This window comes from Micropterus salmoides, unplaced genomic scaffold (genome assembly GCF_014851395.1).
Source record: "Micropterus salmoides isolate LMB-PRFRI ecotype aquatic unplaced genomic scaffold, ASM1485139v1 Ms_hic_scaffold_13, whole genome shotgun sequence".
Classification (NCBI taxonomy): Eukaryota; Metazoa; Chordata; class Actinopteri; order Centrarchiformes; family Centrarchidae; genus Micropterus; species Micropterus salmoides.
Window position 1 is genome coordinate 11,016,845 of NW_024040374.1, and position 575,845 is coordinate 11,592,689.

The 575,845-nt window shown below is 39.6% G+C and overlaps 30 protein-coding genes and 1 long non-coding RNA gene across 56 annotated transcripts in view; 9 read left to right on the forward strand and 22 right to left on the reverse strand.

Moving 5' to 3' along the window:
- Positions 1-4,295, reverse strand: part of LOC119900504 (gamma-interferon-inducible lysosomal thiol reductase) — a 4,448-nt gene extending 153 nt beyond the window's left edge. The window contains exons 1-7 of the mRNA XM_038715515.1: positions 4,110-4,295; positions 2,480-2,668; positions 2,286-2,357; positions 2,116-2,205; positions 1,335-1,487; positions 363-431; positions 1-100 (exon numbers count right to left, since the gene is read on the reverse strand). The exon at positions 1-100 is cut by the window's left edge and continues 153 nt beyond it. Coding sequence (XP_038571443.1) covers positions 41-100; positions 363-431; positions 1,335-1,487; positions 2,116-2,205; positions 2,286-2,357; positions 2,480-2,668; positions 4,110-4,250 — 774 coding nt within the window. The 5' untranslated portion in view covers positions 4,251-4,295 and the 3' untranslated portion in view covers positions 1-40. The remainder of the gene's footprint in view (positions 101-362; positions 432-1,334; positions 1,488-2,115; positions 2,206-2,285; positions 2,358-2,479; positions 2,669-4,109) is intronic.
- Positions 4,296-7,774: 3,479 nt separating this feature from the next.
- LOC119900503 (phosphatidylinositol 3-kinase regulatory subunit beta-like) lies at positions 7,775-20,209 on the reverse strand. The gene is made up of 6 exons (XM_038715514.1): positions 20,088-20,209; positions 19,777-19,919; positions 19,438-19,614; positions 17,488-17,559; positions 16,197-16,358; positions 7,775-15,986 (listed from the first exon to the last, which is right to left on the reverse strand). Exons 1-6 carry the CDS (start codon positions 20,199-20,201, stop codon positions 15,797-15,799), a joined length of 858 nt encoding a protein of 285 aa, XP_038571442.1. The 5' UTR covers positions 20,202-20,209; the 3' UTR covers positions 7,775-15,796.
- Positions 20,210-20,609: 400 nt separating this feature from the next.
- LOC119901345 (phosphatidylinositol 3-kinase regulatory subunit beta-like) lies at positions 20,610-31,108 on the reverse strand. Its single transcript, XM_038716976.1, has 6 exons — positions 30,765-31,108; positions 27,255-28,004; positions 23,821-23,961; positions 23,207-23,306; positions 22,974-23,072; positions 20,610-20,802 (listed from the first exon to the last, which is right to left on the reverse strand). The coding sequence occupies exons 2-6, from the start codon at positions 27,526-27,528 to the stop codon at positions 20,610-20,612; spliced, it is 807 nt and encodes a 268-aa protein (XP_038572904.1). The 5' UTR covers positions 27,529-28,004; positions 30,765-31,108.
- Positions 31,109-47,770: 16,662 nt separating this feature from the next.
- kank3 (KN motif and ankyrin repeat domains 3) lies at positions 47,771-81,312 on the reverse strand. Of its 2 annotated transcripts, none has more exons than XM_038715509.1 (12): positions 81,221-81,312; positions 62,515-62,577; positions 61,195-61,283; positions 58,570-60,360; positions 56,348-56,450; positions 55,917-56,144; positions 55,550-55,640; positions 54,822-55,041; positions 54,153-54,295; positions 51,792-51,992; positions 49,650-49,748; positions 47,771-48,560 (listed from the first exon to the last, which is right to left on the reverse strand). In XM_038715509.1, the coding sequence occupies exons 3-12, from the start codon at positions 61,229-61,231 to the stop codon at positions 48,498-48,500; spliced, it is 2,976 nt and encodes a 991-aa protein (XP_038571437.1). In that variant the 5' UTR covers positions 61,232-61,283; positions 62,515-62,577; positions 81,221-81,312; the 3' UTR covers positions 47,771-48,497. The 2 variants fall into 2 exon arrangements, with proteins under 2 accessions (XP_038571437.1, XP_038571438.1); XM_038715510.1 differs by lacking the exon at positions 81,221-81,312 and adding an exon at positions 78,829-78,906.
- Positions 81,313-106,438: 25,126 nt separating this feature from the next.
- Positions 106,439-109,648, forward strand: LOC119900507 (angiopoietin-related protein 4-like). The gene is made up of 7 exons (XM_038715519.1): positions 106,439-106,989; positions 107,116-107,226; positions 107,384-107,471; positions 108,090-108,203; positions 108,525-108,620; positions 108,713-108,994; positions 109,130-109,648. The coding sequence occupies exons 1-7, from the start codon at positions 106,507-106,509 to the stop codon at positions 109,300-109,302; spliced, it is 1,347 nt and encodes a 448-aa protein (XP_038571447.1). The 5' UTR covers positions 106,439-106,506; the 3' UTR covers positions 109,303-109,648.
- A 1,287-nt stretch (positions 109,649-110,935) lies between these two features.
- On the reverse strand, positions 110,936-130,155 carry LOC119900505 (dipeptidyl peptidase 9-like). 3 transcript variants are annotated; one of them, XM_038715518.1, is made up of 21 exons: positions 129,979-130,155; positions 127,566-127,656; positions 126,610-126,854; positions 124,809-124,921; positions 124,170-124,343; positions 123,031-123,199; positions 122,821-122,931; positions 122,513-122,641; positions 121,938-121,999; positions 121,739-121,839; positions 121,393-121,570; positions 121,006-121,165; positions 120,304-120,383; positions 119,228-119,398; positions 115,275-115,410; positions 114,913-115,061; positions 113,851-113,997; positions 113,456-113,608; positions 113,010-113,152; positions 112,644-112,755; positions 110,936-112,214 (listed from the first exon to the last, which is right to left on the reverse strand). In XM_038715518.1, exons 2-21 carry the CDS (start codon positions 127,619-127,621, stop codon positions 112,122-112,124), a joined length of 2,682 nt encoding a protein of 893 aa, XP_038571446.1. In that variant the 5' UTR covers positions 127,622-127,656; positions 129,979-130,155; the 3' UTR covers positions 110,936-112,121. The 3 variants fall into 3 exon arrangements, with proteins under 3 accessions (XP_038571446.1, XP_038571444.1, XP_038571445.1); XM_038715516.1 differs by having other exon boundaries at positions 129,974-130,155; XM_038715517.1 differs by having other exon boundaries at positions 127,566-127,735; positions 129,974-130,155.
- Positions 130,156-130,218: 63 nt separating this feature from the next.
- On the forward strand, positions 130,219-132,145 carry LOC119900509. The gene is made up of 2 exons (XR_005444067.1): positions 130,219-130,352; positions 131,356-132,145. It is a non-coding gene; the product is annotated as an uncharacterized LOC119900509 (long non-coding RNA).
- On the reverse strand, positions 130,662-151,323 carry dazap1 (DAZ associated protein 1). Of its 7 annotated transcripts, none has more exons than XM_038715525.1 (13): positions 151,179-151,323; positions 149,946-149,986; positions 148,118-148,284; positions 147,527-147,592; positions 146,156-146,263; positions 145,875-145,923; positions 141,309-141,391; positions 137,981-138,128; positions 137,727-137,759; positions 136,994-137,164; positions 135,976-136,140; positions 133,374-133,466; positions 130,662-131,550 (listed from the first exon to the last, which is right to left on the reverse strand). In XM_038715525.1, exons 1-13 carry the CDS (start codon positions 151,208-151,210, stop codon positions 131,378-131,380), a joined length of 1,329 nt encoding a protein of 442 aa, XP_038571453.1. In that variant the 5' UTR covers positions 151,211-151,323; the 3' UTR covers positions 130,662-131,377. The 7 variants fall into 7 exon arrangements, with proteins under 7 accessions (XP_038571453.1, XP_038571454.1, XP_038571448.1 ...); XM_038715526.1 differs by having other exon boundaries at positions 136,994-137,143; positions 151,179-151,322; XM_038715520.1 differs by having other exon boundaries at positions 146,156-146,260; positions 151,179-151,313.
- Positions 151,324-165,954: 14,631 nt separating this feature from the next.
- Positions 165,955-170,503, forward strand: gamt (guanidinoacetate N-methyltransferase). The gene is made up of 6 exons (XM_038715528.1): positions 165,955-166,304; positions 167,989-168,134; positions 168,267-168,330; positions 168,782-168,849; positions 169,112-169,222; positions 170,232-170,503. The coding sequence occupies exons 1-6, from the start codon at positions 166,127-166,129 to the stop codon at positions 170,370-170,372; spliced, it is 708 nt and encodes a 235-aa protein (XP_038571456.1). The 5' UTR covers positions 165,955-166,126; the 3' UTR covers positions 170,373-170,503.
- Positions 170,504-173,022: 2,519 nt separating this feature from the next.
- ndufs7 (NADH:ubiquinone oxidoreductase core subunit S7) lies at positions 173,023-179,240 on the reverse strand. The gene is made up of 8 exons (XM_038715529.1): positions 179,225-179,240; positions 178,262-178,298; positions 177,567-177,638; positions 177,343-177,463; positions 176,203-176,382; positions 175,175-175,221; positions 174,827-174,915; positions 173,023-173,533 (listed from the first exon to the last, which is right to left on the reverse strand). The coding sequence occupies exons 1-8, from the start codon at positions 179,238-179,240 to the stop codon at positions 173,436-173,438; spliced, it is 660 nt and encodes a 219-aa protein (XP_038571457.1). The 3' UTR covers positions 173,023-173,435.
- A 6,351-nt stretch (positions 179,241-185,591) lies between these two features.
- LOC119900512 (transmembrane protein 79-like) lies at positions 185,592-194,264 on the reverse strand. Its single transcript, XM_038715531.1, has 5 exons — positions 194,056-194,264; positions 190,780-191,064; positions 188,794-189,351; positions 187,992-188,205; positions 185,592-186,302 (listed from the first exon to the last, which is right to left on the reverse strand). Exons 2-5 carry the CDS (start codon positions 191,051-191,053, stop codon positions 186,047-186,049), a joined length of 1,302 nt encoding a protein of 433 aa, XP_038571459.1. The 5' UTR covers positions 191,054-191,064; positions 194,056-194,264; the 3' UTR covers positions 185,592-186,046.
- Positions 194,265-195,647: 1,383 nt separating this feature from the next.
- ctdspl3 (CTD (carboxy-terminal domain, RNA polymerase II, polypeptide A) small phosphatase like 3) lies at positions 195,648-209,590 on the reverse strand. The gene is made up of 11 exons (XM_038715532.1): positions 209,322-209,590; positions 206,427-206,550; positions 206,158-206,298; positions 204,812-204,926; positions 204,038-204,149; positions 201,134-201,220; positions 199,551-199,613; positions 199,168-199,247; positions 197,594-197,720; positions 197,107-197,202; positions 195,648-196,145 (listed from the first exon to the last, which is right to left on the reverse strand). Exons 1-11 carry the CDS (start codon positions 209,457-209,459, stop codon positions 196,080-196,082), a joined length of 1,149 nt encoding a protein of 382 aa, XP_038571460.1. The 5' UTR covers positions 209,460-209,590; the 3' UTR covers positions 195,648-196,079.
- Positions 209,591-211,062: 1,472 nt separating this feature from the next.
- arid3a (AT rich interactive domain 3A (BRIGHT-like)) lies at positions 211,063-260,585 on the reverse strand. Of its 2 annotated transcripts, none has more exons than XM_038715533.1 (9): positions 260,276-260,585; positions 246,420-247,183; positions 246,021-246,300; positions 228,100-228,172; positions 226,581-226,764; positions 224,844-225,091; positions 223,920-224,210; positions 221,328-221,417; positions 211,063-219,250 (listed from the first exon to the last, which is right to left on the reverse strand). In XM_038715533.1, exons 2-9 carry the CDS (start codon positions 246,758-246,760, stop codon positions 219,102-219,104), a joined length of 1,656 nt encoding a protein of 551 aa, XP_038571461.1. In that variant the 5' UTR covers positions 246,761-247,183; positions 260,276-260,585; the 3' UTR covers positions 211,063-219,101. The 2 variants fall into 2 exon arrangements, with proteins under 2 accessions (XP_038571461.1, XP_038571462.1); XM_038715534.1 differs by having other exon boundaries at positions 223,920-224,207; positions 260,276-260,584.
- Positions 260,586-266,502: 5,917 nt separating this feature from the next.
- r3hdm4 (R3H domain containing 4) lies at positions 266,503-275,259 on the reverse strand. Its single transcript, XM_038715539.1, has 8 exons — positions 275,017-275,259; positions 273,158-273,315; positions 272,714-272,835; positions 272,414-272,516; positions 272,245-272,330; positions 271,593-271,678; positions 269,555-269,610; positions 266,503-268,855 (listed from the first exon to the last, which is right to left on the reverse strand). The coding sequence occupies exons 1-8, from the start codon at positions 275,055-275,057 to the stop codon at positions 268,752-268,754; spliced, it is 756 nt and encodes a 251-aa protein (XP_038571467.1). The 5' UTR covers positions 275,058-275,259; the 3' UTR covers positions 266,503-268,751.
- A 606-nt stretch (positions 275,260-275,865) lies between these two features.
- On the forward strand, positions 275,866-278,546 carry LOC119900516. The gene is made up of 3 exons (XM_038715537.1): positions 275,866-276,631; positions 277,479-277,705; positions 278,393-278,546. Exons 1-3 carry the CDS (start codon positions 276,041-276,043, stop codon positions 278,508-278,510), a joined length of 936 nt encoding a protein of 311 aa, XP_038571465.1. The 5' UTR covers positions 275,866-276,040; the 3' UTR covers positions 278,511-278,546.
- Positions 278,547-278,570: 24 nt separating this feature from the next.
- Positions 278,571-311,322, reverse strand: abca7 (ATP-binding cassette, sub-family A (ABC1), member 7). 3 transcript variants are annotated; one of them, XR_005444069.1, is made up of 50 exons: positions 311,204-311,322; positions 310,053-310,151; positions 309,847-309,940; positions 308,962-309,103; positions 307,817-307,929; positions 306,240-306,358; positions 305,854-306,051; positions 305,604-305,696; positions 304,927-305,164; positions 304,392-304,531; positions 303,656-303,772; positions 303,353-303,550; positions 302,135-302,340; positions 301,696-301,872; positions 300,807-301,029; positions 300,338-300,559; positions 299,850-300,054; positions 299,259-299,372; positions 298,493-298,664; positions 297,916-298,047; positions 297,499-297,638; positions 297,196-297,333; positions 296,578-296,819; positions 296,382-296,439; positions 296,036-296,238; positions 293,930-294,047; positions 293,211-293,356; positions 292,846-292,970; positions 292,523-292,630; positions 291,834-292,026; positions 291,458-291,552; positions 290,976-291,008; positions 290,786-290,891; positions 290,618-290,692; positions 290,220-290,389; positions 289,621-289,798; positions 288,999-289,114; positions 288,400-288,544; positions 287,305-287,428; positions 286,864-286,993; positions 286,209-286,335; positions 285,812-285,874; positions 285,140-285,246; positions 284,565-284,706; positions 284,301-284,435; positions 283,884-283,987; positions 283,572-283,664; positions 281,724-281,973; positions 279,996-280,546; positions 278,571-279,254 (listed from the first exon to the last, which is right to left on the reverse strand). XR_005444069.1 is itself a non-coding variant. In XM_038715535.1 (49 exons), the coding sequence occupies exons 2-49, from the start codon at positions 310,116-310,118 to the stop codon at positions 280,064-280,066; spliced, it is 7,116 nt and encodes a 2,371-aa protein (XP_038571463.1). In that variant the 5' UTR covers positions 310,119-310,151; positions 311,204-311,322; the 3' UTR covers positions 279,011-280,063. The 3 variants fall into 3 exon arrangements, 2 of the variants coding, with proteins under 2 accessions (XP_038571463.1, XP_038571464.1); XM_038715535.1 differs by having other exon boundaries at positions 279,011-280,546; XM_038715536.1 differs by lacking the exons at positions 309,847-309,940; positions 310,053-310,151; positions 311,204-311,322 and having other exon boundaries at positions 279,011-280,546; positions 308,947-309,082.
- A 541-nt stretch (positions 311,323-311,863) lies between these two features.
- Positions 311,864-321,411, reverse strand: si:ch73-40i7.5 (amyloid-beta A4 precursor protein-binding family A member 3). The gene is made up of 11 exons (XM_038715540.1): positions 321,082-321,411; positions 318,630-319,629; positions 318,172-318,199; positions 317,897-318,042; positions 317,628-317,714; positions 316,331-316,519; positions 315,417-315,596; positions 314,209-314,421; positions 313,073-313,192; positions 312,769-312,909; positions 311,864-312,622 (listed from the first exon to the last, which is right to left on the reverse strand). Exons 2-11 carry the CDS (start codon positions 319,605-319,607, stop codon positions 312,551-312,553), a joined length of 2,154 nt encoding a protein of 717 aa, XP_038571468.1. The 5' UTR covers positions 319,608-319,629; positions 321,082-321,411; the 3' UTR covers positions 311,864-312,550.
- A 236-nt stretch (positions 321,412-321,647) lies between these two features.
- On the reverse strand, positions 321,648-325,568 carry pex11g (peroxisomal biogenesis factor 11 gamma). Its single transcript, XM_038715541.1, has 5 exons — positions 325,356-325,568; positions 324,437-324,634; positions 324,137-324,315; positions 323,129-323,197; positions 321,648-322,999 (listed from the first exon to the last, which is right to left on the reverse strand). Exons 1-5 carry the CDS (start codon positions 325,416-325,418, stop codon positions 322,786-322,788), a joined length of 723 nt encoding a protein of 240 aa, XP_038571469.1. The 5' UTR covers positions 325,419-325,568; the 3' UTR covers positions 321,648-322,785.
- Positions 325,569-326,447: 879 nt separating this feature from the next.
- si:ch73-40i7.2 (FYN-binding protein 1) lies at positions 326,448-340,027 on the reverse strand. Of its 2 annotated transcripts, none has more exons than XM_038715544.1 (16): positions 339,886-340,027; positions 335,985-336,612; positions 335,043-335,154; positions 334,234-334,286; positions 333,981-334,018; positions 333,571-333,602; positions 332,108-332,240; positions 331,457-331,619; positions 330,157-330,307; positions 329,965-329,981; positions 329,361-329,421; positions 329,107-329,149; positions 328,618-328,780; positions 327,541-327,574; positions 327,079-327,116; positions 326,448-326,921 (listed from the first exon to the last, which is right to left on the reverse strand). In XM_038715544.1, exons 1-16 carry the CDS (start codon positions 339,886-339,888, stop codon positions 326,884-326,886), a joined length of 1,707 nt encoding a protein of 568 aa, XP_038571472.1. In that variant the 5' UTR covers positions 339,889-340,027; the 3' UTR covers positions 326,448-326,883. The 2 variants fall into 2 exon arrangements, with proteins under 2 accessions (XP_038571472.1, XP_038571471.1); XM_038715543.1 differs by having other exon boundaries at positions 335,043-335,157.
- Positions 340,028-340,223: 196 nt separating this feature from the next.
- Positions 340,224-392,712, reverse strand: LOC119900524 (disabled homolog 1-like). 5 transcript variants are annotated; one of them, XM_038715548.1, is made up of 10 exons: positions 375,463-375,687; positions 374,707-375,378; positions 355,419-355,579; positions 349,663-349,802; positions 347,138-347,236; positions 346,109-346,240; positions 345,634-345,708; positions 345,499-345,546; positions 344,744-344,831; positions 340,224-341,274 (listed from the first exon to the last, which is right to left on the reverse strand). In XM_038715548.1, exons 3-10 carry the CDS (start codon positions 355,498-355,500, stop codon positions 340,877-340,879), a joined length of 1,062 nt encoding a protein of 353 aa, XP_038571476.1. In that variant the 5' UTR covers positions 355,501-355,579; positions 374,707-375,378; positions 375,463-375,687; the 3' UTR covers positions 340,224-340,876. The 5 variants fall into 5 exon arrangements, with proteins under 5 accessions (XP_038571476.1, XP_038571479.1, XP_038571480.1 ...); XM_038715551.1 differs by lacking the exons at positions 374,707-375,378; positions 375,463-375,687 and adding an exon at positions 392,633-392,712; XM_038715552.1 differs by lacking the exon at positions 347,138-347,236.
- LOC119900522 (prostaglandin E2 receptor EP4 subtype-like) lies at positions 391,116-395,196 on the forward strand. Its single transcript, XM_038715545.1, has 2 exons — positions 391,116-393,037; positions 393,942-395,196. The coding sequence occupies exons 1-2, from the start codon at positions 392,117-392,119 to the stop codon at positions 394,269-394,271; spliced, it is 1,251 nt and encodes a 416-aa protein (XP_038571473.1). The 5' UTR covers positions 391,116-392,116; the 3' UTR covers positions 394,272-395,196.
- A 1,324-nt stretch (positions 395,197-396,520) lies between these two features.
- On the reverse strand, positions 396,521-408,995 carry slc35e1 (solute carrier family 35 member E1). Its single transcript, XM_038715547.1, has 6 exons — positions 408,599-408,995; positions 406,400-406,470; positions 402,810-402,947; positions 401,861-401,986; positions 401,478-401,723; positions 396,521-400,912 (listed from the first exon to the last, which is right to left on the reverse strand). Exons 1-6 carry the CDS (start codon positions 408,924-408,926, stop codon positions 400,685-400,687), a joined length of 1,137 nt encoding a protein of 378 aa, XP_038571475.1. The 5' UTR covers positions 408,927-408,995; the 3' UTR covers positions 396,521-400,684.
- Positions 408,996-410,036: 1,041 nt separating this feature from the next.
- On the reverse strand, positions 410,037-415,656 carry LOC119900520 (mediator of RNA polymerase II transcription subunit 26-like). The gene is made up of 3 exons (XM_038715542.1): positions 415,307-415,656; positions 413,567-413,641; positions 410,037-413,467 (listed from the first exon to the last, which is right to left on the reverse strand). Exons 1-3 carry the CDS (start codon positions 415,376-415,378, stop codon positions 411,881-411,883), a joined length of 1,734 nt encoding a protein of 577 aa, XP_038571470.1. The 5' UTR covers positions 415,379-415,656; the 3' UTR covers positions 410,037-411,880.
- A 1,340-nt stretch (positions 415,657-416,996) lies between these two features.
- smim7 (small integral membrane protein 7) lies at positions 416,997-419,750 on the reverse strand. Its single transcript, XM_038715553.1, has 5 exons — positions 419,599-419,750; positions 419,329-419,370; positions 419,174-419,226; positions 418,975-419,065; positions 416,997-417,671 (listed from the first exon to the last, which is right to left on the reverse strand). Exons 1-5 carry the CDS (start codon positions 419,622-419,624, stop codon positions 417,656-417,658), a joined length of 228 nt encoding a protein of 75 aa, XP_038571481.1. The 5' UTR covers positions 419,625-419,750; the 3' UTR covers positions 416,997-417,655.
- Positions 419,751-420,990: 1,240 nt separating this feature from the next.
- On the forward strand, positions 420,991-430,670 carry tmem38a (transmembrane protein 38A). Its single transcript, XM_038715554.1, has 6 exons — positions 420,991-421,488; positions 425,740-425,896; positions 426,809-426,993; positions 428,113-428,200; positions 428,844-428,961; positions 429,961-430,670. The coding sequence occupies exons 1-6, from the start codon at positions 421,365-421,367 to the stop codon at positions 430,165-430,167; spliced, it is 879 nt and encodes a 292-aa protein (XP_038571482.1). The 5' UTR covers positions 420,991-421,364; the 3' UTR covers positions 430,168-430,670.
- Positions 430,671-435,534: 4,864 nt separating this feature from the next.
- LOC119900527 (cartilage oligomeric matrix protein) lies at positions 435,535-450,085 on the forward strand. Its single transcript, XM_038715556.1, has 19 exons — positions 435,535-435,714; positions 438,957-439,030; positions 439,464-439,515; positions 439,829-439,977; positions 440,760-440,897; positions 441,632-441,709; positions 442,750-442,902; positions 443,432-443,536; positions 443,954-444,061; positions 444,184-444,343; positions 444,637-444,755; positions 445,698-445,750; positions 445,866-446,059; positions 446,174-446,352; positions 446,462-446,510; positions 447,657-447,853; positions 448,670-448,842; positions 449,130-449,269; positions 449,691-450,085. Exons 1-19 carry the CDS (start codon positions 435,648-435,650, stop codon positions 449,747-449,749), a joined length of 2,247 nt encoding a protein of 748 aa, XP_038571484.1. The 5' UTR covers positions 435,535-435,647; the 3' UTR covers positions 449,750-450,085.
- A 578-nt stretch (positions 450,086-450,663) lies between these two features.
- On the reverse strand, positions 450,664-471,343 carry crtc1b (CREB regulated transcription coactivator 1b). 4 transcript variants are annotated; one of them, XM_038715558.1, is made up of 14 exons: positions 471,175-471,342; positions 469,119-469,235; positions 468,469-468,594; positions 467,508-467,569; positions 467,211-467,305; positions 466,610-466,680; positions 466,473-466,516; positions 465,753-465,976; positions 465,415-465,566; positions 464,909-465,136; positions 464,267-464,353; positions 459,286-459,372; positions 458,361-458,535; positions 450,664-456,341 (listed from the first exon to the last, which is right to left on the reverse strand). In XM_038715558.1, exons 1-14 carry the CDS (start codon positions 471,298-471,300, stop codon positions 456,130-456,132), a joined length of 1,806 nt encoding a protein of 601 aa, XP_038571486.1. In that variant the 5' UTR covers positions 471,301-471,342; the 3' UTR covers positions 450,664-456,129. The 4 variants fall into 4 exon arrangements, with proteins under 4 accessions (XP_038571486.1, XP_038571485.1, XP_038571487.1 ...); XM_038715557.1 differs by having other exon boundaries at positions 466,610-466,695; XM_038715560.1 differs by having other exon boundaries at positions 456,253-456,382; positions 466,610-466,695; positions 471,175-471,343.
- Positions 471,344-472,968: 1,625 nt separating this feature from the next.
- Positions 472,969-487,370, reverse strand: klhl26 (kelch-like family member 26). Of its 5 annotated transcripts, none has more exons than XM_038715561.1 (3): positions 487,117-487,370; positions 478,224-478,406; positions 472,969-476,156 (listed from the first exon to the last, which is right to left on the reverse strand). In XM_038715561.1, the coding sequence occupies exons 1-3, from the start codon at positions 487,164-487,166 to the stop codon at positions 474,575-474,577; spliced, it is 1,815 nt and encodes a 604-aa protein (XP_038571489.1). In that variant the 5' UTR covers positions 487,167-487,370; the 3' UTR covers positions 472,969-474,574. The 5 variants fall into 5 exon arrangements, with proteins under 5 accessions (XP_038571489.1, XP_038571490.1, XP_038571491.1 ...); XM_038715562.1 differs by lacking the exon at positions 487,117-487,370 and adding an exon at positions 486,914-487,110; XM_038715563.1 differs by lacking the exon at positions 478,224-478,406.
- Positions 487,371-492,014: 4,644 nt separating this feature from the next.
- Positions 492,015-510,463, forward strand: il12rb1 (interleukin 12 receptor subunit beta 1). Its single transcript, XM_038715567.1, has 15 exons — positions 492,015-492,200; positions 493,097-493,220; positions 495,860-496,011; positions 497,291-497,433; positions 497,526-497,565; positions 497,980-498,105; positions 500,635-500,717; positions 500,869-501,103; positions 501,209-501,355; positions 501,714-501,812; positions 503,066-503,221; positions 503,406-503,561; positions 503,700-503,769; positions 505,742-505,817; positions 508,702-510,463. Exons 1-15 carry the CDS (start codon positions 492,095-492,097, stop codon positions 509,029-509,031), a joined length of 2,043 nt encoding a protein of 680 aa, XP_038571495.1. The 5' UTR covers positions 492,015-492,094; the 3' UTR covers positions 509,032-510,463.
- Positions 510,464-521,241: 10,778 nt separating this feature from the next.
- On the reverse strand, positions 521,242-527,202 carry LOC119900531. The gene is made up of 5 exons (XM_038715568.1): positions 526,928-527,202; positions 524,881-525,192; positions 523,344-523,490; positions 521,947-521,993; positions 521,242-521,861 (listed from the first exon to the last, which is right to left on the reverse strand). Exons 1-5 carry the CDS (start codon positions 526,995-526,997, stop codon positions 521,715-521,717), a joined length of 723 nt encoding a protein of 240 aa, XP_038571496.1. The 5' UTR covers positions 526,998-527,202; the 3' UTR covers positions 521,242-521,714.
- A 7,677-nt stretch (positions 527,203-534,879) lies between these two features.
- On the forward strand, positions 534,880-575,533 carry mast3b (microtubule associated serine/threonine kinase 3b). Of its 2 annotated transcripts, XM_038715569.1 has the most exons (27): positions 534,880-535,242; positions 537,679-537,768; positions 546,247-546,335; positions 550,102-550,174; positions 552,744-552,822; positions 554,652-554,809; positions 556,859-556,934; positions 557,284-557,493; positions 559,858-559,959; positions 560,473-560,605; positions 561,079-561,146; positions 561,726-561,817; positions 563,743-563,951; positions 564,110-564,248; positions 565,360-565,492; positions 565,593-565,758; positions 566,130-566,231; positions 566,584-566,706; positions 567,016-567,128; positions 568,234-568,400; positions 568,710-568,831; positions 568,930-569,139; positions 569,505-569,731; positions 569,923-570,045; positions 570,153-570,289; positions 570,696-570,880; positions 571,271-575,533. In XM_038715569.1, exons 1-27 carry the CDS (start codon positions 535,196-535,198, stop codon positions 572,329-572,331), a joined length of 4,434 nt encoding a protein of 1,477 aa, XP_038571497.1. In that variant the 5' UTR covers positions 534,880-535,195; the 3' UTR covers positions 572,332-575,533. The 2 variants fall into 2 exon arrangements, with proteins under 2 accessions (XP_038571497.1, XP_038571498.1); XM_038715570.1 differs by lacking the exons at positions 534,880-535,242; positions 537,679-537,768 and adding an exon at positions 541,880-542,318.
- Positions 575,534-575,845: the final 312 nt, after the last annotated feature.

The window sequence follows — 575,845 nt, forward strand, 5'->3', positions numbered from 1 at the left end:
TTTGCCGTTTTCCTGCAGGTAGCACACAGTTTAAAGTTGCTCAGCAGACGCTTCTACTCAGTTTGACCGGGGCTCCAGTGCAGGCTGGTGGCTTCACCCCCTGAAGAAAAAGTCAGTCACAGAAATGTCATTCATAGTAGGAGCAGAATCACTTCACAGATATAGATATTGCTGATTGAAACAAGACACGTCTGCATTTTAGTACTTACTACACAGTAAGGAACAAATGCAAACCTCTAAAAACCTTTTAAGTATTATGTTGAGTGCCTGTCATAATTTCCTCTCTGGTTTCTATTGAACTATTACCTGCCCAGGTTCCAAACATGTATTTCTACCTGTACTGATACCTCAATAGTCCTCACCTTGTAGAGTTGGCAGACCAAATGGAAAAGGGACGACATCGCTTTGTCCTCATTCTCTTCTGTGTATTCCTAAATACAGTTTTAGTCAGTTTTTAAACAGAACATGTTTGTTGTACAGAGTTATTTCAAACAAACTTCAATCTGCTGTTTAAATGTACAAACAATTCCACTGTAAAGAGATAAGTAATTCCACTGACGGTTTCTAAACATTTTGTTAAAAATCTTTACAAAGTTTCCTCTTACAATTAGTTCTACTCTTATGGAGTCAATGCAATTGGACAATGGTGGGATGTAACCAAGTACATTTATTCAAGTATTGTACATACCACTTTTCAAGTTCACTACATGTCAGAGCGAAATATTGTACTTTACTAAAAAAAAAACAAAAAAAACTAGACAATTTGAAACAAAAATCGGCAACTATTTTAAAATAGTAGTAGATAATGGTCTTTCAATTTTTTTATTTTTTAAAGCAAAAAACATGTCTAGTTCGGGCCTCTGAAATGTGAGGATTTACTGGGGGTTTTTTTAAGTTAGGTTTGGGCAGTTTCTGAATTGGTACATGCCAATCAATTACGAATTATACAGCAGATTAATCCATAAATGAAAGAAATTACAAAAAAAGTAAAGTAGTCGACCTACCTCAACCAACTACAACTACTAGTAAAATCATTTTACATAATCCAGGAATAATAAAATCATGTAACAATCAGTCACAGGGGACACTTTTTGCATTAAGTACTTTTACTATTTTATGTACATTTTGCTGATTATACTACTTTTACTAATGCAGGACTTTCATTTGTAACAGTATATTTACAGTGTGGCATTAGTACTTGACTTAAGATGCGTCTTAAGTAGGACATTAAAAATTGTCATACTTGTAATTCTGCCTTTTTAGGCAAGCAGAAAACGTTTTATTACTTTATATCCATCCATCATAGCTCGTCTAGCGTGCAATCAGTGTTTTACCCCGTTGAAGGTGACCCAGGGGACGTGTGTGTGGACGGGGCTCAGAGCTCTGGTCATGACAGCGTTGGTGTGCATCAGCTGGTATCCCAGATCTCCTTTCACACAGGAGTCAACACTCATCCAGGAGACAGACGGAGCGTACAGCTGGAGACACTGAGAAAGGACAGAGCATCAGCAACACGACACACCTTGTATGTCACAGCAAGTCTTTGGGGATTTTAGCTGTTTTTAAAGCTGGAAACACTGCAGGCTTTGTTCATTTTTTTTAACGCTTTTGTATACCTCAGATGTTTGTGTTGATGCTTTAAGTTTTACACTGTCGTTGCAAAGAAACATTTCTGTATGAATTTTGACAAAGTTTTTCTGTAGGTATTCTTTGTGGTATTTTAGGGTTTGTCATTTCTTGTATAAAAACCAATGCTGGTAGGGAGCAGCGCCGGAATGGGCACCGGAGCTGGGCAAGCGAGGGAGTGTAACGCACATTCAGCGCTACCGTTTACTGTAACCACCAATTAATAGCCACAATAAGCCCCTCCCTACCTTTGTGCGTTTTTACAGGAAACAAGAAAATAGCACTCTGCTTTCCATTTAATGGAAACTTCAACACTACAAAATTGTAGATGTATCGCCAATTTAAAATTTATTTTTTAAACACTTTTCTTTACCCATCTGACCACCAGTGCTGCTCCCTTTATTGGACTGCATCTCAAAATCTCAATTAAGCTTGTGAGTAAAATGTCTTAAAAACCGGAAGTTAAATTCAGGTACAGCAGATACTCACAGGCTGGGCTGCGCTGAGAACATCTGCAGCAGACTCCATGCAGTAGACGATCTGAAATGCTGAGTGTCCCGTTAAATGGATGATACAGGCCTGAGGAACAGAAATCAAAAGTCATGTTTTTGTATTAAACATACATGACAGCAGCAGTACAGGTGATGAAACGTGCAAACCTCAATCATGTTTCCTCGGCATTCAGGTTCTCCATGCTGACAGATGAAGGAAGAGTTTGCTGATGGAAGCTCCTACAAGAGAAGGATATTTATATTTTTGTAATACTACAAAATTCCCATAACACACACTTGAAATCTTCTCTCCACTTTCAGAGACTCTCTGCATTAAAAGAGGAGGAGGATGATCAGTCTACCTTAGCATTCCCGTAGGGTACCAGAGTGACTGTCATGATGTCCTGCAGCATGGTCCAGGTGGGGAAGAACTGCTGGGTGATGAAGACTCTGCAGTCTGGACACAGACTCTCATAGTACAGAATGACAGATACTGGAGGAACAGCCCAGTTTGGTCTGGTAGCATTCACCTCCATACACTGCTTCTGAACCTACATGAGAAACGAATACAGAGCAAACTACTTAAATTTGTTTGGGGAGGGCTTGAATGTAATGGACATTCATTTGTATGCAACAGTTCCACACTCCAGCTTTAAATGAGTACAAAAGTATTAGCAGCAAGACATTCTTAAAAGTACAAAAGGAAAAGTATTAATTATGCAGAATGGCTCATTTCAAGAGATTGTATGTTATCTTTTTGGATTATAATCACTGATACATTTATGTATACTATAGGGACAAAGTACTGGAACACCACATGCCTAAAACGTTTGGTAGGTGGTAATTACTTCAAACTTGTACAGTACTTGAGTAAATGTACATGCCACCACTGGTATTTACCCTGACAGTTTATTTGTTAATAATTTGTGAAATCATTATGTTAAACAACAACTAATCTTGACAATGAACAGGAGGGCATGATTTTTATCCAAATGCTGATGTAAGAAAAAGTGGAGCAAATCCCTTATTGTTTTTTTAAAATGCAAGAATATAATAACAGCTTTGTTTTAAAAGACTGTTTTTATTCACTGAAAACAGCTTCTCTGCTTGCTTTTCTTGCTTTCATTTCATTGTAAATTGAGCTTTGTGGGTGTTAAACAGGCACCTCTGAAGACGTCACTGTAGGTTCTGGTGTACACATTTTAGTGAAAATGTAAATCATGAGTTGCAGCATTACACCTAATCAAACAATGACAGCTTGGCTATGTAGTCTGTAGCTCAATGTTCAAAGTTAAACCCACTGTACCATTTATTTTTCTGGCCTTCTCTCTTTATGCTGATTTAGTGTTTGTGTGATTTGACCCAAAGCTGCTCCCCTGGTCACATGAGGGACCACTGGTGTTCAATTTCTGAAGCATGACTTTCATTTAGAGCCAGATGGGGGAAACTTTAAACTCCACTGAACTCCATTTAGTTTGGGTGGGACAACAATGATCAAAGTATTTATTTTAAATTATCAGTGTTTCCTTCATACAGGTTATAAATTCTCACTAGAATAAAACCTAAAAAGGCCTATGATATGGCCAAAAATAAAAGCAGGCCAATAAGGAGAAAAATAGAAAAATGTATCTCTTAGCGTGTGGCTGCCATTTCCTCTTTTGCGGCATAATAATCCTACAGCATGAAACACGTCTACCATATTGACCTAATTTTAAGCAATAAAAGGGTGAAAAACATCCCACTAAGAAGTCATTTAACAAAAGATAAGCTTTCCATAGCTTGTATTGAATTTATTTTGCTTCTACATAAACACATATCTACTAAGGAAACTAATACTTTAACTGTATTGTGGGCTTAATCAGCTTTGTTTCAGGCCACTATCGACTTGAATAATGAAGAATTTTCTACTGTGATCCCATATGTTAAATGACTAACATGGAAATAGCACTGCACTGACCCGTAAATAGATACCAGTGTGTTTATTTTACTCACCTTGCACTCTATTGCTATCTCCAGGGACCGACACCACTGAGATGGAGGGTAACGGCAGGACGGTTTGGGGTGAGACTTCGCGGAGCTTCTCCGATCAGCACAGAGGAGTACAAACACAACCAACAGTCCTGACAGCTTCATGTTTCAATATCAGGAGAAAAACCCACAGTCACTGAGATGAGAAGACTGAAGCTGCTCCTCCTAAAAGCCGCGTCATCAGCTGATTAACGCCAGGTGTGATTGACTGCGGCTGCATTCAGGGATCCTCGGAGACTCCTGCTTCTAGCTCCGTGAACAGGAGGAAACAATAATGAAATATCTGTCTGGATTAATTTGAGCAGTTTAATCGTAGAGGGAGTGGAATTTTAGTATTAGTGATAAATATACGTGCGAAAAGAAAAAAAAAACAAAACAAGATTAACAAATGTTATAGTGAGAAAGCCTGGGGTACCGGGTATTATGGCGATTGGCCTTTCTCTAGTGGTACCACTGGAGCAGTCCAGCATCACCCCTCATTTCTAATAAAAACCAAAGCATTATGGGAACTGTTATTGAATGAGAACAAGAAAAAAAAGTTTTTTTCTTTGTTAAAATGATGTGCTCATTTTTTGAAAAGTAGAACAAAAGATACCCATTTATCTAAGAATATGGACAAAACCCAAGGAATATATTTCAGTTTATCATATAAAAAAATTATGAAAGCAACCATTTGTGAGAAAACCTTTGAGCAGCCAATTAAGCTTTGGCTGTGACCAGTGAATATATGATGCGCCATCTGGGATTTTGTATTCAGAAAGGTACTTTAGATCAGAAAATCGGGATTTTGTTACTTTTGAAACTGTTTATGAGAGGCTCACCTGCCTGCGACTTATTGTCATTTTCAGTGTTTCCCTAACGTTTTAAACACGAAGATGTGTAATGATGCCTCGCTAGGAAATCCACCTGGAACTGCAACCTAACGTTAATTTAACGTTCCTCTGCCAGAACTAGACTTGAAAATGTCTGTAAATAACTTGTTTTTCGGTGAAAACACTGGGACAGGAATGACATCTGAAGCCCGTTCGTCAGCGGCTGTATACTGTAGGGGATAACATTTGCTCGGTTGCAGATATATTAACTTTACCGCTAACAATGGCCGCTACCACGGGCCGATTAAAGGGTTTCCTCTGCGATGTTGGTGGACTCATCAGGGCCGTGACAAGAAGCAGGAGCTTGCTAACCAAAATGGCGGGATTGAAGCTACAGTTAAAAGGCGAATGACACTGCATTTTCAACTGGCTATCTGCACAACTTCATGTCCAGGGAGCACTTTTATATCCAGAAATAGCTGTTCTCAAGGTAAGACTCATCCTGACAACATGCTACTTATAATTTATCTTACTTTCATCTCTTCCACACTGTTTATACCCACATGGTTACACCTTTTGTATTCTGGTGCTCAGTGGTTAGTAGTCTGTAATTGCTTTTAGACAGTTTTTAGGGTTTATAAGATGCTGTGAGTGGAGCAGCAGCTGATGCAGCCTTGAGGGGGGCTACTGGCTTTAACTGTACAATGTTGTGGCTGTTTTTCTACGACTGCTCCTCTCTTTTCCACCTTTGTTTGCAAACCAATAACGTTAAATCACAATCAGCAGCCACACAAGTCTCGCCAATGTCCACTTGAGATTGTTTGTTGACATTCAGTATATTGGAAATAGCAGCCAGAGTGCAGCGGTGTGTTTATGCTAAATACTGGATCCTAAGTTGTCTAAGTTTTGATCAGTCAGGAGGTTTATACACAGAGCTGAAGTCGGTCTCCTCCTCTCCAAAACACCTGAGATCTATATCGCCATTAAATTTATAGCTGGGAAATACCCAGCTGCAGCGGTGTGTTTACAGTGAACAGCTGATGGAGTTATGCTAAATACTGGGTCCGAAGTTGTTGTTGTTTTAAGTTTTCATCTGCCAGGAAGTTTCTACATGGAGCCGAAATCGGTCTCCTCCCAAAACGAGCAGAACAGCTGATTACAGCAGGTAATTAAAGCTCGTTAAACATCCTGTTTTTCCAACTCAGGCAGACACAGACGTGAGTGCTGCAGCTGATCTACAGCTTTTGTTGGCTGCAAATGTTTTAATAACCTTCCAAACTGTTGCGATTTTATTTTTGTGTTGCTTTCTCTGTGCTGCAGTTATTTTAAGAACGTTATGGCGTTATCCAGTTTGTTTAGCTACTATTAAATGTATAACGAACTTTATCATGTGTCTCTTTATTATAGCTCCCACACAAAAAAGCTGCTTTAATGGTCAAGCAAAGCCTATAGTTTTTCATTATATTCCAGTCAAATCTGATGTTCATTTATAAATGTTGCTCATGGATAGTGGTTACAAATAATGATGCCTGTGCATCGCTTTGTATGGCTACAGCCTACTTCAGTGGGTTAATTTGCCTAATCTTTGCAGGTCTTTAGACCAGGGGGGAAACGCACTCAACAGTGGGCTGAAGGAACCTATTTAGTTCCTTGAAAAGAGATCTGGGGACTTAAAAGTCCCGGGATGGTGAAAAGCGGCTTTAGTTGCAGTCCTACTGTGGAGTAAACTACAGGATTTTTATTTCTACCGAACACTATAAATCTATGGCGTAAATACACTTTCGACCCATTACATTATGCAGTTGATGTTTACGCCTAGGGTGTAAACCACGTTGTTTAATGGTACAAACAGTAAACACATGGTGTGGGTATGCAAGATCATCAAGCACGTCTTTGACTTATGACTGCAAAGAGAAATGCATTTAAGGTGGCCCATTTAACAGGCTACTGTATTTTTCCCTATAAAACACAAGCGCCACCTCATCTCCACTCAAAAAGTTCACTATCAAAGGAATCTCTGTTACCTCTCCAGTCATATCACATTTTATGGTAATATAGACCTACTTTAATTTGGTCTACCATAGCTGGAATCATATATTTGGCTATTGGATACTGTGTGCCTAATAATGTGCCTGCAAAATTCAAGTCATTATAATCATTTCACAACTGTTCGGTCAAACATAGATTGTTAAAGTAACACTAGTTTTTTATACGCTTTATACATTTTGAGCCTCCCTCTCTTTCTAGTCTACAGCTGAACACTTAAGGTTATGGCTGAAATTTAACAATTAATTAAGTCTTTGATTTTCTAATTATTTTGTAGTATTTCATCTTCACCTACATTTTAAATATATGGTATATAGACCTATGTCATCTAGCCTGTGCAGCTTCTCATACCAAGGGTGATGTGAGTTCAATGTGGTACCTGCCAGGGGAATAAGGTCTATTTGACACACGCTTTTACAAAATAATACAATTTTTGTTTAACCATGTAAGTCTCATTGAAGTTGAAAACTTCTTTTGCAATGGTGACTTAGAGTATAACTTCTAATATACTAAATCTGTGTGCTGTTAGATGCTTGTAAAGCCACAGTATGTGGTATCAGTACATGGTGTTTTCAGTCTTTGTGGTGTAGAATCTAGCAGTTTTGCTAGGCATATTATGTAAATAGTAAAAGGTGTTTGTGATGTATACTTGTTTATACTATCCCCTATATAATCCTGGTTAATCCAGGTCGGTATAGTTTGATCACCACCTCTAGTTAAGTAAAGTAGTTGAAATCCTCAGGTTATCAAATGAACTACTATAACAATTCATTAAACCGTAATCTCAAATTTATTTGGGGATCTGAAAGTGCATACCGGTACATTAACAATGATGTTCTGAAGTGGGTAAAGTCAGGTTTTACACCAACAAAAAACATTTGAAACCATCAATTTTCCTCAGATTTGACTCCTAAAAGAAACACAAGCTATTTCAAAAAAGCTGAATGGTATTGCATAATCAATACACTTACAATAAACACATTTACAATAACAGTATTTTCTCACAGCGTTAGGCTATTAACAAAGGGCAGCTAGATGTTTTAGATTACGAACAGCCACAATGGAGAGAAAAAAAAGTCACAGTTACAGAAACATAATTTTAACAAACCTGACTACATTGAATGCGATGCAGAGACAAGTATAGAGGTATTTGATCATATGCACAGCTCAAAGTGAAACAAAACCTTTTCTAAATATCAAGTCACTGGATTTTAAACATTTTAAAATGTTCTTGCCATGATCTTCCCATCTAACTCTGAGTGAGATGGAAAACAGACCGGCCTCCGAAAGTGTTGTGTTTTGTTTAACAAATGTTACGACTACATCCCATCGTGTTTATGGCATGGTAGACCGTAGACGGAGCTGGACAGCCGAGCACTGTGTGAATGCATAATTTATTAACCAACCTTCCTCCTCTTAACCTTACCCAAACCTTTAATAAAGATAACCAATCCTATACTTACTTAACTTGATCTGTCTCCAACTTAATACCAAACCCACCTAGCCTATAGGCCTCACTCTACTGTACCTACATAACCAGTTCCTTCACTTAACCATATCTTATCTTGTACCTAAACATTTCTTTATAATAACCCATTCACAAAACTGAACAAATCTTGACCCAATTCTGTAAAAGACTCAAAATCGTATTCACTGCAAACTGTTTTAATTTAACAAATTATTCCTACAATATCCGTGCTGGGCAATTACAATATGATTACGGTTAGACAAGTAAAACGTTACATTTGGGGAAAGATTGTCATCATGGTTAAATATACAAAAAATCAACGATGGGTCAAGACAGTTAGCAATCCCTGGTCCCCAATATCAAAACCATCCTGTCATATGCCAGTCCACAATCCTAGCTTTGACATCCATAACCTCTGATTCTCCACCTTAGTACCTTAATACCACTAACAGCATCTCCATTTCATTATACCACAGAACTTGACAATGTTATCTTCTTCTCTAAAACACATGTACCGTTGCTGTCATTCCTGCATTTCACAATATCAAGCTCTTTAATTAAAGGTGGGGTATGCGATTCTAAACCATTTTTGTCAGATTCACCGAATAGCTCCTCATGGTCCACTAGCTGTCCTATCTGTGTGTGTGCGCTGTTAAAAAAAAATCGTGGCGTTTGTACTCAGTGCTGGCTCTGTAAATGGGAAACAAACAAAATGTCTTGGACTGAGCCACACAACACTATTTCAGCCATGATTTGTGTGTGAGGTACCATTAAATTACTTGCCCATTTGACAGCTAACTTTCTAGTTCACCAATATAAGCTGTTGTTGTTATTATTATTAGCTCTAGCAGCAAGAAAGTTGTGAGTATCGCTGTCTGGAGCTAGTGTGCTGGTTCTGGGAAACCGTCTCGTCCTCTCTGCATGTTAGCTTCAAAGCAGCAACTGTAGCGAGAGTTTGCTAATGCACAACCTAACATCAGTACATCTAATGGTACAGTTCACTAGGGCTGCAACGATTAGTCGACGTAATCGACAACATCGACAAGAAAAATTTATCAACGTGAAATTTCATTGTCGATGCATTTATACAGAGAAGCTGTTTAAGGGAGAGATGGAAATCTTCTTATTAAGAACATTTCTCGTTTATTTCTAACTGCAATGCACTAAAAGAAGTGCTGGGGGCAGTACCGCTTCCACTGTCATGACTGCTAGACTGTAAGACAACTCACGAAGATGAGGCATTCATGCAAGAAGCGGAAAGTAACGGAGAAATAAAACGGCTTTTGTTTTTATAAGTTTTGTACGCTATTTAATCACTAAATACACTTTTGAGCGGTTTTGAGGCAAGAAATCAACTGTGTAGAATTTGAATATTGGCAGTTTTTACCAAGTTGATGGCAAATCTGAAATGTGCTCAAAACGTTTTCGGGGTTGAGAAGCTCCACAAGAGCCCGCGAGATTAGCAGGGCCGGCCTGCTGGCCGGCCAGTCACACCCACAGAACCTGGTCACAGTTACTCAGACCACTGCGTCAGCAACAACAGAGCTGCATAGACAGAGGTAAGGCAGTGTTTCCTATACGTTCATTTTTTTGATATTACAATATCAAGGCTGACCGCCACATACTGATGTTCTTTTTTTTTTTTTTTTTTTTTTTTTTTTTTCTATGCCTAATTAAAAATCTTATTTGATTGCAGATCAGCGCATTTGCGCAGCACATCTCGCTCGTCTCAAACACCGCAGCACAAATCTGTCCAACACTACGCTGGCAATGTCGGAGACCCCTCCTTAAAAACGTTATTAGTAATGGTTTAAAGTAAATCAAGGAACATCTGGCTCGTGATGTAGCCTACAGAACATTCTCCACTAAGTTACTGCCTAAAACTTTGAAAAATAAACTACAGAAGGATTATGAAAGGGGGCTGTTGCTTTATTGTTCTAAATAGACATTACGTTGTTATTGTACAGTTGTGATTATAGTACTTGCTTTTAATTTGCTTTTATTTTATAAAGTTCCAAAGCAAAAATCTTTGTTAAACAGTTAAGTTTTAAAGTTTGTAAAAATCAGTGAATTATAGAATTAGCCTATGCTGTCTTGTCGTCTTCCCTGGTTTTCCCTTGGCGTTTATACTGGTGTTCATTCTGAATATTAAACCTTGTTCACTTAATGGTAACGTTAGCTAGTTAGGATGTGTGTTGGAGATCAGTAATTCACTAGAAATATATTTAATTAGTTGAATGGTTTAATTAGGGTTAGGGGGTGACAGAAATAATCGTGACTCGTCGACTAATCGAATAAATAATTAACAGATTAGTTGACTACGAAAATAATCATTAGTTGCAGCCCTATAGCTCACAAACCGCGCCTTTAATCCATCTCAACAAGCCAAGTACTATTAAATACCTTTCAGACAAATGTTTATACCTGTTGTTACTGCACCATACACCAGTCATGCTGATTTTAATCTTCCATGCCATAAACCTTTGTATCTAGGACAAAATTTTAACAAACATTGAGAGTTGAAGAACAAATATCATTGATTTTAAACCTCCTTGGTGGGAGGTTTTATGGAGCATGTGCACTGGTTAACTGGTAAATTCAAATAAAGAAATAAAAATCTAAATGGCAATCACTTTATTATTTTAATTTCCTTTCATTTAGTCGTAAGCATAGTATTTACGATGACAGGTCGGCTGGCTTAATAGCTTACCAAGATAGCTAGTATCTGGGTACCTATTTAGATGAACATTTATAGAAGTAATACTCCGTAATCTGCATCAAAGAGTTTTTTGTGTCAACATAACAGTATTTTCCATTAGCCATTACCATGATTAAATGTCTCATGATAATAGCTGTTAAAGAATTAGGTAGCAAGTCATGAAAAATTAGAGAGAACTACTAAATATGATTGCCGCTAAAAGTACGTCACTGTTTCATTTTTGTTTGCACAATGATGAAATTGTAAAGTTACAAAAAGAGACTGTGACAACAGAAAAATATCAACTTGTGCACATACACTTACAAATGTCTGACTTTACAGCACTAAATGCTACTAAGTGGTCAGCTCCTGAAAGATAAAGATGCTTTTTGAAAACTCAAATTAGTGCCGCAGCATATCAATCTCAACAGCAACTTGTCCATATTTAGCACCACCACATGTCCACCTGCTTCAGTAACAGGGTGGATGTACATGAAGACAGTCATAGTATCTCCACCTCACATGAGATACTTGTGTGCAAACGCTATGCTTTAAATCTAAACCCCACAGAGCAGTGGTGTAGTCTATTTTTGTGCACATTTAAGCTGGGTACATTTTCTGTACTCCTGCTACAAAACAATATGTGCAGTTTCTTTTTAAGAATTCACAATATTAAATGCATTTTAATCTGTTCAGTGTGCAAAAAGTAAAGGAAACAAGGGATAGATGCCTATGATTTGGTTTCACATGCCTGACATGCACTCTTTATGCCTTATGTAGCCTAATAATAATCATTTAGGTGCATCCATCCATGTTTACTGGAAAGCAAGTCACTGAGATCAAATAAATTGCGTTTCAGCAAAGATGACAACAGTAGTCCCTCTATTTGCTTTTAGAATACACCGCTGTCACTGAGTCCTGATTTCTACACACAGGAGTGTAGTACTGCTTGTCCATAAGCTATTACAAAACAGCATGAACTAGCTGACCAAAATTTTAAATTTAGCTTCTTTGCTTTAAAGAGTAATCACACACAAGTCCTGCTTGCACCGCACTCTAATGGTTGTGGCTTGCTCCATCCACAACCTGTGCAATGCAGCACTTGATATGCAACAATATATTGCAGTTTCAAGTGGTCACAAGCACAACAGATCACACCAAAAAAGTTTTTTCATTTACTTTGATAAAGAAGACATCACAGTAATCACTAATGTGATCTCTTAGATGTGCATTTAAGGACACCTACAGCAATGAGTGCTGAGCAACAATAATGGAGACAAAGCAAAACAACAAAAAACCTGCAGAGAATAGGGCTAACCCATCAAAGAAAGGTAAGAAAACATATCTTTTTATAACTGGTGGTGAACTTGTAGTACTAGAACAGATATCAAAACAGTACCCAGCCGTAATGTCCGTGTTATAATTAGTAATACATATAATACCTAGGTCATCCCTTACACAACACAGGCATGCAAAATGTTCACCTTTTCACTGCCACAAGTAGGAAGGAGAACAGAATTTTCCCAACTCCCTTCATGGTAATAAACTGATAACTTCAAGTGTACGTACACAATGAGCAATATGCATGTGTTGGACTTACGACCGCTAAGTGCATTTAAGGTGACCCATTAAACAGATGAAAAAATAAAGACAAAAAATGAAAATACTGTAATCAATCCGATGACAAAATGTTAAAGCAACTGCTCTTATATGCTTGACATTAATGAGCAACTCAAACTGACGATGCTATATTTAATGGCTACTATATTTTCCCCTATAAAAATATTTTGATGATTCACTGTAACCCACAAGCACCACTTCATCTCTACTCACAAAGTGCACTATCAAAGGGGTCCCTGTTACCTCTCCAGTGCTGGAGGGACCTGAATAGGCCTGAAATGTAAACAATTTTCATTTCAAAATGAGATATTGATCATTATAGACATCATTTGCTATCACCATTTTGAACATACTACACACTTGAGAAAAACAATCTCAGGTATGTTCTACTACTGTTTACAGACATCTATGAAATACCTGATCGTATGGTAATCTACTTATTTGGTCCGCCATAGCTGGAATCATACCTTGTTAGCTAGCAGCTAATTAGTCAGCAAAGCTAACTTGTCTGCAAAATTAATGTCCATCATTCACAACTGTTTGGTTAATCATAAATCTATATGTTGAAATAACACTAGCTTTTTGTGGCTCCCTTTTTAAAAACTACTTTTTAGCATCTTTCCAGTTTCCAGCTCAACACTTAAGTAAATGTTTGTTTTTCTAATTATTTTGTATTTTGTCTTCACCTACATTTTAAACATCTGGTATATAGGCCTATGTCATGTATACAGCTTCTCATACCAAGTGTGATGTATGTTCAATGTGGCAACTACCAGGGGATAAGGTCTATTTGACACTCACTTTCACAAAAAGATTATATATAATTTAAATATGATGCTTAAAAGCGGTCAGTTACAGTAAAAGCAACTACCTTTAATAATAATACCCTCTTTGAGAGTACTCCAATGTGCTATTGTAGCCTTGTATTCAGTTAGACACCGCCTCAGTGTTTGGTTCATCACAACATTGTTGTTTATGCCGAACATCATACTCATGCTAGATGCCTGTCCTGAGAGTAACACAAAGTAAAATGATGATGGCTAGAATATAAACACTTAAGGGCACTTTTCAACCAGATCCAGAAATCTAAAAGAGCAGTATATTATCACTCCACATCAGGCTCCAGAGACTTATCAAAGCTCCTGGATCCCTGAATCCAACCAAGATCCTCAGAAAGAAATAGATAAATTAATAATAAAAAAACGCTGTCTGCATTTTAACCAGATTGATATCTCACATAGTAAGTGTGCTTTTGGGGCATTAGTATTCCAAAATGTGCATGTACACAACAGATATGCTTTCAGTTTTTGCTTCTGCTTCATGTCTGCTGCTTCACAGTGAATACCTGCTCATAAATTGCTATTAACACTTTAAAGCGTTAATAAGGGACCGTAAAGCAGCACACAGATTACACAGACTTTACTGTGATTGTCCCATATTTTTCAATGAACAAAAATCATCATCTGCTATCAGAATAATTTGACAGATGTTATAATGGCAATGCTTTAAAGCATAAACACAACGCAGAGGTAGAATCCACAAATTCCTATTTTGTCTCATTTGTAATGTCCTGAAGATATTGCTGAAATGTGCAGAATGACCACAGAAAACCCCAGTGTGAAAAGTGAACTATTCACAGTACGAAAATAACTTTTATATTCTTAATCACTGAAATAAAAACGTTCAACTGCAACATCAATATGTGACGTCAGTGTTGCGGTGCGTTCTCACAGATCTCCAGCTCTCTCTTCTCGGTGCCTGTGTGTATTCTGGTTGTCTTGTTTTGTATAAAGTGCTTGTGTGTCTCCTCAGTTTCTACAATACCCATAATGCAGATGTGGCGGGTAGTGCGGAGTCCCACCCTGAGCTCAGTTTCTTAAACACTGCAACTTCACTGGCTTTATGGATTTAAGATATGCAACAAATGAATTTGGCTTAGGCACAGCACAATACAGTGTGGCCAAATATAGATACCATGACTTCGAAACTGTATGAATCTTTGCATGAAGTATTTGCTTCTTAAATATTTATGATTTATTGTGCTTGCTTTTTTGGGAAAAAACTTCAAACTGAAATGTCAAGTGTCTGGATTAACCAACCTTTTTATACTTAAACAACCAAATTATATTGATCTGCAAACATTTTAATTATTACGATTCTGAAAGCTTGATACTTGTATCCTGTTATCATGATGTTGCTGTTAGGGCTGGGCGATATGGCCAAAAGTTTTATTTTATGATAAATCATTTCATATCATTTGATATTGATAATTAGCACTATAATAATGTCAAATCATTGTTTATTATTATTAGTGTTATTATTATAAAGTCTAAAGGCAGATTTTTGCTATAATATAAATAATGTTCTTTCTAATCTTATAAATGTTAAGATTTTTGCAACTTTTAATAGCAGCACAGGTTCGAAAAACTGATGACCGTACTAGTGTTGTCATGATGAGGCAATATATCTGCGCTACCTCAGTACTGCTGCAAAAGATTTAATACAATGTTGAATTCTGTAAATGCTAAGTACTTAATCTGAATTGTATTTTGCAAGCTGTATGTGCAGATGGCCAGTAAATGGGATTTTTAATATGACGAATAATAGCTTTAAAAAACAAATTAGATTAGAACAGAGCTGCAGTCTGACTGATGCCAGGAGATAAATATGTAACTATTGTTTTTAACTAACAAAGCTGACAATGAACCAAACAATCTTAAAACTACTTTGGGAGAGCTGTTCAAAATCTGTTCCAAGTAACTCAGCAAGCATTTCAGTTACTGTTGTTTGGCAATGTTTTCTGTTTGCTGTGACATCTTGCAGCAGTGTAGCATTTTTAAATATCTAAATCTGAGCACTGGAACAGTTTCTGAAAACTCTCGTATGGTGACAACACTAACCGGTACTCTGTTAGAGCCTGGTAACAGTGTCCATATTGGTGCGTCCTCAGTACTAACACAGTGAAGCTTTGTGAGAAGGCGCCCTCAGGGTGGCGTGCTGGTGTGTCTCAGCTGGGCTGCTGGCTGAGAGCAGGCCAGGCCAGAGTTACATTCAGCTGCTGGTTGTGCTGGATCAGGGACGTGTGTCGATAGTGGAGGACCAGCTCTCTCAGCGATGAGTACAGGTTGTAGGGCTCAGCGAAGCCATACCCCGTGGACGTCCTGTAGATCACACAGTGCTTCACATCCCCATCCACACTGCAGGAGAGGAAACATGTCACTTTCTATGCACAGTTTTTAACAAAGCATATAACTATATGGATGTTTAGGGTGGTTTGGACCCATAAGTCCAACACAGACAAGGTAAGGAGTTTAATTTGCGCTGCACTCATTTTGGTTAAACTGTTAATTGAGTTAGGATTAGAGCGGGGGCAAAATATTGTAGGATGTAAATCTGATAGTACTCACACAACAGAGCAGGCAAAAGAGCCTCTCTGAGTCTGACTGTCTCTGATTAGGAAGGTCCCGTCCCTCCTCCCCCTCAGCAGCTCCTCTGCCTCCTTTCGTCTCATACCACCAACGTACCAGGTCCTCTCCTCCTGGTGTGTATCGTCTGCCAGGGTGTACGGGCTACGGGATGAATTTGTTAGTAAATATATTTTTAAACATATGATTTTAAAGGTTTCAAGGTTAGCTAGTAAAAAAACATAACATAGCTTTGTGTTTTTTGAAATTATATAACTGTTATATAACTGTATACTGTGTGCATCCTTTGCTGTCATACTTTACTCTAGCTGTACATTGCACAGATGATTGCTTATGTGTCTGTGCATGTTTCAAGACCTACACACATAGTAGAAGCAGATTAAATTAATTAACTCAAAACAAATAGAAATTGTAAAAGATATTCCTGTATATTTTGCATGTTTCTGTTTTTAAATTAGGGCTGAATTATTTGGGGGAAATATGTAATTGCGATTTTTCTGCCAGATATTACGATTCGATTTGCAATTTCCTTCTAAAAGTTTAGCTTAAGTTCAGTATTCACTGACAGTCTATTTTTGACGGAAGCTGCGTTAAGCAGCACAGAGCAGATGAACGGGACAAGAAGTCAGACACAGAACGGCATAGAGAATCCAGGCGTTTTTCAAAATAAAACACTATGTGCAGACTCCCGATTGTTAAAACAGTTAACATAGTTAAAACAGTATATTACTTAACCATGGTAGAAGTACAAAAATCAAGGACAAAATCTGAACAAGTCAGCAAAATACTTGCTCCATGTGGGAAATGTAGCCTGCAGAGAGTGGAACGGAACGAACTCACAGAGAGCTATCCGTATCCGTAGTTGAAGCACAAGAAAGGACAAATTAACAACACGTCAACAACATAGGGCAGGCTAACGCTCTGCTGCTGAAACACTTGACTGCGACTCAATTATCCCACGTTTTCCTCTAGTTTCTGTGCCCGCTCTGATTGGTAAGTAGGACCATAACAGGAGAAGCATGGTGCTTGTGATTGGCGAGCAGGTCTGTCAGACAATGATGACGACGGAATGAATTTGTAACTGCATGACTGTTTAAAACGGGTCAAATGCGCTGCATGATTAACCTATATTTTAATCGCCGTCTTTACGATTAGCTAATCGCGTTCTTTCAAATCGCAATTTCGATTTAAAAACGATTAATCATTCAGCCCTAGTTTAAATGAATAAAATAAACTACAAGCTCAGTTGACCTGGGTAAATGAGAATACTCACTCTTCTTCTTCATTCTTGATACCCAGCCAGTCATTAATCTGGCTCTGTCTCGTGCCTTGCTGGGTGAGCCAGCTGAAAAACACAGTCAAAATGCTGCCTTATGTAGATTTTTAGAAAAAAACATACAGTAAGATTTATTTATAGAGTTTAAGTTTACAGAGACAGTGTACATTGATAAACATTTCTGTAAATGTGCCAGTTTAGCCAGTTTGACTAATGTTCGACTGTAGTCCTTGGGCAGGTGTTATCGCAACTACATAAAATACACTAAAACAGGAACAACAGTACTTATACATATAACAAGATACCTTTCGCAAGGACATGTAAAATACTTTAAAACAAGGACAACAATTTAAAAAACATAAAACATAAAACAAAGCACTCTTCCGGTGTTTCTGAATAATTAATTCACAGACTATGGTCACACACTTGATTGTCTTTTAACCATGATTGTAAATGCTATTTAAATGAATAATATGTTTCACAATCTCTAATAACAGTTGGCAGACTATTCCATGTGTGAGCTGCTCTCACTGAAAAAGCTGACTGTCCAAAGGCAGTCTTCCTCATAGGTATTATACAGTCTCCTCTTGCTACAGTGTGTGTCTATTATCAGTTGTTTTCTGCTTTATAAAAGCAGTAATAGGGGGAGGAGCCAAGCCATGCAGTGCAGATGCACTTTATCAGTTCTTCTGTTTCATTATATTAGATGACAACATGTCAGAAGGTGATCCAGGAGGCTTTTCTAAGAAAATAGAAGAGCTTCACCAATGATTTTCAGTGTCCATTATAGCATTTTGATCATGCAGCAGTCACATTGCCACATAACACTTGTGTGAATTAAGAGCACCTTCTAAAGAAAATGTATTTTTTTCCCCTCCTTTTAAGAGTTGTTAATACATAATAATGTCAGCAGATCAGACCTTGAGTTTTGCTGTGTAAACGTCTCATTCACAACCTGTCATAATCTGCATATTAGGCCACATCTGCTTATTTGAATTTACTGAAGACCGAAAAGAGCGAGAGTCAACTAGAAAGACAGACAGTCTTTCCATCATTGTCATGATAAAGCCCCCATACTGAGCATACTAGAGATCCACAGCTGTGGCAACAGCTGATTGCTTTTTCTATGTTTACATCTCAGCTGTGTCACTGTTATTTGATGCACTAAACATTTTGTCAGTCATAGCATGGATGTTTTTACCTCATTAGCTTGTTAACTTATTAAGCAGTTACTGTATGTTAACACACTTGATTTGCAGGTGGGTAGATAGATAGATAGATATAATGAGGGAGAGAGAGAGAGATCTAATTATGCAGGGATTTATTTCCTTTTGTCTGCCACTCAGAATTTTCATCGGCTACTTTAGAAATTTCTACTTCATGGTATAACATTTAGACATCAATTAATGTAAATAATGCTGTCATTTAATATTTAAACACAAAACATTTACATGCATGTTTGCATGCACAAATCATCCATGTCTTTCAGTACGTGACCCCTTAACATTAATCACTAACAAACTTCACAGTTTGTTATACAGTCAGTGCTCAATACAAAACCCAGAGTTCAATCACCAGTACTTATCTCAGTTTAACTCTCAATAAAAGGCCATATCTTAACAAAAAACTCCTCTTTGGGATCCTATCAAGCAAATAATAAATGCTCAGTTTGAGTTTCGATACAAAAGTTGGCCAACAAAATTAAAACCAAATGACGCCTCTTGTGTCTAATAGTCACCTCCCTTAGGTGCTCTGCCTCTTACTGGCTAGTACTCTTTGCCATTGTTGGTTGTCAATTTGACCCCATTTGGGTGGGTGTTAATTTCAGATCTTGTAGACATGCCTCCACTCTTTTGAGAACAGACTATTTTGGGACCAAGTAAAGCGCAAGAAGCCTTTCTGCACCAGTAAAATCTAAAACATGAGGTGTTGAAGGGATGAACTTACAGCAGGTATTGATCTCTGATCTTCCTGAGCTGCACAAGGTCAGGCTTCAGGCTATTCATTTTCCTGTCCACCTCCATGTGAGCCAGCGCCTTCCTCTTCAGCTCCTCCTCCAACTTCTTCTTGCTGCTGTGGATCTCCTCCACCCCTGACTGCAGCTCATCTGAATTGCTTTGAATCCTGGAAGTTGGGAGGAGAAGGAGGAAAAGATCATTCAGAGCATGCTGAATGATGATGGTTAGCAGTGAGTATTTTTAAGTTTAAAATGCAGGAAATAAGCAAAATGGATACACGAAATGTGAGAACATTGGGTGGAAAAAGGTTTGGTATTTGGAAGCATACTTGTCAGTCTCTGTACTGCTGTCTAATGTGAGGAACATGTCGATGTATTCCTTGCTGTAGCGTTCTTGAGTTTCACACTCCTCTTCAAAGATCCGAATGATTTCACTGAAAGCCTCTATGGCTGTCCGCTTGCTTTGCAATTCCTAGGGAGGACAGGAAACAAATCTTTACTTTGACATTGAAGGCCTTACAGTCAACACTCTGATGTAGTAAAGCAGAAGTAAAATATGCTTAAAATATATTGCTTTTAACCAAAAAAACACAGATTTATTTAGTAAAATGAAGTCTCTGTGATTAGGATGCTGTTGTACCTGGGAGGTTTGGTTAAACTTCTCATACAGGCGGTCATACTCTTTGCTCTTCTCTTTGTATTGATCCTGAAATATCCTCAGCTGTTCTCCAACTGCATCAATGTCAACTTCCATGACAACCTGCTGCTTTACAGATGAGAATGTGAAAAATTTAGGACCAGGTCCATTTTTAAAGCTCCTGTGATTCATTTAGTCTGATCTAAACTAACATTACTGAAGGTTTTGGGACATTTATCATGTTATGTCCAGTATTGCTAAAATGTTAGATAATTAAAACCATCCTTGAATGAACTGCTTCCTTGTTCATTACTCCTGTTACTAGTTCTGATGTAACCACATGTAGGCCAACAGAATATCAGGTAAAACTACACCAATAACAATAACCCTCAACAATAAATAACACGTGTGTGTGTGTGTGTGTGTGTGTGTGTGTGTGTGTGTGTGTGTGTTTATATTTAGAAATTCTACGTATAAAAAGTGTTAGGGTTAGAGTCTTGTTTTGATATAAGACAGCTCAAGGCCTCATAAACCCACCTGCTGGTACCTGGATATGGGGTAGAGTAGCCGTGTGTCCAGTTTAGCGTTGTACTGGGCCAGAGACTTGTTCTGGTAATACTGGATCAAGTCCACCATAGAGGGAAAGGCCAGTGGCTCAGAAAAGCCGTACTTTCCCCCATGATGAAAGATCTTTATCAGTCTGTTGGAGCCATCTTTTCTGCAAAAGCCAAAGCACAACTGTTGTGCAAAGCTGCCAATAGCATGCAGAACAAAATGCATATCCACCTTTTTTAGGCTGATTATAGGCAAAGGGAAGTCTTTATTTTCAGAAGAGGGGCACCAGTTGCTATTTTCATGGCCGATTCCAATTATCATATTTTGTTTTTGACCTGCCGATTCCGATTTTTTGTCTTTCTAAGAACTATAAATGACAGCACATAAATCAGTTTTGTAACTTTTCTTTAATGCAAAATTATTTATTTATTATTATTATTAGGATCCCCATTAGCAACAACATAAGCATTGGCTGTTCTTCCTTTGGTCCATTCAATTGTATGTTCATGAGGAAACACTGACTATTAAATAACTTTTACATTTTCTCAAACTGCACCAGGGTACAGGACCTTCTCTGCTCCCAGTTCGGTTACTGGACAGTTTTTTTTTTTTTTTTTTTTTTTTTTTTTTTTAATACTAGTAAATAAAATCCAACTAAAAATAAACTGCAGTATAACACTGCTCAGAGTTTCCCACAGAATGAAAGTGTTACTGTGGTTGGGTTGTATTTGCATATTTTATTTTTTAATGTTTGAAAGAATACATTACCATATTTCTAGTAGGTTACTACGCTATTTTTGTGTTTACTCACAAACTACCCTAACCTGCTCACCTTGCTTCCCTTCAAACACATGCATAAAGTTGCTTAAAAAACCCAACTCGCGTTTTCACAGCGGCAGGTGAGCTGCCTGTAGAAATAACGATTTGATACTTATCGTAATAATTATCGATATCGAAAGATATGAAACTTTTTACCATGATAACATTTTTTGTCATATTGTCTAGCCCTATGTCCAACCAGACATCATCACCATCAAATCAAACATCTGATGGTGCAGCAAGTAGCAGTTACAAATCAAACAAGAATTAGCTTAGCAAATATTCTTGTTTCTGTCAATTTCAACACTTTGGCAAATATAAATATCACATGCCTGGTGTGTGAGTCAAAAATTTCACGGGCCCGGCACAACTCCAGCACAAGTGTTACTGGTTCAAGATATAATTACTCTAATGCAGAAAGCAGCAGCCGGTCAGCATCATACTTGTGTGGTCAGTGTGGGAGGAATTTCAGATATGGAAATATGAGAGGCGTTTCATACTGGGCTTAACCACTGATGTAAATGCATTGTCTTCAACCGCAGTCCTGCACAGACCTCTACTTGGATGCCAACACAGTGTTAACTCAATGTAATTCAGATAATTAACACCTATTCGACAACATCTGCGGAGTGAAAGCTGCTTTACTCCTCCATTACGGTCTACAGCGCATCTGTTCAGCCACAGTGTGTTGTACTTTCAGAAAGCGTATAGACATATGCCTGCAAATTGTAAAAATATGGAGTTCAAGCCTAAAAAGAGCTTTGGGTCACAGTTGTGCAGTCTTTTAAGTCCTTTCTTAAAACATACTTTTATAGGAGAGCCTTTCCCGATGTTATTTGACTTTATTTTATATTTAAAACATTATTTTATATTTATCTTAAACATGTATTTTGGTCTTTTCAATATTTATTAAATTTATATTTATATTATTGTAGTCTTTTGGGTATTGTATTGTTGTCTTTGCACTTGTTGAAGCACTTTTGTAACTTGTTTTTGAAAAGTGCTTTACAAATAAAGATTATTATTATTATAGTGTAAGGAAGACAGTGTAGACAGTATGATTAAAGTTGGAGCTTGTCTGTTCCTTCAGACAGAAGTAAGATAGATGTTTGGAAAGGCACGACTGAGACCCATCATCTGTAGACAGGGTGTTATGTTGCTGACCGCTGGAGTCTGCGCCAAACTCTAATCAACAAAGCTTTATATCTGAAACCCAGTCCGTCCTGATTCAACTAAAATTAGACAGAAACCAGGAAATGTACAAAGTTCCACAGTAAAATTAAATTTAGATGTTGAAACCTGGAAATATTAACTGACCTCTGACTACATGTATTCGATTTGGGGTGCTCATAGCCTTCCCAAGAGATACAGAGTACTGATAATTATAATTTAAGCAGTTTGTAGGCTAAAACACTGTACACACACAAGGAGCCTTATGCTACCCTTAACAGTTTATACTTTATAAAATGTAACTATTGGCTTTTCATGTGATGAAGACTTAAAAGGTAGAATTACCTTAGTGTGAGAGTGTATTCCCCCTTAACCTTACTAGAAGCATTTCGGACCAGGAATGTGCCATCAGGGGTGTTTCTCATCATCTCGTTTACTTCCTCTCTGGACAACCAAAAAGGATATTAAGGTTTAAAATAGAGAAACAGAATAGTGGAAGAGAAACAGAATAATGTACTGTATTACATTAGCATGCGATTCACCAAATCATCAACACGCCATATGAAAATATTCAATACCTCGAGATATTTCCCCAGTACCACTCTGCATCAGACAGGTGGTTGCCATCAGTGCTGGAGTCACATGCTGCCATCGCTTTGGTTATGTTGTTCTTGGGTCCTGACCACAAAGGTAATAAAACTTTTGGTTACAAAGACAAAAATATGAAGGTTCAAGTGTGTAAAAGTGTTTTTAATCAAAAAGCAAAGTTTCTTGTATTACTAAAATTCTTTGCATGTTCTGCAGTCTTGATTGTTGGAGGAATCAGGGCTCATTTTTGTTTCAAAGATGCATTTTGCTTCCATTCATTCTTAAGTATAAAAAATAAAAACTACTTCCATAAAAGAAAATCCATCATAGTCTCCTTGTCATCCTTTTTTCACTCATTATATAATTATCTTGTTCTTAGCAATCAACAGCAGGGGTTAAAGTTTTGATTTTAAAAATGACAAGAGAGGCGGTAAAGGAGCTAAACATGTGACGGAGGCTTGCATTTGGAAAAAAACAGCAGTTTGTTATAACACTCGTTATGTAAGAGTGTATCTTTTCCTTTTTTGGAACAAAAGTGATTAAATATGCTACAAAACAAATGTTACACTTCTAATAAGCAGAACAAAGAGATGCTGGAGAGTACCTCCTTCCTTGGCAGTGTTGGTTCTTAAGGCAGGAAACGCATCATCATGATCAACAGGGGAGGAAAGCTCCTGCATAAATGCCATCAGGGTGTGTGACTGCGCCTCGCTGTCGTTTTGGCCCATCTCAGGCTCCAAAAATTCTGCAACATAAACCGTACAACGACCCAGTGTTACTCCTGATATCAGTTGAGGCCAGTCTGTATGTGGCTATCTGCACTTTGTGGCTGTTCAGCCCACACTGCTGGCCCACTGACAGGGACTCCAGAGGGTGATATCGTTGTGTTGCTTAGTCTTGCACCATGTGGGAAGACTGTGTCCAGACTAGTCTGCTGACAGGTGATACTGTCTGACTGCCTAAAATACCAGAACGGGCACTCCTCATTGCTCAGGCACACTCAGCCAGACTCAGCGCTGCTTAGTGCTCGACCTCGCCTCGCCTCGCCTCGCCTAACAAACAACAGCTGTCTGCAGCGAGATGCCATGTCAGCCTTGAAGGACTGGAGCTGATGTGCCACTGTTTCTGTTTATGTTTGGTGTGTGTGGCATTAAGTGGGGAGGGAAAGGTGAGAACCTGTCTGTCAGGTATTTTCTATAACCTATATTTGCTGGTATGTGGATATGCACACATGTGCTGATACATGTGTGTTGTCAGAGGCGTGCTGTTAGCAGTTGATGTAAATCTTCCCTTCAGCACTTGTGATGGCATGCCTGGAGATGCATTCAATTGCTGCTGCAGACAGAGCTGTAGGTTGGAGGAATCATACGTATGCTGTTGTAAAATTAGAAAGGGGCGTAAAGTCATTAATCCAGCTCTGTCAAAACTTGCCTGGTATAAAGGCTGCATCTAGTAAATCTTGAATCTAGTGGAATCATTCAACACACTAAGTCCTTGAACCCATGTGATCCCATCTGCTACCATTTATCTTGGAGTCTGTGAAATTCTTATTCTCTAGAACTAAAACATTCAATCACTAAAAATTGGCAGCAGAATTGACAGCTATTTCGATAAATGATTGATTGTTTAAGCAATTGTTCAGGCAAAAAATGGCAACAATTCCCTAGTTCTGGCTCCTCAGTTCAGGAGGATTTATTTGGTGAACTGAATATCTTTGAGTTTGGGACTGTTGACCATACAACACAGTACATTTTAAGATGCCACCTTGGGCTTTGAGAAATTGTGATGGGCATTTTTTTTTATTATTGTCTGATATTTTATACACTAGATGATTAAGTGGTGACTCAAGATAACCAATTGATTCACTGATATTAATTTCATTTTGAAAATATTTGTTAGTACCAGCTTGGGAGTCCCCCAGATGATTTAACAGTATAGTATATTGAAAAATATATTATAAATGAGGTCAGCCACCTTTGGCCGGTTGCTGAAATAGACATCTGACTACAAACAGATCCTTTACTAAGTACCAAGACCACACTAAGAATACTAAAGTAAAACTGTTACTAAAATAAAACTTTGTAAGAATAATCAGGAAAATGTACTTAAAATATTAAAAGTAAAAGTAGTTGATGCAGAAAAAAGTGCTCATTTTGAAGTATTTTGTATCGGACTGAAACTAATGATTATTTTTTATTATGGCTTACCCTGCTGATTATTTTCTCCATTAATTGATTCATTATTTGATTTGTAAAAATTCTGACAATAATGAGAAATGCTGTTATAATTAGCCAGAGCCCAAAGTGACACTTTTACAATTCTTGTTTTGTTGAACCAAAAGTCCAAACCTCAACGTTACTACGAATAAGTGAAAATATAAAGAAAAGCAGAAAATCTTTAGAATGGAACCATGAAATGTTCTGAAAATGACTGAAATTGGTCAAAATAGTTAATCTCATTGCTCTCTCTCCCCCTCTGAGGAGCTATGAGCGAGGATACACCAGTGCATCCTTCAGGGAAGTCTTTTACTGACCAACACGCCCCCTTACTGGGTGGCCGTTTCATTGGTTGGACGCTGCAGCTGATCGTAATGATCTGATACATCATGAGGTGTGTGTGTGTGTGTGTGTGTGTGTGTGTGTGTGTGTGTACAATGATCGAACAGTGACGAGTGATGTGACTTGCAAATAAAATGTATGCAGTAGTGTTAAAGGATATCAGAAGAGGAAATACACAAAAAGCCTAAAACTGAGCTAACATATACTTTGATATGAGTTATATCATTTCAATTTCCCTTAAACATTTAGCCTAATAAATCCAAAGACACCATGATATGTATTCTGGGTTATTCAATAATGAATTCACAATCAGAATCAAGAAATATAAATGCAGATAATCTAAACATTGTGCCAGTAGAAATGATCCTGTGCCCCTGAGCAGGACATACAATAACCTATAAATATTTATGTGCAGGTGTTTGGTAACACCTGCACATAAACAGGTAACAGCTACAGAGAGTATCATGCAGCTGTGCAGTGATGACTGTGAGACTGTATCAGTACGAACACAGTGCACATGTGTGCAGACACAAACTCCAAGTCTCTACAGCTGTTCGAGCTGACTGACAGCTGATCCAGCTGTGTTCAACTGCCGCCGTCATCAGAAACGGACGTCATTTCATGTGACTATTTTAATGACATCAGTGCCAGCAAGAGGTACGAGTCAGACCTTTGGCAAAACGATAAATCTGTATCTTTACAGTCAAATGTCCTCAAATTAATGAATTTATTCAAAACTAAACCAAAAGTCATTCAGACTGCTGAATGTATCATCTGGATCATACAGAGTTTTTTAATTTGGCATCAATTGGGTGTCTTACTGAACTGCTTCTTGGCTGTTGTAGACGACTTTCTCCTTTTAGTTTTTATCTACACAGTCCTTGTGCCTTGACTACTTTTTTTTATTATCAAAGAACCATATTACTGCGATGGACTGCCGACCTGTCCAGGGTGTACTCGCCCGATGTCAGCTGGGATTGGCTCCAGCCCCCGCGACCCTGTACGCAGGATAAGCGGTTGACGATGGATGGATGGATGGAAGAACCATATTATTTTTATATCCACTCATTTAATATATTTCATTCTCGTCGAGGCATGGGAACGATTCCCACGGCCCGTCAATTACACTCTACGTTAAAAGTGATTGTGGCTTCTACTTCCTGAACCCTGGATGACTGAGAAAACTTCACTTTGCTACTATATAGCAATATAATTACTTTAAATGTGGAGTAACAGTTTTGCATATTAACACAGATGACACAAAGAAAATATGACCAGATAGTGGTTCACAAAGCTTCTGCTTTGTTGCACAGAAAAGGAAGAGAAAGCCAACACCTTTTGTTATGAGATTGTTTCTACATGATTTTCTCATCTGTTTAATATAATTTAATACATCACAATTACTATTATTCTCAAATAATTGTAGTAGTAGTAGTTGAGTATTGATGCTTAAAAATAAGTGTAGTACCTTTAATCTTACCTTGAACTACTGGTGAAGGCTCAGGCCTAGTTGCAGGGGAAATGTCTGTCTGCTGTTGTGATTGGTTAAGCAGTGATGACATCATCTCAGGAAATAAAGAATGGGGCTCAGGATTATTCACCATATGGTCGGTGCTCTCGTTGACGAACACAGCCTCCTCCCTGAGATGGAGAGAGGCTAGTGATGACGTTGGGAAATCAGCTGGCAGGTGCTCGTCGTCCCCTGTGCGGTTTTTGCTGTCGAAAGCTCTGAGCTGGAAACCCTCTTCTGCCATTTTCACAACACAGACTGAATAGTCCAGCTAGGTTTTTATTGAGGTGGTGAAGCAGTAGGATGGTATGTACCACAGTGCTGTTGATCACATACTATCAGCTTACAGTTGCACTCATGGCTGTGGATAAAGAGGGTGACGGTACAGAGTTCAATCAAGGCTGCCCTGTATTTTGGAGGTAGAGCATGTTCCTCATCCTAAAACCCCTTTTTAACCTCATCACAGAGCAGAGCAATGACATTGCCAGGAGAGCCTGTGTTTTAACTTTTATATATTCTGTGGGTGTTTTCTATAGTCGAGCACTGTTCTGCTTCACAGTCATTTGATTAAAGGGATTCATACCTAGGAGCTACCCAGAATAACAGTGCCTTCTTCATAGACACCTTGACACTTGTTGTTGATCTGTTAACCCACTGCAGAGTGACAGACTGAAGCTCGACTGTCTGGTTTCTTCCTCAAGGACTCGCATATCAGAAAACCTAAAACAAAAAAGGCACAATTGAAGTTTGTACCAAAGAATGGGAAAACACACCTATTGTTTTGCATGCAAACATCTGGCCAAATAATGGTGAATAATCTGTTTAACAACGTAATCCACTGCACTGATATATTTCTGGTATTTTGCTATTCGGTGTTTGTGTTGTGTTGCTATTATTTCGAAAATTTAACCTCTGGCATTTCAATCTAAGTACTTGTAAAACAGGTTTAGATGATTCTCAATCACTGCTGTTACTGACATGTAAAATGTTGAACACTATAGTTCTCTGATAGGTGTTACACAGCATAAGAAAAAGAGAATACTGTCAACTTAATTAGGATGAACAGTACGGCTGGGCCATCTTATATTGTGCAACAATAACAATGTGTCAACCATCAGATTTTCCATTTTCTCCATGTTCACAATGGACAACGGCTTTGTGATAATATTGGGTTTTTAGATCATTTTTGCATGATGAAGTAGCTTTAACTTTCAGGTATTTGATTCACTTGATAAGTAACAGACATCCCTGTCTGGTTATCTTTTCCGTAAGCGGCTTATTAATTGATTTGCCAGGAAATTTTACTATATCACAAAATACATGCATCTAAAATTACACACACTGTGCCATGTCTTAAGACTTATTACAATATTTATTTCAATATTATATTAAATATTTGTCAGTTCTAAGTGTGTGTATCATGAAGGCAATACATCTTACATTTCCCTGTGTTGTAAAATGCCAAATACATGCACTTTGATACCTGAACATCAACCACTATTAATGTTCACTCTGATCAAGAGGAGCTGGCAGACTAAGATGTTTCCAGAGGCTGGTTGTGTTGAGCACAATCCAGACTCTGAAACTTTTTTTTTTTTTAATGTCTTTGTGTACAGATTTACAGTTTTTGTTACAACTACAAAGGAATTCCCAATGCTAATAAAAAACGAACAAGCAGTCATCTATCAGGAAAAAAAAGCTGTGTTTTAACAAATCTCACAAAGGAGGTTAATTTGGTAATTAAATGTCGTGCAACAGACAAGTTCTGCTCTAACAGAACAACTAGAAACACATTTAAGTATATTATATGTTACAATTAAAATTAGCACTGGACCTTATTTGTCCCAGGATCAACATTTAACATCTGGAGAATGTAATGACGAACAGCACTTTAAAAAAATGAATTATTTCACAAGAGATTTTATCTTTACAAAAAAAGACAAATATACAAGTATATGTTTCTTTCAACATTGAATTTACTCATTGAAAGTAAAAAGACGTATTGTCCAAGAGAGTTTAGGATATTGTCTCTTGCTGATTACCTGGATTTTGCTTTTTGGGAATTCTGAATCAACTAATTCTTATATAATGACTGTACAGCGTTACATCATGAAAGCCATTACATGCTAAATAATTCAAGGGGACTGTGTATAAATCCTCGTCCTCTCCCAAGCATCTGGGATTAGTCAGTGGTTTATTATCCTCCTATACCCTTTACAAAGTGATATCCTATTGAAGGGATGCGAGTGTATCATCGAGCTGCTCCACAAGAGGAAAGTCACCATAACTTTATTTTAATCAAAATGTATTTAAATGAAAGATTCTTTTTTTTTTTTTTTTTTTTTTTTGTAAAATTGATTTATCCAATCACAATGGATATTGCTTTAACAGAAAAAACAGAGTTCACAGTTGCCGTAACTCAACTGAAAAACAACATTAACCATTTAACTTATAATTGCCTACTTCTAAATCTGGACATAATGCTTTTCAGCATCAATTTTAGGTATCAGAGATTTCAAAAAGCAGTAAAAATACTTATTATATGACAACTCAAATTGACTTGATCTGTGTTGATAGACAGATCAAGTCTGTTTCTATAAAAGAGGCATTTGATGGAAACAAAATTTACTGAGTAATGCAACATTGCAGATCAAAAGTCGAAGCGTTGGAAATGGCGTCGGCATCAAAATATTTCGATTGGTACGCAGCCATGAAGTCTTTACGGCTCGTTGTTCACGGTACATTGTGTCCAATTCCCATTGAGACAATGCAAGATAATAAACTTGATTTTGAACATGAGCCCATTTTCTCATGTTTTAATACTTTTGCCCAAAAAAGCTCCAGAAACGCATCCATCTGGGACAACACACAGCTGGGTTATTTCTCAACACAAGTCATTAACAACCATTTTTGGTATCAATATATGTTGCTAGTTCTGTTTTGAAAGTCAGAAAAATGGGCTGTCCCAAACTCGGCTGTAATCTAATGATGACTTAATCAAAACGAAGTAAATGCTGTTCGCTCAGCTCGTGGACTACAGTTGGATTGGTGGATCAATAAGGAAAAGCATTGGTGAGAAGCAAAGTTGGTCATAAAAAATCTCATTACGTATGTTGCATTTTACAGCAGCGCTCTGCTACTTTCACAGTGTCGGGCAATTGAAATCGTCAATCCAACAGATAATGCCGAAAGTATTTATTTTGCTGATGATGACTGTCCTCTGAATATCTTAAATATTTGGTCATTGTATGTTATCGATCAGTGTTGCATCCCAAAAATGGGATGGCTCATGGACGTCATATTTCTCCCAATGCCTTTAAGCTTCCCATCGTCCTGTACCTAAGCTTGGAACGACGCACAGATATGAAGGCTGAACATGCACGAAATTTGCGAAATGGAAACTTCTGGTGTAGATAACAACAGCCTTAAAAAATTAAGCATCATCAGGAAACTCAGCAGGACGGGACAGTAAGCACCTACCTGGGCCAAGACAGAAGGCGGCAGGAGAAGCCAACGTTTCATTGACATCCATGAAGCGGTGAAGAGACGTGGCTGGACGCACACGTGGCTCAGATCAAACCAACCACAGGCCTCGGTCCTCACGCCATCCCATGTCCCTCCACCCCCCCACTCCTCCTTCCTTTCCAGTACTGCCTTTCCTCCCATGTCCACCATCTTTTAAAGATCCTCTCCACTTGGTTGTTGTCCGTCCAATTTGAGTGCAACACTTTCCCACGATGACATTCCTCTAGGTATTTCCTCTTCTCTTCTTTGATATCCCTCATGTCTTCATGAAAATCAAGCTTTTTCCAAGATGTTTTCCACTTTGGTCTTACTTTTACATGCCTGGTCGTTAAAAAAAAAAAATATATATATATATATATGTGGGGTGCAGTTTAAAAAAAAAAAAACTATAAAAATATATAGAAGTATGAAAAAATCTATACAAATGATGTAGGTTTCAGAGCTTATGCAGGAGAAGGAAAGGCAAAAGTAAAAGAGCAGCACTACTCTTCGCACCGTAACTCTTTTTCACAGTTTGAGAGCAGTGTGGCTGCACAGTGGGGGGACAGAAGCATGAGAATGAGTCGGTGGGGGAAAAAAAACTATATAAATAAATAAGGGAAGGATGCCACTGTTGCTATACAGAGCGAGGGGCTTAGTGGTCTCCTGAAATCCTATTGGCCGGCCTGTTGCCATGTGCTCGGGAGTCAGCAGAGATGCTGCTAACAAATCAAGGAAATGTTCTAATATTAGACTGTATGTATCTAGGCAGCGGGAGCCCCTGACCTCTCAACTCCGCCAGCGTTACGTTCCACTTCACAGATCAGCATAATGAAAGAAGTGGTGTGGAAGTAAGTGGTTAAAAAAAATGTTACTGTAGACAAAACAGCAGACACAGCACCCCACCACCCCAATTCCCTCCATTATATCCCAGCCAGTACAAACAGACAGAAGAGGAGAAAGCAGATTTATCTTCTGTTTGGATTTCTGATGTTTATGAAATACAGATGGATTTCACTGTATTTTGGTTCTCTGGACAATTTATCAAAGATACAGTTTGTGAAATGTTGAAACAGCCTACTTCGAGTGATCCTATACTTGCATGTTCTGCTGTAATAAACAAGGTCGATGCATTAAAAATTAAACAGTTGTGATGCTGATGTACAGTGGATGGAAAAAGTCTACACATCCCTGTTAAAATGCCAGGTTCTTATGATGTAAAATAATGAGACAAAGATAAATCATGTCAGAACTTTTTCCACCTTTTAATGTGACCTATAATGTGAACAATTATATAGAAAAACAAACAAGTCAGGAGACGGGTACAAAAGAATTTCCAAAGCATTAGATATACCATGGAACACAGTGAAGACAGTTATCATCAAGTGGAGAAAATATGGTACAACTGTGACTTTACCAAGAACTGGACGTCCCTCCAAAATTGATGAAAAGACGAAAAGAAAATTGGTCAGGGAGGCTTCCAAGAGGCCTACAGCAACATTAAAGGAACTGCAGAAATTTCTGGCAAGTACTGGCTGTGTGGTACATGTGACAACTATGTCCCGTATTCTTCATATGAATGTGGTAAGGTGGTAAGACGGAAGCCTTTTCTTACAAAGAAAAACATCTATGCATGGCTGAAGGTTGCAAAAACAAACATCAAGTCCCCCAAAAGCATGTGGGAAAATGTGTTATGGTCTGATGAAACCAAGGTAGAACTTTTTGGCCATAATTCCAAAAGGTATGTTTGGCGCAAAAACAACACTACACATCACCCAAGGAACAGCATACCCACAGTGAAGCATGGTGGTGGCAGCATCATGCTTTGGGGCTGTTTTTCTTCAGCTGGAACCGGGGCCTTAGTCAGGGTGGAAGGAATTATGAACAGTTACAAATACCAGGCAGTTTTTCAATTGAATTGTTCACATTATAGGTCACATTAAAGGTGGAAAAAGGTCTGACATGATTTATCTTTCTCATTATTTTACATCATAAGAACCTGGCATTTTAACAGGGGTGTGTAGACTTTTTCTATCCACTGTATGCTAGTTTACCCTATACCCTGCATTTGTTATATATTTTATGACTAGCATTCTGTCATACATTATCATATTCATTATTATCCGTATCACACTATCTGTATTGCTAATTAAACACTTTTGATCTCAAACAGTGATTTTTATGGAGAATAGTAGATGTGAAGCTTCACCTTAAAAGAATAAATAATGCTATTATTGTAACTGCCAACCACTATAGGTTTGTCTTCCTAGATTTCTTCGAAGCATGATAATTCCTTCATAAATTGTGTGGCAATCCTTAATATTTACTCATAATTCTTGTATAGGTCTGTTAGGCAATGCAGGTTAGATGGGATCATGCTGTAGTTAAGATGGATTAGGATTCTACTAATCTCTATTCTTGGTTAACTTGTATAGGCTGTTGAATTAGATATGTGTCTTACTTACTTACTACTGATTTTGAATGTGATTATTCAGACACATTGATCAGCATATCCCATATACACCTTCCAGCATCTCACAGAAGAATTACTTATTGTCTTAATTACAGAGGTTTTATCATAAGCAGTGCCACAAAAATGTAAATAAATAAACAAAACTAAGTCCACACCAAATCTGCACATTGTAAAACTCAAATTAAATATACCAAAATAATCCACAATTCATAAAAGTTTTGTTTAGAAAAACATTCTGAAATCACAAAGGATACTGTAAGAAGATGTTTAAATCTCAATTGACATTTATAGTCGAATCTGAATCTTTCCCATTTTTAAACGGTATTTGCTGTAAAACACATTGAGGAAAGCAGAGAATTAAATGAATTTCACTTTCCAGCTTATTATCCTCACAATATCCACAATCCTTATGTTTTCAATATTTAATGGCAATAGATACCCCATCATATCTGTGCACAGAGTCATTTCTTACTTTAAAACAGATTAAACTTAACATTTTGTTTTACACTTACAACAGATTGCGTCTTTGGTAATCTCATAATTACTGATTTTGTTTATGGATGATGTGGTTACATTATCTCTCTGCAGAGCTGGTCTTTAACAGCTGTTGAGTAAATGGTCCTAATACGGTGATGACTTGGGCATCACATTTAATGACATGATAATTAGATGGAAAGAGGTTAGAAATATTGTGTTTCCCCAAATCTACTTAGCAAGCATGTAAATACATTTCATGTGTTCAGCTGATGTGAAGGTTTGGCTGTTCACTTTACTGACTGTAGGACTACATGTTTAGCTATGTTTGTTTAGAATTTCAGTTGCTTTAAATGACCACATGATGTGACCTTGTGTGTACCACAATTTTTTTTAGTGCTAGTCATACTGTATATTTGTATAAGGCACCAAATGTATAAATGTGCAGATTTAATAGGTTAGAGAATTATACAAGTGGTGCACTGGTGAATCTTAATAAAACCTGCATGTTATACCTCTGATGTGAGGCTATTCATGAGTGCATGAGTTTTTTACATTTTTACATCTACATGGGTGTTGCTGTTTTAACTGTAGATACCCTTTTCATGTGCTTTGTGTTATTAAGTGTGATTCTTGTGACAAATTGTAAATTGTGGTAAATTGAATAGAGTCTTTTATTTAAATAGAGCCCAATATCACAAATTTGCCTCATGGGGCTTTACCATCTGTACAGCAAACAACACCCTCTGTCTTTAGACCCTCGATTCTAATAAGGAAAGACTCCAAATGCCAGGATGATATTTCTCTCTACAGATGCTGTCATTGTATGGCTGCATGAACGCATGAAGGGCATACAATACCATCTAGAATAACAAAGCCAATGTGCTTTTAAAACATAAGAAATAAGGATACACATAGACAAAAATCCAAATAGCTTTGTTTCTTTTTAATGTAAATTTGCATTGGAAAATGTAGTTGAAGCACCATGTAGCTATTACATTAATTTCCACCAGTTGTTAATTTACCACTATGTGATTACACATTTCTCATATGTGACATTTAGGAAATATACAAAATTATCAGCTCAAGAAGTTTTACCTACAACACTATGAAAGTAATTATTCACTTTATTTAATTATTCACAGAGTAAAACTGGCAGAAATGCACAAATCCACAGAGGCAAGTATGATCTGATCTGATCACTTCCTCATTGCAAGAGCCAGGAACTCCTTCCTGGTCCTGGGATCATCAAGAAATGCTCCCAGCATTGCTCCCACCGTTGTAACATTACTGGCGTCCATCTTCTGCACACCTCATCACCATGCACATGTGGCTGAAATGCACAAGGGGATGTTGTTTAAATTACCATAAAACGGTAAAACACATTCATGATCTATTTATTTACCAAAACTTTGTACAAAACTTTGTTGACATGGTCGCTAAATCTAGGTGATCTCCAAACTTTTTTCTACACCAGTTTGTGCGCTACTGAAGGTTTTGTGGCTGCATTTTCATATTCATCTCAAGCTTTTTAAGTGGTAATACAAGAGACATGGCACAGCAAAGGCTTAGTACTCACACAGCCTCAATCACCACTGCTACTCCTGCAGTCTCCAACGCCTCAGAGATGGCGGAAGCTATCTGTTTGGTTAGATGCTCCTGAACTATGGAGAAAGTTACACATGTCACACAAGAATATAAAGAAATGAAAAGATGGAAAAACTAAAAATGAGAGTATGACAATTTTGTTTTTTACCTTGAAGCCTCCTGCTGTAGATCTCAACAATTCTGAAATTACCATATACAAAAATGAAGAGAATGAAACTGTTTTCTTTCAGTGTGTGTTTGTCTGTAGTATTGTTTTTTTTATTCATTTACCTTGTGAGCTTGCTGAGACCAACCACTTTCTTGTTTGGGAAGTATGGTATGTGAGCCTGGAATAAATTATATATATATGTGTGTGTGTGTGTGTGTGTGTATGTATGTATGTATGTATGTATGTATGTATGTATATATATGTATATGAAGGTTGTTTATCAAAAATGTGAACGTATAAAACGTTCGACTACACAAAAGGCAGTGTTGTGCATGATTTTGGTGAGCAGTAAACTGAGCCTATCAGTTTTTGAACATGAACTCATTTTCTGTTGAGTTTATAAATATAAAATTATTTTTAAAAATAGCAGATTTAAGTACACATTATGAAGAAAGGTAGCACAAGGAAACCATGCCGACTTTCTGTGCCGAGTTGTTACATTGGTGCACTGCTGAAGAGTGTCTGCATGTAATTGTGATAAATGAAAGTTGTACATATTCAACAGTTACATTTGTACCTGAGTGAGAGGTTTATCTGCTCTGCTGGACAGACTAGACATCACGTTAAAGTGTTAGCAGTTAGCATTATTCACAGTTATAAATTTTACAGTAAAACCTTTGTGAAGCAATTATAAATCTCTTTGACACAGTGAAGCAAATGGGACAAAGTTCTTGTGCTTGTCAACATAATTACTGTAACCATCATCCACGTGATTGCAACATGAGCTCAGTCAGCTCTTTGTTGTATCTTGTCTTTGTGTTGTGACCGAAAAACAAACAATTTTGCATACTTGTTTTCCACAGATTTACACGATTTGAGTCATGTTCTTTTCAAAGAAATGTTACTTCCAAGAAGTAACAACTGCTTGCTAGATTGAGATTCTAAAGAAATATATATCTGTAAAGCTCTGTTGTGATAATTACAGATACAGATAATAGTCCCACAGACTTGAACACACAATACTTAAACCTACTAATTATTTTCTTATGCAGCTTGTTCCAATAATGGAATTTCAGCCGGTTATTTCATCCGATAATGCTAAGCCTTGGCTGCAGACAAGGGACTGCACTCAACCCTTGTTTGGATGGTGATGTTTGCCTCTCTGCCTTTCACTCCTCAGCCCCTGCTGTCTAATGTGCTTATTATCAATAAGTGCAAGAAAATCCAATGTTTTTGATGAGACACCTAAAGACAGAGATACAAATGATGTTTAAGCAGAAAAAAACATGAAAATGCCATTTCCCACACATAAACTGCTATTTATAAAAGAAGAATGTGATTTTCTAATCGCAAAGGCTACGATTACACTCTGATCACATGACACCCAAGAGTAAAGCAGTCTGCAGACGAAGCATCAACTTCACACGTTAAACTGTACCTTGACTTGTTGTACAATGGCCTTAAGCTTGGAGGGGGGGGGGGGGACTCCGGTGTTGTCGGAGAATTCCTAAGATTGTCTATTAAACACGAGCGTGACGGGCGTCACTTGGATTTATTTTCATTGGACAACTTTTGAATTGAACCTCAAACTGAGTATTTTTTGTTTGTTCACTGGGATATAGAAAGATGGACTCCTAAGAGATTTGAACTGAGATAAGGACTGGTTGAACTGGTGGGTTTTGTGTTGAGCACTTAACTGTATAGCACACTTTGGTGAACTTAGTTTTTCTTGTCCTCTGTAGGTAGGCCGACCTGATGATATGATAATTTCTTGCATCATCTTGTCACAAGATCTCTGATGTAATTGCTGACGTAATCTGCACTCTGCGCATGCTTTGGCGTCTGTAGCCACCTGTCGGAAGCTCCGTCTTGAACCGGACTCTTATCCAGTTTTAATCTACTTTTTTCGTTACATTTTTTATATCCTTTTATTTAACTTAACTTTATTTAAGTTTTACGTGGGTTAAGGATTTTAGTCATCCGACATGGATTTTAAGATAGATGACCGTAAAAACGCGAACAACGCTACTGATCGCAACAAAGCTCCGGTGACTATGCTGGCCGAGATAACGCTGCCCCATGAGGACTGCACACTCCTTAAGAAAGCGAACAAGAAGATTGCTGACCTTATGGAAGACATCCGACGACTTTCAGAGGAACTCAAAGAGAAAGATTCCCTGCTGTCTGGCTTTATGGATGTGGCTTCAGTACAAGCCAAACAGATTGTTTCTCTTAGCGCAACCGCTAACATCCAGGACACCGTGTTTTGGGACCCCTCTAGTCTTCCCAGGCTTTCATCCTGCTCGACTCCGAAGCATCAGTCAACCTGGGCTGAAGTGGTGGTCCGTGGCTGCAAGAGAGGCTCGGATGGGGCTGCCTCTCCTCCGGACATCGGCCTCTCCAACCGCTATGCAGCCTTGTCTAACGACACTCCGGTCCATCCAGCGGATGCACCTGCGGCTTCGAGTCTCCCTGATACGGATCTCTTTCGGCGCACAGTGCCTGCCGACACTGTTGCATCTCCGCCACCGGCTACATCTCCTGCACTGGGCCGCCGGTCTGCCGCCGGACCTGATCGGCGGACGTCATCCCGGTCAAAAACCTCCGCTTCCCGACGTAGGATCCTGAAGGAGGCTGTGCTCAGACGCTCCGGAGGCCGTCTCTACCCTGCACCGTCGGGTAGCCCTTCTCTCAGGTCTGTTACTGCTGCTCCAACACAACACTCGGCAGCTCACACACTCCATCCTCAGTCCGCACGCAGTGTTGAAGCAGATTCTGCTCAGTCCTGCTCTGGAACCACACAACCGGCATCTCCTCGTCCTCTTTTCTCCCCAACCACACTAATAATTGGTGACTCCATAACCAGAAACCTCCATTTCTTTAACGCTACCACTCGCTGCTTCCCCGGTGCCACCACGGCTGTCATTTTAAAAAAACTCCAGGACCTGATGCCGTCGCTCCCGTCCTCCATCACAAGAGTGATAGTCCATGTCGGAACAAATGACACAGCTCTTCGGCAGTCTGAGCTGACAAAATTAGATTTTAACCGTCTTCTTAACTTTTTAAAGCAGTGTGGAAAGTCCGTTTTTATCTCTGGTCCCATTCCCACAGTCGGTCGCGGTGCTGGCCGCTTCAGTAGACTCCTTGGCCTCCACGACTGGCTCCAGTCCGCCTGCAGGGCTCACCGTGTGTGTTTTATGTGGATAATTTTAATATTTTCTGGCAAAGAATGTCTCTTTTTAAGACAGACGGACTTCACCCAAACAAACGGGGCTCAGAAATGTTAGCTGCGCACATACAGCATGTGGTGCAGTCCACACATGACTTACGTGAATGACTCATCATTCATGCAGCACACCTGGACACACCACCGCTCACTGAACAGATCTCTGCCTCACTGCCACAAACAACTGTCTCCACCTGCTGGCATGTAAAGCCGTCTGCTCCCAGCACTGTTCCACAGACTTCTATTCCTGTCATCATCACGCATAGACCAGTAAACCGAAATGTGCACATCCCACACAGAAATAATAGTAATCTCTCAAGGATTAGGAAAACTGCACCAACTCCAGCACCCAGAACAAACTCATTTAAAATGGCTCTCTTCAATGTGAGATCACTGTCAAGTAAGACTTTTATCTTAAATGATTTTATCTTGTCTGCAAATCTAGATTTTATGTTTTTAACTGAATCCTGGTTGCAAATGAATGACTATAGCCAGCTAGCTGAACTGTGTCCGCCTCAATATGATTGCTTTAGTCAACCGAGGGTCAGTGGTCGTGGTGGTGGGCTAGTGAGCGTGTATAGGAAAATTTTAAATGTCATCAAGTACGCTGTGATGAATTTAGCTCCTTTGAAGTTCTCACTCTTAAAGTTGGAGGGCTGCAACCTATCATATTTGTTATAATTTATCGCCCCCCAAAACCGCCTGGAGGATTTTTATCAGAACTTCCTGAATTTTTATCTACTCTGGTTTTAAATTATGACAGAATTGTTCTTTGTGGCGATTTTAATATTCATGTTGATGACCCCAACAATGTTAATGCAACTGACTTTTTAAATATGGCCACTTCTTTTAACTTCAAACAACATGTCAAAGGGCAAACACATAACCGTGGTCATACACTGGACTTGGTTTTTACCCTGGGTGTCAGCATTTCCTCTGTGGAATTAGTGGACATGACCATATCTGACCACAGATGTATTGTTTTTAGCTGCGATTCGCCTGTTACTCATGCCGCCTCACCAAGCTCCGTGTGTTGTCGCATCTTTAATGAACAAAGTGTTTCAAAGTTTTGCGCAGTCTTTCAGAGCCAAAGCCAACACCTGTCTGATTCCAACACCAACAATCTGGTTGATCACTTCAATCATATCTGCTTGTCGTCACTAAATATTACTGCTCCTCTAAAGGTTAGGCCTACGTCTAAAGCTAGTAAACAACCCTGGATAAATGACAGCATTCGCAGCCTAAAAAGGGAATGCAGGAAAGCAGAGCGCAGATGGAAAAAATCCAATCTCCAAGTCCATTACCTCAGTCTGAAGGATTTATTAATTAACTACAATAAAATGGTTAAGGATGCGAGAACACACTATTTTTCTGAACTCATTAATACACATAAACACAATCCCAGGTTTCTGTTTAAGACTGTGGATCAGCTGGTAAACCCAACCCCTCCTTGTGCCTCAGCTGGAAGTAATGATGACTGTGAATTGTTTTTATCTTATTTTACCAATAAGGTGGTGTCAATCAGAGCCTCTATTACCCCCGTGGCCTCTTACTCAGAGGTTCCTCACCAGCAACAACAGAGTTTTAACCAGTTTTATCCCATCGACTTGTCTGAGCTTTTAAAAACAGTATCACAAATGAGAGTGTCCTCCAGCCCACTTGATATAATACCTACAAAATTTTTACTAAAGTAATGGATTCTGTTGGGCCCCATTTGATCTCTGTTTTCAACAGCTCCCTATCTACTGGTTGTGTCCCTGATTATTTTAAAACGGCTTGCGTGAACCCACTTTTAAAGAAACCTGGTTTAGATCCCTCCTCCCACAAATTTTAGACCAATTTCAAAACTGCCTTTTATTGCAAAGATTCTAGAAAGAATTGTGTCCAAACAGCAGCTCACTGTACTGGAAAATAACAAAATATTTGAAAAGTTTCAGTCTGGTTTTAGGAAGTACCACAGCACTGAGACTGCCCTGCTTAAAGTCACCAATGACCTTTTAATGTCTGCTGATGAAGGTATGTGCTCAGTCCTTGTACTCCTGGACCTTAGCGCTGCTTTTGACACCATTGATCACAACATCATGTTAGACAGACTGAGGCACTGGGTGGGGATCTCTGGTACTGCTCTAGAATGGTTTTCATCCTACCTGTCAAATAGGAAGTTTTGCGTGTCTGTAAACAACTATGTCTCTTCATTCTGTCCAGTTAAATATGGTGTGCCTCAGGGGTCGGTCTTAGGACCCATTTTGTTTTCCTTGTATCTGCTTCCCCTTGGACATATTATCCATAAACATGGCATTTCTTTTCATATTTATGCTGATGACACACAAATATACTTGCCCGTCAGATCCACAGACCCTGGAATGCTGAGTTCACTTAACAACTGCCTTTGTGAAGTTAAAAAATGGATGTCAAATAATTTCCTCCAGCTGAACTCAGACAAAACAGAAATCCTGGTCATCGGGTCCCAGCAGATGGTAAATCAAATACTGCCATCTGCTGGTTCCCTAGTAAATCACATTAAGCCTGTGGCAAAGAACCTTGGTGTTTGGTTTGATAGTAATTTAAATTTCGAGCAGCACACCACAAAGCTTGTTCAATCATGTTTTTATCAACTTAGAAATATAGCTAAAATTCGATCTATGTTAACTTTTAAGGACACCGAGACCATTTTACACGCCTTCATCTCATCACGCCTGGATTATTGCAACAGCCTTTTCACCTGTTTAACCCAAAAATCTATTGATCGACTCCAGACTGTCCAGAACTCAGCTGCCAGGCTTTTAACCAGAACAAAGAAATATGACCACATTACTCCTATTTTAGCTTCATTACACTGGCTCCCAGTATGTTTTAGAATTGACTTTAAAATTCTATTGATCACTTTTAAAGCTCTTCATGGCCTCTCGCCTTGTTATATTTCTGACCTTTTAGTCCCATACGCACCAGCACGTACCTTGAGATCCTCGGGCAGAGGTCTGTTGTCTGTTCCAGAGTCTCGACTGAAAACTAAAGGGGACAGAGCGTTTGCTGTCAGGGCCCCGAGGCTCTGGAACAGCCTGCCCGAGGAAATCAGGTCGGCTGAGTCAGTGAACTCTTTTAAGTCCCTTCTTAAAACATACTTTTATAGGAGAGCTTTTCCCGATCTTATTTGACTTTATTTTATCCCTTTTATTTTATTGTATTTTACTAATTTTATATTAAATTTTCATGCTCTTATCTTTTTTTTGTATTATTCTTTACACTTGTTAAAGCACTTTGTAACTTGTTTTTGAAAAGTGCTCTACAAATAAGGATTATTATTATTATTATTATTATATCATATTATTTAATGCCATGACTTGACTCTCAAATTATATTTCTCATATTATTAAAATTTGATACTTCTCCACCATTGCTCATAATAATAATAATAATAATAATAATAATAATTTGATGCAATTCATGCATCACCTAATTTCATCATAACACAGGCCTGACCCACAAGAAAGAACAGTGTATGTTTAATCTATTTTATATTGTGTTGGTCATACTATACACTGATTTACTGCTTGTGGGTTAGAGTTCACTTGACAGCGGTTTGAGGCAGGGTAGAGAGCGGTTGTTTGGTCCGAACCAGAGTTTGAGTCCAGCTGCAACCCAAACAAACCGCACCAAGGAGGTACACTCTCCAGGATTCAATTCAACCTTACTAAACAAGGCTGGTGTGAACCCGCCCCCACACACCATGAGAGGGTTTCCCACAACTAACCTGTGAGTCAGTGTCATATACACAGATTACCCACAAGGCCACCTTTCTTACAGGCAGAGGCTAAGCTACAGGAGTTGGCCGAGTGAAATGGAAAGCATTTGAGGACATCTATAGGCTGACGTGTGTAAAGTTTTCTTCCTTTCCAAGTATCAACAGGGATGTTCCCTTTGCATTCAGCTGCCAATTCCACATCTGCGCAGTGTGTACCACAGTCGCTCTCACGCATCATTGGTACATAATGTGTTGAGCAGTAATACTGCAATATTACTTTTCCCAGTAAAGAGTAATGTAACGGATTACTATTTCGGAAACAGTTATATTATTACAGTTACTAATAAAAGTAACGCTGCGCTACTGACCACGCTGCAGGTCTTGATTATTCAGGTTTTGATTATTGCTTGTTATAGGCTATCTAATGTTTACTTTGACTTTGTTGTCGATTGATCACTCATGTAGCCTATATAGCCTACACTTTGCTGTATGAATGGTTCCTTTTTAAGTCGTCCTTATGTTAAAGGTTTTGGCTAGTTATAAAAAAAAATTCTTGTGAATGGTTGTGATGGGGTTTATAGAAGGACTTTTCAGACGGCTTTGATCCGCGGGGTCGCTCTGCGCTCCTCATCAACAGACAGGCAAACAAGCGCTCCACGAGGTAACCATGGCAACGGCTTCTGTGTAACTGGCGTGATCCCGTGAAACTGTCGCGGTCGTTCTGTCTCACGCACACGCCCGCTGCCAGAGTTGAAATGTCAAATTTTTTCTAAAGTTTATCAATAGACACAGACTGATCTGGCTGTTTGATCTGAGTTTCCTGAATAATATAACTGTTTCTTTAACAGTTAGGCCACTAGGTCTTAAACTGCAGCGACCTTGCTGCTGTCTCTTATTCATTAAAAATAACCTATTAACTTCTACTGAACTAATTTGAAAGTTAGTAGTTATATTATTTAGTTACAGACTCAATTATTTCATGTTGCATGTTGCATATTTAGCTGTTGAAGTTTGGTAAAAAATGAACACTAATAATTATTATAGAGAGGTGGCGATGACGCAGTGCATTAGACACTTTGATTCCCACTGCAACACATCCACCAAATAAGTTATTGTCATGGGTCCTGCTTTACCATCCATGTTATAATTGAGCCACCGCAAGTTTAATCGGGGTGTCGGGGGTCTCAGTATATTTTCCTGCTTTTTTGTCCTTTGCCAATCACATGCCTGAACTATTGATTATATTTTTATAATGGGTCAATCTACTGATTATTTTCTCCATTGATTAAGTCTGAAAATAGGGAGAAATACCGTCACAATTACCCAGAGCCCAAAGTGACACCTTCACAAAATGAAATGTTTTACATGAAAAATTACTATTATCAAAATAGCTGATACCCCGGTAATATCCACCCAAGCAAACCTGTCTTTACAAAGGAAACACTGAATCACTGCACATTATATCCTGCGCCGTTTTATGGCTGGAAGAAAAACATTTTGTCTGTTAAATATTTTACCAGGCATTGGCCAGTAGACTAAAAGTACATTTTGGACCTTGCCAGTAACAGTATATAAAGTTATTCTAATGGGTTTTTGTAGTCATGTACAGTTCATGCTTGTCAAAAAGGCGATGAGGTCTGGTATTAATTTGGCCTAGTCTACATATTACAAACAAGTTTACAATAAATTCTTTATTCTAAGGATCGTAAACATTCTTTAAATAATTGTCAAATTAAAAATAAAAATTGGTTGCCCTGTTGACAATTTTGCATTTGTATGCATAATTAATTTGATTGGTTATTGCATCATGATTGTAGTAATATGCATTAATAGGATAAGCACACAGATAGAGACGGAGAGGAGGAGAGGGGAGCTCAGTGCCTCATGGCCTACAGCAGCATAACAAAGGGATGGATTCAGGACTCACCTGAGCCAGCCCGAACTATAAGCCCTATCAAAGAGGAAAGTTTTGAGCCTACTCTCAAATATGGAAATGGGGTCTGCCTCCTGAACCCAAACTGGGACCTGGTTCCACAGGAGAGGAGCTTGATAGCTGAGAGCTCTGGCTGCCATTCTACTATTATCTTAATATATTGTTGTGTCTTTATTGATCCTAAACATAAAATTACTTCTACATACTAGTGACCGATGGCACGCGCGTGCATGCGTGCATTCATGCCAATAAAGAAAAATTGAATTGAACTGTAACCCTGTATTCTGGGAGAGTTAGTGCTCTGGTGTGATAGTAAGGTACTATGAGCTCTTTAAGATAAGATGGCATCTGACCATTAAGAGCCTTGTGAGCAGAAAGATTTTTAATTGTATTATGGATTTTACAGTGAGCCAGTGCAGAGAAGCTAAAACGGGAGTGATATGATCTGTTTTCCTGGTTCCTGTCAGAACACGTGCCACAGCATTTTGGATCAGCTGTGTGGGTGCTGCTGGTGTATTGTGAATCTGTCCCTGGTTCAGAAACTACACAAGCACCAATCAGTGGACAATCAGTAAAGTTTTTTGTGATGAGTGATCAGTGTTTTAAAAGCTGTTTTCAATGTCAAATTTTCAAAACATGTTTCAATATTTTAAAACTCTTTGACAATATTTTAAGGCTAATACTGAGTGTCCAGGAGCACACACGTAGTATAAACATTCCCTCACTGGTGAACCAGTAGTCATGTGTTTGCCAACCAGCAATGATTGGTTTGCCAAAGCTGAAAGGGGGAGCAACATAGCAACAGCAGCAGTTTAAGCCTGGATATACTTGCTTTTTAACAATGTGTAGGCGTAGACGATGTTCACATACTTGCCTGCGTAATTTACCTGTACCTGAAGGATTAAACATGAATCCACTAGGGGGCAGACCAGGACCGGATCATCCCTCGCCAACACTTCCTTGACAACCTCCAAATTTGCACATTGTAAACAAACCAAACATAGCGACACTCGAGCAAGTTGTTATTTTAATGAGACATCATAACGATCTTGGTAATTGCGGACCAGCTCCAGGTGTTTTACTGTAAACATCTCACCATAAATCTCCTTTTTTAAGGTCTGTTGCTGACCTTCTTCTTCTTTTGCGTTTAATGACGGTTGGCAAACCAACTGCATACCGCTACCACCTGGGCTGGTGTGTGGACCAGTAGATTGCTGCTGACCTGCCGGTCAGATCGACACTTTATTGAGTTATCTCCGTTTTGTGCATGTAATAGGTTTGCAAAGTGAAAAGCCCAAAGTCCAGCCCAAAGGGAGTTCCCATCTCCCACAGAAAGCACTGCTCTGAACTGCTTGAAAACAGCTCGTTTGTAGTCCAGTTTCCCTTCCTTCACTGTGACATCACAATGAAAACGCGTCATAAATCTTGCCAAGCAGTTAGCGGGGGTCAGGCACACCCTCAAACCAAGCTAGTCTGAGCGGAGGCCCTTTGATTTTAGTTAAGCCCCTTTTCCACTGCACAGTACCAGCTCGACTCGCCTTTGTTTGGTTTTCCATTGTAGAAATGTTGTACCTGCTTCCAGGTAATTTCTTTTCATATCACCTCACCTCCGTCGAGGTTCCAAGCGAGCTGAGTGATACTAAAATGTAACTGAAAATATGACAGACTGCTGATTTGTCAGATAGAATATTCACTATTCAGCATCATCATTGCGTGTGCCAGACAGCAACACAAAGTTTTATATTTTACAGTTTTCGTATGGAACTTCATCTCTAAATCCACTTATGAGAAGTTTTGAGATGAGAAATCAGCTGTGTAGATTTCGAATATTGACAGTTTTACGAGAAGTGATAGCGGAACAAAAATGTGCTTGAATATTTTCAAGTGGCTGCAGGGGATGCCTGTGCCAACCCGCGGTAGGAGCTGGCGAGGCTGGCCAGCCGCCAGCTGACAGAGCCCTCTGCTCCCGCCGTTATATTTAAAATAAACACGGCAATGTAACTTCAGACTGTTCGTGCAGAGTTGTTGATTGATGTGAAAGCTACTGAGCAAATGTTCAAATAGTTTCGCCAATTTTATGTAAAATTGAGTTGAAATATGGTGATTTTTGTAGTGGTTTTTGGTAAGATGTGGAACAATGATGTTGTGTGGTTGTGGACTTGTGAGTAACTTACACCATCTGCTAGGTTACGGTCACAGTCTGAAGCGGCTTTGATTTGGATCACACTACCTCGTTTCGTACGACCCGCCCTTCTCTGCTTCCGATTGGCTAGTAGTCCTTACCTGGGAACTGCGCATGTGCAACTCCCAACAAAGATTTTGTACAAGTAAGATGCATCACTCTGTAGCTCAAGAGCGGAGCGTACAACACATAAGGTGAAAAGAGGAGCTGCAGCAATGTGCAGTATGAGAATAATATGGTGTTTTATGAAAATTAAACCATGTAAACCTGTTCTGGTACAACCCCTAAATAAGATTTTGAACCTAAAAATGGGCATAATACCACCTCTTTAAGAACAATTTTGAATGCAGACATTTTTACGTGTAACAGAGTATTTATACACTGAGGTATTAATAAGTTCTGAGTACTTCTTCCACCACTGGTAACAGCACAAACCCACTTCAGAAAAAAACATGCTCCATCTATACTGTTCCTATTAAGATTCACAATCTATATATGTCTTTTGATTGCCACAGTTTGGTCAAATATAACATTTTCAACAATTTGTCTTTTGTATTAATTAACTTCTAATTGTCTGTTTTCAGATGTAGAGTAGCTTCTGAAGTGAATAGTTGGATGTATCTGCTCATGAGCAACCAACATGTCCCTCTGTTCAGCCCAGGTAGGAATGTAACGTTTGATTCATTCAAAGTAAGTTTGCTAACCTTAATGTTAGCTTGCTAAACAATGCGTTGGATTGCTAATACTTTAGTCTGGCTAGCTAGGTAGTATAAACATGCAGAAAACCCACAGGTGTGTGCAGATATTACTCATGTTGGGGGGATATAAATCTGTTTAGCAGTCACAGTGTGGGGACTCCTCTTCCTATGTTCTTACATTATGGGGACTTGCATTTTGTCCCCATAATGTAAATTATTATATTTTAGGGTGAAGACTTGGTTTAAGGTTATGATAAATATCCAGGAAATGATTGTAAGCCAATGTAACGACCTCTGAAGTGATGGGGACATGACTCTGTGTGTGACTTCATCTACCTTCAGGGACACGTTTCAGACTAAACAGCTGATTGGGGGGGGGGGGGCTTGTTCAATTGGGAAAACCCTTGGGCCAGTGCGTATGGGTAGGGTAAGTCTTCAGGAAATGAATGGAAGTCTATTTAATGGCTCCAAAAAGGAGGGGGGGGGGGCTTGCGTGCATCTTGTTTTAAAGAGATTGTCTTTATTAACTCCAACTTCACTCAGTGTGACAGTTGTTGAAAAACAGTTGTTTTTCATTTAAAAATGTGTGTAAAGCTTGAAGAAACAATTTATCACTTTACAGTAAATGTTTTTCAGACATGAATATACAGTGTATATATACGTGTATATATTTATATGAACATAAAATGCACAGAGAGTTAGTGTAGACTATGAAGGTTAGAGGTTTACAGATCAGTTGACCAAGGCAGGACAGAAAGGGAAGACTAGAGGGCAACACACACAGGCAGTGTCATTTGATGTTCATAGTACACACCGGACATGCAGACAAAAGTAGTCAAGGTAGAATGATACATTTTCTGCAGCTTCAACACTGGGATTTGTGACAACAGTGAAGTATCATGATGCACATTGTTGTGCGTCTTGCCCTTGTCAGAAAAATTTTAGTGGAGTGCAAATAAGAAATGTAAGATCTCCTGACACAGAAAAAACTGTGCTGGAGACCTCATTTAGACATGCTGGGAGTGCATATAAGTAAAGTATATAATAAAACCTTTCACGATTTTTATGGAAAAATAATATTCTCATATTAACAATACTATAAATGCAGGACATATGGCAATATATAAATACATATATATTTAAGTAAATTCCAGTGGAGCTTTTCACAGCTCAGATCCAGTTAAGTTTGCTGGTCTGTCCGCCTACATGAGCGGCCACAATCCTGTCAGTCTGAAGGCCAAGGCTTGTGAGGGCTGGTGGGGCTCCTCAGCTGGGCCTTCGGACTCCCCTGGAAGACACAATGTGAAGAACAGGTTTGGCTTTTATTCATTATCCTGCAAGTGATTATATTTTTTAATAGACTAAAGGGTTTAGAGCTATTTAGTTGGTATGTTGATTTAAAAGTGTACTTTTCAATCAATTAGATTAATTTAATGAGAATGTAATTGTTATAAAGTAATTAAATTATTCAGTTTCTACCCTCTAATAGAAAACACAATCCACATGCAGTGGTGGGATGTAACTACCGGTAAGTACATTTAACTGAAGTATTGTACTTACACTAAGTAAAGTACCTCAATCATATTTTCATTTTATGCTTTGTACTCCACTACATTTATTTGACAGCTTTAGTTACTTTTCAGATCAAGATATTCTATTTCTGTATATGAAATGATTGTGTTATAGATCGAAGTATAGTTAAGTATATTATGCATTTAAAATTAGCTCCACCTCAACCAGCCGTAACATTAAAGCACTGTTTATATGTTAATGCATCAATTATAATGGTCCTGTTGTATATGATGGAACACTGAAACACTCACAGGGCCCATTCTGACAAATACTTTAATACTTTTTCAATGCAGGACTTCTACTTTCATTAAGTATAATTGAGTATTTCTATACTTTTACTTAAATGATTTCAATACTCCACCATCCACTGATACTTTATAACACCCATAGGGGGCAGCAGTGCACTTTCAGTCAGTGCTGCCCACACCCAAACTAAAGCTATGAGCACTGCCATGGAACTGAGCCTACCCACTTTAAATACAAGAGACATTGCTCACTGTACAGTTATGTTGTGAGTGTGACCTGTGCCGCTTTCAGCCTGCTTGCATTGCCATTTCCCAGCAAATTTTAAAGGTGGTGGCTTACAAACCTTTAAGCTTGTGACCCCAAAAAGAACCACTGCTTATTAAAAAGTCATGTCCTGACTCCAAATATTGCTATGTATTCTTTCTTTTCAGGCTCTTAAATGTCATAAAATGGAGCCAAGGCTCTGAATCAAGGCTACAGGTGACTTTCCTATAAGGTAGGCTATATTTTGGGACCTCATCTCCACAAAGGAGGAGGTGGTGTGGCAGGGTGGACTCACCACAGCAGTCTGGGTCTTATAGTTCATGTGGGCGTAGAGCAGCACAGCTGTGTCGTTGTGCGACGCCTCCAGTGCGATGGACAGAGCATTGCTGCCATCCTACAGACAGACGAGAGAGGAAGGAGCACATAAAATAGGAAGAGGGCAGAGAGTAAAAGTGAGTTCAATGACCATTACAACACATTCTAACTGTCAGAGCTTTACAATTTGATCTGCATTACACACAGTTGATCCCTTTTCCTGTGTGGATATGTAAAATCGCTACTGGGATGGATGTTGGGATCCTTGATTGGGCAGTAAACAACCAGGACTTTCATCCGTCCTGCATCCTCAGCATTTCTTTGTTTTTTTTTTTAAATTGTACTTTCCCTTCTATTACAATATCAAAAATATCAAGCAGTAAGAAAGATTCTGTACATTTAAATCCTATATTAAGGAGTAATAGGGGTTTCATGAAAACCAGGCGTTAAGTCTTCTACAGCCCATTCTTCTGCAGTCAGTGTAAGTTGCTCTGGTTGATAGTAAAAAGTACAAAATCTGCTAAAAAAAAAGAGAAAAAGCCCTCAGTACATATCTTGGTCAAGTTTTTTAAGTTGAGGGATCTTTATAACAGTGCTTGTTAACATTATATCAACCAATATCACATAATGTTATCAGATTTTTAAAAAACAACTCAATATTAATATCAGTAGCAAGTGTGACTGCTGGGAGAATAATTCTTGTATGACTTGCTTGTACTCATTTACAAAGCACGAAGAACAGACTGAATTGCACACGTGAAGGAACATAGCAGGACTGTTGGGAAGCTGTTAGGAATGGTTTAGCCTATTTTATTGTCTGTTTTTGGAGAGCAATGAATTTACTCAACAAGTTGGCACGTGGCTTTCGTCTGTTCTACTCTTTGCGAGTGTAGCTATAACTTACTAGGAAACTAATGCTTCCAAACAAAATACCTAAATGACAGTCACTCATTTGCATTGGCCATATGAGCTATACATGTAGTGGCTAACCCAACTAGCATGGTCTAGCTAACGGGCAACAACTGTTCCACTGCCAAAGCTGTTCAGGTATAGCACTCTCACATTGGCATTTATTTTCCGCACGTGGTGACGTCAAACTAATTAGACAGTATTATGCTAATTCAACAGAAATTATTTCATTGAGCGAACCAAAAGAAAGTTGTCCTTTCTGTAAAATCTAACTAAATAAGGCTAAGCAATAGCACTGTACATATTACTCCACTGTGTTTTACAGTCATGCTGTTCTGTGTTTTCGGAGGACAGGGGAGGTGGGGGCTTTTCCAAATGTTTTCCATCCCCCCAGTCCAGCTGTGCTGCATTGAAGCACAACCCAGGGGCTGTCTGCACTGAATGGCCAACTCATTTTTGGCACAGATGTGAGCACTCAAATATCTGTCTGCCTGGCCTCTCCAAGCATCCAGACCAATCCTCTGTAAAATCACTTTAAAACACACGGCTGTGCAGATTATCAGAAAATCAAGCGTCAAGTATCACAATCAAATGAGTTTTGTCCCTGGGTAAGACCTGAGGAATTTGAGAAGAGTAAATGTTCCCACTGAAAGCTGGTAGGTAATCTAAGTTGGTTGGTTGACAAAATAATAACAGTAATCACTGATTAGGACAGGATGGGTTTTGGGAAATTAACAGTTGCTGCTGACTTGTGTGTGGGTCATGTGGTGAAGCATGCAGAGGACTCGTGCAAGAGCCTGCAGGGCATTGTCTGGCATCTGCAAGTCCGCGGTTGTGAACAGAGGAGTTGTGGCGTTTTAAGTCATCCCCCGGGGGCTTGTGAGTAGCCCAGTGATTGTGTTTCCTGTAAACAGTGCTGATTTCAGTAGAAAGCAGATGAAACAAATCTGATCACAGCTCTTAATCTCTCAGCCTATCTTGCTAATGAAGAAAAACACGAAATAAGAGAAGAAAAAGACAAGGTGACAAGGAGAGGAAACTACATGGACCAATTTCCCATGAGGAGCCATTTCCTGAGAACAGATTAAGCTAAATCCCAGACGAGAAAGCGCTGAGATGTTTCCAGCAGTTGGCTTGCAAGCTCAGGGTATGTTACTGAAAGTTTCCCCTCAATGAGTGCATCAGCTAAATAGCTACATTTTAAATGCCTTACATTATCAATAATGGATATGTCACAACCAGGCTGTTCCAGGAGCAGTTTCACAATCTCAGCACGGCCATGTTCGCTAGCACACATCAGTGCCGTGGATCCCTCGTCATCCTGCACGTTAACGTCAGCACCACTTTCCAGCAGCGCCCGCACCATCTCCTGTCGGCCGTGGCTAACAGCTAGCATCAACGCTGTCTGGCCCGCCTGCACAGGTAAAGAATTATAAATGTAATTTATTAAGAGAATACAGTTTTTGAGAGCTTGTCATTATGGTCAGCATATTTATTAAGTGATGAGAAAATTTACACCATTTATAACTTGAGAAGAAGCCCAAAAAATCCTGATGCCAACCCTATTATTCCATGATATGAAACAATGTGAATGAGGAAATCGTTGACTTGAAATAAAGATTAACAGAAAAGCTTTTTTTTTTTTTTTTTTAAATACAGAAAGTTTCCCAAGCACATGCCTGTTCTGTTTTTCAGCACAATCCTACTTCTTAAAGCCAAGATAATTGTAGCACACTGAAACCAGTCTTCATTTGCACAGCTCCTCTGAAACTACAATGTTTGTTAATATTTCAGTTTTATTATGCAGCAATAATTTATTTACTCATCCCAGATTTTTTCCAGTTCAAATGAGTGACCTTCCCATAAACCTGCTGCTGTAGGCTGCTATTCATTGTGAATGGGAACGGCCGTTGCAGCGTGCTGAGCTGCAGAGTTGTTTAGTACTCCGCTCCACATGAGGAGAGGGGATCGCTTCCAACACAGATACAGTACGCCAATAATCAGTCTTTGCTGTTCGGGTGTCATTGTTGTATTAAAGCAGTTTCAGCAACACATGCCACAAGGTACAAAAAGAAAAACGACTGCTACAAAGCCATTGTGTATTCGAGAAACAAACTGCACAACAGAAAATAAACTATTTCCTGTGTGTAGTACGATGCCTATATCAGAAAACATCTGTCCAGTCAGCGTACATAAATTACGTGCTCAGCACAACACACCCACAGATCTACAGTATGGAGGTGGTCTGGCTGAACACAATCTAGTCCGATTTACATTTCCATCACAATGCATTTACACCTTACATTAACATACATTCTTCCTGATATCCAGATACAGACGTCAGTGCCAGGTTTAATTTTGTGGTAAGAAATACAAATAAAAAAACAGTTCCGAGTACAGCGTAGGCACAGAGGATGATGCATTGTTCCAAAAAACAAAGCCATAAAAGAATAATTCTCTAGAGGTATAATCATAAATGATCCCTTTTACTAGTTTCAAGGTACCAGATTTGTTTTAAATGTCTAAATGTCACTAATTCAAAGTAAAAAACAAAACAATAAAAACTTTAAGCGCATAACTCCCCAGTCCAACTTAAAACAAAACATAGCAGGAAATAGTATGACTTAAATTCCTGATTCTAAAATTGCATTGCGTGCCTCGTGTTACCCACAGCAACAATAACAAGCCAGTAACTGGATTTATAGCCGGCGACGCTGTATATTCAGAGTCCTATGACTTGGCAGAGTGAGAGCCTGTCAGGCGCCGTGTCCAAATGCATACACTACACAACCAGATTAGATCCAGCAAAGAGATAAAACCACTCAAAAGCCAATAGATTCCCACAAATGACTTGTGTAAGGCTACACATTTCCCTAACCCAATCTAACCTGTAACCAATGATAACACTTCCCCTGTTGAAATAAACAGGGAATAAAGAAAGACATTATCCCCTGAATATTCTTTCCCCCCTTTACAGTCACTCAGACTAGCAGATCACTTCTCATTTGGCTGTAATGTGTAGAACTGATCCTATGTTTTATTATACTTTGGATTTATGTTGCATTTTTTAATAGTTTAATGTGTCCAAATTAGATTATCATTAAACAATGTCAGCTGAGCCAGACTGACTCTTTTAAGTGATAAAATGCTTCTGGATGACAAAGCAAACTACACACTCACAGAAGCTCTGTGTTCTTTTTTGGCACGCGTGCTGGGCTATTCCCATTTCTCAGGCGATACCTTTTTATAAATAGATAACTGCATTTTTTGCATATCAAATTAAGTTATCACTTGTGACACATTCACATTTTACAGCATAAGAAGTTTTATTTCCCCTACAAATTGTCCTAATCTAATGTGATTTTAGAATGAAATATGTTTACAGATCATACGTGTACCTACTGTTTTTGACAGGAGGGACATACATACATACCAAAAAAATTACATACATCTGACAGAAACAACTGCAGTAAAATGATTGTGGGAACATGGAAGGAGTAACAAAGTGTCTTGAAGCAGAACGTCCAGAGTAAACAACATACATGAGCCCTGTGATGAACGGATGATGACTTGCCTGACTGGCCTTGGCGTTGACATTCCCCTGACCAAAGAGCTTCTTGACCACAGCCATGTCCTCCTCCTCCTTCACAGTAGAGAGCGCAGCCAGCATGATGGCCGTGTAGCCCGCTTTGTTCTGCCTATCCACACTGCACACACCTATAGCAAACACACATTTTTATTAAATGTACACACACACACACACACACACACACACACACACACACACCTTTATGATGATTTTGGAGGCACATCATAAAAACAGTATAATGTATTACAATCTGTTTCACATGGTTTTATAGTGCTAATATAAATGTTAGCTTCTCCAACAGGCCAACATCACCTACACTTTATGTAAAATCGACCAGGTTGTAGTTTTTGGGGGTTGATTAAGCATTTCATTTAGACTTACCACAGTACAAGAAAGAAACTTGGTTTTTTTTTTACCTGACATTACATTAACATTACTTGAAGTGTTGCGCACAGAAAATTTTTTTATCCAACCACTAACGGAAGTGTTCCTGTATGGGGATCCTACTCTCTTCGCAGACCTGGTGTCCCCAGACATAAGATCCGTAGTTGGACCTTTCTCCAATAATTGACTGGATTATTAACTGCATTATTGTTGTAGCCTGTACGTAACACTCTGTAGTGTATTGTAAATTATTCTGAGACGGTCACTGACCTGTGTCCAGCAGCAGCCCCACCACACGGAAGTTGGAGTGGGAGACGCTGTAGTGGAGAGCTGTGTTGCCGTTGCCGTCGGTCATGTTGACTACGTGCTCCAGCAGTACTGACGACACCTCAGAGAACGCCATCAGGTAGTCTGAGACCCTTGAAGGCTGAGCCATCTTGGCGCTAGAGATCCGAAACCACTCGAGCTGGACAGTGTGGGTGCTGGAGAGCTGTAGGTGAGGGAACGAAGTCATATCATCAAATATATATGATGAGTGAGTAAAACATCTATCTCAGATAATAGAAGTGCTTCTTAATCCTAAAGCTGTACTTCAGTAGTGCTAGTTTCTAACCCACATTTTCTCAGCACTTGGTGAAGTTAAGAAAAATTGCATATACAGTATATTTTGGCAAAGTATAACAGCATTTGTCTCAAGTTTAGAGCAGCTTGACATTCCACTGAATGTCAAGGGAAGTCCTTCTGTTGTAAAACCCAACAATGGTCCAGTTCCTGAGTCTTTTCTCAGTCTTTACTCCTCTGTTCTTGTCACATCAAGCACATTGTGTTTGTAATTAATGTTTGCTAGAGCTGAAAATATCCCCAAACAATAAAATACAGTGCCACAGCTTTCACCAACTTTAAGTAATTGTGATTTTGCATTATTCCAACAATGAAGCGATGAAGTTAAATGTGTAACTCTGTGATAATATGGTTTGAAGAAGCATGCAGGGACGCACCACTTCCTTACTCTTCAGTGTTTTGATGTCATCGTTCAAGTGGTTCTTCAGGATGAGGCAGGCTTCACGCATTTTTGAGCTCAGCTCAAACCTTTAACAAACAATGTGCGAAGTTGAAACACAATACAGTTTTTACTGCCTTCTGTGCAGAGTTCCTTTGTCTCTGCATTACAATTGTATGTGGATTTTGCAATATGTGTTTATGCAATGTATATATCCATGATACGACTTTCTCTTTGTCATGTAACTTGATTTGGTAGCATTTACATTCACAGCACTTAACTTCAATCAGGAAACTAAGTTAACTGGACTTTCTTTAGACTCTCTAACTTGAAACTACATTAATCACTTCACACTAACAACATACTTCTCTTTCACAGCATCAGATGAATAATTTGTGGCTCTCAGGGTTTCCTCATCAGTGTCGCTCTCATCCAGGTTGATGTTTCTCTCCTCCTCAGATGTTTCTTCCTCCAGAGCCGCCTCATCATCCTCCTCTGTGCTGTCCAAGCACTCGCCTTCACCACTTTCTCCAGAAGAACTCCCATCTTCCTCCTCCTCCTCCTCTTCATCTTCACTGGATGTAGATTCATACCTGGGGAGACACAGATATTTGCTGGAATACAGAGCAACTTTTTTAATTTCCAGGGAATTTGGTTGGTAAGGAAAAAGGGTTTTGTTTCTTACTTGTCAAATCTGTGACCTGATCAAAGTGTTATTTCCAACCTCTAGACCATCTGCAGGCCTTATTTTATTTTTACTGTGGTAAAAAATAAAAGTAGGTTTCATGTTACCCACCCTCCATTTAGAATGCCAACAAACTGTAGGCTTTTCTTGCCAGCGTTGCGATTCTCGCTTGAGTTACTCCCATCCTTTCTCTTCATGATTGATTTTAGCATACCTGTTACCATAATGGAAGAAGATAGGTAAAAAAAAATAGTTGATTAGTACACCATTCAAACATATACCTCACATGATACATGATGTAAACAAAATTGTGTTATTAGTCTCTATGTCTGGCAGAGATGCTCACAAGTCTTTGAGCTAGAGTCCAAGTCAAGTCTCTCGTGGTTATTACGAATGTTGCATCACCTGCTGCGTTCAATCCAGGTTGCTAATAAAACTTCATAGCTATAAGTAAATGCTCCGTACTTGTATAGCGCCTTTCTAGTCTTTTCGACCACTCAAAGCGCTTTTACACTACATCTGCATTCACCAGTCATACACATTCATACACTGAGCCTAAGTGCTCAAACGGAAACTAACATTCACACTCATTCATACAAAAAAAAAAAAATCGGGGTTCAGTATCTTGCCCAAGGACACTTCGACACGCAACCAGGGGGAGCCAGGGATTGAACCGCCGACCTTCCGATTAACGGCCAACCCGCTCTACCTCCTGAGCCACAGCCGCCGCCATAAGGAATACTGTTAACCTGTTTTACAGAGCACAGCCATGTAATGTGCAATGCAATTAATGACAGCTTATTAAATACTGTAAGTCAATAAAACTGTGACGTTGCATAATCAACAATAAATCTGTCTGTTTTTAATTTACAGAGCACAACCATGTAGCCTAATGTACAATGCCTCTACAATTAAAATAAACTAAGTCAACAAACCCTGTTGAGTTTCAAACCCAGTGTAAAGTTAACTAAATAATACTGTAAAGTTACATGGTCAACAATAAAGCTGTAACATGTTTTTAACTTACAGAGCACAACCATGTAATGTGCAATGCAGTTAATGACAGCTTATAAACTACTGTAAGTAAACACATCCCCCAGACTCTCAAAACAAACTGTAACCTGTTTTTCACAGAGCACAACTATAATGTGCAATACAATCAAAGACAGCTTAAACTACTGTAAGTCAACACACCCTGCAGACTCTCAAACCCAGTGTAATATTAAGCTATAACTAAATAAAACTGTAAGGTTAGGCTACATGAACAACAATAAACCTGTAACCTCTTTCCAGCCAACGGCAATAATTAACATAATGGCAGCCAGCGGGACGTAAATGATTACGTTAATCGACCACCACAAGTTTGGCAAGTAAAGAAACGCTCGTTCATCTTTTTATAACGAACGACAGTCAGAATTAACCTCCCGTAGCTCGAAGCTGAAGCAAGAAGCAAGCTAACGTTAGATGGCTAATGCTGAGCTAATCATGTTCACTCACCACATATTTGCGTTCAGCGCTTCTTTGTTTGGGTCTTGTTGTATTAAGTTTTAAAGCCAAAGTTTATGATAAATGGCACAGCAGTTGCCGCGCGCAGCAGGTGTTACATAGGCAGGTTACAGGTAAGGGAGGGAGGGGAATAACGGCAAGCTCATCAGACGTGTCCTAAAAAATAAACATTGTTCACGAGTCCCGCGCCTCGAGTCTCAAGTCGAGTCTGAAGTCACTGTGTGTGCGACTTAAGTCGCACTCGAGTCTGAGTCTCTAACTCAAGTCCCCATCTCTGATGTCTGGAGGATTCAATCTCATTAGATTTACGAGTTTTGTCTTTGAAAAGGTAGCACATATCTGAGTGGGTAACGCTGTATTTTCTGTAATTTATGAATAAAGAAAATATGTTTAATGCAAAGTACAGTGTCATTTGTAACTACGTACAGTGGGGAAAAATAGACAACATTCAACAAACTAATCAATTACAGGCGTACAATTTACTAAGAAATTAATAACTGAATTTTACTTGGTTTTAAATGAGACTAAAAATAAGAAGAGTCCTATTTCCCATTTAAATTAGTACAAGATTATGTAGTCTTTAGTTATACTCACTTAAGATGAATTGACTATTGGTAATGTGTATAGTATCTCCTTCATGCTCCACAATATTATAAAATGTTCACTCTCTATAACATTTGTGCAAAAACATAACACATCATTAGTTTAGCATTCTGGGTAGAGACAAAGAATTCTACATCTGATTCGTGAAGAAAAACATAAAGGAACCACATACGATGTCCCGACTCCAAGCACATTTAACCATACATATACCTCTTCTTTCTCACCTGTCTTGATGTTGCTGGCTGCAGTCTTCTCTCCTTGGTCTTCCTCTTTCTTCTCGGCCGTACTGACCATCTCTTCTTCTGGTGAGACCTTGTATTCAGCGATGGTCAACTGTCTCTTCTTTGCCACTGTAGCTTTCTGCTCCTCCATCTTTTCCTCAAACAAGATCTCCCATTGGCACCCAGTGCTGATCACTGCAACAGGAGCTGGTTCTGCAGTCTCCACTAAAGCATCAGTCTGGCTGCCTTGTTCGATTAGATCTGCTGTTAAACTTTCACCTATGCATACATCTCTCACCTCGGGACGGCACAAAACCTCAGCGTGCTTTAACACAGAAGTCAGTGTCTCTACCTGCGCATTTGTCATGTCTGGTTTTGCAAGAACGCCTTTCTCAAATGTGGCTTTGGAGGTTTTCTCCTCCACCTGGGCTTTAAGGATCCCCAGGTCTTTGTCGGCCACACTCAGCCGGTCTTCTAGAGCCACAATGGACTCCTGCTGGAATTTAATGGTGTCCTGCAAGGTGTCAATCTCCCGCTGTGCCTCACTGGTCAACCCAAGTAGTGACTCCATAACCCAAACCGCAGCCTCTTCTGTCTCCACTGCGGCCTGCACTCCCTCCTCATGAACCGGAGGGACCTCTGTTCCTGTGCCGTTCTCACACACATTCACTGTGGTGCCCTCAGAAGCATCTTTCACACCCTGGCTGTGGTAGAAAACAACAGAGTCCATTGGCATGTCGTCCCCAACAGCCACTGATTTTTTCTCAACCACAACAGACATTTTTTCTGGCGTTTTCACTAAAACTTTTGATGAAGGTTCTGTAGCTTTCTCCTCCTTCCCCTCAAATTTCTCAGTGAGCCTTTTCAGCTCACCAGATTTTCCGAGGCCTTTATGTCCGGGTGAGGTTGGTGTAGTCAATCGACTGTGGACATTGTGGTCAGTTTTTAGGGTCTCTGTGGTTTGGGTAGAAGACTCTGTAGATGGTTGCTTCTGTTGGGCCACTTCCTTCTCCTGCAGGGCTAACAGGAGCATGTCTTTCTCAGCACGAAGTTTAGCCACCTCTTTCTCAAGCGCAGGAACACCCTTTACCCTCTCTTCCATCTCCTTCAGCTGTTTCAAAGCTGTAGCCATCTGCTCTCTAACCGTCTGCAGCTGGTTGGGTGGGATTGGAGTCATTGTGGCGCCAGCAGCTGGAGTGCTGAGCCCAGAGGTCTGAGGACTGGGTTTAGTCCAGCTACTCTGCAGAGGCTGAGTGGACGGAGAGGGTAAGAGCATTTTGGGAGGATCTGCAAGCTGGAAGCGTCCACCGTTCTGGTGCTGGTGGGTTTGTTCCTGTTGTAGCCGCCGGCTGGTTTCCAGAAGAGTCCGCTCAACTCGGGGGTTGCGCTGCGGTGGAGGGGGTGGCACTTTAGCTCCGGCAGACAGGGGAGGAACACTATGGAGGGTCACAGGGGAAAGAGAGCGCACTTCACAGGGTGCTGAGCCAAGACGGTTGCGTGGTGGTGGCGGCGGAGGAGCTCTGCCATCCTCACTGGCAGGCGACGCCAGAGACTCTGTGGATGTCCAGCCACTGGTACGTCCCCCCACACTTGGACTCCTCTGGGAGAGTTTGACCCCTCGGCCAGAGCGACGGGAGCCAACAGGTGCCCGACGGAGATTGTGCCCACTTTCTATCTCTTCTACATATTTGAGGAAGTCCAGATCCAGCTGGAAACCATATGGAGTCTGAACAGAGTAGGAGCCTGTCTGATCAGTCTCTTCCTGATTGGAGTAGATGAATGGAGAGCCCAGATCTGCAGGAAAGAGGACATGTGACTGAATAATATATTCTGTGTATACTTAAGGCCATACAAATGTGTTAAATGTATTTCTAATCTCATAAAAAACTTACAGTAACCATTTTTGAATATTTTATATCCTGTGTTGTTTACATCCATGTTTACTAGCTTGCAGTCTTCATCTGCCCTGCCTTTTTGTAACACTGTACATGCACTTTACTGTCACCAAATGTCAATGAGTGCAATAGCGCAGATGCATCCTCACAAACAAAACCGTCACCCACTTGTAAAAGCACTCCTCCATAACACAACTAATGGTCAACTCCACAGGGTACCTTTTAATTCTGCAGAAAGAGAAAAATCTGATAGTACTGATGTTTTAATGTAAACCAGTATAAAGATTTGGGAAGTATGTACTTTAGTGTTGACACAATATAGCTATTACAGTCAATACACTAAAAATGTATCATACTGGAGCTGATTTATGTTTTATTTAACCATTAACCATAAAACCATTAACCATATTTAACCATAACCATTGTTTTGATCTGTGGAGTTTATGGTACAAGCGACTTCAAGACACAAACGATTTCAAATATATTTTGTTTCCTGCCGTTAACAGCATTGTGATACCATCTGAACCATCTCAGTGAGGTAAACTCTACCAACCTACTACTGGCAGACTAATTATTTCATCTATTACAACAATAAATTGAAAAACTACTCCACAACATTTTAACATCCAAACCTCACCTCAAAGAGAAGCCTAAATATATTCATTGTCACAGTCACAAGATAAATTTGGGGTGCCACATACAAAAACAATGGCATCTTCATGTAGTTTCTTACCAGGCAGCTTTGGGTTGACTTGCACTGACTGAGCCATTTTTTCGGACAGGGATCTTTCAGCACACACACAGCTTCAAAACAACACCTGGCTAAAGAAAACACACGGTGAAAAGAATATTTGTCATGAATGTACTTTCGGACTAAGACGAAGGAAAAGGATGTAATTTGTAACACTGCACGGTAGTTTGGCGTAAGTTCATCATTTGTTACCTACTGACTTTATATTACCAGTTTTTCTGTGAGCATCAAAATCACATGCTCCAGATGTTTTGTTAATAGGAGACAGCTTTACACGGCGGACATAGATGCATCTTTATAGGAGTTGTAAAAGTCCTACAAAGTGCAGAAACGCCTGCAGAGGTTTACATTTTCTTATGGCTGGTTAGCACGTGTGACAGCCTGTGACTGAATTCAAAAGAAGGTGAATTCCCTTCTTTCAGAGATAAAGAGGTTTTGTTAAACAGATCTCTTGTTTGCTTTTCAGAGGTGTTGAAGGACGTTGAGCCTAACATCATCCATACCTCGTGTGTGTGTGTGTGTGTGTGTGTGTGTGTGTGTGTGTGTGTGTGTGTGTGTGTGTGTGCGCTACTTTTAAGCTCTTGACCTCTTTACCCGTGGTTGCTTGAGCTTTCAGATGATCTATACGGTAGACTTTGTTTACAGTAAGAGTCATAAGTCATGAAGAGTGCAAGATACAGAGCTGAACAGTGTCCAAAAACCACAAGACAGCTGGTTTATTAACAACAGTGTCACACCACCACCACCCAGCTCTACTGAAAAACCACAGGATTCTTCTCACCGATAAAACCTGCCACACAAACTGCTTGGTGGGCAAATCATTATTTCCTTTGGGTATAATATGCATTTATTCAGAGAACGAAACACTAAGGGGACCGACTACATTGTTATGAGACTTTTTTTTAAGTTTAAAAGATCAACATGGAAAATATTGAACATTAAAAAGAAACTGACTTTAAATGTTTTAGTTCAAAGTAGTAAACGATTCATAAACATCTGAAACATGATCTGTTCAAAATGTCTCAAAAGAAGTAGAATAGAAGTAGCTATCGCTCTCATACTAACAAGCTGGTTCTTCTGTTTGTTCCAAACAAGACAGGAAATATAAAAGAGCGTCCTGTGCTGCAGGAAAAGAGCTGCCAGTAAGCCAGAGTTCCTGACAGCAAGTGGATAACTGTGCAACTTCTGGAAAATAATCTACCAATTACAGAGAAATTAAGGAATTATGAACTTAAATATGACAGACTGCAACTTCAAAACTGTACAATTAATGATGTTACGTTGTGTTAAAATTAAGTTTACCTCTTTCAGCCGCTCAGTGAGCGATTCATGCAGCTGGTTCCCTTCTCCCTGCTCCACACAGCCCTGAGAGAGAGAGAGAGAGAGAGGCGTAAACCATCAGAACAATCATGTACAGCATGTTAGTCAGAACACAGACACAGTGACACGCCTATTGGAAATCTGGGCCTGGCATGCAAAGCTCTGTATAACCATCATCTAAACACCAAATCAATGGATATTTTGTGTAAAATTTCTGTTTAATCCTTCCAGTAGAGTTTCAAGGAGCATTGAAGCTATTTTGGAGGGTCATGATAGGATATCTTTATTATTCCAGAGGGGCAAGTTGTTGTAAAGTCAGCAAAATAACCAACAATTAAATAAATAGATTGGCCAACACCCTCTGACGACCCTCTGAATGTGTCACAATTTGTCACCCATGTGTAGACACCATACTAGAGCTGCAACAGTTATTTGAATAATCGATTAGTTGTCAACTATTTAATTAATCGTCATATTTTGATAGTCGATTCTTTGGGTTTTTTTTTAAGAAAACAAAAATGGCCAAATTCTCTGATTCTAGCTTAAATGTGAATATTTTCTGGTTTCTTACCTCTTCTATGACAGTAAACTGAATATCTTTGGGTAGTGTACAAAACAAGACATTTGAGGATGTCATCTTGGGCTTTGGGAAACACTCACATTTTTCACCATTTTCTGGACCAGACAACTTAACAATTAATTGAGAAAATTATCAACAGATTTATCGACAATATAAATAATCATTAGTTGCAGCCCTACACCATACCGAGTGAATCTGGAGTGCTGCCTTTGATGGTGAGCGTTGATTTGTTTCCCAACAATTCAATCTTCCCAGCTGTTGCTCACCAGACTTCTTTTTTAATGTTATTTTTCTGTGTTTTGTAGAAATATTTTTCCATCTCAACATAAGATAAAAGAGAAACACTGGGAACACCACAGAAGATGTGACTAAGAGATGAAGTTAAGTTAGAGAAGCCAGGATGCCAAGTATAAAAAAGGATGAACAAAAAAGGAAGCTGGCGTAAACTTTGACAAGGTGTGCATCCACCTGCACCACCACAAATCTCACGATCACAGGTGTGAGTGTTTACACAGAAAATTACAGAGGTTGTCGTCTAAAGCCAATCTGTTTCGGACGTAGAACTATTTTTAGTGCAAATCTCAGTTTCTTGTCTAAAACAAAAGAGAAAGCTTCATGCAACACAAAAACACAGATACACACTGAAATCTGAAAATACAGTAACTACTCCCCACACAAAAAACCTCAGGTACCTGTAGTCATTTAATTCGTTTCAAACATACACACTCTTGTAACAACACATACACGTGTTTTCCAGCAGCCTCAGGCACATTCCTAACACATGCTGTTGCAACACGCTGGTCGTCCTTCTAGCTGACTGACTACTGATAAAACACACACACACACACACACACACACACACACACACACACACACTTCACCTGTCAGCTCAGACTGCAGCAGACAGCCAGTTCATTGTCAGTCAAGTAAGACAACATTCAGAAAGACAGAAAACTAATTATCCTAATTTATATTCTAGGTTATTATTACTATTACTACTACAATGAATTAATTAAAATACAAACTTGACTTGTCTGATAACTGCTCTGCTCAGCATCTTCTTATCAGCTGCTGCTCTGTTTCTGTTCAGTGTCTCCGTCAGTTTCTCCTCTCAGGTCAAACCACAGTATACATAATGCTGCAGCGTCCGAGCCAATCAGACCCAAGTTATTCAAATGTTAAAAAGGTTTTCAAAAAGCATGTGACTTCGACTCAGTTTACTTTGGTCCAAAACTAGAAAGCGATAGTTTACTGTACTTTCAGTTTTTGTTTTGGGTTTGTTAAAAGGATCAAATAACAAGCTAACTGGAGCTTATAAACAAGTCACATGACTCAAAGGTAGCTTGTTTACTGGGCAGTCATAGCCAACATGTAATCCTGCGCCTGGTTGGAATTAGAAGAGATTGTGAAGTTGAAACAAATCTGGATTCAGTTTGTGTAATTTTAGCTCCTTGGCTGCACTCTTCTTCTCTTTTCTACCCACAATAAGATGTGTTTGTGTCATTTGCAACAGTCTGTTGGTTTCTACAGCTGTTTTTGTAAAAGCCCAGTTACAATTTGCGTCAAAGTTGTTTGCTCCTCCTCCTTTTTTCTTTTTACTAAAAAAGGTTGGATGATACCATATCCTAATTAACTTGTATAAAAAAGGTCTCACTATAGTTCCAATAAAGCTGAGATATGGTTTGTATCAATGACAACAGTGTGTTTCTTTAAACACAAAGCGCAAAGCCCACATGCGTGTCTGGGGCAGTTTTGATGTAACATCATCATAACTGGCACACAGAAGCATACAAGGCGCCATGTTCTCCCCACATCAACAATTATGACTGTGTGCAGGCACTATGTCATATTTTGATAGCGACACCAAATTTAACAATATAAACCATGCCAAGTACATGACGATGACGACGACGACAACTTTACCCAGAGCGCTGCAGATTGTCAGAGCTGTAAGTATAAAATCAGTTCAGAAATTGTGGCAGTTTGGGAACAGTCACACTCACAGACTACTGGACTCAAGTGGCTTTTTTTCCTGCCAGAGTTCAGGTGACATCCTAAATAAACTTGTTCTAATTACATAAGCATCAGGACACCTTGAACATACGGTTTACATTTCACGCCTTTTTCACTACAGGAAATTAACAACCCATAACTTAATGTGCAGCTGCCACCACAGTGTCTCTGTTGTTGTCTATTGCTTCTGTAACTACATTTCAGCACTGCTTGTGAGGTGGTCCTAACTCCACACACTGCAATTTGCCTATTAAAGCAGGATGTGACACAGCAACACTGTTGAAACACAGGGCACAACCTGGAATGAAAGTCTTACAGGTTCCTATAATCCAATACAAGTATTGAATGATGAGCTGAAGAATTTTTTGTTTAAAAAAGTTAGACTGCTGGCATCTATGCCATTATTTTAATGGAATACTATAATAAACGTTTCTTACACTGTCTAAAGACTCTGTTTCGCTGTCTGTCATCCACAGCAGTAAAGAAAAACCCAGAAAATAAATTTTAAAAATGCAACCAGAGAGAGCTGCTGCAAAATCCACCAGGCTGTAGATTGCAGTGTTTACCACCAGTAACTTATCAAATGCTGAGCAATATCCATTTTTGTAGAGCAATATTCATGAAAGTGAATTGCATAAGGTGTTGCAAAGTTAGTCTATTCTCTCTCTGCTCTACTTGTCCTCGTCTCCCCACATCTGCTTTTTTCCCCTTTTATTATATCCTTCAGTCCTATTCCTTCATCAATTTCCCTCCTAATTTACGCTCCATATTTCTCACCTCCTACTTTCCACTCTTCATCCCTACCCTCCTCTCTTCACATGACTTTTCATTTACACACACACTTCCTCCAGCTCCCCTCAAGTCTTGCTGTTTCTCTCTCTGATTTGATGACAGACAGCAAATTACAGAGAAGCTGCATTCCTTTCCTTAACACCCCCGAGTCCTGACCAGCTGAGAGCCACGCTGTCGAGTATCTCTCTCACACGAAAACACACACCCCCCCACTGAGTGCCAGTGCTCATAATGACAGCTGCACAGGCCAAAAACAAAATTACTAAAAATGCCCATAAACACATATACAAGACTGCACACACACAGCAACAGAAACCCTTGTGAAACCTGCAACATAAACATGTGAATGCATATATTCACACAAACATCTGAAAATTTAATTTAATTATATGTACGAGTCCATAGACACACAGAGAGAGTCACATGATCCCACAGTCAGACAAAGACATGGTTAACAGTTACATGTCGTGGTCATACCACCTTAATTTAATAAAGGCCTAACTGGGTTCTGTTGTGAACAGATAAATGTCATTGTTCTTCAGACATCTGTTTTGCCGTGGCTACAAACTAAATGACGATCCTGATTCAGTTTTCAACTGCAGCAGCTCACCAAAACTAGAGTTGCATTTCTTCATATTACAGGCACTCTGCAGCGAGTGCAGCCGTACAGTAATGTTCTGCCAGCGCAAACTGAAGGGGTAAAATAAAGTACCTAAGATAGAAATATCAGAGAAGCCACCATGCTGTAGTTTGTCTAAATCTACTGTTTAAAGGATAAGTCCGGCGTTATTTTATGCTTCCAAAAAGAAGTTTCCTGGGAAGAACAACATAATTTGGTATCAATTACTGTGCTACACAATAATGTCGCAACAATTCATTCTAATTCATTTCTAGAGTAACCTCAACATAATTTTACTTGCAAAAGCTATACACACAGAAATATAAGATGTGTGTACAGGCAAACAATTCAACAAAGAACAAATAATATGTGGCTCAGCTTTTGAGGACATTTGTTTTCTTTTTAATTAGCAGTAAATAAAATTATTAGTAGATAACAAAGCCATAAAGGGACATGTTACCTTTGTTGCCATTATTGTTATTTTTTTATCATTTCTGAGATTAACACTTTACTTAAAATAACAATGTCCAATGGGGAAAGAAACAGTCAGATAATTAACCAGGTTGTAAACAAGCCAACACTTCTAAACTTCTTTATTCTGAATTTTAACACAGGGTGAGAACACCTGAAATGTCGGTCATAGGACACAGCTAAACTTTGCAAGCCCGGTCAATTTCGAAATTTGAATCTGTAAACTGCAATGTTCACAACACAGGCAGTTTGGGTAATAATTACACCCATCTGTGACTTACCTGTGGCTTTGTTTAAAACCTGATTGATTGCATGATTGCTTATGTTTCTTCGACAAAACCAAGATAAATAAAGACCCAAGATGCTTGGGCATAACATCCGATAGGAACTTTTTGAAATATCCCCAACTGAATACCACAAAATGTGATGTTCAGTAGAGTTATGAGTTACACATGCAGAGAGTCAGACAGCTTTTTCTGATGTATATTTACCACTTTTCTAGCAGAAAGAATAAAACTGACCATGGTAGCCATCTTAAATCAAAATGTATTGCTTTTTAAGTAGCTGAGAATATGATAAAAGCATGTAGAAATGCAGAAAAGTGGTATTCAAATGGTAATTCAAATCCTCACTTTTCAAACGCCCTTGCCAAAATGTAATAACTGGAATTAAGGGACTCGTGTTTAGTAGTGAATGGATCAGGCTTTAAGCAGTCAGAGCCACAAACCAAATGAAAAGCTCACATTACAATGAAAACAGCTTGTTGTCTTTGTAATCTAAGATGTAATGAACTTGACCTAGAACAGTTGGGAGCAACACACATTTATTTCTATAAAAACAACTTGGATTAATTAGTTTACTAAAAACAAATATACAGAACACTTTGTTATTGACAGTTTTTCCGTTCATGTTCAGCAGGAACATGTGACAAGTGGAGAAGCACTGTGTCGTCCCAGAGCAACTCATGGACATGTTACTAAACAAAGAGGAGAACATTGGGTTGTCCTTCCTTCAGTCCGATTCATGGAAGAGGAAATTTTGCGCTGGTTCGAGGCACGGGGCCATGTTTTGAAACTGTGACCTCATCCCCACCACCACCCTTTTCCCGAGAAGAGAAGCCAGAGAGAGAGAGAGACAGACAGTCTGACTGACGAGGAGGAGAGGGAGTGAAAGCCAACATCCTCTCTCACTGACAGCTACTTTTACTCTCCGGCTGCTTTACATGAGAAAAACCCATTCAGAAATCTGCACACACACAAACACACACACATATCTTGAAAAAAAGGACATACAAACCACAAATACAGGCCTCCCTATATGAATGCTATACTTATGAGGGCTTTTGCTGATTTCATTTTCAGAACATAAAAACCCAAATCTATCCTGAAACTAACCACTGTTCATTTTCCAAATGTAATCTAATAGTTTTTAAGCTGAAACAATAAAATAAAGGAAATTTTATTGGCACCATTTTGATAATGAATATAATTGTTCTATGTGTTTTAAGAAAGCAAAAATGCTTTAGAACATTTCCTTGTTCCAACTTTTCAAATTTGAGGATTTGCTACTTTTCACTGTTTTAAATCACAGTAAATTAAATTATGTTGGGTTTTCGGGTTTTGAACTCAACAATGGAAATAATCATAAGTTACAACCAGAAACAATTACTGATGATAAGAATTATCAATCATCTTTCATTAAACAGTTTTTTGTTCTTCACAAATTAAATCTCACCTCAAGAACCATTTGTGGTGGTGATGGCACAATGGATAAGATACATGCCTTTGGTGTCAGAGACCTGGGTTCAATTCCCCACTGTGACCTATCTACCATTGTGTCCCTGAGCAAGACACTTAACCTCTCGTTGCTCCAGAGGCATGTGACCTCTGACATGTATAGCAATTGTAAGTCGCTTTGGATAAAAGATAAATATAAATTTAGTAGATGTTCTGGTAATTTTGACCATGTTGCATGACCTTCATCAGCTACTAAATGGACCTTGACTTTTATTTTCTCAACCTCCATTTCCAAGGTCAAGAACGAACTTTGAACCTCAGCTTTGAACCCCGACATGAACAAGAAGTGTTCCGTAAAATATGGACATGACAACTGGGCAAAATGATCCTCAACGATAATCATGTGATCAAAAGCTCCAGAACAGCTATAAAATTTACCATGAGGTGTTCTGCAGCAGCTGTTTCTGAACTTTGAACATTCAAACTTATTTGTTGGAAACAGTATCGCCATGTAAATATCCTTTAACTCTCATCCCAGTTAATCTTAAACCTAAAACCAACTGCTAATCCTGAATTTAATCTGTTGCGGAGGCGAGGAGAAGATTATTTTACGTCTTTATCCTTGTGAGGACATTTAGGCCTAAAAGACATGCAAATACAAGCGCACACATACACACGAGGGCCTCTATGCTGTTGGGATAAAGCTGCAGTTTCCTGAAGGGAAGCCCACTACTACGTCAATAAATCCCCCTCATCTCTGCACACACACACACTCTCTCCAGGCCCCTGTGGGAGACCTCACATTGTCTCCCAGTAGGAACAGGAGGGGGGAGTGGGGTCCTGCCAGGAAACCCATCGGTCCATCAGCTCAAAGCTGCTTCCTGAAGGCAGCAGGAAAACACTGGAGAGAAGACAAGCAGAAACTAAGAGCTGAACAAATAGAGCCAGTGTGACACTCACACACATGCACACACACACACACACACACACACACACACACACACTGAGGCATCCTGCTGCCAACAACAGCACCGACGCCGATATCACATGATGCATCACACTGGAGGTTAGATAACGTGTTATCAGTTTTGGTGCTGTTATCAGTGTTTTTAAGTGTTTGTGTGTGTTAAACCTCACACAGTAACAATCTGACCACCACTACAAACAGGATTCTGCCACAAGACGCCATTTCCCGTCTCTTCAATGTGAAATTACAAACGGACATCACATCACTAACATCTTGTGTGTCCCGCCGTATCCAGAAAGAAACTAAATTTTTCAAAATCAGGTTGACTTCAAACACCACAGGCATCCTGCCTCCCCTCCCTCTTCCTTCCAGATTCTCCAGCAAACACAATCAGCCACATTCAGTCTCCACAATGAGGCATTATGCCTCTTTGGTGGCTACGCTGTTTTTGAAAAAGTTTTGTGAGGCCTCGTTGTTTTCTTCACAACATTCCTCCCCACCCTCCGCCCCCCACATACCCTGCCTTTTCCCAAATTTGACCAGGTTCAAAATGTCACAAAGTGAATTCAATAAAGTCGCTGGGGAAGTCCGACACTTGGAGAGTTTTAATTTGGAGACAGAGTCTGGCAGCAGAGGCTCTGAAGATGCTGATTTACAGTCTGACATGAAGCTTAAAGGAGGGGTAAAAGGTGGCCGATGTGAATGGATGCTGACATCCAGTCATAACTTTAAGGGGAAATCGCATTTTGTACCTCCTCCTCCTCCTCACTCTGAGATTCAGCTAAATCAGTGGTTCTCAAACTGGGGCGGAGGCATTATGCCGCTGCAGGGGGGGTGCATGGATGCTTTGACAGAAAGGGTTTGAGAACTCGTGTGAAATATAATTTGAGATGTTTTGTGATGAAATACTTTAATGCCTGTTCCACATTTTTCTAATTTCTTTTTTTTCCTATCTTCTTAGCTCGATATTCAGACAGAATAACGTTTAATTTCACTTTAATTCACTCAGTCTGACATTGTGTGTGTTAGTTAATTTCCTCTTAGGAGGGGGTTATTTTGTTTTGCCATAAACGGTAAGTGGTGACATCAGTCTTCCCTTGTCATTTTAAGTCCACCATTATTGAGTGACAATCAACAGACTTTAGAAAAGAAATTTAAGAGTTGTTTCTTCTGTGATTGTTGCTGAAACAGATCCCATGAACATAAAAGCAGACCTGTGTGAATTGCGGAACAAGTCAGGGACGTGGGCAGTGATTCAGAGGTCTGGACCCAGGCTTTGATGTGGGAATTTCACACTAACTTTGGAAATATCCTTTACAGATAATCACTTAACACTCTTACAGTTGTAAAAGTTTTTATAGATTCTCGCCTCAAGAATGGAGGGTGACAATAACAACTTTCTGCTTCTTTTGGGAAACTTTTTATCCAGTCCAGATTCAAACATGGACAATCCCAGTAACAAAGACTTGACCGGACATGAATGAATTCTTGGAATAGCAACATTACATGTTCCTATCTGGAAACAAGGGTGTTTGCGGCCCATAAAGTGGTACACAGTTTGTGTCTGTGCAGCAGCATCCAGTCAGCTGAGACTGGGGCAGCCCTGCCTGACGGCTGGCTGCCCCTCCCTGAAACAAAGCAGCACTCACAAATCGAGTTTCCTCTCAATTAGCCAGTTTCCAGCTCTGATGTCACGTTGCAGTTTGGACCAAACACACCTTGTTTTCACTCTGTGCTGAAATACAAACTCTCCAGGCCTGTTTCCCCAAACAAACTGAACCTTTGTAATGGCGGCAGAGTTTATTTATTTATTATTTTTTTTTTTTTAAATATGTATTTGGCTCAAATATCACCAGACTTTCACAAATGTGTCTCTCTTTTTTGTCATTTCCCTTTTCTCTAAATCACATCAGCTCGTGTGTTTTCTAGCCAAGCAAATAACTCAAATAAACCAGTATAAGGCATCTCTAAATGTCTCTCTTAAGTTGAGATGAGACTGTGACCTATTTGTCTTTCACAACAGTAGCAGTCTCCAGATGTTTGATTCTTCTAACTAGTGAACAAGACCAGATGCTAGCTGCTGCCGCTTTCAGCCCAGAAACAACTGAAATGAGTGTCTATTATCATTATAATTTCTGCACCAGTGGAAATTATACCAGTACAGCATCTCTTTAATGGACAGGGTTGGGGTAATGACAAGGCGCTGGATGTGCATAGGTCTTTGAAGCGCTTTAAAATGTCTCCCAGAGAGAATGCACCTTCATCACCACGGAGCTGCTCCTGTGGAAAGTACAGGTTTGTGGGCTCTAATTCAGTTTTCCATCATGCTCCGATTCAGTTAGCTTCTCAGATTCGGGCCGGTCGTTAATCATGTAATCACACCGAGAGGCAGTTTGATGTCTGCCAGGCATTATGAAACTTGATTGAACATATTGATGGCTTGCAGTAAACTCTGAGACAGTCTGCAAAGGAGACTCCTTTCATAAAGTTTGGCTTTTACTCTTCACTTGCCTTTGACTCTTACATTATTAAATTTATTCTGTCCTGATGGTTTACTATGCAACTGTTTTACCCCTTTTCAGTTGAATTGATCTTTATTCAGTACTTTGGTGCCACTTTCTAATAACCCTTTGTAACATGTTTTTAAGTTGTACCTAGGGTCTGATATTAGCACCCAGCAAAATGCTGGTAAACACTGGTTGGCAGTGGCGGGTGTAATCATCACACCATCCACTTTGGTGGACAGGGAAAATACACAAGAGAATGATACATGTAGTAAGGTTAGTGTATTGTGGCGATCGGCACCGGCGTCACACACAGCTACACAGCTCAGGGAATATCTGTGGCAGCATTTTAAACCAAACTCACTAGCTGAAGAGGCCCGGTCCGTCCTGAGTGACAGCCAGTTAGATTGCTAGTAGCACCGGCCGGACTACGGTAGGCTAACTCCACTGTTGTCGGAGATTTACTAAGCAAAAGGAGCCACTTGGTTTTATTTTCTTTGGCCAACTTTTGTATTGAAACAGTATTTTTTATTTGCTTGCTTGCATCCAGAATAGGAGTTTTTTTGTTGAGATATGGCCTCGTGGAGATTTGAACTGAGATAAGGACTTATTCATTGGTGGTTGAACTGTGGGTTTTGTATTAAGCACTGACTGTATAATACACTGTGAACTTTGTGTTTCTTGTCATCTGTAGGTGCCTTTGAAATACCTGGTTGTTAAATAAGGTGAAGTGATAGTCTTGTACTGAAAGACATGGTTACTTTTTATATTCAAACATGCATTTAGGCCTGATCTTTTAGTGTAAATATATTGAACACTGAATGACAATATTATTTTCATTAACTGATGCCTAAATGAGCTGAATGTTTTTCCCCTTCATTTAAGGCATGGGCTACATTTCAAAAGTGGACGATATAATTTCTGAGTGGCAGACAAAAAAAATTAGGCTAATTGCCTGCCACAGTGGCACGCATTAAAAAAATTAATTTCAGACCCTGGTTGTAACTAATGGCTTTATTAATGTTAAATTATTTACTAATGCTTCACTGGTCAGGTTTCCATCCAAGTGTAGCACCAATTTTAACCAAATTTTCAGACCATACACACACTTGTAGAAAGCCTTTACTAATAAATAACTAGCTTTTGGTTGAATCAAAAAGACAAACCAGTTATGATTTATTAATAATTGTAAATGCACACTTGATGGCTTATTAGAAAGTGAGTAACCCTAAACAAAAAGTTATTGTTACTAATGGCTTATAACTGATAGGATTAAATTATTTATTAACCATTGATAAACCCCTTTGTAAAGAGCTCTCTATTAGAAAGCGGATCCAGTATTTTTTTTATTTTGCAATCAGTTTCCTAAAAATAAAAAAGCTTAAGAGTTTTGAGATTTAAGAATAACAGAACATGAAGATTTGATAGAAACAACTAATAAAAGACTGGCGGGAATGTAAAAAGGAATAAAATATAATAGAAAACATGGTTTCATGTTGTGTGGCTGCAGTGGGACCTGAAACATGGAAGCTTTATATGACTTCATAGGGCAGGGGTGCTTTTCCACTGCCATCTCAGCGCTAAACACAACATTTGTTGTTCCACTATGACCCAGTGAACAGAGGTGATCTCTGTGCTGCGATGGGTTTGGGAAACCAGTTTGAAACTGGAGTTCAAGGTCTCGCTCTCACTTTGCCCTCAGAGACGTTTCTCAGGCATCAGATCCAAAAGTGGAAACGGTGAGGACAAAATCTCGAGCCAGCATCAAAGACAGTTTGAGTACAACCGCAAACTCACTTCTGTCTCTTCTGGGTTGCACAAAACTTTAATTGTTCAAGCCAAAAATTGAAAGTTGGGTTCAAAAGGTTTGTAAGCGTTTCCAAAAGCAGTCGTGGTTTGGTTCTTCCAGAGAGGATCGGTCAGTTCAGGCAGAGCGAGAATCTGACCTTTTTGGTGCTAGAGCAACAAGAGACTGGTCATTTCACCAGCCAAAAAGACTTTTAGGGTTTATTATAACAGCCTGTACGTCATGGTCAGTTCTTGGTACAATGAACAAATTCACCAGATGCTGCCAAAATGCTGCAATGTTTGGTTAGTTTGGTGCCTTTCCCACCCTGATGTCAGCCCGCAGAGTTTGATTAGTGTCTCTTCACAAAGCTCTGCCAGTGCTTGAGAGTTGATGTGAGTATTTTTAGCCCTGTGTTTTTCATTCAGACAGAGGGAGGAGCGTCTGGATTGGACCACAGTGGCAGACCTCACTAACAATCCTGTAAACTCATATTGTAGTCCTGTTTTGTTTCCCTGTTTGTTTCACATTCATGTGTAAGTATTAACTCTTCACAACCAACAGACCACAGATAAAGAGCCAAGAGACGATCATTGGTGTAACAACATACAGAGTCATTTGTAACATTTTAAAGGATAAATCTCACTTGTCAATAAATCCTGTGAAAAGCCTGAAAACTAAAATTGATCCTACTGACTATTGCCCGATATCTTATTCCTCTGTGCCATAGAGCTCAACTGTTGTCTAAAAACACATCAATGAGCCATGTTCCTTCATTACGATAAACACTGAACTTTATTTTGAGCCCCACATAAACCGTCCTGTTTCTGTAGATACTCTATGTAGCACCAAATGTGTATTAAGTATTTAATTATCTGGAGACCTACATCAGTTTTGTTACTCTATGATTTGTTTTGTTTACTGCAAACCAAATCTACCTTGGGTTACAAATAAAACAACCTGAACTTTTCTCATTATCTCGAGATGTTCATGTGAATTTTGTTTTAAAAAGTTCATTTTCGCAAGTTATCTCAAACGATCAAACGCTATTTTCTCATGATCACAACCGAAATCTGATAATTGTTTCACGATAATTTAGTTGGGTCTCCTTTTACTCAAGAGTCCATCCAAGTCTAATAAGAGAGATCACAGTTGATTGAATTTATTTAAAAAGGCCAAGAGGAAGGACTTCTGATGACCGTAATTAGACACAGACAGACAGCCAAATTCAACATCATTAAATTACTCATATTATCAGTTAAGTTGGATTTCTGCAAAACTATAAATCCGTCATCTTCAGATTATTTGAAACCTGTCTGATGCCTCGAGACAATTCAATCCCAATCGGCAAACACCTTTAAAAACGCCTATGAAAAACATGTCTTGCAGAGTAGTTTTATGCCCGATGGGTCAAGTAAAACTGCAACTCGCTCAGAACGAAGCAGTTCGTCAAACCACACGAAGGTCTACGGTAAACAACATACATGTCAATCTCCTGGTGGAATGTTGAGGAGAGGCGTCACTCCTTGCCGTTTGTTAGAAACATTAATGTATTGAAAAGTTGTAATTGTTTGTATGGTCAACTCACATTCAGATCCGACATACACACATACCCCACTAGAAATGCACAACACATGGTATTGTATTCGAGCCATGAACTCACTTCCAGCTCAGATTGCTAAATCACACAATAAATCATGGTTTAAAAAACAAGTGAAGCGACACCTAATAGCCCTTCGCCTGTAACCACATTCAGTAAATTATCAATATGTATACAATGTTGTAATTGAATGTGATTTCACCTTGTATATATTTTCAGTGCTTATGAGTGTAGTGCATATTGATATATATACAGTAAGTGTATACGATATGTTTAGCAATATGTTTTGAGAAAGAATATTGTTAGTTACAGTTTTTCTTATCTTTTATCCATCTATTTTAGTATCTTGTGGTTGATTTGTCTGATCTGTTGTCAAGCTTTTATGTTTTGTGTGGACCCGAAGGAAGAGTAGCTGATGTTCTGCATGTTTTATTGTTAGGAATAAAATCCTCAATCTTGAAACTAAAGGGACAGATCCAATCATACGCAACAGAGTCGCTCTTGACTCCTTTAAATATCAAAGTGTCTACCAACTTCACCTAAAAAAATACAGAAAGTTTTACCTAAAACATCCTCACCCACAACTGCCTTTGTTTAACTATGAAATATTTGTGTAAATCCTGTTTATTGTATTCTGCTGTGTGCTATTGTCTTGTATTGTAAATCCTCTGTACTTCCTGTCAACTCTGAAGCTATTGTTTAAATGACCAAATAAAGTGTACATGGTCTCTGCTATAAAAAAAAATAACCCAATACTGTAAGAAAAGTCAAATAAAGAAAATAAAGTTTTTTTAATACCTAAGTAACTAGAAACTGGATGTAGAAAACACACAGCTGCCTCTTTCAAACACATCAAGCTGAACTTTCATGGGCAATTTGTAAAGCCACTCCAATCAGAGAATTTGGCATGAAGCTGAAAGTGGCAATTTCCATTTTCAAAGCCTGGATGCCTGCTAATTATGACTAAAGCCTTCTGCTATCAGGTTCCACACAGCCCTGACACTTAAAAACTAATTGTTACCTCAAAAAAAAAAAAAAAAAAAAAGCTTGAACTTTAAAAAGTTAAACAAACCACAGCAACTTTGAACAGAGAATGTATACGTTTACCCATTTGGGAAAAAACTTTCCTGGAATTATTGTTGTGATTGCAATCCGTGGATTTTAGCTTAATGCTTTAATAACAAACAAAAGGGTCATGATTCTGCCTTTAACTAATAAACAAATAACTCCTGACCTTTAACCGGAAGTGTTCAGCTGCATTCAGACAAACTTTCACTCTATGAAAAAAAATAAAAAACACAAAAACACAGTCCTCTCATTCAAGTACTCAGAACCACAATTATAAAAATACTCCATTACAAGTAAAAGTCCTGTATTCAATGTACAGAAGTAGTATAAGCTATTAAAAGTAAAAAGGGACTTGTAATGCAGAAAAGTTGCTAATGTGAGTGTTATATTATTGAAATATTAGCATTTTACTATTGTGTTTGTCAAGATGGACTTCCTATACTTTCCATACTTTTGTGTTGTTAAATCAATTAAAATGCGTTATAAATTAATCATGTGTTTTCTATATCAAATCTTAATGTGAAAAGCTGATAAACAAATCAAATGGGGTAGAAATACAATATTACCCATTAAAATGTAGTGGAGTAGAAGTATAAAGTTGTATAGAATGGATAAACTCAAGTACCTCCAAATTGCACTTAAGGACAGTAAATGAGTGTATTGAGTAAATGTATTTAATTATGTTCCAACACCAAGGGCAAAATAACACAGGGGCTGTCCAGCAAAATCTGCATTGGCCAATCAAATACATGCAAACAAATAGTTGCCCCCCTTATAACTCTCCAGAGTTGTAAAATCCTATGTCAGAGTTTCACAACCCTTTGTATAGTGTTCTTTAAACACATTTATCTGTTACTCCAACTGGACTTCCTGGATCATGCAAGAAGTTCATGTGGGAAGAAACTGCTTTAAAAATAAAGGCTGGATATAACTTCGGGCTGCACAATTCAAAATAACGAAATCGCAATATGGCCAAGTAATATTTAAATCGCAGAAGCGGAAATTTTGTGACAAAACAGCTTTATAATTAAGTACTGTAGTGCTGCAGAGACGACCCAGCCTACAAATCTTTTTCTCCAGATGTAAGGAAACCAACATATCCTCATATCTAAATGACAAATTAGGTTGACTGTCAAGTGTCCCAAAACAACATATGACCATTTACCAAAAAGCAAGTACCAGTCCAGCAACAGGATTACCGGAACTTCAGTACGTTACGCAAGTCACGTAACGTTTAACACAAGGAAAACGCAAAAGAGGTTGTAGTTTGGTTAGGCAACAGAACTACTTGGTTAGGTTTAGGAAAAGTTTGTGATTTGGGTTAAATAAGTGCATTACATAAGTCATGTGTCATAATTTATCTACAAAACATATCATCTTGGAAGTCCTGAGTTTACTTCACTCCATACACTTCCATACACCGCACCAGCCTCCTTATACTGACTTTGTCGCTCGTCACCTGACTTTTCCTGCCACCGGAGGTCATGGCCTAAACAGAAACCTATATATGGGTCGTAAGCTATATAATAATCCACCTATATGGCTGAACATTTACACTAATCATGTGAAACTCATGAATCATAAAGCAATCGTAGTATCCATCAAAATATTTTTTTTAAATTACAGAATTCCAGCAGCCCTAGTTCAAATGCAACCAGACATTTGTCTTTCCTCACAAAGAGGTGGCGTGACGCAGGATATAATCCAGATGGGATCCAAAACAAAGACAACACATGCTGTTACTGAACTAAAAATGTAAAAGAGGGAGTGCTCGTGAGCACAGCAGCAATTAATTTGTTCTTTTAGATTTCAAGACCACCATACTACCTGGGAGAACACGCCGATTTTGTTTCTGTTCACCGTCAGCTAAACGCTGGTGAGCCAAACTTTGTCTTTGCTCACGACATCATGTCACCTCACAGTCAGGAGGCGCTAAAATTAAAACCCACTCGTAATAGAGCTAAAAATACGACGGCATGTATTTTATCAAGCAGCAGCTCTCATGAGTGACCCAAATATAATTTACTTTAATAAAACTGTACTTTGGTTCCAACGTTGTAAACAAGGCGAGAATGCATGGATTACAATTAAAGTGTGTGGGAAAGAAAAATAACATGACAGGTATCAGAGTATACACACTGACCCTTTAACTAAACTTACAGCGTATCTATTTTTGAGGCGACAGCAGTAAGTCAAACCCCAGGGTCCTGTTGCAGATAGACAGCTTCCCTGGAGACAGCTGAGAGAAAGTTTCGGTTTATTTTTTTCAAACACATCTCATCCTCATACAGTAGATTGTTCAGTGGTTTCATGTGGGAAATATTTGGCATTTTTTCTTTCAAAAACAACATGAAGAAACAACCTACACTGTTTATAAAAATGACAAATTACAGTTAAGAAGACATCAGAAAATTTTAATAAACTGCACGTTGAAAAATGTGACAGCTTTAATTTTACTAGTTTCATTTTACAAGGAGGACATTAAAGTGGAAGTTCAACAAAAAGGCCTCCTGACATTCCTCATAAAAATTCATTGTTTCTCTTCCCATGATTATTCTCAAACCAGTCAATACAACCACCACCCCCCCACCACCTTCTCTGTGAAACCATGTAACCTGCCTCATAGTCTACTCAACATCAATCTGCCTCACACAGCTAAAACCTGCTACAGTACATCATCTTCAAAATGCAGAGTTGAAATCCAGACATCATAAAATTGGACACTTTCAAACTTGTAGAAAAAGTGTAGTTAAAATCAAATGCACAGCTTAATTTTTACAAAACCTTCCATTCCACCTGTGCTGTGCAGATGCACCCCATCACCAACAATGATATTGGACGATTCTGCAAAATCCCTGTAATGCTGTTTTTTTAATTATTATTTTGTATCTAACAACTACGGTATGGTTACAGTTTAGAAAAGATGGTGGTTATGGAAAATAAACAAAGGTTAAACCTGCAATAACTGATTATTTTTAGCCAAATTGGTGGCAGCGACTCAACACTGACATATCATCACCTTTTAAGTATGTGTTGGATCTTGCTTATTTACAATTTCAGCATTTAAGGTGCAACAGCAACTTTTATTTGGAATTGTGTTTCTGTTTTTAATTGCAAATCCAGAATTTCTTCTCTTTTTGGTCTTCACCATCTTCTGAGGGAAATATCTGTCTTTTTAGCGGCTGAATGCTCCACTATGTTCACCAGCCAAGGGAAGCTACAGATTCAAGTGATAATTCTCTTCAGATTCATTACTACAACCACTTTCACATTGTTATTATAAAAAAAGCCTAGCCACTTTAAGATGAGTCAGCTCAACACTTGTTTATGGTCCTATATCCTGCAAAAGCCCTGGACGTGAATCAGGAGCTGCAGATTCGTCCTGCAGAATACCTGATATTTCAAAATCAGCAGCTTCTAATTAAGGTTGTGATTTCCTACATTTCCCAGAATCCCATTCCACAACCCTTCAGGAAGGGGATTGTCCAAATCTTCTGCCTCTTCAGTGGTGGACATCCCCCTTTATTTTTGCTTTTTGATACTTAAGAACTGTTTGTTTTGAATGGCTGAATCATTTCCTGCTATCAGACTTTACTGCAGCTTCTAGAAATACATGGATGTGACCTTTTTCTGCAGGTCATGGTCCATCTGTGGAAACAAGACCAGCAGCAGAGTCTGGTCTGCTGAGGTCGGCCTTGCTGTGACCGACTCAACATCTGAACATCTAACACTACAGATGAAAAACTCTGAGATGATGCATACTGTAATAACAGACAAAAGACCAGCTGGGGGTGGGGAGGGTGTTCAAAACTTCTGACAACAAGAGGTCGAGGGGGGATTTCCATGTAGCAGCCTCACCCACAACAGTATCTGATTAAAAAAAGACTTTTCTATATTTGCTGCACATCTGCAAGCAAGCTTTATTCATTAAGCACCTTGAGAACTGATTTATATGTAAAAGACAGGGGGAGAGAGAAGATAAAAGATACGAAGAACAAGCTGAATTATGAAAGATATTAATGTGATATATTTCACGAGGGCCAAAAATAAGTATTTATTGGTACAAATATGCTCGAAAAGAGCTTTTAACACTTACAGTCACATTTTCTGATCAATAGAAAGCCGGAATAGACAAAAAGGAAATCCGTTATGATTTAAAAAAAAAAAAAGAAACTATAATTTTAGTCTATTAAGATATTAAAATGACTGCAAGATTCGTGTAAGTTTAAAACACTAAAAAGCACAGAAAGATTATAAATCCCACTACTGCACGACAGTAAGTCCTGAAAACATTACAGGAGCACTTAACCTCCGATTTACTGCAGCCAACAATGTTTTTGTGTGTATTAAAAGCTGTTTTTCTTACAGGCTTTGCTGAAACAATTAAATTAGTAAATCACGGTAATTCCTCATTAAACTTAGCCATGAAGCTCCAAACTAAATCGTTTATCGCAAATCGTTTTGTCATTTGTTCAAAGAGTTGATCAGTCAGGCAATAATCAATACGTATCAGCATCATGTGTGTTAATCGATCCCTCGGGCTGTTTCTTACCTTCTGGCTTCTCTCCGTCCAGTCACACTGAGACTTGGCATGACTTTCAAGAAGGTAAGAAAAGTTTGGGAGGAGAAGGGGGGAAAAAAAACTCCCACTCCTCTGACCGGTGTCAAGTTACATAAACTGTAAAATACGTTTCCGATTTAGGATTTCAAAATAAAATACCAGTGTATTTCGTATTCGTCTTTGGTTATTTTGTTTTTTGGAAGGGGGTGTTGTATATCTAAAAGTTTACGTTTTACGTACTCTGTAAACGTTGAGCTCAACACAAAGCGAGAGTAATGCAAATGTTAATATCTGCCACATTATTTTTTCTCTACACAGAAGATTTTATATAACTTGTATCAGTTTTTTCCATATTTATATATTTTTATATTTATTTATGTCAACTGGATGTTTGTCTACGTGTAGCACCTTATCACCAAAATGTAAAATACAACTTGGCAATAAAGCTGATTCTGATTCAGATTTTTTATCAATACCTGTGCATGGATTGCCTGCGATGGACTGGCGGCCTGTCCAGGGTGTACCCCGCCTTTCGCCTGATGTCAGCTGGGATTGGCTCCAGACCCCTGCGACCCTGTATGCAGGATAAGCGGTTGGATGGATGGATGGATGGTGCGTGTATTGTCAAATATAAATTCTGCATGCTGTTTATACATGCATACTGTACATAACCCACCCACGTCATTTATATAAAGTAATCTATTACATCTTTTTTATATTGTTTATAATTTACAGAACACATGTGTTGTTCCTATATATATATTCATCTCTTTTTCTCATCCACCTGTTTAATTTACCTAAATTTACTTTATTCAGCTTCTTTTCATGTCACAGGCTATGATCATAGAAAACTATCACTCAGAATGACTATTCTTGATTTCCATTATTTTACCACATAGTGATCTATACACAGCTTTAGTTTTTCTTCATTTCACTACAATATCAAAATTAACTATTGCGCAAATTATGTAACCCCTGTTGTTATGTTGCATTGCTAATCAGCACAAGAGGGTCTTACAGCAAAAAACAGAATTAACATTTCATTTCAATTTCGATTCAATATACTTTATTGGCATAATTATTTAGATTTAACAATGTTGCCAAAGCAGAACGTCACATTTTTAAACAATAAAAAATAAATACAAAATTAATAAACTATACAATGAAATAAAAAAGAGGAAAAACAAACTAACTAAAAACAAAATATATGTTATGTTGAAAATATGCCAATATCCATATACTTAACGGAGCTTCTTCACGTTCATACTGCAGCTAGAGTGCTGAGATCCGCCAATCTCCTCCTCCTGGATGTACCCAGAAGCAGACTTAAAACCAGAGGCGATCAAGCCTTTAGTGTAGCTGCCCCTAACCTGTGGAACAACCTGCCAGTCCATATCAGAACCGCCCCAACTCTCAAATGTTTTAAATCACTGTTAAGTAGTGATACATTGTTTCCTGGATTCTCTCTGAGTCTTTCTGTACTGTGGTATTTCTACTTTTACTTAAGTAAAATATCTGAGTACTTCTTCCACCACTGATCTTTTCTTACTAGAAGCTTACCCATTGTGCGCTCTTGTTTTGAAGGAAGAATGAAGTCTATTCCGGTCATGTCCTGTCTAACTGATTATTTTGACGTAGCTTTCTCATTGAGTTTGCCGCTGATTAGAGTTTGAAGGAATCAATGACAGACAGCTAAATCCTCCAATGAGGAACGAGATCCTGAGCCTCTGGACGTTGACGACAGAGGGGCGGGGCTCCTTCGTCAGTTTGGCGCTAAAGGTACTCCTATTTTGATATCTTTTTATATAGTCTATGGTTGATAATCACATCTGTATTCACTTATGGACGCTGTAGCGACCCACCCTTATGTTACAACGTTATTCCGGGAGTCATAATGTCACAGAAATCCTTGTCACGACTAATATTTACCCGCTTATAGCCCTCTTTACTTCTGTTTTTAGTTTGGGTAAGGAGGGTTAGGTTTAGAATCTGAACATCTATTGATGTGATTCTTAGGGCTGTTCACGTAAAGCTGCTTACTCAACAGTTTAAATGTTTGCTAGTCACAGTTAGAGACAATGATATTTTTATTATTATTAAGCTATCATACTTGTTAATGGGGACACGAATACCGTTAGAAAGCCTCTTAAATTGCATTATCTTCCATCCAACACCTGAGGACGCTGTTGGATCTCAGGTTGAAGGCAGTCAGTGGATTTCTGTAGCCTACATGAAACCAACTCAGCAGTCTGAAACAAACTAAGTTACTGTCTAATTTACTTAAAGGCAAACACATTTACTTCAGATTGTTTATATATTTCAGTAAACCAAAATAAAATGTCAATAACTGATCCTTTCTAGTGAAGTGAATAATTTTAATTCATTAAGGCACACAAGGTATGAACACAAGTTAATTAGTCTATTCTGACTGAACAATCACAGTGTCATCATCATTCAGCTTGAAGTCAATGGCAGCCAGGTGTAGGTAATCCAATTATCAAATCACATCATCACTTTCTGGTCATTTACATTTTTAACAAAGTAAAGCCCCCACAGTAAATGCACTGTCTAAATGTAAATCAAGATAAAGTTAAGTTTTAGTTTAGATTGTTTGTCTTTCTTTCCCACCCTTGTTCTTTGTTTTTAAATTTGTCATGAGTTTTGTTACAGCAAATGTTGTCATCGGGGTAAGAACTGGCCTTCCTCCCCTCAACCAAAATCTGATCTCTGAACAGTAACAAAACAATAACTATCACTGCTGCTGTGAAGTTTCACTACATCTGGTTTGTATCAGTTGCTCTCGGAGACAACCCAAACTATCAGAGAAACAGACACAGTTTTATTTAGTTTTAGTTTCCACTGCCTTTGACTGAAGCAGTTTCTTTTAAAAAAATTTTTATAAAACTCAGCTGACATCTTCTAGCGTATTAAATAGTAAGTATCTCAAAATCTGTCATTGAAATTAGAATTATCTGGTCTATGTGTCTTATTTCTTTGGGATAGGGTGAGGTGAGTAGGATTACAGAAAAAGAATTAATAATATTATTATGATACAATAATATTTCAATATTTAATCAATGCTTAAGTTTGAAAGAAATGTATCTTTTCTCTGCTTTGTTTGGAGTGTAAGTATGCGGTTTATATTAAGCATTAAAGTTCTTGACTATAAAATTCAGAACAAGGTCCACTTGCTACCTTTTTCTTGAACTTTCAACCACATCTCATGGTTTTCCTCACTGTCTTGGAGTTTGATCAAGGCAGCCATTCACATCCAATGCTAAAGGCCACCTTTGACCAGAAAAATTAGTTATAATACCTGGTATCACATAACAGAAGCTAACTCTTTAGGCTGAGGCAGCCCATGTGATGTGGGAAAAGTTAGTAAGTGGACCTTGAGTTGAGTTTTCTTATTAAACAAGGGAAATAAAAGGGTTATATAACGACTTGTTGTTACATGACCAAAGCAAATTCCATCCAGTGAGTAAGCACGTGAAATGTCGTTGTTTTAATCAAATTAGGTTAAAAAGAGGTTACCTACCTGTTATCACATAAGTGACACAAACCATTCACTGAGGAAGCCCATGACACGTGGTTGAAAGACTGGGAAAAAAGGTAGTAAGTGGACCGTGAGTAAATTTTTTTTGGTCTAGATTAAAAAAAGTTTTATATTACGACTTGTTGTTACATGACCAAAACAAATTCCATCCAGTGAGGAAGTTGTTGTTGAAAGCCTAGGAAAAAGCTAGTAAGTGGAATTTGAGTTAATTTTTGTTTTTGCCAAACCAGGTGGACTGTAGTTCCCCTTCGAGGGAACTCGAACTGCGTTGGTGACGACACTATGGGAACGCCTCTGGGCGGGGCAGGGCTGAACTATGAATGAAACTACTCCAATCCTATTGGTGTTGCTAGAACGGTAGCGTGTGATGGCGTAACCGGAGGCGTATATAAGCACGCCGGCACACAGGACACATTAGCTTTTTTCTATTATGCAGGCACTCTGAGTATGTTTGGAAGCTCCACTATCGAGAAAGTTGTTGTCTTACCTGGAAGTCCTGACGAAGCAGTAGAGACCATGTCTGGTAATCAGTTCCGACAATGTGTTTTTCCATGCCCACGCTACATCGTGGCTGGGGAGACTCATGAGATGTGTGTTTCCTGTCTGGGGATGTCGCACGCCCAGGCAGCTCTCGAGTGGGCTGCCTGCCGTCATGGCGAGGCCCAGTCCCTGAGGGTGCTGAGGTCTCTTGCGTTTGAGCATTATCTCCCCCGCCGGTCTGGGTCCAGGACGGCGACGGCTGAAGAGAGACGAGCTCAGCCCTCGGCTAGCTCCTACCGCCGGAGCCAGAAGTGAAGCGTTGCTTCCCGTAGTCCCTCTCAACATACCTGGGACGCGAGGAGACGCTCTCGCCCACAGCCCCCCGAGAAGACGGGTCTGAGGACCGTCATTCAGTCTCGGCGGGCTCGGGGGAAGAGGTCCTGAGGTTTCGAGTAGGGGGGCCCACCACCACCACCCCCCCGACAGAGACTGACTGAGGTCCCCATCCCTCAGGCAACAGGCTCTGTTTTCCCGCCGTCTTGGCACTCGGGACACGCTAGCCGCCAGCGAGCTCTCACCAGTCTGACCGCCTCGAGGGGTTGCAGCTGGAAAACGATCAGGCTCACATACCGTGGGTTGCCGGCGAGTTTTCCCTGGCAGTCCTCCGCTTCAGGGTGCCACCGGGGACCTACGCATAACACTGGCCACCAGCCCCGAGGGGGCTTATTTCCCCGCCAGTCAGGGAGTCCGGGCTCTACAGCCAGTACTTCATAGTTCCCAAGAAGGACGGATAGGTTGCGTCCGATTTTGGATCTGCGGTCCCTGAACCAATCTCTGAGGAGATTCAGATTCAGGATGCTCACCATCCCCACCATCATCAGTTTCGAGGATGGGTTTGTCACGATAGATCTGCAAAGACGCTTATTTCCAGTCTCCATCTGTCCCTCTCACAGGAAGTTCCTGAGGTTTGCCTTCGGGGGCGCGGCTTACCAGTATCGGGTTCTTCCGTTCGGCCTAGCACTCTCTCCCCGCACGTTCACCAAATGCATGGATGCAGCTCTGGCCCCGCTGAGGCTCCAGGGCATCCACATATTGAACTACAGTGGGTACGGAAAGTATTCAGACCCCTTTAAATTTTTCACTCTTTGTTTCATTGCAGCCATTTTCCAAAAATCAAAAAAGTTCATTTTATTTCTCAGTAATGTACACTCAGCACCCCATCTTGACAGAAAAAAACAGAAATGTAGAAATTTTTGCAAATTTATTAAAAAAGAAAAACTGAAATATCACATGGTCATAAGTATTCAGACCCTTTGCTCAGTATTTAGTAGAAGCACCCTTTTGATCTAATACAGCCATGAGTCGTTTTGGGAAAGATGCAACAAGTTTTTCACATCTGGATTTGGGTATCCTCTGCCATTCCTCCTTGCAGATCCTCCAGTTCTGTCAGGTTGGATGGTAAACGTTGGTGGACAGCCATTTTCAGGTCTCTCCAGAGATGCTCAATTGGGTTTAAGTCAGGGCTCTGGCTGGGCCATTCAAGAACAGCCACGGAGTTGTTGTGAAGCCACTCCTTCGTTATTTTAGCGGTGTGCTTAGGGTCATTGTCTTGTTGGAAGGTAAACCTTCGGCCCAGTCTGAGGTCCAGAGCACTCTGGAAAAGGTTTTCGTCCAGGATATCCCTGTACTTGGCCGCATTCATCTTTCCCTCGATTGCAACCAGTCGTCCTGTCCCTGCAGCTGAAAAACACCCCCACAGCATGATGCTGCCACCACCATGCTTCACTGTTGAGACTGTATTGGACAGGTGATGAGCAGTGCCTGGTTTTCTCCACACATACCGCTTAGAATTAAGGCCAAAAAGTTCTATCTTGGTCTCATCAGACCAGAGGATCTTATTTATCACCATCTTGGAGTCCTTCAGGTGTTTTTTAGCAAACTCCATGCAGGCTTTCATGTGTCTTGCACTGAGGAGAGGCTTCCGTCGGGCCACTCTGCCATAAAGCCCCGACTGGTGGATTGCTGCAGTGATGGTTGACTTACTACAACTTTCTCCCATCTCCCGACTGCATCTCTGGAGCTCAGCCACAGTGACCTTTGGGTTCTTCTTTACGTCTCTCACCAAGGCTCTTCTCCCCCGATAGCTCAGTTTGGCCGGACGGCCAGCTCTAGGAAGGGTTCTGGTCGTCCCAAACGTCTTCCATTTGAGGATTATGGAGGCCACTGTGCTCTTAGGAACCTTAAGTGCAGCAGAATTTTTTTTGTAACCTTGGCCAGATCTGTGCCTTGCCACAATTCTGTCTCTGAGCTCTTCAGGCAGTTCCTTTGACCTCATGATTCTCACTTGCTCTGACATGCACTGTGAGCTGTAAGGTCTTATATAGACAGGTGTGTGGCTTTCCTAATCAAGTCCAATCAGTATAATCAAACACAGCTGGACTCAAATGAAGGTGTAGAACCATCTCAAGGATGATCAGAAGAAATAGACAGCACCTGAGTTAAATATGAGTGTCACGGCAAAGGGTCTGAATACTTATGACCATGTGATATTTCAGTTTTTCTTTTTTAATAAATTTGCAAAAATTTCTACATTTCTGTTTTTTTCTGTCAAGATGGGGTGCTGAGTGTACATTACTGAGAAATAAAATGAACTTTTTTGATTTTTGGAAAATGGCTGCAATGAAACAAAGAGTGAAAAATTTAAAGGGGTCTGAATACTTTCCGTACCCACTGTAAATCGACGACTGGCTCATCCTGGCCCATTCTCGGGAGTTAGCGGTTCGCGCCATCACTGTAAAACACTTTCAGAGGGTGTTGGGTCTCCTGGCAGCAGCGACCAGTATAATACCTTCTGGACTACTGCACATGAGAGCCCTGCAGTGGTGGCTAAAATCCAAGGGATTCTCCCCGAGGGGAAATCCGCTCCGTCTGATACGGGTTACGAGCAGGTGCCTTCGTTCCCTGTCTGTATGGAGGGAATCTTGGTTCCTGTCCCAAGGTCCCGTGTTGGGAGCGATCTGTCGCCGAATTATTTCGACAGACGCCTCACTCACGGGATGGGGCTCGGTCATAGACGGCCGCTTTGCGAGAGGCTCCTGGCACATAAATTGCCTGGAAATGTTGGCGACGTCAGTCTACTACTACTAGCCCCGTTTTGGCCGGCACGAGTGTGGTTCTCGGATTTAATATCGCTCCTCGAGGACCCGCCCTCTGAGGACAGACCTGCTGTCCCAGGCAGAGGGCCAGATCTTTCACCCGCACCCCGCCCTGTAGCAGCTATGGGTCTGGCCCCTGAAGGGGCGCAGTTCCTAGAGGCGGGCCTGACGACAGGAGCAGTCGAGACGCTGCTCAGCTCCAGGGCCCCGTCCACAAGAAGGATGTACGGCCTAAAGTGGAATGTGTTCACCACCTAGTGCAGAGAACGGGCGGTGGACCCAGTTACCTGCTTGGTAATTATGATACTGGAGTTCCTCCAGCACCGTTTCTCCGCTGGCCTCTCCCCGTCCACGCTCAAAGTGTATGTGGCTGCCATTGCAGCATTCCACGCCCCTCTGAGTGATGGTCCCTTGGGGAGGCTTCCACTGGTCATGTGCTTCCTCCTGTGGAGGATGAGACCCGTGACTCGTTCCAGGGTTCCCACCTGGGACCTGGCAGTGGTTCTCGAAGCGTTGGCTGAGGCCCCCTTCGAACCCCTGGAGTCGGCTGAGGCCAAGCACCTGACCCTTAAGATGACCTTTCTCCTCGCTATCACCTCTCTGAGGAGGGTGGGGGATCTCCAGGCACTTTCGGTTTCTCCCCGATGCCTGGAGTTTGCCCCGGGGAGGGTCAGGGCCATCCTGCACCCTTGTCCAGGTTATGTCCCTAAGTTTCCGGCCAGACTGGCAGGGTCCACGGTGCTGCAGGCGTTTCATCCCCCACCTCATGTGACGGCGGAGGACGGGAGACTTCATCTGCTCTGCCCTGTCAGAGCACTGAGTATTTACACTCTGAGGTCTTCCTGGTGGAGGAAAGCAGACCAGTTGCTGGTGTGTTTCGGGTCCCCCAAGGCTGGGCTCCCTGCTTCTAAACACACCATCAGCAGCTGGATTGTTCAGACTATTTCCCTGGCCTATCAGGTGCGCGGTTTGCCTTCACCTATGGCCGTAAGGGCGCACTCTACTCGAGGCATGGCGGCTTCTAGGGCCCTCCTCGCAGGGGCGTCGCTCCAGTATTTGTGTGACGCGGCTTGCTGGGCCACCCCTCACACTTTCATCCGGTTTTACAGTCTGGACCTTCCCGGCACCCGTGCAAGCTGGGGGCAGGCGGGGTATCTCGTTCCCATAGTGTCATCACCGACGCAGTTCGAGTTCCCTCGAAGGGGAACGTCTCGGGTTACGTATGTAAGCCTTGTTCCCCGAGAAGGGGAACGAGACACTGCGTCGGTCTGCCACACCTCACCCGCCTGGAGTGCCTTGCTTCATAGAAAAGGGCTAATGTTTTTTTTGTTTTTTTTTTGTCAAACTGGGTAAAAGGGGGTTATTACCACCTGTTATCACATGACTGACGCAAACCATCCAATTAGGAAGCCCATGAGAAGTACTTGGAAGCTCTGGGAAAAGCTAGTTAGTGGAATTTGAGTTAAGCATTATTTTTGTCTAACTAAGGTAAAAGGGGATTAATACCACCTGTTATCACAAGACAGACATCTGAGGAAGCTCATAAGATGTGGTTGATAGCCACTGGAAAAGCTAATAAGTGGAACGAGTCAAGCTTTGTTTTTGTCAAACTAGGGTAAAGAGGATTAATTCCACCTGTTATCACATAACTGACACAAACCATCCACTGAGGAAGCTCATAAGATGTAGTTGAAAGCTCGGGGAAAGGCTAGTAAGTGGACCTTGAGTTAAGTTTGTTTTTCTCAAATTATGTTAATTAGGTGTTGTTAACCACCTGTTAAAACATGACTGGAGCAAACTCCATAGTGACATCGAAAGCTCCAAAAGAAGCTAGTGAGTGAAGATTTTCTTTGTCAAACAAGGGTTCATTTTGTTTGAACAACTTTTTCAATGCCACAAAAGCAAAATGTCTTTAATTCATGCTGGATTTCTGTGGATTTTACAGATTACCTCAAAGTACAATACATAAAATAAAATTCTTGCAGCTCTCTAGCAGCTGTTTTCATCTTGGATTCAGAATGGATAGCAGCAGTGGTGATTATTATTCACATCAAGTCAAATGTGAGTGTGAGAGTTGTTGGAGGCGTTTTATTCTGAGTTTTCGGGCAGGAAAGCTTTCCTCTCCGGTGACCAGAGGGAACAATGCAGGGATTGGCAGGTCGCCATGACCTGGCAGAAACAACAGAACACCTTTTAAATGAATTAAAATGGTCAGCATGACACCGTCAAAACAGGCCAAAGACAGGAAGTACGATGGGTTCAAAAGTTTAAACCTTTAAGGCGTCAAACCGTCCCACCCTGGATAAACAGATACTTATCAATCCCAAACCAATGTAGCTGCTCTGTGAAGAACTTAAAATTCACTTCCATCCGCTAAAGTTAACCACTAGAGAACCATGAAATATTGAAAGTAGTAAAATATATCCTTGTCCTTTACTTAAGTATTTCAATTTTAGTTGTGGCTATTATTCCTCTCCTGTCCAGGTAGTAACTTAAGTTACAAAGTAATACATGCTACTAATACATAATGACTTTTACTTGCAACAGAATATTTCTACAACATATTGGTATTGTTATTTTTACCTAAAGTAAGTAAATATTTAAATCTACTTTAAAATGTTGCTCCTGGTCTGACTGCTGCTGTTAGGAGACGACTGAAGATGACTTTATGTGCAGCTGTTTGCCTCAGACTGAAAGTCCACCTACAGCGACCCTGATGAACGTGCAGCACGAGGAAAGTTCTGATGCAGGGTACAGATGGAGGAAGTTGCTGTTAGTTGGAAGCACTGGGAAATTTTATGGCTGATGTTTCCTCCAGGTTGGTCTGAACTCAGTTTAGTCCAGAGGGTCACACTCAATGAATTAAATCAGGCCCAAGAGACATGAACACACCCTCATCCTCCCAAATCCTCTTCCATTGTTGTCAGCAACTGCCAACTTGTTCAAACCTGATTTTTAAAAAGTAAAAATAAGAGAATATGAGAAATAAATCAACAGTCATATTATTCTTGAAGAACAATTTGTTTAGACACATTGGTTTTTATTAACAGTTATTTACAGCAACAAAAAAAGTGTTGTGAAAGTGTGATATGAAAGAAAAATATCCTTTAATTTCAGTTGTTTCATCTATTTTTACTTCTGTTAGCTACTCAAAGCAACAGCAACCTCAAGTAACACATATTGTACATATTTTTTGTGTATATGTATACATACACGGTATATGTACTGTATATACTCAACTGTATATTCCTTACAAATTTAATTTAGTTAGCAAATTTTAAATACATTGTTTTATTGCATTCTTTTCTTCTTTAAACATTTGAATATTTGCTTATTCAGGTTCTGTGTGTAGCATGTAGAGTTTATTCATTCTATAACAACCCGAATTATAAAATAATATTCAGCAGCCATTTGCTTGCTTGGATAGATAATCAGACTTTTTAGCCTTTTTTAGTAAAGTAACTTTATCTCACTCAAAGTCCTTTTTATAAGAAACTAGATTTACAGTAGATCCCTATTAGCTACTGTAGCAACAACAGCTATTCTTCCTGGGGTCCACACTCTGTAATATTGACTTCAGTGAAAATGGCACACATACAAGATCCATACTTGCAGTGAAACAACAACAACTAGCATCAAAAACTGCCATAAAACACAAAAAAGCACCACAAAAGATAACTCAAAATAATATTATCACCTCAGATATAAAGTAATCAACAAAGCACATTCATCCTGTAATCACAAATAATGGCATGGATGGAGAGTTCTCTCCATCAATGTTATATATTTTAAGAACAAAACCAGTCCTGTATTTAGTTGTGAAAGAATCCGCTGTTCACAAACAACTATAGGGCTATCTCCTCTGCCACAGCCTTATCTCTCAAACAATTCAAATTCAGACAACACAGCATAGATGACCTGACAAGTTTTCTCCCAGACATGGAACAACATCCTTGACAAAGACGGTAAAGTGTGCATTGTTGTGTTAGATATAAAGGGTACATTTGACCAGGTCTGGCACACTGGCCTTTGGGTAAAGCTCACGTCAAAAGGCATAACTGGAAGACTAAACATATGGCTACAGAATTACTTCCAAGGAATATCCATCAGAGTTGAGCTCTCTGGTTTGTCACCAGTTATGCCCCAGCAATGCATCAGTACCTCAGGGATCCATTCTCACCCCATTATTATTCTTCATCTTGCGCTGATCTCCATGACCCAGAAAAAGGCACTAAAGATCATTGGTGTGGATGAGGACTGTGGCCTAAATAGTTGGACCATCTCCAAGCTGAGCCATTGCATTAAACAGGTGCTGCAACAACCGTTCTTCTCCAAGATGCATACTCCCAATGTCAGGGTGTGCCGTTTGTGCAGGCAGGAACAGGTTTTAGTACCCAAACGCAGGACACAGAGGCAGAACAGGTACAGTTTCTGAGTATTTATTTAAGCCCACAGAACTTACAGCAGAGTCCAGAATTCAATAAAGGGGTATCCAAAAACGAGATATCAGCAGAAGATACATTTATAGACAGGTTGTTAGGGGACGAGCACCTCACTAGGAAGGAAGGATCACGCACACAGTGCAAATTTTACTTTATTGAAACACTGTGTCTTCCTCCACCAGGTGCATATTTGTTTTTCTATCTCTCTCTGTGGTTCCTCCTGGAAGAACTGAAGTAATGCAAGTTGGCCCAGAGATGGCGCTCACACCAAAATAGTGATGTCACAGTTACCCACAGTTACCTCCTGTGGTGAACTGACAAACAATTAACTCCAGCTCTTTAAAAAAACAATGCATTTCCAAATAGAAGTTCACAAACAGTCAGCACCATCTTAAACAAAAGAGACGAATGCTTGATTGTTAGGTGCCAATGTAGCCACAAGTGGCTCACTGCAAGGAACCCCGCTCTCTTGGGGCACCAACTCTGGGCGCCCTCATATACCACTTAGGAAGACAGGCGACCTCTGATAACAAGCTAGTTTCAATAGTAGGTACTGGCCTGACTGTCAGTATTAAATGTCTAACTCCAGATTAGGCTGTACCTGGACCCTTCAGGCAATACGTAACGTCATCCCTTTTAAAAAAGCAGTGCCTCTTCTGCCTCACCAGTGAGTTTCTAAACTAGAATCTCCTGTATCTAACCAAAAATCAACTCACATCAACTACTTTCCCCCCGAGCTCTAAGGTCAGCAACTTAAATAAAGAAATAGACAGGGAGGACCCCACCCTTTCTCATACAATCATTGGCTATCAGAACTTGATCATCACATTGATTGTTTTTTACATTACTTTTCCTTTTACGGGTAGATGGTCCTTCTGTCAAGTAGTTGCAACAACCCTTTGCCTCATTTCACAAATGTTTCACAAAATAAGGTAATAAAACATATCATGCAGGTCTCTATAACTCATGTTAGTATAATCCTTTAAATATTTACGCTTAAAGGGCAAATATAATAGGCCACACTTCTCAAACAAAACAAATGAACATCCCTTCTCTATCATAATCTTAAATGCATGCACAAATGAAAATCCATTTCAAATGCATCACTCCAAAATCAATTCATGTTAACACTCATCCTACTCATCTCAACTCTTTCTGATTTTAAAAAGGAGAGAAAAGGGCTTCCTCCTGCTCCTTTAATCACAAAATGAAGGTGCTTGTCTCTTCACAACTGTTGATGTCACATTAGCAAATAGTGCCTTCCTTGCTGATCAAAACAATTGTTTTGACATCATCAGGGGATACATATTAAAAATGTTATCTCAAAACACAAGTTTCAAAATCCTCTTATCTTCACACCTCTTTTCACGCCTCCCCTCATGTGAGCGAGATATAAACACATTTTTTATTTATCTTAAGGGTTGAGTTGCCAGCAAGGGCAGACTTTCGCTTCCTCTTTTACTGGAAATCACCATCTAGTCTGCGATCTGATCATGCACAACCATAGGTTTCTGGAGGCTGAGCAAAGGTCAGGGCACAAGAGACTGCAGAGACACACTAAATATAAAACAGTATTTTAAATTAAACATCTTTCTTACTTTAACTTTGTGCTTTTGTAATCTGAGGTAAGCAGTCAACAATTTTCAGTCTTAAAACACAGGCCATCAGAGTTAAAGCACAGGCGAATCATGTTACTGTATGGCTCGTACAGTTGCCAGGCAGTCAAACGGCTTCTATGAAAGCCATCTATCTCATTCTCACAACACCATATAAACAAAGTATGTGCCTATACATTGTCTTTTATTATACAACTATTTAGTTTTGCTCTTGCCTCTAGTTAAAACCTCACTTATGTGGAGAGTGCACTATTTTTACAGTTCATATACAAGAATTGCATATATTTGGTACATACAGGAAATCACAGGTAGCACACATCAAATCAGCCTTGTCTTCACACTCAATTCAGCCTTGGACAGAAAGAAATAAGTAAATGTCAAGTTTTGGAAGATTTTAGTTACCATTATTTTCCAGCACTGCCTTAAACCTCTTGGGAATGGAGTTCACCAGAGGTTCACGGGTTGTCACTGGAGTGCTCTTCCACTCTTCCATGACGACATCACGGAGCTGGTGGATGTTAGAGACCTTGCGCTCCTCCACCTTCCGTTTGAGGATGCCCCACAGATGCTCAATAGGGTTTAGCTCTGGAGACATGCTTGACCAGTCCATCACCTTAACCCCCAGCTTCTTTAGCAAGGCAGTGGTCATCTTGGAGGTGTGTTTGGGGTCGTTATCATGTTGGAATACTGCCCTGCACCCCAGTCTCCGAAGGGTGGGGATCACGCTCTGCTTCAGCATGTCACAGTACATGTTGGTATTCATGGTTCCCTCAATGAACTGTAGCTCCCCAGTGCCGGCAGCACTCAGGCAGCCCCAACTTCTTTGGTCGACCATAGCGAGGCCTGTTCTGAGTGGAACCAGTCCTGTTGAATCACTGTATGGTCTTGGCCACTGTGCTGCAGCTCAGTTTCAGGGTCTTGGCAATCTTCTTATAGCCTAGACCATTTTTATGTAGAGCAACCAAAATCTTTAAAATCTTCAGTGTTTAGTCAGTCTTTTACCTGCCACAGAAAGAAGACATTAACCAACAAACAAATATATTCATACAGAATGCCTCTGTACTGTTTGCTGACGTTAGGTGTGTTGCAGTCTGTGCTGCTGCTCCCACACTGACAGGAGGTATGAACAAGAACTTCTTTCAGGGAACGTTTCCGTAAGGTTACCTGTTTGCGGGTAACGTTGTAGGAACCTTTGTACACAGTGACCAACCGGGGGGTAAAAAAAGTTGGAGGCTAAACACCAGCATCTCGTTATCACCACCCCCCCGTGGTGCCAAGCAGCGAGTGGTACTGACAGGATGGAGATAGGAGGATACCTGTCTGTCAGAGTACAAATCAAAGTCCAAGACGCTGGCAGCAAAACATGTTTTCTTTTACTGCTGGCCTGAAGGAGAGTCCAGGCAGGGCCAAACAGGAAAAAGTCATAAACACATCTGATTTACTTTCAAGGCCTCTGAGGAGGAAAACCAGCTTCTTGTTTGGCTTAAGAAAAACAAGTTTCAGCCGTTGTAAAATGCAGCTAACGATAATTTTTATTATCGATTCACCTGCTTGTTGTTTTTTTCAATTAATCTATGAATCATTTACAGTAGTGTATATGCAGTACTGTCACTTGAGCTAAGGTGACGTCTTCAAATTGTTTTGTTTTAATTGTTTGAACAACAGTCCCAAAACTCAAAGGTTAATTTTACAATCATAAGCTGCAAGTTCAGTCATTCGATAAAGTCAATCAAAATAATAATTTTGGCATTTTTGCTTAATAAATAACTTCACATCTTAACTGATAATCAAAGTAGTGTCTGATTAATGTCCTGAGGATTGACTTTCAGCACTACATAAAATTTATTTTAAATGTATTAATAGAAGGTTTTTCATCCAATACATTTTGATCAACGTACATCCTTCTTTAATCAAATATTAGATATCCAAGTTAAATGTTAAATTTGATAACCCTAATTCCCTTGCAACATATTTCTGGTCAAAATACTGTTAATAGCAAGTAAAGCTATTACAAGAAACTGGGGGAAGGTGCCACAGACAAAGGATCAATGACTAAAAATTGTTGAAAGAATCTTCTTAATGGAAAAACTGACATGTATCTTGAGCACAACTAGAAGGGAAAAAAGAGAAAAACATTATACAAGATTCAACACATGATACTGGAAAGCTACAAACAAATCCATTAATAGGCTGTAAAGGATGGAAAAAAGTTTTTCTTTACATTGTTAATGTTGAAAATATTTTGCTAATAAAGGAAATGGAAAAAACTGCTCTTGGCTCACCCCCCAAAATTTTGTATCTGGTATTTAAGAGTGTCCAGTTTCCCTTTTTATTCCCCATTTGATATTATTTATATGATGCCTAGAGGCTGACCACAGAATGTGTGTACCTTTAATGTCTGAATATTCTTCCAGAAGTTTTTCCACTGTGACAGATAAAAGACAACTCATTTTAGTACAATAAAATACACATTATAATGATATTCATATTGCGACCTGCAATTTCAGTCAAACACCAGTAAAGGTTCCTCTTGATATATGTGATTACAAAACGCAACAAATAGAATGAAACTATGATAATCTCAATGTTCACTGACACTTTTATGTGTCTCTTGATGACGTTTTTAATCTTCTGATGACTATGTATCAAGGCTGAGTCCTTTCCCGTCCGTCTCTACTATCACTATCAAACAAGAAAACATGTTTCTGTTACTCTTCTGTTATTAGTTCCCTGTATCTGTCTTGTCTCTGTCTTAACATGAGAAATTGTTTAACGTAAAACTGCTTGTGCTGCCATATTGACCAGGACTCCTTGAAAGAAGATATCTTGTATCTCAACTGGACCTTCCTGGCTAAATAAAGGACACATAAATAAAGTAGATTTGCCCCATGTGAGTAAATATCTGGACTCAGACAGAGGTTAATACCACGACAAAGAAAGGTCAACTGGGGTTTTACTTTCAGAAATGGAGCAGAGGTCGGCAAGTTATTTATATTTCATACAGTAAGAAACTGATTGAACTGATGAAAACAGATTGTCTGTTGCAATTGTAATGTTTAAACTAGGAACCAGTAGGATTTTTTAAAAGGTAGAAATGTAATTTTAGTAATTCAACTCTTATTCGATTTACTGACGTGGTGGACAAAGGTCAGAGTCCCATAACGTTGAGGTTGAGTTTAGGTGAACCTGAATCCCTTCACAGCGGCATGGAGGAGGATGACAGTACTTCCTGTTAAGACAGGATGTAAGGGAAAGACATCACAAAGGGAGGTGTCATGTAAAACACACAAACACAACCTTTGGTCTAAAACAGCCTTCAGTTCACTTTAGAACAGAAGCACAAAATCCAGCTGCCTATTCAGCATCAACAAAGTCCGTCCACGTTGTACACTAACAACTGCTCGAGTCAGCCTAAACAAGACTAAACGCGTCAGTGTGCTTCCCCAGAAGTGTCTCTCGGATTGTGAGAGTTGGAAACCCAACCCCACCCACACACCTTGCAAAAGCTACATCCAACATTTTCTGTAACAAAACAGACAATTCGACAATCATATCCCCTTCACGTTAGAGTGGAGTACTAAGGTGAGAACGTTGACCAGGTTTTAACTTCTCTCTTGTGCTCAGACTAAGCGCAACTATTTCTGTCACTTTTTCAATTGACAACTGAGTGCAGCACAATGAATGTCTTCGAGGAAAGGTGGTTTGAAAATGTGCGTTGTCATCCCCTATCAAACTATTTTCTCGTCCTTCTACAATGTCCGACTTTTGTGAAGCTGTACTGCTCATTGTAGAGAAAACCAAACTGTAAGATGGATAAAAGATCAGGTTGAAAGTTTGTTTTGATCCTTAGCAGTCTTGATTTGGTCACAAACCAAAGTATTGGACAAAGGAAATCTTTTACTTGGTGTTGATGATACTAGGTGAAAAGCGAAGTCATCACCAAAGTGATTTTTTATCCTGAAGGGAACGAGATGTTTCAACCTCAATAAAAACTGGTATTTGTCATCTGGGGACCATGAATGTCTGATTAATATTTCATGGCAGTGCATCCGATAGATATTTGTATCAAATTGGTGGACTGACCTGACATCACCTACTACAGCCAAAAAACTAATAAATTACATGAAAAGCTACATCGAAAAAATAATGCAAAATTTGCTAAAACAAAAGCAACAAATGACAAGCACAGTACAGTACTTTCAGTGGTGGATGAAGTATTCAGATTCTTTACTTAAAATTACTAATACCACACTGTCAAAATACTCTGTTACAAGTTGAAAAGAAAACTATTACTTTTTTAAATTTTGTAAAAGATTTCAGCTACTAATTGTTCTCAATATTAATTAATCTGCTGGTTATTTTTTCCATTAATCAATTGATTGTTGGTAAAGAAATTCTGAACATAGTGAGAAATGCCGTCACAGTTACCCGGAGCCTAAAGTGACACCTTCATAATGCTTGTTTTGTCGACCAACAGTCCAAACCTCAACATTATTATTATAACACCACATTCAAATAATTCAAATAATTAAAAGGAAAAGCAGCACATCACACTTGTGAAGCTGGAACCATGAAATGTTATCATATGAAAAATTACTTAAATGATCATAATAGTTTCACCTTTAACCCAACCGACTAATCGTTTCAGCGATACTTGTATAAAATGTTGGGTGGATTAATTTAACAAAACTTATAACTTAATATTTTATAAACTCTTCATATGTTTTGTGTGTAAAAAGATGAATTTGTAAGGTGGCTACTAAAGCTGTTAGGTAGATGTAGTGAAAAAGTACAGTATTTCCCTTTGAGATGTAGTGAAGTAGAGGGAGAAAGTGGCATGGAAAGAAAACACTCAAGTAAGGTACAAATACTTAATTTGTATTTAAATACAGTACTTGAGTAAATGTACTTAGTTACTGTCCACCACTGAGTACTTTTTAAAGTGTTGTAGATCACTTAACTGACAAATTAACAGAGTGAAACTTTACGATAAGGATGATGAACCTCAAGCGTTAATCTTCTGCTTTGGGTGATGATTTAATCACACAAACCTATACATGCTGTGTTTCACACTCACAAATCTCATTAACACACTCTGAAAACAGGATACAATCACACAGCAAACCTCTGACTTACATGACCACACCGTTGTTATACTCCTTGATTATAGTGAACACAACCTTTCTAGGTTAAAGTGCAAGCTGGAGAATCTGGTTGTAAAAAAGAAAAAGGGGGGGGGAGGCAACAGGTCCCAGAGCGGGCGGGAACAGAAAGATACAGATGTTGTGTGAGTGAGGAATCTGGGTAAAAGGTCACTGTGATGCAAGTAAATGAACAGTGAATCAACCTTTGAATTGTAAATAACAGCTTTCAGTGAGTCCCCCGTGACATCGTAACTTAAAAAAACTGTAGACGAGCGCTACCTTTCACACACTTTTCTTTTCAGCCTCTCTTTAGATGTTAAAAAAAACAAAAGAGACATGCACAAATACAAAACACTGAAGTAAAATTTAATGTTTTTTAATGGATTGCTGGTGATTTGTGTTTGGAATAAAGAATTTACTCCCTGACTGGAATTAGACATAAATGAAATCCAAGTAAATAATAATGGAAAACGTTGTTTTACTAGTTTATGTTTTGAACTGAATCAATGGAGGGGGAACTTAAATTGTGAAAAACAGAACAAAACGAAATGTAGTTAACTGGTCTGTGCCAAGAAACTTCCTGTAAAACCACAACATGTCATTTTTACCCTTTGATTTTGCGCGAATTAAACAAGGGAGATATAACATGTTGATTTGTGAGCTTTAGAGGTGCTGGTAGGTGGATTTTTTTAATCTTCAGACAGAGCCAGGCTGCCCCCAGTCTTTATGCTAAGATATGCTAACCGGAAGTAGCTTCATGGAAACATGAGAGGGGGGTATTGATCTTCTCGTCAAACTATTGGTAAGAAAGTGAATGGGCATATTTCCCAAAATATCAGACATTTCCTTTAATCTAAATATATATGTGTATTTAAACACGGAGGTGAACTGATGCTTATATAGACATAAACTGCTTTTAGACACATTAAATCTCATTACAAGCTCTAAGTGAAACAGTTTTAAAGGATAGGATATAGTATATATAGTTTCACCAATATCTGACAAAAAGCTAAGATTGTGGTTGTCTGCTGCAAGATTTCTATTAATCAAACCAATCCTAAGTCTCTGTTTCACTAATTTTAGGTTTTCTGTAGATTGTCCTTGTCTTGTGTCTGTGAACTGACCGCAATGTTTGAAGTTACTGATTACGACTACACAAACACTCATGGCTGAAAATCACGGCAAAAGCTAAAAATAATTTCTGATCCTGCTGCAGCACCTTTGGGGTTGTTTTTGTCGTTCTAGGTTTAGTTTCCCAACGTGCTGCCCTCCAGCTGAGCATGTCTGAGCCTAAACAGAGTCGGGGGGCGGGTATTTTCCAGAGACTGATGCAACATACCACACACACGTGACAACACCCTCACCTTTCACACACTAACCCAGTGTTGCCTAAAAACACTGTCTACCATCACCACCACCCTGCCCCTCTGTGGAAGCTCATGTACTGTTCATGTGCAGATCTGATGGGACAAGTTGCATTGGTGTAATCTGCGCAGTTAAAGTGCCCTCGAAGATCATAAACTTCCAAGAATGTTTCAAAATGTGTCTTGATTTTTCAGAAACTGTCTTGACTTCCTACTGATGCGAGACTGTGACGTGTTGAGATTTATAATCTGCAGATAACTACACTTAGTCTGATGTTTGGGAACTATATTATCATTTTTCAGATGTCTGCCCATTAGCGTCATCCACCTCTCTCAAACCACAGATACAGAAATGCATGTGTAACACTTGTTTTTATGTTAAAAAATTGCAGGACATAACAGCAATCTACATATTAACTTTGCCACACAGACACATTAAATGTAAGACTAATTTATATTAATTACATGTTTTAGTGTTTAAAGGGAAGTTTTAAACCATGTGTGACAGACCTTAACAGCATAAAAAATCTAATACTTTTTAATCCACAGATTTCCTGTCACTGAAAAGGTGTATTTTGGTCACTTGTGGGGAGCACAACAAGCTATAAACTCACCACAGATATTATCGTGGGACAGAGAACGTGTTAGCACACTACCACCTGGTGAATGTAAGTCCACTATTCACTCTTTTTTAGCTCCTGAGGAAAATATCTGGCTTATCAGCTGCTAAATGCTCCACAATGTTCACCAGATAGTCGCTAACTGTGTCTGTCTGCTGTGTCGTGCTGAGCAGGTAGTGTACAGAAGTGGGGTCCGGGGATCACCAGGGGTCCTTGAGGGGGTGAATGATTTTATTTTCTCTTTATATCCATCAATAAGTAACACAATGACAATGACTATTTTGGTCATGGATTTCATACACTTTCTGTAATAAAACATCTAAAAGCCAAAACCCTATCAGATGGGGGTCCGTGGTCTACTTTGTATCAGTTTTGTGGTCCTTGACGTGAAAACGTTTTAGAACCACTGGTGTACTGTGGGTATTTAAAACTTTTTTTCTCTAAAAACAGATGCCTGCTTCGACTGAAAACAACACTTTGGGAGAGGTGAGCGTGAATCAAAACAGTCAAGTTGCGTCTGAAAAGTTAAACAATTAGCTGAAACTCACTATAAAGCCGAGGAGAGCTGCACAATCAGGTGATATTTCTCTGTAGATTGTAATATAAGATTGTAGATTGTTCATATAAAACAAATTATCAGTGCAGCTTTAATGAATGTATAATATATATCAAATGTGGAAAGGGTCGCTCATAATGAAGCAAACATCGTGAAGCACTAAAGAGCCAGAGAGCCAAAAACAGAGCTATAAGGACAACGAATACTGAACTAGCATTCACCTGGTTGCCAGAACAGGACAAAGAATGAATGCAAATCAGATAATGCTGCTTTAAATAACTGCCAACATTAAAAAGAAGTAATGAATCTAAGAAGAAGTCAGAGCTATAAAAAAAAAACTTAAATGTATTAAATCATTAATAGCAACATCAGTTGGTCATACAAAAGACCACAACATTAAATAGGAAGTAAAACAAGAAAATTCCCGGAGCACAGCAACAACATCCAGGTGCTGGTAGATAGCAGGATGAGGCTATGAAAAGTCAAAAAACAACAAACTACCGCACACTGATCTGACTTTTCTGCATTTATTGGGAGCAACGCGCTTCGCCCATACTGTGTGAGCCTGAGGAAGCTATGGATGAATTAAATAGGAAGTGTTCGCAGATATGCCAGTAAAGTTAGGCAACAACCTAAAAAATATAGAAATACTAAGCTTTGTTGAAAGAGTAATCTAGATTTTATTTTAATTACCCAGCTAAATATAAAAGCCACAATGGATAATCTAAGCAAATACAACTTCATTACAGTAACTTGGAGGAAAGTGAGCGTCTCCAAATTGGAAACCAAGAGGAGAGGTGATAAAATATTTTTGGCAGAAAATGATATCTACATTCACTATCAATGTTTGGAGTCCTGACAGCATTTATCAACAGTGACCAGAGCAAAACATCAAAGCAGTGACTTATATTTAACAGGTCACAAAGGCTACATGAAGGAAAATAAGGGTGCTGTTTCTTTATTTTGAATTATGTCCTCTGAAGAAATGTGCTGGCAGTGTCAATAACAATACAAGAGCAACTAAACTATCAAAACGCCTTCACTTTCTGAACTGGTTTAATAACATCCTGTCTTGATATTCAGTTACAAGATTTTGTGCTGACTACCACCAGAAATTGAAACGAGGGTGATTTTTATACAAACACTGAACCTCCTGGCTGCATCTTAATCATACATTTATTCATGGAAAACAGCTGTTATTGTAACTCGGCCACGTCGTGCACGTCCAAGCTCAACCTCGTCCACACGTCGAACATTTTGTTCTGGTACAGCTGATAGGATGGAAACCCCCGTCGTCCAGCTGATTTCTGCACAGAGCTGCAGCAGAAACAATGCTCTCGTTCACGTGCAGAGGATACGTGCAGAGGAGCAGCATGCAGCGCTTACGTGCACTGCAGCACGAGCCAACATGAACTGTCTCATTCCCGGTACGGTCTCATGATGCGTTCAGGGTGTGTGGCTCCTGGTTCATATTACTCAGTGTTTGTTTTAGCTTTATTTTACTGCACTTTGTAATTGTTCAAATATAGTTCTTCTTTGGCTGTCTGGTTTCATTTTGAGTCATTTTTTTTCTTTTTACAAATTCAACAAATGTCTAAACAAATGTTTTTTTGTTAAAAGACCCCCTTCTGACTTTCACAGCCTATTGTTGGTCTGGAGCCATTATTATTTTGTTTTATGGTTTTACATCTTGTCAGTAGTGTTACTCAGTGACTTCTGTCAAAAATGAACGTTTTTCTATTGTTGACATTGTTGTTTTTGAGCTTCACAAGCAGGCCGCTCTACAGATGGTTAGTCTATGGTCGGTCCACCACCACTATCACTTTGGTCCAGAGTGAAATGTCTCTGCAGCTATTGGAGGTCCGCCACAGGATCTGGTTCAGATATTCATGTTGCCCAGAGAATGATCCCTACTCACTTTGGTGATACCCTCACTTTTCATCTAGCACCACCACAATGTTCACATTTGTGGTTCTAAGTGAAATTTCAACAACAACTATTAGTCCGGACATTCATTCCCTCCGTCTGAATTATAACAACTTTTGTCTTTTGTTCCTGTCCAAAATGTAAGTTTGTCCAACAACTCATTTTCCCATCAGACTCAGCTGTACATTGCATTAAGTGCTAATGAGCAAATGTTAGCATGCAAAATGCTAAACTAAGATTATGAACGCGGTAAACATCAACATGTTACCACTGTCATCGTGAGCATTTTAGCATGCTAACTTTAGCATTTAGCTCAAGGCCAAGTACAGCCTCATCCAGCTGTTAGTATGACTGTAAGCAGATGTGACAATAATAAAAAAAAAGAATAATAATACAAAATTATGATAACACTAATATTACAATTATTAATTATTATTATTAATAATAATATATTATTGTAAAGATGATGCAACATAGCACACGTGACAACAGCCTGACCTTTCACTCAATTATCCAGTGGTGCCACAAAAACAAAGTGTAGAGTGTTTTACATGGTTGAACCAGGATTACAACATTTCAAGAAAGAGGCAAATAAAATCAGGCAATTCAAATAATATAGTAGTAAAAGAAAATGAAAAAACCTAAAGTTATGTTTTGAGAAGTACTGGTAACCAGTGAAGACAAGCTAAAACAGGTCTGATATGGTCTTGTCTGATGTCTTGTTGACAAATCAATACACACGATTAGGGCAGCAACAACAATCATATTATTACAAATGATCTGCTAAATACTTCTTCACTAATTGATTGTTTAGCCTCTAATATGGTGAAATAGTAGAACCCAACACAATTTCCTAAAGCCCGAAATAACGTCTTTAAATTGAAGAACAAAGTAAAGCAGCAAATCTTCACAATCTCAGAGCTGGAAATGGTAAATGTTTGGCATTTTTGGTTCAAAAATAACAATTAATTGATTATTTATATAGATTCAGAATATTTTAAAGAGGTTACAGGGAATTAGTAAGTCCCCAATTAATCTTACCAACGCAATGTACAAAACAGTACGGTCTAGATAACTTCTGTTGTGATTTGGCGCTCTATAAATTAAACTGAATTAAACCTGTAACTTTCTCTTCTCCAAGTGAAATATTTCTTTTAAATGCCTTCCTGATACGAAAGCCGTGGTTTACAAAAATGTGTGTTTGGCATTACATCTGTGCCTCATCAGTAGTACACCACGTGCAGTGTGTCTGGGTGTGTGCGGGTAACTGTCAGGAATTAGTGTGTAAAAAGGCCTGAGGGTTGAACTTTCCCCTACTTCCCACACTGACACCACTATCTTTGAATGTTCTCCAGCATTCCTCATTCATGCTGAAGACACTCGAAGAAAAATACTTTTTGGTCTTTTTTCCCCCAATCAATCTGCATTCACACAAAAAAACTAAAAATCTGAAACTACAAAAACTACACAGAAATCTTGGTTTTGGTTGAGTTTTTTTGTATGAACTGCCCAAATATGTAGAAATACGGAAAACACTGACTATATTAAAACACTATATAGCTACAGTGTGGTGGGGGATGTAAAGGGAGGATTTTTAGGGCTGAAAAATAGACGCTAAAGTTGGATGTATACTGCGTTAGAGGTTGTATTACTGTAAACAGAATATGAATCCTGTGAGATGCAGTTGAAAGGATCTTTGAGCTTGTTAGTTATTCTGTTACATTTAATTACATCTACAACTATGATAATCTATTAAATGTTTAAATCGTTTTTCAGGCAAAAATCCCCAAAATTTACTGGTTGCAGGCTCTCATGTGAAAATTCACAGATTTTCTTGGTCTGGCATTATAGTAAATAAAATGTTTTTGGTTTTGGACTATTGGTTCGGACATGAAAAGGCATTTAAGGATGTCAGCTTGGGCTCTAGGATATTGTGGTGGGCATTTTTCTGACGGACCAAATGACAAATCAGTGAAATGAGAAAATAATAAGCAGATTCATTGCTAATGAAAATAATACAATATGTGAGTATTCGATTAGCAACTACAAGGAGCACAGCTGAAAAAAGACTAATAACATGTAAGATATGTTTACTAAAAATGTATCTTTGCCTTATTTCACCAACAAAGAAACTGACATGTAAAAGTGTTTTGGTAGAAACTGAATCAATTTCACGCCCTGTACCAGTAATTCAGACCTTTTATTGCATCATGGTCCAAGTCCTTAGAAGGGTATCCACTACGACTGACTTTCCACGCCTCCATCCACCCTGCCATCTCCACCTCCAAGCTCCAAACAGCCAATCAGAGGAGCCCTCTGCTGCAGCACTCTGCTATAAAAACGCCTCTGCCATTCAGCAGCACACAACAAAGACAGAGAGACAACAGAACCAGCTTTCATATTGAAGCAGACACAAAAATGAAGATGCCACAGCTTCTCATCTTCCTGTTGACCCTTTTGGTGCACATAGCTGCTGGCTTCCCCACAGACAGAAGAGCTCGGCAGAGCCGGGAGAAACACGCCTCCTGGGATGAAGTGAACGTGGTGGCTCACGGCCTCCTGCAGCTGGGCCAGGGTCTGAAGGAGCACGTGGACAAGACCAAAGCCCAGATGAGAGACGTCAACGCGAAACTCAAAGCCTTCAACGGCACAGTGGCCGAACTGGAGAGGAAGCAGCAGGAGCAAGATGAAGCTCTGAGGGCAAAGAGCGAAAAGGTGGAGGAGAGGGAGAGAATGGTGGTAGAGCAGGCTGAGGAGGTGAAGGTGAAGGTGGAGGCGGTGGAGAAGCAGAGCGAGGACATCCACTCCAGAATGGACAGACTGGAGGAGAAGGTGGATGCGGTGCTAACAGAGCCGACACTGGACAACAACAGTGAACACACAGGAGTCCCATTTATCCAGGTAAGAGAAAAATACTGCTTTCATGTTACTTCAGCTCACTGGAAAAACATTAGTCCCTGTGTGGGGTTTCTTCAAGTCCAAGTCCAAGTCCAATGTAACAAAGCCGTGTCTTTCTGCTGTTACCAGAGGCTGGTGGCAGCTCAGAACCGACGTATTGACCAGCTGGTGGAGAAAATCAAGCAACAGCAAGACAAACTAGAAAAGCAGAGTCTGCACCTGCAAGTACTGCAGAGCAAGGTGAGTTACACCACGTTCAAACAAACACTACACCTCGTTTGATTTAGCCGGTGAGAGGGAACAGACCTGTGAGCTTTGAGCTACAGGATGACAAGACTGATGTTCTGCTTGGATACAAATTTCAGTTTCTTAACCCTGTGACTCTGTGACCCACCAGGTTGCACATAAGAGAGTAAAATCACACAGACGGAGAGACGAAGAGATGGCACTGAGGGGAGAGGCAGAGGAGAGCAAAAGCACATCAGGTAAGAAAAACAAACTGTTTAAAAGTGATGGAGACAAGTCGCTATGTGGGCAAGGAAAAAATGTAAATGGAGTGATAATGTTGAAGGCTTTCACCAGTAATCGTAGTGAGTCTTAGCTGTCTTAGAAAAATTAACAGTGTATAAATAAAAAATCTACACAGCTTATACCATCACAAATGCATACACATATTTTGAGGTAAAACACAAATGCCTGAGAAAATACACGTCTACAGAGCATAGTTGTAAAACCTGAGCAAATGTCATTCAGCAAGAGGAGGAATTTACAGCTCTTAGAGTGCACAGATGCTTGAGCTATTGATCATCCTGAAGTGACATAAGAGCAAAAAAAATAACCTTTGCACCGGAGTTTATTATACTTGACTAGCTGGCAGAGCAGCTCACATTACAGTCCAAAGATCAGGACAGCAGCTTTTCAAACACACCTACTGTATTGTGTGTTTGTTTACATGCTCTGGTCTCAAGCAAGTTATAAAAAGTGTGACGTCAAACCAAAGACTAATCAACAGCTGGCTTCTGACAACTTCTTCAGTCTGAACAGTAAACTATATGATCTGTCTGTTGAATCATCTGACAAGAGGTTTTTCTGTGTTTTCTCAGGTTTGGCCAGAGACTGTCATAATCTGTTCATACAAGGGCAGCGAGCCAGCGGCATCTACACAATCCAACCAGAGGGCTCCCAGCCCTTCAACGTCCTCTGTGAAATGACTTCAGGTGAGTCAGACAGGTTTCAGACAAGTTTCCGTAAGGTCTACTGGTTTGATTATGAAATAACACAAGCTGAGCAAGGCAAGTTTCTATCCAAAACCAGACCAGCTTAAATCGCAGAGACAGCCCTGGTGTTGGGTATCATAGGTCCCTACTAAGAAAATATATTTTAGTTCAAAAGCTTGCACATATCAGCATTGCACGATGCCACAGGAAATGTAAACAGCTCTCACATTTTGGTGGATAAAGAGTAAAGTTCTCCAATACAGCGCCAATCCAATAAGCCTCTTAAGCTCAACCTTTTCTCTCTCTGCTCTCTTTGTGCAGAAGGTGGATGGACGGTCATCCAGAAACGTCACGATGGTTCCCAGAACTTCAATCAGCTGTGGGAAAGCTATAAGGAAGGCTTCGGCAGCCTGAATGGTGAGTTAACAAACTAAAACTTCATTGAACACCTGCATCACAAGAAAACCTCAGCGGTGAATATTAACCTGAACATTTCTCATCCTTTTCAGGTGAGTTTTGGTTGGGCTTGGAGAACATCCACACTCTCGCCAAACAAGGCCAGTACATCCTGCAGGTTGAGCTCTCTGATTGGGCGGGACACCAGCCTGTGGCTCGTTATGGATTCCAGCTTGAAGGAGAAGAGAAGTTGTTCACACTCCACCTGCAGCACGGGCCTTCATCTGGCGCTCAGGAGAAAATAATGATGACTGGTGGTCCTGGGCTTCCTTTTTCCACAGCCGACAGAGACAACGACCTCGCTGCAGACGTCAACTGTGCTGAACTGCTCTCAGGTATGACCCCTTCACTTCCCCCCCAAGACCTTACCACATGAAAACTAAACTGTCTGAATGGCTTGTTACCAGAAAACATGACAATAAAACTAAAAGTGAGTGGCAGTCGTTTATAGAAATCCTCTTTTGTTGCAGGTGGTTGGTGGTTCAGTAGTTGTGGTGAGTCAAACCTCAACGGCAGATACCCCAGAAGGCCGAGTCTGCTCCGGCGACAGCAGCGAGGGATGTTTTGGACTTCCACAAACGGACAAAACACCTCAGTGAGGACCACTCTTCTGAAGATCGCACCCGTCACAATAAAGCTATAAGCAGATCAGTCTCCAAAAGGACAAACAGCAGAGGAAACTACAAAGCAAAACTGAAGGCATCACATTGCTAATTCCAACACGCACATTATTGATCTCTCCTGATCACTCACTGGATCCTGATATTTCTATGCTATGCCATACGATCATCTCAGTCATATTGACTGTTGTAAATGTATTCCCTTTATAAGGGTTTTACTGCTTAATCTTATTTCGCAATACTTGCTGTGTTTTCTAAATAATTCTACTTTCATAATTGTATTATGTATGTTATTTTCAACATGTACACACTTTAAACTTTTTATATTTCATTTATATGAAATGGATGAAAATAAAGTTGTTAAAAAGGTTTAATAAAACCTGACTCTTTGGTCATGCTTGACAGTGTGACGGTGTACAAACACAACCACCACCCAGCCTTACATCAGCTCCTGATCGTCCAATGAAAAATTATAAAGAAACAACGATCATTTTACCAGATCTACAGGTCTTAAAATTACAGTTTTATACAGAGCACCTTACATTGAGTAAAGCCTGTAAGGGTTCTGTTAAGGAGGCACAGTAAATGAGCTTTTAGACACCTTTGTTTTAATCAAAATGAGTTCAAAACAAACCACAAACTTTGATTCAATACATGATTATAGAATGACTTGTGTTGGAAAACCGAGGTTTTAAACATTCTATTTAATCAATTTCTTGCTTCTTTCAAAGTAATTTCTCTTACGGGAGAAAATGTTTTTGTTACAACATGCTGCAATCAAATTTATTTCCATAATTAATATTAATATCTTGACTATCTCACATCCTGAATGACCTGAATTAACAAATGTGAGTTTGTTGCCCCTGTACTGACAGACAGCATGTTTATGTGGGTATATGGTGGCCATGGGTCATTTTATAATCAAACTGATTTTCAATTAATGGCTTTTGGCGGCTTCACATTTTTTACACATCTACACATTATATACTGTAATTTAGTTAAAACTTTTCATGTATTTCAAAGAGGATTTGTTTGGCACTGCTGCTCCCTGCTAGTCTTTGTGTGTCAGGGTCAGAGAGATGAAAAACAACTGAAGCTCTCGCACATTGTACATACACGTGAAACGGTTCTGTTGTGTCTGTGTTTACCGCTGTTCCAGGTTTGATTACATTACAGGAAATATATGAAGAGGATAAAACTCTTCCAGCTTACATTTCTGACTCTCCCCTCAGAAAAAGTCTTTGTTATTGTTATTGTCAGAAAAGTAACCGCTGAAGAGGCAGTTCATGTTTTTATTGTTTGAATTGGGGGTCTGAGGATAGACAGTCTCATGTACAGCTTTGAAGGCTCTTTGAGGTAAATGTATGATTTTGGGTTAGTAAAATTGACTTGACTTTAGTTATGTCTATGTTGATCGGACTTGTCCTCATAAGCCCTGAGGCTTATTCATTGAGGTTCATTAAGTTGGTTTATGTTCTGAGGTTAATCGCTTTAATTGTGCTTCCTCACCTTTCCCCTAAACTCAAACATCCCAAAAGACCCACGACTATTTATCAATTGCCTGAACCTTTAGAAGACACATTTTCTGTGTTCTTTTGCAAGACAACTACATCTGAAATGCTTTTAAAAACAATACATTTCATTTGGTGACAAGACTTTGTAAAACATTGTTCACTTCTGTTTATTTCTTCAATATCTGAGAGTACATTTAAGCATGTACAGGTCATGATAGCTCATCTTACAGATGGTCATCAGACACACATGTAACAAGGCATTTCATTATCGTAGGTCCTCAGAAAGATTCCCTGATATATACTATACGAGCAGGCGCTCTTAAACTCTTGCAAGGCACCTCAGACCGCCAACAGTTGTGCCATACATAATCTTATGGCCCAGTTTGTTGGCACCAAGGCAAATTTTAATTTGTGCAAAAGTCCTCAGCAGCAGAAGCAAAAGAAGCTCCCCAGAAAATGAAAGCAAACAAGTGCGCTACATATTTCCATTTATGAATACATAAAATATGTTTAATAACACACTATAAAAATGTGGCATGCAACTTTTTTCTTGTAGATCTGCCAAGTGTGGCATGCCACATGAAAAGTAATGTATGATATAACATGAGCGCACCGGCTCAAAGCAAAAAAGCAAACACTACAGAGTTTACAACAAAGGGGATTAAGAGCTTTTTTGTATGCTCCTATAGAACTTTACATTTTTACTAATTTTACTCCAGTGTTTATTCACAGACACAGGAAAATAATAATTGTATCAGTTGGATCCCAGAAAAACAAAGTGAGTTCAATAAAAAAAGGAATGGCACAAAAAACAAAACAGGAAAGAAATCGCTTCCAAAGCGGCAGGTCCACTTCTGTACTTTTTGCATTGCTGACATGTTCTGTTGAAGGTGCAACGGGTAGCATTTTTAACATCAATGTCACATTGTGTTTTTTTTATTTTATTTTAAATTGTGTCACCTCTGCCATTACCACAATCTCAGAAAGCTTCACCCCTGTTTGTTCTGGACAAATGGCGCCCTCTGCTTGTTTTGAGGCTTAAAGCAGTCCAGCAGATTTCTCTCCACTGTCAAACACAGAGTAAAGGCAACAAGACTTTGTTCACTGATGGTCTCAATTGTGGTGATCATACTAAAATCTGAATATTAATTTTGAAATAATCTGTTGATGCTAAAATGCTTCCGCACCTTTAAGACGGGCACACAACTCTTGAGGTGTGATGAGGTTTGGCATAGCTTGAATTTAACATAAAATCGAGCGAAAGTGATGCATGTTTAAATAAGTGGAGGAATGGGAGTGAGGAGACAAGGAGAGGCTAGAAAGGCTTATCAGAGGTTCTGCTGGAGGAAGTGCAGCAGCGTAATCTCATAATGTTCCCCAGACTCTGGACATCGGATGCTGTGTCGCTCATTGGGATAAACCTGGAAAAACAGAAATTCCAATCTGTTAAATGTTTTATTTGATCAAACAATATGATGCATGATGTTAGAGGTTAATGAAAAGATATTTTTCACAGACAATTATCATTCAGTTTGTAGACTATAACAATCTCCAGGTTTATATATTTACTTCTTGATTAGCTGGAATACAATGTCTAATATTTTCCAAAGCAATCTTGAACTTAAATACTGACAAACTGCAGAAGTTAGCTCTTAAAGTTTGAAACTTCCTCCCTGATGCCGTCTTGCTTCAGAAACAAGGCCCAAAAAACAGGTTGTCTTCTTGACTCTTCATTTTTAAATATGTTCATCAGACTTTAGTTTATGAATAAATAACCCACACAGACTCTGTTCTCACATCTTTATCAGTCTTGATCACTGAAGTGCGTTTATATGAATAAATCCTCCTACCTGCAGGCTGTATGGCTTCCCTGCCCGGATAAGTTGAGACACCAGGAAGTTAGTGTGGAAAAAGTGCACGTTCTCATCTAGAAATCCATGCAGGATCAGCAATCTGTTGGGCCTGCATTTCACAGAAAGACAGAGTTCTTAGTTTCTCTAGTCATGTTCACATTTAAACATGCAGGAGTAAACATAACTACAGCTAAGAGAGAAGGAGCAGAATCAAATAGTTCACTTTTCCCTCTACATACATCAACCTAGATAAAAGGTAGATAACAAGGCATAGTAAAGTAAGAATATATGCACAGAGAGAAAAGAATGGTAGACTTTAAGCTTAAATACTAATAGAGTGGATTTTAAAATGAGAGCTCTCACTCATTGGGGAGTTTGTCAACATGCAGTGCGACAGAACAAGCCTCGTATCCCTTCTGGTTTTTCTCCGGTGTGTCCAAATATCGCTCTGTGTAGCCGGTGTCATAAGCCATCCACAATGTTACTGGAGCTCCTGCAATGGCAACCTGAAAAAAACAAAAAACAAAAAACAAAAAACAAAACAGGAAGTCAAACAGAAGCATTTTTTTATTTCTTCTGCTAAAACGTTTATTTGAAAAAACAGCTAAAATTACAGACTGAATTTAGAGCCTGATGTATTACCAGATTTAGGAAGCCATTTGAGACAGTAAATAAGAGTTACACAAAATTAAATGTAGTGGATACTAACACCAATTTACAATTTCTGATAAAGTTTAAATGATAACTAAAGTAACTATGACATCGCTCCAGTTTAAGCCCGTAACAGAGTAAACGTTGGTGGTTTTGACCTTGAAGATGTCAGGTTGGTGGATGAGGCCCATGAGGGAGAGGAAGCCTCCATACGACCAGCCATGGATGGCAACACGACTCATGTCCACAAATTTGTACTTGTCAGCGACGTAGTGCAAACCCTCCACCTGGTCTTCAATCTCCACCTGACCCTGATTGGGGGACAGCAGAGAGGTAACTCACCTGGCATCATCAACATCCCATCTCTACCAATTCGCATACAATCCAAGTTCAGCCATAAAAATTCTACAAGTTACATCAGTAAATTTATTAACTTCTTCTATAAAGACATTTAAGAGTAAAATGTGTCAGCAAAATCATCCCTCTACACAAGACTGTTTGTCTCTTTTATTCCCAGTCCCTGAAGCTGACAGATGGTTTATGAGATAACTACCATTTTGTCCTTCACAGCTCCTTCAAACTTGAGTCCCCGCTGACAGGAGCCCCGGCCATCGATGACCAGCACAGCGTAGCCCAGAGACGCCAGCGTGCTCAGCCGCAGGTACTTTACTCCTTTATAAGAATTATTCACTAACTGGACCTGAAAAGTAAAGATAACACCTTTACAGAAACGTAATGCGGTAAAAAAGCTTTAACTATTTATGTTTGACATTATCACAGTCACAAGTTTGATCCATGTTGCAGTTATAAGACCTGATGAAGTGTCACAAGCAGAACCTTTTTACTGCTTTTTGTTCTTGATGATCAGCTAAATGCTTAAAAATCTGTATCATGCTTTAAATCTAAGCTAATGTACTACAATGGGTGTAAAGCAGAATTTATTATTTTGTATAAAACAGAGACAAAACAAAGCCATATGAGTAATAAATATGTTCAATCAAAAAAGTAATTACTTGTTTGCCCTCCAGGTAAGATAGTTAAAAAACAAGTGATTTTAAACGGGCGGGGGTCCAGGTGGAGAGCGCACGGGAAAAAAATTCACCTTTAACTTTAATTACAGCGACTAAATGCTCTTCTTCTACAATCGGTCTAATTTAATTAGGCTTATTTAAATGCGTTCATTATGTTGTTGTTTGTTTCCAGCCTACAGTTTACTGATTAATTTTAAAATGTAGAAAATTTGACTGTTTTGATCTGTGATGAAATTAAGCAATTGTAAAATGAATAAACGCCATAACTTCCACACTACTGCTGTCACTCAGTTTAAAGTGCTCCCACACAGCTGAGGGCTTCATTTCGTTTTCCCTTTGATATGAACTGGAGCGTTGCGTTCACTGCTGTCGGTGGAGGTCAGGCGAGTGAAAAAAACCTTAATAATCAAATATCATAATTGAAAATCAAATGTGTACCCAACAGTCGAATATTCAAATATTCGGGTCCAGCCCTACTAAATACCAAATCAATTATTTTCTGCTGGAATGCATTCAGTTGACAAAAATTCACAAAAAGACAAGTCTATACAAAAAATGTAATGTGACAATGGAAGAGATCAAACCTGCGGACCGCCATAGACAAAGACGACGGTGGGATGCTTCCTGCCGGGGACCAGATTGTTTGGTTTGTACAACATGCCATATAGGTCGAAGCCCGACTTCCCTGTGAAGCTAAACATCTCTGGAGGACTGTGGTCGAAGGGGGAAACACCTACACAAAAAATAAGAATATATACTGATGTAATATAATGTAACAAGAATATACTTTTAAACACAATGTACAAACAAACAAACAATCTCAATAATTTAACTCAGATACAAGAGTCATTTTAAAACAGAAGAAAGAAACTGTCAAAGCTGCCAGGCAACATTCCATCTGTTATAAACAAACTGTTAAAGTCTTAAAGCACATTGTTCTCAGTACCAGAGGACTCCATCATGCTCGCCCAGAACTGAGGCTCTTTGTGCAGCGGGTCGCTGTCTGAGCTGTTCAGTTTGTAGATGTGAACACAGGGCGCTGTGGTCAAGCTGCTGTAATGGCTGACAAACATGTCAAAGGTCTGTATGGAAGAAAAAAACAATCAAGACAGGGTTAAACAGTATCCCCAACTACTGCTGAAAGGAAAACAAATACATAAAACATTTATATTCGTGTTTATATATTATATTATATATTATTTATATATAAAATAATACATTAATACAACTTGTTTAGTGCTACTTTCTCTAGTCATACAGTTTAAATTGGTGATTTTCTCTCTCTCTCTCTCTCTCAATAAATATAGATTTATAGATAGAGTTTTTCTGCACCAATTTCTGCCTTTTCTGCATCAATTTATTGTGGAAATTATTTATGTAAAGGAACACACAAAATTCAGGTGTTGCTGAATTGTGGTGAGTATTTAAGAACATTTTGATATTTTATGACATTGTAACTGATTATTTATTTCCATCTTAAATGTGCAATTGTACTACTGCCTGCCTTGGCCAGGACACTCTTGGAAAAAGAGTTTTTCTGATTTAATAAAAGATATAATAAAACAATTTAAATTCTAAAACTGTAACAGAATATAATGCAGAGCAGCTCTCAGCTTTCAGATATGTTTCTCCTGTAGATTTTAATATCATCACTGCTGAATCAACACACACACACACAGACAGACATGACTGATTGAGGTAACCTCTTTAAATGTGCATGTGGCAACTTTTTAAGTCATCAATAATAAATTAAATCATTTTAATTCGGTTATAAACTCCTGGACTTTAAGAGCTCCTGTGTTTCAGCAGGTTTTCTGCTCATGTTCAAAGTTCTGCACATTCAGAATCTAACTGGGTTCTCTGACATTTCCAGAATAAGGATATTTTGAGAGGTCAAATAGGATAAATCATCATAAACTTTGCAATCAATCCGCGGTCCACCTGCGTGCCGCACCGTGTGGAAGGGATCCATACCACGGATTCTGCAACCCGTTGCACCACTATTATCCATGGTAGTGTGGGGATTTAATTCTTGCATGTTTTGTTGTGCAGGATCACAGCCCCTATGTGTCCACATGAGGAAAGTTCAAGATAGGCTATCAGAGTAAAAATGGACTTGTTACCTGTGCCTTTTATTAGGGAGATGTAGCCAACCTAACCACCTGTTTAGCAGTAGCACAGGCTGCCAATACAATGTGATTATTCCTGAAGCATCTAAATAATCTTCACAATGTAAAGAATTATTGTGGCAGTAACACGAGAGCAGCTCGTTGTTGAAGCAGGTAAAACTACATACAGAGGAAGCTGTGCGTCATGTGTAAAGCCCAACAGGACTGTTTTATCCACCATATTCTCTTTCTCTCTCTCTGTGCATATGAAAAATAAAATAACAGCTGGTAGCTGCTGAGTGAAAGATTAGTTTCACCGGCGACATTATGGACTCACCGTCGGACATCGCTATAAAACAAATAGTAACCGATGTGTATTAAAGAAAAGAAACAGGCTTACGTCCAAAGCGATGCTCGGTTCAACAACAGGACACTTTTAATATATCTCAATCAATGCAGTGATCGTCTGACATCGATGTTACAGTGTGTAGTCTTCATTTGCTCTGCAGAGACTAAAGATGCTTTTAATACGCTGTTAATGGAAAGTGAAAGTGGCTCGTGAAAGAGCGACGCAGGCTGCTTTCCAACAGGGTCACCAGTGCCATAGTGTGCGCTCACTAGATTTCAGTTGTATTAGTAGAACATAAAGCCTTAAACTGAAAAGGTATTTGCCTGATTTTCTAAATGTTTGCATCTGCCCAGCTCTGTGACAAGCACCTGACCAGCACTTTATAATTATATAATAATAATAATAATAATAATCTTTATTTGTAGAGCACTTTTCAAAAACAAGTTACAAAGTGCTTTAACAAGACAATAATACACAAAAGACAATAATACAAAAACAATACAAGATAAAACCAAGAAAACATTGAAAAGACTAAAATACACGTTTAAGATAAATATAAAATTAGTAAAATAGAATAAAATAAAAGGGATAAAATAAAGTCAAATAAGATCAGGAAAGACTCTCCTATAAAAGTATGTTTTAAGAAGGGACTTAAAAGAGTTCACTGACTCAGCTGACCTGATTTCCTCGGGCAGGCTGTTCCAGAGCCTCGGGGCCCTGACAGCAAACGCTCTGTCCCCTTTAGTTTCCAGTGACCAGAGACTCTGGAACAGACAGCAGACCTCTGCCCAAGGATCTCAAGGTACGTGCTGGTGTGTATGGGACTAAAAGTTCAGAAATATAACAACGCGAGAGGCCATGAAGAGCTTTAAAAGTGATCAATAGAATTTTAAAGTCAATTCTAAAACATACTGGGAGCCAGTGTAATGAAGCTAAAATAGGAGTAATGTGGTCATATTTCTTTGTTCTGGTTAGAAGCCTGGCAGCTGAGTTCTGGACAGTCTGGAGTCTATCAATAGATTTTTGGGTTAAACAGGTGAAAAGGCTGTTGCAATAATCCAGGCGTGATGAGATGAAGGCGTGTAAAATGGTCTCGGTGTCCTTAAAAGTTAACATGGATCGAATTTTTGCTATATTTCTAAGTTGATAAAAACATGATTGAACAAGCTTAGTGGTGTGCTGCTCGAAATTTAAATTACTATCAAATCTTTACTGCGTAACTGAGCACACACAGCCTGGATGACAGCTCATTTCGGTTAATGAAGCAAAATGCAGATTACAGACAGGAAAATGTAGCAGAATTAAGAGTAGGCCCACATTAGATGTAACCACCCCTGCTGCAGACAGCATCACTGCTGCCTTCAGCTAGAAGTAACAGCAGCACAAAAGAAGAAGCTGCACCAGCCTCAAGCTACTTTTTTTTTTTCCTCCCTCAACATTTCTATAGGCTACATTTTGTCCGCAACTGATGTGGAGTGTGTGAGTGATTGACTGGTCACTTAGTAAACCGTCTCCTATATGAGCCAGCTCTGAAATCGTCTGAGCCAGGAAGGCAATGCGAAATAAAATTTACATTAGGAAAGAGGGAAGACAAAACATAGATTTTGAAATGAAACATGTATAATGACTCATCTGCCTATCAGGTGATTAACCTCACCACAAATCCACGCGTTAATTTCAGCGCCTCTGATAAAGTGCAGCTCACAGCTTCAGGTGGAGCAGAGAGGACAGACACAGAGCTACAGCTGGATCATCGTATTCTCCGCTAATTTGCAGGAGAATAAATAATAATAATCTCTCTCTCTCTCGCTCGCTCGCTCCCGTGCACGCAACGTTAGTTAAGCGAGTAAAGTTCAATTTTCGGCCTTTTGTTGTTTGATTTTTAAAAACCCTTCTGAGATCCAGGGCTTTTCAAAAAACATCTGGGGCTATAGCCCAGGGCTAACGACGCCGCTGTATAAAAGTATATAGTTTCCTCAACAGCTGGAAAAGTTAAGGCTGTTAGTGCTAGCATACATCTCTGCTCTACAAAGGCCTGCTCTCCGTCCACTACACCAGAGTCCGGAAATTAGGGGACAGAGCCTTCAGCATCACAGCCCCCACCCTCAGGAACTCCATCCACACAGAGCTCCCTGTCTGGACACTGGACAAAATCTACTAAAAACCCTGCTCTTTACCAAGGCATTCGATCCTGAATGACTTTTTGTTGTTGCCATCACTGTAACTATGTCTAAAAATATTTATTATATCTTATCTTTGTAATTATTCAGAGATCCTGTGTAGAAAAAAAATTATGCATCAAGATGCATCGATAATCGTTTTATAGTCGCATCACAGCCCTCTGAATCGTAATTGAATTGAATCATGAGGTACCCAGCGATTCCCACCCCTAGTGTGTGTGTGTGTGTGTGTGTGTGTGTGTGTGTGTGTGTGTGTGTGTACCTGGCTGACAGAACAGCTGTGGGAGAAGCCGGGTTTGGTGAGTCGGACGATTTCACCAGGCGAGTCGTAGTTCACAACATAAAGGTGATGCTCCAGAGGAGAGTCTTTGGTTCCCTGGAAGTAAACCAGCTTTGCCGCCTCATCCACCCAAATCTGAGGACTGGATGAACGCTGCAAAACCACAGTTTTGTTAGGACACAAACAAGAAAAAAAATTGTTGTTTTGGAGTGAGTTTCTTCATGTATTCGCTTCAGTTACTGTAATACATGTATTATTCCTTTCTTAATTTCTTATCCATGTGTTGTGTGTTTTTAAGCACTAAATTACACTACATTTTCCCAGAGATTTGAATTAAATTCAAATTAGCTTTATTGGCATGAATGTGTAACAATATTGCCAAAGCATCATACATACTACATAAGAACAATCAACCCCATACCTTTCATTAAACAATTAAAGCATAAAGTAATCAAAGCGTATGTTAAAATTTTTTTTTAAATTAAAATAAAATAAATAAATAAACAGTAAGCGTGTGTGTGTTAAAAAAAATTAAAATATATTAAAAATAAATATATTAATAAAACAGTAAGCGTAATAATATGTATATGGAACTTAGAACAGCGTTCAGTACAGCTTGTGATTGAAAACTAAATCATACTGATCTTTTTATTACGATTTATGAAGTGGGTATATTTTATACTTATTTTCTTTAGTCATATTCTTCACACTGACATTAATGAGTATGTGATATAACAGGTGTCAACAGAAAATATGTCATCTAATGTACAATGACACATCACGTCTTCACACTCTTGTTGTTTTTGTGCATTCTCCTAAGTCCTCATAACTACTTAAATCATTTCACTTCCTTTTGAAGGAGCCCTGAAGAACAAACCCTTGAACGATAAGTCTTCTCATGTTAGCACCTTGCTTGCTGAGACTCTGTATATGGCCATCATGCAGTATATCTCAGATGTAATGTACAACTCAGTGTATTGGCGAGTGGGTGTTTATTGGCACTGCTCTGGATACATTTGAATGTCAGCAACCTTGAACAGATGTGGGCAGAATTTTACCTTCGCTCCGTGATTGGCCAGCACCTCCCACTCCCCACTGGTTATTGTCACCTCCTCTTTGACCGGACACTTAAAGTCATCTGGTGAGAGAGGAGAGAAGATAAGTGGATAAACTCATACATAGATTGAACTGACTGACAACGCAGAGAACATGAAATGACTTAACCCTAATACAACCAGTATAACTGATTTTCAAACATCGCTACCTGTGGTACCTTGTGAAAAAAAAAGTAGGTCACACAGGTTTAAACCAAATCATCTTATGTTTGTAAAATGTAGAAAACGAGGAAACTCAAAACAACCAGGGACGTTTGTTGTTACATTTTCCCCTTTCCCCCGCAAACTGGGATGAAATCACAGTAGTCAAATGAAAAAAAAATGAAATTATTTTAAGATTTATATATGAGTCACAATTTTATTGGGAATGGTACTTAACATACCTAACAAGCATGTTCCGTTATGTCTGGATAATATGATTTGTAGGCCGGGGCATCTCTGTAGCGCCACAATGCTTCATTTATAAAAAAGGTACATTGTGACACATTTTACCAAAAATTGCAGGTCCTGTAATTTGGATATTGTACTTGGCTGTATTTTTGTAATATTTCAATTAATTGTTCAGCCATACGTTATAGTATGGGTGAGTTAAATTATAAAATATATATATATATATATATATATATATATAGTTGTTGGCGTTACCTTCAGAGTGTGTGTAGCCGCTGGCCCAGCTGTAGCTGCCCCGCTGTAACACTGAGGTGATCTTATACAAGTGGCAGAAACCGGTTTTTGATTCGTTTACTGTTATGAAGGAGATCTCATCATCACTGGTTTGGATGAAGGGATGAAAGATGTCATGGACCTTAAAGACAAACAGACGTCATGATTGGTTATCTTTTTCACTAAAAGCTGCACTAAGCAAGTGTTTACACATCCATTAACTCTAATCTTATCAGCATAAATCATAAAGTGGGTCTGCAACAGAGGAAAAAAATAACTGATTAAATTCTGCTCACTGTGACAGAAAGCATCACAACTGAGTCAGACACGAGGGGAAAAACCTAAGAAAGATGTGTCGTGGGGCCTTACATTGATCCAGATGTCGCTGGTCTCCTGGTAGATGATGAAGGGCTGGACGGTGTCTCCGAGGGCCTGCAGGCTCTCTTGCCTGCTCACCTCGTCCTGATGTGCAGGGATGAAGAGCGCCGGAGGCAGCAGGACCAACTGGAGGCGCTGCTGCCGTCGGTCCATCAAGACCGCCCATGCACTGACACAGAGAGAGAGGAAGAGCTGTGAAGAGTCTGAGCATGTGCAGTACACAGAGTCCATGTTACTCAATTCTGGGGTTTGGACCTTCGGGAGCCTTTTGACAGAAAGTTTAAAGGCTACAGGTGGTACTTTTAAAAACAATCACAGGGGAAAAAAACAAACATACTATTTGCCGTCTTTCGTCCATCCGGCTCTGGTGATATATTCAGCACCAGGGAACAGGCTGGTGAAAGGAAATGGCAACACCTTTTCCTGAGTGCTGATAATCTGAGGGACAAACACAAACACCAAGCTGAACTTTGAACATTTCTCTGAAGAACTTACTGGTAAACATTTAAGTTTTGTAGCACTGAACAAGCACTCACTTTGCCAAGATTGTCTGTCCTGATTTCTGCTATTTTGAGAGTAATATCGGGATTCTTGCTGCCTGAAAAACAAAATAAACTGAATTTAACACCAAAATATAAAACACTCATGAAAACAGAAGTCTAGATAAGCAATGTGAGAAACAGCAGTTCGCTAGTGGTGCTCTGGGGCAGTTTTCTTATAAATGGGTCCCAGTTTAAGGCCAATTTATACTTGTATGTTGAATCTACTGCGTAGCCTGATGCGTACCATCCCAAAAATGCAACTACACGTGGTGACGCAGACAGCAAGAACTGTGATTGGTCAGCTTGTTAGCATCGAAATTCCTCCTATAGATTACTGGCTATCCTTCTTCTCCCTCAGCCGGTTTGAGGACTGTACATACCTATCTCCTCGCACGCCTTCTCTCGTTTCTGCCTTTTAGTAATTAAAATTAAAAGTAACTGCTGTTCAACATCAATCAGCTCTATTTCAGTCGCCATTGTTAGTAGTAGCTCACACCAACAAAGAAGAAGAAACTCAACACAGTGGAACATAGAACATTTTTTTAGTGTGTCCATGCGTGTCCATTTACCTGCGCGTGGGTATCTGTAGACGTCCGTCTTACGCTCCTCCAAAGCTGGAGATGGAACATGAATGATCTCAACCTCGGACTCGTCCACCTCCTCGTACAGAATCTGCAGAGTCCTACTACCATCTGATTCTACACCAGAGGGAGACCAGTTTACTTACAGGAGAACACTGCAAGCAGGCAAGTAAAACTACACAGATAAACTCATGAATACATTCTTGTTATTTATGTATCTAATAATAAATCTTAATTTGAAAACTACTTATATTATGATTATGAGGATTGTCCTCCTTGCTCTGAGTCTCACTCACCGTCACAAGCAGCTGGTGACCACCAGTAACCGGTGAAGCGGTCGAACTCTTCCTGTGTGACAAACGTGGCTATACCGGCAGATTTGGGGTCCTCTTTTGGATTATCAACACCTAAAATAAAATAAAGCAGTGAAAAATAAAAATACTGTGGGGAAAAAAACTCCAGGGAAGACTGTCTCTCCAGGAACACATGATCATCTCAATCCCAACCTTTATGGCAGAAGGTGAGCCTCTTCTCTTCACCCGTCTCAATGCTGGTCACCCAAATGTCGTTGTTGTTGATGAAGCCAATAAAGTTGGGGTCCCCGGGACAAATCTTGGGGTCCATGCGTGTGCCTGAACTCTGGCTCTTAATCTCGACAGGCTCCATAGGAGAAGTCTGCACAAACACACAGAGATGAAAGAAAACATCTGAGGTGACAGCTGCTGTAGTTTTTTGTCATTAACAATGACTAAACACATAAACATCATGATTTCAATCAATTTCTGATTAAGAGTGAATTTGAGGCCTATATTGATTTTTCTGAACAGACATCAGAAGAGTGGCTATTTTTCACTATTTTCTGTCATTTTATGGAAAGAAATGATTAATCAATCAATCTAGAAAGATATACAGTGGGTACGGAAAGTGTTCAGACCCCTTTAAATTTTTCACTCTTTGTTTCATTGCAGCCATTTTCCAAAAATCAAAAAAGTTCATTTTATTTCTCAGTAATGTACACTCAGCACCCCATCTTGACAGAAAAAAACAGAAATGTAGAAATTTATTAAAAAAGAAAAACTGAAATATCACATGGTCATAAGTATTCAGACCCTTTGCTCAGTATTTAGTAGAAGCACCCTTTTGATTGAAATTGAAATTTAAAGGGGTCTGAATACTTTCCGTACCCACTGTATCTGAGAAATTTTACAGTTAAACATTAAACTTGAGAGTGCTCTCTGGTGTAAAGATGAAATGCCATTTCTAAATCACCTCTATCGCGTGTCTGTAGTGTAACTACTTGTTACTTATAAGCAGAAAAGTATGCCAATATGGATTTTATCTGTGCTAAGCTAATATTGCAATATAGCATGCCTCTATTGTATACCTGCTTATCCTCTGCTGGGTCAAGGGAGCCTGAAGATAAGTTAAGGATACACAGTACAGCCACTTTTTAAAGTTTAAATAACTATTCAGTCTCACTGGAGAACTCAAAAGAGAACCAGAAGTGACTTATACAGCATTCAGACCAAACCTGAATTTAATCCACACCAAAACTCCAAAGCGACCTTATCAACACCTGCAGATGTTAAAAGTCATCCTGTGCTATGTGACAATTAAAGTTTTTCTTAACCGTCCTTTAACTCACAATGAAGCTGTTGTTTCCACCATCACGGCAGTAGTACAGACTGCTGTTGGCCTGGAACAGGAAGAGGCCACTGGGTCGGTGGTAATCATAGGAGGTAATGCCAGACACCCCCAAACGCTTCCTCTCTCGCAGCAGCTCCTCCTCACGCGAGAAGCCCCCGTGGTGAGGGCTGGCCTGAAGGCAGGGGCGACAGGAGGACACACAACGTGACAATGCTGGCCGAGCGAGGTCAATGTCAAAGAGAGTTTGTTCAGGGCATGGAAAACAAACAAATGGTAAGAAAATGTTACCATACTAAATTAAAGATAAATCGCCATTTACCAGTAAATAAACCCACTTATCTTCTTCAGCAGGCACTAATTCTGTTTATGAGATCAATACAGCACAGTCTAACAGTTGGATAGAAATTAACATCAATCCCATGGTCTCTTATAATATTTTCCTGTGGCTTAAGTGGTGAATATTTTATATTTAAGAGGAAATTTACAACAGCAACATGAGGAAAGACAGCATTTTCAAAAGAAGTGGCTTACAATTATCCTTTAAACAGTTAAATACTTTTTTTAAATAGGTGCAGATAGGATCAATCACATTAAAATGTCAAGAGAGTGGAGGAAGAAGACTAAAAATCCTCCTCACCTTAAAATGACCCAGCAGCGGTTTCCATGACAAAACCAAGAGAGCATCTTTGCGGACCTTCTTGGGAATGTCTGAGTAGAGTAATGCATTCTCCCTGCTTGCGTAAGGCATTCCTGCAATAACACAAAACACAGATCAAGTTAGCCCATAAGCTCAGCCTGCTTTGTATCCTGGTCTGTCTTCCATTACAGTGCGTAGAAAAACTGGTTTTGCTTCCTGCTCTCCCTGTATGACGGTTGAAAGCAAAATGGCAAATAGAAAAAAGCTTTTGCTTTTTTATTCTGAAACTAAAAAGGCTTAACGCACATTTTAGAAAGCTTTAACATTTTCTGCTACAAAATACTACAGTATTCTAACCTTACAGTCCAGAGGAGTGACACAAACACTCCAGTAAATAGCCATTTTAAAAGTGCTGAAGTGGACAAAGCCTTTTAAAGCAAGACTTTGTAACTTTCGCTAAACAGTGTGTCAATTAGGCAATTAGGGGATCATGGTAAATGGTTAAACATAGTCAAAAAAATAAAGTAGGTAAATAGTCATAAAGTAAATGAACTGATTAAGTAACATCAGTTAACAACAATACTAATACAGTTTTCTAATACTTTCTAACATTAACCACCACACTAGTGGGGGTTTTATTGATTATGAATAACACTTTTCATTACTAAATCAAAGATTGTGTTACTTGTTTTTCAAAAGTTACACAGCATCACATTAATGTTGTAAAAAGCTACCAGCTACAGCGCCATGCAGCAGTTGCTTCAAGGTCTAAAAGTTAAAGCAGCATTTAAAGGTAGGGTATATGATTTCCCAGGTATTTCCCTGGTAGGAGACGGTTTCCCAGAGCCAGCACACCAGTTCCAGACAGCAATACTCACAACTCTCCTGCTACTAAAGCAAACATGACAGCAACAGATAATGTTGGTGAACTAGACAGTAAGGCGAATGTCCGTGGGCTAGTCATTTAACGTTACCCGAAATCCTGGCTGGAATAGTGTTGTGTGGCTCGGTCTGAACCTATTCCAATTTACAGAACCAAGCTTATGTACAAACACCAGGATTTCTTTTCAGAATACCCAGAGCAGACTATGAGGAGATATCCTATGAATTTACATTTACATTACATTTAGCTGACAAATTTAACCAAAGCGACTTACATTTGCTATTTATATCAGAGGTCGCACGCCTCTGGAGCAACTAGGGGTTAAGGGTCTTGCTCAGGGACACACTGGTGGATGGGTCACAGTGGGGAGTCTCACACCAAAGGCATGTGTCTTATCCACTGCTCTATCACCACCCCTGAAAATCTGACAAAATCATGTGTATTGGTTTAGAGTTGCATACCCCACCTTTATGGCGAGCAACATTTGTTGCTGTCCTTGCATGACTGTTTGTATAGTAAACCATGGGTACAGGTCTTATGGCCTATGTAGTGCACATTACACACACTTGACACATCTCTGGAAATGATGTCACACACTGGAAAAAGCTGCTTCTGACATGGCAGCAAAGAACACACTGACTACACTGCAGCTCTTTGGATATCAAAGCTTAAAAATAGTTGCAGGCTGGTAACTGACTCACCAGCTGTACCCACAGATTATTTACAGAAGCATGCTACCTCTCAAAGTGAATGAAAGGAGGCAACTTAATCTGCAGACCAACTAGTCAGTGCCCACTAAATGCACCTTTTCTGAGCCGGGTTTATTCTTAAATTCTTAAATTTATTAGGCACTTTTAATTTAAGACCGTGACTGATAATGAATACATTGTTCAACAGCTTTCAGGTCCCCGAGCTCACCAAGATAATAGATGCGGTGGGAGTGAGGGCTGGTCTCATCCTTTTGGATGAACTGGAAGTCATGTGGTGCCTTGTTGATAACCACGCCTGTGTTCTTGCGGCTGTTGTGGATGATTTTCCGCAGGCCATCCCATGTATGCTTCTCCACCTGGAAATGGGTGGCATTCACGTCCTCCATCTCCACCACCTCTGTGCTGTCCGAGAGCTCGTCAACCCCCGTCATGCCTGCCTGTTCCTCTTTGATGCTGCAGACAGACACTCAGACTGATCAGCTCAGATACGTCTACAGTGAATCACTAGCAAACTGCCAAATACAATATGGATACATCTTTAAATGAGGACAGTTACATTTATCTACTAAATCAGATGTTCAAAATCTGACTGACTATTAGTCTTATAACCACGCAGTGTATGTTAGCATGCAAACATGCTAAACTAAGATGTAGAATATGGTATCAATTACCTGCTACTCATCAGCATGTTAGTGAGCTAACTTTAGCATTTAGTTCAAAGCAACGCTGAGCCAATGTACAGCCTCATACATCGGCTTTACATGGAAAAAAATCTATATAAAGCAATTCCGCACAAGCCACTAAAAGCACAGAGAATGAAATCACATACAATACACACAATACTCAACAATATAAACAATATAAAATAAGATAACAATAAACAAATCGAACAGGTAAACATTAGAACTACAGTGAAAATTTTTTTTTTAATCTTAATCAAAGAAGGTTTTGTGATACTGATACTTCAAGTCTCAGACCTTAATCAGCATACAAACTACCTAATTTCATTAATACATTTTCCCAGCACTATTAAAATGTCATGTGACTAACAAACAGAATATGGGAAAACACTGCTTTGATTAAAGTTTTTTGTTTAATTAAAATTTATGTAAATTATAACCAAATAAATATTGTTCAGACTGCTGTGAGGAGAAAGTCCCATACCTTTCCCGGCCGTCTTCTGCTTTAGCTTCAATTTTCAGCCTCTTTACTCTGTGCATTAACCGTTCAACAACCCTGGACCAGACCTGACACCCTGTTGGAAGCCAGGTAGACACTTGAGAACTGAAGAGGTTTGATTTTCCACACCGTTTACATGGCAGCACCTGGTGCAACTGACAATCAAATAAATTAAACAGATCCATCTTCAGAACTGAAGAAGCCTCTTGGGTGAGAGGCTAAACATATTTGAATATCTTCAACAAAGTCCAGTTGCCCTTGATTTAACCCTCCTTGGATAACCCTGACCCGGATGACTGAGAATCTGCACAGACAATTTGAACACATCTGTGAAAACCTAGACTCTGCCCTAAGCTAAGCTCTCATGCTACAAACAGCTAAACTGTTACTGAGGTGACGGCCCCATTCTGCAGCCAACCACCGCCAAACTTCCAGCTGTGTGTTCCTGATATGGAGTCTCGCTGAGTGTGACTCAGCTGCATGATGCTGACACTTCAGTGTCTGTGTTATAACTCTGTCAAATGTTGCACTGTTACTCCACATTTTACTGTAGGCTGGTCTGCTGCCTGGGGCCTAAAGGCAGAACAAATTCTACAAAAGTTAATTTCCAGAAAATACTACAGAAGCTCCCTGAACATCGATTCATGTGTTCTTTGTGAAAGTTTTTTTTTTATTTTTTTTAAGTTCATTCTCCCCCATTTATGACCACATGTGACTGAAGCGCCAGGTCACATGACAACTGAGCCATCTCCATCCACTGATAAAGGCCATGAGATGGGGTTAAGTGGAGACCTTGAATTTAAATTCTTTTATTGAATGTCAACAGATGTTTGCTGCAGATTTTTTCTAAATATAAATTTAGATATTTCTCCATTGTACCTGCAATAAAACGCTAGTCCTTAGTCTGTCTATTCTGATATTATGGTTACTATTTTAATTTTTGTGGCATTATTTTTTGTTATTTTATCGCACTTCACTGTAGTCTCATTCGCTTTCTCTAAAATATATATAGTCTTGTAAGTGGTTTGTGTTAAAATGCTGTATGAAAGGCCATTGTGTTTGCAAGTGCCTCGAAATAAATGTAGCCTTTTACAAATTGACTCATGTTTTCAATTTTGACATTTCAAAGACTAAATAATGATTCAATACATAAAATATAATTTGAGAATAACAAGTGAGATAATGCACTAGTTATTCTCCAGCACTTATTGAGGGAAATTTTGAATTTTGTCTTGTTTACACTACTGTGAAGACTTTTTCACAGCAAAATAGCAAACACAGTGTGTTTGAACTGAAAGCAAAAAATACTTCCTTAAACTAGATATCCAACAAATGTAGTGTTTTATAGGTCTACTTTCTGTTTTCAGCTGTGTTACCTAACTCATGACAAACATTTTTACACTACTGGTTTGAGTTTTGTTGTTTTTATACAGTCTATGTTTTTATAATTGTTTACTCTATGTAACCAATGTGTGTGTGTTTGTATGTGACTTCTATTGACAAACCCTTACTGTTACTCATCAATTTTGTACCTCAGCCGTGGTATTTCAGACATTATTCTTTATACAAATCTGACAGCATCATCTTAGTTTGTACATACTGTTTGTTTTGTAGACATGTAAAAAAAATAAAATAAATAAATTGTGACAGACTAGGGCTGGGAGATATGGCCAAATAAGTTATCACGACAACAAAATGTCATATCATTCTATATCAATTGCACTATCATGATAAATACCAAATCATTTTTCCAAGTCTAAAGGCTGAGTTTTGCTGTTGAAGAAAACAAATGGTTATTTGTGGTTTAAAACTATTATTTATTACAAACATTACTAACATTTGATGCCAAACAGTGGATCACTTAACGAATATTGGGACATTAAAAGAAATTATGATCAAATCAACTAACGTTATGCTTGAGGGAAAAACAAAATGTTAAACCCTTTTCCTCAACTAAATCAATGTCTTAATAGGAAAATTAAGGGCTAATTCTCTCGTAACTGAAATGATTTAAGTCAAACATTTATTGAATATTTATGATATCGTTATTGAAGAAAATTAAATTGCGATAATTATCATTAGTTTTATTGCCTAGCACTAATACAGACAACAAATTGTTTCCTTTTTGACACATGAACTATACGTTAGAGGCGAAATGTCCAAAAACTGACCGACAGCGTCTCATTACACAGACAACATCTGCCTAAGTATGTCCTGCCCATCAAACCTTAACTATATAATAAATAATAAAACCCTACTGTATTAAAATCCAACTGTATACTAGCTAACTTACTTATCTGCCCATTAAGCAGGAACTGGCGAGACTCGTTAGCTAACGTAGCACTCACAGATAGAAAGTAGTAAAAACATTGAACACTCAAACTATTTATTACCTTACACTTTCTGCTCTGAAACTCTGAAAAGCGCTTCGTCTTTTGTCGAGAAACGTCCGTGTAGAAAACAACGGTCAGGGTCTGAATAAATTACACAAGTCAACTACTTTCCAGAGAGAGGGTAGCTTAATGCTAATATGCTAACAAGGCGGAACTAGCTTGTGAAATCAAACGTCTCCAGATTACAGCCTTTCACCCGGAAACGATCAGTCAAATCTATGAATTTACTTGCGTTAACAGTTTGTATTTCCTTCAACTTGCTTTTGTCACAGTTTTGGTTTAAAGCAGAAATAACCCTCCTGCTATTCTGTGGAAATATCAAAACCTTATTGATTGACAATATGCAAAAATCTCAGTTCGTAAAACCATCTGAATACTGGTGAGATTTAAGTTTGTTTAAACCTTAGTTTGATATCAGAAAAGGTACAAATTACTTCTCTCTTTGCTTCGAGGTTGCAACTAATGATTATTTTCATTATCTGACGATTATTTCCTCTATAAATCAATCGTCTAATCTATGAAATATAAAAACATTTTAGCTTGAAACATGACTGAAACGATTAATCAACCGTTTTCTTAGAATCTACTAATGGATCAAACGATTAATAAGTTTCAGCTCGATTTTGCAGGTCTTCCACCAGAATCAAATACATCCACAACCAAATACAAACATCCAGGACAACCACTGTATCCTTAAAACATTTATTTTTGTAATAATTTGTCCTTTTTTTCTTTTTGCGTAAGTGCAAAAAATGCACCCAAAAGAGCCACCTGAGGGAAGTCTACATCTTTAAATAAAAAAACAAGCAAGGTGTACATTTATAGTACAAAATTCTCTTTTTAAAAAATTGCACAGTTTGTGTATAATATATATATATTCATAATCTCCATTTTAAACAAACTTTAAAGGCTCAGAAAGTAAACAAAATTCACCAAATGAAAAATAAAAACATTTTTCCCTAGAATTTAAAGCTGAGGAAACTTGAGACCCTGTTTTCATTTGTGTCCACCATAAATATACATATTTATATGCAAGTCTCTTTACATATAGTCTCTGTGCTAGTGTTTGTCCAGACAATCAAAATTATTGCAAAGTAGTTCATTTCTACTATAAAACATGGGGTGGGGGGGTGGGGGATAAAAGCTTCTTTCTGCTGAAGGTTCCTTAAGTTATGCAAAAAAAAAAATTTAAAAAAAAAACCCCTGGGTTTCTTTACACCCTTTTGAATTTACTGGAATCCCTGCTTTCACAAAGGTTTCTGTTACACAAACTGTGTGCATTCAACATTCCCACAGAACAATCCAGAACTCCAGTTTTGCTTTTTAGCGAGAACACACATTTCCCTGACTTCTTTTTTTGTTTGTTTTTGTACTTTACACAGCGGCGTTGCCCCAAGGTGGTGGTCAGCGTCGATAAGGGTGGAAGCCCTGTACGTTGTGATTCTGCCCTCTGCCAAACGCAGTGGCGGCAGGCTGGGGGGCGGCGGAGGGTTGTGCCGTCGGAGCCCCGTACGTGGCTGTCGGCTGGTTGGGGTCTGCGAAGCTGTGGCCGAAGGCTGTCAGGTCTTGCCCGTACCCTGAGGAGGACAACAGAGGGGATAACAGAAAGGACAGGGGCCACAGAGAGACAAGGATATTAATGGCAGGTTCACCAGAAGGTCTTAGGGAGAAGCCTTAACTGCTTTAAAAGTAAAATGTTAAGGGAAAATCCACCCCCTTACCCTGATATTATGCAGTGCAATTATTATGTTTAGTTAAATTTTAAAATTTTTGGTGAACAACAATAGTGCTGTGAAACTCTACTGCAGCTGTTGTTAAGTGTTGGTACGTCACATCAAAATGATTCTCATAATCACGCTGCCTTCTTGTTCAAATTTTACCAATTTTGTCACAGGATCTACTTTATCACCAGCCTTTAATACCCATTAATGTTTTACCTGATAACTGCTAGATTAGATACATTTAATAGGCTTATCTGCAGTTTTTTATACCATTTTCTGTAATTACATCTTGACTAAATCTAAAAAAAAAATCAAAGATTTATTTCTAATTATTGTTTGTTTGTCTTAGGGATCTGAGATGTGTTTGGGAGAAAGTGCTGTAAAAAATGAACACCACCACCAAACAACTAAAATGGACCAAGCAATAAAATGTGCACTCTGAACAATAGTTTAAAAGGTTTCATGGTGGATTTTTCCTCTAGATTCAAATACTATATTCCTTCAATGTGCCCTTTAGTGTTGAAAGTTATTGTGTAACAATGTTAAAATGTATAGAGACAAAAATGACAATTTCAGGTGGATTTAATTGTTTACATTTAATCATTTAAAATGGGCTTCATTGAGGAAAACAATCTCTAGATTCCCTTGATGATAGAATAGATGTTCTTCTATTCAGACACTGGATGGCACCACCTCCCTGCAAACAGACATGGGAACCAAAGTGACACCCAGGGAAGGAAACTAATCTGCCTGAAAAAAATGGCTAGTGCAACCCAAAATCAAGTGGCCACTGTCCAGGCCAAATGGCCTTTACCTTGAAATAAAGTGGTTTTTGGTAGAACATGAAAACCACTTGCAGCCAAATCTTTCCAGCATCTTGCTAGTGACTGGTTATTTTCCTGCCCTGGTAACTTCCAGTTAGCACTGATTTCTATAAGTCACCAATACATACTAGAGTGGGGAGCTTTATAAATAACTGGAATGGACAGACAAGAGATAGAAAGACAGAAAGAAAGAAAAAAAGGGGGTAAAGTTAGAAAATACAGCACATTTCTTTTGGGATGCTTAAAGTGCTCCATGAATGGAAGAAAAAAAAAGAAATCTGAAGAACGGAGCGGCACAAACAGGACCGCCCGACAGAAGAATCTGAGAGAAACTGGAAATTTAGTGGCATCATGTCCTTTAAATGTTCTTTCCTTTCTCACTCCTTTTACTATAATGTGGAAACAGTACATGTGGAAAAAACAACAGGTGAATGGACTGCTGATGCATAGGGTACATAGGCTGATAACTGAACCATGAACACATTTTCTGACAATTAGATCATCCTTTTATAATCAGCAAAGCAATGCAGACAGAGAGACTGGACAAAAAAGGAGTACATGGTTGGTCTTGGTATAGTAAAGCTACAGCCGCTGAGGGAGATGATGTGCTTAGAGCTCTGAATGCCACACTTCAATGTAGATTTTTTTCAAATCCACTCAGATGACAGAGTTGCTGGCTGTGTTTTACTATACTAGAGTACACGCAGTAATTTGTATTTACATGCAAAATGTACATGCAAAATACAAAACAGAGCAAAAGGAAAGCAGAAAAGAACCAGGTTGCAGCTCTATACAACACTACAGTACTGAACAAATGCTACTTTTGTGGTTGGAGAAGACGATGCTGGCACCTACCTGCACTATATCCTCCCTGCTCATCCTGACCATAACTGTGAGAAGGACGCGTTGGTCCGTAGGCAGAGGGGTCCTGAGGGTAGTTACCCAAGCCTATCAGGGAGACGAGGAGACCAGGTTGACTGAACCCAGATACTGCTGGCCGACTACTTTATATTGTTCCCCCCTTACTGAGTTAACAGAGCTGTACATGTATACTCATTTACTGCATCTGCACTATGCTTGGAGAGGCATCACTGCTCAGCTTCATCTGGAAGTCAAAACAAAATTGAGTTTGAGTGTGTGAGCTATCTGTTAGCACGCCTGACGTTTTATCATGCCAGCCTGGTCTCATGAAATTTTGTGAAATGTGCATGATATGCTAAGATGCAAATAACGTGAGAAATGTTTTCCTACCAAGAATATATTATTAGAAGGAGGCAACTAGAAACAGGAACTACAACAACCGTGCCAGTGGTTTTGCATGTCGTACTCCATACAATAAGACTTTGTATATATGTCACGTTGTTGCCAAACATTGTCCAGAGACTGCCACACGTTTCTAGATTGATCACCTATCTTCCAAGACACTACTGGCTTCAGTTCATTTCAACAAGATGTGGCAATCAACTTGAAACTTGAAGCAACGACCACATTCAACACTTTGAGTTCTGAGTAGCATGGCATCAAAACCACTGCTAAGAGAAAGCTCAACATCCCAAAATTGCCAAAAAGAACTCCTATGAGCTATATTGTTGAAAAACAAAGATCTAATCCATAAAACAAACAAAGGCAGAACTCAAAAGGACAATGTGAAGTTTCTTGCATTAAAATAAGTTGCTCTTTGGTAGTTAATTCTCAAATTTGTTGAATGCAAATGAGTTTCAAGTTTTAGTTTACTGTCGTAAAAGTAAAGCCAGTGCCTTCCTGGAAGGTGGGAATCATTAAAAATATATGGTATGCGTTAGAAAATGATTGGCATTGAATTACATATTGAGTTAAAACATGCAAAACCACTGGTTTGAGCTTTCCTTTAACCAGACGAACACTACATAAGCCAAACTTAACCTTAACTGAAATCAAACTCACTTTATTTGTCTGACCTCAACCATTTATCAGTCCTACACAGGTGAAAATATCATATCCAGTCCCTGCTATAGTCACATACACCTTATCCTTCAGTGCTTCTGATTTTCTGCTCATTTCACAAAAACGCTGCAAGATTCTGTTGCTACTGCAGATTTTGATTACTGGTCTAAGTGCCTGAACAGACAGCAGACACTAAATGCAAAAAGCTGGATGGAAGATAAGCACAAGCAGGAAACACTGAACAAGATGCGCACCTGTCATGACTGACAGCATTCACATGACTACTTTAAATGTAGATCCAGTGTAAAGCAGCTGTAAGCCAAGTCAGAAGAAAAATACCAGCCAGCCAAAAAACTAAATGTAGCCTCTGAATGAACATCTGACTCTTAACAGACTGTGTGCTTATGTGACTTAATGGGTAAATTTTGTGAATGAAGGCTGAGCTTGTTCCTTTTCCACAGCTTCTGGTTAGTTTCCACAGTATCGCGGTTCTTGATTTTAGTTCAGAGCTGAAAATCTCCAGCATGTCACCGGCGAAGCTATCCCCTAAATGTTTTAAATCCCAGAAATTAATAAGGCACATAATTTTCTTAATCTGACCCTGGAGGGGCTTGATTAAATGTCTGATTTTCAAGTCCCTACACGCTCAAATCTGGCTGAACCCATGTTCAACGTTAGACTAGAGTAACAGTCTAGCTAAAAGACCATAAAGACACTAAGCAAATCCTACAGACACATTAGTCAAAACACTACTCGCTAGGACTAACTAATATCTGCATGTATCTACAGGCAGAAGTGCAAAGTTCACATTTTGCAGACAAGCATGCAAAGCTCCAGAGTGATAAATTGATGGACATGTTGAACAATTTTTGATAGGTAGCTTGGCAGGTTGGACATGCTTGATTCCAGAAATAAGGTTTCATGGGCATTAATATTGTCATGCTGGTGCTCTTCTATGGCAATTTGTGCCAAGACCAGGAAAAGAAGCCAGCACAGTCATCAACAGGGAGGAAGAGGAGGATGTGTAGGAGGGAGTAATTAAAAAGTAGGAATATTTGAATCAAGTCAAATGTCTAGTACAGTCGGTCAGGAGAAGGTTGCACTCCCTTGAACATAAAAATAAAATTAAAATGCAAAACAAAAACAACAAAAATAAACATTGCAAGGCAGGATGATCTAATTCAAACCTACCGAGACCTACCAATCGTTTTACCAATCCAACGGCCCAGCTGCAAAACTTGACAGATATTACTGCTGAAGACTCCTGGATATGGTGAAACTTCAGCAGCATCTTCACGGCAGAGCCAGAGGGGTTCATGTATGCAAGAAGCATGTATGCATGTGTAGCTGTTCAAGCTAAATGGTACCAAGAGCAAGTTCCTGCTTGTCTAAGGGCTGTAGATTCGCACTTAAATGAGCTGTAGTTGCATCCAATAAAATATCCAGGGAGATGGGGGGAGGCCCGAGGGGTGAACACAAATTAAATGGGAGAGAAAAGGGCAGCAAGCTGCTTAATGCACAATGCTTTTCTTACCATACTGGCTATAGGGGAAGTCAGGCTGCCCAGTGGGAGCTTTGCTTAAGTCCTGAGTTGGTGTGGTGGCGGGAGCAAAGCCTAGTGTTGCTGTTCCTGGAGTGTTGGGAGGAGGAGGAACCTGTGGAGCATACTGGTCTGCTTGGGGTGTGCCGAAACTGTAACCTGTTGGACAGTAATAAGATAATTTCTGTGACTTTTACCTAATGATCATTTCCTAGTGTTGCTTTATCACAGATGGAACATTATGTATGAGTACAGAGGTCTCAGACCAGATGACCCTGGTCAAACCTCAGTGTTTGTGTCCCTGAGTAAAACACAAAATCTCTTCCACAAGTTCAGTCTTCAGTCACAAAATCTAGTTGACCACACCGTACCATCATACAAAAAACACTACAACGTACTTGCCAAGGTATTAATTTTTCTCCAATAAATCTCTTCTCATTTTAGGCTGTAAGAACACAAGTCTTTTGCAAATATCAGCTGCCAGATCAAATTCTGCCAACACACTTATAAACGGACCATTTTGGGCTTCCTTCTCCCTGGTTTTAGCTTGGTACTTCTGCTAACAGGTTTAACTGGTGGAAGGTAAAAACAAGCAACATTTCAAAAAATGCTGAATATGTGCGAGTCACACTGTCCATCTCTGATAAGGTGGAGGTTCCTCCCTGACAACAGCAAAGCTGCCTGGAAAGTCTGATATAGATTCACTTAAAAGGTATAATATATAATATACACCCATTTTAATTTATAGAAAAGTTGATGATCTAAATGTAGTTTGTGAGGCGTTTGCTCGCTGAAGAAGGAAACTTGTAGAGATAAAAATGTGAAAACAGAATTTAGACACAGCTGATTATCTATGACCTTAGTCAGAAATCAATATCGGTTTTTAGAAACTCCTTATCTCCACCTAATTCTGTGTTACCATTATATATGCTATATTACCTGTAAGCACTTTGGTGTTGTTTTGACATCACTACAAAGGGTTGTAATGAGCGAATGTATCAGTATTACTGACCAAACTGAGGTGCTGTGCTGTAGCCCTGCTGAGGGTAGCCCTGAGGTGCAGCAAAGCCACCCGCCGGGGTCGTGACCAGGAATGCGTTGAAAGGTGACGGAGGCTGTGTGGGGGTTCCACGACCTGCCGGTAACGGAGGTCCATACCCGCCTACTCCAACACAGAACAGATCTATTTTATAGAAACGTTTTTATATAAATAGAAGTACAAAGGCAATAACAACATTTTTAGTTTGTCATACTCTTGTTAAAACATCTGAATAACAAATATACACTTGGTAAATAAATGGTTTTGCAAAACACAATCTGAAACTGAATGAAACTGAAGTATCTTCTGTGTGAGCACAGGGACGACACTGCAGTGAGCGTTGCAGGTTGACCCGGAGGTGGTGATATGAAACCGAGCCTGACCAATAGCAGGGGGAGGCTGGAATCTATTCAAGGCTGCCATCTGTCTCAAGCAGCAAATTATCAGCAGCCTCAGCCATTATGAATCAGTGATAACACGTGCTGTTAACTGTCATCAGCCTATTGGCCACACAAGAGTGCAAGCTCATTTCTGTGACACAAGCTCTTCAGGACAAGCACATGATCACATGGCAAAGACAAAATCTATCTGCAATTTGATGGATTTCAAGCTACGCAACATACAGAAAATAACTAATTTGCTAACATGTTAAGAAAAGGCAGGATATTACATTCTGTGTGTTGTCAAGAGGAGATCAAACACCTACCTATGGGTTGGCCAGTAGTCGACACCCACACTCCTTCAGGAAGAGAAAAAAATAATCCAACTTTAGACTGATGACAATACCGTTGCCTGATTCACAGAATTCAGTTTAATATTGAAACTGTCAGTGTAAGCAATGAATAGATGGACACGGTTAATGTTAAAACAGAGGGTTTAACACATTTAAACAGTTACTACTGGGTTTTCCTCTGAGCAGTGAGCCTCATTCGCTCTGCTCTGGGACTTGTTCCCACTCACCCTGTGGCCCATAAGCCTGCTGCCAGCCCTGGGCAGGCTGTGTTGTCCAACCATTAGCTGCACTCAAGATGCCCCTGGGTGCCCACTGGCCTGGGCCAAGCTGGCCAGGAGCTTTGCTGTCACGAGGTTCGGCCTTCTTTACTTCCACCTGGACAAAGGACAAGGAGGGCACATTTGGCAACACCAGTATAAGGTCCATGAAGTCCCTCACCTAGACAGACCTGTCCTACCACTTATTATTTAATCTCAACATTTAGGGCCAGTTTGAAATCTTTGTTTATTAGAATGAGGGGTTGTTGTTAATTAATATTACAGTGTAGCCAGGAGAGATGTACAGCTATGTGTCTCAGGTACTAATTATCAAGCGGGAATTTCACAGTGGCCAAAAATAATTTGCAAAGATACACATTTTTTAAATGCATCATCTTCAGATCACAGGCTCTTAAGGTGTACCTGAGAAACACAGATTTATTACTATAAATCCTCAAATGAATTGCCCTATATATGATAAAGACATCTAAGGGAAGGTCATGACTTACCTTTCTCCAGCTAACGCTTATAAAGAATCTCATTTTTATTTTATTTGGAATAAGTTTTAGGGGGGGAAATGGATGTAGAGAAAAAATTGTATCTCAGTTCTAACAGAATATACAAGTTAAACATGCAGATAGTACAAATAAACAAGTCTTTTCAGTCAATCTAAAACTGAATCTTCATACTGTGTCAAAGGTGAGAAAGAATGTTTTTTTAATTGAGTACAAGTGATTAATACACTTTGACCCCAATATGTCAAATTGCTGCTTCTTTACACAACCAAAACCTCAGAAATCAGAAAGGTAACTTCAAGTTTCTTTTTGATAATACATATATTTTAATAATAAACAACACTTGTTTGTGAATTACTGCATTGTTAACACTCAGAAACTTAAATTTGACTTTTATGTATAGTCATCATCCATCGCTGTTACAGTTTAATGCCTTGGGTCAAATATAAATTTACTGCCCCAATAACAGAACTTTGCTTCCTGTAACTAGGCAAAGATACCAGCAGTTAACCAGAGCAAAGAAACAGGCTGAGACTAAGGGGGAGCCAACCAGAAATAGACTGAGGGGTTGAGTTATTGGGGTCACCTTGCAGGAGGAAAACGAATCGCAAATTCCTCCCAGCTTTAAGGTGTTGCCACCTTCCCCAGCCTCCCCTCTTCCTTCTCTGTCGACCTAATTACATGCACATGTTTCCGGCAGCGGCCCCGCTGCCGCCGGCAGCTACCTGAGCATTTTCTCCCGTGGGCATCACAGCTACGAGTGATGGATACCATGACTTCTGCACAGTCCCCAACAGCAGAACTGGGATTTGTTCCACAGTTTGATGTGCTCCAATTTCTAATTTTGTAACTCATATCTCCCAACCTCCCTCAAGTCCCTGCGTAAGGTAATGTCAAGTCAAGAACAATGGATTAAGTTGAGCCTTGATTCATGCTGGAAACCAGGGCAATGTCAAGGGGGGAGGGTCTAGCTAGAGAGTATACAGGTTGGGCAGAATCATTTATCCAAGGAAATGAGATTCAGATCATCTTTTTAATGGAATAATCTGTGACATTTCAAAAAAAAAAGTCTTGTCAATATTATTGATGAACATAATAAAAATCCACATTAAGCTTTTACATAGTTTTTTTTTTTTTTTCACAAAACAACCTATCTGGCAACTCTCTTCTGGGGGAAAAAATTAATTGGCAGAAAATAACAGTTTTTCTTTTATAGTCTGTTTACAATAAACATCCCAGGTTCAACTCCAGCCAGAGACCTAAGTCGCATGTCATTCCCCAGCTCTCTCTTTCCCCTTATTTCCTGTCATCTCTCTATTGTCCACTCTCTAATAAAAGCACTTAAAGCACCAAAAATACTTTAAAAAATCCTCATGATTTAACAAAAGAGTGTTCCACCTACTCAGTCTTCAACAAGACAGAATCCCAATAAGAAAATACGCTGAAGTGCTGCTCTCACTAGCAAAAAATGGATGCTGCTTTAAGGTTGTCAATACGAGTTTTAAACCTTAAATACTGTAAATGGGAAAATATACGCGACGGTCTTCAGAGTGTCAAGTATCACAGACTGACCTTCAAAGCCCACATTTACGCATGAGCCATGTAAAGATCAAAGACAGAAACATGTGATGATATGACGTGACAGTGGATATAACTGCACTGTGTTTGACTGTGGTCATTTTCTTTCGCCCACAAATCATTACTGTCGGCATGGAGGGCAGAAAGAGGGCTCTCTCTTCTGGTATCTCTGTACAGTGGTTTAAAAGCTGCTAATTACAAAATGTCGATTCAGGAAAAGGGGGGTTGTTAATAAATGAAGAGCTTTAAAAGTACATTTAAAACCCAAGTGTCAAGAGCAATCCCAGCTAGACATATACCAAGTGGTACTTTATTTTACTACAGTACTAACATTTTTTGTTTTGTTTTGTTTTGCTCAGCTGAGGTGCCAGGTGGGTGGTGTTTGCCACATGCAATCAAACAACAGAAGGAATGCCAGAAGGTTAGGAGGTGTGCTCGAATATGTAACACCGCTGTGAATTTATTGTTTTTACCCGGATGGACAGCTTACCTGACACTATCTGAATTGTCTTTGTGCAGTAAACCCCATCCATCTGGTGCACACTAAGTTAAAACAAACGCTAAAAAGTGACATACAAATATTACTGTGCGACGCATGTCTCATCCTAAGCAGCAGCGAGAACTGCCATTTGTTAGAGAACTGAAAGACACAGTATGGAGATTCTTCAACTGAGGTCACTGAGTTGAGCTTTTTCTTTAAATTTTCAAAAAAGGAAAGAAAAAAAAAAAGAAGAAATTATGTAGACGTGTAAGTGACCTGCCAACAAAATATCAGAAAAACAAAAGAAACAGAACAGTTTGGACCAATCCTTTAGGTGATATATATTCAGAGAATTTCTTTGATCTTTGAAGGCTCGACTTTATCGTTTTGGGGGGTTTTTTATATCAAAAACCAGACAAATTCATGTAACTTTAATACAATCTAATGCACTTAAAACATCCTAAAGGAGTGGTCAGTTTAAACAAAGCCTTGGGCGACAATAGAAACTTCATTATAACAGCATTTGCGCATGTGTTTATTAAATGAATAAATATAATTTTAAGATGTTAACGGCTAACTTTGTGCTGCATGATGCTGCGGTCCTTAATGTGAAGCTACTGGAAAATGAGCTCTAACTGATAAAATAGCATTACAGTATAATTCTCACTCTGTCGCCCAAGCCTCTGTTTGATCTTAAGGGAAAAATAAAACTACAACTACACACTTTTTTGCCCATGATGTCGTGAAAATGCATGTTGACAGCCTGGTCCACTGATTGTTCGGCCTCGAAAGTAATAAATCCAAAACCTAGCCAACGACCAAGAGTGAATCAAGGTAGCAGGGGGGTTGTGACAACACAAGATGAACAGTATTGGGCTTCAGCAGAGTGAGGATCCGTCAAGACTGAGCAAGAGGCTCCTGGGGTTCGGATGATGTTGCAGACTTGCAGAACAACACAAATCCAAGACTAAAGCCTGGGGGATTGAAGGAAACTTTTCTCTTTACTGTGTAGTGAAATAATTTGTGAAGATAACGACACAGGACTGCTTAACTACTAAACATGAAGGCTGATGAGCATAGCATTTGATTTAATGTGAAATGTCACATAAAAAAAAAGGTCAATTAAGTCCATCTTCCACCCTATAACATTGATAAATGCCAATCAACCAATACTACATTTTGTTACTTCATGCCGTTTCATCCAAACCCCACCTTGATCTGTCCCTTGGTATATTGCTGTGGAGCACACACTCGCAGCAGCCATTGTTAATGCATCACAAAAATATGGAGAAACACAAACTGTAGAATGCCTAAAGCTTTCTCCAAGCTTTCCCAAATTCAGTGTTTTACTTTTGAGTCAGCCAGGATAAGCCTAAAATGGACAATTAAAATATTGCTCACAACGGTAACACAAAGATATAGGCCATAACTGATTTCCTCAAAGTGGTGAGTTGCTGATTTTGATCAAGCATTTTCATGGGGGATATACAAAGTTCATCAACAAGACAGGTCCAACATTTTGGCCACCAGCTGCTCACTAAACTATTTCATCTAGAACATAACTTTTCAGAGCGTCAGCAGGCCGCAGCGCACTATAGTGATCTACTTTCAATTTGATTAACTTTCAGCCATGGCAGAATTGGGTTGTGTGCACAACTCTACTTGGGGACCTAACCTGAATCCAATTAAAAGTCCTACGAGACAACTGAGATTTCAGAGACCTCAGTACCATGCCCAGCATTCCCAAGCCTCATGATCTATTGCTATTAATAACATCTGTCAATGACCCGTCCTTAATCTAAATTTAAATCCAAGTTGACACATTAAAGAGTTTGACATGTCTTGGTTATAGTTGAAATTTTAAAGACTTGTTACTGAAATCAGATATCAATGACCGATGTGTTGCATGTCAAAAATATGAAAATAAAACTTACTGTGGACTGACTTTCACTCAGACTAATAGATGTAGGGCTGGGAAATAATTTGATATTATTATTTGTACTGTAACAACGCTGATGATCGATTAGTCAAATCAACAGAAAATTCAAAGACAACAATTTTGATAATTGAATACTTATTTAAGTAATTTTTTATGCAAGAATTACAATGATTCACTGGTTTATGCTTCTTATATATATATATATATATATAAATATAAATATATATATATATATATATTTTATTATATGCTTTTTTGTCACTATTTGCTGACATTTATTTCTCCAAACAATTAATCTATTAATCTTGGGAATAATTGGTAGCTTAATCAATAATGAAAATGATCATTAATCACAGCCCTATTCATTTAATATCTCTATAATAATGTTCTGATTATAGTATAGAAGATACTAACCAAGCATTTGATTTAAAGTGGTGGGATTGTGTAGCAGGTCTATTTTAAGATATTGGTCTGAAACCATTATATTGTTTAGCACCCATCTTACATTTAAAAAATAACCACCCCTTAGAGGATGCTACTTTCAATCAACTACACATTGATTTATGAATGAAAACTTCTGACTGCTACTAAACTATCGCTCAAATAACCTGGAAGCAAAACCAAAACAAACTCCTTCTCTATAATTACATAGAAACTTTGATGCAACTCTGTATACATCCCATTTTGACCAAGTAAAAAATTTGGGTTGCTTTTACATTTGGCCTGTACCTCTGTGCTACCAGTCAATGCACAGTAACCTAAAGGAGAAAAGACAAATCTTAAGAGACACCGTTAATCACATTCAAACCATTCACAAGGAGAAGGGGGACAGAAGAAAGAAAAATAGAAAGGGCTTACTTACAAAAATACTTAACTTTCTACATTATGGGAAAACACATACTATGCCATTTAAGATACATGTATCAGTTACGTCTAAATCGAGGTAAAGAAAACTTATTCCAATGTTGAAAGACTAATGGTATTAGTAAAAGAAACTGTTTACACTATTAAAGATTATGTAATGGTGGTTACTGGTGCAATACATCATGTTAAATTCCAATGACAAACTATTCTGGGTTTCTCCCAATAGAGAATGAATTGGTGCTTTGAAGGGAGAGCAGTAGTACATGTTGTGGGTCAGTGGCCGCTGCATCACTGCTATGTAGGACAAATGCAGATGAAACAGCTGTGACTGTAACTCAGAGGGCAGAGTCTGACACAAACACTGCTGGTGGCGTGGGGTCTGATTCCCAGCGAGGCCATCCATGCTAAAAGTGCCATACATTTATGATTAACTGGACAAACTCTTGCAATTTTAAAGGTCTATTTTTTCTAAAGTCAGGAAATGGGTTAGAGAGAATTTTGAAATAGCGATTCCATTGTTCTAGTGATAACAATGTAAAATTCACCTTCAGCGTTCAGGCTCAAACTGTGCTTAATATGCCAGTTGCATATATATATATATATATATATATATATATCTCTAGTAGCTGTACTGCATTTATTGTGGCTACTTTGACGACTAAATGACATCTTTTCTTCATTTTATCTTTGATGGTTTAGCTTAAAATACATTTTTGTCAAACTTCATTTTAAAGATTGATCAATTAGTCCATCTAATTCTGCTTATGAATAAATTAAACAAATTTTTTAAGCAAACATGGAAAAATATTCAATGAAGATGGACAAAACAAGCAAGTTAGAGGTTTGAGAGAATTGTGACAGACATTTTTTTCTAACATTTTTGAGATCAAAAATGTAATTGAATAAGGGAAAAGAAAAGATGATTCAATAATTGAAATAAGTAACTATTTGAATGTGGTGCAACATCTTGTTTACATATGTCTAGTTATCCAAAGTAGTGGGAACAAAACAAACAGCAGAAAGGAGCTAAAACATTTAGTTTATCACCAGCTTACGCCACAATTTTTTTTAAGGGCGGATTTGTCCTTTAAAGGTTGGGTTCAACCGTCAGTTCAAGTCTGTCTTGAAACAACAGAAACACTGAAACTGTGTCCTGTCTCCTGTTCATATCGGTCATTACAAGATCCTTTTCTAAATGTGGTTCCAGTATAAGAGATGACTTAGTTACAGTCTAAAAAGACTTCCACTTTGGATGACACCCATTTGATTTGACTTTTACTCAGGCTACTGAAGCCTCGTATTGGCTTCAAATAAAGTGAGGACTTTGTATCTTGTCCCCTCTCTTTTACACTGGAAACATGTTAGGAAGGGATCACTGAAAGGGCAATATGAACACGAGGAATAATTACACCGAGCAGAAACTACTGTTTTAAGACAGACTTGAAAAACGTGAACCACTCCTTTAACTCATCAGATGCTTCTGGACCTAGAAATTCTTTATACAAATTTCACTGAGCTGTTTGACACAGGCAAATGTTCCTCAGAGTTTTCCAAATATTTACGAGGGCCCTCTGTGCAACATTAACTGGGATAATAAATGCTAATGTAGTAATGATAATCCCGGTAACAAAATTAAATAAATAATAAATCCAGGCAACCTTAAGGTGCTTTTGAGGATGAGCATTTTTACTATTTCCGCCCTTATGAAGACTCTGAAGTCGAAACCGGTCTGTTTTCACCAGTATTCTGGACTAAAAGCTTTTAAGGTGTCCTTGCTCTGCCTGACAGTGCCTAATGAACACATTATATTTAACGGAGAATAAACGTGTCTGTGGACATGCCTGTGTGGTATCACAAGGTCATAAAGGACACTGCATCAGTCCAAATCAGAGCCTGCGATTTCCTCATGTTAGATTTGAGCATGTGACAAAGGCTGAGATGTGGTTTTAAAGGGGACATATTATATTATGTGGACAAATTACATATAACAAATCTATAACCATTACATAAACTGAAGGTGCTGCCTTAATGCCTGTTAAAGAATTTAATGTATTTGACAGGAGAGCAGTTTACTTCGCATCTCAGTAAGCTTTTCATTTCAACTCTAGAAATGTCAAGTTGCGCTTGCTCTTGGTGGGAATTGTTGGGTTTCTGTAAATAACATCACAGAGTACGGTCTAGACCTACTCTTTTATGAAAAGCGCTCTGAGATAACTGTTGTTGTGATTTGGTGCTATATAAATTAAATTGAATTGAATTAAATTGCTTTCCATTTGATGTTCGCTCTGGTGACTTGGTATGAGGTTTTATTTAACATGCTCTTGAGTTTTATTGTATGTCCTGTACCTGTTATGGGTGACAGTGTTTAAACTGAATTGAATATCTGGGGCTGAATGGGCTTTTTCTCTTTGGGCCGGAATAGTTTGTCATGAGATTTAAGATGGTAAGGTATGGAGAGGGGAGAAAAAAAACGGGATCAGCTTTTACCTCGGGGCCTCTGCTTCTCCGCATCATAGATCATTACCACCTCTGTGACCTTGAATGGGACAAAGGGAAACAGTGGCTCCATTTAGAAAACCAGACAGGGTCCATTCTTAGTCCAATTAAATATTCTGCCTCAATTTGGACAAATAATTAATTGTCCTATCCCATCCCACTAAATTTATTTTTTTAATACTGTAGTGTTGACCCTGTTCAATGTCACATCCATTTAAGCAGTCTTAATGACGATTTGAACTGACTTGCATTATGCACATGGCAATACTCACCACTCCGAATCTATTGAAATAGTCCCTGAGTTCAGGCTCTCCGCAGTTATGGGGGATTCCACCTACAAATATCTTCTTTGATTTATTGCTATCGGCTTTGCTGCCCTTCTGAAAGAAAACAGGGAGTGTATGGATTTCAATGTCTGTTAAAGGATCAGTCTGGGAAGGGGCCAGTTAGCCATCATCTATTCAGACAGTGCAGAAGAAATTAGGTTCTCCTCTTGCCCTGGGGTATAATTCTTAACATGTCATGTCAATGCAAACACTAGTCTCCACAGATCAGAGAGCACGGCTCCCTCCACTTACTCACAACCACTAAGCATTTCACCACTGCTGTGCACTGCACTCACGCTGTAAAGGCTAGAGGCTGCTTACAATAATGATTTTTAACAATTACATCTTCTGCTTTGTTAGTAAAACATTCAGTAGCAGCTACATGACTTGAAGCCAATGAAAGGCAACGGGCCTCATTTATAAAAGCTCCTGACTTACAATCTACACTTGCAGCCAAATAATGTGACTTGTTTTATTGATATAAAATGCACTATAACTCTAATATTCGCTGCCCAAAGGGACAAAATGACTATATAGTTCTGCAGTGGGTTGATATCATTGTTGATCGACCCACAAATTACCCAAGTTGGTGCAGAGATTTCTGCCTTTCATAAAAACCACTGCTGAAAGCAATTTTCTGTACCACACCAGCCTACTTGTCTCTAAAGCTACCCGTGTTTTCTCAGTTTTATTCAACGAGGGAGGACAGTTATAAGAACAACATATTTCTGCTAAAAAAAACTTCTACATTCCAAAAAGGTTATACAAAAATTTAAAAGTTATTATAATTCCTACATTTTGCATGGTGATACAGGCCTATGATCTCTTCATGGGCTTTGTTTGCTGCAAGCTAAGATGTCCATTAATATGCACTGTCCCTTTTAAATAAATAAAATCAGGGAAAATGTGACCTTATTATGTGTCAATCTCAGGCTAGTCTAAGCTGTACCAGATATCTAATGATATTGTTTCTTTCCCTTGTTCACAAACAGAGATCAATACAAGTCATACAATAAGTTAATGCTTCTGTGATTTATCAAACCACAAAACTAATGTCTAGCATTCTCAAACGTATAAAGGTTGTACACTGTGAACATTAAAAAAAAAAATATATATATATATATCACTCTTTCTGTAGAAGGAAAAAAAAAAAAAAAGAGATTTAGGTCAAAGTCAGAGTGTTTTTATAAATGAAGCTGTCTCCTCATGGCCCATGATAAGAAACTAGAGTCCCACCTCAGGAGGAGGGAATGAAGAGTCTTATTCCAGCAGAAAAAACTAACCTAGCCTCCCCAGTAGAAATCAGATTCCTCTTACCCAGCCTTCCTTGGTTCGAGACTTTTCAGGTTGCATTCCTCTGGGAGTGCATGGCTTTGGGTCAATCTGACAGCAGAAAGAGAGAAAACGTTTGACACAAGGCACCTTCAAATGTTCTTCTTCACAGAATCCATTACAGTATGTTGCCTCGACTCACACAACAGTGTAACAGTCACATTATTTTGAATATGTGGCCAATAAAATTTTATGCCCTTCTCCAACTCCGTCAACAGAACAAACGAGGCAATATGTCATTTATGGGGTACGGAAGAATTAATGCAAAGGGGAAAGACAGATCAGCATGGTTCTTGTCAGCCATCAAGAAAAATCCTGGTTTAACCACCATTTTTGCTAATCTGACTTTAAACAGGTAAATCTTGTTGGGCAAACAAATTTTCAAGCCTGGATTATCTGTACTAATGTCTGCAGGCAGGTAAAACCAAAGTAAAACTGTACTTCTCCTTGAATTGAACTTCTAACTACTTTGAATGATGAAATACGGCTTGAGGTTTTTCCACATTGCTCACACAAAGCGCTGGCAGATTACTCGAGTTGATTTGACTACCTCCTCCTTTGAGTTAAAATACTCACATTTCTTCCATCAAGATTATGCGGCTTTGTCTCCAGCACTGTCCGTACACAATTGGGGTCTTTGAATTTGACAAAGCCGAAGCCTCGCGACTGATTTGTAGTTTTGTCCTTCATGATGACACAATCTACTACTTCCCCATACTGTGAGAAGTAGTTTCTCAGTGTCTCTGAAAAAAGAAAGAAAGAAATGACAGCACAGAACAGTACAGCAATAATGCAAATGTGGCAATATAATTTGAAGGTATAACTCAGTCCAGTTTGCCTCCTGAACACAAAGAAGTGTAGTCATGATTTATAGAACTCATGCTTTCATTATGATAAATGATGCTAAAAAATATCCTCAGCACTTCAACCTGCACTAAACTGGGACCAAAACAGGTGTGGAATAAAAACACAAGCACCACTCCATAAAATTACACAGTGAACACCACAAGTCATTCAGTGACCTTAATTTTGTCTTTATGGAGGAATATTGGGAATTGTACCAATTTTTTTTATACAAACATAAAAACATGGCAGTCATTTATTAGCGCTCCTAAAGGGCTAACAAAGCATTGCCCCACTGTCATGTTACATAGCACCAAAATGTACATCCTGTAACGCCCGCACATGCCCACAGAAGCAAGGCGTGCAAGTTTGAACAGTTTGACTCACTTTGGAGAGGGATATTGTAATTGCTTTTCTCATTGCTGGGAAGCCCTAAGGCATCGCCAGGGAAACCGGCTCAGAGTTACACAGCACTGCCGCTCGGATCTTAATGTTAACAGTACTGTTAACACAACGCACGCCCTTGTGCAAAGTTACACAATGGCCAACCAAGCATGAGCCAGTAAAGGGCTTAAGATGAGCCAGACCATCGCTGGGCTGGTCTGAATGAGAAAACAATGTATACGCGCGCCCAACTGTATAATGTAGACTACCACCAATGCAGACCTGATCATCTGTAATTATGCAATGTTATAAAGGGGGAAGGTATCAAAAATTACAATGACATATTCCAAACACAGGAACGGTGGATTAATAAAGAGGAACAGAGATCACAAGTAGACTCAACCAACACTGTCTGGAAGATTTTGCATGAAGGGCGGATTTGTCCTTTACACTGTAAACTAGAGATTCTAAAAATGTATTTCACATTTCTATTACTTTGTCTACATATACAATGATATTCATATAATATCAATATCGTGATTCAACATTATATAAATATTATTTTCTATGAGTGGGGACACACTGTCCAGTCCATATCATCATATCAGTATTACCATACAACACTTGATATCACCAGAAATTAAATCGTTACTTGAACAGTGTGACATAAAGGCTACATACTAATCGAAGTTTGACAGGTGTCAATACAATGCTGAAGTTAATGTAGTGATTACAAAACAACGCTTTCAATACTTTATATCAAAATAGCATGCTTACATTCATACATTCACCTTAGTGAATATAAGCATGTTATTTCACAAAACTCAACCAGGCTTCTGAAATGCATCAGTGATCATATCAAAGAATTAATAACCAAGACTGTCTCCATCTGCTACCATCATAGCCATGTAAGTAATGACTTTGTCACACGCCCTTATTTTAATTATTATATAAAAGCACAAATTGACATATGCAATATATCAGATCCTTACATCAAAATTATTTATATTAAGGCAGGAGTAAAAATACTAGGATTTATATTTTAATAATATTACCCTGCTATACTCTGTAAGAGTTTATTCAACTTTGATCCAAGAGTCCTAACAAGCTACCAGCCAGATCCTCCAGTCTGACCACAAAGTGGCTGAGCTTTCACAGGTTAAACAGTGTGACTTACCTTGTGTGGTACTCCAGTCCAATCCACCCACAAAAAGTTTCCTGAAAAGAGCAGATAAATTACCATTTAGTCAGTCATTGATCATCAATTTGAGTCAGAGTAAATGATTTACTAATTTACAGGCAGCCACATACAAAATGCATTATAACAACCACGGGAGAATTTTGCCTTTAACGACTAAAAGCAGAGACGTCTTGGTGGAGAAGATTGAAAGCAGTTACAGAGCCATAAAAAACGGTACAGCTGACTAAACAGCCAAGTGCACAGATATTACACAACATGAGGCAACACTGCCACTAAAGCTGGTGCAGCTGAGGGAGATGTACAGGCAGCTCCAGTTAAAATGCCCGTGTTTCATGTGACTCATGTAAAGGTCCAGTCCTGGCCGTGGATGTCACTTTGGTCTTCTAATACTGAACGCAACGGCCTCGACAATAACAGTCTTTTTATGAACCTCCTGCCACGTAAGTTATCCCGGGACAGAGCCATAGCCTTTAGCAAGCTAACAACACTCGGCTGAAGAACTGACTCAAGAAGCTGCAGCAGCTACTGTCTACCCCCGGCACCAGCCTCCACCGCTGAAACCCCCAGTGTTTTCCAGTCAGTGCGGAGCGGCAGCTCGGCTCCCTGCATGCGGACAAGTGAACTCTGATGCTGGTTGTACAACTGGAAGTTTAACGGCAGTTTAAGCAGCACTAACGTTACCATCAAAAAAGCAACGCGTTCACTAGTATTTGATCAAGAATGTAACGTTGTTTAGATGTTGTGATAAAAGTGGAAGGTTACTGCAGACGAGGATGCTCCATCCACCAGCAGTGCCCGCTAAATGTCCTCGCATTGGCGAAGTGAAGAAGAGGAGACTTTCGCTTCGCTGGCAAGCGTTAGCAAAGCTAGTTAGCTCAGCTGCTTCGTGCTAATTGAAAACAGCACTGAAATAACTAACTACACTTTTACACATTCCTTTGACAATATAAGTGGCAGCACTCCAGCCAAACATGGTCTATATTTCCGTAAGCAATAACAATAACAACTGAGCTACTTTGATGACTACTTTCACTTTTTCGCCGTCTTTACTCAGGCCAGCGATCTCGCTAAGTTACTAAAGCTAGCTTACCTTGCTAGCTAACGTTAGCTGTCAAATGACAGCTTGACAGAGAGCAGCTAACTATAAGTTATAATGCAGTTTACAGTTGAACGCATCCGCAAAGGAAGGCTTTGTTAAATGGACCTTACCCGACTTCATCTCCGACTAAATTGTTGTTCATTTCTGTGGCTAAAGTGGGGGACTGTAGGAGCTGTGACCGGCTTATTGCTTCAGTGCTGCCCCTCTCAGACTGAGAGCGGAGGAAGGTCACTCCGCTTTTTGGTTCAAACTGTTCTGCGCAATGACGACGCTGCAGGGGGCAGCGGCCTTTAAAGGAACATTACACCCAACCAGCCCGCACTATTTTTATCTATTCCACAGACAGCTGTGGCTAAATACTCTAAAACTGGAGGTCTTTTTATTTGATATTAAATTCATTAAGCATTACAACAGCAAATGGCTTTTAGAAGGAAAGTCCTACAACAATACATAATAACTACTAAGATAAGATAATAAGATACCACTGTCCAAAATGATGTTGCTTCAACCTTTTCAGATTTCAAGTTGCAACTTTTACTATAATTCTATAAAATGTACAAAAAATCCTTTATATATATTTATATCTATATATATGTTAATGTTAATATACATAAAAATATATATTGACATTATTATTTGTCATGGAATAAGTGAAGACATTTAAGATTAAAAAAAAATTTTGCTGTTCAAAGTGATTTTTTTATGTTCAAGGAGTCTGATTCTTGTGTCTGAACAATTACAGACAGGTTTGAGAAAATCTTACGCATGTGTTAGGGCTTTAGGAAGTTATAATATGAGGCTATACTGTTAGCATGACGTTACCCTTAAACTGCTGGATGACACAATTTTGTTAAAATGGCAGTGATTGGGTAATTTGAACTGAAAGACCTGGGGAAAGTTGAGACAGATAACCCAACAGGAAGTCAGCCATTTTGGATTTAATGGTCATGGCTGTGTTCGAAACGGAAGGCAGTTGACTCGCTGCCTCGATACCGTAACAGACAGCTGCCTCAGAAGGAATCACTTTCAAGTGAAGGGAGCATCGTTTACATTAGTTTTGAAAAGCCTTCTAGGGCAGCACATACAGCAAGGTGTGACGTCAGCACGCCGTCTTGATTTCTGTGGCATCTGTTAGCTGTTTGGCTTTTCAATAGCTAGTTACCTGATGCTAAGGCTAGCGTCTCTTCTGACAGACAGAAGAGATGCTAGCCAAACAGCTAACAGACGCCACAGAAATCATACTGAACAAACTTGGTTGATTACAGTCACGGGCTAATATGATAGTTCAGTGTGTAGTTCTTGCTAGAAGCTAGAAAACTACTAAAAACTTTTAAAAACATATATTTGTATACAAAGTCGGCTTGTTTGTCCGCCATCTTGACCATTTTTCAAAAGCTCCGGCGGCCACAGCCGCGCTACTTTATAGGTAATAGTCAACATCAAGTCACCATCGATGCTGCCCTCAAAACTGACCGTTATTGGGGCAGCTTGAAGGCATCTCAGGAGATGAACTGCACTAGATGCATCTGCACCAAACTTTACGTGCTTGATAACTGCCCGAACACATCTACATGTTCAGTTATAGTCGTAGTGTGAAGTGCTATGTAGCGCCACAAAGGGGACACAGGAAGTGATGATTAACACATTTATGCAGCGTCCAAAGCCCATGGCAAATTTATTGTCACACCGGCAGAGCTCCAGTATCTGCAAGGCGGCCGCCTCACACCTTGACGCACTACACATGCGAGGGCCCGCCCAATGCTGTTTGCAGCTTTAACTTTACATTGCATTCTTATGCATCATCGAAATGATGTGACATTATGCATTTTAGACCAGAAACCATCATGTCATGCTTCTATAATGGAAGACAGACAGGCTTCAACTCCTATTGTGGGTTTGGACAGAGTAGTGGGAGAGGTACAAAAATGGGAAGTCCATTCATCAGGTGGATGGGACATGACGATAAACAGGATGACTTTAAAGCGATACATTCATATGAAACAACTAGGAGACATAGCTGCAATGTTTCACTGTCTAAGTGCAATTGAATGTTTGGACCTGGCGTTTGAGTTTGCACAATGAAATGACAAAATAACTCTTGGCTCAACTTACCCCTCGGTGGGGACAAGTTGAGCCAAGAGTCCACTTTTTTTGGAAAGCTATATTTTGAGAACAGTTTATTTTAAATCCAAATTGATCACTCCCAGGGATGCACCACATGCTAAATTATATGTACATATTTTAGTTGGAGACATTACTTTCATGTCCTCACTTTGAAAACATCTCAAGTAAAAACTGGCTCAACTCACCCCGCTCTCCCCTATACACATAACAATCAATATACAATTAACATTCTATGTTTAAATATTTACACACTATATACAATAAATATACAATCATTATTTACAACCAGATAAATGTCAGAAAAAAATATAGTTTGTTTTCTAGAGCACAAGGTTATTTCATATATTTATAAGTGATGTGTTCATGTGACAAACAATAACTTTTATTGTAAATGTGTTTCTAAAATTCAAAAAAAGCTTCTATTTATGTATACATTTACCTTGTAAAGTTTCATTTTTATAAAGTTTGGGAAAAAAACTATTTGACTGGAACAACAGCAGAAAAATAACTAATAGCAGACAGCCCTTTAAGGTTGATGACAGAATACAAGCACACCTAGCGTGGTAGTATTAGGCTCACGGTGGGATAAAAGAAAAAAAAAAATAAGATTCAGATTTTACTCACCAAACACACAACTTATATGACACATTGCTAAATACAGTATATACAGTCTGTCACATAATGCACTACTTCTCCCGGATAATGGTTGCAATTACCAATGCTTTGGTATTCTTATGTGCATTTCTTTTGTTTGCATTGGAACAACCAAAAAAAGCAGGAAAAAAAAGCCAAATCTGAGAAATTTCACACTGAACTGGGCAAAATAATTGGCACTCTTAACTTAATATTTGGAAGCACACCCTTTGGAAAAAACTGAAATCAATTGCCTCTTGTAACCATCATTGATTCTTACACCTCTGTACTGGACTTTTGGACCACTCTTCTTTGGCCAACTGCTCTAGGTCTTTGAAATTTGATGGGTTCAGTCTCCCAACTGCTGTTTTGAGATCTCTCCACAGGTGCTCTATGGGATTTAGATCTGGACTCATTGCTGGCCACTTCAGAACTCTCCAGTACTTTGTCTTAAATTATTTTAGGTGCTTTTTGAAGTATGCTTTGGGTCATTGTCCAGCTGCAAGACCCATGACCTGTGATGGAGACCCAGCTTATTGACACTGGGTCCTACATTGCACCCCAGAATTCTTTGGTAGACTTCAGATTTCATAATGCCATGCACACAGTCAAGACATCAAGTGACCATCAAAGCAACCCTGAAACATCAGTGATACCTCCACTATGTTTGACTATAGGGACTGTGTTCTTTTCTTTGAAGGCCTTATTTCGTTTTCTGAAAACAGAAGAATGATGTGCTTTACCAAAAAGCTCTATTTTAGTCTCATCTGTCCACAGGATATTGTCCCAGACGGATTTTGGCTTCCTCAGGTAGGTTTTGGCAAACTCCAAGCTGCCTCTTTTATGTTTCTGTGTCAGCAGTGGGGTCCTCCCGGGTCCTCCCTTTTCATTCAGAAGGTGACAGATAATGCAAGCTGACACCCTTTGAACCCTGTGTCTGCAGGTCAGCCTGAATTTGTGGAAGTGGACTGAGATTCTTTATCCACTATTTGAACAATCTTTCATTGCAATCTTTCATCATTTTTTTGTCTACATTCAGGGAGATTAGCTTCAGTGTAAACTTTTGACTGGTAAACATAAACATCTCTGGAGATGGACATGTAGCCTTGAGATTGTGCATGCTTTTTGGTTCTCAAATTCTCAGACAAAGATTTTCTATAGTTTCTTTTGTTCATGCTCAGTGTGGTACAGAAACCCAAAATAAAGGTTGAGTCAACTTTTTTTCCCCATTTTAACTGGTTGTAAGTGTATTTTCTATGTTGCCAGCACCTGTGAATTGCTACAGGCAAGTTTAATTACAAACAAAGTAGCATCACATGCTTAAAAGATTTTGAAAAAGGTGCCAATAATTTTGTCCAGACCACTTTTGGAGTTCTGTAATGAACGTCTCAGTTTTGGCTTTTTTCTCTGCTTTTTCTGTTGTTCCAATGCAAACAAAATAAATAAACAGGGGAATACCAAAGCATCTGTAATTGCAACAATTTTCTGGAAGAAGTAGTGCATTATGTGACAGACATGTAGGGGTGCACATATTTTTGGTCATGACTGTATATACACTAATACAGTATGTTCATGTACTTACACATACAGTACACAAAACTGTGAGTTGTTAGTTACTTAGGAAGGAACGTGTAAGGAACTAATCAGGAACAACCTGATAATTAATTGTTAATAAGTAGTTCCTGAATATCTTAGAATTGAGGACTGTATAGATAATAATGTAAAGAGAACAGACAGCGATGTTAAAGTATTGAATCATTACATAATAATAAGTTCATAAATATTTGTGAATTGACAAAACTAACGACGCATTAATTACTCATTACTTAATCATTAGTTACTCTTTTCGTGCACACCCAAGTAAAGTGATATATTATATTAAGTAATCCCTCCTGACCATTACTTTTTTTTTTCATCTACTTTTTTGTGTCCCCCCACACCCCACCAGTAAAGTGGTGGGGGTGTGTACCAGAAATACAGGCCCAAACTGTTTTGTACTCACAAACAGGAAGGTTTTCATTTTCAGGGCAAAACAGTGATTTATTAGAGAGGAAAACTCATACTGTGTTAGACAAACAGACTACATGTTTTAGAGAGCTGCCCTCTGTAAACTTTTTAATTTTTGAATAGTTTAACATCCTATCATAGATGTTTTTTGAATGAATGGCACAGCACTTCCTGAAGGTTCAACAATACCTGCATTCAGGTCAGTCAGATTTAGTGAAAAAATGTCCTGCCAGATGGGAAAAACCATTCACATCAGCCAGGGCTGGACTGGAACAAAAAATCGGCCCTGGCATTTTTGGCCGAGACGGCCCACCAAAATCATTCGGACACCCCTCACCAATACACCATCGTTTCGTTTAGGGGGTCAGATTAGTGGCGTGGTGAAACACTGAGAGGTGAAACTGCACAAGATTGGTGTCCATGACCACAAGGCAAGAATATATTTTGACAGACCTACTATTTATAAAAAATATTTATAGATAAAATATTTGGTAGGTGGGTCTGGGGATCCTCCCCCCAGAACATGTCTAGCATTAAACACTTAATTTCCTGCATTCTGGAGACATTTTCTGCACCAATTTATGGTGGAAATGTCTTTATTTTTGTAAAAGGAAGCACAAAATTCAGGTGGCAGGTGACAATTCACAAGCTATTTTTCAGAACATTTTTAACAAATACTTTTAAACGGTGGGTACATGTCCCCAGCGTCCCCATTGTAAATGACCCTCCCTCCCTAAAGGTTGAACTACTCCATGCTTAAGGCTTCACTTCCACTCACGTCCTGCTCCCTCTCTCACTCAGCACTCGGCCACCACAGCTAGTGTACTCCTTCAGGTGCCAGTGCCTGCACTACGTAGGGTACTGCAGCTGATGTTGAAGCTACTGCAGCCCCGTTAGCAAACACATTTGAACACAACATTTGGCGGCCTTCGTCTGAAGAATGTTTTTTTTAATGGCCCGCAACCATAGACTGTATAGCCCGCAACGCAAGAAAGAGAGCGCAGAGGGGGCTAGTAAGAGATGTGACTGGGCCGCTGTCCATGCTTTATGGGCCGATCGTTGGCCCGTTTAAAAAAAAAGTTATATAAATAAATAATGTACATTGCACCGGCCCCAAAGGTGCGTCGGCCTACCGGGCATTTGTCCGGTATGCCAGATTATCAGTCCAGCCCTGATATCAGCCTCTACTTGTACTACGAATTAGGACATTTCTCAGCAATTGCGGCAGAGAATCTACTAAAGTTGGCTTCCTTTACTTGCAACGTCTTGCTTAACTATGAAAACTAGACTATCACATAGCACGTGGTGTCTGACGGTCTGCCTGTCTGTTTAGCTGTGTTGTTTAAGGCATATCCATATAAAGTCAAATATGTTGCTTACTTCACGGAATAATTGTAGAACTAATTAACAATAAAAATAGAAGTATACATGTATTAATTTTATAGTATTCCCCAAGCTTTTACAGAGCTCCCAGTGGGGACTATGAATGTCAGGCTGAGATTCATCTTCTCATTCAGTGTAATGTTTGTGTGTGAAGGTTGTTCTTGTTCTCTTTATCTCAGGATAAATGAGGTCACACTTCAGTATGTCACAGTCCCAATATACAGTATAACAGACTCTCCACTGGGAGTGGAGTCCATCAAAACAGGGTTTTTTAATATTACAACATATGTAGGAACACAGCTTGATCCTGTTTCTCAGAGGAGACTGGCTCGCCTGTAATGGCTCCTATATTGTTAATAAAGAATCAAAATAGAGCAGGAGGATGTCATGATGGTATAATTTACCTCATGCCCTCTGGATTGACTGTAACTATTCCCTGTGGGTTTTAAACTCTGGTTGTGTTGGAATGGGTGTTATTATCAATAATCAGAACTGCCAATTTGTGTTCAGATACATTCACAATGACGATAAAATCTTTTTTTTTTAAAGGGAAATGTACAATATTAAACATAAATGTTACTATTCCATGTCTTGTACCAGTCATTTGGTGAGTCACAATTCAAACAGACAGAACGGCACTAAACAAACAGGACACACAATACAAACTTCCAATCGAACACCACATCAGTACTCAGCATGTGTAGTTAGACAAATTAAAAGCAAGAATATTTGTATACAAAGCAGGTTACAGAGGTTAGTGTTGAGTACCTTTTAACAGAATTCAATTTGGCATTACACTGACAGAACTGCAACTCTTTGTGAAAAGGGAGCCAGTTCAAATATCCTCGCCCTCACAAGTGACAGATATAATGGTTTATAATCAGTGGGTGTTATTTTTTAATTAAAATATTATGTGGATAAGTGCTATAATTCAATTCAGATCACAAGGCATTCGACCTGCAGGCAACTTTGCAGCACTACAGTCTGTGTGGAAAGACTGTCATGCAAGTCAATCTTACATCACCGATCTGAGATAATTATCATTAAACCATAAAGCGACAGACTGGCATTCCCATGAACCATTTCTCAAGCTTAAGTCCCATTGACTTACAGCACAAAAACAACAAAAACAGCACCCTCTTCCTGTTGTGTGCTGCACATCTAATAGATTTCCCCCTCAAATCTGAGCGGAAACACAGCAACATGAGAATCTGTAAAATATATATTTTTAACCACTGTTAAAGGGTAACAATGTGTTATACAAACTGTGTCCAACAACCTACTTTTGACTGCAGTTTGCCACACGTCTGCCTGTCTGGGGTATGACAGGGTGAACACGGGTCACAACAGGGTTACTATCGTACAAGTTACAAGTTTTGAGATATCCATCTCTGAGATTTATGCCACCGTATGCCACACAGTTGGGGCAAAAAGCATTTTGTTTATGCCTTTAAAAAATCACTCTCTTTCAAAAAAACAATATCCTAGTTACTCTTCTAGTTCATAGAGATAATTAAAAATTATATATATATATATCAAGGTCAAGACCTTTATTTGTCCCCAAGGGGCGTTTTTGCTGCAGTAGCAAAGAAGTTGACACCCAGTACATAACAACAAAGACGACAACAACGATTAAAAATACAGGGTAAGACCAATGGGTAAATTAATACCACAACATTAAAAGTTTAAGTTCAAGTGAGCCTTATGTGCAGACGTTAACTATTCTTTACAGAGTTAAGCAGAGAGATAGCAGAGGGAACGAAGGAGAATTTACATCGATTTGTTTTGGCCTATGGTTGACTGAAGCGGGAACCAGAAGGCAGCTTCTTAAATTCTGCATGCAGGGGGTGAGAACTATCAAACATGATGGATTCTGCCTTTTTAAGCACATGCTAACTTTATTTAACATACCAGCAAGCAAGAAGCATACCAGCAAATACATGAAACAGTAAAGATGGACTCAATAAAGGATTTATAAAACAATGTCATCAGGGATCTGTCCCCTTGAAACTTAGCTAGCTTTCTCAGACAGAAAAGATGTTGCTGAATTTTCTTACTCAGCATATCTGTGTTTAGTTCAAAGGTCAGCTTATTATCAATGATGATTCCCAGATACGACTCAACAATTTCAACCTCTTTTCCATCTATAATTGTCTTTTCAGGAGTTGGATGGTGACGTCTAAAATCAATGCACATGTCCTTTGTCTTTGTAACATTTAAGTCTAAAAAGGCTTCTTTGCACCAGTTTAAAAAATAGTGTAGTACAGAGCCGTGCAATGTTTCAGTGGAGTCCATTAAACTTACAATGACTGTGTCATCTGCAAACTTTACAATATAGTTATTGGTCAGTTCACTGCTGCAGTCGTTAGTGTACATAAAAGAGGAGCCTTGAGGGGAGCCGGTTGATGTCACTGATATTCCAGAAAGATGTCCATTTACTCTCACTGTCTGTGTCCTGTTAGTGAGAAAGTCCAAAATCCAGCCCACCAGGTTCAAGTCCAACCCGAAGTTTTCTGTGAGCTTCTGCACCAATAAATAGGGCTGAATGGTGTTGAAGGCAGACAAAAAATCCACAAACAGCAGTCTGACATGGTTTTTATTACCCTCTAAATGCTTGTATATGAGGTTGAGCAGAGTTATGGTAGCGTCCTGCACCCCCCTGTTTGCTCTGTATGCAAACTGCAGGGGGTCGAGGAGGTGTTAAGTCTTACCCAGCAGTTCTTTCTTTATCAGTTTTTCAAAGGAATTCATAACTAATAAAGTTAGAGCCGCAGGTCTGTAGTCATTCAGAATTTTTGGGTGGTTGCTTTTTGCGATGGGAATAATTGTAGATTGTTTCCATAAGTTTGGGACTCTATGTTGGCACAAAGACAGGTTAAAAATATAATAAAAAATGAAGCCTAATTGATCCGTACAATGGGTCAGCATGCGGCTGCTAATGTTGTCGGGGCCAGGACTTGTACAAGACATGTTTGAAAGTGTTCACAACAAAGAAGACCAGAGTTAATTAGACTGTCCCTTAAAGCACCCATTTCTTTACTATAATCGTGGACATCGAACCTAGAATAAAACTTTTTAAACTCCTGTGCCAGTGCAGAGTCTGCCGTAAAACCTTCTAAAAATGTCTTTTTCCTTGATCTGTCATTAAGTCCAACATTATTCTTGACACTGTCCCATGCTGAGCCCAAACTATTATTACTTAGTTGTCTTTCTACTTTATCTTTATAACCCCTTTTGCACCTTTTTATTTTTATTTTTATTTATATATATATATATATATATATATATATATATATACACTGTGCCAAAATTATTTACATACAAAAAATCAATAAAAACTAATTTTAAAGTAGATCTTACATTATAATGTATTTCAGTGCAAAATCACAATCAGAAAGAGCTTTATTGCCAAGTAGAATTTTACATGTACGAGGAACTGCTTGGTAGGATAGAGACTTCCTCTGTGCGAGTGAGATATACCTGTTATCCAAATGGGATTTGAAAACAATATCTTGAGCGTTTGTTTGACCCTTTTGGAGTATATTGGGTGGGGTTTACTTTCATTGTAAAAATGATTACAAGCCAGAGGGTATAAACTGCTTAACAGTTGACTGAGTATACTTATTTGTCGCTGAATAAGGACTTGTTTGGATTTTTATTTAAAGTAAACATCATAGCCACTCGGCTCAGATACTGCAGTTGATTGATTCAAATGTTTCAGTACCTCTAATTAGGTAGAGGATTTGTGTATCAAGGGTCTTGACTTAATATCACAAGTAAATCAATGGTATTTGTGCTGCCAAGCAAGAGAAGATAGACTGAAAACCATCACGCATCTTGATAGTAACTACCACCAGGGGGCTGCTATCCATGGTTTGTTCCTTTTGGAAAAACATTATTTTAAATGTGTCATGTTTTTAAACCCAAAACAATGTGTCGTTAACCTGATAGACAGTTAAACTCAATGCATACGTAACTTGATGACAAACAAGTTACCACATTTAATTTTTCAATTAAGTGTGCATCAGACCTGATCTGTTAATAAAAAATACATTACAGTACACAAAACAGCATAAATCTATACCTACCTGACATATTGACCCAGACTGCATAGAGATTCTGTAACTTCACATGCCATTTCCTTTAAGGATTTATTTTCAAATGATAAACATCTCATTTTGTGCCCAAAGTCATTTTACGTTCTGGAAGATGTGTGTCACACTCACCTTTTGGAAGTGAAAACTGTTGTGTGAAAACACGAGGGAACTCTGAACTGACTGATAATGAAACAAGAGATTATCGGGCTGACCCGTGGAAGACTTCTTTTGCTCTTTGACTCTGATTACTGGTCGTTACCTTTTGTATGAGCAGGATAGAGGAATGCTGAAGACAGCAGCATGTTACATGGAATATATGACAGGGGGAAACAGTGAAAGTGCAAAGCAGGAGACCTGTGGCAAAACAGGTCATGTCATAAAGTAATTAGTTTAACATTGAGATGTGCAGGAGTCAAATAAAGAGGTAGTATGATGAAGTACATGTTCTTCTTCTGAAGATCTATGATGTTAGAAAATGCTTGTTTGAGGATACTCAAAACCAGTCACCAAGAATAAGTGATGAAAGGAAACTATAAATGCTACACAAATATTGTAATGTCATTACAGAGAAATAAAGATAATAGAGATACCATAAGAGATTTACATCATGTAAGGATTAGGCGTTATTGAGAGGTCTTCAGGGTTCACTTTATTGTCTTTATTCTATTTGACCACTTCTATTCACTTTTAAAGTTCTTCATGGCCTCTCGCCTTGTTATATTTCTGAACGTTTAGTCCCATACACACCAGCACGTACCTTGAGATCCTCGGGCAGAGGTCTGTTGTCTGTTCCAGAGTCTCGACTGAAAACTAAAGGGGACAGAGCGTTTGCTGTCAGGGCCCTGAGGCTCTGGAACAGCCTGCCCGAGGAAATCAGATCGGCTGAGTCAGTGAACTCTTTTAAGTCCCTTCTTAAAACATACTTTTATAGGAGAGCCTTTCCCGATCTTATTTGACTTTATTTTATCCCTTTTATTTTATTCTATTTTACTAATTTTATATTTATCTTAAACGTGTATTTTAGTCTTTTCAATGTTTTCATGCTTTTATCTTGTATTGTTTTTGTATTACTGTTTTTGGGTATTATTGTCTTTACACTTGTTAAAGCACTTTGTAACTTGTTTTTGAAAAGTGCTCTACAAATGAAGATTATTATTATTATTATTATTATTTATACAACACACGGTTGCACACAGTTAGAATAGAAGAGGAACAATAATAGGCAATAAAATAAAACAAACTATATAAAAGATAGCACTAAAATAAGAAATAAAAAGGGAAACTAAATAGTGCAAATGAAGAAAGCTTATAGGAGGGTAGTGGAAGGATTGCAGGATTAGCTCTACATGTGGTTGCAGGGGTTAAAGGAGTAAATAAATCATTAAATAAATATTTGCTAGCACTGTTTAAAACATCGTCAAGATTATTTTCATTTTAATCCCAGTTTGTCTGTGTGATGTTTGAACAGGTGTCTTAACTTTTTAAATATAAAATGTAGTTTTGTGTTGTTTTTGTCTGTTATTTTATGGTATTTATTTTCCATGTTTTGGTAATCCGTGTTGGTTGATTACAAAGGGGTGCACTGTATTTTTTTTAATGGATGAATAAACTGAACCTTGAGATGAAAGACAGGATAATATGTATAAAGCACATAGACTCATGTACAGGAATGAATGATCTGGGTCTTAAGATCTTTTGTTAGAATATTTGCAGTGATTTAGCTGTCATGTGGCTTTGAGAAATGCTAATCTAAAGTAGAGGAAACGGCAGCAAAGGCACGTTTAACCTTTAGGTGTAGACTTTGCTCTGAGGACCTGAGGGTCTTTACAGTGGGGTGAAGGGTTATCAACTGTGTAATGTTTTGTAAGTCCTCTTATGCATTGATATATCGGATATCCTTGAAAGCACTGCAATTGAAATCCCTGGATATGATCCCGTTAGGTTTCACTCTCATCTGCCCAAGTAGTTCTGCAATTCAACACCAACATTTACCAAAGTGGGACATTTCCCGGAGCTAAATCTCATCAAAGGGTTTCTGATGGGCTTTTTTAGGGCTGTGACATGACAACGTTTGAGAATGGCACAAAAAGAGTAATGGTTTATTGTTTTCTGTGTCAGAGTGCTGTGGTTGCTGCACGAATGTGAGCTTCTGCGGAAATAAGGGTTACTCAAAGGCAGTGCGAATGAAGAGCCTCCTGTAAGAGTGGTAGGTGGATGAAAACCTGCGATTTGATGAGGACCCTCACTGAGGAGCCGGTCCCACTCAGCTTCACCTAATGGGACTGAAGTGGATGATGGGTAACCAGGGCAGAAGGGCTGTGAAGATGATCAGATGATCCATTTTTCTCACAGTGCAGTATATCATACAACACATAGGAAAAGTGATGTTGAAGAATAGTGAAAATATGATTTATTAGGGGTTTGGGGGCAGATGGGCTTGTTTTCAGGTCCCCTGTCATTTTAAGTAAAATGTTTGACACCCTAAATGACAAATTAATTTATATATGATCCTAATACTATTCCCATAGTGAACAGTGTATCTGGATTCCTCTGATAATAGACCTTATATAAATCTGCAGTATCTGTGGTAATCAGTTGACCTTATCACACCTAATTCTAATTTCATATAATGCCATCAGGACTTTTATATATTTGCCAAATCATCATCCCAATACAACAATAGAAAGAATTTCCATAACAAACACAACTGATGCAGGAGTGCTTAAAAAAGTTTTTTCCAAAGAGCTCCTGCATCAGTTGTGTCTGCACAGAAACTGAACATTTACGGCTCCAAACTAACTGACACCACGTCAAAGAACCAGCACAAATCGCTACATCAGCCTCGGCAGACAGAGGAGCTGAGTGTATAATGTTTATTTTTGATGACAATGTTTGTGGGTGCGTGTATATTTTACTACAGACTGCTTTTTTAATGAGGGCTGGTAATGGTTCAAGATCACTAATGGCTTGAGACTGGCTGTCTTGATAGACACACTTGATAGCTATGTGTGAAAAAGAAATGGTCAGATTGCAGGAATGCAGATGGCAATGTTGTGTAACTTTGATCCTTTTAGGCTACCAGGTAGAGTGCAGATTTATTTAATCTGGAGATGACGTGCAGATTTTTATCCCCCCCATTGATCACTTTGGTTGAAGAAGGGAGAATTTCAGTCCACCAAGATTTTCTTTGGTTGACAGCCCTAAAAAAAGAAACTGCTTTTTCGAGTAGAGCAGCTCTCAATAAGACTAGTAATTAAGGCTCTTCTTATGATACATGTACAGTTCTTCAAGCTGCTCAAATAATATTATACAATAAGAGCAAATGTACAAGTGAGAATAAGATCCAGTGCAAAGGTTGACTTCAGCTGTCCATGCCAACACTCTGAGCAGAAAAGGACAGAGCTCCCACTCTGCTGCTTGTTCTGGGTACCACACAAATAATCCACACAGGAAACACTATTTGACAATACAATCCCAACCTCGTGCATCAATACAGTCCATTAAATGCCACCGGTTACCTGAAGTGTCAAAATACATTATTACACAAATGTATTTCCTGGAGTGAACCCTGACCCTCATTAGGCACGATTCAATTGATAGTGAACAAACCACACAATCACTCAAGATAATAAACAAATGCGAAATTTAAATGAATAGTTTGTCATTTTGGGAAATCTGCTCATTAGCTTTCTTGCTAAAAGACAGATGAAAAGATCAATACTCTTTATGTGTCCAATATGACGCTACAGCTAGGCGACAGTTAGCTTAATTTAGAAAACCTAGAAAAACCTAGGTGTAAAGACAAAATGTTTCAGTTTTAGGGGTGTTATGTGTTATTTCCTGGCCAGACACAGCGACTTCCTGGAGTCTTTGGGAAATCACTGTCCTCATGCCCCATAGTTGTTACTAAACTAGAAGCCCACTGTTAAAAAAAAAAAAAAAAAAAAAAAAAAAATCAGCAAGTGGTGGAAGTACTAAGATATTTCACTTCAGTAAAAGTAGCAATACCACAGTGTAGATATACTCTGTTACAAGTAAAAGTACTAGCATCAAAAACTTTCACAATGAAAGTACAGCTGAGTATTGCCTGAAAGTTCAAAGTTGAACGTTGTGTTATTTGTACACACATCAATGACAGCGGGATGATTTGACATTACAAGTGTAGGCTATAAACAACTGTTCAACTGCATTTTTTGGGAATATATCTATGTTTGCAGTTCTCTAGCCCCCTAACCTTAACTAGAACTGGGGAGCATAGGACCTTTTGTCATGTTACCATTTAGTGTCATATAAATCTTGGGAACATAGGACCCTGGGAAAATGGGAATGACACCAATTTGTTTTTTTCTCTTAAGAGCTTCATGTGGGCAAACTAGGAAATAGTTTACCTGTGTTAGTTTGACAATCAGAGGGGAACAAACTACACCGGACACCGCTGTGAAGGAACAGTCCAAATCCCAAAGAATGGCACTACCTTTTTCTTAAACATATCAACTATCCCAGTAGTATTTAAGGCAGAAAAATAGGCTACTTAAAGTGTACAGGAGGCTTACATGTTGCAAACTAAAGTGAGCCAGTTGTTTACTGCTGAGCGAACCATCTTCTCTCCAGAGGATCTTGGGCTCCGTTCCTTGTCTGGGAATGTGTGTGCGCGCTTTTGACCTGTAGTGAAACTACTGCGGTGTCAGCACTTCTGAGTCCGATATAAACGGCCGCCTCCTGCCTTTCACCCTCTTCCATGTTGAGAGAACGGCCGGCCAAACCGTTTCCCAGAGCCAAACGAACAACCACCGCCTCCTCCGTATCACAACAACATGACCTCCGCCGCTCAGCCCATATTCTCCAAAGGCGAGGACTGCAAGGCCTCCTGGCACGACGCAAACGCCGGCTACAATGAAACCGACACACACCTGGAGATCATGGGCAAACCCGTGATGGAGCGCTGGGAGACCCCGTACATGCACTCGCTTTCGACCGTCGCAGCCTCAAAAGGTAAAAGTGGCAGTTTGAGTAAATGGACGTTTAATGGCATCCATTATCGGACACACACTCTTTTCATTGCTGCGTCCGATAATGGACTACAGGACTGCCCCAAAATAGCTGCGCTCTTTTACTGTCATTTAAATTGTTGCTTGCTTTCAGCTGAGTATAACTTCAAAACACGGACAACCAAGTAGCCTACATATTGTCAGTAAGACATTAAATCAGCACACTGTACCCAACTGTTGCTTGACTACTTTATAGTTTGTGTAAAAAAAAAGAAGAGATTTTTGTTAAAGGGTGAGGGGCATTAAAAACAAATTTTAATCACATGTTTAGACTATTCGCAAACATTAATACAACTTTTATTTATGGGAAATAGCCTATGCATTTTTGAAAGTTTGTGAGGTGGTTGTATTATTGAGATTTTGTTATACTATATACTTGTAATTCTAATGTTTGGGAGTTTTTACACACCTTTTTAGCGTTTTCCTTAATTTTTGATAAATGATCTGTGGTAACGCAGGAGAGTGTGGGCAGCGTGGTGCTCGGTGAATACTACAGCAGCTGTTACTCTACTCATGAAGTCTGCGGGGGGGGGGGCGCGCTCATATTCTCTTAGCTTCCACACATCCTTGCAGACGCGTGAAGAGACATGTATGTGCACTACAACTGTCGACGCCACACCGCACAAATGCGTTTATTTTGCATGAACTACTTACACACGTATGAAGCAGTCAGCTACATTGGGAATTTTGGACACTGACAATGTCACAATATTGGATTAATTCTTAAACTGGAAGTTCAGTTTGACTGTTTCAGTGGGCCTATGTTATCCCTCAGAATTTTCAAATCTTTTTTTTTTTTTTGCAATTACATGCAACAATTTTGAATGTACAGGATGTGAAAATGTAATTTTCTCATTGGAAATGTCACTTAATATTTATATTTATATAGTGTCTAAATAATGCAGTTTCATGCATTTTTGCAGACAATTTTCCTACAAACTGGAATTAAAATGTGAATAATGTATTGAGCTGCTGATTAAAAGGTTCACAAATCATTATGAAGGGGTCAAGCACCAACAAATAGCCTTTACCCCTCATCTATTTTTATGCATCTCTGAAAGGAAATGAAACCCTTTGACCTTTCTGCCTAACCACATGTTACAACCAACTGGCTTTCCCTCCACACCCAGCAAACACGGGGAGAAACCTCAAACTCGAAACGTGGAGAGTATGGTCTAGGGTCTTGCTAGTCTATAAGAGCAATGGCTCAAAAATAATGCTATTGGTATGTTACTGAGCTTCAACAAGCTTCATTGGAGGTGGGGTTGTACAAGTGAAACTCAAATGACTTTGGTTTTGTTTAGGAGCATTCAGGAGACTTTATATCGAATTTGTTATTAAACACTGTAGAGAGACAGCTTTGCTGGAATTGAACCCATGATAGATACAGTGTATTCATCTTAGACCACTGGACAACTGAATGCCTCAAACTGAACTTTTGAAAATTTCAGTGTTCATAGTCATTCAGTAGTTGAGCCAATTTGTCACAAAAGGAGGGAAATACCATAATAGTGAATACCATGACCATGAATAGTCCCTGCCTATTTACACACAAACACAGCATCAAAGCTCTCCTAGGACATTTAGAGTAAACAAAAATATTCTTATTGTGGTGTTGTGCCCAATAGGTGGTCGGGTTCTGGAGATCGGTTTCGGCATGGCCATCGCCGCCACTAAAATTGAGTCTTTCCCCATTGAGGAGCACTGGATCATCGAGTGCAACGACGGCGTCTTCGCCAGACTGGAGAACTGGGCCAAGTCTCAGCCACATAAGGCCAGTAGACCCCACAGATGAATCATCATGCCAGTGTTATCTTGTTGGATTACTGGAACATGTGCACAGGTCTCGTTTTACTGTTAAATGTGAAGATGCGGATGAATGAGATTGGTGTTTATGTTGCTGCAGGTCGTCCCACTGAAGGGCCTCTGGGAGAACGTTGTTCCCACCCTGCCAGACAACCACTTCGATGGTAAGAAATCAAACCAGGCATGGGGAAATTTCACACATGTGACAATGTCACATGTGGAGATATTCAGCACACAGTTTAGCTTGATGCACCTGAGTTTATAGTTATATTGGAGCACACAGTTGGTGTAAATAACAAAATATTTCCGTAGGCTAAACACCACAGTACTGTCAAACAGTGTCTTCCCTTTACGCTTTGTCAAATCTGACGAGTGGAGAATTGTTTACCTTGACAGGGTGAAAGCATTACTGCAACCTAGTTTGGACGCTTAGTTTAAAGTTATTGATTGTTAAAACTTGGTATGAGGATGCGCTATCCATTCAAGGTTCCTCAATGTTTCAACCACCGGTGTCTGAGATGAACACTCTTTGAGCCACTTAATAAAATGTGTGGAAAACTGATTAATTTACTTATTGTATGCACACTGCTAAAACTGATGTCCCTCTTCTCTCAGGTATCCTGTATGACACATACCCCCTGTCAGAGGAAACGTGGCACACTCACCAGTTTGACTTCATTAAGGTAGGTAGTTAAAATCCAAACACAACACCCTAATAAGTTACACTCAACCCTGCTGTGTAGGGCAGCAGGAGTCCTGAAAAGATTACAATTATGGAGGATGATAAACACTGAATACTTGGATTTGTTCGCATGAAAAGTGGGGAAAAAAAGATACTGAATAATAGTACAAAACATGTATCAACAAACCGTATTAATGACTTTAGTGCAAAGATATCCAGACAGAGCTAAAGGACTGATTTGATGTGGTGGTGTTTGTTTGCAGGGTCACGCTCACAGGCTGCTGAAGACTGGCGGGGTCCTCACCTACTGCAACCTGACCTCCTGGGGCGAGCTGCTCAAGAACAAATACAGCAACATTGACAAGATGTTTGAGGTTGGTCACCTTCATTACTTCCTCAAGGAAAAACGGTTTTATTTATACTTTACTGTTACAGGTTATGGGTTCCAATTTCATACTACAGTAATTGTATACATTATGTACTTTATAATATCCTTTATTGTATGCTGCTTTTTGCATTTAGCAAACAACAAATAAAACAACATAATTTTACCATGTTATAATAACTTTAATTTTACAATATGTGCACTGTTGGAGCCTAAGAGATCACACTACCAGGTTCAGAAACAGCTTCTTCTCCTATCTGAATATGGCTACCTCTGAAATCTACTCACCCATTTACAACCCCCACCCCTTCAAGTAAAGCCCCCTGAACCCAGCACCACACACACATACACACTCCTCCCTTGTTCACTCCACGACCAACACTCCCATCCTGATCTCTCCCCTCTCTGTTTCTGCACTTTAATGACTCTTTTTGCACTACTGTCATGTTTACAATTCCATTTGTACAGCCCTACTACTAGTACAAATACCTGAGATATACTACCTCATTCAGTGCAAGTTTGTAAACATGTTGTTTTTTTTATTCATGCATATTTTATTTTTATTTTAGCTGTGTATGACGCTATGTATTTTTTTTTGTATTCATTCTGTCTTTTTTGAGTAAATTTGTCATTTAAAACCTGCTTTAAATTAGTTTGTAGTGTAGAATAGGGACACAGCTATTGTCATTAAAGTTATTTCAACCACAATTTTTTGTAAAGATCAGATCAGGATGAAAGGTACATATTTTTATTTGAAGACTTACATCCCTAAAATGTTTGATTTCAGTGGAGAGTTTTAGTGACATGTTGCAGTGAACAGTGTCTTGCAAAGAAGAGTAAACGTCATAATACCTATCAGTAGTTCAGTCACTTGATTGAGCTGAGGGCGTCCTGAATTACGTGCTGCGGTAGTTTCATGGTTAATGATAAACAAGATCAGGCTGGTGGGTCTGATAAAGCCATGAGCCACCTCACACTGACCTGTTAATGATTTTCAGGAGACCCAGGTGCCTCATCTGCTGCAAGCCGGCTTCAAGAAGGAGAAAATTAGCACCACCACCATGGACATTGCACCACCCAGCGAATGCAAATACTATTCCTTCAATAAGATGATCACACCCACCATCATCAAGGAGTAAAGTCCGAAGACACTGCTGCAACTTTTTTATTTTTACTATAATGTGCCTTCTCATTTGACCTTCCTGACCTCCTCAGTCTGTTTATTTCAGTGTTTGCCATCTTTCAATAAAGCCAAGTCCATCCAAACTCAGTTTACAAGGTGCATGTATTCATTATACATTCATTTTGTGGTTTAAATTTCAATATTTCAAGCTATTTACAGACTAACTTCTTGATCCGAGTTGAAGTTTTGGTGTTTATTAAGGTCGTGTAGGCGCTCCCTCCAAGCAGACTGTGCTACATATATCTACTGATACATTTTATTCTTCACAGCAGCAAATATGTGAGACAACAGCAGACTGAAACCACAAGAAACCACCATAAATGCACTTACACCCCACCGAGCCTCATCTGTTTTAAGTCTTAAATCACCCAGTATGTTTTCTTGCATAACCCAAATTTAGACCAAGCAGTAGATTTATTGCAGCATGTTTAAATGCTTGCTTTGTCATGAACTTCAGACCGTATAGTCTAAGATTCAGACATCATCTCTTTTCTCACTGTTCAACACTGCAGATTTGTGTTAGTCCTGTGGGAATTTGTCTATGAAATGCAAAATTGCTCAGCGGCATGCATGTGAGGAGTATGCTTTTCCAAATTTAGTGTACTAAATTGAGTGAATTTTTTTCAAATAAGCATGAAGAAAACGAGCAGGTTGCTCAGTTTTCAAATTAAAAACCTTTAATTAGATTTATTTTATGATACAGTAAAGTGAGAATGAGCAATATGCAATAATATGCATAATACTCTGGTGTCTTAAAGACATGTTTAATGTTCAGCTTTCCCTCATAATGAAAAGCAATAAAACAATAAATCAGCTGTTACCCAGTAGACTGAGATGGACACAGAGTACAGTATGTTTTCATTTACAGCCGCAGATAACAGTGTGTGTTATCTCAACATGTGGGAATAAGTCACCACCTGGCGAGTGCACATTAATCATTGGATGGTCAGATGATGCAACACCAGGCTGCAGTCAGGTGGGAAACTACAGCAGCTGGCAGAGCTGAGATCTGAATCACGATTCATGTTTTAAGCAGTTAAGTCAACACTCTTATACTGAGAAATATAAAGAGGCAAAAGAAACTAAGACAGCAAGAATTCACTTAAACAATTAGTCCATCAGACAAGCAGAAACTCCAAACACTGTCTGGTTTCAGCTTCTCAAATGTGAGGATTTTCCTTCTTTTACCTTCTTTTCTTTCTCATATCTGGCAGTAAACTTAATATCTTTAAGGTTTTATGTTGGTCAGATAAAGCAATGGATGATAGCATGTCTCCTGAGGTTTGGGAAGTAATAATAGGCATGTTTAACATTTTTTTAAAGCTTGTATAGACTAAATTCAAAACTGATTAATCAAATTAATCAGCCAATAAATTTATAATGAAAATAGTTGACACCCCACAGTCCTTCTCCTTACTTAGTCACCTTTAGGGGTGGGGCAAATATTTCATATGCAACATAAGTCTTTTGTGATACATTAGCAGCAATATCTTGATTTGTTCTGTTGTGATAAAGAAGCGTTTCTGTCTTAAGTGTCGCTTGGCATGCTGTGTGTCTTAAAGCCCGATCAATACATCAGCATGGCCGATACTACCAGAAGATTTTAGCTTATGATAAATATATATATATCTCGGAGAATATAAAATGGTACAAGAAAAACAAACAAAATGGTAAAGTGAAGCCACACTGTTGGAATTTTTGTATCAAAGTATCCCTATCTTAGTTCATAAGTTTTCAGATGTATCCGTATCAGCAAATATGTTTGTCAAATATTGGAAATTGTAGTGTTGAAATGCCAAAGATATGTTTGAGGTCATTTAGAAAATGTCACCACTGCATAGTTCGTCACCCGAGAGCACGGACAAGTTTATTTTCACCTGTAAAATGTCCCACTGAGAATATCTCTCAGTCACAATTCCTTTTCAATTTACGGGATTCTTATTCAAAGTATTTTGTTAAAATCATTATCGGTTTACTTTTCTCTAAAATATCAAAATTGGCACCCAATGAGACAGAAACATCTTCAAAATAAAGTAGATACTGTATACGACTGACTGTTTTAATGTGTATAAGAATCCCAGTAACTGGGTATACATTACTTAGATGCAGTTTTAAACATAATCAATATTTAACGTGTGGATGGTCAATGTCAACAGTACACGGTTTCATTTTAATCTTCTTGGTACTGCACAGCCATCACGGCACCAAAGCACATTGTTATTCAAAGCAACTTATAGGCAAGAAGTGTCCAAAAGAACGCTTCAACAGCAGAGAGGACTGTACCTTTGAGTCTGTTGATTCACCCTGAAGAAACATAAACCAGCTCTGCTTTCTCTCTGCATACATAACCACAGTAGCTGGTTTACAGTTCCATCTGAATATCCATTGAATGAAATTCACCTTTGACTTGGTACTGTGGTATTTGTTGTTTGTGGGTTGGTACAGTGTTTTAGCAGACTGAGTAAATAAACAGTTAACACATAATAAATACTAATTTGCTTCTAACCATTACTGTTGACACAGACCACTGAAGGTCAGAGTTGATCACAGGAGCCCCCTAGTGGTTTGGCTTCAATAGTCACAGTAGAATGAACGACACCTGATGTTAAAGTAATGCGAGCCCAGTTTATTCAACAAAATATTTAAGATGATATAGGATGACTCTTATCTTATGGTCATGACTAACTGAGAGGTTGAGATTAAAAAGACGAAAATAATTAACACGGCTACTTGAATAAAAATAAATTATAATTTAAACTGGTTTAAATTCTGACAAATCTTGTTGTTTTTCCTGTTACAGAAACAGTCTTCAGATATTAATACTGAACTAAAGAAGCAGAAAAAGTGAACTGAGTGACTGCTGCTGTTTGGTTGAAAATAAGCAGCGGTGTACTGAGTAAATTACAACAATGATTTTATTGAGGTTAGTCTCTGCAGCTCTACATGGACGAGGAGCAGCGCTCCAAATTAAACCTGAAATACAACATTTACATGCCAGATACACACACACATAACACATTCACTTCCGATACCAGATCCTCATCCTCTTCTCACGCTTGATTTTCTTCTGCAGCTGTAAAGTCCCGTAAAGGAGAGCCTCTGCAGTGGGGGGACAACCTGAGGACAGAGCAACTCTGAAATTCAGTGTGACTAATGAACAGCATTTCATTTCATACTCTGGTAATTCATCTATATATTTGGCTACTGATGCCGCATATTGATCCTATCAGCCTGCACATTGATCCTATCAGCCTGCACGATACCACAAAATAATGACTGTACAATATGCAGTATGAAGGCTGTTGAATTTTGCCTCATAGTGACAAGATAATGCTAAATTAACTTCCAGCACAACTAATATTACCATCTTTTTATTTCTAATTCAAGTGTCTAATAAATCTACTACTGCTACATTACATCTATTACCAATAATAATAATACAATTACAAGAACTCATAGTTATAACCTACTACTACTGTTAAATTGTACAACAACTGTTCCTAAACATGATCCTGAACAGAGATCCTCCCCCTTCCTCCATGGGAACTTATTTTGAAAAAACAAACAAAATAGGTAGTTGAGGGTTATCAATTTAAAAGATAAATTTGTCCGTCAAGAAAGTCACAAAACAATAAAATAACATTTAGCTGACGCTTTTATCCAAAGCGACTTACAATTGCTATTTGTGTCAGAAGTCGCACGCCTCTGGAGCAACAACGGGTTAAATCTCTTGTTCATGGACACAATGGTGGATGGGTCGCACTGGGGGATTGAACCCGGGTCTCTCACACCAAAGGCATGTGTCTCATCCATTGCACCATCAACACCCCATACATCACCAACATGTGAAAGTGGTAATGCTAGCTAACGTCTCACCTAATGATGTTGACTTCAGTAACGTTAGCTCCTGTAAGTTATGACATCAAATATGAAACTTCTGGGTTTGTGATCTTTCTAATCAACTATTTTCAATTCTTATACTGCAACTTTCTTGACTTGCAAATTTACATGTGTTATTCAGGGTACAGTTTAAACAAGATCAAATAATTAGTTGTCTCTTGCCATTGACTACAGTACATATTTTTCCCCAAAGGTCCAATGGGGCGGCAGCAGAAGGGACGATCTTCTGGAACTTGTCTGGACTCATCCTACATGACTAAAAGTGTGTGGACTCCCAAACATTCCACTTTTATGCGATTAGTGAACATCTCTTTCTAAAACCACAGGCTTTAATCTGCTGTTATAACAGTCTGTTCAGTGAAGGCTTTCACACAAGATTGTATAACCTGGCTGCAGGGACCCCCCCATAAAGGGTATGTTTGATATGTTCTAATTTTAATGAACGGTATTTTTTATTGCTATAGAGATTTTGTACATTTTATCATTCCCATATTGTGCAGTAAAGTTTACCTGGAACATAAATGTCCACTGGTACAATTCGGTCACAACCTCTGACGACAGCGTATGAGTAGTGGTAGTAGCCTCCTCCATTAGCACAGCTGGAAGAGGAAAATTATCAGCACACGTTTACTTCCTAAGACACTTACTTGTAAAGGTTTAGACCCTAACCCTAAACATGGTAGTGGCTTGCAGCACACCACAGCTACAATGAAAGACACGAGTCAAACAATACTGGGTGAAACAAAGCTAAACACTGAGTAACACAGTAAATATTAGTATCAGATCAGCTGTGGAGACTTTGCAGATACAGGACAGACTACACTGCTAGCATATAAATCTCTTCAGGAGTTAACTTACCTTCCCATGGAAATGACGTATCTGGGCTCAGGCATCTGGTCGTACACCTGTTGGCAAGAAGACGCAGTTCAGTCACCCTTATATAATGTCTGACTAACAACTAATCTGTCCTTTCAGCTGGAGGACAGCTCCATGCCAGTCTACCAATCCACCGACAGGCTGGTCATAATCCATCCAGCATTTAAAACAGCTCTACTGTTCTCAGTGCTCCCATCCTGCAGACAGAAAAGTCAGAGAGAGAGCACTTGCAACTGAAAATGTCTGCAAGCAGAGCAGAAAAACAGGACTTCCACCATTGTTTCTTAATTTCACAAACCTGAATCAAACTTGAGACAGCATTTAGGGTAGGTACCAAATGAATTACATCGGCACTACCGAGTACCGATTCACGTAAAATCAATCTGCGCCAAATTTTAGTACCTGAGAGTGCATCTGGGTGATAGCAGTAAAGTAGAGACAGAGAGAGACTAAGACTACATAATCTAGCAAGAAGGACAATCCATGCATCAGGCGCGTCTCACTCTCTCGCTGCAGTGTCCCCGTGCGAGGAAAATATGACATCCAGACTCTTGGCAAATGTGAATGTAAAGGTTGAGTCTGTGCCACTAGGCAGCCACAGTCACTCAGAGCTGTAGACCATCTGCCCCCTGCCTGCTTTTAACCTGATGGTATTATCTCTGTCTGTCATCACGTGACTGGTCGCATGCACATACACATCAACACAACGTTCAGTCAGCGCGTGAAGTGTGCATGGCCAACTCATGTGGAGAAAAAATGCACGAGCTGGCTCGTCTCATATTATATTCACTGCTCAAGTAGTTAGTTTTATACTTTGTTTAAGTTGTGAATTACAATATCCTTTATTTATTTGTTTATTTATTTAACTACCGAATTCCAGGTACTGGTACCACTTCAAATGCGAAGTAGCTAAAGGGGTTGTTTGGAGTGTCATTAGCTGAATTATACTTAAATGTAAGATGCTGATAGCACCATCGCTCCGGTCACACTACACCCTTTCCCTCCCGCACCTTCCGCAGAGCCGGAGCCATCTTATTAGTCAGCGTTCCAGCCACAATCATGACATCAGCCTGTCGGGGACTTGCTCTGAACACCACTCCAAAGCGGTCCATGTCGTAACGAGGGGCCGCCATGTGCATCATCTCCACCGCGCAGCATGCCAGGCCAAAGGTCATAGGCCACAGAGAGCTCTGAGGGGAACAGCAGAGACATGACAAGTCAACAAAACACTAACTGAGCAGACACATTCACACAGCTATACAAAAACACAGCATCACTTTCTTCAACTCATTGCTCAATCAGTTCAAGAGCACATGTAGATTAGAGATGCATCAATTTATCTGCTTTAAGAGGCAATGTCAATATATATTGGCGATTTCACATTGTTCTCTCTGCTGATATTTGGCAGATTGTGAAATTAGTTGGGTTTTTTAAGCTTGTTTCTTAGGAATACAGGGCATTGACAAAATAACACATGAAAACACAGCAGACTAACAGTAAATAACAGCTTGAGGGTCAAGTTCAGTTTTATTGAGACTGAAGCAATTGTATGGTGTTGTTAAGGAAATACCCCATAACTGCCTGTCAGTCAGTGTTTCACTTAGAGACCACTTAGAAACCTGTGTTTGGCATGTTGTCAACATTCATAAGATTTTGCTTGTTGCTAAATGACATAGTTATGCTGTGTTTTCACTCACAGCCACATAAATTCAGGCAACAACTCTCTGGCTTGTTGACACCTCTCTAATTTGACTTTTGTTGCCTTGAAAACTTAACCGTTTAGTGGTATTCAACTCAATATGACTCACATATGTAGCTGCCTTTGTATTTGTTGCCTTAATTCATGGTGTGACTAATAAACTACACCAGCAAGCTATTTATATATTAAATACTTTTTCTACAATTATTGGTGAACATAGTAAAACAATAAAAATAAAGTGAGTAGGTAGAAGGTTCAGACACTTAACAGGCTCAGAAAGATGAGTCTTCAGATGACTAAAAGATGGAACAGTGGCCATTTAAATAAACGACAGAGATCCATTTACAAAAGGCAACATCACCAACCATGTGACATTTTAGACCAACACAAAACAGTCAAATTCTCTCAACGTACACTGTATGTGGGTGTTAACACAGCAACATCTACTCACCCTGCGTGCCCAGTTAACCAAGTCGTCCAGCTTAGTGATAACATACTCCCCCTTGCTGCTGGCTACAGACGCTGGTTTGGCTGCTGCCACTGCCGTGCTCTTCTCTCTGACTGGAACCACACTGCAACAGAAGGATGGAGGGGATCTTTACCATGTGCAGACTGTTTACTGTGTGTCTGTTCTTCATTCCAATATTTACACCAGAGAATCTTTCGAAAAGTCACCTTGTGGTGGTATTCTCGCTTTTTGCACCGCTATGCAGACTCTTCTGTTGAACAGCAAAGAATGAAATGGGCCTGTTGGATGGACAGCAAGTCAGAGCGAGAAACCACAGTAACAACAAAAAAAGCTGAGTTATAAAAATGAATGGATAAGGTCAGTGAAATAATGGAATGCCCACAAACAGTCAGTTCCACATGAAGACAATGTTGTAATACTACAGTGTGACATTTCAGCATTTCCAGGTAATGTGTGTGATGGACAGATGGGGAGACTTTATTGTGGGAGACAATGATTTTGTCTGAGCTTCATAAACTTGATGATGCTTTAAAGGATTAACTTGACCATTCCTCTGAGCAGCATACAGGCTGAATGCTCCTGCTGCCAAAAGCAAGACTGCACAGCCTGTCAAGCACAGCAAATGTTTCAGTACTTGCTTTTGAGTGAGGATTTCTTCGGAGTCCTATTCTCTTTAAAGGGAGATAATCTGACCTCAAAAACATAACTGAGAAATTGACAAAAAAATTACAAAATAAAGGTTGAATTCAATTAGTTGCACCTTTACCGAGTGATTAATGTGGGTATGAAAGACCATCTCCACATCTATAAAGGGTATAATACTCAAGCAGTCGAAGGATCAGCTGGACAGAGCTGGTTTAAATTAAGTTTCGAAACATGGAACAGGATTAAAGGTTCTTACCTTGTTGAAAAGCAGCCAAACATGGCCAGGCGAGGCGCTGCAAAATAAAAGCATTTAACAAACTGAAGACATTTTATAATAACAGTCATATATTGTAAGTATTTCAGATGTTTTATCGGCTGTATTGTCCATTCACTGAACAAAGTGTGGCCTTGTTTAAACAGTGCATTCAGGTGTGACAGCCTACATCCATATGTAGCAAGTAGCATTTTTGCCCATTTGTGATGGACAAAAATTGTAATCCTGGTGAGATTACCTAACAGCAAACACTGGACATTGTGGCCCCACAACTTCTGCTGTTCTCAGAATAATAAAAATATTTACAATTGAATGCTACATGTTACCCCATTTTAATTTGTTTTGTAACTTACAGTATAGCCAACCCTTATATGGGCTTTATTTTTTAGTATTGTGCTGCATGGTGTGTTTAGAGCATGACGAATTGACGAGTAGCGCTCGCGATTTGTAAAAGGGACACTTCACGCGGTATAATGTTCACAAATAACATTACAGGTGAGAACACCTAACTGGCAGAGTTTTCACGAGGAGATTGGTTTGATAATCGTACCCACAGTGGATGACACGCAGTGGAGAAAGCCACATACCAGACGTGGTAGTCCACCCACAGTATAAATGAAACTTTACTAAACAGTCACCCGGTTAGTTTTAAAATTACATGTATTGTTACGTATGTTAAATAACGTTAGTGTTCGCTAACGACAACTAGAACTGCAGCTGGAGTTCATGTACTGTTAGCTAACCTGGTTAGCCTCCATGCTAACGCAGACGGAGCAAGGTCAGTGTGAGCATTCACTAAAAGTTATAAATCCGATTGCTGACACAGTCAAAGCGCTAGGTGGTGCACATTTATATGCTTACTTTTTAAATTCTGCAAATAAAATAAGCCTGAAAACACTGTACTGTTTACAAAAAGCGTTTAATTTTAGTCACAACATCACTTACCAGCTAACGCCGCCATCTTTGAGATTACAGGTATGTCAGATGGTGAGCGGCAGAGGGCGCTACAACCCGAGAACGTCGTCGTCGTCTTCTTCTTCTTCCTCCTCCTCTTTTTGAGTTTGTTGGCCGTGCATTACCGCCACCAACTGGTATGGAGTTTGGATCAGAATGGCAAACAATAAATAAATAAATAAAATTAGTAAGATAATGAAATAAGATTAGATAACACTCAACTCTTGAGTTCTTTGCAGAATATCTATTAAATCTACTAATGTACTTTCATCGTTCTGAGGTTTTGAATCATCTGCCTTCTTTTTTCCTCATTTCTGAGGGTGTAACATAACATGCTTTTTATTCTTGCACAGTAAATTTACATTTATTCATTTAGCTAATGCTTTTATCCAAAGCGACTTACAATTGCTACACATGTCAGAGGTTGCACGGCTCTGGAGCAGCTAGGGGTTTGGTGTCTTGGTCAGGGACACATTGATGTGTGTGTCACAGTGGGGAATTGAACCCGGGTCTCTCACACCAAAGGCATGTTATCCACTGCACCATCACTACCCCATATGTCTATGAAGATTCTCAGTCATCCAGGTCTTAGTTATCCAACAAAGGTTAAAATCAAGGGCAACTGGACTTGGTTGAAGATACTGGAAGACGTTTCGTCCCTCATCCAAAGGACTTCTTCAGTTCTGACTGACTGGCAGGGAAACTCAGCTATTTAACCTCAGTGGGGTCGTTGGCCCGGGTCATCGATACCGCTGGTTCGTTAGTGTTCCTTGTTGCTGTGACGACAGTCGTTACAGTCGTTAAGACTACCTGTGGCCAAGACTGAACGACCATCGTTGGTATCTTCACCTGAGGCCAATAGGTTACGTTTGTTGAGTTTCCTGGGAAGTGATGAAAGGACAGTAAGTGGGGGATAAGTGGTGGCGTAGACCCCCTCCTCTGTTCAATGACGGCTTCTCAACCCTTGTGTAGATGGCTTCCTTGACACCTCTTTCAAACCATCCATCTTCTCTGTCTAAAATGTGCACCTGGTGGTCCTCAAACGAGTGTCCTCTGTCCTTCAGATGTAAGTAGACTGCAGAGTCTTGACCTGAGGAGTTGGCCCTTCTGTGTTGAACCATGCGTTTGTGTAGTGGTTGTTTAGTCTCCCCAATATACAGGTCTGTGCATTCCTCACTGCATTGGACCGCATACACTAGATTGCCTTTCTTGTGTTTGGGTGTGCGGTCTTTGGGGTGTACCAGCATCTGTCTTAGTGTGTTCTTGGGTTTAAAAAACACAGGGATGTTATGTTTGTTGAAAATCCTCCTGAGTTTCTCTGATACTCCAGACACGTATGGAATCACAATGTTGTTGCGTTTGACCTTCTTTTCCTCTTTCCCTGTAGTTTTGTTCTTCTTGGATCTTGTGGCTGTTTTCACAAAGGTCCATTTAGGGTATCCACAGGCTGTAAGTGCCCCCTTCAGGTGGTTCTGTTCCTTCTCTCTGGCTTGGGCGCTTGTTGGTATGTTTTCTGCTCTGTGGTGCAGTGTTCTCATGACCCCTAGCTTGTGCTCCAGTGGGTGGTGGGAATCGAACAGTAGGTATTGGTCTGTGTGTGTGGGTTTTCTGTAAACACCAATCTGCAGGCTCCTGTCCTCTTCAATGTGTACAGCGCAGTCCAGGAAGGCCAAACTGTTGTTGTGAACATCTTCTCGTGTGAACTGGATATTACTGTCCACAGTGTTGATGTGTTCTGTGAAGGCTTGCATGGAATGGCTTCTCCAGGATACAAACGGTAATATTGTTCACGGGTGATGGTGTCGTCCTTCTGTAACTGTTGTAGACATATTATGGCCTTTTTTCTTGTATCCGCTGGTTGGGTCTCGTCTCAGTGTCTCATACGTGTTTGTGTCCATTAGTAGTGTGTTGACTTTGTTCTGGTAGTCAGCTGTGTTAAGTACTACCGTGCATCTTCCTTTGTCAGCAGGTAGGATAGTGATGTTTTGATCCTTGCTCAGAGATGTCACAGCCTTCCTTTCTTGGATGGTGAGGTTGGAAGGGGGGGCCTTCGCATTAGAAAGGGCTGCAGATACCTTTAGTCTGAGCTGTTCCGCTTCTGTTTCTGTTAATTTGTTTTTCCTAATGGCCGATTCTGTGGCTGTGATGAGGTCTACTATAGGTAGTTGCTGTGGTGTAATGGCGAAGTTTAATCCTTTGGCCAGAACGTCTTTCTCTGGTTGGGTGAGTTCCCTATCTGACAGGTTTTTCACCCATCTGTTGTCTGTTTCAAGTGTTGTGGGGTTGTTGTCCTTTCTCCTCCAAGACAATTCTCCTGCTCTGTTGGTGCAGCTCGCTCTGGACTGTAGGTTTTGGAATTTCCGGGTCTGTCTTTCTTTGCTCTTGTTGTGCTGGGATAGCTGTGCTTTCTTGATGAAGTCCATGACCTTTCCCAGTGCTGTACTGGGCAGATATGTTTCTAGTATGTGGTGTATGTTGTCCATTTCTTTGTTCAGGGCTTCTTTTGTCGAAGTGTTAACACGCTGTTAAATTGTGAAGTGTATCTGTCTCACTCTCTCGTTCAGTAGCTGGTGTTGTGCTTTCTCCAGGATTATTCCGGCTCTGTGTCCTTTTACCGTGGAGCCTAAATGTAGGCTGTTGGGAATAAGTTTGTGTTGTCGGCATCTCAGGTTGAATCGTAGATGGTTCCTGTAGTCTGCAATTTTCCTGGCTGTCCTTTCATACTCCCGTACCAATCTGAGGGTGTTCATCCCAAAATGATAAGCAAGATATCTATGAAGATTCTCAGTCATCCAGGTCATAGTTATCCAACGAAGGTTAAAATCAAGGGCAACTGGACTTGGTTGAAGATACTGGAAGACGTTTCGTCCCTCATCCAAAGGACTTCTTCAGTTCTGGACTGAGTTCTGGACCCCATAGTGTAGTCACAACTGCCTGAATAATGTTTAATTATTTTAAATAATTTATAATAAGTATAATTTTATAATTTTAGTCCAGTGTGTCCAAATGTGAGTCTTGATATGATTGTCTCATTTCTCCTGTTCCTTCCTGCACATCTCATTTCTCCCACTTTCCTCTGAACTCTGTAAAACCATCATCCTTTCCTCTCTTCCTCCCATTGCTTTTCCCACATTTAGCCTTTAATAATGCTCTTAATTTCTGTTTTACTGAAGCTAATTGCCACCTCAATGTAATCACTTTTTGTAGCCTCCTTTACAACCTTATCTGCCATTTCATTTCCTTTGATGCAAATAGGCTATGTGCTGGTACCCAAATATATGACTGTAAGACCTATTATTTAAACTCTGAATAATGTTTCTTGTACTTCTGTCAAAATGTCTGATCTGCTGTCTGAATGACTGTTGTGTAAACTGACTAGCAATGAAATTGAGTTTGAACAAATTTCATGTTTCCTCTATCTACTGCACTTCTAACAAAATAGTGAGCATTTCTCCTGTGTAAACTGTTCATCACTGATCCTTCTCCCCATCCCTATATGAAACGCTGGAACAATAAATGCTTCTTCTATTTTATTAACTAAACTCTTTGATGCATCTGTGTAGATCTGGACTATTAATATACGCCTGTATGGTTCGCTGGTATGGTCAAAATATTTCTTTTAACATAAGGTTTCTGTGGTGTTTGAATACCATTGTTTATAATTTGTAATAACTGATAATATTTGCTCCATTTCATAAATGGACATTTATTTAATCCAGCGAATCCACAGATTTAGTATCATGGTGGGGATGATGACCCGAGCACATACTGTATTTATGCTATTCAATGACAAGGCCATCCAAAAACACTATTAACATTGTTCAGAGAAAGTAAAACTGCATGTAAGTAGCAGTAAACATGCATGTAAATGGCACATTTGAGAAATACTGAGGTCATTAGTTCATATTCCCACAATACACTAATCCCCTAAACAAATAATTAGTGATAGTTAAATTTGACTGCTCATGGCATACCGGTCACATTTAAGAATATTGCCTCAGAATATTAAATGTCAGAATCAACCTTAAACAAAGACAGAGAGTAATATATGCCTGTACTTTTAGAAAGTAAACATTTTCTCAGGTTGTTAAAACTCCCACAGAGTCACTGACGACATGTTTTCAGTTATACAGCCACAACCCTGAGTTGGCTGACTTATCTGATATCTACGATGTTGATACTGGATATATTTGCAATATAATCTGAATACACTGTTTATTATGGTCTTTATTATAACTGTTGAGCAACCCCCAGTGGGGTGACTTTCATGGTCTGTATTTTGGAAACAGTCATGTGACAGACTTTTAAAAGTGCATTTCTGAATGGAGTTTTTCATGTTACTGCAACTGACACAATTTGTATTGAGTTATCATCATAAGTATCTGTGCAGAGGTGCAAAAGCAGCAAGTGGCTGAACTACTGGCAGCTGGAGATCAGAATTTATGATTAAACAGCCGGTTTTATTTCCTGTAATATATTTTAAAGCCCTTATTAACTTCTACAAAGCAAAGGCTAATCCTCCTGGAGTCCATGCAAAACACAATGTTTGAAACACCACGTCTCTTCCACCTAAATCAAACATGAGGACACGTCACGTGTCTTTCTGCATGCCCCCAAGTGGTTTAAACTAACAACTGGACTTTTATTTAAGAAAGAGCTGTGGTTATTTGTAATAAACGAAGGAAATACGTCACAGAGAAGCCAAAAATAAGCTGTTGTGGTGCAATCTTGAGGATATTAAGTTTGCTTTGGTAATTTAATCCCTCACAGGCTGTGAGAAATATTTTCTGACAAACATGGTCACAGCTTTGGAGAGCATATTTTCAGCAGAATGAGTTAAGAATAAGTTAACTGTAAAATATCTGATTTTGTACTTCAGAGGTTAGTACTTGAGTTTGTCTGACCCAGATCATTTTGTGACTGGAGTAGCAACCTTGCTCAACTGGTTGAGCTGCATTCGTGACGTTTGTTTCCATAACAAACACATACATTCAGTCATACATATCAGCATGAAAACACACCTCTCATGTCAGATAGAACTGCATATGATTCATAAACCCTCAGTGTGTTAAAAAATAAATAAATACTCCACCTGGAACAACTGTGGGTGTATTTTGTGAGGCTATTAATGTGGTTTAAATTACTGCATTTAATTACATTTCTTTTTAAACTTTTTGCTGGACATGCTGGAAAAATTACATGTTTTTCAGTTTATAACTATAACTATATGATGAAATCCCCAGAGACAGTGAATAGTACTTTCACTCTTAAAAAAATCTTATAAAACAAACTTACCATCATAGCTTTAATTTATTAAAAGTTAAACGTAATTTGTTAGGCTGCAGTTTTTATATCATGACACAAACACTGTTGGCGCTCTTGAGCAAGACACTGCAGCAGGCTGTGGTTTTACTGGGCAGCTTCCAGAGGAGACAGCTGATGAATGTCTTTCCATGGATTTAAAAGAATATGTCCAAAATCCCATGAGGCCATGGCAAAACAGCATTGAAGGCATTAAGCAGTACAGCCTGGCACTGCAGCTCATGGAGTATCAATAAATCTGACAATTGTTTTTTGATGAATCGTTTTGGAGCGTTTTGGACAATAAAGTTAAATAGTTGATATAGTTGGATTTGAGTGCTGCTGGCCCCAGTTTAAGTGTTTATGCTTCTGCCTGCTAAATGTTAAATGTTGAATTTAAAAAATCACTTTTTATTTTCTGATTTTGCAGCATAGAAAATTAAATGATTCAAATAAAGAGAAATACCCCTCAAAAAAATCAAAATGGGAAAATTATTTTGTATTCAATATTTTATTATTATTTAATTTATACCAGTATTAAATTGGTAAAACTTACATGTGAATGAACGACAAGGATAAATTCTTGCACACTGTCAGCACTGAGTTTATTAGAGACACGACATTTTGTCAGGCATGCCTCACTGTGTGAGGAATTAAACGTTTTCTTTCATTAAATTGGTTAAAGCGAGTAAATCTCAGCATTTAAGGCTGAATTTGACATGATAAATAGTCAAATGACATGCCTTTAATTTAAGCAATTTGGATAGCTCTTTGATCTCTGGTTGACTGAGTGGTCAAAAAAAAAAAAGTGCAGCCATCTTTAGCATCCGGGTTTTGCTTTGGCCTCATTTTGCGCCACAAACCAAGCGCACAACATCAGCAGCAGCAGTGAGAATGCCAGCAGGGTGGAGATGGAGAGCAACCAGAGAACACGGAGAGCGTGTTAACATATAATGACAGTCCCAGTGCTGAAAACACACACTGTAGTTTCTCCAGGAATAGCTAGTCAGTCAAAGTGAAGCAACTGAAAACGGTCTGGAAAAGATGAAAAGACTTCTTTTTTTTTTTTTTTACAAATAGCTTTTATTCTGTCTTCATCATGTACAAACTTTTTGGACTGTTGAAATAATGAAACAGTCTGATAACCGAAGTTGCTTGGCTCGTGTTCTTTTAAGGTCAGCCACATATGTATAGCAGAGCTTTTAAGTACTTTGAGTTCAAAACATTAAATATAGGCACTGGAATAGCTTAAAAGGACACATTTTACACACTACAGCATTGTTCAAAGGCTTTCTCCACCACTAGCAGGGAAAAGCTCTTGCATTTCAGATAATAAGCATGAATCCACATAAAAACAAAGTCCTGTATAGGAGGAGCAAAAATACAAGTTAAGCCGTCACACTTGGAGGTTATAGTTGCAGCGTGTGTTGCTGTGCTGAGCTGCAGACCACAGGAATGGCCTATTTTTGGAAAGATCTCCTCCTCTGAAAGAAGAAAGCGCAGCTCGCCTCCTCACTGAGCATTCAGGATGTCTGTGGGTAGGATGTCTGGTTTGCCACTCGGGCTCTGTGATGTCTCCCCTGACCAGGAAGAGGGGGTGACCTGATTATAGAGGACGTCCTGAGAGCCAAAAAGTGGCTCTTTGAGATTCAGGGTGTACATGAGGAACAGATTGAGAGCCACCATGGCGAGGAGCGGGAAGACAGTCAAGCCGGAGCCGAAGCCTCGCCAGGAGCTGCACGCGTTCAGGCTGACCCAGTAAACAAGCCTGCAAGGGATTAAACACAAAACAGGAAATCAGATCAACTTCAAACTTCACTGATAAACACTCACAAAGTGGTGAAAGAAGTATTCAATGCCCTTTCTGAAGTGAACGTACCAATACAACAACGTAAACGTACTCTATTGCAACTTAAAGTCTTGCATTCAAAGTTTTTATCAAATAAAAGTACAGCAGGCCCCTGTTTGTGATACATTATATTATATAGGCTACTGTATTACATTATTGAAGTAGCATTTTACTACTGTGGCTGGTCAGGTTGGAACAAATTATACTGTGTACCATTAGGTAGTTTAATATAGTGGTTCCCAACCAGATACGTCACCAGATAAATCTAAAGGGTTGTGAGATGATTGTCCAGTAAGAAAGAAGAATAAATGAAGTTGTGTAAAACAAATCTATATTCATTATCTATGCTTTTCTCAAATTTTTGTTTTTGGTGAAATATTGGATAAAATTACCTCTTTGAGACTCATTATACAAATGACCCAATCTGAGAAGTTTAGAGGGGAAATTTACTCTGAGGTGAAACTGCACACAACAAACAACTCACAAGCATCTGAGAGATGCGACAAGGTGCCCCAAAGTAAACACAGCTTTAATGTGAGGGGTCAACAAGCCACAAAGGTTGTATTGTATTGTTTAAGCTTATCATGTTTTTTTTGTGTAAAAACTGAAAGGTAACCAGTATAGCTATCAGTATTTGTGCTAAGCTAAGCTAACTGCTTTCTTGCTTTAGCCCCATACATAGAGCAGACATGAGATTGAATTATGTTCTCATCTTACTCAGAAACACAGAACACAGAACCCCACCCCAAAAAAATACAAGAGTAGCAGACAGCTAATCTGAAGGTATTTAAACAGGGTCTTCACCATGTGGAAGCTGTAGTCTCACATGCATAAACCAAGTACCACAATCGAGCTGAGAGAGAACTTCAGCTTCTAGAAAATGATAATTATCTTCCTCCTGTGAACTAAATTACTTGGCTGGTGTTTGATTTGATATTTTTAGCACTTATGATACAAAGAAAATTCAAATCACTCACAGTGTAGTTGAACTATGGCATGATTAGCAGAGTGCTGTAACAAACTGAGCTAACAGAGGAGCTGAGTACATCTTAACTTGTGTTACAGTCTCACGGCTATTTTACAACATGCTGCCAAAAGTTCTCTTTGGCTTTGTTAATGACAGTGGTTGTGTTTGTTTTTAGCCGTGCTGGCACCGTGGCTCCAGGGACGGTGAGGTCAGTCCACCACTTTGGTCCATTTACGGCACTTCTCAACTAACTATTAGATGGATCATCATAAAATTTAGTTCAGACATTCATGTCTACCTCAGTATGATGGTGATCCATTGACTTTTCAATCTTAATTTTCAACATTTTAAATTTCTCCAATACTTGGGTTTATGATCCCATCAGCCTCAGCTGTAACACACTTAACTAAGATGGTGACCATGGGAAATTACCTTCTAAACAAGCATTTAGGTCACAACACTGATGTGTCAGGAAAGCATTTAATTTATTTTATTCAGTGTTGTCTTTACATGCAAGTTTTCTTTATTGTCTTTATTAACGTCTTGTGTCTGTATATCAAAATCATGAAGGAAGAAGAAACAGTTAAATCCTGGATCACTTTGTTGGGTGCTTTTATGAACCATCATGATTAAAGCCTCACCTTCCTAAGATGAACATGATAACCAGTATAGGGACCAACTTCAGCTGGTCTTGGGGCAGTAAAGAGGCCAGAACGACGAGGTTGAGGACGTAGAGGAGTAACTGCTCCAAGGACGCCGTGACAAACAGCTGCTGCACAGGCCGTCCTCTGGGAAACGACTCCTGCAGACTGAAGGAAGCTGTGCAGAACTGGCATGCTGCACCCATGAGCATCGCTGCGAAGGATAAAAGAGCAATAAGTCAGTTAGCGTCTTAAATCTTAGCCATTTTTCCACAAACAACTCTCAACTTTAAGTGACTCCTAGCTGCACTTGATCTCATCTGACAGCATACTTTGTTTTTATAATATCTTCATTTGAATACAGCAACTGCCAGTAGGATGGCCTACATGCAAATACTCTGCTGCCACCAGCTTGACAAATAGGTGAGAGGAAAATGGTCTGGACAGACTTGAGTTTGGATGTTTTTGCCACCTGCCCCCTCTTTCTGGTCGCCCAGGTTGTGAAGCGATTAAAATATTCTGAAATAATTAGGGCACAGCCTGGGAGACGAGAGACGCAGCCAACCTCTTATTGTAGTTTCCATTTAAAGCTATGTGCAGGAGAAGGAAATTATGCTTCTCTCCAGAGGCCGGGGGAGACGTCTGCTGCACTGAGGTTGAAAGCGCATGAAATTAAAGGGGACAGGAGACATTGTAACATTCCAAGACGAAGCAGCCAGACAAACCCAATCCTCTCTTAATCTTCATCTTTCATTTGTCGCGGCTGTTTTTGAATGTCAGAGTGCAGGTGTTTGATGCGCACCGAGCAGGATAGGGACGGCCGCCACCACACAGCAGCAGAAGGTGAAGACGATGCGGCTGGCTATGTCAGGGCAGTCGGGGGGTCTGATGGGGACACAGAAATAGAGTGCATAGAGGATCCCGGCAGCACACAGAAGAGAAGCCAGGACTGAGAAGAAAGCGGGAACTCTGCCGCTCTGACATTTACACTGGCAGCAGCGGCATCGTCCCCGATCTGAAGCCTCCTCCGTGGCCTCGCAAGTCTCTCCCCGCCCCTCTGAGCTCCACATAGTCAGCTCCACGCTCTCTGGCGGAGGGCCTATCAGAGGTCGACCCTCGTCCACACTGCAGTCCAGATTGGTGGATTCTGGACTCCATCTTGGTGTGTCTGTGCCATTGGGAATGTCTCCCTGAGAGGCTGGGGTTGGACAGTCGATGCAGTTTTCCGTGGCAGTGTCCAAATTGAGCACTGTGATGATCGGACTGGAAAGAGTTTGATCCAGCTCCCCCTCCTCTGTCAGATCTGCTCGTGGCTCCTCTGGGAGGTCGTCACTGGGCTGCTGGTGGCAGGGACCAGGGCCTGTTCAAATCAGAGCACATTTCAATACACACTCCAAAACCAGACACTGAAAGCAATCAACTGCAGACTCACACTAATCAGTCATTCCCTTACTGCATGTCAGGCCTGGGTGTCATGTAACAGTTTGGAGTGGTGGGCACACGGCTGGATTAACCCATTAGTTGGCCCCAGGGCCACAAATAGCTGTTTGGCCCTTATTGACCCCACCCCCCACCTCCTGAGCATTGTGTTTGTACCCTGTCCCCTCCAACAGTTACAGAGTCCCAGAAACAAACCAGTCCTCCTATCCTGGAATATTACAGCATGATCACAAGTTTCCTTTGAGTCATTTAGTTTGTGGTGATTTGATTAAACAAATTTAGGAATATGCACTACGTGAACACAGTATAAATTGAAATAACTACAGTCTTTAAACTAGACCCTCTACAAGGATACAGGACCGACTTTGGTTGAAATTGTACTTTGTGATGAAATTCTCAATTATTAAGATGGTTAATAAGTGTTTTATATTTACATTTTAATAAATAGAATCAATTATTCGCTTTCTATCAAGCATCTGGTGGCACTTGTGGCAATGTTCAGAAACGTGCCTCTTCATTCATGGAGCAATTCTAGATCATCTGCAGATGTTCTCTCAACTTTTCCAGAGGTGTTTTCACCGTTGCTTCAGGCCGATCATATTTAGTTTGTAGTTGCGTTATTTTTTATGTCATGCACATGCAAGTGCCCAACCCACGTGGATCTATATAAGCTAACTGCTGTTCCAGTAGTAAAGTCTTTAACAGATAAGAACACAACTTTTTATATATAACATGACATGAAGAAATAAAATCTACCACAAACAAAAGGCTCCCTTCCTAAAACACAGCTCATTTTTTTAATAATCCACCCAGAAGAACTCATGCAGGACACTTAAATCATTATTTAATGAGCAATAAAACATGAAATGGATGTCACAACAAAGTCTTCTCTCTCCAGGGGGACAATTAAATCCACCTGTTTCTAAAGCCAATGGCAATGTACCCGAATGTAACAGTATTGGATGTTGATTCAGCTTATTAAGTCAAAAACATGTTTTTTCCAATCTCACAGTGCTTTGGTACATCCTCCCCAGCACTGCAAAGAAGTTAAAATGGATTTAAAACTTTTATGAGTGGCACGAATGTTGATTTAGTCCAGAGTTTGTGCAGGTAGATCTACACATCTGCTCTTCCTTAAAAAAACATCCTATAGCATTATTTAAAAAATTGTAAAGACATGTGCTCCTTACTGACATTTGCTCCTTTTTAATCGGTCCTGACTCTGTCTGAACTCTCTTTGAATCCAGTCTGTACTCATAGTCAAACTTTAGCCTTTGCTAATTTGCTCTGGCCTCCCCTCAAATCCTACAGCTCCTTCAGACAGCAAAAAGCCGCGGTAATAACTCACTCCTTGGCTGATTGGTTGCTGGTGGCGGTTCAAGGGAGCGCTGGGAGCCGGAGACAGAGTGGGAGGACGAGTGCAGCTCCTCCACCGAGGACTCGGGGCTGTCCGACACCGGCGCCAAGGAGATCTGAGTGTCCAGGTCCAGAAATGGTGAGAAGGAAAGCCTGGTCGGATCGATGTCCTGGAGCTGGTTGATGATGTCGCTGATGGACTCCTTCATGCTGTCGAGCTCCTTCACATTCTGCCGGTTAGTGGCTTGAAGCCCTGAGGTGCTCATAGTCACACAGCCTGAGAGGGAGGTTCAGGTAAACACCAGTTAAAAACACCAAACCAGGGACACACAGGGCAGTAAAACGATTTCCATTCTTCATGTGTCAGAGAAGCCAAATCAGGACACAACTGTACCGATAAAACCACAGATTCAGCTTTGCTTTTTATTAAAGAGTCAATTATTCACTTTCTATCAAGCATGTGCACTTGAGGAAATGTGCAGAAGCCACATCATCATAAACCCTGACAGAATTTTTTTTTAAACTCTGAAAACCACATTTAACTTCTGTTTTTAGTGACGAGGATATCATTTACCCTCCAAATTAGGCAGGTACAAACCCTCAAAACCAAAAGTTGGGACTTTCACTCCACATACTCATGTCAAACGGTTTGTGTTATGTGTATAAAGAAGCTTTTTTGGGACTAAAGGAAATCAGTGTGCAATAGTCATCACTGACAGGAAGTTTATCTTCCTCTGCCAGGTAACGCTGCCTGTGCAGGTTTGAACTGTTATCATTCAAGTTTTTGGTTTTCTTGAGACCCTTCTTCACAAAATGTTAAAACTATAAACTGATTTAATTTGATAACACTTTTCTAATAACATGTGATAGGACGGATTAACCCAGAGGTCTACTGCAGAAAGTCCATTTAACATTTCTTTGAAGCTTAATCCTGTATCCAAAAACCATTGCACGTACATTTGATCATGCAGCCAGCACACTGACATCATGTCCTCTGTATTTTAGTTTACGGTCAATAATTATTATTATTCATAGTGGGTATTTTGCAAGTCCAGTTTGTTTAAACTGAATACACTTAAACTGGACTATTTTAGGCAATCAAAATATTAAGAAAGTTAGATATCAATACCAATGTCTGTAAAATACTTGAGTTTGGGTAATATTTTCTCTTTTGAACCAAGAGTTAAATGAGAAGATTGATACCAATCCCATCTCTCCCCATTATATATGAAACTATAGTAAACAGCTAGCTAGCGTGGCTTAGCAAACACACTGGAAACAGCTAGCTAATCATTTTTAAGATTTGTTTTTGTACAGATTAAACAAATAAGATACTGAGTTGATTAGTGAACTTTAGAGGTGCTGGTAGGATTCTGATACTTTTGTACAGAACCAGACTAGCTGTTTCCCTTTGTTTCCAGTCTTTACGCTAAGTTAAGCTAAGCTAAGCTAAGCTAAGCTAAGCTAAATGTCTCTCGCTCCAGCTTCATACATGAGTGGTATCAATCTTATTGTCTTACTTTCAGCAAAAAAGTGTTGAACCAAAGTGTTGAACTTAAACAAAATGTATCAAACTTCCAAATGAATCAGCATTAAATAAAAAACTTAATATATATAATATGGGATAAAGGTAACTAAGACAAGTTTCCTGCTTCAAAGCCAAGACTCTAACCAAACATTATAGGCTATACTTGTTGAACCACAAAGTTCAGTTTTTTTTTCATATTTTTTGAGGCATGGGGAAGGCGAATAATCCAATGTTTAACTAGCCTATAAAGTTAATACTGGCCTACATGTGAAAGTATGTATTTTACAAGAAATCGCCAAATTAGCCCGTGACCCTGTACACAGGATAAGCGACTGACGATGAATGGGATAGCCAAATTAAATAAAAAAGTAAGACAGGAAAATACATTTCTGTAATAGATCTTGGGAACAAATACAGTCAAAGTTAATGCACAATAAAAATGTTGGAGTCATTTCTTATGAGTAAACACCTTAAATTATATTTAATCAAGACAATAACTCTAATACTGGAAACTAAGCACATCAAATACTGTGCAGTACAGTACTTGTATTACCATTGTGTTTCCATTTTTATGCTACTATATGCTTCTACTGCACTAATGACAATGAATGATGTATTTTTTTACTCTGCTATCTATTTATATAACAACTAGTTACTTTTAAGATTAAAATCATGCAGGAAGTTTATAAAATATGATGCATTGTTACTGATTTAAGTACACAACAGTAAGTGAAACAGCTCAAATAGCTTCAACCAAGTACAACATGAAAGGAAAAATAATCCAATAATATAACAATATAACTGATAAAGAATACTTTTACTTTTTACAGGCCTGCATTTTTTTGCCAATAGCCTACTTATGTACATTTGAGTAGGCTGCATTTTAACGCAGGGCTATACGCCTGATCAGATTATTTTTACATTGTGGTTTTGCTATTTAAACTTAAGTGATATGAATACTTCTTTCATGACTGTTTCGGGTCACATCTTACTATAAAAGCGCGCAAAATGTACTTATTGTACGACGATTAGCGCCAGAGAAATTGATGTAAAACAACCCCAATTACGCGCCTTTGTTGGACCGCCGTTATTTGAACTGTATGGTGAATTTCAAAACCCTTTCATTAACATCTGCAGAGTGAATTTGCAGCATTTTTCTGGATGTTTTTGGCGCACATCCAACAGTGGCGCAGAATCGGCACGCAAAATCTGCGACGAGGATCTTTCTCCAAACAAATTTACCATGTATAGAGCACAATTAGGAGCCGTCTGGCTTTTTAAAGCGCAGGGGGAATAAATCTAGGTGGTTATCAGAATTAGCGTGCATGTGGACACGCGCGTAGGGGGGCAATGTGCTTCTACTCCCCGCTGAAAAATAACTTTTCTCCCGCAGCGGAGCAACTCTCTCAAACAAATATTTATTGGAAATTCCTCTTCTTCATAGCAAATAAAGTCTGGTCTTGCCTAGTTTAGAATAGGCGCTGCAGAGAATGCCTAATTTGCTAGTAAAAAAATAAAATGTGGCCAAAATGGGTTCGAACCTGCATTAAATCCGTGCGTAAAGGACACACAAGTCATTCTGAAAGAGCTGCTCTGAAACCTTATATTTTGTGGCCATTCAGCGGCAATTACGGCAGTTAAGTTATATTTCAGAGACAGATGTGAATCACTTTATCTCCATGAAACGCCTGTCTAAGCGCGTTATTCAATTAGAAACATGCCTCGTATAAATGGACTTACTTTGGTCGGAGGTTTCAGAGTATTTGGCGACTTTACTCTTCTCGCAGTTTAAAAAAAACCCTCCGTCCTTCTCTGCCTTGCTTCCCTCCCCCTCCGTTTGCTTTTTGTCTTCCAGGATCCTGAACTTCTGAATCAAATTTCAGGACGGACAAAATACTAGGCTTTTCCTCCGCCCACACAAGAGCTTTTTTCCTTCCTGGGTACCATGTCAAACACCATATGGAGCAAATAAAACCGGAGCAGCAGCAGCAGCAGGAGGAGGCACTTTCTCTCAGTTTACCTTCAAATTCAACATTAACAGCCACATCCATCACAACCACGAGTTTATCTAAACAGCAGAGTAAACATTTACACTAAAACTAAACCTCAGCACTCCTCTATTACTCATGCACAGGATAAGTGTCCTACTGTGTAACGGCTTTACTGCATGTAGTACTATCATACAACGAAATAGCGATCTACGGTAGTTTTTTTTACTAAAAAAATAATCAATTAAATGTGGACCTTTGTTTTCTTTAGCACTGATTTAGCATTCACAGATAATTATAATATAATTACAAGCAGTTCTGACACAAATCAACTAGTTGACTGACAGACTATTTTACACCAACTATCTACAATAAATGCAAACTATTTGATGGTTCCAGCTGCCTAAATGTGAAGCCTAGCTGTTTTTCCTGTTTGACATCACTGCAGATTAAGTATATATGAGGGATGGACTGCAGAAAATGCCATTTGAGCAGGCAATTTGTTAGTACTTGACAAAGATCTTTTGGTCTAAATAACAGATAAATTTCAGAAATAAGTCTTCTGTACTGAAAATAAGAGCCAGTCAAGCCATTGTCTGTCCTTAAACAGTTGTTTTGTCTATGATTTATTCTTTTATAACTGGAGTGGTTCCTTTCTATAATTCAACATGAAGATTTTTTCTTTTTCTGCAACAAATGAAACCTTTTGTTTGTCTTAAGTGTTTTTTTTGAAAATCTGTGCCACAGACAAGTTTAGATGCGAGCACACTATCAAAAAGAAAGTTGTATAATGTGACTGTAACATTTCTATTTTAACACACTGATATGTTGCAGTCTACCTCTGAAACTCATTTCACACATCTTTTCCATTTGCTTTTCTAACTCTCTGGTGGCTCCTTCCTGCTGCACAGGAAGTGAAGAGTTATTTTTTCAGCAGCAGGAACAGTACTTTTTAGGAAATAAAGTAACAGCAACTATCGCTACAGTCGTCAACACCACAGACACTCTGCTGAAAACCCAGAGATGACCATAAGATAAAACTGTAACTCACACCAGCAGCAGCAGCAGATGTTGAGCAGGTTCAGGCAGTCCTAATGTATAATTTCATCATTTTAAGTGATTTTATTCTGCTGTGTAACTGTTACATCACTGACGACATTCACAGCTGTCCACTTTAACGTCCCCCCCCCTTCAATGACAAACCACCTCACATATTCAGATATATAATCCATTATTAAATAAAATAGTTCACAAAGCTAAAACAGCCTAGATGACACCATTATTATTATTATTATTTATTATTATTATTATGTGCTGAAAGTAAAACCAATAAACAGACAGAAGTGCTTTTTCTTCCCATTTATTATTTGGGTGATTTTATTGCATAAAAAGAATATGTAAAATATACAGAGGATAGCAGTTGATTAGCAATATAATCAATAAATTAAAAAAAAAAATCTATAAACACATTTCAAGTTTCGTCTTGTAAATATACACAAACACTGGGTAGCAGTTTACTGCCCTGTGGAATGGGTCTCGGAGAAATGGGGTTTTGTGGTGACAAACGACCAGCATCATGTTTGAAATACCGATCTGTCGTCCTTTTAGGTCATCAGGGAGGACAGAGGAGAGCGAGCAGGTCCGCTACAAACCAAAAGGCTTCAGGTTAGCGAGGTCCAACTGGTTTCTGCTTTTATCCAAAGCATAAAGAAAGCAAATACGAGCTGTCAAAGTCACAATGTAGTTAAAGTGAGGAAGGGGGGTTGGGAAGTCCTGTTAGTCCTCTGAAAGCAGCCGGTGGAAGTGATCCTTCCTCTTCTTCAGCACCTCCCGAAAATCCTCCTGAAAAAACACAACGGGAGATATTCGGACTGAACGCTGAAACCGGGGGAGGAAAGACAGCAGGCAGATGCTGCTGCCGATAACCAGCTGTTTTATTCACACTGACTGTCTGGTAAACCACAGGAACATCTGCACTGATCAGGACTATGAGAATTAAACCGATGTAAACAATCTGGATCACGCTTCAAAAACAACAGAACTCCAACAAGTTCTGCATATTAATTGATAGATTCTTTAACACTTAAATACTTTCTTTTCAATACATATGTACATTTTTAGGGATGCTACCCTTCCAGATTTCCTAACTTAGGCCAATTATCGATCTGATACCCGTCTTTCTCCCACATTTTAAATCTGTAGCACTGCAACCGACTACTTTTATTATCGATTATTCTGTAGATTATTTGCCAAACATTTGTGGGTTCCAGCATTATTCGGCATAAATGACACCTTTAGCTGGACCAAACAAGACATTTGAAGACGCCACCTTGGGCTGTGGGAAATTAGAACAGACATTTCTTACAATTTATTGACAAAAAGATTTATCGATTAATGAAATTAATAATTGCCCCTCATCAATAAATTTAACATAAAAAACAACAACGAAAAACGTCCATCACAATATCCTCCAGCACAAGATGTGTCATCAAATGTCTTGTTTATTCTGACCAATGATCCTCCACACATTTTACTTGTAAAAATTTTAATCTTTCTTTAAATCCCCCACTTATAGGATCTAAACATTTCCAACTTTGGCGGCTCCTAGTGTTGGTATCAAACAAGCCACTGAGGCAGACGATGCCTTTAACCCATCACGGTTGGTTACTTGTTACACCCCTAACTACGGGACAATATCTGTGTCCTCTTTTCTTCGATGAACCCTAAGGTGAATTTTAGGAAAAGGGCACACAGCAAAAACAACATGTAATAATCACAGAAGCTGATAATATGCCTGACGTACCGCTGTAGACAGTTTCTCCATGGAGGGGATGAGCTTCTGGAGCTCTCTGTCCTCAGACTCCCCGGACCAGCTCTTGATGGGAATTGTGTTCATCAGCTGCAAAACATCAAAAAATCTAATGAATAAAAGTATTTTTTCTGTTTGTTTCACTGTTCAACTGCGAGACAATATGGAGGAATTTTACTTATGTCCCAAATTCCCAGCTCTTTTAAGAAATAACATTTAAACCTTCAAAAATTAAACTACATATATTTGTGTCCCATGTTTTAAAAGTTAACGTCTTCAGTAAACGGCAGTGGGCTCAGGCCTGAGAGCCAAAGACCGATAGGGAAATCAGAAAATACCAACATGTACTTCGTTTTGGTCTTTTCATGGGATTTGCTGATGATGACAACAAAACTATAGACTATGACTACCTCTATTCTTTAAAAGCAATGCAAATTTTATTTTAAACTGACATCTAAAATCAAAGCTCCGCAGTGCTTACATGGTACGGGTATGTGTGGGGTGCGTTGTCCAGGACGACCGTCTTGGTGAGATCCCTACCCAGGATGTTGAGATCTTTGATGTAGTGGCCAAGAACGCAGGCACAGTCATCCTGATACAGACGGTGTCTATGAGGAGAAACAACATGTTTAAACATTTACACCTGTTCCTGTGAATCAAGAGTATCACTGAGTATCATTCACACGCTCTCACGCCACACAATTTTCTCACACAGTGAAAAACAAATGCATGTAAAACAACGTCGACTTGCGGAGCTAATCAACTCCGCCCAGCTGATGTAACACCTGCTCTTGCGCTGTGAGTCCAGACAGTGTGACAAGTGGTAACGTAGCTGGTAGAATATCAACATCTAAAAACTTGGTGCAACTTGGGACTGAGCTGCACTTTGTCGGTGTTTTGTTCTCCACCTCGTCAATCATCCTAACATGCAGTCCCAAACTATTTTGGTCCAACGGTCTGAAGGGGATATTACCAGCGGAGCAATAAAGTAATGCACAGCAGAGTAATGAGCAGTGAGACTTCTGAAAGCAGCACAGAACTCCTGAAAGCCGTACTGCATTATCTTCTGTTACATTTTGCTTTGTCACATGCCACATGAATTAAGTGTTTAAATTTCTTTTAAAAAAGTGTTAAAACCTCATTTCTTATTTACACATTCAGCTGTTATGGAGAAACATTATTCATTTGGAGTTATGTTCAGTCCACCTGTTGAACGTAAATCTAACATTCACTCTTTTGGTCTCCACCAACTCCTGAGGGACTTATCTGTCTCTTTAGCTGCTAAATGCTCCACTGTGTTCGCCAGCTAGATGCTAACTTCGTTTGTCTGTTCTTTGGTGCTGGGCAGGTACTGTACAATGGGTTTTACAGCTTTTGTACCAAAAACTATGCTACAGAGTGAAACAAAACAGTGCTGTTGTGGATAGACAGCTATACGAAAAGCTGAAACTTGTTATAAAGATGGGTAAAGCTGAAGGGTGCTGCCGATTTAGCTGATAATCCTGTAAAGGTTCACCACTGCGAGCAAGCTTGTCATTATTATAAAATTATAGATTATAGCTGATGTTAGTGAGTACCGAGGTTTAAGGAAATTTCTATGATACAGTGCATTGTACGTAGTCCGAGATTTCTTTCGGTGTGGGGATGTGGTGAATGGTTTAAAAAACAGAAGCTCACACACTGATGCGCTTTCTTCTGAATTTCAGGGGCCCTTTATTGATCTGACTCTTATGTTGGTTTTCTGATGCATTGTCTGTTCATCTTTCCATCACTTCTTCTATGTGATATTAACCACCTGAAGCCACAAGGAAAACCAATGTCTACTGTCCTCACCATATGACATAAACACATCATCGTGACCAGCTAATGGTCCGACCACCAACAGACCATTTCACATTTCCGAGCAGCGTCCAGAGGTCAGTGTGCTGGCCAGACGGGACAGCAGCAGGCTAACAGACGCTGGCTGAGTCTGATAAACCTGACAGAGTGCTCGTCTCTGCGGTCAAGCAAAGAGTTTATGAAACACAAGTGGACGCAGATCTTAAGGAGACATACCGAAATAGTTTTCTTTGCGGGTCCAGGATGTTCAGTATCTTCTCAGCGTATTCCTTCTTTGCACATGTGTAAACAAACAGCTGTAACAGAACACAAACAGCAGCTGGGACCAGAACTGTAAGGGGCATCAAGACACCACAAAAAACTGCATTTAATTTTATATACAAAGAAATTTTTTGTTAAAATAATGGGAAGTAATTGGTTCAGATGAATAAAATCAAAATAAACGGGGAAGAGGTAGACATTCAGACAAGCTTACAATATGACAAAATAAAACATATCAATGATAACGTTTACCTCACTAAAAACAGACTGTAGCCAGCACATGTCTAGAGCCAACTGCACCAATAAACGTCCTGACAATTTAATATCAGTTTACATACCTCGTAGATTTTTGCCATGGACTGCAGAAACTCCTTGACATGCGGTCGTAGGATCATGTACACCTGTTGATTAGAAGGGCGCAGAGACTTTAAATATCCTCAGTTCCTATTCATTTATCTAGAACGATCAAATTGATAGTTTATTTAATTTATGCTTTACCTCAGATTCCAATTTATGTCTAAAATGTGCCTTTCCTGTGTCTCTCTGGATAGTAGGCACAGTTCAAGCTGAATGAGTTTACAGTAATAATGTTTTTTGTTGTTATAGCAGTTACATGAAAGACTTTCCAGAGTGAATTATTCTTGTGGTTTTTCATAGTTTGTGCCAATGACTACAAATCATGTGAGCTTTGTTACTCCCTACCATTTTCCAGTTCCTACTCTTGGATCATGGAATTTTAATTTCAAGTTCGGGATGCAAAAAAGAAAAAGTAGGTAGGTAGTAAGCAAAATATTTGCGTTTCAAGACTACTGCCCCTACTCTGTTTTCTAAAATGCAAAAGTCCAGATTGTGTGTTCAGTGTTTCTCATGGTCATGGTTTTTCCAGGAAGCCAAAATGTTTACCCGTTTGAAAGAGCGCAGGCCAGAGTGAGCTTTATGTTGCTTAAAAAAAACACAGCAAAGCAACACCAAGGGCACTGCTGACAGTTCAACTGTGTGTACACAAGAAACGTCATTTTGTCAGCCGTGTTTTTTGTTTACATGTGACACCTGGAAAGGTTGGAAGTATATCAGTAGATATTTATAGATATACCCCCCCCCCCCCCCCCCCCCTTCTGAGAAACACATAACGTAAACAAAGATTATCCTTAACATCTGTAATGTGTAGTTATGAGACCTCACCAAGATAACATGACGTAATGCAGTTTAAAAATAGTAGTTTGAACAAAACTACAGTTGATTGCTGCGTTTCTGGTGGATTTGTGGCGTTCAAGCACTTGTGTTGCCAACAGGGGCACTCTGGTGGTGAAACTATGTAACGACAACACTCATAACATGATTTAAGGATTCGTCTCTCTTTTATCGGCTGTTACTCAGCAATTAAAAAAAAGAACTTTTTCTCCATGTGGTTGTACATTATATAAAATTTTATTTCTAAATCCAGCAATAAAAAGGCTGTGAAAACTGTCAACATAGGGTCCTCTTTTAATATCTTTATATAACAGTTTTTATTTTATTATTTGTGACTTTTATTTTTGTATACTGTTCTATATACTTCTTTATGTGCCATGTACAATTCCCTTCTCCTCTTTTTGTAATAAAGATTTAAGGAGGAAAATAAAAATCTGTTTGATGTTAATGGGCTCAACATGCTAAAACGCCTGATTTAAATGCATAATGATTAATGATGGAGATGAATGCCATGGTATCCCACCAGTATTTTTGTTAGTTCTGGCACTTCTCCACATTAAGACTATATTTCTTTATATCGCCTGCTGATATCCCTCACTGAAGATGACAAAACACAATTAAGTGATTCTTACATTCTCTTTTGACTCTTTTCACCATCTGCAGTCATCTGCTCAGTGTGCCTCAGATTCAAAAACAGGTTTGAAGACAAAAACATACAGTGAGTGGTTACCTTGTACTGATGGTCTTGGAAAGCAGTGTGGAAGGTGTACTCTGCATCCTCGATCACATTGAGAGAGCTGAACATCAGGGTTTCCTCCTGGAAGGACAATGTGACTTAGATTTTTATACACAAATAAATTCCCATTAATTAACGAGACTATGGCGGCCCGCCACAGTCTAATTTGTTCTGCCATAGTTTCAAAATGAACCGAAAAGACTTCTAACATGTTTCCGACTAGGGCTGTCGCGATAACCGCAAATTTGAAATACCGTGCTATTGGTCAAGCCTACCGCGGAGGATAGCAAGCACCGCAACAACTGCAAAGTTCATACACTTCAGGGCGTGTTAAATTAATAAATTAGTGCTTCAAAAGTTCCACAACCGTAACAAGCTTTGTAACTGTTCAAGGAAGGATCGCCATGGGCTGTACGTGACCCGACTTCAAGTCTGAAGCTGTAAGTGTTGCTGTGTTTTGTGTTGTTTTACTGTTTATTTTAAAGGTTAGCTAACTTGGTGTTAGCATATTGCGCGGCTAATGTGGCTAGCACGCTCGGCGATGTTGGACTAACGTAATCCTGAGGGACAGTCCGGAGAAACTGTGGACAGTAAGCCTCATTTGAATCTCACTAACTAAGGTAGTGTTGTGTGTCGGAAGCCTGCAGCTGTTTTTGATGTTGCTTTTTGTGGAAATTTAGTTATAACGTTACTACAGCGCAGTAGTTAGTTGTGGACAGCCATTCTGCTCCACACTGGTACGCGTGACTGTGTGCGCGCGTGTGCGTTGCTGTGGTATGTAAATTGACTTGATAGACATGCCCCGAAGGTAATGATATAGCTAAGTCTGAAAAAGACATAGTCAAAATACAAAAATGAGTTTGCTTGGCAATGTTGTTGACTAGCATGCAGCAGCTAGCTTGCTCCGACCATAAAGCTGCTGTTAGTGGCTTGCTGTGCATTGAGGTGAGGCCATAGACATTCTTATTATGCTATATACCACCTAATTACTTCACTGATGGAAAATACGATAACACCGCATACCGTGCTGTTGAGCCCCAACTTATTACTGTGGGAGAAATTACTTCACCATGACAGCCCTACTGCTACGTCACTTAAGTTTTGTTTTTCAGACGAGAAAGTAACATTTAAGATATCAGTATGTGGCTGATGAATCCAAGTAATGCCGGTTTGGAAATGTGTTGGGACATCTTGTCAGCTAGCTGCCCAGCTCCCGGGTGGAAATCAGTCCTAACTCCTTTATGTAATTTACTGTTGGCTCTGATATCTCTGTAGAGTATTAATATATGATATAATGATTTTTGGAAGATTTATTTTGGTATCAGAGATTAAGTATAATCTTTTAATATTGCTGTTACATGAGTTTGTCTGAACGTAATGTTCATGTTTTTCTTGGACTGCGGCGCCTCTGTGGACTTTGGGCTACTTACATTTACAGATCACCAAACTTCAATAAAAATTAACAGAAGCTGAAAAAATCTGTTAGAGGAGCTTTGAGTTGAGATTATTTTGCCACAGTGCAGTATGGTAGAGTTGTGTTGCAGTGTAATCACCAGAGCCGATGTCAAGCAGAGCTGGTGGTGTCAGCAAGAATGCCACGGTCCCTATTGCTCCTCGTAGGTCCAGACTCCTGAGTTTGATTGCCTCACAATAGCTGCATATTGTTTTCCTGAGCTAGGCTCAAACATAGAGGTTGTTTTGTTTTCAGTCATCTGTCTTAAATCTTGCCTTTTTGGTTGAGTTGTTCTTATTTGCTGTTGCTTAATTCAGAGCTCTATTATGGAGAAGACAGTACCCGTCACACTGCAGGGCAGGAGTGTGAGTTCATAAAGAGCTTTTATTCTAAGATTGTGCCAGAGTTCAGTTGTAAAAATAAAGTAATTTCCACCGCGACAATATGTTGGGGCTCAACATATGCGGTAGTATTGCATTTTCCATCAGTGAAGTAATTAGGTGGTATATAGCATAATAAGAGTGTGTGTGGCCTCAGCTCACTACACAGCGAGCCACTGACAGCAGCTTTATGGTCGGAGCAAGCTAGCTGCTGGGTGCTCTTCAACAACATTGCCAAGCAAACTCATTTTTGTAGTTTAACTGTGTCTTTTTCCACACGTAACATTACCTATATCTTTACCTTCAGGGCATGTCAATCAAGTCAATTTACATACTGCAGCAACGCACAATACACCGGTGTGGAGCAGAATGGGCTGTCCACAACTAACCACTGTGCTGTAGTAACGTTATAACTAAATTTCCACAGAAAGCAAAATGACAAACAGCTGCAGGCATCCGACACACTATGCTTGTTAGTCCGTGAGCTTCAAATGAGGCTTACTGTTCACAGTTTTTCGACTGTCCCTCAGGATTACGTTAGTCCAACATCGCCGAGCCTGCTAGCCACATTAGCCGTGCAATATGCGAACACCAAGTTAACTAACCTTTAAAATAAACAGTAAAACAACACAAAACACGGCAACACTTCCAAGTTTGAAGTTGGATCACGTACAGCCCATGATAATCCGTCCTTGAACCGTTAAATAGCTCTTTATGGTTGTGGAATTTCTGAAGCACTAATTTATTAATTTGTTGCCATCCTCTGCGGTAGGCTTGACCAGTAGCGCGGTATTTAAATTTTATCAGTGTTATCGCGACAGCCCTACGTAGCCGCCCTCAGATGAAAATGATAGCAGCTTTAAAAACAGGCTCAAAATCTATGCCATCACTACTGGATGGTGTGAAATGCATTCTGGGATCCTTGGCTATCCTAAGTCTACACAAGTCAGCGCTTGAGTTAAGAGTAATTCAGAGTCAATGGTTAAGTTCCATGTTGGCTATTCATGTATCTGAATTGTTGTGCCCATGTGTGAGAGCAGGAAATTACAGAGGGATTAAACTCACCAGGTCGACCACCAGCGTGGCCTCTGGAGTGCTCCTTGTCTTCGGTGGAATGTCTCTCAGTTGGGGTCGGGAATGCTGAGACTGTGATGGTATGTTCTTGATGAAGGTAAAGCTGGAAGAGAAAATAACGCTCTTAGAATAGAAAGTCCCTAACATACGCCAGGAGTGTTATGTACAAAAGAACGTCAAACAGGGAATAAGTGATGAGCTTCGGCAATTCAATCAAAAAAGCATCACTCAAGTTAGAAAACTAACATTTTTATTTTAAATACTAGGTCATCTGGACTTGTAGCCAGCCAGTATACGAAAAAGTATATAAAAACATATCTAGTAGGGGTGGGAATTCTCATCCAATTCATAAGATACAAAAGGAGGCAGTGTTTATATTTACTCCAGTTTACGGTTTGCCAAACCATTAACTTGGCAGTTAAGCTCAAGGGTCTAGATGAAGGCCACTGTCAGACCAAAAAGAAGAAGAAAAAGTGTGAGTGAGTGTAGGCAGCTTTTCGATCTAAAGAGTTTATTGTGATAATTTGAAAGCATGTTAGTCTTCTGCCTGTACGAGAATAACAAAATTAAAGTGTGATTTAACAAAATCACTTTCTAAATATCTTTTGTAAAACAAAAGATGGTCTGTCTGGGGGACAAAAAAAAAGCCAATCACTTCATCAAGGTAACTTTATAATCAGCGTACTAAAAAAGAAGCACCTTTTGGATTCTTTGAACTGATTCAGAATTGTATCGGTGCATATCTGAAAGTGGGTTAATACTTACGGATTGAAGACGTCATCTTCCTCATCTCCAGCCAGAAGGTCAATGGAGCCCAACCCAAATACACCTTGTTCTGGGCTCATCAACACACTGTTTCCGGTGTGTGGGCACTTCACATCTGAAAACAGAAAAGAAAAATGTACAAACTGTAAACAGCACGGGTCTGTTGATCTCCGAGTACCACGGAAACCTAATGCTTAGGCACAGTCATTAAATGCCAATCGGATTTTCCTTAAATGAACAATAAATTTCCACTAGGGTTGGGCGATGTCTATAAAATTTCCATCAGATGATGTCTACAATGAAACATCAGGATGGACGATATCATCGGGTGCACAGGCGCGCGTGGGGTAGGGGGGCAGCAGTCGTCTTATGTCGGTAGACTATTAACTTACGTTACAAGTTGCAGTGGATATTTAACGCATGGACCAGGTAAAGCAGCAGTGAACACATAGGGTGCAGATGTTGGTTTCAGTCGTTTGATAGGCTGCGTCATTAATAAGCCGACGTGCGGCTCATCTGCTGGCGTGATAACGGATTGTGGGTGGAAACGTATGGGGGGAAATAGTTCTCAGTCTTTTAGGCAACTTTATAAAACATACTGCTGATGGAGAAAATGGAGCAGACAGGGGGAGAGAGAGGCAGGGGGTTTTAAAGTTTTGATGTCTGTCAGACCCAAACCTAATTTGCACAGAACAGAAATCTAGCAAAAGCGTGCCATATACATGTAAAAATTGTTGTAATGATGAGAGACTCTTTTCCCAATATTAATGGACACTTCTATCTAACATAAAACAACAAAACCTAATATCAAAGGAATGACCTAAAATGGAAAATGAAATGTTTATTTCTCTTCAAATGTTGTAGCTGCACCTGACCACAGATGCAGCTGAAGCCTCTCACATTCTGCACAAAACAAAATGGCGAGACTCATTTACTAAAGCTGTTTATAGCGTCAACATTGTTTCTGCCTTTTTCCAGAAGGAAACCGTAACGACTCACACTGGATCAGAATTATGACAGGACACTGAGTCCTCCAGCAGCTCACCACATTAAGCCCTTCCAAGCAGTTTAAAAGGCTTATGATGTTCTTTCTATTTGATGCGCCCAGGGTGGGAATTTACCACAAGCCACCAGAAAGATGCCGCTACATTTATATTGTGGCTGGTAAGCGAGTTCACTCCACCAGGCACTTTCATCATAACACAAAAAACCCCTCTTGGACGGAGTACATTTTTAATGTCACACACCACATAATTAAATCAAATATCTGGAAGGGTTGTTGGTGAGTGTTTAAGGCAGTACAAGCCCTATATAGAAGACAGTGTGCAGACGGTAACTGTACTCACTCTCTTTGCTGGGTGTGAGGAAACGCACGATGGGCGAGTAGATGTTTCTGGATGTTGTGTTATGAGGAGACACCGTGTTGATCTCCGACAGTATGTGCTCACGGCGCATGATGGACCTGATCGGAGTCTTGAAGGCCAAATCTAGAGCACAAGAAGACAATCAGTGGAAAAAACAACACAAAAACAAGTGCATTCATATTCAGGACATACATAAATGTTAAAATATATTAAAAGCATCCTTGAGAATAATTGAAAGCTGGCAAACACACCAGCATCTCTGTCATCAACAGCGATAGCCCTCTTCCTTGCCCGGCCACGGAGCAGTGGTCTCCTCGCCATTGTGGGAATTTCGTCATCCGAGTGATGGGAGTCATGATCCAAGGTCTCTTCACTCTGCACAGTAAAAACACACAAAAAAGTCATTATAAAAGTAAAAAAATAATAGCAACATCTCACCAGTGCATTTGAATGTCAAATCGTGATGAAGAATACATCTCACTATGACATTTAAACAGGATTAGGGTCAGGACATGTGTGTGCTTATTGTATCATATTAAGGTAACCAAAATACTATTTTCAAAATGATTTATAGTTGTCAGTTTGAGAAAGAAGCTGATCTCCATATCGCTGTTGAGGTATGATTCAAATCATATTCAGATCTGTTTCAACCTGTGATGTCAAACTGATGAAAACCAAGAGATGCAATTGTCTAGATGTGTGCAGACCAAAATACCGAAAACCACCACAAGTGTTGCCCTAAGACATCTTTCATGCCAATGATGTCCTACTAGGCCTATTTCACTAATAAGTAAGTCTTATCATTAAAAATACATACAAATATATGTGCAACTGAAAGCAGTCGTCTTATAAAAAGGCACATGTTCACTTACATAGACTTCACTCTGTAAAAACCTTGGTAGACTACGTCATTAACAAGTCGGCATGTGGTGCACCTGCTACCATGATAACGGATGGCAGGTGGAAAACTCCAGAAAAAAGACGAGTTCAGTGTCTTTTGGGTGACTTTTTAAAACATACTGCTGATGGAAAAAAGAAAGGGTGGCCGAGAGAGAAAGAGAGAGGCAGGGCAAGCTGGCGCCTTTGCAGTGACAGACCAGAGGTGTAGCTGCTTGTACAGGTATATGGTAATGTTTGTGGGGATTAAAACCTGAAATTATTTTAGATTTTTTGCGAGGGAGTGGGAGGCTTCACAATTCTGGCTCAACATTGTCATGTCTGCCAGCCATCGCCGATTGTCTATCGGCCTGACGCTAGTCTATAGTAAAGAAAAGCTTCATAAAATAACTTCTATTGCCAACAAAGTACTGTAATGGTAAGTGTGTCAATAATGCATGGGAAATCATAATATAGTACATATATTATAAACATAGTATTAAGCCATAGGCAAAATTACTCAAGAGAGCAAGTATACATTCCTGCAGTCTAAAGTGTAAACAGTCTGCATGCATGTGCCCTGGTGACCTACTTTACTGGGCCCCTCTCTCACATGCAACTGGGCTGTTTAATCCTCTGCTGCTGCATCAGTCCACTGTCAGAAAACACGTCACAGAGCTGCATGTCTGAACCTTACAACACTGTACAGGGATATAACTCTGGCAGAGCATCACAAGGAACACACTCAGGTCTGGTGATGTCTATATGTTGTAAACATCACAGACCATATGTATATAAGAATCATTGACTACATTGACAAAGGATTTATAGCCAAGGGTTGAGAGGGCTGGTTTGCTTTGTTCAATGTAGAGCTGCATAATTAATCAAAAAATATGATTTAAATCGCTATATGGCCATGTGCAATTTTTTGATGGTCAAATATATGACAAAAGAACAACAGTACTGTACTGCTGCACAGACGCCCCGGCCAACAAATCTCAATCTCCAGATCTAAGAAAACATGTTTGTTTGGTATAGACCCCAACAAATGTCACATTATCATGATTTTAATAGTGTTTTTAGTGAAAATAAAAAAGTTGATGTAAAAATGATCATTCCCACTAACTGTGAATCATATCACAAATGGTAATATCTGTCAACATAACAATAATATGACTTTTTACCATATTGCGCAGCATTCTGATGCTGATGAAAATACTGTCAAATTGCAGCTGAAAGCTGAAGCTTACTCACAGGCATTAATGACTTACTCAGTGTGTTGAGTGTGAGTAATACAGAGCTACCACAAGATAAAGTGGGTCACTGCACTAGAAATTTAGTTACACTAGGGATGGCACAGTAAAACGCAACATGGCATTTAAGAAAATAACATATACATTTGTCCATCCTAGTTTAGTCTGAAGGAAGAAGCTCCTCTAAAGCAATAGAAAATTAATATTAAGTTGAATCAATTAGGGCTGCAACTAAGGATTATTTTCATTGTCATTTATCTGTTGATTATTGTGAAAAATGTTGATCAGTGTTTTCCAAAGCTCAAGAGGGCGTCGTCAAATGTCTTATTTTGTCCACAACCCAAAGACATTCAATTTAAGTTACTGTAATAGAGGAGCAAAGAAATCAGAAAATATTCACATTTATGAAGCTGGAATCAGATCATTTGTCTTTTAAAAATGACTCAAACTGATTAAATCGATTATCCAAATAGTTGACAAATTAATTTAATAGTCGACAACTAGTTAATCGATTAAACGTTCAGCTCTAGAACAAACCCCTCTCAGACAGTTAAAAAAAAAAAAAAACTTGAACATTATAACCTTCATTGTTGTTGTGGTGAAGGATTTCCTGCATGGCTGCTGTTAGCTGCGTTGGTATTTAGCTAAGTGTAGATAATAAACTGGCAACTAAAACTAACTTATCACCCCATCTCAAAATAATGAACAAACTAACGCTACACCCCCGCAGCGGCCATATGGGTGCACCGATGCTTTATTTAAATAACGTCGAAGTGTGGTTGATCAAGATCAAATCACCTATCGTCCAGCTAGCTAACAACAGTTAGCAACGCCGTCTAATGTTTTGTTATGAGAACACTGGCTAACCAACGTCTACCTAACTAGCTTAGCATCAGATTACGGCAACGATTACTTATGATCCTGGCCGCGGAACACAATGTTTACTGGTGCCACTTGCATTAACGAGGCCATTACACGGCGACCGACTAAGAAAGTAATCTTATCAAGATGTGTTACCTTTGTTAAAAGTGGGCTTTCGGTCACGGATAGGCGCGTCGATCTCGGCGTTGTCTTGTTGGACAGTCGGCGGTTGGTCCTCCTCGGCGTCTCCGAACACGCTGTAACGTTAACGGTTTTTTGAGACCTTAGTCTCATTTTTCCTCTTTAAATGGGACTTGTTAACATCTACGTACAAAACTCCTCCACTGTATTAAAGGAAGTCGCTTTGAGTCCGATGCTTACTTGTTTTTTTTTTCTCCCGCCCCAACCACATTAGTCTCGGAGAGTCGGTGTAACTCCGCCCCTCTCGTCCCCGTGTCTTCTCGAATCAGTTTGTGTGTTTAAATCTGCCGGGGTGCGATAGGTTCACCACTGCGGACACTGCTATTGGGCGGTGCTTCCGAAAACTCCAGCGTCAACATGAGCTGGGAGTCACGTTTCAGGATGATTATGTCTGATATAGACCAACACAGAAAAATGCAGTTTTCCATCAAAGACTCGTTTTTTCCCCCAAAACATTATAGCTGAATGACATGTTGTGAAAAAAATGCCAGCCAAAAATACTACACACAAATTAGACAAAAAAGAAAAAGGAGAAAAGAAGACAAAAAAATTGGTGTCTAAATTTTAGCAATTGATCTGACTCCACAAAAACAGAAATTTCCAGTAAATAAGAAAGTAAAATTTTTCTGGAAATTTCCAGTAAATATTGTCACTTTACTTTACATTGTAGTATACTGTGAAGGAAAAGTAGGCAAATCGGAAGGATACTTTTAACTGGTGGAAAAAGTAAAACAACTTAGCAGCAGCTAGTAACTAAGTTCATTTACTCAAGTACTGTATAATTTTGAGGAACTGTACTTGAGTATTTCTATTTTCCGCTACTACATCTTTTGCTACTTCTATTCCATTACAATTCAAAAGCCAATATTGTATTTTTTACTCCACTACACATATTAGATCACTTTAATTACTAGTTAATTTGAAAATTAGTTATACCAAATAAAATCAATAAATTCTGATGATTGTAATAAGATAAGATTATTGATCGAGGGGGAATTTCAAAAGCTACCCAGCTGTAGATAAAGTAATTAAAATTAGCTCAGTTTTCACTAGCTGCAACATTAGAGTGATAAACAAATGAATGCATACTACTTAAGTACTTAAATATAGTTTAATGCTAATACTTTTGTACTTTTCCTTAAAAATTTGATGCATGACTATGACTGGACTGACAGACTATTTCTGCACTGTGGTATACTTTTAAAAGATCAATGTACTTCTTCCACCACTGCAATTTAGCAAAATCCCACTTCAAATACACTCAAGTTAAAGTGAAAGTCCTGTATTCAAAACTTTACTTAAGTAAATATACTTAAGTAAGTAAATATACTTAAGTACTATAAGTATTAGCAACAAATTTTACTTCATATAAAAGTAAACCTTATTTGATAAAGTGACATTTATACATTTATTTATGTTGACTGTATGTTTGTGTAGCACCTTATCACCACAGCAAATTCCTCGTATGTGTAAACACTACTTGGCAATAAAGCTCCTTCTGATTCTGATTCTGATGATCTAAACTTAAGAAATTTGTGAAAAGGCTTTTTCATGCCATTATCAATGTTGATGAGTACATAATTAACACATTTCCATTAAAGATGTGGTTAATTAAAAGGGAAGGAACATATCATTTTTGATTACGCTGATAAACAGCTCATTTTAGTATACATAAAAAAAACATTCAAAGCTCTGGTGACATTTAAGAAAGGTGATATTTTATTAATTTCAGATTCAAAATAAAAGTATTCACACAAACACAGAGTAAATAGGCAAGAATAGCTCTCCAACCTTCAAAAACGAAAAAATAAAAACACCAACCAGTTGCATTGCCCGCCGCCACTTCACTGTTACCGTGGACCAGGAAACATCCCATTCATCAAAAAATTTAATAATTTCTAGAAAAAGGCGGAGTAAGCACACATGAATAGAACTGACTGAAAAAAAGACAACTCGCAGTACTAACAGTGACACTAGAAGCAGTACTTGTACTAGTAGTAGTTAGCTGTAGGTTCGCTGTAGCTGATGCTGCTCATCAAATAAACTAAACAGCAGAAGAGTTACGATGCCTGTAACACAGAGAGTGAAAACACAGAGACAGAAAGCCACCCCAGTGTCCAAAATTAACCTCTCAGTTCACCTACCAGGGTGACAAATATATATATATTTTTATTTTTTTTCCAGCCAAGATAATGATATAATACACCACAATAATTATTTTCAATACAATCTCATGTGTGTCATGAGATTATAATTAATCTATAAAGTACGTTACTGGTATGTTGAAGTTCATTTCGGACCCTGGTGTCCGCCCTCTTTGTGTACCCACTAAACTGTAACTTGAGTCCTCACTGGGTTAAATGCATCAAACTGGAGGTAGAGGTAGATTTTCCTGAGAAGTTGTAAAAGACAAGAGCCTTGTTTCAATTCTGAAGTTAGACACGTGAAGCCCCCACAAACATCACATGCTTTCCTAAAATAATGACATCATCATCATCGCCATATTTATAAAACTGCTCTAAATGTAATCTCCGTGTGCGGGTGTTGCTACAGCAAATCCAGAGGAAAAAAAGAAAGAAAAGCAAAAAAATAAATCAAAACAAACAATATAAACATGATACAGTTCACAGCCCTAAACAGCCATAGTTCAGAAATATTCAATTTAATGAATCTTAGTAATACAGGTTAATTCATACAACATTGTCACAGCAGAAGGCATCTTGTTATTTCTCATCATCATTTTCCTTATCCACAGTCCTCCTGATGGAGGTAAAGTCAGTGGTGAAGTCCAGTCAAAAGCCCCAAACCCACATGCACCGTAAGCAGTCAATGTTGCAGCAGAATTTCCATGTCGTCAACATGTGGGGAACAAGAGTCAGAGTAATTTCTCTACAAGACACTCTGGACAAGATTTCAAAAGGTACTTCAGCTATGGCTGTGGTGGGAGTAAAAGCAGCAATATTTCAAGGTAAAATGCTTGAAACGTATGACTTTCTTATGTTATGACATTGTGACATAGAGCGAGCAAGCCAACCAAGAGAGACGCAGAGGGTTTGTGCTGATTGAAAGCTGTGACTTCCCAGACTTACAATCTACATTTGTCGGGAAATCAAACTCAGAGACAAACAAAATGCATTTTTCACTAAGAATGCGATTAATAGAGTCCAGCTAAGTCATTGTTCCGATAAATACAACAGCACACGAATGCACCAAACCAGCAGACTTTTAAAATCAATCCAAGCTTTTAACTGCAAACAACAATGATGTACCTTTGACGAACAAATAAAGCCAACAACTGCATGGTCATCACTTGCACGTTCTACGAGTGAAAGCGGCAGCAAACACACAGACACAGACATGCAGCTGGTAGCATTCAGAAAAAAATACCAGTCTGAACCAAAATCTGCTAGAAACTCCGCTACAGCGTTAAGACTGATCGTTTCAATGTTTCTTAAAATATCAGATATCAAATATGTAGGTAGGTGACTGACCAAAGCTACAGAGAAACATGCAAGACAGGATATTTAATCATTGATTGTTTGCTGTGTTTTTAATGAGTAGACTAATTCTTTAAGTGAATTAATTGAATGCCTTGATGAGCTACAGATTCTAAATGCTGTTTCAGAAGCTTTGTCACCTCAACAAGGTTGAAACTCTGGAAGAAAACCAAGACATGGAAATATGTATTTTTTTTGCAGTAAATTGTCAAACTGAAGGACATTGAATCTTTGCCGCCTTGGGTCAGACACCCTTTTGTGTTGTCATAACAAAACCTTCCACTGAGGGGAGCTCTTAGTAAAGAGGTTGAAACTTGGACTGAATCCTCAACTATACTGACAGCTCTGGATCCCCTTGCTCAACTTAAATTGATTAGTCACAATTTTAAGCAGATTTCTGATTGTCTGTGGTCAATACAATCTCTTTCATAAGAGTGTCTTTAAGTCTTTATAAACCAGCGTCAACAACATTTTGATGAGGTTTTCTTGCACAAACCTTCAACAGGCTTCTGTTGTGGCTGAAGCAAAGAAATCTGCCAAAAGCTTTTGTTCTTGAGGTAGAAACGGGGTTTTACTGTGGTTGAAGGGATGTTATTGTTTGGAGGTATACAGTGTTGTCATAACGTCACTTGATTGTGTACCACGCAATTAAAAAGATGCCGACCTTCCCTGAGATGCTGCTGTGAACGCACTGAAACAGAGAGAGAGTGCTGCAGTTCCTCCACTGTTCAAATGCAAATATCTCACAGAGCCTGTCGATAGATCTACGATAAACACAGATCCATTTAAGGGGGCAGGTGCTTAAATGTTGTCTCTGGGGCCAAGAGGTCTCAGGGTCAAATAAAAAAAAAGTAATGTTGATCCTTTAGATTGTATTGATTGAATTTTGCTGTCTCCAGCAGCCCTCCCCCCAAACCAATGCTTTCAGCCGCAGCATGTCTCCATTTGATTGTCAGCCATTACCAGCAACTGTGACATCTGCTACTCACACACACACAGAGAGAGAGAGAGAGAGAGAGAGAGAGAGAGAGAGAGAGAGAGAGAGAGAGAGAGAGAGAGAGAGAGAGAGAGAGAGAGAGAGAGAGAGAGAGAGAGAGAGAGAGAGAGAGAGAGAGAGAGAGAGAGAGAGAGAGAGAGATGAGGAGGGAAATGTTGGGCTTTCAGCATGTCACCAAACTGACGGAGTAAAAATATCCTTTTCCATCGTAATAAATGAAGTTTACAGTAGCCTGTGCTTACACAGGTGAAAGAGAAGGACAACACTAAAATGTAAATTTGTTTAAAATTAGTTTCTTTTTTCACTCTGGGTCTTTCTGTCATAGTCATCATGGCTAAGTTATATATATCTATAGGCTAGTGTAGCATGTTTGCGTCACCATTACTGTAGAGACTGCTGCCCTACAAGGAAAAATGCAGTAACTACATACTGAGTTAAGACCAGAATCTGACTTTTTGACATTTTTCCTTATCACAGAAATTATTATACCATCAACTGTATATTTTTTGGGGGTGGAAATTCATAAGAATTATGAGACAGTGCGGAAAACCAAACTGCTGTGACTGCACTCCAGCAGTCACAGCAGTTTCTCAGCAGCTAGCCTTAACTAGGGCTAGCTGCTGAGATAGTTAAAGCCAGTTTGTCCAATTTCTGGTTTCCTGGAATTGAAAAATCAAATTTGATGCTCCAAAATCTAGTAACTGAGCTTATTATTCCATATAAATAAAACATCAGCTCTTAAATAATAATGGAGAGAAAAAAGGAACACCGGATAAACTAGTCCTGCAAAATGTCAACTAGCCTAGCTAGCAGAATAGAATTAACTGCCATCTCTGTAGCTTCTGACTGCAGTGAAAATCACGTGATTTCTTGTGCTTAAGCTACCTATAATACACATATTAAACATTTATTTTATTAACAAATAATTTATTACACTAGTTATAAGTTCAAATGTAAAAGATAACTGAATAAACATACATTATATTTGTAGATACTGTGTTTTCCCTTTCGATTGTTTAAACATAGAGACAAACATTTCTAAATGTTGTATGTTTCATGTACGGTCTGTAATGATTATTAATCATAAACCTCAAAATTTGAAGTTCAAAACCTTTCTCTATTTCACTGTTTCTGTATTTACTGTTAAGCGCTTTACAGAAAAATTTAAACCATGCTAAGCTAATTTATGCCTCACTCGGGTTACAATCTTAACCCTACTAAAAAGCCAACAGATCTAAATGAACGTGAGTTTACAGAGTTAGTACTGTACCTAATAACTGGCTAGTCATAAAGATAAATAAAGCAGGTTTTTAGTGGTTTCAAGAATGTATGTTGCCAAAACTACAACAATAAGACCCAGATTAAAATAAAAAGTAACCACAAGGCTTAATGCTTTGGATAAAAGGTGTCAATGCAATCAAATGCAAAGAAGCCAGTTCAGCATTAGTGTGCATCTGTACACGACTCAACTGTCCACAGTGAGGAACTGTTTCACTTGACCTACATTTCTCACTGTAAAAACATGTTGCCTTCCTCTGTAACCAATTTACACCAATAACCTGATCAATCAGACTGCATCAATACTGCATAAATGCCACATTGGTTTAAACATGGTTTTGTATTATCTCCCACCTCTGCTAAGAGAAAGCTATAGTCGCACACAGACCGTGAGTTTCAGTTTAGCAAATGTTTCTCACACCAAAAAAACAATCTGGTTGAGTTAAACCTTGGTGGTCAGAGCCAAAGAGCCGCTGTTTGTGAGCACCATTATACTGATACCCTCTGAGAAAACTGCAGAAGTAGGGGACAGAGGAGATAATAAACAGAACCGTGCAATCTACAGACTTCATGAACCCTCACCTAAAACCTATGGACGAGAACACAAAGTGACAGTGATGTAAAGCAAATTAAACCAGGCTCAGTGTTGTCAGCAGTACTGAAATACAGGTGCAACATGCAGTAAGTCCGAACTTTGCCACCTTCACCGTTTGACCCTCTGAGACATGCCCCCTGTGGGCTACAACGCTTACAGCTGCAGTTTTCCCTCTTGTAACTGCTGTTTGTGACTGTTTGAGGTTTGACATTTATTATTTTAAACTGGCTAAAAAAGCTTTGTTAGCACACTTGGCAAAGTTCTGTATTTGGCGTGTGAACTATGAACATGGAAGCTACTGAAATAACTAGCAGATCTGATGGGACTGAAAACGTATCTCACCACAAGCTTCGCTCAGTATCTGTTCTGGAGCTTTCAATTGTATCACACAATCGTGTTTATTGGTAGAATATTGACTCTTTCTTCAAATAATTAAGCTCACTTCTCTGAGAGTCAAGTGCCTGAGAAAGCTCAATGATTAATGAAAAAGCTAACAAGTTGAGCTATGCTTCTGTTCGAGAATTTAATAATCACTGAAGGTTAGTATGACGCAATGATTCTCCATTATTGTTTATTTATAGTTTGATGGACCCAGTGCCATTTGCCTTGGTCCTGTGTAGTGTGTGTTTGGGTGTAGCTGAGGTGCCATTGCAGTAACTGGGAACATCTGGCCAGTGTTATTTAAGCCCGCCTGCCCAGACGCCAGTATGATGTTTTAGATTGACAACATAAACCTCATTATCAGCCATTGCATTCATACACTTTGATACATCTCTTGAACTGACTTACTTTTGCACCTCACTGAGTTTCTAATTATTATTATTAATTATTTTTACCTACTTTCATAAATTTCTGTTTATTATTGTTAAGTTAGGCATATGTCTCCCTTCTTTGTTCTGGCCTGTGAGCCAGTCACAGTAAGTTATTTTACCTGACAGGTGGTATAAAATGTAAAACCTCAAACACACATAAAACTGTAGCAGTAGCACCCATTTCATATAGGTGATGATCTCTGATTATCTACCTATCCACAAGTTCAATCTGCTGCTGCACAATTCTTGTGAAGTAATAAAACAAGTGTAGCCGGGCAGTTCACTGCTTTATGTCAAGAAGTATTCTCACTATTTTACAAACTTTAATAACAGCATTTAATGATTGTATGTGTATTTGAATGAAAGTTGTTGGCAGTCTGAGGATAAAGAGTACTCTTAAAAACTGACCAGTGTTTGTGTAGCAGCTGGTGGTGATTTCCGACCGAGAAGCGAGTCCAGAATCAAAGCCACTACAGCCATCTGGTGATATTTGACTGGAACAGTAAAAACTGATTAGTTGGAGGGACTGCTCGCTCTCTGGTCATCTCATGCTGTGTTAAGGCCTCAGAACAGAAACCACATACAAAGCCTGATTTACTTCCTAACGTCAGTAGGAAAGAGGCTGCTTTGTGTAGGGGTGGGGGGTTGAGCAACAATCTTTAACAGCTAACAGTCCAGAGAGAGAGGTTAAAGTTCAAAAAGCTGAGTGATTGATCTACTTCAAAATCCAGAGACACATCTAATTATGAATGATATAGTTTCTCCACTGTGGCTGATTTAACTTTTTATAAATCTAACAGCAGTGAATGACACAATCAAGCGCTCAGCCACGGCTATGACTACCTCTGAGCTCACATTGTCAAAAGCCCCAAATAAGCATTATCTAAAAACAGTCACATGACATTCTCTGCTATATCATTGGCAAGCTAGTCTTAAGGAGACCCTGTCCCGGTCACAGCACAGGATAAGAAGCACTTGGATCAGAAGAAGCACTAAGTCATGCAAAACAAAACACAAAGTGGGCACAAAAAATAAAAGCATCTGTAATCTATAATATAAAAAACAAAACGTCTGATATGAGCTGAAATAACTGTCAGGATGAGTTTCTTCTGAAGCTCACATAGTTTCTTCTGACACCTGATTGTCCACCCATGTGAGTGTCTCCAACAGTGACATGGATTTAGTGGATACACGACTCCTGTTAGCTGAAGAGCTTCATCTACAAACACGGGCATGCATCTGACCTTAAGACAAATTAGAAAAATAAGAAAATAAAAATGTCATCTTTCAGCAGAGAAAGATGTTGCAAAGCATTGCATTGCATCCAGTTACTGTACAATGCGATGAGCAGGCAGACACCTGAGAAAAATTGAACAACGTGTAATAATCGCAACAGGAACGGTGTGGATGTAGCTGAGGCTCAGAAAGTCCAGCGTGTTGAGGTGCAGAAAGGCCGTAGTTAATTTCCCCACCTGCACAAACAGCCATTATGAACATTAAGCTTGACAAACTACCTGCAAGATTAGCATACATATACACTGAACTGGCTTTATGTCAACAAACAAGTGAGGATTATGGATAAAAAATTGCCAGCTGTCTCAGGAAGAAGAACCACAGCAGCTGCTAGAATTCAGCAGGGATGTCAGCTACGTAGCTAATTAGGCTACTACCTAGACTCTGGTAGCGATCAATAATGGATCAAATGTATGAACCAATTTCCTTGCAGATTCTTGAGATCCAGTTGTTTCATATTTGTGTTTCACTGGAGAATCTGTGACATTGGTATGATGTGTATCTGGGCACCAACAACAGGAGCGCAGACATGCACTGGACTCGCTCGTCCATACACAGATCCAAAATGGCTGCCATGTGAATAAGGTATACGGTTTTTACACAAAATGAGGTCACAGCGGTACATTGTTATATGCCCTGAAGAAACAACATATACCTTTAAAGCTTTTCTGACTAAAAATAGAAGATATTCATATTTTCTTTTTTTTTTAATAGAATTCTAAATATATAGATTTTTTTCCTGCAGTGAGAGGATTGTTAACGATTGTTTAAAATGATATAACACAATAAAGAGAATAACAATAACGATAATAACGACAGTGAAAAGATAAAATAAAAAATAAAAAATCTCTCCCCTAGAGGATAAAACGCTGTCAATCGGTAGCTGTGTTTGTGTGTGTAAACAGTGCATTAACCTTCCTAGTTATTACCATCTCTTTTGTTCTTCAGTAATCTGTACATTTATGCAGAAATAAATAATTCACAGGCTGTGCATACATATTTGTGTAGCATATACTGGCTCTCAGTTGGGTCTTTTTTTCTTTTACGAAATCATTTTGGCTATGAAGAACAAAAGAGGTGAGTTGGTGAGAGAAAACCTGAGATAGTGTACTTCAAGTGATCCGAGTTTCAGTTTGTGTCTCTGTACAGTTTATGGTTCTTCTCTTTTTGGCATAGATTATGTAGAAAATGAGGTTGATTTTTGGCTTTACTTAGCGTGGTAATTAAAAAAATAATAATAAAAGGGGAAGGGCTGGGGTTTTGTTAAGACAATGAGTTGCTGGATGTTGAGGTTGAGGTAGGTGTGTGCTGCTGTTGCTGCTGTGGAGCGACACGGGCCGTCTTGTTGGAGACAGACGATCCAGATGTACCGGACAAGGCTGACCCTGCTGCTGCCTGAGCAAAAAGAACGCCTAGAAAGAAAAAGATACAAGAATTTAGGTTAGAATACAAAGTATGCCTGTTTAATTCCATCTCCATTTAAAAATAAAACTTAAAGGAATAGTTAAACACTTCGGGGAAATACACTCCTTTTTTTTTGAGTGTTGGATGAAAATATCATGTTTTTATGTTAAAGCTGCTTCATTTTGGTTGAAATAACAAATTTTGACCATTGCATGTCACTAACAATGTATAATTGAAGGGTTCCTTTAAAATAAATGTGTCTGTGAGAGCCTGCCCCTTTGTATTTAGTTGTTTAAAAAACTGGACCAGGTCTGAATCAAACAACCAATCACAGCAACTATGTAAAAACAAGGGTCATCAGGGTTTTCCGTGTCTTGGTTTCCAATACCTCCTTTGCCTACAACGGTGTATAGTACAAAACAAGCCGAAAGAAGGAAGGCCTTGGAGGAGGAGAGAGAAAAAGAAAGCCCTAAATATAAATGAAGAGATGACAAGTTTCCACTTCAAGTCCGCAAAATGAGCGTGAATGTTTGGTGCCTCATTTGGCTCAACGGAGATTAGGTTAAAAGCCGCATGTGCTCAGACACTGTAGCTCACTCGGATGATACTCTGATGCGTTTGTGTCCCAGTGAATTCCTTCTACAGAAGACTTGAATAAAATTCACAGAAAGACAAGTGTTTGCCTGAGCTGTTTATTTGAACACCCTCATTCCCACCACAGGAGTGAGAGGCCGAAGGTTTTGCATTGTCCATCCATCCATCGTCAACTGCTTATCCTGCGTACAGGGTCGCAGGGGGGCCGGAGCCAATCCCTGCTGATATCGAGCAAAAGGCGGGGTACACCCTGGACAGGTCGCCAGTCCATCGCAGAGCCACACATAGACTAACAACCAGTCACACGCATACCTAAGGACAATTTAGAGTCACCAATTAATGTAGTCCGCATGTCTGGACGGTGGGAGGAAGCCGGAGCACCTACGAGAACACGGGTAGAACATGCAAACTCCACACGACCAAGGTTCGAACCCACGACCTTCTTGCTGTGAGGCAAACGTTGTTATCCACCACGCCGCCCGGTTTTGCATTGTCTATGTTCAAATTGCTTATTGCTGCTTTAAGTACCAGACGCCAGAGCCAGGACTTACCATAAACGCAGGAAAGCGGGGGGAAACAGCTAGCATGGCTCTGTCCAGTTATTTAATATTTTAAAAAATTACTCAAAATTTTTGGTAAATATGCTTATTTCCTGTGTTTGAATTAGATAAGAAGACTGGAGATGGAGCTGGGAGGGAGAAGTTGGGGAAGTGCTTTTTCAAGCAGGAAAAAAATGACAGCCTGGTCACAAACACTATGATGTGTTTCTGAAAACATTTGAGGTGGGAAATAGAATCTTGATTCATGTTTAATCAGCACTACCTAGTTTGACAGTTTGGGAGCCTGGTGCGTTGTGCTGGACAGACCTGCAGACTTTTCAAATCTAGACTGGTGATGATCCTCCGTCAGTCGTTGAATGAAACCCGCCCCATATTAGATAAACAGTTGAGATTGGCTTAACCGGATGCAGGTTTGTTGGAAATCTGTCTGAATGGGAGGGAGGCAAGATGTATCTGCGCATCAAATGAAAAATGAGCTCTATATCTACGGTATATCCGCCCCTCCTTCCACCACCACCACCACCAAATTCTCAGTGGAAATTACACCCTTGATGGTCCCAAACCCTCAGTGATACTGTGACAACAAGACTCTGGGAAGTCACAGCACCTGGCTGTTGTCCACCTAGATACAGTTACATCACTTAACTCCACCTAAAAGTACAGTTTAAACAAACATGTCGCAACATGTTAATTAGCGATCTTCGAGCAGTTGGTAGGCAGATTTCTTAACTTTTGAGAGAGCAAGGTGAGCTAATCGTCTCCTCACTCTAGTTCCACCACGCTTAATGCACAGACATGAGCGTCTCGAGCTCGGAAATGTTAAAATGATGAACAACTTAATGAGATTATTTCTTAAATCAAAGTATAAATTAACTGATTAGAAAGGAAGTGGTCAGCTGGACTTCCTGTGCCACTTGACAGCGATTCTCACCATTGTACACGACTCCATTGAGTTCCACTGACATGCTGATGCTGCTTGTGCCGTTGGTGGTGAGGTTCAGGGCCGAGTCCTGCCTGCTGTCTGTGAGGAAGACAACCACAAAGTAGAGCTGTGTTAACAAAACCAAATCACTGTTATTTTATTAAAACTGCATGACTTCTTTTTAAAACTACTCCAGAGGTGACTTGTCCCAAAAAAGCACAACAAACTAAAGCAACTCAAGAACACCCTTTTACAGCAACACAATAACTTTGCAAGAGTGTCCATTTCATTTCATTTCTCTGAAGTCACCTGTATTTTCAGTACTGAGAAACAGTTCCATGCATGTTCTATCAGATAGACAGTAACAAAGACAAACTCTGCGATACGATCAAAGTGCCTGGCAGAAGGGAATCCCCGCACAGACTAACACACGTGCTGTGTGCATGCATGCGTCTTCTGTAAGCTAAGCAGGTCAACATATAGGCCTGCTGTGGGTTACTTCCTCACTGTTAGGTGCTGTGGTTTGTGGTAAGATGACAAGAATGTCTTGTGATACTAACTGCCAGAAAGAGTGAGAACATGTAAAATCAAGCTCATGTAAATTCTGGGGTAAAATAATGGAACATAAAATCCACAATGATTCCCACAGCAGATGTGATGTAGTAACAGTGATGTGCGTTAGTGTCTCTTTACCCCCCCAAAGCTTATGAAGAATCTTGAAAAACTTCTGGTCAATTTCCTTAAGGCAGCACCCTGCAGACCCTCTTCTATTATCTATGTACATACCTTTAGGCAACGTTATTAATCACCAGGGGTTATCATTTTATTTTTATGAGGATAATATGCATATATTGATGTCTGTTGACCCTGTTCCTATCTTCTGCAACCTGTCACTGTGATGGAAATAGATGGCCAAGTATTAACTTTCTTAAACTGAACAGAGATAAAAACTAATAGTAATTAGTCAGACCAAGGATGAGATCTTCTTTTTATAAGACAGGGCAGTCTGGTTTTCCAGTAGTCTTAGGTTTGGAAATTACTGTTTAACACTAGAACTGCCAGGGTTCGTTGTATACCTATAACCGCCATAGAGGGTAAAGTTTACCCGCTATAAAAATGTCGTGATTTTGACTTTGGGAAACATTTAGCACATTGGCTGTGCATTTCCAACAAACACCATCCCCATATTTCAGGCATTTACAGAATGTTTATTTTATTAATTTATTTTATTTTATTTTATTCATTGTCGTTCGCTTGTGCTGCGCATCTGTGAAGGGCATGTTCACATGCGGCGGCTCTTTTGATGTCATCCACTTGCTGCTGTTATAGATGGGGTGGTGATGGAGCAACGGATAAGACACATGCTGGGTTTAATCCCCCACTGTGACCCATATACCAATGTGTCCTTGAGCAAGACACTTAACCCCTAGTTGCTCCAGAGGTGTGCGACCTCTGACATGTATAGAAATTGTAAGTCGCTTTGGATAAAAGAGTCAGATAAATGTAAATGTATAGCCCAGTTATATTCTAAACACACTTGAATTTAAATGCAGCATACAATTTACAAAAAAGACTGACTGTTGTAGTGTTTTATAGGCGGTAAAAATAACCTCATAATATCGGATAGTTCTTACTGTTCTGCCTGTTTTTTTGGACTCCATCGAGCATCCAGAGAGTAAAACACATAGCTACAAAAGTCCAAATAAAAGTAGGCTTTTTATTCGAAAGAAACAACTATTATCAATTCCAAAATTTATAGAAGATTTTTGCCCAACGGAAAAATGTATAGGCCTAATGATCACTTATACTAAAAAATACACAGCACTGGAAAAGTTATAGCCGGTCAAAAAGCACATGAGGGAGCCGCACGCTCTCTTGAAGGGACCGCAGAACACACCTCTATCACAGGGAAAAACTAGACTACTGCAGCATTAGTTTTGATGATCATGTAGCCTAAACAAAACCTATGAGCAGCGGCTTTTATGCAAATTTACTTCATTCAAGTGGATTGCTGTGAGGTAATGACCCGTCAGAGGCAGAATAGGACACGTCGCTCCGCCCCCACCATCAGACTCTCCTTTACTCACTTCGCTGAGCAAGTGTAATGCCTGTAGTGGGAAAGGCGTTGCCAATAGCAACATAGAATGTTTATCTAAACGTGTGACATGAACAGCGCTAAAATGACGCCGGCACTTATAGGTATAAATGCCCATTTTTTAAATCTGGCTTTATATTGACATTAACAATATGGGGTGCTACATAACACACTTTTAGGAAAAGTCAGAGACTGGGGGACTTGAATATTATATTGAAACAAAGATACATACAATCAAAAAACATCCGCGGGTAAATTTGATCCGTTGGTGGTTCTAGTGTTAATTTCACATGATTGTGGTGACACATTTATCCTTAGTAAGACATTTTGAGACGATGTAAGAAAGATGGCTTATACTTTTGTTTAATGTTGATTAGATAGAAGAATTTTCTCAACCAACAGGGGAACACAACTTCATGTGAAAACATGAAAATCATGTCTGACTGTTTTTTTTGTTCTCCTCCTGTCAGCTGAATATATCAGAAACCCCACAGTGTGTTCAATACCTTGGTTATTGATGCGGATGTTCATTGGTATCTGAGCGGTCATTGCCAGCAGGTTGTGTTGCAGCGCTCTCTGCAGCAGTCGGTGGTGTTCCTCGGCAGGCAGCGCCATCTTCTTCTCTGGTGGCTCGCCGGCCTCCAGTTTGTCCCTCAGCTGCTCCAGAGCCGCCACCTGAGCCGCCATGGCTGCCTGAGCTGCCGCTGCCTGCACAGCAGCCACCGAGTGACCCGCCAACGCCCCCGCTGGCAAACGAGACATACCGATCCCTGGCAGCGGCTGGCCTCCCTCCTCTTCTGGCCGGACACCACAGAGAGGGAGAGAAGGGGCAGTGTAAGTCAAGAAAACTCAGATACAACTGAATATGATGCGTTATCCAGGCAAGGTACAGATTATGTTCCTCCCTGACCACACTGCTGTCAGTGTGGTCATCTTGTGTAAGATGCACACTGTACTGCTTACTATTGGTTAACATATATAACAGCAGAGAGGACAGCAAATCAAAAATGCTTTTCACGACTGCTTTCTGGTGATAAGTCTACTGCTTGAAAACTCAAGGTTTGTACACAACCCTCATTTTAACCTGCCTCCTGACTTCTGATTGAAGATTTGTTATTTTCAAAATGATATAGGCAAGTTTTAATGATTTTAAGACATTTTCCATCACAATTTTCAATTGTAATGTCAAGAAAACCCATCTACTTAATGTATTTGTCATTTTAGAAGACTGACCCAAAGCTCACAGTTACTAAATCAGGAGCTCATGACATTACCACATTCATATGTGTTAAAAAAGGACAATCTACAGTCACTCATTATATGTTCTGATGACTCAAAATTTCCTCTTTCATGCTTCCATGTCTTCAATTTCAATCATTGACTCAGTTAATCCCATGTGGCGGGAGCACATCATAATACTCAAATCGCACCTTTCTTGATCTTCTGGATGGGCGTCAGCGATGCCCCATTGGTGCCCACTGTCATGCCCACACTTGTCGTGGGGAGCTTCGGAGAGGAGAGCATGGTGGGCGTCCCATTGGGCGAGTAGGTGAAGAGGGAGCTACCAAAGCTTTGCCGTCGGCCTTCCCGCCGATTACTGTCGATGGCTGCCTGGAGCTCGTTGGGGTTGCTCAGACCCCTCTTATCACATTCATATGGGTACAGGTACTTCATGTATCTGGAAGGAACACCATGTATTAGGGATGCACCGAAATGAAAATTCTTGCATAAATTAAATAGTCAAAATGTGTTTCCCACAAGATTTGAAGAGACTTTGGGGGGTGGGTCTATGGCCCAAGAGGGTGGGTAAAGTAAATTACATGGGTCCATTTACTTTTAATGTACACATGTAGTATGTTTTATACTTTCTGTGAAAACAATCCAATTAATCTTATTTATATACTGTATAGAAACCTTATTTTGAAAACCGGACATTGTCACATGTGTATCCATAGACTGTATATAAAAATCCTCACGCTAAATTCATCAAGTCCGACTCAATATGATAAATGTTGTATGTGGTTCTCGTATTGCATAACATATCAACGTAATTGTTCAATAAAATTTAATCAGTCTTTTGACTTATTAGGCCGAACACCAAAAGTGTTATTTTCGGTCGATTAATGTCATTGGCCGAACATTCGGTGCATCGCTACCATGTATTTATGTACTACTGAAAATGTCAATTAGTTCCTAAAACCTAAATGCCTGCAAAGCTTTACAGGGTGGGCTGAGCTATAAGTCAGCTTAAAGGGGTATTCCACAAATTCTGCACATTAAGATCAGTTTGATAATGACTCAGCATGTGAAAACGACGAGCTTGGGCTTAATGACAGCCGTTTTTTAACAGAAATCCTGTGTAACATAACATGGGGCTTGGGGTTTGACAGACATGGACATAAAGAAGAAAAATGTTATCAAGATGCATTGTGGAAATTGTATGATTTATTGCTTTTGGAGTTTCACCTATATTAGTAACTAAAAGTCAGGATATCTCGATCTCTGCTGCTTTGCTTTTGACCATTCGTTTATTAAATAGTCTCTCACATGTCCCCAAACTTTATCGAAGTACAATACCAAATCACTGGAGTACCCTGTTAAATACGTAAATGTTCACAGTAGATCACTGGCTACAGTGAAATTTTCCAGCACTTAATCCAACATGCCTAGAAATGGATGGGGATATGTCGCTACCAATATCAAGTGACTACTTAATGGTCCCTAGCAATAATTTTGATCAAATAATTAAAATATAACGACTGTTTGTCCGTGTCTAGTCAATTTATTTGGTACACAAATGGTTAACAGTTAGCCTCAAATTAGCGAGAGAATAACTACAAGTAGTTGCACTGTTAACTTGTAATATACCACTACAGAAAATGACTTGAAAAAGAGGGTTTAATTATTTGGTCAAATTAAATTGTTGTTTGGCAGCTGACAGACAGCAGCTCCACAAGGTGCGTGCAAATAAGTAATAGAAACTCACATCATTTGTGATATGTTATTTATTTTTATTCTGGCAACACAACAGTAAACAACCAGTCCAATAAATAAGCTAGAGAACTTGTAAGCTTTCTTTACAGGCCCTCATGGCTTGAAACCAACAGCTACAATTCAGACCAAAGAAAAACAGCTTTGACCACACCTGTGTCTGTGTGAGTACTTACTGTGTGCGGAGGGTGAAGGCTGCACTTGTGATTGAGGTAGGCAGGTTGAGTCCCTTGGTGATCTCCCTCCACAGTTTCTTGTTGATGACCTCCACAAGGCCGCCCTTCTCTGTCACCAGCCTGTAGAGCATGTACAGATCCAGAACTTGCTTGGCCATGATGGGAATACGATTCACCGGGGTTCCTGAAATAACACACACACACACACACACACACACACACACACACACACAGAGGATCAACAATCTTCCTGCACTGGTTCCTGCTGGGAATCTTTGGGGTATGACACATGTTTGAATAGGCAACTGTGTCTTTCATTCCCCGAAATGTAGGTGTTGCTTTGACCATTTTACCAGCCAAATACATAATGCCAGGCCAGGAAGCTATCTTAGGCCAGAGGATCTTCTGACTTTCTTCCTTTCCTTCCATCAAATTGTCATGTGATTAAATCGATTGGATTGTATAAGGGAACTGGAAACAACCTGACCCTAATGAGGGGAAGTTACCTGAAAATAATATTTGAGAAATACAGTGTGGTGTACTTGTGTGATGTCATTCAATGTTGATGGATCTTTCAAACTAAATATGACGTGAATATATGTTAATGGAAAGTATGAGACAACATGCCTGGGGACAAGAGATAATCAGTGCCTTTAATATTGTATTAATCTATGTGAATCCAAACACAATCTTCAGGCCCACGTTTGACATAAAATATAATTAATCCTCGATTTCCATTTTGAGGACTGACGCCCCAGTTATTGGTACGGCCTTTAGATGGCACTCTCAGATTCTGAAAGCAGATTTGGCAGATCCGCCCACTGCCGGTGGTTCTGACACTGTAAACATTCAGTACTGGTTTTTCAGTTGTGAGCACATGTCTGTTGTCTCTCATGTCAGTTCTCGGCCCACTGACCTGATTAAATCCCCCAAAAGTCAACATGTCAGTTTAACAATGCTGCTTGGTATGTGTGCTGAGTTGTCTGTTTGTGAATGAGAAAACACAATATTGCACAACTGACAATTTCCCAAGTATGACAATGAGTTTTCCGGATGAGGAGAAATGGGAATTTATTTGGCTCAGTTGGCAGTTTTGATGCTGTGTGTGTCACCATTGCGAAGATCCTGCATGGTGGCTGGGTCAATGTTTGTGTGTGTGAGTGTGGGGATGGGAAGGTAAACCAATCCATTCCCAGGCATTGATCCCTTCTAGTTATAGCCTGGGAACGACAAGAGGCTGTGCAACTATAAAGAAATCATCTCTGAAATGAATAAAGGCCCAACCCATGTGAGTGAAAGATGAGTAGACAGTGCAGTGTTGTATGTCAGGGGGGGGGGGGGTCATCCATCTCTATACCCAATTATTAAGAGTCTCTGTGTGAAGCTGGGTGGAGATAAAGCAAAGAGATATAATATGACAAGATAAGAAACTGATGGATGTAGGTTTTAATTTAATGAGTGAGAGTAAATGTGATGTACAAATGCAGACTCAAACACACACACACACACAGTTACATACCTCTTTTTTGCATAAAGCTGAAGAGGTCATCCAGAAACTCTTTCCTCTTTGGGTCTCTGTCCAGTTCATACAGCTGTGGGGAGGAAGAGGAGAGACACAGATAAAGTGACTGTATATCTGACAAAAACAAAAGTTTGAGAACCCGAAATAAAAAAAATACTAAAACCCAGGGTGTTCTGCTGTCACAAAAAGCAATCTGAAAGCTGAAATGATGCAACGATTAGCTGACAGAAAATGTCCTCAGTGCTCCCGCTGTTACTTTGAAAACCAATATACTGCTTAACAAAGAAAATAAAACAGATATTCATCCTTAAAGATCTGTCGTGAGAAACAAATCACTTGCCTTCTGATCATAAGAGGAGATGACAGAGAGAGAAACCTAAAGACTAGTCTGGCTTGATGAGAACATGATGTGGGTCCAGCTGCTGGTGGGGCCCCGGGCTCTGGAAAGTTCGGTGAAAGTTAACAGTAAAAGTGGGGCGCCCTCTCAGGGGAGGACAGTGAGCCCATTGAGCCTGTGGTTGTTTTCCCTGCCTAGTAGTCAGCGTGATAGTGAAATATATTGTTGGAGGTCTTTCTATTTATTTGTCACACACATATCAACAAACTTTGAAATTAAACACCAACTACCATGTCACTTTATTTGCTCTCAGTGTAAGTAACACCACACAACAATAAATCCAATTTTAAGGCTTATATTCTCATGTGACTATTGTTCATTCACAGCAATTAAAAGATGTGCAACACACATTTACGCTAACACGTAGTCCATCATAGGTGAGTGAGCAGCAGTGGTACAGCTTCAGTATCTCAGGGGTTCACAGGGTTCACAGTTATAACCACCAGTCTAGGTTGAGCATAGAAGTCTTGACAACTAAATATCACATGGTATCTATGTGAGGTTGTAGAGTTTCATAATCTCTTATTGAAAATAGCAGGTTGTGAAACATAGTCTACAGCTGAGCACCACCTAACAAAGAGAGCGTATTGTTACTACACAGACACAACAGCCCACAGCTAGAAGACCAAACCACAAGTTGCCATGTGCTGTAGAGACTTTATATCACATCACAGGAAAGCATAAACCTCACAGCATGTGACCATTTCATTAGAGCTAAAGAAGTGAATTGTTTGACAGAAAACGGATGTCAAATATTCTCTGGTCTTAGCTTCTCAATTGTGTGGATTTGCTGCTTGTTTTTGTGTTGTGACAATAAATTGCATATCTTTGGACTGTAAATCTGACAAAAAAACTTCTTGAACACAGGAAATTGAGATGACCATTTTTCCCTCTTTTCTAGTATCTTAAAGACCAAATGAGAGCGCTGTGTACAAATAACCAACACTGAAAAACTGTTAATATGCGCACTATTTATTTAACGATTAGTCTGCTGATTATTTCCTCAATAAATCATTTAGAAATGTGCATTCTGAGATTAGTTCCAATTTACTTGCTAACCTCTAAGCTACTCTGCCACCACACCAATAAGTGACGGTAAATAAAACACCAAACTTCAGTTAGTTACTAAAGGATTTCAGTGTTTGCTTCAAGCACCCGGACAGAGAAAATGAAAATGAAAGGCTCTTCCAGCTGAAGTCTGGTATGACGGTGACAGTAATGGCCTCTAACCACTAACAGACTGTCCCTCATTGTGGCATTCGACCCTCATTAGTGACACCAAGCTGCTACAAGATCTTATTATGTAGTGGGTTGGGGGGGAACAGAGGGGTGGAGACTGTTGGACTGAAGAGGGTTGAGGTGGATGGGGTGGGGGATGCCAGCTAATGTACGGGCCTGCTGGAGGCAAGGGGGAGTTTTAATTACAGGATGCATGCATTTTGTGAAGTGCCGCACCATAAATCTTTGAAATTACCCCCCAACTAACATCCCCCCATGTCACTTTTATTTGCTCTCTATCCCCCCCTCGCTCTCTCTGTCCTAATCACACAAACAAATATTTCCCTAGTGGTGCGGTGGGAGTGCGTCACATGGAACAAATGGGGCTAACGCTCAGATCTCAGTCCCTCTAGTCTTCCTTCACACTGGAGTGAACAAATGCATTTTGAATGTATGTTTTCCAGTCAGCAGAACGTATGGAAAGGGTTTAAATTCTGAACTAACAAAACCCACAACAATAAATCCACTATTAAAGCTTAAATTCTCATGTGACGATTGTTCATTCACAGCGTGAGTAACTGCAGTGTTACAGTGTTGAAAGGTATTGTGTTAATTGGTTTCATTGTTTCCCTGCCAACTGAAGGAGCTGGAAGTCCACAGTGAAGTGTGAACTGTGTTATCACACTCACAGTATCCTTCTTACTAATACATGTCCAGTTTCAAGTCTCATTCAGAATTCACTGTTAACATAGTTAACCTGCTTTGTAGCAACGGATATGTGACTATGATTCCGTTCTTTCAGCTGTCTCACAGCAGCATATGGAAGTACATGTATTTACAATATACAGAATTACAATAATTTGTCTGTAAGAAAACATTTTTTAGCCTACACCATCTAATACAATCCAATAACTAAGATGTTTATAGAATAAGAAGATGATTTAAGTCCTGTTTATCCCTTTATCAAATTGTGACTGTATTGCAGTTTTAACTGCAGATTGCAGACACAATGCTGTCAAACCGCTAAATGACGCCTGCCCTGTTATCTAAATCTGCTCACGTGCTGAAAGAAACCTGCTGGAAGGCAGGCCATGTTAGAACCATTACAGAAATGTTGGGTGGGGTGTTAAATATTTGAAGTGAACTGATGCTCTAAAATACTTTAGAGGCGAGGCTGTGTCCCTTGGCAGGTAAAGGAAATTTAAATGTAACAGTTCTACAAGCAACGTAAGGAACCAGTTTCATTTAAATATTAAATATAATATCGTCTAATTCAAACCAATCCATGTAAACATAGCCACTGATAAAAATCTACACCTGAAACCGAACACCTTGATGTAAAAACAGGTGAGGAAAAAACAGGAGTGGTGCTTTTAAAAGAAGGAAAATTTAATAAAAATGCATCAAACAGGGTTCGTCCAGTGGCTGCAAATGCACACATCACTCTTCATACAAAATATATACACTTTAAAACATGTCAACCTGTGGCTCGGACAGAGGCTGGTAATGGCCTATCTGTATTATGCAGAGCAATAGATGTTAGGGGTCCGGGGTTGGAGGCTTTATCTGACTAACTGCTGCAGTCAGGATAATTTCCAACCAGCAAGACCACTGCCCAACCCCCATTATATATTTTCTAGCTGCCCTTATCTCTCTCCATCTCTATTTTTCCTCATTGTCTTTTTGACAACCAAAGTGGTTTTTGTATTTTCCCTTCCTGTCTTTTACACACTTCTACCTTTCTCTCCATTTGTCCCTCAACTTCTATCGGTTTCCCTCTAATTCTGTGTGTCTCTTGCCCTCCCTCAGCTCCATCTATATAGCCCTTATCAAATCAAATAAGGTTTATTGTCACATACACAGTACAAAGTCTAGTGAAATACCTCCTTTTCATTTAACCCACCCAAAGTAGTTAACTTAATATACATGTTTCTGATGGTGGCGGAAACCAGAGCACCTGGAAGAAGACCACGCAAACACAGGGAGAAAATGCAAACTCCGAACAGAAAAGCCCTTCCCCAACCGGACATTCAAGCCCAGGGCCTTCTTGCTCTATGTTGACAGTGCTAACCACTGAGCAACTATGCTGCAGTAGCATACTTCCCCTGCTGCCACTACACACACACGCACACAGAGTATATACACAGACTTCAAGCTGAGATGGGTGTGGTTATTGCAGCTTTACATTTTCATGTCTATAGTATGTGTGCTGGGGCAGAGGCCCCTCCTGCATTAAAGCTTTGCAATTCAGATAAACTACAAGAAACTAGATAAACAACTAGAAACTGGGCCAACTGGTAACACTTGGAGCCAGTTTATGCCCTGTCACCAAATGCCCTGCAACTAAAAAGCACATTAAAACTGCAGAGCTGACTAGAAAACTGCATATTTCCAGATCATTGAACAGGCTGCAGAGTTTCTAAAACTTTACTATACAACTTCACTTTACACTTTCAAACCAATAATGGAGAAAAAGAGCTGCATATACAGGTTATACATTTGTTTTCTAGTAGCAAATCTAGAATCAGCATCAAAGACAGAATTTTGTGCGGGAGACAAATGGGGACAGTGGAAAGTTAACCAAATGCTGTCTGGTTGGCTACTAAAGTGCTGCGACTCCAGACTTCACAGCCACATTTGAACAAGTATTTAGTGTTCTGACTGTTGTCTGATAGTTTTCCACCCTGGTTGTGTATGTAGGTCAGTCACAGTGTCTGCAGATACATTATAAACAGGCTTTAGACACAGAAAACAAAGTGGTTTATATTGCAAATAATCAGTAACCAAAGAGCAGCCTGTTGCAACAGCTTTGCAGCCATCAAAGTGATTGTGGTGGGTAATACTACAAGGGTGGGGGGAGTGGAGGTGGGGGTGTATGTTACTGGGGAGGGGTTCACTTCACTGTTAATGCAAATGGAAGTTAGACAGCCAGTAGCAAACAAGTGTCACATAGCACATAATAGAGGCTTTGCAACTGAAAACCAAAACTGAGAGCAGAACAGGGTATCAACTACATGCTCCCTTTCACCTGCCAATCACCTCGATCACCTTGAGGTGAGGCTGACACACACAGATGTGTGCAGTGTTAAAAAAGAAATTTAGCTTTTACTTGTGTAAAAGTCTCCCTCACAATTTACAGGATTGGATTCACTAGTTTATTCTTTTAAATGTTTGATCTAAATCCTGTTGCTTTGAAAGCAATTTTTCAGGTAGAACTGGCTCCTCAGAGGAGACATGATGTCTGCACAGCACACTGATGCAAACACGTAGTACTATCAGAGGACTGGGGGCAGGGTTTTCAAGACAAATGGAAAGTTCCTCTTCATACCGATTTTACATCCTTTACTTCCAAATAAAAAAAGAACAGTGGACTCTCTTCTTCTCACCATTACAGAGGAAACCAGAAAACCGCAAACTATATGTCCTCCATATCTCATAGCTTTAGACACCTTATTTAGCCTATTTATAGTTAATAATGCCTATTGTTTAGTTTTTATGCTGTTTGTGTTGTGAGTACTGAAAATTGAGTGTATTTAACTTCTATTGTTTATGCCAATGACCTTAATGAAGTGAGTAGATCTGTTTGGTTGTGTTATTACCGGCAGCTTCAGTACAAACACGATAGGAGTCCCTAAAGGTGATAATAACACTTTTATAGACTGCAGTAACCTTAAGGAGCTTTTGCTCCTCCCCATATTTTATTTAATGGAAGTCTGTGTATTATTCCTGTAGTTGTACACAGCGGAAACCAGGTTGACACCAAGACTAAACCCCCTTTAACCCAATGCTGGAGGACCAGTTTCACAACTCCATATTAATCTAAGTCACTGTGTTGTTTCTTCTCATGAAGGAGATTAGTATGAACTTTCCACATGTCATCCTGCCTGACGTGAACTGAAAAATGCTGCCGTCTCATTTATGGAAGGTTGCAGTGTGTAACCCATGACTAGATCGAACAAACTGCATTGGGATTACTGCTGCAAAAAAGAGACAACGATGAGTGGTGCACTCACAGACCTAAACATAACAGAGTTGAAAAGAACCTATAATGTAAACACACACACACACACACACACACAATATTATGACAGTGGGGGAAGGGAAAGTATGGCGAGCAGAGAGAGGGGTTGAGGAGGGGGGTTCTTGAAACAGCTCATGAACACATGATCAACCATATTCAAGCACTGCATTGTTCCAGGCCAAAGCCCTTTTATGGGTGTCATTAATGCACCAGAGCCAACACAACCACCAGCACGGCATCACATCAGTACTCCCACAAAGAAAATATAGTGTCATAGAGCGTACATGACTTTAATCCCACAGTGCAATGCTCCGCCATTGTTCCTGAGAGGTCACATGTGTAACACACAGATATGTAACACGACAAACTGTCAGCAGTGCCATAAAATTATTTGATGTTTCATAACAGTCAAACCCTAATCCACTGCTCAGTAAAGAGTAAACTGTCCGCTGTGTGTCATGTGATGAATATGAACACTGGTTGTTATTTACTCCTGTCCTTTAATTGTTTGCTTTAAAAAAAAGTGTGTGTGTTTTAACTACACAGCACATATTATTGTCCCAGTGTAACGAGACAGTAATGTTGTAATGTTGAACCTCAATCAGGGTAGCCTGCCTTTCTAGCATGCTAAGATTACAAATAATCCAAAAGCAAAGAGGTCAGAAGTCATAGCAGCCTCACCAGAGATGGATCAAACATTTTTTTGTGTCACAAAACATCTAGGCAGGTCCAGGCAGGACTAAGGCAAATGAAACATATCTCTAGGTGGAGGATATTCTAGGTGAAAAAGTGCATAGAGAGGTCATGGCTAAATTGAATCATTTTGTTTGTAAAAGTGGTTCAGCTTTGGGCTCAAGTAAATGTGGCCTCAGTAAAAACACAGTTTCTTCTGTGAACAGAGGGAATTTTACTGAGTGGGGTCGGCCCATAATTCAATTTTACTACGCTGAAGTCTACACTCTGACTACTGAAGCTATTATCTGATTACCTTCATCACAGTAAGGTCATAAACAGAACTGGCAGAGCAGTTAAAATAGCCAAGATTCTGCGGAATATCTCCACTACTTTGGCTTTAAAACACTGAAGTAAAATCTTTTTTTTTTTAGAAGATACAGGTCAATGCAATGTCACGAATCAAAGCAGCATCCAACATGGTGTACTGCTGGACAGAAGACAGGCGAAGAGCTGCCATCTTTGCTCTTTTTTTGGATCATTATATTGACATTTATTTTATTCAAGGTAACCAAATTACATGTTTTGCTGAGCATGATAAGCCTGACAGAGCTGAATAACTAAAAACTAAAAAAGCCCTTGTGACAAACTAAGACAAACTGTGCAATAAGTCTTCATTTGACTGACTACTGAAAGACTGAGCCTAACTTGATAAAGACTGGGTGAGAAATCAGATGTGAAAATTACATCTGATCTGTCTGTTCTGCTTGAAGTTAGGCAAAATTAAAAAAGGAATCGGATTCTTGTAGTGACAAGCCCATGTTCTTATTTATCTTCCTCTTTGTTGCTCAGGATTCTGTTTTTCTGCCATTTGCGTGACGCTTTCCAGAGATCATCTGTTAGTCAAACGATGGAAGCAGAAACTGTGACGTCTCCTTCCTTTAATTTTTTTTGAAAGAGTTTTTATGTGTACCTTTTCTTTGTCTATTCAGTCATGTTGTCTATCACTGCTCAGCACTAGATATACTAGTTACATATCAATGCGTAAGACTTATATACAAAATATTTCCTGGAACCGGTATAGTACGGCTGACTGCTGAGAGCTAACAGCGTAAAATGATTAGGTAGTATTTTCTTCTCTACATATATATATATAAAAAGGATCGTAAGTAATAGTATTTTGTTCCTGCACACTGAACAGTTCAAATACAGTGGAAATTAGCCACCAGTCGATACTTTGTCTGTATGAAATTACACTTCTTCCTAGGGCTTCTTCTGTTCAATTGGAAAATAACTTAATCCAGTCAGTCGACAAAGCTGACAGCAGCGTGACAGAAACCGCACGGACATGTCTCTGTAAACTGACATCTATAATGAATCCATCTTAGCTTCCCCTGTTCTCTGCCCCGCCCTTCCCCATCCCCCACATGCCCACAATTAACAGCAACAATTGAGCTGTCCGACTGCAGATGCATTGAACAGTGTTTTATTGACAGGCAGGATCAAACCATCATAATCCTAAGTGACTGGATGACATCGTAAATTCAGCTCCATCGACATGAGAAGATGAGAAGCTAAAAGCCCGCTGACACAAACAACAACGCTGTGACTGACTGCATCTGATGTCACTTTATTTGCTACAGTCACATTTACCTTAAAAATGAAAGAAAGCGATAGGTGAGATATGCAGGCAGTTTGACTGGGTTAAGAGCACTGAAGCCCTCTACAAGAAGGGCCAGAGCAGTCTCTACCTTTTGAGGAGGCTGAGGTCCTTCATCATCTGCCCAATAACGCTGAGGATGTTTTATGAGTCTGTGGTGGGCAGCTTGCCTGTTTGCTGCTGTGTGCTGAGGCAGCAGGTTTATTCTGCTGCTTGCACATTTGCTCCTCTGTGTTTTTGTTGGATTGTAGTTTGGAAATTTTGTTAAAAGCATTTAGTAGGCCCAATCCTGTAGCTTCAGGACAGCTTTCCACAGGAAATAACAGTGTTTGTGCTTCTCTCTCTGCTGCTGCAAACGGTTACCTTCACTGCTACACTGGTTAGCTAAAATGGCAACTGTTAGCTAGCTAACAAACTAGCCACACCATTTGTCAGCCTCTGATTGTTAAACAAATTTTTCCTAAAGGATTTTTTAAGAAGCCAACTGCTTCACAACACCAAGATAACTGCCACATGGAAGGGAAGACTGGAGGAAACCCCTTTAACTGAAAATATTCTCCTCTACTCTGAGGGACTGTCTGTGAGTGTGGAGGAAGTAATCAGGAAGCAATTTTTTATGCTGGAATAGACTTCTGGTAACTCAATGATGTGCCAGATATTCAGTGATCTTTGAGGACAAGGTTTCTTTGTGGTGTGAGAAATTATAAGCGAGGCCTTCGTCTGCAGGGCTTTGCCAAAGGATTTTTATGCTCGGCTTCTGTCAGATATTAATGTATATACAGTATCCCCTGCTGACAAGGGAAAAGGTGAAAACCAGTTGATGAAGACAGGACATGAAACCAGAATGAGCACAATCCCACACTAACATGCACTACATTACTGCATGCCACCGTCAGCTGCCATGGTTTGTAGATTTGGATAAGAATCAGAAATAGCAGCAAGCTTTTCCCAGGGCCCTCGAGAGTCTATTGTATGTAGCAATGAGCGATCTGTTCTAAGCGCATTGCTAATGAGTGGTATCACGAAGATGGAAGCTCAAACAGGGCAGTGCAAAGCTGAACAGGCAGAAGAAAGGGAAGTGGGTGTAACAGTAATTAAAAGATCATAAACCAACTTGAAGGAGAGCAAAAGCCTCGTACCAGAAGAACCAAATAACTGACACTGAGTGCGGTATCAGTTCTTCTTCAGTACTTCTGGTACAATGATTTTTTTATTGTCCCCTCAAAAATATCTTCTCATAAGATATCTGTAAACTAGCCTTCCCCTCAAAATGGCAGAAAATTTCTGACCTAGATAATAATCTAATGTGCGTTTGCGTGAAAGCTCAAGCTATTTATTCAGCGCCAGTGCAGATGCCATGATAACATTTGCGTCTGAAGGCAGAAAGATGGAGACAGCGATAGAAGGGTAGATGAAGGTTCAGAGGAGGGTCTGTAACCGTGCTTGTATATAAACAGAGTGAAGACATGTAAAATCTGGCCCAAGAAGGCTAAAAGGGGGAATTGTGTCACGCTGCTGTTCCTCAGTATTGAGTACCTTGCTGTGCAGAAGGGATGGTTGGGCGCTTGCACCATCAATCAGACTGATGTATGGGCAGGGCAATGAGTTTAATGGTTGACAACGGTGGCCTTAAAAACATATCTGGCACACCCAGCCCCATGGAGGGCAGATATCTGTTCATGTAGTTCATCAGAGACAGAGATGTTGTGGTCATGTGGCAGATGGACAGGCTACAGTTTGACCTCAAGCAACCTCTGGGTTTGTCCTCTACATGGAGCGGCAGTCTTTTAATGTTGAATTTCTCTGTGAACAAACAAAGTTAAGTTTACACTCATTGTTTCTCACCAAAATGCACTGTGTGTATTCCTCAGGCCTAATAAACTCAGAAAACATTGCATTTGAGTTGACAACATAGATGTCAAGAGTGTAGTGCTTGTATACATCCTGTTTGCATTCGGTTATACTGTAGTAACTGCTTCTCCACTGATACAGACTTCTTTTTGTCTATAGCTGCCCTTCTATATCTTCTATTTATCTATCTATCTATTTCTTGACCAACTGTTAATCAGCGGCAGGAATGTGTATTATGGGGACCCAATTTAAGAAATGCCGCTCCATAGTGCAACAACTGGTCTAAAACTCAACAGGGAACCTTCTGAAAGCTGAAATGTGTCAGTTTTAAATGAGCAAATTGGTATTTTAGTCAAAACTGGGAAGTTCATATGGTAACAAAAAGGTGTCACATTTAGTTATAGTATTTAATTAACTTTACTCACACAGTATATTTCGCTTTAAGAGAATATAGTTTTTCCACAGTAGAGATTTAGGCTATGTTCAGACTGACGTTGTGTTATTCTTCTGCGCATGCGGGTCACTTTTAGGCCGTGGACACTCCACACTGGAGTCTGATATGGGCCACATTTGTGAACTGACAAACAAAAAAAATAGGATCTGGGACAAATAAAATCAGAAATGAGCATTAAGGCCTGCAGTCTGAACATAGCCAAAGTGGCCCAAATCCAAACTGGAAAAGATTAGATTCCATGTGACTTGGGCTGTTCACACTGATAAAAATATCAGATCTGAATCACATTCATTATAGCAGGTAAAGCACACGTGATGATAGTTTAATTCCATCTAGGCATACCAGTAAGTACCCATGATGAGCAAGCATGTGCATTGGCAGTGCCCGGGAATTACATCAAAATGGTACACAGGTATTACCAATGTAATTAGTGACACCGTGGCTTTCTTGCTATGACATGTCAAAATATATGCAGTGAAAAAGATCTTGTATCAGTTCATATTGGTGTGAAATGTAGGTCACTAGTTTTATCTGTAGTGTGAACAGAGGCAACTCCGACTTCTTGCCCACACATTTCAGGAATTTCAGTCATTATCATACAAGAAATTGCAGCTACACTGTTGTCAAGGGTAAAATGTACCTTGAATGGATCAAAGCGCTCACAAGCTCTTTTATAATACAATGCCAGAGAAGTGTACCTTGCTCTCTGCATAGGGTCTGTGCTATTGACTGCACAGATGGGATTCAGACCTTGAAAATGTGTAGCTAAGTATCTCTATATTTGACCTATTTCTTAATTGATTATTTCCAGAACGAATGCTTTTAATCCTTTCAAAAGCATCTAAAAGGTGACAGCACTACATGCACTGCTTTTGTTCAAATGCCTTTCACTGGGTCATCCTATGAAAAAGATGTCACTCCGTTTGTTGACAACTCCAACCATTCAGTGCAGATCTATTTCCGCACTTATATGGAGATGCAAGTTCCTTATGCAGGGACAAAAGGGGAAAGAAAGAAATGAACAAGCACTCACATTTCGTTTAGAAAGAAAAAGAGAAAGATAAAACGTTTTTTTTTTGCCACAATTGCCACAAGAGTGGCAAAGACAATGAAGGATTTGTGCAAGTCTTCGCTGCTCAAAATGATCATTTACTCATTCTACATGAAGGCTTCGGCACAATTACGTCAGGAGGAAGCAGTAACCACACAAGTAAACAGGGAATGTGCCAAAATCAATGCAAAAACATAACAACAGCCAACGAAGGGCAGGGCGAAAGAGTTAGTGTCAGCCTTTACGCAATCTTTGTTTACATTCCTGCTCTAACCCCCTTCCTCCTACTCCGTATTGAGCCCCTGCCAACTTTCAGAATCCCCATCGTTTCTGACATCAGCTCCATGCTGTATGCTAGGCGTTGGATATGACGAATGCTCTGCAGTGCTTCACTGACAGAATGAGCATGTACTACACACTCTACTTGGCAGTGGTTCAAAGTCCAACACCAACTGACTTGAGTTTTTTCTGTTCCCTCAGTCACACCTACTCCTTTTTCTCCTCCCGCGCTGTTGCTCCTACACTCAACAGGAAGACTTTCAGATCTCTTCCCCTGCTTCCTTGGCCTTGGCCTTTTGTTTTCATGACATGAACAGGGCCCATTAACCTTATTTTCTTTCTGTTTAACACAGATTGGTGCACACAGAACAACATAATAAATTAAATGAAAACTCCCCAGTGCTGATTAATTCAACCCCTGCAGACTCCAGTCAAGAAAACAGATTCCAGATCATGCGCTTTACGTAACTTCAAACAGTTTGTTGCTTGAATGATAGAGTTGTGCAAAGACAGAGCTTGTAATTCTAAAACATAGATTGACGCTACTTATTCATTAAAAATAAGAAGGCCAGCGGATTTAGGGATCTAGAAGGACAACAAGCTGTCAATTAAATGTAATAAAATTTATTGATTGCTTGATGTTGTTGAGAGAGTGGGCACAGAAACGGGGACATATAGAAAGTTTGTATATTTACTTCCTAAAATTTAAGGCAGCTCTGAGTGCAGTTAAGTTTTATTTCGGTGTGTTTTAACTAAACTCAACAGCAATGAAAATGCACGTTCATATTAAATGCAAAAACAACATGGTCCAGCCTGTTCATACAATCCAGGAAGATTAAGAGGCTGTGATGAAAACTACACAGGAATATAAACCCAGCAAGCACTCATCAGACAGCTGTATCAGCAGAAACCTGACGGGCAATCCCAATAAGTGTCGCTCCCAATTGGCTCTCATTCGAGCTACACTTCCTGTGGTCACTAACAGCCCCCTACCCCCACTCCCAATGAGTGTATGTATGTGTGAGCAATTTAATGTTTAATGCTAACTCTCCTCCATTCGCCCTGATCATGGTCAGTGCCATGAATTTTTAAAGACATCCCTACTTTACTGTCCATCTGGGCTCCATCTGCCCAGCTGCTGGTGTTTAATGCAGACAGAGACACAAGAGAGGAGACTTCAAAGGCTCTGCATGACCTCTGGACAATTTCTGGCCTTCAGGAGGATATTGTTTATAAAGGTGGCAGCGGAGTGGGGCAGTTCTATGAATGTTTACCATAGCATTGAAGAGACACATTAATGAAACCAGATTGTAATATATCCACAAATATATTGTGGATGAAGAGCTGTTCTGGAGCAAAGTGTTTCTGAAGAACAGATAAGCTAACAAAAGGAAGACGGAAGGCCCATTAATTACAAAATTAAGTACATTTTCTAATTCCTCCATCTCTCACATTCATAACGTTGGGAGAGCAGCGGCTAGCCAACAAGTTAAACTGTTGAACGGCTGAAGGTTAGACTGACTAGCAAACATAGCTTATGTAGCTAACATAGCTAACGTAGCTTAGGTAACAATGGTGGGATTTGTTTTTCTTATGATGCTGAAGAAAATAGTCATTTTGTACAAATTATAAAAAATACGTGCATACTGGTATTTCTTCGGCTTAAAGGCTATCTATCTAGCAATGTAGATTATGTAGTACAGTGTAAATATAGTTTTGAGAGGTTTTTGGACAGCTGTCTCTTTTCTGCTGCCCCAATACAATGGAATTAAATGGGTTTTATTTAGTGTTCAAAGCATTAAAAATTACATTTAAAAACTCAACAACTTTCCCAAAATAATATCACAATTACTCTGGATAATCTACCTCACTGGGTATATAGCTACATATCACTTGTAGAAAATATGTTATTTTTTTTTTGGGTGAACTGACCCTTCAATAGTGTTAGAATTATATTTAAAAAAAAACTTTTAGCAGTATTGCCCTGCAACTGCAATTGTGATCACTCTGTTATTGGTTGGAAACACTATATCAATCACATCAATCAACCTTCTGGTCAGGATCTCAATGTTTATTTTCCAGCTGATCACAAAAACTACATAGCTGTAAAAAAGAGCCCTCTGTCATATCACATATCACGTGAAAACTAGGAAAGTATTTTTTTTAAATAAAAAAATCAAAACTTAGCTGGGTAACTCAATAAAGGTAGCCAAACCTCTTCAGCATTTCACTGGTGGCTGATTGGAACAGATGGATGCAATGCTATTGGTCGTCGGATAGCACTTGACATTAACTTTAAAAGGAGGAATGTTTCCTGGAAATAAAAATACAGAATGCAATGCAACTGGTGATATTGATATGGATATTTAAAGAGAGAAGATGTACGGGGGGGGGGCTCAAGGTGTGGAGGCTGGTATCACTGAAATAACTGAGATGAAATGGCACTCCACCAGCAAAGCAAATCAGTTTCAATTACAAAATAATCCAATGATGCTGGCATAATTTGATATCTGGAAAAATCCATGTCCTTTATTTTATTACACCGCACTCTGACACAGACAGTTCTGACACACTGGCAAAGTCAAATTAATATTTGGATTAATTCACTTAAAAACACAGTGTAATCAGACATGCGAACAGACTGCGCCTCCTAGCTAGATTTAGTCTGACCTTTCAGCTGAGATCGCGGATAGAGGAAGGTGGCCGGATGATCCACCAGGAATGCAGGTTGTGCTTATATATTGTAGCCAGACAGCCTGGGGCAAACCTCACCTAAAAATGGGGTCTGTGCGTACTTTTCTCACCCACATGGCACATTGGACCTAGATAAGTGTTAACAACCTGATGAACTTACTGAAGGACTTTAATCAAACCTATTTTAATGGACTTATTTCACTAGACCAATTTAACATGTGTTAATCCTGTTAGATTAAAATCCAACTATTTCTCTAATTTCCATTTTTCCACCCACAATACCTATTGAATTCCCCTGTCATGCGAGGAGAGGGGACCCCCCTCTTTTAAATTTCCTCTCTGAAGGGTTCTCCAATGTTTTCCTGAGTTTTTTATGGAGAGTGTTACCCTGGACTGGGTCAGGAATTATTGCTGCTGTGAAGCCCATAGAGACATTATATACAATACTGAGCTATACAAATGACGTGACTTCAACATAAGAAAGAAAAGGACAGTTCTCAGTTTGGAAGAGCTCCAACTGCTGCGAACTGATAAAGGCATGCAAGATTTCTGCAGAGGATCTGGGGTTCCTAGTGGCCACATTATCACCCTCCCTCAGGCACATTCCAACAGCCTCCACCCACCTGCCCAAAATAAACTGTACAACCTTAACCCCTTCCTCCCTACCCAGTGCCCTCCAAATCACTCAACCTGCACACACAGAACACATGGAAGTGTAAGTTAAAAGGGTTTCACTATGCCAGTCAAAATGAGAATGACAATTATTTGTTACACATACTTGAGATAATGACATTCTCCCATGATTCTTAGAGGCATAATCTTTTGAAGTGAAAGAAAATACTTATTCCATATTGTCCTCATGTAGACAAAACAATATGATCATTACTGGTTAAGGGCACACTGCTTCCTTCATTGAGTAGGATTTGTCTAGTGTAACAATTCCGTTTTTTCCCTTGTTTAGCCAAAGAGCCATGTCTTTGGCAAAATTAAGTCACAGCCTCTGAAGTGGGTCTATGACATTTTGTTGTGTACCACAATGAACTCTATAAAGCCCACTTATGGATGTTTGTGTGGTTAGGTGACAGGGGTTTTCAGGGGAAGTTTTTCTAGCCTATTTTTTGGTGATGTTTCAGGCAGCTGCACAAATCTATGGTGTTATATGTTGCGTGCAGCCCTAGTAAGTTATGATATTTTGCTTCAGCTTGTATGACTGTGCAGTGAGTAGTCAAATGTTCTCAGAGCACCAGTATTACAGATAACAGAATAAACTTTCAACTTTCATTTTAACCTCCTGATCAAACAAAGATAATGTGCAAGTTTGCACTGAAAATGCATTAAAAAAACGTGGTCGGTAGATTTAACTACTGTCTATTTTTCACATGATGAGAAGAAACCACAAATGCCAGTTTCAGAAACAAAAGAAGAACCGGAAGAAAAATGGCACCCACCACATATAAATTAAGGTTGAAATCACTGAGTTGGATTTGCATGAGGTTAGAATTATCAGGAGCAAACTGTCTTCACAAAAACAGGTCGGTCATTTTTGCTTTACACACTGCTGACACAGCACATTCACAGAGGATTATAATCACATGCCAAAGCTGCAATTATTACTAATTACCATAATCATCCATGGCCAAAATGTGTCGTGTGAACAATGTGCAAGACTTAAAACCTGAATGTTATAATCTCACAGACAGTTGTTGCTTTATTCCCCGAAATCATGTTATAATGCAGAAGCTTTTAAATGCGGTTTGGTCTTCCCCTCTGAGTTTGACGTTGTATAGGCGTGACATACGTTTTAATCAACAATGGATTGGGTAACACTATCTTAACAGCCAAGATACTGGCTGTCTTGATTATGTAACTGTCTGTGACTGACTGACATGTCGTGATAAAAATGCACTGTGTGTCCTACCTGACGTATGAAAACCACCAACTGTTGAGAGTATCAATTCAAGTAATTTGCACAAAGCTTTACGGAGGGAGGGGTGGACTATTTAGAGAAGCCGAGTATAGGTTTTAGGGGAGTTATATTCCATTCGCTCTGTAATTACAAGAAATGGGCCTTAAATTACAGAATCTATGGTTAGGGTGAAGCACATGTAGGCTGGGTGAAATGCAATGAACTTAATTTACCTCCAGGCCATGGCAGTGTTTACTTTTCAATAGTGGCTAACATTATGCCATGTTAGAGGCTGCATTTGCATAAAATGGTGGCTCAGCAGATGCCACACTTTGGTCCCAATAAATTAGCCTTAGTTTTCAGTTTGAACACAAAAGCAGAGGCACCAACGAAGGTTAAGTCAAGGGCAACTGGACTTGGTTGAAGATACTTCAAGGATAACTATGACATGGATGACTGAGAATCTTCACAGACAAAAGCGGAGGCACGTTTCATTGATAAATACATTCAGTTAAGGGTATTAAAATGATGCTTAATGTTTCTGCCTTACCTTCGACACAGACAAAAAATTACTCTCTAAACTTTTTCTGAAAGTGAAGGGCACAAGGAGGCTACTCATTTTTACCAAAAATCAATTATTTTGTTTTTTCATGACAAATAATTTTGTCAGAAAAGGTCACTCTTCTTCTCAAAGGCTTGTATCTTATATATTTTTAGAAAATGGTTTATGTAATGAATCAATATCCCCTCATTTTCTTTTCATTTCATTTTCAACTAATTTCAAATCTAATTTGTAGAATTGTCCATGTACACTAAGAGATGGCATAACTTTGTGTAGTAGAAGTGTCATTAGCTTTAGGTGTTAATGATTAGTGGTTCCGTTTTATATAATCAAAATTGAACAGTGAGTGGATTTAACATCGTTCCCAGTCTCCCGACAGCAGCCCTCCATCTAAATTTAGCTGTTGACAGACTTAAATCTCTTCACGTAAACAGCCTGTCTTATTCCATCGGGCCTCCCTCATAATATGCAGCCCACCAGCATGTTCACAGTAAACGCCAGCATGGTAAAGCTGTTAAAATGCACCCTCCCCCTCCAACTGCCCTCCGCTTCTTTTCCTCAGCTCATGTCAGGAAACTACCTTTTTTTAACTCTTAGGCCACATTAGTTAGCAAATGATAAATCTCAGCGAGCACTAAGATGTTCCACCAGAAAAACTTACTGTTTAGGACCAGAGCCTTCCACAGATGTCCCCTGACAGAACGTCAGGTGGCAAAGACAAACTTAAAAGCCTCAGTCTATGGTTTATCAACATTTGGATTGTGGCTAGTGTTAATTTCCCACCCTGGTCGGATTACTTCATGTGCAGCTGAGAAAGTGACACAATGTGAGAGGTACGAAGGCCAGGTGTGGCTCACTGGTCAACAACCAACATTTCAGATGTATGTACATTACTACCTCAGATTGTTACAGCAGCTGGTTTTAGGATATTTTAGGGATTTAGCTGAATTGGTTCTCCACAATGACAACATGAGGGCAATGATGTCCAGCTTCTAATATAATAAACCAGACTGCAAGAGTCAGAGCTACAGACTTTGACATGACTGAATCTCTAGTAGCAACGTTTACTTATATCTCAGTGTCACCCATCTTGTTGGGGGACTTGCAAAAGACTAACACACTTCCTATATGAAGATATACGAAGACATCCTACCTGTCTGAACTGCTCCTCGTAGGTCCAATCTCCATGGTCCTGCCCGCCCAGATGGCTGTGTGTGGCGTGGGGAGGCAGAATGGCTACACGGGGCTCCTGGTCTACACTGGGACGGGCCTTCAGATGGGAGTGGGGGTGGAGTTGACGGTGGGGCAGCAGGAGGATGCCCTTCCCAGGAGCCACTGCACCATGGCCCGTCGGCAGACCCTCCTCTGCCAGGTCATCGTCAAAGTCTTCTTCCATCTCGCCTTCAAAGTCTTCCTCATCCCATTTCCGTTTGCTGTGTGTGTTACAAACAGAATATGGTTTAAAAGACGTGCACCAATGAAAACCACCACTGGTGCAGATTATATATTTTAGGGCAACTTAACCAAAGATAAGATGTAAGTCAGTACTTACATCTGCTCCTCCTCATCTGACCCCATCATGTCCTTGTAATGCTCCTCTCCTTCATCGTCGTCACCTTCGTCACCGTCATCCTCGCCGCCGCTGCTGCGCTCTGACATTGGACTGTCGGACACCCTCTGCAGCCCGGCAGCCACTGCACGCATGGCTGCTAGTGCTGCCATCTGGGCCTGCTCCGCCTCAGGGGCCGGGCTCCCCATCGGCTCATCGCCTCCTCCTCCACCTGCGCGGATCTGAGTGTGTTGGGTGGCGGCTTGCTGCTGTAGTTGCTGCTCCATCAGTAGCTTGGCCCTCTGCTGCCTGTGCAGGTTCTCCATGACAGCCTGCAGCTTCATCTCCGGGGAAAGCGGCACGGTGTTAAGCTGCCTTCCTTCCCCTCCCTCCCCCACTGAAGAAGCACCAATCGGGGGCCGGTCGGGGGGCGATTGTCAGTGCTTCTGCTCAAGGAGAGCAATTGCCAACCGTGCCTGTGGTGAAGCAGCTAGCAGCTGGCTGGAGGTTCGGAGGTTATGGTTTTGTGAAAATGTGGGTCCTTGAGGTGAAGTGGAAGGAGGAAGAGGAGGGGGGTCGGTCAGAGCTCTGAGACATGCAGTCAGAGGTCAGCTGCAGTTCTGGAGACAGAGGCCTTTCTCTTGTCTCAATGGTTTTTCCTGCAGTTGGGGGAAAACCAAAGCCGGCAGTGGAACTCAGTGGCAAAGGGTTCGATAAGGCGGATGCGAGGGTAGTACTACAAGAGTACGCTGGCAGGCTACAAAGACCTGAGGGAGAGAAAAAGGTGTCAGACTGCTACTTCCCCACTGTCTGTTAACATAAGTAACTTACTAACAGTTGAAGGGCAAAAGCTTTTTGTTGTGGCAGCACTAAAACAACTTTCCCCAAAGCATCAGATCAGTCAAATATGCCTCTATTTTTAAAACTTAACTTTCCATTCACTGAACTTTCACTAAAGTGGACATCTTTAACACCCTCTCCTCTGATTATATACTGTTCTGGTAAATCAATAACCACAGTCATTGTTGTTGGTATTGCATTGCATTGAAGAGATAAACAGGCCTAATGGATGATGCTGCAAGAAAAAGTCCAACATATTATTTCAGGAACATGATTAATCAATTTTAGATTCATGACTTTCAAGTGCCTGTGAGTTGCAGAAAAGTAGAAACAATGACTACAGCAATGACTACCGAGTTGCCCGTCTGTCAACTCAAATCACAAGTTAAGACAAGCAAATGCACTTTTTCCACACACAAAAATACCAATTTCAGTCTGAAATCCATTTGAAGCATAAATATGAGGTCCCTCAGTCCATGTCCATTGTGCAACATGTGCAGGATTACTCACACAAACATACCAGACAGGCTGCTCTCATAGGACAGAATGTTTCAACCTCAACAAAAGAAGAGGAAGTGAAATCACAGGAAGAACCGTCACTTTCTTCACCTGGTTGGCTCCGAGCCAAGATGAATTTCAGCCATTTTCAGACATCTCTGTTTCAAGTTTGTTTCAACACATACACGCTTAATATTCAGAGGTGGGACTTTGATCAGGTATGACTGGCATGTTTTTCCCCTCATTAAAATGTTTTATTGCAAGTAAGAGACAGTGGGGATACTGGGGAGTTTTTTCTGCAACTTCTGTGGGCGGTAATGTTTCTCCTACATACCTGTTCCCAAAAGTGCTCAGGTATGCAAAGCACTCTCTGTTATAAGCAATGAGCTTCAACATTCTGGTATCGATAATGTCTGTTCCCCATCGTCAACTGTTCTAACACAGCAGTGATCCTACCTATACCGCAGAGCTACACTAGACGGAGAGAAACTGTCTATCCCGCCCACTCTCCGTTTACTCAGAACAAGTTCAAAATGTTAAGAAGTCTGGGTTTTTGGGGAGGCTGTGGCTCAGATCAGTCAGGCAGAGATAAGAGCTGCACAAGTCAACAGCACATGGGGAAATGAATTTTGAGTGCAGGTGCTGGACATGCTGAACTATCAGTCATGACAGGAGGCAGCGGTGACTACACCACCACTCATTCAGCTACGCTGACTAATACGTGACAGACCTCTGTAACCACCACCTGCCCTGATCTTGTACATTCAGAAACATCAGGTTTTGCTTGGCACTTTTACACCAAGTACACTCTGGATGAAAGCATGAATGGTGGCCCTGAGTTACAGTTTAATTAGTATCAGTATGACAAGCAACTCAACCGACCTGTGCTGATATTTTGGTTTTAAGTTGCTGAAAGACAATACTTTGCACCAATATTCAGAAACACCTAGTCATATACTGTAAAAATATACTGTCAGAAAACTGCACAAGAAGTCCTGTCTTTGTTCCCACATCAAATGTCTTTCATATGTGACAATTTAACAGAATCTTTAGAGAAAATTTTTTGTCTCATCTATGATCGGACCGTTTTGTCTTTTAACTACTGCACTGATAGATGATATTTGCCTTTATTATAACTTAACCACCTCCATACAAAACACCCCAAAGTGTTTCACCCACATGTTTATTAACGTCAGAGTCTCAGCAGCTGTTCAAGGCAAAATGAAGACCACACCACACGGGGAAACTCTGGGACTAGGCTACTACATACATTAATGCATACTAACCTGTCTAAAATGTGGCCAGCACAGCAATCCTTGCCCACAAAACACCTCATCATCACACTGCAATGGGGATATAACCAGAAGGGATCATTGTTTCTAAAACAGGGCTGTTTTTCTCATGTGGCATTACAGTGAAAATCATTCTAGCATTTCATGGCTCTAGCAATGTAATTACAGTGTAGGCACGTTCTGAACACAAGAGAAAGAGAAACAGTATATGTACATATGGTCCATGGCTCGCAGGTGAAATTAAGTTGAAGCGAAGATTATCTCACATCTCATGTTTACATACATTACAGTCATGAATATACGATGAGAAGAGAGACAACACCCAAAAACATCCTGGTTATCACTGTTACTCTGGAAGCAGGCACTTCAGCCAAGACATGTGTTTCTCAATCAGTCAGCAAAACAAATTGAAACTAACAACAGTTTGTGTACATGGGTCTGACTCATCTGGGAGATCAGGTCATTTTTACACAACATCAGGAATCTCCAAATGTGTAAGGAACTGTACATGCCACAACAGCAAGTTTGAGGAAAATCAAAAAGACAAATGCCCTCAGTCCCGAATAAACACCCTATCAGCAGCAACCAGCATATAGTTGACACCTTGCAGCTACTCACTTTAGCTCCACTGGTCAGATGACCGAGCCACAAAATGTACTTCAAAAGCACAAAGTTCTGCCACTACTGCAGAGTCTTAAAGGTGTTTAATAAAATTCAACACACCGACAAAATGCTACATCTACCCAACCCTATCAAGCAACAGGAAAACATATTTCAGTCATCCTATGCTATGTCTGTATGTTAGAGAAATGTTGCGCAAGGAAATAAGAGCTGTGAAACTTGTGTTTCTTCAGAGGGTGAAGGAAGTGACAACTGACGGAGCAGATGCAGCGAGGCAGCCGACAGATATTCAATATTGATTCATTACATTCTTTAAGGGCGATAGAGGCAGTTGCAGTTGTCAGATGGAGGACCAGTATAAGCAGGCTTAAAACATCTTACCTAACTGGATCTGGTTTGACTAAGACAACACATCTCTGTAACTACAGAACAAAAACACAGTTTAAAAGTGGAATGAGAATTACTTGTCTGGAGTATCAGCCCACACATGCAATGTTTGTACGTGAACAAATAAGCACAAATGTTCTGTTTGTGTTCTATGTTTGGGAAAATAAATAAATAAAACGACCTCTGATACGTCTCTCTCCCTGTGTGTGTCATATATGTAATTTCAAAGACAGAAGTGATTACAACAAAGCTGGTCTGTTGATTCTTCCTGTGCAGAGGGAAGCAGAAGTGGTCGCTTTGTTTCATGCCACCGTTCATCACAAGCATCTCGATTTCCTACATGCTAGATGGTGCAAGTCAACTTGTTCCATTTCACATACCCTGATTCCCCAAATGAGGTTGCAGGTTTGGTTCTTATAAAACGTTTTAAATTTGACAGCGATGATGGTCATGTAATGATAAGTTACATGTTACCCACAAGACTACAGGTTTAATTCCAACCAAACACAGCTGATCTCACCTCTCACCTCCTCATGTGATTCTTTTGCTCAATACACACGAGCAACAGGTGAACGCAGGCAATACACTTCTAAGCACCCAGGCATTTATTCTTTCCGCTACTCAGTCTCCTGGTAAAATCACCTGGTGTTGCGTGACAGCACATATATCCCAAATGTTGTCACCAATTCTTATTACTTCTAAACATTAAAGTTGATAGAGCCATGCTAACTCTTTTTGTGGTGCAACTCTGCTCTGCAAAATGGCTGGAGGCTGCCTTTGGTATCTCATTGGCACACATTATGAATAACCATCCCTTGGCTAGAGTGATAAGGCATTTAATATCTAAACCATAGCTCAGCGCAAAACCAAGCAGTCTAAGTGGTCCAGGGATGAATCCCCTTAAAAACCCCTACAGGGTCTCTTTTATAGTGTAGCCAGGGTGGGGAATCACCACTGTATACCGGGTCCTTTCATTGCCAGTCAAAATGCTTTGGAAACAAAATTACAACAACCTACTTCATGGTTTTGCTCCATCACTTGGTAACAATTACCATATCTGAGTAGCTACCAGCTGCCGCCACAATTTCACTGCCAGAACTTATTGAAAGCTTTCTGAAATAAATTATCTGAATCCAACAGAGGGTATTTACTCTCAGGAGACACATAAATGATCAAACTTTGCAATAAAAAGCTTTATATAATGCAAAATACAGCTCACTATAAGACCCTCATTTAACACCTTAATTGGCTAAAGGCAGGCCGGCCTGCTGCTAGATGACAGGGGACCCATGTGGGGGCAGGGGGGAGTCACTGGGACAGATACTTTAAGACTTGGCTGACTGAAGTAGAAACCATGAGAGCTAATGGGTTAATCCTCTTTTTTTTTTAACCCACATTTGACAGGCGGAAGATTGCAAGGTCTGAGCAAACAGGACAAATTGATAAGAACGGGAGCTAAGGGTCTAATTCCAACGAGATAAAGAGACCCACACCACCTCACATACCTGCACGTATATGACTGTGTTCTTGCATAGACACGAAGCCGGTTAAAATGTACTCTAGAAAGAGCATCAAAGCTCTCTAAAACCATAATCCTTCAGTACAGCCAATGTGAGGGAATTCATCTTTGTGGCCTTTTTTTCTAGAACACATTGGCAGCTGCACTGCTGGTAGAATTCACACATGGTGCTTCCAACATGTGTGCTATAAACTCGTTTTGATTGGTGGTTTTAAAAGGTGGTGAAGTCCTCATAAAGCAAAACACAAACACACCAGGGTTTTTTCTCAGTCAGTAGTTTTGTTTTCACCTGCCAATGTCAGTGCAGATACATATCTTACACTTCAACATCGGGATTTAAAAGTCTTTATTTCCTTTTATGTACTAAAAGAATGAACAATCTTTTCCCTGATCAAGCCGTGCCAGCTGAGATGAACTGGATGAGGTCTTTGTGAGGCTTCAAACTGGCTATTAAAATAAACTCCTGTTTCTCTGGAAAATCAGAGAAAACCACATTCTTAAAAGTCGTAACTGACAAGATTTATGATTCTCGTTTCCATCTGTAAGCTAAGCCCTGGTGTTTCTGGTCCTCCCTTTCCTTAAGATCACATGCAAATCAGTATAGGAGGGGCTGTAAAGTCTGTTTCTGGTGAGTTTCTGTAGGTGGTACTTTCTTTATCAAATTAGCTATCACGCTCATGCTACACCTGTTTTGAATAAAAGACTAAAATGATTTCGATCATAACCAGTTCCTTCAGAGTACAGTGTGTGTTGTTACACTTTTGTAATGCACAAGTGTGTCAGTGTGTACTATACTGCTATGTTAGTAGTGAAACAGGCGTACTGATGTTAGCAACACAAACACTCCTGGACAAATCTTAGGTTTTCATCACTGCTCCAGAAAGCTTTCTTCAGTCTGTCTATATTTTTTGAGATAGATATTTACTTTTGAATGTCATCCAAACCTGAGACCCAAATGTATCAGTTTAATACATCCAAATGAACACACTACTAAACAACTGTATTTTATCATAGTTGACCTTTTTGTGAAGCTTTACAAACTATTAGTGTTTTCTGCAGAACAGCTTGTCCAATTTGAATTTGCCACAATGCACCCCAAGATGTTCTCTTTGTTTTGTATATTACTCACAGCATGTTCAGTGATAACAGAAAAGACAGTGAAGACCTCAGGGGAAAAAACACAACCACACCTCTCCTGCTTCCAATTCTTGCGTGTGTATAGGTACATTTCTGTTTTACGCATGAGTTTACATTCATACAGTCTTTTATAGCAGGAGGGGGGAAAGTATTTTAACATGTAAATTGTTCAACTGCCACATTGTCATATCTTTAACACACCAAACAAGGAGGCAGCAAAGGACTTAGTTTGTTTGCTTTGCACAAATAAAAAATGAGCTTCAATTCACAGCTTTGAGCTCTTCCCTATGGCTAAAATCAAGCTGGGAGGCGAGTTTTTGTCTATTTTTTTCCAAGGAGTGTCTACCAGTAAATCTAAATGTGCTCTTTAAACAGTACAAGGAGTAAATGTAAAAAGAAATGAATGCCATGTGTCCATTGCAATTCAGATCACATACTGTCAAGATCTTACTGAAGGGAGAGTTGCACAGAACTGAATCAAAAGCCTTCGCTGTCTGGGCGAAACAAGTAGATATTAAGAGAATGATAGTACTAGTAGTAACACTTTGCAAAATGTTTTTTTCAAAAATTAAATATCTTACAACCTACAATGTGTGCTACATTTGATTTAATTTCCCAGCAACAATATATTATATTAAAATCTATTTTACTTTGCTAATTATTTAATGTTGATAGATTGCTTTTATACAAAGGGTTATGTAGTTTCTCATTTTTAAATAGTTTTGTCAATAGCATTAAGTCTTCATGTAAACCCTGGTTGACATTTCATATGACAGAAGTTAAAGAGCGGGAGGGAGCAGCCAAACAGTAGCCATTCATGATCCTTTCTACATTTCAAAAAAGGGGGTCGGTCAGCGGTGCTGGTCTTGATTATGCATCCCTCTCTCGCATTCCTTGCAGTATTACCTCGCAATAACACAGGCTCCATTGAGCCCCATTGCACCAACAACAAGATCATTGAGGAAGTGTCGCACAGGCTCGTCACGCACTTTCCACTGACCTCTTCCAGCGAGCCAAATCTGATTAGGCCCAGCTATGCCATAAATTAAGTGGGCATATAGCAAAATATAATCCACTGATCCACTTCTCAGCAGGGGGTGGCGAGAGCCAGGTTCACTTCCCACTGTGACCTCTCCACCATTGTGTCCCTGAGCGTGCAACCTCTGACATATATAGCAATTCTAAGTCACTTTGGAAAAAAGTGTCAGCTAAATGTAATGTAATCAAATCTGTGGCTATCTATCAAGCAAAAGGAGTCAGCTGTGCAAGCGAGCGAGGCACAAAAGTGATTTGTAGAAACTAGTGTTGCAGCCTGTGTGAGCTGAAGTTTGCTCTAATGAATGAAAAAAAAGTCTGGATTCAAGTGTTAGCACGTTTTTCACTTGGAAATGAGTGAAGGAAAAGGAGGGAAAAGGGCATGTCTCTGTACTGGTAAATTCACATTTCATGTATTTATTGTGCAATATCTTAAAAAGCTCAATTTCTTCTACTAAATAAATAACTTCAATGTTCATTATTGAGGTACTGGAGATTCAGACAACACTGTCGTCCCAGTGGGCCATCCATCGGGCCTTTCCACTTGGAAAATGGAACAACACAGTGAGTAACACGGGCATTGGCACAAGATATCAGCTATCAGAAACATCATTATCAACCGAAACCCCCCAACACTATTGTTATACTGTGAAAGGGGTCAAACACTACAAGTGGAACAAAATATTTCTATGTGGGTTGAAAAGATCCTATACTTATACTATAAGACAAGTGCTACGTAAAGACAGCCCACGGGGAAAATGCACAGAAAGCATTTTAACTCTGCTATATGGACGGACTTCCTCTAACCACTGGAAAAGTCATCAGATGAAGAGGGAAAAAAGAAAAAGAAAGAGTGTCTGCTGATTCAGCTGAAATGTTTGCTTCCATTTATGTATGTTTGCCGTCTCACTGGTGGATATTGACCTCGCCGTGTTACAACGTCACCTACAGCTTCACATGGAGGCCATAGTATTATGAGAGCAAACATAAATCTCATGTGACGACAGCTCTAGTGGAGAAACACAGGTCATTCTTAAAAAACGGCCAACACTGTCACTACTAGAGGGAAAACAACAACTCTGTCTACATCAGTTTTTCTTTCTGCCTGGGTTGAAATGTTATTCCAGCTCTTGTTTGTGCCTTTTTCCTTTTGTTCCTTGCACTTCAATCAACACATTTCTTAAACAGTCTTGACAGAATTAAAACAACGGAAAGCTTGATGACAATAGAGTTGAGTGCATGGCTGTTGTACTACTGTTGCATTACTTTTGTACTGCTTTTATTGTGTCCATCCATTGCACATTTCAATTAATTCCTTTATTGCCCTTCATTAATTACAAAAACTATCTTTTAATCTGTGTTTTCTTGCTTCATGTGAGCTGCAAAACAGCCAACCATGTCAAATTCCTCCTGTGTGTTAACTGTCTTTGCCATAAAAACTGAGATTCAGGAGACGGGCTGCATGTCGCTACTCGCAGAGTTCAATGCACTGCTATTGTAACTCTAGACTGACGGTATGATGATGGCCCCTCTTGCGCGGAAGAGGTGAGGCAGGGGGTTTGTATTTTCACTGAATGGCATGAACGTCCCAAACTGGATTAACGTGTTGGTTTATATCGTGACTGTGCAGTCACGTCACTGCATTGTGATCCTTAACAATCAAGTCTTTTGTCTGCAGAAAGGCGATGGACGAGTGGAAATCTTAGATAAAGAGGTCTGTGCATTGTACACGGAGACACCCACAGAAAAAAGTGTCACTTCTGTGCTAAATGTGGATTATAGTTTCATGTGCCCACAAAAATTGGCAGTTATGTCCACTCACGAGGGATGTGAATCTTTTGGCATGGATCTGATTAAATTAGCTTGTGATTGCTTGGGCAGGCTGCCAGTGCTAGCAGACGCAAATATAAAATACAAATTCTTCAGGTTTGATGGACATGTCAGCATGTTGCAGCTGTGGGCTGGTCTCCAGGCAGACAAGTACCAGGATAGATCCCGCTGACACTGAACCGAGTGTCTGAATACACAAAGCCTACAACTGTCCTAGCAGCTTGGTTCAGGAACTACAGGGTATCCCAAAAGCTCCAGCCTTTTCTGCTCTGCCTGCGTCACCGTCAGCCCTGCTGGGATTCCCCCGTGGCTCCAGCGCAGGCAGTGAAGTAACTTGTTTTTTTCCTGCATTTTTTGGCAGGATAACAGAGTTAAAGCCCCACGTGCTGCACAGGCCCTTCAGAAATGTAGCTTTTGGCACAGGAACAGCTGAAAGCCAGCCAAGCCATGCTGCTTCCCACTTCTTTAATGGCAGGAGAACTTGTGGTGCACAGAGAGTACTCACATTCACTATGATATAATTCATGTGGATATTTACAGGTGGGTTATTACTGAAAGGTTCAAGTGATACAATGCAGGTTTTAAGCCCAAGCACACACCCTTATACCTTGCAGGGTGATTTGAATGCAGTGACAAAATAAAGGGCAGCCTTTACTACCATGTAAAGGATTGTGGTTTGATACTAACAAAATAAACAGACATCAAACCTGTCTGTGCATGTTTGTCATTAATTCGCAGACACTAACAAGTTAAGTGGCCGGCGACTGCTGATCACTGAGCCATGACGCTCTAAGACAAACTGAGAAGGCTCTTTGCATATTACACTTGCTGCTTCCAAATGTTCTTCAAATACCCTCGGGATGAGATGTGTGTGGATTTCTGCTTGTAAACTGCTTGAATGACAACTTGGCCCGCTTTGCACCATGACATGTTCATTGAACAAACTGAAACACACTGAGGCGTGAATCTACCAAACTCACCAGCAAACAGAACTCTCAATGCAGATCACACAGAATACTTGATTAGAGAAGAGGCCAGAGGGACCAGTTCACATGTCAAGGGAAGGAAGGCACAGTAAATACACTCCCGGGAAGCAAGAGCACATGATATCAAAGCTATGAGAAGACAGACGTGGCCATCAAGCAGCAGTACATGTGTCAGCTATGGCAAGACTGATTTTAAGATGATATTTCATTAAAAGTGCACCTCTGATATGATGCTAGTTTCTCACTGACTGGAAACACCTTCTTGAAAGCAAAAAATGAGAATCAAATTAGGGCTGCAACTAACAATTATTTTCATTAGGGACTTATCTGGTTATTTTTCCAAATCCATCAGATCCATTAATTTAGCTTCTAAACTGTCGAAAATAGTGCAAAATGTTGATAGATTTTAAAGGTAATTACTTCCTTATTCCGTCAATAGATTCAATTAACAGTGATGTAAAACTGGGGAAAGCAGCGAAACCTCACAATGGAGAGAAGCTGAAACCAGCAAGTGTTGGGTGTTTTTTCTTGATAAATTATTGATGATAATGAATTATTAAAATAGTTTGCATTAAAATTGTTTGGGATTTGTTTTCTGAATAACATTTCTATACATTTAATTCTTCTGAATAAATGAATTGATTTTATTAGAGCACTTCAACGTTCAGTTAAGCTTTCTTTCTAGTAATGTGTCAGCTGTTACAGAGGCATTTCCTTCGTGACAACAGCATTTTCCTTGAGGTAATAATTGCAATTTTTGATATCTTTAGACACTGACATAGTCACAACAGTCTAAAAAAATCAACATTGACAACTTAAAATGTTTGCAAGCACTCTTAGTGCATGTAATAATAAGACCAAGTGGTAGGTAGATGTTAATTTCCATCAGCTAGAGAGACTACTAACTTCCATTACATTACTGATGCAGCTTTTAAGCCTGGAAAGATACAATAATCAAACTATACTGTGATAATTTAATAACCAAAATCAAACAATATGTGAAATCACAATATTAATGTTATAGTGATATATCGTCAGGTCAAGGTCTGCCAAGTTTCTACAAACACAGGTGTTAGTTCTTCAAATCAAGAACAACAACAAGTGTCTTTATGCAAACTCAGTTTCATAACAAGCAGTGTTGCTTATTAAGTCTGGTCTATAATATGCAAAAGGCCATACGTTTCTAATCCACAATGTAAACACCCTACCCGCTCCCTGCAGCAGTATTTTTCTCCATTTGAAAACACTGAGGTGGTGCAGTTGGCTGGTGCTGGCCACAAGATACCATATGCCAGATTGGACCAAACAGATTAGTGGGGCAATTTCTGGGCAAGTCTCTAAGGTGACTGGAGGATGGTGGGGTGCAGGGTGCAATAAGGGCCTGGAAATCTCTCTTACGAATTTCAGTGCTTAATAATCACACTGGGAAGCTGCAAGTGCCAAATTACACAAATTAACGTCTCGTTTTTGTTTGTCAACCACAATTTTAAGAAGTTACAGGCCCTTTGACATGGAAGACAGGACCCTGCCAAAGTGGCTGGTAACATGAGTAACCAGCTTAGGAAAACCTGACCAGTATTTGACCAATCCTCTTTTTAAGTTCTTTCACCATAAAAAGTAAACTTCCAAAAGAAAATGACTCTCCCGGCCTCCCTCTTGATCCTGTTCCTGTCTTTCAGATTTCTGGTGAAGGTTTTCAGGTTTCAAAATATCATTTCCTCATTAAATTCGTGATGTCTCACTAAAACCAAAAATATGTCAAAGTACTTATGTTAAAATAAACTTTCACAATGTCGTGGACATTTCATAACAGTGTTCCTGTCATCTCAGTTGCACAGTAGAATGAAACATTTCGGGAAATATTTTGTATTGTTGCAACAAGTCTGCTGAGGTTGCATCTTTAAATCTGATCAATTTTAACACAAATTTTAGTATACTTCATTCAAGTTTACATGTTTACATGGTGGATAAGCTTCTGAAAGCACATTAAGATCAGATCAGGGCAATGACAATCTCCACTGAAACCAGACTTTGTTTTCAGAATATATCTTTAAGGGCATTAAATATCTAAAAAAAGACAAAGTGCTATAAAAGGCTTTAACCAAACCAGCTTCCAGTGCCTGTACTCACCCGTCCTCATTACTTGGTGAGAAACTCTAACACCAACCACAAACAAAGTCAGTTTTGGTTGTGGCTGTGAGGTTTTTCAGCTTGGCACAACCAGCCCGACTCTCACAGTAAGACTCTGGAGCTCTTTTTGAATCCACTTGGAATGAAAAGTTTCCTGCCCTCTTTTCATGTCCGCTGACGACATATGGAGGAATACACTGCCTATAATGGAGTGGATTTTCTCACAATCCTGCTGTAGTAGCCTAGTGAAGGCAGCTCATTGTGATCACGTCCATGACATGTTGGACTTGATCTCAGCCACTAACTTTTATCTACCTCCACCACTTATGTTTTGCACTTCCACAGAAATACCACCAACTTAAAGGGAGTTCACGTGTGAGAAACTGACACAGCCCAAAGACTTTTGCAAAGTCATATCAGTTGGATGTTAAAAAGAGATAGATCTGCGCCTGTTGTTGATCCTTGAGAGTTATTTTTATGACTTTAAATACATGTAGAGTATTGATGCTTGTTTACCTATTGAACTATTGCATAATGACTTGTCTGGACAACTCCAGTCCAGCCAAACCATTATTACATCAATATTAGATTATCATTACCACTTTACATTGTTCATGTGAGTAGCAAAAATTCATTCATAAAGCCATCTTTTGCTCTAAATCATCTCACTGTCTCTGCTTTGACCCATAACATGACATTTTGTCAGACCAAACTTTCTGTTAAGCCCAGTTGTTGATGCTGTCACATGTAAGTTACTGACTTTATATCCAACTTAAGCCACTACCATGTACTGTAACGAAACTGGAAGTTTAATGTCGATGTAAAGGACGTTAACTCAAAGATGGTGGGTCAAAATTGTAACATTACAGGACGTTCTGCCACCAGGACAAAAATCGTTAGAAAAGCACTTTAATTAGCAATTTAGCACACAAATCTTTCAAAGCAAACACACGAGCAGTTGGTTTATCCGATACTGGCCTCTAGCTAAAGTAACATCACGGGATAATAGGCTACTGTAAATAATCAGCTTGTAATATTGACTGAAGTAACGTTAGCTAACGATAGCCAAGTTATGGTTTTACAATTGTGACAGTATTCTCAAAGCAAGGTACCGGTCGAAACCGAACGTTAACGTTAGTCGTTAAGTTTACACTGTTGAAGTATGGAGCTAGTGGGCAGTAAATACAACCACTGCTGGCATTTAACACCTTTATTTCTATTTTTTACTCTCTATGTTCGGTTAAAACTCGGTGTTACCCACTAACAAAAATCAAACACCGGCTCCTCAGTTTGATTTCACTACAAGAAATAGTGCCATCACACGCAGAGTACGTTAAATTACGTTCGTTGGATGGAATATTGCAGGTGAGTCAATCCGCTAACGTTACCTTAGCAATAACGTTAAACTATTATTGATTAACGTTATTGATCGGTCGATTTGATAGTCACGTTTAAAAAAATAAACCCTGCGCCCTGTGAGTGACGAGTGAGGCAGCAGAAGAACGACGCCACATTTTATAAACGAAAATGATTGATAAGATAGCATAGACAGACAAATGAAAAATAAAGATAAATTAAACTTACCACATCTGCTTCCGTTCCGTTTTTACACTCTTTGGAACCGGAAGAAACATTCCTGTTTTCCCCCGTCTCTGAACGCAGTCTCCCCCCTTCGATTACACACAGAGGAAAAAACACCCAAAAGAGGAAGAGGAGAGGTGGGTCGTATGTTTATCAGCTAAAATTAAAGAGCTTTCATGTGATTGCATGATATCCACGCATTCGGTTTTCGCGTGTAATTGTATTTTAAGAGTTTTGAGTGTCGATTTCAGAGCCAGCAACGATCAGCCAGAAAGAGAGAGAGAGAGAGAGACTCTCCGGTCTGCACAGTCAGATCATTGGTTGACAAACAGTAATCAGATGCAAATTCCTAACCTCTGAATCAGCAGGGGCCAGCCCCCCAACCCCCAGAGCAGGGCATGTCGGTAAATGCAAGGGTGTGAATTATAAAGTGGGCTGGGACTAGGGTAAAAAGTTGCAGAGTGAGACAGTGCTGTCTAAAGATGATGCACAAACTCAAACAGACTTTACATTTTTATCTCCCTAAAGTACTTCACAGATTAACCCTTAACTTGACTTTAAACAGCAAATTTTTTGTAGATTGCCTCTGAAACTGTATAAAATATAGTTCCCAACCCAACAAGTGTGTCACAATATGAATCTGGGTGATCACAAGATAAGAAAGAAATGTACTTGTTCCTTGAATTATTAGAGCTGATATATATTATTTTAAAAAATCAAATATGTTAAGTAATTTTTTCAAGCAAAAATGCCAAACTTTCTGTAGTTCCAGCTTTGCTGCAAAGCAAGCAATTTGATTAGAATTGTTCACTATTTTCTGACATATTACAGACCAAGGGATTAATAAATTAATCAAGAAAAGTATCTGCAAATTGATTGATGAAATTAGTAATTAGTTGCATCCTCACAAATTATCTTTATTTGTTTTCTCTACTATGTTTTGTTGTGTTTTTTCTTAAGAAATACTTTCACATTTTTGGCCATGTAAAAATCATGCAAAATAAAATAAGCTTAGAAGAAGTCTGCAATTTAAAAAAAACCCAAAACATTTGTACAACGTGAATTACAGTATTTGCATGTGACTTGGTCCATAGGTATATTGTGTGTTGTGTTCACATTTACTTTCGGTGTTGATTTTTGGTGACAGTCCCTTGGTGGAGAGCCCCTGTTCAGCAGAAATGCTGGATGGCAGAATTAAGAATGCTTTTTTATTGTAACAGTACAAAAACCTTAAAAGTGATTTTACTGACTTATAGTCTTTATACTTTACTTGTACTAATTGTATTTTCAATTAAATAATAGATACTGTGTCATTTTAATTTTTATAAAGCTTCACAACATTCATTTTGAAAATATGATGACTCACTTTAACTAAGAGTTTACTTTCAGAACACTTGTGAAGCTGTGCAAACTGAATGAAAGACTTATTAAAGCAATTATTAATACTAAACCCGGGATAGTAAACTGCTGATGGAAACTGCTTTGATCGAAGTTTAAGATTTGACCTTAAATAACACGGAATGTCAAAAAAACTCAATACCACATTCTGTTTCTGTTTTATCAAATTATCAATACATTATATTTAGGAATATTACAGGTTCAAAATCTGTAATTCAACACAATTCAAAACTACATTTTTATGAGCCCTTTTCAAGTTTAATCAAGGTAAACCTGTATTTATGTGCCACACGTTGAAACACAAGGACTAATTATACATTTTAGAGAGGAAGAATTATAAACCACAATGTGAACAAATGACCATTCACATAAACCAAACCATGTGGTAAAAACTGAACATTTTCAATAAGACAACTGTGACTGAAAATAAGCCATCCAGCCACAATAAAATAAACTGCAGTCTTTTTCTGTCCTCATCACACAAAGTCACTGGCCATGTCCTGTATTTCTAAATGTGAATTTACACTTGAATAAAAAGGTCTGTGAGTGGTGACTGGTTGCAGCTGTTTGCTAAAATAAAGAGCTTGAGATATCTGAAACAGATAAATGATCCTCCATCTGCCTCATCAGATGTAACGGGATCCAGGAGAGAAGTGAATTCATGGCGCTGACGCTGTGAGAAATAAAATTAAAATCAAACGGTACACCAGACTGAACAGCGTGAACTGTACTTTCACACTTGATATCAAAATAATCAAACGCTGACTGATGTGTTTCAGCTTAAGCTAGTCTTTGCCAGGGTGTGTTCAACACAGGAAATAATAATAACATTAAATTTATATTTATAGCACCTTTCAAACAGTGCTTTTACATACACGGTATATAGTTAAAACACTAATAGACAACAGGGTTACACAGTGTATTTATATAGCAACAGAGGAATCAAAAACTGGTGGAATAGAATTTAAAAATAAAACAAAATAAATAGAATGTTAAGAAGGCTTAGGTTTTGAGATAGGATTTCAAAGAAGACGCTAATTGAGGGGACCTTATCTTATATAAAAGCCTGGTCACCTTTAGTGACAAGACAGGATTTAACAACTGACAGAGCTTTTAAAGTCAGCAATAAAATCTTAAAATAAATTCTGAAACCTACAGGCAAGAAGAAAGAGAAGAAAGAGGCAAGGATGGGAGTAATGTGATCTTGTCTTGATTATAAAGCCTAGCAGCTGCATTCTGAACATGTTGGAGGTAAGAGATGGCTTTCTGACCAGGACAAAGGGCATTCTAATGATCTACGTGTGATGAAATAAAAACATGAATAATCTTTTCAATGCCCTATTGAGATAGATATGACTTAATTTAATTTTTGATATAGTCTGTAGCTAGAGAAAGCAGTGTTGAACAACTTTTGTAATTTGGCTTCTAAAGGATAAATTTGAATCAATAATCATGCCCAACTTAAGGGGAGAGTGCTTGAAGTTAGGCCACCAATATTTGGCTAACAGGGATGATACTGGAGGGGGCAATCAAGAGGATTTTAAACTTGGAATCATTTGGTTTAAGGAAGTTATGTGACACTCAGCACTTGACCCACTTAAGTTATCTAAATCATTGTGTCTAAAGGGAACATAAAGCTGAGTGTGGTCTGCATAGCAGTGAAAATTAATGTTATGGTTGCGGAAAATATGACCCAAGGGAAGCATGTAAATAAGAACGTATACTGTAAGAACAGTAAGGGGCCCAGAATTTACCCTTGAGGGACGCCACAGGATAGAGGGGCAACGGAAGAAACAGTTTTACCAACTAATATTGAGAAGCTTCTATCAGTGAGGTAGGAACCATTCTAACGCTAAGTTCATAATGCCAGCCCATTCCTCTAAACGGCTGATTGAAACTGTGTGGTCAACTACAAAAAGCCAAGCTATGATCAGGTAGGATTAAAATAGATCAAGACAAGAGCAAGGAAGAAAAAGAGTTCTCTATTCTCTAACTAGAGTCCAAGTTGATATATCCATAGCCGGTAGCCATTAAGAAATTAGGAAACCATGTGTGTAAGTTGAATAAAATGTTTGGAGCCCTTTCCCAGTGTTGGAATGGGCCACGGACAGAATAAACTTCTTTCCAAAGCTGTAGCTAAAGACTCCAGCTCATAGTGGAGATTAGCAGATTGTCCTAACATGACATAATTTATTCATTTACCCCCATGTGCACAATCACTGGGTGTACAGAGGAATGCAGATCAATAATTGTGGGAACCTGTGCAATAATATTGTGGACCTTAAAATCAGAAAAACTGTATGTAATACAGCCAGGAGGTTCAACACACTTTTTAAACTATTGACTCCCCTGTAAGCGAGATATCTTTTAATTCTTTTGAACGTCTTTCAGAAAGGAAGTGAGTCATAATATCTGGCACATTTTAAAGAGCGTAATTCTCACCACTAGATAAAACAACTGACGGTGTGTGACTTCTTACATGTCTTTTATGTTGTGATTCAAGTTGCAAATGGATAATTATTGTTAATCGTGCTAAATAATGTGCCATATATCTTCTAGTCATACTCTTCAAAGTATAGCTTAACCCTAATTAGATGCCATACCAAGTGAGGTTCAGTAGAGTTATGAGGTAGTCATCTTAATCATAATGTGTTGCTTTAAAGTAGCTGTGATATGACAAAATCATGTAGAAATACAGAAAAATGGTATTCAAATCCTTTAGATTTTTCTGGAGTAGGACCCCAGACCATCCACTTTATTGTCTTCCCCCAGCTTTTCAAACTAGTGTTACGCCCCTGACAGGAGCAGTGTGTGCCCTTCCGAAGTGTCTGGGAAAAGAGGGAGGGAGACCCTCCTGTTGGCCTTCACCACTGCTGCAGACGAAAATCTTGCTGAGCTTGATGCTGAGGATAATGAATAATAAAGTGTCCAGATGAAAAGATAATGCAGTCACTTCAGGTTAATATCAACAGCATTTGTGCTACCTGATGTTCATTTCCCAAAGTGCAGAGCAGTAAACATAGAAAGCTTTATGAATGCTAATATGAACAACGGCATATTCTCTGACTTTGATATTCTCACTGTACATCACATAAACAGAAAACTCCCCCAACATTGCATTTTGAGTATTCCTGTTCATGGAAATACTTTGTGTTTGAGTTGGTGTGACTAAGTGTTCGACATGCAAATATAATAGTTTGAGCTGTATATTAAAGGTATTCAGCCTTTCCTAATGGTCTTCTCATCTCTTCCACATGGCCTCGTGAGAAACTGATAAATGTCTTTCATTCATTTGTGTTCCTAAAATATAATAATGAATAACTAAATTTAATTAAAAATAAATACATGTAAATGCAGCCATTTGAATGTTTCAGTTTATGTTTCAATATGGATCCAAATTCCTCTAAAAGCATAATTAAAAATAAAGAAAATAAAATACTCATATACAATTAAATACCAGCACTACATACTGTACATACTGTCTGTATGTACTGTATGTACAGTATGTACATACATTTGCTATCAAAGTGCAGGTACCCAGACTTCTTTACAAATGCTTCTAATTGTCGTTCATCCAAACATTTGCATCAGAAGTCCTCATTCACACGAAATTAGCATATTGTTCCAAGTTTTAAAACTATAAGCAATGTGTGCAAAGTGCCTAAATGATCATAAATAATAACCTTGTGCTCACTAACGGCCTGTTTCTTTGTACTGGTGTGCCATCTAGTGGAAAGGAGCCACAGGAAAATCTACATGCTGTAAGTCTGATGTAATATATTAGAAAATTTACAATATGTCTATTTTAAATAGTTTGAGAGGATCAAATAATAATATTCACTCAACAAGCTTTCTAAAAATAAAGAACCCAGTTATAATGGGTTTAAAATGATAAGCAGTTGAAATGTACACAAATGAAATGTAGCACAAAAACTGTTTTCAGCCTCTCAACTTCCCTCATAAACTTCATGTAATGCACATTTTCTTTTTCAGAATAACCAGGACTATTTTAAAAAAGGAGACTGATTCGAAGAGATTATTTGCTGACGAGATTTATAATGGATTTGCCTCAAAACAACTTTTACAATATGCATTTTAACAGAATTGTGAAGGTGTCAAATAGGAGAGCTCATTAACACTAAGCAAGTGACATCTGTCAGGTTTTTAGTGAAAATGACAGAAACTATGGGCTCACAACAGCCTCTAATAAATAACACAGGCAGATTTAGTCAGTTTAGTTGGTTTACTGCAGTTGACTCGACCCACACTCTTTAAAGATCCGTTCAGTCAACACGTTTTCCACATGGATTCTGACATTGACACTGTTTCCCAGTTGGTAAAGTAAAGGCGGAGCCTAACAAATCTAATGTTTCTAAATTTGCATGCACTCCTTTGTAAGTAAATTTGAAGATTTCAGATACTGTATAGTGAAGTGCCTAACATCCATGTGAAACCCAATGCACCTTACTGAAGTCAATACTATGAGCAAAGAAAATAGTCACACAGCAGCCTCAGTAATATCAGATGTAGATGACATAGAATGAAAGTACATTAACTCAACTCAATCATGATAATCCAGTTATACGAAATAACAATTTATCACTCTGATAGTGTTTAGTCTGTATAACTAGCACATTTTGTTGCTAACACTTCTGTACTTTGGACTAGTTATACAGTATTGTTGGTGTGGGGTATTGGTACTTTTACTTACATATGATGACAGACCAGCCGCAGCTTATTTTATACAAATACATGTATATGAAGTTAAATCAAGCATGGCTTTTAGCATTTTTAAGTACAAAGCACACAATGAATTAAGAAAAGAGAAAACATATTTTCATTTTTTTTTTAATAGTTGCAGTAATAATTATAAATAGGTACTGTAACACACACATATTATATACACAAAGATGTTTGAGTCTAGTGTATAAAGCTATTCACACTATTATAGGCTTTTTCAATCCAATGTTGGCACATGTCAACGATCTGAGTTCATGAATAACAGTAAAACTACTCCTACACATCTTTAAAAAGTTGGCAGCACCCCAAGGTGCTGGGGTGAACATGATGAAAACAAGTTCATCTTGAAGAACATATACAGTACACAAAAAATGACACCATGTGATATCCCTACATGACATTCAAAGTGAGAAGTTTAAGCCTGAGAAATTGGATTTCCACAAATGCACAACTTTGGTTGTTGACAAAATGCACCACCAAGTCAAGTTTCGTTACACTGCCAATGATAGTATGAAAAGAAATTGATGTGATATATATATTTTTTAAATATAATGTTTCCAAAATCAAGTCACGTACACACATAGAAATATATGTACAGAAAAAAACTTGTATTCATAAGGCAGAAGTGCTTTTCTGGGGTTGTAAATGTTAATATTGAGATGAAACTCAGCAGGTTTTTACCATCAAAACACCTAAAATGTTAGCAATGTAACACATGTACATACATTGTATCTTTAAACCATTTTGCTAGTGTAAAAAAAGGCTTTAAACGAGCTGTGTGCTAAGTGTAAACTGAGTCAGCACTGTGTGCTGCAAGAAATCCATTAATAAATCTAAAAGTACAGGGTTACTAGCAGTTTTACAATTATCTTGTCTTTGATTATTGACCATGACTGAAGTAACATTTACACTTTGTCTACACCAGCGTGCAGTGAAGGCAACACATCAGCAGCTGAAGTGGTGTTAAGTATCTCCACTGGATTAGCTAAGTGCTGCCATACAATCATGCACTTTAGGTTGTAAGTAGAAACAAACAGACGTGAACTTAAAATCAAGTCGCAGTTGTTATGCAGTAGTTACTCTTCGTTAAAAAAAGTGACAGCTTGATTGGTTAAAATACAAGCATGTCCCTCAGATGATGAAAAAAATGCAGCTGAAACACGGCCGGTGTAGACAAGGTGACAAGGCTAGACAAAGACAGCAGAGAAAGATACAAAGAAAACAAAAATAGATCCTGATGAAATTGTGCCTAAAGAGGGAGTTCTTCTCATACATAATACAGATAGATACAGAGATAATTACCAATGAATTACTTTACGTCCCATGCATATCAGAATCACACCCTCGAACGAAAGACATCTGCTTGTGTTTGTGCATATAATGTAGAGACTATTACTTTTCATGCTTCTTACTACTTACACAAATCCTACAGGCTAAACCTTCAGGCAGTGGTGCATTTCCTGATGTACTACAGCATTTCCTAAGTCTTAGCACCTTTTTACAAACTGTCATTCATCATTAGCAATACAGAGTTCATAGTAAATCTTCCATTATTTAAAGGTTAATATTGTAAATATTTATTGTTATGAATTATTTGTTATAGCTGTTAATTCGTGAAATTCTAGCATTTGCACTATGAAAAGGGACATTATAGATCAACGGTTCATTAACCCGCTGTTTTAAGGATTTACAGCTCAAACATCAACTTTGGCATAATGCTATCGTTCTTATCACAACTGTTGTCCGTTAAAAAAAAAAAAAGGTATGGTTAATGTGCTTGTATAGTGAATTTGTTATTGTGAATTCCACATCATAACTCAGACCCTGATATTACCACATGCTCTTTCCAAAACTTGGGGAATGGAATTCATTTTAATCCCAACGATGAGTGGGAAAAAGCTCCATGATGCTGTACTTCTTTTTATATACAACAATCTTTACCAGTGGGGCAGAAAGTGTCAATTGGGGCCAGAGGATGGTGCAAGAGAGGTCATGTCCCCTAAATGAAAAGGGTTATTCTCTGCAAGGCAAGTTGTACTTTGTTACCCTCAGTCAACCTCATGTACTTTGGCTTAGCTGTGAGCTGAATGCTAACAGCAGCATGCTAAAATTTAGCATGTATACCCCTATTAACACACAAAGACTTGATTTGTTTATGGATGAAACTAATGGAAAACTTACTACAGAAACCAGCGACCAACCAGAGAAAAGGGAAGCATTTTTCAGTTTTGTTTTCTGAGCTTGGAGAACTTCACACAAGACAGAACATGGGCAGCTTATCTACATCTCTCTGAGCTCCTGCCTGCAGCAAGGCCATGTGGAGGAAACAGTGGTCCCAATCTCAGCTCATCTGCTCCAGGTGGGCTGACAGCAGAAGTCTAGGAGGCAGAAACTCTTCTTGTTTGTTGACCACCTCAGTCTGACGTGACCCTTGGTTGTTGGTGCCTTAAGGTCCAACAAACAAGCAGATTTTGATCACTCTCATGTGAGTGATATATATATATATATATATATATATATATATATATATATATATATATATATATATATATATATATATATATATATATATATATATATATATATATATATATATATGCATATGCTATATATATATGCATATATGCTATATATATATGCATATATGCTATATATATATATGCATATATGCTATATATATATATATATATATATATATATATATATATATATATGCATATATGCTATATATATATATATATATATATATATATATATATATATATATAATATATATATATATATATATATATATATATATATATATATATATATATATATATATATATATATATATATATATATATATATATATATGCATATATGCTATATATATATGCATATATGCTATATATATATATATATATATGCTATATATATAAAATTTATTTATTAAATAAATAAATATTTATTTATATATATAGAGAAGCCATAAACAGTTCACCACAGATATTCAATGGCAGGGAAATATTACAGCCTTTAAGTGTTGTAAAGGCTTTAAGAAATGGTTGTCCAAAGTTCAGACAACATTTTCCACAATATTTAAGGTGGGAAAGTGCCGACCAATCTGATATTTTAGTCCATGTCTAATATTATTCCACTCACTTGCAGAGACGAGGTCCATATACTGGCATACGGCGTGAAGCAGCAGTCTCTCAAAGCTGATTCACAAACGAGAGAAATGACTCAGTCTCATCTAACCACTTACAGAAACAATCAACTTGATCTGTCATTTCTGGAGAGAACCAGTTTCCTAGCACAGATGAATTAAGTTAGTCTAAGTGTGTTTTTAATGCGGATTATTTGCCTTTTTCCCCCCACATCCTGTTTCCTACAGCTGCAGTAATCTAATATAAACTGAGTTTATCCAGGTGAGGAAACATAATTAGAATCCATCAGCCAGGGCTTTCAATCTGACAGTGAGCGTGTGAACTTTGATATCAGCCATAATGTTACCGTTCAGACTGAAACAGATATTTAGGGACACTCAACAAAAAAAGAAGATCTACCGTCTGTAAACAATACATTTTCTTTCTTTTTAAAACTTCTAAAAACATGACTTTTCAGATCTTCAATTAAATGTAATTAATTATATGTATGTAAACTTTTTAAGACCTTCTTAATGCCACAATCTAATACTGTTTTAACTGTCATACTGGTCAATGTGTGATAGAAAATCAGAAGGGATGATATGGCCTAAAATTAGGAATCGGAGGGCTGTGATGCATTATAACATGATTATCGATGCATCTTGATGCATCATTTAATATTCTTTATCTATTATGTCATTCAAGTATTTAATTTGCACATCAAAATCTGAAAGAAACATCTCCAACTTAGCTAAAAAGGACTAGTTTGCACCCCTTATTTACATTAACCTCAGCTCCATGGTCTTTCATTTATTTAACAACCAGTTGTCAGACTCCTCTGAAAACTAAAATATAAATTATCAGGATGTACAGTATGTGTACAGGACAGAGCTGTACACCAGTTTAGTCTAAGCTTGTACCTAATGTTCTCAACCCTCGACAAGTAGGTATGTTAGTAATGACATACAGCTAATTAATTTTACTTTGTTACTAATTTAGCTAACGTTACATAACAGCAAAAAAAGTGGTGGAAGAGTGAAGGCTGTTAGTGAAGGCTGTTAGAATCCAGCATTTGGGGAAACGACAGATTTTTATTAACGGACACACTGTGACCTACACTTCACGTTTTCTACCAGACTGAAACTTACTGCTTATATTTTTCTCCACTAACTCTGACCGTCATGTTCTGCCACTCGCTCTCTCTCAGTCACTCGGCCACACACAGAGTAGTATGTAGCTGCAGTACCAGGACCGCAATCCTAGGACCCTTGTTTACTTTGATACTGCCAGCTACCTGGCTGGCTAGCCAGCTAGCTATGTTACTCTTGTCAGCCCCCCGAAGCCAATTACCCATACCACAACAATCACCGAGTGTGTGCCTAAACCTAAGTTATTGATTATATGCATGTCGACCGATTAACCCGACAGCCGCGCACATCGGCCTCACCTTCTTCATGTTGCTGTGGATTAACGTAACAACCACCACTCCACTAGAACTGCGGGCCCAGGATTGCAGGGTTCCTGAAACTGCAGCTATATAATATTGCACACAAACGATACACAGAGAGTCGCCAAGTGTTAAGTGTTACCGCGCTGACACAGCGTGCCAGTTAAAATCATCACTTGCACACTGATATTAATGATCGTGTGACATTTTACTAAGGTGGTTATTCATTCCACACTGGTGGTTTGCCGAATACAGGGGGACCACTTCAGCAAGTTCCACCTTTTGCGTTCCTTCAACATTACATTATTTATTAACATTTAATAATTGATTTTTTGACATTTGTTAATCGATTCAGGATCTTCCACGCCCGCATTGCGATGCATCTAAGAATCGATTTTTTCTCCCACCCCTAATAAGCGTGTAGCATCTCCTCACAGCCCGCATTTTATAACTAACATTACTGCCTATAGCAGGAAGGAGAACATATTTAAGACTTTGTTTATGAATTTTAAAACTTTCTAATTGCTGTTTTTTGTTGAGGAAACTGTATTCAATACTTTTTTAAGACCTGCAGATATCCTGAATATTATAGAAAAAGGATTTCTACCTGCTGGCGAGGTTGGTTGTGTAAACTGACTGAGGTTCAGCTCTGAAGAAGCTCAGAAGGTTTTTCTCAAGTACTTCCAGAGTTCCCTGCGAGAAGAAAAAAACAGTGTTTGGCAGCCAGGAAGAGAGAAAAGTAAGAGGTACAATCCCCACAACAATCAATGTGCCCTCACGCATTTATGCTTGAGCAAAATACTGAACTTCCTCATGGTGAGTCATGATTCCTTTACTGCTCTCGCATCCCTGTATGTCAAGCATTAATAACAATCAGGAGCTACTGTATTTCTAAACTGTCTTCCAATATTTCTGGTATGTATATGTAAAAATCTAGAACAGCTGTTTTCTAAACAGCCAAAAATAGCCAGTAACATACAGGGTCAACAACGAGAACAAGACTTTTGCAATGGTTACTGCAGGACAACAAGTTGGTGTATCCTCTGGGTTTGATGCACAGCAGAGATGCAGGAGAGACTAGTCAAAATCTGCTTTAAAAAAAAGGGGTTAACATGTCTTCGACCAGTTACCATATCACCATATGGACAGAGAACTAACAAGAAGTTGAGGCTCTATTTACTGCTATAAATCTTGACCCGTCTAACTGACATGATCGGTTTACTTTCGAAAGCACAATCAGAAGAAGAGATGACAATCACCATGGGGATTTTTTTCCGTCTCAGAGTTGCTCGCAGCCTGCGGTCGATTCTCTGGAAGCAGTCCTGAGATGTGAAGGCAAGATTTACTGTGAAGAGATATGTGATGGTCAGCCAAATAGCTGCACTTAAAACTACCAGCCTACAAACGAGCACAAGCGGAGATATTCACCATTCCTCTGGTCTTTGTTTTTCTTCTTGGCCCCCTCCTCCTCCAGTAGAGACAACAGCCTCTCCTGCTCCTCACCGGAGCAATTCATGAAGTCATTCCACGGCTAAAAGAACAAGGGAATGAGGAAGATTATTTCCTCATGTTTAAAACTTACTTGTTTTTTGGGTGCTTTTAGATTTGATCAGGCTAGGATCATAAATGCAAGGCAAACTAAGGTTTGTTTTAGGGAGTTGAAAAGGTAAAACTTAAATGTCTTAAAACTAACATACTGTAGTGCTGGAAGAAGAGAAGAAAACTTACTTCTATGTAGTTTCCATTGGTGCAGGCTTCAGTGAAGATGGACGGGATGGCCGGGTTACTGCAAACTTCCAGATCATCTTTGGAGCACTCATCCCGCTCCAGTAGATTAGCAAGGTAGAGTGCTGATTTTCAGAGAAGAGCAGTAAGTAGACCGTAATGATATAAGCAAAACTTAAACGACAGACTTTTGTAGTATAGGCATTTTGTAGCAATAGCCATTCCATACTCTTTTCCATTGCTTTTTTTGGTTGGTATTCACTTTCTACCATGTGAGCTAAAGGGGCGCCCCACTGCTTGCTATTTCAATGCATAATTCACGTGTGCATTGGAGATGTGCACATCTTTTAAAAAGGTAGCACACAGACTTAAAGGCTTGTCCTGCATTGTTCAGCCTGCAGTGGATGACAACATCTTACAATCTGATCACGCGAAATGAGATCTTACTGTTCTCCTGTCGACGGAGGCTCTTCTTGCCTTTGGCTCGAGGAGTGAGGTCAGAGTTGCGAATGGCTTGGTTGATATAGAATTGCTTCTTTTTGGCGGGAGACACTCGCTTGGCGGGAGAGTTAGGCAGGGAAGTGCATTTACGCTCCTCTATCAGGCTGGGAAAACAGAGGACAAGATGTCAGCTCCTCAGATTTCATTGAGTTTCCATTAGTATGGAGTCAGGCCACCACGAGCTTCCAGAACAGCTTCGCAGCTCCTTGCCAAGTCTGTGGAACTATATTGGAGGGATGAACACCATTCCTCCCTAACATATTCCTCATTTATATACAACCTTGATTTAATCAGGTAATATCATTTAGATCAAGATCTCTTTGCAAGAGAGACCTGAGTATAGCAGATATAGAAAAACGAACATAGCCAGACACAACAAAAGCACATAGCATGTCATAGACAGTCACAGACATCACTAAATAGATATGAAAGTTTATATTGTATAATTTGATCTAATGGAGATGGTGGTGGAGAGCTTTGCCTTACACACCTTGGTCCAAAATCTTCAATAGGTGTGAAAAAGCTGTAGCATTTTATTTACATAATTTTAAAACTCACCAAACCATTCAGTGAGCCCTGGTGCACATGATGTTTCTCCACTCTTTTCCTTTACTTTGTCTCCCCAGTTGCTCCTAACATGACAGCTAGTGAGGGTTCAGGCATATACAAAGAAACTGATCATTCAGCTGCTTCTCTCAGTACACAGAATACAGAAAAGGTGTTTTGTGTGACCTATTTTTAATCCATTTCAATGGACTTGCACCGTTCTTCTTGCTTTGACCAGTCTGTGTTGTGGGTGCTCTTTGAATTGGGCATTTCTTGAGCGTGCAGGTGATGTCACTTTTAAGCCTGAGAGGGTGCTTTCTGTCTGGGAAGAGCTTGTTAGTTTACTGCATTATTGCTGGATGACTATGTGAAATGGTGTATCTATATGGGCATGCAGTATATCATAACACCATAATCTTATTTGGTATGTTATCCAAGGAAAGAAGACTAATACACCAAACAGCTGAAGCGGTATTGAAACTGCCCTGCTTCTGTTTAATCTCTGCTGTATTTTTAAATGGACCACAGCTAGGAAGATCATTCTGCAGGAGCTGCAGATGTAGGTCAGTGGGTGTTGTGTGAGGACCGCCTCTGCTCGGTTATCTGCTTTTTTTTTTTGAGTTGCTACTTGCTCAGCAGCTCCCATTTTTAGCCTGAGCCCTGCAGGTTGTTAGCAGCACTACAGCAACACAACGTAATCTAATCTCTGTCTGGGTTAGTTGGGTTTGGCCACATGGAGATATCATATAATATCGCTCTGACAAGTAAACCTTAGCTCACTTGAAGCTAAGCTAACCAGGCAGTGACCCTTGTTACAGTTTTAACATAAGTTTAAACAAAAGCACTATGTTGTCTAACTTCTGTAACTTAACTTTATCTGTATATGTAACAAGAAAAGCACTAACTAGCCTACTAGTGCCAAGATCAGGGCGTATCAGCCAATGTGTTGGTACTAACACCTTGACGTGATTTAATTACCAATTTATAAACTCCACGATAACCTACATATCCAGGTCAGCTAGTTAGCTGCCAGCTGCTAAAAATGGCTGGTTAAAAAGGCTAACGTTAAATACTTATGAAGGTCAACCAAACTAGTACCTGGAAGTCTGTCGAGTTTTGTTGATTAGCAAGAGAGCTGGCACGATTTCAGCCAATCCAACACCCTTTACAACTCCAAAGCACAAAGCTAGCTATTTAAATGGAATAGTAATAACGTTAACTAGCTTGCTAACGAAACAAACTCGTACATTTTTACTCACATATAATCCTGTTCTTCGTTGTTATTCGTCAAAACGACCATCTTATTCCAGCGAAACAAACGGAGAATACAAATTAAATTATCTAGATCTTTAGATTGCGGAACGTGTAAAAATAAATAAAAACAAACAGCAAGTATGTTTGGCAGATTATCTTTGTAAGTAGCTACAGCTAACAGCTAGCTCCTGGGCTGCTAGCTTGACAGTGGACTTAACCACCCGAACAAAAATAGCCGTTGTTCTCCAACACAAACAAAGATGGGAGAAAGACTATGAGCTCTCACTTTGTCTCTGTGTAGTTACATTTGGTCATATCATCATCATCATCATCATCATCATATATTTAAGAACAGATCAAGTATTCCACCATACTTTTTTATCTAAATTACCATAATTGGATTTAATGTGTAACTATAAACACTAGAAAATAGATTTCTTGGACATTCTGGACCACATCCCAGAAAGAAACCAGGCTATGAGACTCTTAAATACATCCTCAGCACTGCTCCATACAATATAGTTTATTTCTGTCTACCATTTCAATAATTTTTGTATATGTATATTTTGTCTGCTTAGTAAAAGGGAACTACATTTTATAAATGTTAATGGAGGTTTGGGTTTTAACCTCCAGAGTGATTCATCTTGTTAATAGACAATCTTTGACAAACACCGTCAAACACATTCCTGTCATAACTGTCAAAATAAAGCCTATGCCAGCTCCAGCGTCTTTATAATCCAGCATCTTTGAGTGGTGTCAGCTCAAAAATGATCCTTCCTTTGTGATAATTTCAATGACTTTTCCCCACTCACAAAGGGTTTGTGTGCATGTTACCATAACAGCCAGTTTAATAGGCCTGCCACAAAGCCGTGTAATTGTTCTGTAGTTTTCTCACTGCTGCTGGAAAGAAAAAGAGCTGCTCATTTTGACACGGCAAAGAAAAAGCTTTAAATATTAATACGCTTTTTGAGAGATGTTTGGACAGATATCAGACACGATTCTCAAAGGTGCTTATATTCAAATTTCAGAATGTGGAAAGAGAAGACGACGAGGATAGTAAAAGTAGAAAAACATGAGCCAGACACTTGTCCGATGATTGTGGGTAAAGTAGAGAAATCAACTCCCAGGACGACAACTGTGAAGTCAAAGGAGAAGCCTGAAGTTACCACATCACACAGCAAATGTCTCACTACTACATGTGAGACATCAGGCAATATAATGAGGCTTTGGGTCAACTTGATGCCTGTTTTGGCAGCAGCCAAGGAGCCCGTGGAGGAAGAAGAGGAGCACAACAGCTGTACAAGTGAGAAGGAACCAGAAACCAGCAGCAAAAACGACCAATCAGTGGAGCAAAGACTCGACTCTTACACAGGATTAAATTTGAACCCGGACTCCAAACAAACTCTAAATCCTTGGTTTGTGCTGCCACCTATAACTGAACCTAAACCAGCTCCTGAGACTAAGCATTGCCACACATCTCTACCTCCCACCAGGTTATCTGAGAAAAGTAGGCCCATCTCTTCAAACTTCACAATTAAAGGCTGTGGAGGCGAGGAATTAGTTACGTGCAAGGTGCCAGACAGCAGGCCTTGGATAGAGGATCCCCTGTTCTCTAGAAGTGTGAGTAAACTACAAAACCAGCTGACTAATAATGCGCTTTTATAACTATTAAAGACTGAAATCTGCGTCTTGAAATACTTAAGCTCGTTTAAAAGTGATTCATATTCAGTTTAAATGACAAATGACGAAGTTAGAGTTTGGTTTATAGACACTGGCAACCAGGAGGCGTTGCATCATGATAAGCAGGTCAGTTTACAGTGGACTGTGATTGAGAAGAAATTAAGTTTAATACAAGGGGAAGGACATCAGCCATGTAGAGTAAGAATCAACAAGGATTTGTGCAATAAAAGAGTTTAAAAGGCACCTTCCTGAGCAATGATTGAGTCACTGTTATTGATCAGAAACTACATATAATAATCCACACATGAACTTCTTAATGACCCGTTAATGTTAACTTTTACATGTTTTTTACTCAAATATAAAAGGGTGATAATAATTTGATGGCTCATTATTTTTAAATTACTGCAAAGTCCGTAAAACTAGATTTAAAATTACACTCAAAAAATATATATATGATATATAATATTACTCAAACAGTAAGTGGTAAGCACATTTACTTAAGTACTGGGGGAAAACTGTGACACTTTGAAAGGGGCCTGACCCCTAAATTGGTAACCACTGGACTAAACTACCTGTACTGTAAATAAAGAAGTTAAAAGTAGTAGTGTTAGGTATCAACAGTACAAACAAGTGCTTTTACTACTTTAAGCACGTTTTCTTACTACGTATGTACTTTTACGTAAGTAGGATTTCAATGCAGAATTTTTGATTCTAATATTTTCCCCTCCTGAGCAAAACTGTCATCACACAACATGCGACTGACTCCCCCTCTCTTGATCTGGTTCAGAGATCTGCTGAGTTTCGTCTTCCTGACATCTCCTTGTCCAGTCTGGACGCCCTGCTGCAGACAGTCACACAGAAACTAGGGAGGAAGAGGAGAGGTGGTTGTGAAGGACCGTGGAGACATGTCCATTCTGATCGTCTCCTTGCGGCTGTTCGTGAACAACATTTGAGAGAGACGAGTGTTGGGCAACAAATTGGCCGCTGCACAGATAATGGAAACCTGGCCGACATGTGTGTTTGATGGTTTTGAATATAATTTTAATGTCATTATTTATTGTGCCATAGTACAAGAGGGAAATAAAGAGAGAACATTATTAAGGGTTACAGCATTATCCATGTTAAGGAACAGACTGGAAAATAGGCCAAATTTTCTTTGTACATTTTATTTATTTATAAATTAAATTTGATGTCTCCTTGAGAGGTTTCTAATGAGTGTAAATGCATTTAATAGCTATAACAGAAAAAAATGACAACTGTAAATAGTGCCAAAACTGAGCTTGAGATGATTAAAATCTTATTTCTTTAACTGACAGATTTATGAGCAGGTATGAGTCCTAAAGAGCAACTGACACTAATTTAAGTGCTCCATGATGATGTTAATATACTTTATGCCCTTGAAAAATAAAGAAACAAACCCCTGAAAGCAATATTTTCTTTAGATTTTAAGATAAGATTTTAATTTTTAAAATATTCTATAATCTAAAAATATTGATCATTACCAACCCTTACTGGTCAAACCAAGGTGCATACCTTAGTAGATAAAAATCTTAACACAAGTTATTTAAGGGGGTTTAATATATATAGATTTTTGTTGTAACGTGTACATGTAGAAGTTTATTTATCTGACTAACAGCAGTAGATAAGTGACTTCAATGTGAAGAAAACTGTCCAGTAAATTTGGTTTCTTTCTTTTAACAGTGAAGCAGCACCTGTAACATCAGCAGGTGGACGCAGTGTAAACAGACAGAGGGGCCTCCCCCCACCCATCCTCACTATGGCAAAGAAAAACCTCCAGACTTCCAACACACTGCAGTAATTCACCACAAACAACAAACTGGACTCACAACACACAGCACAGTATCTTTTAAAAATGTTACAGGAAAGGATATACTTTTATTTTCCTTCAAAACATTCACAACAGACATATACCTGCTTTTTTAAAATCTATGCTAGCATATCTCATAGTAGATGCATAAATTACTGTTCAAGTAGAACTTTTCAAGCATAATAAAAGTACATTCAGTAGTATAGACTTTCTTTCCAAAATGAGACATTTTAATCCAGCTTAATGTTTAGGTTTTGCGTTATTTTAGCTTTTTCAATACATCAAACCTCTTAAAACATTATATTGTAATGTAACAGTTTACATTTTAGAATGAAACCCGTCTGATGCTTTGTTTTGTCTCATGCCTATAGATACTAATCTTCTGATTATGTAACACTGCATCACAGTGCAGTAACAACCTGCTTTGAACATTCGATCTGCTGTGTCATCATGAAATAAATAAAAACAACCGTAGACCAAAGGCAATGTTGTTGTGTCTAGTGTTTACAGCTCAAACTGACTTTATTCATTCTTCGATTATTTGATCTTTGATCTATTATAATTTGTTTGAGTGTGATGTGTTTGGCATTATGCAGAAGATTTTGTAACAAAACAGCAGCTGAAACAGTGTAGAGGTGTGTGGACCTTTTCTATAGCTTTATATTGATATACGATAAATAAATACATTTTCCGGACCTTTCAAAGCTGTGTAGGAAGCCTGGATGTCGGATTCCTCTATAAGATGAAAAACAAAACATTGTTTAATTATTAAATAACCAAAATGACAGTAAATACCAGGCAGAAGTAAATATTGTTTTTTTCCTCATTATATGTAATACCTTTGTACAGTGATGAAGACAAATCACACAAAATAAAAAAGTTTTGACAGATAAAAGAGAATACAAACAGATACACTTGTAAAGTTCATCATTAAATATTTAAGAGGTATGTAACATCTTATTCTCCACATAAGAGGAAGCTGTATAATGTTCTGTAACAACCCTTAAATGCTTTCTGACATATAAAAGCATCTTAATTACATGTAACACATGTACTTCAGCTACTGTTTGAGAGTTTGCAGCATTTTCTTTTTTAAAGTGCTTTCTGCAAAATGAAGATGAGATTGGGAGGGATCTAAGGATTTAGCCCTGAGGAACACCACTGCTTGATTTTACATTGAGCTTTGCATAATATTCTTTCAGGATTAATAAACCATACGTTTGGAGTGATTAGATCAATACAGAAAGAGAAGACACAGTGTAAGATTTATGAACCCAAATAAAGGGTATAAAGCTTCAGATATGTTATAACGGTGAACAAGGCACCAAAGCCATAATAGGAAGCAGTAACTTTTGGTTCTTTCTTTAGACAAATTTACATCTAATGACTCTGTTTCAGTAACATTTTCAATGTCCATCTTTTACACTGTCATACTGAGGTCGTTGCCAACATTGAGCAACATTCAAATAAACTTACAGTGAATAATAAAAAGCATTGTTGGTCCTTTCAGCCTGCCTCCTCTGCTCTTGTTGCGTCAGTCCACGTCACAGTGCGCTGTCCTGTGTGTTGCTGTCGACCATAAATAGTGCAGATGGACTTTTACTGGAACTCTCTGCTCTGTGTTTGGACCCACTGGATTTACTGGATTCTCCCCGAACACCACCATTACTGCTGTTTGATCCACTGCTTACCCTCCGGCTCGCTTGATGCGTCTCCTCTGGCTGAGGTATTTGGGTCATTGCCGTGCTGCTGCTTTTTTCTCCATTAGCCTTGCCTTCTTTAGATTTGACCTTGCCAACTTTTGCCTTTTTTGGTTTACCCTCTTTCGGTTTGCCGTCAGATGATTTCGCATGGTGCTTTGGAGTCTTGCTTGGTTGAGGGGGCGTGACTGGTGGTTGTGGTTGGATGGTAGGAGGGTTAATCCTGCTGGCCAGTGCCTTCAGGTTGGTCGGTACTGTCATGTTGCCAATGACCACATCTGTGAGATCATCGTCATCAGTTTGCTCCTTGGCAAAGTTGACAAACACCTAGAAAAAATAACCGGCTTTAGTTAATTGATCTTTTAATTAATTTGTATTAGCCTGGTCAGCTATCAAGCTAATGACAGTCAGCAATCAATCATGTTCTTGGTCTTAAGGAGTTCATATTCTGCTTATTTCCCTTTCCCCTTTCCTTTATTGTTAAGTGTCAATTTGTTACAAATGAATAACTTCCCACACTGAAACGCTTGCTCCAGTCTATGTTGCAAAGCTGGTTCGGGAACATCTACAGCTGAACCAAAATTACTGCTTGTCAGGAGCCTCCCTACTCTACTTCTGATTGGATAGTAGTCCTTAACTAGGCAGTGCACATGTGCAACTCCCAACAAAGGTCAAATAGAAGTGAGATGCTTCACTTGGTAGCTAACACGGAGCGGTCAACACACAGGGTGAAAAGAGGTGCTGCAGCAATGAACAAAAGTAGTATATGGGGATTTTTTGAAAATTAAACCATGTAAACCTTTTCTGATACAACCCCTAAATAAAATTATGAACCTGAAAATGAGCATAATATGATCACTTTAACACATCTTAGCATTTATGCTAACTAATGTAACTAACTAACTAAACAGAAGCATGGAGATAGCATTAAAGATAGCATTGATGGCTGTTTTAGGTTTTCTTTTCTGTTACCTCATTAATACATTCAGTACTACTACCCCTACAACCACTAGCCCTACTCCTACTACTCCTAATAATAATTCTCACACATTGGAAGAAAAACTCTGCCCAAACCATGAAAATGTGGCTGGATTATTTAATTAATATCTTACATATCTCTTTCAAATTGATTAGGTTACAACTTGAATTTAGAAGACAAAGTACATTTTACACCTTTGGAATACGTCACATTCTCATAAAAATGTGAAAAAATTTGAGTGATTGATAATACAGTATATTTATCAGGTTGGGTTGGGGCGATGGGGTCCCTTTGTCTCGCACTCATCTTTTTTTGTTATTATTACAGAAAAGACAGTTAGCATTTGTTTCTTACCTGCTGGTGATTGTAAAGTCCTACTAGCTTTTGGTTTACTAATACTTGTTAAGCATTTGAATTTGTGCTTTTTCCTTCTTCCCTTTGAAACATTTTCAGTGAGCAAAGCCCAATGGGAAATAGCATTGCCTCCATAAAGGATATTCGAATCAGAAACATCATCGTCCTCACCTGGTCCAGGGTGGTCTGTGAAACAGAGAAGTCGATGATGCCCAGCTCCTCATAGTTGTTGGCCAGCACATCGAAGACACGAGCGAGGCAGCAGGCGTGCGAGGGCAGCTGGAACTGCAGCACGCTCTGGTGACGCTCCTTCAGCTCGATGCTGGGGAAGGAGCTCTTCATATAGGCACTGATGGGGCACGAGTCCGGATTGGATTTAGTGTCCACCAGACGGAGGATGATGGTGTAGCCATCACCAAACCTGGAAGGTGGAAGACGGAAGACGGAAAGAAACAACTGATCAGGATTTTATATGTACTGTTACATCAATACAGTTTATTGGAATTTGATTCAGTGCAGCTCTAAAAAAAACAAGAACAAAAAGTTTCTTACAAAAGGTTGACAAGATCAGAACTTCAGGATGTCAACCATACATCACGCAGCTGCACAGTGAAGCCCATTAATGTTGCTGCTATTACTTTTAAATTGCCTGACTGCATGCCTGCCTCATGGTGTGTGTTGTTCCTTAGGTGCACTGTAGAGTAATAGAAGCAGTCTACTGTGTTCAGCTTACACAGGACTACTTTGTGTTCATGTAATATACAGTCAATAATCAATAATTCTACAGCTTCAATTCTCCTTGCAGTGATTTAATTTATTTAAATACTTATTTCCACATGTTGACAAACTGAATTTTTTACTCTGGGATCATTTAAATATTTTATTCACATAGCAGTGTGGACCATATTTCATTACAAAATGAGCATTGGGCCATTTCACTGAACTGCAAGGTCTCAAAATGTTTTGGGGTATGGGCATGTGGAGAAAAAAATAAAAATAAAAAAATCACACAGTCATCGCAGTGTACTCTAATTTTATGTTGTGATAATGATGTATTTTATCATCATCATCACATTTTCTGGAAAATCAATTGACAAAATATTTATGGATAAAATAACCAGACAGGAATGTCTGTGTCTGACAAATCCTGCTAGTTCAATACCAGTTAATTTGTGTACTTCTTCACACTGATCAAAAGTCATATAAAAATCCAATATTAGCATAAAACAATCCTGCTCCCTCTTATTTAAGTGATACTATCATATAAATGGTAAGAAAAGGAAAAATCTCTGATAGTTGACAAATTTCTTACAGTATGTATTATATATTATACTAAATGATCTTATATCTTTACTATTTAATATTATATGACTTTTACTCGGTTGAACTCATAAATCGTGAGCAAAGACAGTAAAAAAATGGACTGTTTGGCTTTGAACAGGGGATCCACATGAGCCATCATCCTGTGTATTATTTAATATAGTTTCAATGGCATTGATGACGACATAATGATGTGTAAATTGAGCTAAACTCTGTTGAGATAAACAGTGCACGTGTCCTTGAGTACCCTCTTTGATGATTTCCCTAACTAAGAACTTTTCAGACGCTGACCACAGCAGTGACTTCATGCCTGTAAACCTGCCTCAATGAACAAACTCCCCAGAAATATCAGCACACAGAGGGTCCTTCACAGATCACTTCACCTCCGTGTGGACAATAAATATCTCAAATCAGGAGGCACATCGGGGTGTGACAATACATTTAGTTAACGAGATGATACACAATATTGTGTTCATCAGAATGAATGAATTAAAAGTGGCGGGGGGCATCTTCTATGCTTATTTCACCCTCTGTCATGCGGATTTTGCGAGAGATTCACCTTGACGAGAAATCTAGTCTTGATCTAAATATCACAAGATCTCGTCCCACCGCTACTCATTTACTGATTTATAAATTGTGTTTGTACTGTTGAGGTTAGACAGAATAAGTAAAAATTAGGTAAGACAGTAGTGTTTTTACCTGTTCTTCAGGTGTTGTACAGATCCGAGACACTGGAATCTGCCGTTGACCATGATGGCCATTCTGGTGCAGAGAGCTTCACATTCCTCCATACTGATCATACAGACACATGATAAACTCATTAACATATACACTATAAATATAAGGAAATTCTTGGGGTCATCCTAGTGTGTCTCAGCTACAACAGCCATGTACTAATATATATATATATATATATATATATATATATATACACACACACACACACACACACACTAACAATACTAAACGTATAATATATATAACAATAATTTAGTGTACATCTCCTCCTACCTGTGGGACGTGAGAACTACAGCTCTTCCCTCTTTCGTGACACTGAGGATGCAGTTCCACAAAAATCTTTTGGCTTTTGGGTCCATGCCAGTGGTCGGCTCATCCTAACAACAATGAAAGAAATCAAAGCGTCAAGGAAACAAATGTGTAAGTCAGAAATACTAGCACATTATAGCAACATAACTGGACACACTGTAGGCAAGAATTAAAACAGATATTACTGTTACTAACTAACCAGATCTAGGGGCAAAAAAATATATTTTTTATATGTAATGTCTTAAGTGTTTGTTTTTGATCTAAGCTGGTTATATGCAATATGTAGAGATATTAATACTGATTAGTACTGATTGTTGTTTTCTACAGTGAAGGGAAATGTTAAATGTTAGGTGACAGTAATGTTACTGTCACTACTCTCACCAGAAATATAACAGGCGGAGCCCCGATGAGGGAGATGGCAGTCGAGAGTTTTCTCTTGTTACCTCCGCTGTAGCCTCCAGCCTCCCGCTCGGCGTACTGGGTCAGTCCCAGCTTCTTCACCCCCCATTGCGCCACCTACAGGACAGCAGAGAAGGCACATTACTTTATAATCCTGCACAGTGCAGCTAAATAAACCTGTCACTTCACATCAATTTGATTCAGATATCACTTAATTTCAGACATAAAACTGCCCCTTTGCGTTACCTTGGAGACAGACTCCTCTGGTACTCCCCGCAGGCGGGCGTACAGCTCCAGATGTTCCCGACCAGTCAGCAAATCGCTGATGGCGTCAAACTGTGGACAGTAACCCATCAGCTGGTGGACTCGTTCCATCTCTGTCCGCACACTGAGAAACACAGAAACACATGACTACCAATACTAATACTGCTGCTATTAGTAGTACTAATACTACTGTTATTGAACAACTGCTAAATCTACTTCGACTAGTACTACCACTAGTACTACTGCTTTTGCCATTACTATATCTGCAACTATTACTACTCCAATTAATGGTTCTTCTACTACGGCTACTACTTCTAAAACTGGTACTCTTTCTGCTACTAATTTTGACTACTACTGATTCTATTACTACCGCTAATTCGCCTATGACGACAACTACTGCTTTTGTTGCTTATTTCAAAGCTTAGGGATGTAAGTGATATTTAACACACACACATCCACATTCCTGTCCTCTTATACCCAGAACAGATTCTCACCCAAAAATCTCAAAGGGACACTTAGAAGAACAAGGCCTTTTTAAAAGTTGAGAAAGTGTATACCTGTGGTGATTAAGGAAAGCCTCCCCATAGGTGATGGACGTGTCTCCGGTCAGCATGCGAAAGGTAGAGGTCTTTCCTGCTCCGTTCACCCCCAGTAAGCCAAAACACTGCAGGACACATATACCACAACATCAAGTTACAAATGCATATATACATGCAACAGCTGTAGTCAGCAGCTGGGACCATTCCCCTGAGAAGTTATTTAGTCAAAACGTAGCTATAATATATCTCTTTCACTCTACAATAGCAGCAGCAGAAAACACTGTAGTAGCAGCAGTAATTGTGGTTGCAGCTGTAGAAGCAGCTCTAGCAGAAGTAGCCTTGCAGGAGCAATATTAGCAGAAGAAGTGTTTTTAGAAACAGCAAAAACAGTATTTTTCACAGCTACATTAATAGTAGCATTAACAGGAGCTGTAGTGGCAATACTAACACTAGTAGCAGCAGTAGTAGTTTCAGCAGCAGCAGTGATAAAATAATGACTGGGATATTATCCAAAATGGAGAAAACAGCAATTCATCAATGAAACAGATGATTAACAATGATTTCTGATAATGACTGTATCTACAGATATATACATGGCAGACAGACAGTGTTGATTAGGACAAGTCTGACAAAATCTTTCTGTTGTGCTCTAATGTAATGAGTGCTGCTTTTAGTGCGTAAATCTCTCACTTCGCCACGGGGAATCCCGAGGCAGAGACGATCCACCGCCGGCTTCCTGCCCACTTTATAAATCTGCAAAACAAACAGTACACAAAGATGCAGTCATAGCAAGAAGTCTGTCAGCGTGGGATCAGAACGAAATGTTTATCAAAGACTGCGCTCGCCTGGGATTGAACGTGCTAAGTGTATGTGTGGGTGTAAGAAGGTGCTGTGACAATTTACTCATCCGATTTCAGTTCTGACTGTAATTCTAACAAAAATACTCATATAAGTAGTTTGAATGTTTTGTGTGGGTTATTTTTTCAATAAAAGCTGGATGTTTACTGAATTCAGATTTGCTGCCATTCAGCCCCAAGAGTGTACAACAGTTTGAGTTTGACTTCTGAGGTGTGTATGGCGGCTGTACCTTGCTCAGGTCTATCATGGTGAGGATGTCTGACTGGGCTTTGCCACTTATGACTCTCTCTCTCTCCCTGGCTATGTCCTCATCCTCTGGACCGAGAGGAGGCATCTCAGGCTTGACCCACCACGGCCTTAACGGAGAGAGATGAAACAAAGATCACCCTGTATCATTTAGGTTTTCTACTGTAGAGCAGTGAAACTATAAAAGTTATCCGTCTCATGTGTCTACGCAGAAGACATTAATTGGTTTCACATATTTATTTATTTTAATCTTATTTAGGTGCATATGCAGCTCTGCTCCAACCAACAGCTCTGTCTGCATTTTATTAAAATGACAATACCTGTAAAATTATTTTGGACATTGTTTTACTTTTTTATTCGCACGGACACAGACAGACAGACAGACAGACAGACAGACAGACAGACAGACAGACACACACACACACACACACGTGTAACAGTACATGAGCTTAAACTCTGGCAGCATTCAAGGAAGAATGGAAGAACCATAACTAATGAAGTCAAAGGTTAAAGCTTCTGTGCAAAAACAATACAATGATCATAATCATCATCTGAGGTGTGGTATAGAACTACTGGGATGAAAAATAGAAAATACAGTGAGGGTCTCCTGTCAACTGAGGGAGTTGTTTTAAATTTACCTGAAGCGAATGAAGAACTTATACTGCAGTAGTATGGTGAAGATAAAGAAAATAACACCTTCAGCTGCCATCGCAAACAGGTTCTTCCCTACAAAGTCCCACTGAAGAGGGTCTAGAGTCTGCTTTGTACCTGGAGGAGGAGGAGCCACACGCAAAGACACTCTTTACATACATATTCTTGATATACATTTGGTTATGTGTGTTTGCTGCAGTCTAACATGAAGTTCAAGTGTTTAGGTATGCATGCAATAATGCTACATAGGTTGGTAAACATGTATCTCCCTCATCTAACAACACACTACACAATTAACTGTATATTATATATACTTCACCACAACAATGAGCAGCAAGCAGCAAAAGTGGAGAAGTTTAGAGGTTCTTGGGGTAAAATAAGTTTTAGCAGATATCTTCTTTTTAGAGGCGGATATATTGTACAGGTACCCAGTCTCTGGAAGGCGTCCACCATGGCCTGGTTTTTGGCCATGTCGATGAGTCCTCGTCCCAGGCAGAAGTGAGGGAAGATGAGAAACACCTTCTTCAGGATCCTGTTCACCTCGTTCAGATGCTGGAAAGAACAAATCACCAAGAAATTGTGGGCTAGTAAAGGAGCACTAAATTAAAATGTGTCTTTTTGTTGTGTTACACAGAATAACTCAGCGATTACTCCTCAATATATCAAGACTTCTGGAATGGTTCGTTCTTTGATTACCGCTCACCGCTCAGTTTGTCACTAAACAACTGGAACAGGAACGCCTCAGAAGTTGCCTAAGCATCCCCTGGTTTTTAAGATTTCTTCAGTATGAAATGAATTCAGTGATAGTTGTCAGTACATCCAATGGTACACAGCAAACATGAACCGTTATTAGTAAAATCGTCGAGCTGTATATTAACGAATCATACACAGTTTAAAAGGTTTGAGTAATTTTTGTTAAGCCTCTCCATACTGTTTCGACCTGACCTTCATTTTATTTGTGAGATGGATGATTTTAGAAAGTTGTGTGGCGCTGCAGAGAGCCTCCAGCTGCAGTAACACATGGATTAGGCTATGTGTAAAATCAGGAGCATTGGACTTCATCCAGCCAGAGGGAACAACCACTGACCGTCCAGTGCGCCGGTTCCCGACGCAGACCACAGCTGTTGCAAACAACAGGCGCACGTGTAGAGCAGCCAGTTAGTTTGAAAACCAGTAGGGATACCACACTGGTTATAGATAGAACAAAATGCAGCTGCTTTGTTTTTCCGATTGGGTTTTGAAACAAAATAATCAAAGAATGAACCATACACGGACTTCATGGCTTTCCCACCTCACTACTTCCACAATAAATCTGTAAATTTCCCAAACCTTTCAAGTTAAGGGCCCAGTGTGACTGAATTCAAGCTCTCACTGAAGAAGGCAGTGTTGCTGTCATGTATAATTGTATAGCTGTTGTGTAGTTTACTGTTTATGCATATCTGGGCCTCATGTCTTATTATTATGTAGCCAATAAATAAGGACTCCTCCTTTCTGCTGCCTGTGCAGACTGGTGCCGTTTGTACCTCGTCAACAAACAGCTCCAGGACGAAAGTGGCAATGCTGCCGTTGATTCCGATGAAGAGGTTGATGGAGGTCAGAACTACATAGGCTGTGCTGGGGACGCTGAACACAAAGGATGCTGGGTACATCAGAGGGGTGATGGACCACCTGAAAAGGATGATTAGGTTAGCTAGGCAGACACATTACTTTTGGTGCAAACCATGATCCAACTGGGGAAATAGAGACTTTTTTTGTGCATCATAACAGTAAATTGAAGTAATATGGAAGCCCTTTAAACCTTTATTTTTGGCTTGGGGTTCATTCAGTTCCATAATAAAAATCGTCCTGTGTCTGATGAGATCAATTGAATTTGCCTTTGTGGTTAGGTAGGGAGCAAAAAGATGAATAAAGCAAGAAAGGTCAAAATCAAGTTTCAAGCTAATGATGTCTCAAGTACACAAGATAGTCCTGGGCTGTGAAATGAATCCCAATCAAGTTCAAGACACTGGTAAGAATTATCTTTGTTGAATGAACGAGACAATTAGATTACAATATTCATGATGAATGACTTTCGATGTGCAACACCATGGACAGCAAGTCAGTGGAGTCTGCCTTAACGTACCCATACAGCAGGAGCAGCAGAACGAGAGCAGGCAGGTTGGTTTCTGAAACGTATGACTGCTGCTGGAAACAGATGAAGATCAGTACCACCATGGCGGCTGGGACGATGTAGTTCAACTGCCGAGATGACAACACCAAACTTTAGAAAAACATTAAGTCTTTCTAAGATGATGTTGCAAGTAATAGAAAACCAACTCAGCCTGACGTGTGGCAGGAAATTGTTAGCTGGAATTTCAATTAGATTATCTTAAAGTACATTAGGTAATATTAGATTACATTTCCAGAACTACTATTTTCACAGTGATATGAATATAATGTAGGTGGAAAGGTCATGCTGTGTTGAAGAAGCAACTCGTAAACTGTGGCTATTGTCAACCTCAACCAGCAAAGTGTAGGAATTACAATTCTCATCTTTTCCAGTTCAAGTGTTGGCGTCCCTTCTGCTGCAACACTATAAATTGTACCTAATTCCCTTTAATGAAAAAAATCCCACCAAATATGATCAGAAATTATTTTACATATTTGTGTGTGAGCGAATATTTTGTACACTTTCGATTTGAGATTGTTGTCACATTGTGAAAACCTCTACCTCTCTCTAGTGTGGCACTTGATAGAGTACTGACCATGTCCCAGGTGAAGTTGGCCAGCCAGTAGAGGATCGGTTTGACCCCACTGACAAACTGAAGGTGTTTGGCTTTGCTGACTCGCTCCTCAATCAGAAAAAGGACGAAACTGGCCGGCACAAAGGACATGGCAAAGATCACACAGATGGAGACAAGAACATCGACGGATGTGGTCATCCTGAAAGAGAAGCAGGGGAAAAACACAAGTCAGGTACAGAAAAACATACAGTACAAAACATGCATAGCAGACCTATGAATTTTAGAACTCACAATTTGTCCTGTTTTTTCCATTTCTAATATTCATTTATAACATTTTCCTTTTCTGTGTAACTTGTTCACTGTGGTTTCTGTAAAAACAAAAACTGTTTTCTTGTTTTGTTTTTGAACATTTAAGCTTCACATTACTGCTGATGAAGACATCATTTTGATGTACAGTAACTCTGTATAGATTTTTCTACCTTCCAGGCAGCCATTGGTTCAATTCATGTACGTATAAGTTGGATCAAAATCCAAACAGAATGAATTTACCTCTTGGGGATATAATAAGCACAAGAAACCAAATCTACTAGCATCAACCTAAAAAGCAGCAGTGAACTAACATGGCCATTTCAGTGAGTTGTTCCTTGGTGAGGTTGAGCGGATGGTTGTAGGCAGTGATGCCGTGTTTTCTCCTCTCTGGACCTGGTGGCAGACTCGCTCTCAGCAGGCCGTTGTTCATCACGTTGACAAATGACACCATGGCATGCCATCCTTTGTTATTGTACCACACCTGAGTACAGCAAAGAGAGAAACATTTTTCAATATAAAACCTATTTGGAAACTGCTTGGACGAACAGTCACACTTGGCAAGTTGTTGACAGAAAAAAGATCCCACAAACAGCTATATGGAGCCAGACACACAAAACAAATCACTTAATAATTGTTTTTTGTGTGTGTGTATATGTGTCTAGTAATATATGTCGTAAATGGTTTAAAATGTTGGAAAAGACGCATTTACCTTGACATTGTTTTGACTGCTCAGTCCTCTTAGAAATTCTGGCAGTCTGTTTAACAGATGATCCAGTGAACTGTTCTGTGATGAATCAAAGAGCATCAGAAAAGAAATTAACTACCATTCAGAAAAAACAGCTGTTTCAGTTAAAAACACCTGAAACTTCCTTTATACCTGTGGAACTCGATAACGAGTCCTGATTGCCACAACCGAGTCTTGGACATGGTGGACCTGAGATAAAGTCTGGGTGGCACGGCCTCCAAGGGAGAAGCCTCCGTATCTGCAACACAGAAATTAAACTTTGAATAATTTTTGGAAATCAACAATGTATGATAAAAGATGATGTTTTAGACCAGCAGCTCACCTGAATTCATTCACCCACTTCTTGGTTTTTAGGCTGTTAATGACACAGAGGGAAAAGAGTGAATGTGTGAGAAATATTAATATAAAATTGGGTCTCTGGCATGCACACAAAAGCTCTGAAACCGGTGAATGGCAGGCGAGCAGACAGAAAAGGGTCAACAAGACTCAGTTTAGTTGGAAATGTACAGTGTTAGTTACAGTGACTAATGAATGGAGACTACAGCTCTGCAGCTTCGCAAGATTAAAGCCCCCCCGCGCGCGCTCGTAGTCAGTGCACAAAAACACAGTACATGATTCGACTATCACTTGACTATAGCAAGACTTGACAATTCTGTTTCGACTGTAAATCCTTTGACGGGGACAGCACTAATCCTTAGTAATCTTCATCAAAACCAAAAACCTAAACTAGTAGGTAAAAGTCAACACAATTTAATGGAATACCAAATAGTAATGCACGTTATTGTGTTTTGTTTAATGCAGTACCTTTTTTTGAGGATCTGAGAGTAGGTTTTTACCAGGTAATCAGTGATGTTATAACTTGTCAGATTTTGGAGGACGTCTCCAGTTGGCCTCTTGATCTAAAAGATGACAAATAAAAAAAATTTGAAGAGCCAGATGTAGACATATGTATATATCACCATATGATACAATGCACAAGCAAATATTTCATGAAAATGTACCAGAAAATATTAGCCTTAGCTCAATTACTTTTACTTCCATTTTAAAAGAACAGAAATCAAAATAATTTCATTTTAGCATATGAAAGAGCACTGGTTCAGCTCTGTCGTCTATACCGGATGCAGATCATTCGTTAGAACATTCAACACTGCATTTTGCAAATAAATCAGTCCTCACTGACCTGTGGAGGCGGCAGTCCACCAGCACCCTGCGGGCAGTCGGGGAGCATCCGGCGGACGTCCTCTGTGCTACACCGACAGTCAGGAGACGGTCCATCTCGGCTCCAGTTGCCTCTGCTGAACATTTGCCAGGTGGAGTAGGAGACCTGTGGCCGCATGAAAAGGCCACCCCGAGCGCCTTCACACTGAGGACTCCTGCAGGGAGAACAGGGAGGGAATGTGGAATCAAGGTTTGTGGTTTAAGTTTTGAAACGTTTCCTGAATGTTTTTTAATAAAATAAAGAGCATTAAACTACTACAAAAAAATTTAAAAGGGATACAGAGGTCCCTAAAGACATTTGTGTTTCGAGATAAAGCTTAAAACTTATGTTGCAATATCCCTTAAGTGCCAGTAGAGGTCATAGATTACTTAAAACCCCCAATGAAAAGACTACACTTTGTACTTTTACACTAAGCAGTAATCCCTGTGTAAGTAAAGTATAATGAACATTTTCATAATGCATGTCTTTAATCATTAAACAGCCTATTTTATCTCCCATTTGTAGTAAATTTTATAAGTTATTTTTTTGCACTATGTTGAAGATCCTGATGTCTCAGAACCAGAATGTGAACCTTTATCACAGTTCCTTTCAGTTCCTGGTTCTTCTGATGCTGCACAGACAAATTATTGTATTCATAATTTACGTCTTACGTTCTGTTGTCTTCTTCCTCTTTGTCCATGCACTTGGTACCAAACCCTGGCAGGTCCAACAGAGCTTCCAGCAGGTTCTCCATGGCCGGGTTCCCAGGTGCGTCGTTGCTGTAAATAGTAAACCAGAGGTGAAGAAGCTCGTCAAATAACATTTACAAGCATCAAGTGAAGAAAACGACCAGTTTTTTCACAGAATAAAACCTTCAGTTAGTAGCTGGTTAACTCTGACCAAAAGGACCAAACTAATTCACTGCAGAAGAAACTGATTTAAAACCTTTTCTGTGCTGACTAACGCAATGATGAATACTTTGTTGCAGGCCTACCTGAAGAAGGTGTACTGTTCTCCGTACATCCAGGGCTGAAGCTGCAGGGCGGGATACTTCCCAAATGGAGGCACGATGAGGCTGAAGAGCAAAGCGACAAGCACGAACACAGCAGGCAGGACAATCTGAAGCACAAATAAACCTTCAGATGAAATACTTCTCAATACAAACTTACAGAGAGAATGTCTCATTCTCATTAGTGACTAACAGCTAATTCCCCATAGAAACACCATAAAATAAGTAGTTGACTATCTCTTACTAACTGATGAAGAAGGGACAGAGGTTGTGTTCATTATGGAAGCCATAAACCCTGTGATGATGGATGGTGAATCTAGCTAACAGCTGCTGCTGAGGTTTTTCATCACCTGAGCGAAGAAGCCCCTGCGGCTCCTTCGAGCATAAAGCCAGCGTTTGGTGAAGAGGGCCCTCAGCTGCTGCCAGGTCAGCCACCAGCCGGTCAGGGGGATCCCACCTCGGCCATCTCCGCTCAGCGGGTCTGTCTCCTGAGGTTCTGCAAGCAGGAAAAACACACTAGGCTGAAAAATACATAGACTTCTGTCGGTGCTGTCCACCTTTTATAGGATGGAGACACTTGTCAGATCAGGGCCACAGAGTTCTAAGAGTAGAAACACAACATGACAAATGATATGACATGAATAACTGACTACATCTAAAGGCAGTCATGTAGCTTCTACATGGTCTTGCTGTTTTTTCAGAGTTCTTGGGAGAAACACTGAGTGCGTGTAAAATTTGGAATTGAAAGATAATGAAAACAAGCTAATTCAGTACAAACAATTTGGTCTAAGCTTTCAATGAACCCAAACTCAGTTAAATTCCTCTTATTTGTCAACTCTTCAATAAATGCTGTGTATCAAATCTGGGGGGAAAGACACTTTCTTTTTCGATCTAATTAGGATTTTCAGTGAGGAATAATCTGAAGGTACCTTGCTTACGGAGCCTTTTCCTTCCTGGCAGCATTATGAAAACAAACAGTCACAGTTGGAAGATGAAATAGCAGATGGACTGTACATGGAAAACACTGTGTGGTATGGACACAAATCTTTGTGTCTGTGAATGTGCACACCTGTCTCTGGTTCTTCAGCGTGTTGTCTCTCAGCTGATGGCTGGCGCCTGTGGGGAGATTCAGCCTGCTGCTCTGGTTCAGCATCTACGTTGGTTTCCTCTGCCACTTGTAAAAAAATCTGGAAATGAACAGAAAGGTTGTTGTAAAAGATTAAACGCCTCCTTACAAACACAAAAGTTGCTCTCTAAAGTGTGAAAAGAACAATTCACTTTCTGTGGAGAAAGTGGAGAATTTGAGTTCTGATGACTGGGTAAATCTATAAGGTCTCTCTGGATACATGATACTTATGAAAAATCTCACCTACTGCAGCTTTAAGTTCAAACTCAGGCAATTCTTTCAACCTTCAAGCCCTCACAGCTGAAGCATTAGACAGCAGGTGGCAGCGGTCAGAGGGGCAGAGAGTGAGTGGCTTATTCATACTGAGTAAATTTATCCAACGCCATAAGTCTGCTATCAGGGGTAATCTGACGCTAACATTAAACCCATTAAGACCATGGCTGCTCCACAAATATCCAGCCCTCCTGATACGACCTGGTTCAGCTCCTGTAGATCACGCTGGTGGGACGACTAATGCCTCACTAATGTGAGATGGTGATTCTACACACTCTAAAATACACATAAAACTGGCTAAGGATAGTAGGAAAGAGCTTCAGGAACATGCAGGCTGCGTTGTTGTGTGCCTTATATCAAGTTTAAGTCGGACAAAAGACACCTACAGTTGGTGTTCATTCTTTAGCTAGCAGCAAATGTTACTGGCTGAGTTTAATAGCAGTTTAACTGACACTGTACCATCCACCATTTTGTCAGTTAAGTGACCAAAATATTGATCATCTTTAATCTAATCCCCAAAGTACCTTATTGGAGCGTTATCTAAAGGTATTGTTTTTATTATAGCTGTTTTATAATTGTTGATATTTATAAAACATTTCTGTGATTTTTGTGGTTTACTGCTTACCAAGCTGTCTACTATTACTAGCTGTCTGAGGCTAATGTGTTGCTAATATGGGGTGGTGATGGTACAGTGGACATGACACACCTTTGTTGTGGGCGACCATGGTTTGATTCCCACTGCGACACATCTACCAATGTGTCCCTGATCAAGACGCTGAACCCCTAGCTGCTCCTGAGGTGTGCATATATGTATGCATGTATGGCAACTGTAAATAGCTTTGGATTTAAATGTCAGCTAAATGAATGTAATGTAATACAACATTCTAAGTAACTGTTGGGCTAATTGTTTAATTTTCTATTTACTCTTTTTTACTTTTTCTTGGACTCAATATGACTTGATTAATTACTGTGTTGTGCTTCCTACATAATTAAAGCTGGAGTGTGGGACTTTTACATATAAGTGAACGTCTGTTACATTCCAGCCCTGGCCAAACGAGTTCATGCATTGCTGATCAATCCAGGTAAATCTCTCAGTATATGTACATGTAGAGAGCTCCATGATCTGCCATTGCTGCACGAAAAAAAACAAAAAAGGTGCACTGGTCCACTTACTGAGAAGTGTTTATTTTGTTTATTATGACTGTATAGTTTGTGTTAATATACTTTGGCAAAATTGTATTGTATGCAGCCATGCCAAATGCAGATGATGCAACTTTGTCTCTTTATGCCTCTGGACCAACCATAGCGACAGAGTAAGCTAAGGCAACTGGGAATATGTTGCCTAAATAACCTAGGAAGTGTCCAAGAAAAGTTTCTGTTGCACAGTCTTTGTATAATTATTCTCACTGCTAGAAGGGCAGACAAACCTTCCTTGTTATTCTACTAATTCTTTTTTTATTTATTTATTTATTTTTAACAATACCCTATGTCTGACTGTTATTTATGGTTTGTCATGTTTTTGTGATTTGTAATCACCATCATTAAATTTGTTAAGTAATTTCCCCTTTTCATAGTTTCACAATTGCTTTCAGTAAAAACAAAGTTTACAACATGTCTTATTTAAGTGTGTTTAGTTACCTGCATGGCTGTGGACCTCTCAAAGTGACAAGTTTATGAAATTAACCGCTGGCTTGCAAGTTTAGGGCTTTGAAGGTTTCTGAAATGTGGATCAAGTGACTTATTTTTGTATCCATCAAAACAAAGTAAATGTTTCACCTCCTCCAGTGTGCTGTCTGATAGGCCGTAGCTGCTGATGCCTAGCTCAGTCAGCCTCTGATCCAGCTCAGACAGGAAGACGCCCAGGCTGCTGTCCTTAGCAGCCATCTGTGGCAGGTTGACCACCGCTTCGCGCCGTGACTCCTCCACCAGCCTTGCACCTGGGATGTGGTGCTGTGCCAGAGAGAGCAACGCCGCCAGGTCTGCCGTGAAGACAATGATCATGCAGTAAGATCTTTCTGCTGTAATCATCAACACTAAATTGGTGGTTGTAGAAATTGTAAATGCACCCAACGCTGAACCACCTCAGCTTACTGTAGAGGCCAAGCAGCAGTTAAACACTCACATGAGCTGCTCGCCTCACTTCCCAGCCCGGTGTCTTCACTCATGGATGACTCGCTGTCCTGAAACACATAGATGAGTTGTTGGGTGTTGGTTGGTGCATAACAACGTGAATGTGAAGTATTAGTATTGTAAAAAATATATGAGCATAAGCATGCACACATAACATTTTTTGGATAAAAAAAAAAAAAAAAACAGACCTTGAAAGGAGGTAGCTTGTTGGTGCTGATGCTGGTACTGGTGCAGATACTCGTGCTGCTGGGAGTATTGGTGTCCAGTCCGTCCCGCTTCACCACAGTGAGGTAGTAGCCAGATCCAAGGTGGGATTTCAGGAAGAGCGGTGAGCCACAGCAGCACAGCTTTCCCTGAGAGATGATGGCAATCCGGTCAGCTAGCAGCTCCGCCTCGTCCATGTAGTGGGTGGACAGGATGATCGTCCGGTCTGATGGAGAAAGACAACATAGAAGCATATTAACTATTTATTTTACATTTCTGTATATTTTGTAGGTCTCATGTAGTTCTTGGATCAGGTTTAGGTGAGGTTCTTTTGATCCAGTCACTAGATAACAGCTAGTGTCTCCCAAAGGAAAAGCATACCCAGGTTGAGGGTAACTATACACTACACTAGTTTTTCAGCATTTTCTTAAGCCCACTCTTGTGTAATTATGCAATATTTAATTTCAAGTAAAGACAAATAAGGCTACAAGGCTGTCACTCTAAAACAGCATTGTTGGTTTGGCAGTTCAGGCTGACCTGCCTTTCCATTTACAGCAATAAATTTGTGGTTCCACAGTTCCACAGAACCCCTTTTCCTGCACCTTTGCGATATTTGAGCAGCAGATCCCAGATCCCTCTGCGGGAGTAAGGATCAACCCCAGCTGTAGGTTCATCCAGAACAACCACCTTAGAGCCTCCAACAAACGCTATGGCCACAGACAGCTTCCTCTGCATGCCACCTGACAGAGAGACAGAGTGTTTTCATTTTGGAACAGAAAAATATGTATATATTTTAGGACAAAATTGACCCACCCCTTTATAAAGAATGTAAAGTGGTTTTACAAACTGATGAAAGTGAGGGTCAAATCATGTTTTTAATACAGAGGTTAATCTGGCAAGTTTACCTGAGAGGTTTTTAGTCTGTTCATGTCTTTTGTGCAGCAGGCCGACGTCGTCCAACAGAGTGTCCAACTCAGCTTTCACCTCTGCTTCAGACAAACCCTTCAGGCACCCATAAAACCACACATGCTCCTCCACTGTTAATCTGAGAGAGATAAGCCATCAAGAGAAGATATAAAAATCTACTCCTTAACCAACATCTGGGTATTTTCTGGTGAAAGTCAAACCTACTGTACTGATACTGTAATCTAGTGATCATCTTCTACTACTACTACTACACAAAAAAAGACTCTCAAAAGAAGCTTGTGGTATGAAATCTACAACAGGAACTTCTGAACCCATCAAACCTAACCAGAGTAAGCCAGAAACAATTGCAATGACAGCTTATTACCAGCGTTTTGTGTTGAAAAGACAAGCCTTACATATCGAACAGGACATTGTGTTGTGGACAAACTCCCAGCGTTCTCCGGATGATATTCATGTCATGGCGGATGTCCAATCCATTGATGTACACAGTGCCCGAGGTGGGTGGGAACAGGCCAGTAAGGACAGATCTAACAAACATCAGGCTCATTACAACAAATACTTTGTTTACACACATCTTCCACTTTAAATTAGCTCCTGAACTCATACCCATTACAGATGTTTTCATAATTGTCTAAGGTATCCTAAATCACCTGACAAAAAGTCAACATCAAGACTGTGAGTACAATACAGTAACAGCAAATTAACACATAATTAAGACATAAAACCTGCCAAGGCATTCTGTGAATTACACATTGAAATTTGTCAGCTGATACCAGAGCGAAAAGCGTTTTTCCTTTCTTTTTGCTTCCCTTTTTATTGTGCTTTGGTCTAATATCGCTCAAACACTAAAAGATTGCTGGCTTCATCTCCTAAAATTTAACTCAACCAAAGTGATTCATTCTGCATTAAATCCTTGTACAAATAGAACTCATTAGTGCCGATAGTCCTTCACCCGGCAGGTCTGCTCCTTACATGGTGGTAGTTTTTCCGGCTCCGTTGTGGCCAAGGAAAGAGGTGATCTGCCCTTCATAGAACTTCAGGTTGAGGTGATTGACGGCCAGTTTGGCTCCCTTCTTGTAGATTTTCACCAGGTCTCTGATGCTCACACCCAGGGTCAGGTTAGAGGGTTCTGGTTCAATGTGATCTGATGACAGAAGAGCATTTTATATATTTAAAAAGGACAATTTACCTTTATATGTATCTAAATGTCAGGCAGTTAAAATGGCTAGTAACCTTGTGGTAATTCTGCTTTCACAGTGATTTATAATCAATTATAAAAGTGTACGTGTGAACAGAAGTCATCAGCCAAATGGTCACAATATGTTTTTACATGCTGAGAATGCAGCTCCTTAGTGAACAGAACGAAGTGTAGTCTGGACTGATTCTTAGCTTTAGTCTCTGTGTGCTCTTAAACCTTGTTGTTAATGAGTTTATTGTCTCAGCTCATCAGCTTGATTTGTGCTTAATTGGCTTAAACATACAAAACTACCAGTGTAGTCTTTTAACTGGTATTAGGACCAGAGGAGAAGACTGTAGATGGCAGCCAAAGTCTGTAACTGGGCAGAAAAACAGACACGCTGCTTATCAGTGATGTGACTTCTATTTACAAACTGATGCTTGCTTGTAAACTGTAGCTATGATTGTACCTTTTGATGACCTGTGACAGTAAAAAAAATGTGTAATAAAAAATATGTTAACTCATAAGAGCTGATGTACAGCAGCTTCCACAGTCTTGTACCTTCATCCTGTTCAGTAGGTGCGGGGGGGATAGGCATGCCTGCCTCCAGGGGAATTCCACCCCAGTAGTTGATCTGGAAGATGAAGTACCAGGGCCTGGGGATCCCATATTCACCTGATATAAAAACACACAAACGGCAGTTTACCAGTTTAACCAGTATTTCATTGACCACACTGCATTCCTCTGTACATCTGCTTTCAGCAAAGCACTCATATCATGTTACTAAAATTAGAACAGTGTTACGCCAAACAATAACAAAACTAAAAAATCATCTATAAGGGGAACATACTCAGAACAACGGCAGCAAACTGAGGAAACTCAAATATTTAAGAAAAAAAGTCTATCACTATCACTATCAAGTTTCAATTTGACCTTGACCTTGATCTGACAACAACAGCTTCAAGATGCAGCAATCAAACTCGACTTGGCTTTTCTTTTTCTAAATTAAATCATTATCTATCTAAAATAGTATATGTATTATAATATGTGTTCATATTCACAGAAGCTATAAACCCTTATTCCCTAAGTGAATATAAAATACACAGCATACTTCCAATATTCATAGCTAGGATAAATTTCCAATCGTCATACCAGGAAAGACTGCTTCGATGTACCAGGCTAAGATGGCGTAGATGAAGGCATCCGCATAAAGCATGCCTATAGAGGTAGTGAAACTGTATGAATCTCCTTCCACAGGGCTGGAACGGAGATTGTACCACTGGATGCCCACTCCTTGCTCTTCATACTGAGAGAAATACTCACAGCCGAAGCCAAAGGCCACAGGGGACAGGAAACTCTGAGGAAGTAGGACCAAACAATTTTTAATCTTGACACATTTAACCAAATGCTGCGATATTGACAAGTAAGAAAGAATGTTTCGATATATAGAAGCTTTACATTAAAATACTTAATTACATACATTTAATTTCATGGTACATTTTCTGATTCAGTCTGTGCATTTATTCTTCTTACAAATGCTGAAAATCTATGTATGTATACTTACTTTTTTACAACTGGACCTAATTTTTCTAGAACTGTATGCCAAACATTTTGATTGTATCCATAATTATTTTACTCACAGCGAGCACTCGGTGGGTGGTGTTGAGGCGGTCTCTCCAGGCCACACACAGTACGTAGGGCAGGTAAAGGCCAAAGTATATAAGCCCCCCACATGCAGCAGCAAGGTTTGCTTTGGAGAAGAAGGTGCTGATGAGGAAGCACTGCATGATGGTGGCGGTGGCAAACGCCGTCAGGAAGAAAAATACAACAGACGGGTTGCTGTACGGCAGAATGTCCCCCCACTGGAAATAAGACAAAGGGAAAAATAGGGAGGTTAAACAGTGACTACAGGAGATAGAGTTCCAGATAAAGAAAAGCTTTACCTTCAGCTGTAATAGCACAAGAAGCAATCCTCTTATAAGATACAGACTACTACATTTTTTATTTACAGCTACATTTTCTTTCCTGATCATGTCCATCCAGGTATTTTATATTTTAGTGTGTATTTTTTCTAAAATATATTTTGTGTAGAGTGAGTGGTCATCTTGCCTTTAGCAGAGCAATAAGGAGCGCTGCAGAAACCAGGAAAGGAACGATGCTGCTGATGAACCAGCTGAACCACAATGTTTCTGTTCCCAGACCCATAATCCTCATGGTTTCTTTCAACCTCGCCTCCTTCTCGTATACCACGCCTTTGATGATCATGGCCACCGAGTAGATCCACGCCAGTGTCATGAAGAGTGGCAGAGAGCGGTTCAGCACTCGAAGGAAACTGTTATAAAGGTAATCTGAATTGAAAATCATGTGCTTATGCAAAACAAGGATGTAGTAATATCCTAAAGCAGAAAGTTGCCAAAAGTTTATTTAAAATATGAATACTTCAGACAATTCAGACATGTTCTATGAATTTAGTTTTAGTAAACTCAAAACATTGATCGAGACTCCTTGATTACTGATATTATTCCACACACAAACAATTGGCCTACAAATTCAAATCAAAAGACAAAATGAGGTCTGCCATAGAGTAACTCTCTTCTTTTCACAGCTACTATTATGGTGTCCTTGAGCAAGGCACTGAACTGTCAAGCTGCTCCACACTAGAGAGTAACAAGGGGGTGGATTTTAACTCCTGTCCAATCCCACAAAAATATTCTTGTCCTGTCCCAATCCCGAAAGAATGACTCCTGTCCGTTTATTCATATAAGAACTGCATATTTATATATAAAAACTCATCTATGATTCCCACTTCCCAACTGACTCCTATCTCGTGGGAATCCCAAAGGAATCCCGTGACCCACATAGTTCCTGAAAGAACCTCAGCCTCTACACCAGACAAGCTGCCAGTAGCAGATTATGGCTGTACTGGTCTGTTTCATAAACACGTGGAACTGTGTGCGCAGTTTTTAAAAACACCAATCTAAAACAACATATGACTCACACATCATCCACATAGCAGGGGTAGGGCATCTGCTGGATGTAGATGCCGGTTGTTTGTTGAACTCCGGTCAGGATGCGGCTCACAGCTCTCTCCACTAGGTCCTGGATGTACACGAAGCCTCCCCAAATGTAGCGCATGTCATTAAATGGGTCGGCTGCTGGACCAGGATCCCAAAACCTGAAGAAAAAAACCCACCAAAACAATGTTGTTGTTTTTTGTTTTTTAAATCCAAGTGCTAGAGAAAGTCAACACCAAGAAAAAAGAAAAAAAAAAATCTTGATTATCTTGGATTAGATGGAGCAATGGAGTAGGGTGTTCAGGAAAAAGTATATTCACACAAAACCAAAGCTATTTACTTGCAATTCCAATTAAAAGATAATTGATGCTAATAAAAGAATGGCAGGATAGAAGAAAGATATTTTTGGTGCTTCCTCAGTACCTGTCCTTAATCTTGTTGGTCCGGGTGACATCATCAATGTCCATTCGGATTTTGTAAATGACATGGGGCGGCAGGTCGAGGGTGGAGGAGTTGGGCAGCAAGAAAACCACGCCCGCCCAAAACTGCCTGTCCTCTAGTAGCTCCAAAGCCCTATCAATCATCTCACCCTCTGTCTCCAATCCCTCCAACTTGTTCAGAGAAAAACACTGCAGAGGATGTAGATATGAATGATAAATAACACGAAAGAGAATCTGAAGTTAAGATTTAGTTATACTATAACAACATGAGTCCATGTACTTTCATCTTAATTATTCTGCAACAAAAACCAGAAAATGAAAAACTAAGCTTTTTGTACGTTTCCCTTGAAAAGACTGCCTGAATGCAGCACACAGTGCAGCAGGAAGCAGTGTACAGTGTGTTCCTGCAATCTACAGCATAACATAATTGTGACTGGCACAGAAGCAAATACAGAGAACCTCCCTGCGACTCCAGCGCGGTACATAAATGCAGTTTTTCATTCACTCAAAGAAATGTTGTCTCTGAACATCATCCAGGCAGCGACTGCATTTGTTATCACAATGTTATTATGAAAACAATTTAGTAATAAACAAATGTAATTTCTATGAGACAGGGTTGATGTGGATAGGCTATTAGGTTTGATAAAACATTCGGGACATTACCCTGGGTAGTGTATGCAGATCACTATTGTCTTGCATGTATTCTGTGAGGGCCATTCTGTCCTTTTTTATCGACTGGACACAGCCTACCCATTACTAAACTGTCAATGTTGAGTTTTGAGCCTTTTTCTATAAATTCTGTTACATGCCAGAAAATGCTTTGATATCCATCTTTTTTCATAATTGAGTGACAAGACATGTTTTTAAAAAGCCTAGTTTTTCCATTTTCGAATTATCGTTTCAAAAAAGGAAATTGATTGAGTCGAAGGTACATGGATTAAAATGAAACTGATTTTGGTTTAGGGCTTAAATACAAAAAGGGCAAAATAATTATGAAAAAAAAAAGAAAAATTTGTTAGGATGAAACAGCAATAATAGAAAATCATCCCACCTCTGTTTCTTGAAAACTTTGTGTACTTTCCTACTCCAAATTCAACCAAACAGGATTGTTCTTATCTCTCGTCTGTTCTTATTCTCAGTGCAAAGTTAGAATTTCTGAGAGTTGCATGAAGAGAAAATAAGAATATCAAAGAATGAGAACCTCAGTGACTTGTGCAAGAATGGTGATGGTGTGGTCGAGGTCGTTGTAGACGTCCAACCAAGTAGGTGGCGCTCCCGGCTTCCTTGGGACGCCTGGGGAGGGTGTGGACAGAAAGCGAGCAATCCGTGAGGCCGTCCAGGACGTGTTCTCCAGACGCAAGTTGACCAGTACTGCGACCTCTGGCCGCCTCAACAAATCCTGTCACACACACAGACACGAAAAAAAAAAAAAGGATTTTCAGCACCAAATGCATCATTACACACTCATCCCTCCAGTAGAGAGACAGCAGCTGGTGAATCAGACCTGCAGCAGCTGAATCTCCACACTGCTCTCCATGTAATTCTTGATTTGTGGTCCCACTTCCATCCAGGCTTCATTCAGCTCCTGGAGGATCAGCAGGTCCTCGAACGTCTTGTTCACCTTCAGCAGACACAACTTGTAGTTAGTCATCTTACAACAAGTACAACTGCAGAATACGCTTTCAATCCAAAAATCATTAAAGATTTAAAACAACTGGTTCTACGACATTGCAGTTACATGGTGTCCAGCAGAGCCACCAGGACATCCCAGAAGAACATTTTAAATTTTCTTAAAATTACAGTTTGACACAATGCATTTTGTTGCTCAGTTACACTCTAAACTGTGTACTACCAATGCACACTAAAATTGTGAGGCCTTATAAATCATTAACTAAGATGCTGACCTGCAAGTAGTGATACTCATTGGTTTCCGGAAAGAAATGCTTAAATGGTAATGTAAATGCATGGTTTGATTACATAAAGTGACAGCACAGAAACATGTCTTCCACTTTAGTAGTTTCTGTCAAAGCTAAGTATTACAATTTTCAGCAAACAACAGGAGGACTTGTTAGTGACATCTGACATAAACCCATTAGTTATGTTCTTAATAATCCTTCTTAAAAAGATATTGATGATAACTTGTCCTTAATGAAAAAAAGTGAACTTTGATTACATGTTCACTTTAAATAGCAGCTCAGGTGACAACTCTTGGACAGACACTCAGGTTAGACTCTCTGTACCTCCTTCATCACTTGTTGCACTGCAGGAGTGTCTGGTGTGTACAGCAGTTTTCCAATAAACAGAGGTTTTATTCCTCGCCACACAATGCGAGACAGAGGATTGGACTCCAGACCTTGGATCAAACTCTTACAAAATGGAGCTGCGTGGAGGAAACGTTAGACAAACACATGTTAGTGTTAACAAATGTTAGACAAAAACACCTGGTTAAATGTGCACACACAGAACACTCAGTTAGAACTTGATGCTCAGTCATGTTATGGTGATTTTTGGTGTTGTTAAAGTATTAGATAATGAGAAATTCGGTTTTCTGCTTATTTATGATCATTTGTAACGTGTAAATCAACTGAAAACAGGAGCACATGCTAGGTTTCAGTGTTTTAAAGCAAATAATGAAGTTAAGCTGTCACACAGGAAGTCATTCACTCATCTATCAGTACACGTTTCATCTGTCCTGGATGAAAACAAACTAATTTCACACACACACACACACACACACACACACACACACACACACGGACGTCCAAAGCCTCTTACTAGTGATGTTGTCACGTTCCAGGTTTGTGTCTTCAGTGCCATTTTTTCCTAAGAAGGACTTGATGTCATTGTCTTCATACCAGTTGAGCGATGGGATGCGCTCACCACCAACCTCAGGGTGACCGCACATGATCCGTGAAAAAGCGCGAAAACTCTCTCTGGGCAGCGCCGAGCGATTCTCGGGAGACAGAAGACGAAGAGCTGCGCTCATCTCCGCAAAGCTGGAGAGAGACGAGAACTGAAGGAAGACAGAAGTGAGAGTGAAAGGTTTGGAGGAAGAGAAGGGAAACACAGAAGTGGGTAGAAATGCAGGCATGGAAAATTTGGTCAATGTTAGTCAATCAAAAAATAAGCGACAAAACGCATAACATATAACCATGATGAAAGTAAAAGCTTAAAGTTCAACTAGCAGCCACTATTTTAAGGTCCATCCATCTATCCATCCATCGTCAACCGCTTATCCTGTGTACAGGGTCGCGGGGGGCTGGAGCCTATCCCAGCTGTCATTGGCCGAAAGGCAGGGTACACCCTGGACAGGTCGCCAGTCCATCGCAGTATTTTATGGTCAGATTTGTTTACTTATTATAATAAATGCAAATGTGCAGAACCTCCAAAAATGTTCTATGCAATCTACAGGGTGTCTTTTGAACAGACAGAAAAAACAGGTGTGTTCTTACATCATCAATGAGGACAGCCAGCTCCTGGGAAACTGTGGTGACAGCCTGACTGATGACCCTGAGGTCTCCAGCGTTAGCCATCAGACGTTCTCTCTGACCGGAGGGACAGACACACAGGTTCACTGATGGTACTTACTGTAGCTCATCAGATATACAAGCAACTCAGCATCACAGAAAACTGTATTCGAATTTAATGAATGTAGCACTGATGAGTGTATTTCTGCAGGTTTCTCTGTCCACTCAATCCTACCGTGAATAATTTGGTAAAGTCAAGCTGAGAGAGGAAAAGGCGTTCGGCCTCCTGCAGGATGTCAGCCGGCTGGTTACACAGCTGAGTTTGAAGATCATTCATGGCTGCTTCTCCTCCGTCCACCTTCAGAAACTGCCCCAGCATGCTTGCATTACACACCAGGTCCTTCAGCTGCATCTGAGCTCCAGCCACAGAAACCTGGATGGGACAAAATTGATGCCCCACGCTAACTTTAGAACAGTGTACGGCTGTGAAACAAATAATAAATAAAACATCTCACTTGTTATTATCATGTGTTGATACCTGTGCTACTTATTTTTTATTCATAAATTTTTATTCATCTTTTAAATGTTTGTTTTTCTGAGAATTTACAGCCAATACTTCACCTGTAAATTGAGACGAGCCTTCAGCAACTGATCCACAGTCACAGGCGAAAGGCTGCTATTAGTCAGGAGGAAGGTGGAGAACGTCTCATTGGCTCTTAGGTATTCTTCAACCGGGAGATCTACAGCAGAAACACAAAGATTTAGTACCACCCTGCACAACAAATAATATACACTGTATTTCAAATCCACACCAGAATAGAATAACCACAACAACCTCATGCAAGTGCACAAGACAAACCAAACAAGGACCCACTCTTAACAAAACTTCTTCACAGTGTTATTAGTGGGCACAAATTTCACAGGTTACTTAAATAGGTAACCATCATTTGGAAAACCTGCCCATTCTGATTCTAGTAATGAGATAAAGCTCATAAAATTATGATGCAGAGAAGTTATTCTTTATTGATCATTCATGACCATGACTATTGGACTAGTTCACTAGCTTACCAAAAGTGCTTGGGGCTTGTATGTTGCTGTCCTAAATAACTGTATTTTTCCCATTACAGTCTTAGGCTTCGTAACATTTCCTCCCCTTTTATCTTTGGGGATTCTTAGTTGACCTGGCTGAAAACCTGTGTAGAAAGAAAAACTTGCAGTTTCACCCAGCTCTAAAGTTGACCAGCTATTTAAATTGTTTCTTCTTCCTGAAAAGCTGTACCACTAAGAAACAGCAATTTGCCTACATATACAAAAAGGACAGTTTTGAGGTTACAAACCCCTACTTTATAATACGTCTTTTACAGTATGGGTCAGGATTTCAGGAGTCTGTTAGGCCATTTAAATTGGATTTTGTTGCACTAAAAACCTCACTGCTTTCATTCATCTAATTGCTTTTCTGGGGTAGTCATGTAAATTAATCTGCCCACAGCAAGCAGAGGCAAAACAGCCACTCTGTGCTGCTCTCACAAAAGCAGTAAATGGCCACATTCAGGCGGTCACTTGACACCCGTTTAAAGCCAATCGTATAGTACATATCAGCTACTGGCTGCTACTGTAACATGTCAGTCCTGCTCAGAAAAGTCTGGGAAGAGTACTGGCTCAAACAAATTAATTAATTCAATGCTTTTATTGTATTTGATGCCAGGGACTGCTATCACTTTCATCTCTTTCTTTGAAAGTATGTTTGTTTTTTATTTAATAAAGAAAGATGGTTGTATAAATTATTCAAAAATCAACATTTGCTTAGCAATCATTTTCATTGGCTTCTTGACATTTGAAGCAAAGAGTTCCTTATGTTGTATTCAGTACTTCATACATTGTGGTCATGTTGTCTTTCTGTACTTTACCACAGGAAGGCCTTATTTATACTGCACTACAACTTTACTGACAGAAGCCAAAGCTCTATTGGGTTTCCCAATATAAATAATTTATTCTGATTCCTGGATTATAAGATCACTACTGGTAGTACAATAAAATCAAATTAACTTTCTAGCTGGTATTTCACACCCAGGGTTTGTAATGACAAATTCTAACAACTATTTGTCATCTGAATAAGGTGCTGGGAGAAAGTGTCACTGTGTCAGAATGTCAAGGTATCCCCTCAGGTCTGTAGAGCAGATTCAAACAAGCTGTAGTACTTAGTCTCTCTCCCAGCCTTTGGACACTGTCCATCAGGTCCTGAAAGCCAGAGAAGCTCCGGTTTCCACTATAGGACAGAACAGTCTGGGCGTCCACGAAGAGACGAGACAGTCTGCAGGAGGAGGACAATAAGAGGAGTTTTTACTGGGACAGACACATGCAGTTAGGTTACATTTGACAGTGGTGTAACAGACTTTTTAGTTGACCAACCAAATGAATGATTTTTTTTGTGATGCCAGTTTTGTTTAGTTTTAACAGTTAGCACCTAATAGTTGTCCAATGTGCTCCAGCCACTGTGGATTAAGAGACGCGCTAGTGACAGACGCTCCTCGTAAGCGTGCCCACCTCACATGCCTGATATTGCAAGTTAGAGTACGGACTGTGTAGTACAACCTTGGGGCTGGTTACACACCCTCTCTGTGTTCCAGGACCTCCTGATTTACAAATTAAGCACCGTGCCCAGCTGACCCAGAGTTCAACTTGGGCTAACTGAAGAAATGTAAATTCTGCCGTTTCTTGCAGGAAACAGATGTTTCTGTTGAGCAGATGTGGGAGTTTCACAGAAGCAACAGAAAGCACCAAAGACAGTCTCCGTTGTCAATTTCTGTCACCACGCAATATGTAACATATACGCAGTTCATCCACTGATCACAGGGTTGGCAGTTTGATCCACAATTCCTCTTGTCTACATGTCGAAGGGTACTTGGGCAAGACACTGAACCTTAAATTCCTGTCAATGGTTGGCTAGCACCTAGCATGGTAGATTGCTGCCATTGGTGTGAGTGAGTGAATGAGAAGCAAATTGTAAATTGGATAGAAATGTTATATAAATACAGCCATTTTCCATTTACATAAAGGATGTGTTAGTGTGCTGCTACTAAGCTAAAACATGCTAGAGCACAGGTATGATTTTTCCAGGTAGTGACTTCCTCCACTGAAAAATTATACCATCTTACTCAAAGGATATGTATTATTTGTCTCGTCTGTTAGTTAGCAAACAATAGTTCACTGGAGTGGGTCTTTAATCACAGCTGAATGAACCCCTTATTACAAGTTTATCTTCTGGGCTACTTTATCCTGCAAGCAATGATGGTAAACCACCACTCCAGACAGCTGCCCATGCTTTTACCTCCAGTCTACCTACATGGAGTTGTCAAAGTTGCCAACTTGGCCCCGTGTCTCCCCTGGTGTCGAACTGTGGAAGCAGGGGTTGTTGATGTTGCAGATAATGCCCTGAATCCAGGGCAAGGTGCCTGCTGATGGCAAGGCTTTGTTTGGAAAGTGACCTACAAGAAATAGAAAAGAAAAGTACAGTTCAGTACCAGGAGATTAGTCCAAGGTACGAAACAATGAAAATACTGTGGTAGTGACCTGAAATACAATCTACAGGCAGCAGACTTGGACCATAATGCCAAACTGCTGTTATTTGAACAAAAGCTGTTTTTTGTACCACTGATATTAAATTACAATGTTATTATCCTCAGCCTGATCTGAGGTTCCTTAACATACAACACTGATGTAAAGAAGATAAAATAAAGCTCTCAGGTAAGAAATGTCTGGGAAATTTTCAGGCTCACGCAGCAAAACTGACTCACCAGGTGTTACACAACTTCTGAATGCTTAGTGTCCACCACATTACTTGGAATACAACCAATTCACAAAAAAGCAATTCTTTATATAAAGCGTCAACATTCCTTTCCCAGTTCGCTACTGTCTTTGGAGAGGTTACAATTTCTTAGCAAGATATAGCATTATGTAGCCCAGAAGCTACTGTACAAGGCACTGACCAACTGGCCTACGTTGTGCTGTCTCTTGCCATGATGTGTTTTATTATGTTACCATGTCATGTTAGTCACCTTTGCTAACGCAGTACTTCTCCAAGAAGGTCAAGAACACAGCAGGTTAGAAAAAAACAAATGTGCGTGCGTCCCACAAGAATCACCCTCAGTGAGTTAATCCTCTTTAGCTGGTTGGCACAAAGCCTTTCTTCTGACCTGTAAGGGTGCGTGTCTGAAAAGATATCACTCACATTGGCTCTGCTTGTACGGAGGGTGTGAATGACGAACAGAGATGAGGATGACGAAGAGGAAGAGCGGCCAGAGGAGCTCGATGATGAGCTGGATCTGTATAAAAAGACAATGTGGGAGCTGTTACATGTGCATCAAATAATTTGCCCATTTGATGTCCCGGCTGTGTCTTATATTACATTTTTCTGTGAAGAGAAAATGTGACTACCTTGTTCCTCCTGCGATATGTGATGTTCTTCCAGAGCAGGAGGAAGAGCGGCCTGAAATACCCCATCGCTCCCAACAGCTACCTGGCCATGACGCAAAGCTAGAAAACACAATATGCTGGTGAGAAAAGACAAAAGTTCAACAGGGTGTTCTAGTTGTCAAGTTGCGGTGTCCCCACTTTAATTACGGCTGGGGACAGTGGAGCTTAATCCTCAGCAGCACTCCTTTTATTTTAACTTTTATATTTCGTGCTCAGGCTGGTTGTATATTAATTGTGAGTGAAGGTTGTCTTGTGCGCCTGCTGTGATCTGCTCAAGATGGACAATCCCCTGCTTTATCCCGAAATCCTCCTGATCCTAACAGCTTACCTGTTTTACTCAGAGACTTCACTTTTGCTCTGTGAATGCCTCCTGCATATAGTCTCCTCTTGTGTTTGTGCTTGTGGTAAATAATCTGAAGATCTGGCTCACGATTTGTGCCAGGTTAGAAGGTAATGGCCTGGCTAAGTTCCTTTGCAAATCTGTGTAACCTCAAGGTCAAACTATTTTTTGTTGTTGCATTCATCTGTTTACATTTCAAGACTTTGCAGACGTCAGTAGAGATAAAGCATATGGGTTGTATAACCACTGTATTTTCTTCTTTTCTCTTTTGACCATGTAATTTCCTTAAATGTATACCTCTTATGGAGGCACCCGACAGGAAAACTATTATTGAAATGTGATAAATTTGTCGCTTAATGTGGCAAGTTAATGTAAATGTGCATCTTAAAAAAATGACATGGCGCTAATATAAAATTAAAAACTAACACAAACTAACATTAAACCATAACTTAGCACTAAGTGTTAGAACAAAATGAATGCATTTCAATTGGGGCGCAAGTTATTTAAAATAAATATAAAATAAAAACTGAAATCGCCACTTCTCAGTTTGACTCTCGTGCATCATCAGTAATGGCTAAAGAAAATAATTGGCTAACTGTAAGCTAAGAATGAAAAGAGGAAAACTCCTAGCTAACATTACATTCGTACTATAGCTTCCTCTTCCTAGCATGTTACATAGTGATGCTGTTAGTGGTTTAAAATGACCTTTTCGAAAACAATTCACAAACAGTAATGAGCTTCCAAGACTCGTAAAGGTGTTGTTAATGATTACCTTTCTGTAATGTGGTTGATAAATCTCCTTTCAGTGTATCGGACACACCAACGGCCCCGGGTACCTTGTCATTGACTCTCCATTTCCAGTTTGTAATAGCAGGTGTGAGCTGAAGAAACTTCCGCCCACAAGCAACGCTGATTGGCCAAAGTATATTCCAGGGGTGTGGTCACAGAAGCCGGTAAAGAATCTGATTGGCTTTTGCCTGTGTTTTGGTAACTGAAGACATCTGATTGGCCAGGCAGTGACAACTGCGTTATATACAAGCTGGCCACCTTTCATAATAACTGTTTGGAATAATATTTACATAAATAAAAGGCATTACTTTATTAGTACATGCAGCATATGATTCCATTGTATACTTATTAAAATAGCAGTAAAGATATTCATTAATAACACACATTTGCAATTACATTTTCTGAGAAGAACTGTACTATTATAAATTTGAAATAAGTATTCTTCAATTATATATATTGCAATGACAACATATTTATGGAGCTGTTCAAATCTAAATATACAGTAGCTGTGACTCAGATGTACATAAGCATGTAATTTGTTTTGAAAAATGTAATTTGTTACTGTATCTAACTTCAGTCCAAGTCCTTTGCATCTGAAACCTATTCAGGGACCACTGATTCTCAATAAATAAAATCAATCAGATATCTTACAGATCATTTTAATGAACATCCAAGACAAAAAAGTCTTAAAAATATACAGCATCTCTCTATCAAATAAGGCAGTTACCTTTTATTGTGCATATCTTCTTCCTGTCAGGCACCGTCATAAAAGCACTATATGAGTGAACCAGAGCGCTGCACTAAATAGCCTTCTCTCAAGCGTTGTGACAGACACTTGTTGATATGCATGTGCATGTGTGGGACTGGAAGTACATCACAATGAAAATACAGACACTCTTTGTTCTGATTCAATTAAGGTTTCCCATGCAAGCAAATTCAGTTCAGGCACACTGGCAACACACCAGGCTGGAAGACCCAAAACTCTTGAGTACAGTATACATTCACCACCATGTAAAAGTTAGTGAAGTCAAAAATATTCTGTTTATGAATTATTGCATCTCAGCTACTGCCTGCATTGTTAAATATCAGATAAATATAAATGGAGAGCTACCATCTATCCCTGTCACTTTAAAATATGCTTTCATAATATTCAAATGTACTGTTCATCTTAAAAATATAAAGCTACACTAGTTTGTTGAATTCAGTGGTGGGACAACAGCTTATGATATGCTGTATGATCAATTGCATCATAATATTTTCTGCAATTGGCAAAAGTTCATGTAGCTTGAACACTATTGTCCACTTTTGTCCTTGATGCAACAGGAAGTTCTCAAAGAAAAACCGGCTGCTCCTGTCCTGTCAAGAGTCGATATGTTGAGGCTGGCATGGTCTTCAAGTGAATCTGCCCAGAGAGAAAAATCAAACCTGTGAGAATATGTTAATATGTCCAGTGTAAAATGTAATAATTAATTCATTGGAATACCCATTTCTGTATTGATGACAAAATATAATCCAATTGTGAAAGTAAGCATTTCATCCCTTTCCCACCTCTCCGACAGCATTGGTCAGGATCTGGATGATCTTGTCGTGCGGTGTGGCGACGACACTCTGCCCGTTGATTTCAATTATGCGGTGCCCAACACGGATGCCTCCTCTCTCCGCTATACCACCCCGCATCAGGCTGCAGATCTGCAACAAAAAGAGAGAAAGAATTTTTACATTTCAAAACAAAGATGTATGGGAAGTAGTTGAAAAGCACCAGAAAAAGCTAGGAAGTGGACCCTGAGTTAAGATTATTATATCAAAGAAGAAAACCTCCTATAGTGACAAACAATTATTATTATTGACTTACAATGCCGTCCTCCACACTGAAGCCCAGCTGAAACTTGGGATCTGGCCTCCTGATTATTGCCATGGTGACAGGCGGGCAGTGGACGATGCTGAGCTTCACATACTTTTGGCTTTTTAAGTCCTGAGATAGAAACAAAATGTGAATAAGAACACGAAGATTACAGCAGTTATGTATCGTCAGTGTTCAGTGGCTTTTACCCTTCTCTTTCATATTTTCTTAAATGTTCCTGTCTGACCACGTCCAAATAGAACCACTTCAGTAATCTTAACTGTAAATATTTTCTTTGATAATGTCTTTATTTATGTAACTGACTTATTATATTTGTTTGCTGTTAGTTTTATCCTAGTGATGTGTGCTGCATTACTTCCTGAAAAGTCTGCAAACACTTGTGTTCAGCCTGGTATAGTCTGATAAACATTTATGGTCATTACCCTCTGAATATGAAATCTTTAATATTGCTATATGCAATGCAATAACACGATTAACTAAGGCCTTACAAATTACCATAAAGGCGATTGAGACAATCTCAAAACGCTAAACAATATACACTTCACAATAAAAGAATTCAGTGCAGTGCAGTTGTGTTGATGGCATTGTACAAGTGATCATGATATTAACCACAATGTAAACTTTAAGTTGTCAAGTTTTAATATCAGTGCCAAACACTAGTTTTACACAACTGGATAAATACTGAAATTGTCTCTTTAAACCCCAATTAACATCTGAATCAACTATCAAAGCAGTCCTTGTATTAGTACAATCACAGTGTTTGGAAACACAGTGCCATCTTGTGGAAGGCAAGATCTACAGTGTTAACATTTTAGGTGTTAAATCTGAAGCCCCATCAACAAATTCTGATATTCAAGCATAACAAGATTAGATTAGTAGACTTTCTTGTTCCCAGAGGGAAATTCTTTTTCACAGCACTATACATCACCAATCGACATTATCCTCCCCACATATCATTTCCCAACAAATGTACACCACAAATAACCACAACAACAACAACAAAAGACAGCGTGTCCTCATCGAGACTCCTTGTTCAGGGCTGCTATGGCTGAAACACACTTGATTCATTGTTTATATATATTTGTATTGTTATTAAAATCACTACCTAAGTTAGTTCCTATTCTTACCCGGATGATGTTCTGGCAGGTGGTTATGGGCAGACCCACCAGGCTGGTGCTGTTGACGGACATGATTCGGTCACCGATGCTGAGCTCACCGCAGCGCTCCGCAGGACCACCGTGAAGGAGATTTGTCACCACCACTGTGGGCAGAATGGAGCCCCATCCTGACTCCACCACCGCCAGACCCAAGATCTCCCCAGGAGCCTTGGTGATCACAACCTAAAACACAGACACGCAGCAAAGAAAATTTGGTTAGCCAGTTATTATTATACCTACAATTGCCCTCATATGAAAGTTGTCACTTGTTTTCATTTGTGCTTTTGAAGTAGGCGTCATATTTTGGGCAGACATTGCAGATGCAGAATGTATAATCTGACCTTTAACCATGCTAGTCACTACCAAGGGAAGGAGAATGTAGATACCCAGCTGCTGACCAGCATATTTATCTCTGCAGTGGTAACGGAAGAAGGGCACTCATTTTCCACTTATGTACAACACTTGTGGGCAGTCACACTTGCCTCAGTTAAGCTCATGTCTTTTTTCTTTACTTTCTTGTGTACGTTTTATAGCTGTTTATCTATTAATGGGGCTATGAACTTAGGAAGCAAAATAAGCAAAATATGAACAGGTCTTTTTTTTGCCTTTATTCAAAGGTGGATAGCAGAGAGGCAACAGGGAATAAGGGGAGACAGAGAAGGTGAATGAAGTAAAACAAAGGTCCCTGGCTGGAATTGAACCAGGGCACTGAGACACTTTATAGTCTATGGAGGAGGGAATGTTTGATACTTTAAAATATAAAGATGGCAGTACCATCAACCTCAGAATAGATAACAGATGAGAAATGAGATTAGGTGAGATGAAATGAAGATGTGCGACAACTGGGGCAGGAACTTCAAATTCAATACCAAATACTCTTCTTGCCTAGAGGCCTAGTGAGCTAGTGAGCTGAACTTCTGGCCCACACCTGGAGTAACCTCTGTTCCATGTCATGTTTTTAAAAATATTTCTAATGTCTCTTAGAAACATTTTGTAAAAGCTAAAATATGATATTGCGTAACATCTAAAGTTAAATTACTATCTTATCTTAATGACATTTATTAATGGCCACCTTCTGCAGCAAAGGATTAAAAAACCAAAAGCTATGTATGAATCACATACAAATTACAGAACATCTGTAGTTTGTGTTAACATGTAGCCATAATCGCTCTGCTTACTTCTCTGAGGTTCTGAGAGTCTGAAAAGTGGGCCAGGTCTCCGTTGTAGAGCTCCTGACTTTCCAGGTAGTCACTGTACTCGCCAGGCCTCAGATCGCTGGCCTTGATGCCATTGGCCTGAAGGAACTGCTGGTAGGCGACTCCAAACGCCTGACCTATAGCCTGGGCTATGATCTGAGCCTGGATGGAGAGAGAGGGTGGAAGAGATGAAACTGTCTCAGGTTTCAGCATTGTTGTCACGCTCATGTCTATGGGGAGACTTTGCATCTGAATGGTAAGGGCATTTGTTAAATAAATATTCTTCCAACATTATTTTACTCTCCATTTCAATATGAACAAATGAAAGCTAATTACTTAATTTGCAAAACACAAAATAGTACACCTAAACCATATGTCACAGCCTGAAATTAAAACAACAATAAAAAAGGTAATCTATTTTTTCTTTTTTCCTTTTTACTGTCTCCACCCAAACTTTTCATATAAAAAGTAGACACAGTGGCCTCATGGCCTTCAGTATCCCACAGCTAATTAGTTTCTAAAAAGAAACTCTTCCTCCTATTCAGTCTTGCCAACAGCGGGAAACTGGGACGACAGCCAGACCATTTTTACATTCAGGAGAAGTCGCTGGCTGTCTGGGGAAAGGAAACCAGGCCAAGCTGAAGCTGAAACTGTTGTTCACCCGAAAACAGCAAATTTGATCTGAGATGCAACACTGAGGGGAGCAAAAGACACCTTAATACCTTATTGAATTGTCAAGGCTTTAGATGAATTGAAAGATGATGTTGTGGCCATTTTGAAGATCATAAAAAGCCAACTGCAAAATTGTGCAATATGAGCTCATAAGGGAAACAGATACATATTATAAAAAAAAGAAATGTCATGCTGGTAAAAGACCCTTCAATCGACTAACTCACATCGTCAGAGGAGAAGACATGGCAGATCATTAAGCACTTCTTCTGAGGCCCGGAGGAGGATGAAGAAGAAGACTTAGAGGCTGGGTCACTATCCTGCTCTTTACGTTTCCTTCGTGCCATCAGGACCACAATGTCACCAATGTCTGCAATGTAAGAGATCATCTGCAGAGCGTGATCCATCATGGCTTCCTGATTGGAAACGAGACATGAGGGTGTTCAATATATTAGAATCAGAGAGAAGGCAGGAAGGTCTGGTTTGCACTTCAACTTGCAGTGACTTGAAACTTATGTAATCCATAGAACAAAGAACACTTTTACTGCACCACCTTTATTTTTGTTAGTGAAGTTTTGATTGCCTGGTTGTCTCCTTTCAAAACTCTCACTGGTGAAGCATTCAAGAACACTTTCATTTCCCAAAAACGATAATCAGCTGCCAAAAAAGCACTGAATTAATGAGCTACATTCAGAAGCCAAATATGAACTTTGTACAAAGGATTACGCAAAATCTTGTATTAGAAATGTTGCTGCTGAGCAGCCGTTATATCTCATCTATTAAATCTGAGAAGCTGAAGTGTCCTTTAATGCAACAACAGGGAGAATATAAAAGGCAACTTCCCCTTCACATACAAGTTATACAATAAAAAGTCGATATAAAAAAGATGTTAGTATGAGATGCAAAAAAAATATAAATTAAAACTACTCAAATTGTCAAGAATAGTGTATAGGATTTTTTCAAAGCCGCATTGCTACAGTACGTGTGGTATAACTAGGAGCAACCAGCCATACAAAGAAGGAGCTGACAGCAGATGACCCACTTTGACTCTCCTAACAATTCAATCACCCAGCAGAGGAAAACACACTCTACTGTAACTGCAACATTACTGCAGAGCTTTCATATTATTTCACCACTCAATTCCATATTAAGGATTCTTTCTGCAAGTGATGAGCTTGAAGGTGAAAATTTAGAATCAGATGACATTTCAGGCATTTAACTTAATTCTCATTAGTCAACTTTGTTGACGAACAAACATCCTGAAATCCACTGGAATTCCACTAATACCCATCATCATCAGCATTTAATGAAAAACTACCAATTTTAAGTTTAAGTTATTACCACTTTAGAAAAGTGGTAGCAAAGCCATACTAGTGACACTACTAATAATACTGAAAACATTTTCTAAATGAGAGTAAATGCAAAAAGAAGCGTGGTCAAAACATTGAATGAAAGGAAAAGAAATTCAAAACTAGGGGGTAAAAACATTCACAGGACTTTTTCTGAACGGTTGGAAGAACACACCTGTTTGTCAGCACTGAGCACTTTGATTCGTTGGGTGGAGATGAACAGATCCACCTCTGTCATTGGTTGGGACTCTCCCTCTGGAGCCTGAAAGAAACACAGTTGCACTGATGTCATATGTGCATCCCTTTGCAGATGACAACATCCCAACACAGCTAAAGCCATGAGAGAAGAATTTGGATTTCAAAACTGGTATTTTCAGTATGAAAACGATACCGCACAAAAGCACTATGAAGAAATGTGGGAGTGCATCTTCTGTTTGGGTTCACCTTAATGCGGTCCACAGCCTCCTGAGCCTGGGTCATTCGGGCGTTTGTAGATGGGTTCTTCTCTGATTTGATCTGAGTGGAGCCCAGGTACTTGGCACCAAATACCACACCATCCAACAGATCTTCAGGGTCACACGGACCAGGCACTTAAGAGGAAAACACGTTAACATGGTCAATGACTTGGCCTCATTTCTTTATGTTGTTGACTGATTAATGTTGTAAAATTTGCCACAGAAAAAAGCTAAATTTCTGTGAGAGAAAAGAAGTGTGCTTACCATCTTTATATGAAGGATGATAGGCACTCTGCAATGACAGCAAAAAGAGAAATCAACTGTTAAGGCTGAATTAAACATGGTACAAAAACAAAATAAAAACAGCATTCACAGAGTAGTTGATCAAGAGAAATTTAAAAGATTATAAATGTCATAATTGATCCTTGCAGTTTGAACCAAACATTTGCATCACAAACACAGACTCTAAAGCTATTTTGCTTTTCTTTGTTTTACAACATTATTAAATAAATAATGGTTTTGTTTTGGCTGCTTGTCAGACTGAGACAAAACCTTGTGTTCAGGTAACTTGTGACAGTCATTTGCCATTTATTTAATTGATAATTTTTTAGTTAAATGAGTAATGGGTTCTTCTGTATGAAGTATAATGAATATATCAACTCGTCTGGAGTTTATAATCCATTCTCCATCCAGCTGATTGGAGAAATAGTACCTCAACCTACCTGCTCGCTCTCTGCAGCAGCCTGTTCTTCCTCTGGAGGCTCCTCGCCCAGCTTCATCCACACTGGCTCAGGATACTCATCGTCAGGCAGTGAGGTGAGGGAGTCGTCCCTGTGCCGCCCCTGTTGATCATTCCCATTATGCCCCCAGAACCTTTGAGCGTCCTCCTGGCTGTAGGAAACTGACACTACCGCATCCACCTCTCCTCTGTGGTGCATACTGGTGGGGTGGGGTGCAGCGCTGATCTCTGTGAACTGCAGCAGCCCCATCAGGTCTCTCTGGTAGCTTTCAGAGAACAGCAGACCTGTGGTTTCATTACTGTTGTCTGTCATTCGGGAGGGAGTGCACGTTTCCAGTTTAGTCAGGCTGGAGTGCTGATGCTGGGCAAGGGGAGGTGGTGTCTGGCAGCTGGGATGAGGTCCCATCATCTGGAGCTGGCTGAGCAGTGTACGGATGCGGCTGTGGTCTTCGTCACCTGATCTCCTGTTAGCAATCTCAACCACCTCTTCATTGACCCTATTCTCCACATCACTTAAGGTTACCTCCTCCTGGTAATCCCCAACACACTCAAAGTCCTCCACGCTCACCCTTTCTTTTTTCTCAACAGCTTCATCCTGTTGTGCCAGTTCCGCCTCAGTATCCAGGACTGGCTCTGCAATACTTTCCACAAGCTCCTGCTGGTTTACTTTGAGTGGAGGCACAGTGCCGCTCCCGTTCGAAGGTATTAATACTGGCTCACCCGGACTAGCCTTGTCCAGACTGTCAAAACAGGGGGGGAAGCTGGGATCATCCAGGTCATCTGCTGAGCCCGCCTCGCTGGAGGAGTCAGACCTCCAGTCTAATGGAGGAGGCTCGATCAGGCTGTAGCAGTCCAGATCCTCCACCTCTGCACCTGATGGAGCTGCTGGGACAGTGGCATAACACAAAGAGTCTGAGGGCGCAGAGGCTGACTGATCAGAGGGGCAGACATCCGAGTCCATTTTGAAGAAATAAAAAAAAAGCCTGTCAGAGAAAAAGTGGCATTACTGTAGTTGATTTCTGGTTGAGATCGCAAATGCAGCAGTTTTACTGAAGAGGTCATTGGGGACTAGGTTCAATAGGTTTCCAACTACATGAATGGCACTGTCATAAAACATAAAAAAAAGTAATTGATGTAAATGAGAGCTGCTGCACTAACCGAACTGCCAGTATAACAAAAGACTGTATATCAAAATATTGTCTCACATAATGTCTTTAGTGCTAGCAGACACCATCAGTTAAAGACAGTACTATCTTAAGTACAATCATACACCCTTTTGTCCATGACAAGATAGAGCAGGCAGCCTAAAGCTCAGAGTATAAGGACAACTAGTACAATATGTTCAATAGGTTTCCAACTACATGAATAGCACTGTCATAAAACATAAAAAAAAGTAATTGATGTAAATGAGAGCTGCTGCACTAACCGAACTGCCAGTATAACAAAAGACTGTATATCAAAATATTGTCTCACATAATGTCTTTAGTGCTAGCAGACACCATCAGTTAAAGACAGTACTATCTTAAGTACAATCATACACCCTTTTGTCCATGACAAGATAGAGCAGGCAGCCTAAAGCTCAGAGTATAAGGACAACTAGTACAATATGTAGCCATCAAATAGACCCCCAGAGAATACAACACTTCACTTTCCTATGAAATAGATTTTTTATACAAGTCATTCTGTTGCCATTAGTGTACCCTGAAATAAACTGCCTGGAGAGCTGTTTGGGAATTAGGTTCCCTTTATGCAAGGTAGAGCACACCAAACTTCATTCAAAAAATCTGCACTTTTACAAAGCACCTCATAATAGATAAATGTAGTAGTCCCTCTGAACGACACTGATATAATTTTTACAAATCAGGCAGGTCTTCTGGTAAATTCGGCATATAAATTATCCACAAGGCAGCACAAAATCTGGTTCAAACACCGCTAACTTGCAAGGACGCAGTGATTTTTTTAACGTTATTGTAGACAAGAAAATTTCAACTTAGGGGATGTAAGTTGGCGTTAACGGTTTAAAGAGTCACCCGTCACTCAGAAAAGGGTCGTATAACGTTATGCAACTATGCTTTGAAATAAAAGCTGAACTTTGAATAGACACAATGATACTTAAATGTGTTATTTTTCTCACAGATCTCACTCAAAACAAAACACAGTGGGAGAAGTGATGAGGGCTGGCAGTGAGCTTTAAAAATAACGGTAACGTTAGCTGTCCCTCCCATATGATTAAGATTACAATTTTTTACACTGCGAGTCCAATAACGTTAACGTTACAGCTCAGTTTAGCTAACTTAAGTTAGCTGATAAAGTAGCTCAATGCTAACTATTTAGCTAATTACAAATCGCAGCACCACAAGAGGAGCTCATTTACATAAGATGCCATTTCTACGTTAAAACACAGTATGTTAAGCAGCGAAAAGAGCAGCTCCCACCTGATATTTTAGGTCTTTCTTGGTTTCTTTGTGCCCAGAGACTCCTGTGGGTGCCACGACACATAAATTGACGTGGTGTGGGATTTGAGACTTTTCCAAAACAGTGGCTTTGTTTTAGTAGTCATACTAACAACAGCAGAAATATAATAATGTCACATAATCCAAAGTTTTAAAAAAGTCATGAAACAGAGATTTCCTGTCATTACTGTTGCTGATAGCTTTTATTTATTAAACTGGCTGACTCGGTACTTGAGCTGCATTCACGTCCTCTTGTATCTTCAGTCTGTTGGTTGTTCTTCTTATTCTGCCTGCTACATGTCAACGGTCTATCCACGACTTCATCCAAAATTCTACTTAATACACTTTCCCAAATCACAAGCTACGTAGAACCCTCGTATTTGATCGTCTTGTAACGTTTTTGTAAATGTTGAATTTAACCATCCGTTTTATAATTTGAGCTCAGGAGAATCTCTCAATTACGACCCGTACGTCAGCACTTGAAGGCAACAGTCACAAACGTCATGTCGAACCTTCCAGACCTCATCAATCAAACGTGAATAAAACGATCAGAGAGGACAGACGCTTTATTTTATTAAAAACTTAATTAATTTACATCATCTGAAATAAATTTACATATAATTAAATGTACATTTCAAGCAGATTATGTCCTATTTGACCAGCAACACTGTTTCCATATAAAATCGTCATCAGTGTTGTCTGCGGAATGTTTTCTACTGATTCTTCAGAGCAAAAATCTGATTTTTGCTCACCAGTTTCACACAGTTTCAACGCATGAGAAACTAACTAGTGAAATCAGTTGCTGTAGTGATGCTGGACATAATATTTTAACAAACAGTTTATGAATAACTGTAGGCCTATATGAAAAAAAAATGCATGATTAAAAATCAGGTGTATGTAAGGCAAATTTACCAGCCTTCTCACAGTGTATTTCTCTCAAAATCACCAAACATCATTAATTTCTAAACACAACCAATATCATCCCTGTTTTAGCTACTTGAGCATTGACTGAACAGGTAGAGGAATAGTGGCCCTTTGCGGATTCTCTACGCTTGAACCTACTGTTAAAGTGGTTGTTGCAAGAATCTCCCAGGTACAGGATAAAGTCTCAGATCACTTTGCATACTGACAAACAAGGATGTACAGTCTAAGCAATGTTGTATTCCTCAGGCAAAAGAGTTTTCGTCCCAGCCAAAGCTGTTATTGGTGCAAACTTGGCTACACTAAAACTGTCTCAGAAAACCCTTCTTAAACCCTTCACATGCCATGTAAATACTTTTATCTGCATCCAATGACACTCAAATTTTAAATACATTTCACATTCTTTCGTGTGATTATGATGCTGCAGCAGTTAGCAAAAATAAAGAACATTTCATTGATTGATCTCTTCATCAAATCTTGCCTCCCACTGTGAATTATGTTCAAATATGCTTTTTCATTCCAAGGGAATTGAAGATGTTTGGCCACTTTTTCAAGACAGTCAGTCATTTCTGATTAAGCACTTGGATGATTGGCTAGAAGTCTGCTACATTTTCCTCATTAAAAAACTGAAATCAACGGCCACAGACAGTCTGACTGAAGTCTGATCACATTAAAGATCTGCTACGCATCCTCTCACTCAGCAGTTTCCATCAATACCCAAGATTCAGTCTGTTATCTGATCTATTCCTCACTGTGAGGTGAAGACTATGTACTGTCTGTCCGGTCACTGTCGCCGGCGCTCATCTGGATCAAACCAATCACAGATGAGATGGTGCCCATCAGCCCCACCAGCCAGTTGGGGAACCATCCCGCCCACAGGAAGCCGGGCGGCATCCAATGAATGGCATTACTGAGGTCAGCCGTGCTGCCGAGGACAGAGAGTACCTCCCCTCGCATCTGTCTGCGGAGCTGAGAGCGACTGCAGAAGAAAAACACACTGGTTTTATGAAGACATAATGGTGGTTTGAATCGGTGACAGAACAATGTCTCTCAGTGGGAGAACCCTTTCTATAGAAACTGCAAAGAGTGAAAACCGTGGATACAACACCTGTTGCCACCTCCATCCCTCTCACATCTCTTCAGCTTGTTCTTCAGGAGCAGCAGAACTCGGAGTGACCTAACGAGCAAAACATTCACATGACACTTCAACTCAGATGTAATGTTTCATAGCCATTTATTCCATATTATACATATATACACACAAGTAAGCACATGACTAAGTTAATGCGCAATCTTACAAAGTGCTTCACAAGCTATTCTGTTAACTTGTTAACGTGATTAGCATTTGATTTACTTAAACTAAAAATGAGGCTGGGGTAATATAATATTTTTCTTACTGTCTTCAAATCCCATGACAAGACCTAAACCAACAACGTGTTAGGCTGTCTTTTATTACTCCTGAGTTACTCCTGTTGATTAACACCAAAGCCCATTGTTTCCTACGAAAGATGTTTATTTTAAAAGAGGTTTCACATTCATAGTTTCATCTTTAAAAAAAGACTCAGTAATCTCCTAAAACAACTGCAAACTGTAGTTTACAAACAAACGTTACTCCAGGAGTAATTAGTGTTGGGGGTTATTTTCAGCAGTGGATCAATACACATTTCAGTTCACACCCTAAGCACTACCGAAAGTGCCCTTGGTCCTAAACCCCTAACTGCTCCAGAGGTGCTGTACAGTAGCTGCCCACCACTCCTAATTAGGACAAATTCCACATGTGTTGTACTGTGTATAATTGTATCAGACCAATAAAGTTGATTTACAAATTACAAATTTGGTGCTGTAGTAAGCGTGCAGCAGGACAGCCCTAGTCTGTCCCATCAATGTGTTTTTTAATTAATAGATTTTTTGGCAACAATAAGCTCTGTGGCACAGAGGAATTAGATATATCAGACACACAGGAAATACCATGTCTAGCCTTATCCTTACATTCAGTTTAGTAAATAACATTTGAATCATCCAATATCTGATATTTGTTATTCCAACAATCCATTTATTTCATTTCAGTGTATCCAGTCAGATTTGATTCGATGTTTGTGGACAGACAATCTCAGACCTGAGTATTCCCAGCAGCAGCGAGGTTCCCCACAGCATCGTGCTGAACAGCCACCACTTATCAGACTTCACTTTGATGAGCTCAGCATCAGCAGCCCATGCGATGTGTTCACAGGGGTAGTACAGCTGGTCAGCCACGTTGGTCAGCACCGATATCCAGCGCACGCCTGAGTCCTCCTCCTTTGAAAGACGTGCAACACGCATTAATGCTGCACAACACATAGAGAAACTGTGTATTTATGCAACACACCACTCTTGAAGGGTGGAAGAGGATGGAGGAGACTGTTGTTGTGTGGCTCACCCTGGTTCCCATCCCATAGCTGCGGGAGTAGGCCAGCATGGACAGATCATCGAACAGCCTCAGCACCGTCCTGCAGTGGCTGAGCTGAGCAGAAAACAGCAGCAGACTTCCCCCGAGCCGGTGGGATGAGACATCTGTTTCTGCCTTTCGGGAAAGAACTCCTCCAACCAGCTGGGAGCCATAACAGACCGTCCTGATCTGAAAAGACAAACAGAGTAGGAAAATGTTTGTGTTTTTAGGAGACTGGACTGTTTATTATTTGTTTCTATGTTAATAATAACAATAATAACATACAGTATTTATGCCAAACGTTTCTTAAATATTATTCAGCAAAAAACTCATAATTCTACTATACTACACAATTTCCCAGAGCCCAGGGCAGATCAGATTGTTTTTGTCTGACCCAGACTCCAAAACGTAAGCATTTGCCAGGATGCAAGACAAGAACAAACCGTGACAATGTTCGACATTTTTGAACTAAATGATAAATTGTTTATCAAAGTATCAGTATTAATAATATTAATGCTGTATTTCAACATTTCTGTTGTAATATCCAACAGCAAAACGATACATAAATAAAAAAAGAAACTGAAAAAGGCTAATTTTATAGAACATGTATAGTGTTTAGATTTTCCTCTCTCTAATAAGCCACCCAGTATTTAAAGGTGTAATTAATGGCTTTGTCCGGGATTAATACTGGAGGATATGTATTGTGTTCATAGGACTCTTTGTTTTTTTCTTTTTTCATGTCAACTTTCAATGCAGCCGGCAGCTGACACTGAAATAAAGCCATGTCAAAACCACACTTACGCTGAACATTGACCATAAAACCAAAGTTACACAAAAACTAGTGAGCTGTAAGGACAACAGTTAGGTTTTTATTTGCACCCCAGATATGACTTGTTACAGGATTACTTACAACTTTATCTCTCCCTCTGTATGACTCCAGCAGTCGCACCAGAGACTCCACAGCCTGCTGCATGACTGTCTGCTGCTCAAACACTCACTCACAACGGTGGACAATCAATTCACACGGACACACGAAGCTCCAGCATAAACATCTCCACCTAAAACTGTTTAACTGGGCCAGTTTTCAGCAGGACTTTGAAGCAGGAAGTATCCCAAATAAACGATCACCGATTTAATCGAACTTCTTCTTCTTTGTCCTTTGTGCGGACTAGACATAGCGATGGTGTGCTGCTGCCCTCCTCTGTTTGGTTAACATCAATTCTGTTTCAGCCATAGACTGTACATAAAAAAGCTTCAATAATAATGGCTGATGTACTTTATGTATTTCAGTAAATACAGTAAAAGTGTTGCAGAAAAAAATGCAGATTTTCTAAAATATAAACTATACAGATTCCAGTATCTTCAACCAAGTCCAGTTGCCCTTGATTTTAACCTTCATTGGATATACAGATTAAGTTTTTTCTTTTCAAATCAATATTTCATACAAATAAACAGTTTCTCCAGGTTTTAAAAGATCTTTATACACTAATTTTCTCCAGTGTTTTTCTACCAAATTAGGTATTGAGGTTGTGTGAAACTGCCCTACTACATATATAAAATGCCAAACCTAGAGCTTCATTTATTTACATGTGTTTCTCAATTATATAAATATTATATAAAAATATATAAAAATTTTAATTCTGTCCATAGACCCACTACAAACCTAATCTGGAGTTTTCTTTTTTATAACCTAATGCTGATGATACACAGAGCAACTTTTAGAGCAATCGTGCAGGGCAACGTTGCCATCAGTGGTAATGAGTAAAGATTACTTCCGCAATCCCCTTCCCCAGTATTTTAATGCATCTCTGAAATGTTCTAAATATATTTTCACCCTCATATATTGCTGTTTTTCCTGGATCAATACTTCTGCCTCATTTTCAGCATCTGCAAATAGGTATTGTCCATATTCCCCCTCCACTATACTAAACAAAACACTTTCATGAGTTAAGCATTTTGATTAAAAAGATAAAGAAAAGAATAAATGCAAACAGCGACACAATTAACCAAAAAAAGGTTTATTCATTTATTTTACATTATCTCAGATGTCGAGCAATAAACAAAGCTACAGTCATAGTGTATTTATTTTCTATACAAGCAGTTTGACAAACAATGTGATGATGAGAAGTTTGTTATATCAGTACAAGGCATGTACAGTGTGTGTGAGTGTGTATCTTTCTGCATAGTTTTAGTTTTATATCAGCTAGTTTGTTTGTGTCAGCTCCACCTCAGTTGTAACAGGCAGCACAGGCTGTGTTTGAATCCTGTTTCATAGAACACGACTGGTGAAGTCAAATAAAACAAAAATGTGTCTCCAGGTATATAGTTATAGGCTATAGTTTTATTCAGCTTAAGTTTTCAGTTTTGGTATTTGTATATAGTTTGTTTCTTATGACTGTGTGCATCTCTCTCTGTGTGTGCATTCAGTTTGACATGTTTTAATAATCATTGTGTGGAGAGTCGTTGTCGTAGATGTCTGAAATAAAAAAAAGAAGTTCCTTAAAAAAGCTGAGGTAAAAGACAGACAAACACGTTTGTTTTTTAAAGTGAGTATTTAAGATTGCACTGGAAATTACAGTAGCACAGTTTGCATGACGTTTACTACAGAACATGAAGATCCAAAGATAACTCACCACCCGCATAGTCAACATCATCGTAAATGTCTCCTTCCCTGCAAAAGAAGATTGACATTTAACTGATTATTTTTAGTGATGTTTCTGTGTAAAATTTAGACCTAAAACTTGTTAACATTAAGCAAAAAATTATAGCTGTGTTTACTGTAATCGTGCATGAGGATGAAATGGAAAGATGGGTGCATCCAGTACATATAATATGTATATGAACAACTTTGGCAGATCTGGTAATAGCCTATCTGAATGCCGTGTAAAATACAGTCATTGTAGTTGTATAAATTACTAATTTAACATATAATAATATCACAAACAAAACTAAACATGTCTATTAAACAATGAAAGTTGAGCTGGTTCCATAATATTAATACAGATAGCCAATTTATTATTATTTGCTTATAGGATAAAGAGACAAAATTAAGTAATGCTAATGATGGCATTTTTAACTGATGAAGATTCACTTACATTGGAAGAAGAAGAGATCTGGACACATAACCATCTGTGAGAGGTGAGGCATTGGCATTGAATTAGTGAAAACAACAGCTGTTACTGAATGCATTACAAAATCATCTGTATACAATTATCTTGGTGTCATTTATTCATTGAGTAGTTAACGGGGTAACCACAGAAAGGATGAGTAGTAGCACATTCTCTCATGTGTGATATTTCTAGCCATTAGAATTGTTCAAGGAGGCAACGTCGGTCAACCACTTTGGTCCAGACTGAAATATCTCAACAATAATTAGATGAATAGCCATGAAATTTATAACTGATATCCAAGGCCTGTAGGGGATACATATTCATTCATTTGTTTATCCCCTGATATTTCCTTTAGCATCACCAGCAGGTCATCAGTGAAATATCTCAATATCAACTACTGGCACTGCATTTTGTCCAGATTTAATTGTCCATTTTTTATTTTATTGAATGTTGTTTTCAACAACTATTGGATGAAATTTGGTTAGGGTTAGGGCTGGGTTACACACATTTATGTGGAACAAGGATGAGTTGTACTAACTTTGATCCCTTTACTGTTCGTCTAGTGCCATCATCTGGTCAAATTATTCATTGGTTGAATACTTTGATTTCTGACTGAACACCTCCAAAACTAATCCCATACCCATCAGCATCAGGTGTACTTTGTGTTTATGGAGAAGCTTGCACGTCTGTAGTCTTGTTAATCCCACAGCCAGGACAATTATAGCTTTTCTAGTTTCTCTAACTTACGTGTGAAATTTTTGAGGAATCAGTTGTCTTTCTTGTGGACATCGGAGTGTTTAGCGTAAATATGAAAAAGAACTGAGGCTCAAATTCATACAACTGATTGCTCTGGAAACCAGGAATTTAGTAAATCTGTTTTTTTTTTCTCATTGACATTTATCCTGGTTATACAGAAAACTCTCTGAGGTAACCCTTATGTGATCACATCAATCAATTCTTACTCTTTTTCTAAAGCCACCCAACTCCACAAACCATTCATGTATCATGTGCTCTAGATTAAAATAACATGCAATAAAAACAGGATGTGAAGTGTTCATATACATTTTCCAAACTGGTTGCGACACAGAGCTTTCTTGTTGTTGGTGAGCTGGATGACGTCCAGGACTTCTCCCTGACTCACATGCAGATCCTTCCCTCCTGGCTTCTTTATGATGCAATTAGGATCCACCATCATGGTGTGCAGCACCCTTAGAGGCCCATCATACTGGGAAACAACAGTTACTTGTAATTGGTAATTGTCTTAGTCAGGGCACTGTAACATGTTTATGTTATATTGTACACATCAAGTGGAAATTCTCATCATTGTGGGGTGTATGTGGAGTTTCTCTAAGATCAATTATGGGCCCTGTTCTTTTCTATCTATATAAGTTTTCCTTTGAACAAATAATACTGGAACATTCAATAAACATACAATATAAACATTTCCTTTCTGCTGCTGTAGAGATGCAGAGTGTCATCGATGCTGATGACACTCTGCTTTACCTACATTAAAACCAAATAATCCATTGTGAAAGTGTGAAAGCTACTTACCTTAAATCTTTTTCTTAGCTCCTTCACCACTTTCGGATCTATGCTGGAAAGAAAAATGACAATTTAATCAAGAAGCTTACAAATGCATTCATGAATATATTTGTCTGGGTTAGGTTGTTTTTAGGTTAGGCTTTATATATATTACATTATATACTATACTATATAATATATATTATATATACTGATACTGGAACTGCACTGAGTTGTGAATATCTTAGCCTTTCATTTCCTGTTTCCTTTGAGTGAACAGATACCTGATTTCAGGCGGTGGTGGGGGAAAATCCTCAGATATTGGTTGAACGTCATCATAGTCATCTGAAGACAAAACAAGTACAAGAACAGTAAAACTAAAACTAAAAAGATCTTGTCTTCCCGTAAATAGATAAAAAACAGTAGTTATAATATTGTATTATAAAACATTATCTGTTGAAACAGGCAATAATATTTCAAAACATGTATCATTAAAACTGGTGAGAGGAAAAAAACAACCACTAACATGACCCACACTATAAACTAGCCATGTCAAATATCCTACTAGCAAGTGTACACTAGCGTGTACCTGTATAAAATTATTTAATTGAACAATTGATCAAGAACAGACGTTTAAAGATTTTTTAGCTATGATTAGTTGTGTATGCTTATGAATCCCTGTTGTGAATATCTATGAATTATTTGATGCTTTTAACAAAACAAGAAAAAAGAATTAAACCAATTAATCTGGTCTTTATGTTACATAAATAACTATGAGTGTTTTTTCTGCTGAGCAATGAGGAAGTTAAATAAAAACAGTGAGATTTTACCTGGTATTCCTAATCCTAATCTGCCAACAATGTTTATGTGTGGTGTGCTGTCACTTACCATCATCTTCAAGCATGCTGCAGATTAGAGGAAATACAACATGTTAGTCGGAACAGATGTGGGTGAAACTGAGAAAGCAATGCAACCAAACACTTGGGTAAGTTTACTTGTTACAAAGTAGGTTATCACTGATGGCTGGCTAAAATTACTTTAAAACCTACAATACAGCAGGATTAACATGATCAACTGTACCTGTCTCTGTTATTGGACTCCACATGTATCATCTTTGGGAGGTCTGGGGGTAGTGGAGGCAACGGCGATGTGTCCATTTTTCTGGACTGCAGCAGTTTGCGCTTCACAGCCTCATAGTCAATATCCACACATGTATTACTGATGTATCCGTCTGCAAGGTAAAACAACGATACACAATGATGCACTTTGGTTTTATAATGGCAATTCAGCACATTAGTCAACATAGACCCATTTAATGCAAAGAATGATAATCAATATTATCACTGGGCGTTTACATATTGTTGCTCTCAGGTCTTGGTTAACTAGTCATGAAATATGTCACAGCGTATGGTCTTCCACAAGATTTTTTTTGGCTTGAAGGTGTTGGATTTTGATCAACTCGGACTATGTATCGCTATTTTTTTTATCTGAAACAACAATAAAAAATTCAAAATAACCAGACAGGCAGATAATGATGTGTTTATCCATCCCTTTTTAAACCAGCAATCTATCCGAAACACTTTGTTGTTAACCTTTTATCCCAGTTAGTCAAGTAGTTCATGTGCAATACATACAAGTACAATACAGATTCATATACAGTATACATTTATAGCATTGGCACATGAAGTGTTTCTTTGTTCCAGTTTAACCACTTTCACATAAATCAGTGCATAAGGTATATTGAACTTTAAGTACCCATAACAACACATGCAACAGAACAAGCCGCTAAAGTGACTTTAAGAAACTTTTCAAGTGTCTAAATACTTCGCTCAACCTAAATTTCTCAGTGGAGAAAATGCGATTCTGCTTTGCTTCATAGACTTTTCTGTTGTTTTTTTCTTTTTTGCATATTTTACATGCTTATCAAACTCTTGACAAGGTATGCAGTAATACAGAGGCTAAGAGGGTGAAAGATGTAAGGTCACCAGCATATTTTGGTTTCACCGATAGAGTTGGATATCATCTGCATAACATGATAAATCATATGTTTTTAAACATAATAAAGTTAGAGCCATGGCACAGCCACAGTCCTTTAAGGAGGCAACGACCACACAAAATGTCTTCAACCTGAAGACCTAAACTCAAATTGGTCATCACAAGTACAAGAGCACACACACACACCTTGCTTGTCCTACAAGGTCCTACAAGATCATGGCATTTTGGGAAAAAAGAAGCAGATTCTTGGTATGACAACTTCTTTACCAAAACCAGGGTAACAAATGCAACCTTTCAGGGTTTTTATTTTATTACAGGTATTTCAATTTAAGTTTTTTTTAAGTTTTCTACACATGCTTGATAGAAATGTAAAGTTTGAGCTCACAGTTTCCGTTCAGAGAGCGAGCCAACCATTTGCCTCCTGGATTATTCTTCACTCTCAGGATCTCCACGCTGTCACCTTGTTGTACACTGAGGTCCAGTTTTCCTCCTCCATGCCAGTCATGCCGGACTCTGGCGGTGTGAAGAACCTCCACCTCCCCTTCCAGCTACAGAGGGACAGAAACAAAGCTGTAAAAGTTTGCAATTAACAGAAATGAATGAGACTTGGATGAAGATGGAGCGGGTGGATTTGAAGAACCTCAGTGTTTTGGGATATCCTCTTGTTTCAAATTTGAATTTCACAGAAGGAGCTCTGGTTTGAACTAGAACTGAAAATACAAATTTCAGTACTTAACTTAACTTAAGGTAGTATGATGAGATTGCATCTTTTCCAGTTAGTAGCCTACAATATCCTTATTTTAAACTTGGGTTTTAGTGTTAAGTTAATCAAAAAAGTTATTCTTTGGCTTGGACCAATGAAATTTCAAATGTTTAAACTACTAAACCTCCTATCTGCAAATAGCATTCCTGTTTTGCAAGGTGGTGCATTTTCTTAAACTGTCACCTATGACAGCTAATTAGTGCTAACTGATTGCTTTTGTATTAACTGGACATAAGTAAGTTTCTCGGAGGACAGATGTTGTTGGGTCCTTACCTGAAAGTTCTTCCTCAGCTCATTTGCTATTTTCTGACGTTCCATCTGACCTTTCTTCTCCTGCTCCTGTTTCCTCTTTGCTTCTTTTTTGTTTTCCTTCTCAGCATTTACCCGGTTTACCTCCACCTGGTCCCTATAAAGCAACAATTAAAATGAGAAATAATTTTTTTTGACAGTTCTTCACATTACAGCATACAATTACTACATACAGCATACAATTAATACATAAATAACAAGCCTCTAGCCATGCTAGAGAGTCTGAGTCTGTACATAGTTGTGCTTTAAGAAAAACGAACATGTTCAGCATGTTCATGATGATAATGCTACTGTAACATGCTGATGTTTAGCAGGTAAAATGTTTTCCATGTATAACATCATAGTTTAGTGTGTTTGCCCATGTAACTGATGCCAGTGTGTCTGTGCAGTGAGTAAACCTCACTCCCAAACACCTTAAGAGACGTACTGGCGACCGATGGTAGTGCCCACAGATTTTAGCCTCCTCTTCAGTTCATCTGCCTCTCGTACCCGAGGTCACCGGTTTGACTCAGATCCGTACAGTACAACCTCGGTGGACTGTTACACCAGCCCTAACCCTATTCTTAACCCTAACCTCTTTGTTAATTAGCACTTAACACAAAGTACAGCTGGGGCGGATGAAAATATCTGTAGTTTGGCCATAAACAATAACACATAAACGATTTTCATAAAAATTTTGACCTGATGATAAAAAGTCCAAAGACCAGGGTCATTTAAATTCATCCTGTAGGGAACATGAAATCGCGAACCAAATGTCATGGCAAACCATGTAATAGTTGTTGAGACGTAAAACTACAAATCTGAACCTTGTGATGCCAGAGTAAAAGTCAGTGTATCACCAAAGTCAGTAGGCTTAATCATCTGGTGGTTGCGAATGTCTGTACAAAATTGCATGGCAATCCAACCAATAGAACGATAGACTAACATTGCCATCCCTGGAGACATACCCAAAAATGCTTTCATGGTTTTCTGTCTACTCAAAATGCCGTAACTTCCCACATTACAACAGCCCCATCTTGGTTTTGTCACTATATCCTGCTTTAACAGGAAATATGTATGCTGTTGAATCACTTATAACCATAAATAAATATTATCGCACACTTGTGCATTTAATATTGCTTCAAAGGGTTGTTTTGTCCGACCACACAAACTTCACTCATCAAAATGCTTTAAAGTAGCAGACATTATAGTCAGTTGTCAAAAAAATGTAATTGAGAAACCTTTTAAGTAATAGTAGTTGCACTAGTAACAGTTTCAGTAGGACTAGCAGCAGGTGCAAAAATAACAGTAGCAGTAACAGAAATAATAAAAACACTGTCCTGCCGCATGTTCATGCAGCTGCAGCCACTTCCTACTTTTAGCCAGTAGAACTTTTAACATATAAAGACAGAATGATTTAATGGTAAAGGCAGAACATTTATACTCACTCATCTATAGACTCATACACGTCATCATCATCCTACAAGAGAAAATATTTTATTTGCAATTTTAAAGAAATACAAAAAATATTCTTTTACATGAATGATTAGATTAAAGGGGAATGCCACCCATTATTAGAACATTAAATTATCAAAGAATCCAAGAAAATACTTTACAGCGTCTGCTCCACTGACACTGAATAGAGTTTAATTGTCATTTGTCTCACCAATATAAATAAATCCATCAATACAAACAAGTGTAAACTGGAAATCAAACTTCATTCTAATTTTAATTTATAGTTTTAGGGAAGAGTGCAACATGTTCTCACAACAGGACACACCTGGTTCTGAATTCTTAAAATGGGTGACATTCTCATTTTAGAATAATATAAATATCAGTTTTAGTTTTCAGTCCTTACCCCGTCCAAACACTGTGAACTGTTGTCACTACAGGACTCTGTGAAGTCATACAATATAAAGATATTTAAGTGTCTTCCATTTGAAACTGTTCTCTAACAAATTGCTTGATAATAATAATAATAATAATAATAATACAAAGGAATTATTATTCATAACTCTTTACTTAATTACTTAAAATGTGTCAGAAGAACAAGAGCTTCAAGAACAAAAGCAACTGCAGTGATGCACCAATAAACAAGTTGTAATTCTTACCATTCTTCTCAAAGTTTGCAATGTCATCATAGTCCTCATTATCATCAATGTCCCTGTAATCAATAAAAAACATGTTTGCTTGTTGATTATTCAGCAATAATTAAATTTTTCTAATTAAAATTTTCATTATATCTGCACTGACAATCTGATTTGTTCAGCTCTGTCTCCTAAACATCTGTCTCCATCATCCCGGCAGAACTGCATTCCTTTCAAAATATATTTGCTGTCATTTTTAGGAGACAGTGTTACAGCGCATACATTGGAGAGACAAACAGGCTGACAAACAAAGAAACAGAAAACAAAACATATATCGTTTTGTAATAATATCTGTTATATTTACCCCAAAATATCAGGGTTTATAGTGACAATGTCTTCACCTGAATTTATTGGTTTTCACCTTACTGCCGTTTCATTTGATTATTTTTCAAAGCTACGTAACATCTCTACTTTTCGGCCACTGGGTTGTAGTGGAAACAACTTGTGGAAACAACATTAACAACCTTTTAAGGTGATTATGCTAATTTACACATCAAGCAGATATGGAGCAAAATTATCTTTCATTTGGAATCCTGTTTAAGGCCACCAACTGAGACTGTTTGTAATAGCATGATTTTGCCTCACACTATTTCCTGCCTGCCATGTTCACATCATGGCAGATTAAATTTTTGCATTCTCAGTAATTTTATTATTGCTGATTGTGTATGAAATAAGCGACATGAAATTAAAAACAAAGATTTGTTTTTCTGTATGTGCCTCCCTGCAGATAACTGTAACACCAGCAATGTGTGAACTAATACTTGAATACTCACACGGAGGCCACTTGGCGCGGCAACCTGTTGGGTTTGTTGGACCGTTGTGGCGGTTGTGGAGGACTGATTACTGCAGTTAAAGACATCTTTCTGCCTGCTGAGCTTGGGGAACCTGCTGGGAGAACCAGTGACAACCTCTTTATGTGACAAACTTTACTGCAAAATGAGACAGGTAACCAACAAAGAACAGTCCCAAACATTGTTTGTTTTAAAGACTGCTTTTTAAACATTTACTACATTTGTTAAAAAATTAAGTTTCATAGAAGACACTTCTTCTGGTGTTTGGTGATCCGTCAGCAATGTTTGGATTTCAGAATGTATCAATTAAATAATTCAATTTTCCATCAAAAGTTTCATTTCTAAGATAAAAAATATTACAAGCAAATGGTAAAAACTGCCCTAGGTGTTACTGATCTCTGTTGTTCATAAGATAAATATTTGTTTTCAATGATCATATAGAAATGTACAATGCCTCACGTAATAGCCTTTTTCACAGCAGACATTTTGTCTCGTCATGCTGTACCACGAAAAGCACAGCTGTCACTAATAACAATAACGATGGTTTCATTATGTTCAAGGGTCCCAGTAAGCCATGCCAACATGCACAACTTCGGGACCCTAAAACTTCGGCAGCTAAATGGAATTCAGCCCTCATTAATATAGAAGTAACACCTGTACCTTGTAAAAATGTCCTTTGCAAAAAAGATAAAATGACAGCAGGGCAGGAAATAAACTGTTGTGTCCTCATGCTATACTGACTAATCCAGCAGCCACTTTCATGATTTTGCCAGGTTAACTATTTTTACAGAAGGAAACCTTGACTTTATGCTTTTCCAAATGAGCCAGCCTTGTACAAATATTAAGACAGGGAGGGTCTATTTATTTATTTGTTGAGTCCAATGTAATTACAAATTAGTGACTAAATACGCCTGAGAGACTCACCATCAAGCTTTCTCGGGCCAGGAAGGGCAGGTCCTCGAAACCTCAGAAAAGGCTCCAGGTTGACATTGGGAGGCCGTTTGGGTTTCAAAGGTAGGGGTCCTTCAGGGGGCAGGGGCTTTCTCAGCGGGGTCACTTCACCTGTGCTCCTCTGTCGGGGCTGCTGTCGGAGCGGTAGAGGGGTAGAGGTGGGAGCAGGGGCAGGAGCTGGAGTTGGAGCTGAAGCTAGAGCAGGCATCAGGGCTGGTTTGGTTCCTGGAGGCCTCTGGTGCCTCAGCATCATGTTCTGTAGCATCTCCCCTGTCTGCTTGACCGTTTTGGCCTCTGTCGGCTGGATGGATGCTCTGACTGCGGCACTTGGAGGCGGTCGCGGGAATGGTCTGGAGGGGATGGAGGTTGCCATTGGTTCTGCCCTCGGGAACCTCACGAGGCCCTGGCCAGCCACCAGAGGAGGAAGAACTGTAGGAGACAGTCTGTGATGGGCCAGATCGTTCTCAGTCACAGGCAAGATTGCCCTCCCAAACCCAGGCCGTGGAGATTTAGGGGAGCTGCTTTCCCGGCTGCTGGTGTCCGAGGTGCTGGCCTGGTTGTTGAACCTGGCCCTCAGAGCCTTGACATCAATGCTCTCCCCCTGACAACAACACAGGAGCACAAAATCCACTGCAGCAACTCTGTTTCTAAAGCAGGAAGTTAGCAGCACAGCAAGGCATGCCCCCCACGCACACAAACACACACCGCTTGTCAAACCCCTACGCACTCTTTACAAAGAGACTGCACTGTGCAACAACACAGTTTCCTGGTCGTTTTGATCTTTACAGAGCTGATAAGTCTCCTCCACCTCTGTGCAGCAGACAAAACTTTTACAAGTGCGGTCTAAACAGAAAGACATGGAAGGCAGCGATGAGTGATTAAAAATCCTCTCAGATTGTTGCATACATTATCACTAATGATACATTCAAATCGTATTTCTGTTCATTATTATTCACTCTATAAAGTCACTTTAATGAAAATAATTCCTATTAAGGCTCTATGTATTCAGGTGGACACTTGTTTAAACTGCATATAATAGAGTTTAACAAATAGTACAGTACACTGCTGCACCAGTGCTTTGGGGGTTCTTGACTTTGATGAGATTTTATGACATATTTTTTAGGGCCCTGCGATGGACTGGCGACCTGTCCAGGGTGTACCCCGCCTTTCGCCCGAAGTCAGCAGGGACTGGCTCCAGATGGATGGATGGATGGATGGATTTTTAGGGATAGTTATGGCAACAGGGGGTTTCTATGTATGTAGAGGTTGTCTCTGTTGCATATTTTGTATGTTGATCATTTAGGGTCCCAAGGACAGTAACATGCACCACATGACTTGCAGGTAAGCATCTTTATAGAAGGAAGTTCAGAGCAAGGTTGGATGTCTTCGATACATCATTTTTGCTACAATGGTTTATGTTTATACTTTTGTTTTGTTCTATGTTTGGCCACTTTCTGGAATATTTTCTGTGAACCTGTAAATGCCCCTTGTAACTGGTTTTGAAAGGCACTAGTGAAATCAAGTTTACTCACTTACTTTTTAGTGGCATTAACTTGTATTTGCATCATGGCACCTCTGCTTTCGGCTCTTGATCAGCCACATATGTCAATATCTTTATTCGCGTTAAACTGGAGGATCAGAAGTCATTTCCTGTCTGGTTCCTCACGCTCATCTTTACCACAGTGATGCTAAGTTGAACTCTGCTGTCATTTTCTTTTTACAAAACTCAACACACTCAACTCAGTGGCCACTTTATTAGGTACACCTATAACTTCTAAGGCAATCCAAACCAGCAGTACAATCATAAATTATACCCATACAGAGATGATAATGTTCAGCTTTGTTGCAGACGTATTCAAATCAAATCTTTTGTATTGGATTGTATTAAATTGCATAGGTGTACCTAATAGTGGCCACAGAGTGTAAATTTGTTCCCTATGAGTGTTTTTGAAAACATGTTCATTGAGATCAAGTCCAAACTGAAAGAAAATTTCCCATCATTTGTGTCGACATATGTCTCAGTGTTCTTGCAAGGAATGAAGTTCCCTATTTTGTGGCGTCTGCGTAACTTATTTGGGGTTTGGATGTTGCTATTCTAACCTATAGACAAATGAATCAAAATAAAAGAGGGAAATGCTCGGAGCAAAAATGATATCATTGGTTGAGTGTGACTTCAAGAGGTGGAGTCAGAAAACTGTTTCAATGGTTAGGTAACTGACAAATATGATCAGCAAGGAGGGAAACATGGTGGAAATAAAAGCAAATTCTGCTGTGAATGAATACGTCTTGTACCCTGTTATGTGGACAAAACATGAAAACGGGATGCTAATAAAAGAATCACATCATCTATTGTTTGAACACCTAAAGTTGTGAGGGTGTGAAGAAGAGCAGGAAGTGCTCACAACCACACGTGTCTGTACCTCAGCCAGCATCCTGCGGGTTGTTACTATAGAAACCCCCTCTGCTGTAACTCCTGCACCAATAAGCTGCAAGCCCTGCTCGCAGTCGTCTCTCTTATTACAAGGAACAGAGGAAACAGACAAATACCCCTTCTCTACACCACAAAAGAGTCACACACACGGGATTCCACTTTCAGTTAGCAAGCTCCTGCAGCAGTAACACAGGGTTTGTGTGTGTGTGTGTGTGTGTGTGCATCTACACGTGTGTGTATATGTTGCCACCTTTGGCACTGACACACTATCACAGATGTTTTAAAAAAGGTCTCGCCAAACGGTAGTGTAGCTGTGCAGGTGTGGTGCTGAGACATTTACAACTAAGGGGATGAAATAAAAACTGTCAAATAAAATGTGATTTAATGACTCAAAATCATCTGAGTTTGTTTATTTTCTGATGTGTGAAAGCAAGCATTTTCTGTCATTTGGATGGATTATATTGATTTCTTCTGTTAATCTGTAAGACTACACAGTACACAGTAGTCAGTAAAACATTTTAACTTTTATCTTTTTATCAGCTTTATCGGTAACACATTTTGAAATCCACTAACCTGTATGAAAGGTACTATGCAAATATATTTTAATTGCTAGTACTGAACTGGTCTTTTATCACATAACGTACCAGCCAGTGTCTGCTCCAGATAACAGACCTTTGACGTCGTTGATTAATTAATTTGCGTGTGTAAGGGCTGACAAAATTACAAACATTTGTGTGGTTTCAGTGAAGCTTTGGAGTCATGATGATCTAAAGTCTTTGTGCCCTTAATTTGGAGAAAAACGTGTAGGTAGTACATGATCCTTTACAATTTAAAGACTAAATATGAACCATCATTGATCTTTTTCTACAAAGTATTGAAATACAGTTTCGTTTGTGAGTCAACAGAAATAGCTTGGATGGGAAGATTGAAAAGTGGAAGCAAAGTGTTACTGAGCACACTGTGAATCATTAACTGCTGATAGCAATGTGTAATAACGCTTTCTTTCATCAGTAACACCATGAACATTTCTTTAAAAAAAATCCAACTTCCCTTTTATTATAAATATGATGTAATTAGGCTACTGTAACAAACTTTAGCTGAATATATCGACATTTTACCAGAGGATGTGGATGCTGTTGCATAACATTAGAACATTTGCCATCAGGTTAAAAGTTTTGAAGGTTATTCAATAAGTACTTACATAAATGAGTGAAGGAAACTGAGGTTTAACCATAGTAAAACAATAAAATCTCTCAAAAGGTGTTTCTACAACTGTCAGGCTATTCATAGACTCCTTTATGATCAAGAGGAAATGGCCAGAATTAAAACAGGCAACACATGAAAAGAAGTGTGAAAGGTGCTGTGGAGGAGTTGCTAATCACTCCACTGATTCATATTTTAAATAAAACTTTCTAAATAACATTGTAAATAACAATTTCTTACCATATTTGCGTTGAGTGATGGTATAGAGATTGTTAGTGATGGATAAAGTACTCCATTTCCAGCAGTGAATCAGTATCCAAGCTGATGCTACAGTACAGACAGCTACATGACCTGTGTCTCTAAACTTACTGCAAATGAGGAAATGCTCTGTAAGTCAGCGTGAGCCACAGAGTGACAGACAGACAATGCCACAACATGGGATTAACAGTAGAGAAACATTGACATGTTACTAGACAGTTTGTTTCATTTCTTCTTAAAAGGTCACGTTTTCCATTATGTGTTTGAAAAAATCCTTGTAATATGTATTTGGGGCAGTGTGAGGACAGTTCTCTCTTCTACTTAAAAAAGTAGAACTACTAAGTATGAATGAACTAAAAAGTATGAATGACATGATATTAGTTAAAAACCACAAGATGAAGTCGCGTACTGTAGTCTGAAGGAAGACAATGGAAAGTTTAGTTAAATGGGCTTCCCTGTCTGTTCTGTATTTAATTCTGCATGTGCAGTATATGAGCAAACCTTATGAAAAAAGTAATTTTCAAATTGTGATTCATTTCATATAGAAAAATCAAAATAGCACGTAGAACCAAACAAAGAAAGGCAAAGTAATCAGATAAAACTGAAAAACTGAACATACATGAGCAGGAGGAATAAACCATGATTAGTATCAATTGCTGACATCTATATCAACATTATTTTGCAATTTTAGCTATCAGTTGTTTTTACGGGAAAGAGCAATTCTGTTTTTTGTTTTGTATCAGGTCAAATTGTTTTTTGTATTTTCCAGCTTAAATACAAGATAAATGTCCTGCACACTTTATACTGTAACTGTGACTGACATGTTTGATTGTTTTAATATTCAGGTTTTGTTGAATAGCAGCACAAATATTCATTATATATGTGAATAAAAGAAAAGGTCAACTTCAAGATTCAAGCAAATATAAACACACATTTGAAATTAAATGTTTTCACCTTTCCCATTCTAACCACTTCATGACAGGAAAGGATTATGGTCCAAGGTGGGGGAAACTGACTGCAGTGATCCTGCTGCTCCAGTCGGGGCATGGGAAGAGTTTAAAGTGGTGGGGTATCTGTTGGCAGTGGTGGGTGGAGTTATCATGGCTCCTGGCTGAGAGCAGTGAGCCAGAATCTGGCTGCCTGCAGTGGGCGCCGCCATGCCTGCTGGTGCCCACGCTGCCACCATATGGCCAGGCATTGTAGGCCAAGGCGCCACAGCTGGACCAGCCCATTGATTTCCCAGAAGCACCTGCTGGCTCCATGGCATGGTGGTGGGAGAGTATGGGGGAGAGGAGTATGGAGAGCCCCCTACTGGCTGTATAGGGAACATGGAGAGGATCTGAGAGGTGGAGAGCGATGGCTGTGGAGACTCTGAGAGGGAAGAAGATAAATGCAATGGGACTTTAAAGCTGCTCTGGTTGTACAATTACATGATGTTTGTTCAAATACCTGAACCCAAGACCTGTCAGCTATACAATATATTTGTACAACCCACTTGTCAAACAGAACTGTGACATTGAAGTGATTGATGTGCTTAAAAGAAGTTAGTTGATTTATTGTTTATTAATTTTAGTCAATCAGAAAATTACTGGAGTACTTTCTGGAGTCTCTGCTTGAGTCGTGACAAAATTCCAGCTTCTGACCTGTGAAACTGCAGCTTGTCGCTTTTACATTTTCAGTTTATGTAAGGATTAAACATACAGTCTTTTAATTATTGAACATTAGAGATGCAGAATATTTTACTTTAAGACAGAGCCAGGCTAGATTGTGTGCTAAGCTAAGCTAATCAAGCTCTAGCTTTTAGTGAACAGATATAAGAGTGGTATTGATCTTTTTTGATCTCTTGATACCTTTAAACTTTCAGCAAGAAAAGCATATTATTAAGTGTGTAAAAGTCTATTTCTGCCAATTTAGTTGTCGAACAGAAATCCCAAACACTTTCTCAGATTCTCTGATTCAAATCTTTGGGTTTTGGACTGTTGGTCAGAATATAAACTATTTAAAAGAGTCACCTTGGACTCTGGGACATTGTGATTGACATATTTCATTCACATAAGTGCTGTTTCACAATTTTATGATATTTTGCCACACATCCATCGTCAACCGCTTGTGCTGCGTACAGAGTCGTGGGGGGCTGGAGCCAATCCCAGCTGACATCGGGCGAAAGGCGGGGTACACGAAAATGAATCATTAGTTGCCATCCTTGGATTTCTGTAAGTTTTTGAAATATTAAAGGTTTATATTATTGCTTTGCTTGCTTGACCCAATCTATTGATCAACTCCAGACTGTACAGAACTCAGCTGCCAGGCTTTTAACGAGAACCAAGGAATGTGATCACATCAACCCAACACTGGCTCCCAGACTTTAAAATTTTACTGACTGGCTCCTCATGGCCTCTCTCCCTGTTGTATCTCTAACCTTTTAGTCCCATACGAACTGGCACATACCTTGAGATCCTGGAGCAGAGGTCTGCTGTCTCCAGAGGCCCAACCTTAAACTAAAGGGGTCAAGCCCTTGCAGTCAGAGCCCCGAGGCTCTGGAACAGCCTGCCTGAGAAAATCAGGTCGGCTGAGTGAGTGAACTATTTTAACTTCCTTTATAACACATTCTTTTTTACTAGAGCATTTCCTGATTTTAGCTGACTTTATTTTCTTTTAAACTGTATTTTAAAATTTTAAGTAACTAGTGTTTTTCTTGGTTTTATCTTGTTTCTTGTTTTATCTGTTTTATGTCTATGTTTATTGTCTTCTTTTGAAAGCACTTTGTAACATGTTTTTAGAAATGCTCTATAAATAAAAATATTATTATTATATATTTTCACAATATTTATGCATCCCAGCTATAGCTTGGTCAATGTGTGGTTCTTTTAGGTAAGTGATAACACTTGGTTAGGATCAGGCAAAGGTCATTGTAGTTGTTCAGCAATAATAAAAGGACCAACAAAAAGAGACAGGATGTAAACCTACACCTTTGATGTTGAAGGTGTACATTACACCACAGCCACATTAAACTTTTGCTGCACTATATAAATGTAACACTGCTGCCTAGAACTCACACACTCACTCTGGTGACAAGCTTCAATAAAAATATTTGTGATTTTATCACTTTCCTGCTACAAACAAGCAGAAACAGAGGAGGAGGTCAAAGAAACTGAATCTTTTAGTGTGGGAATTAAGCATGTGTTCAAAGAGTAAATATGCGATCATTTGTTCCACATTGATACACAGAAAACACGGCACATTTCTCTGTCTCACTCTAATTAATATTAAAATATGACAGCTGCACCGTAGGAATTATGTCATTCCTTACCCTTACCAGAGAATATATTACACGCCATGAACACGGGGATCATGGGAAAATGTTGTGTACATTAAGAGACAGTGTGCATTTCTCTTTCACCTCCAGTTCAAAGGTCAGAGGTCAGTGTATGTCTCCAGATTGCTGCCTGACCTTTCGAATTTCTCTCATGATGAGTAGTAAAGTTTATTATTGTTAGATGTGGTGCTTAATTTGCTGCAGACTGATATATTGTTCAATAAAGATATGAAAGGAGTTTTTGTGGAGGCTCCACAGCACTTCCATCATCTTGCATAAATTCAACCACAGTTTCTACACCACAGTGTAACTTTTGTTGACACACTGTAGAGGTGTTGGTGGTCTGAATCTGTCAAGGGACATACCAACTGTGACAACAGGCCTCTTGAAATATAGAGGAGGGAAGTGTTCAAAGTTGATGAAGTTTTATGACAGAACAGCCTGATGTTTTTAATAATATTTATTTGCATGACAGGATAACAAATTGAAAACTCTTAGCTAGATCTCTGTATGAATCCTCCCTTTGATCTGATGGCAAGAATGACTCTACTAACATCATATTTTGTGCCTTCATCATCTATGTTAATCACAATTCAGACAAGCCTCCAAATTAACCAATCAAAACTCTAAAAAAAGCTATATATGAATTGAATCACACTAAAGTTTAGTTTGATTCAAATCAAGTAAAGAAGTTTCTATAAGGAAAAAAAGGGAAAAATAGGCAATACATGTTTTTAAAAAAAAATACATTTAAAAAAAACATTGTAAATTGAATCCAAAAAACACCAATAACAGCTGAGTTTTATGTGTAATGTGCTTTGTTGGGTGTTCATAAACATCTGTGAAGTATACCACTGGGAGTTTATTATGTAAAGAAAAAACAGAACAGAATCGAATTAAGCAAAATCGGGAGACCAAGAAAGAAGGAGAGAAATTTTATTTCCCTGAATTAGGCCTCCTTTTTATTGTAACACCTCCAGGCTGTGTACTGCCCCCAATTTTATCTACAGATAAAATAATTAAGGTCATACATGGTTAAGGTTAGAGTCACGGGTAATCCATCAAAAAAGCCTCAGAGAGACTAATGCTGTGTCCAAAATCACTCACTACTCACTATATAATCCACTATATAGTTAGTTTGCCATTTTATAGTGCTGTCTGAATGTACAGTGAGAATTATAATACCCTAATTAGTTGACTCAGTATCACAGAATGCATTGTGAAAAGTAATGCACAACCAATGGACACTAACCAAGCCATAAATAGGGAAAAAGGGGCCACCAGTGAACGTTCATCTGGCATATTTTGATTGTGTGACAGTGATGTTATTAACGCCACAGAGAGAATGACCCAAGATGTGTCCAAAAGTGTTGTTTTCATTTTAATGGTGAGCTCCCTGTATAGTCCTTTACATAGAGCTCCCCAGATAGAGAGCAGGGAGTAGTGAATGATTGATGATTTTCGGACACAGCCTAAGAGGCATAAAACAGTCAGATCAGTTCCTGGTCTTATGTTTTAACTAACCTTGCTGAGTGGTACACGAGCTCTGGGGGGCCAGCGGCTCCTCCGTCTGGATGGAAAAGACTTCCATTAAATCTTTACTGAAAAAGGCCTGTTGACAGAGAAACAGGAAAACACCACAGTCAGTATGTATCTGATAACAATAGAAATAATTTAAATTTCTCACTCACCTGTATTTCAACCAACAGTAAGGTGGCAGACTTTTAAACTTCAAGAGTGGGGAGACAAATGCTACCTGACTGCCAAATGTTTATAGATATGAATGACAAATCACATAAATCAAATACAAATCTAAAAATAAAAATACTGCATAAACTCATCTCATTTATGCACATCAATCATGATCTTTGGAGGTGAGCGGTCAGCTAATTAACTCACTTTAAAAGTGATAAACCTCTTTGAGAGGTTAGAAAGGTCAACTACTTATCTTCTTATCTTTAAAGAAGAAATTTTGTTAAAATCATCAACATTCTGGACTTCGACAAAGCATTGCTTGTTAAAATGTTCATAAACCCTAATGGGTATGGTGAGACATGGTGGATTAAAACACTCACGTCTGTGGACGGAATACATCCCCTAAAGCTGGTCCCTCAAAATAACGTTACATTCGGTTCATACAAACACTTAAGAGTTTTGTTTCAACATGTGACCTCCATCATGTGGGGAAAAAAAGATAAACAGATGTTGAGAGATAAACCTCAGCAAAAGATTTAGATTTTCAAAAGGAATAGAAGAGAGCTTTTTATTGTTTCACTTACCTCAGCTGGACGGGCTGAACTGTCATGTAGAAGCAGTAAGGAATTGGTCTACAAACAAACAAGGGGAAACAAAATTAAACACAAAACTCCCACTATTAAACACTTGTAAAGATTTTCTCTGACTTGTGTCAGTGCCTCTGAAAGTTCCTGTGGTGTCTCCTGGTCCAAAACCTGAAGAACATCCTCAATGTCAACCAGGACCGGATCTGCCTGATGATCACAGATAAAACGTCACCAACATCAGCTAATTATGAGAATGCCTTTCTGTGTTTTAAAACACTACAGTAAAAAGCTGCATAGCTCTGAATGTCACTGTTAAATATTGCATATTGTTATTTCTCCTTGCAGACCACAAACAAACTGGCGTGTACAGGTACCCTGTGATCAGCATATTCACAGTATGTTGTTCACTGCACTTCCTACAGTAAAATCCACTGACCTGAGGATCCTAATCTTAATGTAGGATTGCTGCAGCCTAATTATGTACTGTGTAGCTGTTTTAAGAAATAAAAAATAACATTAGAATGAAAACAAATGAATGTCTGATTGGACTTGGAATGGGCAAGGCATCCTGTATGTTTCCAATGTAGTACTGTGTGTGTGTTGTTACCAGGTTGGCCATCTTGATGTAGAAGAGGCTGTAGGTGTCTTGGTGTTGGTAGACGTAGGCCAGAGCTCTGGGGTCAGACTTATCTTTCATCAAAGAGCTGATCCTGATCCTGTCATGGTCATAAAGTACAGCCTAAAAAACAGAAAATAAAGAGGATTTGGGCTTTTAGTTATGTTACAACATGTCTAACCACTACACCACAATTCAGCAATAAAAAACATTAACAAGGGAACAGAAAACTACAAGTACTGCAAAAAGGAAATTGGGATATCATAATCATATCTTAGTCTGTTTCTCTTTCTCTATCTTTCATAGTGGAGCGTTTGGGTTTTAGCTTTTCTGGTTTTATATTAATATTTAATAATAAGTTTTGGCATTGAAACGAACAGATATGTATGAAAGAAGGACTAGAACCCAAGTCCTCCTAAAGAATATGTTTGCAGGAGCATAACATCTATTTGTTTATTTGTTTATAATGTTTCGTATCACTACAACCTGCACTTGAACCAGAACTTGGACCAAAAGACAGAAGTGGAACCAAAATCTCCTAAAAAGTGCAGTATTCACATTCATTTACCACCTTTTTAAAATGTTTGACAGATTATTATTGAAAGAAAACATGTACTAAATGCCACCCTTATGTTATTCAGGGAAGAAAATAGACATCTTGACTTCTAACTGAGATGGGATTTACAATATATCTGTGGTGGGCTGAACTGGATTACTGGACTCTCCCTATTGTCAGGAAACAAGAAAATAAAGCATTGGAGAACAATTTATTGGCACTGATCCATATGTGCGGTAAAATAAGAATCCTGGGAATTGTCCAATTTGGGAAAAAATATAACAAACGTTATCTGTTTGTGCAGAAATCCAAGCAGGAAGCAGGTTTTTTTGTCTGCTGGAAAACCACAATGGTTGTTGAGGTTCCACACAAGAGACACTTTTCATCAACCTGAGAGGGGCGCTACAGCTACAGAAAAACACAATGAGGTAAGAGATGGGACAGATTTAGCCAGTGTAACTCACTCCGGTTCTTTCATCGACAATTTTAAGGCCGCCAGAGGAAACTTTCAACCAAACTCTCTGCTTGTGTTTCCCCTGTTTCCTTGCTGCTGCTTCAAAGCCCTGGGGTAAAAATAGGAGCACAGTCAGAGGAGCGGAGTGTATAGTTGGGTAGGAGAGCAGTAACACATCCAAAATCAATGTTTACTGATGGTCATTTATATTAAAGCCACTGTGTGTAGAATCAAAGCCCTCACCTGAATATTGATGGACTAATTGAGCTTGACAACAGTAACTTAACCGTAACCGTAACTAGGGCTGAAATGATTCATTGATTAAATCGATTACTAAAATGCATCGATGCAAAGAATTTGCATCAAGGGTTCGTTTAATCCATATAACTATATAGCACACTGTTTCACACGGACATTTATTACTGTCGCACATCGCGCTTATGCTGTGAACACGACGGGATTATGATGCCGCTGTTTGCAAAGTGGAGGAAGAGAGAGAAAACAGTGAGGGACAAAGAAAAAAGTGTCCAAAGTATGGGATTATTTCAAGCTAAAGAAAACAACAACTCTGTAATGTTATGTCTGTCCACCATAAAACAAAATTTATGCCGCCTCGGCAACAGCACAACGGCACCTGAACAAAAAGCAGCCGGTGTTCTGCCAGCGGACCACAGACAAGGTACCACTAACAGCAACTTTAGCATTTAACTGAAATCGTGATTGTTCAGTTGAAGGCTAGCCAAAGTAAGCCGCAGTTCTCAGCTGAAAATGTACACACATGCGTTTGTTCTCCTTTTTGGGCCTTGAGTTGTAACCTCGGTCATGAGTTAACTGGCTGTCGGGGAGCTGCACCTTTTAACTCATATATATATATAAACATAGTGACTTTAATGTGGTGCCAATAACTTCATAGATAAGGTAAGCAGGTAAGTTGGTAATATTTAAAAGATTAAGTTCTGACTATGGCTAATACTGCTTCAGCTCCAGTTCCCTCTGAGGGGTGTTCAGCCCCTGTGGACAATGTCTGTTTTAAAATTAGTTACTATTTTTCTATTTTTTGTTGTTGTCTTTTTTAAAAGCTGTTGCATACGATCTGATATACACTCCCACTGGATCGCGCAAAGTCCTGTGAGAGTAGATGGCCTCAAATCACTGACATTGCAGGAGTGGGCAGGCGGTCAGATAGATATCAGAAGCCTCTTTCCACAGCAGGAATTTTCCCACAACCTTTACCATCCAAGGAACCCTGTTCATTTTACATAGTTTATACATACGTTTTCATGTTTTATTGTCTTACAACACTGAATCAAAGAAGATTTAACGTTTTTTACACTGATCAACAGAAATAGACACTCTACAAATATATCTAACTAAATTACAAATCTAAGATACTTCTTTTATCCTCTTCAAGTTAGCATTCAGTAGATATGGCTTTGGCAGGAATTACAGCCTTTGGTTTGTGAAGGTATGCACATCTGGATGCTGCAGATGTCCACCACTCTTCTTTGTAACACTGCTCAAGCTTGGGAACCGTGAGTAAAAAGCATTTGTAGCCATGCTCTAGGGATGCCTCTGTCAGTTGGTCAATTAGTTGGTAGGTCCACCGTTTAAGGTGCATGCCACATAACTGCAACATCCACCACTGACTCCCGGGCCAAAGGACCTTTGCAGCATGTTATTTCCCTCTCTCTCCTGATGTTTCCTGTGTCTCTACAGTGACTATCAAATAATGTAGAAGGCCAAAATAACAATGATAATAAGAAAAGGAAATATCTCAACAACTATTGGATGGATTAAGATTAAATGCTTTACAGACATGAGTGGTCCCCAGAGGATGAACCCTAATGAATTTGATGATCCCTCACCACCAAAGGTGACAAATTAGTTTTTAGTGAAGCATCTCAACAGCCATAACATTTGGTGCAGACATTCATGTTTCCCTCAAGCTGAATTGTAAAAACATCGGTGATCCCCAGATTTTTTTTCTTCTATCACCATCAGGTCAATTTCTCAGAAGACATTACCTCAGCTGTACTTTGTGTTTATTGCTAAATAGCAAATGTTAGCATGCTAACACACGGTAAACATAACCCTTGCTAAACATCAGCATGTTAGTAATGTCAGTGTGAGCAAGTTAGCATGCTGATGTTAGAAATTACATCAAAGTATAGCCTCACAGAGCTGCTAGCATGACTGTAGACTATTATTCTTGACTACTAAAAATAATGGACTGGTAATGGATATTTTTCATTTCTTTTTGATAGATGATAACATCTATCTCTAATATGGTCTCATTCAATACAAGGCCTCTGAATATGACTCCTGAATCACTCCAAGTCATAACAACCACTGACGACCACACATTTTAATATGACTTGTCATATGATATTACATGTTTACTTTTATTATTATTATTATTATTTTCTTCCTGACTGCGGCTGTAGAGGACAAGAAGATCATCTCACAAACAGATAACTGGCTTTAATTAAGAAAAGACAGATGTAAGTTGATTTTGGCTTTGGAGGTTCAGACTACCTTCAGTTTCATCATGGACTCCCAACACATCTTGTCTCCCTGGGCATCAGGTACCATATCCACGCCGATCAGCTTGGCCTTGTAGCGAACCCCATCTCCCTGAAAACGGGAGGTGGTGTCACTGTGTGTTCTGGGCACTCCTGGGAAACATGGTGAGAAGATATAAAGGGTCAAACTATGCAGACAAATCTGTGTGAGAGAGAGGAAATGAGCGCGTGTGTTTATATTTGTGTTCCTTTGATGTGTCTTAATTATGTTTGTGTGTCATAATTTGATTAAAGTGCATGTGTGTTTGTGTTTTTAATATGTTTGGACTGCTGAATGTAGTGCATCTGTTTTTGTGTGTTAATAAGAGGACATATTTGTGTGTGTTTCTAAATGGATAATCAGTACAAGCATGTTGGTGTTTATATGTTCCTAATGTATTTTCCGTGTGCCTGTATGTGTGTGTAAGCAAACAGCTGAGTGATTGTTTGACAAATTCTTGGTCAATGTTTCATCTCATTCACTGGAATAAAAACAGTAATTTGGTGATTATGGAAATGTTAGTATGTGTTGCTGTAACAAAGGTCGGCTTTTAAACAGCTTCACTTGCGTTGTGTAACAGTTTATTGGCTTTTAGTCACTGTTTAGTTTATTCCGTCCATCCATCCATCCATCCTCAACCGCTTATCCTGCGTACAGGATCACAGGGGTCTGGAGCCAATCCCAGCTTACATTGGGCAAAAGGCGTGGTATACCTTGGACAGGTCGCCAGTCCATCGCAGTGTTTAGTTTATTGTTCAGCACAAATACATGTCTGCATTTTACATTCCAATACAACCAATAGTCATTCAATAACCTGAGCTGGTGATTGTCAAGCTACACCACCACAAAAATTGACAAAAGATAGTTCCCGTTTTGAAACACAGGCTGCTGACAGTAAACTGGGAAAATCTGCAAATAAATCCCCAGTGTTATATTTTCACTCATGCATTAATAAATCTCATGTCCATTTGTTACTCCAGTGTTGAAGTTACAGATATGGGTGGGTTAGAAATATTCTGATAATGTTCATCTTTTAAGTACAGCATTTAGTACAGTACAGTATTTTCTTAATGTACAGCATTATTCGAAGAGAGATCTGAGTTGGCAAAATAAACTACAATACATGTCCAAGGGATACTTGATAAAATTCAAACAATGGTTATCTCTCTGCATTGTTTTGTGTTTTACTCGTTAACTTAGTGATATTTAATATAATATAATATAATCCTTATTTGTAGAGCACTTTTCAAAAACAAGTTACAAAGTGCTTTAACAAGTGTAAAGAATAATACAAAAAAACAAGATAAGAGCATGAAAACATTGAAAAGACTAAAATACAGATTAATATAAAATTAGTAAAATACAATAAAATAAAAGGGATAAAATAAAGTCAAATAAGATCGGGAAAGGCTCTCCTATAAAAGTATGTTTTAAGAAGGGACTTAAAAGAGTTCACTGACTCAGCCGATCTGATTTCCTCGGGCAGGCTGTTCCAGAGCCTCGGGGCCCTGACAGCAAACGCTCTGTCCCTTTAGTTTTCAGTTGAGACTCTGGAACAGACAACAGACCTCTGCCCGAGGATCTCAAGGTACATGCTGGTGCGTATGGGACTAAAAGGTCAGAAATATAACAAGGCGAGAGGCCATGAAGAGCTTTAAAAGTGATCAATAGAATTTTAAAGTCAATTCTAAAACATACTGGGAGCCAGTGTAATGAAGCTAAAATAGGAGTAATGTGGTCATATTTCTTTGTTCTGGTTAAAAGCCTGGCAGCTGAGTTCTGGACAGTCTGGAGTCGATCAATAGATTTTTGGGTTAAACAGGTGAAAAGGCTGTTGCAATAATCCAGGTGTGATGAGACGAAGGCGTGTAAAATGGTCTTGGTGTCCTTAAAAGTTAACATAGATCGAATTTTTGCTATATTTCTAAGTTGATAAAAACATGATTGAACAAGCTTTGTGGTGTGCTGCTCGAAATTTAAATTACTATTAAACCAAACACCAAGGTTCTTTGCCACAGGCTTAATGTGATTTATTAGGGAACCAGCAGATGGCAGTATTTGTTTTGCCATCTGCTGAGACCCGATGACCAGGATTTCTGTTTTGTCTGAGTTCAGCTGGAGGAAATTATTTGACATCCATTTTTTAACTTCACAAAGGCAGTTGTTAAGTGAACTCAGCATTCCAGGGTCTGTGGATCTGACGGGCAAGTATATTGTGTGTCATCAGCATAAATATGAAAAGAAATGCCATGTTTATGGATAATATGTCCAAGGGGAAGCAGATACAAGGAAAACAAAATGGGTCCTAAGACCGACCCCTGAGGCACACCATATTTAACTGGACAGAATGAGGAGACATAGTTATTTACAGACACACAAAACTTCCTATTTGACAGGTAGGATGAAAACCATTCTAGGGCAGTACCAGAGATCCCCACCCAGTGCCTCAGTCTGTCTAACATGATGTTGTGATCAATGGTTTCAAAAGCAGCACTAAGGTCCAGGAGTACAAAGACTGAGCACATGCCTTCATCAGCAGACATTAAAAGGTCATTGGTGACTTTAAGCAGGGCAGTCTCAGTGCTGTGGTACTTCCTAAAACCAGACTGAAACTTTTCAAATAATTTGTTATTTTCCAGTACAGTGAGCAGCTGTTTGGACACAATTCTTTCTAGAATCATTGCAATAAAAGGCAGTTTTGAAATTGGTCTAAAATTATGTGGGAGGGAGGGATCTAAACCAGGTTTCTTTAAAAGTGGGTTCACGCAAGCCGTTTTAAAATAATCAGGGACACAACCAGTAGATAGGGAGCTGTTGAAAACAGATCAAATGGGGCCCAACAGAATCCATTACTTTCAGTAAAAATTTTGTAGGTATTACATCAAGTGGGCTGGAGGACACTCTCATTTGTGATACTGTTTTTAAAAGCTCAGACAAGTCGATGGGATAAAACTGGTTAAAACTCTCTTGTTGCTGGTGAGGAACCTCTGAGTAAGAGGCCACGGGGGTAATAGAGGCTCTGATTGACACCACCTTATTGGTAAAATAAGATAAAAACAACTTCCAGCTGAGGCACAAGGAGGGGTTGGGTTTACCAGCTGATCCACAGTCTTAAACAGAAACCTGGGATTGTGTTTATGTGTAGTAATGAGTTCAGAAAAATAGTGTGTTCTCGCATCCTTAACCATGTTATTGTAGTTAATTAATAAATCCTTCAGACTGAGGAAATGGACTTGGCGAATGCTGTCATTTATCCAGGGTTGCTTACTAGCTTTAGACGTAGGCCTAACCTTTAGAGGAGCAGTAATATTTAGTGACGACAAGCAGATATGATTGAAGTGATCGACCAGATTGTTGGTGTTGGAATCAGACAGGTGTTGGCTCTGGCTCTGAAAGAATGGGCAAAAATTTGAAACACTTTGTTCATTAAAGATGCGAGAACACACGGAGCTTGGTGAGGCGGCATGAGTACAATACAACTGTGGTCAGATATGGTCATGTCCACCAATTCCACAGAGGAAATGCTGACACCCAGGGTAAAAACCAAGTCCAGTGTATGACCACAGTTATGTGTTTGCCCTTGCAAACACATAACCTTGCCCTGTGTCTGATATGTTGAATTTTATAAATACACTAGAATGTTATCAATACATCAAACCAAACTTCACCAACAGCGGTCCCAAAAATATAACACACACTGAAATAGTGGGAAAATACCATGAATTCAGTGTTAAGCAGTCATGACGCAGGAAACCATAACCAGTTCCTAAACATAACCATAAAAGTATTCTCTTTCTCCAGAACTGAAGAAGTCTCTTGGATGAGGGATGAAACGTCTTCTAGTATCTTCAACCAAGTCCAGTTGCCCTTGACCTTAACCTTCGTTGGATAACTATAACCTGGATGACTGAGAACCTTCATAGACTTCTCTTGCTTCATTGCTATGAGTGGATGTAGAGAAGATATACATATAGCTGTTACATATTAGTTGTATAAACATAATTTACAAAGAATTGCACCAGTGGGTCACTGAGGTCCTGCTTTCAGAACTTAAAACTCGAGCAGATTGTGCCTCAGAGGTAGTGACTCACCAACTTTAAAACCCACTCCCACTGAACTTAATATCTAAGATTAAAAAGCAGAGTCAAACCCACCTCCCACACCCAAAGGTGTTGTACACTACAGTTAATATACTTAACTATGACCTTACTCTAAAACCAAGCAAAGTAAGGTGAGAACACAGAATCTTGCTTTATTAGCTTTTACAATCCAAAGTGTGACTTCTGCAGGTGTACTGCTGTTTTAATAAGCAATGAATTGAAAAACAGTCTCAACAAAAAAGTCATCGTACGCTCACAAAACCATCATGACGGCTAATGGTTAACATGTCTGAGAAGTATGTAAACTAGACTGTGAAAGATTTACTTTTTTAAGGCTTACAGCAGTGATTCTCAGACTCTTTCTGTCACGCCCCCCACCATTCAGAAGCCCCAAAAAGTTCGTGACCCCCACCCCTGCAAAAGCGGATTTCATTTTTATCAATCATTAACAGTACAGGCGATAGAAAAACAGAAGATGAGCTAAACAGCCTAGCATCAGAGCTATTTTGTTTGTCACCACATGACTCATATTGAATCATGCAACTTTACGTCAACTCAACATCCACAACCCCCCTGAAATGGCTCTACGCCCCCCAGTTTGAGAACCACTGGCTTACAGAGACATGAGGAAACAACTTTGATGACAAAGCAGCTGTTTGCAGATGTAAAAACCTGAAAAGATGCTGGTTTTGGAGTGTCATGAACTGTAATTCACACCAGATAAACAGACATTTAGCCATTTGACATGAAAGTTTCTGCAGGTGTGTTAGAGGATTTCCAGTAAGACACTGTAATGTGTATCTCAACAATTTACAACAATGGTGTTTCTCAAACATCTGGAACAGCTGGACACCCTCCAGTTGTGCATGAAGGAGGAACAAGGAGGAAGAACAAAACAAACACGTCTTACATGAAAACACTCCCATTTCTCATTAGATATTAACAAACTCACTGTACTTTAGAAACACTAAATTACACAGTGCACAGATGCCTAATCTCAAAATGATATATCTAATAGCCATAAAGTGTCATTTACAGAGTGGGGATTTGGTTTTTATTACTGTCTGAACACTGTTAGTCTCTAGTCTCCCAAAACACTGGATCCTGCATTTCCTTTCCCCACAACTTTTGAATTTGGTTTTGTTTTGGAGGGAACTCTTCATACTGATCGTATAAATCATGCCCATTTAAAATCAGCAAGGTTAGGTTATTACAGAACATAAATGAGCCAGTCACGTTAACACTTTCTATAATTATATTATAGTTACTTGAAAACCTTAATAGATTTATTCATATTCATGTTTTGAAGTTTTAACTGGGTAGATTATAAATAGCAGATAGAAAAGTTACATATTTTTTCTGTTTTTAAAGTAAACCAAAATAAGGCCACACAGGTAAGGAATAAAACTGGAATGAAAAGAATTTTAAAAACAACTTTGTTGTAATGTTATGATGTAACAATTAACGAATGGAAGTTGCCTTCCAAAAAGTGAAAGAAGAAACAAACTGTGCATTCAGCAGGCTTTTAAAGGTTTTCCTCAGGTCATAGATTACAGCTTCTGTCAAATCTAAGCTTAATTTGTGTCTTAGAACCAATTCTGACACTCAACCACAGCCAAACACTTGTACCTCTTGTGCTGGAGGAGAGCCAGGTTCTGACAGCAGTTTGGCGCGGGGCAGGACAACTCCCAGCCGTTTGCTCCTTCTCCATTATGATGAGGTCTGCTTGGAAATTCAAAGCTCGGGTGCTCAGGATGCAGTGAAAACAATGTGGCTGTCACACCAGTTTGCTGCAAAAGAGCATGCCACATCAGTTCGGCAGCTTGAGAAAACGACAGCAGGTTTGAAAATCAAAAAATGTCAGATGTTTAAATCAGCCAAAGTGAAAACAGAAAACATTTCCAGATTAAAGCAAGTTCTGGGATTAATCAGTATTTTGTTCCCTAAAATGTGGAAGAGAAAGGTTTTGACTCACTCCACCTTCTGGAAATGTGTCTCACTTTGATGCCGCTGTTTAGCTCGTATCGCAACAGAAACTTCTCAGAGTCAAAGGTCAGGCTGCAGACAAACTGGTGATATATTAACATCCGCTGGGAGGCCAAAATACGTGGGAACTCTTGTATAAGACTGCAAAGGGTCTATTAGGAAAGGATAGTCAGCACATGGCGCTTTCTCTCTTGGGGATGAGTGAGAGGTCATGTGGTTCCCTCAAGGACAGGCTTTGGGTGGTATTTTGAGTTTGCTGAATACCTCTGAAGGATGGATGCTTGAGAGAAGACAGAAAACAGTAAATGTGAACAAAGTGTTCTTGTTTTTAATTAAAAAAGACTATTAAATCTTTGGGAAATTAAGTAAAATGTGAAGATCTACCAGCCACTGACAGATAAATTTTAAAATTCACTAGCCACTTTAATATTTTACCAGGCTGGTGCTAATTTCCCAGCCTAATAGTTCATGAATTGACCAGCGAAAGAACATCTTGCTCCAGAAATAAATGCACTTGATCATGTTATGTAATGCCTCATTTTAAATACGATTGTTAATTGCTTCGTGACAAAATGAAGAATTTTGCACTTCATTATTCATGTATCATTTAATTTTTATGGGGTACTCCAGGATATAGCATTGCATTTCCATAAAGTTGGGGGACAGCCAGAGTCTACCATGCTAGCAGCTCTTTCATTACACAGTGGTGCTTTGAAGTAATGCTAACATCAGAATGCTATCATGCTCATAATGACAATGCTAACACATGGTTAACAGGTATAATTTGACCTTGGTCCAAACGTGCTTTATGTTGAAAAATGTAAGTCTCAAGCCACAGAAGTGTTTGTTCTGTGGAGAAAACCCGAGAAGTTTCAGTCATGATGCAGCCTTTCTCCAGTCATGAGCACTTTCATTTGAGAGGGATAAAAATGTGAGCGATGCACGTTCTCGTGAATATTTATGAACCAGATTACTTATACCCACTTATGACATGATATTTAGGTTAGCAAAGAGGCTTCTCTGCATGTACAAACATTTTCTCAGGAAGCTAAGCCAATATGTGGAAAACCTCCAGAAGCAAGAACACTTTTATGTCAGATTAGGCATGGCTTTCCTCAAAATCTCCTCTTAATGAGAGGGATTTTTTAAAAGACAATATAATATGTAAAACCAGACATTTTAGGTCAGTTGGCAGAATTGTGGAGTCTTAAGTAACCCGAGGACATGAAAAACCAGATTCCATCCACTTCACTGGTCAAAGACAGGAAAAGCTTATGTAGATTACTGTCATCACAGCGCTGAGGGGGTTTCAAGTTTCCTTTTTAAAAAGAAAACAATAAGTGTGGGATAACTGTTACAGCCACATTTCCCAACAGTGACAGTGAAGACGTCAAATACTCATCTCACACATGCTAAGCTGGGAGGATCCTCCATTCATTAACTTATGTGTGTTGGTCACTTTGTCATCATGTTGTTGTGCAAGTTCTTCACTGTAGAAACCCCTTGGTTAGAAATAAATAAATACTTAAGATATGACTTCAGTATCCACAGTGGCAGTTATGGCCTGGGTGACTTAGTCCAAGAGAGTTGATCCCCAATGGTGTTTAGCCACGAACCTAAAAAACTAGCCAAACCTATCAGCCAGATTTGGTCCTCTGTGGTTGATACACAGCTGCTTAAATTCAAACTAAAGTGATTACTTTGCACTGTTTTGTTTTATTTTCTACATATCCAGAATTTTTAGAAGTGATACGTGTGTCCTACTGGTCAACAAGATTCATTTTATTGATTAAATCTCACACTGGAATATCAGCAAATACCTCCAATGTGACCTGTAATAAATATTATGTGGTGATGATCGACTTGGCTCATTCATTACTTCCCGAGTAATGGGCTTCGACCGAAACATGACCAAATCTACCCAGTCATGGCTAAATGGTAAAATCAGATACAGCTCTCCAACCAGTTGATATAAATGAATCTCAGTGCGGTCAAGCGTTTCCCACATCCAACATCACATAACGAAGAACAGCCAATCCGCTGCTGTGGCGTGAAAACCTTCTAACCCCAGTTTTGGGGATTTTCTTGTTCAAACTGAAGGATTACATGTTCTTCTGTGAGTTGTGGAAACTCTGTGACCTCTTGAGTGATTGAAAAATATTCAAAACCTCACCGGATAAAATGTTCTTTAATAAAGCTACACAAGATGCTGGTTCTGTCAATTTATACGCAGTTAAACATTTGGTGAGTAGAGATTTTTATCTGAAAAAAAATTGCTTGCTGGTATTCACATGTATGTGTATTAATGTACAGGAGAGAGTACATTTTCTGCTGTTGCCTTTCTCTGTATGCAAGTGGTGTCTTTGAATTTTTTCGCACTAACTATATTTTCTTCTCCAAAAAGGCAAATTGGTGTTTTACTTAATGCTTACTTCACTTTTATATTACTGACACATTTTCAAACATTCATAAGCCATGAAATGCCATTCTGGACATGATGATGTAGTTAATGAAAATGAGATAGTTAGTTTGGAACCATCAAAACAATGCTGTATCAAACAAAAATACAAGACATCTTCTAGTAACACATATGCAACCTTTTTTAGTACCTAGTTGAACCTCCCTTTGTTTTCAGAACTGCCTTAATCCTTCATGACATACTTTCAACAAGGTGATGGAAAATACTGAAGTTCCTGATTCTAAACCAAAAAGTTGAGAAGCTTGAATTATTGATTTGAATGAAAGTTCAACTGGGAGATGCAACTCCCATCAGCTAGAGAGAAGAGGGATCACTCTTTTGGACTTGTTGGTGCAACAAAACATTCTGTCCACTTGTAGATGTACAGTTGTGTTATAGATGGATGTTTCTTTTATGCACAAACCCGTCATTAGCCAAGTTTTATTTTGCCCTGTCATCAACTAAAAGATTACAACAAATGAACATCATTTGGTAAAAAAAAAGGAGCAGAAGAATATTGATCACCGCGTCATATATCTCTTCAATCAAGGCCTGACACAGATTTTAAACAGTTAGCGAGGCTATAGCTTTATCTGTGGCCTACCATATTTATTTATTTATTTCTCCAGATGCTGAACTGATTATGTCATTATCCTGTGAAAACAACATTTGTTATTTCAAGATATTGACATAAATAATTTCAGATCTTGAGAAAACAAATTAACTTGGCTAATGCCTGTACTTAAAACAAGTACATAAACAGAAAAAAGAAGAAGAAATAGATTTGTTACTGTCAGAGCTTAGTTTAGCGAATCTGTGTATTTTGTCAGAAGAAGAAGACACCAGTATTGTCAATCACTGGTGTGACCAAATCATTTCTCACATTCACACACTAATCTTCACTCACATATGGAGCAAAATGCTCACACTGTAGAGCCCGGCAGTCATTAAGGAACAATAGCAGGTTGAGGTGGACAAAACACAGTAGAGTAAAACAAAGAAAGCATCTAATTTGAATGCGCTTTATTTTAGCTGGCATATAGAAAGGCTATCCATATAATTTTAGATAACAATTGTTTATTGGAAAAGTTCAAATTAAGTGTGTTGAAATAAGAGAAGAAAGAAAATAAACGCTACAGGTCTGTCTGGCTTGATAAAGGCCTGACAGTGTTGATGCTTTTATACTCTTATTTCATCACTGCAGCTCAGAATAACACGAGGAGTCTTTGTGATGATAAGACGAAATAAAAATGATGTCCATGTTGTCTTTTATTAGAAACACTGTTAAAAAATGTCCCATGAACGCAACATTACAGTGATTAACTACTTCTCCTTAGTTAATACTCACTGTGTAGTAAAGACATAATTCCTGTATAGCCTAAGCCTTACTTTATATAACTAATACTTGAAAATTTTTTCTGGAATTTCTACAGCTTCGTCTGTTTTAGTTATGTTTGTAATTTTCTGCTGTTGTTGCCAGTATCATTTCATATTAAGTACTTCATTCATGGTTCTGACTATGTCACTTGTACAGTAATTAAGAAATATGCCTCTTTCACATGCACACCTTGTTGCTGGATAAGAAAACACAGAGGTTGCAGTCAGTAGTGTTGTAGTCAAGACCGCCCAAAACGAGACCAAGTCAAGACTTTATCAAGACCGAGACAAGACAAAGACTTTTAGGGGCTGAGAGCAGTCGAGACCAAGACCGAGGGAAGGCGAGACTGAGTCAAGACCAAGACCAGTTCCCTGCATTGCATGGCACGCAATAAAATATGGAACGAGATTATAGGTACTTCTCAATGTGATCTGAAAGATCCACTTTCCCATTAAAACACCCATACAAACACTAAGAGCTGAAATCAATGTAAGCATAGCAGGGAGGGGTGACAATCGTTAACGGTAACACCACATTTTTAATTAGGGTTATTGGTTGGATGTGAAGCAATAAGTTTTACTTCCAATCAAAGATAGGCTGTTAACAAATAAATCGGACAATGTAAAAGCAATTTATTGATATTCCCAAAGTTATGGTCTTGAAATAAAATCCTTAATGTCCGGACCGAGACAAGACCAAGACCATCAAAAAGTGGTCTTAAGACCGGTCTCGAGTACTACAACACTAGCAGTTAGTACAATATTCTGTAAACCATTAAACAAAAGTGTTTTGTAAGATTCAGGGTCACAGCACTGACAGACATCAAATCCTGATCTATCAGCTTGTTTTTCTCTGGCCTTAAAGTCTGACCTTCCATAACACAGTCCTACAAGGTCACAGTTTAAGTGGCAGTTTCAGCCTTCTACTAAGACTGAATTCCTACCTGCTTACTGTGAATCAAAGTCTATATGAAACAAATTGCTGCTGGGAACAGTTTACACACACAGTAGAATTGTTTATTTAACTATGTTAAACAGTCTACACTGACACTGCAGTAGCAAACTTAAACAGAGAAAATAGGATCCTATGTTATTTCCCTCACGCCTTGTCTTCTTAAATGTTATTGTATAATAAACATTTGATCAAATCCAAAACAATGGCTGACGAATGTCCAAACACATTCATAAGTCAGATGTTCCAAGAAACAGCTCCAGTATCTGTTGTCCAGATTGATTTGCTCATACAAAGCAAAGGGGTGCTGATGTGATTTAAAATATTGAAGGTATACATTAAAACTTTTGTATAGGACAAAGATTTACCAGAGCAAACACAAATTTTTACATGTTTTTGTCACATAAATTGTCTCAACAACTACTGGATGGCTTACCATAATATTTTGTAGAGACATCATTACAACAACCAGGAACACTAATGAACCAGCAGTATCGACGATCCTGGCAAACAACCCCACAGAGGTTAAATAGCTGAGTTTCACTACCAGTCAGTCAGAACTGAAGAAGACCCTTGGATGAGGGACGAAACGTCTTCCAGTATCTTCAACCAAGTCCAGTTGCCCTTGACTTTAACCTTCTTTGGATAACTATGACCTGGATGACTAAGAAACGTCAGACATAGAGACATTTATGCTTCCTTGAGGATGAATAATTTTTCATCTGGCATCATAAACAGTTTCAAATAATTTGCCCAATACTTTGGTTTATAGCCAAACACCTGCAAAAATAATGCCATTCCCACCAGCCTCAGCTGTACATTGTGTTTACTGCTAATTTGCAAATGTTAGCATGCTAACACACTAAACGCAGATGGTGAAAAATGGAAAACATTACACCAGCCATACATCAGCGGCAAGCAGTCTTAAGACTACAGTTTTATCAACAGCATGTAAAATACCGCTGGAAAAATATTACAACAAGCTCACTACAGTATATAATATACATATATATTTAGCCAACATGCCAGAAATCCAACTGATCACCACAGAGCCATGCTTTTGATCTTTGCCCGTATCAAGCTCATTACATTACAGAATTACTCATGAGAACATTGCTAAGAGTGAAAAGAAATCTTGGCTCAAAGTTGAAAGAAGTGTAGGACTAAATCTTAAGTCTCTGGGCCTTTCAAAAATGCTTGCTACTCCCACTTCCTACCTACTTCCACTCCGTTTGCGTGTTCTCTGGCCACCGGAAACCAGTGAGGGAGGAGCGGTAGCAGGTTGGTATACAGATATACCGTATACCCTCCAATGCTGAGTGAGCACCAATGCCGGCTTGTTGAAGGTGTGTAACACCCTTTGCAGACCTTTCTTTCAAATGAGAGTTCCGTGTGACTTAACCAGTTAACATGTAGGATTTTTAAATCCCGAAACTACACTAACATTTCATATCACCATTCACAGGTTAACAACATTGTGTTCAATAAAAATGCTCTGTCTGATAGACAAAACAACTGTTGTTTTCAATGAATCGTATTTCATCTCATAGGAAAATCTATAGTAAAAAATAGCCTACAATAAATGAAATAACATGACTCAACTAGATACACAGGGGGATCACGTAACAACAACAAAGGCATTAAAAAAATAGTTATGTCTTTATACATTTTAACTGTTTTAAATTCTTCAGACCAGGCTATATAATGCTTCAATATAATGTTTGATTTATTTTGAAATGTATTTGTGAACATTTTTAAATTAAGATCCTTTTACAATGAATATCAATCTTTTCATAAAAGAATATAATATTTTTCGTAAATATATAAAATCTATAAAAAACACAAAGTGAATGACAAATACTTTGTTTCGTTAATGTAAAAACATTTTTTTCCCCTCAACATCAATACTGATTCTTAATACAATTGTTGTTTGTTTGATACACATAGCCTATGCAGCGGTAATGGTAACAGATCCTTTTTACTGGGGAAAGGGTAGTTCGTCCGAAAGTCGGCCGCTGTATTTATACCCAATGCGGGTAATCATGGAGCTCGATTTGGCTGTGAGACTGACTCGGGTCTAGTTTCGGAAAGGCCCTCAGTCTTAGAGGTGATTCACGACACTTTGCTGTGCCGCAAATGGGATTTTGGATGACGACATAAGCAAGAACCAATCACTGAATAGATTTCCTTATTTAAGAATATTCTAATATAAATTGACACTGAATGGATAAATTCAGGTAAGAGGAGTTCACATTCAACACACATTTGACAATAAAGAATTTTCAAGAGAATACATTATGATATACACATTGGAAATGAAAGATACAAAAGTTGATCTTTATATGAGTGAGTCCCTACTCCTGGGAAGCTGGCTATTTCCATGAATTGGTTTGCGTCTGTTGGATTATGTGGGGCCTGGTGTTGTTGGTAAGTCGATGAAATGTGACAATGAGTGAAGCTGTAAATGCCACAATTGTTTCTATGACAATTTGGCTTATTGGTGGTTGTGATGGCCCTGAATCATCATCATTGCTGTATTTGTCCTGTGGCAAAGAACCAAAGCGTAATCACCTTCTTCAGTTTAGCTGAAAAAGCATTGGTGTGGATCCATGGTGAGATGACATCCCTCACCAACTCGCTGACAAAGATGACGCCTGATCTGTCCAAACGATACAGTATAGGTAACTGCGCATCATCAAATTATTCAGAAACATTCTTCCTCCCCTGAAAGATTTGTGCTTGTGTCTGTCTCCACAGTGCTATCACAAACCCCTACTGGCAGCTCTTAACAACTTGGGAGACCTCTTGAGCGGTCTTAAATAACTGGGAGAGTAAGAGTGATTAGAAATTTGATAACTAGCTTTTATTCTTAAGTTTGAAAGTAGGAGTAAATTATATTAATTCTCAGCGCTTAAGACTAAAATGGCACTTTGAGAAGCTTGATAAATACGGGCATGTCAAATGACAACTGATTAGACAGAAATTCGTCCTGATTTTAAAATTGATTTGGACAAATCCGTTCAGTGTCTGCACAGTAGTATGATGGGCTTCTGTGATTTTCAGGAACTACAATAACTACAACTAAAATTTCATCAGAATTATTACATTGTTATTCTTTGGCTCACAAGGGTGCTTTGATAAGTTTACAGCAACTCCAACTGAATCAACAGAAAGAAATCCCATTGCTACCCAATGAGTGTTTGATAAGTTATATTCGGGGAAGTGCAAGCACAGCAGTAAGTTAAAATAGATGGATGATGATAAATGATTGAACAAAAACAGAAACAAGACTCTTACACTTTTGGTTATTCATATACAAATCCCACCAGCTAAATATTTTCAATCAGGGAACTGTTCCCTGGAAGTTGATGGACTGCCAGAAGGCAGATGTGGATGACAGCGCTTGAATATCTTGACCTTGATCACCAGCTTCCCGCATTTTAAAAACAGCCCTAAGAAAGACAAAGTATTGCAGGAATACAGAGTTTTTTGTTTAGATCTGCCCGTTTGTTTTGGCCTGAGTTTGGCCTGAGTCCTCCCAAGAGACTTCGACTTCAAATTCATTGGAAACCATTTACATATGGCAAATCACCTTCAATTCTGATCCTGATGTTGCAGCAAGATAATCTTTCATTTTTATTACTTTGTTTTTTAGTTTTTTGATGCAAATCAAAGAAATTGTTCATGATTAAGTGGAATTGCTGCTGTGTTAACAGAACAGAAAACAGTGAATTAATGGTTTTAACCTGGTCTTTTTGATTATTATTTTCATTGTTACAAATTCACTAACCGATTTCTGATCAACCACAGACTTTCAAATGAAAAGGATTTGTCAGTCTTCATATGAAGATATTTGTTGTTTCTGAAGTAATGGTAACTCTGCCATGTGGTGATAATGGGACTGGGAATCCTTTCCTAGGAACTAAACAATCCCACATGTGACTGTCGCCCACTGGGCACACTCATACTTCACTACTAGTATTTAATTAAAATACCAGCTACATTAAAACAAAATTAGATATGCAGCATTGTTTGCTATGGCGTGAACTTGCTAAAATGTGTAAAATCTGCAGGTAGTTTGGCATTATCTTCATTAATGTTTCACTGATAGGGTCAGTCTAATTTTCTAGATTATAATTTTACTTTATTTTGGTCTCTTCTGTACACAACATATATTGCATGCCAGTTATATAAGAGGGATCCCTTCTGTTGATCCTCCTGATGTTTCTTCCACTTTCCCCCATTGAAGGTTTTTTTGAGGAGTTTTCCTTATCCGAACCAACGGTCTAAGGATAGAAGGTGTCATATGCTGTACAGGTTGTAAGGTCACTTGAGGCGAATATTTGATTTTGTGCTGTATAAACAAAATTTACTTAGTTTGACTTGCTAGAATACAGACAGACATTCTTATTTGTAGTGGTGGAGCATGTATTCAGATCTTTTACTTAAGTACCATTACCAAAGTGTAAAGTTAGGTATTAGCATCAATATATACTTTGAGTACCAAAGTACCAAGTACTCAATATGAAGAATGTGTTCTGTATGCGTTTCTAGGGCCCAAGTGCACAACACAGACAGGATGCAATAGTAAAAAGTAATACTCCAGTTTATTTAAATTTCAAGTGTGCAATTATGGGATCTTGCATGAAGTTCTCCTGGAAATGGGCATGTAGTGAGAGCATGTCAGACAGCGGAAACACAGATGAGGCATCAAGGCAGAAACAAAAGTCAGTCAGGAAAAGGGAAGCAAAAATCACTCATAAGATTCAGGAAGTTGGCTGTAGCACAGTTCCACATGAACAAACTGACAGTGTGACAAAAACTGGAGTGAAGACTGTGGGTTTAAATGCAGAGGAAATATTAAAGTACAGTACCTCAAAAATTGTACACAAGTACAATACATTAGTAAATGTACATTCTATTCCACAGCTGCTCACTTCAAATGAAAAAAAAACTGTTTGCAGAGCCACACAAGTTTGTGTGAGCCAATTTACGTGATTGGAAGTGAAAGAACTCCAATCTAAAGCATCAAGAGTACCGATATGTAGCCCCCCCCTTTACTATCAATACTTATGGGCACATTAACACTTCTTTTAGGGCAGCACTTCATTTGTTGCTGTTCACACAAACATTTTTAATATATTAAGATTGTGTTTTAATATTAAAACACAAGATACTTCTAACAATCTCGTGTTTTAAGATGTAGTGATTAACAAAGAAAAGTAAAAATCAATTCTTGACAACTAAATCAGCAGTGTTGAAAATGTATTCACCGCATAAATCTTGACACATGTCCCCAATGATCATACACTAATAACAAAAAAGTCAGTATCAGTATTAGCGATTCTGGCCCTGCAACCTTGTCTCCTCAAAAATAAGTTCATATACATCTAACTTGCATTTGCGCTTAGAAGGAAATGTTGAGATACACAAAAATGTTGATAATGAATGTATTAGTAAAACGTTCATTAACTATTGGATATTGTAAAAGCCGCTTTGAACATAAAAAGTACATACATTAAAAGAAGTGGTGAGATACCCCCCCCTTAAGTTATGGGTCAGGGTTAGTCATGTGTGCAGGGAGGAACAGGTTTCAGGACAAGTAGGCAGGAAAGATACAGTGTCTTAGAATTTATTAACAAGGGGAAGAAGCCAAACTTACAGCCAGCGAAAAATAGAGGTAATCCATAACAGAGGTAGTCCGCAGAGCAGCAAAAACTGTTACGGTTAGTGGTGGTGTGGAGGCAGGTTGGAGGACCCAAACGCAGGATGCAAGGCAGAGGAGGTGCGGTGAACCGAGGTGATTTATTAGAACAAACAGAAGGCGAGCACACTTACTGACTGAGTGGCTGAGTGGCTGATAGAGTCCAAAACAAAGGTAGTTCCTAACAGAAATCCAAAGGTACAGGGTGACAAGACAAGCAAGGCTGGTTACAGGAAGGCAGCGAGTATACACGCGACAGACAGGGGAGTAACATGAACAATAACCGGACAAGGACTGAACAGAAAGACCACACATATACACCAGGGATAACGAGCAGGGCGGGAGCAACACAGGTGACAGACATGAGGCTAACCAGGCAGGCAGAGAGAGAGCAGAGGGGAGAACAGAGAGACAGTCAGGCAGAGGGATACTGGAAGGAATAGATATGACACAGGTTACTGAACACATAACAGATCAGAGAAATAAATATAAATGAATAAAGACACAAGCAGACACATCCCCACTGAACTAACACCAACAAGGAAAACAGACTGAAGCGAAGTAAAACACTGAACTGGAAACTAAGGTATCAAGAAGACAGACATGAGTGACAGACAGAGACGGACATGAGTGAACCCCAAAACACAACAGACTATATAACTGATACTGGACACAGGACAGAACCCAAAACACTAAGACATAAACCGAGACACAGAACGAGGAGCTAAGACACAGAATACAGAGCAGACTTAACTAAAATAATGCACACGGCAGAGGATGAACATACGATGAACAAGCAAAAGCTAAACAGAAGTAAACTAAACTAAAATAATGCAGACGAGGAACAAGAAGTTAATACTAAAACATAACCGAGGCACAGGACTGGAACTACAACTCATAACAAAAACAGTCCATAAACAAATGATCCAGGGACAGAACAAAAGGATAATCCAAAAACGAGGCAGCAGAAGCAGGCAGGCAGGCAGGGAAGCAATCCACACGGCAGAGGATGAACATACGATGAACAAGCAAAAGCTAAACAGAAGTAACAAACATTTAAGCACTGGCTAACAAGGAGGGCAGGAGCACAAACAGGTGATACTAATAATGACAGCAGACAGACACAGGCAGGTAGGGTGATGAACTGACAGAAACACAGACAGATACCAAACAGGCCCAAACTAACAGAGCTACTAAAAAAAGCCACAGACAAATCCCAAAAGAAACATGAATACATATAAACCGATATACAGGGCACCCCAGACCAAAACAAGATAAGACAAATTAACAGAACAAAGAATACACCCAACAATCATGAAAACAAGCAGACAGATCAAAACGAGATAAAAGATGGAAACAGACTGAAACCAGAAACACAGAACAAACTGACATAAAACAACCAAACAAGAAGTGGTAAATAACTAACACCAGGGGCCTGTGCCACGAAGCGAGTTCAACATACCCAGGATATGTTTTCGTTATCTGGCTTAACTAACCCTAACCATCGCGGTGGGGATAAGCGGTACCACGAAGCTGGTTATCAGCTTGGTAAGTCAACCCAGGGTTTCCCAATCCAGCTGGGAGCGTGTTCACGTAAAAGAGGCGGTGTTAGCAGCAGATGACCAATCACAGACATGAACAAGTCCACTGTCAGCAGAGCTTCATATTTTATGAAGGAGGATTAAACTGTAATACTACAGAAATACGACAGTCGCACGCCTGCATCTGACACACGCAGGGAGACAGAAAATCGCAGACAGTGTGAATGCCTAAATAAACAGGCATAGGCATAGTCTATAATATTGCGTTGATTTAAATTGTTCTTATTAGCTGTATGAAAATATCAGCCTTATACTTTCAGCTCGGCTGTGTGTCAGCGTTTCCACATTAAAAAACACGGGCCATTCCCCCTCACTTTAAAAAACTTGTCGTCACTTCAAAAATGAAATTAATTTATTTAACACACTCAAAAGTGTTCCAAACATTGTTCTAAATTAACTTCATAAAGCAAAAACTCCACTCATGCCATAAAATGTGCTCAGATAGATGTTGAAAGACTGAATCTCAACATTTAGGCTGCGCCCACACCGCAAAAGGTAGGACGGAACATGACTATGATCTCTGTAGTAGGCCTATAAGAAAGCTATACTAACCTAAAATAGATAGCCTACATTCATATTAAAATTGTGTAGTTCAATATCTCTACCAAACAGCTCATAATATTCAGCCTCACATAAGAAAAATAAAACAGTAGCCTAAGGCTTTTAATCATTCTCTGTAGGATTATATCGCTATAGTCAAGAGTTTCTCCCTGCTGCAAACATAAACAGCCTATTGGCTAAAACAGGATTTCCTACAGATGGTGATGTCATTTTCCAAGAGAGCTGATTGGTCAGTAGGTGGCGTTTTCATAGAGTTGATCTCTTATCTGGAACATAACCTGCTCTGGAGCAGGTTAGCCATTCAGCATAAGTTACCATGGAGATATACCCAGGTAAGAAGTGAACCACCTTTGTGGTACTGAAAACCCAGGGTTAACCCCGAAGTTACCTGGATAAGCTCAAATCCTGCTTCGTGGTAAAGGCCTCAGGCAGACAGGTTCCAAAACACTGTAGCAGACCTAAATTTTATAGTTATGCAATTTAATAAATTTATGAGAATTGATACCCAGTTATGAATTTTATTATTCATAAAATCAAACCAGATTCCTCGTTTCAGGGCACCACCGGAGTTGTTATAATCCTAGAGTCTCCGGCCCTCTAGGTAGTTAGTTAGTTAATAATCACTCAATTATCTTAAATCAGTCAGTCAGTCTCATATCTAAAGGGTCAATTCTCTCGGCAGGGACGTAGAAATAGGCAACACACACAGCTCTTGATTATATTACAGTGAATTTATTCTCTAACTAATGTGATAAGAAGATGGTTGGATACAGGGAACATAAACATTTGCTGAACAATGAGCCTGGAAGTTCGATTGTGGGAAGCATTTGACTCATACGGCATAGAAGAGCTAATGAAAGTAAACTAATGCTATGATTTTAGGAGTTAAAATGGACATCTGATCACAGAACGTGTGTTAAGTCTTACTGCTTGTCGACAGCCTGCTTTTGGCCTGTTGCACGGGTCCCACGCTAGCTGCCGATCCTGGCTTTTTGCTAGGGATTCTCCGGGGTTTTCCGTGTCTGATTGAAAACGCCTCCTCCGTCTGGCAATTCGGCTGTTTTCAGGTTTCCTTCATTGTAGCTGTCGAGACCACGTGGCTTGGTCTGACCTCGGTGAAGTTGGCTCAACGAAAAAGGTTTAAAATGGAACTTGGTCGTTCCTGAATTAGTCCAGTGTAACTTAACGGACTGATAACCTTAACAAACAAAAGAAATAAAGAAAATAAAACAAACTGAAGGGCAGATCGATGTCTCGGCACGTATGTAGCTTCAAGCGAAACAAAAGGGCCTGTTTCGCTGGTCGACTGAAGGCGTTGCGTGGCGCGAAGCGTCCAGCGAGCAGAGCAGAGCAGCGGAGAGAGCAAGTAGCGAAGAGAAGAGAGTAGCGAGGTCGCATGTCGCTCTTTTGTTGCCTGGGGCGTGGTTCCCCAGGGGGCGTCTCAGGTTTCCCAAGGGACTGCCTTTCTAAACTTAATGTCTAAAAAGAAATCTATTTGCACGTATTATAATCAAATATTTTCCACAATCGAACTTCAATGGTCAAACGGTTGTACTGTTCTAGGCATTTGGTAACAGGAAACAATTGTCACATTATTGGTCAGGATATTTATACATTTAACGGTATTTCCAACGAGGGCATGTAATACTTATTTCGTCCACTTGGGGGAGCTCAGGTTACATGAGGAAAGCTTGGATTACATTAGATGAAGGAGTGTCTTGCTGAAAATAAAAACACTGCACAAGTAACTTTCTTTTCAGCACTAATATCAACAACGGATAACAACAACAGTTAACATAACTACTCAAATAGAGGCAAACGTAATCAGGTAACTAAAGATTTAATTAACTCAATTAAATGCTTTGAGTCTTTGGAGACTGCAGTCTTTTACATTGAAAGTTCGGCTGTCCTGGATTATGTCACACTTAGGTGAGACAAGGAGTATCCCTTTGATGGGATAATAAACATAGAGCTAAGTCAGTTGCCACGGAAACATGTGTGTGGGGGGGGCAGTTTTGATAGGCTGTTCAGGGAAATGCCAATGGCTGGTTCGTGTCCCTTTGTCAGTTTAACAGTCAGGCCCTTCATTATCAGCTTCGGAATCAAAAAGGTGCCAGTTTTATGGTCGGGCTAGCACTTAGAGAAAGCAACTTTGACCCCCCCCACCCCTTCTTCTCTGGGGAGGAGAAAGGAATTTAGGGTAGCTGTAAAATGCACAAATCCACACCGTTGTTCACTACAACACAAGACAAAAATCAAACAACAGTGGATCCCAAAACACGGAACAGGCAAGAATGAATCTAAACATAACAGACTAAATAACAGATACTGAACAGACCAATGAGCAAAACTCACAGAGACCTAAACTAAACCGGGCCGATCAGACAGGCAGTGTGACAGCATGACATTATTTCAGCTACTCAGGAAACATCCTTCATTGCTGACTCAAGAAATGTAGAAAATTGTCCACATATTTTCAAATAACTCTGTATTTTCCCTTTGGTGGCAAATAGTCAGTCCCACTGTAGGTGCCTCGGTGCTCGACTACAGCAGTATTAAAGATTTTTACAGCTTTACGCATGCACAGCACTTGGTTAACGTTTGGGAAACATGGTGGTTTTAGGTTAATACAGAATGCTTTTGTTGCCTCAATATAACTACAGACAGGATACAGGTGTCCACACACCATCCTCCTTGGCCACCTCCTGGCAAAATCTGTTGCACCACTCACCACACTCACTCACAGGCCCAATAATCAAGTTGTGACGTGAAATATGGGGGTTACCAGGGGAAGGCCGGAAGCAAGAGAAAAGTCTTGTACCTTAGTTTGTGTCTTTAGACTCCGGGTCTTGTGTTCTCTGTTAAGCTCTGTACTGTGTTCTAGTTCTGTGTTCTCGCTTATTCACTCTGCCCCAGGTCTGCTTGTCATGTCAAGTCTCTCTGTTTTCCTCTGCTCTCTCTCTCTCTCGTTAGTCTCATGTCTGTCACCTGTGTTGCTCCGTGTTTCCCTGCTCGTTTTGGTTTTCTGTTGGACAACCTTTGTTTTGGACTTAGTCTTTCAGCCACTCAGTTTGTAAGTGTGCTCACCTTTTGTTTAATTAAAACCCTCGAACTATACCTGCTCCACTCTGTGTCCTGCGTTTGGGTCCTCCAACCTGCTTAACTCAGCCACCCGCCGTAACAATTTTAGTTTTTGCTTAATGATGCTGTTTTGAACAACAATGAGTACATTGATTATTGACGATGTAGACTGACATTTACCTTTCCTCCACCATGTGGGGAAAGCGCCTGCTGGTCTTAAAATCCTTCAAAAACATAAAATAAAAAGTGTGCAACGTGTTTCAGCGTTGTCAAGGTAACGTGATAATGTGGCAAAGTGCCTCTTGCACTCAATCACTTGCCAAGTGTTAAGTCTGTGAGTGTTCAGGGCTTAGGGTTTAGGGGGGACATTGGGATTGGGCCGCGCACAATGTGGTTGCCTGTGATCAGCAGTGTGCTCTGTGGGGGTGTTCCAGAACCCTGGTTTGTGCTGGTTGTGTGTGGTTTTCATTCCATTTCAATTTGAAAAAAGAGAAAACAGATTCATTCTGCTTGTGCCTACCTGAAGTGACGGCTCTGTAAACACAACACCACAGTCTGTTGTGGGGCCAGCCCGGCTGACGGTGAGTGTCCTGGTATTTTCTCGTTTTTTTTTTCTCCCACTGTTTTGTTCTCCTGTATTCTGCCTGCCTCCCCGTGTCTCCTCCCCTGCGTGTTCTCCTCCTCTCCCCCTCCACTCCTGAGCCCAGCCAATGACCCGCACCTGCACCTCGTCAGCCTGCCACACCTGCCAGTAATCAACCTCATCCCTGCCTGTATATCAACCCCCGGTTCTCCACACCATCTTTGCTTGATTGTCGTTGCACTCAACCTGGTGCCAACCGCTCAAGCTCTGGTTAACTTCAAGAAGTGATCTCTGTTTTCCAGCTCCTGGTTGTTTCCTGTGTTAGCTCTGTCTCTCTGCTTTCCCTCCCAGGTTCACTCACCCTCGTCCTCTGTTCTGTCAGGTGGGCTCGTTCTCCGGTCCTCTCCTCTTGGGCTTCCTCCACGGCACCCTCCCGGCTCCCCCTACTCCTTGCCTCACTGCCTGAGCCTCGCCTGCTCCTCAGTCCTCCATGTTCCCCGGCGTCCACCTCACCTCCATCTCCTCTTCCCTAGCCTCTCTGTAAACCCTCAATAAACCTCCTTCCCACTGAGAGTTGCGTTTGGGTCCGTTCTGTCCTGTCTCAACACATTCACCATGGCTGGCTGTGGTTGAATTCAAATGGAAACTGTACTGCCTCCTGCCAACACTTAAAAGTTGTCAATTTAAGCAGGTATTTCTGCCCTTTGACATTATATAACATGTTCAGCTGATATGAAGTTGCTGTTTAATGTTGCAGCTCAGCTAACTGATAACTTACTATGGTTTCCTGTATAAACTTCATATTAGCATGTTTGTTTGCTTTTGCCCGCTGACGTTTATCAACTTTCTTGGTATTCTTTCATTTAGTGACTGTAATCTCATTTGGACTCTCATAGTTCTGACTAACCTCTACTTACGTAATTCTCGACCAACCAACCCACTTGACTCCAGATTCCCTGGTGTTTTTAAAAACCCAGGAGATCATCTTGACTCATTTCCAGGAAAATGCAGAGTTAGTTTCCCTCCTTTCTCACCAAAACCTTTGACATCTGTGTGTGGCAGAACACATCATATGTATTTGTAATTTTTATGTCATGCAGTCTATGTTTAGACTTGTCTTCTGCCCGGATCCATCAAGACTGCTTCTGGCACTATATTCGAATTACCTCTTGTGATTGGATTTCACTTCCCATTTCACATTTTATTTTATCAGTGAGCAGCCCCCTGTGACCGAAGCGCAGAGTCTAGCAAAAATCATCCCCAAAAACGCTCCCCGAAACACAACCAAAAAAGCTATCATCGTCCGAAACCTTGGGGACCAGGACGACAACTGGTACTGAGGACTCCGATGACGAATACGTGTCAGACAAAGTCTATGACCACGAGGACGAGGAGAGTGATCACACAAGAAGGAGACGAAGAAAAAGATGAAGAAGAAGAATATTGAGAAGCCGAAAGGCAGACCTTCATGTCCAAAAACGGTAAAACCACATGGTCCTCCGAGTGTCAAAATCCCAGCCAAGGGCTCTGGGAGTCAGTCACAGCTGGGGGTGCTGAGCAAAAGTCGGCTTATAAAATGACGCAATACTAAATGCTTTACAACATCAATATTTTTTGTATTAATTTGAAAGGCCAGAATCATATATATTTATATATTTAGGGCTGCAACTAATGACTATTTTTGTTGTCGACTAATCTGTTAATTATTTATTTGATTAGTCGACTAGTCATGATTATTCTTGTCACTCCCTAAGCCTAACCCTAATTAAACTTCACTAATTAAATATCTTTCAAGTGAATTACTGATCTTCAACATGCAGCCTAACTAGCTAACCTAACTAGCTAAGTGAATGAGGTTTACTATTCAGAATAAACACCAGTATAAACGCGACGGGGAAACCAGGGAAGAAGAAAGACAGTGTAGGCTCCTCCTATAATTCACTGATTTATACAAACTTTTAACTGTTTAACAAAGATTTTTGCTTTGGAACTATATAAAATAAAAGCAAATTAAAAGCAAGTACTAAAACCACAACTGTACACTAACAATGAAATGTCTATTTAGAACAATAAAGCAACAGCCCCCTTTCATACTACTTCTGTAGTTTATTTTTCAAAAGTGCTTATAAGTTTTATGAGAAGAGAATGTTCTTTAGGCTCCATCATGAGCCATTTGTTTCTTGATTTACTTTAAACCATTACTAATAACTTTTTTAAAGCTGGGTCTATCATTGCCAGCGTTGTGTTGGACAGATTTGTGCTGTGGTGTTTATGTGAAAGAGAGAGAGAGAGAGACAAGTGAGAGGATGTGCTGCGCGAATGGTAAGTTTTATATCCAACTTTCTTCGACCCCCTATCAAAGCCATACCAGAACAGTCAGCTCCAGTTGGGAGCCCCTGCCTGTAAGTGACCATGCACTTCGCTTTGTAGCGACAGCTAATAAATAGGTCGCCTTTCTACAACTGCCTCCCTGTGTTAGCCCTGTACTGGCTTTCTCTTATCTCTGTTCACCAGCCACCATCTACATCTGCTGAAGAAAACACATGACAATGATGCCTGATGTGACCTGCCAGGACAGCGAACTGCTGAGAAGGCAAATAAAAACATCTCTGACCTTAAGGAGAACATCCGTTGGCTCTCAGATGAACTGCAGAGGAAGGACTCCCTGCTGACTAGCTTCTCGGCCCGTCTCCCACTCATTTCCAGCTTCATGATAGCAGAGCACTCAAAAAAACAGGTGAGCTCAACCAATCAGGACACCGTCCTATGAGATCCATCCACTGGTTTCCAACCCGTACCATCCAGCTGATCCCCCCGTGCATTCCCCTGTCCCTGGCCAAGTCCCATCCACACCGTCTGCCAAACCTGCAGCCTCCTAACCGCCAGCGGCTGAGAGCTCTGACACCAAATGGGTGGCTTGGGATCCCACTGGAGAACAAACCCAGCGGTATTCCTCCTCAACCTCAATCTGCTCCGGCAGACCACCTCGCCTGGACGCAAATGGCTCAACAGCCTCGCCCGCACGAGTCCGCAGTAACACCCGAGCCCTGCCGAACTGCGAGCTCCCTCATCATCTCTCTCCTTGCCCCCTTTATGCCCCTACCACTTTGATAGTGGGCGATAGCATTATCAGGAACATCCATTTCTTCAACACCACCACATGCTCTCTTCGTGGAGCCACAGTCCCGACTGCTGAGCAAACTACCTGAACTGCTGCACTAACTCCCATCCTCCATAAACCGGGTGCTTGTCCATATTGGCCATAATGACACAGCTCGTCGGGAATCTGAGCAGACAAAAAAGGATTTTATTGAAATTTTTAGCCTTTTAAAAAGTTGTGGTAAATGGGTTTTTATCAGTGGTCCCTTACCAAATCTGTCCCATGACTCAGAGCACTTCAGCAGACTCCTCAGCGTCAACACCTGGCTCCAGTCCACCTGCCATTCTCACAACTTTGGTTTAATTGAAAATTTTAATCTGTTTCTGTTTTTATATGACCGATGTAGTGCACCCCAACAGACTAGGTAGCTTGTTTTTAGCAGCCAACATGCTGTACAGTCTGCCTCACGTGCTTGACTATTTACACCACACATCGTTTCCCTGAAGGCTTCTTCTCCGCCCACCACGGCTGCTCCCAGTTCAATTACCCTCACCAGCTCCCCCTTGCGGCCTCACGTGTCACTACCCTTCCTTCACATAAACGCTCTGTTCGCATATTTTGATACCAGTACTCAGCGCCAAACTGCATCCCCACAATGTGGTCAAAACGCATATCCCCACCACGTCATCACAAAAATTCACAGGTTAATTTCTTTAACCTCCGTTCTCTCCTCCAGTCCTCCCAACAAATCCCAAAACAACGTCACCTGAAAATGGCCCTACTCAATACTCAATCATTAAGCAATAAAACTCTCATCCTGAACGAATTCATCATTGACAATAAACTGGACTTCCTTTGCATCACAGGCACAAACTCCTGGATTACTTCTCACTAAACCAGATCTCACCTACAGGATTTACCTACGCAGACGAGCCTTGTACGGAGGGACGGGGAGATGGTGTGGCCACGATCTACAGAAAGGACATCAAAATAACCACCATCTCCACCCCTGCTGTTCTGCCTTTTGAACATCTCACCTTCAAACTCTCTGGTCCCACTCTGCTTCTCACACCCATCCTCTACCGCTCCCCAAGCCAAACCCCACCTTTCTCTCCGACTTCTCTCATTTCCTGACCCAGCTCTCTGCCATATCACCCACTGTCCTCCTCCTTGGAGACTTTAATTTCCACATTGACAACACCAACTGCAAATCCGCCACTGAATTTATGGAACTGTTACACTGCTTCAACTACACACAGCACATCAACTTCCCCACCCATTCCCATGGTCACATCCTCGACCTGGTCTGCTCCACTGCTCTCACATTAAATCATATTTCCAGCATTAACCTCCACATCTCAGACCATCTTGCAATCATAATGGACATTAATATCCCCATTCCCACCACAAAAGTGCAGTGCAAAATCTCATTCAGAAACCTCAAGCTCATGATCTTGTGGACTACTACAACCACACTCTCTCCTCCTGTCTCGACCTGCTGGCTCCACTTATAACCAAAACCATCTCCTTCACACACCCTGGTACACTCCTGAACTTCACAAAATGAAATCCCGCAAGCATCAACTGGAAAGACTCTACAACAAAACCGGCTTAAAAGTTCACCTTCACGCATACACAGACTACCTTCCCCAATACATAAACGCTCTCAACACTGTCCGGTCCACCTTTCACTCACACCTTCAGAACTGTCACAATTCACCACAAAAATGAACAACTCCACCTGCAGCTTAGACCCCATCCCATCATCCCTAATCAAGACCTGCCTTCCATCCATCACCCCACTCATCCTCAAAATCATTAATTTCTCCCTCACATCTAGATCAGTCTCCACAACACTCAAAGTTGCAGCTGTCATCCCCATCCTCCAGAAACCTGGTCTCAACCCTGACATCATGTCCAATTTCTGACCCATCTCCAATCTCCCCTTCCTATCAAAAATCCTAGAACATGTTGTCGCTGCTCAAATTCAAACCCACCTCACCACTAATAACCTGTTCAAACCACTTCAATCTGGATTCCGCTCACAACACAGTACTGAAACAGCCCTCCTCAAAATAACCAATGACCTCTTCCTCTCTGCCGACTACGGTCACCTCACCATCCTAATTATGTTCGACCTCACTGTAGCCTTTGACACCATCAACCACTCCATTCTTCTCTCCCGACTGGAAACCTACTCCAATATTACCGGCACTGCACTCTCTCTGCTCCTACCTCACTAACAGACAACAGTTCATCAACATCAATAACTGCACCTCCTCCACTGCTCCTTTTTCACAAGGCGTCCCCCAAGGTTCGGTGCTTGGTCCTCTCCTGTTCATCATTTACATCCTGTCACTCGGTTACATCATACGTAGATATGGTCTCAACTTCCACTGCTATGCTGATGACGTCCAGATTTACATCTCCACCGAATCCATCACGACAGTTACCTCTGCAACTCTGACCAACTGCCTCACCGACATACAAACCTGGATGCAAACAACTTCTTACAACTCAATTACAATAAATCTGACACGATCATCATCGGCCCCAAATCACTCACAAAAAACACCAACAACTTCAGCCTTTCCATCAACAACTCCACCTTGTATCCATCCCCACACATCCGCAACCTCGTCTTTGACAGCAACCTCACTTTTGAACACTACATCAACCATGTCACCAGGAGTGCCTTCTTTCACCTCAAAAACAGTGCCCGTCTCCGCCCATCACTCACCTTCTCTGCTGCTGAAACCCTGATCCACGCCTTCATTACATCCAGAATTGACTACTGCAATAGCATCCTCTATGGTTCACCTGCGAAAGCCCTAAATAAACTTCAGTATATACAAAACTCTGCTGCCCGCCTTCTCACCACCACACGCACCCGTGACAATATTACCCTCGTCCTCCAGAATCCTCACCTGCTCCCTGTTCCACAACGCATTCTGTACAAAATCCTTCTCCTCACACATAAAGCCCTCCATAACAAGGCCCCTTCCTACCTCACAGACCTGCTCTACCACCACAATCCCTCCCGCAACCTCTGCTCCTCTGACATTAACCTCCTCTCACCTCAAATCAGGACCAAGCACCGCACCTGGGGCAACAGAGCTTTCACCATTGCAGCCCCCCTCCTCTTCGAGATTGCAGCGACATAGACTCTTTCAAATCAAATCAAAACCCACCTTTTTAGACTAGCTTTTAACATCAAATAATGTTATATACACCTGCTGCTGTTTGTTATTTTGTTATTTATATGTATGCTCTTATGAATTTCCGCACCACTTGTTTTTGTCTACTGTTCACATATTTTATATTATGCTTTTTATTTTTTTAATCTGTTTTAAATGTACATAACTTCTGCTTTTACTGTAAGGTGTCTTTGAGTGTCTTGAAAAGCGCTTTAGAAATAAAATGTATTATTATTATTATTATTGATTTTTGGATGTTTTATACTACAACAGGCAGCAAACTTTGTCTCGAAGAAGCCAAAGTTACACAGTTAACAACAATGAACTAATGCTTAAAAACTACAAAGAGAGATGAAGGATGGAGGCTAGTAAGAGATATGTCCCACATCCAGGTTATTATAACAATAGATTATAATAACAGACAGTGAGGATACAACTCGGCTAATTCCTACAGAGGAGTGTGTAGTGAACAACGGTGTGGATTTGTGCATTTTATATTGAATAAATTTGGAGCTACTCTAAATTCCTTTCTCCTCCCCAGAGAAGAAGGGGAGGGGTCAAAGTTGCTTTCTCTAAGTGCTAGCCCGACCATAAAACTGGCACCTTTTTGATTCCGAAGCTGATAACGCGGGGCCTGACTGTAAAACTGACAAAGGGACACAAGCCAGCCATTGGCATTTCCCTGAACAGCCTATCAAAACTGCCCCCCCCCCCCACATGTTTCCGTGGCAACTGACTTTGCTCTATGTTTATTATCCCATCAAAGGGATACTCCTTGTCTCACCTAAGTGTGACATAATCCAGGACAGCCGAACTTTCAATGTAAAAGGGACTGCAGTCTCCAAAGACTCAAAGCATTTAATTAAGTTTAATTAAATCTTTAGTTACTTGATTACGTTTGCCTCTATTTGAGTAGTTATGTTAACTGTTGTTGTTATCTGTTGTTGATATTAGTGCTGAAAAGAAAGTTACTTGTGCAGTGTTTTTATTTTCAGCAAGACACTCCTTCATCTAATGTAATCAATGCTTGTTCATAATACTTTCCTACAAAATTCCTTTAGAAATGATGACAAAGTAATGTTTTACTATAGTCTTAACCGCCAGCTTGAATTTAAGGATGAATCAACAATAATTCCCCAGTTCCTAAGGAGATGATCTTTGATTAATCTAAGCTTTACTCATATAACCTGAGCTCCCCCAAGTGGACGAAATAAGTATTACATGCCCTCTTTGGAAATGCCGTTAAATGTATAAATATCCTGACCAATAATGTGACAATTGTTTCCTGTTACCAAATGCTTAGAACAGTACAACCGTTTGACCGTTGAGGTTCGATTGTGGAAAATATTTTGATTATAATACTTGCAAATAGATTTCTTTTAAACATTTAGTTTAGAAAGGCAGTCCCTTTGGAAACCTGAGACGCCCCCTGGAGAACCACGCCCCAGGCAACAAAAGAGCGACACGCCACCTCGCTTTGCTCTCTTCTCTTCGCTGTTGGCTCTCTTCTACTCTGCTCTGCTCGCTGGAGCAACGCCCTCAGAGTCGACCAGCGAAACAGGCCTTTTGTTCGCCTGAAGCTACACACGTGAAGTGCCGAGACATCGATCTGCCCTTCAGTTTGTTTTATTTTCTTTATTTCTTTTGTTTGTTAAAGTTATCTGTCCGTTAAGTTACACTGGACTAATTCAGGAACGACCAAGTTCCATTTTAAGCCTTTTTCGTCAAGCCAACTTCACCGAGGTCAGACCAAGCCACGTGGTCTCGACAGCTACAACGAAGGAAACCTGAAAACAGCCGAATTGCCAGACGGAGGAGGCGTTTTCAATCAGACAGGGAGAACCCCGGAGAATCCCTAGCAAAAAGCCAGGATCGGCAGCTAGTGGGACCACACTCTACAATCTGGATCAATGCAAGTGACAGATACAGCAACGACTGACACAGGTTAAACCAGGTTACAATCAGTTAAAGACTTAAAGCAAAATTCTGCAAAATCCTCTGCACTGATTTAAGTTTATGCCACAAATCACAATCACAGAGAAATGTCATACAAATACACTGCATGGCATTGACGGAAGTAAACAAGCGCACACTGTCATACACGCGAAAAAACAGCATCTTACCTTATGAAGATTTTGGCACTCCAAACGTGGACTTGCACTCTGGAGTGATGCTGATAAAGTACCTCATGAGGTCCTGAACATTAATATGATCCAAAATGTCTGTGGACTTGTAGCAATGCCATGAGTCAATCTCTTCTGGGTGACTGTGTTAAGGAGCCATGTTTTCAGTCATCGAAGTGCGGAGAAAGATCTCTCGGAGGAAGCAGTGGACACAGGTAAACACAAACACAACTAGAGCAGCTTCTCCACCTCCTTAAAGTTTAGCCAAAACCTCCTCCACCAATTTCTCCTCTGTTAATGCGCGAATGCTTCTTTGAGCATATTTATGCACTTCAGCGCACCAGAAACACTTGCTTGTGCACTCTGCAGACTTCTTGCTACAGCCTTGCATGCCCAAAGACAGTTCTCCCCTTCATAGCTTGCTTGTGAAGCCCAGCTACTTTTGCCCATATCTCACCACGAACACATGGATCCTGCTGGAGTGTACGTAGCGTCTCCAAAAGTGGGCCATAGGCAGTGCATATCCTTGAAATTGCTTTTGTTCTCACACACCACCACAGCCCAAGAATGTTACACACAGCATCTTCATCGCCAAAAAAAGACTTGAACACGTTTTGCTGACTCTCTGATGAGTGTGACAAGACTCTGAAAAGTTAAGTGCATCTGCTACAAGACGCACATCACGTGCTACTTCTTGCAGCGCCAGATCAAGAGCATGGTTGCAGCAGTGTGCAAATAACGAACCAGGACAAACCTCCTTAAGTCTTGGTTGTACTCCAGAAAAGCGACTGGACATGTTACTGGCAGCATTGAAACAGTAGCCATGTAGTTTTTTCAAAGGAAGGTTCCATCGCAAGATGTCATTGATGCAGAGAAAGAGGGGTTCTGATGGGAAAGGATTGGATCCACGTAAAACAAATGACAAGAGAACTGCTCAGATGACCCAGTGTCTGTTGTTCCGTCAGCGGTCAGTCCTTAGTAATGACAGTCAGATGCCCCAGCTACTATCTTACGCTGAACAGCATGTGCAAAGCGCTCCAGTATTTCATTTTGCACTGTATCTGATATCCAGTTCACCCTTCTGAGCAATATGTGCGCTTCAGCATAAGGTGCCAAACCGCTCCGTCACGATGACAGTGGCCTCTCAGAGGTAGCCCTTCACGGGCTAAAAATTTGATCGACCTAAAAGCCAGCTCCTGAATCATCCGAGCAGTGTTTTGTTCTTTTGCCACAATATCAGACATCAGAGCATTGATTGGTGTGCTACAACGCGGCAATCTTGTTAAGAGCTTCAAAATGAAAACAGTATTTTTCAAGCTCACTATATTTTTCCACAGCCTTTCGCCAATTTGAGAAGCCTCCTTTCACAAATGTGGCGTCAGCTTGTGCGCGGTCCTCAATAATTAGCTTCTTTGCAACAGCAGAGCAACATGTGAAGCAAAATGCTTTATTTGTCTCTTTCACATAATGAAGCCATTTCCACCACTGAAACCAACCTGAATTGAATGGTCTTGAGAAGCTTACTGTCCCAAAATGGCTGGATGGAAAGTTAAAATACTTTGGCTGAAAAAGCTCGCCAGGTAACTTTAGGCTGACAACGGAGCTAGCAGCCTCATCAACCAGTGCTGTGAACGCGGAGAAGGGCTAATGGCTGAGGTGAGAGACCTGTGGGACAGGTGGGCAGAGCGGCTGCCCTGACGAGTTAGTAGCCTGCCCAAAATCAAGGTTGGAGACTATCATGTAGCCTAGAGCATTTTAACAAGCAAGTTAATGAGTAAAAGACAACCCCAAACTGAAGCAGCTGTAATTTGAATTAATATTAGACTAGTGGGAAGTTATATTCTATTATATTAAATATAGTAACATAATGAATATATTAATATCAAACTTTTAGTTTACTATGAAATTAACAATATACTTTCAATTTAATGTTATACTAATACAGTCATTTAGACTAGTTCCTCCTCCAGGTTGTGCCTGTGCTACACAGCCTACACTACTTAAGTTATTCATCACTCAGTTTATTCTCTTCATCTTTGTTCCCTCCTGGCCTATTTGAATTTTGTTGTATTGATCAAGCGGACGGTGAAAGTTATCACACATATCATTGCAGGCAAGCTCACATTATCTAGTTTAAACCAACTTAAACACAAAATTACACTGTTTCACATGATTTGCTGTAATATTATATACATAAACGTCACAGCTTATGTAAGACAGTTGCTTTTCGCAGGAAATCTGACCAGTCCTTCACATAGAAAACTGTTGGCCCATACAGGCTGTTATAGGCAACTGAGAAAGTTGGTGAATGCCTCACTTTGTACGTGGCGTTACAACCTGATGACATATATGCAATAAATGTTATAAACATACTTGAATTCCTTTTAAAACTTCAAAAATGCCCCTTTTAAAGGATTTAATCGGTTACAGCTCAAAGTGGCATGGCAGTCTTAAAATATGTTGAAAAAGTCTTGAAAAAGTCTTAAAAAGGTGTTGAATTTTACTGCAGGATTCCTGTATATAGGCTACCCTGTCTCTCTCTCTCTCAAATTCAAATCAGTTTTATTGGCATTAATGTAAACAACAATATTGCCAAAGCTACAAATAAATTACATAAGAACAATTCAGTTCATACAAGAAGGACCGCAAAACGCACACATCTGCCGCTGGTGCATGATGTTGGTGCAATTTGTCTGCAAATGCTGCGCCCTCCCCTTCTGACCCGCCTGTGCGGACAAGGCATCATTGTGGGACACGTTGACCCGGAGGACGCGGCGTGTCTACACAAAGATGGGGCAGCGGCCACAGTCATATGGTTTTGTTTCGAAGGGTTTTTTTGACCTGGTCTGAACAGCGCGAGGGGAAAGAATATCTTGCGAGTTGTTACAAGGGACTCAGTGGGACCCGCTCGGGGACAGCGCTCGGACAGTCACAGACATTATGGTTTAGATTCCAAGGTTCTCTTTGACCCGGTCTGAACAGTGCACAGGGACTGAATATCCCTTGACTTGTTCCAAGGAGAATAAGTGGGTCCGTTTTTACCCACTCGGGGACAGCACTTGGCAGCCAAAGTCATAAGGTTTTGTTTCCAAAGGTGTCTTTGACCCGGTCTGAACAGCGCACAGGGACTGAATATCCCTTGAGTTGTCGGACAGATGAGGGAGAGAGGGCTGTCCCTTTTAACCCGGTTTGTTCGAAGGGAAGGGAAAGAGGGGAGCCTAAGTCATTATGACCCGCTCCAGGCAGCGGGAATGATAAACAAAAATATTACTATATAATAATAAATAATAGCTGATTTCACAGTTTCATCCTCCCACAAGCTAATGAGCCCAGTCCCTCACTGCTGAGGCAATCCAAAACACAGCTGTTGTTACTATCACTGACTGAACAGTTTATTTATACCAACATGACAGGCAGAACAACAAAATAAACCTTCTACATACCACAGTAAGTAGTAGATCCCTTTTAAGAGATCATAACCTGTTGGAAGATTTAAATAAATGACGTAAGTTAAAGAAGCTTGTGTTCTATTATTTATATATTTTATATTTATAACCGATATATGAGGGAGGAAAGCAGCCTTTACACAATCACAAATAAAACAGTGCTAAAACAATAAGGAGAAACATTTGAACTTTTGGACCACAGTTTTAATTATTAAATCATTTCGGTTTATGTAATTAATCAAGCAAAAGCATTTACATTTACATTTGATGTGTTTTTTTGTTTTGTTTTATATCGACTTAATTACTTTCTGAGATGTTCACATGAAAGGAGTGCACATGTAGGACCAGTGTTGGGCTTGTTACTTCCAAAATGTAATAGGCCTATAGATTACTAGGTACTGTCATTTGAGATGAATTAGTTATATTACCATATTACTGTCTTTTAATTGTAATGCTTTACACTACTTTGCATACAATTATATATGCATAACATCATTGATTTTTTGAATCTCCGACACTCTGACAGGATCGGTCAGGATGAACTGACAGCAGCCGCTCTGATCATAAAAGTAAATTGTTAAAGCACAAACACATAGTCAATAGAAATCTATTTATGCATGATCCATCAGGGCAGCTACCGTCTTGTTAAGAGGACCGGAGCTCCCCCATAGTTTGCACCCAGCCTACAATCTCGACTGTCGGATTCCCCCAACAGGAACTAACGTTACTCTTTTACTCATGGATTTGTTTTTCTGGGGCCGAAATGTTTCTCGGTGTATATATATTACTGCATTACAGCAAAAAGAAATACATTACTGTAATTGACCCTTGGCTAAGCCACGCCCACCTTGGTTACTGTTGCTAAGTCCGACAAACTGTCGGAGCTGTTACACTTTTATCACAGCGCTGCCACTGTCTATAACTGCCCTGCCCGGAGAAATATTGAAAAATTTGTTGGAATAAACGATCAGAAAGACCGTTTTGCAGTTGCATTATACATTTGAAGGTTGTATTCAGGCTGTCAAACTGACTCATACAGACTAGAAATAAAGATAGAAGCTAAAGCCTACCCATCACACAGTACAAGTGAACCACCGCATCCCCTGACGATCGAGACAAAAGACGATTAAGGATCAACCGATCAACACTGTTCCTGTAAAGCTGGGTTGGCCTCTATTCATTATTACAATCATTAAAAAGTACAACAGTAGGGCTCTATAAGATACATTCAGCAGGAAGTTACCCTGCGCAAGCTAACTAAGATCACATTAGGAACAACCCACAGCCTACATTTTTCTGGATTTATTTTAGGTTTTGGAAAGAGAATAAATCGTACTTCTCCTTTCAACCTCTCTGGGTAGCAACTGTAATTATTGTGTAATTAAGTGTTTCAGGAACAGCGTTTGAACATATCTTGGAAAAATACAGCAGAAGAAAGCTAGAAAACAACTCCTTTTGCATTAGAATCAATGGAGCACAGGCATGAAAATGTCGGACCTCAGTTAGAGCGAGTCCTATACTACTCTGTAATTGGCCAGCTGTGCATCGTGCTGTGACTGTTGTGACAGACAGTTTGTCTCTGAATATCGCTGTCCAATCAGCGTCAAGTCGTATTCCGTGGAGACCCGCCTCTTTTGGTGCGATTTCATTCTGGTTGTAAATCGCCAAGATCTCTCTCATAGACTTTCATGTAAAGGCAGTTTTTTTTCGAGCTGCGGCCGCTGCAATGCAATCTCTATGGGTTCCGGGAGCGCTCGCCCTTACGTGTTTACGTCATGCGCCCAACAGCAGAGCTACGCTTCTGCCACCTGAAAATGACTTGGTGGTCCTCCAGCTTGTTGCTCTCACTAGGAGCAGCTGCTGTAGAAAATATATGTTCAAGCTGAAAATTCAACCGTGGTGTTGTGTCGGGAGATGCAGCGACTTTACCAGCGGTGAGTAAGACACAGTATAGCCTAATACATTTTGTAACTGTCCGCTTGGAGTCATTTAAAAAGGTCTGTATTTAATGATTGTGAATGTATTTTTATATTTATACAAGATGTCTTATTGGGGTTATGGTATGAGGCATAAACTCATCACTCGACGCAAGTACCAGTGGAGCCCACCAGTGGGCGTCTATGAAGATTCTCAGTCATCCAGGTCATAGTTATCCAAGGAAGGTTAAAGTCAAGGCAAACTGGACTTGGTTGAAGATACTGGAAGACGTTTCGTCCCTCATCCAAAGAACTTCTTCAGTTCTGACTGACTGGCAGGGAAACTCAGCTATTTAACCTCAGTGGGGTCGTTTGCCAGGGTCATCGATACCGCTGGTTCGTTAGTGTTCCTTGTTGCTGTGACGACAGTCGTTACAGTCGTTAAGACTACCTGTGGCCAAGACTGAACGACCCTCGTTGGTATCTTCAGCTGAGGCCAATAGGTTACGTTTGTTGAGTTTCCTGGGAAGTGATGAAAGGACAGCATTGTAAGTGGGGGATAAGTGGTGGCGTAGACCCCCTCCTCTGTTCAATGACAGCTTCTCAACCCTGGTGTAGATGGCTTCCTTGACACCTCTTTCAAACCATCCATCTTCTCTGTCTAAAATGTGCACCTGGTGGTCCTCAAACGAGTGTCCTCTGTCCTTCAGATGTAAGTAGACTGCAGAGTCTTGACCTGAGGAGTTGGCCCTTCTGTGTTGAACCATGCGTTTGTGTAGTGGTTGTTTAGTCTCCCCAATATACAGGTCTGTGCATTCCTCACTGCATTGGACCGCATACACTAGATTGCTTTTCTTGTGTTTGGGTGTGCGGTCTTTGGGGTGTACCAGCATCTGTCTTAGTGTGTTCTTGGGTTTAAAAAACACAGGGATGTTATGTTTGTTGAAAATCCTCCTGAGTTTCTCTGATACTCCAGACACGTATGGAATCACAATGTTGTTGCGTTTGACCTTCTTTTCCTCCCCTGTAGTTTTGTTGTACTTGTGGCTGTTTTCACAAAGGTCCATTTAGGGTATCCACAGGCTGTTCTTTTCCTTCTGTCTGGCTTGGGCGCTTGTTGGTATGTTTTCCGCTCTGTGGTGCAGTAAACACCAATCTGCAGGCTCCTGTCCTCTTCAATGTGTACAGCGCAGTCCAGGAAGGGCAGTATAGTTTCCGCCACTAGGCTAAATTGAACCCCTGCAAAGGGTAGATAAACCCCATGCTTACCTGTTTACGGTAGTCGCAAACTCACAAACAAAAGAACAAGCAGACGGGAAGCACGGTAGAGGCGCTAAACTTATAGACAAATAACAAAGGAAATTGCTAGGTTTTCTCTAATGCCCTCGGGAAGCGGAACGAGGTATGTTGAGCGTTGCTGGAGTGAAGTGTCTGTTTCTTCTTGTAAATGGGTTTGGCTACGCCTTGATGAAGAGCAATTAGCCTTGATGTGTTAATCCAGTATGTGATCTATTCTGTAGAATGTAAAGTTTTAGTGTAAAGTGACAGTTTGTGTATTTAATTAGGGTTGTTGTTATAGCATGTTTGATTTTAGCTAAATGTGATGTAAAGGTACTTATGTTTATATTTATCTGTATATTTTATATTTTAGTTTTAAAGACATCAGTTGAGACACTCTGCATCTTGCTTAAATCCACGGGGGCAGTTACACATTTAACTTGGTAAGCTATGAGGAGAGGAAATGTCCGCTGGCCACTAGGCTAATTCATGCTATGTAAAATGCCAGAGGCTAAGCTAATAACTGACTAAAAAAATATTGATAGTTGTTGTTATTAATTGCCCCCCCCGAGAGATTGCCACTGCAGCTGTGTATTCGGGGCGTGGCTTAGCGAAGGGTCAATTGCATAACTTTTGTAACGCGTTACTCCAAACACTGTGTAGGAATCCCAAATCCTAGTAAAACTGGTTGTGGTGGTGGTGGAAGCCCAGCTGACGGTGAGTGTCCTGTTTATTTCTCTTTTTGTTTGTGATTCTGTTTTCCCCTGTTTTTCTTCCTGTACTCTGCCTGCCTGCCTCCCTGTGTCTCCTCCCCTGCATTTGCTCTCTCTCTCCCTCCGCTCCTGAGCCCAGCCAATGACCTGAACACCTGCATCTCGTCAGCCACCTCCTGCCTGCCACACCTGCCAGCAATCCACCTCATCCCTGCCTCGTCGTTGCTCCTTACGTCGGTGCCACTTCACCACTCAAGCTCTTGAGTATTCTGTGTCGTCACAGTTTCCTTGTACTTTGTTTTCCCAGCTTCTAACCCTGTCTCCCCCCCGGGTTGTTAGACAAAAAGAAGCCAAGTCCTGCTGAAATCTGAGCCTTTTCTTTGAATATATTTGGGTCTTTGACTTTTTGTTGGAAAGCAATTTGAAGATGTCCCCTTGGGCTCTGGGCAATCGTGAGAAGCATCCTTTACTATCTTCTGATATTTAAACAAATATCTGATAATGATCATTGATCTTCTTGGGCAATGGATAGCACATTTGATTAGATTGCACTGTACTATAGTAATAGTACAGGCAATAGTAATACATATACAGAATAAAGAGATGGAGGTATGATATGACTACACTATAGATCAGATATATACAGTAATATACTGTAAATAAGAATACACTACAGTTTACAAAAACCTGTTTAGAGCTGCACTGACATCACCACAATGGGAACAGGGCTGAAGTGACCATTAAAGATTCAGTATTTAACAAAGTCAGAGTCAAAGAATGTACATTTATTTACTTGGAAGTGACAGGAAGTACGTCTAAAGATTGGGCCATTTGCTTGTGACTTTAAGTGCTGATTGAAGTGTTAAGGATGGGTTTATAGATAAAAAAAATGTCCTTTATAATGACCTTTTACTGGTATTTGTGTTGTCATGTTCTGTTTTTCAGCTTAGTCATACACTAAAATTTACCTCCACTTTTATAGCTCAAGCGCACTGCGGAGACCGCAGACAGAGATAATACATCTTAAGTGCATTTGCAATAAATGAATTACCTTTACAACATTCAAGAAAGCTATAAACCGTGCAGAGACGGCTTGTACATCCCATGATTCACTGCAAACTGAAGCACATTCCAGTTGGCGTTGGAGTTTCCAAGCCCTGGCATCACTTAAGTGGTTTGCTGTTTTTAGAGTCTGCCAGCTCCCTTTTGTCTGTAGCAGTGATGAGCAGCAGTGGTTTACCTCTAAGAGAGGTGTTGTGTTTTGTCTTTTAAGGTTGGCTGCAGACAGAGACCCCTCGCTGCTGCTCCTCATTGTAAACAGAAGTCACGCTGTAATGAATGTGCAACGGCTAGAGAGTCGGAGCAGACTAAGTGCACTGACGTCCTGTGTGTTCAAGGCTGTCTGTCAGCTGCCTGTTGTTCCTCACAACCATTTACAGTCATTTCTGTTTGGGACAAAGCTGTTTGCTGCAATGTCGACACACAGGTTTGTCAATCGGGAAGTACCAACCACACACTGGAACATTTTTTTCCAACCATAGTCTGCAGCTTTTTCACTGATACTAAACCTTTGGTTTATAAAACCTTTCCATTTCTAAATATTCTTCAGCTATTGAACAGCAACATTACAGAACTCAAACTTGATTGACAACATCAACGACATTTCTGGAAAAGTGAAGAAAAGTCTCAACACTAGAAGAGGATCAAAGTTATGAGGAGTGATTCAGAACTCATTTCATTTGGATTTGTATGTTTTGATAATGATTATTAGCTGCAGTCATCACTGGTTTTATTACAGTATGTGGGGTGTGTCAACATTGTTGACACAGTTCCAACTTCTGCCCTGCCAGACACTGGAATTAATTAGACTATATATGAAATATGAGGCTCATTTTCCTGGTAACAGAAATCCCTTTGTCTCAGAGGAAGGGATTTCAGACGTCATCATGGGCAGTGTTTTTTTTATTTTCTTCTTCCAATTATAATATATATATACAATATATATAGGAAGAAGCAATAATGCACAAGTAAGTTCTTTGGAAGAAGCTAGCTACAGCGGTGGTTTACCTCTAAGAGAGCCTCTGCCATGATTCTCAATATGGATATCATGGCAGAGGCTGTGAAGAGACAGAAGAAGACATCAGAGGAAGCGAGGAATAGAAAGGGAGAGAGTGACTGAGCAAGAGATGGGAAAAGAGTAAATGTCGACTAGCTTTTACTTGTTGGTGTAAGAGAGCTGGGTTTGATTCCAATATATTTATTATTATTTATTTATTACTATTAAAACTTATTAGCTGGCTTGCTATGTCTTGTGTGGTCCATTTGCTTGGTGTTTGGCTGTGTTTGCAAAGTTGTCCACTTGCTATTTGTTTTGTTTAGTAAAGTAACCATAACAAATGCGCGTGTAAAGACATCCATTTTTATGACATCATAATGTTGCTTTAAAGTCTTTTTTTTTTATTTTGTTTTTTGGTCAAGAAACCACATTGCTTCACCTTGCAGAATTGGACTGACCTCATCACACCACAGACGCTGCTGCTTGCATTGTGTTATACCTGCAGTGGAAGACCTGATTAAATTATACTTTGCAATTGGATTCATTTAGCAATAAGGAAATAGATAGCGTGTGTGTGTGAGTGAGTTAGTTAGTCAGCCAGTCATAACTTCACCAACACTAATTGAGTGACTACAGAAATAAACAGACACACAGGTACTCCCTAAGGGGTAAACAGTCAAAGTCTACATCCCACACACACATGCAAACAAAGTCATTGTAACATAATTCATCTCTTGACTTTATGGCCACTGCCAAATGAAAACTCAAACAGGTTGGAGTTTTTTTTCTCTCTCGCATATTTATGAGTTAATAATGTCAGAGAGTATCGGATTTTTTTTTCTCAGAAATTTACCTTTTAATCTCTGAGTTTTTTTAAACCTATGGCCCTGATAAGCAGTTGTATAATCCTGTTGAGTCAGTGCTTTACAATTATTGATGATGTGCACAAATCATTCCCTTATTAATTGGGGAATTTTGCAACTGAGTTTTTTGTGCATCACTGCAATGAATAACAGGTCACAAATTAGAAACATATCTATACCTGCAGTGGGAAGTGCAGGTATAGATATGGGCATGTAAACTGTGAATGAATAACTATTGCTGAGGCTTGGACGGCAGGAATTCACACCACTGACTTGTGTCTGAGCAAGACACCCCCCCCCCCCCCCCCCAATCCTCACTCACTCAATGAAACTTAAAGTGCTCATAATTCACAAACGTGATGGCAAAACACTTTGATCAATAAAGACACAGAAACAAGATCACCATGACAGGACACCAGAGGAGGGGTGTTAAAGGCTCAGTTCACCCAAATTACTACAATTCTCCCCTACTGATACTGGTCTCTATCCATGTGTTTTGGTTTTATTTGCTCAGCTTTTTAAATGCTCAAAGCACTGAAAGAAATAGCAAAATATTTTTGCAATAACAGTTTTACTCCACTGCTCCACTTACTGCTTAATCCACAGAACATACTTTAAACAGTGTATACGTTTCTTTTGGAGCTTATTTTCAAGTAAATTTTCAAAGCTGTAATAAAACTGCGTTCATTCACTACTACTTTAGAAATACAGAAATATATCTCATGCCAAACCATCTGTATGGCTAGATAAATGTTTTATTTTTTTATCTAAATGTTTTTATTTATTTATTTACACGTAATGTAGGTGGACTGACAACAGTGTTGTTGGATTTCTTTTCATCCAACAACATTAACCCATTGATGAGTCATCACTTGAGAGGGTGACTCATCTCAAGAGTCACCATCAAAACTGTCTGCGCTACAAGTTGAGTTGATCGAACTGTTCCATTTTCTACAAACCATAAGATGCGTTTCTGCATCTAAATGACTCATGTGTAACTGGGTGAGAAAGGTCTGCTGAAGCCTCTTCAGCATATCATCGTCAGCGTCCCCTCTTCATCCATCACTCAAATTGACTTCCTGACTGGCTGCCACAGATAGGCCTATTACGCAGCGCTTGGATGACGCAAACATCGGCAGATGAGACATGGAGCGGAAACTGAATGAAAGAAAGAAAAAAAAAAAAGTTTGTTTTCCTGTTTGTCTATCGCGCAGAGCATCCCATCCATCTTGTCAGGCTGCTGGATGTATTAAAGAAAGCCCGCCTCTCAGCTCACAGCTGTGCGTGCCAGACGACCTCTAACTACATCTAGATTACTGGAAAGCAAAGGGGATGGGGCTAGAAGAGAAAATACCCCCTTATCTTCTGATACACCGGATTAAAAAGGACATGCATTCCCAAATCCACAACAGACCGAAGGAAATATCGCTAACAAACACCAGCCTGTTGGTGTATTTGGCGATGGAAAGCCCGAACTTTACGCACGGATCTGTTTCCATAAACGAGACGCTGCGTTCAGGAGTGACAATGGCTTTGCCGATGTTTATGTTTGCTGGGGGCGCCATTGGGAATTTAATTGCAATAATCGTTCTTTCAGTATCAAGACAGGAGAGAAAATCATCAGCTTTCTACACGCTGGTTTGCGGTCTGGCGGTGACGGACTTGCTAGGCACCTGTCTGGCCAGTCCGTTCACCATAGCCAACTACCTGGACCAGCGTGTGCTGGAGGACCGACATTTCTGCGAGTTTCACTCCTTTTTGTTGCTGTTTTTCGGTTTAACTGGACTGAGCATCATATGCGCCATGGCAGCAGAGCGGTACCTGGCTATATGCTGCCCGTACACTTACCAGCGGTGGGGGGTGAACCGACGCTTCGCGCAAAAGTTCCTTTTCTTCATTTACATCAGCCACATTTTCTTCTGCTGCCTCCCGACGATGGGCATGGCGGGGAGCGAGCTGCAGCCGTCCAAAACCTGGTGCTTCATCGACTGGAGGACACACGAGCCTTTGGCCGCCGCTTACTCCGTCCTGTACGGCGTCGTCAGCCTGCTGCTCATCATGGGCACCATTGTGCTGAACCTAGCAGTGTGCGGAGCGCTGCTCCTGATGCGGCAGAGGACCGTGCATCGGCCCGTCGCCAGAGCCAGCGTCCGGGAGAGGTGGAGGGCTCTGTCCTCGGCCGCAGAAACGCAGATGATCGCGGTGCTGGTGATGACCTCTGTGGTGGTTCTGGCCTGTTCAGCCCCGCTAGTGGTGAGTTAGTGTGGGATTGTAATTAAGCGGTAATTGGTTTAACTGTTGTCTTTAATTAAGTTAAATTCTTGCATTCAAAGTGGAAGTATTGCAAAAATGTACTTACAACATAAAAGTATGGCTATTGGATGCATCATTGTGAACGCAGCATTTTAATGTTGTTGCTTTATTCATATATTTTACTTTTGTAGCCTATAATCTGCAGAGTAATTAATTGTCAGATAATTGAAGTGTAGTAGTGTAACTAGCATTAAACGGAAAAACTCAAGGAAAGTACAAGTAACTCAATATTGTGAGTAGGCTACAGTAAGTAGCTTAAATGTAAACTTTGGTATTGTCCACGACTGACATTCAGGAATACTTAACTGTAGCCAAAATTCTGTAACCTATGTAATTACATAATTAAACAAACAGAAATAAATATTGGGATTCTTTGCTTCATTGGTTCAATTTTCCAATAACGAAGATGATCCGATGGCAATAACTAAAATAAAAAGTATAACTAAATAACTGCTGAAGTCAGCTAACAGTGTTGTACTGCAGCAGATTTATGAGTGAGTTTAGAGTTTTGACCTAGTTGTATTTTTAGATGTTTTCATCTAATATGCTCTACCTATTGTTATGATACAGGGATGTTTGCTGAGACATTTTATGTAGTGTATAGGTTCTCAACCTCAGGGTTTGGAGGGCATGTAAACCAAAAAGGTTGGGAACCAGTGATGGTCTACATTTTAGGGTTAATATAGTTCTCATTTTTCATAAGCAATGTAGGAATAACCTTGATCTGAGATGGGGAAACCTCAAAAATAATCAAATTCCACCACATATCTGACAACATTACAGCATATTTAAACTCTTATTTAAAGTATGAAGACTTGAGCTATAACTTGTTTTTCCTTTTAAGGTCCGTGTGTTTGCCAACCGCTTCCTACTGAAAAATGACAAAGCTGACCTGGCTGCCATCCGGATAGCCTCTGTTAACCCCATCCTCGACCCCTGGATCTACATCCTGCTCAGGAGGTCTCTGTTTCGACGGTTACTCAGTTTATCCAGACACGGCAGCAGCACTTGCAGTAGTACACCTCCTTCACCACAAAGGAATCTGTGTTATCCTGAACTCATGACGGACAGCCATGTGTTCACCCAGTTGATGTGCAACGCAAATGTCATCACTCAGCTGCCTGCCACCGTTAAATTCACTCCGTACGACTCAGAGGGCTTCCGTCAGACGTAAAACAGACTGAAGACATGTTCGGCATCTATGAATGTTTGCTGCCTACTAATGCTGCAGGCAACTAGTTGCAGGCCCAGAGACTTTGTTTCAGAGCTGTTGTTCATGGTATGGAAAGACTGTGGGCTCACAGCTGCACAGGACCCTCAGAGCCCTTGGAAGATTATTTATTAAATAAAAGTAGATGGTTGCTCTGATTACATCTATATAGATGTCTCCTGCAGTGACACAGGACAGACGAGAAAAAACTATCTGGCTCGGATGGTATTACCGAAGTGCAAGACTACAGACATGGCCAAGCCTTCATTTTGTGCATTTCACTTTCATCCAGCCTCTCCTCATCCAGTCAGTGTTCTGGCTTCCTCCTTAACATCACACCCATTTAAAGTTGCACTTTTCCTCAATCTTTCTCTTGCTCATCTCTCATCACCTAAATCCGAGCTCCTCCTTCCACCAGATCAGTCCGTCCCCCACGTTACACAAATTGATCAGCTACAGGATTAGTATCCAGCTCCTGCAGGTGACTTCACTGAGATTCAGTGTTAAAACAGCAAAAAAAAAAAAAACACAGGGCATGGACATCATAAGAGTCTGTTTGAACTGGACCCACCATCCTCCCCCAGTTACTCACATGTCCACTGGAAACTCCTCAGGAGATCATTTCGCATAAGGAGAGATATTTAAAACACTGATATGAATTCGATGAAGCACCGAGGTAATACTGATGCCTGTTTGTATTAAATATCCTAGCATGCGCCTTGGCGTCTTTTGTCTCCTCTTTCAGTTGTGACTGGAACTCATATTTATTGTGCTCTCCCAGTGGTGGAAAGTAACTACTTGTACTTCTGTGCTACTATATACTTCTACTTGACTATGTTTAAGAGGGACCTATACTGCTTTTAATGCCAATAAATTTATTTGAGCTTTAGTTTCAAGTTACTTTTCAGATATAACACTAAAAAAAAATATTTCTGCTCTTAACTTCTCACAGGGGTTCATTTCAAAAACTGCTAAACACTAAGATTTTCTTTCCTCTCCCATTAACCACCTCTGGACCTCTCTGATTTATTTTTATTTTTTTTAGAGAGGCCAGACCCGTAGTTTGGGAATCACTGGAGGATAAAAACAGGCTACCAAATTGTACAGAATTAGTTAAAACTACAACAAAACAAATTTCTAAATGCTGCCGACTAAAAAGGTCACGCTCTGTGAAATGAAAAGTTCAACTCTATAACTTTTTTTTGGAGCATGGGGTCATAAGAGGCCTTCCCCGTTTCAGTTCTGGTTCTTTTTCCTTTCTAACTACAACATCTGTAACATCATGAGCTGGGAAGGGATGACTTAACTCCATCTGCAGGACCAGGACTTTCTGTCCAGGATGTTCTTCAAATGCCCCCCAGGCCCAGATCTCTTTCTTTCCTCGAACGGTCTTTCACTGAAAACATCTGCTGAAAAAAGACTAGAATGAGAGGGCAATACATTATTTACTCAGGACTACTTGTAAAACATACACGATCAAGTATGCATGAAATCCTTTACAACTCTTAAAAAGGTGGTCACATTAATTTTGAAATGCCTCGTTGCTCTGATCTCAAAGAAGCTAAAATTGATGCTGCAGCCAATGATTTTTGGCCACTAGGGGGCATAATACGTCCAAAACAAGCTGATAACAAACAACAGGTACATACACAAGAGTAACATTTGATAATCCAACTGTAGTCTGGTTTCTAAGAACCCAATGAAATACATTATACATGGGGCCTTTAGCTCTGGTTTTGCCTCCTTCTCCTCCTGAGAAAAATATCTGGTATTGTGCTTTCAAGATGCTTGACTATGTACACAAGCCACTGTTAATTCATTTAAGTTCTAATCTGGGTGAAGACATTTGCCCGCCAACATGCTCTTCTTACATGTCCTCATCGATTGTTACAGTGATATTCAGATGTTTTAACTCTATGTGAACCAGTTTAAAGTGGAACAGGGTTTCAGGTCCTTGCTGCCAGCAGACAGTAACAGTTTTCTTGTTTGTTGAACCTGAAGTCGACAGGTATATTTAACACGTGTTCTCCTTAAATTACACAGAAAATTTGATGCAAGTGCAATATGTAAAATTATCACTTTCTTAGAAAATAATTAACATAAAACTGAGTGAAACACTAAAATCTTTTCTGCATTCAAAGTTTAATAAAAAGCCTGTAGTGTATATACTGCCAGGCATTTTACTTAAACATCAATTAAACACGTTCAATATGTTCATTATTCCATAATGCATTTATTTCCCCCTCCCAACATTTAAAAATGGCATTTACTAAACATAAGCAGACAAGACTGTGGGTAGCTGCACCTCTGTACAGCATTCTTGTACCATGACACCATAAATAAAAATCTATAAACATCGGTTAAGTAAAAATTCTGTCTCAAGATCCATTAAAGACAGACAAAAATAATAATTGTACAAGTTTTACATCCCCTTCCCCCTCCACTCATTAACATTTACATCCCAGCTAAAAGCTTTACAGCCGACATCCAAATCAACAGTTTTCCCAGTTAGCTTGCTTTACAGAAACAGCCAGCAGGACACTGAAAATCAAAAAAATTATAAAAAAGGTTTATGAATTTTCACATCTTATCCACAAGGGTGTCCTGTGGTGCATCAGCATCAGAAAGGTTATATATCTCTGCTTTTGGCAACATGAGGAACAAAAACATGAAGGAATGAGAGAGTCTAAAAACATCTGCTGCTGCAGCGGACGGTGCGATTATCAAGACAAAGTTAAATCTCACGTGTACTATTGTTTCTCCTTTCTCCCAACGTAGCCTGTCCCAAAATGCATTCACGTTGATTGTTACTGTCCAAATAATTCAGGATATAATCACAGAATTTGGGGAAATGAGCACAAAGATTGCAGATAGCAGATTGCATGAGAGTTCCTAAAGTATGAAAGGATTGTGTCATTTCTTTGATGAACGGTTTCAGTTTTGTCTTTGATGTTTGTGGATGTCACACTGCTTTCATGCAGAATCACATTTTTCTCCAGCTGATAAAAGTTTGGATATTTTATTTTTCACCCCTCACAATAGTGGATTATGGATTTTTTTCTGTTCGTCACATAAAAAGTTTATCTACTCATCTAGAGGGGCATAATGTCACATTCTCGATTTACTGCACCAATCTGATAGTATGAAGATTTAAGTGTGCATTTTATTTAAGATTTACAATAAGTGCTTTTTATAAACGAGGCAACAGAGTGACAATCAGTTAGCTAAAAATGCAACAAAAAAGCTGTTTGAAAGATCTGTAAATATTTGGTCTGTAAATATTTAGGCTTTAGAGTTGAAGTCTTGTGTGCAAGTCTCCTTGAGGGATTGGCGGCGCTTAGTGTTTAATAATACATCTGGACAGATGCCCATAAAGCAGTATTTTCAGTCACCTGCTTGTTCATATTAAAGTGGTAGAAAATACGAAGATGTTACAGTGAAATAGAAAAAATCTATTTATATTTCTGACCCCTTTTTGAATGACATCCACTCTTCTTTAAAAGTCTGTTTGGGTCTTCACGAAGTCCTAAGAAATATCTGGTGTTTTAGCTATTAGATGCTAAATGCTAATTATAACAGGTGCTTTTAAATGATGCTGCTTGGGGGGTGAGAGCAGTGACATTAACTATTTCTAACTATTTAGTTGGGATGTGTGCAGCTGTAAAACCCATCCACCATAGAGCGACAGAAATGGGAGTTAATTCTCTGCTGTTGTGGCATCATGAGCACAAACACTTTCACATTACACAGTAATTTAGTTCAATGTTTAGATGGAAAATGTTGGTAATGAAGTTTTGAGGTTTTCATAATGTGAAAAAAGTTCCAGTGGATAAATGCTACTGTTGCTCAGGAGGTTTTCATTCAACTCCTAATACTTTTGAGGCTGTCGTTAGTGGTATACGTTATAATTTAACGCAGTCCAACACCACAAACTACAGCCTCAAAGTGTACAATAATCAGCACACAAACGACAGCAGCAGTCCAATTCCCTACATTACAAACAGGTGTTTCTACTTTTCTGGTCTTTCTTTAAATACAGGATATTTTGTTACCTACATACGCCAGTAATTTCTCTCCCTGATGTAGAAAAACAGAGCTTTGGGTTCCCAAGATCCTATAAACTCAAACCATCTCAGCAATAAGAGCTAGTTTGTTCTATAAATTTAAAAAAAAAAGATTAAACAGACAGTTGTTGATGCTAGTTTGTCTCTGGGAAGCACAGAGAGCACTGACCCCTCAGAGCTCTTTCGGGGTTTTTCTCCAGACTAAATACTGTGAGTGTTTTAAAAAGGCAAACATAGTACACACACACACACACACACACACACACACAAAAAAGACCTATTATTAGAATACAACCGCACTATCCCTTTTACCCACATCTACCAGGCTCTACAGCTGAAAAAACAAACAAGCAAGCTCACGGGCTACAACTGGCACTTTTACAAAAGTTCAATATACGTGCGTTGTCCCTACAATATAAATGAGCAGAATTACATAACATTGATTTCAGGAAAAAAAATATCATAAAAAACTTTATATTGCTGCAGTGAGATGCTCAGTGTGCATGATAGAGAGAGAGAGAGCACAAGCTATCCTGCCAGGAGAAAACCAAGTGACAGATGTTTCCTAAATTAAACAGTTCCTCAAGCAGTAAAAAAAAACAAAAAAAAAAAAACACAACAACAACAAAACCCACACTTTACATTATCAAATGATTATTGGTTACCAATTTTGCAGACATTGTAATCAATAATCATAATCAAATATCTTGTCCTGAAATTACAGTTAGTCTTTAATTGTACAAACCAAACCTCAGATTTCATGCATGTCTCATTTTGAATCAAGTCTGTCCAGTGACTGTCTGACAAAGCAATGTTACAAAAAATGCTTTAAATTAAAAACACCAGAACTATAAAGTCACTTGGCAGAAAGAGTCAATCTGAAAAACACATTTTAGTTTTATGATGTGCAAACTCAAACCGGGCCTCTGTTTACAAACAAACAAACCCCCCCCCCCAACATAAAACACGACAGAGCAGCTTTGGTTGAGACTGAAAAATCACCTTGACAGGAGAGAAAATCTCACTCTGCCTGAGTAGCTTTGCAGATCAATAAATACCAATAATCAATTTGTGATAGCATTTGTGATGGATTTTAACATCTCTATTACATTTAACATGGTTAGACTCTAGAAGAAAGATGAAGCATGAGCATCCTTTATAGTATGATCTGTTGTAGATGGTAGGATGCTTTGTTTTGGTGAATGTAAGCTTTAACTTTTTTTTTTTTTTACACCAATGCTTCATGTTAACGAAATAAATAATGAAAAGGAACAGATCTGTGGGAGGTCACTGACTGTTCGGTTAACAGAACTGGTCTCACTCTTGGTTTTCATGAAGGTTTATCATGATTCAAAGACATGGAGACTTTGTGTGTGTTTTTCGACAGTGGCAGTTAAAACACCAGCTGAAAACAAGTGTGACGGAAAGTTTAATGATCTGAGTGTGCAACAAGTTTACGAGCATCAACTTCATGCAGACAATAAATCTTTTTTAATTTTTAATTTTAATTTTGAAATTTGGGCATTTTTCTTCATCAGGCATGAACCCCTTTGGAAAGCGAGCACAGTCACCAGACCACAAATTTCCAAACTCTTTTTAAGTGACCGTTAAATCCTCCACTGTCCACAAACAACTCCCATCTGCCTGAAGCTTTTAGAGCAGTGGAATCTGTTTTCTTGATGGAGGACAACAAGCAAATTGTTTCTCCTCGCATCATTACAGATGCCTCATGAAGAAAAATGTCTATCCAAAACATGAAACACCTAAAACCAAAATGTTAAGGCCTTCCACTGAGATTTGTCCTGGGAGACTCTTGTTTCGGTGCAAGGTAGCGTTCAGAGTAAATAATTACATCCTTTCCTCTGAAAGTGAACAAAACAACCCAAAACAAATGACAGCTGGTGGTGAAAACAAAACTCAAGACATTTTCAGACAATAAAGGTGCAAATCATTTATCAACTACCTTTTACTTTTCCACCTGCTGTGGCACATTTCTGTGTTTGATTAACATGGCTGAATCTGTCACCAAAATATCTGAAAAGTGATTTAAGTTTTGTTGTCTCTCGGACCATCACATACTGTCTGTAACAAAGTATAAATAAACAATGACATACAGAAGTGAAGTTTAGACAGGGAGGAGCGTGGGAGAGGTCACGTCACTGGCCCATCTTGACCGACGCATCTCATTCTTCCTATCCAGAACAAACAGCACTTGCCTTCAGTCTTGGGTTGTGGGCCTGTGAAGACCCGCTGCTGGGAGGGTGGCTACACACAGTAAAGTCCATGACAGCAACCCAGAGCGAGGGCAGGCCCTTACACCACATACTGGTGGTTGCCGCTGTAGTTTGTCGTGTAGGCCTGCCGGCTGTACTGAAAGTGGTCGGTCAGCACGTTGTTCCAGCTGTGCTGCTGCTCTGAGCCATGGGAGAAAGGCACTGACCCGTTGGCCTGGATCTTCTCCAGCGCTGGGTTGTCAAAGGACATCAGGTCCTGCTTGGCGCTGGGCAGCAGCTTCTTCTGCTTGTTAGCGTCGTACTTGGCCTGTTGGCAGAGGACAAGGAAAAATGGATTTTAAATGACTTTGAGTCATAGGAGTCGGTCCGCTGGCACTGCACCGTGGCTGCACACTGATCCTGTATAGTTTGGGTGGGTCAAGTGTTTCCCCAAGAGGATAAATAAAGTGTAACTTAACTTTACCATTTACATTTAAGTCAATGGCAAGCACACAAGTTGCATGGAGAGATATTGAAAGCAGCTTTTAGAGTGACATGCAGTTTATAAAAAAGATTTAGGAAAGAATGACAGTAAATTGACCAAAGAGCTGGCACATACAGACTATATATAGAAATATAGAGTACACAGTGGCAGCCGGTTGCTGTGGAAAATAATAAATTATTATAAAACCTGTTTTATAAATTTATTACCATAAAATAAGGCCACGGCAGCACTTTGAGTGATGTGTGTGAAGGAAACTCCCCAAAATAGAACAGATAATATCTGCTGACATGAGCATGTATGTACTGGCTGATGAAAATTTCTCAATTAATGGAACAACAGATGATCCATTTTTCTCCCTTCCTCTATTCTCTTGGTCGGGGGGACTCACCTTGTTGTAGAGGAAGACCCCGACTATGGCAGTCATCATACCCAGGACGTTTGTGAGGGTGACCGGGTTGCGCAGCATTAGCAATGAGATACTAATGACCATGATTCTCTTGGTGGCGTTGGCGACGGCGTAGCTGAGCGGGCTGACGATGTTAAGTACGCTGAAGGCAATGACGTTCTGAGCGAAGTTGCAGAAGCCGCTGATGAGCAGGAGGACGATGGTACTCGTCCATCCGGACATGTCCGACTGTAAGGAAGGCAGTACGGACAGGTTACGTTGAGGGTCAAAAAACAAGCCAGGTGCTGCTGAACTCTACCAACCTTCACAACACAACAGATGCCGCGAATGTCAAATTCTATGAAATATTTGTTACTGCTACTCACCAGGTCTCCATTGACAAGAAACACAGAGAGATCAACCAGGACCCAGGTGGGCAGCATAAAGATCACAGCATTAAAGCCCAGGATGTTGAGCAGCCTCAAGTGGTGGATACTTGTGTCACGCAACACCTTTAAAAGGGAGGGGGGGGGGAAATGGACTCACAAAATGACATGGAAATTGTGGGTATCATTTGCATGAAATAAATGACAGTCAGTGATCCAGAGAATATGTTCACTGGATCACTGAGTTTTAACTGATTCATAAGGAATATTTGTGCAAGGGCCAGTGAAATGCAGCGACTATCTTGTTGCAGGAGACGGTACAGCACTCTCAAAGATTCAGCATTTAGAGGTTAGATTCTCCCTTCAGTCCCCATTAAGCATTATTCCAAAAAGTAGCTTACATTACTGTTTGTAATACAATTTTAAAAAGGTTTAAAGGTACCTACATTTGGACACTAACTGACCTTATTAACAACCAAGTCTTATTTTCCAACTGCCCACTGCATGAATCTGACATATATAGTGATATTAGACACATCATCGTGACTAGCTTCACGCTCATAACGCCACATTAATGTAATTAAGATGTCTTTCTAACTAGGATTTATCTGGGGCTCTACAATCTCATTCTCCATCACGGTGTCAACATAAGCAAACAAATATAGTAGGTGAAGCTCACAAATTCAATCTAAACCAAACCAACCATAAACATGGTTATCACAAAATGCAAGTACATTTGCACTTAAATACACAATAACTGGTCATGACAGCAAAACATTTGTTATTACAGTATTTGGACACTATGAAATCTAGCTGCCTTGCCTGATTTTTTCCCCCACCACCACAAAACACTTTCAGGCTTTTCACACACATTTTCCAATTAGCCCCCTTCTACTGCCCTCCTCTGTGTGGGGATCATGTGGCACATACCAGCGTGAGCGTGACTTACCTTTTTGGAGAAGATGTTCTGCAAAGAGAAGCACAGCGTGGCAGCCAGAGCGCTGATTAGTCCTGAAACATCAAAGGACAGCTCAGTCGCTGTGGCCAGCAGCACGCCGCCAATGATGGGAATGAGCGATATATACACCTGCAACAAGGACCACACGGAGACAGAAGGCAGAATCAGCGGGAGCCAACACAAACACCACTTTAGTAGTTTATATCCAGTACAGTAAAGTATCAAAATATAAGTAGCAGTGTCAGGGAGTGTTTCCCGATCAATTCTGACTGTTGGTCAGACAAAACAAGCAATTAGGAAATTGTGATGGACATCTTTCCCATTTTATAGACCAAACAATTAATAGAGAAACTAATCTGCGGCTCAGTTGATACTGAAAGTAATCGTTACTTGCATCCCTACTGAAATTAGTACAAATTTGAGTGGCCTGTAGCCACGTACAATTTGTTCAGTGATACCTTAACAACAATCATTAAAACAAAAATTGTAATGCATTGCTGTAACATCAACAAATCACTATCACAGTGGCATTGACAGGTTAATAATAGAAGAGCCTAAAATCCAAAGCACGGCCACATTTTAACCTCCTAAATAAGGGAGGAAACCCAGAAGAAAAACCTTTACAACACATCTGCAGTATTACACCATGAATCCATTCAAACACGTGTTAAGATGATGAAACATTTTCACCTGCAAGCACAACCTTAGGAGGCGGCAGCTGGACATCCTAAGTAAGCCCTCTTACCCGGTGCCATATACACTTCGTGGGCTGAAACTACCATTTCTCATGATCCAATATTTTCTACATGCAAATAAATCTTGCTGCAGTTGTTATGAAACCCACTTGTGCTCCCACTCACTCTCCAACTCTTCCCTCTCAACCAACCACTCTGAGTGAAACTGAGAAAACACGGCACTTCATGAGCAATTCTGCCAGTTTACTGCCATCAAACGATCCAACCGCCCACAGTTTTAATGTCCGAGTAAATTGTCTCATGGGCTGCAAGCTGAAAATATAATAAGGTGAGCCATGCTGACTGACAAGAAGGAAGAACTCAAACCTGTAGACTGTGCTTTAAACCAGCTCTCTTAATTTAGTGGTTAATAAATAAACATTTTATAATAGGATGTACAATGACGAAACAGAGCAGTTCCGGGCAACAATTTGTTCAACACAATCAGGATGAAAAGTTAACTAAATTATCTTCTGCCTACACACTGAACATGCAGATATATCCAAACATGATACGAACTAAAAGAGAGGCTTTGTCTATTTTGGCAGAGGCCTAGATTTGTGTCCCATTTCAGGTCTCCCGACATATTTTGAAAATTCATCCTGGAGGCTTTGTGCATTCAAAGGGGAAAGTTGGAGACTATACAAATGCATCTGAGGAGTGTCTTATTTAATCATATGTAATGAGTTCTTGTAAGATCTACAGTCAGCATCTAGTTATTTTAGGTAAACCTGCAATCCAATCCAGCTGCTCCGCCATAAAGTCTACATTTATGATGCTTGTATTCAGGGTATATTTAACAGTGGTGTTGTACTGGACTGCATTGTATTTTAAGGTGTTTCTGCCCCTTTATGTATATTGGAAGGACAAAAAATTAGAAACACCTTTCAATATAGTGCAGTCTAGTACAACACCGCCTTTAATATCAGCATAACAAAAGTATGTTGTATTGGACTGCATTACACTGTAAAGGTGTACCTAATAAAGTGGCCCCTGAGTATATTTTACACAGTGTATCCTGCTGCTCTGCCTATTTGCAGAGCAGCAGGATACAAACGCACACACAAACACACACAGTCTGTGCATCCAGCCTGTCTCAACGCTGAACTGCCGACGGTAAGGCAAACATGACAAGCTGATGTTAGACTCAGAGGTCCCTTATTCACATTCAGCAAAATTAAGCTGTATTCCAGCGATGCTGTGAGTTTTGCCACAATCAAGCTTTTCGGCCTCCAATGTTATTCACTCAGATATATTTTTTTAATATAATACAGCTGTACAGTGCACACAACTAAGTCTTCTTTTAAGTCTTCTGAAATGCACTTTTATAGGAAATCACTTCCTGATTTTATCTGAGCCACCTGTTCATTTTGATGTCTTACTTTGTTGTTTTATCTCTTCTTTATCCTGTTCATTTGAATGTGTTTCTTTTGTTATCATTTATTTTATTATTTTATTTTTGGCCCTCATGTATTTTATTTTATCATTCACTGGTATATTTTTCGATCCCTTTCTCTGTGAAGTCCTTTGCTTTGATAAGTGCTTTATAAAAAAGTTGATTATTATTATACTAAGGCTGAACTACATTCTTAGTAAAGACATTTCGATTCAACAGCTGAATACAGTCAGTATGCATAAAAATACAGTCTACATCATAGTTTCCCTTTAGATGTTTCCTATAATACAGTACTTTGTATGGTGCACTATGGTGTTTTGTATAATATCTATGGAAGGATGAATGTTGTTAATTTAGTCAGATTTAATTTTGTACTTTAGTTCAGCTACAGTGCACATCGTTACCACAATAACCAGAGGCCAAGATGAGCCGAGCAATAATTCCAGGGATGAAATGATAAGGGGATTAATCAATTAGTCAACCTAAAGAAAATGAAATGCCGCATATTTTGATAATCGATTTTCAAAGTAATTTTTTATGAACAAAACTGGTTTTATAGTAGTAAAAAAACAGTACATAGTATACTGAATATTTTTTGATTTTGGAGTGATTATTTTCTCACATTTTATAGACCAAACAATCGATTAACAGAGAAAACAACAGGGAGATTCATCTTTAGTTGCAGTACTTGATCATCCAATAATATAATCAATATATATCAATAATATCAATATAATCAACATTGTGTGAATTTGTATGCAGCAATATAATCATGTTACAATTTTACTATTTGTTGTCCAAATTGTGATTTCAAGAACTTTACTAATTGAACTTTGTTTTATGTGTGAAGAAGGTCTGTTTAATATAATGCTGACATTATACTTGCAGTGAGATACACATGAAGACCTACTTAATTACAGTGACTCAAGTTGATCTACCACTCCATATAATGTAAATTCTCCCACTGTTTTTCCCCCTATGCTGGTGGATTTATATCAAAAATATATGAGCACATAAATGGTGATTTGTCCTGCAAAACCCCTGAGCCAGAAATGTATGTAGCTCTTATATAACTCTGCCCCCCCCCCCTCGTCTGGACATTTTCAACCACCTGCTTGAAGCCTTTCCACATACCTGCAAACTGCATACCAAAATGGTATGCATTAAAAAAAACAGCCTTTCAAACACATTCATAAACGCAACACCGCTCCTATAATGTGGCAAGCAGAGAGTGAGTGTGGGGTTTTACCAGGTGAAATAAAAAGTTAGTTTCCCCTTCCTGACCCCCACCCTCCCACAGAGCATTTTATCAACTTCAGGGACTAAAGCCCCTGCAGATGGCTGTAATATGAGATGCAGCACAGGAGCAACACAGTGCCACATCACCACTGCTGAGTCTCAAACCCTGAGAAACAGGCTGAACCAGAGTGGGCCATGTCGAACCTACTCACCTTTGTGGTTTGCTTCTCCCTCATGATAATTCTTGATAAAAGTACAACCCATATTGGCATTGTGGCTTTGACTGTGACAAAACAAAAAGGCAGAAAAGGGACAGTGTCAGCTTGGAAAGTATACCAATCATTTTGTTTCTCTGACAAACATGCAAATCCATTTAAAAGCAGCAGGTAGAGAGCAGAAAACTGATTATATGTGGGGGATAAAATGAGGCCCAAATCTTATTTGTAGTGCTCCTACGTCAGAGTCCAGGCCACACCAATGTTTATTAGGTTTTTCATGGTGCGCGTCACTAACAATGACTCAAGAGTGGTGGCACCCTGTTAACTGAAAAATGTACTAAAATTAACACATATTTTCCATCCATCAAAACTAAATTCAGCACGGTTGATCATTACTTTTATAGTAAAGCAAGAACTTTCAAGCTTGAAAGATCTTATTGACATGACAGCTGTGACTTTCAGTTTGGCTCAAAAGACCACCAAGTTCTTTGAAATAGTTTAGAGGAGGTCAAAACAGGTGAGCTATACTTTAATAGTAGTATTAGTAAGTCTACTTACTTCTAGCTGAAGTTAGAACAAACTATTAGAAGTTAAGGGGGGTATTTTATTCATTGGTGTTACTATACACTTTTTATTAGGCACACTAATAACGAATGCAGTAAATATGAGTATGAATAAGAGTATAATGTTAAATTTTTATTTTAGAGGTGTTGATTCAACTTCATGATCATTTTGGATGCTGCAGTTAGCTTGTAGTGCTGTTGAACTGTGACAATGAAAAATGTTTTTAATATGTTGTCCACCCCATTTATAGCAACAAGGGTACACTTAATAGGAAAAACACCTCTCACTCTAATGCAGTACAATCCAAGAGCACCAGTTTCAACAAAAACTGAACATTATAACCTTCATAAAAGGGAGGATTTATTGCAGGACTGTTGTATTAGACTGGCAACTGAGTGTACATTTTCGCTGTCCAAGCTCTGATCCATGATGACAGAAGGACTTAGATTTTATTGACATGGCAGCAACGGCTGTCTTTAAAGAGGTGTAGAAGAGGTCTAAACATGAGAATAGTTTCATTTCAAGTTTACTTGCTTGACTTGCAGTTAAGAATGACTATTAGAAGTTAACTATACAAATTCAAAGTTACCATTTTATTTAGATACAGTTAATGGAAACTAATACTGTCGATTAGTGATCAACTGATATGGGTATTTCAATTGCTGACACCGATATTGAGACAGCAGGGCAGCTGCTGGTAAAAATATAAAGCTGATATCAAAAAAAAAAAAAAAAAGTTATGTAAAATTTCAGAAACTGATTTAGAGGAGGTCTAAACCTGCTTAAAAATGTTTTATTGTTATAAGTTTACTTACTTCAATTTCAAGGTAAGACAGATTATTAGTAAGTTAGTATGAATGTTTGATTCACAGGTTTTAACTATAGATGTCAGATGCCACTTTATTAGGCAATGCAGTCTAATACCAGCCCTGCAATAAATCCTACAGTCAAGAGATGTGTTGGTTCAACCTTATGGTAAGTTTGGAGGCTGTACGGTGTGGTGCTGTTACACTGGGTAGCATTATATTGGTATAAATAGGATGGGCAAAATTTTAGAAACCACAAACTGCAGGGCCCAAAAAGTAAACCAGACTTAGTAAGTTTTAGCCATGAACTGCACGGTTGTAGCTGTAAAGACTGAAAGCTAGTTCGTTTTACTGACAACAGCAGCTAAGCTAATAAGATTTCACATTGGTTTTCTAAGGCGAAACAAAATCTAATTACACGAAGAACTGTGATCTGATTATTGTCTTGCAGTCTGAGATCAAAGTTAGAGAAGCGCATCGCAATACAGAGCAGGTTCAGTAATGGACCCTCCTCCCTGACGTAGTATATTCTCAGCGTTAATTAAGTTGGCTAGCTAGCTAACAGCAGCTAGTTAGTAATTTTAAGGGGACTCTAAAGCTGGTCAATTTGCAGCTAGAGGACCCATGGTAAGTTAATTAAACTCATGAAAGCCCGTCTGTTCACGACCTCCTGGAAGCCACATTTACTCGGGGCCCACAGCAGTTAAATGTCGGTGTCGCCGAGTTGCCCAGCGTTAGCCACGAAGCTAACATCAGCTGACGGTACACATCATCAAGTTACCCCGGCTGACACGCTTGAGGTACACAAATCCGCTGTACTCACCGGTGTGCGCATATGAAACGGGTACTTTCCATATGCTGAAGTGAGCCGAGACTGATGCAAAGTATTTTCCGAAGGCTAAAGGCAGGATGTACCACCGGTAATACCTGCTCGGCAGTTCTGTTTTGGGGACTCCCCATGCCCGCAACAACGGCGGGAGGAAGACGACGATAGAAATTATGTGAAACAGAGAGACTGTGACCGGGTACGGGAATCCATTGAGGATGATTTTGTTGACGATGTTGCCTCCCGAGCTGACCGTGTACCAGCATACACACAATACAAATATCCGGATCCCTTCCCTGACCGGGGGCCGGTCCGCCGCAGCCATCTTCCAGCGCGGAGTGACGAGGCACCGGTGGTGTGTGTCTGGCTGCGTCCGGGAAGGAAGCGCTGCTCAACCGTCAAAACGCCAACAATGAATGGGATGGGTAACTTCCGGTAACCGGCTTCAAAATAAAAGATGGACACGCGTTTATAAAATGGAACTGCTGTGAGCGGCATTTAAAATGGTAGATTATAGTTTGAATCTGAATAAAGGTGAAAATCTACCATTTTAAATAGTAATTTAAATAAATAAAAGATAAACATTGAAATAGATATGTATATATTTGGCTATACACATAGAAACCCATATTGTTAAAAATAAATAAAACATATTGAAGTAATAACGTAAATTTTATGAACAATGTGCTGCACAAGACTAGCAGCCCCCCCCCCCCTAAACAATCAGACTTCTAAACCCAAATTCATCCTCTGCTCCACTGAAGTTTATTTCTGTTTACCAGTTTTATGATTGCTTTTGTATTAGTTTATTGTCTGCTAGGTAGCAGAAGGAAGTTACAAGCTTAATTTCACTTTACAACCTCTTGTAATGTGACAAATCTACCTAGACAACCGTGAACTTGTGAAATAACCAAATACATTTTTAAAACTCAACAATATACACAGTTTGTTAGTTATTTCATACCAGCATATTTTTTATTTGAAATTTATTTTCCAAAGTGTGTTTCAATTTCACTTAATTTAATGTCCTAATGAACGTTTTATTTCCACAATGCCACTCTCCTTCACATGTTTTTGTCTATCAGAACAAACAGGTCAGAGCAGGTTACGTGATAGGCTGATTTTGCTTGAATTGAACAATCACTTCTGTACTTCTGCACTTCTCAACTAACTGATTGATCAAATCAGCTCAAATTGTATTTATGGGGAAAATGCATCTAAGAAGAGTGCATCTGAAATTGTACTATTTTCTCATCAGCATGGTAATGTAGTTTCCAAAAACTTCTGAGCATCCTGGGAATTAATCAAAATCTATTTGAGAGTGATGTGGATGCAGAGCCAGCACATATCCCGCACTGTGGGAATTCATTTGTCAGTTTGATTAATGAGCGTAATTGCAAAGAGACCATAATAAACACTAAGAAGACAATCACAATTCCTTCAGTTTTTTTTATTAACACATAACATGTCCACATAAAGGACTAAGTAGCAAATATGTTCTCTTCTGCATTTGACTTAACACAAAATGTTCATTTCTGTACATTCACTAAGGCTCTGTCTTTAGGGAAAACACAGGTTTCCATAAGGCAAACAATATCTAAAAGGAATGATATTAAGTACTTTATCCAGCATGTCAATTTATATTCTTCCTGACAGTACAAAGATGCAAGCTAGTAGCATAATCGGCTCTGCCATTTGAATTAATATTTTACAACCTAAATACACAGTAAAGGGAAAAGGCAAGTACAAAATAAAATTAGTTCACATTATCAAAATGTGTCCTTTTGGATAGTTTCCTGTGTAAAGGTAGGTTGGTGTGTCAGCAGGAACCATTTGGAAAAAAATCACTGCTGCATCACTGAACCAATTCTGAATAAAGAAATTAACAAAAAATGATTTAGTGTAGTTTGAACATGTATATAAATCTCAAATGAATCTGTAAATATAATAAATATCATACATGACATCCACATTTCTCTATCAGTGTGTATTGTTCTAGCCCAATACAAGCCTTTCTTACTCTCACCTCAAACTGCATGGTCACATCTGGCAGTTTCATGTCACTTTACAGTATTCAAACCTCACAACACAAGAAAAATATTCAAATGTTTTAATAGTGATTTCTCAGTTATTCTTTCTGCTTTAAAAAAAAAAAAGCAAAAAAACATTGCCACAAGACGGTTGTGCAGTGGGGGGGGGGGACCGCGGTTCTAAAAATGTGCATTGATAAATGTTCACAGCACAAAAAGTTAATAGTTGTTAATACCAATGGTAATGAGCTACTTGAAGATGTACGGTTGAACGGCGTCCTTGCCACTGTCCAGTTTGTCGATGGCTCTGCTAACGCACTCTTACTCTTCCCACTGAGAGGAGCGGGTGGTACCTTGTCGCCATGATTTTCGATGCACTGCAAGCCCAGGCAAAGAGTAATCCTTGTCCATCCAATACTCAGAAGGCTGACTAAACTGACAGCAGCACATCTACTTCCAGGACAGTTGAAGCTGACTGCCTCCAGCCCAAGTTGATACCTGAGACCCAAATGGGGCTGGAAAATCCAACAGCTATCATAGATCTAACCATAACCCCAGAGCAGACACCCTAGCAGAATAAAAAGACATCTGTGGTGTCAGTCAATGAAGCTCCAGTTCAGACGATCATTTAGCTTTTGCTTCAGCTTTTGCAGCTAAACAGGCTTGTTAAGATGCATGAGCAACAACCTCATTGGTAGATTTATCTGTTTGATGTCTTCTCCACTTATGTAGTTTACTGCTCCTTTATTGAAAAGTTGATAGGGTCAGTTTTTTTTTTTAAACATAAAATTTAACTATATTTTATTTTTATAAATACTGCACTGTGGACTAAATGTGAGTGGATGAAGAAAGTTTCAGTAAAGTCACATTCCACGAGGCATGATAATAACATAAGACAAATTAAATGTAGCTGTGCAGTTTAATTTGATGTCATCTCCCATACAAAGAATGGCAGGTATTGGAAAATTAATCTGTACACTTACTGAACACAACAACTAAATGGTCAGATAATGCATAGCCATTTTCCTTTTCCTTTGCGCTGTCCCCACGCAAACCTGATAAAAACACAGATTACACCCCTGTACTCCATGCACACTTACACCCAAGGAGGCAGCACATTGACTCCACTTTCACCTATGGTGCATAACAGCAGCTTACACTTAAATGAAGTGCCTCCACACATGCAGAGTTGCTCCGATGTAAGACAAAGGCAGCTTGCAACTTTCAATCCAGAAAGCTGACCTCAGTTTCAATCCAGACACACGTATGGCAGTATGTTCAACCTGCTCTCATCTCCATGTGGGTCTAAGGAGATGCACTCCGTCCAGTCATACCAAGTCCCCTTTGTGTCATAACAACCGTTCACCCCGGACCAGTGTTGTGTGTGTAATCTGTTCAGGTCTTCATTGATGACCTCTCTGCTAACCCCCGGTAAATCCCTGGCTGGGAGTTCTGGTGCCAACGTGTGGGTTTTCTTGGCATCTTTATTTTGGTGTTCCTCTTTTTTCAAGAACTCTGTCATGAAAAAGTGTGCACCAGGGGTGTGGGTGCCTGATGATGTTAGCACGTTGCTTTGCTGGCTAAGATATGACTGGATGATTTCGCTTCTTGACAGCTCTCTCCAGTCCGTTTGCTGGAAGGGACTGGGAGAAACTGGTGAATTTTGCTTCGGCTGTTCTGACCACTGAGATTCAGGTTTGTGGCTCAGTCTGACCTCCCCCTCCTGGCAAGACTCCTTATGAAAGGAGGGTTTGATCTGTCCTGTTACAGGGTCAAATGTCAGTCTCCTGTCTTTTAACCTGACTGGTTTAGTGCTGTCTTCTACAGTCTGTCCATCTAACTTTACCACACAGTCCTTAGACTTGTATTTCTGTCCTTTCCTTTTCCCTGTATTGCTAACAACACCATCATCTTGCAAACTGATCCCATCATTGCAGGAAGAGGTATAGGAGTTGTGAGGAGATGTATTGGGAGGCCTGATTTTAGAGTCCAATTCAACAGACCATGAACCGCTAGTGTGCAAACCCTGAACACAGACACTGAAAGTCTGAGGCGAAGGGCCTAGCCCAGAGGTGTCCACAGACCCAGAGCTCACAGTGGGGCTAGAAAGACTCTGTGCTTGTGCTGCAGGTTGTTTGACACCAGCTTCCTGCTTTAGAGTTTGAGGACTGTGCAAGGAACCACGTGGGTTTCTGGGTCCACTCTGCCCCCCGGAGGCAGCTTGCTCCTGTCTGGCTTGCTTCTGCAGAACTGATGCTTTTAGCAAAGAAGAAGTGCTAGGAGACTTGCAGTTTCCTGGGGCACTTGGATGAGGTTTTACAGCATTGACAGGTATTTTATTTACCCTGTCATTGTCCAAAGGCTCAGAAATCTCCTTGTCTAAAGGCTTGTCTAAATGTGCACGTGTATCTGTAAATATTTCAGAGCTACCGCCAATTCCATTGATTGACAGCTGTTTGGAGTTTTGTATTTTATCATTTAGAGCTGATTTGGATATCTTGGCTGGCAAGAGCTGTCCTTCCTTCTGGTCACCCTTACGTTTCCTATTGCTCAGTTTTTCCACCCTCAAGGAGTAGCAGTTGTTGAAGTCATTTCTGTTCTTCAACTCTGACCCTGTTTTACCTGATGGCGGGGTGGCAGCTGGAGCGGAGATGCAGGGATGAGCGCCACCATTGGAAGACCACGACGCACTGATGTGTCCTTTGGACAACGCCTCAGCTTTCTCTGGCTCAATCAGCTTCTGCCAGTTTCGCAGGAGCTTCTTGGCCCTTTTTGCAAGATCGTCATTCTTGGTTTTTTTCCGGACATCATTGATGAGCTTGCCAAGACGGGTTTCCTTTAATGAGATAAGATCTGTGTTTAAAAGCCACTGTGACATGGCAGGATTCAATTGTTTTATCTTAAATGCATATACTGTAGTCTGAATGTAACCCACCTCCAGTGCCTCTTTGGTGATAGGATATTTCTCCAAAAAAGAGATTACCTCCATAACTACCACCATATTGCATATCTGATGAGAAGAAAAAGTTTTTTTTTTTAAATTACAATCCTGAGACTTCATGAATTTGTCAGCATTACAAGTACAGTTGTTTTTACGTAGGGGTAACAGTTTAAGATTCAGAGCCTTATAGGCCCGATACGCATAAATACCACAGAGGAAAAAAAGAAAGGCTGTTAGAAGTGTGAGGCATAATTTGAATAGACTTTCAAATGTGCACCTGTATGTCAAAACATGATGTACTCATACTGGTTTCAGGCTCAATATGACAAACTGAGATTACATGCAAATGTGCCATTGTATCCCAAAAGAAGACCAAGTCAGATCAGCAAGTAAGATAGAACAAAAAGTGCTGACCATAATGGTCCATTCAATCTGGTCCTGCTTTGATAGATCGGTCCACTATCAGACATTTTACTGTACTGTTTATACTGTGGTAGCAAACCCTTTAATATTTCTGGTAGGTAGTGTTACAAATCAGTGAGGACTGCTTTATGGCAATACTGGATTTTCTTTAGGACTTTAGCATCAATGTAATTAAGTGCCTTCTAGGTTTATCAGGTGTCACATTTCTGTGTGGTTATCATGATAAAAGGATTTCATATCGGCCATCCATTAAGCCAGCAGAGTTTGTCTGTCAAAAGTTAGAATATACCTAGAAACAAGCATATTAGCTCCTTGAAGCTTAAACTGTTGAACACAGCAGTGTACGGCCACAGTCATACTTACATTTCTCTCAGTTAGCAAACAACATCTCTAGCTTTAGTTAAATCAAAAGAGATTGAAGCGTGGAGAAGTCATGTGGCTCAGCTCAGCTGCCTGGATCCATTCTTCATATGCGTTTACAATCTTTAATTTTGTCATCCTGATCATCCATACTGTAATTTTACTATGGTCTATTCTGTACACACAACATTCAAGGTATTGCATGTCTGTCCGTCCTGAGAGAGGGATCCCTCTTCTGTTGCTCTTTCTGACGTTTCTTCCATTTTCCCCCCTGTTAAAAGGGTTTTTATTTAGGGCAGAAGGCGTTACTCGTTGTACAGATGGTAAAGCCACTTGAGGTGATATATGATATTGAGCTACATAAATAGAAAATGTTGTAACTTTGAAATTGCTATGATTTCAATGACTGACAATGCCATTGGTACATTACATGCAAAAGTTTGGCATTATAATGTCTGTGTTGAACTTTTGAAGTTTTTGGCTGTACCATGGACCTTGCTAGTCTGTGAACAGTGCTGTAACACATCCTGGCAATCTCATCAGCTGTGAAAGGGTAAAAGTAGAGATGTTATTTTTATCTATGTAAAACGTTGATCTTACTGAAACCACAATTGAAGTAAAAAGGACACTTACCTACTGATTTACACTTCCTACCTGGTAGCTCAGTTTAGCAAGTCTCCACTCCTGAAGCACTGTGCTTTTCAGTGTACAATACAAGCTAACTTGGTCACATGAACATTAGCCAACAGCAGTTAGTTAGCAGCCCGGCTCCTGAATACCTGCCACTTTCGCTAACTGGTGACAATAGCCAGCTAATTAGCGAACAAATAATAACTCGGCATGCAATCACTGACTGCCCCCACTTTGAAAACCCTCCGAGGCGAGCCGGGGTCGGCTTGGCCTTGTTGTCTGCGCCCAGTTCGTCCTTTGGCAACTACCGGATATACTCACATTGCTCTGGCCGTCGATGGCCTGTAGAAGCCGGTCTCTCATCACCTGCGGAGTGGCTGTTGCCGCTGTCATCGCCTGGCCGTGTCGCGGGTCAGGTCGGACTCAGACAGCAGAATCCCCCGAAGAGGCGGCGGTTGGAAACCTGCCGACACTCACAGGCCCGACGGAAGATCTTCTCCGGGAGTGGGCACCATGTTTTATGGTGCTTTTATCTTTGTTTCCGTTCGCCGCCGTCACGACTTGATGATACGGACAACGTGAACAGAAAATCCTCTCCGGGAATCGGCTACCCCCCTCCGCTGGTAGCCTCCTCCTCTTCGCTCTGCTCGTCGGGCTTTTTGTGAAGCGCTCGCGCAAAGCATGATGGGAAGGTTTTACGTAACCGATTGTTTCACGTCTGCGGCGTAAAACGTGGACAATAGAGCGGTCTGTGCAGCGCAGGATTTCCTTCTTTCTTTAAGATGGATTTATACGTTGATGTTTTTCCCTTCAGAGGTTCAAAAACGATATGTGATGTCTTTGAATTGCAACCTGAAACTGTTTTATTAAATGTATTTTGGATACATACATTAATAGACATCATAGTTATATAATATTAATTAATCTTTCCTTCAGATATATTATATTTGGTTTCTATTTATACAACTATACTACAAAGTAGTATTAGGGCCACATTAACGGAAAAAGGATTAAGATTTTTTAAATTTATTTTGCATTTCCAGAATAAACTGAGAAACAATGTGGAGTAGGTTACCATTTCCGGACTTTATGTCGAGAATAATGTCGAAATGACGAGAATAAAGTTGAAGTTGACTTAATTCTCGACATGCTGACTTTATTCTCGACATTATTCGCGAAATGCAAAATAAATTTAAAAATCATCATCCTCAATTATTTTCTCCTTTATGTGGCCCGAATACTCTGTCGTACTATACAGGTAATTTCCCCTTCTAAGGTTAATTGTCATTGTGGCAAAATGTCACATTTACAAATGTAATGTCTTTGTTATATTTTGAAGGAAATTCAACACTGTTTCCACTCTTTCACCCTCATTAACTAACAACAGCTATCTTAACCTTATTTGTATCTGTATCTACGATTACTTTGCGCCCAGCGTTTTAAAATGTTTTACTAAATGTGTTTGTTATTTTTTTTCAGTTTCTTTGTTTCTCGTCCTGTATTTCTTCACCCTTCATCTTTTGAATCAATTTCGTATTTTTTTGCCTTGTCACTTGATGGCACTGTTGCTTCGCTGCAATGCAGTTGGAAGAAGAAAAAAAAAAAAGACTACTGCATGGTTGCTATTTTGTACAAAGCTGAGATACCTACCTATTAATCCCTTTCTATATATTACAAATATGGTTTATTATTGTTTCACACATTAATTGCTACTGATTATATTAATCACTTGTTTTTATTTGAAACACATACTGTTTATGAACACACAAAGGAAATGAGGATGGTCCTCGCAGCAAAATTTAAATATATGAAAAACCATTCTGCTTTTATTAAATTTTGTCATTCTGTCCTCATCTCATTGTAGATAATGATATTGACAAAGAAACTGTATTTGATGTGTATCAGTCATGCATGGCTGATAGGATTCGCTTAATGAGGTTAGAATTGGATTGGTGCATACCTCATACCAATAGACAGTTAAAACCATTCAAGTCAATGAACAGACATCAAATGAGAAAACAGCATTTTTATTGCTAAAAGGATACATTTACATTATAGTGCATATACATTTACTTATAGCACGTGTGCCAGAGTAAATGAAAATGGCATTTTATTGAAGTCTGAGAAGCTTAATTAAGATATTCTGTATTGACACTCACAAGAGTAGCTGAGTAAAATTTAAGATGCTTGTGCCATATATCACAAACAGAGGAGATTTAGAGTTCATTATGTGATAGTGATCTTGTCTTGTTGGATCCAAGCTTCAACACCAGATTTGATTACTGTATGTGAGGTTTTAGGGCAGAACAAGACCCTTAAATGATGACACACAGGAAACAAGCCACAGAAAACATCCTGTTAGTAAGGGAGGGCTGTCCATTGCTTTCAACACTGCTGTTTCTCTGATAAGTAAACTGACAAGCTGGAGAAAACAGCTCATGCTCTATAATGAAGCACAAGGGCACAAGACAACACATATTCAGCAAAGGCAGGGGTTCTGGTGCAGTTACAGCTACAACAAAAAGTTTCTGTACAGCAAGGAGATTGGTTTGGGCTCAAAGAAAATGAAGCGTAATTACAGTTAAAAAGGTCCAGAAGAACAGCAAAGTCTTATTAAGGAGACATTTATAGCGTCCATCTTGGTGGAAGTCCGGTAGCCTCAAATGTTGATCATGATCCAAACAATCTGTGAGGATTGAAAACATTCAGCTAGTTAGAAAACCAACATATTCACAGCCCAGGTATTCAGGGAAATGTAGGAAATCAGAAGTTGGAAGTCTGATTAGCATCTTGATACGCCACACCTGTGAGGTGGATGGTTATCTCGGCAAAGGAGAAGTGCTCACTAACACAGATTATGACATATTTGTGAACAATATTTGAGAGAAATAGGCCTTTTGTGTACATAGAGAAAGTCTTAGATCTTTGAGTTCAGCTCATGGTGAATGGGGGCAAAAACAAAAGTATTGCGTTTATAGTTTTGTTCAGTGTAAATAAAACTGTGTTTATTAACATATTATAATGGGACGGGAACGTTATTTCATTAGTAAAATGTATTTGCACTACAAACATTAGCGGCGTCAAAAAATAACAATAACTTGTCAGCGTACTGGAAGACATGTCAATTAACTTGTGAGTGATATCAAGTTCAAGTTTTTTTTTTGTAGTAAGAGTGAGACTTCATTTTTGTTTACATTTGGATTATCGCTTTAACCACAAAACATACCCCATCCTAAGTGAAGAACATTTTTCAGCAACAAGCGTTGCGGTGTCATCTGAAATTTTTACCACAATCTTAAACGTGGGTTTGCATTTCTGTCCGACTAGCGTCAAGAGTCAACAAAGAGGTTATACTTTAAAGATAAAGCTTGTGTTACTGTGTGTTTTTCATATTGTCAACAAATCCCATAAAACCACAGAATCTGAAAGAGCATTACTTTCTCTCTTAGTACTTTCTGACTTCCCTACCTAATCTGTGGCACTCAACCCCAAGGCCCAATGGTTCCTACTGAAGGCGTAACTCTTCAAACAGGTGTCACATATAGGGCTCAGTTACTTCTTAAAACAGCTGGCCAATGTAGGTTTTAGCAAATGTTACACAAACAGAATAAATTGTGTATTTGTTGGTGACTATTTTCTGATGCAGAGATTAATAAACATTTGATGCTTTAGTGAGTATTAACAGCAAGATGGTGCACGAGAGAACGACACAAAATAAAATACAGTGTTTCTTGAATTAAAGAAACATGTCAGCCAGTTAATACTTTTAACAGTTAATGTAAAATAAAGGAGCTATATGGCACGAAGGGAAAAGCAAACATGCTATACTTGAGAATGTTGGTTTTGGTCTTTTCATGGGCTTTGTTGGGGAATATTGTCAGCACAAGAAATGAACTGTTTCTCCACACAGTGCAGCCTGTTCACAATCACATCCAACCATTACATCTGTACAGTTACATAACCAGCATCAACTAAGATTCTTTACTCACACAATCATGCAGAACATGATAAAGATGTTCCATAGAGCGATGAAGACCCGAAAGTATCGCAGGCTGAGCAGAAACTCTCTGATGTTGTCACCTGAAAGACAGACTGATCATTTTTTGTGGCAGTGCTTTGAGAACATACCTGTGACAATTTTTCGTTCATTCCCCCACCCTTCTCTCTGTTTAACACACACATACAGACCTGTTGTAGGTGCTCTGGACTCATCTTCAAATCCTTGGGACTCCTTCCTTTTGCTGTAAAACATTCACAGTTAACCGGCTGATTTGTTTGTTTTGCTTTGTAGCTCTACTGTGAGGTTTTAAGCAGCGGTGGTTCACTATGATTTTAATACTTACAGCTTGAAATTCAGCACAGCCCCTGCATTCACCAGTAAGGTCCTAGAAAGCACAGATAGATAAACCGTTGACAGGTAGAATAATGGTGTTATCTAGCTACCTGCTGAGCTAACGTTAGCTGGTGAGCTGGCATTAGCACGCAGCTAGCTTGATACACAGCAATCTAACTAACGTTAACAATACAGTAAACAATAAGACATTCAGAGAGGACATTTATATTAAATAAAAGCGTGTATGTATGTGAAATATGGCAGAAACCGGACCAATTACCCGAATATCAACAGATCTCCAATCATTTTGTTCACATCACGGAGACGCTTTACTTCCGCGTTCGGCCACGTAATCAGGTGACTGACCAATACCGTTTCTGTGTCCTCGGGCGCTTGTTTGCCCTGAAGTTAGACTGTAAGTTTGTTTCTGGTTTCTGGTTAAGGTTACGGTAAGGGGCATTGTCGGGGGCAGATGGGGGTTGTACATCAGCAAGTAAGTTGTGCCAGTAACGTCAATTTTTTAAACCATACTCGAGCAACGCGCGCCTCCTGTAGACAAAAAATAGGTAATAACGGGCAGAGGAAGATTTTCTTTTGTTCCTTTGGTTGCTTTAAAAAAAACCCAACTCTGTTACATATGAAATAACCATCATAATACTGTAATAACTACTTAAAAAAACTCCAATCCCAACATTTAATGATATAAACGTTGTTGAGACATCTATCAAACCTGTTAAGGCTATTATAGTAATGTCAAAATGGTGAATTATTTAGGCTAGTTAGGAATTTAACTGTCTTTAATTTCACTACACAGAATAAATTAAACAAACAAACAAGTAATTAGCCTAACAGGACTATAATCAAGAGCAATAATATCAACAAACAATATGACAGATCATCAGTATCTGTTGATGATTTTTAGGGACTTTTTGTAAGTAGCCTATACTTTCTTTATTTAAAATTGTTAAATTTACAAAGCTATCATTTAAAATTACAGTAGGCTACATATTTCACAGGAGGTTAAATTATTATTTCATGATAATTACAATGTGAATAAGATGATTCTTTTTTATTATATGTTGTTTTTTTAAAGTAGACCTAGTTATTACAGTATCATGATGGTGATTCATATGTAAGTTATAAAAAACCCCATAAATGTATAGAGCAGCTAGGAAAACTATATTTTACTTGTCTATGACAAATTCCTGAAGGTAAAAGCTCAAAATAATGGTGTAAATGGTGGGAAGGATCATTCAGATGGATGAGAAATATATTTTCACTCATCTCAAACAAGGACAAAGTTGACATTTTGGAGATGCTAGGTCTTTACATTGTGTGGCTTTGGAGACCCCTGGCGTTAGGCTATGTGGTTGCTCTGATTATTGTTCTCAAGAATGAAAAGCAAAAAAATAAAATAAAATAAAATTTAAAATAAACAAAGATCGTGTTGTTGTTTACTTATATAAGTTTGGAATTATTGCGCCTTTAATTGCAACACATCTGCATCATCTGAAGGATAAACAGCCGGTGACATCGCCAAATGCTGCCGAGCTGATTGGGATTAGAGTCGAGCATTTGGCTCTGAGTCAGCCTCGGTACAGGATCTGATCCGGATTGTAGGATTCTTTTTATTTTATTTTATGAGAGGGCGAATGAATCTGCGTCCGGAGTAGGCCTAAGCATGGACAGTTGTTTCGAGCTTTGTGTTTCCCGAATCTCTTAAAGCGTCTTGTGGTCCGGCGAAAATAATCAGTATGTCGATCATGAACGCAGGAGGGCGAGCCTTTTGTTTTGTGTTTTAAATTTCAAGCTGACACGTTAAAACCTCCCGAGCAGCTGGCACGGAGCGCACACCATGATGATGCAGAGGCTGTGGAGATGAGTATTAATAGGAGCGCTTGAGTGTCACAGTTCTTTCACTGTCGAGACCGGGAGGTTTGGTGGAGAGTCGGTGGACCGGGTTGGGGGCGCTTTCTGATCCAGACTGCGCAGGTTGGAGTAAAAAACAAACAAACACAGGGATTCAGTCTTTATCACACAGGCAACATGGAAGTGCTGGCTGCTCTTAATTTGGGCGAATTTGCCCAAATTTTCTCCAAACTGGGAATGTTTCCTGTGTTTGATCTCGCTTACTACATCGTGTCCATCCTCTACCTCAAGTATGAGCCAGGTGAGTGTGTTTTACGCGTTTCTGTTGTGCTATGTGAGCATTTGTTTTCTTTCTTCCACACACCTTTGCCTTAACATACATTTATTAACAACAATACAAAGTACAAATATATCTAGGATAACAATTTCTATCATGAGAATTCAATATTTAACGTCAAACCCTAAGTTAAAAACGTATAAGTTATCTGTCAGGTTATATTTGTATTATAAATTGAATGTGCATGTAATATAAAGTAGCCAATCCTACAGTTGTTTCTCTATGTTAAACCTATGCATTGCTGTAATGTCCCTATTGGGACTTTCTGTTTTCTGTATAGCAGCCTGTCCTTATAAAGCATGACCTGTTACATAAAATCTAGCAGGAGCACTTGCCGTTCTGCTTGCTTGGTGTGTGGGAATGCAGCAGTCTGACCTCGTTTACACTGAGGAAATCACTGGACTAGATTAAACCACTCTGCTTTGGGTAAATCCTGATATTTTCCAAGATTTAACTCCTTTGAGCAACAGAGTTTGAGCAGGATGAAACTCAAGAGAAGGCCTGTGCATACCAGCGATGTAGGCAATAAATAGATGATCCTGAAATAGATGCTGTCATTGGGTGTCTGAAGCCCCTCTGCTGCACACTTTTAGGCTGCAGTTGGGTGTGTTATTTAAAATAAGCATGGCCTCACTGAGGAGAAAGTTTATTCTGACACTAAAGTTCAGTCATTTTATTTTGATGTGAGTTGAACCCACTGTGAAGATAGTAGGAGCACCAAACGTCTCATAAATCAAAAGGTTTACACCTTCAAATGAACCTGTATGGTGTTCATCAAATCCTCCCAAAACAGCTTCTTTAACATAAATCATGTGCATTTTGTAGCTACACCCGTGGGACGTTGGAGCCATTCACTTGCAGTAAAGACAAAATAGTAGCTTCTTGTCAGATGAATACACTTTTGTGTGTCCACAATTTAATCATTTGACTTTTGGAAACTTGTTTCATATTGCATGAGCTATCTGAAGAAAGTCGATATAGTATAACAGCTATTATAGATATTATATGATTATTCTTTTGCTCTGAAATTCATATGACTAGAATCTACATATGTCAGCATTTAGGTTTATGAGGGTGAACTCAGTGTGTTTGGTGTCCTACCAAAGGAAATTAAATTAAGTAAAAAATGAATTCATTTTCTATTTGAAATGAACATTTCTATTAATCTGATCTAGTTTACAGTGTAAAAAGTAAACCTAAAGGGGAACTACACCGATTGAATGCATCACAGTATGTTCACAGTCCTTGGGGGGTACTGTGGCTTAGAGGGAGCTGCGCAAAGACTGATAAAGCATTGGTTGGGGCTGAAGATACAAGTTTGAATAAAAAAAAAAAAAAGCTGGGTGTGTGGAGTTAGAAAGAAGTGAGTTTGTTAGACCTCTGTAGCCCTCTATCATCTCTGTTTGAGGCTAATGGCACGGCTATTAGCTGGTACTAGTGTAACACACCTGAATCTTAAGTCTGAAATTTTGGTGGTCACGTTGCATTGTGGGTAATGTAGGTGGCATGTTTTGAGAAGGAAGAAGTATGTGTGGGAGTAAGAAAATATCTCTGTCCATCATGAGTCCAACAAAGTCAAAGGAGTGCAATGCTAAATCTGTGAAGAACTCTTTTAACAGTCCCATCTGCGGTCATTTGCTAATTTGAGTAAACACATGCATACAGTTATGCATAAACATAGTTATTACTGTCACTAAAGTTTAAAGTGTTTTTAAAAAAGCAGATGTATCACTATACTGGTACTCATATTTCTCATAGTAGTTGAGGTAAAGGGGAGTGGCTCACTTTCTTTTGAAACATTTGTTGTATTTTGTATTAAATGAAAAGAATAAGAGGTCAAAAACACTGAGAGAGAGCTTGTTTTTATCAGTATTCGTGTGTGTGTTTTGTGTTAGAATCCATTATTTCATCCAGACGAACTGTAACATGTGGCTACCAACGCTGATGTCACGACTGCAACTGTATACCTTTATCTTACTTCATATCTACAAAATATTTTACAGTCAAATGTTTCATGCTGCCAACATTTGCAAAATCATCTTACATTCCCCCCTCCCTACATGTGTCAGAGTGGAGAGTCCTAGATCACAGGACATGTTAGGAGAGCACATGAATGAGTTTTGGGGGTCAGCATGAGCAAGGGGGGGGGGCGACAAGTGTGGGGGTCATAGGTTAAGACAGGGCTGACAGTTGCAAGGCAGGAGAAGCAGTTGAGCAGAATATATTTATAGGTTGGTATTTCTCAGGATCAGGTTGCTTTCAAACTGCGCGCCAGTCGCACAACGACACCCTCACCCACCTGTTGTTGGAGATTTGTGCAGTGAAGCAGCCACGCTCTGTTCGCATCTCCGTTTACTGAGTGTCTCTAACAGTGTTTTAACAATGGCTTGTGTCTTTATTCGCATGAAAACTAATGTACAGTTGTACAATCATATCACACTTGTTTGTGTAGTTTGTCTCATGTGATCATGGTCACATTCATACAGATTTCATTCAACATTATAGAAATTATAGGAGGGAAAATTTGCCTTCTTACTTTTCGTCTTCACCAGGACACCTCTGCAGTGATGAAAAGTAACGAAGTACATTTATTCAAGTGCTGTTCTAATTCACATAAGTCTACTTATTTCCATTTTATGCTCTAGACTTTATACATCTATGAAATATTGTTCTTTATTACTATTATTACAAATTAATTTTACAGCTAGAGTTTCAGATTTTACATGAAAAACATGAACTCTTTATAGACACAAGTACCCAAAAGTATATAAAGTAGTTAATTATCTTAACCTCAACCAGCTCCAACAGTTAAGTATCACTTACATGAACATGTAATGTAATACAACACTGAGTGGCGTCATCTGCACAATGAATTCTTCTGATAAAAAAGACATTTTGTTGCTAATACATCTGCACTTTTAGTAATAAAGAGACAATTTTGAAAACAGTAATGGAGTTCTTTTGTGGTGTGGTAATGCGAGCTGGTGCTGACCAACAATCTGGAGAAATTTGGGGTTCAGTGTCTATGACGTGGGAACAGGAGGAGTTGGGGATCGAACCCCAACAGAAAGGTGGTCAAACTGTTGATTGCAGTTATAATAGAAGTGTTTTCATGTACAGTTTTAAGGGATACCTGCCAGCCAACAAGACACAAGCATTTTCCATGTCCAGTTTTAAGCTTGGATTTAAAGGCTTTAATAGAGTCTTTTGTCAGCAAGGTTATTCCAGAATAAAGGGGCAAATGACAAGGAAAGGTTAAAAAGGTATCCAGCTAACAGATGAGTAAATTTTGTTGAAAAGAAATCTTGGATTGTGTTTTATTGCTACTGATTAAGAGTGAGAAATAGGCCACAGAGAACTCTTGTAATTCACGTTACTTCCAGTTTTGATTTACGCCATTTGCTCTTGCAGGCCTGCCTTAAAGCATGTGTTTCTTCAGTAAACCAGGCTGTAGACAGACCTCTCTGACTGGTATAAATGTCATGGTATGATATATATATATTGATGTGGTATAAATGTTTGGCATATAATAAGTTAATTCCACATAGATATGCCAAATAATGTCTTTATAGCATGACAGATATACAAAATAGAATATTAAATTACCACATGTAAAGCAAACAAGCAGTTGATTCTGCTCACATCTACATACTTGACTCAGTCAACTCATAAATGACGGTAGGACTCCTCAGTCAATATTAGGTTATGATAATAGGGCGGATTATCAGGGCGTGAACTGAAATGGTCAACTGGGCGTGGACAAAGATACAGCACGTAGACAAGCAAGGGATCCACTGATAATGGCTTTTGAAGGTCATTACTAACAGTTTTGCTCTGTAGGTGCTTTTCAAAAAAACTCCATTGATTTCTAAAAAAACAAAGATTACCACATTCATTTGTTGAATGAGTTGAAAAGCTTCTTAAACAGGATTAAGACCATCAGGATTTAGCAGGCCATTATTGAGGAGGCTGTATATAGCATATATTATATATAATTATATAGTTCATTCAGTGCTTAATTTGCATAGATGTTTTTTTAAATTGATACATTTAGAAAACGTGATGAAATTAAAGGGATGTTTTGTTCTTTTGGCTAAACGGTTTAAAAATAAAACATCAAACACACAGACTGAAAATCCCTGTCAGCCACATGCTGTGATATTTTAATTTTGTGTATCAGAAACAGTCCCTGACAGCTCCTCCTCTGTGTTGCAGGCTCGGTGGAGGTTTCTCGCAGGAGTCCCGTGGCCTCCTGGCTCTGTGCCATGCTCTACTGCTTTGGTAGTTACATCCTGGCAGACATCATGCTTGGAAGCAGCCCTATCGACTATTTCCAACACAACAGCCACATCCTGCTGGCGTCATGTGTCTGGTGAGAAAATCCACAGAACGATCTTACCCTTCATCAGGGATGATATTCTGTGTTAAGGGCATATGTCGCTCACATGGGACCATGAGATCTCTTTTTAGATTCATATGTTTTATCAAACTTTTACGACTATACGTGTGATGAAATGATCCCCCACCAGCCACTGTTTGGAGGCCATTCTCTTCAAAACATTATTTGGCCAGTAATTTAGATATACTGTACATACCAAGTGTCCAGTGAACAAAATGTCTAAGTTTAGCCAAATCTAAAAATGATTTATATCACCAGCTTTATCTGCAGAATTGTTTGTTTTGTTTGTTTTAGATGTCACAATAAATGCATGGAATTTGGTTTGCATGGCTCAAAGCAATGCAGAAACACTGTCCCAGTCTCTCAGGATAATCTACAGACATCAGTGACACCAGTTTTCATTTGAAACTTTTCTGCCAAAAGCTTTTTTAAAAAAGAGAAAATGTCCAGGTATTGCTAGTATTATATATAGAGTATAGACTATACTCTTTACTATATATCTAGTATAGAGTATTGCTAAAGCCAAAGCAAGGTGAGTTTATAGCACTTAAAACATTGAGGCAATTCGAAATTCTAAGTGCTTTACATAAGGAGTAAGTAAATGGGAAAATCTAATCAAATAGTGTAAAATAAAAAGAGATAAAAAAATGGGATGTGAGGCATGGCAGCAGAAATCTCAATAGTGGATTTCTCAAAACCTTGGCAAACAAAACTTATCTTTATGACCAGACACCACGAAGGTGTTGTAGGAAAAGTTATTTTTTGTGTGATTCAATTTATAAATAAATGGCTGCATGTATGTGTATGTGTGATTTAATTTATTTTCACCACCCGCTTTCCTCACTCACAACATTCTTTCTCTGTATGTGTCAAATACAAACACAGGTACCTCATCTTTTACTGCCCACTGAACCTCTTCTATAAATGTGTGGCTTTCCTGCCTGTCAAGCTGGTGTTGGTCGCCCTGAAGGAAGTCGTCCGCACTCGAAAGATTGCTGCTGGCGTTCACCATGCCCACCACGCCTACCACCACGGCTTCTTCATCATGGTCATTGTTGGATACGTGAAAGGTGATTTCACAATGACTTGCTCCCACACACTGTTTTGCAAATGTGTTTAAATGGTACTACAGGACAGCTGGTGTCATAAACACAATTTAGTCATGTTTAATTTAGGCTTTTGAATTCTCACTAGAGCCAAAATCTGTTGTTTTACTCCATCACTTAATGATATATCTTGTTTTGTCTGACTAAACCTAAAATATTTAGTTTGCTATCAAATAAGACAGAGAAAAACAGTAAATCTTAACAATTTAGAAGCTGGAATTAGGGTTTTGTTTTGGGTATTTTTCCTTTGAAAAACGATTAATCGATTATCAAAATTGTGGCCTGATTTTTTTTTTGTCAGTCCACTAATTGATTAATTCACAAATTTATTCAGTCTTTAACGCTGCTCGGATAGCCTGCAGACGACAGCTGCATTGACAGCTGCATTCAGTGTGTGACAGAAAGCAACACCTTCAGGAAACTACACAGCTGCCACATTTACACATGAATGAATGGCACATGCGCATGCCAGCGTGCACATGTGCCATTCATTCATGTGCCATTCATTCATGTGTTCAAGTGAGACAGTGCCAGAGTTCACAGTAACGAGGTTACTCAGAGAAACCAGGTTACGCAGGTAACAGGAGAATTACTGATCAATAAGTTATAAATTAGATTAAAATAAACGAGATAACGAAATAAAGTTGAAGTCAGTTCAGCTTAGCTTGAATTAATTTTGTGTAAATGAAGAAGTAAAGAGAAACAAAATGTCTCCATGAACAATGTATATGTTTTAACCCAGAAATGTTTTTAAATGATGAAGGATCAAATTGGTGAAAAGTCATGTAGTGGTATTTCATCTGTATCTAGCATATACTATTTAAAATTGAACTTCAAAATCCGACCTTTGTTGTAAACCTAAACCACATATTTCCTGTAGTTTTTCACTGCAAAACTACTCAACAGTAGAGAGATGTCCACAGAAATCTCCATAAAGGGTTGTCCTTGTCTTGCCCGCTACTGGCTCTGCTGCAATAGATAGGCCCTGCAGGCGTCCATGTTGAAAATGGTGAAGAAAAGCTGCAGCCAGATAAGAGCAACCACACGAGACATAGACTTTTTTGTCTATTTTTATCTTTGCAGGGTCTGGAGTGGCTCTCATGTCCAATTTTGAGCAGCTTCTGCGTGGAGTGTGGAGGCCCGACACCAACGAGATCCTCAACATGTCATTGTAAGTCTGTGTTTTCTGCTGCTGCTGATGGGAACATAAAGTATACATACCCTCACCACCCCCTCAAGCATGCAGGTGTTTCCAACCAAAACTCAGAGACAAAACTAGGATTTAAAAGTTATTGTGACTAAAACTGGACACAAAACACTGCCAGCCTTTTTGGGAAACAGTAGCAGGTTTGTTTGCAGAATTTAAATTTTCTGACTTTGGCATCCCCTAGTGGTGGTATCAAAAAAGGCATATTGGCTAAATAACTGCAATGCACCCAACTTATACAATGTCACTGTCACTTGGATTGTTTCATCACATCACTGTATTTAAGATTTTATTGGTGGGGTTTTGAAGCCTATATTAATTTGTTCAACTACAGAGGAACGTTTGAGCTTAAATCGAAACATTCAACTAAACAGAAAATGCAAAAATAATAGTACAATTGTAGGTTTTCACACTCACAGCATGTGTCATAAAGATGTATGTTGGTCTGGAGAAGTTGCCACCTTTACTCCATAAATAATATGATGCTTTAAATAAGTGGTTACTTTTATCTTCCATCTCTGATTTTGATCTAATCCTCACCTCATTGTTATTTTGATCTCTGCTGCAGTCACATGTTTTACTGACAGTTTGTGTTTGGTCTCTGCAGCCCGACCAAAGCCAGTCTGTACGGAGCCATCCTTTTCACCCTGCAGGAGGCTCACTGGCTGCCGGTTGCCAAGAGCACCCTCATCCTCGTCTTCACCCTCTTCATGGCTACAAGCAAGGTAAGATCAGGGCTGCTGTGTGAAGGGTGGTTGACATTGTTGTTTTTCTGTTTTATTTTTAGCCCTGATTTTTGAATTCTGCACTGTGATGGCATTCTTCCAGTGTGGAAGGGTTAAGGGACGAAATGTTGCTTATTTTAGGACAGAAAAACATTGGTTTATAGTTGTCTTTAGTAATTATGTGCCATCTTTTGTGTATTATCTGTGCTTCTTTCATTAAAGATACCCTGTGTACTTTTTAACCATTGTTGGCTCTATGGAGCAGTGTGTTTATGAGTAGCTCCCTGTTTTGTTTGTATCTTGTGCTCTACTTTAACTTGATTCTACACTCTCGATTGCTGCCCACATCTCTTATTTGTTCAGTGATTCATACAGGTTTTGTTGACCAATCAGAGCTTTGTAGGCTGGAGTGTCATTGTCATCTTTCTGCATATAGCTACAATCATCAAAAAACAAAACAAAAAACCAAACAGCAAAAGTGACAGAAAAATGGCTACGAGCGTGGGTGAGATTATAGAATAACAACAACCCTAAAGCCTAAAGGTTGCTCCGACCTGTCTGTGATGACTACAGATGGCGTGGGTGGGGTGGATACATTATTTCCTACTGATTTTTTCGGGCAAAAACCAAAAAAAATGATAAAAGTGCTACATAAATGCAGCCATTTATTTATTTTATATATTTAAAAGAAATGAATCAGGACTTTGTTGTGCACATAAACATAACTGCATTTGTTCACAGAACTACTCCACAGGGCACCTTTAAAGGTGCATTCCAGACTTGTGAGAGACAAATTTAAAAATGGTCTAAAGCAAAGATATCCTGATTTTTTTGTCAATACAAGTAAAGTTCAAAACATTTTTAATCCTACAATTCCCATAATGTTGCCAAAATGCATTTTACAAACTCCATGTGCCCAGTTTATAACACAGCCACTCATGAAGCTCCCCTTTAGTTATCATAGAGTAATCTCCTCTAACTGACACCATCTTTCTTCAGGTGGTGATGACCGCCCGACACTCTCACGGCTCCCCCTTCGCCCTCATTGAGTCCTGGGTTTGCCACCTGCTGTTCGGCTCCCCTCTCAGCGGATCTGAGGAAGACCACCATCATGCTCCTGCCCCTGCTGTCCCATCTTCACCTCTCAAAACCAAGGAGGAGCTGAGCGAAGGTGCTCGCAAGAGGAAGGCCAAGAAAGCCGAATAGCATGCCACATGGCACGAGAGAAACTGCATCTGACTCCTCCTCCATCATGGCCTCCACATGATGGGGCTTCCCATTCCTTTCTAGGGAAAGTTTGATGTTTTACCAAATGAGACCCTTTCTATTAGAGCAACATGGTGCTTTCTGCATTTTACATAGCACAAGAACTCTGTAAATACCACGGCAAATGTTTCACACTTCAACCCAACCTGGACACTTTAAACCAATTTATTTATGTGTTTGTGAACATCTGCATCTGTGCTCAACACTGAGTGGTGGTGATCCACGTTCAGGAGCTGCATGGGCATTTTAGGATGGCCTCTGTTCCACATCAGCAGCTGTGTTACCGGGTGTCAGTGATTTACTTCAAGTCCACCCAACCTTATTTCAGTTCAAACTCTCGATCAGAAATTCAATGGAGTAAAGCATTATGTAAAAGAACACTGATGCTTTTTGCATTGAGATGAAGACAACTTCGTGTCTAAATAAAATCAAGAGAAACATTGTGTCGTGGTGGTTTTTAATTTCCATTTCTTATTGACATTTCTTATGTTTTTTTTTAACTTTACTTTTCACTTTACACTTTACAACACACTATACTTCTTCTAAACTGTTCAGAGTTGGCATGCAGATGCATGTTTTATTGTTTGTTTGTTTTCCAAAACTGTGACCACAGGGAGTTTATACCAGGGTGTAACAAGTATTCAGGTCCTTTATTAAACTGAAAGTACTATAGTTTCATAGTGTTGGATGTATTATAGGGGTTATTATTACTAATGCATTAATGTGATTTTAACTTCTTTATAAAGTGTTTGGATGTTTAATGTGCAACAACCTTAATCTTTTAATGACTTTAATGTCAATGAAGTCAATAATCCTTCAAAGCTTATTTGCAGTGCATTAAGGCCATGGTTTTAATTTAAACCAGTTTGCTTTATGAAATGTAGGTAAAAAATGAATCATGATTTGTATCATGAAACAGGAGAGAATAAGTCACTATTGCTGCACTAGAATATAAAAAAGTTTATTTTAAAGAAATTCTGGAAACTAGTTTGTGTTTGAAGAAGTAGAAATATTTCTACTACAAAGGCAGGTATTGTTCAAGGTCTACACAAAAATGACTAAAGTGAGAGGAAGATTTTCTCTGCATCATTGTTTTAGAAGTTATATGAAAAATAATTTGCAAAATAACTACAGCTGTCCGATAAATGTAGTGGAGTAAAAGTATAAAGTAGCATAAAACTGAGCTACTCAAGTAACATACAAGTACCTCAAAATTTTACTTAAGTAAAGTATTTCAGCAAATGTGCCTAGTTACATTCACCACCGGTTTATACCAGCTCTGTAAAATTCACCAGTATTCAGAATCACCTTTTATATTTTTAATAACTTGTAATTATGCTCTTTGTGAAGCCTCTTTCTGTTGTGTTGTAATGCAGTCAATCCTAACTGGGTTATAAATGCTCTCTTAAATTATTTTTGAGCAAAGAACAGTTTCTAACACTGTATATACAGTACATTGCACTTACTGTAAATATAAGTGTTAAAATTCCACAATTTAAGATGCATGTAAGACCACCGCTGGTCTTGTCAGGATTAGCCTACTATGTCTTCATAAACTCTCTGTTATGTAAGTCTGAGGCCGTTGGGAGGTGACAGTAAAGGTCTGAGGTGAGCCTGAGGTCACGTCCTGAGAAACCTGGAAGCCCCCTGCTGCGCTGACAAACTCTTGTAGCAGAAGCAATAAAGCATCACTAATGAACTTTGCAGGAGGTTGTTGCACTCAACCTTTAACCTTAACATTCCTTGCAGCAGCAGAGAAGATCAGGGAGGTAAAAGCTATATTGGTTATGTTCGCAGCACTGTTGGAGCTCACATACAGAAATCATCTTAGCAGTATAGAGAATGCAGTCCAAAGGTTTATTTTATCCTCCTTGGTGTCATGAAACTTATTGATACTCATGAGAAAACTGGATAATTTCTGTAGAAGATGCAAATGAATGACAACTTGAACTTAAATAGCTCAATATAATAACAATAATAACTAGAACTGCAAGCAGTTGTAAGCGGGGTCCAAGCCTCCCAGCGCAAGCCGACCCCCCTGGCCTGGCGCCTCTCCGCGGCTCGGGGGGCCCGTGGAGAATAAATGAGCAGAGTTATAAATGAAAGGGACTTGCGGTTATGGAGATGTCAAATGAATGTATGCCTATGGTAGTGTTATTTGATGTCCAATTAATAGCACCAGCTAGAGGCCGATTGACGCCAAATTTCACACAGGCCCTTGGGAGGGCGTGCCAGATAACGTCCTCGAGTTTGGTGTAGATCGGACATTGCAAATGTAAGATCTGACATGACATCCTGTTTTTAGCGTTTGCGCAAAAACGCATGTTAGCTTATAATTCCCTCTATAAACTTTGTTCGGCTTGGTCCAGAGATTATCCGTGCCAAGTTTGTTGTCGATCGGGCTTGCAGCTTCGGAGGAGTTAATTAAAATAGGTTTTCCAGTTTTCGAGATTTGGCAAAATGAAAAGGTCATCGCACAGAGGCGTGTCCTACACCATATGAATCAGCAGCATCCCCCAAACACATTAGACAAAGGTTTAAGAATGTGCGAGGTAGTGGTCCGTAGTTATGAGGCAAAATGTCCTTTGTTTGAAAATCCCATTGAAATGAATGGGATTGTCCGACGGTATTTCAGCTTCGATTATAGCGGCAACTTTTGAATTGCACCAATTTTTTCAGGTGTCATGAGGGCCCCATGGGGAACAATTGGCCCAAATTTGATATCAATCAGAGTTGTGGTTATGGAGATATAAAATGCATGTAAGTAAATGGGATTTTTTTTGCCATCTTTAATCTGCAATAACAGAGCCACCTATGGGTATATTTGGGTGAACTTTAGGGCCTGTAGTAAGGGGACCATGCTGAATAATTCGGCAGTGGTTATATGTCAATGTGACTTGTGTGGTTAGAGAGGAAGAATTTCTTCGGATTAAATAGCGCCACCTAGGGGTGAGTTGCACCAAATTTTGGACAGGCCCTCAGGGGGGCCTCCTACATTAATGCTCCAAATTTGGTGTCGATCGGCCATTCCAAAGTGAAAATATGACATCATTTCCTGTTAGTAGCATTTTTGGCAAACGTTTGCTAGCATATAATTGCGACAATTTTTGCGGGATCAAAATTTCCTCTACAAACTTTCATCAGTTTGGTCCAGAGATTATCCGCACCAAGTTTGGAGGAGTTAATTAAAATTCAGTTTTCGCAATGTAGCGAAAAAAAGTTTAGGCGGAAATGGGCGTGGCCTATACCACGAGATTCAGCTCGATCCCCCGAACACGTGAATATAAGGTTTTTGATATCCACCTTCGTGAGCGGGAGTTCCAAGCCCAAACGCGTTGACCTTGCTTATAGCGCCCCCTATAGGTAGAAGTGTGCAGATTTTTGCGCCTGAGGTACTCATGAGGCTGCGAACCTACCTTGTGAGTATGGCATCCCTAGCAGTTACCATCTAGGCCGCAGTATCAGTTAAGAAAAAAATATTAAAAATCCGAGCAATTACAATAGGGTTCCCAGCTCTGCTGGTACTGGGAACCGCGATGCCTTGCATTCACGGGTTCCCAGCCCACTCAGGCTTGGACCCCTAATAATAATAATATTATAAAACATTACACTAACTAAAATAATTAATGGTCTAAAATTTAGCATTTTAACTGACACATTTACATAAATGCTCTTGAAAGAGGCAAAATTTAAGCGCTCACAATTTAAAAGCACTGGGAGATTTGGTTCATTAAACTAAGTCTGCATCTCACACTAAAAGAAAGCAGTTAAAGAAATTGTTTGCTCAGGTAACTTTAGGTGTAGTAGGCAACATGCAGCAGCAACACAGCAGGCATGTTTTGTGGCAGGCATGATTGTTTTAAACTGTTGCTCAACACTTAAAAAAATACTCCACTGATTTAGCATTGCATTCCTCACATTGTCGGACTCAAGATAGATAAAGTCGATAGTCAAAATCAAAATCAATCTTGCACACATTCTTCTTCCTTGTCAAAACCTGCCGGCTACCTACAATGCAACTCGACCACCGGAAGTTCTGTGAGAGGTTTGAGTGTCTTATGCTAGTAGCGCCTAATGTTTCAAGCCACTAGTCTCAAGCAGAGATGAGGAGCAGGCTACAGAGGAGATATGCTCACTTCTTCCTAACTCCACACCACTTCACACCCGTATATTATAAATATAGTTTATTTTCAGACTTGGAGGATTCAGCCTCAACCGAATCTGACTCAAGTGACATCAGCAGAGGCAATTTATCAGACTTCATTCAGCTCCCTCTGGAGCTACAGGTTTTATAAAACTCTTTTCACACATGCAGTAGTACTCTTCAAACCTATAAACAGACTTTAATTTGTAAAATCTGAGTAATCATTGTGATCAGGACCAACCCCCTCCACCCCCCAAAAAAATGTCACTGCCAGGAATGTAACCACCATCTGCTGATCCCATCACTGAGACACACACACACACACACACACACACACACACACACACACACACACACACACACAATGCATTTGTAATCCTGAACCCATAAACATGGGTTTGTTGTATTTTCAGATTTTACGTAAAAACAGAGTTGTGGTTTTTCTGTGTTACTTCAGATGTCAGAGGCTACTTAAAGGAAACATTATACATTTGTGTACATTGTGTTTACTGATAATCAGCCAATGTAAAAATAATGGTTATTGTGCAATGCAGCATGTCAAACACAAAGTTTATAATGTGTATTAAAAGAGCGTGGACAAATCATAAATTGGTAACATATTAAAGCAAATACTTTCATTCCTTACTTGTGGAGTTATTGAATTTCTTCTCAGAACGGTCTTTCACCAATAACTTTAAACCTAATCGAGCGAGCAAGATTTTGAATGTGTATGGAAAATTCTCCTGCAGTAAAGGTATGAAGATGAAAATGAAAATTACCTTTTCATTAAACAAACAGTAAAATTATCCTGAACAAGTAAATTCAGACCTTTTGGTCAAATGTTAATACAGACCAAATTGTAGTTTCTTGTTTACCAACTAACCAGCTAATCAACCAGGCGATTTAAGAGCTTTGACAAAAAAAAAGTTGTCTCTTTGGTACAAAATTAAGGCCCAAAATGAAGTACTATCATTCAAACAGAAAGCAGAGAGGTTGATGCTATGTGCGAGGGTATAATGTGTTGTGTAATAAAACTCCTATTCCCATTTCTTGAACTTGTGAAATAGTGGTTTGCAGTGGAGCTTTAGAGGAAAGGACGGGGTTGATGCCAGGGAGGGGGAGGTGGAGCGGGTTTATAAAAACCAGAGCAAGGGAAGAAAAGACTGCTGGAACCAGGTTTGCAGGACCAGCACTGAGTCTGGCCTGTAGGCAGAAGAGAGAGACAGGGCGACGCTGCTGCACCTGAACAGTAACATTTTGTAGCTCAGGTTAAACCATGCTGTGGTATTTGGGGCTGACCTGTGCGCTCTGCATGGGAGGACACATTGCAGCAGGACAGAGAGGTGAGAAAAATATATTGTATTTTGGAGTCATTATTTTTGCTTTGGGCTACGCAGGTGGGAAACAACAAGTCAATAAAATAAAACTTGATTAATCTCTCTAATTAGATGTTTGCCAGAGAGGCATTGGTGGTTTAAATTTGCCACTATCATTCCCCAGTATTTACATGAACTTACATGAATTATGAAAAATTCTACATAAAAAAGTATGAATATAAAGTGTCGACCATTATTCAATCCAAAGTATAGTTTATTGATACTACATACATAGAATCTGTACAAATTGAGAAACAACATGAGTAAAATCTCTGAGATGGATGAAAAGAAAAATTAAACCAAGGTTTAATTAAATTTCTCTATTGTTTCATCAGTATTTTACAATATAAATGAGCAATTTGGGTTTTATTTCTGTGCAAAGCTTTTCTGAGTACACAACCTTCACTTGCACGCAGTGAGGGAAAACAATCACTGAGCACTCTGTTGTAGAAGTCTCCTTTAGCTTTCTATTAGCAGTGAGAGTGATTTACTTCCAGTATCTTTTCTTCCTGCTGTGGAATCCATTGAGTAAACAGAGTGGCTACTAATGGGAAGACCACATTTCCTGCACTTCACACTCAGGAGATTTCTGCCCTTGCACGGCTCCTCTGGGGGAAGATGTGGGGGTCTAAGTGATTTGGAGGGGCTGAGGGGAAGGGGGGTGGTGGACGAGTGTTTGGGTCAATTAGTAGATTTAAAATCACAATTAGTAATCTGACCACACCTGAAAATCCCAGACTATTCCATATTGATTCGAGATAAGCTTAATGAATCTGTCATCGAGAGAATAACTGTTTTTTCTTTTCAGTGTGAATGAAGTGAAAAAGTTAGTGGCTAACAGATATTTTTATAATGAAAATAATGTGAAAAGGATAGCTGCAGATCCCCTTTATGGAGCTTTATAGTAACTTTCAGCTTATTGTTTAGCTGTCTGCCCTGCAACTTTAGTGTTTTGGCTCATTCTCACCACTCCCAGTGTGTCATTTTTGGACACAGCAGGCAGCCAAAAAGCTGTAAAAACTCACTGTACACTACCTGCTCACCACCAAACAGCAGACAGACAGTTAGCATCTAGCTTCTGAACATAGTGGAGCATTTAACGACTAAAGAGCCAGATATGCCAGATCCCTGGTATGTCAATGTTGTGTTCACAACTCTATTGCAGATTTAAAGTGAACTTTGTTGAATTTTTGTATTTTATTTGTTTAAGTCAACACCACCCGATTATAAGACAACCAGGCCTTGTGAACAAGCCACATTAATTCACAAGTAACTTATCTTTGGAGAGAGCTTCGGTAACCTGCCATCCACCTTTTTATGCTGTTTGTAGTTCATCTCATTGTCTCCTAGTTAATCACACAGCAGTTCTTTAATCAGAGGGCATTTGGTGCTACTCAAGAGTCAGGTGAACTACTCTTTTTGTATAAGGCTCACCATCATCATTTTCATCTCTGACAGATGTACAGTCGCACAAAGGAAATTTTCTATTTCTATTAACTGTGACACATTCATTGTTGGATTGTAGGAAAGTTTGAAAGAGGACAATTTGCACTGAAAATCCAGATTATATTCAAACCTGGAACACTTACTGGATTTCACTGTAGAAACACAAATGCCTGCAGAGTTAAGTTCCTGTAAGCACACAAGCTTGAAAAATGTATCATCCAGAAAATCTTCCATATCATTCCATATCTGGAAAATCTATTTTGCAGCTGCAATCAAAACATCTCTGACTCCAGAGAATGCGTGGGCCGTGGATACAAATGAGGCCTGTGGTGGCTGAGGAACGTCAGGAATTAGACTTTGGTATTTGACAGGTAGTAGATCACGTTGTACAGGAGGCCATGTGTGTTGTGTAGTACATGTCCATTTTTGCTTGTGGTCACAGATGTTCAGCCATCAGGAAGACTGATGAGCTCTATGCAAAGACATGGAACAAAACTTTACATCAGTTTGTTTTGTGTTTGAACAAAACCGGTTGACGTGTTTATTTATAGACGTGCCTACCGGTATGCACATTGTGCACACACACACACACACACACACACACGCACGCATAATTTTAAGGTACTTTTAATTTACTTGAGTGTTTCCATTTTCTGCTACTCAATACTTCTACTCCACTACAATTCAGAGGCAAATATTGTACTTTCTACTCCTTTGACTACCTTTGTGAGAGCCAACCCCAAATTCACTCTTGTTTTGGAACGAGTTTTGTCCACTTGGTGTTTCACCTCACTATACGTGTGGGGGTTTTTGGCGCTGTGCCAGCTATTTTCATAGCTTCCTCACACCCTGCACACTGTTCTTGGCTGGAAGCTACACACCCTCACCCAAATGTTGCTGTCCAGAAAAGTACCGAACACAGCATAATAATATCACCAGTTTACTATTTATCTTCATAGTAAAATTCATAGTAAGCCAACTTTACATGTAGAAGATCAAGTACACAATTTTATTCTCACTGTGGACAACATAGCACAGTTCAACAAACTAGTAGATCTCCCCCTGTGGTTAAGTAAGAGCACCATAACACGTAGTGGGAATTATCGCATGTAGTGCATGATAGACTGTATGACTGCTAATGGCTGATACTCGCACATTAGTTTCTAGTATGGGTAAGTAATACCAGAGACGTTTTATAGAAGAATTTGGTAATACACCTGCCAGTATTAGACGACCAATAGTTTTGTTGTAGCCAGATACCTAATAGCAAACAATTCAATGTTGTGATGTTAACACAGTATATCCTTAGCTAACACTCAGATACAGCTGGTCAGTTTCTGGTTGCCATGGTAATTAATAACGTCTAACTATTAACCACACCCCCATTCTCTGTTTGAGAAAGAACATTAACCAAAAACTTTCTGGAGGGGATCTTTAAGAAAAAAATATTGAAGTACTTCTCCCACCACTGGTTGATGGTAACATTACTAATAAGCTTCAATTAAAAAAGACAACAAAACTTAAGAATTAGGGTTTGTTAGTAAAGTGTCAAGACAAAAACATTCCTAAGAATAATATAGTAACGTAATATACCGTAAATAAAAGTATAACCCTCTGCACATTATGCATTTGTAACTGTCTCAGAGTTCACAGTTGAAAATCAAGTTGTATATGTGTGGACTCGTTCACTAGGAGGGTAAATCAGCTGGTTATAATACCTGTGATTGTATCATGTATCTTTTGATTTTTTTGCCCCTTTTTAGATGGAGAAATTATCAGTCAGATTAAAATGACGAACCTTGCACTGGCAGAGATTAAAGAGCTTCTGAAACAACAGGTGAAGAACACTTTAAACATTTAGACAGCAAGAATTATGTTAATATATATCTATTCATAATGTTGATGATCTACATTTTGTGTATCTAAACACAATGCATATGTCTCTGTGCTTAGGAGCTCATGTGTGTTTGTGTTTGCCAGTAAAGATGAGACTGAAACAGAAAGTTAAACTCATAACCAATCATTTTCCAATAAAATCAAATGCATTTGAAATATGAAGAGATAAAACAGGATGTTATGGATTTTGTACAATTTACACTATCCCAGAATGCCTTACTGACAACATAAACTCAAAAGTTATCTTAATTAATCAATTTGAATTAAAAAATGATGATGCCTTTTTTATAAACCTGGACGGCTGATTAGATTGAGTTTGATAGACTCTAAATAAACCAAAAATCAACTTAATGTTGATTGATTGAATTTTCCAGATAAAAGAGATAGTATTCCTGAAGAACACTGTGATGGAGTGTGAAGCCTGTGGTGAGTTAACCAGCTGAACAGACACTCTTATCAGTACTTACAACACAAGCATTTTTCTAATTTAACAATGTTTTCACACTTGATTGTCAGTTTTTCAAAGGAATTTGAAGCTTTGGTTGTCGGCCAGATGAATCTATGCTGACGGCTAACAACAGCACAATATTTCTATATGTTGATGGGCGTTCCATATCATTATTTAAAGCTAAAATACTACAGAATCCGTCACAACAATTTGGATGAGATGACATAAATCAGCATGTGAAGACATTTCAATGTGTTGAAACAGAGGATAGTTGACCTTCTGTCTCCTCAGGGATGGGAGGAATGCAGCCTCGTCCCTCCTGTGTGCCCAATCCCTGCCACCCTGGGGTGAAGTGTAAGGAGACACCTCAGGGTATTAAGTGCGGACCCTGTCCTGAAGGCATGGAGGGTAACGGTACCCACTGCACTGATGTGGACGAGGTACGCAGAGATATGATATGATAAAATAAAACATAATACAACACATCCATGTGATATTATTGCAGCAGGTTGTCAGTGGCGGAAGAAGTATTCGGATCTTAAGTGAAAGTAGCAATACCACAGTGTGAAAAAACTCCACAACAAGTAAATACATTCAATTGTCATTCTTTCTGACAGGGTTTAACTATTATATATGACATTTTGGATTAATATTACTTCTGCATTCGTGTGTATGTTACATTGTACACATATCTGTTTAAGTTTTAGCTAATTACTTTAAATACTGTTGGATAGTTTAATCTAAAGCAGAGCGTTCAATAAGAATGTAAAAAGCTGCAGAGTTCCTGTATATGTTGATTCTCATTGGGATCAATAGTACAAGTGACTCTTCAACATTAGAAGAAGTCACTTCAATTCGATTATCAACAATTCACCTATGGCCCACCCAGGGGTGTCTACAAAACTGTTAGGATAGGAGAGTTACATCTCTTTCATTCTTATTGGTTCTTGTACTTTAGTGACTTCATGTAATTACTAGCATAACTCCAGTTGTCAGGTACAACTCCAAGAGATTTTTAATCAGCCTGAATGAGTGAAAACACCTGTGTAGGTATACATGGTCTTTAATTTCAAAACTAATAAAATTGTCATTAATGAACTTCCATATGTTGAACTCAAGATCAAAACCCATTTGAAAGTAATGGTCTTAGTGAACTGGTGTAATAGAACCAGCTTTGGACTCCTGATGAATGTCTTGATGTGTGTTCTCTTGCTCTTGGCAGTGTACTGTGATGCCGTGTCACATGGGTGTGCGCTGCATAAACACCTCCCCGGGTTTCCGCTGTGGTTCCTGTCCTGCTGGATACACTGGCCCCCAGGTCCAGGGCGTCGGCCTCGCATACGCCACCGCCAACAAACAGGTCAGCGTCACTGAACACACAGATACAAACAAACACAGTTCATGTGGTGAAAAGTAACTAAGTACATTTACTCAAGTACTGTACTTAAGTACAATTTTGAGATACTTTACTTGAGTATTTTCATTTTATGCTACATTATTTCTACTCCACTAAAACTGAGAGGACAATATTATACTTTTTGCTAACTTTCATAATCAACAAACAAATAATGATGTATTATTACATATTAAGATAAGACCTTGTTGAGGAAATTCAACAAGGTCTTATAAGACAATAAGATGTAATTCTGATACTAATCAGTCTTTCGATTTTTTATATAATACTGATATAACAATGTTGTTAGTCACCTACAGTTTTTGTTAAGCAACCTATGTAATTAAACATTTAAAAAGAGCTGCGAAAAATGTCAAGATGCTGAATTAATTAAAATAACTTCTACTCTTTTTAAGATTGTTTTTGACAAAACCTGTAGAAGAAACTCCCCTCTGCACCTCAACATGTTTATCTTTGCTTCTCACCACCTCTTTCCTACATTTATCTGAAACACCCCCTCACTCTCTTTTGCACATACAGTGTGTCAAACAGCGTGCACTGGTCTGTTTCAGCACCACATGAATCCTAAATACATCGGCTGTGTCTTAACTCTGCTGCACTTCATTTTTTTCCTGCCTCTTATTCCAGTCTTGATCCACTGAAGTCTTTGGATGTTCTTTCTGCCTGTTTTTCCTATCAAGGTGTGCAAAGATATCAATGAGTGCGAAGGCTCCAACAACGGAGGATGTGTGGTGAACTCTGTCTGCATGAACACACCTGTGAGTGAAAACACCAGGAGTTTACAATAAATCACTGTCTGTCACATTTGAGGGAAATCTGTGGCTCATATACAGAAGTGACCCATAGCTCATAAACCCGTAAGAAAAAACGTAAGGTTGAAAATACAAATTCACCAGAGGGAAGGACAATTCTCAGTGAGCTCTCAGGAAAAAGTGTAAAGTAACAAAAACATGACTTAAAGCAAGACTGTGTAACTTATAAAAGAAAAAATAACACAATACTTCTCTTACGAAAGAAAAGCTGAATTCATAAACAAGACAAGGCACTCAATTTAACACATGCAGATTTTTTGTTACTATAGCCTCACTTGGTCTGGTATGACCAGTAGCTTATGATGGATAATGTTAGCAAATTTTAGATAGATATTTCTGACACAAGTTAGATGGCTAAATTTATGACGTGTTTACTTACAATACATTTTAGCATTAACTATAATCATTTCAGGTTACAGTACCGTTTAAGGCCTCTTTAAACTGTGTAATAACAGCAATTTGCAGGTTAATTGCATGTCGCAATTGGTCGCAATCTGTGTCAAGCTTCGCGTTATCACTTTTGATTTGCTATAAAAATGTAGCAAGCAGGGATATCATCAACTCGTATCATCCATCCATGCCGCTCTGTGATGTTGCAGCAAACAAAAACACAGGCTTCAACTTTTTTTGATTGCCTCCATATTTTTGTTTGTTTTTTTTAACTGAAAATTGGAAATGGAGCTTACAATTTAACATTGGCCACTGTAGACTGTGTCAGTTAATGTCATATTCTGATTAGTTGCTTTGTTGTAGTTCTCACACTGTCAGAATTCTTATGCTGTGTTTTGTGTCTCATACTACAAAGAAGAACAACATGTTTGGGACAAACTCAGTTTGTTAGGAGCATAACTGTGGTAAAATAAATATAACCCAGTATAACCCGTGTAAAATACAAGATAGTGCATAGTTTATCCCTCTTGCTGCTTTGTGTATTCTTTAGAAGTTCTCTAACAACAATACTAATGTGTACTACTCTGTGTCACAAGGGCTCGTTCAGGTGTGGACCGTGTAAGACGGGCTATGTTGGGGATCAGCGACGAGGCTGTAAGCCTGAGAGAGCATGTGGGAATGGCCAACCCAACCCATGCCACGCCAGCGCAGAGTGCATTGTCCATCGAGAGGGTAAAATCGAGTGTCAGGTGAATCAAATTTCCACTTCTCGTTCTGAGCTCATATTTCTCAGAGCAAAAGTGGGCAGTTTCATACTTTTGATGTAAGAGTGAGGATTTACATGTTTTATGATTGCAAAGTGTAAAGATCTTCAATTTTGATTCACTAGTTTCTCTTTGCTGACTACACTTCCCAACAATGACAATGAAAGTGGACTTGGGCTAATGGGAAGCTGACATGGTTGAGATTTTTTTGTGCACTTTTCCCATGTGAATAACACAATACACTCTGTCTTTGACCCTTCACAATAATTTGCTTGTGTAAAATCTAGAATATACACTTAAAATAGATGTAGCAGTAAATTAAGTTCTTCTAAATGAGACAGGCAGGTACAGCTTTAAATATAGAAGTTATATTGTTTCGAACAAAGTTGCTTGTGCCAGATATTGTGAAATCAAAGGTCTGTTGAGCACTTAGGGTCATTTGGTAAGTTATACAGTACACAACAGGACCATTGAAAAGAGTCTGTGCAGTATATAAAACATTATCTGTCCTCAGTGTGGGGTCGGATGGGCTGGAAACGGCTATCTCTGCGGGGCTGACATTGACATAGATGGTTTCCCCGATGAGAAACTGGACTGTCCTGAGAGGAACTGTATCAAGGTGAGTCTCCTTTATGTCCACGAGAAAGCTTTAAAAACTGGGGAGACAAAAACATTGGTCATTAGCACAAGCGATCACAATTTAGTCATCTGCACTGAATAAAATATTTACAGGCATATAAAGTATATACTGTATATAAAGTTAGATTTTGTTGACATGCCGGTAAAGGTACTGACTGAAGCCATTTGTAAGGCAACAACATGGAAACAACCACCGTGTGACCACCATGGGACACCAAAATTCTAAACTAAAACTAACTAGTTTTAGCATTTCTTGAATTCAAACATGTTCTCCATAGTAGGAGAAACTGATTCAAAACACTGTATATCTAACACTGTTGCAAACTCCAAAAAATTGGAGCTGATTGAAGTTTTCCCTCTTGTTGTCTACTTTAATAGTGAGAGTTTTGCTTTCCAGGATAATTGTCTCACTGTGCCCAATTCTGGTCAAGAAGATGCTGACAGTGATGGAATTGGAGACGCCTGTGATGAGGACGCAGATGGTGACGGGATCCTCAACACACAAGTTTGTACATAAAAGACAGTAACAGGATAGTAAAATGATTTAAAGGACATCAAAATTAAAGAACAGTATGTGTACACATATGTTTTTTTATTCTTACAGAGACTAAAACAGCTTCTTTACAGGATAACTGTGTGTTGGTGCCTAACGTAGACCAGAGGAACATTGACGAGGATGATTTTGGCGATGCCTGTGACAACTGCCGCGCTGTCAAAAACAATGACCAAAAAGACACAGATGTGGACAAATTTGGTGATGAATGTGATGAAGACATTGATGGAGATGGTTAGTATTCTTTTTTTTGTGCACACTGTCCCTTCAGGATTTGTTATAGTACTGATGTTTTGAGTTATGAACAGCAGGTGGCAGCTAATCAAAAGTGGATTAAAACGTAAATTTAAAGCTGCAAATTTGGATTAATTGTACTAGTATTTTTATCAGATAGGGCTATAATGTGAGTTATGATTCTTTGACACACACAGTAAATACAGCTTAATTAAGTCTGTATCCCAAAAAACAGACAGAGATGGAGTTTTAAGGCAAGAGCAACCTTTCCCTCATACCCACTTTAATCTCAGGAATCCTCAATCACCTGGATAACTGCAAAAGGGTTCCCAACGCTGACCAGAAAGATCGTGATGGCGACAAAGTGGGAGATGCCTGCGACAGCTGTCCTTATATTCCAAACCCTGACCAGGTCAGAAAGCTCTTTTACAAACATCTCATCAAACATCAACACCTGCTTCTGTAAGCTAAAAATGTCACCTCTGAAGATGTATTTGAGTTAATTTGATTGGTAAGTACATACAGGTTTAACTATGGACAAAAAGCACAAGAATGTATATGGAAGAAATAGGATATGGAACGTTGCAAATGGGTGTGGTTGCAACAGTGAAATCTTAAGCAAAGACAAATTATGGCAGGGTAATAAAACAATAGTGATAATTATCGTGATATAATTTTTGTCAATAACAATATAACTACTGGTCAATAAATGTCCAATATATATTTGATTTACTTAATTTGAATCACAAACAAATTAGCTCTTAATTTTTCTATTTTATTTTGTTGAAGAAAGGGGACTGAAGAAAGATTTTTCTTAATTTTCTCATGCATGTTTGATTTGGCATTTATCGTGATATTTATTGATGTCAAATTATATGAAATGTTTATCGTGATATCATTTTTGGCCTTATCGTCCAGCCCGAAGATGAATTAAAATCAGAAAAATCTTTAAAATATGAAATATTCATGACTTAATAAACAATCATAATAAAGATGCTGCTTCACCTAAACTGTGTAGGTGTGGTTTGACACACAGTGGCCTTGTAACATAACAAACAAACAACTCCAGATTTTGATTAAATAACAAATTTGCAAAAAATGACATCACCTTCTTCAGCAGTGCCCACCAAAAAACAGACAGAAATCTCTGTTGTAACTTTGCCAAAAGGGCCTTTAAGAGAACACTGACCAATGACATCTGCACAAAAAGCAAAAAACAACTTAACAGCAGCGAAAATCTGTGATGGTTTAGCTCCTCACCTCACCTTGCTGCAGTGATGTGGAAGTGTACAAGGTGTGTCACGCAGACTTAGTTCAATTTCATACTAATAATAATTGATTTCATCTTTCTCAGACGGACGTGGACAACGACTTGATTGGAGACCCATGTGACACTAACAAGGACAGGTATTGTGTGACTTTATCAATCACATCACACACGTTAACTTTTATTGATCTGTGTATGGAGTGTATTGGAGGAGACCAGAATCTGCATGTGCCAGTAAAAGTCTCTCTTGTCCAGCGATGGTGACGGTCACCAAGACTCCCGGGACAACTGTCCAGCCGTCATCAACAGCTCCCAGCTGGACACCGACAAGGATGGCCAGGGAGACGAGTGTGATGATGACGATGATAATGACGGCATCCCAGACCTGCTGCCACCTGGTCCAGATAACTGCCGTCTGATCCCCAACCCCCTGCAGGAGGACTCCAACGGTCAGTAATGCCCCTGACTTACAGTAGCATAATTTTAATTTATCTCACGTCTAATGGAATAAACAAATAAAGAAAATGTTTTGCTCTTCAGTCCATGACACTGTATCTTTTCAGGTGATGGTGTGGGTAATGTATGCGAGAAGGATTTCGACAATGACACTATCATCGACACCATCGACGTTTGTCCAGAAAACGCCGAGGTCACCCTCACCGACTTCAGAGAGTACCAGACGGTCGTTTTAGATCCGGAGGGAGATGCACAGATCGACCCCAACTGGGTGGTGCTGAACCAGGTTGAGCGTTTTTTCCTGTCTTGTTTATATTTTTTTTTGTGTCCCAAAATACTGAACATCTTCTTATTTCGATGAACTTTCACTTAAATCCACTCTTTTTTTGGTGCAGGGAAGAGAGATTGTCCAGACTATGAACAGTGATCCTGGATTGGCTGTTGGTAAGAGCATTGCTATCTAAAGCAACAGTTCAAACATTTTGAGAAACTGAGTTAAATAGTAAGTAGGATACAGCTAGGTTAGAGCGGTGGTGTCCCCAACCACAAACCCTCAGTGGGATAAGTGCTGGATACAAAAAAACGCTAAAAGATGAGAGGTTGATGTTTACATTGTATATTTTTTGTGATCTATTGATTGGAAGTTTGTGCAAGACTTCTGTGAATTATACTGGTGTGTTTTTTTTAGCCTTTTCACATGGAATGACACACATGAACGTGATTATGTCGTCACTGGACCTTTTGCTATGTATATTTTCCTCATTTCCTTCCAGTGGGTATTTAGGATGAACCTGTAATTGGTAGAAACTTCACTAATAAAATTTAAAGGGAGGTTTAAGACTGATACCACTCTGGAAAGAAGGGTAAACAGCTAGCCTGGGTCTGACCGAAGGTAACGAAATCCTAAAATTAGCACCTCTTAAAGCTGACAGTGAACATGTCTGCTAACTATTTCCCCTTGTTTACAGTCTTTATGCTAAGCTAAGCTAAGCTAATCTGGTGGATGTAGCTTCATGTTTAGCGCACAGACATGAGAGTGTTATTTAGCTTTTCATCTGATGCTCAGCAAGAAAGCGAACAGGTGTATTCCTCAAAATGTCTAACTATTTAAAATAAAGTGATTTACAGTATCCTGAGTCCACCCTTTATTTAAATAGGTGCATCCCTTTAAGTTCTGTAACTGAAATGTATGGTAGGCCTGTATGCTACAACATTGTGCAATGTTAGTAGACTGAACTAAGTTCTGAACGTTGTCAATTACAGGGAGATACTCTATACTTGTACTAAATTAGAAGTAAAGTACACATGGTTTTAGTTAAATTACAAATGCAGGAAAAAAAGATCATCAGGCTATGGGTCAAAAAATTTAGCTTTGGAGTTCTTTTATAAGCAACATATGTTCTGGATTTCCATGTAAAGACATTTTCTAACCATTTCCCACTCACTCAGACCAAAAACACAAAATATAAAGTGAGGCAAATTTTCATGACGTTCAAAGATTGCATAAATTCCGCATTGTACTTTAAAACAGCACTTTGTTTGTCTTATGAGACACCCAGTGACACCTGTGTGCAACGATGTCTCCACCAGGCTACACAGCTTTCAGCGGCGTGGATTTTGAAGGGACGTTTCATGTAAACACGGTAACGGACGACGACTACGCAGGATTTATCTTCGGGTACCAGGACAGCTCCAGTTTCTACGTGGTGATGTGGAAGCAGGTGGAACAGATCTACTGGCAGGCAAACCCATTCAGAGCCGTGGCAGAACCAGGCATCCAACTGAAGGTGACCGGAAAAAACCAATGCTAAGATAAAGGCCTATTCAAATTTTAGATTGTTAGCTGATGTCCTCCTGTGGATTGCGTAGTACTGTTATACTCAGGGACACCTTTAATTTAACTCTTTAACTGATGTATAATTAGGTTTTATTATGTACTTTAATTGCAAACATGACTGTTGCAGAAATTTAACAGTTTAACAGCACTTGAGTTATAAGAAATACCAGTACCACTTTCTGATAAGGCACCCCACTATAAAGGGTTTATAAGCTGTAATAAATAATTGATTAATGTAAATGTATAGAGCAGTTGTAAGCCATTAATAAGAATAGATTTTGGGTTGCCAAGTTGTGGAAAAACCTCATCCAGCATGAATTTGCTTTTCTTTGTAGCCCTCTCTAATTCACTAGGAGATCCTCTAATGGACTGTTCAATCACTTGCCTTCTGGAAAAGTGCTGCAAAAGTCACTCACCTGCCATTATAAATCTTAATAAACCATTAAAAAATGTTCTCACACTAATCCATCAAGTCTGCAGTTGTACATGTTAAAGAACTGTTTATAAATAGAGGGTCATCCAGATTGGTTAATTAATAAAAGAGCTAAAAAGAAAAGCAGGCTGAAGGATGTTTTTTTTCACAACTTGGCAACCAAAATGTTGTTCTTATTAACAGCTTATAACTGATCCATAAAGCAGTAATAAATTATTTATGAGCGATTAATTACACAAACTTACAAGAGTTGCCATGCTATGCTAACTGATTTACTGCAATCGAAGGACGTTTCAAAGAGAGATGCTTCTTGTCATTTGTGGTGTTGAAAAGGCTGTGAAGTCGACCACGGGTCCGGGTGAAAATCTGAGGAACGCTCTGTGGCACACAGGCGACACAAGTGACCAGGTCAAACTCCTGTGGAAAGATGCTCGCAATGTTGGCTGGAAGGACAAGACTTCTTACCGCTGGTTCCTCCAACACCGACCTGCCGACGGATACATCAGGTACTGACTGAGTTAAAGGAATACTTTCCCTATTTAGGGAAAAAAAGTACTTGTCTGAGGTAGTTACATGAGAAATATATTTATCAATTCAACTGTGTGCATTTAGATGGGTCCGTGACATGTTTAGTGGAGCTAGCACAAATACTGGAAGTTGGGAGAAACCTCTACCAAAAGAGAAAAAATAAACCTAGCTGCCCCTAACTAGTCTTGCTTAAGAATTAACTCCCACAAATCCTGAATCCATTCGTTCCTGTGGTGTTTGTTACCTGTGGTCTGTTGGTGTGCAGAGTTCGCTTCTACGAGGGTCCTCAGATGGTGGCGGACACAGGTGTTATCATTGACGCCACAATGAGAGGAGGTAGACTTGGAGTCTTCTGCTTCTCCCAGGAGAACATCATCTGGGCCAACCTGCGTTATCGCTGCAACGGTGAGTCAAGTGTCCGATTCTGTGTCCAGAAAGTGCTCTTCATTCCTTCAACAATTCATTTTCTGACCTTTGTCACAATTACATTGGCATTTGGGTTTGCATATTTTAATGACTATTAAAATAATTAATTAATGAATTTTAATGATTATTAGTCTATTTTGATAGAAGTTTTTTTTTTTTTTTTTTTTTACAAATGAACAATATTTAAGGGACATCACATTTAGTTGTTACAGTGCTACATAGTTGAAAAAAGCTCAACATGAAGTTAACATACATAAAAAGATTAAAGAAGGCATAGCCAGCATGTAAACATAAAAAACTGAATGAGCATTCTGATCAATTTAGGTGTGTTGTGTGAAATTATTATTTTTCCTTCGTTTGCTCTAACAGTTCTTTCTCTTCCTGTGGTTTCTCTCTCCAGACACTCTTCCCGAAGACTTTGACACCTACAGAGCCCAGCAGGTCCAGCTGGCGGTCTGATGACAACAAAAGACCACTGGGGAATTCTGGGAGGACTTTCCAAAGTAGAACTGGCGTCAGAACATCAGCGCTTTGGAAACATTTATAAAAAGTCAACCACAAGAGTCTGAAATATTTTATACATAAAAGCTGATCGCTATGTTTTTAACTCCTGCAAGAAGAGGAAACAGCAGTAAAATTACATATATATAATAATTATAATAATAATGTAATGTTTAGTTGTTACTGAACTAAAATTTCTTTCATAAATAATTATAAAAATAATCATTTGTACTTTTGAAAGAGAAACTATTGTAAAGATTTAACTGTCATGAATAAATGTGAATTTTGGTGTAATGTTCAGTATCTGGATGAATTTAATATGTCTGCACAGCTGTGCCTATTCAAAAAATACTTATTCTAGTCTTTAACCAATAATCATAGAATATTTGCTTATCAGCTATTATTTTTTAATTTGCTAACATGTCAGATGGCTTCAAGTCCGGAGATGTCTTCTAAGCTTAAAAAAAAAAAGACTGACAATAATATATTTTTGGGTCTTTAAATATCCAGAAAGGTGCTCTTTAAATTAAATGTATTAATGGTAAAGCCCTATCATATAATAGCTACACTGAAAAAAGGTAATGCATTTGGTTTTAAGTAACAGACATGACTTTTTCCCAACTCAACAGCTTTTAGTGGAAATCAACATTCTGAACATTTCACAAGCATGCACATATCCAAAATAATCTTTTAAATTTTGCATTTGGAAATACAGATTACAAAATAGAAACGATAGCAAAGACAATATACAACAGGATTTGAAAACACCATGCATGTCCACAGCAACACGCTGCAGTGTTTTAAAATGACATCGGACAGTTTTTTTTTTAAACCGGCATATTCTGCAAATCAAGACTATGTGCAGAGAAGAATCTGTCTTCCACATTCAATTTAATTGACATTTTTTTCTTTCATCTTATAAACAAATGGTCACATAAGGAGAATCACATGGCAACAAATAAATAGCTACAGATCTTTTACTACGACTTACAGGGCAACAGTGATATAATGCTATTCTCACTATAAGCTTTAGGTGGAACTTAAACTGTTTTTCCAGAGAGAGCTGTAGAGTCATTTAGAAAACCCCGGGTTATTAAAGGGAGATTTTATTCAGACCTAAAACACTCTAGGAACAAGCAGTAAAGACCGAGCAGCAACTCTTTCCTTTCATCCTGGGACTCACGAGACGCATTGAAACGAAGGACTCCTGTTTGAGCTGAACTCATCTGCTTAATCAGTTTGGGACAAGATTTAGATTCACTGCTTTTTCACCCAACATAAACACGGGCTGTGCAATCAAGCAATGCACGTTAGTAGTGGCTCAGACTTAAACAAGCAGATAAGTCAAAACAAAATACTTTACAACGCGTAGAAAATATACTTTGAGGTGATTTGTTCATCTTATCTGTCAGGAAAATGGACTTCCAGCTTTCGTTCGTCGCCTGAAAAGTTTGCTTTCCACATGTTAACATTCCTAAAACCTCAGCAAATGTTTTGGAAATCACTGCCGAGTCTCAAAATGCAAATACATGCTCTGCATGCAAGAAGTAACTGTTTTTCCACCAAGACAGGATCAGGCAAAGACATTTTAGAACAAAGTTTACTTTTTTACCCTAATAAATGCCTTTATTTCCTCTCTTTAAAATGTGTATTAGCTGCCTAACTAAACTCAAATATTTACCATTGCTATCGTTGTTGTTAGCTAACCTTGTTAGCAAACCTGTGACAATTGAAAAAGGCATCTAATACCTTTGTCACATGTCGTTATATGGTACAGGTGTAGACCAGTGAGAGCTTCAACGTTTCTAACAAGTCTTCTCCAGTACAACATGCAACATCTACTATTACACCTGCAAGCTTTACATGTTGGGTAGATAAAACATGGAGAAGAGTTGTTTGACATGTTATCATTTTGATGGAATCACATTCTCCAATCACATGTCCAAAACATGTAACCTGCATTTTAGAGTCCCAGTGAGACTGTGTCGCAGCACCGTACAGTACTCTGGTAGTGGCAGTATGTGCAGTCAAAGTCAAAAACTGCTTCACTTCAGGACGCAACTAACTACTAAAGCCGAAATGACCAACAAGGAAATACATTCGGAGTGCAGTTCCTTTCCAACACAAGAGCACAAGCTGCACTGGAGTAAGCCCTTTCTAGTTTTGCATCCTCTAAAATCTTCACTGATAAAAAACCACACAAAAAAAACAAGACAAGCCAAAAGTTTACAGAGGAAAATAGAGAATTCATCTTTTCTTTCACATGAAAATATCTCCGGAGTATACATCGGGAGTAAAACAGTCAGCATTCACATAGGGCAGAACAGTCCCTGCTCAAAAGCCAGGAAGTCGCAAATAAAGTGCCAAACAACTAGTGGACTAAACACTTGTGACTAAAGCACAAAAACAGAAAAACAAAACCGAATGACACTAGCCCAAAACCTACCATGATAGGCAGCCACAACATAAAACAAGCATCTGATGCCTTAAAACACACGAGCATGGCTAGATCAAACTGATGAGAATCCGCTCAACATGTCTATCATGTCATGCAGTTATGCAGTTGACTGTGTAATGCAGAAGCTTCAGAAGATGAGAAGAGTCCACATATGCAAACGATGCACAAGCCGGGGGGGGGGGGGGGGGGCAGAGACAGAGAGACAGAGAGAGCGAGAGCGAGCAACAGTCAGAACAAGGGGAGGACTGAAAGCAGAGAGATACCAGTCTGGTCTGACTGTGACAGGACCAAAACCTCCAAAACATCAGGTCATTGGGCTAAAACTGGGACACTTGCCACAGAAAATACATTCTCTTATCATTGGTGAAGTAGCATTATACAGAGATGGAGGTAACAGAGTCACTTAACAGATAACTGAGTTAACTGTTGCCCAGGAGAAACCCATACATGCATCCCTTTAGACTTTATGTTCCACAACTCAAACCTGCGGACATATAGAAGGCCTTCATTTAGAGGTTTTGACTGTCAATTTAGTCATGCATTTTGTTTCAGCTATAGTGTATATGTACAAGGTCAGTGTGAAGGACTAGTATTCAACAGGATGACAGGAAGGAAGTGACAGAACAACTCAAAGTCACTGGCAATGCAGCAGTGACATTTGGCTCAAACACAATGCTTATTTTTTTAAGGAATAAATATACATTTGTTTCAGTGACTTAAAGGAAAAATCCAGCTTAAGATAATATTGGTGAAGTGCCGTGCATTTCCAGGACCATTTTTAAGTTTTTCTTCCTCCTATGTGGCCCAAACAAATAGTTTTAATAGCGTTTCAGTGATCTAAAACATTAACAGTACGCCCGATTTAGCGTCAGTTCCTTCAGGATAAAAGAGAACGGGTGTCTTTCTAGACAATAATCACACAGGAAGAGAGGTGTTAAGGTGGAGAAGAATTCTGGAAAGACTGAGAAAATTACCAAGTGAAGACGTGGCAGGGTGAGAGGTTAAAAAAAGACAAACAAAAAAAACAGAAACCAATGTTACTTCATCTCAAAGTAAGGCTGGATTTAGCTTTACGCCTTTCAGTTAAGATGTTCCTCTGACGCAGAAAAATTTATAGTTCAGCGTGCGATTTCACTTGATTGTCATAGCACCAGAGCAAAACTCGATGGATGTCCTGCACTCATATAGTCAAACTAGTTGAATTTACATTTTTCTTTCATTGAATTCCTAAATTACAAATTTGACCATCGACTGAAAAATTGGCAATAACTAAGCCGGGCATTCGCTGTTTAGTCGAAGTTATAATTAAAATTTTTTCAACCATTTTGTAAAAGAGTATGGAGCCGGTGAAGAAAGATAATTTAGATAAAATAAAAATGATTAATTGGGACTTTATTATGGAGACTTCACAGAGCAATAATAATGACTGAGCACTGTAAATAGCCTTGCTATCTCACATTATATATTCATTAAGTGTTACTGATAGAGAAAATTGCCTAAGCTGACCATTAACAGCTCTTACAGGTATTTTTTGTTGTTGTCGTTTGGCCTTGGCCTCCAATACAACACCATTTCTGAAGAAAAAATCCAGCTAAACATCTAGAATGTGTTAAACAATAAAACATCAGAGGTGGATTTTTCCTTTAAGGGGCGTTTTTTTTGTCTCATTTGCATAGGAATCACAGATCTGTTGGCAAGGCAAGGCAAAACAAAACCTTTGATGGAGGATTACAGCAGACAAACACTTCAACTGAAACAAACTGTACAACTGCAGAGGTGTGCAGTTAACCAAACGTGATTCCTATTCGGGGATGGGGGGTAGGTGGGTGGAAAGCCTTCCCAACAGCGCTTTAGGTGAGTAAATGATTAGCACGTCTGTACATGAACATTACAGTATAGCAAACATGATCCCACACACCTAAACACACCTCTCAGGGAAACTCTGACAAAACGCAGACTAGAAATCTGAAGTGAATGACTTGAGTGATTTTGTTCCACACATTTTGGCAAGGGAGACTGCGTCATGGATGTAGTTGAAATCAATATATACATTTTCAGATGAAACTCGTGTAAACATTTTCCGATAGGCAAGGTGTCGTAAACAATTTTAGACTCTACTACATCCCTGATTGTTTTTGTCACCATTTTTGTTGTCTGTAATACTGAATGGAACGGGGCCGATCTTGTAGAATAATAGCGTACAATACTAGATATATAAATACACTCATTCTTTCTTAAACCAAAGCTTTATGTACTATATCCGGTTTACTAAATGGAGTAAACCGACGTTCTACAATAAAAATCCTTATTTCATAAACTCTTATGAAAACAACCATTTGGAGGCTTCAATAATATAATTGGCCATTAAAATCCCTATACTTTGTAAGGTACTTTTGTTATTGATGATTTCTGTGGCAAAGGTCATTAGCGTTTTTGTTAGAGCTTCCCCGTCAAGGAGCAAAAGCCTCCCCATAATTGCACTGCTCAAATACTTCAAACCCATCCTTTCATTTGTTTTTTTGTTTCATTTTTAGCCCCACTTTAAAAAAAACACCAACAATTTGGCTATAAACTGTACCGATACAAAATACAGTACATTGATTTGTCAAACCTTACACAACATAACCACAGATATCACTGACTGAAAACTTAAGTTCCTCTCAAATACAAGAAAATGTTACAATAAGTTACGAAAATACGCTGTCACATTAGACACTTAAGTAGAACAGTAGAATACTCATGTAAGGCAAAATCAGGTGATTTCACAGTGACGACTTAAAAAGATTTAAGATTTTAGTGTTTAAAAACAGACCGCTTCCGTCACCGAGAAGAAGTTCAGTCTGGATATATTATTGGCTTTTCACCGGCAGAAAATTAATGTGGCCATGTTTTTCTTGCTTTCTAGTTTCTAGAAATACCTGATGATTTTCTCAGAAAAAGTTAATTCAAGTGGCATAAAACCGACCCATTTCTGGAGCACGCAGCATTTTCTGGAGCTGTGCTAAAAACTATGATATTTTAATTTGACCGTTGGGCTGCAGCATAGCAACGTCTACCACGTCCTACGTCAGAGAATGGCACATCGAACACCAAAGAGCAACTATGGGGAGGTTTTGCACTCCTTCATTAACCAAGTAGCTCAACAAACACATATATAAATATGTTAGTAATTAATAAATAGACACAAATTACATCAGTGCAATTTTACAATATGCCTACAGAGAGCATTTTGGCATCAAATTTAAATTATGAAATGGAATATAAAATCTTTAACCAAATAAATAGAACATATAAATACATCAAAACATACAGTACATGATGAAAATAACATTTGGTTGTCAAAAATAAAGCTTTGAGTGTGAAATAGAAAGCCGTTACGGCACGATGGGAAAACCGATTCATTTGATTGCAGGGTACAAGCAAACCGGCTATGGAACATTTTTCTTTGTTTTTTTAACCCAGCCGGTCTAACGGGTACGGTTTTGCCCAATGTCCTAGCAGCTTCCTGCTACGAGCAAATTTCAACAAAACAAATATTAAAGTGGATATGAAAAGGGAAAAAAAAGTCAATGTGCATTTTTGGAATATATGTGGCATGTAATGGTACACTGTAAACACAGCAGGCTAGCGAAAGCGCTGAGCGACCAATCTCATTCAAAACGATGGCGAGGCCATTACCCGGCAAGCCACTGGATGTCTTTTTCCCTGTTGTCTTTTGGTGGCGCATCGTTTCAAAGGGCTTCACGGAGTCGAGGGCGAGGTCGGACAGCTAGACGGCCATGCAACGAGGGAGAGGGTTCATCCTGCCCTTTATTTCTCTCCATTCACAAGTTAGTGTAGTTTTTTTCTTCTTGTTCTTGGCAACAGTCAGTTTCTTACGCTACAGCCTGTCCATCCTGAACGTGTCCTCGGTGGCGGGGTCAGCAAGCACCATGTCAGGATCGTTGAGCATGTGCAGTCCGTCCAGGGTGAGTGGGTCGATCTTCAGCTCGTCCAGAGGAAACTGAGAGTCCGCATCAAAACTGACGTCGCCGACATCCGCCAGAGAGTTGGTCAGCTCTTTGGAGAGGCTCGGAGGAGACTCCCCTGTGACTGAGATACGTGACATCAGAGAAAGAAGTGGGTACTGACATCTGAGAAAGACGGGGCAGGTTCAGCAAGTATCATGTGAACATTTTTACACAGGGTCAAAGAGGTTAAAAGAAGTATTTCGCATTTTGTAATTATTAAAAACAGCAACTACTTAGCCAGCTAGTTCCTAGCATGGCATACTGGTTATGTTTGTAATTTTGACGATGTATAGACAACATTATCCATAAATATTTTCATTAGTTAAAATCAATCTGTTATTTTACACGTTACTTAAAAAACAATATTTTCAGTTTAAAAAATGCCACCATCTGAAATGTTTGAAAAGACATTGTTACACGTCTGCACATTTGTGCTGTTGCTAACTATCAGAACTTGGGTTTCTTTTTGTAACATCTTGCTATTGATTCTATCTCAGTTCCAATAACTTAGCACTTCCCAAAGTAGTGATCTGTCACATCACTAAAAATAGGTCCAATAGGCCAAAAATAACAGGTGGACTGAATCATACAGGTTGTAAAAAACAGTTTAGCCAAATTATATAAAAGACTTTATTTAGAGGTGAAACCGTGATGTCACTAATGATTCCTCATTGTACAGGAAAACCATGAGCGTGCAAAACTACAGCAAGTAAGGCAGGAAGGGGTGTGACGATACACCTAGCTCAGGAGACGAGATGATACACGATATTGGGTTCAAAAGAATGAGACGATATTTTAACACTATTTTGAAGAAATTTTCAATGACGAAATATGACTGGAAAAACTGTCTTTCATTCGACTGAAAGTCACAAAATGCAAAACAATGCAGGTGTATTTTGAAATGTTGCTTCCAGGGTTTGAAATTAACTTCTTCTTCTTTTTTTTTTTTAAACTGCCTGTATTTTTTTTTTTTTCCACAGGAATAACATTCAGCTTATTTAGGCATCATTTAAAGTAAATAATGTTCATTCAATATATTTACACAAAAATATTACATGCTGTGTTTGCATGCACAAAGGACACATGTGTTTCAGTACATGATAAAAACAGTTCAACCACTAATGAATAAGTCTTTATCTCAGTTGAAATCTCAACAAGAGTACATATCTAAAAATAAATCTGGATCCCAGCAAGCAAACAAAAAAATATTCCATTTTAATACAAAAGTTGGCCAACGAAAATAAAACCAAGTGACACCTCTTACATCTAATAGACAAGCTTAGTGATTCTCCGATAACAGCAGCGTTACTTCCGAACATGTGTTCCGAACTAACAGTAACTGGCTGTTGCTCAGGAAGGACCGGGCCTTTTGTCCGCTACCAAGTTTGGTTTGAAACGCCGCCACAGATATTCCCTGAGGGGACTCTCGTGACGTGTGTGCCCGTTGCCTCATTACGCTACATCTTTTATGCTAATTTTACCCAAACACTGTCATGCTGATACTGCAAAACACGGTTTACTTCAGCAAGAAATATCGTCATGTTTTAATATCGTGGCATGAGATCTGGTCACACCCCTAATGGTAAGTTAAAGTATTTTTACTGTTTTTCATTGTTTTCTTGTCCAAATAGATTTGACTGAGCTGGAAAATTGTTTACAACCCGGGTGATCGTCAGACTGCTTTTTTTGTTTATTTTACCATTGGACATATTTCTGGCAATGTCGCTGCATGCCGAGATCACAACTGTCACTATGTCTAGTACAATGTTACTGTTAATCAATACTTCACTTTCTGAATAAATTACTCCACATTATGTATTTATAGTGCAACTTCTGGAAAGCTATAGTATCATTCATTGAACATAAAACCGGTGAGAGAAAATGACAGATGGCTTTGCTTGTGCTTTAAGAAGAAGAGGGTAGAGGCTCATTTCAGCCTGGGAAAGTAGTAAAACTTAATACTACTTATTGGGGTAGTACTACAAGTGTAAGGTGCAGCTTAAGCAAAGATAAGTGGAATTTTTGCAGCCCTGTAAAATCCAGTTTCCACTTTGTGCGCCAGCTACAACCTAATAACTTCCTGAATAACACTCAATGGTACCTGTTAGGATGATGTTGGGGATGTTGCTGTGGCTACTGTAGCCGAGTTGCTGGGAGTCCTGTAGGCTGCTCCCGGTCAGGCCCATCATGGCGGCCTGTGTGTAGTTGAGGGTGGAGCACTGGTTGTAAAGGCTGGTGGAGCTGATGGGGTTCTCAATCATGTTGAACTGCTCCAGCTAAAAAGTACAGAATTGTCCAGTCAGAGTGTATAAAAGACTTTGTTTGATGATTTAGTTGCCTAACGGCGGCCTCTGTGTGCGGACACGAGTTTAGTTCCAGTTTCGATAGTTCCCCAATGCGGGTGGAGTTTGTAACATATCTTCATGAGAGTAGAGTTGATTGCCTGAATTAGTCGTGGTCCATCTTGTGTGATTGCCCGTGTGCGTGACTGATTATAAGTAAGTGTAAAGAAGGAATCATTCTATGTTCTACTCTGTAAGCTGTAAAGAACAGGTCTCAATGCTAACTGTTAGCATGCTAAGCGGAGATTATTAGCTAAAATGAAACTGGACAACTACTATACTATCTTAGTTGTATTATGTTTGTAACTGACAGAGATATGAGTTACACCAGCTGCTAGTGTAACTTTATGTTTCTAGTGATGAATGAATATTGGTTATGTATTAAGCAGAGTGATAACTCTGTTCATGTGATGCAGCATCAAGGTTTCTGATTATTGCTAATTTTGTTCTTGGCAGACCACACACTGTAACTATTGGAATCATAAGTCTGTATGACTACTGTTAAAGGCAACCAAGATTGAAGAAACAAAAAGACTGCTTTGTGGGTGTTCTAATCGATGCCACCTGAACAACACATCTTTAGACCAGTGAATATAGTCCTTATTGAAATCCTCGGTGACACAGAGGCTATCAAAAGAAAACATTTGTGCCATTGCTGCTTATTGTTTGTGCGTTCTGTATCACCTGGTGAGAAAGGGCATTGGTCTGCCTCAATGCCAACTGCTGATCGTAGAAGGAGTCGCCAAATATGCTGCCCACTACAGGAATGTGCTGGGAGGAAGAGAAGTCACCCACAAAATTAGGAATAAATGGCAAGAGGGCAGCTACAATTAAGACACAAAAACAAAATTAGCCAGAAGCCAAGTTATAAGCAGACATTTTAGCCATGGAATAACAGATAACACAAGCAAAACGCAAACTAAGGAATAATCCAAAGCAAATGGGTAGGGCTGTTGCGGTTCAGAGACAAAAAGGAGCCTAATAAAACAATACAAAAAAAATGAAATAGTGATGTTCTGTGACACACCAAATCATTTTAACACAAGGAGAAAACTAAATAAAAAAATAAGACATGAAATGAAAGTTTGAGCGTGATGTGGTTGTTTGTCCCATCCCTGTGGAAAGGTCACACAAAAGCGCAGTGAGGTGTTGACTGCGGTAGCCCTATTCACTGACACAAACACAAATCAACCTGTTAAAAAGGGCAATTCTGGTATTTGTCCACCTGAGTATTATTCTGATATTTTTAGTCCATCACTACTGTTGGTCTTGGTATAACTAACTCACCACCTCTGGTGTGCAGATTTGACTCCAGCAAGAATGAGCGCATGCTCCAAACTGTTTCAGCTGAACAGAAATCATCTCAGTTGTACCAAACTGCATAGCGCAGCATTTCCACAGTAGGTAGCTCAACTTGCACGCTGGCCTAACCACCTGCAGGACTAGGCCTTGTTCTCTCTCCCACACAAACTATTTTAACGATAGCCTTTTAGTCCCTGATGCACCCGAGGTGACTCAGGGGCTTTTTACGCCTAAAAATCTAACCCAAGGTTCTCATTTTACTTATATATTATACATTTGATCCAGTTAGTTTTGGTTTAACATTGCAATTATACGAGCGCACTAAAGAACTATACAAGACATACCTGCGTCCTGTTGTCATCACCTACGTTAGCTGCATCGCCCTATGCTTGCAATTGATTGGTTTCTAGATGGGTGTGCGTCTGATGTCGGCATGTTGTCAATTAGGCAGGTAGCCTTCTATAGCGGTTTGAATAAATGGAGAAAATGTAATGAAGATATTGGGTGGTGATGGGGCAATGGATAAGACACCTGCCTTTGGTGTGAGAGACTCGGGTTCAATCCTCCACTGTTACCCATCCACCACTGTGTCCCTGAGAAAGACACTTAACCCCTCGTTGCTCCAGAGGCATGCGACCTGACATGTATAGCAATTGTAAGTCGCTTTGGATAAAAGTGTCAGCTAAATGAATAAATGTAATTTTATTGCCGTTACAATAATATTGTGTGATTAACACCAGAGCTGACCAAACCATTTGGTCACCTGCACATCTCTGCTGTACAGCAGCGGCTCGTTTTGCTCAGCCAATGTGGAAGTGCCTTAAAAATCTAATGATCTCAATCGCTAGTTTCAAGTCTTCTTCAATACAGCATGATGTTCATTTTAAATTATGGTCCCACTTAGAGGAAAATAGATGATAAAGCAGAGCTTACTATGCTTTAGGGTGGGGCTACCTTGTGATTGACAAGTGACTACCAGGTAGACCTGTCAATCAGTTTAAAGGTGACTCGTTTCCACTGCACTGTGTAAATTTGAGTGCCGTTGAAAAAGCTTATCAGGAGTCGGCTGTTCAATTTTCCGGTAAGTAAATTTTTTCAGGCCAATTTTTCGCTAGCCAAAATTGGCATCCAGGTTAATATGAATTACAGATACACTCTGCAAACCAAACTAACCAGTGCCATCCTCCTTGCCAAATTTGAGGCTTTAAATTTTAGTCCACAAACCAATGGGTGATGTCACTGTGACTACATCCACTTCTTTTATAAGGTCTATGGTTCTCACTTTAAAGATTCCCTGTGGCGTTTTGACTTCTAGTTATAAAGCTGCTTTTATATGAATGGGTCCATGTTTAGTTCACTTCATTCCACTGATCTGCAGGTGGCGGTAACACACCACGATATGCAGCCATGTGCCGACAAAGACAGTGGAGAAGAAGACTGCAAGCCAGTAAACATGGATGTCAACAACAACTAATTTTTTTATGAGGAAGGAAATGCACGTTTGTTGGACCTCAAATATACACATAATGCTTTTTGGTGAGTAACACTGGATGTCCACATAACTTTTGTCAATTTACAACTCCACAGGGCACCTTTAACTACATTATCTGTTTAAACACTGCCAGTGATTCAGTTGTACTGATTTTGACAAAATAACTGCTTTACTATGTGTGGCCTTTTGCCATGAAGTGGCCTTGCACATTGAAAAACAATCACAGAAAGTGTATTATTAAGACACATGCGGCAGGCTTTGCCTTCAAGCCAAATGTTTTACTGAAGACGCAACAGAGATCTGATGACTTTTCCCCTTTAGTGAGAGTGATATGTTTCATGTGTGTATGTGATTAGCACATGTAAACTGAGGCAGAGTTTAGCTCTGTGCTCCAACAAGCTGCTGGGAAGCTCCTGACTCAGAAAAGACAAATGAGTTTCACCATAAAGTCTGACTGATGAAAATGAAGTCTCACAGTAATCAGAATATTATTCTGAAGTGTGACAGTTTGAGCTAGAGCATATTACCATTTTGTCCAAAAAAATGTGTTACAGTAAAGCTGAAAATTTTAACAAACAGCTTCATAATTTACAATGCTGATAACCAGCTGGCTCTTCAGTCTGGACCAACTCTATCGTGAAGAGAAGATGGTTTAATGACTTTGGCTGGCTAAAGTAACATAACTACCCCTCACACACCGGGAAAGACTCGCTTTCACAACAAACCTGCTAGGCTCTCACACAAAGCCACCGTCCTTAAAAGGGAAAGCTCGACCTGTAAAACACAGGTGCAGTTAGACTGTGGGTGTGGAAGAAATATTCAGGTCCATTACTTAGGCAAAAGTACCAATACTAACCTCACTTTGAAAATACTCCACTACAAGTAAATACTTCACTGAAGTGGATGTTCTGCAATTTAAACCTCATTACAGTATAAGTATTATAGCAAAATGTACTTAAAATACTCACTGTGCAGTAAAATGGTCCCCGTCAGCGTTTTACAATTATATATGATGTTTTTTTTATTTGTACAGTTTAAAATTACAGGGACAGTGCACATTAAAAAACATTTCTGTAAATGTGCCAGTTTAGCCAGCTTGGTTAATGTTAGACTGTATGATTCTTGATTAATATTACTACTGCATTAATGTGTGTGTTGAATTTCATTGCTGTAGATGTTTACGGTTGAGCTAACTTTAACTACTTTATATTCTGTTGGGTAGATTAATCAATGCATCATATTCTGCAAGATCATCATGTTTCACTATTTGCATATGTACAGTATGTTATTTAAGAAAAAAAAAAAGTATATCTAGTGGGGAACAAGCGATATGTTTTTTTCTGGGCCGATCCCCATTATTAGTAACCAATTAGACCAATGACCGATATGTGGAACCGATAAACATTTGCTTTAAAATGTTTAATCTTGGTGTCAAAAAGAATAACACAAACTTTGTTAAAAATAACAAGATTAAAGTTAATTATCATGTTTAATCTTTATAAATAGTAAATTAAATGAATTAGAACTCCATCCCAGAGATGGACTTGTTAACTACGATTTATAAATTATCATAAACTTTGTCTTTACCTGCTGCCATTTTTATTGTGTTTATTTTATATTGTTAGGATTTAATTGATACATTGTTTTTTCATTATGTAATTGCCTTTTTAAAAATATGTTATTTCAAAAAGAATTCAGAACAGTAATCAAATTTAATATTTTATAACTACTAACTGTTTTCAGAGCAGCAACAAAAGTAAAGTTTACAGCAGAAAAGTCACTACATAAAATCAGTATCTCACTGGAAACAAATGGAACATTTAAAATAAACTATATTTCTGACATCAAAATACTGAGTGAAGTTTAGAAAAAAGATGTCAGTCAGTTTCAGTCCTCCTCCTCCCTCTGCTGCTGCTGTAGAGGGGAACTGGTTTCTCTCAACAAGCAGCTGAGTTTACAAGTGTTTGCAAAATTTTAAGGTACCTAGCATCTCAGCTAAAGGCTACAGACAGAGATTTAGCTTGTTTATAACTTGCTATGAGTCGAGCTAGCACATGTGCTTGTGTAAAACCAAAAAAAACAGCTGCGGTGGATGAAACAGATTAAAATATCGCTTTGTGCACGTTCCTGCTTGTTGTACTGATGCCGTATCAGCCTTTTACTAGTATAGCTGGTTTTGCTGTACTTACTTACAGTAACGGCCGTAGTCACGGTAATCTTGTGTAAGCTACACTGATGTCTGCTCACTTCGCTCAGCGTGTGTGTGTAGCGGAGCTCTGCTGAGGGGGGAGGGAAGGGGCTGCAGTGTGATGGCTCGCTCATTCTATTGGCTATATCCGCACAACAGTCAGTGTTGATAGGCTATTACTCGTGACTTGTAACCAATCAGCTAGTACTGTGGGAAGGATACTGTACTCACCACTTTGTGGGCTTGAGCCCTCGAGCAGACTGAGAAGCAGCTGCATCAGAGCCAAAGGAGAGCATTTTTTTATTAATTAATTATATCGGCTAACTGTTTAAAATCACCCACGCAGATTATTGGAAAAATGCTGAATATCGGCGCCGATAATCGGCCAGACCGATTATAATATAAAAATAGATAAAAATATGGAGATATCCTCCTAAAACTTTTACAAAATGAACATTTTCTGACTAGCAACTGGTCAGGGCCTCCATCAAACGCCATGTTGTAATGCACACAGTGAACAGTGACAGCGGTGATGAAAAAATGATTTATGCAGCTGTTGACACCATGAGTGGTTAACTGCCAATACAGAGAATGAAAAGCAGCCTAACTCATCTACAATTAGCTTTCCCCCAGGTGCAAAGCCCTTCCCCAAACAGCAGCTAGCTCGGTGGGTGGGCCCTTACTTGAGGCGAGCCGCCAGGGGAGAAGCCTTGATTGGAGACTGGGGAGGTTGGAGACTGAGTGGCTGGTGAGCCAGTCTGATTGCGGTACTGTTGGAGGGAAGAGGGTTAGCTAGCACTAAGCGTCATGCCTGTTACACACACACACACATCTCAAAGGACGGGTTGTGAGAGGCCGTGGGCTTGGATCTGCTCATTATGTATGCTTGTGTGTATAGGTGGGAAATATTACAAACCACCACGAGAAAAGATGTGGTGCTACTCTGTGGCTACCTAGTTTGTCCACTGCGTGAAGAGCTGCAGGTGTTACTCTAGTTATATAGCTAAAGTTGCTGCATTATAGAGAATGCTTTACACACAAATTCAACCAACTACATCTGTAAATGCCTTAATCAACACAAAAGCTGAGAAAATGCTACCTGCCAAAAGGTGAGAAGAATTTGTCAACTTTAAAAAGGACCTGCAAGCATCTTCCATAGCAAAAATGTGAAAATAAGTGAATTGAAAGTGATAAAATACTCTTGTTTGAAGGTAACTGGAGTAAAAATGGTTGTCAAGAGTAAAGATGTGTTTCTCTTAATTAGGTGATTGACATTAACTGTTAATTCTGCTCCCACTTCCTGATTACACTTCCTGATTTCTTACCGAGCTGATGCTGATGCTGGCGGTGGTCTGGCTGTCTGGGGAGGGGCTGCTGGCGGTACCAGGGGAGGCCAGAGTTGGCAAGGTGATGAGCTGGATGCCCTGCGACAGGGCCTGCTGCTGCTTCTGGAGGTCACTGAGCAGCTGAGCCTGGGCCTGAGCCGTCAGCTGGTTGAACAGGGGGTACTGGGAGAGCTGCTGCTCCAGGGTCAAAGACTCTGTTGGCACGGCCTGAGGAAAGACGCACATGGACTGCGTTTAGGCGAGATCCATAAAATGCAAATTACGTTTAATTAACTACAGCTGTTTGAGTGTTATTTCAACATTGTGTTCACCATAGCTAATAGAGTGGAGACATACTTGTGTAATAATAGGATTGTGTTGACTATGCTTTTTAGCCAGTTGTATAGGGATAACTGTCACTCCACTCATGTTATAGCGGGAGTCCAGCAAACCAAAACACGACAAAGCTTTAGGCCACAACTTTAAGTCAGCTGAGCAGAACCTACCTGTGTGATGTTAACGGGTGAGGAGACAGTGGGTGAAAGTTGCTGTGGGGACTGCTGGAGATGGAGGTCAGAGGTGAGGGTGAGGGGCACCACGGGTGGTTGCCGGCGTTGTCCGGTTACAGTCATGGTGGGCTGGGATGAGGTGGGAATCCCTAGCGAGGAAAATGTTTTTTAGAGTACACATAAAAGGTTTCTTTGTATCCCACTGAACTCAAAACAACTAAGTGCTGTAAATTTAAACCGCAAGACAAATGGCAACAACAATGTTTTCTGTTGTACTGCTGAATGTACATGTCTCTTATGTCCTCACCTGGGGTACACTGTACTAAAGTTATTACCATGGCTGGCAGCGCTGATGCCCAGGTGGGTGAGGTTGGTGGTCAGGCTGCCCGTGCTGTTGGATGAGCTGAGGGAGGGGAAGGCCACGGTGTCCTCGGGGTCCAGCGGGGTGGACAGTGGAGGGGGGAACTGGATGTTGGTCAGATCAGGCAGCGAACCACCGGTGTTGTGTGCAGCTGGGAGCACGGACGGGTTCAACTCCTGGTCTGGTGATGGGAATATACTAAAAGACACATGTTCTATGAGACATGAGAACAGTTACTCTTATTTCACCCAACTTCTGAATTTTTCTGACATAGTGATTTGACCCATCAAAACGGATACCGATCTTTTCCAAGTAAAGAACCTGATGCTTTGTGGCATTATTCACCACATTTAAACTTGGCTATTTCTGTATGAAAGCCTTTTCTGAATTTCTGAGTTTCTTATCCGATCCCAATTAGGAATGTAGGCCTATGTTTACAAATGTTTCCGATGTAAACCAACCCAGAAGCGCATCTGAAAATGTTCAGGATCCTTGTATTAACTTGATTAACAGTCTTGGCCTGATCAGCAGCCTTTGGGTTTTTACTAGGATGCTTATCAGTTGTGTTAATACACCCATAATGACCATTTCCTGTAGGACTAGAGAACACATGGCTGTGTGACTGATAGCCTGCTAATACTCCAGTGGTGTTTGACTGTAAACAATAATAATACAATATACTTAAACCGCTCACTTGATTCCCGGGACATCACACGTGTTGGGTTTTGATGAATCATCCTACCGAGAAAACATAATCATGAGCCGCAAATATAAATAAATGTATCATAACAAGTGTACAAGTACAGACCTTCCCTTTTCCCCCGTCAGTACCTTCTTGTCATCCCACAACTGTTTCTGAGCATCCTTGTCTGCATTTGACTCTGAATTCTCCGTCCCAGGCACTGTTAGCAGCAGTACTAATTAGTGAAACAGCAAGACACAGTTGCTTGCGATGACAACATACATAACAATTGAAATCGGTACAAGAAATGAGTCATCAATATCCGAGCCAGTCAAGCAGGATATAGTGCTGTTCACTAGATTTCTTAGCGTCTAAAAATAGCAAGGTGACCACCAGACAGACTGAGTTGATGCCAGCTGATCTTGGCTTCATTATATCATAGTCTCACACAAGTATATAATCCATGGATAATCAGTGAATTATTGATCCTCCTTTCTAGACCATCTTGAGTCAGCTCTATTCAGAGATGTTACTTCTCTAAAGCCTGCTGAGTACTGGTACAGTACTGAAGTGACTCGTTGCCAGAGTTCAAGTATCCATTTACTCCATAAATATCTCATTAAGGGTCTAGATCTACTTCTTGGTGACATCAACACTTTTATGTCATTTAAGGTTCGCCGCCTGCATTAGTGGATTGCACATTAATAAATAAAAGTGGCTCAGCGTGTTTGTAACTGGATATTTCATTACCTCGTTTTGGCTGCAGCTCTTGTGACCCCCCTGCAAACACCTCCTGGGGCTTGGGATTCATGGCGCTCTGGTGTAAGGCAGAATCCGAATTTGTCCTGTATGTGTTAGAAAGATGAGAGGTCAGAAGACCTTTACTTGCCTTCATACAGCCCAATACGCAGCCTTCTGTGTGTTGGCTGAGTTTGGGAATTTCTTTTTATCCACACAGTTGCAGAGTCACATAATTAATAATTTTTGCAATTGAGCTGTATGAGGTTGCATTCCCTTGTTGGACATGGACATGGGGAGGAGGCTTACCTTCTCCAGCTAGTGTCTGGCGGCGGGGAGAGGTAAACTGAGCTGTAAGGACAGCTGTCAATGTGAATTTAGTTAAGGCTAATAAAGTAGAGGGGATGAAAAATGGATCTAAGCTAATCCACAGTTTCATGCCTATAATAGACCTGATACATAATAAATGACCACACAAAAGTGTTACTGGGATCCAATTACTTTGAAAAAGGTTTCAGACGGTGTCTTGTGATCTAATATTACTAAGAATAATCTTGTCAACAGCAGTGTAACAATACAGCGCATTGCCTGGTGTCATTCAATAACAGGCTGTCAACACAGGTGATGAAACAAACAATTCATCTCACCCTTTGTTCAGAATCTATTGAACAACACAGAGCCTTCTCCTCTTTCGATCACCGCATCTAGTGCATTTTGTTTTATATAAATAATCATAAGAAACCACTGTATATGACTCACACTGCTTCACTATGGAGGTGTCAAATGTTAATTGTTTTTGTTTATTAATTCTTTAAAACCCATTTGGGACATGACTTGTTACAGTTGAAGGGAGTATTCAGTGTAATAAGTTCTAATTACAGACTATATTTTGACAAGATAATGTGTAATTTTATTTAAAAGTCAGACATGGAGGAGCTTTCCATGATATAATTTAGATCCCCAAGTACGAATTCAAATTTAAGTTTGACATTGCAACTATAAACATTACAGTTGAAATGAAAAATGTATCGTATTTCCGTCTGTGAGCATTTTAGGACCCTTATAAATTATAGCATCACTAGAGGAGGAGCAGTAAATCAGTGTGTTCAGACCTAGTGTTATGTCTCTAAACATGCCAACTTAATTACACTAACAGACTAAAGTGCAAGATTAAGAATGATGTCCCAGCATCCTCTGAAGCTTCAGAGTATTAATGAATCCAGTCGAAACATCCTCAAAACCTTATGCTTCCAAAAACACAAAAGGATATCTGGCGTCCGTGTTTGTCGACTGATAACGGCCGGCGGTGAGGAGACGTGATGCGGTTCCGGTCACGGTAAACACGCTCCACCAGCCCGTGGTGCCTAGTTGTCCGACTGGTATCCAGCACCGAGTTCTACAGTGAACACACCAGGTGAATGAGGCCAGCAAAACAGCTCACTTACACAACAAAACTATGTCTTAGGATAATGTCTTTAGGATTTATGGTGCAAATGTGTTCATTTCAAAATGAGTCAAGCCATGGGCCCCCCATATTGATGCTTGAGTTGGCAAATGTATTTAAAGATGGAAAGCCATGACAAGCAATGATATACTTTAAAATTTAGGAAGCAAATTACACTGCAGGGTAGAACTGGTAGAACTTGTGTAACAGACTTCTGGCTTCCTTTCGCTCATGAACCACGATAAAACCTGGTTGGACCAGCAGGTAATTTCTAAACACTTTACTGCTGTCCTAGCCTTGACTAAACCTGCAGACTTTTAAAAAATGTGGAATTATCTGTTTTTGAGCCAATCTTTCACCAATACAACAGATAACTGCAACCTTTGTATGTCCAATAATATCGCCAACAGCTAAGAAAGGTACACTGGTCGAGAACAAGCCATTGATTTACCAGCCGAGAGAGGCTAAGGGCTCACCTGAAAAGGCAGGTCAATGTTGCCATTTCCAATCTGATTGACATTGGGCAGTGAGCCTCCATAGTACTGTCCACGATTCTGCCCTAGTTGCAAATACTGGGTCTTCTGTAACTGCAACTGTGCAAAGTAAAATTGCATGAAAGCATGAGTGAATGATTGGTCTGATTCACAAAAAAAGTGATGCTACATATGAACGAGGCCTGCCAATCCAAAGTGGTGACATGAAAGATTAATGAAACCATTAACAGACGAAACATGATGAGACAGGCAGATTGGCTGTTTCATGAACAGTCAAGAGGAAGACAAATCAGCTGAGGTGAATGACACCTGACTGACAGCTGGTGTAACTACTTTCCATGTAACACACCTGGTGATTAGCCATGTGTCTTAAAACTTAACCAGCCACGCAAAGAATGTGTGTTATTACAAAAACACTGTAATGGGAGTCACTTTTTGCAAGTAATGAACTGACTGATAATGAACCGAACAAATGCAATGGATTGATGGTGGAATGGCGACATAAAGAAATCTGGTAGAGACCACAAAACTGACTAGTTAATCTTTTCCCCTTGCAGTAAATGACAGTACAGCTCAGATTTACCCTAATGCAACTTGCGGGCATCATTTCCAGCAACAGGGCCTAACAATTAGCCCAAACATTTCCTGGCAACAAGATGTTCATTCTTTTGTGGTTAAGAGAGGTAAAACGATTGTTTGATTGATTACCAGAAAATGAAGGGGCAACAATTTTGAAAAATAATTTTAGTCATTTTTAAGTTAAAACTGCAAACATTGTATTGTTCCAGCTTCTAAAATGTTAAGATGTGCTGCTTTACTCTGTTGTTTGAGATTATATATATATATACACACACACACACACAATATGTAAATAAGTTTTGTTGCAGATAATTGTAATGGGATTTTCCTGATCTCATTTTGTGATACTTCATACAGTAAACTAGGCTGCAACTGTGATATATTCATTATCATTGAATGTACTGCTTGATTTCTTTCGATCTCTTCTTTCGATTGATCAATTAATTGTTTAGTCTATAAAATGTCAGAAAATTGTGAAAAATGTTCATCATAAAATATCCAACAGCAAACCAAAAGATCTTCATTTTAAAATACAACAGAGAAAAGCACCAAATCCTCAATTTTTGAGAAGCTAGAACCAATGTCAGAATGTTTGGAATTTTTGCACAATATACGACTTATCAAATTTAATTATCAAAATAAATTCTACCAATGGATACCACAAGTGGACTATTGGGATACTGGGTGATTTTGATAATCTACATATTTATCGATAACAAAAATAACCATTAGTTGCACGGCTATAGTGGTTAAGTCACCTGTTTCACATTGATGGGATAAAGTTGCCAAAGTTACACTGACTTAGCTTAACGATAACGTAGGCTTACTAAATTAAACTGTTAGACATGGAGCTAGTAAACAGAAGAATGTGGGTTGATGAGAGCTGTAGGTACTTTCCAGCCTGATATTTGCTTTTTGTTAAAAATAGCAAGCTGCTACAGAGCGAAAGGAAAGGGTAACATTAAGCTGGTTAGGGGGGGGGGGGTCCACAGCTGGGAAGGCTGGTTAACATCTGATAGGCTAGCAAATGCTAACTTAGCCCTCTCAGAGAGATTGCTCTAATGAAGTTTCTAGCAGCTGACTTTCCGAACATCTGGTCGTCCTGTGCTTTACATATCAGACAATTTGTTTGCCAATGAAATGACAGTGACCGCTCAAAACAGCCACAGACAGAGCGCAGGTGCACATTATTCACAGCTCCTGCCTAACGTTAGCTAAGCTAGTTAACGCTGTACACGAGTAACGCTAGCTTGCTGTATCCGAATGACGCTGGCAATGATTTTAACAGGCAAAGTGAAAACATCACTTGGGGGTATTGATCTGACGCAGCTAAGGACGTTAATATTAACTTTAGCTACTTAGCATCTCAACGTTAACATTTAACGTTATCTCCGCAGCGTTCGTAGCTGCCAAACAGCGGCGCAACAACACATAAACAGCCGGGGTGTGCAGGTCTTACCCGCGCAGCTCTGGTGATATTCAGGTCTTTCATCACTTCTTCAAACGCAGCAGTCTCCTCCGCCTGTTTCTGATTATGCAAAGCGATTTTTTCGCTGAATTTGCGAGGATTGTTAGAGGACGCCATCTTTCCACTCTTCTTCTCAATGGAATGTTACGTTACACACAACGCTAAGGCCTTCTGGTGTCGTCATCACGCACGGTCAGCGGCACCAACGTAGCGTGCTGATGTTTTTGTCTTCTTGCTCCAGCTGTTGACAGTAACCCAGGGTTTAACCACGCAGGGTGACTTTAAAGAGAAGGATTTTATTCACAGCGAATGAAGATGTTGTGCTCAAGATGCTTGATATATTAGTCTGTTACCGAAGGTGCTCCTGTGTTTATCCAGAAAGGATGAAAGGGATGAGAGGTTTTGTCTATGATGATGCTCAGTAGCTTGAGCATCATCCTGTCTGAAATTTCCACTCAACTCTCAATCTATCAAGTTCTTGTTATACACACTAAAACCACCTATATATTAATATATAAAAAGAGCAATAGCAGTGTCCTGGTGGTTAATGTACATACAATTTAAGTGCAAACTCTCCAGTTCTTCTTGCCAGGGAGTTTTTTTGTTACATGTCCCTCTTTCTCCCCTTGTGTACTCACTGTCTTACACTGTAACAATCTAATAAATCAGAGCCTGCATCCAAATCCTAAAATCAATATCAATGTAGCTGATACGGTTTTGTTGTTAAAAGACAAGGAGGACATGAAATCCCTGAACATGTTTTGGTGGTGAAATATAGCCACCTTTTACCTAAACAAACGATTCAATTCATTCAAGAATATTGCTGGTGATATATTATATGGCCTAATACTACTGTAGACAAGGTAAAGAAATTGTATCAAAGAAGGTGAGTGGCAAATGGATTAAATTCAATGTAGAGTACACAGTAGATATACACAGAATTTTGAAAGGATAAAAAATGAAAATTCAACAACTAAAAAAGGTGAAATAAAACTGCTGTTTGTTTGAATTGTGAAGTTAACTGCAAGGCAAATTTACTCAGAACATGGCCCAAACCATTTATGTGGTAGTTGTACAAGAAAAGACATGTTTGAATATAGTTTATTTAGAAGATAACAAATTCAGTTCAGAGAAAAGCTGGACTAGTGGTCTGATCGTAATGACTCAGCAATGTCTAAATGATGCTGCAATCTTTGCTTCAGTTTGAATAAAGAAAGTTACACATTAAAGCTATAAAAACACCACAGTAATATAGGTGGGAGACTGTGTTACTTTACATTATTGTACCAATTTAGTTTTATTATTTCAAAACTAAAACCTTGATAGCACTACTAGTACTCAGTAGTTGCCTATGTTTCCAACAAAACAGTCATGAAACATAGAGCTGATATCTATTAGGATACTTAATGGTTTACAGTAACTATTTTCTCGTAAAATGTCAAACATTCATTGGGTCCTGCTTCTCAGTTGTGAGGGTTTGATGCTTTACTGGCTCTTGATCGGACAAAACAAGATATTTTAATCATCAACTTGGCTTCTGAGAATTGTAACCGAAACAGAGACATTTAGGCATCTTATAGACCAAACAATTAATGTCTCAATCAAGAAAATAACATGCAGATGCTTAGATAGATGAAAATAAGAGTTAGCTATAGCCAAAATGGAAAGAAAGAATAATTTTCTTAAACTGTAAAGACATTTCCCGTTTAAGTCTTGGGAATGTGGGTGCTTCAGTTGGCTTGGTACACCATCTATCAAAATAAAAACATAAAAAGCCCCTGAAGATTATTTTTAAAACATGATACACCTTTAATAAAGGATGCACATAAAGCTACACAAATGTCTACATTCCCCTTTGACTACAGCAGTTTACTTTATATTGCACTTCAACGACATCATGTGCTTTTACTGGTACAGGTAAAACAATGAAAATACACACTAAGGCAAACAGGAGACAGTTTTAAAATTGCCACTTGTAGATGGCCACATTTCAAAAGGAAAAACAAGAACTTAAAGCCTGCTCCATCCGGATACACACATTAAATACATCAATAACTTCAGCAGCAGAATCAGAAAACTGATACATACTGATTTGAAAAGTGCAGCAATGCAGTCAAAATAAAAACACAAGCAAGTATCAAACATGGAAGATGGATAGTTTAAGTTCTTTTTCAGAGGATTTGAGCAATATGTGAGTTTAGCATTGATAAATATCACCTGCATCCTCTTGTTGTTAGTCAAAGGACCAAAGCATGTGTGGTACACAAGATGTAGCACTTGTTGAACATAAACTGCTGCAAACACTGACAGTCACATGGACACAAACGATTTATGTAGCTGCCTTAAGGGGTCCACACTGGTTTATGTTGACAGTGAGAACGATTACGGTGTCAGGAAACACAAGGGCAGGAGCAATTATAAAAAACACACACATTAACACCCAACATGGAATAACTGATTCCAAGTTGAAACACAACCACTATTCGTGTTCATTTGTGCAATTGTTACTGTGCATTGATGTGATTTTCAGTTATCTTTGTTGTTTGAATAACAGAATTATAACAAACAAAATATTACAAGATAGAAAAAAAAAAAAAAACTTTCACAACTGTACAATCAAAATGTCTAACATTATAGAAATTGAGTCTGTGGTAATACCTTTCCAAACCCAACATTTAAACTCAGGACTTTAATTCAAGAATGAGCTTTCTGAGTCAATTTGTGCCGTCTCTAACTTAAGCCCTTGATTGGTAAAACACTGGTAACACTTGAAGAAAAGTATGATTATGTTTCAGATATGAGATTTATAACACCATCTAGGTAATGCTATTCAGGAAGAGATCAATGAAGTTCATTTGGAGATAATATACTAATCAATTAATAATAACAGAATATAATAACATATAATAACATTACACCAGCTAAGGGACAGCAGTTGTAAATTAGCCATGACGGCTAAACTGGCACATAAACAGAAATGTCTATTAATGTGCTCTGTCCCTGTAACTGTATTTGTAAAAATACGTAAAAATAAATAAAATACAATCACTAAATTACTCAGAACATTGACTTGCTACAGGTTTTGCCCCTGGAACGCATCAAAATGTGTTGGTCGAATACTGAATCGTCATTCAAAAGCTTGCATCGGTATCATGAAAGTGACTCAGCATTATTCACAACAACATTTGCTCTTCAGTGAAGTTTTGCCTGTTAATTAAACACATCTTGCCCAAAACAAGACAAAGTAGAAAACAATACTGCTAAGTAGCTTTTCAGGTCGTTCCCTCAAATCAGTGAACACACACAAACTGTAGCTGACAACTTGTGAACGACTCAATGGTCGGCAGAAAGAGCACATGGAATAAAATCTTCACAGTCAGAGGTCAGATGGTTAGTGTTGTGTGGCGTTTTGTGGAATTATAATTGGTGTACAAGCGATGCCAGCAAAGGATTCTGGGAAGTGCAAGTCCCTCTCCCACTCATCGGTCTCTATGTTGTACACCTGCACGATGCTTGTGACATTGTTCAGGTGCCAGTTGTAGCCCCCGACGATGTAGATCTTCCTGTCCAGTAAACAGCAGCCTGCCTCAGACTGCCCGGCTCTCATGGGACTGACAGTGGTCCACTGGTCGTTCTCGGGAATGTAATACTCGACCGCAAGGACATCAAAACAACGGTCCACGTGGTCCATGCGACCGCCCAGAGCATAAACCCGATCCCTGGTGCCGATCATAGCATGCAACACTCTCGGTTCATTCATGGGAGCTCTAAAGTCCCACTGGTCTGATACTGGGTCGTAGCAGTGGAGAGTTTTCTTGTCATCCAATGAGACACCATAACCCCCTGAGATATACAGCTTTTCTCCACATGGAGTTCCTGCATGACCCCAAATCCTGCGTTTTAATGGTTCCACATAAGTCCACTCATTCTTCTTTGGGCAGTAGCACTCTACAGATGACAGACTGCCAGATCGATTGCGCCCTCCGGTAGCGTACAGCTGTCCGTGCAGCACGTTGAGCTGGAACTGGATACGAGCCTCCTGCAGGGGTTGGATGCGCAGCCACTGGCTCAGATGAGGGTCATAGCGATAACAGCTGTCCACTGCCCCCTCGCCGCTGCGGTACTGTAAGTGCTGTCCACCAACGATGTACACAAAGTTATCAAGTACGGCAACACAAGCATGGCTGCACCCCGCCTCCATCTCTGTCAGCTCTTTAAATTGGCGCGAAGCTATGTCAGGAAGATGGTAGACCTTGGTGCTTACTGTGCGGTCGTTGTCGGTGTAGGGCGTCCCGCCAAAAGTGATGACTGACATGACGTCAGAACGTATGAGTGTCCGCGAAGACTGCATCTCATGCTGTCGGAAGGGAAGGATCTGGTAATTGAAGGCCTCAAGGAGATACTGGCGGCACAGCACATCTTCCACCATGATGTCCACCATCTGAACACTGTCCACCAGCTCAGAGGAGCGCATGAGCGGGAAGCGCACATGGCAGAGGACACTGCTGGCTTTAGCCCGGCGAGAGTCATCATACTGGAGCCACCTGATGGCGGCATGGAAGAGGTCAATCTCGCTACAGTTCTTCAATTTGTTGCTCTGCAGGAAGAAGACAAGGCGCTCCATGGGAATGTGCAGAAAGTCTTCCTCCTCCGCAATTTGGAGGAAGTGGCGGAAGGTGAAGGCATCCACAGACTCTTTGAGGGAAGAGAGGCTGAATGTGGTGGCCATTTGGCCGATGTGCAGGCAGGTCTCCACGCTCATCGCTGACTTGAGGAACTCCTCGCAGAGCTCCACAACTGGGACCATCTGGAGAAACACAGCTGCCCCAAGGACATCCTGAATACAGTCCAGGTCTAAAGTGACCTCAGCACTGTAGGCAAAGTCAATTATATGTTTCAGTCCACGGGCGGACAAACCCTTCAGCTCAATGGTATCTTGATTTGACTCCCTCATGCCTCCGGTAAACATTGCTCTGTAACACAAGAACAAGCCAATAAACTACATGATAGTTTTATAATTCCATCTCTTCTAAATGTGAGGCAATGATTTAAAAGTGAATGAAGTTGACTTTCCATAACTGAGTCAGAGCACTTATATGAAATAGCTTTCTGCTTTCTGGATTATTATTTTGTTAAGGTGTCCATGTAAAGAGGGATGCACCGATCACTAGGGCTGTCGCGATGAAGAAATTTCCCCCACAGTAATTTGTAGGGGCTCAACAGCGCGGTATGCGGTATTATTGCCATTTTTGATCAATGAAGTGAATCTGGTGCCATATAACATAGTAAGACATAGTATCTGTCACCTCACAGCACAGCGAGCCGCTAACAGCAACTTTATGGTCTGAGCAAGCTAGTTGCTGGGTGCTAGTCAAGGTTACACAACATTGCCGAGCAAAATCATTTCTGTAGTTTGACTGTGTCGTTACCATCAGGGCATGTCTATCAAGTCAATTTACAAACCGCAGCAACGCAACGCGCTAACACACATACCAGTGCGGAGCAGAATGGGCAGTTCCATTCAAGTTTAACAAAGCCAACAACTGACGGTACAACTAAATTTCCAAAGAAAACATGAAAAACAGCTGCAGGCATCCGACGCTTGTTATTTACTGAGCTTCAAATGAGGTTTACCGTTCACAGCTTCTCTTGACTGTCCTTCACTATTTTAACATCGCCGAGCCTGCTAGCCACATTAGCCGCGGAATATGCTAACGCCAAGTTAGCTAACCTTCAAAATTAACAGTAAAAGAACACAAAACACTGCAACACTTACAGCTTCCAAGTTTAAGGTCGGGTTATGTACAGCCCATGAAGATCCGTCGATGAACCGTTAGGGCCCGTGTCCACCAAAGCGTTTTTTTCTGACGCCAGCGTCTATTTTCAAATCATTGCAATGGGAGCGCCGCGTTTTTACTAGCTGGTAATAACGCCAGGAGCGTGACGAGGCGCTGAGCGTTATTTTTTTCCGGTCGCAGAGTGTTGAAAAATGTTCAACTTTGGGAAAAACGCTGCGCTCGTCACTGTCACTTTTTACCAGCCGTCCAATCACAGTGCAGGAGTGGCGGGACAAACACCGCACCGAGCACATCCGATCTTGAACGAAACGATGTGCCTACTCGCCGAGGTGTTTCCTCGCCCGCAAAATCTCACGAACCCACGTACGGACAGTCTGTGCTCTCATGTTTCCTCCTTCTCTTCATGCAGGGCAAGGGCCAGAGCAAGTTGGCCTACATACTTTGTGGTGACATTTTTACATTCAGTAAAATTAAGTAGGCTCCCCTAGTAGCAGCACATTGCCTCTACGGAAATGTATCATACCAACCACAGCATCTCGAAAAACAACACTGCGCCTCCAAAACGCACCCTAGCGCTCCCAGCTAGGCGTTTTCAGAACAGCAGGTGGCGTTTTCAGCTGGCAAAAAACGCTTTGGTGGACACGGGCTCTTACAGAGCTCGCTACGCTTGTGGAATTTTTTAAGCACTTATTATTTTAACAAGCACTTAAATGTAAAGTATGAACACTGGGATTGGCCAATAGCACGGTATTTTATTTTTGTGGTTATCGTGACAGCCCAGCCGATCACATACTGATATTGGATATCAGCTTGAGACAAATAGCTGGATTAGGGGGGGGGGTCAAAAAGTGAAAAATATATCTCACTACATTTTTATGTCACCCATTTGTACATTATCTAATTTATGTTTAATAATTTATAAATTTAAGAGGTCCCCGCTTTCCATTTCTGGAATATGTCTTTCTGCAATTTATATAGTTGTAATATATCAGTTGTAAATTTTAATTCAGCAGAGTGTAATGGCTCAGATGAAAGACAAAATGAAACAAGGCTAATGCATTATTTTGCATGTTGTTGCCAGTTACACATTTCTCCCTCCTTTTACTTTCTCTCCCAGCTGAGTTGCTTTCAATATAGTTGATCTATGAATTGTAGCTTACTCCAACAGTGCACTCAGCACTGGCTAAGTGCTTCAAATTTAAAATGTAAATGGGGGCGAGAAGTCTTGTGATTCAGACTAACCTGAAGTAATCACTACATGCGGCCAGCACAGCTTTGTGGACCTGGAAGCGCTCTTCATTGATAGCCAGCACGACGTCAAGTAGTTGGCCCTGAGCCCGCAAGACCGACAAGCCCTGGAGGAGGGTGGCACTGTGGCTTGGGGCAGAGAATGTACAGCGCAGGGTGCTATTCTTGTTAGCCATACTGGAAAGAGAAAAAAAGCCTTGTCACAATCAGTGAATCAAGGGACCATACACCTTATTTCCACATAAAACTCCCAACTTTTCCAGTGCTTAAATTCTTAACTGAACGTAGAGATTAATTATTTTTACATATTATTATTAACGTATAGGCCTATTGCTAGAAGCTGTTCTGGCTGAGCAGTCTGTACAGCGCACAACTATTAAAACGTGATCCGCATGTGGATAACTAATGTGTGGTTTTAACTCAAGATGTCATAGATGCAAATATAATCAAATTTGGGTTGGAGGGGATGCATTCTGTCTTTGCCTTAGTGTGAGCGTATCTGCACATAGGAAAAGAAACAACATTGCTATGAGTAGAAGTTACAACATACTGCTTAGACATGCACACAGAAAACAGAAATTAATCTGCCAGTAAGAAGCATGGTAAAGGAAACATCACTACCACAAGTACAAACTAAATGTCAGTGTGCAGAAACAACATGCAGTGGTAAAAAAAAACAACACCACACAAACAAAACCCATTGCATTAGGTAGAAGTGACATTACCAGAGATAGAAATTAGAAAAAAACATTAAAAGATAAAAAACTTCAAACGGTACCTGATTTTATTAAAGGTCTTCCTGATATCACTTTCTACAACTTAACACCATAACCACATGTAGAAAATTTGTAGCCATTTCTTTATAGACCTGCTTTGTTAAATGAGACCCCAAAATGGCATCCATTCACATAGAAGGCAGATTACAGATGACAAAAATGCATCTCCACACCACCTGTGTAAGGGAATTATCCCATTGTTCAAATCCAACAATTTTCAGATCACAATTTAATTTTGTACCAGATAGAAATTAGGTCATGATATATTAAATGGACTAAAGCTCTGAGGAATTAGGGCCTGTGAGTACATGGGCAAAACAATACCATATCTAACAGACATTTCTGCTCAACTCAACAATTGTTTAAGAAGACAGTTTTCATGCTTCCACACCTGCTGCATGTGCTGATCTTTCTACATCATAGATGTTTGTTGCAACATTAAGAATAGGTGTTTTTCTAAATCCAAAAAAGGACTCTTTTGAGATTGTTTTAGATAAGTAAAGGACATGGACTTTCTGAATAAAAATACTGTAGGCTGATGTTTAAAGAAGCAGACAAAATCTGGACTGAACGTTACTAACAGGCAAGACTCGAGCCTGAATGATAAATTGTCCGATAAGTGCCAAAAAATGTTTGCAGTGTTTCAAAAATAGTTATCAAATAAAAGATTATTTTTTTAATACAACATTTGAAAAAGTGGTAGTTGTCGAGTTATCTGTTGTTTGGCTTCAGTGACTGCTTTAAACTCGAAAAAGGCTGAGGAGATACCGTCTCGGCCCAGGCAAAACGCCTTAATGTTCTCAGCCTCAAAAGAGGCTATCTGACTGCAGCTACATCTCACCGTGCTGATTGCTCCACTTTGGAAATGGATGATGATACCACCATTCCCTGGCTCGGCACCATTATTGCGGGGGCTCTGGTGCATAAGGCCATTTTTGCCAATGCTGAGAACCTGGGGCTCCACTTGGATACAAAGCCTAAGGAGTCTGCTGACCCCACACCCTATCAGGTTTCAGTAGTCATGGCTACATGGCTGAGGGTGATCCAGAGGCTCCAATGAGTTCGACTCCACGCCAGCTAGAGCGCTGGACCGTGGCTTGCAGGGCCAAGCATGGGGCAAGGCGCCCGTCTCCACCTCTTCCAACTCCAACTCTGGACCTCCCGCTGGCCAACAGATTCGATATCCTGGATACGCGGGACAGACTTTTCCCCTCTGGATATTCGCCACCATCCCCAAATGGGCAGATCCTCCTCCTCCTCCTCCTCCTCCACTCGCCGCAGGTTGCTGATAGAGGCTATGACCAGGAGAGGATCTGGTAGGGTCACTGAGCTGCAGACAGCAGAAATCTCCCCAGCCGAGGGAGACTGCGCCCCCCTGCTGCAGAACCCTCTGGCAGTGACCACCCGCAAAAACACGGCACATGCCTTGACCCTCCATGATGCCTCCTCTCATCCAACCAACTTTAATAATAATGACTCCTTAGTGCAAAATATCCACTTTGCAAATGCAGTCACAAACTGTTTCCCTGGTGCTACAACCCCCGACATAATTGAAAAACTCCCTGGCCTCCTCGCTTCGCTCCCAACGACCATCAGGAAAATTATAGTACATGTTGGCACAAATGACACCTAATGACAGCCATCTGAGCTGACGAAACTTGACTTTATTCACCTCTTTGACCTGCTAAACAGGAGTGGAAAGTCGGTATTTATCTCCACTCCAATCCCCACTCTGGGTTGTGGAGCTGGCCGTTTTAGCAGGATCCTCAGCCTTCACACCTGGCTCAAGTCTGTAGCACTCATGGCATTGGTTTTATTAACAATTTTTACTTATTCTGGAACTGCCACACCTTCTTCGCACGAGATGGACTACATCCAAACAGGTTAGGCAGTCGCATGCTGGCAGCTAACCTGCAGAACGGTGTTCTTTTCCCTGCAATTGATTGACTAATTACATCACCTGCTCTCAGTTTCCCCTCTTCTCCCTCTCCTCTGTACACCATTTGCAAACGTTCCATTTCTGTTAGCATAATTGACCCTCGCTCAATTCCTGTAATTTTCTCGCAGAGGCTGGTCAAATGGAATAAACGGACCCTGTGTAATACCAATAACTTGAGAGATGCACACCATAACCCCGCTGCCAGCCTCCACGTTAAGAGTTGTCCCTGCCTAGATTATTTGCAGCACACCTGAACTCATCACCGGTCAGTGAACAGACCACCTCTTCCACACCACTTAATACTGCCACCTACTGGTGTAGAAAGCCATCACCTGCTAGTGCTATTTCTCGGGCATCACATATTCCGGTAATCACAACGCACAGGTATGGTAACCCAAATGTGCATAGGACACACAGGAATAATAATCTCCTACAGATTCAAGCAAAGGAACCAAATGTAGTTACTAGTACTAATATACTTTAAATAACACTTTTTAATGTGAGATCCCTCTCCAATAAGACTTATTTTAGATTTTATTTTATCTGAACATTTAGATTTTATGTCGTTTTTAACAGAAACATGGCTTCAAATGAATAATCATAGCCAAACTGTTGAACTGTGTCCCCCCCAATTATGATTTTAATCAGCCCAGAGTCCGTGGTCGTACTTTAGGTGTCAGAATTTCTACTGTGGATTTACTAGATATGGCAGTATCTGACCACAGATGTATAGTTTGAACTGTGAGTCACCTGCTAATCCCACAGTCTTATCCCACGCCATATGTTCTCACATGCTAAATGACCATAGTGTGGCTCAATTCTGCACACTGTTTGACAGTCAAAGCCCAAACTTGTCTGAGTATTCCAATGCCAACAATCTGGTGGATAATTTCAATGTGATCTGCTTGTCCTTACTAAATATTGTAGCACCCCTTAAAGTTAAGTTGAAGGCCAGAGATAAAAAGCAGCCTTGGCTCAATGACAGTACTCGCAGCTTAAAAAGGGAACATAGGAAAGCAGAACGTAGGTGGAAGAAATCTGGACTCCAAGTACACTATGCTAGTATGAAGGAGCTGCTATCACAGTATAATAGAATGGTTAAGGAGGCTAGAACAAAATTTCTTTCAGAACTTATCTCTTCGCACCACCATAACCCAAGGTATCTGCTGGCAAATCCAGCCCCACCTTGTGCCCCTACTGAAAGTAATGCTGACTGTGAGGTGTTGTTGTATTTTATTAAAAACGTGCCACTTACTCGGATTTTCCTCACCCACAGCATGACAGTTTTAACCAGTTTTATCCAATTACATTTACGGAACTTGTAGAAACGGTATCACATATGAGTGTATCTTCCAGTCCTCTGGATGTAATCCCAATAAAGTTTTTACTAAGAGTCATGGATTCTGTAGGGTCTTGCTTGCTCTCGATTTTTAATAGTTCTTTATCCCCCGTGTCCCAGATTATTTTAAAACTGAGTGTGTGAACCCACTGTTAAAAAAAACGGGACTGGACAACTCCCTCCCCGAAAATTATAGACCAATCTCCAAGTTGCCCTTTATTGCTAAAATGTTAGAACAAATTGTGTCCAAGCAGCTTCTCCATACATTGGAAACAAATAACATCTTTGAAAAGTTTCAGTCGGGCTTCAGGAAATACATTCAGGAAACAACATTGCTCAAAGTTCCCAATGATCTTTTGATGGCTGCAGATAGTGGAATGTGCTCTGGGCTTGTACTCTTAGATCTTAGTGCTGCGTTTGACATGGTTGACCACAGCATCCTGTTGGAGAGAATGAGGCGCTGGGTGGGGGTGTGTTTGAATAATTATACGGCCTCATACTCTACTGTTAAGTATGGTGTGCCGCAGGGGTCAGTCTTGGGACACATTTTATTTTCATTATGTGTTATCATATTCCTCATATGGTATCTCTTTCTACTTTTATGCAGATGATACACAGTTGTACCTGCCCATTGACAGTTTTGAGCAGCACACAACAAAGCTGGTGCAATCATGTTTTTATCATCTTAGAAACATTTCTAAAATCCGACCTTTAACTTTTAAAGATACTGAGACCATTTTACATGCTTTTACTTCTTCACGTTTAGACTACTGTAACTGTCTCTTTACCTGCCTGAATCGAAAATCTATTGATCGGCTACAGTATGTTCAGAATTCAGCTGCCAGGCTTTTAACTAGAACTAAGAAACTTCTTATCACTCCTGTTTTGGCCTTGTTACATTGGCTCCCAGTATGTTTTAGAATTGATTTTAAGATTTTACTGATGACATTTAAGGCTTTACATGGTCCGGCACCGTGCTATATCGCTGACCTACTAGTAAGTCAATTTAGCCCTTGAAATTTGTTTTAACAGAAGTATAGTCATTATTATTTTCTAGGAGTAGGCATTTGCATGCTGACAACACTGCAACAACAGAGTGTTGCAGTATGGGCGGTTTGAAACCTTAATGTTGCTAAGCTAGTGAGTTTCTTGGTTTCTTCATATCCTTTTATCGTGGAAAAATGAAAGGACTTTGGAAGGTGAGATTAACCTATGTGAGTTTTCTGATGGCTTGTGTAATGTGTTGTGCTGCCACAGACAAAATTAATTCCTGACCAGTAAAAAGTAGTCCAAAGTTCTTTCCTGAAGAAACTGACTGAGGTCTTAATGCTGTGTTCACACTGAAAGCGAAATCTAGCGTTTTGGGTGGCTTAATTACCTACAAAGTCAATGCAAAGATGCAAATTCCTGCAAATTTGCATATTCGCTGGTTCACTCGAGTTATAATTTTTCAACAAAAGCAAAAAAAAAAACAACAATTACGTTGACATGTCGGCAGTGTGGAAGCATTTTGATGTCTTTGTGTCTGAGAAAGACGCAAAAATCGCTATTTGCAGACACTGTTCTGCTGAATTGTCTCCTAGCACATCCACTCCATCTGTGGCTGACTTCTTAGAAAAGGCAACAAACGGTCTGACCCAATTTGAGTGTTTCTGTAACTCCTTTCTGTGAAGGCGATTAAGCTAGCCACACCTACCTGGGCAAGCCGACAGGCAGGTTAGCGACTTTATTCTGTCATTTTCTCTCTTTACAAAGACAGATGTTGCAGTATGAGAGTCAGAGAGAACAGAGGTTATGAATTCTTGGTCGGACTTGATGAATTAAGCATGAGGATACTGAGGATACACATGTGACAACGTCCGGTTTTCAAAATAAGGTGCCTTTTCAGTATGATAACAACATTAATTGGATTATATTCACAGAAAGTATAAAACATATTACATGTGTACATTAAAAGTAAATGGACACATGTAATTTACTTTACTCGACCCTCTTGGGCCTCTGACCAGCCCACCATAGTCTCTCCAAATCCTACAGCAAACACTGATTAAAAAGCACATTTTGACTATTTAATTTATGCAATGGTAAGAAAAATGGCAAAAATGCGAATTTACTTGTTTTTCGTTTCGGTGCATCCCTATCCACTGTTGTTGTTAGCTTCATTTGGCGCCCAGAGCTCTGTTGGACTACTACTTCATATTTATATGAAAACCAGACAAAACTGGACATTGATTTGAAAAAAGAAAGCGAGGAATTTGAACTACCTGGTGAGTTCAGAAAATATGTGTCTCTCTATTCCAGCTATCGTTGTACTTTACTGTGAACAAGTTGGCATAGCATATACGTATACAGTCTATGGTTGCGAAGATTAAATTTGTGTTGTATGTGAACACAACATTAAACATCTGTCAACTAGAGGTGCTCCGATCAGCAGGGACGTGCACAGGAATTTTGAAGGGCAGTTGCTCTGACCTGAAAAAAGGCACTAAACACAGTATCCAAAATGTATTAACAATATAAATGTCACCAAAATACATATGAGAAAAAGAGTTCCTTATATTATTGTTTATTGTTTTTTTTAATCATTATTATTTTTTTTTTTCCTTTTTTTTTTTTTATTTGAAAATAAATAATCTAGATTGAATTGACAGATGGGGAAAACTCGCTTCTAATAAAATATTAAATAAAAAAACGCTTAGATTTCGGAAAAAAATACAATCCTTTTTTAACCTTTTGGCTTCCCGTACATTCAGTTGCGCTTCTAGCTCGTATTCACTTCTGTTGGTACGTATCACGTATGGTAACTGGGCAAAACTACGCATGATTTGTTGTAGTATGATTGCATAAAGGAAGGAAACAGGAATCGACTGACGTGCAGGCAGCGCTGCAGCAGTGCAGCCACTTAAACAGAGTTTGCCCTTCCCCTACTGACTTTCACTTTCGGTGCCCGAATGGAAGTGAATGAGGCTTTGCGATCGCGATTATTTTTTTATTTTATTTTTTTTTCTCGGAAGGGCGAGTCGGAAGGGCAACTTGAGTCAGGAAAGGCAAACGGGCAGTTGCCCGGGCAACCAGAGCAACCCCCCTGAACTCTGTAAGTAGCATCGTGTTTTTGGTTTGCATGACTGATAAGACCGGCTCACAAAGCCAAATGTGAGTGTGTGTCATCATTTTATAAAGTCCTCTATTTTGTCCATCGGGTCAGCAGCGTTTTCAAACAAACATCTTCTGATTCACTGTTTTAATCTGGACAAGAGGCGGAAAAGGTAGCAAAAGGTCTCCGTTTTTGTAACGAAAACAGAGAGAGAGAGGCAGTCAGCTGATTGAGTAGCGCTGCTCTTTGCATCAGGAAACTCACATTGAAAGATCAGTCTCTCTCTGTCTGCCTGATGCGCTGTGTCTATTAAACTCCGGTTGCAGGTGGCGTGTGAGTGAGATGAGCACGGCTGGGACAGTTTCACATGATCGCTCCTGCGTGTTGCTCCACTTGTCTGAATTCTGCTCAACTCTAATTGTAAATGATTATGTGGGTGCATTAATCCCTTCTTGTCTGAGAAGGACTTTGGTGCTAGCTAGCTTTGAAAACCGCTCACACAGCATAGTGAAACATTTTAGCTGTCATTGAAAATTTGTCTGGCGAGTATTGCATCATCTGATCAGCTTTTCTTATCGGCCTTTTTAGCGACCACCGATCAAACTAGTTAAAGCCATTATTGGCCGATTATGATCGGTGACCGATTGATCGGAGCACCCTTACTGTCAACCAGTCAATAATTAACCAGTTTTTAAAAAACCTCATGGAGCTCAGAAAGATTCTCACAACCCAGAGAAAATCATTCAGAAAATAGGACTGCTCTATTCAGGCCATACAAGTTAGTTTTATTACTGTAAACTGTCCCACTCTGTAGTACATATCTTGGTTACAGTAGCCCATTATCACAGCAGACATTTTGACTTAACATAGTAGAAAAAGCACAGCTATTACTACTGTAACTGTACTGTATTGTATTGTGTCCCAGTAATCCTGTCCTATTGAAATCCAGCCTTCATTCATTTTATTATTTACACCTGTGATTTTCCTACTGTGACAGGTCTACTGCAGAAAACAACCAATTTAAAATTATTCAAAAATGTTTCTGTCCTGCTCTTTTGTTAAAAAAAAGACTCTTGGCTGATATATTGTTAATTTTTAAAAATTCTCAAATATCGATCTCAGTAACAGCTTCAAATTTCCAGAATCGTTCAGGCTAGACAGAGCTGATATCAGTCAAAGTATTGTAGCCGATCTGATTTTTATTGAAAATGACATAAGTGATAAAAAACAAGTAAACAGACTGCCTGCACAGTTTGCAAATTTGTTTGTAGGTCTTGTAAGGCAGCATTGTTGCACCTAACTTTGGATGTGTTTTGTTGCTTTACTGTTGCAGTTAAGGTAAACTAATCATGGCAGTGAAACTTGGGCTGCGTTATAGAATCAACAATTTCAACACTGAAAATATTGACTTCTCCATTATAATATAAGAAATGCTTTACCAATAGCCAATAAATGTGTTGAAGTTCATCTGCTATATTACAGCAGACTGAGTTAGGTATGTTTTCTCCTGTAAATTGACAATTCTTACATCCTTACTCATACAAAGCGCAGGCAGTGTGGATGACCGGAGGCCCGGGACAGCTCCTCGGTGTTTCCTGGACTCAAGCCGCGACACCAGGACGCTCCAGCGCGCTTGAACAGGGCTGCAGTCCCGGAGCCGTGGAGGATTCCTATAAGGTAACTCCGAGGCACCAGTCCAACACCGTGGACACACCACATCCTCACCCCGCTTCACTCACCTGTTCTGTGGATGTTTCGAAGCGAAATCCCCGCCATCCGACTCCGCCATCTTCTAGCACAGAGCAACACGCATAGGGCATTTTCAGAAATGTTACCAGAAGGTCAACGGCACGATTAGCCTGTTCATGCTGTTTTAAAACTGTAGAAACAGACTGTTATCCAGGCACGGACTAAAAATAGCTGTCCGTCTGAGGTCCTGTAGTGGACACGGTGTTGACCTCTCCTACCGGCTGTTTGCAACGCCTCTTTCTTCTGTACTGACAGTTTTTGGCCGCTCGGTGGCGCCACTGCTACATATCTACAGGTGTACTGGCTGCTGGAGATTGACCAGTGGTCTGATGGATCAGTAGTGGAAGAAGTATTTTGATCCTTCACTTATAGGCTAAGTAAAAGCAGCATTATCATAACCTAGAAATTCTCAGTTAAAAATTAAAGTCTTGCATTCAACCTTTTACTTAGTAATAAGTACAAAAGTAGGCTTTAACCAGGGAAATTAATTTACTGTCACCAGTAAAAGCACTAAATGAATGGTGAGTGTTATATTATTATGTATAATAAGCTATTATTAGATTATTATTATTATTATTAATGATAGCCTACATACATATGTACGTATTTAGGGGTTGTACTAGAACAGGTTTACATGGTTTCATTTTTAAAAAACACCATATTTTTTTTCATACTGCACTTTGCTGCAGCTCCACTTTTCACCCTGTGTTGAAGGCTTCATTTTAGCTATGGAGTGATACATCTTTAACGTCTCTAACTGATCTTTGTTGGGAGTTGCACAGTTCCTAGTTAAGGACTACTAGCCAATCAGAAGCAGAGAAGGGCGGGTCAGCGAGATTCAGCTGTAGGCTACATGTTGCCCACCAGCTTGGCAAAATGGACTGTAGCAAGAGTTTCAGAGTGGTCAGTTATTAATCTGTAATAAAGGTATCATCATCCATAAAGTTGTAACTGAGCTCTGTCTCTACATCACAGTATCAACTTTATGTCCATTGACTGCATGGAGGGTAGCTAGTGTTTGGAAGAGAGAGGAGAGGTGTGTGCTGCCGCTCAGTGTTTTTGTGGGCGTGTCGGACTAGCCGCTTGGCGAGGGTTATATGAGGCGCATTTAGCTTTCATCCCTGTGACATCACAGGGATGAAAAGGAAGTGGCTGATCTACAAATGAGCTGGGTTTTTGTGTTTTGTTTTTTTTTGATAGGCAGTGACAGACAGAAATCATAAAACGGTAGGAATCAAGAAAACCCTCCATAAAGACACTTCTTTCAAAATGACCATAAATGTTTGCACAGCCATGAAATGCAACTTCTAAGCTAAATGTACATAAACAGGACATGAGTTCACTGGGTATTGTTTTATTGCTAATGAAAATTTAGTTTGACAGTACAGAGTCGAGAGGATTCCTTTCTTCTATAGAGGCGTTATTAGCCTTATATTGCTTTGACATTCCAGGGCTCAACGTTAAACTTTTTTGCAACTGATATAGATATAGGGAGTACATCTGTTTTTTTTGTTGTTTTTTTTAACAGACTGCAAATACTCATTGAGCCACACCCATCCATACATTTGTCCAAAGCTTGATGAGCATTTGACATTACGTTTAAAACCTGAATATTATTGTTTTTAAATAGAAATGTAACAGGTAACAATAAGTTTTAACTAATTTAACTAATTGAAAGTTGGATAATTGCGTAGATGCAGATATACAATATAGAAGAATAATAACATTTAGGATCAAGGATATTTTGTGGGATTCAAGCGATTATAAAGAGGAACACTGTCAAAAGCATTAGCATTCATTCAGTTTGAGTATATTCTCTTCAGCAATAGATAAGGAGAGAGAACATTGTGCTGCAGATTTCCTCCTCAGTGGAGCTGGGAATCAACTGAAGACAGTCATATATTGTGGTCTCTGGCTCCCTGAATTGAACCCTCCGTTCGTCTTTCTGTCTATGGTTGGGTTCTGTGTCTGACCCGTAGTTGGGACTTGGCCTCTTCAGAATGGAGGTGGGGACTTTGCCATTGGTCACCTTATGTTTCGGTGTGTCCTCCTGTTGGTGGTGGGTGTCATTTCTGTGGCGGACCTCTAAGTGTTTCTCCCGGTGGGAATGAGGAAGACAGTTGACGGTGTCTCTCATGGACTCTGCAGCAGCGAAGCATTTGGACAGTGCAGACATACACTGACCCAGTGAGTCTAAATATTCAGTCTTGCCAATCTCAGCATAGACGGTGGCTGTAATGGGGTGATCATTACCAAAGGCCCTCTGCTGGATCTTTGTAGCCTTACCGCTGTATTCTAGAGCAAGATGAGGTTGTTTACTCATGATGCACAGCTGGGCCAGCCATTCGAGGTGCTGTGCCTGGGAGGCCTGCTCCGAAAGCTCCTCTGGAGTTGTCCATCCTGCAGAGCCCCGCGTAGCCTCCTCCTGAGGCCCTGTGCTCCCCTGAAGAGCCGTGAGCGCAATCAATGCCACTGAATACAACATTTTTTCAGCCTGGATGAACTGGAGTGCTTTCCCATAATTCTTTTCAGTGATGAAGAGTTCTGCAATCTGAGACAAGTGATTAATGCCCAAATCCTTGTAGATCCAGGGTCATCTGCTGGGAAAAATGGAGTCAGACTTTGTTTTCTCTGTTAGCTGAAAGACAACAGCAAGTGTCAGAAGACAGAATTTACTTTGTACTGTTAAACTGATATGTCTTTGACAATTGACCCTTCACTAAGCCCCGCCCCCTTAGTTACTGTTGCTAAGTCCGACAAACTGTTGGCGCTGCCACTGTCTATTACTGCACTCCCTGGAGAAATATTGTCAAATTTGTTGGAAAAAGCGATTTCAGAAAGAAGCAGACAGTTTTGCAGTTGTATTAAACATTTGAAGGTTCTATTCAGGCTGTCAAACTGACTCAAACAGACTTGAAAAAAATGAAAGATAGAAGCTAAAGTCTACCGATCACACAGTACAAGTGAACCACCACATCCCCCAACGACTGAGACAAAAGACTTTGGGCTTTTTCACCTTGCAAACCTATTACATGCACAAAAAAGGTCAATAACTCAATAAAGGATAAAAAAAAAAAGCATAATACCACCTCTTTAAAAGCCCTTCTCCCCAGTTCAGTAAGTACTGTATGGACACAGTATGGCAGAAAAAAAAAGTCATGGGAGGGAAGATAATAATGTCCCATACTTTTTTAAAGGATCAATAGTTATGAAGGACACAGTCCAAGAACGGCCTTATGAATAAGAATATATAAATTATTAAGTCTACGGACAAGTCAGATCATCAAACTGATCAGAGAAGCTTTGAGATTTGTGACATTAAGGGGAAAAAGTTAACACAAAGACACAAAGTTAAGTAGTTCACTTTAGATTAGATCTTTATTGTCCCACAAGAATAAATTATTTTTTCAGCAAGAGAAGCAGAATAAAAACATCAAACTTAAGCACATTAAAGATACAATAAGACATTTGAAGACATTAAAAGTGCTGCTGCTATGCACGCTATTCAAAATAAGAGAAGGTGAATGAATCAAAAAGCAAGGAAAATCGGCAACATGAAGAATAAAGATGAGAAAACAATGTGCTATGCTGTGTGAAGAACCAAGAGGTAGCACGTAATGTACATGCACCTAAACATGTTCATTTTCTTCTAATATGTCAGCAAGAGGAGGTGTTTCAGCTTTGGATGATACCAAAGCATCCCATTGCTCATTAACATTAAGTTTATCTCTGAGCTCTTCAAGACAAAAATGCTGAGGGAGGCTGTAATGTAGAGTCTACAGTCTCTGTAGAACAACCTGCTCCGCTGCCCAGCCTGAAGTGGATAAAAAGTAAAGCAGCTTGAGGAGGTGATGAAAACAGCAAGCCAAAGGTAGAGAAAGAAGATCTTCGACCCACTTTTTTTAACAGTGTAATTTTTAACCCTTGCCAATGATCTACAATGAATCATCCTTCATATCTAATGCTCGTCTAGTACATGGGAACAAAAGTCACCTGCACTAAAAGTGCAAGTGATTCTGACCGTATGAAACTGTAACTTGTATAAATGGGAAATGGGAAAAATAATAAGGATGTAAGATGAGGAGGAGTTGCAGAATGATCTCCAGGGGTCTCCAGGCCCACAACACGAACTAGAAGGATAGTTGGCTAGTGTAATATGGTGCCGTAAAGCAATACACCATTCTCGCAATAGGTTTCATGCCCATGATTCCAATGCTAGATAGTGCAATACCAGGCGCTCCAGACCCGTAGTGGCAACGACAGGGACACCAAGTCAGTGTAACATCAAAAGGTTTTTGTATATTTGTGACCTGTTTTAAAAGATTTACTTTTAAAGCGGCAAACAGGGCGGGGAAGTGAGAAAGTATTTTGAGACAGGCTTTAAGAATGTCAAACATCAAACAAGTTTAAGACAAAAGGTACACAGGTATAAATTGAGCTGTAACTCTATGTGTCACTGTGACCAATAATATAGCAACATGTTCAAGAGGGAGACAAAATAGAGTAGAGATCCAATAAGTGATCAGTATGTGCTGTAAATTCTGCTTATTCTGAAACTCCTTGACTAACACACACTTTTTCTGCAATGATAGTCTGCATGCAGCTTACTTAGCGATGGGCATAAAAAACACTAGACAGACGTAGGTGTCTGTACTCTGTTACTGTAGTTTCCACAGTCTCCTCCGGTATGTCTTTGTCAGTCAGCCTGCAGAGAACAAAAACAGTTGTAGGGAAATTAACTTGAAAAAAATATGAGAAGAAAATCAACAAAATGACTTCAAAGAGTTGTCACTTTCAGAATGGCTGCTGTGTCTGTCTACCAACCCAACCTCCCCCATGCCTCTGAAACTTGTGGTTTTGCTGCAGCTCATTTAACCTGAGAGATATGAGACTTCTCTGACATTTATGAGAAAGACAACAGAGTTCCATGAAGACAGGTTGAATACATGGACTCTTACATGCTGATGAATGATCCTTCTAGACTTTACACTATACCTCATGGAAACCTTGAAACACTGGCGTTCACTTCATGGATTTATTGTTATGTTTATGTTCCTTACAACGATCAGCAAAGGTAAATAAATATAAAAAACCCATCTTTTCTGCTTCTTCACTTAAGTAACCTTATGGCAACTTTTGGTTTACTGTTAACCTCTATCTGATGGTATCAAGTGCCGAATGTTAATCATACATATGAAAGTGAGAATTGTTTTTGCAGTACAAGTAAAACACAGCCACAAAATGTTGGTTAGCTTATCAGCAGCATGTGGTTTACACTAACAGATTACATCCGCATTGCGTTGCCCTTAGAATATTACTGAAAAGCTGATGATACACGGGACAACTTTTTGAGCAATTTTGCTGGGCAATCTTGCTGGTGGCAAGTCAGACTATGTTTTGAACGGATAGCAGCAGAGAGGGTGGCGGAGTGGTGGGGTAAGGGGGTTACGGAGGTAATTTTTACTCATTACCATCGACGGCAACATTGCCTAGCACCATTGCTCTAAAAGTTGCTCCGTGTATCATCAGCTAAGGGCTAGCCTTTCACAGTTTTGTTAAAAATTTACATTTTACATGTTGGCAGGTTGGATGTCTGTTTTCTCAGTTTTGAGCTTGAGTTTGCTCAGCACAATGGTTCATAGGGGTTCGGTGCTTGGACGGAAGGACTAAACCTCTAACCATGTCAGAATGACAAGTTTAATATGATGTATCACACATTACAAAATGCTTTACAGAATAATTAAAATACAATGATAAAATCGAAACAATATAATCAAGAGGTAACTTTAAAAGTAGATTAACAGCAAAAACGTTTAAATAAAATAAGAAAACTTCAATCATTTTTCAGCATTGGGTTTGTTGCATAAGATGTTTTCTCCAAAGAAAATGTTTTTGTTTATTTCTGTTTAAATCTTAAAATAAATGTTAAAATGAATTATTTGGATAATTTTTAAATGTTTTACTCCTAAGTTTCAGCATGTGAGGCTCCTTCCAGTCCTCAGTGCTTCAGAAGAAACACTGAGGAGTCCATGTACAGATGTGAATGGAGCATGAATATGACTGAGAGGGATGTGACATTTGACCTTTACTTTGAGTGAGTATTGTTTTGAGTTTGAGAGGAAATCCCAAAGCTTCTAAAGATTCCAAATACGTCAGGCTGAAGTTTAGGGAGATATGTCAAAAATTATGTAAAAGGTGTTTGGAATATTTGCCAAATTTTAGTAGAATATACACTGTATATGAGATACAGTCACATAATGTGTGTATATATATATTTGAAAGGAAAGGGAATTACAGTTTCTCACAAAAATGAGTACACCCCTCACCCCTCACATTTTTGTAAATATTTGATCATATCTTTTCATATGGCAACACTGAAGAAATCACACTTTGCTACAATGTAAAGTAGTGAGTGTACAGTTTGTATAACTAAATTTGCTGTTTCCTCAAAATAATACAACACACGGCCATTAATGTCTAAACTGCTGGCAACTGAAGTGAGTACAACCCTGAAAAGTGAAAATGTCCACATTGGGCCCACAGTGTCAATATTTTGTATGGCCACCATTATTTTCCAGCGCTGCCTTAACCCTCTTGGGCATGGAGTTCACCAGAGCTTCACGGATTGCCACTGGAGCCCTCTTCCACTCCTCCATGATGACGTCATGAAGCTGGTGGATGTTAGAGACCTTGTGCTCCTCGACATTCCATTTGAAGATGCCACACAGATGCTCAATAGGGTTTAGGTCTGGAGACATGCTTGGCCAGTCCATTACCTTTACCCTCAGCTTTTTTAGCAAGGCAGTGGTCATCTTGGAGGTGTTGTTATCATGTCTTCGGTTCGTTATCATGTTGGAATACTGCCCTGCGGCCCACTCTCGAAGGAAGGGGATCATGCTCTTCTTTAGTATGTCAGAGTACATGTTGGCATTCATGGTTCCCTCACTGAACTGTAGCTCCCCAGTGCCGGTGTTCTGTCGATTTATGCTACCTATCGAGATATGCTACTTAGCGGTTCTGCGCATGCGCACCACACGCAAGCATGGTCTGTTTCCACGCCCATAAATCTGTGCAACCTTGCTGTTGGGCATTCTGTCGAGACAGCGGCTAGTCATCAGCAATATCCAAATATAATAATTATTGGTCTATCAGAGTGCTACTCCTAAACTCTTAAATAAAGATGTTATAATATATATTCAACATTTTCCCCATCTCATTACAGTACACATGGAGTGAGTAGTGGTGCAAAATTAAATTATTCTGTCGTGGGAGCATTATTTGATAGGGGATAATAGTCTATCAGAATATGCTACCCCTGAAATTATGTTATAATATAATCTAAAAACCGAAGACGTCATAAAATGGGAAATGGGAACACATAAGGTAGCATTTTTCGATAGGGCTGAGTGACTCGATAGACTGCTATCGATTTGCGCTACGGTAGCATTTTTCGACAAGGCAACATATATCGTCAGAACACCGGTAGCACTCATGCAGCCCCAGACCATGACACTCCCACCACAATGCTTGACTGTAAGCAAGAAAACACTTGTCTTGTACTCCTCACCTGGTTGCCGCCACACACGCTTGACACCATTTGAACCAAATAAGTCTATCTTGGTCTCATCAGACCACAGGACGTAGTTCCAGTAATCCATGTCCTTAGTCTGCTTGTCTTCAGCAAAGTGTTTGCGGGCTTTTTTGTGTATCATCTTTAGAAGAGGCTTCCTTCTGGGACGACAGCCCTGCAGACCAATTTGAAGCGGTGTGCAGCGTATGGTCTGAGCACTGACAGGCTGACCCCACACCCCTTCAACCTCTGCAGCAATGCAGGCAGCACTCATATGTCTATTTCCCAAGACAACCTCCGGATATGACGGTGAGCATGAGCAACTCAACTTCTTTGGTCGACCATGTAAGGCCTGTTCTGAGTGGAACCAGTCCTGTTGAGGCGCTGTATGGTCTTGGCCACAATGCTGCAGCTCAGTTTCAGGGTCTTGGCAATCTTCTTATAGCCTAGCCCATCTTTATGTTGAGCAACCATTCTTCTTTTCAGATCCTCAGAGAGTTCTTTACATTGTTATACAAGCTGTAAACTCACTACGTTACTACAAAGTTAAAATACACTTTTAGTCTAAAGGTCAAGGTCTGTGTCGAGTCTATGCCATAGCCAACGGTGTAGGCTACGTGCCATCGTGAGCATTTACTCATACGTTGGTGTCTGCGTCGCTCTGCAATTACACTGCCAAAATGCTAGTTGGTGGTGGGGTTTCTAAGTTCCACGGTGTAGAGTTTCTTCTTCTTCGTTGGTGTAGGCTACTAAAAACATGTTACTTTTAGTGAAATTACTAAAACGAAGAAATGAGAGAAGGTGTCAGAGGGGCTGATATGTAAAACCCTTAAACCAACTGAAGCAGAAGAGAGACAAGCCGGAAATGTGTAAGAGGAAATGCAACCAAGTCAACCAATCACAATTCTTGCGGTCTGTGTTGCCACAACATGTAGTTACATTTTTGGGAGGTGCCTGTTAGGCTAAGGTGTATGGTGTGGCATACGGTAAAGCATAAGGTACAGCATAGGGTACGGCTTAGGGTATGGCTTAGGGTACAGCAGGGGGTATAATGTAGACTCAACAGTAAAGTATAAATTGGCCTAAATACTAGGGACAGGTGGGATGTTCTCAGTTTCTGCCATTTTCACTGCACTCAAAGTTCTTTACATATTCATCTGTAGTGGAAGAAAATTTGGAGGCATTAAGGAGACATGGTCTTGCATCAATGAAGAACAACTTATCCAATATCGTCCAGTTGATATTTGGGTAGAAGCTCACGTAGGAAACTCAAGCTGCACATCAACCAGGACATCTGTTGTACTCGTCCACACAGGTACTGGATGCTCCTCTTATTTAACAACATGGGAGATTAAAAGACACTGTTGTCCTTTTAATGGTACTTAACTGCAAGCTAGCTTTTATTTTTACTGTAATGTATGGGATTAGAACAGTCCCATAGTGTATCTGTAAATCTGCATCCATATCAATTTACAACTCATATCCATCTAAATAGCTGTTGATTCACAAATATATGTCATGGTTATTCAAGCTTATAAGTAGTAAAACAGGGGATCTGAACTAAAATGCAGACACCAAGGCTGAGCAGGTTCTGTTCTTAGAGTTTAAGGATGAAAATAACTCGCAAACAAAGTGAGGCAGGCAGTTCAGAAGGCAAAATCTAAAGTCCATAATTAAAAAGCAATAATCCAGACTCCAAAGTAAATCCAACAGAAGTCCAGAACACAGACAGAGGGAATTAAACAATGGGGAACACAAAGGACAAGTAGGTACGCTCAACGATATACTAATACAACATTAGAACAAACAATTGGGAGACACAGACTTAAATGTACAAGGTGGCAGGAAGATTAGTAAAGTGAAACATATTCAGACAATCAACAAGTCAAAACAAGTCCAAGTCGACTCGGGGTTAGCTGAATGAGTTTTGGAGGAGGGATTTCAGGGGCTAGTGTACTGAGAGCAGGAAAAAAGAGCTGGTACTCTCCGGCGGACAGCCATAGGGCTGGACAGAGACACAACAGAAGACCTAAGGCAAAGCAAAAAAAATTATCCAAGCTCCAAAGTATATCCAACAGAAATCCAGTACATAGGCAGAGGGAGTCAAATGGGGAACACAAATGACAGGCATGTACGCTCAGCCATATACGAAGATGAACTAACAACAAACAATTGGGAGACAGACTTAAATGCACAAGGTGGCTAGATGATTAAACACAGGTGAAACATATTCAGACAAGGAGCACACAGACAGGAGAGGCAGAAAACTTCAAAATAAAACAGAACTTAAATTCAAAACCATGACCATTTCCATTGAATGTTGATGTAATAAATATAAATATAAAAATAGTTGTAACTTAGAGACACAGATTCATTCCCAGATTTACTGGTATTTACAGATACAAATCACTCTACATTTATTTGTGCATTGTGTTTTACTCATCTTGAAATTTTTGAATGCTTGCATGACTCTTCTAATCCCATCTAATGTTACTATAGACAAAGCAGAAATGTATATAAAAGTAAATAAATGTTAAAATGTTAAATGTAAAAAACATCATATACAAAATATTTTGCTTTTTATTTGCTTGCAGTTAAGTACGAAGCACCACAAAATATTTCCATTTCTTGGTTAAACAACAACCTCATCTTAAGATGGAGACCTGCAGAAAACCATCCAGCTTTAGCCGAGATCTGGTTCCGACAACGTGACCTCCCCACAGAATCATGGGAGAAGGTGAGGCAAATTTTCTTAACAAATTTAGAGTATGTGAACCTGTTCTTTTACTTTAATGAACATATTTAACATTTTATCCATTGCTGTTACAGAGATTAATAACAACAAATATCACAGATGAGCCTCTAATGTGTGAGTAGTCTCTTATGTGTCATATATCTTTGTATTTAAAAAATAAAATAAAATAAAATTTATTTCAGCCTTGTTTTATATTTGTTGTCAGGGATTTATTTGTTCCGTGCTTCTTTGGGATATACAGTATATCTGAGACACACTGAAAGATCATACCAATGGTTTTGTATGTGATGTTTTAGCCAACTGATTACAACTCTCTTACATTGCCAACTATTTTCCCAAGAACACAATACATTTTAGACTTATTTCCCAACAACTGTAGTAGTTCTACTAATGCTGAGACAGAAGGGGCTGTAAGCTAAGACTGCGTGTGGTCAGAGGTGAAACAGAAAAGACAGCAAAACCCTGCTGTTCAGCCTGGAATTAAGTTAGAGGAACAAGAATTTTATGTTTTTCTTATTATTTAAACAGACCAGGTCACTGTTGTGAATCTGTTGAAGAATTCAGCTTACCAGGTTCAAATCAGACATAAGTCAAATCCGTCCATCATCAACCCACTGTGGAGCGACTGGTCTCAAGAAGTGATTGTTCCTGCAGGTGACGTCATTTATTTTACGGTGTATCGGTAACTACTTTGGATGTTATACTGTAAGTAATCCATTATTCTTTCCAGTGCTTGAAGTGGAAAAAAAAATAGGTGGTGTAGCACAAACGCCTTTTAAAGTCCTGCCCCACCAAGGATGTGACTGGAAAGTTCACGAAAAGTGGCATTGACGATTGACTTTATGAAGAGACTACTCTGTCTATTCAGACAGAGATTAACATGCTGGTGCCAACAGGAACAGGTGAGCGTCACATAATGCCCACTGGGTAATACAGTTTATAGGGCTGACCCTGAATAGTCAAAGATTCGATGTGCAGAGCCTGATTCGACTGTCAATCTCACAGTCGAAGCTTTGCATAAATTAAAATGCCACCTATTTCAATGAGGGGTGCAACAACTAATCGACGTAGTTTAATAATCGATTCGTTCATGACGTCATCGGGCCGTAGCGACACCGTCAGCTTAACGGAGTAAATTGATGTGAACAGTAAAGTTACAACAACATCAGAGCTGCAGTAACACCTTCACAACCTAAAACCTCCAGAGTGTGGCATCATTTCACTCTTCACACAGCCAGAAAGGTCATGAACTGCAGCAAAGCTGAGCTCTCCTGGAAACATCAGAGCATCTGAAGAGGAGGCGCGTAACCTTGTGGCTCTGTGGATGATGAAGACTCGTCTCGGTAAACTAGTTAGCGAGCTAGCTTCACGTTAAAGCCGTGTTACTTGACGTTATGAGCTGAAACGTTTTCTATACAGTTGGTCAATTTGATTGATTTTGACAGTATGGTGCTGAGAGTAGCACATAATTATGATACACAACGGCCGCGTTCAAATCCCAGTTGTGCCCTGACTTTACAATCATAAACGATGCATCGCTCATGACGACGTTCCCAGCTGGAGAACGTGTTGCTGCCGAGTGCGCAAGATTAGACAACACCGAACAATTTCATACTTTCTAAAGAAGAGAAAACAGTTCCTGTCTGTGCGTGAGGCGGTGGCTAATCCACCCCAAACGCCCTTAAAAAATCACGGAGGTTTGTTAGTTGTTGAGTAAGGGGAAACTCAGATCAGCTGCTTATATTATACGTTCATTAAAAGATGCATTTTTGAAAGCTGTATTTATTTTATTGTCATGACTGTTAATTAGCACATGCCTAAAACAACCTCCGGTTTAATTTAAAGGCTAATAGCTAAATGAGAGGCATTGCGTCATTTTGCGATTCATGATCCGAATAGTCGATTATCTGTTTCAATGATCGACAGATTAATCGACTATCAAAATAGTCGTTAGTTGCAGCCCTAATTACAATATACACTTCAATGTGTAATGCTGTAAATAAACAGATGAAAAGAAAGAAGCTTTTAATAAATGTTTTTAAAGTGCAAGAATAAATCCAAAATTGTAACCCTAACCCTTAAGGAAGGGGGCGTCAGTGCGCATGTGTGGGCATAATGTGTATGTGTGTAGTGGCAGAAGTACACTTGCTGAAGAGACTGAGCCCCAGCTTTGCCGGTGTTGTGCCCAGTTGTCTGCCCCTCGTGAGACGTTAGGATCATTTATCAACATTGATGAACCTCACAAAGAATAATGTATCGTTTTTAAACAGTACCGCGATGTGCATGTACAGTTAGTTGACAGGCACGCAGAATGGCAGGCGAGCAGAGAGAAAAGGGTCAACAGTAAGCCTCAGTATAGTTGGAAATCTACAGTGTAATGTACAAGAAACAGTGACTAATAAAGTCGACTATAGGCAAGAATAGACAATTCTGATTCGACTATGTAAATCCTTAGGCAGGGAACGTCCTACTAGTTTATTTAGGACCATAGGAAACAACCAGAGAACCTGATATGGAGAGGGCAGAAAACTGTACCGGCAGCTTGTGAGAAGTGTTGGTATGCAAGAAAAAGTCCCGGTACGCTAGAGCATAATGTAGTGCCAGTACTTGCGTACCGGTGAGGACCGGCCCACTTCAAGCACTGGTTGTGATTGAAATAATTTTTGTTTAGTGATATACATCATTACAAAAGGTAAATGTTAAATAATTTTAAAGCTGCACTAGGCCTACTGTAAGTCCAATTAATTTGTAAACCTAAATCACAAAGTGTCACTACAACAGAGAAGGGCATCAAACCCCCACTGACTGATATCTACCCTCTCTAAATTGTGTTTTCAGGTATGACTACTAGCCTGAAATAGTCTGTGCACACTGGATTTCATAAATCCAAACTCAAACATGAAATATATATTTTAGAAATTAAAAGCCCCATCTGAACACCTTTAACATCAACATTATTTTACTTAATTTCTCAGGTTTTAATTCCTCAAAAGTTATACAGATGCCTCTTTCCTGCTTTTGGAAATGGTAAACTGTGAACTGGTGCAGCTTTACAGAAAAATATTTAAGATTTATTCCAGTAAAGGTTTTTGTTAAAAAAGCTGAGACAAAGAGTTTCAAACAAGATTTAAAAATATTCAACATAAATTTCATGCTCACTAATATTTTGTGTTTTTACTGCAGAACTTGAAGAAGAACCTGAAGTCTACATGACAACAGAACTAACTAAAGCAAATGGGACTCGAATGGTGACACTAATTTTAAAGGTGAGCCAGTGATATGGAAGACATAAACACTTGTGTGTTTAGAGAATTTTGTGAGAAATGTTGATTTGAACTGAAAGCTTCATGCATAATTTTGAATAATTTAACAGTTTGCTGTGTTTGTATGAACTCTGAGCTCTCTTCTGCTCTTCAGCCGGTGCCACCTGCTGCAGCAGTCAGTGGAGTGAATTACAGCCTGAATGACACACATTCTTCTCGTGGATGTCCTTGTCGGAAAATGAGACCTATCTATGACATAAAAAAAAATACATACACCACTTATGTCTCATACTCTGCTGTCAACATCTCTGTTTTCGCTATAAACAGAGCAGGGTATTCTCCTCCAGCAGTCATACAAGTACCTGCCGCAACTGCTGCAGATTTAAAAAGTAGGTTAAAGTGTATGTGTGTGTGCTTGAGTGTGTCACATATTATGTATATTTATCCTTAAGTAGACCTTTAAAGGCTGTTATTTCTGTTTTCTTCCCTGGCAGCTTGTAACCAAACGTTACTGGATAAAAAATTTAAAACACAAACTTGCCTTGAGTTCTACAAGCTTCAGGATGGAGATTCAAGGCCAGAAAATGTCATCACTTTAACGAAAAGGATGGGGGAGAAAAAAAGGAAGCAAATCAGAAAGAGTAAGTTGCATTTAAAGTCCTTTTAGGCACACAACTTCATCCCCTCAGCTCTACAGAGGACAAGCTAACTTTTGGCCTAATTGTGATCCTAATCGAGTTGACGGTTTTAAGACGTACAGAGGTACAAAAACATTATTTTCAAATATTATTTGATTTTTTTTACAGCATTACAAAGATAATAAAAATGGTAACATTACAAACCTGAACCAAATGCAGTGGTAATTTCACACCAAACACATCTGCTGTGCAATTGTTGTTTGTGTCATTAATACTTGTGCATTGAATGCTGGGACACACTTGTGTGTATTTTTTGTGTAAGACAAACTATTAATTAATTTGGTTCTGTCTTCCGTCACAGCCATGGAGGACTACGTTCGCTACCTTTACTTTGAACACAGATGTGACCGTGGGAAACCAAAGACAGTTAAAATGTGCCTCTTTTATCAAAAAGAGGGTGGTATGTAATCCTTAAATTTGGAGTCACACATTATTTTATTATTGCCCTCAAGGACCTCCACGTACAAGTGTTTATATGGTTGAGTTTGAGTAGTTTTAGGCACATAAATGACTTGGTTAGGGTCAGGAAAACAATGTATGTGTTAAAGTCAAATGTTTTGTTGAACCATCCAACCCCTGAACCTCCTCCCTCAGTGGACTTTGTGGCTCCATAATAACAATGTATGTGTCACATATATTCCTTCCTTTACTCCCAGCAGACAAGAGTCGTAATTACTACAGCTGCTAGAGAGCTTTGTCACCATAAACTTTGCCCTTTTTAGTTAATTTGCTAAAGTCCTTTTTCTTGGCTTACAATTAGCAATTTACTACACATTTTGTGGTGACAGTGTGTGATCCACCAACTCATCTACCTGACACCTGGGCATCAATAATAAGTCAACATAAGTGGTGCTCTCGTGTATGTGTGCATGTGCTATGTGACAATCTGCCTGGGTGCTAGGTAGCAGTGAAAACATGGTATGCAATTTCATTGATTTGGGCATTCTCTCAGTAAGCAAGTGGTCGATTTGATAATCAGTGTTTGGAGAAATGCTTTACCAAAGTAACTCAGTCGCAGTAATATTTAGCTTTTTGCTGTAACACAGTAATATGCTAATAAAATGTAGGTAATTTTATACACGTTACAATCTAAATAATGCGCATTACAATCTCAATAATGCACGTATAATAATTCCCCAACACCGCAAAACATTTCGGCACCAGAAAAAAACCTGTGAGTAAAAGGGGGAGCTTGGCTCTTCTTAATAGACGGTAGCTCCAGTGATAACATGATTTGTAAAATTTTGGGGGTCTCTAAAATGTTGTCAATATGGATCATGCATAAATATAATTCTGTACGTTTTTTGTTTTTTTTAACAATTTTCTTTCATGATTAGAGAGGCTGCTGTCAGCGCATCCTGACCATTCCTGTTGGAGCGTCGTGAGAGTTAAATAATCAATGAAGTTATGCTGCTATACCTTGTGCGGAAATATGCACAGCGTCTTTCTTTATGGGAAGATGATTCATCCTATTTCACCTATGTGCAACCCACCCGCTATTAATCAGAATGTAAATTTTTATGACAAAGACCCACCCAATCCTCGGGTCTAACTGTATATGCACATCACTAGAACCTACCTTTGCAGGCACATCTTACTATCTGAATGAGCTATGTAGCTATTTTTAACTAAAAATGTTGTTTTTCTCTTCAGAGCCTCTCAGAAAACCTCAGGACTTCATTGCTTTTGATGAAACACAGAGTTCCGCTGTCCTGTCTTGGAAAGCGATTCCATCTGTAGACCAGCGAGGTTTCCTCACACACTACAGCCTCTGCAGCGTGAAAATCAGCTCACAAGATGAGCCGAAAGGTGTGAAGTAAATTTTTTACTCATCTGTAGCTTTTTGCACTTATTGCAAGCGAACAATATTTCACCAACTTCTGACAAACAGTGAGGAAAAACTGAGAAAATTAAACTTTGTCAGCTACACAGCTACACATGTTTGACTGTGATGGCAACTTTCTGTATCTTTTCCCAAATCTCATTTCATCAGAGTGCTGTAACTTATCAGCCTCACTGATAAAACACCATCTGGAAAACTTGACACCTGGAGCAAAATACAACATCACCCTGGCCGGAGTGACACGAGTGGGTGAAGGCCCAAAAGCCACAATAACTATCAACACACTCCCAGAGAACCCTGTGAATGGTATCAGAGTTACAAAATTAACCTATGTGTTGAAACAGCTTTGTTTTGTTTTTTGTAGTTAAATACAAGTCATTTGAGCAGTTTTCCACATGTGGGTGCTAACAAATGTTTCCCTATCTTCCTTTTCCTCATAATTAGTGTGGTGGAGTCTCGGCTTGCTGTTTGTGTTCTTTTTAATCTCAATAATGTGCACCTTAATCTTGAAGAGGTAGGTGACTCTTACTGTAAATATTCTGCATTTTGAGATAAATAATAAATAAACCTTACAACATAAGGCATGCATAATACATTAGATAGGGATGCATTGGATTTCCCCCATTCTGGTCTATATCTCCCTGCCTCTGCTGAATTATTTTATCCCTGGTGGGGACAAAATGTATCCCCCCTCAAAGTGATCAATGCTATTAGTGGTGCAATGGATCACAATCACTAGGGATTTGTTAAGGTTAAATCGATTTTGAAATGTGCCATTTTGGCTCTGAGGTAGCCGCCTTTCTTTGTCTTTAATAACCACTTTGTAGTCTTGCTCAGTGTAGGACTGAAACGATTCATCAGTTAAATCGATTAATTCGACAACTTAAAGGTAAGAGCTGTGAGATTGTTTTGGCGTTTTCCCCCTCTTGTTGTTCCTCTCCTCTCCTGGAATGTTCATTCAAGGCTGAGAGAGGATCTCTGTTCCCCAAAACACAGAAACCTAGACTGTCTAAATGATAATGCATCCCTTTGCTCGGGGCCAGACGCCCGAAGCTGCCCTGCATCGATGCTTCGTTTAAACTGTCTTGCGCACTGTTTTGCATGGACATTTATCACTACATCGCACATCGCGCTTGAGCTGTGATCAAGCAAACACGGCGTGTTTATGATGGTGCCGTTTGCAAAGTAGAGGAAGACAGAGAAAATTGCCAGGGACGAAGACAAAATTGTTCAAAGTATAGGATTATTTCAAGATAAAAGAAATCAACAACTCTGTAATTCTACAGTCTTGCACCGTAAAACGAAACTAATGTAACAGCACGACGGCACCTGATCAGAAAGCACCCGGACCTCTGCCAGCGGACTACAGACAAGGTAACAGTAACAGCAACTTTAGCGTTTAACTGAAATCATGATTGATTGTTGAGTTGAAGGCTAACAAAAGTAAGGCGCAATCCTCAGCTGTAAATGTATACACGTGCGTTTGTAGTTCTCTGCCTGGTTGGGCCCTGAGTTTGGGTTGTAACGTCACAGTCATGAGTTAACAGCTGGGGCGCCAAGCAAAAGTACTTCTTAAACGAAGAATCGATTAAATAATCTGTAGAATACTCGATTACTAAAATCAGCGTTAGCTGCAGCCCTAGCTCAATGTCCTGCCCATTGAACTGGGCAGGATAACCAATCTGATTGGTTACATGTCACAAATAATAGCCTATCAACACTTGCGAGATGGGAGCTGCTCTGATGACCAGTGGAGCTGTGTGTTGGAGAGATTTTTAGCAGATACTACAGAAGTGGGAATTAACATTACAATCTGATGATCTGTTTCTATGATGACAAGCAGCCCAGTGTCCCAGTCACACTCAATGCCGGCGAAATCGACAGCTCTTCCTTAATCCAGTCACTGTGCTTGAGAGTTATTGCGCTATTAGAATAAAAATATTGCTCTAGTTTACTAGATAAGTTGAATAATAAAAAAAAAAGCCTGTTAAAATATTCCTGCAAAAGCAGTGAAAAAGTTCAAGTTTTCAAATTTGTGGTTTCCCTTCATGAATAAAAACGTTTCAACGCCCCCCCCCCCCCCCCCAAAAAAAATCACACTGTCAGTTTCATTGTTAATACACAGACTATGAGTAACAAAATTATATTACAATTTGTAGCAAACTCTTTGCTTGTAAATTTTGAATCTAGAATTTATATTTGTGGATCATGTATAGTTTAAGGATTTTGAATCTATTTGTAGATTGTGTTTTGTGTTAACAAATATAACTTTGTGACTCATAGTTTGCGCATCTACAATGATATTGACATTGATTTACCCCCACAGATCTAACTAATGGTGAACATTAGTGCAGTGTGTTTACAGAATAAATGCCATACACATCTGCTTTAAGTTTGAAGTTGCTGTTTTAACTGCAATCTTTAAATCCACTGTTTATCCTAGGTGATGCTTTTTGTAACAGTTTCAACTCTGTTCTAAATCTTAGAATCCAAAACAAGATCTTCCCTCCTGTGCCGACACCGGTTATTCCAGAGTTCACTTCTCATCCAGCAGAGAGTCAGGTAAGACACCTTGCCAGGGATTATCAGCTGTATGTGTGGAGTTCTTGCACAGCTTTAAACAGCTGGACATTATATTGTCCACAATGGTGGAACTTTTTCTTCAACTTTAACCGATATTTTAAGTTATCAGTTTAAAAAGTTAAAGCATAAAACATTGTAGACAACGTACAACACTAAAGAAGATATAAAAAACACTAAGTGATTCTAAAAAATATAAAAACTACAATCTCAGGTTTACGATTTAAAATTTTGTAAAAATCTACAAATAATACAGCAAACAAACAATTTTATTTAGAGAGATTAGCTGCATTTACACCATAATATTCCTTTAATAATCGGAATAATAGCCTAATCTGAATAAAACTGCCTCCCATCCCAAGTGTACACATGATGGCAACGAGGTAGCAAATAAGTTGTATATTTTAACGTGTGTGTGCGCTTGTGTTTTGTGTGTGGAGGCTTAGAAGAGCAAAAGACAGACGAAGAGAGACTGATGGTGCAACTGGATGTGTTGCACGTATTTTTTTGTGGATTAAGAGGGAAGTGGATTAAATGGAGGAAAGTCCCTCATGAATCTGCTAAAAGACCATGTGAGAAAACCACAAACGTTCAATTTGACCAGAAAGCAGAACTACAATCAAACAAGATTGTCAGATGTGTCAGTGTCAGGAAACCATGTGATGTCACATCCTCATACCTACAGTGCCTTGCGAAAGTATTCGGCCCCCTTGAACTTTGACCTTTTGCCACATTGCAGGCTTCAAACATAAAGATATAAAACTGTAATTTTTTGTGAAGAACCAACAACAAGTGGGACACAATCATGAAGTGGAACGAAATTTATTGGATATTTCAAACTTTTTTAACAAATAAAAAACTGAAAAATTGGGTGTGCAAAATTATTCAGCCCCCTTAAGTTAATACTTTGTAGCGCCACCTTTTGCTGCGATTACAGCTGTAAGTCGCTTGGGGTACGTCTCTATCAGTTTCGCACATCGAGAGACTGAAATTTTTGCCCATTCCTCCTTGCAAAACAGCTTGAGCTCAGTGAGGTTGGATGGAGAGCGTTTGTGAACAGCAGTTTTCAGTTCTTTCCACAGATTCTCGATTGGATTCAGGTCTGGACTTTGACTTGGCCATTCTAACACCTGGATGTGTTTATTTGTGAACCATTCCAGTGTAGATTTTGCTTTATGTTTTGGATCATTGTCTTGTTGGAAGACAAATCTCCGTCCCAGTCTCAGGTCGTTTGCAGACTCCATCAGGTTTTCTTCCAGAATGGTCCTGTATTTGGCTCCATCCATCTTCCCATCAATTTTAACCATCTTCCCCGTCCCTGCTGAAGAAAAGCAGGCCCAAACCATGATGCTGCCACCACCATGTTTGACAGTGGGGATGGTGTGTTCAGGGTGATGAGCTGTGTTGCCTTTACGCCAAACCTAACGTTTTGCATTGTTGCCAAAAAAAAAAAATTTTGGTTTCATCTGACCAGAGCACCTTCTTCCACATGTTTGGTGTGTCTCCCAGGTGGCTTGTGACAAACTTTAAACAAGACTTTTTATGGATATTTTTGAGAAATGGCTTTCTTCTTTCCACTCTTCCACAAAGGCCAGATTTGTGCAGTATACGACTGATTGTTGTCCTATGGACAGAGTCTCCCACCTCAGCTGTAGATCTCTGCAGTTCATCCAGAGTGATCATGGGCCTCTTGGCTGCGTCTCTGATCAGTCTTCTCCTTGTATGAGCTGAAAGTTTAGGGGGACAGCCGGGTCTTCGTAGATTTGCAGTGGTCTGATACTCCTTCCATTTCAATATTATCGCTTGCACAGTGCTCCTTGGGATGTTTAAAGCTTGGGAAATCTTTTTGTATCCAAATCCGGCTTTAAACTTCTCCACAACAGTCAACGTTGGATCATTCAGAGATCCTCACTGAACTTCCGGAGAGAGTTTGCTGCACTGAAAGTAAAGGGGCTGAATAATTTTGCACGCCCAATTTTTCAGTTTTTTATTTGTTTAAAAAGGTTTGAAATATCCAATAAATTTCGTTCCACTTCATAATTGTGTCCCACTTGTTGTTGATTCTTCACAAAAACATATATTTATATCTTTATGTTTGAAGCCTGAAATGTGGCAAAAGGTCGAAAAGTTCAAGGGGGCTGAATACTTTCGCAAGGCACTGTAAATGACATTCATTCATTTGCAAGTGACTCCCAAAAAGACATATGACCGATGGCTCTCACTCTCACACTTACTCATCGTCAACTGCTTATCCTGTGTACAGGGTCACGGGGGACTGGAGCCAATCACAGCTGACATTGTGCGACAGGCAGGGTACACCCTGGATAGGTCGCCAGTCCATTGCAGCATTTACATTTTGATCAAACAGAAATTGACACCGACTCTGCAGCATCTTTCAGTGCAGTGTATCTTAGAAGATATGTCAAGAGAGTTAAATCTGGGGTAGGCAATGTTGGAGAATTAGCAAGAGATAGCTAGCTTCTGAAATCAATTCCCTACCCCAGCTTTAAGTGAAGAGAGAGGAGCGTCTACACCTCACTTGCTCTTAAAACTGTCCAATAAATTAAATTAAATATTCATTTTGACACACATTTTTTCCCAAACATTCATGCGTCCTAAAAGATGAAGATGAACCCTAGTGACTTGGTGATTGCTTGACTTTGCCTCTAGCACCACACTGAGGTTTACATTTGTTGTTCTGATATAATATAGTAATTTTCTTTCCTTCTGTTCTACTTTGTCTGAGTTTTCTTTGAAAGGGGGCAGCAAGCAAAGAACATTATTGAAGTGATGTTTGTTCTCTGGCATATGAAAATAACGTGGAATCTTGAATCTTACTGCCCTTTGCTAATGTGACCTACAACAGGAGATGCTGGAGGAAAAAGAGGAGGTGGATGAGCTGACGCTGTACCAGCTACACCCAGAGGGCAAGTCTGTCTCCGAAGACGCAGAGGAGATCACTGACCTTGCAGGAGAGTGGGATGATGGCACTGACGAGGACATTGAGAATGTGAGGGGTGATTCACGGATGTCAGGAGGAACCAGCGATGAGTGTTTGAATAACAGCTCCACAGCTCAGGTACTAAGGAGGTCCACTCTAGGAGAAATTACAGATCTGGAACAGGTGGACAACGAGATCGCCATGCTGATATACAGGAATGGTTTGGTTTTTGATGTGAAGACAGATTCGCCTTAAAATGGATTTCACTGAGGGTTTTACTGCCTCACAAGCACAAACTTGAACAAAAACTATTAAGGGTTCACATGTTTGTTGACTTATATGAAAGACTGGACAAATACTTTTCATGTTCTAATAGTTTTATCTTTTTGAGCGTATATTGTCTTTTTGCAATGTTCTAATCTAAAATTGTCTTGTTAAAATGAAAATATATGTTGAATTTTCATGTTGAGTTATGCATGTGACATTTTTATATAAGGACGCAAGTATACAAAAGCAGAAGAGTTAACCATTCACAGGCTTTGTCAATGCCTGTGCCAATAAACCTTTTTTTATTTGTGCAGAGCAAATCCTGGTTTAGACTTTTATGCTTTCAACTTTTTGCATGTTTTAGGTGTTCAAAAATCTCATCATAGACACATTTGATTTTAGTGGTATTCTTTGGGGATGGTCTATCAGTAGGTCCACCACTTGGTCCAATATCTAAACAACTGTTTGACAGACATTAATGATCCTCAGAGGATGAACTCTGAACTGTAGACTCTTGCTTTTGTCAGCAGCTATACCTAGATCCAAGGATGTAGGTTTCGTGTCAACAGTGGAGGGGGCACTTGTGTCAATGGCACATCAATGATAAATGAATTCAGTAGAAATCATTATTCTCTTGCTAATTTGCATCTGACTGTTAACTGTTTATGTACTTAATACATTGACTAGACACTAATGGAACAGCGGTTCTATTTAGATGTTTTGGTCAAAATTATTGGGACGATTCAGTAGTCGCTGAATAATGGTAGTGATATGTCCCTAACTTCTGTCTTTGTCCGTGTCTAGCTCAATCTCAATGAAAATCAATAAAATAAACTAAAATATTATCAAACCATAAAATGTTATACCTATACGTATACCTATGATAAGAGATACACCAATAAAACAACCATAAAGAGTCTGACACATTGTTGGTCAGTATACCAACCTGATGCTGCAAAAACAGAGAACCAGTGTATGTGATAGCTCAGCAGCACAAAAGTGAGCCTGTCAAGAGTTGAACATGTGACAGGAAGTGGTCGCAAAAAGACCATAAGACCTTAAATGAGGCAGCACATGCAAGGTGAAATGCTAGATTACTCATAACCAAAGAAACTTCTGTAGTGTTTCAGTCTACCCCGTTTGAATTAGAACATGTAGTGTCGATTTTGTAAGAAGTGATGACACTTAACAGAATTTTCCACCACGCTGCAAGGTGTTTTTTTCTGGTGCCTGTCAATTTTATTTGAGGCCTGCTTGAGAAGAGTGAAATCAGCAAGAACGTCCCTCTGTTGACAGCCACAGTTTAATCTCTCATCTTACCACATCAAGATTAAAATCATCTGTCCTGACCACAGACAATCATGCCCAACATCTGATAAATGTAATGTGTGAAAAAATACAATACAGATACCAAAACAGATACCACTGTCTTGTGTTTATGTGTGTATTCATTATAGCAAAGACATAGTTCCCAGAGCTTATTTATCAAGGTTTAATACCTATACTTAATTGTTAAATTCTACCTATATGGTGTATTTCAGTAAGCATTTACACAGAATTTTTGAGTATTTATGACGTTCCTCTATAAGTTAATAAAATAATAACATCCTGAGATGCATGACAGGGCACAATGTTGGTGACATGAGATGTAAAGATGCATCTTAATAACAACTATTTAAAGCAATTGTTCTACATTTGAAAAATGTAAATATGCTTCTTCTCGTTCTCACCAAGTGTTAGATGTGAAGATTGACACCACTTTCATGTCTAGATGAAAAATATGAAGCCAAGATGGGCAGCCAGTTAGCTTAGCTTAAGAGCTCAGTAAACACTGAGTTTCTCACTCATTTTCATTTTGTAAATTATGATGCTGGTACCTTTCTTGTGGAATAAAGCAGGTCGGAGTTGTTTTGAAAATGCATCAAATTAAGCAAAGTTGCAATCATTGGTAATTTCTTCATTCATTTTCATGCAGCTCATAGCTGAATAACTTGCAAAGTGCTTGTAGCCTCTAAGGGAAACACATAAAAAAAAAAAAAGCAGGACTCATCTTTTCAGATTCAGAGGCTCCATACAGCTTACCACAGCAGGTTTTCCTGGTCCCAACCTCTGGTTCTCAAAAGTAAAAAATTTCACATTTATGTTTGTCACACAAATTGAGCAATTATCGTCCGTGACCCACCATTGGAAATGCTCCTAAAGAGCCTACGGCAAGCTGGAGCTTGTTGTAGGCCCTTGTAGGCTCTAGGCCCCCCTTTGGTTTTAAATGGTCAAATAATGTCATGTTGATTGGTCCACTATTGGTTACAATTGATCCAGATTTAATTTCAGGATGTTTTGAGATTATCTGGATTGAAGAACAGAAGAGGTAAAAGTGTCTGGCATCAGTTTTCAATGAGAAGAAATTAGATGTTGTCTTGTGAGACCAAATATGTAAATTAAAAACCGAACAGACAGGGAGCTGATGTCTGCCAAATGCATCAGTTGGTTGATTAAGATGTTATAACATAATGTATGTAGTGGTTTGGTTTACCAGTGGTCTTTCAACACCAAGAGAAAACAATGTTTGTCTCTATACTATGAGCTGTCCAAAGGGAAGGGAAGTGCAATGGGCACCTTTAGATTCAGTCATGTCACTAATATTTAAAGTAGTTGAACAGCATTTGGAGTTTTATTTTGACTTTATTGTCATACAATAGGTGTTGCCCTTAATGCACATTATGCTGGTTTCCTCTATTAATACTCTGTAATAGGGTGGTGGTGATGACGCAGTGGATGACACATGCCTCTAGTGTGAGAGACCTGGGTTCAATCCCCCACTGTGACACATCCATCATTGTGTCCCTGAGCAAGACACTTAACCCCTAGTCGCTCCAGAGGCATGCAACTAGTATGTATAGCAATTGTAAGTCGCATTGGATAAAAGCGTCAGCTAAATGAGTAAATGTAATACAGTACTTAAGTGTTTCATTCATGTCATATGTTGGAGCCTTTGTCCAGCAGGATAGAGGCCTCGGCTGACTTGTTTTATTTGTAGGTATGTCCTCCCTCCCTTCTGATTTTAAAAAGAAAATAATATAATCTGAGTCAGATTAAATAACAAGGTAGTTTAAGAGACAGCTACAGCAGGTAGAATAAAAGGGTTTTTACTAAGGATCCTGTTTTTATTTTCTATTCAACTCTTTTAAAACTTTTTCATATTTCCCTGTTGCTTTTATGTTTTATGTAAAGCACTTTGAAGTACCTTGTTGTTGAAATGAGCTATAAAATAAACTTGCTTTGCCATGCCTTGAATTCAGTCTGCTTTCCCACCTGTACTGTGACTCATTCCCACCAGAGGGCAGTGTCAGCTGCAGTTTTGAAATCAGAAACTTGTATCTCATCACCCCAGCTGAGTCTGTGTATTCAATATGTCACAGTTTGAGGGTTTATTATTAGCACACAGAACATTTCTGAGCAGTCTGGGGTGTATTTAATTTACAATAAAATCTGCAGGGAATTATTATTTCCTCCAGTGGACTGGCCTCCATCACAACTAGGCAGAGAGGGGAAAGCATCTGGGAAGGGAAGATGTGTGGTTGTTCCACTAAATGATTGGTGAATCTAGCAGGAATGTAACTGGTTTGAACACCTGAAAAAGGTTTTAAATTGCTGAAGAAATCTGAGATTTGGGCAGCGATTCAAAGATGTAAAACCAGGCTAAGAAATGGGAAAATCCCCCGCAAAATGTAAATATGAGGGAGGGAAATGTGTGTATGTATAGTCTGCAAGTCAAGACTCTGTGTGGGATATATGGTTTGAAAAAGCTTTGTATGGAAAGAAACATTACATACATTACATTACAATACATTACATTACATTGCATCAAGCTTATCTGACAAATCAGCTGTAACATTATGCCTTGTGGAATATGACAGAACCTAGTCATCTTAAACAAAAACATTAGTCACATGAGTCACTCTGATGTTAGCAAGGCTAACAAGATATTCATGTTAGTAAGATTTATTCAAACAGCAAAGCAACAAGTTTAAGATGGACAAACCTTTGACAGGGAAGACAAACAGTAAAAACAGTAATGCTCACCAAGCAAACAAACTACAAAGAAGTCTGTCTTGCTCTTGAGTTCTGTGTTTCTAATAAGTGAGGTAACCTTGTGTCTTTTGGGTATACATTTTTTTTAAAACTTCAAAGTGTATCTGGTTCTGCAAAGACAACACAGACACAAGGTTTGTACATATACTTTATTACTTCAGGTGTCCATGTGAGTTTTCTCTGAAGGTCAAATAAGATTATTTATTATCAATGAGGGGAAAATTGGCTGTAAACAAATGACATGAATTTTCCTTGATGACTTCTGAAACCATACCATTTTAGATTCAGTTCAGGGCTTGCTGTTGTTTCTGCTGATGTCAAGTGGAAAACAGGATCTATATCATCCTCACACCTACAGGTCAATAGCGCTGCGGTATGTGATTATTAACACGCAAACAGGTGTTATTTCCATAACACTCTTGTTTCAACTCTAAAAGCTTTGAAGTAATGCGGTTAGTTTCAACGGTTTATCTAATGATTTACTATTAATCTGTCAGCAAATGGCAGCTAATAAGCATCCATGCAACAATCTATTTATTTTCAGTTCAATTCAATTTTATTTATATAGCACCAAATTACAACAACAGTTATCGCACAGCGCTTTTCATAAAAAAGCAGGTCTAGACTGTACTCTGTGATGTTATTTACAGAAGCCCAACAATCCCACCAAGAGCAAGCACTAGGCGACAGAGGCAAGGAAAAACTTCCTTTTAAGAGGCAGAAACCTCGAGCAGAACCATGGCTCAGGGTGGGCGGTCATCTGCCTCGAGAGAGGAGCTCAGTGCATCATAGGAAATCGCCCGACAGTCTAGGCCTATAGCAGCATAACTAAGGGATGGTTCAGGACTCACCTGAGCCAGCCCTAACTATAAGCTTTATCAAAGAGGAATGTCTAAAGCCTACTCTTAAATGTGGAGATGGTGTCTGCCTCCTGAGCCCAAACTGGAACCTGGTTCCACAGGAGAGGAGCTTGATAGCTTGTAACGCTCTGGCTCCTTGTCTAGTTTTGGAGACTCTAGGAACCACAAGTAACCCTGCATTCTGGGAGCGCAGTGCTCTGGTGGGGTTGTAAGGTACTATGAGCTCTTTCAGATAATATGGTGCCTGACCATTAAGAGCTTTGTAGGTAAGAAGAATGATTTTAAATTCTATTCTGGATTTTACTGGAAGCCAATGCAGAGAAGCTAAGACAGGAGAAATATGAAATGAATATATCTTTTCCTGGTTCCTGTCAGAACACGTGCTGCAGCATTCTGGATCAGCTGAAGAGTCTTAATGGACTTTTTCAAGCAGCCTGATAATAAAGAATTGCAGTAATCCAGCCTAGAAGTAACAAATGCATGGACTAGTTTTTCTGCATAATTTTTAGACAGAATATTCCTGATTTTCGCAATATTACGTAAGTGAAAAAAGGCTGTCCTTGAAATTTGCTTAATGTGAGACTTAAACAACATGTCTTGATCAAAGATAACCAAGATTCCTCACAGTGGTGCTGGAGGCCAGGGCGATCCCATCAAGGGAAACTTAGCTATCTTAGTTAATGCGTCACGGAGGTGCTTAGGCCCCCAGAACAATAACTTCAGTTTTATCTGAGTTTAACATTAGAAAATTACAGGTCATCCAGGTTTTAACATCATGAAGGCACATTTGAAGTTTAGCTAACTGATGAGTTTCATCTGGCTTGATCGATAGATATAACTGAGTATCATCTGCATAACAATGAAAGTTTATGGAATATTTCCTGATAATATTGCCTAAAGGATTGATCATATTTGCAAAGGTACATGTGCAATATTATACACAAAGGTTACTATTTGATGGATTGTACCAGAATTGTACTAGAATTAGCTTAAAGCTACCTACCATGGCATCATCGAGTGTATTTAAGACAGAAGCCAAAACAATTGTATACAAAGCCAATAAAACACAGAGTCAGAGGTTAGCTTTTCAGTTCGGCTTTAAAGCCACTGATACAACTGGAAATCTTTGTGTTGTCTGGTATCTACCTTTGCACAGAATTGCCACCGTTAAACAAATTTGGTTATTATTTAATGAGTAAAAAAGATAGGTGTAACGACGGCTTGTGGAGTCAAATTAGACAAAATAGGCAGGTATTTTAATTAGGAAACCAAGTCCAAAGTGGCAAAGCAGGCAGGTAGAAAGAAGACGGCTGAAATGAGTTGGTGATCAGTGGTGGAAAGGAAGTAAATTTTTGGTACTTTTTAAAATACTTCACTACAATCATTAGACAGTTACTAGTTATTTCACAGATAAGTATGTTAAATATAAAACAAAGAAGTTTATAAAATACAATGCATTGTTTGAGATTACAACAGTGATTCCCAAACTTTGTTTTGCCTGGAACAGCATACAAAAAGCTGTGTCTATTGGGAGTTGGGACCCTTTATCATGTCTGTGAGTTGTTATTGGCAGTTCCACTTACATTTAGCTGATGCTTTTATCCAAAGTGACTTACAATTGCTATATATGTCAGAGGTTGCATGCCTCTGGAGTAACTAAGTGTCTTGCTTAGGGACACAGTGCGGAGTTGAACCTGGGTCTCCCACACCAAAGGTATGCATCTTATCCACTGCACTCACCACCCCCTTCCACCAAGGAAACATTTCTCCTCTAAACTTCTCACATATTTTTATTTAAATCATAATTTTGGTCCAAAGAGGCTAAATAATCCAGTGTTTTACAAAAAAAGCCATTTAGAAAATAAAATATCAGAACATTGTTTTTGTAGTACGTAATTTCTTAGCCACTTATGTATCAGAATTAACAATCTGATATTGTCACATATAATAATATATTGGTCACAGAGGGCATTTCACTGCTGAAGGTGTACTTCAACTTTTCATACTGTCACTGGTTTGGGTTGTTGGTGTTTTATGTTTTCAGTGTTTCCTGTTTTACTTTTTAGTTTTGTCTGCCCCTAGTGTTCTTATCTTGTTTTACTTCCTGTCCTTGTGTTTCTGGGTTGATTGTTTGCACCTGCTCTAATGTGTAGCACCTGCACTTCTCCTCGCCTGTATATTTTAGTGTTTGGCTATATTTCACTTAATGCGGTTTTTTGGTCTCTCATGTCTCCAATGTGTCAACAGATTTGTCTCATGGATTCTGTACTGTTTGGATTAGATGGACAATCATCTTTTGTTCTGGATGTACCTTGTTTTGACTTTTGACTGCTTCACTGTCACAAATAAGTTTGGGGTGGTGATGGAGGAGTGGATAAGACACATGTCTCTAGTGTGGTTCAATTCCCACTGCGACATCCACCAATGTGTCTCTGAGCAAGACACTTAACCCCTAGGTGCTCCAGAGGCGTGCGACCTCTGACGTATGTAGCAATTGTAAGTTGCTTTGGATAAAAGAGTCAGCTAAATGAATAATTATTTATTATTTAGTCACTCGTGTTGTTAATAAAATCTCACTAACTAAACAACAGCTTATAAATCTGAGTCCAAACTCCTGTTTCTTGTGACAGAAATAGAATTGAACACAATACATACTATAAGCACACTGAGTACATAATAATATTTCTGAACTTCTACTTCTTTACTTCTTCTGAAGTATTTATACATTGTTGTATTGGTACTTTTGCCTAAATAAAGTATTTGAACGCTTCTTCCGCGACTGGCAGTGGTTCCAAAGCTGAGGGCCCCCAAAGACTAAGGTGAGGGGTTACAGGGATAAAATGATTATTAAAGGTATAAAAGAAAAAATATAGGCCCTATGCATTTTTCTTCCATTACACAAATGTGTTTATTTTTTAATAGTTTTAATAGTGATTTTTTTGACCACTTCAGGCCTCTGAAAATTCTTCCAGTAAAACAGTGTTGGAAAGAAAACTCACTCCTTAGTTGAACCGTTTGTCCTTGTCTGCATTAATCATTTAAATGTTACTGTTAGATGATGCAACCGCTCATAGCACAGTTATGGAAATGCTTGGTTTGTTTATGAGAAACCACGTTACTGTAGAGGTGGGTGTAATGTTGTGCAAAGTGCAGACACGTTATTTGCTTGTGGCAGTGCAAAAGGTAGCAGCACAGATGCTCACAAACAAAAGACACTGAAGTCCAGCTTCACCTCAAGGAAATGGCAACAGTTTACTTTAGTGATTATTTTAAGGGTTCCTTCTTCAGAGGCATTTGCTCCTTCAAATACTGAGCAGACACACCACATATGCAAAAGGGGATCTGAGGGGATCGTTTATATTTCCACTCAGGGCTCTGAAAGGGAAGAAGGGCCCCTCATTGTAACTCAGGAGCTAGACTACTACAGTTGAAGGGTCGGCTACTGTTAACAAGAAGGATGAAACTGATGAAGGTTCTCAGGGAACATCCATGGAAAGTCACAGTCCAACTTTAATAGTTAGTTGTTTTAACTGAGCTTCCTGATTTAATTTATTCAAGGGGGTTTTGTCACTTTATCCCTCTACAAGAAAGGCGAATACTGGGGATTCTATTTTCTCAAAAATTAGACTTTTAATGACCCTCCGATTCCTCCTGCTTCCCAGTCTCTGTGCATTGTAGAGTATATACTGTGTTATTTTTATGTGCTATTCATGAACCAAGCATATGCAGCAGACTATGCTGTGCATGGCAGCTTCATTTATATTTTCCCTCAAGCCCCAGAAATCCACCAGTTTGTCGTACTACCTGGCCCCGGTTAGCTATGAGTCATTTAATCTGTGGTAATTTGATTAAACACATTTGTTCAGGAATATGCATCAGGTAAAAACTAACCTTTTCAGTTAATATTATACAGTTGTAAATTTCCAAATAACCTTGTCTGGGCTCGTGCTTTGCCCAGCTGGTAATCCAGACTGGTCTGTGATTACATAAGAGCTTGTAACTGACATGACTTTTTTGTTTCCATCGTCAAATGACTATAAAAATATTAAATTGAAGGGAATATATGACTTTTCCTGGGGGTTTACCCGTTTACATAAGCTGTGAGAAAAAATAGATGCCTGCTCATTTAGTCAGCTCTCTCTTTCTGTTTCTCTCTTTATCATGAAATGAAAGTGACTGTCTTGTTTAGCTGTATTAGTTGAAACCTTAATCAGTAAGACAAGCCATTGTGGGATTGGTAGTTATATCTGATTTACTTGGGTCATTGATACACTAAAATTACTTCCAACCTGACACCAACTCTGCAAGTGTGATGGATCAGTGCTGCATGCTTTTACGTACTGAAAGTGTTTGGTAAGACTGGGTCAAATTGGTAAATTTGTGTTTTTTAAGCTCCACCTGCTTCATGTGTAACTACTGTCTGCCTGGAGTGGCTTTCTCTCCGACACTGAAACACTGTATGTAGACAAAGTCAAGAGAGGGAATCAGCAGCTATTATTATGAGACATTTTATTCAGGAAGGCAACATTTTAATAAGCTGAGCATGCAGCTATACTTTTTGTAATACACTGTGAAGCATACACATTGTCTTTTATTTGTACATAATTTTAAGTTCTGCCATGAATATAAACTACTGACATCAAAACAAAACGTATTTTCGGCACTATTCGCACACAAAAAATAAAGTTTATTGCTGTATTTTGTGCATTTCCAGAAGAATCAGTTCAGTAGTACATGACAAAACAACACTTGAGGACACGAAACATGGTGGATTTCAAATTTGCTATTTTACCAAAAAGGTTTTCAGAAAAGAGAAACTTCAGTCTGTGTTTGGTTCATGTCATAATTTACTAGCTTGGCTGTATTTTCCTTCCTGAGTAACAACCGACATCCGGGCTGAATAATAACCCGATTGTGTGCCACTGTTGAACAGATATGTTGGGTGAGTTTAACTCTATATGATAAAGGGACAACACACATTAATGATATCAATATGTGACACTAAGAACATAAATCAATACTTCTGACAAATCTATCAAAACATCGGTGAGCAGCTGCCAAAAGAGAACTTCAGTGGATCTGCAGTGGAAACTGGCAGTGAGATAGTGTCAGATAGTTGCATATGTAAAACTGTCACTATACAGTAAACGGAAAATCACACATGACGCGTGAATGTACAGTACTGTTGAGCTGGTATCGTATTTCTATACTACAAATAGAATGCCACCATTTCCTAAGACTGTTTCATTTCAGTAATAGTTCTTAGTTTTGTTTATTTTACCAGAGAAAACTGATGAGTCAAAACTGTGATCAACACAATGATGAAAAATACGACATTGACAGAAAATGTTAAAATCACTACACCTGAAACCCAAAGAAGTATGTAAAGATATTACACCACGTATATGAAGGTAAAAATGTGAATAAACAAGTCATAAATGTCACTACAGTGAAGTTCAGCACTGGAGTCCAGATTTGACCTGTAGCGAAAAGTCTGAAGAAAATAGAATTTCCATTTCGAAGTAAATGTCAGTGAGCGTAAAGACTTATAGTCTTTGATTGTTTGAATAAATATTATATGTTGGCAGTCATCTGTCATGCCTCCATAGCCTCAGAAAAGTATTTATATATTTGGAGTCTGGTATGTTTAATAGTAACAAAAAACCAATGCCTGTCCACTGTGACGGAAAGCAGGAATAAATGTTCTGTTACAAACACTATACAGTGAGGAAAATAAGTATTTGAACACCCTGCTATTTTGCAAGCTCTCCCACTTAGAAATCATGGAGGGGTCTGAAATTGTCATCGTAGGTGCATGTCCACTGAGAGACATAATCTAAAAAAAAAATAAATCCAGAAATCACAATGTATGATTTTTCAACTATTTATTTGTATGATACAGCTGCAAATAAGTATTTGAACCTTGCCTTTGTTTGCAATTACAGAGGTCAAACATTTTCTGTAGTTTTTCATCAGGTTTGCACACACTGCAGGAGGGATTTTGGCCTACTCCTCCACACAGATCTTCTCTAGATCAGTCAGGTTTCTGGGCTGTCGCTGAGAAACATGGAGTTTGAGCTCCCTCCAAAGATTCTCTATTGGGTTTAGGTCTGGAGACTGGCTAGGCCACGCCAGAACCTTGATATGCTTCTTACAGAGCCACTCCTTGGTTATCCTTGCTGTGTGCTTCGGGTCATTGTCATGTTGGAAGACCTAGCCTCGACCCATCTTCAATGCTCTGAGGGAAGGAGGTTGTTCCCCAAAATCTCGCAATACATGGCCCCGGTCATCCTCTCCTTAATACAGTGCAGTCGCCCTGTCCCATGTGCAGAAAAACACCCCCAAAGCATGATGCTACCACCCCCATGCTTCACAGTAGGGATGGTGTTCTTGGGATGGTACTCATCATTCTTCTTCCTCCAAACATGGTTAGTGGAATTATGACCAAAAATTCAATTTTGGTCTCATCTGACCACATGACTTTCTCCCATGACTCCTCTGGATCATCCAAATGGTCATTGGCAAACTGAAGACGGGCCTTGACATGTGCTGGTTTAAGCAGGGGAACCTTCCGTGCCATGCATGATTTAAAACCATGACGTCTTAGTGTATTACCAACAGTAACCTTGGAAACGGTGGTCCCGGCTCTTTTCAGGTCATTGACCAGCTCCTCCTATGAAGTTCTGGGCTGATTTCTCACCTTTCTTAGGATCATTGAGACCCCACGAGGTGAGATCTTGCATGGAGCCCCAGTCCGAGGGAGATTGACAGTCATGTTTAGCTTCTTCCATTTTCTAATGATTGCTCCAACAGTGGACCTTTTTTCACCAAGCTGCTTGGCAATTTCCCCGTAGCCCTTTCCAGCCTTGTGGAGGTGTACAATTTTGTCTCTAGTGTCTTTGGACAGCTCTTTGGTCTTGGCCATGTTAGTAGTTGGATTCTTACTGATTGTATGGGGTGGACAGGTGTCTTTATGCAGCTAAAGACCTCAAACAGGTGCATCTAATTTAGGATAATAAATGGAGTGGAGGTGGACATTTTGAAGGCAGACTAACAGGTCTTTGAGAGTCAGAATTCTAGCTGATAGACAGGTGTTCAAATACTTATTTGCAGCAGTATCATACAAATAAATAGTTAAAAAATCATACATTGTGATTGCTCAATTTTTTTTTTTAGATTATGTCTCTCACAGTGGACATGCACCTACGATGACAATTTCAGACCCCTCCATGATTTCTAAGTGGGAGAACTTGCAAAATAGCAGGGTGTTCAAATACTTATTTTCCTCACTGTAAATTCATTGTTGGTCTTGGTCTTTTTTATGGCATTTGTTAACAATAACAAAAATACAGAGTCTCACCTGACTTTCCCTTTAAGGGTTTAGTAGCCAGATGACCCTGAAGTTAGTTTGCTACTGTACTGGCTTGTGGTTTGCCACAGCAGTTGTCACCATTTCTATCTCGAGACCACTGAAAATGAAGTGACACCTACTTACTTAAGACCCTTGCAGAATAGTGACTATTTCCCTCCAAACGTTTTTGCTTGCTAATCATTGCAAGGAGCCCACATGCTGGAAGGATTCATCATCATTGCTTTACAAAAAGTATTTATTACACTTTCTCAAAATATATTTATTTAGATTATATATTAGTTATTTTGCATACCTTTTCTTAAACCAAAGAAAAGACCAGGTGGTTTACATTCAGTGGCACGTCACACTCACATCTTTTCGGGGAGATAACTGACAGCAGCGTACTCTGTATCATTTGGATTTATTTCCAAAACTGCCGAAGGTCTTTTGGGAAAGTCCAGGACGCTGTAGACCACTGAGGGTGCAGGCACATTGTTGGACACCTCAATTATTTCCTGCAAAGATGATGAGAGTCAAACTTAAGAATGACATTGACATTTACATCTTTGAAGATGGCCTAAAAGACAAGTGTGTTCTTACTTGTACTGTGTGATTAGAGGTTTGCTGTGGTGGTGGTTGGTCTTTGTCTGTATAAGAAGCAAAACAAGTGAAATACTGAGTCAGTCAGGCAAATAATCAAAGTATTCATTGCTACACATGTGGTACCAGTCATCACCATCTTTGTTTTGTGAAAATGTTATCGTAGTAGAACAAGCAGGTGGCTTTAACAGTTAAACATTTTAGCAAATACATTTCTCCCTTCTTCCACTCTTTATGCTAGGCTAAGCTAACCGTGTCCGACTTCAAGTCCATACTTAACGCATAGACAAGAGAGCTTATTGATATTCTTATCTAACTCTTGGCAAAAATACTTAAACCAGTAAGCATATTAACAGATTAATCAGCATCAACAGCCATAGCGGTACACACGCTGAACAAAGGACAGCAAATGTTTCTGTGAAGATTTGTTGTTCAAGTTTATCAAATAAATTACTAAAACAAATAGGAGAGTATAATCGACAATAATATTGTTAAACCTAAAGATAAACCTATTAACTATGTTTAAGTCTGACTTTTACTGTTAGCTCTAACCTGCACCACTGTTACAAGCTTTGATGGAAACACAAGTATTATCCTTTATAATCTGGCAGTACAAATAAGCTAGACAGGGTTCAGAAGAGAACAGTTTATCTCCACCATCCAACAGCTATCAGAGCAGTGCTGTCTGTGGACAACAGTTAGACCAGATTAGTGTGATGTGATAAAGGAGCGCATAGTCAGCAATAGCCTGCATTTGTATACACGTACGGGAAATCATCAACTGTGGTTTCTGAGGTCACGGGGGATGTCAAATGTATTGCGACAATGTTCCTACTCAAAGTAGGCTGAAGGGGGTTGTCTCTGAAGTGAAAGCGCATTCGTAATAGTAAAAAAATATGCAAGCACTTTTTTCTACCCATCCCTTTGTGATAGTAGGCACATATATTGAAGGATGCCTTTTCATAAACTGTGAATCATCGCGTGTTTCAAAAGGATGTGAAACTGCAAACTGGTTTGCATTTTGAGCATCTAACCACACAATTGCAGATTTTTTTCCACAGAATAACAATAATTCTTCTCAGCTTTACTTTGTAAAAATTTAGAAAATACTACTCACCATAGCCCTAAAAATATAATTTAGCACTGGGCTGGATGTGGGGTTAAATGATAGGTTTCCTGGTGTATCAGTTCAAACATTAACATTGTATTTTAGATTATAATAATTTGTTTGACATTTTTTGTATAGACAGAGTATAGCATGGAAATAAGTGTGCATTCCTATTTTAGCTACACTGAAAGCAACTTAGGGTCAGTGTACGTCTATATCAGATACAAGATAATATCCCTTAAAGTCCTGAATTATCAGTTTTGCCAGTTTTGGCCGTAAATTTCCTTACCTTGTGTTCTCACAAGACACCATATCAACCAGGGAAATATTGCAGCCAGCAGAACGACAGGTGAAACCACAAACACAGTGATGATGTGAGAGAAACTGGGCCTTTCACTGTTTTCAGGTGTTGTGTTGTTATTCAGCTCTGGAGGAACTGTAGGAGTTAAAGGGAAATTATGAACCATCAGAGTGGTGCCATGGCAATAACTGTTCAAATTATACTGAATTACTGTATATCCCCAGTGGAAATTTCTCTATTGTTTGACTATATTTTTCCTATACAATTTTACTTATAAAGTATAATCACATATTCTTTTTTTTAATTAAATACAAAGTAGACAGTAAGGTTAAGACACAAACACAATCACTTTTCTGACTGACCACCTTGACAGCAGGCAGATGAGCCTTTAACCCGCACCAATACATTGTGGAGTGCCTAATAGCATCTCTGATGTGAGCCAAAGAGAAGGTGTAGCATGTCATTATTCTATATTTTTCTTATTGTCAGCCATTTTCATGAAAAGACAAAGACATTGTGTTAATCTAATGGATGTATTGCCATGAAATTTCATACAGCTATTCATCCTTCATGCTCAAAGGATGAATCCCACTAACTTTGGTGACTTCAGAAACCATGCGAAGGACTGCTTTATAGCAATGTTTTAATTTGCTGCATTAGCAAAAAACAGACAGCCTGATAATGTTGTCTCTAATCAGTTTCTCAATAGAAACTTTCCTGGGGTTCTGGAAGTAGAACAGGTTGCCCACTGATCACAGGGTTGGTTCCAGTCACGCTGTCCACATGTTGTATGTTCCTGCAATGCAGTTCCATTGCCATCAGTGTGTGTGTGTGTGTGTGTGTGTGTGTGAATGGGTGAATGGGTGAATGAGAAGCAAGGTAAACTTCTTTGTCCTGCTAAGGTAGAATAGCACTATAAGTGCAGTCCATTTATATCATAATATATATCACTATTGCAATATTATATGATGTATGTCAAGATACAGGTCTACATCTGTAGTGCACATGTTCATCATAATGAAGCAACATGACACCCAGTACAACAGTGTTGCTTACAATATGTTTTAATAGTTTTTGGATAACAATGAAGGTCTAAGAACCAAAGAAATAATTACACTATATCAGCATTTGTTATACAGGCATACTTGTTATCAGTTCATTGATGGTTGTGGTCTTTTTGTTCGATTTGTTGACAGTAAGAAAAACATAGAATATTGCCAGCCTTATCCTTTCAAAGATATTGAGCATGTTCTGGTAATCCCTAGGACTGGTAAATATTTACTTTGGAAATTAGACAAACAAGGGATTGCTGTGAAGGGTCTCCTCTCTCTGTTTACGCAGGAAGTGAAGGTGGTGTGGTGGGTGATGGTTAACTCGATGAACCACAGTAAATGAGTACATGCTGTTCATCTAAATCAGTCTTCTCATGCTGCACACTGCACAGACTGATAAGTTTTCTGTTTTAATATTGATCTATATTGGTGTAATTTAAAAGTGAGACCTGCAATCTAGAGTCTGTCCTCACCCGTGCTGCTTCTGTTCTCCTCTCTGACGATCAGCTGCACCTTGTCACTTTCTTCAGCATATCCTTCTTTAAACAAACTGGCCCAGTAATATCCACTGTCATTTAGGTTGAGATTTGTAATGTGGTAAAATACAGTAGTATTTTTGCTGTAAACATCAAAAACTCCTGTCCTGTCGCCCTGTCGATACTCAGCAATCTTTTTGCTATCTATATAAACTGCAAAATGACTGTTATTTGAGATGCTGACATTAAATGGGAATTGAAGGGTGATGTTGTTACTGAGGAGCCCAGTGACCTCAGCTCGGCTAGGGCCTGTATGGAGACAAAACAAGAGAGGTGGATGCGTAAGAGGATGCAATGATAACTCTGATCTATATAAGCTAAACCACAGTAATTGCACTCTGGCTGTGTAATTACTCCTCTCTGACTTTGTATTTCTGCCCAGGTAACAGTAACTGCACTCTGCTTTGTCCATCTGTTTTCTCTACAACCCCTAATTGCACTGAGATAGCCACTACTAGCTTTAGCTAAAGCTAAAACTAAAGTAGGGTTCCAAGCTGTTAACTGCAGTTGAAAGAATATAAATTTTCATGAACAACATAATTTTGTAATGTTACATATCTAGAAGGAGGAAGAAGGTAAATGCAATCATAATGGAGATTAGAAGCCTAGCAAAACTCCTGCTAAAGCTAACGTTACTAACATTAACCGTCTCAGCTCTTTAGTAGAATTTATGTGATTTGGTGTGATTAAACTACCTTTAAATCACATTTAAAATGTATTGAATTTAATAATAATATTGATTAGAATAAACATGTATAATTGTATTTCAGAAAATATTAGCCCAGATGTACAGACCATGACTGTATAAAACGTGGACGTAGAATCTGTGATGTCACCCATTGGTTTCTGAAGAGAGTGAAGCTCAATGTGGGTGGCTCTGGCCCTTAATTATGCATAACATTAAGCTTTAATATTACTTAAAAAGGTGAGTTACATGACAATTCACTCCCCATGCAGTTGTCATGAACGGGGAAATTAACTATAAAGACCAACACCATTTTTCGCTGAACTGCTATTTTACCACTTCCGTGTTGGCTTTACTTTTCTGCCCTGGGAGTTTCTGCTTAGTACAGACACATACTTGAAGTTTATTTTCTTAAACAAACTAGTTAAAATGGACAGTTGACAGAATGCATTTTGTTGGTTGATTTAGAAAAAGGGGACTGAGGATACAGGACCCTTATGTAAAGAGAACCCACAAAGATACTAAAATGAATAGATGTGGATGCAGTGAGAGGTCCATAGAGAATTCCTATGTACAGGGTCCAGAATTTTGTGCTACGCCCCTGGATATTAGTATGTGCTCTTAAACTGTTTTATTTGTTATATAAAATAAATTCTTGACTCTGAAAACATTTAGGATATCTCCTGTATATCCTAACTGTTGATTAAGCTGTGCTGAAGTACCACTCACATTAACCATGTATCCCATCTGTCATTATTGTATATATGTTATGAACCAGAACTGGTTTCACTTTAAAATGAAGGATTAAAGGACATAATTTAAACTCTTATGGACTTATGTATTTCCTGATTTCACATTCAAGATCTCAGTGAGCTTTAAAGGAAACATTTTATAAAAATTCCACAAGATTAAACAAGTTGCCTCAAGGCCACACTGTTATTATCTTAAACACAAGCATCACGTTTTAATGAGGAAGATGTCATGCAACAATTTGTTACACTTAACATTTAATGAGCACTGTGTTCCTATTTAAAATCACCTCAGAAGCACAGTAACTGTGTGGAACTCCTAAACACCATTCAATACAGGTACTAATTGCAGTTGGGAAACTGAGGTATCATTAGCGCTCATAACAACATATGTCATCGTGACATAATGTAATTCTAACAGAATAAAGCAGAAATAAATAATACATAAGTTAAATGAAGCAGTTTAAAAAATATACCTGTAGCAGTTGAAAACCCACAAAACTGAGATTTCGGATTGTAAAACATGAACGACCAGAAGAAGATAGCTTACCATTGAATACCATGTGAGCTGCGATGATCACAACTAACCCAAGAGGCTTTGTGACGATGTTGTCAACCATGATAGAAGAACTGTGCTGCTTGCACGGCTGGCGAGGTTTGGCTCTTTAGTCTTTGATCTGATTTTTATTTTTATGAGCTGCCTTTGTGTGTTGAATCCTATGGTTTGATATTTACTCTAAAGCAGCAGTTTGTGTGCCTGAGAGGAGGAAACTGTAGACAGGAACTTGTACGAACACTGAATTATCTACTTACAGCATCACTGGCGCCTCCTGTAACGGAAGACTTCAAAGAGGTTCGTGGACATGTGGTTCAGACTGTGAGGAACTCAGCTGAAGAGGCTGGCACTCACATGATGTGTGTAAATTCAGGAAGAGCAAATAGTTTTCTTCATATTTTAAGGGACATTTTGTATTTTATACATAGAAAACAGTCTCAAAACTCACTGTACATTGGAATTGGATTAACGTTTTGCTAACAATAAACCCTTGTAACGAGTCTTTGGCAAGAAATGGTTTGCCCACAAGTTAGTGAGTTTAATGTGTTCTCTACCAATCAACTGCTGTTGTGCTTATACCCTGTTTCACATCGTAAAAAATCCCCATTTTTTTCCACCTAAACTTAGATATGTAAATAGTTTTGGTCTTGTCTGCAGAGTTTTTGAGATATCAGTCAGTTGGGGTGACAGCCCAGCTTAAAAAAGCTTGATAACCACTTTTACCAGTGGTTCCAGCACAATCAATCAATGTTTTTGTTATACTGTTAATAGCCTGCCAAACACGCTCACTCACACATGCACAAGCAACACTTTAACCACATCACAGTCAAGTTGGGGGCTTTGAAGTCACAATTTGATGACTTTGTGCAGAGGAAGACCCCGTGGCTTAAACCACTAAAGCTGAAGATGACTCAGCTGTCAGGGGCACAAACCTGTAGGTGATGTAATCCACCTTCTTCTGTCAGTCACAGACATGTTTGAGGGCTGGTGTGTTTTTTAAATGTAGCTTTGCTAAAAAAGAAATGAAGTGATAAATAACTTTTTTTTAGAAATCATGCCCCCCTGAGCTCACAAAATGTTAACCTATGCTCAGGGGCGTAGAAAAGCTTGATTTATACTCCTGCGTTGGGGTATACTTGCGTAGCTACGCTGTAGGCTATGCATGTAGCCAGGCATTTATACTTGTGCGTCCATGTGTTCGTTAATCTGTAATTACACCCCCAAACGCTAGTCGGCACTAGCGCTACAGAGTCCACTGTGTCGACTTTTGCCAGCCGAGCAGGCTAACTTCCGGTTTAGCCCTCCGCTAACGTGAATGGGGGTAAAATAGTAAATGTGCGGCTGGTGTAGCCTTTTGTTATCAATGTTATCAACCGAGTGGATCACATTCTGATAATGAAACGAGTCACTTCGCTCGGGTTGTGACGGTCAAATATATTGATCCACTGTGTTACAGTCGCTGTTTTGACCGCTAGTAAAAGTTACTTCAAAGCACGGGCACTTCCTGTCGGCTCGGACACATTGCGAGGCTTCCCTGCCGACCAATCACAGAGCTTACGGTCCGCGTCGACTTGACGTGTGGTTACATTTTTGAGGAGGTGCACGTCAGGCTACGCTGTCGATTTGACGCAGAAGTATAAATTGCACTTGAGGGGGCAAAGGGGACTGCAGTGCCCTCAGGTGGGGAGGGTACTTCTTCAGTTCAGAACTGAAGAAGTCCTTTGGATGAGGGACGAAACGTCTTCCAGTATCTTCAACCAAGTCCAGTTGCCCTTCATTTTAACCCTCGTTGGATAACTATGACCTGGATGACTGAGAATCTTCATAGATATCTGATTATATCTTTTCATGTGACAACACTGAAGAAATGACAGCTGTCCCCTCAAAATAACACATCACACAGCCATTAAAGTCTAAACCGCTGGCAACAAAAGTAAGTACACCCCTAAGTGAAAATGTCCAATTTGGGCCCAATAAGCCATTGTCACTCCCCAGTGTCATGTGACTCGTTAGTGTTACAAGGTCTCAGGTGTGAATGGGGAGCAGGTGAGTTAAATTTGGTGTTATCGCTCTCACACTCCCTCATACTGGTCACTGGAAGTTCAACATGGCACCTCATGGCAAAGAGCTCTCTGAGGATCTTAAAAAAAAAAATGGTTGCTCTACATAAAGATGGTCTAGGCTATAAAAAGATTACCAAGACCCTGAAACTGAGCCGCGGCACGGTGGCCAAGACCATACAGCGGTTCAACAGGACAGGTTCCACTGAGAACAGGCCTCGCCATGGTCAACGAAAGAGTTGAGTGCACGTGCTCAGCGTCATATCCAGAGGTTGTCTTTGGGAAATAGACGTATGAGTGCTGCCAGCATTGCTGCAGAGGTTGAAGGGGTGGGGGGGTCAGCCTGTTAGTGCTCAGAGCATACGCCGCTCACTGCATTGATCTGCATGGCTGTCGTCCCAGAAGGAAGCCTCTTCTAAAGATGATGCACAAAAAATCCCAGAAACACTTTGCTGAAGACAAGCAGACTAAGGACATGGATTACTGGAACTATGTCCTGTGGTCTGATGAGACCAAGATAAACATATTTGGTTCAGATGGTGTCAAGCGTGTGTGGTGGCAACCAGGTGAGGAGTACAAAGACAAAGTGTTTCTTGCCTTCAGTCAAGCATGGTGGTGGGAGTGTCATGGTCAGGAGCTGCATGAGTACTGCTGGCACTGGGGAGCTACAGTTACACCATGAATTCCAACATGTACTCTGACATACTGAAGCAGAGCATGATCCCCTCCCTTTGGAGACTGGCCCTAATACGATAACAACCCGAAACACACCTCCAAGACGACCACTGCCTTGCTAAAGAAGCTGAGGGTAAAGGTGATGGACTGGCCAAGCATGTCTCCAGACCTAAACCCTATTGAGCATGTGTGTGGCATCCTCAAACGGAAGTTGGAGGAGCGCAAGGACACCCACCAGCTCCGTGATGTCATCATGGAGGAGTGGAAGAGGACTACAGTGGCAACCTGAAAAGTTCTGGTGAACTCCATGCCCAAGAGGGTTAAGGCAGTGTAGGAAAATAACAGTGGCATCAGCTAAAGTAAACAACTGGCAGTCAATGCTTCTAGGGACGGGTATTGAAAATTAGCAATGGCTATAAATGCTGTAAATGCATTGCATTGGAAAACTGTTGCAAGGGCTAGTGAGTTCCATTTAAATCCCTGAATGTCCCTTGCCCAATTTCTACTACTGAAAGTAATTTGTGGTGAGTGTAGCAACTACCAAATTTAAAATTAACTATTTCCTTACCTGCCTGACTACCCACCCAAAAAAAACATAAACTGGGCAGTAAGCTACAGTACATTATGTAAGTTGCTTGTGTAGGTTTGTTTATCTGAAGACTTTAAACCCCCAAGGAGGATCGCCTAAATAGCCTAAATAACATTTCCGTCTGCCAAATCCATATAAAGACAAGGCAAAATCCATGTTTCATAATATGTCACCTTTAAAAGTGTACCCTTTGTCACTACTCTCTACATTAAAATGTATATATTTAAGACTTGTCTTCAAATTAGGCCAAACATTCTATGGTGCAGCTGCAGTGTGCTGTACAAGTCTAATGAAAAAGCAGCATTGTTCTCGCTCTTGCTCTTCACAAGCAACTCTCTCAGTGGTGCATCAGCTTAAGTAAAATCCATTTTTCCTTAAAAGAACCAGTGCTTAATGGAAAGAGCTTCTTATTACTTCTTGTTCTTACCAGTTTATAATACGTTCCTGCATCTGTCAACATGTGTCCATTAGGGCCAAATGTCCAATCAGAGTGCTCGTGAGCAAAGAGCAGTCTCTGTCTGCTCACTTCATATTTCATTTGGAATGTACATTTCTGACAAGACGTACTGTAGATTTAGATGCAGATGTGATTATTCCACTGTCACTATTGTATTTCTACGCCATCTTGTGGACTGAATAGTTGATCCAAACAACTTGTAAAACTCCAGACACACCTCCCTTTTTTCACTCTCACACACATAGACTCCTACAAAAACATACAAACACACATGCTCACACTTATTGCCACCCACTTCCCGTGTGATGTTATTTCCTCATTTCCTGCATCACTGCTTATTGAAATAACTTCCTTTGTACATATCTTACATCATGTTATGTGCCATTGTCACATGTTATTCAGCAACAAGAACACAATATTTTTGTGATATTCCTTCAGTTTCATTACTCTTACTCTTGTTGCTGCTCAGTTTACAATAATTGCTCAAATTATTTAGCTTGTCATTTTCATATTATCTTTTCCTCGTTAAATAGGTTGTCTGTGCAAGTCCTTTTCTTCAGCTGTTAATCTTACCATTGTATTGTGATGCAGCATCCATTTGCGTCTATTATTTATTAACTTTCAAGTAAATAAAACCATGGAACACACATATATTTGCAGCAAATATACAATAGACTAGGTTTCAGTGGTTTTGTTATGCAGTCAGTAAAGAAATAAATCAAGGCCTCAGATTATGTGCTTCCAGTGCCTCATCTGAAGCCTGGAGACATTATTATGTGATATGGGGAGGCATCTTCAGTTCACTGTGTGTGTGTGTGTGTGTGTGTATCTGGCTTTGCTGAGACATTTACCCATGTGGAGGCCCTGCTTTTCAAACTGGAAGCATCAGCTGTATGGCAGGAAAGGAGGACATGGGCAGATAAAGCTGCATGTGGATACTACCAGGCAGTGTAAACAACATGCTCTCAGGGGACAGGTGACAGGGTAGGGAAGAAGATGAACAAAAAGAAAAATGGACAGATTTTTGGATGGCAGGGTTTGCCTGTTTTGTATGCATTTTGTTATTGTAAACTATTTGCATAATCTTTGCGTAATCTGCTCTGGTTAGCATTAATCAGCTTATGTGTCAATGGGTTATTAGTCATGTCCTCAATGTGAATTATAGTTATATGGCCTCCTCTTTCCCTTTCCTCCCATGCAGGAACACTTACCTCACCTCACGTTTCTCAGGTTTTGGTGAACAGTGATTCCTTCCTGAATCCTCTCGCTTGTTATTTAATCCTTCAGTATCTGTGGGTGAGATTTTGGATGTCTGTGAGCCTCAATCTGCCAGCTACAGTTACCCAGAAGGCCGTATTTTGAGTTTCTGTGAAAACATGTTTCAAAGAGGAACTCTACACTAATTTTATTTGTGTGTGCTGTACACATAACATAGATTCTTGTAGGCACGTGATGTAATTTACTGTGTTCGGTACTGTTTCTATTATAGTGTAATTTACTCTGTATTTTTACATGGGTGGTTCAGCAGAAAAGACAAAACAAAACAAAACATGATGTAACGTTGAAAACAGTCCAGATCACTTTGTGTGGCTTAAAGCATACTGAACCCCAAAGCTGACTTGGCTGCCATTTGCTGAGGGACATTTGTTGAAACAGGGTTTAGCTAAGCTTCATCTCACAGAGCAGAGATAGGAGGAATCACACAGACTGATGGGAAGGGAAGAGCAGGAAAGCCCTTATCGCCATGGTAACTGAGAAACTGACTCTCCTATGAAATGCTGCTCTAACAAAACAATATCCAAGCAATCGGAAATGGGAAGCCCCCACCACCACCACCAAGACTATACACCATCCACCACTCACTACCTATCACCCAACACACACACACACACACACACACACAAACACACACACACACATTTCCTTGTACTTCTATAATTGTGAGGACCCTCATTGACATAATGTGTTCACTGGACCCTTACCATAACCATCACAAATAAAATGCTGACCTTACCCTAACCAAAACCTAATTTTACCCTAACCCTTAAAACCAAGTCTTAACCTTCAAACAGCCCTTGTTGTGAGGAAGTTGGGAGGACCAGCAAAAATGTGCTCACTCTCCAAAAATGTCCTCGCTCTGTTGGCTAAAATCTCGTGTCCTGTAGGATTACAAGTGCAAACACACACCAGACACACACACAACAGACTTTTTTCCTGCTCATTAGGTTTAACAGGTGGGTTCAGACACAAAGCCAAAGCTGTCCCACAATTTAAATTTTTCTCTTTGTTCTCTTGCAACATTGTGATGCCATATCATTTTGTCTGTATAGATTAGACTAGACTAGACTATTGACCATTCTCTCAAGACATCAACTGAAGCCTTCCAGTGTGTGACTGGATCTTTGGTCTTTCTTTTGATTTCTAGAGGCAGTTTATATTATTATAGATTCCCATAACAAACAGCATGGTCAATCCAACAAGTACGTCAAATATGCTGGATCATGTCAATCATGCTGGAGGAGAACAACCCTGAATCGCTCTCTCTCCCCCCCCCCCTCTCTCTCCCTCTCCCTCTCCCTCTCCCTCTCTCTCTCTCTCTCTCATATGATCATTTTCTAGCAAACAGGCAAACCATCACCAGCTCCCTAGCAACTAGGAAGACACTGGTGTAATCTCCATCTCATGTTACCGTTGGAGATGCAGGCATTCAACAGAAAAACATGAAAACATGTACACACACAGCCACACACAAATTGGATGCTGACAAATTGACTTTCAAGTATGCAATTATTGGATATCAGCACACACTCACACACCCACCTGCACTATATGTGGGCTACAAAAGAATTGACTTTGAAGCAAGCACTTGCAAACACATACATCTCAACCAACACACTCTCACACACTCTCACATAAACACACTCCTACACATGCTTTGGAAATCTACTCTCAAGCATGCTGTAAAAAAACACCTGATGTTGGCTCGTGCGCGCATAGACCAGAGGAGTGCCTAATAAACTACAGATGCTCAGAAATTTGATTTAGTTACACGTGCACCGCGACTGCATGCACACACACACTCCTTGCCTCCTTGGGGAAATTGACTCTGTCAATGCAATTAATGGGTTCCTACATCACAGTCAGAAAATAAAGGCATGCAGGGCAGAGCCTCCACAAACACACACACACACGCATATATGGAAACACATTAACAATGTGTGATCTCAGACATCAATTCACATAATTCTGAGCAATTTGACCACACAGTTTGAATGGGTGTTGAATATCTATTTGTGGAAAATAACTAAACTTCTTGTTTAGATTTTAATTTAATTTAGGGCTATGACCAACACGGGGAACATTATAACTAATAATGTCGCTTGTTAAAACCCAGTGGGAACCACCAGGTTTGAAAGGTGAAGCCAATGTGGACAATAGTATGTAGGACCGCCAGCCGGCTAGCTAGCCAGCCAGCTAGCTGGCAGTATCAAAGTAAACAAGGGTCCTAGAAATGCATGTTCCGGTCCTAGGATTGCAGTCCTGAAACTGCAGACTCCGGTACTGCAGCTACATACTACTCAATGTGAAAGTGGTTTCACCTGCATTCTGTCTAACTGCCATCAGTGGGCGACTCCACTGGTTAAAAAAGGATTCCAATTGTATAGAAGTCTATGACAAAATTACCCTACTTTTAACTTGATTTATTGTTTTAGTAAACACTTTCCTAATGAGTTTATAGTCCCAATCGTTAATTTCAAGTCTTCTTCAATACAGAATGATATTCACTTTGTAAATTATGGTCCCATTTAGAGTAAAATAGATGATAACACAGCTATGCTTTAGGGCATGGCTACCTTGTGATTGACATGTCACCACCACAGTGACCTGTCAGACGTAGCAATGTATGTCTCTCTTGAGCTCCACTCTTTCGTCCAAATATGGCCTCTTTTGGTTCCAAAAAACAAGATGGTGAAGGCCAAAATGCCAAACTCAAGGCTTCAAAATGGTAGCCAACAAACCCCATTGTTCCCCTTCTTTTTTCAGGTTTGATAATTACACATAGGCCTAAACCCAAACGCCAACATCTCCGTCCTCCCCCAACCTGTGTGATGACTGCCCAAATAGATATAGCCATCCCCCTCCAATAGACTCCCCCCTTCCTCCTTCCTTCCCGTCCTCCCTCCGCACCAGTCACATGGAGGTTAGCGGTGACCCGTCGCTCCCTCGGTTCCGTGGCAGTCGCTCTCCCGTGCGCCTTGGAGACAGACGAGAAGCGAAACGCGCAAAACTGTCGCGGTGCCTCGTCGCATCTATTCCCACGGAAAATCTCTCCGGAATCCGCTGAAGCCGCAGGTAAACGATACTCTGTTAAACGAGTTATTTTTAGTCACCCACCGCAGCGATGAGTGGTTGGAAGCCGGTTGTGAGCCCGAGTGGTGCTGCGCTGTGGTAAATGAAGCCCCTCTTGGTGTTCAGCAAGAATGAAGTCGAGGCGAGATAAGCTGAAGATCCCCTCTCTGACTCTGGAGTAAGTTCTGCTTTTCATATATTTTCATATTTTTGTGCATGTGTGAAACCGCAAGTTATATTGAAAGTAGTAATAAGGGTGAAATAATAGTTGATGCGCTCATATTGATGGTACTCCTGTGTACACCAGTGTTAACACACACTTTGTAATGGAAAGTGGCTGTTGTTCAAACCACAACTGTCACACGGCTCCCAGCTGTGAAACCAAAACAACCAGCTGAGCCTGATGAAAATGCAAATAAGCCCTCATGTTTTCTCAAAGGGCTATGGTTTGCTTGAGGCTTCATTATCTAGTTAACATTTTTAAATTACTCTTTTGTAATATGAAACATTTGTAGTATTTTTTAAAACAGGACTATTTAGCAGATAAGGAAAGTTACAGGTGTGTCACCTGTAACCAATATGTATTGAAATGCAAGTATTCTCAGCATTATCAGTAAAACTCAGGCTCACAATTGCTCCCTGCTATTAATCTTTAAACTGATTTATCCCACTGGATGTGGAGAAATCCAGCTTTCCGACCTTGGGCAAGGCATGGCTGGTTAAACTTGTAAAACCAAACAAGTGAAACAACAAGGAAGTTGTGAAGATGAGGAGCTTGAAATATTTTGTCGAACGTTTTTGGCAGCTCATATCAGTGGAAATACTTCTTTCAGTTTCTCAATGCAGTTCATTTAACTTTGGACAAACCAAATGTTTCACTTTGTTTCATAGGAACAGCTCATGCCTCAGTGTGAATTCTGTCCTCATGATGTTCTATTTTTTTTTTACCAGCTCTATTGTCTCCTTTATTTTTTAAACCTCACATGAAGTCCTCGTCCCCCAATTCCTTCATGAGTCACGTGCTCCCCCTCACATCACCAACACAGACAAATGGCTCTCAGTCTTTGGGTGAACAGATATTTTATTTCACTATAATTGCAAACCTGTAAATCCTGTCTTCATCAAAGGACATGGCTGCAGTCTTAGATCTGCCCACTTTTCCTCCAGAGTGTAGCCTTTTTTTGTGGGGAGGGGGTACCTGCTGCCCATTAGATGCTGATCCATAAGGCGTAGGAGCTCCCTGCTCACAAGCCCATTCTCTGATCGATCCATCTGCCTCCTCCATGGATCACCACAGCATAGCGTGTGCTGTTTTTGTTTCATTTTAATTTTCTGGCACTTAGCTGCTCGCCGCGCAGCGCTGAGATACAGGGGGAGGTTCAGGCTTTGATAGTTGGCTATTGATGGACGCATCAGTCCAGACACACATTTGAAACAAATCTGTGACATATAGGTTTCAGGATGGGCTTGTTCGCCACCAGCGGTGCACAAATGACTAGAAATAAACATTATCTTGGAATAGGTGATGCCTCTTTATACAGTCTAAATTTGCTTGCCGCAATGGTTATTTTTGCAGTAAAGACAATCCTGCTGCTATCTTGCCACGGAAAGGTTGGAGCATGCCACTTGATTTCAGAATCTCCCTGAACGACCTCAACATCTGAGCAAATCAGAAATTCAGTGTGAATGACACCAGTGAGTCAGTCTGAGGTTTTCTACTCTCTACAGGAGTGTCCATGAAGTGCAGACAAAATGGAAATGACAGACGATTACTCACTCAAGCACCATTGAGGGCTTTGGTTTAGGGTTTCTGAAGGAGAAAATGTGTCAAGACAAAATCCAGTGAGTTGCATGTTTTGTGTAATTATGAGGCGGCACTACAGAGTGAGGAGTCTTTGTGCAAGGAGTACTTTTTCCTACCATCCTCCCTGCATTACTATGACAACACGTTCATTAGTGCTGTGGTAGCCAGTGCTGCGTTTAGCCCTGGGAAGCCTCTGCAGCAGTGAGACAATAGCAGCACTGTGCAGCCCACAAGGCAGAGCTTCCAACTGAGCAGGGAAATCAATAGAAAACAGCTTCGGCGCTGGGTCAGACCTTAGGATGGATGAGCATGCAAGTTTTGATGCAAAAATAGTGCGCTAAGATGTGAAATGGTAGCCAATGATAGTTATTTAAGGACAGTCTGAGGATTTCTTTTGTATACAGCGCTCAGGAACCCAAAAGTGTATTGTTCTTGAGGATTTTAGAAACTTGAAGAACATGGTCCTTGTCAAATTGATTCTGAAGTCAAGCCTATATCAACATCATAACATGCATAACTTCCTTTCTGTTGTGTTGACACCCAGCTGTCAACTTCCTGTGTTGTTTGAGCTCATGAGCACCCACTGCTGCATCCAACCACCCTGTAACAAACAATGCTAAAAGAGAGGCAGCAGCATTACTCGGCAGATAGATACAGAGTGTCAGTATCGGCTGTTGGCAATAGTCAGTGAGAGGCAGGCATCAATCTCTAACCTCTGACCAAAGCTCTGCTGCTGTCTGATGTCAGACGTTGGTGTGCTGAGGTGCTGAGTCAGTACACTACTCAATGTGAACATGTCTTGCTTTACAGTTTGTCGCCCACTTGCCAAAGCCCCACCCTCCTGAGCCCATGCAGCCCCTGCAGCCCCTGCAGCCCCTTACAAACCCTTCATCCCTGGAGGTAAGACAACCAGCTCACACACAGACTGTTTCTATAGATGCTAAGTGTTTTTTAAAAAAAAGCAACGAAGATGCCATACTATTTGCGATGTCACAAAAAATATTGAATCATATATGCTGCTTCAAAATACTATTGTTTTATTTGGTAAGAATCGTAACCTTTTTAAACAGCAGTTGACAAACAATCTCACAACAAGGTCTGTGTCAGTGCTTTTAATCGTATCACACAATCTCATCTTTAATCTACACTTGTCAGATTGGTCTGAGTGCCGAGGCAGGAAAAGCAGATGAGGGCCAAAACGCAAGACATGGGGAGAGTTGCAGATCATTTTGCAATGTTTAATCCAAAAGTATCTTACTGGCTTACAGATAGTCATTGCAAATAGTTATCCAAATGATAGTAAATCCAAACTTTAACCAGCCAGCATAAGCAGAGACACTAGACGTAATGGTGACACACAGCTTGAAAATGACATGGCAATGATCCAGCAATGACGGAAGAGCAGGCAGTATATACAATAAACAGGTGAGACACATCAGGTAATCAAGACAGGGAAGACGCAGACAAGAAGCAATGCCAGACATGACAAGCAGATACTAACACTACAAAGTAAAACAAGAACGGCCAGCAATGCAGACAAACCATCACCCAGACGCAAACTGATTCTCAACATAAAACAGAAACGGGCAGACTTTGGACAAAGCATGCAGGATCATGAGAACAATAATATGACAACTGGGGCAAACCCCATTTGCTCAACAAGATAGTGTGATGTGACGAAAGCTCCAGAATAGCTGCTAATCTGTGCTAACCCTGTGGTGTGATTGTTTTGTCAACTGTTTGAGGAACTGTTTTAAAAATACTACAAATTCACAAAAATAACATGAAGGAGTAGAGTAAAACTTTAATCTTCAGACCCCAATAAAACAATAACAGTAAACATAAGTGATCTCTGCTGAGTGGTTTTCCGAGTAGAGATAGGATAACTTCATTAAAAAGTATGAGATATAAATGGAAATATGCAGTAAGTCTGAGTTGTTTTTGTATATTAAGATGCTTCTGTTTCACCAGTGAAGACCTATCATTTATTAGTTGTCTCTAAGTCTATGTGAGTTGCTTGGCAACGGTGCTGTGTGCTGTGGAGGAAGGCAACAACGCAAACAGAGGAGGCTGCATCCAGCATGTTTCTGGATGTGTGAGCAGTGCTAGGCTATCACACCGTACACTGTACAGTAATTAATCCCATTTTGCTGTTGAAAAATGAGCAAATCTTAATAGGAAAACCTCTCAGATAATAATCATGCCGTTTTCACACATTCTAAGTAATCTGATGCCACAGTATGGCAGATTGCACATTTGCTGGCAGCTCTCTTCACAGCATTTTGCATTGGAGACCCCCCCTGTTGTTTCACCATCTAGAAACATGTTCATTCTCTTGCATTAGATTCAATATTTGGTCTGTAAATTGCTTCCCTACATCAAACTTTGGTTGTGATACACTGAATATGTAGAGGTCTTGATGACATCATCATTCGTCAAGTAATGTTTATATGTAAGAAAAAAAAGAACAAATCAGACATGAAAAGCAGGGGACTTTTTAAATCATGTTAATGTTTATTAAAGGAAAGTAGTGAACTCCACAGACATGCAGCATTCTGATAATAATCATCATACATACACACATACAGTTCTCCTCACATTGGAAAACATCGTCATATAGGCAGAAAGCATACTGTATACTACTTTTGTTTTAGGTATCATTTCCAAAAGTGAGAGATTTGATTTTGACTCCTTGCAACTTTATAGGGATTGTCAGTATTGGATTTGATCTTATTTATATTTATTATTTGAAAAAAAAAGCACATTGATAATAGCATTTAGCTATTTTTTTAAATTGTGGATAATTAGAGGCTCATTCCAAATAAATAAATACATTTTCACAATGTATTCAGATTCAGCATTCCACATACAGTGTACATTGCATGATGTTTTTGTTCTGATATAAAATTAAATTAAAATGGGTATTCTATATAAATACTGGCCTGGGTATGAACAGGTTCATTAGAGGTACTATATGCACCGGAATATACCACTGTTTAAAAGTTTGGCTAAGATCCTCCCTCTAACATACTTCTCATGGTATAACCCAAGAACAACTAACGCTACTTTCAAGTTCTGTAGGAAATCGCCAACATGACCAAAGGGGTCAACATGAAGGAAGTGTTTCTATGGCAATGGTTCTGACTATTATTAACTTTGACCAAATAGTCTGCAGTCAAACATCACGTTTTAGCTTAATGTTGTACTAGAAGTAAAGATTGGTAAAGATACCATATATTGCATTTTTTAAATGTATAAATTGCTCTTAAAACATTCTTCAGGGTCCTTTTGGCCCAAAATGTCTACATAATAATTGGGCAATGCTGGGCAATGTCTCAAAAACAGGCAACATCTCATATATTTGAACAAGACTGATGTGGTAATGGATGGCATCGACTGATTGCGTAATTTTTTTTTTGCAATCACCTCAATTGAAAAAGTGAGAAGTAGCTCAAATGTTCAGACAGTGAAACTCACACAATCTTTTATATATCCTCATAGGGTTATATCACAATTTTTAGTTATTATTTCTAAAATTAACTCTGCATCTCCACTTACAGAAGGGGATAACTGTACTGTACTGTATCAGAGATGGCACAGAACTATGAGCATCTCTGCCACTCAGCTGTGTAATACTAATGTAGCCTATAAATAGATAGATAAGATGTTAACTAGAGAAGATGTTTCTTCAGTGTTCAATGTTCAGCTGTAAATTGTTTTTGTAGCACTTGTGCAATGTAAGAGTCGCTGTGGAATTTAACTTATTTCACTCCTACTATCCTTAGCAGCCTCAGTTCTTTGGTCTGCCTTCCTTTGCTGTGTGATCAAAGTTGTCGCAAAGTCTTTAGCAGCTGTTGAATCAAACTGAAAATTTCCCCAGTGCTGCTTTTAAACAATGAGGGATAGTAGTAATACAGAAAAGTAATCCGAAACGACAGGTGATAAATTCATAGATAGGAAAATTTATGTACTTCACTCATCTTTGCATGGTTTTTATTATGTTATGTGAACTTAGTAGTAAGTAATGTTACTGTATTTTATTTTTAGGACAGGGACAACAGAAGAAAATAGTCTTCTGGGCTCTTTCTAGGCTTTTGTCTGTTAATGAATGAGCGTTATCAGAGACGATAAAAGCCAATCGTCTGCTTTTAATAGCCAACGCGGGAAACATAACATATACTTCTACTGCGTGGTGACGCATGTGTCGTAGAAGGATAACCGATCGGGAAAACTGCTTTTTAAACGTCATTTTGGGGCAAAGTGGTCAGCGATTTTTATTAGATTTTACTGCTGATTCTATTCCTGTAATTTTTATGTCCCGGTGACCAGTTTAAGTGCAGTTCTGGCTCTCTCCCCATTCATTCAGATAGGAGCCGGGTCTTGTTAGTCCGAAATAGCTGCCCGGAGGCGTTGCCAAGATGGCTGCTGAATAGCATGACTTGCCTGATAAGGACATTGGTGTTATCCCATTTGTTTTTTAAATAAACCTTTATTTAATTTTTATTAAACATTTATTTATTTAACCAGAAAAGGCACTTTGAGAATAAAAATCTATTTTCCAAGAGGGTGCTGGAAACAATAAACGTATAAATAAAGTGCCAGTGAACCTTATTACACCAAAATTACCAAAGTCACTCTAGGTATTTTTTGGGGTCTGTACAGCCAGAACTTAAAATAAAATCAAACTTTTGCTTTGTAGGAAAGGCAGCAATCCCATGAGCATTTGTACTGATAATTTTCAATCAAAAACACAAATCATTGATCAAGCAGGAATGGTTCCAGCTTTTTAAATGTGATTGAAAGATTTGCTGTTTTTTTATTTTATAGAATTGAAAGGGCTTTGGACTGTTGGTTGGGAAAAACAAGCAATCTGAATTAGTCACCATTTTCGTTTACTATTTTCAGCCATTTTATAGACTAAATGGTTAATTTAGCAGTTATAGTTTGCAGCAGCAGTGAGGAGCCGGAGGGAACGAGCAGCACTTGAACGCAGCGTCACGCTTTCGCTTGCTTCACACACGCAGCCAGCAGCGTCTGTTTGGCCCGAACTAAACGTGTGCCGCTGCCGCGTGAACCGTGTTACACGCGCACACACACCAAACAACCCCCCATGGATTTAATGTTTCCGGGACAGCACCGCGGCCACAGAGGCGCCCGGGGGATGTAACGGCAGCTTCAGAGCTGTTGGGTCTAGACTCGGTGTGAATACAAAAGGAACAGCCGAGGAGACGAGGCGATGGCGGGGAGAGCAGCAGCAGCAGAAGCAGCAGCGGGGGGAGTGGGTTTCTCAGCGACCCGTGCTTCAGTTTTCTGAAATCACCATTAACTTTGAATTGGGGGTTAAAGGAAAAAAAACCCTCCAGCATGTCGGATCCGAGTCACTGGTCCGCGGTACCTAGCCAGAACAAGTCTCATTTTGTTCCGGGAGCGTTGCTGAAGCGCTCGAAAAGGTAACGTTAATAGTTTGGAAGAGTTCGGATGTTGGAAGAACACGAGCTAACGTTATAGTTTGACGGTTCGTTTGCGATTTTGTTATGTCAACATTATGTCATATGTTATTGTGAGATTTCACAGGGACGTTATGAATAAAAACATTCCCAACATAAGCTAGCTCCTCTCACAAAGCCGATTGCTCTAACGTTTGGTGAACCTTAATCCTGAGTGTGTGCCGATAGAAATGCTTTTGTCTAGAAAACAGCAACTGAAAGCAGCTAATATTTTCTCTAAAAAGAATATTCTCAAAGGTAACACCTTTAAGCGAGTGGTCGTAGGACTAGAAAAGGGCCATATTATCGTTAAGTAAAGTCCATTTACGTTTGCAAATATTAGATTGTTAGTTAAGTTAACGTTAATGTTACAGTTGTCTTTGAAATTGAATTAAACAGCAAGTCCCATTGGATAAACTGTAGATGCAGTTGACACATAACCACTGTGCAGATGGACTAATGGAAGACAAAACATCTCTCATATGAAGAACTTCTCTCTTTATATTGGTGTCTTTTGGTGTGATGATATAAACTGACTGGAGGACATAGTTAATTGTTTGTCATGTTCACTGTTAGATTACTGGTGTTTAAAGCTGCAGCTGTTGAACTGAATGAACTGAGGCATTGGCCTGTTTATTTATCTCGTCAATTGTCTTTTTGGTTAATAGTCCAATAAAATGCCCAGTACAGTCTCCCAGAGTCCAAGGTTATGTCAAAACCCAAATATATTCAGTGTGCAATCATATAAAACAGGGAAAAGCAGCAAATCCTCATGTTTGAGAAACTGAAAACTGCAAAAAATTTAGATTTTTAGGATGGCGAACAATCATTTGAGATTGTGGAACTGGCATTTTCGCTCAGAAAATGGCATAAGCAATTAATCAATTATTAAAATAGTTTAATTTTCTGTCAGGCCTATATTCGATTAATTGACTAATAATTTAAGGACTATTGTAGACCTTTCACCCTGGTGTCACAGCAAAATCTGCTCAGTTGATTGTTATGCGTCAAAGTTTGATCCTTCTTTTCAGAACCAGAGGATTATTTAGTACCCCCTCCCTCCCTTTATATAAATACACACACACACACACTTGGGCCTTGGACATCTGTGTCTCAAGCTGGGCATGCTGTTGCTGTCGGAGCACACACTCCCTTCAGCCTTCAGTCTGTTGACAGGAGGTTTCCTTTTTGTATTTTGGCTCTCACCAGTTTTCCCTCTTCGTCTGACGCGGCCGTGCTCGTGTGTCATGCATCTGCCCGCAGATTAGAGTTGTAGTTACATAAACATTTCTCAAGGCAGAGCTGCTGTGAAGGCGGAAATAATCTCATCGGTTGAGTTAAATCTCAGTGGGCAGAGAGAAAGAAATCTCAGTTCTTCTAGCAAAAGTATCATAAGCCTTATCTGTACTCGCCCATGAATTTATTTTTGGTAACTGCAGAGCTGCAAGTGTTCAGAGGATTTGCAGAAACCTTAGGTCTTCCTGCAGTTGCCAACATCATCCTGTCCGTCACACAAATGCATTGCTCTTTGTAGCTCAAGATGTGAACTTGATAAAGTTACAAATGCAACTTCGGTTTTATGAATTCTGAATGGTCTCCTGCTCATGTGCATGATCGATATGACTTATGGACAAATCTGCAATGGAAACTATAAACTGCATTACTGCCCTTGTAATAATGCAAAGAAGAAACGTTACTATTGTGTGATGAATTATGGGACACATTTGATTACCAATCTAAAAGAGTTACGGTAAAATGTTTTAAATGTACTGCAGTTTGTTATTTTTTTCAGATGCGACAAACGTGTGCAGTTATTTACATCAAACTGTCAAGTGTAGTTACTAGGACAGATCCTGATGCTGACTGAAAACAACAAGAAGTACAAGAGGAGCAAGCTGATGTTATGAAGCCTAGCACTTGATCACTTTACTGTCGATTGACAGAAAAATACTCTGCTACTACTTTGATGATCGACTAACAGTTTTTAAGTGTTTTTCAACACAAATGGTGAAAAATACTACACATTCTCAGGTTCTAACTTCTCAAACAGTAGGTCTACAGTAGGTCTTAATTCATACACCAAACGATAAATGGAAAACATTACTGATGAAAATAATAATTAGTTGCAGCCCTAAAGTTGAGTAGAAAAAAAGAAGTTACTGACTATTATATATCTTTACAAAAGACAATATAGTGTGCTACTGAGCTAGTCTGGCATTTCCAGACCTGTGCTGTCAAGGATCGCAGTGCACACCCTTGTTTACCTGTTGCGTTTGAACCAGCAGAATCTGTCCATCTGACGACAAACTGGTTTGCACGCCTTTGAAGACCTGTCTCCACGCTACATTTGTGCTGTAGCAGTGCAGGAGAAAGCTCTGTTGAACACACCCCCAATAACCATTTGTTAATTCAACAACACTAAATTAACATTGACTTTGTTAGGCTTAATTACTTTTTTACAGTATCCTTTTGTTTAATCAGGGATATCTATCTTGTTATGTGAAAAACCTTTCTTCAAATTGAGCAATAACTAGTCCTAAACTAAAATAGGCTTTTAGGAAACAATTTGAACAAGTCAGGAAACTAACATTTAAAATGGTGCAGAAAACAAAATTGCAACTAAACCATATTAAAAATATAATGAAATTATGAAATTATATAAGAAACACTAATTTAAAAATGGAAATAAAAAAAACCTTCCACATAAAACTGTACGTCCATGCATGTTTCCCCTACTACCAGTTCATACCCAGCCTCCTTCTGGTTTGCACACAAACCCTGATGTGTTTTGGTGTTGTTCAGGCTTATTCAGTGTGGCACAATAGTTCCAGCTTAGTGGATCACAGTCTGCTACTTTAGAGGTCAAGTGTCTTCTTAATCTGCCCAGTATACACTATCATAAAGTGTCTTGTGTCCTCAAGCTGCTGTTCAGTACTAACACAAACACACACTTGGATATAAATACATGCTAAAGCATTGCATGAGTCAAACATGTAATTATAGGCGGATGGACCAAGGGCCAAAATGATTGCACTCAGCTTAAAGATACACACCCAAGTTTTTTTCTTTCTGGATTGGCTTATCGTTCAGCTTAACTGTGTAGTGATTTAAAAAAACCCAGCAGGATCATCCATGTGTTCCCAGTAAATAATTTCCTCCAGGGTTCGAACGCCTTAGCAGTGACACAGTGCTCTAAGTGACAGTTTTAGATTGTTAATATCAACTTAAGAGGTGAGAAATGACAACTTTTAGCAGAAGCTTACTAAAGAAATAGGACAATGTTGAGACAACGAGGCAGTGGTAATGGATTGACCAGAAACACTGCAACCCATATGTAGCCTGTCAGAAAGAGGTTAATACACCTGCCTAGTGTAGTTTACCCATTTTACCAATGGGAAATCTTGAAAATACTGCAAAGCATCACTTGAAATATAAGTAAATATAATAAGATAAATCTGTGTGTGTCAAATTAATTGAGTTCCTTATATTTCATATTTCAAATCCACATGTTACTTAATACAGAGCACAAACAACTTATAATTACCAGGAGGGTTAGACTTCTTAAATGGATAATTCTTGTTTCTTGCTGTTGCAGTCAACAAATGCCAGAAGCATAAATCACAGTTGTGATTTATATTAGACAGTAGTGTTGACACATTAGGTGTTATTGCTTTTTCACTTATCAGATACATTAACCTGGGGGACAATCTCAATAATGGTGACATTCCACTGTGGTGTTTGAATTTAACTGGCTCACTGGTCATGACAGTAACTCAATATGCAAACTACCACAGAGATATTTTCATACAAATTGTGGTGAGAGATGCAGGTGAGTCGTGTGTTGGGGCTGGCAGTCGGTTGATTTTTCTCTCTTTTCCTGCGTGCCTTTCAGCTGTCGCAGCAGCAACAGGAAGAGCCTCTGTGTCGGAACGCCATCACCCACGCTGTCCCGGCCGCTCTCCCCACTCTCACTCCACACTGGTAAGATCTTGCTTTGGTAACCTTTAATTTAAGGTCCTATCCCCAAAAGACATGTTAGTACTTCAGTATACTTCATGTAGTGAAGTCAAAAAAATGCAAGTGCTCATAGCAGCTTAAATACCTTGCAGCATTGTGCTCATTTACAAGTAATCTCACAAGATACTGTATTCGTAGTTTTCACATGACGTCAAATTCCAAGGAAAACGCTCCCCAGGAGGGCAAAAAAAACGTTATTTTCCGCTGCCCACCAACCAGGAAGCAAGTGATGCACTGTTACTTTGAGTTTGTTACTTTTGTGTTGCCAAACTGCTGGATGGTTGTTTTGCATTCGGATACAGTAATCAAAAAGGAGACAAGCCTGAGCTGTGTTAGGTGAGGGATTCCCTACAAGGTAAACGTAAACATTACCACAGTCAAGCGCTGGCAGGGACCTAGCGGTTTTTAACAGCAGAAATATGGCAGCGGATGCTTTATGGATTGCAAGTGCCCAACACTTGCAGTTTGTGTCCATATCTATCTTTTTATTGAGTTAAGAGGTGATCCAAATAAAATGTAACGGCTTTTGCGGCGTCTCTATGAGGGAGTCCGGTGTGAGCTGCTAACTCGGTCTGTTGTTTTGCCCTGCAGGGTACTGCGCATGTCACATGACTGAAAACTATAAATTGATTTGAAGTTTCCAGAGTTGCACAATATTGCCTCAAAAAAGTATAACCTGCAGTATGGTGGCTTGGCATTTAATTAACCTTTACACTTGACTTTCTGGTGTTTATTGTGTTTTAACAACTTTATAACTATGCCCTGGAGACACATGTCTGCACCAACGCAGGTCACTGCATTGTTTCCTGATTCCAGCTCTTGCAATTTAAAGGTGACCTATTATTCTTTCCTGTATTTTCTGTCATATGTAAAATGTTAGTGTCGGATGTTAATGTTAAACATGGCCAAAGCTTCAAATAATGAGGTAAACGTATTTAAAAAAAAATCCCTGTGAGCCAAAACCTCAGATTTCCCACTTTTCTGAACGCTCCGGTTTCAACAGTTTTTTTTCTACTCTCATCTCCGTATGATGTCATACAGAGCCGGTTTTCTATATATGGTCATTTGCGTGCAGCCCCATCCTCCTGGCAACAGCTGCGTTCAGTCTGTCCTCTCAGCCCAGGACGACACGGCAGTCTGTTGAAGTTGTTTAATATGTGCTTTTTCGGTTGCGAAGGAAAAAGCGCCAAACAAGATTGGATATGTTTTTTTTGTTTGTTTTTTTTCAGGCCAACAGCCTGGTAAACACGCTTCAGGGTCATGTCTAATTAGAAGACAGTGGGCTCACAGGGCCAGTATAAGATGCAAAGCCACTATACAGGAGTCACATAACTACAATAAAGGGTAAAAATGCAGTGTAATGGGTCACCTTTAAATACAACAGGATAAACTCTGTGGTCTTCGGCATGTCCACTGAGATATTTCAAAATATGAGTATCAGTTCAGATCAGGCCCAATATGTTTAGGCGTTTTGGTGTTATTTGGGGACTTCCAAGTTTAAATGGTGTCGTTCTCACCTGACTAAACACTGGAGATATAGTTACACACTCAGACACACGCTCAGTGCTAGACCTTCTCTAAAATCACATTTACATTGTTATTTCAATGTAGTATTTGGTAGCAAAGAAATGGGGAAAAAAAACACACAAATGTCAGTGTGTTTTATAAATGGCATCTAATGAAGATGCAGAGGAACACATCACTGTTTCTTATGTAGCATGCTGCTGAAGTATCGGCTCCTCTCACATTCATGTTTGTAAGTTGTAGGGCACCTTGTCTTGCCACACGCTCACTAATACAAGATTAAGCTTGTTCAACTCTTAACTTGTAAGCCGCACCATAGCCAGTATCTGGGTGACACTGCAGAATATTCAGACATATTCAGATGACGGCACACCTGCGGTTACGCAGCAGCTATTAATTAAATTCTCAACAGAGTTGTTAAATTAATGGCGCACTGGGTCTGTCAAAGGCAGTCACTAATGTAGGAATATTATTGCACAAAATACAGTGTGAAGTTGTCATTAATGAAATCTAAATGTCATTTCAGTGCAGAGTTGTGTGGTCTTAATTGGTCCGGGTTAGAGGAGGCAGAGCGAAATTGAGGGAAGAATGGAAAGAGAGGGAATGTAATACACATACTGCAGAGGAGAGATTATTAATTCAGAAAATAAAAGTGAAATTAAAAAGAAGCATGCAAACTACTTCTGCTAATCTGCTCAACTTGCTTTTTCCCTTCAGACACACCTACACCTGTGTCTCTGTTCTCCTCTCTGTATGTATCTGCTCTGTTGGCTTTATTTGTCAGCAGTTTTATAAAGTTGCGTTTTGGATTTTTTTCACCCACGATTCCGTTTAACAGTAGTGGGGGAGCCGCATGTGGAGGAGGCTTGTTGTTGATAACAAAGCCTATTGAGACCAACTTGGTCAGCACCAGCAGGTGTTCAGTGTTGCTTTACCTGGCCCATGCTTTTATAATATCCATCATGTCCGCGTCTTCTAATTTAAATGTGACCGGCATAAAGTGAATATCTGAGACTGATCCAACTGATTGGTATATCTCTACTTAACACTTTAGTTTCATTATTCATATTAATTCAACAAGACAAACACTTTGTCTACTTCCACAAAACAGATTCCAGTCCCCATTGGATCCTAAATGTTTGTGGCAAACACAGTAAAGGTTAATATAAAATAGAAATTGTTGTTAAATTATTGAGACCAATAACTTATTGGTAATTATTGTGATTATAGCCTGACTGATACTGGAGTTTTGATGCCGTTATTGATAAATTAAAAAAAATCTGATTACGATATATCGGTCATTTATTTATACATTTTTAAAGCCAAGCACATAACAAAGACAAAAACAATTTTTTGTAGGTTTTTTGACAAGATACAAACTGAGTGGGACAATTTACAGTTGAAAACCTTGTCCATGCTGCCTGGTCGATAAACTATGTAAATATCTGAATTACCTCAAACCTAGTTATTGTCCGTCATGTACACAATATATCTAATATCTGTGAATATATCGGCCTGGCTGATTTATCAGTTTAGCCCTAATTGTGATCAGGATATTGACATTGAAGCGAGTTCCTCCATCACTACTCAGCCCTAGAACATCTTCAAGTCAATTTTGAAATGGAAGTGCAGAAAGTATCGAGAACTGAAGGGCAGGCCATTTCTAAATGGTTGTTGTCCTTCTACTTTGTGAGTCAACAGTAGTAAACAGCCCCTTAATGCCATGAAGCAGCAGCACTCTTTGAAAAGAGCTTTTCTCAAGAGCTCCTCATACCAGCCGTATGTGGACATGCTCCCTTTTGAACTCAATCATGCTGCGGATTATCTGATCACTGAGTGCTATCAGGCTCTAATTGGGTGTCTCTCTTGTGTCCTGGTACTGGTACTCAACCACAATCTCTAGTGTACCCAGACCATCCAGACTCTAGTGAGGCCAAACTGGATGAAGCTTCCCCCCCTGAATTTAGACTGTTGGTTGATACGTGCTGTGATGTTTGGAAAAGTAATACCAAGATCATATGTTGGACCTTTCTGAAGTGATGGTTAATGCCGCTGGGCTTTGCATTGATTGAGGGGTTCCTGAGTATACATGATGTCATTCTTTTGGGAACATTTCCACTTACCACTTCCTCTCTGTTTTATTTTCACAAGTTTATTATTAAAGTTGTGAATAATACCGGTATTAACTTTGTCTGTCCTCTTTCAGCTGCGAGCAGCCCTCTAGACAGCCCTCGTAATGTGTCGACCAGTGCCTGCCTCAACTTTCCATTTGCCCGAAGGTATGTTAGCACTGCTTTTATTTTATTTTATTTTTTTACCCCTGAAGTGATATATCTGTTATCTTACATGTGAGGGATTACAGATTATTATGATTGTATTCCATTAAAATGCCTAATAAAATGATTAACTAGATTACAGGTCTGTCATTTTCTGAAAGTGTTATATAGCAAGGTGACTGAGGCTGACTCAGTGTGGAGCCCCCCCCACCCCCCCCGCCAGGTCTCCTTACAGCCGAGTTCTACTCAGCAACATGAGTGCGGTTAGATGGAGGGAACCCCGAAGCCCACTCACAGATCATTCAGCTTCGGTTCCCATGGCAACACGCTTGTCTCGCTCCGGGCGTGTGTAGCTAACAAGTGAGGCCACAAGTGAGGCGGCACCTTGAAGGCACCCAAGAACAAGTCGTTAAAAATCTGCGAGCAGTTAAGGTGCTTCGTCCTTGAATACACTGGGAACAAGACAGCTAGTCTGAGAAAATCGGTCAGTGTAATGCACATCATACTGTAGCTTGGTATCAAGATGAAATGTAATCTATGAACAAACCTTGGATCTGTAAACAAGTCTCAAGTTCCATGTCTGCATGTTCTCAGACAAGACACATTCATGGTCCTGTCTTATGTAGGGCTGCAGCTAACGATGATTTTAGTATTCGAAGCTTCGATAGATTATTTCAACAATTCATCGATGCATCGTTTAAGAAGTACTTTTGCTTGGCGGCGGCCAAAACAAAGAATCTGGATGAAAGGATGGATTAGCACACGCAGGTAGCAGGGATTGTTTGAGCTACAGAGAGAGCTGGGGTTGAGTTAAAAGGTGCAGCTCCCCGACACCCAGTTAACTCCTGACTGTGAGGTTACAACTCACGGCCCAAAAAGGAGAACAACAAACGCACGTGTTCACATTTTCAGCTGAAGACTGCGGCTTACTTTGGCCTTCAACTCAACAATCAATCAGGATTTCAGTTAAATGCTGAAGTTGCTATTACTGTTACCTTGTCTGTGGTCCGCTGGCAGAACACCGGCTGCTTTTTGTTCAGGTGCCGTCTTGCTGTTGACGAGGCGACATAAGTTTGGTTTTAAGGTGGACGGATGGTAACATTACAGAGTTGTTGTTTTCTTTAGCTTGAAATAATCCCATACTTTGGAAACTTTCTTCTTTGTCCCTCGCTATTTTCTCTCACTTCCTCCACTTTGCAAACAGCTACATTACAGTCACGTCGTGTTCACAGCGTAAGCGAGATGTGCGATAGTAATAAATGTCCGTGCGAAACACTGTGCTGTAAAGTTACATGGATTAAACGAAGCATCGATGCGAAGAATTTGTGTCGATGTATTTTATTAATCAATTTAATCTGTGAATCATTTCAGCCATAATTTTATGACCTACATTACCATAACATAATTTATTGTGCTGGGGGAAGAAATGTATTTCCCTCACTGTCAGCACTAAGAAAATGCAACGTTTTGTTCACAAACTTCCTCAGGCATCATCTGTTGCAGTAATAAACATTCAAAGCCTTGCGCAACAATCACTGACCGTGTTCATGTCTGTTTGGAACTCTGGTTTTCTTAGTTAAATTTACATGTCAGTATCTGCTGAGGCCCTTCAATGAACCGATAATGAACCAAACTGTAATCGGACTTGATCCTTGTTGATAAATTGTGGTTAAAATGCGGTCACAGCTTTTTAAGCCCTTATTGATGCCTTTATTGAATTTGTCCTGGTCTGTTTAACATCACTCTTTAATATCTTGCTCATTCAGTCTGTCAGAGTAAATAGAATAGAATAGAATTTTATGGTGCTGTTGGAGTTTCCAGTGAGAATTATTTGTGTGATAACTTAATTGTTTCCTTTTCTTGCAGACAACATGCCGAATATTATTTATAACACATAACCTTTAGTTGTTGTTTTTTGGCTTCAACGTGTGTGTGTGTGTGTGTGTGTGTGTGTGTGAGAGAGAGAGATATTGTTTGCTGTTATAAAATCCAAACTGGAGACAAGATCCCTTTGCTAGTCATTCTTTGAAGTGAAGATTTGTTTCTGTTATGTAAACTATATTCTCAAATTCATTTACTTTGCTAGCTACTACTTGTATCTGGACAAATGAAAACTGGCAAGGAAACCAACATTGTCAGTACTAATCCCTCAGCTGAATGCCAGGGGTCACAGGATCACTTGCGCAAGATTCCCAAAACTCACTGAAACTCTTTTCTTTGCTTTTCTCTCTATCTACTGCTTTCGTGATCACAGTCACTTGGCTCGCGCCGACAGGTAGCTTCTTTTAAAATTCTTGCACCATGTCTGTTGGCTTTTAAGTTTTGTATTTGGTTTTCCTCCTGAAAAGTGTTGTTATGTGGGGGTGCAGCTTGATTTGCATATAGCAAAACATCAAGTGAGGACTCAAAGCCTTGTTCTATATGATTGGGGGGGAAAGAAAGACATTAATTTCATTCTCTCATAGTCATAGGACTCCTCCGTCGTCTGTTATGTAAGGAGTTTCACATATGAAATGCTAACTAATGCTAATGCTGCTGATTCTTATGTAACATGCATGTCTGTTTCTCTCAGAGCTGAGGGCCGGAGATGGTCCCTGGCGTCCCTCCCCTCGTCTGGTTATGGAACCAACCCGCCGAGCTCCACTGTCTCAGTAAGTCATCCCAAAGCACAGCACTGTCCTCCCCGGTCGATAAATGGCGGGCAGGCTATTCTAACACCTCACTCAGCCCAAATAACACATTCGTTTATGCAATAAGGGACAGCGAACGCCAAGATCGAGATGACAAACTGTTAATTGTTTTCCTCCATCATCTGCTTGAATTAGTCATTCTACCAGTCTGTGGAACTCCGTTAGAAGTAATTCACACAGTCTGTGTGTATGCCTGTTAATGAGGGGATAAAGTAAAGTAAGTGTGTGTGTGTGCCCTCTCTGTTTTAGTTATTAGATAAAATACTTAAAGTAATATTATTTTATGACAGCTTCTCATCAAAACACAGGGTGCATCTCAAAATATACAGGAAGTAAAGGTGTTTTTCAGAACGGTAATTTACTTGAAGTCCTTTCAAAAATATGTTTTTGAGACTGTTATGTGATAAATATCGTTCTTCAAAATAAAGCTGTAATTGTATTACTTCACAGAATGACGTAATGAAATAGCATTCAAATGAACAGTCTGTGTTGAAAGTCTGCCATAAGGAGCTATTAAAAGCAAGTTTATTGGGTAGACCCGGGCATGGGGCCAGAGGTCAGTGGTGACAATAGGGCTCTTCACTGGGCCTCACTGCCCTCTTTATACTGAGGCATTAGAAAGAGACTTCACAGATGCTGTCCCTCTGGCCCTCTTCTTCTGTTCAGGACACCTGGGCCGCAAAATTAAACAGATTGCCCGCAATGTACACTGATTCCTGTTCATTCCTGTTTAAAAGCGTGTACTCAGTGCCTCAGTAAACATGGAGCATAGCTTATTTGTGTAAATAATGATACCTCTGTGGGCTTCATTATTGTTTACACCATAACCTGAAGAAATACTTCAGAGGTTAGCTTCATGTTAAGGTCATTGTTCACTCATTGACTGCTGTTCTAAATAATACACCAGCTATATTTGTGTGCCTCATTTAAATCCTCCACAGGTGGATTATCAGGTGGTCGGGCTTATGTTGGCTTCTTGTTGGCACAGATTTTGCTATGCTGCTACTGTGCTTTCGTCATAAACTAGAAAGTAAATATGAATATGCGAGAGGCACCGGCTCAGATTTGAAGCAAACTCACAATACAGGAGCTCTTTTCTTACTGCCCTGTTTCAACTTCAGGTCTGCCTAACTTCACTGAACACATATTTGCAGGTTTTCTCAGTAGTGACTCTAATCCCTCTTAAAAAGGGTGATGCCACTGAAAAGGCAGGACTGACGAGTAGCAACGTCTTCGTTGCAAAAGGATGTAGCACGGTTCACTGAAACTGTGATCTTGAGTTTGACAAACACACAGTACTACATGTAGCACCTTTAAATCTGTCTTTGGCTTAACTTCTCGTTTATCAGCCACGATGACAGACAAAGCTGATTACTTTCAACATGTGTTACTTCCCAGTATGTTTCAGACTTTTCCTGTCTCTACGGGCCTTTAAAGTCTCTGTTAAGGACTGATTAAGGAATGTTAGTGTGCATATTGGTGTGCAACATATTTCAATAACCCAATGATGTGTCTTTTTAAGGTCACCGTCAAAATAATCAGTTTTAATTTGGGTCATAGTTCCACAAAAAGTTTTCAATTGTTCACCACATATGGCTGTTTAAAATCACTTTGGTACTAGAAGCTGCACCATATTAATTATCATTCAGTGAAGTCAAAAATGATCTTTGTTGACGGAAGAGATCGTAAATGTGCCTTTTGTTTTGGCTGAATTAACAGCAGCTGGAGAAGCAGTGAAGATTTTAACCTGTTCATTTTCTCAACTGATGGATCCCTCTTTGTGTCTGCAGTCGTCCTCGTCCTCCCAGGAGCGCCTTCACCAGCTTCCCTACCAGCCGACACAAGATGAGCTCCACTTCCTCTTCAGACACTTCCGCAGCACAGACAGCATGACCGACGAGGATGGGCGGACCTCGACGGTCATGCGGCCTCGGTCCAGGAGCCTCAGGTAGCTAATAAAGATTTCAGCTTGCACTGGAATGAGTCCTGTCACCCTCTATCCTGTCCGTCTATAATGCTACATATTAATTTTAGCACAAAAGCGCATGCATGGTAATAATCTCAATATCACAAAGACTTATCTTCTCAGTTGTTGTTCTTAAGTGGGGGACAGCCGCTTTTCCTGACTCATTTGGTTGCAAAAAGAAGTCTGATTGCATTGGAGTTGATGACAAAATGACCCTACTTCTTCTCACCTGATTTATTACCTCAGTAAACACTTTCCTAATGAGTTTATGATCTCAATTGCTAGTTTCAGGTATTCTTCAATACAGCATGGTGTTCATTTAGTAAATTTTGGTCCCATTTAGAGGAAAATAGTTTATAAAGCAGGGTATGCTTTGGGCGTGGTTATCTTGTGATTGACGCTACCATGGCAACCTTTCAATCAGGCTAGAGGTAACTCGTATCCACTGCACTACACTGTGCATTTGACCAGCGCCGTTGAATATGCATATTAGGAGTCAACAGTTAATTTTTCCAGTAAGTATATTTTGTTTTAAGCCTGTTTTGCGCTCGGCAAAATTAGCATCCCAGTTAATAGTGAATTACGGATGCACCTTGCTAACAAAGCTAGCTAGCGCCACCCTCTTGTCTACATATGTCCACGTCCAGTTTGGTTCCAAAAAACCAAGATGGCGACGGCCAAAATGGCAAACTTGAGTCTTCAAAACCGAAGTCCACAAACCAATGCGTGACATCACTGTGGCTACATCCACTTCTTTTATACAATCTTTCATTCTTAGATCCACTCTTAGGCGGGAGAAATGTTAGTGTTAAACTTGTGTTCACCACTTCTAGAATTCCCTCAAAAGTCTGGGCAGAGTCTAAGCATCTGTTTTATGTTGTTTCTTGGCCGTCATTAAACTAATGAAAGTAATATTTTATACAGATTTAATGCAGTAATCCTTCCCGAGGGATTAGCTACCCTTTTGTTGCAGAAAACAACATTAGAAGAAGATTAATTTTGGACAGCCATTGCATGTGGCCCTTGGTGTCATTATGTACTGTTAGACTGTCAGATATCAAGATGTCTGTGCATCAGTATGACCAAGACAAATTCACAAGCAAACGCAGCATTTGGCATCTGAAGTGCTTCAGACTGATCACACATGCCTGTTGGCCGGCAGGCAGGTGGAGATCTGACTGCAGAGATGTGTGGTTTTGACAACTTTTGTCTGTTGGCTCTGCTCTGCGCTGTTTGTGCGATGCCTGAGTGCTCTGTGTTCTGGCACCATGGTGTGCTGTGCGTGGGCATGCTAGCTAACAGAGAGCCTCAGGGATCTATCTGCTGAACTGTAGTCAAGGGTGGGGGTGGTTTAGGAGGGTGGGGGGCCTGATGCAGAGAGCCACGGTGAGCTGCAGCAGTGCGTGTTGGGCAGCAGCCATCCAGCTAAACAGAGGCGTCTTTCATGACCAAAAAATGGCTTAGGGAGCCTGTTTGCATGTGATAAATGTTTTTTTTTCTCCATCTGTTCTGTTTGAAGCTTCACCAAGCAAGACTTGTTAGTGAAAATACACCCGTCTCATGGGCATAAATACTGAAGTCGTGTTGCAGTAAATGAATCGATGTGGATGATTCACACGGTTTGGCCAGAGGAAACATCTGCTGTCGGTGTAGACACATCTAAAAGAGAAACATCAAAACGTGACAATGAAATCCACTCTGAATGTGGCTTTACCAGCTTAAGAGCTACTGAAATCGAATATTGGCTTACAGTGTTGCTTTCGACAGGCTGAGATCAGAAGTGTAAGTGTAGATGTTGACCTCAAAGAACCTCTTTCACTCAAACCTGAACTACGTGATGTGTGTATGTTTGGCCTTGCTGAACCAAATCGACTTTTGGGCATTTCTAGATAACCGCGAGGGCCTCGATGACATAACCACTTTCACATTAGCTTAGTGGCTCGGAGGAGATATTTCTTTGATTGTGTATTTGTAAAATTTGAAATGAATTTATTATAACATACTAATCGGTCGTTTTTGTTTGTTTTGCAGCCCCGGGCGGTCAAGTGTCTCCTTTGATAATGAGATAGTCATGATGAACCATGTTTACAGAGAACGTTTTCCAAAGGTACATATGTGTAGCAAAGACACTGCTTTTCCAGTTTGTTGCACACATGTTGTCCCACCTTAACACAACAAAGTTATATTCTTAATCATTTTAAAAGATATGTTATAGACACAGAAGGGAAAGGTTTATTGTTTAAAAACAATGATAGGATGGAAACTGAGCCAAATTTTTGAAAGCCACAAATCCCAGTAGGTGGTTAATTTATCAAATGTGTGAAATCACTGGTAAAGACCAACAACCATATAAATCCACCCACAGAAATATTATGGACATTTGGGGGAGTATAAAATCAAAATGACTGGTTTTTAAATGCCTTAACTGTGTGTTTGTGTGCTTGACCTCCCTGCAGGCCACAGCCCAGATGGAGGAACGCTTGTTTGAAATTATCACCCACTGCTCTCCAGACAGCTCCCTCCCGCTGGCCGACGGGGTGCTGGGCTTCATCCAGCACCAGTTGGTCGAGCTGGTGAGAGACTGTCTGGACAAGTCCCGGACAGGCCTGGTTACATCCCGATACTTCGCTGAGCTGCAGGAGAAGCTGGAGAAGCTGCTTCATGAGGTGAGGAAGGGAATATCTGATTTGGGTCTACTCCTGTAGAAATGATGTGGGCAAAATTTGCTTTGATTGTTGTAAAAAAAAAAAAGATAATTAAATGGACATCATCAGCTGATGAACTACGTGTGAACGCTTCATCTGGACGCAGATGTAATGAAGTTATGAAAGGCGATTGATCGAGCCGGAGTGAAATGTGTAATCATGCACGTCAGTCAATAACCGTCTGATGGCCAAAGGCGCACACAGTGGATCTGGTTGTGGAAATTGTCAGTGATAGTGAGAAGTACTTTTGTCATAGATCCTATCTGTGTTGTGTTAAAATGTTAGTTTCTATAGCAACCTCCTCCCATGTCCCTCTGCATGCTATCAGACAGAAGGCATGGCCGACTCGCTGTACCTCCAGCTGAACTGATAAGTCTGTTCCCATTCAGTGGAACAAATGCTGTGACTCGGGTACACAAACCTGAAGACTCACTGTGTGTGCCAACTAGGCCACTTTTTTAACTTTGTGTAACAGTTTCAGAGAAAAAATGACAAATTTCTTTCAGTTTGTAAAAGCTGTAAAATTATAAGCACTTATTTGGTAGCTCTTGGCTGGGAAATATCCTCTGATGTACAGAAAGCAACATTTTATTTTTCAATCTTTGCTGCCAAAATCACTGCCTCTTGATCATTGCAACAAAAGTAGTTTTATGGAAAACAACCTTTTGGAAGCTTTCAGAAGCTTTTTATTTATTTTTCAACCTCCATTGGTCATTGTACATGCCTGTTACCTCAAGTTGTTCTCTCAAATATGCTTTTGAGCTTGTTACCATGAAAATGTTAAAGAGACTTAACTGAGAGAAGATTTTTTCTGGGAATTCTAGCACAGGAACCAAAAAACAATAAAAAGCAATTAGCACATGCTTTACCAAACCAGATTCTCCTCACTGAGTGAGCATGTGAGGATTTTGTGTTTTCAGTAACAGGGTATGTGGCTGTTTGATGAATTGGCCTTGTGACTTTCTAATCTAGACAAGACCATCTTTCTCACACTTTCACATTGTGACATTCACATTGGATTATTGGTCTGGCAGGCATGACCAGAGGATTGTCACACGTGCAGATCATGGTTCTCTTAACCATAGGGAACTTTGGAGAAAGTTAAAGGAATAGTTGACTTTGACATTTTAGAGGTGCTGGTAGGCAGCTTTTGTTACCTTTAGACAGAGAGCGCCCCCCCCCATGCACGCACACTCACACACATTCTCACACACACACCACCCTCCTTTCCAGACTTTATGCTAAGCTAACTGGCTGCTGATTATAGCTTTATATTTAATAGACAGATTATCCAGGCTGAACATGCATACTTGGACATAAATGCATGGAAAACCATGCAGCCACCTTTTCACTAGTACAGACTGTCACTCCAGTCGTCTACAAGAAAGGTCGTGGATGACTCATTAATACTCCGCCCACCCACCCAGTGATTATTTTAACAACTCCTTTTGGTTTAAAGTGAAGTTTTTTCTCATGCTATTCTGTCAGACAGCTTCTGTTTCATATTTCTCTTAATGCTGTCCCATCTGCTTTGAACACACTGTTTTATATATTTATATTTCCTGTTTCATTACTAAGCAGCGCTTCTGCTAGAATCTTTTTTCAGTGGTGGAGGAAGTGATACTGGTGTATTTGAAACCATTGTGTAGACAACAGACAGAGAAATTCTTTTTAACATTTCTTAATTACAATTATCAATGGTGCATACATGCCACCTCTTATCCCATGTCTCAAAATGTGGCAACATGGAAATCATAATTTTCTTTATTCTCCTTTACTTTTATTTCCCTTTTACATTACAACATGTTTTATTTATAGTTTAATTTTAAATTATATATTTTTAAATGCAAGCCAGGAATTATCAGCCAACATCTGTGTTGGACCTCAATAATGCTCTTTGGCTGAATAGGAGAAAATCCCTGTAGCCAGGTTCCATAATCTTGTGGAAAGCCTTCCCAGAAGAGTAGAGGATATGAATATCTATAGTCTTAGAATGAGATGCTCAAAAATCACATGGCTTTAATGTTAAGGTGTCCAGGTTGCCTGAGTGGCCCGTGGGTTAGAGCCCTGACCATAAACAACACCGTTCCCTGGTTTGACTCTAGCTGGATAATACAGCGCAGCAAATTCATTTGTCAAACTGAAGTGTATGCAAAGTTTTACACAGCACTTTATTTGGTTGGAAGTATCATGATATTCCTATATTTCTTATTCTTATATATTTTAAAATATAATTTATAAACTGTGTTGTGTGTTTTGTCCTCTGTTGGGCATTTTGTGTTCAGCAAGTTGAGTTCTGCATAAATGAACCATCCTGTTTTCCAGGCGTACGAGCGCTCTGAAAGCGAGGAGGTGACAGTCATCATCCAGCTGGTGAGGAAGATCCTCATCATAATCTCTCGGCCAGCTCGCCTCCTGGAGTGTCTGGTAAGCTGAGGAGGAGAAAATCTCTTCCTAATTGAAAATTAGATTACTTTGAAATGGTTAGAAGTCAGTTCACGTTAAAGCAGGACTGCAATGAGTGTCTGATCTTTATTCTCTCTTAAAAAGTGGAAGTGTGTCAGAACATGAAGCTGATGATCTGAAGACAAGATTACTCAACTTTCACTGTGTCTCCCCTTCAGTATTCCCAAAATATAAGAAGAGTGAGAGTAGAGAGTAAAATAATAATGATAATACGGTTAAAAAGGTTAAAAAAAAACATTAATTTGTCAAATCTGATTAGGGTTATTATTGGTTATGGGAATAACTACTAGTAATATATCACAAGCAACTGGACTTGAATGAGAAGCTGAACATCTTGAAGACTGCAGTTACCTTTGACTTGTCCCACTAATACAGATTAAACACCTGCTTCTGCCGTTTCCTGCTTTGAGTTCAGTCTGGCAGGAGATTGGCTTCAGCCAGTTCACATTAATGGGACTTTGATGTTGTTCACAGGAGTTTGACCCGGAAGAGTTTTATCACTTACTTGAGGCAGCAGAGGGTCATGCCAAAGTTGGCCGGGGAATCAAGACGGACATCCCGCGGTACATCATCAGCCAGCTGGGTCTGACACGGGACCTATTAGAAGGTAATGTCTCTGTTTGAAACCTGCTAGATTATGTGCTTTATTATTGTCAGTGTCTTTTGAAATCACTTTCTATTGGGATAGGATTTGACTTGCATCATAGAATAGGCCTTTATGAACAAACACTGGGAAAAGAAGTCCTGCAGTTTTACTACCACATAAACATGCAGTAGGAACCAGTTTCTGTACAGCTAAATGACCTGAGAACTCTCAGATGGTTAGACTGAACTAAACTGAATCAAATTCACCAAGAAGTTCCTTACTATTGGGGATTAGCGAGTACATCATTATCTGTGTTGACTCATTTTACTATAATAATACTATATAATAATATAAGTTAAAAGTACATTATAAACCTAACTGTCTGAAATAAGAGTAACAGAGATGGAGAAAAGAAGGGCTAATGGTGGGAATTGAAGATTCCACCATAAGATTAAACACCATCTCTCTCTCTCTCTCTCTTTTATTATTTCTAGACATGGTACAGCTTGAACAGTATGATGGCAGTCCTTCGGTGTCAGTGGAACCAGATGCTAATGTGGAGGTAAGCGTTCACTTTTATTATTACTGATTACCTGTAAAGCACAGTTTTTGATATTGGAAGAGAATATTGTTTAAGATTAAAAATTAAAATACACACACTTTCTTCCAATGTGTCCCTTGTTTTAAATTGTTTTTAGTCACTTCCTGAGTGCTGTGCTAAATGTGTCTCCAGAGGATTAGGACATTAGGTTTCCAATGACCCATTTTAGTGTGAAAGGATACCATAAATATTTTAAATCAGAGTTCTGTTTGTTTAGTTGCGCTACAGATATTTTATAGTGAATCTATATCTCCAAAATTGCTCTAAAATCTGTGAACATTTGTTAGGGTAGTGTCAAACACTAAATTCAAGTTGGTTTTATTTATGTTGCCCTAAATTCAGATATGTGGACAAAATTTTACAACTATGTGTTCAGTATTTGGACTAAAAGTTGGCCCTCAGTATGTACTACATAGCAGACTGCACAGGCAAGCCCTGGAACATGAATTATACAGTACTATTCCTACTAACAGTATTGCTTCTACTATGTTTCATATTTAACTTGCCAGGGACATTATGTTTTTGCTTCTCTCTCAATAGAATAAAGCCCCACAGACAGTGACACCAACTAGAAGGAAACCACTTGAAAGTGATTTTGAAACGATCAAACTCATCAGTAATGGAGCTTACGGGTAAGAAGAAAGGACCATTGTCTGAACTTTCCATAAATTTTCTTATCTTTGTTTATTAGTTTTCTAAAAGATGTGTTTTAAACATTTTTTACTCTTTATAAACCAAGAGCTAGGAGATTGAGAATTTGTCAAAGGCTTCTTTTGGTTCCTTGAAAATCTACTGCAATACGGCCTTTTTATTCATTATATGTAATTGATATAAATAATAGGGGTGTGGAAAATAATAGATTTTTAGATGCATTGCGATGCGGACTAGGACGATTCCGAATCAATTCACAAATGTCAATCAATGGGAATCAATGCGCAACTAACGTTAATGATTTTCACCTGCACACTGTGTAGCTCAGTAATGCTTAGCTTGCGTCCTCTCCTCATTCCTCAAAGGACAGCTACGTGACAGGCGGCAGAACGTGATGGTGAAAGCAGCGGAGCAGAGGAAAATATGAGCGCTACGTTTCAGTCTGGCAGTAAATGTATAGTGTAGGTCACAGTGTGTCCGTTAATTAAAGTCTGTATATTGTTTTTCAAGTACTAGAAAAATGAAGGCAGTTACGTCTCCTCTTCAGTATGCGGTCTAGAAGCTGAACAGGATGTTTTTTGGCTGCTAGTTCAAGTTTGCTTGTTGTCGTTCATTCACATAACAAGTACACAAATGAACAAAATGCTGTTTCTCAAGGCCCATTGTGCTCAATACAAGATGACAATAATCAACTTATAAGACAAAACACAAATATGTAACTACACTACACGAGACAAAAAAAGGAACAGATGTATTGAGGCGGAATGAACGGGTTTTGGCTGGAGCGTTGTAAAGTGCGTAGTTCAACATATCTATTCAGTTCAGTTAAATTTTATTCATGTAACGCCAAATCAGAACAACAGTTATCTCATAGCGCTTTTCATAAAAGCGCAGGTCTAGACCGTACTCTATTATTACAGAAACCCAACAATTCCCACCAAGAGCAACCACTAGGCGACAGAGGCAAGGAAAAACTTCCTTTTAAGAGGCAGAAACCTCGAGCAGAACCATGGCTCAGGGTAGGCGGCCATCTGCCTCGACCGGTTGGGGGTGAAGGAGAGAGATAGAGAGAGAGAGTGGAAGAGGGAGGGAGGGACAGAGAGGAGACAGAAACCTCGAGCATTATATAAAGTAACATTAAATATCTGCATTTCATTACTACCTACTTATTTGGATTGGTACATATACTTTGCTTTGAAAGTAACAAGTAGTAACGCAGTGAGAAAATACATCTTTATCTTATTTGTGTTACAATCGCATCTCAGCCTCATAATCGTAATGAGGTGTCTAGAAGTTCCCACCCTTGAGGTGAGAAATCGAATCGTTGACCTGATAATAGCAATCGAATCGTGAGACCAGTGAAGATGCACACCCCTAATAAATAATTATCTTAGATCTTATCTATAGAAACTAATTTCCTCATTTTGACCAAACATCCAGAATTTTCACATGGTGGTTTTCAACTAATTACGCAGCAACATATTGCGTTATTCTGTAACCACAGCTTAATAAAGACAAGGAATGTCATGGCTCATTCAGACTGTCAGTCAGAACAGTTCAGAGTGCTGCAGTTATCCCATGCGAGAAAGGAGAACATTTCAAAGAGGGACAAAATTTCATCCTTGTTTGCTAGAATTGTGGCTGCGGTTTGATCATGTCACAGCAAAGGCAGCTTCACGCAGAGACGTCCTATCTATCCAATTGTGCATTGAATTAGAATAAGATGAAGGGAATCTCAAATCTCAGAAGTAAAAGTTACACTTATGCTTAAACGCAGCAAGTGAAAAACTGTCCCAAACTTCGACCCCTCTCTGTGCCCATGCTTTCTATGCGAATATCCCTTAAAATTTTCTTGAAGCAGTTTTATTGTTAAGTGTGAAGATAATAGGACTGTGGATTTTGACAGGGCTGTGTATCTGGTCCGCCACAAGGAGACCCGCCAACGGTTTGCCATGAAAAAGATAAATCGTCAGAACTTGGTCCTGAGGAACCAGATCCAGCAGGCTTTTGTGGAGCGAGACATCCTAACTTTTGCTGAGAACCCCTTCGTTGTCTCCATGTTCTGCTCGTTTGAGACACGACGTCACCTCTGCATGGTCATGGAGTATGTGGAAGGTAAAGTAGAGATGGACTGCGTGATCTTTTTTTTACTAATTAAACCTTTGGCTTTGTTTAAGCTAGAGCGGCTCACAGTGAGTGATAATGTAGAATTAAAAATTAGTCCAAGCAACAGAATTGAGGCTTTGATATTCTGTTTTTCCCGTTTCATTAAGGTGGAGATTGTGCCAACCTGCTCAAGAACATGGGCCCTCTGCCTGTAGAAATGACAAGAATGTACTTTGCTGAAACAGTCCTGGCCCTGGAGTACCTTCACAACTATGGTATTGTGCATCGAGATCTCAAACCTGACAAGTAAGAAAACAAACCAACTCCCACTCCATTCTAGGGCTGGCCCGGATGTCATTTTTTGAGCTTCAAAGCTTCGATAGCAATTAAAAGCAAATAATCAAATCCTCGCCCCCCCCAAAGTAACAAAGTACAGGACCAAGAAAGGGAGGAGTTACATAAAAGAGAAATATTTATTGCAGGGTTAAAAGGATCGTAGCCTATGTTTAGCAGGTGAAGAACGAAGTAGAGTGAAAATAGATGAGTGCCGAACCAGGTTGGTGGCTGCTGTGCAGAAAAGGAGGAACCATAGCTGAGAGTCCAGAGTGAGAGAGTCTGATCCGAGCAGGTCCAGTGCAGAATCCAGTAATACTTTAGCTGGGTGGGGGTCCAGGGAGAGCAGATAGGATGAGTGTTATTTCCGGTAGTGGAACTAAACAAAGTTTATGCATAATTAAACTTTTATAAGAGTGACTAAATGTTCCTCTTCTACAATTGGCCTAATATGAATTATTTAAATGTGTTCATTATATTGTTTATTTGTTGTAGCCTACAGCAGTTAAATTTAACTTTAAAATTTAGGAAATTTGACTGTTTTGATCTGTAATGAAATTAAGCAATTGTAAAATTAATAAACGCCATAACTACCACACTACAGTTGTCATCACTCACTTTAAAGTCCTGCCACACAGCTGAGGGCTTCGTGTTGTTTTCCGTTTGATGTTGTTTTCTGTTTGTCAGGCGCGCGAAAAAACCCCTCAACAATCGAATCTCAAAACTGAATAGTCGAATATTCGGGTCCAGCCCACCTTCATTCCTGTATAAATACCAGCTTCTCTTTTGGACACTCTTTTCTCTTTTGGTACTGAATATGAGCCAGTTCTGACCTGGTACACTTGCTTTTCATCAGGATTAAACATAATTAAATTACTTAACAGAATGGTCTGTCTGATAGAGAGTCCAGATATCTATTTAATTTTTTTTTTCAGTGTTCCTTTTATATTTTAATCTGGGCTCTTAAATTCTGCAACAAATATAAGAGATTAATTGAAAGCATTGACAGTTCAAAGTAAAATACCCTTGGAAAACTGCTTGTGTTGTTGATGGATTATTTTTTCTGTCTTTTTCCACCAAACAGTTTGTTGATTACATCCATGGGCCACATCAAACTGACGGACTTCGGTCTGTCTAAAATTGGTCTGATGAACATGACCACCAACTTGTACGAGGGTCACATGGAGAAAGACACAAGAGAGTTTGTTGACAAACAGGTGAGTTTTCGAATGCAAAAAAAAAAATTGCAACAGCGGTGATTATGCAAGCAGCTGTTTCTGTTCCCTAAAACTCACCTGTGTCGGTTTACCTGTGCAGGTGTGTGGCACTCCAGAGTACATTGCACCAGAGGTGATCCTCAGGCAGGGCTACGGGAAGCCAGTGGACTGGTGGGCGATGGGGATCATCCTCTATGAATTCCTGGTCGGCTGTGTGCCATTCTTTGGAGACACAACTGAAGAGCTTTTTGGACAAGTTGTCAGTGGTGAGTGCCGGAATGAGACATAAATCATAAGTAGAAGTAGAGGAGTCTCTTATTTTCTCGTCTTTTTAGAATCCTATTCGTGTAAGTCTAAAAATACAACTTGATATCATTGCATTTGTTGCCAAACTTTAAAACTTCACACAACAGAGTAGTCTATAAGTAATATAATTTATTTTCTTTCACAGAAAACAGTATCATTTTGTATGCCATAGGCCAAGAAATGGAAATAATTAAGTGCTTGCAGAGATTATAACTTTATACTTATTATTTATTATAAGTATAACAACTGAACTTCAGACACTGCAACTTTTGTTTTGTCACTTTTGATTTATTTTTATTTATCTCTCTAGTTTGTCTGTTTTTTTTTGCAGATGAAATTGTTTGGCCAGAAGGAGACGATGCCTTACCTGGTGATGCCCAGGACCTGATCACCCGCTTGCTCAGACAGAGTCCTTTAGACCGACTGGGAACTGGTACTGCTCAGTTTACTGCTGATTAACACATGAAAAAGCTGCAGATGGTGTTTGATGCAGACTGATAATGAAAAATAGGTTGTTTTCTTTCTCTTAAACATAATTATTTTAATACACTTTATAACTTACATATGTAAGACAGTAATAAAGAATTTACATGAGAAAAATTCTAATTTAGGTCAAGAAAGTCAAAGTTGGGAGATACTCTTAATTTAGAGGAAAATATAGGAAACACCTATTTCTGAAAAGGAGTTAGGTTTAGTTGCCTCTTTAGTTTTATTGACCTTTTTGATGTCACAGTGTTTTAAAACGTAATCTAGTATTTGATTGGTTGTTAAAACTGTGGTTGTAGGCGGAGCCTCAGAGGTCAAACAACACCCATTCTTCCTGGGTTTGGACTGGAATGGACTCCTGAGGCAGAAAGCTGAATTCATCCCTCAGCTGGAGGCGGAGGACGACACCAGCTACTTCGACAGTAGGTTACGCTTGAGATGATATAGAGATTATATAAAATGTTTTCTAATTGGTGTTACGTCGGTCAGGTTTAAAGAGGGGGTTTCTCCCACATTTAAAACTCAGTAGACCAAAATGCTTTTTATTCTAGTGTGACAGCAAAGAAAGTGGCTGTTTAAGACGTCTCTTGTGATGCACAAATAAATAACAATTGACAAATGGAAACTTCACAAATTTGAGTTCTCTATATTTTATTTTAAAAAGTTTTCTCCATTTTCTTTGTTTGAGTTTCTGTGGAACTTTGAGCGTCTTCTCCTGTTACTGTTTTCAGCTCGTTCAGAGCGTTACCACCATTTGGCTTCCGACGAGGATGAGGAAACCAATGATGAAGAGTCTTCCTTGGAAATCAGACAGTTTGCTTCCTGGTCGCATCGCTTCAGCAAGGTAAGGGCTAAAGGTGTTAGAAGTCCTTTGGAGGTTCAAAAAGTGGTCAGCCCTTGGAAAATGCTGTACAAATGAGAATTGCAGCCTTATCTTTATGGCTATTTACAAAGTATTTCACTATTCATATTTAAAAGCAATATGTTATCATAATTGAAGACCTCATGATGTTACAGAATTGGTTACTATTGCCAGGCTGTCCCACTGTGTTATGCATCATTAATTAGCCTGCTCCTGCTACAACTCGCCTGTAATGGCCAGTCACAATGGCTTTCATTAGGGTTAGCAACAAACTCACAAATTAATCATTGTATAAGATGAAATGATCAGTTCTCAGACTAATACCTCGTGCAGACCACACGACTTTCAGCGTCGGACGATGGCCGTGCTGTTCACCCTACATAACTTGCCGTCTTGTGACTGGAGTCTTGAAGTCGCTGTGACATTGACGCTATGTAACTGATCGGTGACAGGGGGTCACACACTACGCGAGCTGACAATGACTAGTCTCCAAACCACGTTTTGTCAAGAAAACACACGTGAAATGTGAAGCGGGAAATGACGCGAACCTATACATGAAACAGCTGTTGTTTGTTATTATAAAGATGCCAATTATAAAGACAGAAAATATGGGTAAAAGAATGGATTGTCATACGCAGGTAGCAGGGATTGTCTGAGCTACAGAGAGAGCTGGAGGTGAGTAAAAAGTGTTTTGTGGTGAAAAGTAGCTGCCTGCTCTGCCAGCTGCCTGGCTGGATGTGGATGTCGAGACGGCCGACTCTTCCAGATATTTGGCATGCTAGATATCTGGTAGACGTCGGCGAATGTGTCAGAAATGTGTCGGGGAGCTGTTTTGATGCGTCGTCGTATAGTTCACACAAGCTCGCCAAACGGCAAATCGGGCAAAAAATTGTGTAGTGTGAACTAGGCTTAAAACAACACAGAAATTAAATTACCCATGACTGTTGAGATAATAAAGTCATTCCTTTAACCAAGGAGTGGAGAGCCTTTAGTGTGTCTGCTAGATGTTGAATTACATTACCTGAAACCTCCTCAATACTCAACTCACCTCTCAATTTCACGCCCTCTCTCCTGTTCAACCTCTCAGGTTTACAGCAGCACAGAACATCTGGCAACACCATCCAACCTGAGCTTCTCCTCTGACCGCAGTCACAGTGAGGACAAGGAGGACCGCGGGGACCTGGGAGGACTCAGTCCATTCCCAGGCCCAGCAGAGGGTAGCGTGGAGCGCAGACATGCCGGACGCATGGCCAGGTAGGCAAGGGTGTACGATGTGTCATACTGTAAATTATACGCTGCTTTTATTCCTGTCACAGCCTTTTGGAGCGCTTTGAGGTCGTCTTGAGGCTTTTTGTCGATTTCTTGTTTTGTTTAGCATTGTGTTGCTAGGTTACATGTAGAATTGCTGCCAAAAAACTGTATGAAATGAATGGTTGACCTGCACTTAAAGCATTTTCTTTTAACTATGTAAAGGCATCGAACAATCAAAACGCAGTGTTGGTATGTTGTGTGATCACTTGGACTCTTGATTTACCCATCCAACTGGTCTTTGGCTCTTTGTAGCCTTCGCCCTCGGGCCTCCTCCAGCTCCTCCCAGCCTGAGAGGAACACCAGTCCTCTGGTGATGAGCAGCACCCACAGCCTGGAGACGATGCCCCGCTTTGCCCTCTCCACTGACGATGAAGGTAAATCCAGACTGATATGTTTTTGACACGTCTGTTCACAACATGTACCACTGAACATATTTATATGTTGTTTTCCTTTTAACCTATGTCACCTGCAGCTGAGGTAGTAGTATCAAACCTTCGGCGGATCAGGATTCGCAGCAACAGCACCGGGGCCAAACACTCATCTCCTAAGGACACGGCCGGCCCTCGACGCTTCGGTAACCAGCTGGAGACGCCAGACAGACAGAGGCTTCCCTGTGGGGGGAAGGTCCCGAAGTCAGCCTCTGTCTCAGCCCTGTCTCTCATCATCACTACAGCTACAGAAGGTTATCATCAACACCTCAAAGTCAAGCAGAAGACAGAATTAATGTGACAATGAGCCAATGGTGTTAAGTGCCACACATAGAGATAACACCTTTACTGCTACAATATGTGATTCAAGTGGAATCAAAACGTAATAAGCAGATCCAGAACCTGGTGACAGGTTGAAGTAAGCTTGTAATATTGTCTAATGTTTGTAATCACGGAAGTCAAACAGGCCTATATTTAGAATGTAACAGTGAAAGTAACTGAAATGGTAAGACTATATTCATAGCACAACAACTTTTTATAAAAAGGCCCTGCGGAGGCAGGATGCTGTGAATTGTCTGGTCGATACTTTTTGAGGAAAACCGTCCCCTGTTTGTTTCAGATGACTTGCCAGGCGGCCTCCAGCCCAGTCCCATCTCCCCACGCTCTCTGTCCTCCAACCCTTCATCCCGTGACTCCTCCCCTAGCCGGGATCTGTCGCTTACCCCCGGCAGCCTGAGGCCTCCCATTGTCATCCACACCTCGGGGAAGAAGTACGGCTTCACCCTGCAGGCCATCCGTGTCTACATGGGCGACAGCGACATCTACACGGTGCATCACATGGTGTCGGTGGGTGTTAAGACTTAAAACTGGTTAGCTATAACCAGTCCTTAGGTGTTTTAAATATCATGTATCCATGTCAGGCAATTTGCTGTATGCACTGATGACACCAAACTCGAAGAGAGAGGTATAAAAAGGTAGTGAGTGTGAGGAGAGGAGGTTCATTTGAGCATTACATAAGTGTGTTGCTGTTTTAACAGAGTGTGGAGGAGGGCAGCCCGGCTCACCAGGCAGGTCTCCGCACTGGAGACCTCATCACCCACGTGAACGGAGAGTCTGTCCAAGGCCTGGTCCACCCTGAGATGATAGAACTGCTACTTAAGGTACACTACAGCTACTAGACTGCTGTGGAAGTCACTAAGTTTGACAAGTTCAATTGTTTTGTCGTGAACACAAAAAAATCATTCTTTGCTTCCTATGACATGTGCAGTGTGGCAGCAAGGTGGCGCTTCAGACCATAGCGCTTGAGAACACGTCGATCAAAGTGGGTCCAGCTCGAAAAACCAAACACAAAGGCAAGATGGCTCGTCGTAGCAAGAAGAGCAAGAGGAGAGATAATTACGACAGGTAATAATCCCAGGTCTGGTTTGCTTTCAGTTCCTATCTCTGCAGTGTTAGTCATCCTTTGTTTACTGTGTGAGTTGGGGAACTGGATGTGCAAAAGTCGGTGCTCTGTCTCCCTCTAGTGGTAGACACTGTTAAGTAGTTCAGTAGCAATTTGATTACATTTGTTGCTTGGTACATTCTGTTGTACTGGTGAGTATTTTCCTCAACTTTTATCAGTCAGTGCAGCTTCATGTACTTATTTTATTTTAAAAAATTCTGTGTTTGTATTATTAATGATTCACAGTATCCTAAATACTTTCTGGGGCCATCAGAACAGACAGAATACCCCGTAACTCAGTGTCAGTGCCACCTCTCAGCTCACTGAGCTTCACAATATCACATATCTGACTTGTTCTTCATCCTCTAGGCGACGAAGCATCTTGAAGAAGCTCTCCAAGCAGAGCACAGTGATGCATAGCAGTCGCAGCTTCTCCTCAGGTCTCCACCACTCTGTGTCCTCCAGCGAGAGTCTTCCAGGCTCCCCAACACACAGCCTCTCCCCCGGCCCCTCCACACCCTGCCGGAGTCCCGCACCCGACCATCAGGGCATTGGTGAGCTCAGTGTAGCTTCCAAATTATTTTTATTCTAAACCAGGGGAGAGTTGAGGCTTTATAGTTGCATTTTGAATCTCACAACATCCACAGATAGTGTCATTGTGAGCATCTTTTAGAGTCTTGTCTTTAGAGACTTTACTGTTTTACATATTTTGTCATTCATACTGTGTGTATTCACTGTGTAACTATATGTTGTTCTGCACGTCTACACTTTCTTGGCCAGGTCGCTGTTGCAAATGAGAATCTGTTCTCAATCAGCCAACCTGGTTAAATAAAGGTTAAATAAAAAAATAAATAAAACTGGCTGTGCGTAAATATAGTAAAATATTGAGATTTCTGCACCTTGTGGTGTGCAATTTTTAAAACAGTTTTTCCTCTGCTTCCCAGACAATAACTCCCCTCAGAGCACATCTCCTTGCTCCAGCTCTCCCAGTTCCCCCGCAGCACACATCCGGCCCAGTTCTCTCCACGGCCTGGGCTCCAAACTCAGCACGCAGCGCTACACCAAGGTGGGCCGCCGGAAGTCAACCAGCAACATCCCTCCCTCACCCCTGGCCTGCAACTCCTCCTCATCCTCCGCCCAGCCTCTTTCTCCACAGCGCTCTCCCTCTCCACTCTCAGGCTTCGCCAAAACCCTTCACACGTACCACGGCAAAACCCTGTCCCCGCCCACCATCGTTAGACACATTGTGCGGCCCCGCAGCGCAGAGCCACCTCGATCTCCTCTGCTGAAGAGGGTACAGTCAGCTGAGAAGCTGTCTGGTGTCTATCATGCTGATAAGAAGTCGTATGCCCCCCGCAGGCACACGTTGGAAGTGCCGTATTATGGTGAGGGGGACCTGCTGGGTGACTTGGAGGCAGAGGGTGTCTGTGGAGGCTCCTACATTGGGGTCGATCACAGCAGGCTGGGGGGATACATCGGCAGCCAGAGGATGAGGGACTCTGGGATTGAACGATCAGAGCAGCTGGTCGTGATGCGAAAGCTGAACCTGTCAGAGAGGCGAGACTCCTTTAAGAAACAGGAGGCAGTGCAGGAGGTGAGCTTTGATGAGCCAGAGGAGAAAACCAGCACCACAGTCACAGTGACCACTGCTCCAGCCCAAACGCAGCAGCAGCATAGGATGGCCTGGATGCTCACTCGACCCCAAACCGGCGAGGAGGTGGAGCTGGAAGTGCCGGTGGTGAGGAGGTTCACGCTAGTGCCCCAGATCGCCGTGCAGGGCTCAACGGAGAGCGAGGGACAGGATGAGTGGGAGCCGTGTTCCGATGGTGAGGAAACCAACGAGAAACCTGAGCTGGAGCTGGGCGTCACTTCATCTCCGCCACAAAAGGAAGGTCATCCTGTCACTGACAATGGCTGCAGTCAGGCAGCAGAAACCACCTCTGGATCAACAGAGAAGACTGAGTGCAGAGAGAAAACTCCACAAAAAGGACATCTGAGAAAGTGACTATACTCATTTCAACTACTCATAGCTTTGCTTTCAAGTCTTTCAAAGGTTGTAAACTCATTTGCAAACTTGTCCGGCTGAGAGAGAGCGGGAGGAGATTTTACTTGAATTTTGTAAATGTAAATATTTGCCTCAAGGCGTTGTGGACTTTCTGGTTTTATTTATTATATTTGCAAACTTTGTCGAGTTAGTAAAAGGGAAAGAGGGAAGTTCTCATTGGTTGAAAAGCCAAGGTTAAACATTTTTTGTATCCATAAAATGTGGTTTTATGTCTTTTTGACTAGATTGTTGTTGTTTTTTTTATATATATATATACCGGTATGTCTTATTTTTTTAAATAGATTATCGCGGTACAGACTAGTTTGATAATGCTGGGCATACTTGTTAAAAGACCAAAAGGTACAACAAGTCATTTTAGAAGTTGAAGTTAAATTTTTTGCCTCCTTGTCAGTGTAGGTTTAGATCTGATCCTGCGCAGCTTCCTATAGTGTAATACTACTATTATCTTGATCTCCATCAACCTAAGAATGACCTTTGGTTCACACTGCGAGCAACATGGTTGATTTGTCATTTCCTGATCAGCTGTCAGCCCGACTACAATACTAATGTTTTTGCTGCTTTGCTTAGGCCTTTTAGTAGCACTACATCGCAGAAGAAAGCGTCAAAGCTATTGAGCACTTATTAGCATGCAGGAAAAAACTGCTTTGAGTTTTAAAGATGTTCATAACTGGAATTCTTCCATTTTGTACCTGTCAGACACAACTACTGTTCATAAAACAATCACATTGGTGGGTAAAGAAGAGAATTATGGTTTTCTGACCAAAGAGAGGCATGAAAAGTTTAGTTGTTTGGCCCATGTTTGTCTGACAACTTTATCAGGTTTGTAAGAAATTAAAGTAATTCCATTGACGTGTTGATCATGTACCTTTGCAGTGTGAATTCATGGTCACGACGTTGTTCTTCTTACATGTGGAACCAGTCAGAACAGGGTAATATTGCACACTGACACTGTCCACTTTTGACTTTAAAGTACAATCTGTAATGAAACCGACTCAGAAGGGGTATTATGTGCCATGATATCAGTACAGTGTCCTCTAAGCCATATCTTTGAAGACAGAAATGTCAGTTGAAATCATTTGTGTTTGTAATCTTAACTGCACATGAAGATCTTTGTGTAACCCCCCCCTCCCCGTTATGGCATTCTCTGACATCAACATCTCATGAAAGACGAAGTTGAGGATGAAGTTGTGGATGTTGCAGAGCATGATACACGCATACACACACGGCTTTGTGGCTACTCGATATAGACTTTGTGTGATACCATATTATAGAGGTATCTCAAATGATTTGTCTTTTTGACATCTGTAAACACTGATTCAGCATGGCTCTGCGTCTCGCTGTAATAACTTGTTCTACTCAAAGCATGCAATGTGCAGGAAAAACACTGAGCAGCCAAATTGAAGTCTATGTCATCTACAGAGACCGGAGAGAATATCTTTTTGTTTAAAACATTTTGGGATATTTTTTTTTTTTTGGTCTTTCCTTACCTATAGTGACACATCATTTTGTACCTGGAAATGTGTTGGATCCTTGTGTATTTTTTTAGCGTTTTTTTTCGCTCACATGAGCATGTCAGACACATCTTGCCTAAAAGACCTGTTACTACTTAATTTACGTGTAGTGATGTTTACATCGAGGGGGAAAAATGCACTAAAGTATTTTCACATGAATTTTGCAAGTGAATGTTGAAGGTGAAATGAAACCCCTTACATTGAATCCAAACCCAGGGCTTCTTTGAACAAATGTTTTATGTATTGTACAAATATTGATGTATATTTTGATAACAAGGGTGTGTATAATTCCACATGTGTTGAAAGACATGATATGCACAATGACAATTTAAGGCACTGGGATTTTAGGAAGACTGAGTCGAGGGAATGGGCTGTTTTCACAAAAAACTTTGCTGGTATTTAGAACCGTATTTTACATCCAGTACAGACTGGATGTACTTAAGATTTTTTTCCACTACAGCGACAGAGTTTTGAGGTTTGATGTCCTAATTGTCAGTGGCTGTTGCTGGCTTTTGTACCAACTTCCTCTTGAGTCTTCTGTTTATTGAATTGTTGATGTGTTCCTTAAGTCGTTCTTCCTCCTTTTAAAAGAAAAGTCCTTAAATCTCATGATGACGACCTTACGGGATGCCGTCATGTCAGTGAAGGGCATGGAGAGATTATGTCCCCGAATGGCTCAGTTATTTTTGCAGTCTGACGGAATTGTTTACAATGAACAAACATGCTATGTACTGTACAGACATTTTATATCCTGTGGCTGTATATGATGAAACTACCCTCTTTGATACCATGAAAGAAAACGACTCTCAAAGACGTAACATATCTGTTTTTGTTTTCTTTTAAAACTGTTCATAAGGAGTAATTTAGCGCCAAGCTGAGAAGCATTTACTGTTTTTATATGCACTTAAGTTACTGGTTTATCGTCAAGCTTTTTGAAAATACCTGTTTTCATAGTCATCGTATTAAATCAACCCAGTTCTATTAACTGAGCTAAGGGATGAAAGGAAACCTGATAAACAGCTAGATTTCTTGGGCAAGTGTACACTTCACCTGGTTTGTAATGGTGTTTTTTGTTTTTTTACACGTGCACATTTGCATTAAAAGGAAGTCACACAGGCAAAATAATGCTGCAGAGGGATTAACTAAAAAATCATTATTCTAGAGCTAAATTCTTGTTAATAAAATTATAGGATGTCAGATAAACTAAAATAGCAGATTTAACACTATTTGTTCAGTTCTACACACATTTGCACACTAAGGGACAACTCTGTAAAAAGGCTTCACAGTTTGAATACATCACTATTTCTCAGAATGGCTTGGTTTCTTATGTGAATATAAATGTAGTAAATGCTCGATTGGTCTGGTTAAAAGTCTATGACTGTGATGTGACAGCTGTGAGGTAAAAAAGACGAGCTCAGCTGGTGTCAAACTTACACTTAAAGAACAAACTGGCAGGTAAAACTATTGTACATGTGCATGTGTTCTCCTGTGGACTCTTCTGTTCAGTGCATGCTGCATGAGACAAGCACACATCTGTAATACTTGACTGCATGGTATACCGGCGTTGTCGCCCTGTACTGTGTTTTCTTGTGCAACAAATAAAATTTGTATTTCTCTTTGACTCATCCTTAGTCTGACTCCACCGGTGCTTGAGTTGTATGTCCTTCAGCACTGTTCACTACACAGAGGCTTTTGTTGAGTCACATACAGTGGCTCTTACACGGCGCTGATGTAGGGAAAATAATCAGGTAATATGCAGGCTGTAAAATTTGACAATTATTTTTAAAATGTTTTTTGAGACGGCCACATTGACTTCTGTCATCTCACACCTTTTACTTTGTATGTCAGATGACATATTTTAAAGACATTACAATAAACATGTTATTCAGATAACTGTAAAGTTAAAATTTCAGTAATCAGATGTGGTCAATGCTGCATTTTTG

Bases quoted from the DNA above. Each gene is read 5' to 3' on its own strand.
- il12rb1 (XM_038715567.1), top strand. From the start codon at position 492,095: ATGATCCTTCTAGACTTTACACTATACCTCATGGAAACCTTGAAACAC. The intron at 497,434-497,525 runs GTGAGGCAAATT...TTGCTGTTACAG, and splicing joins CCACAGAATCATGGGAGAAG to AGATTAATAACAACAAATAT. The intron at 505,818-508,701 runs GTAAGACACCTT...GACCTACAACAG, and splicing joins CTCATCCAGCAGAGAGTCAG to GAGATGCTGGAGGAAAAAGA.
- LOC119900531 (XM_038715568.1), bottom strand. From the start codon at position 526,997: ATGGTTGACAACATCGTCACAAAGCCTCTTGGGTTAGTTGTGATCATC. The intron at 523,491-524,880 runs GTGAGGACAGAC...TAACTCCTACAG, and splicing joins GGAGAACAGAAGCAGCACGG to TTCCTCCAGAGCTGAATAAC. The intron at 521,994-523,343 runs GTAAGGAAATTT...CTTCTTATACAG, and splicing joins GTGTCTTGTGAGAACACAAG to ACAAAGACCAACCACCACCA.
- LOC119900516 (XM_038715537.1), top strand. From the start codon at position 276,041: ATGTGGAAAGAGAAGACGACGAGGATAGTAAAAGTAGAAAAACATGAG. The intron at 276,632-277,478 runs GTGAGTAAACTA...GATCTGGTTCAG, and splicing joins ATCCCCTGTTCTCTAGAAGT to AGATCTGCTGAGTTTCGTCT. The intron at 277,706-278,392 runs GTGTGTTTGATG...TTCTTTTAACAG, and splicing joins AATGGAAACCTGGCCGACAT to TGAAGCAGCACCTGTAACAT.
- si:ch73-40i7.5 (XM_038715540.1), bottom strand. From the start codon at position 319,607: ATGGACTCGGATGTCTGCCCCTCTGATCAGTCAGCCTCTGCGCCCTCA. The intron at 317,715-317,896 runs GTGAACCCAAAC...TGTTTCTTTCAG, and splicing joins AGGCTGTGGACCGCATTAAG to GCTCCAGAGGGAGAGTCCCA. The intron at 312,910-313,072 runs GTAAGTCAATAA...TTTTTGTTGCAG, and splicing joins TCAGTGTGGAGGACGGCATT to ATCTGCAGCCTGATGCGGGG.
- tmem38a (XM_038715554.1), top strand. From the start codon at position 421,365: ATGGAAGTGCTGGCTGCTCTTAATTTGGGCGAATTTGCCCAAATTTTC. The intron at 425,897-426,808 runs GTGAGAAAATCC...ATACAAACACAG, and splicing joins CTGCTGGCGTCATGTGTCTG to GTACCTCATCTTTTACTGCC. The intron at 428,201-428,843 runs GTAAGTCTGTGT...TGGTCTCTGCAG, and splicing joins GAGATCCTCAACATGTCATT to CCCGACCAAAGCCAGTCTGT.
- slc35e1 (XM_038715547.1), bottom strand. From the start codon at position 408,926: ATGGCTGCGGCGGACCGGCCCCCGGTCAGGGAAGGGATCCGGATATTT. The intron at 406,471-408,598 runs GTGAGTACAGCG...GTTTTGTCACAG, and splicing joins CGTTTCATATGCGCACACCG to TCAAAGCCACAATGCCAATA. The intron at 401,987-402,809 runs GTAAGTCACGCT...TCCCTTTTAAAG, and splicing joins AGAACATCTTCTCCAAAAAG to GTGTTGCGTGACACAAGTAT.
- si:ch73-40i7.2 (XM_038715543.1), bottom strand. The intron at 333,603-333,980 runs GTAAGGACTGAA...TTTCTCTTGTAG, and splicing joins GTTCACAGTGTTTGGACGGG to GATGATGATGACGTGTATGA. The intron at 330,308-331,456 runs GTGAGCTCAAAC...TTTACCTTGCAG, and splicing joins TCGCTCTCTGAACGGAAACT to ACGGATACATCAGTAATACA.
- ctdspl3 (XM_038715532.1), bottom strand. From the start codon at position 209,459: ATGAGACTAAGGTCTCAAAAAACCGTTAACGTTACAGCGTGTTCGGAG. The intron at 204,927-206,157 runs GTGAGTACAGTT...TTCTGTTTTCAG, and splicing joins CCTCACACCCAGCAAAGAGA to ATGTGAAGTGCCCACACACC. The intron at 197,203-197,593 runs GTAAGCACTGCG...GATGTTTTGCAG, and splicing joins CCCACACATACCCGTACCAT to CTGATGAACACAATTCCCAT.
- klhl26 (XM_038715561.1), bottom strand. From the start codon at position 487,166: ATGGCGGAGTCGGATGGCGGGGATTTCGCTTCGAAACATCCACAGAAC. The intron at 478,407-487,116 runs GTGAGTGAAGCG...TTCTCTTTCCAG, and splicing joins TCGAAACATCCACAGAACAG to TATGGCTAACAAGAATAGCA. The intron at 476,157-478,223 runs GTTAGTCTGAAT...CTTGTGTTACAG, and splicing joins GCATGTAGTGATTACTTCAG to AGCAATGTTTACCGGAGGCA.
- LOC119900524 (XM_038715551.1), bottom strand. From the start codon at position 355,500: ATGGAGAAGGAGCAAACGGCTGGGAGTTGTCCTGCCCCGCGCCAAACT. The intron at 347,237-349,662 runs GTAGTCTGAACC...TTTTTACCCCAG, and splicing joins AGTCCATGATGAAACTGAAG to GGCTTTGAAGCAGCAGCAAG. The intron at 346,241-347,137 runs GTGAGTTACACT...TCTGTTTTTTAG, and splicing joins TTGTCGATGAAAGAACCGGA to GCTGTACTTTATGACCATGA.
- abca7 (XM_038715535.1), bottom strand. From the start codon at position 310,118: ATGGGGTATTTCAGGCCGCTCTTCCTCCTGCTCTGGAAGAACATCACA. The intron at 298,048-298,492 runs GTAAGGAGCAGA...GATGTTTGTTAG, and splicing joins GCCGGAAAAACTACCACCAT to ATCTGTCCTTACTGGCCTGT. The intron at 286,336-286,863 runs GTAAATTTAAAA...CTCTCCGTTAAG, and splicing joins AAGTTCTTCATTCGCTTCAG to GCCGTGGTGGGTCAAGCCTG.
- LOC119901345 (XM_038716976.1), bottom strand. From the start codon at position 27,528: ATGGCAGAAGAGGGTTTCCAGCTCAGAGCTTTCGACAGCAAAAACCGC. The intron at 23,073-23,206 runs GTATTGAATATT...TTGGTTGTCCAG, and splicing joins TACTGGGGAAATATCTCGAG to AGAGGAAGTAAACGAGATGA. The intron at 20,803-22,973 runs GTAATTCTACCT...TGGCTTTTGCAG, and splicing joins GAATACACTCTCACACTAAG to AAAAGATGGCTCCAACAGAC.
- kank3 (XM_038715509.1), bottom strand. From the start codon at position 61,231: ATGGCTCAGTCAGTGCAAGTCAACCCAAAGCTGCCTG. The intron at 55,641-55,916 runs GTATGTTGTTAG...TGTTTGTTAAAG, and splicing joins TCTGATGCTGTGAAAGAGAA to GTTTGAGCTGAGCTCAAAAA. The intron at 54,296-54,821 runs GTCAGTGACCGT...TGTTTGCTATAG, and splicing joins GGGGCTGCTGCTGGACACAG to GTGTGTGCAGTGTGGATAGG.
- LOC119900507 (XM_038715519.1), top strand. From the start codon at position 106,507: ATGAAGATGCCACAGCTTCTCATCTTCCTGTTGACCCTTTTGGTGCAC. The intron at 106,990-107,115 runs GTAAGAGAAAAA...TGCTGTTACCAG, and splicing joins CAGGAGTCCCATTTATCCAG to AGGCTGGTGGCAGCTCAGAA. The intron at 108,621-108,712 runs GTGAGTTAACAA...CATCCTTTTCAG, and splicing joins AGGCTTCGGCAGCCTGAATG to GTGAGTTTTGGTTGGGCTTG.
- LOC119900527 (XM_038715556.1), top strand. From the start codon at position 435,648: ATGCTGTGGTATTTGGGGCTGACCTGTGCGCTCTGCATGGGAGGACAC. The intron at 439,031-439,463 runs GTGAAGAACACT...TGAATTTTCCAG, and splicing joins AAGAGCTTCTGAAACAACAG to ATAAAAGAGATAGTATTCCT. The intron at 448,843-449,129 runs GTACTGACTGAG...GTTGGTGTGCAG, and splicing joins CCTGCCGACGGATACATCAG to AGTTCGCTTCTACGAGGGTC.
- gamt (XM_038715528.1), top strand. From the start codon at position 166,127: ATGACCTCCGCCGCTCAGCCCATATTCTCCAAAGGCGAGGACTGCAAG. The intron at 168,135-168,266 runs GCCAGTAGACCC...ATGTTGCTGCAG, and splicing joins CCAAGTCTCAGCCACATAAG to GTCGTCCCACTGAAGGGCCT. The intron at 169,223-170,231 runs GTTGGTCACCTT...AATGATTTTCAG, and splicing joins ACATTGACAAGATGTTTGAG to GAGACCCAGGTGCCTCATCT.
- LOC119900520 (XM_038715542.1), bottom strand. From the start codon at position 415,378: ATGACAGCGGCAACAGCCACTCCGCAGGTGATGAGAGACCGGCTTCTA. The intron at 413,642-415,306 runs GTGAGTATATCC...TCTTCTCATCAG, and splicing joins CCATCGACGGCCAGAGCAAT to ATATGCAATATGGTGGTAGT. The intron at 413,468-413,566 runs GTGGGTTACATT...ATCTCATTAAAG, and splicing joins TCACCAAAGAGGCACTGGAG to GAAACCCGTCTTGGCAAGCT.
- LOC119900512 (XM_038715531.1), bottom strand. From the start codon at position 191,053: ATGAGCACCTCAGGGCTTCAAGCCACTAACCGGCAGAATGTGAAGGAG. The intron at 188,206-188,793 runs GTGCGCATCAAA...TATCCTTCGCAG, and splicing joins GGCCGTCCCTATCCTGCTCG to CGATGCTCATGGGTGCAGCA. The intron at 186,303-187,991 runs GTGAGGCTTTAA...AATCCCTTGCAG, and splicing joins ATCATGTTCATCTTAGGAAG to GCTTGTTTACTGGGTCAGCC.
- r3hdm4 (XM_038715539.1), bottom strand. From the start codon at position 275,057: ATGGTCGTTTTGACGAATAACAACGAAGAACAGGATTATAT. The intron at 273,316-275,016 runs GTGAGTAAAAAT...CTGTTTTCCCAG, and splicing joins AACGAAGAACAGGATTATAT to CCTGATAGAGGAGCGTAAAT. The intron at 268,856-269,554 runs GTGAGTGGAATA...TTGGACCTTAAG, and splicing joins TATGGACCTCGTCTCTGCAA to GCACCAACAACCAAGGGTCA.
- mast3b (XM_038715569.1), top strand. From the start codon at position 535,196: ATGAAGTCGAGGCGAGATAAGCTGAAGATCCCCTCTCTGACTCTGGA. The intron at 565,493-565,592 runs GTGAGTTTTCGA...TTACCTGTGCAG, and splicing joins GAGAGTTTGTTGACAAACAG to GTGTGTGGCACTCCAGAGTA. The intron at 567,129-568,233 runs GTAAGGGCTAAA...TCAACCTCTCAG, and splicing joins GGTCGCATCGCTTCAGCAAG to GTTTACAGCAGCACAGAACA.
- pex11g (XM_038715541.1), bottom strand. From the start codon at position 325,418: ATGCAGCAGGCTGTGGAGTCTCTGGTGCGACTGCTGGAGTCATACAGA. The intron at 324,635-325,355 runs GTAAGTAATCCT...TTGTCTTTTCAG, and splicing joins ACAGAGGGAGAGATAAAGTT to ATCAGGACGGTCTGTTATGG. The intron at 324,316-324,436 runs GTGAGCCACACA...CGTCTTTCAAAG, and splicing joins GCTATGGGATGGGAACCAGG to GAGGAGGACTCAGGCGTGCG.
- arid3a (XM_038715533.1), bottom strand. From the start codon at position 246,760: ATGAAGCTGCAGGCTGTCATGGAGAACCTGCACAGGCAGCAGAGGGCC. The intron at 226,765-228,099 runs GTATGTAACTGT...GTGTTATTTCAG, and splicing joins CAGCTTTATGCAAAAAAGAG to GAACCCCGGTGAATCGTATT. The intron at 224,211-224,843 runs GTGCGATTTGAG...GTGTCCGGCCAG, and splicing joins CATCCAGAAGATCAAGAAAG to AAGAGGAGGGAGGCCAGCCG.
- LOC119900522 (XM_038715545.1), top strand. From the start codon at position 392,117: ATGGGGCTAGAAGAGAAAATACCCCCTTATCTTCTGATACACCGGATT. The intron at 393,038-393,941 runs GTGAGTTAGTGT...TTTCCTTTTAAG, and splicing joins CCTGTTCAGCCCCGCTAGTG to GTCCGTGTGTTTGCCAACCG.
- ndufs7 (XM_038715529.1), bottom strand. The intron at 176,383-177,342 runs GTGAGTAGATGT...TGTTCCCCTCAG, and splicing joins TGGTTAACTGGGCACGCAGG to AGCTCTCTGTGGCCTATGAC. The intron at 174,916-175,174 runs GTAAGTTAACTC...TTCCTCTTCCAG, and splicing joins TACGTCATTTCCATGGGAAG to CTGTGCTAATGGAGGAGGCT.
- crtc1b (XM_038715557.1), bottom strand. From the start codon at position 471,300: ATGGCGTCCTCTAACAATCCTCGCAAATTCAGCGAAAAAATCGCTTTG. The intron at 467,306-467,507 runs GTAAGCCTCCTC...TAACACATACAG, and splicing joins CCAGACACTAGCTGGAGAAG to GACAAATTCGGATTCTGCCT. The intron at 458,536-459,285 runs GTGATACAGAAC...TGTACTTTTTAG, and splicing joins CCAATGCCCTTTCTCACCAG to CTGGAGCAGTTCAACATGAT.
- LOC119900503 (XM_038715514.1), bottom strand. From the start codon at position 20,201: ATGGAAGTTGACATTGATGCAGTTGGAGAACAGCTGAGGATATTTCAG. The intron at 16,359-17,487 runs GTGAGTATTCTC...TTCATCCCGTAG, and splicing joins ATCAAGAATGAAGAAGAAGA to CCCGTACACCCTGGCAGACG. The intron at 15,987-16,196 runs GTGAGTACTATC...CCTCTCCTGCAG, and splicing joins TCTTTTGCCTGCTCTGTTGT to TGTGGATGGGGATGTGAAGC.
- LOC119900505 (XM_038715518.1), bottom strand. From the start codon at position 127,621: ATGCACAGAGTAAAGAGGCTGAAAATTGAAGCTAAAGCAGAAGACGGC. The intron at 121,840-121,937 runs GTGAGTGCTTGT...TTTGTCCCTCAG, and splicing joins GGACAGACAATCTTGGCAAA to ATTATCAGCACTCAGGAAAA. The intron at 120,384-121,005 runs GTAACGCCAACA...CTCTCTCACCAG, and splicing joins CGGCTACACACACTCTGAAG to ATGACTTTAAGTGTCCGGTC.
- smim7 (XM_038715553.1), bottom strand. From the start codon at position 419,624: ATGATTGGAGATCTGTTGATATTCGG. The intron at 419,371-419,598 runs GTAATTGGTCCG...TGTGCTTTCTAG, and splicing joins GGAGATCTGTTGATATTCGG to GACCTTACTGGTGAATGCAG. The intron at 419,066-419,173 runs GTCTGTATGTGT...TCTGTCTTTCAG, and splicing joins GTCCAGAGCACCTACAACAG to GTGACAACATCAGAGAGTTT.
- dazap1 (XM_038715525.1), bottom strand. From the start codon at position 151,210: ATGAACAACAATTTAGTCGGAGATGAAGTCGG. The intron at 149,987-151,178 runs GTAAGGTCCATT...TGCTCTTTTCAG, and splicing joins TTAGTCGGAGATGAAGTCGG to GAAACTTTTTGTGGGTGGAT. The intron at 137,165-137,726 runs GTAGGTGTTTGA...TCTATAAAATAG, and splicing joins GACTACTGGCCAACCCATAG to ATCTGTTCTGTGTTGGAGTA.